This window comes from Balaenoptera acutorostrata, chromosome 11, assembly GCF_949987535.1.
Source record: "Balaenoptera acutorostrata chromosome 11, mBalAcu1.1, whole genome shotgun sequence".
NCBI lineage: Eukaryota > Metazoa > Chordata > Mammalia > Artiodactyla > Balaenopteridae > Balaenoptera > Balaenoptera acutorostrata.
Window position 1 is genome coordinate 26,881,920 of NC_080074.1, and position 511,717 is coordinate 27,393,636.

General features: G+C 41.5%; 3 protein-coding genes and 2 long non-coding RNA genes across 9 annotated transcripts; 3 read left to right on the top strand and 2 right to left on the bottom strand.

Moving 5' to 3' along the window:
• Positions 1-17,632: 17,632 nt before the first annotated feature.
• CEP83 (centrosomal protein 83) lies at positions 17,633-139,606 on the top strand. 3 transcript variants are annotated; one of them, XR_009009674.1, is made up of 17 exons: positions 17,633-18,363; positions 64,522-64,847; positions 65,001-65,273; positions 65,707-65,857; positions 81,280-81,372; positions 83,243-83,374; positions 93,304-93,555; positions 96,149-96,280; positions 102,877-102,991; positions 104,256-104,400; positions 104,514-104,663; positions 116,244-116,319; positions 119,058-119,215; positions 120,889-121,018; positions 123,478-123,535; positions 134,925-135,028; positions 137,186-137,280. XR_009009674.1 is itself a non-coding variant. In XM_057556154.1 (17 exons), exons 3-17 carry the CDS (start codon positions 65,101-65,103, stop codon positions 138,475-138,477), a joined length of 2,106 nt encoding a protein of 701 aa, XP_057412137.1. In that variant the 5' UTR covers positions 17,636-18,363; positions 64,522-64,847; positions 65,001-65,100; the 3' UTR covers positions 138,478-139,606. The 3 variants fall into 3 exon arrangements, 2 of the variants coding, with proteins under 2 accessions (XP_057412137.1, XP_057412138.1); XM_057556154.1 differs by lacking the exon at positions 123,478-123,535 and adding an exon at positions 138,373-139,606 and having other exon boundaries at positions 17,636-18,363; positions 137,186-137,375; XM_057556155.1 differs by lacking the exons at positions 64,522-64,847; positions 123,478-123,535 and adding an exon at positions 138,373-139,606 and having other exon boundaries at positions 17,636-18,363; positions 137,186-137,375.
• Positions 139,607-139,986: 380 nt separating this feature from the next.
• On the bottom strand, positions 139,987-445,762 carry PLXNC1 (plexin C1). Of its 2 annotated transcripts, XM_057556153.1 has the most exons (32): positions 445,673-445,762; positions 382,396-382,484; positions 265,617-265,757; positions 254,469-254,603; positions 250,970-251,070; positions 230,069-230,183; positions 222,322-222,469; positions 218,869-218,956; positions 216,742-216,844; positions 216,500-216,601; positions 204,869-205,008; positions 201,559-201,738; positions 198,747-198,834; positions 195,513-195,716; positions 195,211-195,396; positions 192,430-192,532; positions 189,158-189,259; positions 188,766-188,869; positions 185,072-185,110; positions 184,732-184,856; positions 183,530-183,728; positions 178,782-178,928; positions 165,876-166,053; positions 163,514-163,617; positions 153,687-153,741; positions 151,218-151,249; positions 151,011-151,118; positions 149,703-149,866; positions 147,758-147,905; positions 143,841-143,981; positions 143,671-143,745; positions 139,987-142,497 (listed from the first exon to the last, which is right to left on the bottom strand). In XM_057556153.1, the coding sequence occupies exons 2-32, from the start codon at positions 382,411-382,413 to the stop codon at positions 142,393-142,395; spliced, it is 3,678 nt and encodes a 1,225-aa protein (XP_057412136.1). In that variant the 5' UTR covers positions 382,414-382,484; positions 445,673-445,762; the 3' UTR covers positions 139,987-142,392. The 2 variants fall into 2 exon arrangements, with proteins under 2 accessions (XP_057412136.1, XP_057412135.1); XM_057556152.1 differs by lacking the exons at positions 382,396-382,484; positions 445,673-445,762 and adding an exon at positions 283,652-285,084.
• On the top strand, positions 434,510-435,259 carry LOC103017380 (40S ribosomal protein S6-like). The gene has a single exon (XM_057556160.1). The coding sequence runs from the start codon at positions 434,516-434,518 to the stop codon at positions 435,257-435,259; it is 744 nt and encodes a 247-aa protein (XP_057412143.1). The 5' UTR covers positions 434,510-434,515.
• A 1,584-nt stretch (positions 445,763-447,346) lies between the features above and the next one.
• On the top strand, positions 447,347-470,157 carry LOC130709187 (uncharacterized). Of its 2 annotated transcripts, XR_009009675.1 has the most exons (6): positions 447,347-447,475; positions 447,715-447,794; positions 454,813-454,885; positions 461,455-461,592; positions 464,493-464,741; positions 469,539-470,157. It is a non-coding gene; the product is annotated as an uncharacterized LOC130709187 (long non-coding RNA). The 2 variants fall into 2 exon arrangements; XR_009009676.1 differs by lacking the exon at positions 447,715-447,794 and having other exon boundaries at positions 447,373-447,475.
• LOC130709188 (uncharacterized) lies at positions 466,101-477,472 on the bottom strand. Its single transcript, XR_009009677.1, has 3 exons — positions 473,391-477,472; positions 472,243-472,354; positions 466,101-466,663 (listed from the first exon to the last, which is right to left on the bottom strand). It is a non-coding gene; the product is annotated as an uncharacterized LOC130709188 (long non-coding RNA).
• Between the last annotated feature and the right edge of the window lie 34,245 nt (positions 477,473-511,717).

Consider the following 511,717-nt stretch of genomic DNA (forward strand, 5'->3'; position numbering starts at 1 on the left):
ATGGCCTCTGTTCATTATTTCACTAAGAGATGCAAAATGGTAATATTCTAATTTTTATAATTTTTTTTGCATTTATTACTTGAAATTAAAACTTTCTCATCAAATATTTGTATAGGAAATACAATTTGGACAGGAAGGGGAATATAGGTGCTCAATTTAACTCCTTTACTTTATAAACTAGTCTTCAAATGAATTTATACTCAATTTTTACTTTTGAATATCATTATGTACTTATGGATTTTAATATATTTGATATTTTTAATTCACTTCAGTCATAATTCATTATGATGCTTAAATTGTCCTCTTTGGCCAGAAGAAAGCAAGAATGGAGGTGCAGGAGGGACTTCCCTGGTGGTCCAGTGGTTGAGAATCCACCTTCCAACGCAGGGGATGTGGGTTTGATCCCTGGTCAGAGAACTAATATGCCACATGCTGGGGGGCAACTAGAGAGCCTGCACCACAACTAGAGAGCCCACATGCCACAACTAGAGAGCCCGTGCACCTCAACTACTGAGCCCGCCTGCTCTAGAGCAGCAGTGCCCAACCTTTTTGGCACCAGGGACCAGTTTCGTGGAAGACAATTTTTCCACGGACCAGGGGTCGGGGGGGATGGTTTGGGGATGATTCAAGCACATTACATTTATTGTGTACTTTATTTCTATTATTATTACATTGTAATATATAATGAAATAATTATACAACTCACCATAATGCAGAATCAGTGGGAGCCCTGAGCTTGTTTTCACTTGCCACTCACTGATAGGGTTTTGATATGAGTCTGCAAGCAGTTGATTTATTATGGTCTCTGTGCAGTCAAACCTCGCTGCTAATGATAATCTGTATTTGCAGCCACTCCCCAGCGCTAGCCTCACCGCCTCAGCTCCACCTCAGATCATCAAGCATTAGATTCTCATAAGGAGCACCCAACCTAGATCCCTCACATGTGCAGTTCACAGTAGGGTTCATGCTCCTATGAGAATATAATGCTGCCGCTGATCTGACAGGAGGCGCAGCTCAGGCAGTAATGTGAGCAATGGGGAGCGGCTGTAAATACAGGTGAAGCTTCGCTCGCTTGCCCACCACTCACCTCCTGCTGTGCAGCCTGGTTCCTAACAGGCCATGGACTGGTACCAGTCCGTGGTCCAGGGTTGGGGACCCCTGCTCTAGAGCCTGCGTGCCACAACTAGAGAGCCCACACACCACAACTACTGAGCCTGTGTGCTCTGGAGCCTGCATGCCGCAACTAGAGAGAGCCTGCGCGCCTCAACTACTGAGCCTGAGCACTCTGCGGCCTACATGCCAGAACTAGAGAAGCCCACGCACTGCAACTAGAGAGAAGCCCACAATGAAGAGTGTGTGAGCCACAACGGAAACCCAGCGCAGCCAAAAAAACAAAGAATGGAGGTGCAGGAGGCTAAGGGCTGTCACCTCAATAAAAAGGCACAATATGTTTGTTGCTCAGTGTCTGAATTTGAGCCAATTTTCAGATCTGGAATCCACTAACTAAAGAAGTGGCTGTGTTCCTCGGAGAAGGACTCTGCAGCATTGTGTAAAGTATACTATATTGTAATGATTCCTTCAGTCATTCCCCAAAGGGACCCAGGGTATTTACTTAAGGCATTTATGATGGGGAAAGGGCAATGCCCAGTCATTTCAAGGAGCTTTGGAGCTAGGTTCTGAGTAGACTTTGGTAACTGGTGACCCAAAATGTCATCATGGCCCCCTGTTAGAGCCGGGGCTTACAGAAGCAGCTAATAGAGTCTTAGCTAAAGTCTGGTCTACAGAGAATTCACTGGGTCTGCAGACTCACCTGCCAGTCATTTCCCTGGTCCCTGAGTATATAATTGCAATAGACATACTTAGCAGTTGAAGTATTGGGTCATTAGGCTGTTAGATAAGAGCTACCATAGTAAGGAGGACCAACTGGAAGCCTTTAAAATTGTTCCTCAGCCCAGCTAAGATAATGAAAACTTATATTGTGTCCCAGAGGAGATGGTGGTGTTTAGTGCCGCTCTGGATCCCAGTGAATGTAGACTACCACAGCAAGCTTAGCCAAGTAGTAGTCCCAATTCAAGCTGTGTTGGACATGTTATCATTGCTAGAGCAGATTAATAAGGCCTCAGGTACATGGAATGTGGCCATTGATTTGGTGAATGCATTCTTTTATATTCCAATCAGAAATAAGGATTAGAAGTAGTTTACATTGATGTGGAAGAGATATTTATTTCCAGTTTTGTCCAAGGACTATGTTAACTCTTCTATCCTCTATTTTAATATAGTATGAAGGGATCTGGACTGTCTGGACATCCTGCAGAATGTCACATTGACATGTTATACCAATAATACACTGATGGGTAGGACGAGCAAGAGGTGGCTTGTATACTAGAGGCCTTGGTAAGATACATGCATCCAGAGGGTAAGAGATAAACTTTAAGAAGATTCAGTGATCTGCCACTTCTGTAATGTTTTTAGAGGTCCAGTAGTCAGTGGCATGTGGAGACATCCCCTCCAGAGTAAAAGACAAATTTTTATATCTTGCGTCACCTACTATAATGAAGCACGATATCTGATGGGCCTCTTTGGGTTCTGGAAGCACGAATTCCACACCTAGGAATATTGCTCTGGCTCATATCCTGGGTGACAGTTCTGTGCAGCCTGGAACAGCAATGGGGTCTGCAGCGGTCAGTGTGGAACTTATAGCAAGTCCCAGTGGGAGATCACAATATAGGCCCCTGGGATTTTAGAGCAAGGTGATGCCATCTGCAGCAGAGGACTTTACTCCTTTCAAGAAACAGCCCCTGGCATGGTACTGGGCCCTAGTAGAGCCAGAAAGCTTGACTATGGGGCACCAAGTTATCATGTGTCTGGAAGTCCCCATCATGAGCTGAGTTCTGTCAGATATGCCCAGTCATAAAGTTGATGGGCCCAGCAGCAGTTCATCATAATATGGAAATGATGCATTCAAAATCAAACTCCAATAGGACCAGAAGGCATGAGTAAACAACATGAGCTAGTAGTACAGACCCCCATATCACACACTATGCTTGTACCAGTACCCCATGCTCAGGCTATATGGCTACATAGGGGGTCATATTTGACCAGCTGAGGGAGGAGAAAAAAGCTCAAGCTTGATTATGAATGGGTTGGCTTGGTATATGGGTGGGAGCTGAAAAATGGATGGCAGCACATTACACCACATTCAGTGGTGTCCCTAAAAGACAGTGGAGAGAGAAAAGCTTCCTAAAGGGCAGAGCTTCAAGCAGTGTAGCTGGTCATCTGCTTTGTGTGGAAGAGGAAGTGACTGGTGGTGAGACTTTATACAGATGCCTAGATTGGAGACAGGGAGGTCTGGAGTAGAGGCATGTGGTCAAACAGGGTGGGCCTAAGAGTGAAGATTTTTGTATTTTATATTCATTCTGACCAGAAAGCATTAACCTTGGAAAAGGAATGAAACAACCAAGTAGACGAAAAGATTCTACCAGTTGATGTCAGCCACGTGTTGTCATGGCCTACCCCAGAACTGGCACAGTGGGCACACGAATGGAATGGCCATGTTTGCAGATATAGAAGCTACACATGAGCCCAACAACATGAATTCCCACTTACCAAGGCCGAGTTGAGCTACTTCTGCCTTTGAAGGTCTAGCTTGCCAGCAACAGAGACCAACACGGAGTCCCTGATGTGGCACTATTATTTGAGGAGATAAAGCAGCCATTTGGTGGCAAGTCAACAATACTGAGCCCTTTCCATTCTGGAGTGACCACTGGTTCACCCTCATAGGGATAAATGCCTCTGCTGGTTATGGGTTTGCCTTTTTTGCCTGCACAGCCTCAGCTGTACCACTATCTAGGAGCTTACAGAAGGCCAGATCCACTGGCATGAGATCCAGCTCAACATAGCATCTGAATAGGGGAACCACTTCACAGTAAAGGTGATTTGAGTTTGAGCTCATGACCAAGGCGTCTACTGGTTGTATCACCTATTACACTATCCAGAAGCTGCCAGCCTGATAAGAGCACTGGACAACCTACTGAAGGTGCAGGTAAGCTGCCAGTTTAGAGGCAGTATTCTACAAGGATGGAGTGCCATCCTTCAGGATGCAGTATATACATTAAATCAGAGACCTCTGAATGACACTGCCCCTAATAGGAAGAATATATGAGTCCAGGGGAGGGAGCAGAAGTGGCCCCACTTAACACCTCATTGAGTCATTGGGAGACTTTGCGCTTCCTGTTCCCAAAACTCTGGGCTTTGCAGGTTTAGAAGTCTTGGTCCCCAAAGGGAGTGCATTTTTGTCAGGGAACACAAGGGTTCCATTGAACTAATAGCTATGGCTACTGTTTGGGCACTTTGAACGCTTTGTGTCCAGGTACCAGCGGGCAAGAAGAGGAGTCCCCATCTTGGCAAGAGTAACTGACCTGGATCAACAGGAAGAGGAGGGGCTGCTTTCATATAATGGGAAGGAAAAATATATGTGGACTCCATGTGATCCATTTGGAAGTTTATTGATACTTAATTGGAACTGTGGAAGGACATGTGCAGCAATCCCAGCCTGAGAAGTGTCTAATTACCAGTAAATATATGTTCTCATTAAGAGAGCATTTGGGTCATACCCAGGTAAGCTACTAAGTAAGACCTGTGGAGGTGACAGGTAAAGAATAGTAGATTTTGAACTGGATAATGGAGGAGGAAGAAGATGCGTAGCAGTGACGTCCCTGAGACCAACTGAGTAATGGGGATGTAGTTTGTCCCACTAACCTCCTTCTTCTAAGCTTTCGCTCCAACAAAGAGAAGCCACCACAATGAGAAGCCTGAGCACCGCAATGAAGAGTAGCCCCCGCTTGTTGCAACTAGAGAAAGCCCGTGTGCGGCAACGAAGACCCAACACAGCCAAAAATAAAATAAATAAATTAAAAAAAAAAAAAAAGACTGAGCACAGCAGGTGTATTAGAGCCAGGCCATGCCTGCCCAAATTGGGACCCTTCAAATGGTCAGTCTTTGTTCTGAGACTCCTCCCTGGTCTGGCCAAGACTTCTCAGAGCCGAATGGCAGTCTGAGGCTCTTCCTACCTGTCCTTGCTTCCTTCTCTCTCTCGTTTCATGGGTAGCAGAACTGCATCAGCCTGAAGGCACTCCTGGCCTACTGCTACCTCTTTCCTTTTTTCTTAACAGTTATTTTCCCCCAATAAATCTCTTGCACACCTAATTTGTCTTGGCATCTAGTTTTCCAAGGACCTGATCTGACCAAAGTCCCAGGTATTGCAGGATGTTTAGCATCCCTGGCCTTACCCACAAATGCTGGTAGCACTGTCCCCCCAATCTTGAGGTAACTAATGACACCTTCACAGGTTGCCAAAATGCTTCTATTGAGAACCACTTAGAGTATAATCATCAAGATCAAAATTTTAGAGCTAGAAGAGCTCTTACATGTAAAACAATTAAGAAACAGAAAAGTTTAATGACTTCTCTATTTCTTTTCTCCCTCTCCTACGGTGTCTTCCCCTTCTTTTCATTCTCTAATCTAATTCTTGGACCTCAACAGAAACTGATAAACCTGAATAGTGGGTTTTAAGTACCAAAGAGGCTGTATAGCCTCAGAATTTGGAGAAAAATTTAGGAAATGATCACCTTCTGAAACTGAAGCTAGGGAGAAAAATCATTTATGATAAATGAAATTAGCTCCTGTATAAGTAACCCGCTCTTGGAATTGGCTACAAAAGTACTGCTTTTGTGATTAGAGTGCTTTCCATGCTTTCCAAGTTTCTATCAAGTCACAAGCATATAGTCTCAGGAAGACATTCTTGGAATGCGGAGGTATTGTGGAGTAGTCAGTAGTATGTAGCACTGTCTGAAAAAGATCCAAGAATTTTAGTTTAGTTGACCCATAAGTTTGTAGCAGAGATCATTTTCACTTTTAATTCAATAAATATTCATCTAAGATATTTATTTATTGCCTACTGTGTCCCAAGCATTATATGTTAAGCACAGAACATACAGTAGTAAACAGAACATGATCCTTCCCCTCAAAGAGCTTATTATCTGGAGCATGCATTCTCAATGGGCAAAAAACCTTAGATATTACAATGGTTTGTGGCCCTCCAAAGAGCCACAGTACATAAACAGATATACAGGATATCTGTGGTTTAAGATCTCATAGTGGGTAGGGGGGAAATTAGGATAAAAATGCCTAAAATGACTCCTTAGGAGGTCAATCATGAAACTAGAGTTAAAAAACCTGATCTAAAGGAAGAAAAAATGAATAGGATGAAAGAGAACAAGAAGGAAAAGTAGAATGATGAAAGAGAAATAGGAAAGGAGAGATGAGAAAATGAGAAGGTATGTGAAATTTTAAGAAGACAAAAATAGTTCTGTCTACCACTGAGCCATACGACATATAACTTTTTTTCCTTGACATTCTGAAATACAAGCTTATTCTTCTTACATTATTTCTGGCTTTGGCAACAAAGTATTAAATGTGAAAAGCAATACTGGAATGCCTGCTTTTTATCAAAAGAATTCCCATATCCTAGATCACTCTTTCTTAATCAAATACTCCACATGTCCTCACTTTCTCTCATTTAAAATTTAAACTTATAAAACAATTTCCTATTAGGTTCCTAAGGACCCCATTATTCCACTCATGTATGTGTAATGTGAATTTATTAGCTCCATGATATCAAAGCCTTCATTTTTATAGCAATTATTTCTTTCATTTATCTTCCATGGTAAACAAACACATTTGTTGTTGCTTGATAGCTTATCAAGCTTTTCTGCAGTTTGGATTTACCCCTCAGGACCATATACTTTCCTTTGCTCTGAATATGGGTGCACCTAACAACTTTATGATTACGAGTTAGATTTCTCAGATATCTTGATATAAGGAAGAAAGTGACCTTGCTAGCAGACATTGGTATTTCAGTTAACAGAAAGGAATCATCTTTATCAGCACTTTAAAATATATATTTTATTGTGGTATAATTAACATAGAATAAAATGCACACATCTTAGATGTTCATTTTTTAAAAAGACTTTAAAAGAGCAGTTTTAGGTTTACAACAAAATTGAGATGAAGGTACAGAGATTTCCCATATTCCCCCCATTCTACACATGTATATCCTCCCCCATTATCAAAATCATTCACCAGAATGGTGCATTTTTTTTTTACCAAGGCTGAACTGACATTGACACATCTAATCACCCAAAATCCATAATTAACCTGAGGATTCAGTCTTGGTGTTGTACATTCTCTGGGTTTGGCCAAATGTATAATAACATAATCCATCATTATAATCTCATACAGAATATTTTCACTGCCCTAAAAATTCTCTGTGCTCTGCCTGTTTATCTCTCCCACCCCCACCATCAACCTGGCAACCACTGATCTTTGTCTCCATAGTTTTGCCTTTTCCTACAGTAAGTAGCCTTTTCAGATTGGCTTCTTTCACTTAGTAAATATGCATTTAAGGTTCCTCCATGTCTTTTCATGGCTTGATTGCTCATTTCTTTTTAGTGCTGAATAATATTCCATTGTCTGGATGTACCATAGTCTATTTATCAATTCACCTGCTGAAGGATATCTTGGTTGCTTCCCAATGTTGGCAATTATGAATAAAGCTGCTAAAACATCTGTGTGCAGGTTTTAATGTGAATGTAAGTTTCCCACTCCTTTGGGTAAATACCAAGGAGTGCAATTGCTGGATCATATGGTAAGAGTTTGTTTAGTTTTCTAAGAAATTGCCAAACTGTCTTCCAAAGAGGTTCTACCATTTTGCATTCCCACCAGCAATGCATGAGAGTTCCTGTTGCTCCACATCCTTGCCAACATTTGGTGTTATCAGTGTTCTGAATTTTGGCCATTCTAATAGGTGTGTTGTGGTATCTCACCTTTGTTCTAGTTTGCATTTCACTGATGATTTATGATGTGGAACATCTTTTCATATGCTTATTTGCCATCTGTTTATCTTCTTTGTTGAAGTGTCTGTTAAGGTTTTTGGCCCATTTTAAAATCAGATTGTTTATTTTCTTATTGAGTTTTAAGGGTTCCTTGTATATTTTGGATAACAGTCCTTTATCAGGTGCATCTTTTGCAAATATCTTCTCCAGTTTGTGGCTTGTTTTCTAATTCTCTTGACATTGTCTCTTGCATTGTCTTTTGTTTTTAATTTTAATGAAGTCCAACTTATCAATTATCTCTTTCACAGATGATGTCTGGTGTTATATCTAAATCACAAGTTACAAAATAAATGAATCATGGGAATGAAATGTATAGCATGGGGAATGTACTCAAGAATATTGTATTAACTTTATATGGTGACAGAAGATAACTAGACTTATCATGGTGATCATTTTGTAATGTATAGAAATATTGAATTACTATGTTGTGCACCTAGAACTAACATAGTGTTGTAGGTCAATTATACTTCAGTTAAAAATAAGTATGTAAATAAAATTTTTAAAAGACATCACTATACCCAAAGTCATCTAGGTTTTCTCCTATGTTATCTTTTAGGAGTTTTATAGTTTTGTGTTTTACACTTAGGTCTGTGAACCATTTTGAGTTAATTTTTGTGAAGGGTGTAAGGTTTGTGCCCAGAATCATATTTTTGCATGTGGATGTCCAGTTGTTCTAGCAGCATTTGTTGAAGTGACTATCTTTGCTCCATTGTATTGCCTTTGCTCCTTTGTCAAAGACTGATTAAATTTATGGGGGTCTGTTTCTGGGCTCTCTATTCTGTTGCACTGATCTTTTTGTCTATTATTTTGCTAATCCTACACTGTCCTGATTACTGTAGCTTTATAGTAACTCTTTAAGTTGGGTAGCATCAGTCCTTCAACTTTGTCTTTTTCAGACGTTCATTTTGGTGAGTTTGAGAGCTGTATGTATACCTGTGTAACCACCACTCAAAGCAAAATATAGATCCATTACTCCAGAAAGTTCTCTTGTATCCCTCTTGGCATTGTCCTCAGCAGCCAATTTTAGATTTCTAATATCAAATTAGTATTGTCTTTCTTTGATTTCACACAAATAGAACCATACAGCATGCACTCTGCTGTGCCTGGCTTCTTTTACTAAAATATTTGTGAGATTTATCCATGTTGTTAGGCATATTGGCGATTCCTTTTTATTGCTGTGATGTATTCTATTGTATAAATATATAATTTGCTTGTCTGTGCTCCCGTTGATGTACATTTGGGTTGTTTCTAGGTTTTATTTATTATGAATTAGGTTGTTTTAAACTTTCTTTGTATGAGTCTTTTTGTGAACTTGTATTTTCATTTCTCTTTCATAGTTATCTAACACTGAAACTGCTGGGTCATGAATAGGTTAGATGAATATTTAACTATAAACAAATTGCCAAGCAGTTTTCCAAAGTGATTGTACTATTTTACACTCACACTAGCAATGTAAATATCACAATTTGAAGCAGTTGGAGTTCATATTTGTGTTATTATTAGACTTTGATTTTAGCCACTTCAGTGCATGTGAAATGGAATCTCATTGTGCTTTTAATTTGCATTTCCTTGATGACTAAAGATACTGAGCACCTTTTCTTGTGTTATCAGCCATTTGTATATCTCATGAAAGGTCTGTTCAAGTCTTTGCTACTATCTTTTTTGTTTTTCAACATTTTTTATTGAGATATAATTGACGTATAACATTAGTTTCAGGTGTACAACATAATGATTTGATATTTATATAATTATGAAATGATGACTACAATAAGTCAATATCCATCACCATACAAAGTTACAAAAAGTTTTTTTTTCCTTGTATGAGAATTTTTAAGATTTATTCTCTTAGCAACTTTCAAATATGCAATACAGTATTATTAACTACAATCACCATGCATGTCTGTCCACTTTTTTTTTTTTTTTTTTTTTTTTTTATTTTTGGCTGTGTTGGGTCTTCGTTTCTGTGCGAGGGCTTTCTCTAGTTGCAGCGAGCGGGGGCCACTCTTCATCGCGGTGCGCGGGCCTCTCCCGTTGCGGAGCACAGGCTCCAGACGCGCAGGCTCAGTAGTTGTGGCTCACGGGCCCAGTTGCTCCACGGCATGTGGGATCTTCCCAGACCAGGGCTCGAACCCATGTCCCCTGCATTGGCAGGCAGATTCTCAACCACTGCGCCACCAGGGAAGCCCCTGTCCCCTTTTAATTGGATTGTTTTTCTGCTATTAAGTTGTGTGAGTTCTTTATATATTTTGGATATTAACCCCTTATTGGATATATGATTTGCAAATATTTTCTCCCATTTGGCAGGTTGCCTTTTCATTTTGTTGATGGCTTCCTTTGGTGTGCAAAAGCATTTTAGTTTGATTTAGTCTCACTCATTTATTTTTCCTTTTGTTGCCTTTTCTATTGATGTCAAATCCAAAAAAATCATTGCCAAGACTCATGTCAAGGAACTTACTGCCTATATTTTCTTCTAGGAGTTTTATGGTTCCAGATCTTACATTTAAGTCTTTAATCCATTTTTTTTTTTGATCCATTTTGAAGTAGTTTTTGTGTATGGTGTAAGACAGTGGTCCAGTTTAATTCTTTTTCATGTGGCTATCCAGTTTTCCCAACAGCATTTATTGAAGAGACCGTCCTTTTTCCATTGTATATTCTTGGCCCCTTTGTTGTAATTGACCATATATGTGTGGGTTTATTTCTGGGGCGCTATTCTATTTCACCGATCTATATGTCTGTTTTATTTATTTATTTATTTATTTATTTATTTATTTATTTATGGCTGTGTTGGGTCTTTGTTTCTGTGCGAGGACTTTCTCTAGTTGTGGCAAGCAGGGGCCACTCTTCATCGCAGTGCGCGGGCCTCTCACTATCGCGGCCTCTTGTTGCGGAGCACAGGCTCCAGACGTGCAGGCTCAGTAGTTGTGGCTCACGGGCCTAGTTGCATGTGGCATGTGGGATCTTCCCAGACCAGGGCTCGAACCCGTGTCCCCTGAATTAGCAGGCAGATTCTCAACCACTGCGCCACCAGGGAAGCCCTATATGTCTGTTTTTAATGTCAATACCATAGTGGTTTTTGTTTGTTTGTTTGTTTGTTTTTTAAAATTATTTATTTATTTATTTATTTATTTATGGCTGTGTTGGGTCTTAGTTTCTGTGCAAGGGCTTTCTCTAGTTGTAGCAAGCGGGGGCCACTCTTCATCGCGGTGCGCGGGCCTCTCACTATCGCGGCCTCTCTTGTTGCGGAGCACAGGCTCCAGACGCGCAGGCTCAGTAACTGTGGCACACGGGCCTAGTCGCTCCGCGGCATGTGGGATCTTCCCAGACCAGGGCTCGAACCCGTGTCCCCTGCATTGGCAGGCAGATTCTCAACCACTGTGCCACCAGGGAAGCCCCTACCATAGTGTTTTGATGACTATAGTTTTGTAATATAGTTTAAATCAGAAAGAATGATGCCTCCAGATTTGTTTTTCTTTCTTAAGAGAGCTTTGGGTATTTGGGGTCATTTGTGCTTCTATACAATTTTTAGGATTGTTTGTTTTAGTTCTGTGAAAAACACCATTGGAATTTTGATAGGGCTTGTATTGAATCTGTAGATTGCTTTGGGTAGTATGGGCATTTTAACGACATTAATTCTTCCAACCCATGAGCATAGACTATCTTTCCATTTTTTTGTATCTTCTCCAGTTTCTTTCATAAATGTCTTATAGTTTTCAGTGTACAGGTCTTTCACCTCCTGGCTTGAATTTACTCCTTGAATTTACTCCTTTTTGATGCAATTGTAAATGGGATTGTTTTCTTAGTTTCTCTTTCTGATAGTTCACTATTAGTGTACAGAAATGCAACCAATTTCTGCATATTGATTTTGTATCCTACTACTTTACTAAATTCATTTATTAGTTCGAACGGTTTTTTGATGGAGTCTTTAGCATTTTCCATATATATTATCAATAATTAATTAATATAATTACTCTAATTATTATATATTATTATAATATTTTCTATATATAATGTTCTTTCCTTTGCCTAACTGCTCTGGCTAGGACTTCCAAAACTATGTTGAATAAAACTAGCAAGAGGGGGTATCCTTGTCTTACAGGATCTTACAGGAAAAGCTTTCAACTGTTCACTGTTGATGTTAGCTGATGGGCTTGTATGATGTTAGCTATGGCCTTGTCATATATGCTCTCTGTTGAGGTACGTTCCTTCTATACCCACTTTGATGAGATGCTATTATCTTAAATGAGTTATTGTTCAAACTTAATTTTTATTTTTAAATTGTCGGAGTTCTTTTTATATTCCTGTTACAAGTCAATTGCTAGATATGTGTGGTGAATATTTTCCAGTCTGTTGTATAATGCTGTCTTTGAAGAACAGAAGTTTTTTTTTTTTTTTTTCTATGCTGCACGGCTTGCGAGATCTTAGCTCCCCGACCAGGGACTGAACTCAGCCCCTCGACAGTGAAAGCGGGGAGTCCCAACTACTGGACCGCCAGGGAACTCCCCAGAAGTTTAAATTTTGATAAACCCTAATTTGTCAAATTTTTCTTTTATGATTAGTGCATTTTGTTTCCCATGCAAGAACTATTTGCCTACTCCAACATTATAAAGGTGCTCTTCTATGTTTTCTTCTAGAAGTTTTTTGGATCTGGGTTTTATGTTAGGCCTATGAGTCATTTTAATTAACTTTTGTGTACAGAGTGAAATAGGGCTGAAGTTCGTTTTTTATAAAAAAAATAGATATCCAGTTGTTTTAGCAATATTTGTTGGAAAAAACCTTTTTTTCATTATTTAATTGCTTTGGTGCCTTAGTAACAGATGAAATGATTGTATATGTGTGGGTCTATGTCTAGGCTCAAATCTGTTTATTTACTAGCCTATCCTTATGCAAATAACACACTGTCTTGCTTACTGTAACTTTATAGAAGGATTGAAATCAGGTAGTGTAAGTCTTCCAACTTTGTTGTTTTTAATGATTGTTTTGGCTATTTTAGATCTTTCATCTTTTTAGATAAATTTTAGAATTATTTGTCTATGTCCTAAAGAAAAGCCTTCTGGAATTTTGATAGGGATTGGGGTGAATTTACAAATCAATTTAGGAAGATTGGACAGCTTAGTGATGGAGTTTTCCCATTCAAGAATATTATGGGTTTTTTCCTCCATTTATTTGTCTTTTAAAATTTCCTTCAGCTATGTTTTGTGGTTTTTCAATACAGAGGTCTTGTACATATTTTAAGTTTATTCCTAGGTTTCTGATGTATTAGATACATTATAAATGGTGGTGTCTTCAATTTCATTTCCCAATTTTTGTTGCTGGTAGGTAGAAGTAGAATTGATTTTTGTATATTGATCCTGTATCCTATGACTTGCTAAATTAATTTATTAGTTCCAGTAGCTCTTTTGTATAGTCCATAGGCTTTTCTTGTGTATATAATTATGTTGTCTGTGAATAGTTTTACTTCTTTTCAATGTTGTCTGTGAATACAATTTTACTTCCCATTTTTTAGTGATATAATCCATATACCATAAAATCAACCCTTTTCAAGTGTATATTTCAGTGGGTTTTAATATGTTCACAAAGCTATGCAACCACCGCCACTATCTAATTTCAGATTATTTTCATCACCCCATATATAAACCTCATACTCATTAGCAGTCAGTCTGCATTGTCCCCATCCCCTTCCCTAGACAACTACTATTTTCTTTCCCTATGGATTTGCCTATTCTGGGCATTTCATATAAATGAAATCATGCAATACATGTCTTTCACTTAGCATATAATGTGTTCAAGGTTCATCCAGGTGGCAGCAGGAATCAGTACTTTTTATGGCTGAATAATATTCCATTGTGTAGATTATAGCACATTTTGTTTATTCATTCATTAGTTGATGGGCATTTGGATTGTTTCTACTTTTGGGTTTTTATGAATAATGTTGCTATGAATATTTGTATACAAAATTTTGTGTGAACATAAGTTTCCAATTCACAAGGAACTGCTGGGTCATATGGTAACTCTATGTTTAACCTCTTGAGGGATTGCCAAACTATTCCCAAGTCACCATTTTACATTCTCACCACAGGGGTATGAGGGTTCCAATTTCTCCACATCCTCACTAACACTTGTTATTGTCCATCTTTTGAGTATAGTCATTCTGGTGGGTATAAAGTGGTATTTCATTGTGGTTTTAATTTGCATTTCCCTAATGACGAATGATGCTGGTCATCTTCTCATGTGCATATTGGCCATTTGTATATCTTCTTTGGAGAAATCTCTATTCAAATCCTTTGTTCATTTTTAAATTGGGTTGTCTTTTTATTGTTTAATTTTAAGAGTTCTTTATATATCTTGAATACAAATCCCTTATCAGATACATGGTTTTCAAATATTATCTCCCATTCTGTAGGTTGTCTTTTCACTTTCTTGATGGTGTTCTTTGAAGCACAGTTTTTTAATTCTGATAAAGTACAATTAATCTGTTTTTTCTTTGTGCTTTCAGTGTCACATCTAAGAAACCATTGCCTAATCCATTGTTGCGAAGACTAATGGCTTTTTTTTCTGACACATTTTATAGTTTTAGCTCTTACATTTGGATCTTTGATTCATTTCAACATTTGTACATAGTGTGAGGTCCAAGTTCATTCTTTTCCATGTGGATATCCAGTTTTACCAGTACCATTTATTGAAAAGACTATACTTTACCCCACTGAATTATCTTGGCACATTTGTCAAAAGACAACTGATCATAAGTATAAGAGTTTACTTCTGGCCTTTGAATTCTAGTCCACTGATCTATATTTATGTATGTTTTTGGCAATACGGCACTGTCTTGATTATGTATGTAGTTTTGTTGTAAGTTTTGCAATCAGGAAGCCCAAGTCTTTCCAATCTTTATGTTTTTTCTTATTGTTTTATTGCATTGAGATCTTCAATATCATTCTGAATAGAAGTGGTGAAAGCAGACATTCTTGTGTTGTTCGTGATCTTAGGGGAAAAAGTTTTAGTATTTCACCATTACATTTTTCAAAGATGTTATCATATTGAGGAAGTTCCCTTCTATTCCCAGGTTGCTGAGAGTTTTTTAACATGAATGAGTTTTGAATTTTGTCAAATGCTTTTTTGGCATCTATTGAGACTATCATTTTGTTTTTCTCTTTCATCCTGTTAATGTGGTGAATTACACTGACTTTTCAATGTTAACCTAATTTTCCCTGGTCATGGTATCTTTTTTTTTTTTAATTAATTTATTTATTTATGGCTGTGTTGGGTCTTCGTTTCTGTGCGAGGGCTTTCTCTAGTTGCGGCAAGCGGGGGCCACTCTTCATCGCGGTGCGCGGGCCTCTCTCGCGGTCTCTCTTGTTGCAGAGCACAGGCTCCAAACGTGCAGGCTCAGTAGTTGTGGCTCACGGGCCCAGTTGCTCTGCGGCATGTGGGATCTTCCCAGACCAGGGCTCGAACCCGTGTCCCCTGCATTGGCAGGCAGATTCTCAACCACTGCGCCACCAGGGAATCCCAGGTCATGGTATCTTATCCTCTATATTGCAAGTTTCAATTTGCCAATATTTCATTCAAACTTAAAAAGTCTATATTCATGAGACATATTGGTTTGTAATTTTCTTGTAAACTGTCCTTGTTAAGTTTTGGTATCAGGATTATGTTGGCCTTATAAAATGAATTTGGAAGTGTTCCTTCTTGCTCTATTTTGTGAAATAGTGTAGGACTGGTATTTTAACTTCTTTAAAATTTACTGGTGAAGCCATCTGGGCCTGGAGTTATATTTGTGGAAGGTTTTTCATTACAAATTTGATTTCTTTCATAGGTGTTTGGACAATTAGATTTTCTTTTCCTTCTTGTGTCAATTTTTTTGTAATTTTTTCAGGAATTTGTCCATTTCACTTGTTAAATTTTTTGGCATAAAAATTGTTGAAATTATCACTTTAATACCTGTGTAATTACATTAAAATGAAAACTTATGCACAGAAAAATAGATGATAGAAAAGGAATCAGGGGAAAATAAGCACATAACATGGCAGAAAAAGGACATGTGTGGTAAGAGTAAACAGTCTAGTAACAGAAAGAGGGAATTATAGTTCAGTGTGGCAAATGCCATGAGAGGCACACAGAGAGCACACAGGAAGGATACCCAGTCCAATCTGGGAGTCAGATCATGATGTCCAAATGATAAAAGTTTGTCCAACTCTAGGTAACTTAATGTAACCAAATCTATGGACACTTAAAAAGCTGAGACTTAGATCCCAAATATAATTACTTCACATTGGTTATCCACCTGTGAGGGTCTGTAGTAAACTGGCCCTTTTTCACTGGCATCTTTAATTAAAACACAATTTTGTTTTTGTAAAAATGATATATTCATTATACAAAATTCAAACAAGATAGAAAAGGTCAAAAGATTAAAAATCAGTTGCATTTTGCTGACATTCTTCCTGATCTTTTTGTATTTACATTCACATATATACACATGCATACTCATGTTTGGATGAAGCACTGTTCATGCTAAACTGTACTCTGCTTTTTAGGGGGAAAAAGAAACCTATATGCTGTGGACATATTTTTGTGTAAATAAAGTGATTTACATCATTGTTTTTAATGGCTCAAGGGTATTTCATTGTATGTAGGTACCATAACATATTTAACTAGTGTCCTAGTGATGGTACTTACATTGTTTCCATAAGCACCTATTATAAAAAGGGGGTAAGGAACATCCTCGTAAATCTGTTTTCTTTTTATTTTCTTTAGAGCGCATGACTAGAAAATGAGTTTGCTGGGGCAAAGCCTAATTATTTTGTTAAATTTTGGTAATTAATAGTGTACCATTTCAAGTTTACACCAGTAAGGCATGAGAGTAATTGTATCCCCACCTCACTATCTACACTGATAGACAAAAAGGATGTTTGCAAGTTGAACATCTTTTCATTTGTTAATTAGATGTTTGTTTTTCTTGGTTTAAGAATGTCCTATTGATATCCTTTGCCAATTTTATTTATTGTGTTAAGTTTTAAAATTGATATTCTATGAGCTTTTTGTGTATTAGGAATACTTTTCCTTCTTTTTCCACATGATACAAATTTATATTCCATTAGTTATTACTTGTGTGTAGATAACAATCTTTATGTGGTTAATTTTTATTGATTTTTTTTATGGTTTCTGGTTATTGCTTCATACTTAGAAAAGGCCTTTCTCAGCTCAAGATTATAGTCACCTCGATTTTCTTGTAATATTTTTATGGTTTCATTCTTTACATTGAAATTCTTGTCATCTGGTATTAAACAAATGAAACAGATGTAAAGCCGGTCCCCAGTGTTTAGTAATTCCTCAGATAATCTTTTTCCCACTGACCAATGATTTGTAACGTATAGTTCATTGATACCACTGAGACCAGTGGGCCCTGGACTCGAGCTAACACCTTTTGAGATTTGGAGCGGGCGGTGCGGGGAGGGACTCGCGCCTGGGCCTCTTTCCTGACCTGGCCGTTTCCGCCTGGCAAGCTGCGCCGGCTCCCCACTCGTGGGCCGAGGCCCCACGGCCGACACGGTAGTCAGGAGACTTCGAGACTCATTCCGTCTGCACAGTCGGGCACGAAGGCAGGCGGGGGTGGCGGCAGGACCACTATCAGAGCCCTCAGGGAAGAAAAAGTGTCGGAAGAGCCAGCAGAGCGCAGGAGAAGCGCGAAACTGGGGGAAACCGCCGAGACGTTGCGTGGGGAGGAGGCGAGGGAGAGCGGCTTCCCGCTCAACTGCGCGCGTCACTCTGGCTCCCTGAGGCAAGTGTCTGGCCCCGGACTGTGCGTTCCCTTCGGCTCTAGAGATCTCCGCGGCCCCCAGAGGCCTCTCGGAGCGCCGCCCTGGCCCCGCCGTTCCCGCCGTCGTTGGCCGCTACCCCAGGCTCGGCTCGCTCGCCGCCTTCCTCTAACTGCCTCTGGCCGCGGCCAGCGTCCGCGGCGTCAGTGACGTTGGCGTGGGGGCGGGACTTCCTGCTTCGCGCGCCCTGAGGTCTCGGGACTCATCCCGCTTTGCGGGGTTTGAAGGGTGGCGGGCGGCGGACTGGCGGTGGCTTCCCAGTCGGACTTCGGCTCCGGCCCCGGCCCCGGCCCCGGCCCCGACCCCAAACCCCAGAGAAGGCCAGTCCACCGAGGAGGAGCGGGGTTTTTCTCCATTGCTGCCGCCGCCCTTTCCGCCTTCGGAGCTCTCTCGGGATACCCCACATTTCCAGGGGTCGGGAGCCCGAGGGGCGCGCTCGGCCCTCCGGCTCCTGCTCTTCAGCCTTTGCCGCGAGCGGCTGCGGAGACCTCGCCAGGCGTGACGGGCTGGGCCTGCACCCCGCGTGCGGGACCGTCTCCCGTGGGCCCAGTGCCCCGGCGGGAAGAGTGCCGTAGGCGTCCGTGGCTGGAGCAGTGGAGGTAGGTGTCCACCTGGCGAGTGCGGCCGGAACACCGGTCACTGATGAGTTTTCTGTGCGCACGTTGCAAGGTCCGAGTGTGAGTCTGGTACGTAACGCTGTCTTGTTCGTGGTTTGGAATGCTCATGGCTTTTTTCTTCACAACTTGCCCTTGAATTCTTCTTTTGTTATTTTTCCCGTAAAGCAAGTGGAGCGGGTGTTAGAAAAGTAGGCTGGGAGAATGTTCTGTAGCCGATTAAATGCACGTGAAACTCTTTATGGGGCTTTTTGATGAACTCCAGAGTGGTGCTTGGGTAGCCTCAGTTTAAAAGCTGGCTAAACGTGTGGTACCTCCAGTTTCATTTGTGAAAAAAAATAAGCTGCCATTTTCGTTGACCCTGAAGACAATTCTAACAGTGATGTTGGCTGTCATTACAAAGATAACGTTAGAATATGTGAGTGCATGCTGGGCTCTAATGGACATTTTGATGTATCCTTAGTGTCCAACTTTGGTCAAAAAAATGGATACTTAGCTCTTAAAAATGCCCATTGTCAAGTATTTTAAAAGCCTTTGGTCACATTAGTTGTAACGATGAAACTATTTAAGTAAAATCTCGAAGATGTCTAGGATAACAAGAAACTTGTCCTTAGTTTCTGATATCAGTAGTATATAGTTCATAATGTGTTCAGACTATGAGCGTAAAATACTTGAGTAGATCTAAAACTGAGTGGGTTGTTAAAGCACTGCTTTTGTTACCAAGCAACATCTCTGTAAACAAGTCTAATATTCAACTAGAATATAATTAAATGTATCTATCCTACAATTATCCGGATTCAGAGTTCTCTAAATTCATAGTTTAGCCTGTAGGTGGTTACAGTTCATACTCACCTTTTGTACTGAGCTGTGATTTCAAACACATTTTGTTTAGAATTATTGGAATGCTTTACATTTCAGAGTCATATAGGACTCTACAGAGAATTAAAAATGGATTTGAGTTACCCTTTGGTTTTTGGGGACATAGTATGTCAGGTGTTCCCCTTCCTTTGAGTATGTTCTAACCAGGTGAAGTGTGGTTATATTTAGGAATTTTATCGACTAGTAGGGTAATACCAATTAATGGTAACATAGAGCATTGAGAGAACACTTATTGCTCACAGGTGGTTTTTAAACCTTGGTTTAGCCAGTAATCTCACTCTTGCTCCACTCATTGAACCCTTAATGATATAATTTGTATGGCAAGTAAAGGCATACCTTGGAGATATTGTGGGTTTGGTTCCAGACCACTACAGTAAAGCGAGTCACATGAATTTTTTGTTTTTGCTTTCCAGTGCATATAAAAGTTATGTTTATACTATACTGTAGTCTATTAAGTGTGCAGTGTGCATTGTGTCTAAAAAATGTACATACCTTAATTAAAAAAATACTGTATTGCTAAAAAGTGCTAACCATCATTTGACAATGCAGGGTTGCAACAAACCTACAGTATGTAAAAAATGCAGTGTCTGAAGTGCAGTAAAGTGAAGCGCAATAAAATGAGTTATGCTGGTAGTTTTTTTTTTTTTTTTGGTAGTTAGTTTTTAGACCACTTTTTTGTGATATTTTGAATACAGTAACCTTTCAAGTATGTAAGAAAGTAGGTGAGAACATTTGAGACACCGTGAGACTGAATGACTTCTTTGAAATCAAACTATTAGTAATGGGAATCGGAACTTGAAGTTTTATATTCTTTACATCATGCCCTGACTGTATTTCAAAAATCCGTAGATTTCGTTTTAGTCCTTTCCCTCTTTTTCCTGCATGCTGATGTTGAAGTAATGAAATATTCAAGAATGGGAAAGACAAGCGAAGAAGAAAAATCAAGAATGATTCATGCACGTTGTGTGATAAAATCCTTAGTAATCAGAAGTCAGCATTTTGTCATGGGAAGTTCTAATTCAAGAAGCTTAGAAGAATGAAATCTTAACAGATTAGTGAATGGTCAGAATTTTTTTTGTGTATGTGTGTTTTCTAGGTACTCTCTCTGCCTAAAGAAAATGAGTTTTATTTTAACTTTGTCATACATAATGTATTAGGTTCAGCAAGTAATTTTCTCAAGTTGTCTAATCTGTGTGTACTTTTAGGGAATGTTTATATGTATCTGTGTAAAAATTTTCCAGAAGTACTCTTTCCTGCTGACTGAAGTTCACATTTCTTAATCTGAACTCTTCAAAATCTCATCACACACTGCCTTTTCAAGTTTATGTTCTTTATAGAAAAGCTATACTCTGACCAGACTGGTTTCTTCACCATCCTCTAAACCTACTATGTGCTTTCTGCTTTCCTTACCAGTCTTCACGTCACTGCCTGATTTCTTTCCTTCTTTCCTAAAATCTGAATTGTACCCTTTCTATAAAGTTCAACTCTGAGACCCTGTTAGGGTCTGTGGCTGGGCCTAAGAATTAAATTGATAGAGATTAACAGGAGAAAAGCATACAAGTTTAAAAATTTTTTTACATGTACATGGAGAATGAAGACCAGAGCAGAAAGCTTTTTACAGGTCTTCCTCGACTTACAGTGGGGTTACCTCCCCTATCATAAGTTGATGGGTTTAATATACCTAACCTACCCAACCTACTCACCATAACTTAGTCTAGCCTACCTTAAACATGCTCAGAGCACCTATATCAGCCTACAGTTGGGCAAAATCATCTAACATACAGCCTATTTTATAATAAAGTGTTGATTATCTCATGTAACTTATTGAATACTGTACTGAAAGTGAAAAACAGAATGATTGTATGGGTCCAGAATAGTTGTAAGTGTATCGGTTGTTTACCCTCTTGATTGCTGGGAGCTGCAGCTCGCTGCTCTTGCTGCCACCCAGAATCATGAGAGAGTATTGTACTGCATATTGCTAGGCTGGGAAAAGATCAAAATTAAAAATTTGAAGTATGGTTTCTACTGAATGTGAATTGCTTTCGCACTATTTTGAAGTCGAAAAAGTCCTAAGTTGGAGACAGTGTATCTTTCAGACAAAGAACAAGTTTGTGAAACATTGACAAGACAGAGTTTTGGGCTAGGAGGAGTAAATTGTGGAGAAATGACTAGGAAGATAAGGGTTAGTTTAACAAGTTTGTACACGTTTCTCGGCTTTGATTCCCTGTCTCTGGCGATAAGAATGTCTTTCGTCCTCCTGGTACAGGGATGGCACGTTTCACATGGGAGTTTTATCTCCTGCTTTCTGGAAGAAAAAGGAGGGTCAGAGTGCTCCTCTTGTATCTACTGTTTCTCAAGTGCCTTTAACTCCATCAGTATACCAAAGCGGCAGATTTGGGGGTAACATGTCCTGAACTCCACCTCTGAAATCCTGTAGCGTGTATTTGTCAGTCCTACCATTTGATACTTTATATTGTATTGTTTTATCATTTCTACGTATGTCTTATCTTCCTAACTAGATTGTAAGCTCTTCAGGCACAGGACATCAGATCTCAGTGAGCTGTATCTTTAATCTCTTCCACATAGAAGTTGCTGAATGAATGTTTATTAGAGATAAGGAATGTATATTTCTACTTTTTTCGTTCTTCCCATAGTGTAGTGCAACTAAAAGAAAATCTTTTGAGAGTAACTGAGGGAGGAAGGGCAACTGTCAACCATAAGAAAGGGGATTAAAGAGATGGGATTCACTGGAATTAGAGGTAAAGTTTCTGTTCCTAGAAAGTGTGAATAGTTGAGAATTTCCCATGACCACATCAGCAATAAGGACTCCCTCAGGAATGCTAGCACTGTTCCCTAGTGGGCTTGGGAGTTTGGTCAGTTTCCTGGTTCTTCCTTAGTAGAATCTGGGTTTAAAAAAAATACTTCCCCCACTCTTTCCTTTCTTTCCTCCTCCCTGTCTCCTTCCATTCCTCTCTTCCTATTTCCCCATTTTGCCCTTTTCCATTTTACTTTTTACCTAGTAAAGACTGAATTTATGAAATTATATCAGTACTTTTATTTGGCCCTCATAAATTAGCAGTTCTCTTAAGTTTTATATTTTTCTGTCAGGAGTGCCTCTCTGGGTCATGGAAGGATCACAGACTCTGTAGTCTAGCACTATTTTTTTTTTTTTTTAAGTTTGAGATATAATCCAGGAAGAAAGAAATTAAAGTCATGAAGTGTCCAGTTATTTGTTTTCTGTATATTGTAACTTCAAATCACTTTTGGATTACAATTCATGGAGTTAGAAGGAACCTAAACCAAACCATTCTCTTCTGGAAAGTGCTTATCACTCTCAAAATATGTCCTTAAATAAATTCTAGGTAATTTTTATAGTCTTGTTGTAAATACTGTATCTGATGCTTATGACAAACAGTTAGTTACTTCAGTTAAAGGTATAAAAAAGTTGAGTCTCAGAGTACATTTATAAATCTTGGTTCGATTCAGTAGTTTCTTAGTGAGCTGGCAGTCTCAGCTTCTGAGTTGTTGTGCAGTATAGCATAGCAACCATTGGCAACAGTAACATTGGACTCCAGGGATTTTCCCAATGAAGTTGCAGCGTGTATCTCTAGTGTTCACATTAAGTCTGTCTTTCTCAACTGAATCACATTAAGGCAGACATTTGAGGTATTGTTAAACTGAAATTGCGTATGATATAATTAAGTATATATTTTTTGAGTACTGACAAATATAACTTTCATGTTTTCCTCCTAGAGATGCATGATAAATATATATTGGATTATGGTGTGTGAAGGACATGTGAAAAGACTGGTTCAATTAAAGATTAGTCTATTCTGGACAGAAAAACTGTTAAGTAATAATTAACATCAGAGTTCTCCACAACTGATACAGCCAGCCAGAGCTGGAGTGGATAAAGTTGAAATGGTTCTTCTCTAGATAACATTTTTATATTACTTCCGGAGGTTCATAGAGAGCGTAGATTAGTAAGCATGAATTAATAGGCACCATGATTTTGTGGGAAGAGAATTATGACTCAGGTGACCATGGCTTGACTAAGTTAGTCACTTAACCTTTCTTGGCCTATTTTCCCATTTCAAAAAATAAATTCCTGAAGATTTCTTTGAGAAACTGTATCCTTCCAATTTAAAGCAAATTTTATTTCTTCTGTTCATTGGTTTAGTCAATGTTTGGGTGCCCTTTATGTGTCTTGCACTGTGCTAGGTACTAGATTGTGAATAAGACGTAGTGCCAAGTCTCAAGCAACGTGTTTGGTAGGAGAAATGGATTAAGTCATTATTTGTAATATAACCTGGGAAGTGCTATAAAAATAAATACGGGTGTGTTCTGGGGGCATGTAGGGAGGACATCTGACTTAGAACTGCAGACATGATACATTATGACTGAGGAATGCCTCATTAGAATTATGTAAGGGTGATTTGAGAGTGTACAGAGAAGTATTCAACCTGGCCTGGAGGGAGTTAATACGTCAAGGAAAACTGGGGAGTTTCTCTGAATTGGAGAGACAGAGTCAGAAGTCGTCAGCCGTAGTGGTAGTTAAGATCCTGGGTGTAGACAAGAGCTGGTGAACATCAGCATGTAATAAGGAGGGGGAGAAATAGAATAGGGAGGAAAACCAGAGAAGGGTAGAGTTTTGGAAGCCAAGGGAGGAATGAATATCACATTTAGTATACTGATTAAATGAAAGTTGCTAGTCAAGAAACATTGTGTAGCACTATAAATGTAAACCCATCTTTGCAAAGATGCTTTCTACAAAGATCTGAACTTGCGAATGGGGATGGCTTAAGTCTTTGGTTAGCATCATAACATAGAGGAAAAAGTATATATTTTGGAGCCTGAATCCTGAGATTGAATCAGATTAAAATCTTGGCTCCACCACTTTACTAGCTGCTTGGCTTTTTGGAAAAATTACTTAATTTTAGGGTCCTCAATGTCTTCATATGTAAAATGATACTTTTTTTTTTTTCCACGAGTCATATGGATTAAAAGATACATGTTGTAATGCCTGACTCAATTATAGTGGGCACTTGTTAAATGTTAATTTTTATCCATTCCACTGTTACAGACTCTTCTAAACACCTTTCTTTTTTGCCTCTTCTCCCCACCCCTGTACCCCCATCATAATCTTTTATCCTTCAAGATCCACCAGAATTCCTGCCTTTTCCTTGATGCCTTTCTATACAGATGATAATTCCAAATTTTCTATAATGAAACGAACATATTCTTGTATCCCTCAGAACTTATCCTTTTATTTTTAACCTTAAGGAAATTTTATTGACTCATGTATAAGAAGTCTGCAGATAGGTGGTTCTAGGATTATCAATCAGTGGCTCAGTGACATCATTAAGAACCTGGATTCTTTCTGTTTGCTTGGCTATTTGAGTTTAGGCTTGATTACAGCAGTCCAATCATCACATTTTCTAAAGTTCAGAAGAGATAACTTCTCTACCCAATTGTGAGCATACAATTCAGTGATCTTTAGTACATTTATAGAGTTATACAGTCATCATCACAAGACAGTTTCAGAACATTTTCATTAAACCTCCCCAGTTTCTCCCAAGCATGTTTGCAGTCAATCCACCTCCCAACCTAGTCCCAGCAAGCCATTTAGCTGCTTTCTGTCTCTATACATTTGTCTTTTCTGGACATTTCATATAAATGGAATAAAAAATATGTATACTAGTCTTTTGCATCTGGCTTCTTTCAGTTAATATTTTTGAGGTTCATCTGTGTAGCATGTATCAGTATTTTGTTCTTTTTTATTGCTGAATAGTATTCTCTTGTATAGATACGTCGCATTTTATTTATCCATTTATCAGTTGATGGACATTTTGGATTGTTTCCACTTTTCGGCTATTATGAATAATGCTGCCATGAAGATTTGCATAAGTGTTTGTGTGAACATATAGTTTCATTTCTCTTGGGTAGATTCCTTGGAGTGGAATTGCTGAGTCATATGGTAAGTTGTAGGGTATATTTGGTCTTTGTCCCTGATTGCTGACACAGAGCTTCTAAAACCCTTGGAATTTCCTGAGTGATAAGGAATATCTTTTGTTATTCATAATGAGCTCCTTTTGATCACACCTAAGTTTATGCTAATGTGATTTAGAAGGGATCCCTAGATCACCTCAGAAGGGACAGGTCGCCAGAAAGACCAAGTAATGAGATGGTTGGAATTTTCAACCTTACCCACTAACCTCTGGGAAGAGGGAATGGAGACTACTATAAAAACTCTTGAACAGTGCAATTCCAAGAGCTTCTGAATTGATGAATACCGGTGTTGAAAGAGTGGCATTCCCAGAGGGCAGAAGCTCTGTGTCTCTTTCCCCATACCTTGCACCATGCAACCCTTACATTAGGCTGCTCCTGAATTGTATCCTTTATAACAAAGCAGTAATAGTAAGTAAAGTGTTTTGAGTTCTGTGAGCCGTTTTAGCAAATTATAAAACCTGAGGAGAGGGTCGTGGAACCCCTGACTTACAGCTGGTTGGTCAGAAGTGTAGGTGGCAACCTGGGACTTGTGACTGGTGTCTGAAATGGGAGCAGTCTTGTGAAACTGAGCCCTTAAACTGTGGGGTCTGCAATATTTCTGGGTAGTGTCAGAACTGAATTAAATTGAATGACTACTGGGGACTTCCCTGGTGGTCCAGTGGGTAAGACTCCGTGCTCCCAGTGCAGGGGGCCTGGGTTCGATCCCTGGTCGGGGAACTAGATCCCACATGCATGCGCAACCAAGAAGTCCGCATGCCGCAACTGAAACATGCCGCAACGAAGATCCCGCGTGCCGCAACTAAGACCCAGTGCAGCCAAACTAAATAAATATTAAAAAAAAAAAAAATTTAGGACACTCAAGTTGGTGTATGGAGGAGAGTTGGAGAATTAGTTGATGTGAGGAAAACTCTACAGAAGTGTTCTAACAACAGTTCAGAATTAGTTTTTATAAATTTATTTATTTACTTATTTTTGGCTGTGTTGGGTCCTCGTTTCTGTGCTAGAGCTTTCTCCAGTTGCGGCGAACGGGGGCCACTCTTCATCGCGGTGCGCGGACCTCTCACTGTCCCAGCCTCTCCCGTTGCGGAGCACAGGCTCCAGACGCACAGGCTCAGTACAGAATTAGTTTTTAATCTTTTAAGAAACTGCCAAATTGTTTTCAAAAGTGACCAATTACATTCCAGTCAAAAATGTACAAGGGTTCTAGTTTCTCCACAGTCTCATCAGCACTTGGTACCATCTGCCTTTTTGATTATAGCCCTTCCACTGGGTGAGTAGTAGAGTCTTGTGATTTTAATTTACATTTCCCTAAATACAAATGATGTTGAGTTTTTCATGTGCTTATTAGCCATTTATTAAGCCTTCTTTGGTGGAACATCTATTCAAGTCGTTTGCCCATTTTTTTAGCTGTTTTTTTTTTTTTTTTCTTATTGGGTTGTAAAAGTTTTTTATATATTCCTGATAAAGGTCTTTTATCAAAGATTTACAAAGATTTTCTGCCAGTTTGTGGCTTGTTTTTTTTTTATTCTTAATGGTGTCCTTGAAGTGCAAAGTTTTCAATGAAGTTTAATTTATCACTTTTTAGTTTTATGGCTTATACTTTTGATTTTGTGTTTCAGAACTTTTTGCCTAATTCAAGGTCACAAAGATTTCTCCTTTTTTTTTTTTTTTTTAGCTCCTTCATTTAGATTTAGGATCCATATTGAAATAAATTTTGTGTATGGTATAAGATAAGGTCTAAATTCTTTTTTATTTTCATGCCACGTGGATGCCAACTTGTCCTAACACTTTGTTAAAACAGCTATTCTTTTCCACCTTGGATTGTATTGGTACCTTGGTAAAAAATCAGTTGCTTATAACTTGAGTTTATTTCTAGTCTTAATTATGTTCTATGTATACTCCTGTACTTAACTCCAGTACCATACTGTCTAGATTCCTGTAGTGTTATATACTAAGTTTCAAAATGGGTAGCGTAAATCCCCTGACTCTTTCAAAAGTGATTCTAGATCCTTTCTATTTACATATGAAATTTGGGATCAGCTTGTCAATTTCTACAAAAAAAATTAGCTGGGATTTGATAGAATTTGCATTGAATCTATACATCAATGTGGGAAGAATTGGTAACTTAAAATTGGGTCTTCCAATTCATGAACATGTAATGTCTCCCAATTATTTAGATCTTAATTTCTCTCAACGCTGTTTTAAAATTTTCTATATATGTCTTGTACTTATATTAAATTTATTCCTAAGAATTTGATAGTTTTTGATTCTAATGAGAATGGAGTTTTCGTAGTTTGATTTTTAGATTGTTCATTTTTAGTACATAAAAATACAATCAACTTTTTTTTTTTTTTTTTTTTTTTTTTTTTTTTTTAAATTTATTTATTTATGGCTGTGTTAGGTCTTCATTTCTGTGCGAGAGCTTTCTCTAGTTGTGGCAAGCGGGGGCCATTCTTCATCGCGATGCGCGGGCCTCTCACTATCGCGGCCTCTCTTGTTGCGGAGCACAGGCTCCAGACGCGCAGGCTCAGTAATTGCGGCTCACGGGCCCAGTTGCTCCGCGGCATGTGGGATCCTCCCAGACCAGGGCTCGAACCCGTGTCCCCTGCATTGGCAGGCAGACTCTCAACCACTGCGCCACCAGGGAAGCCCTCAACTTTTATATATTGTTTCTACATAGGTGATCATGTCTGTGAATAAAACATTTCTACTTTTTTTCCAATCTGAATGTTACTACATTTTGTCATTTGTTTTTGCCTTATTGTATGGGCTAGACTCTCCAGTGAGAGGATAAATAGAAGTGTTGAGAGTGTTCCTGGTATTGGGGGAAAGGTACGCAGATTTTCACTATTAAGTGTGATGTTACCTGTACATTTTCTGTAGATTTCTCTTTATTAGGTTGAGGAAGTTTCCTTCTGTTCGTAATTTGTTGCGAGTTTTTAGGCATGAATGGGTGTTGGATTTTGTCAGATTTTCCTCTGCACCCAGTGAGATGATCATGTGGTTTTTATCCTTTATTCTGTTAATATGGTATATTACATTAATTGACTTTCAGAGCTTAAGCCCATATTCCCAGGATCAATTTCATTTACTCATGCTATATAATCTTTTATATATTGCTGAGTTTAGTTTTCCTAAATTTTGTTAAGAAGTTCTGTGTCTATGTTCATGAGGGATTTTAGTCTGTTGGTTTCATTTCTCATGATGCCTTTGTCTAGCTTTGGTATCAGGGCAACATTGGCCTCATAGAAGGAGTTGCATGGCGTTTCCCCTTTTATTTTTTTTGAAGTAGTTTCCAAAGGATTGCTATTACTTCTCTAATTATTTGATGACATTTATCAGTGAAACTGTGGGAAACCTGGGCTTTTCTTTGTAGCAAGATTTTAAATCAGGAATTTGGTTTCCTCACTTGTTATATTTCTATTCAGATTTTCTTTATTTTATTTTACTTTTGATACTTTTGTTTCCAGGAATTAGTCCAGTTCATATAAATTGTCTAAGTTGTTGTTGATATAAAGTTCATATTTTTTAAAAGTCCTTTAAATTACTGTAAGGTTGGTAATGATGTTCCCTCTTTCATTCTTTATTTTGGCAGTTTATATCTTTTCTGTAATTTTCTTGGTGAATCTAGCTGTTTGTCAACTTTGCTTATCTTTTCAAAGAATCAACCTTTCATTGATTTTTTTTTTTTTCCTGTTTCATTGATTTCCACGCTGATATTTTTTTTTCTTTCTTCTCCTTGCTTTGGGCTTAGTGTGCTCTTTTTTCCCTCCTAGTTTTCTAAGGTGGAAACCTAGACTATTGAAACCTTTCTTCTTTCCTGATATGTGTTTAAAGCTGTAAATTTCCCTCTAGGCACTGTTTTAACTGCATTTTGTACATTTTGATATGCTGTTTTTTGTTTTACTTCAATTCAAAATATATTTTGAAAATTTTTCTTGTAATTTCTTTGATCCATGGGTATTTAGAAGTGTGTTGTTGAATTTACCAATATTTGTGAGTGTTCCCAGATATCTTTCTATTGTGGATCTCTAAATCCATCATGATCAGATAACTTACTTTAATGATTTCATTTTTGAAAATTTGTTGAGACTTATGGCCCAACATATAGTATATGATGGAGTATGTTCCATGTGTGTTTGAAAAGAATGTGAATTCTGCAGTCTTTGGGTAGAGTGTTCTATCATTTATCTTAATTGTGCCATTCTAATTCCTCTGTTGATTTCTTTTACTATATTATGTTATTTTCATTGTGGTTGCTTTAGGGATTATAATATGTGTTTTAACCTATTACAGTCTTCTTCAGAATAGTACTAAATTAATTCTGGTAAATTATAGAAACTTTGCTCCAGTATAGGTCTTTTTATCTCTTCCTTTTTTTTTTTTTTGGCCCGCACCATGGCATGTGGAACTTCCCCAACCAGGGGCCGAACCCACACCCCCTGCAGTGGAAGCACAGAATGTTAACCACTGGACCACCAGGGAAGTCCTTCCTCTTCCTTTTTTATGCGTGCATATTAAAACCCCAACAACACAGTATTTTAATTAATGCTTTATATAATCTTATTTGTTTAAAAGAAATGAAATGAGAGCGATTATATTTTTAGAGGTTTTTTATTTTTTATTTTTTTTGCATTTACCTATATAATTACAATTTCCAGCATGTTTTATTTCTTTTAAAATAAAAGTGGATTTGTTACTTTCTGGTGATTTTTTTTCAGCCAGAAAATCTTCCTTAAGTATTTCACATCAGACATTTCTGACAGCAACAAGTTTTCTCAGTCTTTACCTGGAAATATCTTTAATTCACCGTCATTTTTTTTTTTTTAATTAATTAATTTATTTATGGCTGTGTTGGGTCTTCGTTTCTGTGCTAGGGCTTTCTCTAGTTGCGGCAAGTGGGGGCCACTCTTCATCGCGGTGCGCGGGCCTCTCACTATCGCGGCCTCTCTTGTTGTGGAGCACAGGCTCCAGACGCACAGGCTCAGTAATTGTGGCTCACAGGCCTAGTTGCTCCGCGGCATGTGGGATCCTCCCAGACCAGGGCTCGAACCCGTGTCCCCTGCATTGGCAGGCAGATTCTCAACCACTGCACCACCAGGGAAGCCCTCGCTGTCATTTTTGAAGAACCATTTTGTTGAATATAGAATTTTTTATTTGAGAGTTTTTTTGTTTGTTTGTTTTAAATTCCATTTTTCCCTCCCTGGACTCATTGTTTCTGATGGGATGCCACCTGTTAATCATATTATTGTTCTCCTATATCTGATGAGTCATTTTTCTCTTGCTCCTTTTAAGATTTTTTTCTGTATCTTTGTCTATTAGCCTTTTGACTGTGGTGTGTCTTAGTGTTGATCTCTGTCTTGAATTTTCTGGGCTTCTTGGATAGATAATATTTTAAATTTGGGATGTTTTCAGCCATTAATTTTTCAAGGTCTTTTATGCGTTTGTCTCTCTTTTTTCTTCTTCTGGAACTCTCATTACATGTATGTTGATACACTTTGTATTGTGTTTCAGATCTCTGAAGTTCAATTCATTTCTCTTCAATCTTTTTTTTTTTTCTCTGTTCTTCAGAGTGGATACTTTCTCCTAATCTATCTTCAGGTTCATTGCTTCTGCCTTCTGTCATCTCCGGTCTACTGTTGAACCCCGCTTAAGTTTTTATTTCAATAATTATACTTTTCAACTTCCAGAATCTCCATTTAAAAAAACTGTTTCTATCTCCTCTTTGAGATTTTCAGTCCTGAGTCATTGTCATTATACTTTCATTGAATTCTTTAAATATGGTTTCCTTTAGTTCTTTGAACATACTTATTATAGTTTCTTTGAACTTTTTGTGTGCCAAATCTAATATTTGGGAATACCCAGGGACAGCTTCTATTTGCTGTTTCCTTCCTGGGAATGGGTCATACTGTTTTTTTGTTTTTGCTTATAATTTTTTTTGAATATTGGACTTTTTTTTCTTTTGGCCACACTGCATGGCTTGTGGGATCTTAGTTCCCTGACCAGGGATTGAACCCAGGCCCTTGGCAGTAAGAGTGTGGGGTCCTAACCACTGGACCGCCAGGGAATTCCCTTCTGGACATTTTAGATAATATTTTGAAGCAACTCTGTGTTTTGACCTTTCTCTCAAAGGTTGATGTTTTTTTCTGTTCGTTTGTTTAGTAACTTGTCTAAATTTGTGAAGTCTTTTTCCCCTACATTGTGTGGTTCCTGATGTCTCTGCTGTTTTATTTCTTTATTTTTAAACCTGGCTTACTATTTCTGCATAACTTAGTGTTCAACCAAGGATTGGGCAGAGGTTGTATTCAAACAGCTTGGACTAATATGGCCAATGCTAGTACTAATATGGCTAATATTGCTGATGGATCTGTGTGGGCTGGGCAGTGTATTCAAACACAGGTCATGTTCATGTCTGCCCTGGATTTTACTTTCCACCAACCTCTCTTGCATCTCTTCTGTGCATGTGCTCTGTTGGCTAAGGATGTGTGAGTGGCCTGGGCTTGCTCCAGTTTCTGGTGCACAAGAGACTGTCTTTGTTTTTGTCTTGACTGTCTTTGTTTTTGTCTTTACAGTCTTTGTTTAATTTGGGCTAGTAAATAGTTTATTAAACCCCTTAGGCTTTCTCACCTCCCAAAACTCCTGTAAAATTCCCAACTAGTCTTCCAGTTTGTTGCTACATGGAGTCCTGCAACCTCAAGCTAAAGGTGCCACTGGCCCTCACTGTTAGCTGCCACAGAGATCTCTGCTTTAATTGACAATGCACCGGATCAACAGATTACCTTCAAGTAGTGGTGTTGAAGCTGCTGTTTTACAGTCTGCCCTACCCTTATTAAACTCCTAAGCACCCAAAAGGTAAGAATGCTGTAGACTCATGTTCTTACCCAGAGTTCAGTTGTTTTTGTGAATAAACACTTCTCAGTTTGTTGAATGCCTTTGATTGAATTCCAGAGCACTGACGTGGTTGATTTTTGGCTGTTTTGTGGAGAGAATTTGTTGACCTGCTCCTTCTCTCATGCTGGAAATAAGAGGCCTGTTTTTTGGTTTATGTGTGCAATTCTTCTCTCAGGAGGATAAAGCTTGTCCCATCCTTCTTTTATATTACTCATAATCCTTTGCACAGCATTAGACTTTTATTGATCACTCCAAATGTACTTGAGTTAAATTTCCTGATTTTCTTCAAGCATCAAATTATATGGCATTTGGGATTGGGGAATTCCAAGCTCTAAGTAGTTTCTTGCTTTCCTTATCCTTTTGATCAGTGGAAGAAACTGCTTACTGTTCATTCAACAAGTGTTTATTGACTACCTGTCATGTTCCAGCTATTGTGTAGAGTTTTGGGGTATAAAGATGACTAAGACATAATCTCTGATCCCAAGGAGGTCTTTGCCTAGTGAAGGAGATTGGTATTCAAATAGCTGATTATAATGTGGTGAAGTAAATACATTGATAGGGATAAATGTGTGGCATTATGGAAGAGCTCTCAAGGATACTTAACTCTGAATGGATTGGGGGGAAGAAAAAGGGAAGCATCCAGAAAAGACTTTCAGAAGGAAGTAATGACTGAATTGAATATGAAGGTGAGTGAAGGGTGAGATTAGGAGATTGTGTTCTAGGAAGAGAGATCAGCATGGGGTGAGAAAAAGTGTGGTGTGTTCAATGAACTATAAGCAGTTTAATGTTGGGGCATAAGTACATATCAGGGAGTTGTAAGAGATAAGGATGGAAGGGTAGAGAGGGCCCAGATTTTGAAGGGTTTTGTATACTATATTAAAAAGCTTGGATTAACCTTTATTGACCAATTCTGCAAAACTGTGAGTGGGAAGTACTTTAGGATTCTGTCAAAGTTACATTTGAATTTTGTTTAATTACATTTTCAACTACTTCCAAAGCCACAATAAAAGACTCTGGGTGTTGTGTGTATTTCAGATGTGCTATGAGCTGGATTTTAAAACACTAGAGACCAACAGCATATTAACTGATAGAGAATAAAAGATCTGATATGTCTTTAGAATAACATTTTATGACCTTAAATTTTTATTATTAATATACATGAATAAAATGATATAGTGTTTCTAAATATTGGATTCTATAAGATTTAATTTGAAAAAGAAGCTTAATTGCTAAAATTGTTTGAAAACTACTGTTGTATTTAGATAACAGGCAGTTATATTGATAAGGGAATTGTAAGCTGAGCCATAGATTTGGTTAATTTTGTAGAGTATGGATTTGAGGCTGACAACAACCACTTTTTTTTTTTTTTTTTAGTGTATTTTTGAGTATTTATGGCATAAACTTGCATAGAAGGGAATGGAATTTGAGGACTTCTGGGTTATTTCCTGAAGTGGGGGCTGGAACTTCATCTTACTCTTATATTTGGTCACTGTTTTCTGGTCTGAAAAGGGGATACTTTTTTCCTCCTCCTTTGGTCTTCAAGTAGACTTTGAGGTTCCTCTTCTTTTTCCTCAGTGACATTTTCCCTCTGATTATAAACATAACCTATGTTTGTTGTAAAATAAAAGTGCAGGAAATGCACAATTAATAAAATCAAACATATCATCCAGAGATAATCATAATATTTTAGTGCCTATCCTATCTTTTCCTATGCATATATAGTCATTTAATATACTTTTTACAAAATAAGGATTATACAACGTTTTTTTTTTTTAATTTTAATTTTATTTATTTATTTATTTATTTATTTATGGCTGTGTTGGGTCTTCGTTTCTGTGCTAGGGCTTTCTCTAGTTGCGGCAAGTGGGGGCCGCTCTTCATCGCGGTGCGCGGGCCTCTCACTATCGCGGCCTCTCTTGTTGCGGAGCACAGGCTCCAGATGCGCAGGCTCAGCAATTGTGGCTCACGGGCCTAGTTGCTCCGTGGCATGTGGGATCTACCCAGACCAGGGCTCGAACCCGTGTCCTCTGCATTGGCAGGCAGATTCTCAACCACTGCGCCACCAGGGAAGCCCCTATACAACATTTTATAATTTGCTTTTTCTACTTCTATAACAAACATTTACCAATGTTATTAAATATTCTTTCATAACTTTTTTTTTTAAAGAAAAATTTAACTGTGACATCATCTGGGCCTAGAGTTTTCTTTTAGGAAAATCTTTTTTCTAAAGTTCATACTGTTTGTTTTTAAAAATAGCTTTATCGAATATAATTGATAAATAAATTGTACATTTTAAAAGTAAACAACTTGTTTTGTTATACATATACACCTGTGAAACTATTACCACAACCAAGGTATTAAATATATTCGTCACGACCTAAAGTTTCCTCATGCTCTTTAGTGATCTTTCCCTCCTTCCCCCACCTCCACCAGCCACTCACTCCTATTCCCAAACAACCACCTATCTGCTTTCTGTCACTATGATTAGTTTGCGTATCCTGGAATTTTATATAAATGGAATCATGTAACATATACTCTTTTTTGTCTAGATTTTTTTCACTTAGCATAATTATTTTTGAGATTCACCCACATTAATGCATCCCTTTTATTACTGAATCGTTCCATTGTATGGATATATCACAATTTGTTTATCCATTTACCTCTGTTGGACCCACGTTTGAGTCTCACAAATAAAGCTGCTATGAACATTTGTGTAAAAGTCTCTGTTTTCATTTCTTTTCGTTAAATACCTATAAATGAAATGCCTGGATTATATGGTAAGTGTATGATTAATTTTTAAGTAACTGACAAAGTGTTTTCCCAAACGATTTTCCTATTTTACATTTCCATCAGTAGTTTATGACAGTTCAGTTCCTCTGCTTTCTAGTTAATAACTTGCTGTGATCAGCCTTTTAAATTTTAACCATTCTAATAGGTGTATAGTAAGTAGTATGGCATTGTGTTTTTAATTTGCACTTCACTAAAGACTAATGATATTTAACATTTTTTCACGTGTTTAATTAACCATCCATGTATCTTCCTTGGTGAAGTGTCTATTCAAATCTTTTGCCCATTTTTTTGTTTGTTTTGTTAAATTGAGGTGTTTTCTTGTTATTTAGTTTTATTTATTTATTTTTGGCTGTGTTGGGTCTTCGTTGCCGTGCGCCAGCTTTCTCTAGCTGTGGCAAGCGGGGGCTACTCTTTGTTGCAGTGCGCAGGCTTCTCATTGTGGTGGCTTCTCTTGTTGCGGAGCATGGGCTCTAGGTGCGTGGGCTTCAGTAGCTGTGGCACGCGGGCTGTAGAGTGCAGACTCAGTAGTTGTGGCACACGGGCTTAGTTGCTCCGTGGCATGTGGGATCTTCCCAGACCAGTGCTTGAACCCGTGTCCCCTGCATTGGCAGACGGATTCTTAACCACCACGCCACCAGGGAAGTCCCCTTGCTATTTAGTTTTGATAATTTTTTATGTATTCTGGTTGCAAGTCCTTTATCGATATATGATTTGTAAATTATTCTTTCAGCCCTGCTTATCTGTTCATCTGCATTACAGTGTCTTTCAAAGAAGTTAATTTTAAAGTCCAGTTTTTCAGTGTTTTCTCTTATGGATTATGCTTTTGGTGTTGTATCTAAGAAATATTTAACTCAAGATCAAAATAATTTTCTGTGTTTGCTTCTAAGAGTTTTATTGTATTATGTTTGTGTTTACATACACATTTTGATTCAATTTTGTGTATGGTGTTAGGTACGACTTGAAGTTCTTGTTTTTGCACGTGGATGGGCAGTTGTCCCAGGACCATTTGTTGAAAAGACTATCCTTTCTCCATAAAATTGACTGTGCTATTTGTCAAAAATTAATTGACCATGTATATTTGTGTCTATTTCTGAACTCTCCTCTCTTTTTAATGGGTTTATGTGTCTGTCATGATATGAATGCCACACTGTTTTGATTTCTGTAGCATTTTAATAAGTCATGAAGTCAGATAGTGCAAGTTCTCTACATTGTTCTTTATCAAAGTTTTGGCAATTCCAGGTCCTTTGTGTTTTTCTATAAATTTTATAACCGGCTTGTTAATTTCTATTTTTAAGAAGTCAGCTGGAATTTTGAATGGCATTGCATTGAATTTGGGAGAAATTAACATCTTAATATTGAGTAATTTGATCCATGAATATGGTATATTTTGCTATTAAACATGCTTTTTTATAGCCTCTTTTTCCATTATGAATAGCACTGTGATGTAAGCATCATGGTGGCAGGGACCTAATTCTGTCTTCCACTCCTTCCTGGCTCTTTGCATGCACTCAATGAACATTTATTAAACAATAAATGAAGAAGGTTCCTGAACATAAATATTTGTGCATATCTCTGATTAGTTTCTTAAGAGTACTTCCTACGTGTGGAATTGCTAGGTCAAAGGATATGTTCATTTTTAAAGCTTTTGATTACTAGACACTTCCCTAGAATTTTTGTTTTTTGAGGCAGAAATATCTTGATTGATAACTATCATAAAGCATGCATAATTGATTAGCAAATGGTGTTCTTGATGACATTCTTCCCCAGGCTTTCTCTTAAATTACACTGTAAGCCTATGGGAAAGTAGGATTCATATCACAGAAATTTTGTGGATCACTTTTCTGTCATTAACTAGATTTATTGGAATTGGGAGCTATGGAGATAACCAAAAATGAAGGCGATTGTAGTTTTCCTTTGAGGAACTCACAGTCTCTTTGGAAAGATAGTTTACATAGTTATAAATCACTAGAAGGGAAAAATACCCATGTGATAGAATTTAGAATAAATATCCTGAGGCAAGCCCAAGGAAGGCAGAAATTCATGGAGCAGAAAGAAGGGCAGAAGCTATTGTTTACATTCACTTTTAGAGTTAACTATCAACTCTGAAAATAGTTTCATGATTGTTCAGATTGTAGGGTTTTAGGTTTGACTCTGACCTTGATTTGTGGATTAGTTGAAAAGTTGAGGTATTTTAATTTGGCATAAGTACATGAACAATATTGTGAAGGTAAGAATAAGCAACATGTGTATGAGAGAGAAGCAACTTAATTTGCTCTAGCAAAGGGGTCCTGTGGGGCAGCAAAATGAAATTGTTTGCATTTGTATAGGGAGTTGGCTAATGCAGGGCTTTGAGTTTGGCTGAGAAGTGTAGGTTTGATTCAGTAAACAATAGGAAGGATTATAATAGGAGTTATAATAATGGAAACAGTTCATGAGAAAGATTGTCCTGGTGGATAATTTGTAGTCTATGTAAGGATGAGGAAAGACCAAAATCCAGGACACTGTTTAGGAGGCATCTGTTAAAATAAACCAAATGTAAAATATTTGAGATTTTTGCACTAGAGGGTGGTGGAAAAGAATGGTTAAAATCAACAGACAGATGAAGAATCAGCAGGATTAAAAATGTATTACTGATAGGAGAGGGGGAATAAATTGTGTGCTAAGAAATAAGGGGACGGTAGTAGTGATTTTTTTTTTTTTTAAGGAGGCAGGTAGAAAATTTGAAGTTAAAGAGTTTCATTCTTGTTATGCCAAGCTTCCGTTATAGATGGGACATGTAGTAGAGTAAGAGTTTTGAGCTGAGAGAGAGGTTAGGAACGTGGTTATAAATTTGAGTGTCGTTCAATTAGATGTAATAAATCAAGCTGTGAGAGAGGCAACTTGACTTCTTTTTTATTTACATTTTTTTGGCTGCGTTGGGTCTTTGTCGCTGCGTGCAGGCTTTCTGTAGCTGTGGCAAGCAGAGGCTACTCTTTGTTGCAGTGCGCAGGCTTCTCATTGTGGTGGCTTCTCTTGTTGCGCAGCATGGGCTCTGGGCACGCGGACTTCAGTAGTTGCAGTGCATGGGCTCAGTAGTTGTGGCTCGCGGGCTCTAGAGCGCAGGCTCAGCAGTTGTGGCGCATGGGTTTAGTTGCTTCGCGGCATGTGGGATCTTCCCGGACCAGGGCTCGAACCTGTGTCCCCTGCATTGGCAGGCAGATTCTTAACCACTGCGCCACCAGGGAAGTCCGTTGACTTTTCTTGTAGAGATGGAACAACAGACTAGAGATTCTCATGGTGAGTGGGAGAAAGAACATACAAGGGTGAACAAGAAGGGTCAGAGAGATAGGAGGTGATCATGGTTTGTAGATGCTAAGAGAAGAATATTTCAGAGAGGTTCTTAAAGGTGCTTATGTGCAAACTGCCTTGATAAGGTTTCTTTATGTTTACTAGTGTTTAGCATAGCTTAGTAAACATAGTAAACTCTTGATGAAAGATAGTGTAAATTATTCTCTTAATTATTGGATTAAGATTGAAATTTTTCATGTTATCTGTTATGTTCAGTTGGCAAGAAAGGAATAATGACACAGTTATTTTCATAGTTTATAAGCCATGTGTCTATACTCTCATGTAAAGGTATTGCCAACATTATCACTTTTGTCCCAGATTACAAAAGTAGTTTATTTTTGCATCATTAAAAAACAAAACAAAACAAAACTTATACTAATAATTTTATTAGTTCAAGTGAAGGGAATAGTATATGACTTTATAATTATAGTTTTATAAGATGCTTTTGCCTACCTAATATTGTGGCATTTTTTTTTAAGTTTTATTTTTTTGCCCTTAATTTTTTCTTTTAACTTAAACTAAAAAAAAACCCAGCCAGTTTACCCATGACTCCCCTCACCGCCACACCCAAATTCAACCACCAATCTGTTCTCTGTATCTATGAGCTTGTTCTTCTGTGTGTGTGTGTGTTTGTGTATAGATTTCACATATAAGAGAGATCATATGTTATTTTTCTCTCTGTCTGACTTATTTCACTTAGCATAGTGCCATCAGGGTCCATCCATGTTGTTGAAAATGTCAAGATTTCCTTCTTTTTTATGGCTGAGTCATACTCCACTGTACATACATACACCACATTTTCTTTATTCATTCATCCATGAATGGCCACTTAGGTTGTTTCCATGTCTTGAGTCTTGTAAATAATGCTGCAGTAAACATAGGGTTACATAAGTCTTTTCGAGTTAGTGTTTTTGTTTTCCTCAGATAAATACCCAGAAGTGGAATTGCTGGATCATATGGTAGCTCTGTTTTTAATTTTTTGAGGAACCTCTGTGTCCTTAATTTTCCAGATGGATTATTGTACACGTTCATACTGCCTCAAGACTGTGGTCTTGGTCTTTCCTATTTTCTAAACCAGTTTTATTATCTCTGTTATAAAATATTTTCCAAGATAACTTATATAATTTAAAAAGTCTTACCACAAGGTGTCATTGTAACCTCTAAAAAGAAATTCCATGTAAATATGTGCAACACCGATTTTTACATTACCTTGTGTTTTTTTTTTTTTTTTTAAATTTATTTATTTATTTATTTATTTATTTATTTTTGGCTGTGTTGGGTCTTTGTTTCTGTGCAAGGGCTTTCTCTAGTTGTGGCAAGTGGGGGCCACTCTTCATCACAGTGCGCGGGCCTCTCACTATCGCGGCCTCTCTTGTTGCGGAGCACAGGCTCCAGACGCGCAGGCTCAGTAGTTGTGGCTCACGGGCCTAGTTGCTCCGCGGCATGTGGGATCTTCCCAGACCAGGGCTCGAGCCCGTGTCCCCTTCATTGGCAGGCAGATTCTCAACCACTGCGCCACCAGGGAAGCCCCTACCTTGTGTTTTTAAGTCTCTTTTTTTTTTCTGTTTCATGTTTTGCAGTTGTCTTTTAAGATATATTGTATATCTCTTGTATTAAAGGAAAAAATTAAGTAGCTCCTGTTCTTGAGTTCTCATGTTTTGCAAAAACATATGCTTTCCACCCACAAATTTCTTAAGAGTGTGTTGCTATAGAGATGATGGTTTGAAGGAAAGAATGAGGAGGAGTAACAGCAGGTGGACATTCAAGGAACAAAATACTTATTTTATGTCTTTGTTCCTGACAGAGCCAGGTTTAGCGTTTACCCCTCTGCTGGTGAAATCCCTATAGAAGAAAAGTAGATATTTAGAGATACTGTGATGATACTTGCATTTACTCGGATGCTTTTGCAAAGGTCCCTGTGCTTGATTCTTTGTTCATATGAAAGATTAATGCTTGAAGTAATTATAATCTTTGAAACAGTCTTTCTTCTGCTTTAACTGGATTGTATTTTATTTAAAACAAAACAAAAAACTGTCCTGATTTCCTTTTTAATTAGTGTCTTTGAAAGAGGTGGTTTTTTGTTTGTTTTTCTTTTTTTGAGAGGTGTGTCAATATCTAACTACAAACTCCTGTTACTTCTGCCTCCAAATTCATTTTCAGGACTATTGCCTGTTGACTACCTGCTGCCACTATTTTTGTTCAGGCGTTCATCATTGCTTTCCTGGACTTTTGATCTCCTTTTCTTTTTCTTACTCCCCACCCCACCTCAAATCTGTTCTGCCCCTTGGATAAGGTAGTTATTTTTCTGAAGTACAAATCTGAAACCACCCTGTACTGTCCCTCATCTACCACAAGCTTAAAACCTTTCCTTGGCTCTCCTAGACCCCAGGATGAACTCCGGTCTTCTGCACATTGCCTTCAAGGCTCTGCCCCACTTCTTCAGGCTGATAATGCTTCCCCACATCTCTCCCCCGCACCTCCAGTGATCTTCTCTCCATCTCCATGCCTTTGTACTTGGTGTTTCTTCCCTGCATCCCTTTCTTTGTCTTAGCTCAGGATTTCCTTCTTTGTGAAGTCGTCCCTGACAGCTTCTCCAGCAGAATTTTGCCTCTCTTTCAAGTGCACCCATACTACCTATAAATATATTACAGTGCTTTATAGTTTTGAAACTTTCTGAATTCACTTATTTTAAATAGGTAATATCCCCACATGGCAAAAAAAAATTTTTTTAAGTACAGTAAGGGTTTAATAAATTGTAAATTTTCTCTTATTTTTGTTTAGTTAGCGGTTGTTGGTCAACATGTATGTTTCTTTGACCACTATGAACTCTTTGAGGGCACAAATTTTCTTTCATTTATTTCTGTATCTCTGTACCAACAAAGTGTCTGGCATAAAATAGGCACTTAGAAAATGTCCATAGTACTCTGAATATGGGCAGGTTCTTCCTTGCTGAGAAGTCAGCTGGACTTGATGGTCTGCATATTTACGTATCTCCCTCAGAACCCTGTTAGGAAGTGGACCACTCAGTAAATATGATATAGTAGCCACTCAGTAGGTACTGATTGTTTAATTGCTTTTTTGTTTTCTTTTAAATAAATGGTTTTAAAGTTAACCTGTTTGTGTGACTTTTATTTATCTCCCTTTTCTGGCTCTGAAAAACTTTATACTTTCTTTCTGGTAGATTCTCAAATATGAAAAAGGGAATGTTTACATTAACTCCAGTAAAAATATCAGTTGAACTCATCAATTTTAAAAATTTGTTTAACTTTTCAGACTAAGGCATAAATCTCATGGAAATAAAATAAGATCAGAATTTATTTAAAAAACAAATAATTTCCAGGACATGTTGTTGGATCAGTAGACAACCTTCATTTTGTGTTAGGAGCCATATGGTAGCCTTTTCTATTTCAGGAGAAATATGGGACTGTGAGCAAAGAAGACTCTGTAGCTCGCACAAAGGTATTAAGTACTCATAAATCTTTTGCAGAGTCCCCTCTATTATATGTAATAGCACCTACACTAAGAAACATGGAAATGAATTTGAAGTATGATTTGTGCAAGAGTCATCCTTGTTTTTCAGGTCCCAACTTTTCAGACTTTTATAATTTATTTCTAAGCATTTGAGGTTGACTGGTTACTATATCATACTTTCCAGAATTCTTTTGTGCGAATTAAGCTATGTGGAGGCAGACAGTGCAATTATAAGAATAGAATAACATTTTAATTCAGAGTGCTTTGGTGGTTGATTGCTCACCACTCTAATACATACCTTCTTCCCTTTCTCTTTCCTTACCCTCCCGTTTCTAAATCACAATTACAGGGCCTGGCACCTTTCCAGGACTTTGAAGGGTCGACTCCCAGCTGCACTTCAGGTTTTGGCAGGGTGTCAAGTTGTGACATTTTTTGTATACAAGACATCCTAGGATGGCCATCCAAAGGCTGTTTGGGTGACTAGTATAGGATTCTCTCTGGATATTAAAGAAACTCATTTCTAATGTTTTGTTTATAAGTGAAATAATGCCGGATGTAGGTTCTCTCTAGACTTTTAATGTTGTTTTTAAAAAACAGCATTCACTTTGGGGGCATGTAGTATTTAGAGCATTGTTTTGAAATGTTCAAAGGCATAGCATGTGCTTTTTAATGGAATGTGTTTTGGAAGCTTTCCATGAGCATCAGCAGCTGTGCTTTTAGAATATTTTGAATTACCATCCTTTTGGGCAGACATTGTACCACTGCTTAAGAAATACAGCTCCTGTGGGAAAGAAAATGTCATGTGTGGGTCTGTGGAGCTGGGACTGGTCTAAAGACATGGGAGGAAGGACATGTGGGTGTGGTTATGTGATAGTAATAGTTGCAAAGATAGGAAGATGTATTTGGAGAAGGGTTATGCTGAGTCTTAAAAATTGCCTTTCACAGAGACTAGTCCATAAGTGCTTACTGATTAACAGGCTGATCAAAAGAATCTGCTTTACCTTTCATTATTGTTTGAATTGTGTACTTTAAAACATTTGCATTATGAATTTCTTTATTTGGTAAACTCCACACAATAGGAATTGTTTCTTTTATTGTATAGTTCAAATGCCTAATACATATTTTTTTTTTTTTTTTTAAACTTTTTTTTTTTTTTTTATAGCTACTTTATTTATTTATTTATTTATTTTTATTTTTGGCTGTGTTGGGTCTTCGGTTCGTGCGAGGGCTTTCTCTGGTTACGGCAAGTGGGGGCCACTCTTCATCGCGGTGCGGGGACCGCTCTTCATCGCGGTGCGCGGGCCTTTCACTATCGCGGCCCCTCCCGTTGCGGGGCACAGGCTCCAGACGCGCAGGCTCAGTAGTTGTGGCTCACGGGCCCAGCTGCTCCGTGGCATGTGGGATCTTCCCAGACCAGGGCTCGAACCCGTGTCCCCTGCATTAGCAGGCAGATTCTCAACCACTGCGCCACCAGGGAAGCCCGCCTAATACATATTTAGATGTTCTGTGAGTAATTGATACCTGTCTATTGACTGTCTAAAATCAGAAAAGTCTGACTGTGGTAAGAATTTAAAACTGATGGAAGTTTTCAGACTGGCTAAAATTCATTATGAAAAAATAGACTGGGGGCTTCCCTGGTGGCGCAGTGGTTGAGAATCTGCCTGCCAATGCAGGGGACACGGGTTCGAGCCCTGGTCTGGGAAGATCCCACATGCCGCGGAGCAACTAGGCCCGTGAGCCACGGCTACTGAGCCTGCGCGTCTGGAGCCTGTGCTCCGCAACAAGAGAGGCCGCGACAGTGAGGGGCCCGCGCACCGCGATGAAGAATGGCCCCCGCTTGCCACAACTAGAGAAAGCCCTCGCACAGAAACGAAGACCCAACACAGCCAAAATAAATAAATAAATAAACTCCAATCTCTTAAAAAAAAAAAAATAGACTGAAGAGAGAGCCGGTGTATTAGTTAGTTGTGGCTACTGTAACAGATTACCACATACTAGGTGGTTTAAAACAGCAACAATTTATTCTCTTACAGTTTGGAGACCAGAAATCTGAAATCAAGGGCCACACTCCCTCTAAAGGCTCTAGGGGAGAATTCTTTCCTTGCTTCTTCCAGCTTGTGGTTTAAGGCATTCCTTGGTTTGTGGCTGCATTTCTCTGATCTCTGCCTTCTTGGTCATACTGCCTCCTCCTTTTTAATTTTAGTCTTTCTCTTATAAGGATACCTGTCATTGTATTTAGGGCCCACCCATATAATCAAGGATAAGCTCCTCCTTTTAAGTTCCTTAATTTAATCACATCTTTTGCCATATAATGTCATTATCATAAATTACAGAGATTAGGAAGTGACATACCTTTTTGGGCTAGCATTCAGCCCAATACAGAAGCCTCAGTTACTGAATATGGATGAGAAAAGTGAATTGAGGGTAAAGTAGCATAGAATGGTGGGCATATTCATTTAATATTTTTGAGCCAATATGTACCTGTGTTTGTTTTAGGTTTGGGAGTTATAAATATGAGTAAGGCAGGTTTTCTTCCCTTGGGCGAAGTTACATTGCCTGTGTTACATATATTAAAAAATTACAAGATAGAAGATAGAATAATTACATAATATGTTTGGGAGAGTCAGGGAATACTTCATGGAAGAAGTAATGCATTCCTGAGCAAGGTTTTGAAGGCTGACTGGGAATTCACTAGATCAGAGTGCAGAGGGGATAGAAAAGACCTTCAGGGCAAGGAAATTAGTATTTGCTAAGACATGGAGGTAGAAAACAGCAGTGTGTGCTCACGAAGCCACCAGTAAGTCAGAGCACTGAGATGAATTTAAAATTTGTTTTGTTTCTAGTAAGTTGCAAGGTAGACAGTCTTTGTTGTGATCCTTCTTAAAGCAAAGATCTTTTCATAGATTGAGAAGATCTGTGAATAGCCATTAAATACCTGAAAAAGTTGCCTCAGGGAAGTGCAAATTAAAACCACAATGAGATACATCCCCTAGAATAACTAAAATTAAAAAGACCATGTTAAAGTAATTAAAGAGGCCATTAGACTGTGGTGGCTGTAATACCTTGGTAGCCTATGGAAGCAAACCAAAACCTAAACCAGAATCAATGCACTTGAATCCCAGAAAGTGAAATTTAAGAACAACCAATTACAGCCAACTAGGGTTTTCCAAATAAAAAAACTGCTCAACCTGTAGCCAACCAAATGCTTTCCTTGCTTTGGTTCCACATCTGTATAAAACCCTCTCCACTACCTCCTGTTGGTGGTGTGCTCCTACTGCTTTCGGTTAGGTGCTGCCCAATTGGAATGGATGTATGCTCAAATAAACTCTTGAAAATTTTAATGTGCCTCAGTTTGTGTTTTAACAACTGACAGCACCAAATGTTGGCAAAAATGTGGAGGAAACAACTCTCATGTTGATTGAAATGGAAGATGGTACAACTACTTGGAAAAAGATTTGTCAGTTTGTTATAAACATATACTCACTCCATGATCTAGCAGTTCCGCTCATATATTTACACTTGTCCCCAACTGAAAACGTTTCCACAAAAAGTCTTGTACAAGCAGCTTTATTCATAATAACCAGAAACAATCCAAATGCCCATCAGTAAGAGAACAAAATGTGTTATATTTAAACAATGGAATAGTCTTGGGTTCTTCCTTTGTGAGCTCATGGAATTGTATACTTAAAATTTATGCATTTCATTATATGTAAATTTTACCTTAGAAACAAAAAGACTAAATAAACAAGAGAATTGGTGGAAGAAATGGTCCTTTTACACGTTATTGTGTATCCATGTGATATCTGAAACTGTGGTACCCTCACAACTGAGAGGAGAATTAAGACAGCAGGATGTTGGCAGAAGAATGGGAAAGACCAGGGTCCTTGATAATACTGAGACTAATTTTTGAATGAAAATTTAGAATTTTGAATCTTAAAATTGAAAATTTTGACCTCTTTAAAAAGTTGATTATAATATACATGTAAAAAAAAATGCAGAAAAATGTCCATCTGAGTGATTTACAAAGCAAACCACAATGTAACCTCAACAAAGATCAAGAAGTAGAACACTACCAGCCTTCCTCAGGTGACATTATCCTGACTTTCTGTGTTAATCACAACCTAAACATACCCAAGCATGTATTCTCCAAATACTGTTGTTTTATCTGTTTTTTATTTTTTCTGAACTTTATATGTTTGGAATAATTGAGTATTTTTTTGTGTGTGCCTTCTTTCTTTTGCATAGTGTATTTGTGATATTCACCTATATAGAGTCTATCTGTAGCTTTTCATTGCCATATAGTACTAGTTCCTTTATACCATAGTTTGGTTCTTCAGTTGTTTATGGAAATTTGTTTTGTTTCTAGGTTTCAGTTAGGAATAATACTGCTGTGAACAGTATTATTCCAACAGAAATCTCTTGGTGTACTTGTACTCACATATCAGTTAGTTATATATCAAGTAGAGGAATTGCTGAGTCATAATATATATGCATTTCTTTAACTTTAGATAATGCTTGCTTTTTTCCCCGAAGTGGATATGCTATCACTTGTTGCTTCCCATTCTCTTTGACCTTGTTACCATCAGTCTTTTTGGTTTTCTCATTGTGGTTTTAATTTTATAAAGAATTCCTACACATTAGTACATAAAAAGATAATAGAAAAAATTGGGCAAAAGATTCAAACATTTCACAAAAGAGAATACCCAGAGGACCCGTAAACAAAGAATGTCTTTAAAATATTTTGTTGGTGGTATGTAGAATGCAATTAATTTTTTTTAAATTTATTTATTTATTTTTGGCTGTGTTGGGTCTTCGTTTTTGTGCGAGGGCTTTCTCTAGTTGCGGCGAGCGGGGGCCACTCTTCATCGCGGTGCATGGGCCTCTCACTATCACGGCCTCTCTTGTTGCAGAGCACAGGCTCCAGACGCACAGGCTCAGTAGTTGTGGCTCACGGGCCCAGTTGCTCCGTGGCATGTGGGATCTTCCCAGACCAGGGCTCGAACCTGTGTCCCCTGCATTGGCAGGCAGACTCTCAACCACTGCGCCACCAGGGAAGCCCCTGCAATTAATTTTTGTATGTTAATCTACTTAGCAATCTTACTAACTTGCTTTTTCTAATGATTTCTCTATAAATTCTTTTGGATTTTCTGTATACACCATCAGAACATCTGTAAATAAAGTTTTATTTTTCCTTTTCCAATTTTCTTTTAACCTTTTTTACCTTTGTCTTTTTCCAGATCTTCAGTACTAAGTTGAATAAAATTGGTGATATTGGACATCCTTGTCTTGATTACATTCTCAAAGGCAGGCATTGAAGATTTTGAAATTAGTCATGGTGTTTGCTGTATTCTTTTTGAACACACCTTTTATCCAATTGATGTGCCTTTTAGTTCCTAGTTTGCTAAGGTTTTTTTTAATTGAGGTGAAATTCATATAACAAAATTAACCGTTATACAGTGTGCAATTCAGTGGCGTTTAGTGCATTCACGACGTTGTACAACTACCGCCTCTATCTAGTTCCAAAACATTTTATCACCTCAAAGAAAACTCTGTACCCATTACCCTATTCCCTCCCCCCAGCCCCTGGCAGCCACCAATCTGCTTTGTCTCTATGGATTTACCTATTTTGGATATTCCATATAAATGGAATCAGACTTCGATGACACGAATGGTAGACGTTTTATTTTAGTCCTACAGGTCCCTGAGCATCTGTTATTTTTGTCTATTTTCTGTCTGTTGTTTAAGCTGAGTAATTTCTATTCTATTTCTATTCTACTAGTTCATTCTTTCCTCTTCGTCTATCTTCTTTATTTCTACTGTTGAGCTCATACTTAGATTTTTATTTTGGTCATTGTATTTTTGATTTCTAAGATTTCCATTGGTTCTTCTTTATATCTTCAATTCTTTGCTGAGACTTGTATTTGTTTGCTGTGACTTTTTCTTTTTTCATGTATTTCAAGCTTGTTTGTAATTGCTCACTGAAACATTTTAATCATGACTTCTTTAAAATCTTTGTCAGATAACTTTAACATCTCTGTCATCTCAGTGTTGGCATCTAGCAGTTGTCTTTTACATCTAATTTGAGATCTTCCTCATTCTTGGTATGACCAGTGATTTTCTATTGAAACCTGGACCTTTAGGGTTTTATGTTATGAGACTTTGGATCCTATTTAAACCTGTTTTAGCTGGCTTTTCGTGACACCTCTCTGGTGGGGGGAAAAGGGGGGAAATGCTACCTCATTATTGATGAGGGTAAAAGTCTAATTTTCCCATTTGGCCTCTGTTGACACCTGAGTTATGGAAGATCATCATTTTGTTGTTGGGTGGCGAGGACTTCTTGCTTCCCATGTGGTCTCTACTGACACCGTAGAAAGGGAAGCCTTGTTATTACTGAGTGGTAGTGCCAGCCCTTACTCTCCACTAGACCTTCTCTGACAGCAGTTCAGCAGATTGAGGAATGTGCTAATCCTTATTACTGTTGGTGGGGTGAAAGTTCAGGTGACCCATGTGGTCTCCACTAACATTTCAGGAGCATGGGGCTTTATTACTTCTCAGCAGAGATGAAAGTCCCAACTTCCTACTGCTTGTATATTATCCAGGTAGGGTATTGAGGTAATTCGTTACAACCTGGCTTCTCCACTTGGCCTTTGTTTGCGTGGATGGGGGTGGAACCACAATTTTTTCTGTTGTATTTGCCTGTAGTAAGTTGTTACTGTCTAAAAATTTTTTGTCTTGCTGGGCTTCCCCTTTCTTGTTACTTTGGCTAGAGAAACAGGGTTAAGACTTTTTTTGGGGGGGGGGGGTTGTATGTGAACCCACTGCCAGCTTCTTCAGTTCCAAGTTGGGCATAAATGAGGGAAAAAGAAAACCCAGGGAGCACAACATTGTGTTGGTTCTTATGTCCTGGGGTCCTTGGCTGGTCTGCCTTCTAGTCTCCGTTTTTCAGAGTCATGTTATGTATGTCATATATACTATTTGGGACTTTTAGTTGTATTAGTGGGATTAGAGAAATGTACACCTGCTCCATCTTCCTGGAAGCAGATGTCTTTATCCCTCAAGTTTTAATCTGTTTTCTTTAGTTCTAGATATTTTCTAATTTTTATTGTGACCTTTTCTTTGGTTTATAAGTTATTTAGAAATGTATTTTTTCTGAGCATATATAACTTTTCCAGTTATCTTTTTGTATTGAGTTCTAGTTTAATTGCACTGTAGTCAGAAAACATATTCTGTATAAGTTTGCTTTTTTTAAAAATGTGAGATATTTTTAAGACCCAGCATGTGGTCATTTCTGAATGTTACATGTATGCTTACAGGGAATGTGTATTCTATAGTTATGGGATACAGTTTTCTATATATGTCAGTTAAGTCAGGTTGATTAATTGTGTTGTTTAAATTGTCTGTATTCTTACGGATTATTTTTTTCTGCTTGTTCTATTGGTTACCAAGGATAGTGGTTAAATTCTCCCCCTAAGAGTGTGAATTTGTCTCTTTTTCCTTGTAGTTCTGACCTCTTCATTTACTGTATATAAATTAAAATTGTCACATCTTTTTGGTGTACTTAACCTTTTGTCATTATTAATGTCTCTCTTCATCTTTAGTAGTATATTTTGCCTTAAAATCAACTTTATTTGACATTAATATAGTTCCACCATCTCTTTTGATTGATGTTTGTATTCTCTTCTCTTCTTTTTATCTCAACCTTTCTGTGCCCTTATGTTTTACAACTGTCTTATAAAAAAGTCATATAGTTATGTTTTTCCTTCCAAACTTCTCTTCTATGTTGAGAAACCCTTTTTTAGAGTATTTGAATAATTTTAATTTTTCCACCCTTATAGCATTCTTTAATGGTTATCCTAGAGAAAGGTTCGCAAACTTTCATTATGAAGAGTCAGATAGCAAATATTTTAGGCTCTTCAGGCTATGCATGGTTTCTGTTATGTATTCTTTCCTCCCTCCCTCCCTTCCTTCATTCCTTTTATAGAGCTGTTTTAGATTTATATCAGAATCAAGCAGAAAGTACAGAGGGTTCCTATGTACCCACTACTTGCCCCTGCATGCACAGCCTCCTGCACTATTAACATCCCACAGCTGAGTGGTACATTGACATGTCATTATTACCCATAGTCCACAGTTTACATTACGGTTCACTCTTGGTGTTGTACATTCTGTGGGTTTTGACAAATGTATATTGGCATGTATTCTATAATTATAGTATCATACAGAATAGTTTCACTGCTTTAAAAATCCTTTCTGCTCTGCCTATTCATCCCTTTTTTTCCCCTAACCCTTGACAACCAGTGATCTTTTTTTTTTTTTTAAAAACGTGATAATCCATTTATTTATTTATTTATTTATTTATGGCTGTGTTGGGTCTTCGTTTCTGTGCGAGGGCTTTCTCTAGTTATGGCAAGTGGGGACCACTCTTCATCGCAGTGCGCCAGCCTCTCACTATCACGGCCTCTCTTGTTGTGGAGCACAAGCTCCAGATGCGCAGGCTCAGTAATTGTGGCTCACGGGCTTAGTTGCTCCGTGGCATGTGGGATCTTCCCAGACCAGGGCTTGAACCCGTGTCCCCTGCATTGGCAGGCAGACTCTCAACCACTGCGCCACCAGGGAAGCCCAACCAGTGATCTTTTTAATGTCTCCATAGTTTGGTCATTTCCAGAATATATGGGACTCCTACAATATGTACACTTTTTTAGATGGGCTTCTTTCACTTAGTAACGTGCATTTAAGATTCCTCCATATCTTTTCATGGCTTGATAGCTCATTTCTTTTTAAGGCTGGATAATATTCCATGGTCTGGATATACCACAGTTTATCCATTCACTTACTGAAGGACACCTTGTTTGCTTTCAAGGTTTGGTAATTATGAATAAAGCTGCTATAAACATCTGTGTGCCGGTTTTTGTTGGATGTAAGTTTTCAACTCATTTGGGTAAATACCAAGGAGTGCAGTTGCTGGATTGTATGGTAAGAATAATGAATTAGAGTTTCTGTTGCTCCACATCCTCACTAGCCTTTGGTGTTGTCAGTGTTTGGGTTTAGTTCATTCTAATAGGTGTGTGGTGGTATCTCATTGTTGCTTTAATTTGCAATTCACTAATGACATGTGATGACCAGTATCTTTTCATGTGCTTATTTGCCTTTGTGTATCTTCTTTGGTGAGATGTTTGGCCCATTTTTTTTTTTTTTTTTTAAAGAAATTCACGTTATTTATTTATTTATTTATTTATGACTGTGTTGAGTCTTCGTTTCTGGGCGAGGGCTTTCTCTAGTTGCGGCAAGTGGGGACCACTCTTCATTGCGGTGCGCGGGCCTCTCACCATCGCGGCCTCTCTTGTTGCGGAGCACGGGCTCCAGACGCGCAGGCTCAGTAATTGTGGCTCACGGGCCCAGTTGCTCCGTGGCATGTGGGATCTTCCCAGACCAGGGCTCGAACCCGTGTCCCCTGCATTAGCAGGCAGACTCTCAACCACTGCGCCACCAGGGAAGCCCTGGCCCATTTTTTAATCCAGTTGTTTTCTTATTGTTGAGTTTGAGTTCTTTGTATATTTTGGATAACAGTCTTTTATCAGATATATCTTTTGCAAATATTTTCTCCCAGTCTGTGGCTTCTCTTCTTATTCTCTTGACAGTGTCTTTTGTAGAGTAGAAGTTTCTAATGTTAATGAAGTCTAACTTGTCAATTTTTTTTCATGAATCTTGCCTATGGTGTTGTATCTAAAAAGTCATTGCCATACTTAAGGTCATGTAGATTTTCTCCTATGTTCTCAGAATTTGATAGTTTTGCATTTTACATTGAGGTGTATAGTCCATTTGAGCTAATTATGTGACAGGTGTAAGGTCTGTGCCTAGATCCACGTTTTTTTTATGTGTGTTATTTTTGCATGTGCTCTTTTGTCAAAGATCAGTTGACTATAATTTAGTCTGTTTCTGGACTCTCTGTTCTTTTCCACTGATCCATTTGCCTATTCTTTGGCCGATATCATATTGTCTTGATTATTGTTACTTATATAGTAAGTCTTGAAGTTGGGTAGTGTCAGTTCTCTAACTTTGTTCTTCTTCAATATTATGTTGGCTATTCTGGATCTTTTGCCTTTCCATATAAATTTTAGAATCAGTTTGTTGATATCCACATGATAACTTGTTGGGATGGTATAGAATCCATCTATCAAGTTGGGAAGAACTGACATCTTGGCCATATTTAGTCTCCCTATCCATGAATATAAACATTTTATTGTTGCCAGCCCTTTGCCCCGAGGTGGGAGGGAGGAGGCTCCTCAGAGCCTAGCACGGGAACTGTAAAGGAAATTGGTAACCACTGGCAAAGAGCACGTGCCGTGAGGGATACCCGGAGCAAAAAAAGACAAATAGTTAAGGTGTGAAAAGTCTCTTTTAGGGTAAGGCCAAAGAGAGAAAGGAACACAGAGAACAAAGGTTTCTTCTGTGAGTCCGGGGAGAGGAACACGCTGGCCAAGTGGACTGTTGAGCAGACTCCTGAGGAAGGCAATTCTGACATATGCTACAACATGGATGAACCTTGAGGACATTGTGCTAAATGGAATAAGCCAGTAACAAAAAGACAAATACTGTATGATTCCACTTACAGGAGCCGTGCGGCTGACCATGTCTTGGTGCTGCGGCTGGGTGTCAGGCCTGAGCCTCAGAGGTGGGAGAGCCGAGTTCAGGACATTGGACCACCAGAGACCTCCCGGCCCCACGTAATATCAGTTGGCGAGAGCTCTTCCAGACATCCCTGTCTCAATGCTAAGACCCAGCTCCACTCAACGACCAGCAATTTCCAGTGCTGGACACCCCATGCCAAACAACTAGCAAGACAGGAACACAACCCCACCCATTAGCAGAGAGCCTGCTTAAAATCGTACTAAGTTCACAGACACCCCAAAACATACCACCGGACTTGGTCCTGCCCACCAGAAAGACAAGATCCAGCCTCATCCACCAGAACACAGGCACCAGTCCTCTCCACCAGGAAGCCTACACAGCCCACTGAACCAACCTTACCCACTGGGGGCAGACACCAAAAGCAATGGGAACTACGAACCTGCAGCCTGCACAAAGGAGACCCAAACACAGTAAGTTAAGCAAAATGAGAAGACAGAGAAATACCCAGCAGATGAAGGAGCAAGGTAAAAACCCACCAGACCAAACAAATGAAATAGGCAGTCTAACTGAAAAAGAATTCAGAGTAATGATAGTAAAGATGATCCAAAATCTTGGAAACAGAATGGAGAAAATACAAGAAACGTTTAACAAGGACCTAGAAGAATTATTGAGCAAGCAAACAATGATGAACAACACAATAAATGAAATTAAAAATTCTCTAAGAGGAATCAATAGCAGAATAACTGAGGCAGAAGAACAGATAAGTGATCTGGAAGATAAAATAGTGGAAATGATTACTGCAGAGCAGAATAAAGAAAAAAGAATGAAAAGACTTGAGGACAGTCTCAGAGACCTCTGGGACATTAAATGCACCAACATTCGAATTATAGGGGTCCCAGAAGAAGAGAAAAAGAAAGGGACTGAGAAAATATTTGAAGAGATTATACTTGAAAACTTCCCTAATATGGGAAAGGAAATAGTCAATCAAGTCGAGGAAGCCCAGAGAGTCCCATACAGGATAAATCCAAGGAGAAACACGTCAAGACACATATTAATCAAACTATCAAAAATTAAATACAAAGAAAAATATTAAAAGCAGCAAGGGAAAAGCAACAAATAACATGCAAGGGAATCCCCATAAGGTTAACAGCTGATCTTTCAGCAGAAACTCTGCAAGCCAGAAGGGACTGGCAGGACATATTTAAAGTGATGAAAGGGAAAAACCTACAACCAAGATTACTCTACCCAGCAAGGATCTCATTCAGATTCGATGGAGAAATTAAAACCTTTACAGACAAGCAAAAGCTAAGAGAATTCAGCAGCACCAAACCAGCTTTATAACAAATGCTAAAGGAACTTCTCTAGGCAGGAAACACAAGAGAAGGAAAAGACCTACAATGACAAACCCAAAACAATTAAGAAAATGGTAATAGGAACATACTTATCGATAAGTATGTTTACCTTAAATGTAAACGGATTAAGTGCTCCCACCAAAAGACATAGACTGGCTGAATGGATACAAAAACTAGGCCTGTATATATGCTGTCTACAAGAGACCCACTTCAGACCCAGGGACACATATAGACTGAAAGTGAGGGGATGGAAAAAGATATTCCATGCAAATGGAAATCAGAAGAAAGCTGGAGTAGCAATTCTCATATCAGACAAAAATGGACTTTATTTTTTTTTTTTTTAATATATTTTATTTTTTTTTTTATTTACTCTCTCAATCTCTGACTTTTTTTTTTTTTTTTTTTTTTTAGAAGGGAGAATTTTTTTTTTTTTTTTTATAGCTACTTTATTTATTTATTTCTTTATTTTTGGCTGTGTTGGGTCTTCGGTTCGTACGAGGGCTTTCTCTAGTTACGGCAAGTGGGGGCCACTCTTCATCGCGGTGCAGGGACCGCTCTTCATCGCGGTGCACGGGCCTTTCACTATCGCGGCCCCTCCCGTTGCGGGGCACAGGCTCCAGACGCGCAGGCTCAGTAGTTGTGGCTCACGGGCCCAGCTGCTCCGTGGCATGTGGGATCTTCCCAGACCAGGGCTCGAACCCGTGTCCCCTGCATTAGCAGGCAGATTCTCAACCACTGCGCCACCAGGGAAGCCCCAAAAATGGACTTTAAAATTAAGACTATTACAAGAGACAAAGAAGGACATTACATAATGATCAAGGGATCAATCAAAGAAGAAGATATAACAATTGTAAATATGTATGCACCCAACGTAGGAGCACCTCAATACATAAGGCAACTGCTAACAGCCATAAAAGGGGAAATTGACAGTAATACAATCATAGTATGGGACTTGAACACTCCACTTTCACCAATGGACAGATCAGCCAAAATGAAAATAAATAAGGAAACACAAGCTTTAAATGAGACATTGAACAAGATGAACTTAACTGATATTTATAGGACATTCCGTGTAAAAACAACAGAATACACTTTCTTCTCAAGTGCTCATGGAACATCCTCCAGGATAGATCATATCTTGGGTCACAAATCAAGCCTTGGTAAATTTAAGAAAATTGAAATCGTATCAAGTATCTTTTCCGACCACAATGCTATGGGACAAGATGTCAATTACAGGGGAAAAAAACTGTAAAAAATACAAACACACAGAAGCTAAACAATACGCTACTAAATAACAGAGATCACTGAAGAAATCAAAGAGGAAATCAAAAAATACCTGGAAAGAAATGACAATGAAAACACGATGGCCCAAAACCTATGGGAAGCAGCAAAAGCAGTTCTAAGAGGGAAGTTCATAGCAATACAATCCTACCTCAAGAAACAAGAAAAATCTCAAATAAACAACCTAACCTTATACCTAAAGCAATTAGAGAAAGAAGAACAAAAAAACCCCCAAAGTTAGCAGAAGGAAAGAAATCATCTTAAAGATCAGATCAGAAATAAATGAAAAAGAAATGAAGGAAACGATAGCAAAGATCAATAAAACTAAAAGCTGGTTCTTTGAGAAGATAAACAAAATTGATAAACCATTAGCCAGATTTATCAAGAAAAAAAGGGAGAAGACTCAGATCAACAGAATTAGAAATGAAGAGCGAGAAGTAACAACTGACACTGCAGAAATATAAAGGATCATGAGAGACTACTACAGGCAACTGTATGCCAGTAAAATGGACAACCTGGAAGAAATGGACAAATTCTTAGAAAAACACAGCCTTCCGAGACTGAACCAGGAAGAAATAGGAAATATAAACAGACCAGTCACAAGCACTGAAATTGAAACTCTGATGAAAAGTCTTCCAACAAACAGAAGCCCAGGACCAGATGGCTTCACAGGCGAATTCTATCAAACATTTAGAGAAGAGCTAACACCTATCCTTCTCAAACTCTTCCAAAATATAATAGAGGGAGAAACACTCCCAAACTCATTCTATGAGGCTACCATCACCCTGATACCAAAACCAGGCAAAGATGTCACAAAAAAAGAAGACTACCGGCCAATATCACTGATGAACGTAGATTCAAAGCTCCTCAACAAAATACTAGCAAACAGAATCCAGCAGCACATTAAAAGGATCATACACCACGATCAAGTTGGGTTTATCCCAGGAATGCAGGGATTCTTCAGTATATGCAAATCAATCAATGTGATACACCATATTAACAAATTGAAGGATAAAAACCATATGATCATCTCAATAGATGCAGAAAAAGCTTTTGACAAAATTCATCACTGATTTATGATAAAAACCCTTCAGAAAGTAGGCATGAGGGAACTTACCTCAACATAATAAAGGCCATATATGACAAACCCACAGCCAACATCATTCTCAGTGGTGAAAAACTGAAACGATTTCCGCTAAGATCAGGAACAAGACAAGGTTGTCCACTCTCACCACCATTATTCAACATAGTTTTGGAAGTTTTAGCCACAGCAATCAAAGACAGAAAACAAATAAATGGAATCCAAATCAGAAAAGAAGAAGTAAAATTGTCATTGTTTGCAGATGACATGATATTATACATAGAGAATCCTAAAGATGCTACCAGAGAACTACTAGAGCTAATCAATGAATTTGGTAAAGTTGCAGGATACAAAATTAATGGACAGAAATCATTTGCATTCCTATACACTAATGATGAAAAATCTGAAAGAGAAATTAAGGAAACACTCCCATTTACCATTGTAACAAAAAGAATAAAATACCTAGGAATAAACCTACCTAAGGAGACAAAAGACTTATATGCAGAAAACTATATGACACTGATGAAAGAAATTAAAGATGATACCAACAGATGGAGAGATATACCATGTTCTTGGATTGGAAGAATCAATATTGTGAAAATGACTGTATTACCCAAAGCAATCTACAGATTCAATGCAATCCCTATCAAACTACCAATGGCATTTTTCAGAGAAGGAGAACCAAAAGTTTCACAATTTGTATGGAAACACAAAAGACCCCGAATAGCCAAAGCAATCTTGAGAAAGAAAAACAGAGCTGGAGGAATCAGGCTCCCTGACTTCAGACTATACTAGAAAGCTACAGTAATCAAGACAGTATGGTACTGGCACAAAAACAGAAATATAGATCAATGGAACAGAATAGAAAGCCCAGAGATAAACCCACACACCTATGGTCAACTAATCTATGACAAAAGAGGCAAGAATATACAATGGAGAAAAGACAGCGTCTTCAATAAGTGGTGCTGGGAAAACTGGACAACTACATGTAAAAGAATGAAATTAGAACACTCCCTAACACCATACACAAAAATAAACTCAAAATGATTTAGAGACCTAAATATAAGGCCAGACAGTATAAAACTCTTAGAGGAAAACATAGGCAGAGCATTCTATGACATAAATGACAGCAAGATTTTTTTGACCCACCTCCTAGAGAAATGGAAATAAAAAGAAAAATAAACAAATGGGACCTAATGAAACTTAAACGCTTTTGCACCGCAAAGGAAACCATAAACAAGACAAAAAGACAACCCTCAGAATGGGAGAAAACATTTGCAAACGAATCAACGGACAAAGGATTAATCTCCAAAATATACAAGCAGCTCATGCAGCTCAATATCAATAAAACAAACAACCCAATCCAAAAACGGGCAGAACACCTAAATAGACATTTCTCTAAAGAAGATATACAGATTGCCAACAAACACGTGAAAGGTTGCTCAACATCACTAATCATTAGCAAAATGCAAATCAAAACTACAATGAGGTATCACCACACACAGGTCAGAATGGCCATCGTCAAAAAAATCTACAAACAATAAATGCTGGAGAGGGTGTGGAGAAAAGGGAACCCTCTTGCACTCTTGGTGGGAATATAAATTGATGCAGCCACTATCGAGAACAGTATGGAGGTTCCTCAAAAAATTAAAAATAAAACTACCGTATGAGCCAGCAATCCCACTACTGTGCATATACCCTTTGAAAACCATAATTCAAAATGAGTCATGTACCACAGTGTTCATTGCAGCTGTATTTACAATAGCCAGGACATGGAAGCAATCTAAGTGTCCATCGACAGATGAATGGATAAAGGAGATGTGGCACATGTATACAATAGAATATTACTCAGCCATAAAAAGAAACAAAATTGAGTTATTTGTAGTGAGGTGGATGGACCTACGGTCTGTCATACAGAGAGTGAAGTAAGTCAGAAGGAGAAAAACAAATACAGTATGCTAACACATATATATGGAATCTAAAAAAAAAAAATGGTTCTGAAGAACCTAGGGGCAGGAAAGGAGTGAAGATGCAGACATAGAGAATGAACTTTAGGACACGGGGAGGGGGAAGGGTAAACTGGGACGAAGTGAGAGAGTGGCATGGACATATATACACTACCAAATGTAAAATAGATAGCTAGTGGGAAGCAGCCGCACAAAACAGGGAGATCAGCTCAGTGCTTTGTGACCACCTAGAGGAGTGGGATAGGGAGGGTGGGAGGGAGACGCAAGAGGGAGGGGATATGGGGATATATGTACACATATAGCTGATTCACTTGTTACACAGCAGATACTAACACAACAGTGTAAAGCAGTTATATTCCAATAAAGATGTTTAAAATAATTTATTGTTTATTTAATTCTTTGACTTCTTTCATCAAAGTTTTATCATTTTCCTCAGGTAAATCTTAAACGTATTTTGTTAGATTTATACCTGTTTCGTTTTTGGGGGGTTTTAATGTAAATGGTATTGTTTTAAGTTTCAAATTCCATTTGTTGGGGCTTCCCTGGTGGCGCAGTGGTGAGAATCTGCCTGCCAATGCAGGGGACATGGGTTCGAGCCCTGGTCTGGGAAGATCCCACATGCCACGGAGCAACTAGGCCTGTGAGCCACAATTATTGAGCCTGCGCGTCTGGAGCCTGTGCTCTGCAACAAGAGAGGCTGCGATAACGAGAGGCCCGCGCACTGCGATGAAGAGTGGCCCCCACTTGCCGCAACTAGAGAAAGCCCTCGCACAGAAACGAAGACCCAACACAGCCATAAATAAATAAATAAAAATTAAAAAAAAAATAAAGAACACGGGTGTGTGTGCGTGCACGTGTGTGGGTGTGTGTGAGCACACGTGTGTGTGTGTGTGTGTACAAAAAAAAATTCCATTTGTTTAATGCTGTTGGAAGAAAGTGACTTTTGTATATTAATCTTCTATCCTGCAATTGTGCTGTAATTGCTTATTAGTTTGGGGAATTGCCTTTTTAAAAAAAATAAATTTATTTGGTTTATTTATTTATTTTTGGCTGCTTTGGGTCTTCGTTGCTGCGCGTGGGCTTTCTCTAGTTGCAGTGAGTGGGGGCTACTCTTTGCTGTGGTGTGCGGGCTTCTCATTGCGGTGGCTTCTCTTGTTGCAGAGCACAGCCTCTAGGCGTGTGGGCTTCAGTAGTTCTGGCATGCGGGCTCTAGAGCGCAGGCTCAGTAGTTGTGGCGCATGGGCTTAGTTGCTCCGCGGCATGTGGGATCTTCCTGGACCAGGGCTCGAACCCATGTCCCCTGCATTGGCAGGTGGATTCTTAACCACTGTGCCACCACAGATGCCCCTAGGGGGATTGTTTTTTTAATTGATTCTTTTGGCTCTCCTTCGTGGACGATCATGTCGTCTGCAAACAAAGATAGTTTTATTTCTTCCTTTTCTTTCTGTATGCCTTTTACTTTTCTTACTGTGTTAGCTGAGTGCCATCCAGTACAGTTTTGAAAAGGAGTGGTGAGAAGGGACAGCCTTGCTTGTTCTTGTTCTTACTGGGAAAGCTATTTTTCTTACCACTAAGTATGCCTTTCTTTCTGCATTGTCACGTTCACATCTAAGAATTTTCGTTGTGTATGAAAAGTCCTTGACTGTTTATTTAGTGTACATCTTTAGAGATGAATTTATTTTGTTTCTCTGAAAATGTCTTTGTTTTACCATCATTCTTCAAAGTTGTAGTATTGCTGTATTTATCAAATGTTAGTTTGGCAGTTGTTTTCTTTCAGCACTGTACATTGTGTTCTGGCCTTCACTATTGAAGTCACTTCTGTCTTTTTGTTGCTCTTATTTGCATGCACTTTGTCTCTTTCTGCCTGATTTTAAGATCTTCCCTTTATTTTTGGTTTTTAGCTGTCATAATGTGATGTGTGTAGGTGTGGATTTCTTTTTATTTACGTGCTTTGGGATTGTAAGACTTTCTTTTTTGGTATTTATTTATTCATTTGGCAGTGTCGGGTCTTAGTTGAGGCACGTGGGATCTTTAGTTGCAACATACAGGATCTTTTTTTTTTTAGTTGCGGCATGCGGGATCTTTAGTTGTGGCATGTGAACTCTTAGTTGTGGCATGTAGGATCTAGTTCCCTGACTAGGGATTGAAACTGGGCCCCCTGCATTGGGAGCATGGAGTCTTAGCCACTGGACCACCAGGGAAGTCCCTGTAGGGCTTTTTATATCTGAGAATTGATACCTTTCCTCAGTTTGGTGATGATGTCAAACTGGTTTGTTTCTTTTTTTTTTTAAGATATTGCTTCTGCCCTATTCTCTCCTTTCTTTCTGGGACTCCAATTTCATGTCTGTTAAAGTGACATTTTAACTTTATTCTCTGTATTTCTTTCCTTCTTTTCTATATTTTCCATCCTTGTTTCTCTTTCTACTTTATCTTGAACATATTCTTTTAAGCTATCTTCCAATTCCTTCCTAAACTATGTCTAATCTGGGCTGTTTTACCCACTCAGTTGAGCTCTTAATTTTGGTTATCATATTTTTCAAGTTTAGAGTTTCCATTGGTTTCTTTTAATGGTTTCTAATCCTTTCCCAAATTTCTCAACCTTCTTTTCTATTGCTTTGTACACAATTAGAATTTAAAAAATTCTTTTATAGTCATTGTCTGCTATCTCTTTAATAGTGAGACCCTGTGTGTCTGCCTATCGTCTGTTGTTTCTGTGGCTTTAATTCATGTTACCTTATCTTCCCATGGATTTTTACATGTGTGTATGTGTCACATATTTATTTTTTAGAGCAATTTGAGGTCTAGTCTAATATCTTTCTTCTGAATTATCCTTATTCCTAAGAGGCAGCCTTTGAAGTCTCTATCCAAAATGAAGGGTGTTCACCAGGGCTTCTCCACTCCTTGCTGATCTAATATATCTTTCTTTGAATTTAAAGACTGTCCCAGGGCATTCAATCTCCCAGCTACCTCTCTGGAATTGACAAATGCCTCTAGGGGAAGGGTGGTTCCAAGTGCCAGTCTCATCTTTCTGCATCCATATCTTCCCCCGTTCCCATCTCAGTGAATATTTATTCTTTTGTTTTCCAGTGTCTTCAAGCTGATTTTAAAAAAGTATGTATCCAGCTTTTCTTGCTGTCCTTAGCGGGAGGCTTGATCCAAATTACTTAGTCCTCTATTACTGGTAATAGAAGACTGTCTTCAGATTTCTTGGTATAAGAGATAGATTATATGGTAACTGAGTTGGGGTTTTCCATTTTTAGCTAAAAATGTCCTTATATAATTAGTATAAAAAAATAGAAGTTCTTTCTTTGTAACCTTGAATATAGAATGATGGACCACTTTTGAAGGTCAGAGAAAGAATTGTTTTATGAGGCCTTTCTATCTATGACACTAGATATCTATTTGGAGGACTACCATACTATATTTTTCAAGATTATTATTGATAAGTTGATTACTACTGAATTAGAGAACTGGATATGTTATATGTGCAGAGTACTTGAAAACAGATAAACAATTCATTCTGACCTTGGTTAGATTCACACAAATTGGCAGGTAGTTTTCTGTGATTCTTAACTATCCGTAGAGGAGAAAATTCTGGAAAAGGCTATTGGCAAATGCAACCCAGGGGCTCATAACTTTGAGTCAAGGATTTCTTTCCAGTATCTAACTACTGTGTTTAAGCCTATTTATATTCAATCATCACAGACATAGGGAAAAGTTAGTGATTATCGTGCATACTAGAGTCCATTTTCATTAGTATAGGGTTCACAAACTAGGAGAAAATCTGCGTGAACAAAGGTGTGATGTGCATATTTATTCAGGGGCTAGCTGGAGTAGAATATTCTTGGCAGATGGTAGGAAATGAGATTACACAAGGTAGATTGGGGCTGATTGTGTAGTGCTTTGAAAGACTGGGATGTTTTTTTTTTTTTTTTTTTAAATATTTATTTGGCTGCATCAGGTCTTAGTTGCCGCACGTGGGATCTTCCCGGCATGTGGGATCTTTCGTTGTGGCCAGCAGGCTCTAGTTGTGGCGCATGAGCTGCAGGGTGCGCAGGCTCAGTAGTTGCGGCACGCGGGCTTAGCTGCCCCACGGCATGTGGGATCTTAGTTCCCCGACCAGGGATCGAACCCGCCTCTCCTGCATTGGAAGGCTGATTCTTAACCACTGGACCACCAGGGAAGTCCCTGGGATGTTTTGATTTTGTCTCATATGGGAGCTTTTAAGTGAGTATGAGAAATCAAATAACAGTTTCTGACTATTAATCTGGCAGTGTTTGGAGGGTAGACTAGAGAGAAAATATTGGAAGCAGGGCTAATAAAAAGCTCTAATAGTCTAGTTACGAGATGATACAAGCTTGACTTTTTGTGGTTAAGTAGGAATGGAGAGAATGGAATGCATTTTAAAGAAAGAGTATTTGTTGTTCATACATGGGAAGTTGAGAGAGAAAGCAGAGAAGACTTTGAGGTTGTAAGTGTGGATGAATGGTAGCCTAATACTGGTATCAATATCAGAAGCTGGAAAGTAAGGATGTTGAAGGTAGATTGAAAGCAAGGGTAATGAATTTGGTTTCAGATAATTTGAATACAGGGTGATAGAATTGTTCATTATCTGAAAAACAGTTTGTAGTTGTTAAAAAGAAAATTTAACAGTAAAATGTTGAAAGTGCAAGGTGCAAGTTTTCCTGTCAGTGAGTCCCCCCATTATTATTTCCCCAGAAGTTACCACTATTCGCTGCTTGGTGTACCACTATTTGACTCTTTTTATGTGTATGTAAACATATGTGTGTGTGTATCTGTCATTTATACTCTTCACCATGCTGTGGGGATAGATCTAACTTGTCCTTTTTAATGCATAGTATAGATAAACCTTTATTTGTAGAAGTTTAGCTTATTTCTGATTTTTTCATTTTTTTAATTAAAAAAAAGTCACAAAGAATATTCTTATATAGTAATTACATTTGGGTACTCATCCAGCTATTGTCATAGAATAAATTCCTAGGATTGGGCCAGGGGATAAGCAGATTTATCATTCTGATACAGGTAACTTTGCAGAAAGCTTACTATAGATGTGTGTGTGTGTGTGTGTGTGTGTGTGTGTGTGTGTGTGTGTGTGTTTGTGTACGCATGCAAATTAACATGGTATTTTTTGTGGTATGAGGGGAAAGTATATCATGCGTTTGGGTGTGGTACCTACTGGTGATGTGTGTTGGTATATTCTAGCTTTATTATTCAAAAAATTAACATATTAAAAAGTAATGAAATTGTAAACATCATCTTGGAACAGGAGAAATCCTCCTGGTTTGGGAAAATACAAGAGGGCAGTACACATATGTTTGCATAGAAACTAGAATTGGAGATGAGGTAATGGTGGTGGTGATTGAGAAAGGGATATTCTGAAATTAGTGAAGTCCTGGAAAGTACGTCTAGTGAATATTTCAGTGCCAAGGGGGAAGGAGATAAATCATTTTAATTTTATTTTCCAGAAACTTTCAGGTCTTTGTAAATTTTATTTCTGTGAGGACTTAACTCTCATTTTAGGGTAGGGGTCAGTGAGAATGTTTACTTTACTGTCAAGTTAACTGGAATACAAAGGAAAAAAATATTTTATCTTGGAAATCTTTCTTTCACTAGTAGTAGGACTAAAGGGTAGCTTTTGATTTTTCTAATGTAGTGTAAGCTTTTAGCTAATTAAAACTAAAACCTCATAATGCCTTTTGGTGATATTATTAGAAAGCATTAGATATGTTTATGTTTCTGTCTCTTAAAAATTAATTTGGATCAAAGAGCAGAATCCAAATTACATGCCAGTTTTATGATCCAGTTTATTAATTCCATGGCAAATGTATATTCTTGACAGGATTATATGTTGTGGCAGCTGCTACAAACAGTGCACTCTGCATTTGCAAAGGTTGAATCCTTGTCACATTTAACCGAAGAATAAGGAGTAAGGTGTCCTGGAAGGACTTTTACCCCTCTGTTAAAATAGATAAAGCAGGAAACCAAAGCAACCTCAATTTTAGTTTAAAAGTCTTCTTATGTAACATGTAGACATCACATTAATTTATCAGAAATGATGTAGTTCAAGCAAGACTCAGTAATTCAATGGTTGGTTTGTGTAGGCTAAAGATGGTCTCTTGTAGTAAGAAAAGGTAATTCATAATCACCCATGACTAAGGGAGGTACTGTTAGGAAAAAAAATATATAATAGTTTTGAGAAAGATGAATGAAGTTAAAAGGGACAGAATTGTTTTGATTAAAATTTTTGTTTTTAATTATTTACAGTAAGAACACTGTGTCATCATTTTTTACTTCTAGATACAGCAAACATTTGGTTACTTTCATAATCCTGGATTGGTGCTTTTGGGGATAGCTGAGGTGATTGACTTTGCTGTTCTTAGCACAGTGCATAATATATAGATGATCAATATTTATATGTTGACTGATTTCTTCTCTGAATCTGCAGCCTGAGTGCAGTCACCTTGTGTCAAATAAAAGATCCTTTGTAGCATTAATCACAGACATAATTACATGCTGAAGGTCATCTTTGTGAAGACTGTGATTCTCCCCAGCCACTTATCAAGTTCCAAATAGCTTTTCCCCTGGTTTCGGAGTATGGATTTCGTACCAGAATCCACTCTTGAAGTTTACCTCAGTAACTTCAGGAAACATTGGTGATTTGTGAATCTGGGACTACCTATACTGGAAGAGTCGTTACATCTAGTTAGGCTAATATTTGAAGATAAGACCTTGATGGGCACAGAAACTGCATGGAAGTAAAGAAAATTTAAGGTATGATTCAACTTTATTCTTGAATTTTATTTTATGAACTACTGAAAATTGGGTTTGTTATAGAAATGATAAGGAGAATAATAAGAAGTGATAAAAAATATATAATACTGAAAGAGTTCACTGATCACTAATTAAGTGTATTTCTCTCTTCAGGTATAATTTGGCCTCCCGAGATTCTGTCTTAGCACGAAGAAAGTGAAAAATACTCTTGAAAAGAAAACTAAGACAATAAGAAAGCAAGACTTGCTTTTACATGGTTGTCAGCTCACTAACCAATATGGACACTTTTCCCACCATTTTTCCTCCTGGTGGAGACAGTGGGCTGACCAGTTCTCAATCTGAGTTCCAAAAAATGTTAATTGATGAACGGTTACGATGTGAACATCATAAAACTAATTATCAGACTCTGAAAGCTGAACATACAAGGTAAATAAATTACTTAAATTTGGAAGTGAGAGGCTTGATTAAAAATTTTTATTTTGTCTGAATGTTTGCTCTGGAACATACAGTATAATTTTGTTATTTTGCAGTATACAGTATACATTTAAAACTTTTTAAATACAAGTAAATTTTCTTTAAATGAAGTGGGTTATAAATTTATAAAAGTCTTGTTTTGAAAGTAGCAAGACATGTAAAATTAAATGTATCTAGGTGGCTAAATATGTTTTTTTCCCCTTCAAAGTAAAATTGCATTCAGAAATTACAGTGTTAATAATAAATGAAACTATAAAGCAATTATATTTGTAAGTTTAATGAATATATGATATTGATCTTGCTCTGTAGTGTTGGTTGACTTCACATAAAGTAATGCGATTAGAAAGCAAAGGATACACTTAAATTCTTCTTTTTAAAAAATCAGGTTGCAGGATGAGTACATGAAGTCACAAAATGAGCTCAAGCGCCTATTAAATGAAAAGCAGACTCACCAGGAAAAATTTCAGCTGCTGCTTGAAGAGCTACGAGGGGAATTAGTAGAGAAAACTAAAGACTTAGAAGAAATGAAGCTGCAGGTAAGAAAATATATTCAAGTTAGTATAAAAGTAGTCAGATATTTAGTGGAAATAAATAATTTTGGTAAATTTGGTAAATTCTCTCTATATTCTTAATGAATATTTTGTTGTATCTCTGGGTGGTATAACTTAATCTTCTTTCATATACTCTAGAATGTTAGCTACCCTGTAGGGTTTAGCCACAAAACTGTTATTTTAGGTAAATTTGTATTATATTTCCCGTTCTGATTTAAATAATATCTCACTCTTCAGAATAATTGGAGGAAAGGCCAGTTTGTATTGATAAAAAATCACAATTTAAAAATATTTTTAAAAATAAAGGTTTATTGGATTTTTTTAAGTACTGTAACTGATGCTGAGCTAAAAATGCCTGATGAGCTTCTTAAAAGACACTGTAAAACCAATATGTGTACGTAATTTATGTGCACAATGTAAGGTAAATGGAGTTTCTAAAGTAACAGATAGTTGGTACTAAAGTACTGACTAGTTTCTTTTGATATTTTTCACACTATTCATTTTCCATTTGCCTAAAAAGCAGAGCAAAGCTAAACCTCAGCACCAAACTTACTGTAAATTCAAATTAGTAGGTATTACTAGTGATATTTTCCTGTAATCTCTGAGTAGCTCCAGCTGTGGATTTCTACTTATCTAGTACTTGTTACAATAAGGCATTATTAATATTGGAGTCATGGGTTGATAGAGTGAAAAGCCATCTTTCAAGTCATCCAGTGTGGCATATCATCCAATTCATGTATTCTTTTGACAGCAGTGTTAAAGGAGTTTGTCGTTCAGTATCATCTCGAAATCTTCCATTGTTGGAAACACCACGACTTAAGCTTGGGTTAGAGCCTCCACCATGTTTACTGTTTCATTCCTAGGTATACATATTTAGGACATTTAAACAAATAAAAACCTCAGAAATGTCAGTTGAAGAGGGAAATATAATTTAAACCTTTAGAATTGGTGGATTAATTTGTTTTGCAAAAATTGAGGCCTATATGAATGCAGTCTGTGAGCACTAAACCCAAGGTATTCAAAGTATTCTTTTCAGGCATTGAAGATGTAATCACTGTTTCTTGAGAGTAACATGTAGACATGCTTATTTGTAACAAGCACATGCAAAATGGCCTAAGAAGACTGGAGTGGCTATATTAATATCAGATAAAATAGACTTCAAGACAAAGAGTATCATTAAAGATAAAAAGAATGTTTTTATAACCAAAAAAAGGGTCATTTCGCCAGGAAGGTGATGACCTTCAACAAATAGTTATGTTTCTATTCCTTAGTTTTCTCATGTGAAAAAGGGCATAAAGGTTTTTATCTAACAGGGGTTGCTGTAAGGACTAATGAGATAATAACCTGTATGTTTTCAGTACGGTGTCTGGCACATAGTAGCTACTCATAAATGATGGCAATTTTTATTCTATTGGAATACAGCCTCCATGAGGGCAGGAACTTTTTTTTAGTGTGTCTCCAGTGCTCAGGATGGTGCCTAGCAAGTATTTGTTAAATGAATGACATGAATAAGTAGAATAAATGAGCGAGTCGGAATTGTTCTTTTCATACATAGTATAATGTTGCACTTGTTGTCTCACAGGTATCTAGAGCCTTAGCATCTTAGAGTTGATAATCATCTAGTTCTCTTTCATATCTGTCATGAGTTGAATTGTGTCCCCCAAAAGATAAGTTGAAGTTCTAACTCCCAGTACCTCAGAATGTGACCTTATTTGGAAATAGGGTTTTGCAGATGAAATTACTTAGGTTAAGATAAGGTCATACTGAAGTATGACAGGCCCTTAATCTAATATGACTGATGTCCTTAATAATAAGAAGAGAAAAGACATAGAGACAGAAACACATGGGTGGTGGTGGAGCAGAGAGAACGTCCTATGATGACAAAAGCAGAGATTGAAGTGTTGCAGCTGCCAGGGAATGCCAAGGATTGCCAGCACATCAAGACAAGCTAGGACAGGGCAAGGAAGGGTTCTTCCTACAGTTTTCAGAGGGAACACTTAGCCGACACCTTGATTTTGGACTTCTGGCCTCCAGAAGTGTGAGGCAATAAATTTCAAAGCAGAATTCCTGTTTGGAGCTCTTATGACACAGAGCTCTTCATTCTGTGCTTCAGTGCTTTCAGTGCTAGAGAACCTAGTGAACTTGTAAAGTGATACACTTCCATTTATGGATTGGAGTATGTTAAGCATTTTCTCTATCATATTGAAAGGAAATCATCCTCCCTGTAGCCTCCCTGTTGGTTATTGCAGTGTTCCTTGGACCTACACAAAATAACTCTGGATATTTCTTCATGTGATAACTTCCCAAATGTTTGCTGATAAATAAAATTTATCTGGTAAAGTTTCTGTTTTTCAAGATAAACATATCTGATTTCTATGTGATATTTACCTGGCAGAAATAACTGAAAGAAGCATTTATACATAAATACACATATTGAAGCAATTTAGCTATTTGCTTCAGTGGGTGTTTGCAATTTGTACAAATTGTGAGTTAAGTAAATCCAGCAAAGTAAAATCAGCAAGAAATACTTCAATGAAGGTTTTATGAAAGATGATTATTTAAAAAATACACGTGTATTGTCTACCTGCAAAATGCCTTTTCTGATTTAGAATTTAATATCTCTTTGGCTTCATAGAAGAACAATATAAAAGACATTCATTTAAAGAATATTTCTGCATCACTTGTGTAGTTGTAGTGAATGGGGATAATAATAGTGCCTAGCTCATAGGATGATTGTAAAGTTGCAATGAATCAATGATAAGAAATTATTAGTACGGTGCTTTGATGTCGTAAGTGGTTAGAACAAGTTAGCTATTACATTGTTGTTATGTAACATGTTAGCAAAACCTTTTTTAAAAATATGGGAGTCATTTTATATGTTTCTGATAAAAATTTAAAAAAATTAATTTACCAAACATTTGTATGCTTTCTTTGTGCCAGGTAATGAAAACTGTGTAAACCAGTATGTTTACCATTTTATTTGGCTGCTAGGAAGCTCAGAGCAAAATTTATTACTCAGTTTGTCATTAATCTTTTAAGAATCTCTGGCACAGCAATATTTGCCCCCTTAAATCAAAATATTCTTGGTCTGTTTTATATTATTATTTTTTATTGGAGTATAATTGCTTTACAATGTTGTGTTAGTTTCTGTTGTACAATGTACTGAATCAACTCTTATGTATACATATATCCCCTCCCTCTTGTACCTCCCTCCTCACCCCATCCCACCCACCTAGGTCATCACAGAGCACCAGGCCGAGCTCCCTGTGCTATACAGCAGGTTCCCACTAGCTATCTATTTTACACATGGTAGTGTATTTATGTCAAACCTTATCTCCCAATTCATCCCACCCGCCCCTTCCCCCGCTGTGTCCACACGTCTGTTCTCTACATCTGTGTTTCTTTTCCTGCCCTGCAAATAGGTTCATCTATACCATTTTTCTAGATTCCACATGTATACGTTAATATTGTTTTGTATTATTAATATGACAAATGTTGGAGTATTGAAGATTTTTTATAGATTTAATATAGGTAATGACACATAGACGGTTGTATGACAAAGCATTCTTTTAAGTTTCTTTTCAGACAAGTAGTGGCAGTATTCCATTAGAAATCTAAGACACAGCATAATTTCCTCCTAATATGACATTGAGTTAACCCTCTAATTCTATGTCTTTGGTGTATGTCAACTTTGAGAGAGAGGGAGAGGGGAGGAAGATAGATTTTTCTATGTGTGTGCTTGTTGTTAATAAGTTTCTTATGAGATAAGCATCTCTAACCATAGATTTTTTTCTTTATCAGAGACCTCATTGATCACAAGACTCCTGTGTAGTTACCAATTGCAGTGTTGTTTTTTCCTTTGTGTAGATACATTTTTCCATCAGTATCATTTTCCTTCCATCTTATGGACTTTAACATTTCTTATAGTGCAGAAATACTGGTGAGAATTTTTTCAGCTTTTATATGTATATATAAGAAATGGTGTTTAAAGGTATTTCTGCTGAGTATTGAGTTCTAGATTGACAGTTTTTTCCCCTAATACTTTAAAGATGTTGCTCTTCTGTCTTCTCACTTATGTGTCACATAAGAAATTTGTTGTCATCTTTATCTTTGTTCTGTTTATCTAGTGTGTCTTTTTTTCTTGTCAGCTCTTAAGATTTTTTTCTTTATTGCTTCTTTTCAGTAATTTGATTGACCTGCCTTTGCACATTTCTTCATGTTTCTGGTGCTTGAGGTTTAATGAGCTTCTTGGGTCTGTGGGTTTATAGTTTTCATCAAATTTAGAAAAATTTTAGATATTTTATCTCAAAATATTTTTTTCTGCCTCCTATTTGGTTTCCTTTGGGGACTCTGCTATTAGGCCACTGAAAGTTCTCCCATAACTCACTGATGTTCTGTTTGTTTGTTTGTTTATTTTTAAAGATTTATTTTTAAATTTATTTATTTTTGGCTGTGTTGGGTCTTAGTTGCGGCACGTGGGATCTTCGTTGAGGCACACGGGATCTTTCGTTGTGGTGCATGAGCTCTTGGTTGCAGCATGCAGGCTTCTCTCTAGTTGTGGCGTGCGGCTTTTTCTCTTCTTTAGTTGTGGCGTGCAGCCTCCAGGGCATGTGGGCTCTGTAGTTTGTGGCATGCAGGCTCTCTAGTTGAGGCGCATGAGCTCAGTAGTTGTGGCGTGTGGGCTTAGTTGCCCCTCGGCATGTGGGATCTTAGTTCCCTGACCAGGGATCAAACCCGCATCGCCTGCATTTTAAGGCAGATGCTTTACCACTGGACCACCAGGGAAATCCCTGTTTATTTATTTTTAATATTTTTGTCTCTTTGTTTCATTTTGGATAGTTTTTGTTGTCATGTCTTTAAGTTCTCTGATCTTTTTTCCTGCAATGTCTAATCTGCCAGTAATTTCATAGTGCATTTTTCATCTCAGAAATTGTAGTTTTTATCCTGAAGTCCTATTTTGATTTTTTTCATATTTTCCTTGACATGTTCAATCTTTACTGTAGCTTTATGTGGAATTCAGTTATAGTAACTATATTAATGTCTTTGCTAATTTTAGAATCTCTGTCACTTCTGGGTTGGTGTTGGTTGGTTGGTTTTCTTTTCCTATTTATTGTGGGTAGTATTTTCAGGCTTCTTTACATGTCTGCTAAATTAAAAAAAAATTTTTTTTTTAATTTTATTTATTTATTTATTTATTTATTTATGGCTGTGTTGGGTCTTTGTTTCTGTGCGAGGGCTTTCTCTAGTTGCAGCAAGCGGGGGCCACTCTTCATCGCGGAGCGTGGGCCTCTCACTATCGCGGCCTCTCTTGTTGCGGAGCACAGGCTCCAGACGCGCAGGCTCGGTAATTGTGGCTCACGGGCCTAGTTGCTCCGCGGCATGTGGGATCTTCCCAGACCAGGGCTCGAACCTGTGTCCCCTGCATTGGCAGGCGGATTCTCAATCACTGCGCCACCAGGGAAGCCCCTAAAAAAAAAATTTTGGTATTTAAGTTTCAAGTGTAGAGCACTATGGTTCAACATCTGTATACACTACAGAGTTATCACCACCACAAGTCTAGTTATCATCCATCACCATACAGTTGACCCCCTTCATCCATTTTGCTCACCTCCCAACCCCCTTCTTCTCTGGTAACCACTAATCTGTTCTCTGTATCTCTGAGTTTGTTTTTGTTTTATTTTGTTTGTTTGTTCATTGGTGTGTGTGTGTTTTGATTCCACGTATGAATGAAATCATATGGTATTTGTCTTTCTTTGTCTGACTTATTTCACTTAGCATCATACCCTCAAGGTCCAACCATGTTATGAATGGCAGGATTTCATTTTTTTATGGCTGAGTAGTATTCTGTTGTGTGTGTGTGTGTGTGTGTGCGCGTATGTATAATGTTCTCTTTATCCATTCATCCGTCAGTGGGCACTTAGGTTGTTTGCATATCTTGGCTATTGTAAATAATGCTGCAGTGGACATAGGGGTTCATATATCTTTTTGAATTAGTGTTTTCACGTTCTTTAGATAAATACCCAGAAGTGGAATTGCTGGATCATATAGTAGTTCTATTTTTAATTTTTTTTAAGAAACCTCTATACTGTTTTCCATAGTTGCTGCACCATTTACATTCTCACCAACAGTGTAACAGGGTTCTCTTTGCTCCATATACTCACCAACCCTCGTTATTCATTGTTCTTTGAAAATCGCCATTTCTGACAGGTATGAGATGATATCTCATGGTTTTGATATGCATCTTCCTGATGATTAGTGATATTGACGATCTTTTCATGTGCCTGTTGGCCAGCCTTATGTCTTCTTTGGAAAAATGTCTATTCAGATTCTCTGCCCATTTTTAAGTTGGGTTGCTTGGTTTTTTCTTGTTGTTGAGTTGTAGATAGGTGATTTGCAAATAACTTCTCCCATTTAGTAAGCTGCCTTTTGTTTTGATTATGATTTCCTTTGCTGTACAGAAGCTTTTCAGTTTGATGTTTGTTTTTTGCTTTTGTTTCTCTTTCCTTTGGAGTCTGATCCACTAAAACATTGGTAAGACTAGTATCAGTAAGGTTACCACTTATGTTTTCTTCTAGGAATTTTATGGTTTCAGGTCTTGAATTCAAGTCTTTACTCCATTTTGAGTTACTTTTGTGTATGGTGTAAGATGGTGGTCTAGTTTTTTATTCATATTTTGCATGTGGCTGTCCAGTTTTCCCAGTATCATTGACTGAAGAGACTGACTTTTTTCCCAGTATCATTTTTTTTGAATTTTATTTATTTTTTTATACAGCAGGCTCTAATTAGTTATCCATTTTGTACATATTAGTGTATATATGTCAATCCCAATCTCCCAATTCATTACACCATCACCCCCTCTCCCCGCCACCACTTTCCCCCCTTGGTGTCCATACGTTTGTTCTCTACATCTGTGTCTCAATTTCTGCCTTGCAAACCAGTTCATCTGTACCATTTTTCTAGGTTTTACATATATGCGTTAATATATGATATTTGTTTTTCTCTTTCTGACTTACTTCACTCTGTATGACAGTCTGTAGATCCATCCACGTCTGTACAAATGACCCAATTTCGTTCCTTTTTATGGCTGAGTAATATTCCATTGTACATATGTGCCACATCTACTTTATCCATTCATCTGTCGATGGGCATTTAGGTTGCTTCCATGACCTGGCTATTGTAAATAGTGCTGCAATGAACATTGGGGTGCATGTGTCTTATTGAATTATAGTTTTCTCTGGGTATATGCCCAGGAGTGGGATTGCTGGATCATATGGTAAATCTATTTTTAGTTTTTTAAGGAACCTCCATACTGTTCTCCATAGTGGCTGTATCAATTTACATTCCCACCAACAGTGCAAGAGGGTTCCCTTTTCTCCACACCCTCTCCAGCATTTGTTGTTTGTAGATTTTCTGATGATGCCCATTCTAACTGGTGTGAAGTGATACCTCATTGTAGTTTTGATTTGCATTTCTCTAGTAAGTAGTGATGTTGAGCAGCTTTTCATGTGCTTCTTGGCCATCTGTATGTCTTCTTTGTAGAAATGTCTATTTAGGTCTTCTGCCCATTTTTGGATTGGGTTGTTTGTTTTTTTAATATTGAGCTGCATGAGCTGTTTATATATTTTGGAGATTAATTCTTTGTCCGTTGATTCGTTTGCAAATATTTTCTCCCATTCTGAGGGTTGTCTTTCCATCTTGTTTGTAGTTTCCTTTGCTGTGTAAAAACTTTTAAGCTTCATTAGGTCCCATTTGTTTATTTTTGGTTTTATTTCCATTACTCTAGGAGGTGGATCAAAAAAGATCTTGCTGTGATTTATGTCAAAGAGTGTTCTTTCTATGTTTTCATCTAAGAGTTTTATAGTGTCCGGGCTTACATTTAGGTCTCTAAACCATTTTGAGTTTATTTTTGTGTATGGTGTTAGGGACTGTTCTACTTTCATTCTTTTACATGTAGCTGTCCAGTTTTCCCAGCACCACTTATTGAAGAGGCTGTCTTCTCTCCATTGTATATCCTTGCCTCCTTTGTCATAGATTAGTTGACCATAGGTGCGTGGGTTTATCTCTGGGCTTTCTATCCTGTTCCGTTCATCTATATTTCTGTTTTTGTGCCAGTACCATATTGTCTTGATTACTGTAGCTTTGTAGTATAGTCTGAAGTCAGGGAGTCTGATTCCTCCAGCTCCGTTTTTTCCCCTCAAGACCGCTTTGGCTATTCGGGGTCCTTTGTGTCTCCATACAAATTTTAAGATTTTTTGTTCTAGTTTTGTAAAAAATGCCATTGGTAATTTCATAGGGATTGCACTGAATCTGTAGATTGTATTGGGTAGTATAGTCATTTTCACAATATTGATTCTTCCAATCCAAGAACATGGTATATCTCTCCATCTGTTGGTATCATCTTTAATTTCTTTCATCAGTGTCTTATAGTTTTCTGCATACAGGTCTTTTGTCTCCCTAGGTAGGTTTATTCCTAGGTATTTTATTCTTTTTGTTGCAGTGGTAAATGGGAGTGTTTCCTTAATTTCTCTTTCAGATTTTTCATCATTCGTGTATAGGAATGCAGGAGATTGCTGTGCATTAATTTTGTATCCTGCAACTTTACCAAATTCATTGATTAGCTCTGGTAGTTTTCTGGTGGCATCTTTAGGATTCTCTACGTATAGTATCATGTCATCTGCAAACAGTGACAGTTTTACTTCTTCTTTTCCAATTTGTATTCCTTTTATTTCTTTTCCTTCACTGATTGCCATGGCTAGGACTTCCAAAACTATGTTGAATAATAGTGGTGAGAGTGGACATCCTTGTCTTGTTCCTGATCTCAGAGGAAATGCTTTCAGTTTTTCACCATTGAGAATGATGTTTGCTGTGGGTTTGTCGTATATGGCCTTTATTATGTTGAGGTAGGTTCCCTCTATGCCCACTTTCTGGAGAGTTTTTATCATAAATGGGTGTTGAATTTTGTTGAAAGCTTTTTCTGCATCTATTGAGATGATCATATGGTTTCTGTTCTTCAGTGTGTTAATATGGTGTATCACATTGATTGATTTGCATATATTGAAGAATCCTTGCATCCCTGGGATAAATTCCACTTGATCGTGGTGTATGATCCTTTTAATGTGTTGTTGGATTCTGTTTGCTAGTATTTTGTTGAGGATTTTTGTATCTATATTCATGAGTGATATTGGTCTGTAATTTTCTTTTTTTATAGTATCTTTGTCTGGTTTTGGTATGAGGGTGATGGTGGCCTCATAGAATGAGTTTGGGAGTGTTCCTTCCTCTGCAACTTTTTGGAAGAGTTTGAGAAGGATGGGTGTTAGCTCTTCTCTAAATGTTTGATAGAATTCACCTGTGAAGCCATCTGGTCCTGGACTTTTGTTTGTTGGAAGATTTTTTTTTTTTTTTTTTTTTTTTTATAGCTACTTTATTTATTTATTTCTTTATTTTTGGCTGTGTTGGGTCTTCGGTTCGTGCGAGGGCTTTCTCTAGTTACGGCAAGTGGGGGCCACTCTTCATCGCGGTGCAGGGACCGCTCTTCATCGCGGTGCGCGGGCCTCTCACTATCGCGGCCCCTCCCGTTGCGGGGCACAGGCTCCAGACGCGCAGGCTCAGTAGTTGTGGCTCACGGGCCCAGCTGCTCCGTGGCATGTGGGATCTTCCCAGACCAGGGCTCGAACCCGTGTCCCCTGCATTAGCAGGCAGATTCTCAACCACTGCGCCACCAGGGAAGCCCTGTTGGAAGATTTTTAATCACAGTTTCAATTTCATTAATTTGATTGGTCTGTTCATATTTTCTATTTCTTCCTTGTTCAGTCTTGGAAGGTTATACCTTTCTAAGAATTTGTCTATTTCTTCCAGGTTGTCCATTTTATTGGCACAGAGTTACTTGTAGTAGTCTCTTAGGATGCTTTGTATTTCTGTAGTGTCTGTTGTAACTTTTCCTTTTTCATTTATAATTTTATTGATTTGAGTCCTCTCCCTCTTTTTCTTGATGAGTCTGGCTAATGGTTTATCAATTTTGTTTATCTTCTCAAAGAAGCAGCTTTTAGTTTTATTGATCTTTGCTATTGTTTTCTTTGTTTCTATTTCTGCTCCAATATTTATGATTTCTTTCCTTCTGCTAACTTTGGGTTTTGTTTGTTCTTCTTTCTCTACTTCCTTTAGGTGTAATGTTAGATTGTTTATTTGAGATGTTTGTTGTTTCTTGAGGTAGGATTGTATTGCTATAAAGTTCACTCTTAGAACTGCTTTTGCTGAATCCCATAGGTTTTGGATTGTCGTGTTTTCATTGTCTTTGTCTCTAAGTAATTTTCGATTTCCTCTTTGATTCCTTCAGTGATCTCTTGGTTATTTCATAACGTATTGTTTAGCCTCCATGTGTTTGTGTTTTTTTATGTTTTTTTCCCTGTAATTGATTTCTCATCTCATAGCATTGTGGTTAGAAAAGATGCTTGGTATGATTTCAGTTTTCTTAAATTTACTCAAGCTTGATTTGTGGCCCAAGATGTGATCTATCCTAGAGAATGTTCTGTGCACACTTGAGAAGAAAGTGTAATCTGCTGTTTTTGGATGGAATGTCCTGTAAATATCAGTTAAATCTACCTGGTCTGTTGTGTCATTTAAAGCTTGTGTTTCCTTATTAATTTTCTATTTGGATGATCTGTCCATTGGTGTAAGTGAGGTGTTGAAGTCCCCCACTACTACTGTGTTACTGTCGATTTCCTCTTTTATAGCTGTTAGCAGTTGCCTTATGTATTGAGGTGCTCCTGTGTTGGGTGCATATATATTTATAGTTGTTATATCTTCTTCTTGGATTGATCCCTTGATCTTTATGTAGTGTCCTTCCTTGTCTCTTGTAACGTTCTTTGTTTTAAAGTCTATTTTATCTGATACGAGTATTGCTACTCCAGCTCTCTCTTTTTTTTTTTTTTTTTAGCTACTTTATTTATTTATTTATTTATTTATTTATTTATTTGGCTGTGTTGGGTCTTTGGTTCGTGCGAGGGCTTTCTCTGGTTACGGCAAGTGGGGGCCACTCTTCATCGCGGTGCGGGGACCGCTCTTCATCGCGGTGCGCGGGCCTTTCACTATCGCGGCCCCTCCCGTTGCGGGGCACAGGCTCCAGACGCACAGGCTCAGTAGTTGTGGCTCACGGGCCCAGCTGCTCCGTGGCATGTGGGATCTTCCCAGACCAGGGCTCGAACCCGTGTCCCCTGCATTAGCAGGCAGATTCTCAACCACTGCGCCACCAGGGAAGCCCTCCAGCTCTCTTTTGATTTCCATTTGCATGGAATATCTTTTTCCATCTCCTCACTTTCAGTCTGTATGTGTCCCTAGGTCTGAAGTGGGTCTCTTGTAGACAGCATATATATGGGTTTTGTTTTTGTATCCATTCAGAGAGCCTGTGTGTTTTGGTTGGAGCATTTAATCCATTCACTTTTAAGGTAATTATCAATATGTATATTCCTATGATCATTTTCTTAATTGTTTTGGGTTTGTTTTCGTAGGTCCTTTTCTTCTCTTGTGTTTCCCACTTAGAGAAGTTCCTTTAGCATTTGTTGTAGAGCTGGTTTGGTGGTGCTGAATTCTCTTAGCTTTTGCTTGTGTGTAAAGCTTTTGATTTCTCCATCAAATCTGAATGAGATCCTTGCCGGGTAGAGTAATCTTGGTTGTAGGTTCTTCCCTTTCATCACTTTAAGTATATCATGCCACTCCCTTCTGGCCTGTAGAGTTTCTGCTGAGAAATCAGCTGTTAAGCTTATGGGAGTTCCCTTGTATATTATTTGTCATTTTTCCCTTGCTGCTTTCAGTAATTTTTCTTTGTCTTTAATTTTTGCCAGTTTGATTACTATGTGTCTCAGTGTGTTTCTCCTTGGGTTTATCCTGCCTGGGACCCTCTGTGCTTCCTGGACTTGCGTGGCTATTTCCTTTCCCATGTTAGGGAAGTTTTCGACTATAATCTCTTCAAATATTTTTTTGGGTCGTTTCTCTCTCTCTCCGCCTTCTGGGACCCCTACAATGTGAATGTTGTTGTGTTTAATATTGTCCCAGAGGTAGGCTTTTTATTCTTTTGCATGTGGTGGTCCAGTTTTCCCAGTATCATTTGTTGAAGAGCCTGTCCTTTCTGCAGTGTATTTTTTTCTTCTTTTGTCATAGATTAAATGTCCATATATGCATGGGTTTACTTCTGGGCTCTCTATATTCTGTCCCATTGATCTGTGTGTCTGTTTTTGTGCCAGTATCATACTGTTTTGATTACTATAGTTGTGTAGTACAGTTTGAAATCAGGGAGTGTGATACCACCAGCTTTGTTCTTATTTCTCAAGATTGTTTTGGCTATTCAGAGTCTTTTGTGGTTCCATACAAACTTTAGAATTATTTCTTCTGGTTCTGTGAAATCTGCCACTGGCATTTTGTAGGGATTGCACTGAATCTGTAGATTGCTTTGGGTAGTATGCACATTTTAACAATATTCTTCCAATCCATGAGCATGGAATATTTTTCCATTTTTTAGTATCTTCAGTTTTTTTCATCTGTGTTTTATAGTTTTCAGTGTACAGGTTTTCCCGTTTTTGGTCAAATTTATTCTTAGGTCTTTTATGCCTGGTAAATATTTATTGGATGCTAGACATTGTGAATTTTACTTTGATGAGTGCTAGATATTTTTGTATTCTGGTAAATATTCTTAAGCTTTGTTCTGGGACACAGTTCCTTGGAAACATTTTATCATTCTGGGTCTTGCTTTTAAGATTTGTTAAGTGAGAACAGATTCGTGTTTAGTGCTAATTATTTCCCACTGCTGAGACCCTTCTGAGTACTCTACTCCTATCTCTCTGAAATGAAGTTTTAAGTCTGGCTTTTGGGAAAAGGAACTCTGTGTGAGCTCTACATACTCATCCCTCTAATCCTTTCAGGTGGTCCTTTGCCATGGCCAGGAAGCTTTTGCAGAGCTCACCTTTTGTGTTTTCTGTCTCTTAGGGATCTTTCTTGCTTCATTATGTCCAGTGTCTTGAAAACCATTGTTTGTTTTTTGTTCAGTCTTTTATTTGTTTCAGGCAGGAGGGTAAACCTGGTCTCTATGCCATCTGCTGGCAGTGGAAGCACTTTTATTTTTAATTAAAATATTTTAATTAATTATGGAAATCTCAAACAAGTACAGAAGTATAGTGAGTGGTATGATGCATCCCCACATACCCATCACCCAGCATCAGTAATTACCATCTCTGAGCCAGTCTTGTTTTATCTTCTAACACTTCTGCCTCTGTCTCTCAACCCCTCTGGATTATTTTGAAGCAAATCATATCATCTCAACCCTAAATATTTTAGTATACATCTCTATTATATACCAAAGCAGTTCCTCAAAAGTGTTTCCACAATACCATTTACATACCTAAAGTACTTATTTCTTTGAACCTCTTAGTGTTGTGTCTTTGTTCATGTATTCCTAATTTTCTCACAGTTTTGCTTGTTTGTTGTTATTTTTAAAGTTGGTTTGTTTGAAAAAGCATCCAAATAAAATTTACTTATTCTTTTTTAATTACCATTCCTTCTCACTTTGGACTTGAAATTATTACAGACTCTTGACATCATAAACCATATTATAACAGGATCTTTCCATCTGGTTTCTTTAGCCCCATTCACTGCCTCTCCTTCCCATAGCCACCAGTTCTCTCCCACTAAAACTTTTGATCCATCTTGCTTCTTCCTAAAATATACATATGGTAATGCTCTTAAGCTTAAAAACCTTCAATGAGTAAGCAAGGTACAGAAAAATGTGTATGGTATGCCTTTCTTTATAGAAAAGTTAAAAGTAGTATATATGCTTATTTATCTGTATACTGGTTCAAGAAGGATACATAAATTATTGACAGTGGTTGCTTCCTAAGAGGGAAACTAGATGACTGAAGTGAGAAGAAGATTTAGTTTTTTAATATTATATTTTATTTTGTTTGAATTATTTTATTTATGTAATTATATTCATTTTAAGTAAAAGGAAAAAAAATTTAAATACTGAGTAAATTATAAGAGTATGAACTTGGTGTTCAGGAAGCTTCCACTATGTGGCTCCCACCTCTTTCCCTTTTGTTTCCAGCCAGGATGCAGCTCTCCAAGGTGGCGTTTAATGGAAATGTGTCAGCATGGCCTTGGTGTCACAGAGTCTAGAGATTACTACCAACACTAACACAGGGGCCCAGGATTCTAAATTTTCTGTAATGCTTAGGGTGGTTCTACCTAAAATGCCTTTAGGTCACCTTTGAGGATCATTTTTCTCCCCAGGGAATTTGATATTTTATCCATTCTTTGGTTTTGGGTTCTACCTGAGCTTTAGTTTTCCCATTCCTTTGATGTGCCATTCTTTCTATCCTAAATATCTTTTTTGTTCATCTTTACCTTTCTGGTGAGCCTGTGTTGCCTATTTTTATAGGTATTCGTATGTATAAATTATTTTTCACTTGAAAGTTTGAACTTTTTATAGGGAGAGATATACTTCCTTTGAGGTTTTGTAACCTTTAGCAAGTTTGACTCTGTGTGAGTTTCAGTTTCGATAAAAAGGGGTACGATAATGTAGCTATATTCTGGATTGTTGTGGGGATTAAATAAATTAATGCATGTAAGGAATTGAGAACAGTATGTCATGTAGATTATAGTATGTTGCACAATGCTTTACCTATAGTAGGCATTCGTTCAGTAAAGTTTTTGGAATATTTGGAGTATTGATGAATAAATAAATGAATATTATTCTTAGTTTTCAGAGATTAATGTAAATATAAACTAGGTCTTTTTTTTTTTTTTTTTACAACCAGTATTCATTAATTAATTGATTCAAGAAATAATCGAGTGTCTCCTTTGTGCTAGGCAGTAGTGCGAGGTTTCGGGAACACATGGTGACTAAAGACTAACCGTGTGTTCTTTTAAGGAGCTTACGTGAATACTTATTGAAATATGAGTTCTATAAGAGTGTAACATGGAGGAGCCTAAATTAATTTTGCTGGTAAATATCAGCTTTCTCTGATTGAAAATAAGTCTGAAGAATTTCCTATGGTATACCAAATTGTTATACCTTTATTTTGCTTGCTTTAGAAAATAGAATCAGCCACTGTATCCAACATGATAATCTTAGCTGCCAACATAGTTTTTCCTATTAATAACAATAATAATAATCAGTGATTGTCTTTACCTCATGTTAATGGAATTTTGGACATCTCTGAGAGCTTGAAATTGAGTTTCTTTGTTTCAAATGATGGTTCTATTTATATAATGGTTATTGTAAAATTAGGTATATCATGAAATTTCTATTAGTTTAATTTCATTGTCATAATTAGGAGAGAAGCTTTGAAATTTGTCTGATTCTTCAATTTAATATTTGTGATTTCATATTTAGAATTGTTTTATATTTCTCTACATATTAGGTATTAAGTCCACAAAAGCTGGAATTGTTACGTGCTGAAATCCAACAAGAGCTAGAAACTCCAATGAGAGAATGTTTTAGGCATCTGGATGAAGTAAGTAATTTGTGTAGAAGGACTGTGCATTTATTTTCATGTGACTGTGAAAGGCTTGAGGAAAAGCATCATTCTCCTACTCAAAAGCCCTGCAATAGCTTCCGTTCTTACTCAGAGTCCTTATAGCAGCCTTTAAGACTGCACACGATCAGATCCCATTCTTCCGTCCACATTGGCCTTCTTGGTGTTTGGCACTTCAGAAATGGTGCAGTTCAAGTCTTTGCCCTAGCTGTTATTCCTGCCACGTATCTCTTGGCTGATTTTCTCATCTTTTTCAATTCTGCTGAAATTTCACCTTTCCAGTAGGGCCTACTTTGACCAACCCCTGCCTCCTTTTAATATTGCAACTTGCCTTTCCTGTCACTCTTTAGACTTTTGGATACCCATTTACCCTGCTCCACTTTTTATTTTTCTCTAGTATTTATAGTCTTCTGATATGCTATATAATATTTATTGTGCTTATTTTTTAAATTTTCCCTTTTACAACTGCTAGAATGTAAGTTGTATGAGAGGAGGAACCTTTATCTGGTTTTGTTCACTGTTATAGTCCAAGTTCCTAAAACACTTCCTAGCATACAACAGATGCTCAATTAATGTTTGCTGAATGAAAGAATGAATTTCATGCAGCCTCAGAAAAGTAAAAATGTGTTAGTTTTTCTTCAGATTGAGATCAGTCTCCTCATATGAAATGTTGGTATAATGTGACTAAATGTTTAATAAAGGGAACAGGAAGAGATGACAGATATTGACTATATTAGGTACTATCCTAGACATTTTATATGTTACCTTATTTAATAAGCATACTGGGCCTTATACATACAAATGAATATTGTCCCCCTCAAAATGGTCCCCTTTGGAAAGTTGTAGACTAGTGATGCTGTCATTGCACAAAACAGTTGTGGGAATCCTCTTTTATAAATGATTTTCTGGCTTGATAAAGTCATCTTTTGAATATCATCCTGGTGGGTAACCAAAGCATTATGGTTTAGGAGTAGATTTAATTTTGGATTATAAAAAATCACTTAAATCTGAGGTAGGTGATCAAGTTAAGTAAAAGCATGTTTTTTTTTTAAAAAAAAGTATGTTTCTAATAAAATCACAAAACCCACTTTCTTGGTTTGTAAACAGGCTTAGAAATCTTTCAACTAAAGATTTATAGTGAGCTGATTATTTTAGGAGGCATGCTTTCCTTGTTAATTCCCTGAGGTATGTTGGAATAGTGTCTCCACCTTCCTGCTCTGTTGCCTGAGTTTTTATTGAGATTCAGAATGCCAGCAGATTTTGAAGTGTTAGGAAGCAGAATTTTGGAGCATAGGCATTGCATGTGTTCTTGGTTAGTCAGGAGAGTTGGTACTACATATATACTTCAGACTGGTGTGTTGAATTGGACTATCATTGTAATATTTGACTGAACCTTGAGTTACTGTACTAAACATTCAAATAATCATTTACCTACTTAGAATTCATCCTTTTTGACTTTTAAGGGGGTATTTTATATTTTATTATAGAATTAATTTTAAAAATCTATTTTGAAAGGTGTGCTACATTTTAAAATATTATTTTATTAAGCCCAGAGCTCAAAAGTTTTGATATGCTAATCCATTTTTATTATTAGAATCAGTGAGGAAATAAGATTAATTGAATGGTAATTTGTTTTACTGATACCTTTTCAGGAGTGTGCTAATTCTGTTTGTAGCATTCTTGTCATGATAACTTTTCCAAGGTTTGTTTATACTTCTTTTAAGCTTAATTTTTACTTTTAGAATGGCTTAGTATAAAACAATTTAAAATTTTTGAAAAGGTGATTTTTGAAGTGAGTACAAGTTTCATTTATAAATTTGTGATAAATTACAATCTTCTTTTAATTTAGGAAGTAGAAAAGTATAGAGCTGAATATAATAAACTTCGCTATGAACATACATTTCTCAAATCAGAATTTGAACACCAGAAAGAAGAATTTGCACGTATCTTAGAAGAAGAAAAAATAAAATATGAATCAGAGGTGAGTGACTGATTATACTAGTTTAGTCATTATCCTGCTAGTCAATAAAATTTTATGATTTTATATTTTTTGTGAATCTCAAAGTTGATTGCATAATTGTTTTATTAATTAATGGTTAAGTATTTGTCATGATTTTCATCTGCTCTATAGCAACATTTTTCTGGTGAATGTTCTTTTTGGACTGTTAAAAGAGGAAAAGATGAAGAAAATTTATTTTGCACCAGTCAATGGAGATAGATAGCAGAGACAGACTTCTCTTTGCAAATACAGTTTGTCTGTGTGATTGCTTATTTAGCACTGTCCCTCTCTACTTATTGGAATCAAACCATGTTCAGGAGAGCTCTGGCTGTCAGCCCATGCTCCTTGTTTCCACTGATACAAACAAGGGGTTTATACATTAGGGTGTGCCCATCACCATCACTTTGTTCTTTCTGGCATCTACAACTGCAACATTCTGTCTCTGATGCCTATAGCCTATACCCCTATTCTCTATCTATTAAGTTTGGCAGCCTCTCTTCTCATTTTGTTGTTTGTCTCCTAATTTTGCCAAAAATGAGGTTTGTGTCTCTTATTCTTCATGTTGCTTTTAGGTGATTTTTCAGGATGGAAAGAGAGAAATATCAGTTTTATGTTGCTATATTCAAATAAGAAATCTAATGCTAGTTGAATTTATTTAAAAATAGCTTGTTGTCCGTATTTACATGAAGCATTCTATGTACAAACACATCTTCATAATACATTTATTGCATTGACTTTATTTGGAATTAATACATTTATTGCATTGACTTTATTTGGAATTAAGAGCTAAAATATACTCTCCTTCCTTTACCAATTACTAATTGGATCAGACTGATTTCTTCTTATCAGTGAGCAAATTGCTCCATGATTGTTTCAAATGTAAGAAGTTGAATGAACTTTGGATCTTTTGAGTCCATTAAGAATTTGGTACCAAAAAACTATAAATAATTATAGTCTTTTTCATTAAAAAAATTATTTATGGCTTTTTTTTACATATGATCTCATGTCTGTTACGGTCAGTGATATGGAGCAGGACCGTCTTATTTTCTCCATTTTAAATGGCGACACTGAAGCACAAGATAAGTGACTTGCCCAAAGTTTCACAGAAAGTCAGCAGCCAAGTTAACAGTAGAACTCAGGTACCCCAACTCCCAGCCCAGAGTTTTAAGTTTCAAATTATTAATGATTTGAGGTTGCCATGCTAATTAGGGGCCATCTAACCACTGTAATATTGTAGAGAGATCAATTGATTTATATTATGTAAGATTTTGAAAGATTTTGAGTCTGTAATTATGATAGACTTAAAGGAGCTACATATAAAAATTTTCCTGTGGAAAAAAAAGAATGATAAAAAGATTTCCAACCTAAAATGTAGATTTAGTATATTGAAGAGTAACTACTGAGGTTGAAGATAGTGATGCTTTATTTTATACTTTGCTTTTAAAATCTAATGTTGATGTTTATCTGGTAATGATTATTTGTATTCTGTAGTTTCTAGTTTTATTGTTTTTTTTAAAGAATGAAACCTGCATCTGAAACCTGATGGCTATTCTGTTTTTCACCCATGAAAGACCAAATGATATTCATTAAAAATTTTAAGGTGCCAGTGGCATCTTAAATAATTTTCTAATTGGAATGTCTTATGACATTCTTAGAAATCTGGAGATAAACGGCTAGCTAAGAAGCTATGATTAGTAAAGGCTAGAAAAGTAAAACTTTCTAATAAGACTGAAGTTCTCGTATGAGTGTGTTTCATGTTTGGTAATTGCAATCATTGTTGCTTTTGTTTTGGCCATCCATTTACAGTGCTTGGTGTCAGTTTTTCTCTTGTAAAAATAAAATACAGTGTGTGTGTGTGAGTTGTGGGAAAAAAAAAAGACTGAAGTTCTCTCCTTTCTACTTCCTAGTTGATTATGCAGGGGTAATATTAATTAGTGGATAATTGGGTATCTGCTTTCATTCCGTCACTTATCTTTACACTCCAGTTTCTCTGTACAATTAAAGTAAAAACTAGTGAGATGATGTGGACACAAAACAGCAGTAAAACTTCAAAGTAAAGCCTACTCTTGCCATCTATCAATTTTACAATTTTAACTGGTATAAAGTATATTAGCTTGGTATACTAAAAATAATTGGATTTTCTTACATTAATTAAGGACTCACACAATACTGTACATTTTCACTTCTACAGATAAAAATACTTGAGGAAGATTTTGTTAGTGTTTTCCTGAGGAGCACTCTAGGAATTCACATGTCCCTCATGATATTTTGAAGTTTAAAAAGTACATGAAAGAAAAAAAAAAAAAAGATATGAAAGAAGATATCTTTATGAAAAAGATAATAGCATGATTTCTCAGTGCATTTGGCTGTATACAGATGAAATTCTGAAGTTACATATATAGTTGTTATTTGGAAGTGGTACTACTGTGTTTATATTTTATTAGGACTCTGATTTTATATTATTCTGCAAATAGTAATGAAGAGCAGTACAAAGAGTTTTAGGTACAGGTGATTGTAATGTAGCCTGAATGAGTGAAAGAGTAATCCAGTGGCGATATTAAGATCTTGAGAGAGGGCACTGAGCACTGCATCATATGAAAAACTGTCAGTGACACAATACATAGTGACAGGTCTCTGAGATTATTCCATCATGCTCTCCAAACTGGCTGAGCTCTACCTTGGCTTGTATGGGGCTGGTGAGAAGCCAGATTTCCTATGGCAAAAAAGGAGAACTTCTTTGGGTCCCTGTTACCACATGCTGTTTTTTCATTATAGCACTGGTAGCACAGAACTGATAATGCGCTCCTTCTTTGGGTCCTTATCCTGACATGTATGTCGGTAGACATCATGAAATCTCTCAAAACACTTCTTTTTTGTTCTGATAGGTTTTGAAGTTCTACCTGGAGTGCTGCTTTAGGTCCAGGTTGGTTCCATTATCTGAAATATTCCAAGTTCTCTCACTTACACCCTTCTCAGATTACTCTGAACTGTGGATACATTACAATAGATAAAAGTCTCCCAAATTAAAATTAAATTACTTCACAGTTGGAATTCTCTGGAATTGATTTTAGCAAACTTTTAAGAAGGACTTTGTGAAATTTTACTCATTAAACTTTTCTGTGAATGCAGTTTTGAATATCTCAAAAACTTAACTTTTTGCATGTAAAATTTTAAACATTTTAGGTGTTCATTTAGCATGACATGGGGAACTGACTTCACTTCTCTGTGCATCAGTGTCCTCATCTATAAAATGGTGTTATCAGTAGTATCTATCTCATGGAGTTGTGTTGAGGATTTAATAAATTAATGTGTGTAAAGTGCTTAGACAGCACATAGTAAGCCTTCAATAAATGGTATCATTATTTAAAGTTCCACATGCTCAGATTTCTTGAGTATATGATCGTGTCCTTTACTTGAGCATGTTAGAGTTTTCAGTGTCAGGACTGCACTTAGATCCTCTAAGTATTTTGAGGGCATATCTCATTACAGTGCCTGCATCCCCCATCTTCATCTCACCATCATTCTGACTGCTCTGCTTTCAGGTGCTCTCTGCCCTAGCTTTTCCTATCAGTCACAGTTAGTTATCTTTCTTTTACTACACTCATGACCTCTCGGGGCCTGAAAAAGGCATATGTTTATTATCCCTATTCTCTTGTTCAGTTTGGGTAGAATTCTTCTAAAGACACTGAACATCACCTCATTTCCCAACAGTTCTTGCATCCCATCGTCTGATCTTTCCATATTTATGTCTGGAGGCAAATACATAGTCATGGGGAGAAAGTTCTTAGTACTATCTTTCTCTTACTAGGAGAAAGTAAGGAGTTTAAGGAAAGGAGATGTTATCTTCCAAAATTAGATTAAAATATGAACTTTAAATCTGTATATAATTTAAGTGCTACCTTCTTCTTAGTGTAAATGAATGAGAAAATGTTTTTGTTTTCCATCATTGATATAGGAAAAATCAATTCTAATACATATAGGGGAAAAGGGGAAACTTGGAATAATAGGAATATAAAAAGGTAAGCTAACTTGATTTTAAAAACAAAGATCAGGGAACTTGAAATTTCATGTGCAAAATGTTTACCATAATGCCTGACAAATAGTAAATATTCAAATTAATGGTATTATCACTATTAGTACCTGATAGCATTAATCATAGTACTAATTTTCATAATAAATATAGTAGATATTTTTAAATAGATTTCATATTTGTAAATGAGAAGCTACAGAAGTTGAAGAAGTGAAAGAAAACAAATTTGTATTTAATTTACTGGGAGAAGCACTTTATAATTCTTTGAATTTTGTCAACAACCCTAGAGATTAGATAATCATTATTCCCATTTTATAAATGAGAAAACGCTCATGAAGCACTGAGAGACTGGTTCAAGGTTGGATAGCTAGTAGGTGGTAGAGCCAGGAATCAAATCTAGGTAGTCTGGGGGTTTCTCCTTCTGGCCATGGTAGAGTTTTAGGGACTGAATTTAACTTAAGGTGCTGACTAAAAACTGGGACAAAATATAGGAAACTGTGGTTTTCAGACATTAGAAAACAGGCAGTACAAGGCAGTGATCCCTAAAAGAAGGAAACAAATAAAATGAGCTCTGAGATGGCCTCATCTTATGTTCACCAGAGTGGAAATGCCACCTAATGCATGGTGCATTGCATAGAAGATTCAGAAGGATTTTATCTCAGTAGTAGGGCCAAATTAGCCCCACAATAGTGGCTACTCTGGTTCTGCCTAACAAGTGTAAAAGAAAGATTTGAAAGGATCAAACTATTCCTAAGTAACTTAACTGAATAATAGAACAAAGATTTAAAAGTACGTAAAGGAATACAAAAGAACCTAGCATTAAAATAAAATAAAATAAAATAAAATAAAAATAAAATTCACAATGTCTGACATCCAGGATAAAAGGACTGGGTTCATAGTTGTATTCTACCAAACATTTAAGGAAGAAATTATACCCCGTCTTTACAATTTCTTTCAAAAGATAGAATCAGAAGGAATCTTCTTAATTCATTCCATGAAGCCAGCATTACCCTAATACCTAATCCAAACAAAGACGTTACAAGAAGACTATAGACCAAACTCTCTCATGAACAAAGATGCAAGAATCCTCAACAAAGGGCTTCTCTCCTGGCACAGTGGTTAAGAATCGGCCTGCCAATGCAGGGGGACACGGGTTCGAACCCTGGTCTGGGAAGATCCCACATGCCGTGGAGCAACTAAGCCCATGCGCCACAACTCCTGAGGCTGTGCTCTAGAGCCCGCGAGGCACAACTACTGGAGCCACCAAAATGAGAAGCCTGTGCACCACAGCGAAGAGTAGCCCCCACTCACCGCAGCTAGAGCAAGCCCGTGCGCAGCAACCAAGGCCCAATGCAACCAAAAAATAAATAAGTAAAATAAAATAAACTAAAAAAATAATAAAGAATCCTCAACAAAATATTAGCAAATTGAAATCAACAATGTATAAAAAGAATAATGCACATGAACAAGTAGGATTTATTTCAGGCGTTCAAAGCTGGTTCAACATTAGAAAATGAACTAATGCAATTCATCACATCAATAGGCCAAAGAAGAAAAATCACATCATCATATCAATAGATACAGAAAAAGTTGTTGATAAAAGCCAACACCCATTCATGATAAAGCTCTCAGCAAACTAGGACTAGAGGGGAACTACCTCAACTTGATAAAGAACATCTATAAAAAAAGTACAGCTAACGTCATACTTAGTGGTGTGAAACCAGAAGCTGTCCCACTAAAATCAGGGAACAAGGCAAGGATGTCCCCTCTTACCACTCCTTTTCAGTATTGTACTGGAGTCTTAGCTAATACAATAAGACAAGAAAAGGAAATAAAAGACATACAAATTTGGAAGGAAGAAATAGAGCTGTCTTTCCTTACATGATTGTGCAGAAAATCTGAAACAATCAATAAAAAAACTCCTGGAACTAATCCAGCTTTTACAGTGGAGTTGCAGGATACAAGGTTAATATACAAATGGCAGTCACTTTCCTATATGACAGTAATCAACAAGTGGAATCTGAAATTAAAAACATAATATCATTTACATGAGCATTCCCCCAAATGAAATACTTTAAAAAAATATGTACAAGATCTAAATGAAGATCTGATGAACATAATCAAAGGATGAATGGAGTGATATTTCACCTTCATGGAGAGGAAGACTTAATGTTGCCAAGATGTCTGTGCTTCCCAACTTGATCTGTAGATTCAGTACAATCCCAATCAAAACCCCAGCAAGTTTTGTGGATATTGACAAACTGATTCTAAAGTTTATAGAGAGTGGCAAAAGACCCAGAATAGCCAACACAATATTGAAGAAGAACAAAGTTGAAGGACTGACTATAAAGCTATGATAATCAAGACAGTGTGCTGTTGGCAAAAGAACAGACAAACGGATTAATAGAACAGACCAGAGAGTTGAGAAATAGACCCATAGAAATATCATCATCTGTTCTTTGACAGAGGAGAAAAGGCAGAGTAGAGAAAAATGGTTTTTTCAACAAATGATGCTAAAACAACTAGACATGCAAATGCAAAAAAAAAAGCGGATCTAGACACAGACCATACAACTTCACAAAAATTAACACAAAATAGATTATAGACCTAAATGTAAAACTTAAAATTATCAGACTCCTAGAAGGTAATGTAGGGAAAAACCTAGATGACCTTGGGTTTGGTGATGACTTAGATACACCACCAAGATATGGTACTTGATACATGAAAGAAATAATAAGTTAGACTTCATTGAAGTAAAAAATTTCCACTCTGAAAGACACTCTAGAGAATGAGAAGAGAAGCCATAGGCTGGGAGAAAATATTTGAAAAAGATATATCTGATAAAGGACCATTATCCAAAATATACAAAGAACTCAAACTCAACAATAAGAAAACAAACAACTGGATTAAAATATGGGCCAAAGACCTTAACAAACATCTCACCAAAGATATACAAATGGCAAATTAGCACCTGAAAAGATGTTGAACATCATATGTCATGAGGGAATTAAGGACTTAAAGGGAGATGACATGTGAATCTGAGATTGGAGGAAAAGGGGAGAGCTGAGGCTGTGTCCAAGATCTTTACCCAGAGGATGGATAGCAGTGATTGAATATGAGCTCCTCCAGAACAGAGGTTTTATGATTGTAGTTGACCCTTGAACAACACGGGGTTTGAACGGTGCGGGTCCACTTATACCTGGATTTTTAAAAATAAATACACATACAGTACTGCATATAAGTGAACCTGCACAGTTCAAACCCATGTTGTTCAAGGGTCAGCTGTACACAGTCCACGGTTGGTCGAATCGTCAGATGTAGAACCCGCCCATACAGAGGACTGATTTGAGCCCTTGGATTTTGGTATCTGTAGCAGGTCCTGGAACCAATCCTGTTAGATACTGAGAGCCGGCTGGCTGTCTCTGCTTATCTGCTAGGTTCTCTAATGTATCCTTAATACTTAGAACAGTGCCGCCTACACAGTAAGTACTCAATAAATATTTGTTGCATGAACGAATGAACAGAGAAGTTAGAAGGCAGTGAGAAGTTAGAAGGCAGTGATTACCAGTTTTGGGAGGAGTGACTTGGTAGAGAACTCTTGTTAAGGAGTTACAAATGTGAGATCTAATCCTGAATTTGCTATTAGCTAGCTCAGTCCACAGCTTCAGCTCTCACTTCAACTATCACATAGATGCCTTTTAAAGCTACTGGAGGAAGCAATAACATAGGAAACATGCTGGTCATGAACATTAGCTGTCTGATCCCGTATGTAAAATGAAGACTACAAGATAAGTTATTGTTACTAAATGCAATTTTATATGTAACACTTAGCTCAGCACTTGATCCATATTCAGTATTCAGTAAAGGGCACCATTGTTTGAACCCGAGTTTCGTATCGATGAGCTGCCACACCTCTGATACAGCACAGTAGAACAATATTTGGGTTTCCTCGTGCAAAAGCTAAGTGGTTTCTTAAAGATCTTCCAGCCCAGCCCTTCATTTTAACTGATGCCAAAGTGAAAAAGTGACTTCCACAAAGTCACACACCTGGCTGAAGGAAAGAGAATATGGAGGGAAAAAGGTAGTTGGGGACCAAACCTTGGGGGTAATGTTTATGTAAAGAATGGGAGGAAAAATAGGAGACACTAATTAGTTGAGTTTTTGAGGGCTTGACCCTGAATTTTATAGCTGCCTTCTATAATAAATTTTATTTTCTGGGAAGAAATGGCATTTCCCTGCTGTGGATAGCTCTACCTATATTTCCCATTGACATCTTTAATTCAGCTTCAATTTAATGTCCAAAACCAAACTGGAATCACTACATGTTAGCACTGAAAAGGATCTTAGAGGGCCTGATTCTAACCTCTCATTTTACAGATGAGGAAAACATTCTGCCCTGGGGTGGAGGTCTCGCACTCCTTAGATTCACTTATAGCAATGTGAGCAATCAGTTGTCTCTTGGGCCATTTTTGCCCAGGCTGCAGAGCATTACTTTAAGTCCTTTTGGCTTAGAGTGAGCCTTCTAAGCTCATCCTGGCTACAACAACCCCTGGTGCTGTTTATAGCCGTCGCTTCTAACTTTCTTTTTCATTTTTCTTTTTTTTAAACAACTGAATCTTTCTTTAAGTTAAATCACCTGAAGAAACACCATATCTAAAAAGAGACTAAAGAGGAGCTGCTGTGGTTAACAACAAGGGTTTGTTGGTGGTGATAGTAGGGGATAGGGAACTGGCAAGACCAGCAGGGGGAAAGCATGAGCTTTACTGTGATTACTTGGACCCTCATTCCTGGAGGTGAGGGGCCTCTGAAGTGCCTCAGAGGTTAGGAAGCAGTTTGAAATCCCCTGATTTGGAGGCACATGAGATCTGGCAGCGATGGTTGGCATGAATGAGAAGACCACCGGTATTTTTGTTCAACAAGTTCCTCGGTGATTTGTCTACATGCCCTGGAGTAATGATTTTCAGCTCTTTCTTGGATCTGAGAATTAAGAACTAGGCCATCACTACAACTAGGGCTTTAATAAACTCTCAGCTATTATTTAAAAGCTCTCATCAGTCACATTTGTTGTTACTTATATGGACAAGCATCTTTTTTTTTTAATTATTTATTTATTTATTTATTTATTTATGGCTGTGTTGGGTCTTCGTTTCTGTGCGAGGGCTTTCTCTAGTTGCGGCAAGCGGGGGCCACTCTTCATCACGGTGCGCGGGCCTCTCACTATCGCGGCCTCTCTTGCTGTGGAGCACAGGCTTCAGACGCGCAGGCTCAGTAATTGTGGCTCACGGGCCTAGTTGCTCCGTGGCATGTGGGATCTTCCCAGACCAGGGCTCGAACCCGTGTCCCCTGCATTGGCAGGCAGATTCTCAACCACTGCGCCACCAGGGAAGCCCAAGCATCTTTTTTTATAAATTAAGTTGCCTTGGAATAGATGATTTTATCAATATAGATATAGCCCAAGAATTACTGTCACATGAGGAAAAGTTTAGGAGTAATCAGTTTATGCCAGATCAGTATGATCTGGCATAAACGCCTATAATGTTCTGATGAATTTTAAAATACTTGACATATTTTAAATTATTATTTTATAGTATTATTTATAATTTTGAATTTTAGTCAGCAACTGTTCAAGCCCTGTGCTAGGCACCACGGGGAGATGGAGGGAAATAGGACAAGGTCCTTGCCCTCACATTTGAGTCATGCCAAGTACAGAATGAAGAACTTGACATTTTAGGATTTTTTTCCTTTGTACTTCATTTTACCACCTGAGCTTTTTTTTTCATATTGTACAATTTTTAATTTTAATTTACTGACTTGTAAAGCATGTTCATGGCTGAAAATTCGATAATTTAAGGTTGTATGCTTTCTTTCAAATTGTCATCAGATTGCAAGACTGGAGAAAGATAAAGAAGAACTACATAACCAGCTGCTTAGTGTTGATCCCACAAGAGACAGCAAACGAGTGGAGCAACTTGTTCGAGAAAAAGTCCATTTGTGTCAGAAGTTAAAAGGTTTAGAGGTTGAAGTAGCAGAATTGAGAGCTGAAAAAGAAAATTCTGGTGCTCAGGTAGAAAATGTCCAAAGAATTCAGGTGCGGCAGTTGGCTGAGATGCAGGCTACGGTCAGATCCCTGGAGGTAAGGTTTTAATTGCTTCCCGGTAGACCATCGCGTACTTTTTTTTAAAGTGCAGTTGACAAGCCTTTGATTTATTAGGGCATAAATGTGTGCTCACCAATCTAATGCTGACGCATTTGTGGAATCCCAAGAGTATATATACTTTCTGTAAAGAAGAAAGCTCTTGATTCATAAGCAATAGCTATGCTACCACATTTACAAAGGGATTATTTATTCTTTGGGAGTCACGTCGCCTATCTGAAATGATTTAACTTTTACAATGCCACAGAGTAGAATATGCAAAATTCAAAAAATACTGAGTTTCTGAAGACTAAAGTCATCTCAAAGCAGAAAGAGCAATTTCTTTCTAGTTATTTCCTTACACTGGGATTCAAGATCTTAAAATCGTAAATCCTGTTTCAACAGAAATACCATACTTATATATCTTATGACAGCTTCTTGCCAGGGTTACAAAATTCAACTTGGCTACTAATGCATATAAGCCTTTACTGAATTATTTCCCTGAGTTCATTAGAGAAAGAAAAGAGCTGGCAGAGCTAAGCTGGTAGTCCTAGAGGTATTGTCCTATGAAAGCTCTTGTTTCCATTGTTGGAGAGGAAAAACTTTTCTTTCATCCTCTTAGGTTCAGAGTTTAAGGGTTGTGAATTAAACTGACAACAGACAGATTAGCAAGAGAAAAGACAGATTTTTATTCATGTATGTAAACAGGAGTTCACAGAAAAATGTGACTCAAAGAGGCAGTAGTAATTTGGGGCGTATATACCATTCTAATAAGGAAAAGAGAGGGGGAGAAAGGACACTTACAGGAAAACAAATGACTTTTAGGAAAGATAAACGGGCCCTTAGGAAAACAAATGGCAGATATGATGATTTTGTGATGATGTTTGTGTAGGTGCTTTCTTATCCTGGTGTTGACTTCTTGTCTATTGTGATAGAAGTTGGCCTTCCCTAGCTATGAAACCCCTGGGGAGGGGACTTCTAACACTTAAATTCTTTTTAGAGGCTCTACTTTTAGACAGATAAGAGGAGTTCAGGAAAAAACTTTGTCCTGTGTCTGTTGATTCTCAAAAGCCTTCAGCTCCAAATAATTCTTATTCCACAGTGGCATATTCTGGACCCCTTTACAGTTTTATTGAGATAATGCTTATTCCTCCTAGTCCTTAGTGTCTTACGTGTAGCAAATATACTAGTTTGATAGTTTTAAAAAATTTATTTTGAGTAGTCCAAAATGTTTTGTTTTGTTTTCTTCAGAATAGTTGTGAAGTGATTTGAACTGGAGGGAAATTAGTGTGCACCTAGTTTGTAATTAAAATCCAATATCCAAATCCAAAGTAGTGATTTTTTTCCAGACAGCAAACTGGTACAAGAAGTACATTAATATGTTTTGAAGAGTAGAAGTCACCTTTTTATTTTTTGGATGAAGCTTCTGACAGTATTTAGTGGTTTCCTGAATTAAAATTGTCAGTATCATTGGACCTTAGACATGAGGCAGTTCAGAATGAAGTGTTTATGTTGCCATCCTTCCATCCTTAACGTATTTACACAGTGACAGTGGGATGACTGCGACTGAGTATGGTATGTGATCTCAATGTGAAACTTTGCATTGAGGTCATTTAGAGTGATTATTTTCAGGACCAGTTGAATGATGACAAAAGATGGGAGGTTCTTTCACAAGAGCCTGTATTTCATTTTATCATTTGTCAGATGAAATGAAAATACACACATGACAGGTAGCCTGCCTTTCTTTGATTTTTTTGTCTATCACTGTGCCTGAAGAGTATCATTTTTTATGTGAGGAAAATAGTTTTTTCTTTCTGAATTATTTGTTGAATACACTTCTTATCATATTTCAGATATATAGGAAATGAGCTGTTGCAGAACTGAAGCTTATCCTTTAAATGAAAAATGTTTTCATTTTAACTATTTTGAATAGAAGTATTTTAAAAAAGCATTTAGTTTTCCCTTTCTAATTAAAGAGTACTATGAGTATTACCAACTGGAAATTTTCTTGACAACTTACTTCATTAAGAATCTTTATTATGTGATGAGTTCAGGAGCTATTGAGTTCTTTGCCCATACTTCCAGAAGCTCCAGATTAGTTGAGGATTTTGAATTTTTAATCTCTTGGGGATTGTTTTCTAATCTCCATTGATTTTCAGTTCTCACTTCTTACTACTACACATAAGCCCTCTCCTCTACCTTGTAATATGCTTTTTCCTATCTGATGGGTACTTGATATCCCCCAGAATGTTTGTTTGAATTATGTCCACAATAATAGTAAATAGGTATCAAGTGAGTGTGTTAGGTACGCTCTCTCATGAGAGAAGTGTATGGGTTTTATCTTGGTGGTGGCTGTTGATAAGTTGTTTGTCCAGATAACTTTGTTGCATATTTCCTGGAGCAAATATCTTGCGTTTGAATTCTACCAATTGCTTTGTGAAAACTCTTGTTACTTTGGTATATGTTAATATTGTTGAGGTTTTGAATAATTTTGGGTAGTATGATTATTACATTTATTTAAGTAGTGCTTATTTTGTTTTTATATAATTGAAAAATTGTCAACAAATTTTAAAATACTTTATTTTAATAAAAGGCTGAAAAACAGTCAGCTAAACTACAGGCTGAACGCTTGGAAAAAGAGCTACAATCAAGCAATGAACAAAACACTACTTTAATTAGTAAATTGCATAAAGCTGAACGGGAAATAAATACATTGACCAGTAAAGTAAGTTGTCTTAAGTATCTACTTTATTCTTTAGAATGCTTGAGACTGTATAATGACAAAGGAATTTTGTGTTTCAGTAGCTTAGTTCCCTACATTGAAGTCTCTTTTTTGATCTTATTCTACCTTCCAAATACATGTAGAATCTGTAGAATCTGACCAATTCTTAACCGCTTTCATTGTGACCACTCTAGTCCAGTTTTTACAATAGCCTCCTAATTGGTCTCTTTACTCTCTACCCTGCCAGAGCTCTGTGTGATCTGGCCCCTGCAATCTCTCCCCAGCCGTCATAGTCCATTTTCCCTCCCGTTCACTTTGCTCTAGCCTCACGGGCCTTCTCACTCTTCTTTGAGCAAGCTTACTTCTACCTCAGGGCCTTTGCACTTGACTGCCTTGCATGGTCTTCCCTCACATATATATATAGCTTTCTTCCTCACCCATTTCTTTTTTTAAAAAAAATTAATTTATTTATTTTTGCTCGCGTTGGGTCTTCGTTGCTGCATGCGGGCTTTTCTCTAGTTGCGGCAAGTGGGGGCTGCTCTTCGTTGTGGTGCGCAGGCTTCTCACTGAGGTGGCTTCTCTTGTTGCGGAGCATGGGCTCTAGGCGTGTGGGCTTCAGTAGTTGTGGCACACAGGCTCAGCAGTTGTGGCTCGCGGGCTCTAGAGCGCAGGCTCAGTAGTTGTGGTGCACGGGCTTAGTTGCTTCACAGCATGTGGGATCTTCCCGGACCAGGGATCAAACCCATGACCCCTGCATTGGCAGGTGGATTCTGTGTTTTGTTTTTGTTTTTTTTGTTTTTTGATACAGAAATATGTTTATTAATGCATTAAAACCAAATCTCCTGATGAGTTTAAAAATTACTATAATTTTGAAGCAGTGATAAGTATTAATGATATTTTGAAATATCTACAAAAAATGTAATGTGATATGAAAATATCTGTCACAGGTACTGTTAATACTACGATGGTTTGTAGTCAACATTCATAGTTGAAGCGGCAGGTGGATTCTTAACCATTGCGCCACCAGGGAAGCCCCTCCTCACCCATTTCTGATGTTGCCTTATCAGAGAGGACTTTTTTTTTTAAAAATTAATTAATTAATTAATTTTTTTATTTTATTTACGGCTGCGTTGGGTCTTCGTTTCTGTGCGAGGGCTTTCTCTAGTTGTGGCAAGCGAGGGACACTCTTCATCGCGGTGCGCAGGCCTCTCACTGTCGGGGAGCACAGGCTCCAGACGCGCAGGCTCAGTAATTGTGGCTCACGGGCCCAGCTGCTCTGTGGCATGTGGGATCTTCCCAGACCAGGGCTCGAACCCGTGTCCCCTGCATTAGCAGGCAGATTCTCAACCACTGTGCCACCAGGGAAACCCCAGAGAGGACTTTTTTTTCTTCACTTTGTAAAATACCATCTTCCCTCTTGCTCTGCCTTATTCGCTATTGTTTTTACCTGCTTTATATTTCTTCATAGCTCTTTTAACACCATCTGATATATTTGTTTATTTTTGTCTTTTCTACTCCCTTTGCCTCAAATATAAGCTCCAAGAGAGCAGGGACATTGCTTTTATTACTGTTGTATCTCTGGCTCCTGGAACAGTGCTGGCACACAGTAGACAATAAATATTTGTTAAATGAGTAAATTAATAGCAGCAGCATGATCTGCATTTGTTATTTTTAAAAGAATATAATGGTTTGAACACCTTTTATATACAGTTTTCTCAGGAACTTAGAGGTTTTTTTCCCCCTCAAATGCAATGTATATAAGGAATCCAGTAACCAGAAGTAGGATAGCAATGATGCAAGTATTTTATAGAATACCGTAGTGAATATCAGCTCTGGAGTCACACATACTCAAATTCCATTTCTTCCCCTTGCTAGCTGTGTGACCTTGGGCAATTTACTTTCTCTCTGAAGACTTTAGCATTTTTCCTTTGTAAAACAGGACTAATACCTACCTTATAGAGTGTGGCAGAGATTAAATGAGATATTATGCATAAAGCACTTAGCATAAGGTCTAATATATAATCACCTGAATATTAGCTATTATTAGTAGTACTTGGGGCAGCTCTAAGAACTTGAAAATAAGACTGATGTCTGAATCAGTGAGATCATGTATTATATTTCTATCAGAGTTATGTAAAATCACCTTAAAAAACAAAATGGTTTCTAGACCAGAGGGAATTTACTGTAGCCTGGTAGAAATATATGAACTTATCTAGAGGAGTAATGTATTCATCGTAAATTCCTTGTCCACAGTCAAACAGTGTTTATGACAGAGGCAAGAGAGAGTTTTAGTTGGCAGAGTGTGAGTATTCTGGTCCCATTGAAGAGATCATTCTTACTGTGGAAAGTAATACCTCAATCTATTTTAGTTTGTGGCCATGAAATAATCGATTCATCCCATTCCTTTTGTTCTGACTGCATGAGCCCTAAGCAACTTTCTGACTGTTATGTGATTTCCTCTGTAATTTTGTCTACAGGGAGAGAACGCACTGGTCCTTCAGAGTTAGAGTATTCTAGTTTCCATTATAGTTTTTTCTCATAATTAATTAACTGACATTCGGGTTTTATAGATCACTCTTCATAAACTTTAGTAATGTGAGTCTAACCTTGAGAGTGGTCTTTAAGTGTGGTGACAAAATTTGATTTCTGTGCCTGAAAAGCCAAAGCCATAATATTAGATGTATTAGATGCCACCCTTGGGAGATTGTCTACCCAGTTTTTTCCATGGCAAATATATACTCTTTTACACTTCCAGATTGTATGTTTATTAACACACATTGCTGAGAGTTGCCTGTCTTTTTAAAGGCACACTTGCATTATTATGCATATAAATGGTTTATTAAAACCACCCACCAACTTTAGACAAAGCAAGTTTTCATTTGGGATCTTGCATATAAAAAGATTTCATTGGAAGGTTAAATTTTAAAATAATGTTTCAAATATTGTCACAGTTTTCTTTGCAACTTGAAATTTTCATCAACATTTTGCAGTTCTCACAAATGGTTGTTTGCAATGCAAAGGAACACCTGGGTTGTATTTGTCTAAGTTATTCAAATTTGTAAATGTTTGTTAGGTTTTTGAACAGTTATGTCATTGTGACTATCGGTGTCTTGGATTAAAAAGTATTACCAAAGATGGCCTAAAAATGATGACCTTAAAGATATCTAATATTCAATGAGATAAATTCTTCCTGTTATGAGGTGTTTGAGCTTTAGAACTCCAATAAAATACAGTTTTAAGGAAGTCATCCCACAGAATTACCTTATTAGCTAAGTTTATAAGGTCATACCATCTCAGACCTTTGAAAAAGATCAGAGTTTAAGTACTGTCTCTTTGGAGTTTACATCAAGAGCTTCTTGAGTAATACATTTTTTCAACTTTATTTGAATTTCTTGCTTACGTATATTGTTTTCTTGTGTGTGTGTGTGTGTAATTTAACAGATTCTGAACCCTTATAAAATGCTTACTGTTGCTACTTTGTTACATTTCTTAAAGTTTCATTAGTACTAGCTAATATTCTGAGTACTTCTGTTGTATCAAAAGCATAAAGCAAATTCACAATGTAAAGACCAAAGTCTACGTGGAAAACATATTGTGGGAAAAAAAAAGGCAAAACAGGGTAGCTTGACCCACGGAAGCTTAAGAAGATTGTAAATCTCTTCAAATTATGTGCAACATTTTAACATTGTGCATTTTATTTAAGAAAAGATCCCTAATTTTCCTAGGATTTTTGATGCTTGATTACAAAAGTTAAGAACTAGGAATCTAGAGGCAGAAAGAAACTTTATTATAACTATTCGGGCTTTGGTTCATATTACTCATAGAAAGTGTTTTTATTCATCATACCTAAGTAATAAATATTCATATATGTTTTTCCATTTTTAATAAATAAAATAATTTTAATATTTTGGAAGTTAATTGCTATTAGTTTGAGTGCATTCATTATTTCAGTATTTTAGAAATGTGGCACTAAAGAAAAACAAACTCATCAGGGTCCATAGATAAGTTAATTTGAATGCATGTTGCTTGAACATATACCACTACTTTAATAATAGAAGTAGTTCTGAAGATAGACTTGTCGTTTGACTTCCGGTCCAGTGTTCTTTCAGTTTCACTGATTATAGTTTAATTGAAAAATGTTTTCTCATTTTAGTAAATCTCAGAGTGAATGAATTAAGAAATATGTTTTTTATATGTTTTGTAGTTCTTCTCGTTGAAAGATTCTACAAAATAAGATGGCTCTGATTTTCCACCTCATATATAAAGCAGCTACAATGTGGTTTGCTAATGAACTGCTGTGTCATTCAGATCTTCTACAGTTAGTGTATAATAGCAGGTTATGATTACATTTGTCATAGAAATTGGATTTTCATTGTAGTTGTATTTCTTCCAAATTTTAAAGCATTTATAAATTCTCTGTTCATGAAATTATAAAAACCCAATCTATAGAAAGTTTAAATTTTAAAATAAATACAATTTTTTAGCTGCTCTGAAAGTATTTCAAAGCTGCTTTGTAAACATTGTTCTATGAGACTTGCTTTCATAGAAAAGAACTTAAGAAAGATTTCAAAATGCAAATCTGATGTCAGCACAAGGTATTCATTTTGTGTTGTGTCATTTGAAAATCTACAGGTTAATTTGTGTCTTAGTGTGGTTATTAGCAGTACAAAGGTAGCACAGTACTTGACTTTCTTGTTTCCTTTAAGTGAGGAATTTGCAGGAAACCTTGTTATATTTCCAAGACCTTTCATAGATGGAGTCTCCTCCAGTAAGACACTTCTGTTTCTCATCTTCGCCCTCTTTGGCTCTAGGACCTCTTCCTGATTTATTTCTAACTCCCATCTCTAGTTTTTATAGCTTTTTATTGCACTCAAGTAAATTATCCTTTACCCTCCTGTTACCACCATCTTATATTTTACATATTTGGCTTGTATATATTTGTGATTTTCTCCTCTGATTTCATAGTTTTATACATTAGTATAATATGTCAGAATGCAGGTTTATCTAACCTTTATATCCGTACTGATTAAATCCTCATTATAGTACTGTACCTAATTTTAGAAGCACCTCACCAAAGGGCAGGGATACGGAAACTGTTAGAGAGTAGTACAGATGATTAGAGAGACAAAGCTTTCTTGTTTGCTGCTGTATCCCCAGCTCCTAAGACAGTGCTAGGGCACATAATAGGTGCTCAATAAATATTTATTGAATGAACAAAGGAATACTACTTTAAAAAAAATTTTGTTTGTTTATTTTTGGCTGCATTGGGTCTTCGTTGCTGCGTGCGGGCTTTCTCTAGTTGCGGTGAGCAGGGGCTACTCTACGTTGCGGTGTGCGGGCTTCTCATTGCAGTGGCTTCTCTTGTTGTGGAGCATGGGCTGTAGGTCACGCAGCCTTCAGTAGTTGTGGCACGTGGGCTCAGTAGTTGTGGCTTGCGGGCTCTGGAGTGCAGGCTCAGTAGTTGTGGCGCATGGGCTCAGTAGTTGTGGCTTGTGGGCCCTGGAGTGCAGGCTCAGTAGTTGTGGCATGCGGGCTCAGTAGTTGTGGCTTGCGGGCTCTGGAGTGCAGGCCCAGTAGTTGTGGCGCACAGGCTCAGTTGCTCCGCGGCATCTTAGTTGCATGCGGCTCGAACCCGTGTCCCCTGCATTGGCAGGCAGATTCTTTACCACTGCACCACCAGGGAAGCCCAAGGAATACCACTTACGAACTATAATTATTCAACTTTCAAAAGGAATGTCTCAGGGAAAAGCTGAGATTGGTATGTGGTTAATTATATGGAAAGTGTTGACAATTAGTTACATTCACCTTGGGGCTTTAAAAGGATCAGGTTTTGGCAATAAAGGTTTAAATTAGATGCATACATTTTGTACTTGTTTATCCCCCTACCAGCGTACACACACACACACACACACACACACACTATTTAGTCACCAAATTCAATAGATTATTCTTTCTTGTCCCCTTTGTTAGTCCTTTGCCTCTTAATTGGTTTCTTTACCTTCAGTTTCTTAATCCAGCACACTTGCAATGAGTTAACTTTCTGAAACAAAGTTGATTGTGCCACCTTCAGCAGCTAAGAGGATATACAACCCTTTTGTATGGCATATAAAGTTTATTCCCTGCCACTCCACAGTTTTCACATCTTCCTCTGCTCTATCTATAACACATTGTTCGTTGTTTTCCAAGCAGACCAGGTGACGTTCTACCTTTATAACATTTTACATGCTGTTCCTTATACCTAAAATGCCTTTTTGTCACCAGCAGGTTTTTTTAGAGGAAGGTTTCAATTTTTTTTTCCCTGAGGATGTTTCAGTCATTGACTATTGGACTTTAGGTACTTGCAGTTAAGCCTTTAAAGGCAAGATTAAGCCCGATGACCCCACCCTGCTATTGAAAGAAATGACTCAGTTCTATTAGGGACAGACTGTTTTCTTGGTGCTGAGTACTGTTCCAGGCACTGAAGCATCTTCCCTGCTGGAAGGTGCTTATACTCTATACTCTGCTACCAAAGTGTTTTCTCATTTCTACTGATGTTTTTGGGTTAGCATTTAGTGGCAAGAAAATGACCAATAGTAATTTCAATTTCTAATTATCAACAGGTAAAAGAACTTAAACATTCAAACAAACTAGAAATAACAGACATCAAACTGGAGGCAGCAAGAGCTAAGAGTGAGCTAGAAAGAGAAAGGAATAAAATTCAAAGTGAACTGGATGGTAATACATGATTTCCCATGCTTTTTACTGTTACTTTCACATATAAACTCAAATTACTAAAATAGATCAAACTCAATTTTTATTTCTAATTTTAAGCTTAATTGAATTTCAATTTTAGAGCACATATGTATTGTTTTTATTTGTATGTTAAATGTTCATTCTGTGGTGTAACTTTAAAAAAAATTTTATGGTTATATCATAGTTATTTAATACATAAATTAAGTGAAACTTTACCGATAGGATTCCATAATTCCTGGGTATATAACTTAAAATCTGTTTAGATCATGTGATTATTAATATCAGACCATTTAAAATCTAAAGAATGTATAGGTGGGTTCCAGGCCCAATTTTTAAGTTTAAAAATTTTTTTATGTAGACCCTAGGCCAGTTATTGGGCCTAGTTCAGCCTAAGCTTATTTTTAAACTCCAATTTAGTCTTAGAATGTCCTTCTCATCAAGATTTCTCAGAAATTATATTATTTCTGACTTTTCTTAAGTACTTAAATAAGCTGCCTGGACCTGCAGCTGTCATCAAGTTGGTCTTTAGTTGAACTGGCCTCTAGTTTCAGTTTCAGACAGAGCTTATGATGAATGACTATTTTCATTATAAATTTCTACTTGATGTTGACTCATGGATTTTCATAGAGTTAGGGAGCAAATTTTCTTTGGAACTTAAAGAGTTTGAGATCCAGTTTTGCATTCTTTTTAAACTTTGAGTTAGATATGAATTTGTTTTAGTTATTCCATATGCAAAATACTTGTCATTTCATTAGGAGGAAAATTTGTGAATTCATTGGACAAACTTGAAAGTGTCCAATTTGTATTAGATATCTAACAGTTCTGATAGGTTTCAAAAGCTTCTGTGATTTTATTCACTCTGTTTTCCAGCTAGCTTTATGATGATGCTGTCTGTGGGATTTAGGTTACAGAACCCTTTTAGAAGTTAAGTATTTAAACCTCTTTCGATATTACCCAGGTTGATGTCCCCAGCTCTCAAGATCCAAATGAATAAATGTATATAACCTTTTATTGAAGCTTTTTTGTGTGAGTGCTTAATAAAATGACAAATTAAGTCTGAGTAGTAGTCTTTTTCGTTAAGAAAAGTTTATCAACAAAGTAAAGATCTTTGAGATGTGTATCTGGAGAGATTTACTTTCTATATTCTTTCGTCTTATCAGCTTATGAATATTTGCTGTTAATTGCAATTTTTCTTCTTAATAACATTGAATACAGTACAGTTTTCTCCTTTAAAAAAAAATACTAGGATTACAGTCAGACAATGAAATTCTCACATCAGCTGTTGAACACCACAAAGTGCTTTTAGTAGAAAAGGACCGTGAATTAATACGTAAAGTACAAGCTGCCAAAGAAGAAGGTTACCAAAAACTTGTGGTATTACAAGATGAAAAGTAAGTACCTAATTACCTTATTTTGTGTTAAATCTCCTTGCAAATGAAAACATTTTGCTGTCATATCATCCTTATTGTAGTTCTTGTAATATAATTATCATCTGTTGTTTTAGGCTAGAACTTGAGAGCAGATTAGCGGATTTAGAGAAAATGAAAGTGGAACATGATGTCAGGAGGCAATCTGAAAAGGAACAGTGTGAAGAGAGATTGCGAACTTCACAGATGGCAGAAGAGTCGGCCAGGAGGGAACTTCAGAGTATTAGGTTATATATGCATATATATTTTTTAAACTTCATTTTGAAATAATCTCATAGCCAACAAAAGATTGCAAAACTAGTACAGAGTATTCCCATATAATTTTCACCCAGATCTCCATGTCTGAATTATTTTGATACCTTTGTTGGTTTCAGTTGGCCATATGTGAGTGTGTCTGTTTCTGGACTCTGTTCTATTCCATTTATCTGTATGTCTGTCTTGACACCAGTATCACACTCTCTTGACTACTGTAGCTTCATAGTAAGTTTGATTCAGGTAGTGCAAGTCTTCTACCTTGTTCTTTTCTGGCAAGATTGTTTTGGCTCTTCTAGGTCCTTTGCCTTTCCTTGTAAATTTTAAAATCAGCTTATCACCGTTTTCAAAAAGGCTTAAGATTTTGATTGGGATTGCACTGAATCTGTAGCTCAGTTTGAGAAGAGTTGTCATCTCAACGGTATTGAGTCTATCCAATCCATGAATATGGCCTATCTCTCCATGTATTCGGGACATCTTTAATTTCTGTCATCAGAGTTTTGTAGTGTTCATTGTATATATCATGCTCATATTGTGTTACATTATAATTCTAAGCATTTTTATGTGATTATAAGTGGAGTTATGTTTTAAAATTTTACTTTCTAATTGTTTATTGCTGACATATAGAAATATAGTTGAGGGGCTTCCCTGGTGGCACAGTGGTTAAGAATCCACCTGCCAACACAGGGGACATGGGTTCGAGCCCTGGTCCAGGAAGATCCCACATGCCGCAGAGCAACTAAGCCTGTGTGCCACAACTACTGAGCCTGTGCTCTAGAGCCCGTGAGCCACAACTATTGAGCCTGTGTGCCACAACTACTGAAGCCTGCACTCCTAGAGCCTGTGCTCTGCAACGGGAGAGGCCACTGCAATGAGAAGCCCGTACACTGCAACGAGGAGTGGCCCCCGCTTGCTGCAACTAGAGAAAGCCCGTGCACAGTAACAAAGACCCAATGCAGCCAAAAATAAAATAAATAAAATAGATACAACATTAAAGAAATAAAAAATATTTAAGAAATACAGTTGATTTTTATGTATTGACCTTGAATCCTATGACCTTATGGAAGTCACGTATTTTCTACTAGCTGCTTTGTGGGTTCTTAGTTTTCTAACATCATGTTGTATATGTTGTACTTTCTTTTAGTTTACTTGTTCATTTTTTGGTTTTGGTAGGTTTTTTTTTGAGGATTTAAGTAGGTTTTATTTTATTTTTTTGATAGTATTTTTTTCAATAGATCTTTATTGGAGTATAATTTTTTGAGTTGGGAATTTAATTCAACTAATGTTCATTCTTTCATTTTTATTGGTAAAAGTGTCATGCTGAGAATTTTCTTATCACTGCTTTTTAAATGTATCATATAGATTATGATATGCAGTGTTTTAATTATCATTATTTTTTAGAAATTCCCTAATTTCAATTTGCATCTTCCTTTTCACCCAAGAAGCAATAGAAGGGATAGTTGTTTAATAGAAGGTGAAACTAATAGTTTTTTAGGGCTGCCACAACAAAATACCATAGACAGGGTAGTTTAAACAACAGAAATTAAGTTTCTTACAGTTCTGGAGGCTAAAAGCCTTGGAGCTCAATGTGTTAGCAGATTTGGTTTCTCCTGAGGCCTGTCTCCTTGGCTTGCTGATTGGTTGCCTTCTTACTGTGTCCTCACAGGGGCTTTCCTCTGTGCACATGTATCCCTGGTACCTCTCCCTCTTATAAGGACACCAGTCATAGGATTAGGACCCACCCATATAACCTCATTTAACCTTGTTACCTCTTTAAAGACCTTGTCTCCAAATACAATCACATGTAAGTGATTGAAGGTTTTTGAATTTCCAGGTGATAGGGCTTTCTTGTTTATTTTGTTGTTGAATTTTAGTTTTATTGCATTGTGATCAGAGTATTGATTCTGTTATTTCTGCTTTATGGAACACTCTAATGTTTTCCTTGTGACCTAATATATAAAGGCCAGGACTATGGTAAAGCCAGTGAGGCACCCAGGGTGCAAAATTTAAGGAGGTACTCACTCTTATGTGTTGACATTGGACTTGCAGGAAACCTAGGTTGAGTGTCCTTAAATTTTTCACTCTGGGCACCTCACTTGCCTTATCTTAGTCTCAGACCTGTAATACATGATCGATTTTTATGAGTGTTACATAAGGACTAGTAAAGAAAGTGCTCAATTATGAGTGTAAAGTTTGAAATATACATCCATAAGATCTGCCTTATTAACTATGATGTTCAGGTCTTCTGTATACTTTTATTTTTTTGTCCACTTCATTTGTCTTGTACAAAGAGTGATATATTAAAGTCTCCTATTATTACGTTAGTGTGTTTCTATCTATGACTCCTTAAATTTCTTGTAATATTTTTGCTTCATAGGTGATTGCTATATTATTTGGTATATAGATAATCATAACAGTTATACTTTAATTATGAATTGTGGCTTTTAGCATTTAAAAGCACTTTTCTTTTTGTCTTTTTTTTTTTTTTGCTTGAATTCCACCTTGTTTGATATTATTATTACTCCTGTTTTATTTTACAATTGTTGATTTATTTTTTTCATAGATTTCTGACAGCTGTTGCTATGGATTTTTTTTAGGTGCATATATATTCATGGTTACTTGTTATTTTTCCTTTAACATTTTATCTTGAATTTTATATGGGCTAATATTAACATTGCTACTGTTTCTTTCCTTTTGCTCATATTTGTGGTACATCTTTTCACTTTATTTTCAGCTTTATCTATTGTTTTATTTTAACTGTGTCTGTTAGAGACAAAATATTACAATACCTTTTAAAAATACAATTTGAATGATAGTTTCTTGAGCAGTATGTTAACTCATTTACATTCTTGTAATTACTTTACCATTAGGATTTAATTATCTTTTTTCACTTTTTTTTTTAAACTACTACTTATTTATTTATTTTATTTATTTATTTTTTTGGCTGTGTCAGGTCTTGGTCATGGCATGCGGGATCTTTTTGGTTGTGATGTGTGGGCTCTTCGTTGTGGCATGCGGGCTTCTCTCTAGTTGTGGCATGCAGGCTCCAGGGCAAGTGGGCTCTGTAATTTGCATCACGTAGGCTCTCTAGTTGAGGCGCACGAGCTCAGTAGTTGTGGCACAGGGGCTTAGTTGCCCCAAAGCATGTGGGATCTTAGTTCCTCAACCAGGGATCAAACCTGCATCCCCTACATTGGAAGGCAGATTCTTTACCACTGGACCACCGGAGAAGTCCCTTCACATTTCTTAATGACTACGCTTTCTGTTTCCTTATTTGCCATCTTTTTTCTGTCCTCCATTGGATAGGTTAAGTTTCTCTCTCTCTTTTTTTGGTTACTCCTAACTTAAGACACATAGTTATATTTTTTCTTTATGTATATCATTGTTTAGCAATATCTGTGTCATAACCTTAAGTAAAAATTTACCTGAGTACCTGAGTATGGTCTTATCTCCTTGTTCTCACCTATCTTTCTGAGTTGATATTTTTAGAATGAATATATATATATATATATATAGGCACACGCATTCTTCTTATTTAGAACACAAACATTTTACCGTTACTGCCTCATTCTTGTATTTTTGTATTGATTTCATAGTTTTATTTATTATCTGACTAGTGTACTTCTTGAAAGAGTGTTTTCCAAAAGTCTTTTTGCTCTAAAACTTCTGAGTTTTTATGTCTAAGAAAAATTTTATTTTACACACATACTTAAATGATATTTTATTGGTTATAATTGTCTAGGTTCAAAATTCTTAACCTTTAACACTTCAAGTGTCTTCTTGCACCCAGCATTGTTGAAAAGCTTGATCTTGGTCTTTTGTAGACCTCTACTTTTTTTTTTTTTTTTTTTAATTTACTCCTGTTTTCTTGCTTCTGTTTGCCTGGTGTACTTTTGTTTATCCCCTTATTGTTAGTCTTTCTTTTTAAGTGTGCCTTTCATGTGTAGCATATAGTTGGGTCTTGCTTTGGATCTAAATTAGATATCTTTTTGTTTTAATGGATGAGTTAAGTCTCTTCACATTCAGTGTGAGCTCATGCTCACTGCAAAGACTTCTAGGCAGGAGCATAAGAGGTCCCTTGCTGGGATTTAGAATTATTTTCCTCTTTTTACTTAGAGCTATTTTGAAGTTTGGGCATTTTCTGTCTTCCATTTATGTGAAAGATGTGGTTTCTGTATGGCTTTATTTGATCTTGCTTTCCTGTATTGTTTTGTAGGACATATATATACAACATAGAACTAGGAATTTGCTGTTATCTTTAGCTATCTGGAAGTCCCCTGTATCTGCTTTTTTAAATTCTAAAATCTTAGTGACTTTCTAATTATATAGATTGCAGTTTATTTTTAAAAATCATGTTCATTAAGCTGTAGGTTACGTTTTGGGACAAGGTTTTTGATTTTCATTACTCAGGAAAGAATCACCTCAGGCAGAGAGATATATATTGTTTATAAATGTCCAGTTTTATGAGCTATTAATTTAAATGTTAACTACTACAGTTCTAGAATCTTAAATCTTTTATGGATTTTGAGAGCCAATTTTGTCCTGCTCTTTGCTTTTAGGTGGGTACATTTTTTTTAGTGGTTCAGGACAGGTTAGGTGTTTTTTTGTTTTTGGTTTTTTTTTTAATCTCTCCTTCACAATCTCCAGCAAGGGGAGAGAGAGACCCACCCCCCAAGAACCGCACTATAATGTTTTATCCTATTATGGTCCCACAGTTTGGCCAATTAGAATCTTTTCTCTTAGAATTTAAGCCCGTTTCTCCTGGTTTGGGCTTCTGTTGCCATAGTGATAAAATGTTCAGCAATCATTACTTGAAGACAATAATGAACTTGACCCTTACATTTTTTGTGTTTTGTTGCTATATAAAACAGCTTTCATTCCTTCATCTTTTTTTTTTAATAAATTTATTTATTTTATTTTTGGCTGCTTTGGGTCTTCATAGCTGCACGAGGGCTTTCTCTAGTTGTGGTAAGCGGGAGCTACTCCGTTGCGGTATGCGGGCCTCTCACTGCGGTGGCCTCTCCCGTTGCGGAGCACGGGCTCTAGGCATGCAGGCTCAGTAGTTGTGGCTCGCGGGCTCCAGAGTGCAGGCTCAGTAGCTGTGGTGCACAGGCCTAGTTGCTCCGCAGCATGTGGGATCCTCCCGGGCCAGGGATTGAACTCGTGTCCCCTGCATTGGCAGGCGGATCCTTAACCACTGCACCATCAGGGAAGCCCCTATATATATATTTTTTAATATAAATCATTTTCTGTTCCTTTAGCCACTTTGATAATTTTTATTTGATTCCTCTTCAGGAATCAAATTTATAATGTGTAATGTATAATTGACCCCAACTTAAAATAAGGACATTTATAATGTCCATTTATAATGTGTAATTGACCCCAACTTAAAATAAGGACATAGTAACCCAAATAAAAATAGCAGGAGTAATTTGCAAAATTTGCATGATTTTTTTTAATGGTCTACAGTTGTGGTGTTTTTCCATGGCAGTTCTGGTTTATAAGTCTAGCTACATCAGCCAGGTCTATTTTGATCAGTTATTAAAATAATCATAATCGCAGCTTGTCTTATTTAGAATTTGTGATAGGTCAGAAAGAGACTACCTGTGGGAAAAAAAGGTTTGCTAAGGATATGGAAGGTCTAAACCATATAAAGCAGAAATATCCATTTATTTATAAACAACAGATTAATAAGTAGGATTAATCACTGATTTGGCAGATGCTTTAAACTGTTAATTACATACCAGTCCCTTGTCTTCATTCAAGTGGTTTCTTCACCACTAGCCTAAATAATAAAATGATTATTCTAAACGCATTATTCTAAAATGCGTTTGTAAAATTTGTAAAGTTACCTGTAAATTAAAAACATGTTAAAATTACAAGATTTTAAGTAAGATAAAGTATCTAATCAGCTTTTGGTTATGACAGTAACCCTGCTCCAACTAAGGCAAAAAAAAAAAGGACTTGATTGGCTGATGGAAATGGTGGAAAGGGCAGGGATTGGGCTGATCTCATGGACGCGTGGATCTAGGAACTCAAATGTGCCACATGAGAGTAGCTTCTTCCCTCCTGCTTTCATCTCCCTCCTCTCTTGTTTTCTAACTCCTGTAACTGCTTCTCTCCTACTGCTTTCTCTGTGAGGACAAGACTATATTTTGAGATCAAAGACAGAGTTCTTACTTGATGATTCAACTTAGAAAAATCTAGAAAGGCTTTGTGTCCGGTTCACACACCCATCCCTGGGCCCATCCTATGGCCGGGTGATAGGGCACTCTGACTCGGCCCAGGTTTTAACCAGGTTTTAACCAGGTTTTAAGCGTATTTCTGAGTGGGTAGGGGGCGGGGTGGGGAAGGGGAGTTGGGGAGGGAGAGGCGGTAATGTGCAGTTTGTTATCAGAAGTGGGAAGAGGTGTATTGGAGAAGTAGCAGCAGTAACTAACTGAAGGAAAGGGAACTTGATCATTTAAGATTTTGCATTGTTTAAAGCCAGAGTTCTATTTTCCATTTGTGGCTTTCTAATTTTTTCTTAAGGTTTTTAGAAACATTTTTAAAAACTATCTGTCACTTAGTATATCTTTCTCTCTACTTATTATACTCCATCTTGAGATGAGTTATCTATTGTATATCATCTTAGTAGGGAGAAGGAGACTTCTACTTGGCCAGTTGAACAAGTTCTTTTACAGAATTTGAACAGCAAAGTAAGTGATGGAAAAATACATGGCAACATTTGAAAAGCCAGACAGTTCGTATACGTGTCCTTGCTTGTGATTCTGGCCAATTATTCTAGCCTGGTTCTGGCTCTCTGGTTCCCCATTGATGCATTGATTCTCTTATATCTTCCCAGGAAGGTCCCTTTTTGCAAATAATGACCAGAGTGGATTTCCAGCACTCACGGCAAGAACCTTGGCTTTCAATGGGTTGATATAAAAGCTGCCTTTCTCAATAAACTTGTTCTAAGGATTTTTGACAATAGAGAAATCACAAATACAACTTCTCTTGCTTGCCTTATCTATTACTTTCTTTTGATAATTGAGACTGACATCAAATGAAGCCAAGAGATTACACTAGAACTTTGGTGCCTAATATAACATTACTAGCCACATAGAGCTATTTAAATCTAATTTTAAATTAATTAAAATAAAAAAAAATTAAAAGTTCAGTTCCTCAGTCACACTAACCACATTTTAAATGTACAATAGCCACATGTAGCTAGGAGCTATCATATTGGGTGGTGCAAATTATAGAACATTTCCATCATTAAAGAAAGCTCAGTCAGACAGTGCTGTTGCACACTAAGTTCCTTAAAGATAAGGATTCTGTCCGTTATTCTCTGGCGTATCTGCAACACTTAGGACCGGGCTCAGCATTTCTAGGTACTCAGTAAGTATTTGTTGAATGTTGAAGTGACACACATCAGCTGCCTGCCATAGAAAACCTAGTCAATAATCAGCATAATTAGCTACCCTGTACTTTGAAGAGAACTTGAAACAGCTCCATCTCACTGTCATTTCAAATGTTTCCCATTGAACTTTTCCCCAGCTGCATACTCTTGTACCTTGGCCCTCCAGTTTGCCTACCAAATATACTTCCATTGTTTCCATAATTACTTTTAAAATATAAAGTACTTGATCTCATAGTTTTTCATTCCCCAACTTACCCTTCACCTTTTGATTTCTCCCCATCAGCAACCCATTAAAGCTGTCCTTTTAACAATTTTTGCTGTAGCCTCTGAAATCTGTTCCATTACCTATAAATTTTGTACATCTCCACAGTTTTTAAATCACCCCCCTCACTGATACTTTGTCTTGATGGTATATTGCCTGGCAACCTTTTTAAGTGGAAATTATTCCTCCTTCCCCTCTCCTGCAACCTAGGGACCAAGAAGAAAAATCAGTGTTTGTGAACCACACTCTTGCTTCCAGACCATTGTTTGACTAACTTTGGTTAAAATGACTTTTCCTTTGGTATTCCTTGCATTCATCTTACCCCTGTCTTTTTCTCTACCAATTACTAACCTACAGGATATTCCGCAACAGTCACTGAGGACCTTGACTTCCGTTTCAACTTTTTTCTATTTTCTATCCTTTGCCATCATTCTAATTGACTATAATATTGATATTGTTGACTCATCCAACACCTTAGCCTTTTGTTCATTTTATCTTCATTCTGACATTCTTCATCTTTATTCTAAGCCCCTTCGCTTAGCCATATTTTGGACCTTGTCATCTCTTAGAGCCAATCATTTCAAAGACGTACACTTTTTTCTCTTTTCCACTCCATTCTCACTGAAGATAATGAAACTGGTAGTTCTCGTACTTTTAAAAAAAATTCTTCCAGTCTCTTAGCCTGCTTCCCTTGCCACCGTTCAGCTTGGAAACTATGTCCACTGTTCTGTGCTCTCACTTGTACCTGAGCAAAGGCTCCTGGATATGAATTCTTTCAACTTCCCACTATTTGAGAATTTCTACATCTTCATCCATCCTCTCCTCCCTTTCTGTTTTAATTAAGATTCTTTTCTCCCTTCACTTCCAAAGTAAAAGTGCTTTTAATCCCACCCCCTTTAGTTCCTCCAGTCTTGCTTCAGCAGTTATCCTCTTCTTTACCTCTACCTTTAATTTCTCTGCCTCAGACTCTTATTTTGCCTTTAAGGTCCAGTTCAAATTGTATTTCTCTTATGTAGCCTTTACTGATCCTCTAATGAAAATTAATTGCACCTTCTTCTGTAATTTGTACTTTTAAGACTTATTTTCGTTTGACTTGTGACACCCGTTGACTATTCAAAATCTTCTAATCAAAAGAGATACTATATTCCTAAATCTTCAGCACTGTCTTGTGAAGTAATATCTACATGTTTTGAACACTTTCGTTATTGAAATTTAAGACCACTGAATTTATTCCTAAACCCTGATCATCCCTTTTAAGGTTACTTTTTATTTGTAAAATGTAATTATCCCTTAGAATCCTAAATGTAATGATCTTAAATCATGGACTAATTTTCTTCTTTAAAAAAATCAAAAATCTCCTATCAATTATGAGTTCTAACCCAGCACTGCTTCAGCAAAGTGAACTGAAGAAAATTTTGTAGATTATCTCTTATAGTCTACCAAAATGGTGTACTTACTCCTTTCATGTTTAATGATAGTCAGATACTCTTTACCATTGGTTTCTTTGGCTTCAGTTTTTATAGGTAGGGCATTTTTGTTTCTCTTCATATTTACATAATTATTTAGAAAGTATTCAGGCCACTAATGCTTTCATAACTCGGTCTTGTTTCTTGTTGATTTATCATGTGTATCCAAAATCTTGACCGGAGCTAAGATATACTTGGGGCCTAACTTTTCTAACTCTGGACCGGAGCTAGGACCCATGGTGTTTTCTCCCCTATTTTCATCTCCATGGTTTTGTAGAAAGAAACCTTTATTAACTCGGTAACCTAAAAGCTCCAAGTTAATAACAACCTTAAACATTTAAGAGAGAAATGCACAGAAAGTTTGAGGGAGTAATAGTATAGCTAGAATTACGGAATAAGAGTATGACTGGTACTGTCAGAGGAGCACAGGAAGAGCAAGACTGGCCCTCTTCCTTTAGGTCCATTGTTTCTGGCGTTTGTATGTAAATATCTCAGGAGCAGTGTATTTTATGGTTTCTTCCATATCATATTGTCCGACCACCTTGTGCATTTAAATGTCTAATCCAGGATTTGGGTTGGTTCATTCAGTCCATCAACAGATACTTACTGAATTTTTTTTTAATCTTTATTGGAGTATAATTGCTTCACAATACCATGTTAGTTTCTGTTGCACAGCAAAGCAAATCAGCCATATGCATACACATGTCCCCATATCCCCTCCCTCTTGAGCCTCCCTCCCGTCCTCCCTATCTCACCCCTCTAGGTCATCGCAAAGCACCGAACCGATCTCCCTGTGCTATGCTGCTGTTTCCCACCAGCCAACTATTTTGCATTCGATACTGTATATATGTCGACGTTACTCTCACTTCGCCCCAGCTTTGCCCTCCCACCCCATGTCATCAAGTCTGTTCTCTATGTCTACCTCTTTATTCCTGCCCCACAACTAGGTTCATCAGTACCTTTTTTCTTTTTTTTTTTAAGATTCCATATATATGCATTAGCATACCGTATTTGTTTTTCTCTTTCTGACTTCACTCTGTGTGACAGACTCTAGGTCCATCCCTCACTACAAATAACTCAATTTCGTTTCTTTTTATGGCTGAGTAATATTCCATTGTGTATATGTGCCACGTCTTCTTTATCCGTTCATCTGTCAGTGGTCATTTAGGTTGGTTCCATATCCTGGCTATTATAAATAGAGCTGCAATGAACATTGCGGTGCATGTCTCTTTTTGAATTATGGTTTTCTCAGGGTATTAGTGTTTAAAGCACAGCCCTAGGCCTTTGAAAATATTGTCTTCCCAAGAAGCATTTCTAATTGGGTTGAAAAGGCATGCTAATAACGCTAAACTATAACTAGTACGTGCCAAACAAATTATATTTGAGGTAAATGAAGGATTTTTAAAAGGGGAGGTTGAGGGCTTATTATCCTGTCAAAGCTAGTTAGTGTATAGTCTTTCTCATGAGGTTAGTTAGTCCCTTGGTCACCAGGGATATGCTGTGTTTTAAGGTTTTGGCTGAGAATGTATCATTCCTTTTGAAAAGGACACAAATTGTGTAAGTGTGCATTCATCTCAGGGATGAAAACTCATAATCTATTTTATAGAATACAGTATGGTGTCTGTACTAGATAGTTTTCTTTTAAATTCTGAATTTAAAATCAGTATAATTACGGCATAATGAAGTGGGAGACAGAGATACTTACTTGGGTGTGAGAAAACCTGGGTCTCATCTTGATTTGGCTACTTGGTAGCTGTGTGATTTGGGCCTAACTTTGCTAAGCCTCAACCTCTTTTTCTGTATTATCTGGAATTATAAAGATGACTCTGCTTACATCCATACAACTATTATGAGAAATTACTACAATTGGCCAACCTTAATTAAATGCCTGTTATACTATAGACTTCATGGTAGGCCTTTAGGATACATTTAGGAGCTCTATAACCCAGTAGAGTGAAGGTGAGGTAGCAGTATATCTGAAAGCATTTTGTAAATTGTGAAATACTGTATGGCTATAAGATGGCTTCTCCTAAACTGGACTCCTTTCTCCTGCCTTACCCACTAGGCACTCCTCCACCGAAGCCGTTTGTTCAGGCTGTTCCCTGTGTTTGTCAAGATCCTACCCACCACAGTTTTATCTCCATGTAGTAATCTCTCATCCTTCTAGATAGACTTGATTTCTCATCTTCTCTATGCCCATAGTTTGTAGATTTTTCCATAGCAGAAGCAGAAATTTGTTACATTTTAATTATATGTGGACACAGCTTTAGTTGCCTGAAGTCAAAATCTTTGCCTTTGAATCTACCGCTTTAATAGCACAGTGCCTTGTGTCAATATGGGCACTCAATAATGTGATTGTCTAATTCAGTGAAATATATGAACTGTGGATTTTTAATAATGTCTTTTGTTGGGTTGTGATTTTTAGGTTAAAACTTCAACAACAAATTGTGAATATTGAAAATGCAGAGAAAGAAAAAAATGAAAATTCTGACCTGAAACAGGTATTATTTTAGCAAACATTTTGCTTTTATTTTTTTAAGTGCTTCTTTAAATCTGTGTTTTTGAATCTTTATTGGAATTTTGTATATAAATATTCTGAAAATATCACTCCAATTGATAATGAATTGATGAGGTTGATATGTAAAGATAAAGTGTTTAGACCTCTTTAAGCTCTTGTTTAGTAAGCTTCTTTTGTTTTTCTTTTGTTTTTCTTAAGATATTTATATGCTGTGGCTCATGATGATTTTTTTTTAAATTATAGTTTAAAGGGCAGTATTTTGAATTACTTGTGTGATTGACTTGTAACTTTGCATTTCTTATTCCATGAGCTATTTTTTATTATATCCCTATGAAATCTAAGAGTTGTATTTATGGAAGGAAATTCATATTTTAATTAAAGTTGTTTGAGTTCAGGAAAGATTTATATGGGCAAAACAAATTATGAGTGAAAATTCCATTTTTAGGATTTATGCTTGCGTGCTAGCTGGCATTGCTTTGCGTGTATAGTTATGGTTTCTAAGTCTGAAGTAGGAGGGCATCATGTGTGATACTCTGAGAGAAGTTATCTAGTCTCATTGGCATTGGGCTTTCTGTCATCCTGTAGATATGGAGAAGTATTAAGCTCTTTGAAAGTTGCTTGTTCAGCCAGCTGTAATACAGGTTTTATATTTACAGCTCCAGTTAAAAATACTGAATAGTTCTTCATGGAGAAATTCATTCTAAAATAGAAATGAGACATACCTTTTTACTTTATTCTTCTGACAGTTAGTTGCTCTTTGGACCTATACAGTTCTGTATGTGGCTTTGCTACCATCAGGAAGTAATGGAATTATTTCCCATTTATTGCATAAAGAATCTGGTTTCTTTTGACTCTTGAGTGTTGTAATGGATTCTTTTGATCTGAAGTCACTTGACTCTCTGCCTCCAAACTTCTCTCAAGAGAATGGCTTAGAGAGGTAGAAGAAAGTGAAAGAAAAATGAATACTTGTTTATTAATTGGTAAAATGGCTTTTGCAAGAATTAGGTGTAAATATGTCCCAAATGAATTATTTGGATAAGACTTAAGAGCTATGTGAATCTCCTAGCCTGTTAATCTGTAACTAGATAATTAGCTACTTTTCATGAGAAAAAATACTCCCAGATAAAGGTAAACTGGGATGGAGAAGAAGCCTGAGTGACATTTCACAGTTTGATAAATGGTTCTAGAGGCCAAGAAATCCCTACCATTCACTAGGTTTCTCAGAGCATCTTTCTTCTGCCCAACACTGTATAAAATGCTTAAAAACTATTCAAAAACAATGTGAGAATGATCCTTCCTGCATTTATGATTCCTGACTATTCAGAGAGCAGAACCCTTGGAAGGGTTGCTAATCACAAGGTTGTGGGAGTGGGAGAATGGATTTTTTCAGCAGCTTTCCCAGCTTACCTTTTAAAATCTGTTCTTTCCTCGGAGGCTAGGAGACTCTAATATTTGGATTCTCTTTGCTCACCTCCCTGCTCTCCTTCTAATGACACTTCTCCCCATTTCTGGTACCTCTTCTGGCCTGCTTATTTGGGGAAGAAGAGAGAGGACTCAGTGGCAGATTGAGGAATAGGGCTCCTGATGGTCTGTTGTTATATTAAGATATGATCCTAATGCTGCTGCCTTTTTTTTTTTTTTAACGTTTTTATTGGAGTATAATTGCTTTACAATGGTGTGTTAGTTTCTGCTTTATAACAAAATGAATCAGTTATAAATATACATATGTCCCCATATCTCCTCCCTGTTTCATCTCCCTCCCACCCTCCCTATCCCACCCCTCTAGCATCTCCCTCCCACCTCCCTATCCCACCTCTCTAGCTGGTCACAGAGCACCTAGCTGATCTCCCTGTGCTATGCGACTGCTTCCCACTAGCTATCTATTTCTCATTTGGTAGTGTATATATGTCCATGCCACTCTCTCACTTCGTCCCAGCTTACCCTTCCCCCTCCCCGTGTCCTCAAGTCCATTCTCTAGTAGGTATGCGGCTTTATTCCTGTCTTGCGCCTAGGTTCTTCATGACCATTTTTTTTTTTTTTTAAGATTCCATATATATGTGTTAGCGTACGGTATTTGTTTTTCTCTTTCTGACTTAACTTCACTCTGTATGACAGACTCTAGGTCCATCCGCCTCACTACAAATAACTCAATTTTGTTTCTTTTTATGGCTGAGGAATATTCCATTGTATATATGTGCCACATCTTCTTTATCCATTCATCTGTTGATGGACACTTAGGGTGCTTCCATGTCCTGGCTAATTGTAAATAGAGCTGCAATGAACATTTTGGTACATGACTCTTTTTGAATTATGGTTTTCTCAGGGTATATGCCCAGTAGTGGGATTGCTGGGTCGTATGGTAGTTCTATTTTTAGTTTTTTAAGGAAGCTCCATACTGTTCTCGGTAGTGGCTGTATCAAGTTACATTCCCACCAACTGTGCAGGAGGGTTCCCTTTTCTCCACACCCTCTCCAGCATGTGTGGTTTGTAGATTTTCTGATGATGGCCGTTCTGACCGGTGTGGGGTGATACCGCATTGTAGATTTGACTTGCATGTCTCTAATGCTGGTGCTTTTTATAATTTCATTTCAGGGTGTCCTGAAGGGCACATCAGTTGGGTGTGGCCTTTGTGAGGGAAGATGCTCAGTGTCCTCTGTGTCTCTCATATTCTATTGCATTTGTTTAGTGGCCTTACGTTTCTCTTCTTTCTTCTCTTTTAAGCAAATCAGTAGTTTGCAGATCCAAGTGACCTCACTTGCACAGTCAGAGAATGAGTTGCTGAATTCAAACCGAACACTGAAGGAAATGGTGGAGAGGTTAAAACAGGAATGCCGAAATTTAAGAAGCCAAGCTGAAAAAGCACAACTAGAAGTTGAAAAGTAGAGTTTGCTCTTTTTTTTTTTTTTTATGTACAAACTGTTTCTTCTTTCTGCTATATTATATATAGTTCTTTTAATGATGATTCCAATGTTGAAAGTATTTTGGGAACTAGTTACAAATACCCCATTGACAGTGTACAGTGTGGTCTTAGGTAACGTATTTTCTGTTTCTAGAGATGAGCTTTATGGACTCTTGGATTGCTTTAAAAAAAAAAAGAAAAGAAAATAGACATCTAGGGAAGAAGACCTTTTAAAATTCTGCCTGACCACAGTATTATGAAAACCTTCAAAGAAACACTTCTGTATTCATTGAGTAAATCAATACATTTCTTACTTCAAATATCTAAATTCTTCTGAATGCCAGAGAACAGAAACAAAATTTTTGATGTGTACAGCTTACTTCTTAGAATTACAGTTATAATCTTTTGGATTTTCCCTTTGAAAAGCTCTTTTATTTGTTTATATTTTTTGATTTTGAAATCTCTTAGTAGTAGACAGTCTAGTAAACTGGTAGGGAGATGATTTTGGTGACCAAGATCTTATATTCCCTGGAAAATGTTGTTTATATATGGTAGAAAACTACTGTTTTGTATTTGCTTTGTTATTATAACATGTCATTATTATAAGTTTTTGAATCTATGAATTATTCTTTTCACAGTTTTTCTTCTGAAGGCTACCTTGCCACATAAAATTTTTCCCTTATTTTTCTATTATTTAATATTTTAAGGCTTGTCCATGGACTCATATATGTGGTTGAATTTCAAGAAAAGGAAGTAAGCAAGATAACTGTCCATAATGTGTTGTGACATTCCACAGGGTCCAAATTATTTTGCTTATATTTTGCAAAATAATAGGAATTTGTATCTTGGGATCCTCAAGTGATTTGAAATGTGCTTAAGAATTCCAATCATAGTATAGCTAGCAAATGTAACTAACTTATCATTGGTTTCTGAATGTTATTCATAGGATTATATAGCAGAAAATAGCTGGACTTGGGGTCAATAGAATGTGACTTTGATCCCAGCTAAGATACTTAAAATCTGTTTGACCTTAGTCATGCAGTCTGACTCCTCAGGGTTTGTATATCTCATTTGTACTGCCTATAGTGATGATACTAAAGATCATAAAGTATACAGAAGAGCTTTAAAGATGTAAGTTATTATGATGTTACTATAAAATACCATTTATATGAATTTTACTCTAGCCAGGAAACATACCACATTAAGACTTGATACCAAGGTTGATTTCTAACCGTCTTTATTAGGCCCAGTTTTTAATAGCTTGGTGGTATCGTGGTTTAAAGCTGATTATCAGTTGTTTGTCCTGCCACCCCCCCACCCCCACCCCCGTTAACTAGGTATAAGTCTTTAAGCAAGTTAGTTAACAGCTCTAAGCCTCAGTTTCCTCAGCTATAAAATGGAAATGGTAGACATACCTAACTCAGGGGTTACTGTGAAGAATAAATGATGTAGTACACGTACTGTTCTAAACCCAGTGGCTGGCTTATAGGAAATACTCAGTAATGGTGGTGATAGCAGATACGTGGCCATGCAAGAATGCCTGTGTTGGATTATGAAGGCTGTGGGTGAAGTAGGTAGTGAGTTTGATTATACTTGCTGTAATATCTCTTCTAAGAGTTAACATCTCATGTTTTGCATATGTTCTTCTGACAGGGCATTGGAAGAGAAGCAAATACAGTGGTTGGAAGAAAAGCATAGGCTTCATGAACGTATCACTGACAGAGAAGAAAAGTATAATCAAGCTAAGGAGAAATTGCAGCGAGCTGCAATTGCCCAAAAAAAGGCAAGTGGTTCTCATTAAAGTGATTTCTATAGAGTAAAAGAATAACTATTTTAGGAGAATAAAATGTATTATTAAAACTGAGACTTCACTGGTATGTTCAGTTTGATATTTAAACATGACATTTTGCTGTCACCTTGTAAAGATAAATTGGGAAAATGCAAACTGCTCAATAGGTTTATTTCTAAATGTTGTGTACAAGTCAGTTTTTCAGAGTATGCATTTTTCCACAGAGACAGTGGTTTTCATTGATAAAGTTTCTAGACCAGCCCATACAAGTCTCATTTAACTCATTCTGCACTTAAATTACAGGGTGATTAGGCCTGTTTCAACTGTGCTTAACTAATACTTGTAACATTGTTTTTGTGGTTACAATACTTTTTTGTTTCCAACTCAGGAATATAGAAGCAAGTATCTCATTGCCCCAGCAGAAGGAACTAGGACTCCCCTGGCTTCTGAAACAGCCATGATAGTTCCCACAGCCATGATCTTTTTAAAGTTTCATCTTTGCAGGCATATTTTCTCCAGAACCTAAAAACTTTGTTTTCTTGGAACTAATCCAGGGCATCATGGAACTAATGTAACCAGATGATTCATCTGAGTCAGTGGTTTACAACTTTTTTTCTACTCAACAAACCCGAGGAATGTAGCATAGCCCCATCAGTAACCATGGCTCTCCATAGCAGCGATTCAGCAGTTATTTTTAGCAAGATTGGCGCATGTGTGTTGGGGGAAGGGGAAGGAAGTATTTTAAAAAAAATCCTACAAGTGATTTGGATATGTCTCCATTTGACAAGTTCCTTTAGTAGTGGCATTGGTTGTGGGGAAGTGAGAAGGTCTGAAATGAGAAGAATTCATACCTCTAGACATAGGCACACCAGTGTCTTAATATCTGTATGTTTACTGGTAAGGTTAGCTGTTCATATTTGCATAAGAGAAGAGAACTGTATATCATTTACATGTTCTGAATTTGGAAATCAAGGACACAGTTTTTAGTTACCTGTTTACATTATTAGATATAACTGCCAAATTCATCCTGATAGTTGTAGTGACAACATGAGAAGCCTAAAAGTCATTACTTCCCCACTTTCTTGGTTTATGAATGTGGCTTTTCTCTTTCCATTATGCTAAAAGTAGTATAACAGAGATTAGAAAACAGCACTTAACTATATAGGATCCCAGTGTTTTATACTCAAATATAAATACTTATGTTGTTGTTTCATTGTTTTTTTTCCCCCTGTGTGTATCACTTCTCTTTCTTTCTGTCCATGTAAGTACTGAGCAGTGTATGGGTATTGATGGGATTTTAGTGAAGTTATTTCATGGCTTGGGATGATCTCCGAAATCCTACTTATGCTTCCTTGTACTGTTTGAAGCCTAAAAGCATCTGATGCCAGATTAGCTAGAAATCATAAGAAATTATAAGAGCTGATTTTATCTTTTACAGAAAAACTTTTATGTTGAGGTTTTAGAGATAAGTGTCTTAGAGATCAGATTCTAATTATTGAGGCTAGGTTGGGTTGACTTCTTTTGGAGCAAAAGTGACATCCAGTGGTGAGAGAGATTATTAACTAATCATAGATATACCAGAAAGAGGGGAGGAGGTGATATTTTAAGAAACATGCGAAGTAACCTTTCATCAGTATTGACCTAGGATGAATGTTTTTCCTACTGAAATAACTGTCAAATGATGGGGGTGAATATAGTAAACACCTATTTTACTTTTAAAAATGTGATCTGTGGATAATGATTTTAAGTTGCAGGAAATTGTTAAACTCAATTCAGTAAAAATTATGACCCAGAGCTGTCCCATCATGTGGAACACTGCCTTATAGGCTTACAGCTTTACCTCAATTGAAGTGGAAAAGCAGGTAGTACATGTGACATAGAAATACTGTAAAAAGTATATAAGTATATATAATTTTAGGGCTGGGGGATCTTAGCATTCAGATAGTTTTTACAGATTTGGAAACTGAAGTGGTAGGGAACCAAGATCATTGACTAGTTAGGAATGCTGTGACTAAAATCTACATTTTTCTATTCTTAATCCTGTGCTTTTTCTGCACTGTTACTCTTTTAATTTCCCCCTTTCTTTGATTCGAGATACTTTACTGCTTTTCTCTTCATTATAACCATAATCCACATGAGTCTTATTTCCTGTGGCAGAATGATCACTATAAAATTAATTTTTTAAACTCAAATCCTTTTCCCATTCAAGTTAAATATAATGCTTCTGTATGAAAATGTTGGCTATAAGATTACATAAATATGATTCGTAAAATTGCAACAGACTTCTAAGTTTCTTAGATGACAAAGATCATAACTTTCTTGTGTAGTAAGACTTAAATTAAGTCACAAAATATTAACTATAGGGCAGAAATCATAGTCCTTTAGAGTTACTTTCCTGTGAGAGGTTCTTACAACTGGAGAGTAGCAGCTTTATTTTTTTTTCCCCAAGCTAGGTAAGATGGCTTCATTTACAGCTCCAACCTCCTAAGCACAGAGATTATGTCATTTCTGGTAAGTGTTTTTAGGTAGAGTCTTTGTGTAATGATATTTTGCTGTGTTGATTTGTTTGGAAAAGTTGGACCGGGTATCTTGAGTTGGAATGCCCTTCTGTAATTGATGACTTCTCTGTATGTTTTTCCCCACACACTATTGAAATGTGAGTATGAAGAGCGATCTCTTGGTATGAGGACAATGAGATGTGCTTTTCCTTTTGAGGCACTTGAAATGATAACTTGTTATTTTTATTCTAAGGTATATCTCTGAAATAATTCTTGGTTAGATGTTTTGAACGGTTTTGAGAAAGAAATGAACCATAGTCTTGAAGTTATAAAGTATCTATTGAATATGTTGTGTGGCCTGGCATTATGTTATACACCGAGGGGAAAATAGAAGCCATGATTAATTCCTGCCCTTGATGACCATATAATCTAATTGGAGAAATAAAATAACATGCGGTACCTAAAGAATCTATTAGTCACTTCCATGTGATCTGTGTGGACACTAAAGTTTGAGAACTACTGTGCTAGGGAGAAGAAAGCCTTAAGACAGGGAGACTAGTCAGGAAGCTATTTATAATCATCTTAAAATAAGGTAAGAAGTCTGGAATTCGGGCTTGCAATATAGAATGAAGGTGAAGGATGACTCCCAGAAGTATTCCAAAGGAAAAAATTAACAGAATATAGTGCTAAATAAGAAGAAAGAGAAAAATATGAAGTATTTTAGCTCTGAGAGGATATAGAGGAGTTGTCATGATGGAATAAAGACCATGTGTCAGTTGAGTAGAAAGAGAAGATACATTTGACTAAACACACGTCAGGTATGAACTGATGGCAGTGCATCCGTGTAGACATGTCCTAGACTCTTTTTTTTTTTTTTTTTTTGGCTGCACTGTGCAGCATGTGGAACTTCCCTGACCAGGGATCGAACCCATGCCCCCTGCAGTGGAAGCACGGAGTCCTAACCACTGGACCACTAGGGAAGTCCTGTCCTAGACTGCTAAGTGAAGATATCATGTAGATAACCAGAAATAATGGAATGTAAAGCATGGAGATCAGTAATTCAGCTTAGGGATTATAATTAGACACTTGAGATTTTGAGAACTGCTGAAGAATAAAAGGGCTAAGAACTAAGCTGACTTGGAAAGAGGAGCTGGATTTAGTAGAGGAATGGTCATAGAGGTAGAAGCTATAGTATGGTGTTATAGAAGCCACAGGAAAAGAAAGGAATCAAAGGTAAATGGTCGTGATTATTGAAGAGAGTTCATTGAATTTGGCTAAAAGGTGATAAAAGGAAAATTTCAGCTTTGATTCTTGCATCAGTATTCTTTTGATTTTTCTTTAACTCTTTTGTGTTGTAATGTGTGTAACACTAAGGCATCCATTTGATAAACCTATGATTGTATTGGACTGATAAAATCAAAATTACAATCATTTCCTACAGCCACTTTCTCCTCTGGACTTTCATTTCTTTCAGTAGAATATCATTCTTCCAATTACTTAGTCTTCAAACCTTTGATTCATCCTAAGGGCTTCCTTTCCCCAAATATAGTCAGTCACTGTATTTGTTTCCTAGGGCTGCTATAACAAATTACTACAAACTGTGTGGCTTAAAACAACAGAAATTTATAATCTCACAGTTCTGGAAGTTAGAAGTCCAAAATCAAGGTGCTGATAGGGCCATGCTCCCTCCAAAGGCTCTGGGGAAGGATCTGTTCCATGCCTCTCTCCCAGCTTGTGGTGGTTGCTAGCAATCCTTGGTGTTCCTTGGCTTGCAGACACATCACTTCAATCTGTGCCTCTCTCTTCACATGGTGTGTGTGTCTGTCTTTATATCCAGATTTCTCCCTTTTTATAAGGGCACAAGTCAATATTGGATTTAGGGCCCACCCTAATCCAGTATAACCTCATCTTAACTTTACCCTTTTTTCAGATAAGGTCACTCTGGAGTGTTTTCCAACACCAAGAACCAATTATCTAATTCTCTGGACACCAGCTGGGTGCCAGTAATTCAATTAAATTCTGACACTGCATCAGATTCCACAAATTAAAGGGTTCAGCCTCAAGACTAACCCCATGTAAGGTGTCAGGTCCTTAGCCATCTGCACTGCTGACCAATGACTATAAATTGGGGTTCCCATAACACCCCCCACCTAGGTTCATAGAACTCAGGAAAACATTTTACTTGTATTTACTGGTTTATTAGAAAGGATACAACTCAGGAACAGCCAAATAGAAGAGGTGTATAGGGCAAGGTGTGGAGGGGGAGGGGTGCCCTCTCTGGGAGTGCCACCCTTCTAGCAAATCAACGTATTCACTATCCTGGAAGCCTTCCAGGTATCCTTGTTCAAGAGTTTTTAATAGACATCAATCTCCAGTACCGCCACTCCCAGAAGTGGAGGGTGGAGAGTGGGAGGTGGGAGGTGGGAATAGTGCTGCAAGTTCCTACCTTCTTACCACTTGGTCTTTCCAGTGACTAGCTCTATTTTGAGATTACCTAGGGGTCCCGCCCTAAGTTAACTCATTAGTATTAACTCAGGTATGATTGAAAAGGGCTGGTTATGAATAGCAAAAGATGCTCCTGTGACTCAGGAAATTCCATGGGTTTTAGGAGCTCTGTGCCAGGAGCCCAGGGCAAAGACCAGATATATTTCTTCTTATATCATAGTCACATTCTGAGATTCTGAGTAAACATAAATATTTGGGAGACACTGCTCTACCCAATATAGTCACTAGAGCCTGTGAATTCTTCCTTTATAATGTATCTCACATTTTCCCCACCTCATTTCTTTTTATTCTTATTGCAACATCCTAGCTCAGATTCTCTTCACTATGAGGTTTCTCTATATTCGTCTAGTCAGTTTACTCAACAGATTTATTGAGAACCTACTCTGTATTATACCAGGTACTGTTTTATTCACAGGGATACGGAAATAAAGACTCTGCACTGAGGAGCTTATGTTGTAGTGGATGGGAGAAACAAATGTCAGGTGGAGATGTGTGCTAAGAGGAAAACTAAGGGGGATAGAGGGCATTGTTTTATATAGGTGATCAGAGAAGCCTCTGATAAAGTAACGTTTGAGCAGAGACCTCGAGGAAAGAAGGGGGAGGCCATATTTTGTATGTAGGGGAAGAATGTTCCAGAGGGAATAGAAAGTAAGAGAGAGGCAGGAGTCTGCTTGGTATGTTGAAGGAATACAAGGAGGGAGACCTGGGTAGCTGGAATGGAGAGAAGTAGTAGGAGGCTAGGTGATGTAGGGGCTTTTTTTGGTTTTTATTCTGAATGAGATAGGAACACACTGGAGAGTTTTGAATTGAGAAATGCTATAATCTGAATTATACTTTCAGGAGAATCTCTGGCTGTTGTGTAGAGGGGCAAACAGGACTCAGGAAGACCACTTTTCGGTAGTTCAAATGAGAGATGTAGAGAACTAGTAGTAGACTGGTGGTCGGATTCTGTATATATTTTTAAAGGTAGAACTTACAATGGTTATAGGGTATTAAAGAGATAAATCAAAGATGACTAAGATGTTGGGCTTGAGCACGTGGTTAAAATAGAATTGCTGTTTACTGACATGGGAAAGACCTTGGAAGGAACAGGTTTAGGGATAAAATAAAGATGCCTCTTTTGGACACATTAACTCTTTGAGATGCCCATTAGACTTCCAAGTGGAGATACTAAGCATTCTGGTGAATACATGAATCAGGGCTTCAGGGAAGAGGACTAGGCTAGAGATAAAGATTTGGGACTTATCAGCATGTAAATGGTATTGAAAGCAATGGGATTAAATGAGGTCACCTAGAAAGTGAAGGAAGACAGAAAAGAACAGGTTTGAAGATTGAGTTTTGAGGAATTCCAAACTTTAGAAGTTGGGAAGTTAAGGAGACTGAGAAGGAGTGGCCAATATGATAGGAAAAGAACCAAGAAAGTACTAGATGCCAAATGAAGAAAAATGCTTCAAGAAGGATTAGCTGTGTCAAATGACATTATAGTGTCGACGAGACGAAAAATTAATCAGGCGACCTAAGAAAGAATTGGAAAATTTTATTCAAGACAAATTTGAGGGTTAAAACCCAAGAAGAGCATCTCAGAAAGCTCTGAGAACTGTTCCGCCCGTTAGAAGTCAAGATACAGTTTATATAAGTTTTTTGAGACAGAGGGCTGTACATTAAATGACCTATTATTGACAGTTTACAAAACCCAGATTTTAGTGCCATTGTGGTGGGTCATGTGACCCTTTATAATCAAGAAGGAATGTTCTCTTTTAACGCATTGTCTTGTTGATGCTCGGAGAATGTTGCTGTTTATGGTTGAGCAGGTATTCCTGCTGATGGGGGAGGTTTGGTCAATGCATAATGCACATACACAAGGCACAGTGAGGGGAGAGGGGAGGCCAAAGCGCAGAGAAGAACTTTTAGGTTTAAATTTTTCTTGTCTTGCCATAAATATGAATTTTATTTCACAGTGGTAAGATGATAAAATAGTAAGATGAAGACTAAGAATCCATTTGACTATGTGGTAATTGTTGGTGGCTTTGTCAAGAGTTGTTTCTGTGGAGTAGTAGGTATGCACGTCTGATTGAAATGGAATATAGTTTGTCGAAGGAATTTTGTTGTGAAGAACAAAGAACTGGGGTAATAGCTAGCATTGTGAGAGCAAAAGCTTCTTTTAAGAAGGGAGAAATTATAGGATGATTCAGTAGCAAGGGGAAAATTGATGATGCAGGAGAAGGAGGGGGCAAATGAAGGGATGATACCTTTTAGTAGGCAGAAGGGCATTAGATTCAATTCAGAGAGGGAAGGGATAGAAACACAATGTATCTATTGTACCTGGAAAGAAGACAAAATATATGACTGTAAGTTCCTGATAAATTCATGGATGTAGTGGAAGTTGTCTACTGGTTGCTGCTATTTTCTCAATGCAAAAAAGAATCTGGGTCACCAGCTCAGACTGTGAAGAGTGGAGGTCTAACAGATTTGAGAAGAGACAAGGAGTTGTGAAAGAATGTAAGAGTTTGGGAGAGTGATTGGATTAGGGAAATTAGTAGGATTTCCATGTACCAATAGGGGGCCCATTTGAAGTTAGTGCTGGTTAATTTAAGGTTAGACCGGTTAGCATGGGGGGGGGGGGAAGGGTGTGTGTGTGTGTGTGTGTGTGTGTGTGTGTGTGTGTGTGTGTGTGTGTGTGTGTGTGTGTGTGTGTGTGTGTTAGAAGAAGAAGGAGGCTTGGGTCAAGATAATGAGGGTGCTGCAAAGAAATGATTATGTTAGGGTCTAAGGCATTCATTGGGTCTACTAGTCAACCAGCTATCCACTTCTTTTGCTGCATTCTAACTCAGTTCCTGGCAAAGAGTAGTGCTCAGTAAATGGTTGGTTGTTTTTACAGTGATGAGGATGAGGACAACATTGTCCTGAACCCTGTCTTCAGGAAGCTTATCTCCAGATTTGCCTCTTAAGAGGCAAACTTCAGAGTCCATCCTATACACTGATACCATATTAATCTTTTCAAAACAGTGCTTTCACCCATCAGTTCCCCTGCTGGAGAAACATCAGGGGAATCCACATTCCTATAGAATTACAGATTCTTCTTAATTCATTTCTTATCCTTTCTAAAAAAAAGCCTTTTCTCAAGATTTTGTATTTTATGACTGGAATTCCCTTCAGAAATCCCTGTATTTTGTATTAACTATGGTTAATATAGGGCCCAATTAAGTGTGCACTCTGTGTGTGTGTGTGTGACATGCTTAAGATTTGAAGATGAGAGTGAAAAAATTCGTATTTTACTACAATTTAAATGAGCAGTACCAATGGAGAAATAGAACTAGATTTTAAGATTGCAGGTTTATATAATCATATAATAATGAAGTGTTAAGCATTTCCATCTTTAAAATGTCTGCTGTTAGTTGAACTAAAATACCTAAAAGGAGCATATGCTTTTGATAATGACAGACTAGGAAATATGTGGATCAGCTCTCCACATGAGAACTAGAAGAATCAGACAAAATATTTTTAAAAATATCTCCATGAAGGGCAGTGAAGAATTAAGAGGCCAAGATCCTGGAGAGATGGGAAACCTGGAGAGGTGAGCTCAGCATTTGGGGCTGCTTTTCCCTTAGAGGAAGCTGCCAGTTCTAGAAGAGACAGCTGAGAGGCTGAGAAGTGAAGCAAAGCTTTTGACAACCTCGTAGGGCTTGGGGACCAAAAATTGGAGTTCAGAATCTGCCAGAGAGAGGGTCTCAGGTCTGAGTCTACTAGTGCTGTGGGTTGAGACCATGAAGGGGTATGCCCTTGGACTAAGAGTGAACTAACTGCAAATAGCCTGGCCCTTGTAAGTATTGAAGCACAGCTTCAGATAATCTGTCCTTATAATTAGATTAAATTAACCCCTGTTGTTAGTTTTCCTAGCTGCCTGCAAGAAACAAATGTAAATCTGCTTTAAGGGAAACTAGCATTGTAGGCTTCAGTTATTTCCTCAGTTTTTAAAATGTAATGTCTAGCTCTAAATAAAAAATAAACAGAGATACTACTGCACATCCATTAGAATGGCTAAAATCCAGAACACTGACAGGATATGGAACACTGGTAAGGATATGGAACAATAGAAACTTTCATTTATTGCTGGTGGGATTGTAAAATGGTACAGCCATTTTGGAAGACACTACGGCAGTTTCTTACAAAGTTAAAACATAGTCTGGCCATACAGTTCAGCAGTCATGCTCCTAGGTATTTATTCAGATGAGTTGAAAATGTATGTTCACACACACAAAAAAACTGCACACAAACGTTTGTAGCAGCTTTATTCATTATTGCCAAAACTTGGAAGCAAGCAATATGTCCTTCAGTAGGTGAAGGTTAAAAAACGTTGCTATATCCATACAAGAGAATATTATCCAGTGACAAAAAGAAATGAGCTATTAAGCCATGCAAAGACATGGAAGAACCTTAAATGCATATTGCTAAATGAAAAAAGCCAGTCCGAAAAGACTATATACTGTAAGATTTCAAATATATGACATTCTGGAAAAGGCAAAACTATGGAGACAGAAAAAAAATCAGTGATTGCCAGTTTGTGGGGTAGGAAGTAGGGATGAATAGGTAGAGCACAGGGAATTTTTAGGGCAGTGAAACTATTCTGTATGATAACTGCAGTAGTGCATACAGGACAGTATGCATTTGACAAAACCATGGAAGTGAACAACACAAAGAGTGACAATGTAAACTGTGGACTTTAGTTGATAATAATGTATCATTATTGGTTCATCAATTTTAACAAATTTCTGTTAATAATAATAATTTTAAAAATAGCTGCATGAGGAAATAACATTGAAAATCAAGAGAAGTAACAATCAATATAAAGAACCCCCCCATAGGGGATCCAGGTAATGGAGTTATCAGATACAGAATTTAAAATTACCATGTTGTAGATGCTCAGAAATAAAAGAAATGCTTGAGAATTGACCAGAAAACTAGAAAACATTTTTTAAAATGGCAGGTTTAGAACTAAAAAACACAATAACTGGATTATGAACTCTGTGTATAGATTTAACAGCATCCTCATCTGCCTCCTCAAGGCATGAGCAGAAATCAGTGAAGCAGAGATTATACAATAGAGAAAATTTAACTTGCCAAGAGCTGATCAATCTGAAAAGATTGATAAAATGGCTTCTCCCCAAACTCCTCATAAAGTAGGTAGGGTAGGTAGATGAATAAACACAAATGGACAATATAATGAATGAAAAAGGGGTATCACTATATATCTTATAGATATTAAAACAAAAAGACTATTATAAGAACAGCTGTGTTAATTATGCAATTTTGATGAAATGAACAAATCCCTTGAACATCTCAACAAAACTAATACAAGAAGAATTAGGAAATCTAAATAGTCCTGTATCCATTAGGGAAATGGACTCCTTAATTTAAAACCTTCCATAGAGAAAATGTGGTATTTATATATATATTGCAAAATGATTACCACAATAAGTCTAGTTAACATCCATCACCATACATAGCTACAGAATTTTTTTTCTTGTAATGAGAACTTTTAAGATATCTCTCAGTAACTTTCAAATATGCAATGCAGTATCATTAACTATAGTCACCATGCTGTACTTTACATCCACAGGACTTATTTATTTTATAACTGGAAGTTTGTACCTTTTGACCTCCTTCACCCATTTCACCCATCCCCCAGCCCCTGCCTCTGGCAACTGCCAGTCTGTTCTCTGTATCTTTGAGCTTATTTTATTTTATTTTTAAAAGATTCCACACGTAAGTGAGATTATGTGGTATTTTTTTTCTCAGTCTGGTTTATTTCACTTAGCCAAATGCCCTTAAGGTCCATCCATGTTGTCACAAATGGCAAGATTTTCTTCTCTTTTATGGCTGAATAATATTCCAGTGTGTGTATCACATCTTCTTTATCAATTTATCCATTGATGGACACTTAGGTTGCTTCCATGTCTTGGCTGTTGTAAGTACTGCTGCAATGAACATGGGGGTGCATGTGCCTTTTCAAGTTAGTGGTTTTGGTTTTTTTCACTAAATACCCAGAAATGGAATTGCTGGTAGTTCTATTTTTAATTTTTTGAGGAACCTTTGTGTTATTTTCCATAGTGGCTGCATAAATGTACATTCCCACTGACAGTGCATGAGGGTTCCCTTTTCTCCACATTCTCACCAACACTTTGTTTCTTGTCTTTTTGAGAATAGCCATTCTGACAGTTGTAAGGTGATATCTCATTGTGGTTTTGACTTGCATTTCTGTGATGATCAGTTCTTTCTTTACATACACAACAATTAGAAAATAAAATATATACCATTTACATTAGCATAAAAAATATAAAATATTTAGGAACTAATCTAATAAAAGATAGGTAAATATTGCTAAGAAAAACTAAAGAAGACCTAGATAAAGGGAAACTATACCACGCTTGATTTGAAAGACTCAATATTATTAAGATGTCAGTTATTCCCAAACTGATCTGTAGATTGAGTGCAATCCTAATCAAAATTTCATTAGTTTTCCTCGTGGAAATTGCAAAGTAGATTCTAAAATTCATATGAAAGTACAAAGGACTAGAACAACCAAGGCAATCTTGAAGAAAAACAACAAAGCTGCAGGACTTACACTACTAGATATCAAGATTTACTTTAAGCTACAGTCACTAAAACAGTGTGGTATTGGCATAAGGATAGACAGACAAATGGAACAGAATACAGTCCAGAAATAGTATATGAACACCTGACTTACCACAAAGTACCACTGCCTTTCAATAGGGAAAGGATGGTCCTTTAAGGATGTGGAGTCAATTGGTTATCATTAACCCAACCTAATTAGATAAAAACTGCAGACCCAAATGTGACAAGTAAAAAAATAAAGCTGCTAGAAAAAAACTTGGGGAGAAAATCTTAAGATCTTGGGATAAGATTTTTTAAACAGGACATAAAAAGCACTAACTGTAAAAGATATGGTTGATAATTTGGATTTTATTATAATTAAGGACTTCTTTTTATAAAATGACACTTATGGGAAAAAATGTTACCACACACTGAGAGAAGGTCAATCTGCAACACAAATATCTGACAAAGGATTCATATTCTGAATATATAAAGAACTCCTACAAATAAGAAACAGATTACTCAAAAAAAAAATTTATTTTAAACAGGCAAAAGACTAAGACAAGCACTTCACAAAAAAAGGATATCCAGATGGTCAGTATGCATAAGAAAAGGTAATCACCCTCATTAGATAACAGGAAAATGCAAATTAAAGCTACAAGTGACATATTATTCTATTCCACCAGAGTAGCTAAAATTTATAAAGACCGACCACACCAAGTGTTGGTAAGGATGTAGAGCAGTTAGAACTCTTGTATATTGCTGGTGGGCATGTAATTAGTAATTAGTTAGAACCACTTTAGAAAACTGACAGTTTTTACTAAAGATAAAACATATGTATACTGTATGACTCATTCCTGGGTATATACTCAAAGAGAAATGAGGACACATATCTACCAAAAACGTATTCAGGAATGTTCATAAAACTTTATTCATAGTAGCTTCAAAGTAGAAAACAATTCAAATTCGTATCAGTAGGAGAAGGGATAAAATATAGTGTGTTTGTAAAATGGATAACAACATAACAGTAGAGAGGAACTGTGACATGCAATAACATGGCTTAGCCATAGGGATAAAATGTTGAACAACAACCAAAAAATCCAGAAACAGAAGTGTATATAGTGTATGATTTCTTTGATGTGGGTAGGTGAATGAATAGACAGAGTCCTGAGTCACCTGTAAATACATACATACTTGTGCTAATAAAGGACAGAAGGGTGGTTCCTGGGCCAGGGTAGGCGATGAATGAGCTACACCTGTAAGCAGTAACGAATAAATCTCTGCAGTATTGAGTGAAAGAAAAAAAGCCATCTGTAAAAGAATGTGCACTGTGACTCCATTTGTATGAAGTTCAAAAATACACAAAACTAAACTACAGCTTTGGAAGTAAATTAGTTGGTTACCTTTTCAGAGGACAGAGGGGGTAGAGATTGAAAGGAGGGAAGGGTAGGGGCCCTTTTGGTACAGCAGTGCTCTTGACCTGTGAGGTAACAACACCAGCATTTGCTTCGTGGTTTTACATTTTGCTTTACGTTTACATTATGTGCATTTTTCTGTAAGCCTGTTATACTTAGGTAAAGAGTTAGAAACCAAAAATCTAAAAGGTCTGTAGCTACTAAGTGATTGTCAACATTTATAGGTGTTTTTCTGTAAAAACTAAAAACAACCTGTTTATAAAACTGAAAAAGTATTACCTTTTTTCATTTACTACTTTTGCATTATACATAGATTTTTCCAATTTTCCCTTTGTGAAGTTTAAATTTTTTTCTTTTTAATATTTAGAAAGGCATGCTTTCAAACTGAGATGCATCCATAATCAATCTTATCTGTCTGATCCTTTAATTTACTTCTTTGGTAGCAATTTATCAGTTGCAAACATGCTTTTAAATTTTAAATTTATAGTTGTTTTAAACCCATGATAATCTTCTGGGAAAATGAAGAGTCATGATTATGAGGTGACAGGTGAACTCATTAGTAAAATTTGACTCCTTCCCTTCCTAGATTTTTTATTTGCACAATTTCCTTATTGATATCAATTTTCTGGTTTGACATTTATAATAGTTCTGTTTGTCACGTTGAGGATATGAGGTAGATCTGTGTTTTATTATCTTTAAAATTTTTAGTACGCATCATATCTACTAATCTTTGCTCCTAGTATTCCCTGAAAATACTCATCTCTAAGTAAAATTTTTTTGGTGAGTAAAATATTCACTATATAGCTTTGTTCAAATAGGAGAGTATGTATTACCATACTTGCTCATTATTAATTGTTTCTCTTTTTCTAGAGAAAATCTCTTCATGAAAACAAGTTGAAGAGAATGCAGGAAAAGGTAGAAGTCTTGGAGGCAAAGAGAGAAGAATTAGAAACAGAAAATCAGGTGTTAAATAGGTAATGTGTTTGTATGTATACATACCCCATGTGGCTATTTTGATATTATACAACTTTGTTTCTGAGTATAATGCACTTGGGTTTCTTTTAAAATATACATTTAAAAGAACTCTAAAACCATTCATTAGACTCCTAATTCATTATCTTTGCTATTTTTTTTTCTGATTGAATGTTTCTTCAAACCAAAAGGTCTTTAACACATGCGTTTGTATTACAGTTGGGACTGACAGGAGAGGTCAGTCACTGGCTTTGGTAGCCAGGAGTGGTGTGAATCCTTGCTGCTGAGACAAGACAGTTTAGTGATTACAAGTTCTAAAATTGTGGCCACAACTTGGAATCAAAGTTCAGTTTTTAAATTTTTTGGTATGGAAAATATTATTGGGCAGTAGCTTCTGGTTTTTCATTTACATCCAAGCACAGCTAATAATCTGCATCATTAGCATTTTTGATCAGAGAAGATTTACCATATTAAGTTAGTGGTAGTGGCATTGTGTGATCCATGTGATTCAAGTTAATAAAATCTTTTCAAATTCAGGTAATTAGTAGTAGTCTTCAGCATTTAGACAGTATCAGACTTTTCTGTAATGGGAATTGCCTGTATAGCAAGCAGTGATGTTTTATAATGTGCACTGGTCTTCTGGGTATAATTATTACCAAAATGTGAACAGTTGTGTTTTTTTTAGAACATCCAAGAGGTTTCTAGACTGTGGAATAAATGCCAACTGTATAATACTCTGTGTTCCAAAGTAAGAAGCCACCAGATTCATTCTAAAACAAAATTCAACTTAATATTTCAAAATTAATGGTTATGGAGGAGGTGTTACCAATTCAAGATTGGGCAGCTATGGCACAGATCGCCTAGAACTTCAAATGGTTTTGAAACTATATTTGATTACTGGTGTGATTGATCGTCAGGAAATTTATGTCCAAAATCTGTGAAGGCCTGAAAAGTGGTTTTTTTATCCATGTCATTTCCCCCTAAAGTTGGGTAGCTTTACCTTTGTCATTAGGTACATTTAAAAAAATTAAATTGGACAATATAAAATTTGCTATATTTGACCATATTTCACGTACAAAAATGGCATTCATAAGATTCAACCTAGGGCTTCCCTGGTGGCGCAGTGTTTAAGAATCTGCCTGCCAATGCAGGGGACACGGGTTCAAGCCCTGGTCCAGGAAGATGCCACATGCTGTGGAGCAACTAAGCCCGTGTGGCACAACTACTGAGGCTGAGTTCTAGAGCCCACGAGCCACAACTACTGAAGCCCGCGACCCTAGAGTCCATGCTCTGCAACAAGAGAATGCACTGCAGTGAGAAGCCCACGTACTGCAATGAAGAGTAGCCCCCACTCGCCGCAACTAGAGAAAGCCCACGTGCAGCAACGAAGACCCAACACAGCCATAAATAAATAGATAGATAGATAGATAAATAAGTTTCCCTTAAAAAAAAAGATTCAACCTAGTATTTTATTTCTATTTGATTCCTGCAGTAAAATAAGGCACCCTTTTGGTTTAAGGAGTCTCCTTTTAGTTTCAGGATTCATGGGTTGGCGGAGTAAAGTGGAAATGAAAGTAAAAGTATCAAAAGATTTTTATTTTTTTTATTTTATTTATTTATTTATTTATGGCTGTGTTGGGTCTTCGTTTCTGTGTGAGAGCTTTCTCTAGTTGCGGCAAGTGGGGACCACTCTTCATCGCGGTGCGCGGGCCTCTCACTATCGTGGCCTCTCCCGTTGCGGAGCACAGGCTCCAGACGCGCAGGCTCAGCAATTGTGGCTCACAGGCTTAGTCGCTCCGCGGCATGTGGGATCTTCCCAGACCAGGGCTCGAACCCGTGTCCCCTGCATTGGCAGGCAGACTCTCAACCACTGCGCCACCAGGGAAGCCCCAAAAGATTTTTAATCTTTGATTAATTGGCAAATAAAACTTTAAAATCAGTTGATAGCCTGCAGGGCCAACAGTAACGCATATAATTAAGATGTCATATCATGTTCCTGTTTATCTTTCTAGATAAACCAAATTTTATGTGTATATCATATATAGATAAATCTTATAATTTAGAAATCCTTCTCTTCCAATTAAAATTACGTTCTGTGACTCATACTGTTCTTCAATAGAATGTAACTGTATTAAACAGAAACACTTTTTCTTTTTAAGACAAAATGTTCCATTTGAAGAATATACAAGGCTTCAAAAAAGACTAAAGGATATACAGAGAAGACATAATGAATTTCGAAGTTTAATTTTGGGTCCTAACATACCTTCAACAGCATCCATCAATCCTGTTAGCTTTCAGTCACCAACTGTGGTTCCAGGCATGGAACTATCCTTTCCTCCTCATATGCAGGTATGAGCATTTATTTTAGGGAAAAAAGTTCGATAAATATTTCCATAAGTTTTCCCCTGTTTAAATAGTTAAAAACCTGAATCTTTACCAAAAAAATCTGCTGAGAGGCATAGTGGATTTGAGTCTATCCTATCCTTTAGTGATGGTGCTAGGAGTAAAGTCTCCTATTGGGCAATTGAAAGGAAGAAGCTTAACTGATAAGTCTTTGAATAACTGTTGAGTTTGTAGTCACTCATACAATACTAATTACTATCAACATTTACGCAAATGTACTGCACCATGTATTTTCCATACAATATTTAATCCTAATGAAAAATGCTTTGAGGGAAGGTATTAGTATTCCCAATTTGCAGATGAGGAAGCTGAGTCAGAGAGGTGAAGTGACTTGACTAAGGTCATAGCTAAGTGAGAGTTGAGTTTCATACCTAAATCTGTATAATTCCAAAACCTGAGTTGGTTCTACTTTATCAGATCCCTGAGATGTTGATGGAATCAAATTGATTGGATGATTTTCAGAAGATGAACTGTTAATAAGCAATGACATTTTGTAATGTTGTAAGCACTGAAGATTTTTAATGTTGTAAGTCACTGAATTGAATCTCAGACGAAGTGCTTTGTTTATATGATAAACTGCTATTAAACTCTCATCACATTAGAAAGTTGCCATATAAGTACACCTGGGCCCTACATTACTATTATCTAATTCACTCCCTGGTGAATTTTACACCTAGAGAGGAACAGACTTTGGGTTTTTGCTGAAGGCTATAGCCAGAGGCAGGAGAGAAGCGAGGACTAGTTGGTAATCTAGACCATGCTGGTGTTCTTAGACTGCTAAAATGGTCATCCTTTTCTTGCCAGATGTTGCAGGCCTGAATAATAGAGGCACTGAGGCCACTGCCTAACAGTTATTTTTCCACCAGTTTTTCTAACAGTCTTTTTTGATGTGCTTTTTCTGTTGTTGTTGTTTTTTTTTTTTTTCTCTTTCTGTGCTTTTAAGGAGGAGCAGCATCAAAGGGAACTCTCTCTACTTCGCAAAAGACTAGAAGAACTAGAAACAACACAAAGAAAACAACTAGAGGAACTTGGATTTCCTGGGGAATGATTTTCTTGGAGAAAAGGCAAATCAAAAGGGATGAAATCAGTGACTCAATAAGGCTTGAAGTTTTAACGTATGTGGTATTTAGATACTTTATTACTGTTTGCCAAAACACTTGAATGTGCCTCAAGAGAAGGTACCAGTACATGATGTATTGAATGAATGTCAGGATTTTAGGGTTATACTAATGATAAGTGAAGCACTAAAGCAGCTTCAGAGATATTTAGGATATTATTGACAACCCTTTGAGAATGTGAAATAAATGAACAAATAAAAGGAACTCATTAGGGAATCAAGTTTTTAAATTATTTTATTAATCTTACTTTGTTGAGTTTTTTGGCATCTTGCCTAAAACATGCCCATCTTGAATTCCCTCTTCCTCTTCTTTGAGATGCTTGGCAATAACAGGGTCAGTGAACATTTTCTGGTTTACTATATATGAGTTATAAACCTCTAGTTCTTGAAAAATGACAATTTTAAAGTTAGTATAAAAAAATAAAGATCTCTAGATATATATTATAAAACACTACCTTTTCTAAAAGCTGTGTGCACATAATTTATTAAAGAGCTTAATAAATATTTTTCTAACTATTGTTTTGTGTTTAATTTTGCTTTAACCATACAGTGTAGAAGATCTCACCAATTTTGGCTTAGTTGGGTTAGGATTGATAGAAAATAACAGAGTACAAATAATTAAATACTGTGGCTGTATAAAACAAGGGCCATTCATTGTAAAACTTGAACCCAGTGGGGTCCCTTTAGAAATATTGCTGGTTTTTAACTTTGCCTCCTACTGTTTTGGATCTATTGGATCTAACCAAACTGTTACAAATGTTTTATTTCTGTGTGTCCCTAAGTATGCCATCATTTGCTTTTTTTTTTTTTTTTATATATTTATTCATTTTTGGCTGCGTTGGCTCTTTGTTGCTGCACGCGGGCTTTCTCTAGTTGCAGGAGCAGGGACTACTGTTCATTGCAGTGCGTGGGCTTCTCATTGCAGTGGCTTCTCTTGTTGTGGAGCACGGACTCTAGGGGTGCAGGCTTCAGTAGTTGTGGTGCATGGGCTTAGTTGCTCCGCAGCATGTGGGATCTTCCCGGACTGGGGCTCGAACCCGTGTCCCCTGCATTGGCAGGTGGATTCTTAACCACTGTGCCACCAGGTAAGTCCCCATTTGCTTTTTCATGTAACATTTTTAAGGCATTCTGCTGGAATAACTTCACGTCAACAAGGCAAAGCTCAAGTCTGCCGGACTCAGTGGAATGTTCATTATCCAGAAGTCTTCACATTCAAAGGTCCAAGTTAATTGATAGTGGAGGCCAGGAGTGAAATTGTGCAGCCTTAACATCATTTAGAAGAAACTAGATTTACTCACTATATATATAGCTGCTAATTTCCAGAGTGTATACAGTGACACTTTGTTTTTGAAAAATAATTAATTTCCATGGAGCCACTCAGAATTTAAAAATCTATTAATTATAACTAGAAAACTTGAAGGAGGAAAAAGACAAAAACAGTCCACAGTTACATCAAAATGTTTATTTTTGGATATAGACATTTAAAACATTCATCTCCAAGAACGGCTTCAATCAGGTATACAATAAGAAATAGACTTTAAATCCCTAATACAGAAAAAGGTAACAGAATTAATTTTTAAATGCTGCTGTAGACACTAGTGTTAGAAAAAGAAAGTTGTTTATAAATGGTTTTGCACCAAAAAAATAGGCAAAGAAACTTGAAAATAGACAATGTTTGCCATTTGTTTCTCTGGTTGCTGTTTAATGTAGACCCAGTGACTGATTGTCTTCAGCACACATCTAATTTGGCCGTTTACTGCTTTTGGCTAATGTGATCCAGATAGTGCTTTTCACTGGAGGATTGACAAACACGCTACATACATTAGTGAGTCTTCACACCACCTCAGTGAGGTAGGTTAGAAATATTATACAGAAATTGAGGCACAAAGAGGTAAGTGACTTGCCCAAAGTTCCCAGCAGCACAGTCCCTGGAAAAGAAGGTAAGTCTCCACACAGGACTCATGTGCCAGAGAGCTGGACAGGGACACCCTCATGTAGCATTTACTGAATACTTAGACAAAGCTGTAACTGATCCTTTGAGATTTCTTAGCATTTCTGTACCCTAAAGAAGGGAAGTCTTCTGGGCAACTCTCCTACCCTTGGCTCTCAGCTCTCCTACTGTTCTCTTGTGAACCCCTTCACATCAAGACTGTAGCAGCCTTAGATGGGGACCAGACCTCTCACCTTTATAAGTAACCTATTTGGTAGTATTTTTGAGGTGTGTCCATTGGACAGATAATGGTCAAAAGCGACAGGATTGGGAAGGTGCCTGTCAGGGCAATAAATGCTTATTTTCTCTGATCAGTTTGTGAGGTGTCACCTCTCACTCTTTACCAGATAGTGAGGAGCAAAAAGAACAGCATTCATTTAAGACAAATTCACATTTAAATCCTGATATCCCATACAGTGTCGGTAAATGATTTTAAGGAATGTGTGATCAATGTTTTATTTGCTACTTGAAAAAATTTCTTTCCTCAATCTGGGATTTGGAGCACCAAGGGTAAAGGTGCCACAAGGAAAGTTTGAGAGTTGCCAATTACACTTTTTACTTCTGGTTTAATAGAAGGAAAACACAGTGGTATTAAAGTTGGTCATGAGCAGCAAAAATTCAGGAATAAAAAATCAGCAATAAAAAGACTACAGTATAACTAGATAGGGAATTCTTTTTAAAAAAGGCATGAATAAAACAGGTTTTTTTTAACTCTTTCTCTTGTGAGGAATACTCTCAAAAAGTACATCATAAGACTAAGATACCAAGTTGTATACTAATATTTTTCAGGCCATGGGCCTCAAATATATATATTCATATATAATACTCCAGTGTGAACAGCAATTTCATGAAATGTAAAATGTATTTTTTTTTTAATCACACACAAGTATTAATAACCACAGGGTTCACCAGAAATCTAAAGCAAGGAGATAGTAATATAGAGATGTAGGATTAGGGGAGTGCGTTACTCTTCCACAGACAATTCTGATCGAAGTGTTGTTTGTTTAGACAGAAATAAGCTACTGATTTCTTTTTTTTTTTTTTTTTTACAATAGCCAACATGTCCACTATCATCAAATACATTTAATGTGAAAAAAATAAAATGAAGAAAACGTACATACTTTAAAGTGTCTGGGTAAAATGATGTTGCATTTAAAGAAGCCTACTCCCTCTCCCTGCTTTAGAGTTCCTTAGTGAAATGGAGGTGAGTTTGATGGAGTACAGTCGGTGACCACTGAAAAACACGAGCCCTTTCAACAATGTTGCAACACTGTTAGTTTTTGGTTTAAAAACACACACACACACACTCACAAATGCTAAGTGTACACACTACCAAATTCTGCGGTCAGCTTTTCCAAGAACTACCGGGGAAAGTTTCAATGCTGCAAGTCCGCAAGGTTGCCCTAACATCCCTACCTTGTTTCCAGATGACTCATTTCACATTTTGTTTTGATCACTGGCAGTGTCCCTTGTCTGCAGAGGTGCAGTGTAGTCACAAGTGCTACACAGCTGTAGTTTTCAAACAAAACCACGTATATATCATTGTGCTTAAGTGGAGACTGTAGTTACAATACTGACCCTTGCTTAGTGGCCCTGTATTCTCTGAACAAGGAGGCTGTTTGTGACAACCACTCCAACTCTATGTACAGAAGCGCTCCCACAGTACACACACAGGCACAGTGCTTGGTATGCTTTCTAAAAGCTGTGCGTGTGCCTTGCTCTCTTAAAAAAGACAGTGCTCAAAGTGGAACCTATGTGCAAACTTAAATAATTAACGACACAGAGTAGCTTAAGCAGCCATTTTGCTCCCAAGTCGTCTGAAGAACTTTACCAGATTAAGCCAGGCCCCAGAGTGCTTACATCCACTTGCATTTCTTCTTTTCATCAAATAAGACTTTTACATGCAAGAGTTGTTTCTGAGCTTCTTCCAGCCCTCGTTCTCTTTCTAGTTTATTTAGAATCTGTTGACAATTAGAACAGTTATATTTTAGATATTGTGGTTTTAGCATTACAATTCTGTTTTTTTTGCATTCCTGATGCTGTGAGTGGTAAAATCTGTATGAAACAGATGCCAACATTTTCTTCAATCATTTACATACTCACTTTGCAAGTTGTTTTGCTAAGTCATTATCACAGGATCAACAACGCTTAGGTTTAAAACAGAAGCTCACAAGAAATACCAAACTATTTGCTTACAAATATGGGGCCAGAATTTCAAGGCCCTGTTTTATGCATTATGTTACAGCCATTCCAAGCACAGCAAGCATTCCTGGGCAGCCAACATGCAGGCAAGTATTTCTTCTTAAATGCAGCAGGCAGGGGCCTCCTGGTCAGAGACGTCTACTTCCCTTCCCTCCCCTCCCCTCCCCTCCCCTCCCCTTCCCTCTTGGGCAGTGTAGTCCCTCCTCTCCCTCCCTTCCCCAGTGCTTCCCTTCTAACCCCTGACCCCTGGAAAGAGGGATGCTTATCATGTTTAAGGAACTCATTGCCTCTACCCTACCTTAGTGCTTCACTTGATCTTCAAGTAGCAAATGGAATTGGTGAGCTATTCTCACCATTGACATGGATAGCCTGTCCCAGCATGACTGAGTGGGGGGAATCAGGGAAGGGGGAATTAACATATTTGGAAACAGCGCATCTGATGACTGTGTCTGTGTGAATTCCCAAAGAAAAAAATCCAGATTAAGGAGGATTAATCATAAAGGAGAATGGTTTATTGAAATAGTTGCTTAAGTTAGAAATATGTCATACTTTAACTACTGAATACAGAATCTAGGCGATTTAACAAGCTTAGCTTTCATTTTAGCAGATTATAACCAAGCATAAGCAGGCCCCTTTTATTAGGACCACTACTTACTCATCAAAGTTAACTGTGCCAGTATGGCTATAGGCCCCATTAACTCAAATGTAAATGGTTGGTCCAAAGGCGAGCAGCATAGTAAAACTATGAGGGGCAGCAGCCGCGTGCAGGGTCTGGCTTGGTGCCAGGATCCCCCATCTCAGCCAGGCTTCCTGGCCTCCCTTTCTGGCCATTTGGGATGCCAGAGCTGTCCTGAGACCTACAGAATGCTTTATAACCAAATTCTGGTGACTGATTCATATCTTATTTTTTTAAATGTTATTCAAAATCTTACCTCATCAAAATATTTTACGATGTATTTGTAGATTTCTGTCAAGGCCACTTCTTCATTAAATTCATTTTCATGTTTCTTAAAGAAATAAAGCCTTGTTGAGAGATTCTGAAATGGCTTTTTTTTTTTTTAAAGAAATATCCAAATCCAGTCTTTTTACTTTGCAACAATACCTTAGATTCCTGAGTTAAGAATTCTTCCATCTCTGAAGATGACAATGGAGGCAAATCCCTGATTGCTTTGTAATAAGACTTGACTTCCTCTTTGTAGGTTGGGATATCCTTGGCATAGAGAAGTTTATTAGTTGGTGCTTCCTGAAAAACAACCACCACCAAAAGAGTTTTTAAAAAACCATGGGGAATTTATAAGAGTACCAGTGTAAGCTGAACCTCCACCACTATTATCTCCTGGTAACAAGGACTCTTCATACAGTAGGCCTTCATAAACGTTGTTGACTGCACGACTGACTGCTATCCAGATAGTTCTGGTGAGTCACTGTTATCTTCAGGCAGATTAAATGCTAATATATTCTGCCTTCCTCTCATAAAAGAACTGAAATTATTATTTTTGCATGATTTTGAGTTACTGTAACAATGGAACTTATTTCAATCATAGTTCATTACTAATAGTTGTAAAAAGCCTGAATTAAAACATTTGCTCTCATCCTCACCCACCAGTGAATTCTGGCATTTATAAAAGGTTTGAGTGTAGGTCTGATTGAGCCCTTTATATAACCATGAACGTGGTAAGTAATTGGCAGTGGCAGATTTTTCTGCTTGTCCCTTCTATTTTCTTAGATCATAAAGATCTTCCAGTGTCCTCAGGAAAGAGCATGGTCATTAGTATTGGTGGCTCTGATGTCTCATTTTGCAAAAATTCCCTGGCAGTTTGAATGTTTTTAAGTAATTTTAACAGTGATATTAAAATTTAAATGAAGATTTGTTTTTAAAAGTTATAATTTTGACAAAATTAATGTAACATCTACTGTCAAAGAAAAATTAATAGTCAATCTAAGAAAGAAATGGAAAAATGTATTCGAGCCAACCTGAGGATTATGACCCAGGAGATAGCCTCTCAGAAAGCTGTGAGCACTGTTTGGAAGAGGTAAGTGGGGGAGGCCTGTATATGTGATTTGAGGGAAGGGGGATGTGCAATCAAATGTACATCTTGGTTGAAGTTTACTGCTATTTGTGAGGAGCAGATATCTTAGAAATGCACTAAAACCATTAACTAAGTATGGGAAGATTCAAGAAACTGAGTTCATAAAATTTTCTCTTGAAAATATCTAACTGAGGGCTAGTTCTGCCAGTTTTCCCAGAGCACAGAATGCCTCATCCTGATCTTTGCCTTGAATTCCTTTCAGGGTGTATTATAGGTCAGTGACTGCAGCGGCTAATGACTTGATTCTTACAGAACTGGATGATGGGCATCATTTTTTATTTTGACCAATGTTGGGGAGGCATTTCATGACCAGGAATGCTCATTCCCAGGTCAGATGAGGATTTCATTGATAGGCCACTCACTGTGCTATTACTGAACGAGGTAGGCCCCATTAACAGGAGCCAAAAGCCTCTGGACCCACCTGTCTTACTAGTCTATTATGGTCCAGGAATGGTCCAGGTTCCCTCCTGTTGCTTCTTCCCACATCTAGAATTACACTATTACAATCAATCATTGATATTTGGCCAATCATTTCAAGTCACCTAGTCATCATGATTCTTATTGGAGGCTCAGTCACACGTTTGGTAATGCAAGAAACAGTAATCTTGTAAAATAGGCAGAACGTAAGTAATACAGGTAGTAGCATTAATCAGGTCATAAGTAAGTATTATTTAACCTAAGAGCTTCCATTAGGTGCAGCCCAGTATCTCCCCAGGTCATCTGACCAGTCTGTTCTGCACATATAAGGAGGGTGGTGGGTCATCGTGACACCTTACAGGATTGAGAAAGGAATGTTATCTTCTAAGGAGTTACACAGCTAGTGACAAGAAGAAAAATTGATCTTTATGGTTCAGTAGGTGTTTCTGCCATTGGGGAGGTCTGGTTAATTCATAAAGCAGGTGCACAATGCACACTAGAAGAGAGGGAGGAGGCCCAAACAAAAATTTGCTTAAATTTTTCTTGTCTTGGAATATGTATTTTTATTGCATCACTCCTCAGGGAAGATAGGTGAGTTAATGATAGGGCCAGTGTCACAGTACATTTTTAAATGTATTGATGGCTTGAATGGCCTATCAATGGCTTGATGAATCATTCTAAAGGATGCCTAGACTGAGATAATTACTGAGATTTTTTTTCACCTGTCAAGTTTAAGTAGAACCCACAACTCATGCAATCACATTCATTCAATAAAGATTTATTTAGCCAGGGACTGTGGGTAGGCATTGAATGAAAAACCAACCAGTACCTGCCCTTAAGAAGCTTACAGTCTATCAGGGAAGACAAACTTACACAGTGCTTACTAAGATACGAGTAACTAGTAGCAGTGTATAGAGCAAAGAAAAGGACCATAGAGTTAGTTAGACATATGCTCTTAAACAAGACTTGTAACCTCTCAGAACATCAATTCCTCATCTATAAAATGAGGGTAATAGTAAGTACTTTATGGGGTTCTTGTGAGGATTAATTGAAATATGCCAGGAACATAGTAAGTAAACAATAACAGCCATTTTTACTATGGATAAGTAACCAGTTACGTGTCTTTCCGTGTATTGCATGCTAGGAAGAACTTTATTGGTCAAAAGAAGAAAGCGCATGGGAAATCCATCAGGGGAACAGTCACAGAGTAGGTATGTTTTAGACTAATCTGATTCTGCAGTTTCTGGTACACATTAGGGAATCATGTTTCTTGAATGAATGAATAAGTAGGGTTTTACTAGACAGAGGGGTTATGAGACAGGAAAGGGATGAGCAAAGGGATGTGAAAACAAGCTCATGGTTAAGTTTGGGAAAACTAAAAGCCATAGCATAGAAGGCAGAAGGATTGGGCAAGAAAACGAGGAGGCCAGAAAAGAGACTTGAAGCCCAGTCAGGAAGGGCCATGTGGCACTGTGAAGATTGTATCTGGTGGGTAATGGTAAGTATTTACAATGTTTAACTAAGCAGGAGCCTGACAAGATCAGAGTTATGTTTTAGAAAGATAACCTGAGACACAGTGAAAGGGGGATGAGGCAGACAGCAGGGGCCAGGACACCAGTTAAGCAGGCAGTTATCCCAGTGGAGAAGGGATGAAGGGATAGGTCAGAGGAGTGAGAAGAAAGGGACAGAAGTGAGTAGTAACCAATGGGAGATAGAGGTGGGAGGAAGAAGGAGTTGAAGGTAATGCCAAGGATTCTACCTTGAGAGACTACGCAATGCTAGGAAAATAAAAGTCAAAAACGGGTTTGGTTTGCGGTGAGTTTGGATTTAGACTAGGAGTCTGAGGCACCTATGACATGTCCTTCACACTTCATTCCAGACACTCTGAACATCCTTCCACCAAAGAGCCAATGCTCAGCATGAAAAAGATTTTCTAAACCCATTAGATACGTAAACTGCTCAGTTTAATATATTTCTGAGTACCTGAATAAGACCAAAACATCTCTTTCAAAGTTTCCTCTGTATTTTTATCTTTTTTTTTTTGCCTTTTAGAGCTTTTGCTCAGCAAAGAAAACCATAGAAAAACAATATTGATTTGATTGTAAACTGACAAACTAGAGGTATTAGAAATCTCAGGCAAGATTTCCTTCCCCATCAGAAATGTGTTGTATTCAAATAGACACTTTTAGGTATATTCAGATGGAATTAATTTAGGCAAATTTCAGTAGTTTCATACTTTGGGTTCATAGTTTATTAGCGCCTGTAGACGATTTTTCTAGGAAACAAAGAAAAACAAAAGGTTTTCACAGGCAGAGTCTGCAGTAGGGTGGAAATAATCTATTTTGGTTTTCACTTAAACTAGATAAAAATAGAAATAAATGAGAGATTTTTTGAAGAAAAGCAAATTTTCAGTGACTATCACTGACTTTCTTTTTAGCTGGTATGGTTTATTATTTGAATATTTACGAGGAAGACAGAAATACGTACAGGAAATCCTAAAGCTGGGCCTTACCTTCCCAAGTTGCTGCTCTGTGAGGGAAAACGCGTCCATGAATGCCTGGGCGATCACTGACAAACAGCCATCTATGTGTGGTGTCTTCTTAATGTCAAAGACAAACTGAGGGTTCTTCAGGATATTTACCCAGAAGCGAAGAGGGAGGCTGTTCCAAGAGAGAGAAAACTCTCTTCAAATACAGCCATTCATATGAGGCAGATGCTCTGTTTATCACAGTTTGTAAACGGGTGTTTTTGTCCTTGTCATTGAAGTATGCAAGTCTGCTTTGCCAAATATACCAAGCAACAGATGGCAGCATCACTCAGAACAAGAAAGGGTTAAACTGTCAGAGCTACTGAAAGGGAGGACTGGAGAAGTCTGAAAGTGGCCCTTGACAAGACAAGAATGTTCTCCACAAAAAGTTCCAGATTATATTAAATAATGGTTACCAATGAGAGCATCTCATCAGATCTCTAGAACCTGACCTCTTCTCACCCCCTCTAAGTGCTACACCCTGGCCTAAGCCACTGTCATCTCTCACCTAGATTATTACCCCCCAGTTCCCAACAGTTAATTCTCCCACAGGTACTAGCAATTCTCTTAACTCAGAATCAGGTCCTGTGTCTCCTCTGTTCAAAACCCTCTGTGGCTCTCCATCCCTCTCTGGAGAAAACCCCTGCATGATCTAGGCCTGGGCCCTCATCTACTACTATTCACCTTACTCGCCCCAACTCCACTGGCCTCGTCGCTCCTCTTCATGCATACCAGGCAGGCTTGTGCCTCAGGACTTTTTGCTTTTGTCCGTCTTTCTGAAACGGTCTTGCCCCAGACGGTCTCATGGTTTGTGCCCTCTTTGAAGACCTGATCCAAATGTCATCTCCTGAGGCCTCTGACCACCCTATCCTGTCTCTATCCTTTTTTCCCCACTCTGTGCACTGCACTAATCGACTTCTAATATACCACAATTTACCTGTTAAAATGCAAGCGCTGTAAGAACACGGATTTCTGTCTGTTTGTTACTGTCTCTCCAACACCTAACAGTACTTGGTATACAGTCGGTACTCAGATATTTGCATATGAACTTGGAAGTCATTCAGAGTCCTGTGGCCTAGCTAATTCCCTCCATCATAGGGGCTGCTGGGCCTCTCAGTAGCTCTCCTGTCCTGACTAGTGCCCCTGCTCGTGTGCTACTGTCTTCACAGTGAAATTGTCGCGTGCAGCACCGGAGCTTGGTGTGGGAGAAGCAGGGCCTGGGAAGGAGAGGCTAGAACAAAGGGAGGGAGGGAGCCAGAGTAGAGAGCTAGGATAGACCTGGAGCTTTTAACACTTATTTAAAATGGTCTGGCTAACCCCAGTGCTTAGAAGGGCTTGAGGTTGCACTGAGAAGTTCTATTACATCATAACTAACTCTCATTCACCTCATGCACAGAGTATTTCAATTGGAGGTAATGAGCTATGTTTCTTTACTGAGAAGAAATTTTAATTTGGATGCCTTGCCTCAGCTTAAGGTAAAGTATTAAAAAACAAAACAAAATACAACCCTTTGACTAATTCTCATGGCATTTGATCAAATAAAAGGAGAAATTTCTACACAAAATGGACAGCTTGGAAACCGCAAAGAGTAATTCTCTGAGGGACAAATTTAAGAGTCTTCTCTAATTGAAAATTGTAGGATAAAACCACAAAATATTAATTTCTCATCTTTTACTGGTCAAGCTAAACTTGTTTAAAGATAATAGAGTTTATTTTCTTTGTCCTAAAGACTAGGAGTCTCAGCACAGGAATGGTTTTGTTTATTGTTTAAAAATAGTAACAGCAAGAAACTGCTTTGACATGATAGCTTACCAAGCCAAAAAACTCTAAGATAGGGATAAATGAATCCTTCTGTAACCATCCATGCCTTTCTTTTAAAGATTCTGACCCAGGTTTTTGAAAACAGTAATCACCTACTGTTCGTTCCCACCTGTTTGTTTTCCAAATATGTACAACATCAGGATCTGTGATTTTTTTGCTTTCAGCCTGGGCATCCAAAAAGTCAAAAAAGTATTTTATAGCAAACGGGGCTCTGCTGTTGGGTAAACTCCAAATGCTTCTAAAAAGTTTTTCGAGCACAGAGTGAATTGCCACCTGAAAGACAGAGCACATCAGACCTGGAAGATTAAAAAAATAGGGTGGTGGTTTTGAAAACACGATGAAAAATGAAATCTGAGTTACAAAACAGAGAAAAACAAGCTGAAGAGAAAGTATGTAAAATCGTCAAATGAGGCCAACACTCACAGTATTAGACAAAGGTCCTGAAAATCCATGCCCAGGTTTAGATCTGCTTCATAAGCTTCTTGCTGATAACGCTGTTTAGTCAACAGGGAGGCTATCTTAGACATCTCTAGCAGTTGAAATGTAAGTTGGAGGTCTGTATACATAAACCAAGAAGCCCCAGACCTTTGGCTTTTATTATGTTCAGCCTAGAAAAACTCAAGTGATGTTGCTCGGTTCCCAGAACTTTTCCTGTTGCATATATTTCCATCATAGGGTTTTATCGTGTACTTTCCAAAGCATTTGAGTGTTTTACTAAAACCAAATAGGCAGAGCTCTGTCGGACAGATGAGAAAATCAAGAGGCTCTGGCTGTCCTCTACCCACTAAACAAATCTAAGCTCCAAGCAGATGCTCTGCTATAATCTGAAGAAGCATGCCCATCAGAAGACTAGGGCCAGGTGTAGATAATAGCATTTACATTGCTAGTCATTTCAGAAAAAAAAAAAAAAAAGGATCACCACAGACTTCCGTTAATCCCACTAAAAGCCAGATAAAGTAAAATTTGCTCCCAATTTGGTATTCCATGGGCTTTCATATCTGACACTTTTATATGTGAACAGAATTCTTAATTTTAAAATGACCTCCCCCCTCTTCATTTTATTTGCAATTCAAAGAGGGAGTTTTATTGCTCACCTATAATAACAAGTAAACAAAAAGGAATAATTATGCCGTCCACTTAAAAATATAACAATAGTGCAATGGTGGGTAAAGGGACTGGGAACAATATTAAATCCCTGACTGAAGATGTTATGGTGGAAATTTGTAAAGTGCTTTATCTTTGCAGTTTGTAAAAACAGAAGAAGGGGGTAGGAAGTGTTTACAATTTAAACTTTCATTTTGCTTTGCTAGAAGGCACAAGGGATTTGTAGCATTTTCACACTTCGGTGGAAATTAAGTCAAACACATCATACACCCCCAAGGTAGCCGTAAAAGCGCTCCCAGAACAGTAAGTTTACCTTGGTCGACAGCAGCTTTGTCAGATACATTTCTTTTACTTTGAACTTGTGCTTCCCTCGATGTCTCTTTCCCTGCACATCTTGGAATGCTTCCGAATCTGGTAAAATCTAAAGGGAAGACAGAGTAGAAGAAGCGTTACCCAAGGAGACCGTTCGTGCTGCAGAAGGCGTCCGATTCAGCAGGAGCACAAGAAAGCCTGAACTCACCAAATGGCAGTGGTCTTCTGAGTATTCCACATCTGAACGCCCCAGAAAGAGGGAGAGAAACAGTCCATTAAAACAACAGCCACGGTAACTGGCCTTCTCATAAGATGCCCCATTTGTGCTATAAACAGAAGAGGTTACTTGAGCCCTCCTACTTGAGCTCTTCATAGCTACACTTCCCCCCCTGCTGTGTCTTAAGACCTTAAGAACAGTATGAAGACAGGATGGGCCAGGGGCTGGGGTGGGAAGCAGGTTCCCTGTCCCTGGAACAGAGGCTGACCGATCACCTGAGGGTGGGGTAGGAGAGGTTCAGGTCAGCTAGAGCTGGGGCACCTGTGTGCCAGGGGCTACTAGGCAAACAGCGATGAATAAGACAGACCTAGCTCTCAGCTAATGGAGCTCACATCCTAGCCAATGAGAGAGACTTACTGATTACACAATTAATTATTTAATTAATACCCTTGTGATAAGGACCATGGAGAAGAAGAATATGCTAGGAAAGTATCTAACAAGAGACGAACCTAGCCTGGGAGGTTCTCTGAGGAAGGGATGTCGGGACTGAACCTAAATGAATGGATAATGAGCCAGGCCAATGGGGGAGGGGAATGGGTACAAAGGCCCTGCGGTGGGAGGGAAGGCGACCCCTTCTAGGATCTGAGAGAAGGGCAGCAAGGCAGAGGTCATAGAGCAGGTGGGAGAGCAGCACAGAGTGAGGACAGTCTGGGAAGAAACGAGGTTGTGAAGGGAGTGGCAAATGCAGGGAAGGGAAGGATTAAAGCACTTGGTTTTTCGTTTTGAAGATGAGAGACTAGAATACCTCGACATGCTTGTGGAAAAATACAGTAGCGGGGGAGGGAAAGCAAGTGCAGGTGAGAGGAGAGATCACCGGTGGCAGTGTCGTAGGAATGCTCAGAAGGTTGGAAAGGATGGTGGGATCCAAAGCCCAGGTGAGAGACAGGTCTTGCTGGGAGGAAGGGCAGCCCTGGAACGTCAGGGGAGCGAGGAGGAGGGAATGGCAGACGCAGGGAGGGAGGGTTAGTGCACGTTGTTGAGGGAATTCTGATTTCTGTTTTCTCTGTGAAGCACTGGGTGAAGTCATGTGCTGATAGGGGAGCAGTGGGGGTCAGAGCTTCAAGGAGAGAAGGTGGGATTATGGAGAACACAGTCGGTTGCCTCGAGAAGCAGAAGCACGGGGGGAACAGGCTACGTGGAGCGTCCTGGTCAAGACAGCAATTTACTGTGACTCCAACTGTGCTGGCGTGGGCCTTTCCCCTGTGACTGCCCAGCTGTAGGGTCAGGAAAGGTGAGAAGTTCGGTTCATCCAGGGCTGGGCTGGGACTTTCACAGAGTGGGTGATGAAAGGACAGAGGGGCAGGGGTTTGGAGGGTTAGGAGAGTGATCCAGTGTCCACCGGATTGGACAGGGAGGAAGCAGAGGTGTTGTTGACTGCCTCGAAGTCCCATGAAGTGATCCAAATGCAAGATCTCCAAATAACAAGCTCTCAAAAGACCAGTCATTAAAGCCTACAGTACACAGCTCTTGCACTTATTACAGCACAAGGACACCAATCCCCCTAGACCAGAAGGATAGCCGCCCTCTGCAAGGTGGTTTCTCACTATAGCCTGACGTAATGATGGATGGGGGAATGTGTGTGGGGGGGCGGGGCGGGGTTCCCCAAGGGGTGTCCTACAACCTACCAAGTTATCCTATTTAATTGGGAGCCCCGCATTCTTCGTTTGCACTCACCAGGTGTTGGGACCTACCAGGCTGCTCCTAGCACTGAATCCAGGAATCAGAAAGCCCCACCTCCAGCTGTGTGTGTGAACAGGTCCTGTTGGTGAGGCCCAGAACCTTTCTGGGGGCTGAGGACTGACTGTCTTGGCGTGGATATAATTTCTCTGGAGACAACCCTGGACCCTGGACCTAGGGATTTTCTCAAGGCACTGTCACAGTGTTTTCCTGCCCCGAGGCTGGCGGGGAGGTAGAAGAGAGTTTAGAGACTGGCCTAGTAACTTCTCCACAAAGCTCCCTCTGTAGTTGGTCTGTCACTAGGAGATTTCGGCTAAGTGAATTATCTTGTTTGTTCAGAGCTTCCAGGGCTGTGTGATAATCTGCAGGCTTCCCTCAGCTTGCCAGGGGGATCCCCTCGGTTAGCCCCCATCCTACTGAGGAGTTGGAAAAGAGTTATACAATGGCTAAGATTCTGCCCTGAGCTTAGGGTGCTTAATGACAGCAACTTCCTCAGTGTCGGGCAGCTGGGGCAACCACTGTTCACAGTTTCCTGTCCCCCTCTTTGCAGGGTTCACATTCTTGGGACCAGAAACAGATCGAAACGGCTTTCCTCCACTCTCTCAGAGAAGTACCTGGCAACAACTCAATCTCATCTTTGTGACAGTACATCCAAGAGAGGCAAAACGTGATACTTTATAAAGTGGGGTGAGAACAAAAGGTTAACAGCATTATGTCTGTTACCTGAAGTAAAATTTGCTATCTTCTTAAAGACTTTTATAGTGGATCCATTTGATATCTGAAAGCAAAGATAAAAAATAGATGAGTTTTCAAAATTTAATGTATTTCTCACCTTTACCAAGGAATTAGATATCTGGGTGGATCTTATATTCTCTCACTTATTCAATCAAATATTTATTAAGAATTCCTATGTTTTGGGCACTGGAGGCTGGGGCTATAATGATGAGCAAGACACTCCCTCTGCCCTCAAAGAGTCTGCGGTCCTGTGAAGGTGGCAGACAAGGCCATGAGATGCGGGGAGGCAAGTGCTCAAAGGATGCTGTGGGGCCAACAGGAGGCGGGCCAGCCCTGGACCAGGGGAGGACCCAGCTGTGCTGGGAGGCACCTCAGCCTCTAGGGGGCAGGAGATGTTTGGGCCGTTTTCATTTTGGGGGTTCCTACTATATTAAGAAATGCTGAAACAAGTTTTCAAAAACTAACCTATAAACTCGTGACAGAGCAGTTTCACATCCAGGTATACACCTGTACATATCCTGAGATAAACTTTGTAAACGCCCCGTACTGGAAATAACCATCAACAGTAGAATGAATAAATAATTTGGGGTATATTCATAAAACAGGCAATGATAAAACAATGAAAGTGAGCAAATTACTGCTACATGCCATATGCATGAACCTCACAGTGATAATGGTGAGCCCAAGAAGCCTGACAAAATGGAATGCATACCGTGTGATTCCATTCACATTTAGCTAAAACAGTCGCAACTATGATTTCACTGTTTGGAGAAGAGAAGGGGGGTGGTGATTAGGAACGTCCAGGAGGGAGCTTCTGTGGTGCCCACAGTGCTCTATTTCTTGATCTGAGTGGAAGTTATAAGATAGGCTGACTTTATGATAATTCATCCAGTAGTACACTTACTTACAATTTGTTTTCTTTTCTGCAGGTATTTCTTATTTTTTAAAAGAAGCTTGTAAAAATCATAAAATTGCATATACTTTTAAATAAAAACTTTAAAATTGAAACATGACTTACAGGAAAGTGCTAATATTAAGTGTACAGCTCAAGAATGTTCACTTAAGCACATACGGTGTAACCACCACCCACATCAAGATATAAAATTATATTTCAGGGTCCCAAGAAGTACCCCTATTAGGCTTCTCAACCAATAACCACCCCATCTTCATCCAGGGGTAATCACTTTTCTGACTTCCATTGCCATTGATTAGTTTTATCTGTTCTTGAACTTTATGTAAATGGAATCATTCAGCATAGGGTCCATATAAGGCCTACAATGTTTATCTGTGTTGTTGCAGCTACCAGTAGTTCATCCTTTTAAAATTACTATTATTCTATTGAATGAATACACTACAAAAAATTGCCATACACTACAAAAAGGAAAGAAGTATTGACACATGCTACAACATGAATGGACCTCAAAAGCATTGCTAAGTGAAAGAAACCAGTCACAAAAGATCCAATATTGTACAATCCCATTTATATAATTTGTCCAGAATAGGCAAATTTATACAAACAGAAGATAGATTACTAGTTGCCTAAAACAGGAGTTGGAAGAATGAGGAATGACTCTTAATGAGTTCAAGGTTTCTATCTGAGGTGATGAAAATGTTCTAAAATTAGACTGTGGTGATGATCGCACAACTCTGCAAATGTTCCAAGAACCATTGAATTGTACACTTTGAAAAGGTGACCTTTATGGTATATAAATTATATCTCAACACAGCTGTTAAAAAACTGCCACAGATTTTAAATGTACACATTTGACAAATAAATGCTTTTACCACACTGACACACAATTTCAACACCAATGTATAGCCTCTTTTGGAGATAAGGTCAAGAGTTCTCATCTGAGGCTTTTTGGGACCGTGGAAGCCAGGGCCCAATGGCCTTTGTGCACCCCTTCCCCACACCCAACCAGGGGAAGAAGGCCTCTTCAGGCCAAGGGGGACTAGATGCTGAGAGACAAGAGAGCAGGCCTTGCTTCCTGGGAGGAGGAAATTGTTTTGAGGGGCTGGCCCACAAAAATGTAAGACAAAGGGGCCATAAGAAGAGGCAGGTCAGGGCTACACAAATCTTCACCTTCACTCTGGGATGTGGCTGAAAGATTAACCCTGTCATTTCTGAACATTCATCAGCTAAGTGATTTTTCCCTGCACTTCAAAGCGTGAAGGCTGTTCTGAATTCTAATATTAATTTGGACCTGGCCTCCCTCCATTTGGAAAAAAGTAGAAACTTAGAATTTCTCTTCTGGCCTGCAGCACATTGGTTATCAGAATGTACAAACCTGCTCAGCAAACACCAAAGGATTCAAGCCTAATCTCTTGCAGGTTGTCCCCACAGAGGAAGGAACACGCGCAACAGCCAGCCCTAGAGGGCGCCCCTGAGCACAGGGTCCAGCCAGCCACTAAGTGCGGGCCAGAGGCCTCCAACTCCTGGTGTTCAGGACATTTTGTAGGGAGGGGGCTCTGGGCAGGGGCTGGCAGGGGCCCTCTGGCCTCTGCAAAGTGTCTCGAGCACGGATTCTAAACTCTTATTGAGCTCCTGGTCTCTGCCATTATTACCAAACATCCTCTCCTCTCCCCTTGAGCCATTCACTGAGCGACCGTGTTGGCTGATTTTCCAATTCTCCTCCATATTTGATGCAATTAAAGTAAACGCTCTGTGCAGGCACCCCCTTAGCAATACTCAGACGCCGAGTTTATGAGAATGTTTGAACATAGTTTCAGAATTCCTCCCCATGAAGAGCTGGATATGCTCTGTTTCTAAGCCAATAAATACCTTTTTAAAAAATGAAGCTGGTGATTCATTCTGGGTAATTGTCAAAGAATGAATCCCAAATGGATCCTGATGAGTGTTGAGCCAATACTCTGCTACTGTCAGATGCTTTGTTTCGCCAAAAGCGAGCACCCTTGCTCTACGGTCACAAACACCAAGGATGGGCCTTCCGATGAGAAGCACAGCCAAAAGTTCAAACGTCTTTTCAAGAGCTGGCAATGACTCGCTGCTGGCACAGTGCTCAGGCATTAAGACAGCGCAGACGCAGCTTGTACCGGGGAAATTTTACTCTGAAATTATCTCCTGAGAGCAAGTGTAAAAGCATTTTATCAGTGGATGAGTTGTGTGTGTGTGTTTGAGCATGTATGTGTGCAAGTGTATTTCTAACCTTCACAGCTGCTCTAGGGCTGGAACATTTTTCCCCCACGTGACACTTTAACATTGTTGTAAAGACAGAAAACTAGTTTATTTACAGATGTTTGTGGGGGGAAAGGTTTCCATTTTCTGTTTCGCACAAAAGTCAGCTGCTGCTCAGTTAAGGACAGAAATGCCTTTTTGAAAAGTGCCACAGAATCCAAAGTGTTAAAACTATGATGCTGTTTGTTCCATTTGAGGAGCTCCAAATGCTTTCCTAAGAGTGGATCATTAATCCTCCCGTACTCCTGTGAGGCAGGGAGCGTCCTCTTGGCCCCTACTTTAAGAATGAAAACCAAATTAAATCAACGAAAGATTAATGTCACTAGATGGATCTGTGGCAGGAATGTTTCTCCAGCCCAGAGCAGAACTGGTACACAAGGCAATTTCAAATTAAATTCCTTCCAGTCTCATGGTGCTCCAAGATTCAAAACGACAACGAGGCCATACCCCTCCAATGATGGCTGGCCCGTGTTGGAAAGAGGTGGAGAGGACTGCAGACTTTTCCACCATCAGAATTAGGAGTTGTGACCACAAAGGGAGAAATGGACCCATGTCATCAATTTAAAGTTGCTCCTGAAATAAACAGAAGCTACGGACTTCCCTGGGGGCACACTGGTTAAGAATCAGCCTGCCAATGCAGGGGACACGGGTTCAATCCCTGGTCCGGGAAGATCCCACATGCTGCGGAGCAACTAAGCCCGTGCGCCACAACTACTGAGCCTGCGCTCTAGAGCCCGCGAGCCACAACAACTGAGCCTGCGTGCCACAACTACTGAAGCCCGTGCACCTAGAGCCCGTGCTCCACAACAAGAGAAGCCACCGCAGCGAGAAGCCTGCGCACCACAACGAAGAGTAGCCCCTGCTCACCGCAACTAGAGGAAGCCTGTGCGCAGCAACAAAGTCCCAGTGCAGCCAAAAATAAAAATTAATTAATTAATTAATTAAAAACAAACAAGCAGAAGCTACATATCCTCCAAACTATTTGCAAGTAAAGGCGGGATTTCTCTGTGGTAAAATACTATCTTTATGCCACAAGTTGAAGATTATGCCATAAAAACAGATCTTCTAAAAATATAAGGTTGAACTTAAACTTAACCTGATGAAACTGCCATTTTTGTAAGTAAAAAATGGTCAAATATTGGCAATTTCAAATGATTGAGCCCAAGAGGAAAGCTGGAACTTCAGCCTAAGAAATTCATGGAAAATTATGAATAGGGTCTGAAATACCATGATACTTTTTCCTTAAGTCTAAAAACACAATAGTCAATACAAAGCACCATGTAGAAACCCTTACTGGTATCTCTCATTCCTAAAATGGTATTTTGTGAAAACAGAATCCTATTCAACTAGCGTTGTCCCAGCAACCACTCATCAACACTGCTCTCCCCGCCTTCCCCTTAGCTCTTCTCACTGACACCCCAAGGCTGGAGGCAGATGAAAAAGGAATCTATTTTCTTCCTTAGGGCCAGAGGGATAACCTTGCTCAGGGATAACCCTCCTTCAGGAAAGGAGGCTCGGTGCTCATCGGACTGTCTGGAAGGGGCCCATCAGAACATTCTCAACAGACACACCAAATCACCCAAGATGTTCCTGACACCCAGGACAGAGCTCTGAAGGATCCCTGAAACTAGTGAAAATGACAGTACAGCTCCTGCTTCTCTCTTGTGTGCCTGGAATTAGCCTTGGGCCAGAAGCAAACCCCCTTTGAGGACTGTTGGAACCCTGAGCTAGTCGCAGGGAGGGAGCTTGGCCTCCACCAGCGTGCGGGCGATTGGGAACCTAAGCTCCCCAGGCTTTTTTTGGGCTGGAGATGTCAGCTCTTGGATGCCTGAAAGAGGCCTCCCTTCTGAAAGAAGGTAACTACTGTCGCCTTCAAGGAATATTGGCCTTAAAAGGATGTCAAAGTAGGATTAGAAGGAAGCATTTTGATAAACTCACAGACGTGAGATTCATCATAAGATCTGAAGAGAGGTTGCCCTTTTAATTTTGACATCAGAGAAGGTAACTACCAGAATTTCTCATAAGCTCTCCAGCCAGGCTGCTTCAGAGGCTAGGAGCACGAGCTGCAAGCCTGGCTCTGAGCAAGGTTATCCCCCTCTGGCCCTGAGCAGGGCCACGGTCTCTGTGCAATTCCTTTTTCATCTGCCTCCAGCCTTGGGCCGTCACTGAGGAGAGCATGGGAGCATGGCCAAGTTTCTTAGCCTCCCTGGGCCTCAGAATGGGAATAATGACAGTGTCTACCTCACTGGGCTGTAAAGAGGACTAAAGGACTTACTCTTTGTAAAAGCTCCTAGAACAGTGCCCAGTATACAGGAAGCACTCCATGTGTCTAGTAAATAAGAATCTGAAGTCATTCATGCTGTAAGAGACCTTTAGAGACAGTTCAAGCCCCTTAGAGTCACAGATGAGACACCTGACCTGAAGGACCACTGACTTTACCCAAGCAGACCCTTTGGAACATTCCTATGAGCTTTAAATGTCATGTGAATGACAACTTTGGCGTTAGCAGTGACCACTTGGGTACCGGCGCGCTCCCGTTAGGAGGAACATTCTTTAATGACACGGTGGTTAAACGTATTTTCTACCCTCAAAACCTCACAGCTCAGAACAAGAGGCGTGATCTGTAGAGAGCATTTCCTGCCGGACACAACACCTGTCCTGCACACTTGATGCCACCCCACTGCTGCGTGTGGGTGCAATAACATGGTCCAGCAAGAGGGCACATGGCGGGGCAGGTGCAGAAAGCCTGGACTGGGAGAAACCACCCTGCTACAGTCACATCAGGCAAGCATCCCCACACCCTCTAGACACTCACACAGACACACACAACTGATCTCAGCTCCAGAGCACAGCACAGTCCCCTTCACAGGGAACACAGAGGTGGCCAGTTACGGAAGCACTAGGGCGGAGTTCTTTATAGTGGAGAAAACGCCTCTGGCTTCACGTGTTTGTAAAGGCATCGGCTTTACCCTTTGTCTGCACAGGACAGAACGAGACTGGAGCAGAAACTTGTCCTCTTCCAGGCTCATCTGATGGAGAATGAGGGTAATAAAAGCACCTTCATCACAGGTTGTGTCAACATGAATCACGCTTATGCACACGACAAGTGCTGGGTACCAGCTGCCACTGTCATCACTGTGGAGAGCAATTGTGCCGACGCCCAGGGTTGGCAAGGATGCCATCCTGCTGGTGACAGGGCATTGCTGGCAATTTGGGACTCTGAAGGCAATCTGGTCCATGAGATGCTATATTTTTGCTGTGCCTTCAGATCCCCTCTAGAAACCTGTTCTTCAAATATACAGACAGTAAATCATTCAGAGGAGACCAGCTACACTCTATTTGCCCTAAGGACAGAACAAGGCAAGAAGAGAGAGGCTCACACTCCAGCAGAGGGGACTTTGTTTAGATAGTAGGAGGAACTGGCCGTCACTAGAGATTAACTTTAAAACCTAACTAATTTGGGCTAATTGGAGGGAGGTGAGTCTTAATCACTTCAAAACTCTGAGTTAGACCCTATTTTTAACTGAAATATAGTTTTTCACTTTCAAGCACCTACAGTGACTCAAACTAGAGCACTTTAGTAAATGAATAAGAGTGATAATTAGCATCCTGTCTCTTTGGAGGGAAATGTGTTTGAGGAGAAAATTTTTCTTTAATGAAAAAAGGGCAAAAGCGAGCTTCAGCTCAGCCCTGTCAAATTACTCCAAATTTTGATTGTGCAGGGGTGCTGCTAAATGGAGAACAGATTTAGGCGGCTGAGGGTGGTGCTGGATGCTTTTGTTCAAGCAGTCTTTGAAAACCAGGGCATTTGAGATGGTCCAGGCACAGAGAGCACGGGGCCGATGACCTCCCCAGTTTCCTTCAAGCTCTCTGCGCTTATTTGCCTTATGGCTTAGCTTTTTAAACATAAGGAGAATCCTTTAAGCCCTTGTGTCCTAGTCTTGTCATTTATTACCACCATGTGGCAATGCTAGGGTATGAGGCCAATAAATCATTTGGACGGGAAGTGACTACAGGCCGGATTAATTTCATTATCATCCCTAAGCAGATAGGTGTCTAGTGCAGCCGATGTCTCCAGTGAAGACTGATGTCCTATCTCTCCTGACAGTCTTCCCCTTGCCTTGCAGACGGCGGTGATGGTTCTTCGTTTTCCCTGCTGGAGTGCCTTGGCCTGCCTTTTCCTATTAATGCCAGTGAGTGGCCACACCCCCTTCCTTTGGGGCCCACCCCATGCCACACAGTTGCCAGGGGATGCTGAGAAGCCTGACCAGGGTGGTCCAGCCCTCCCTGCACAGCTGAGCAAGGCCAGCACATTAGTCAAGATACGAAAGGAGGGCATTTGTGGCTGTGTTTCTGCCAGGCTTGCCAAGACAAGCTCGCTACCCAGATACAGGAAGAGGAGGAGACTGCAGCCGGGCTGCAACTCTGAACTTCAGACTGATGCCACAATAAGGCCCCCTCTCCTAGGCACTTCCACCTCTGACTCCTTCCATCCGTTATATTTCCTCTGGGGCACTGCTTCTCCAAATGTGGCCCGCTGATAGGAATACATACTTTCAGAAAGTTCCCTGGGGATTTTTATAAACTCCAAAGGCTAAGCTCGACAGCTCTTGGCAAGATGATCCCAAGGTTGGAAAGTCTAAGCTGCAGAAGGGTGAGTACAGGAGCAAGTTGTTCATCTGCCACGTTCCCTGCTGGGTGCCCTCCAGCAAAGGCTGCAGGGCCAGCACCCACCCACGGGTCACCCAAAGCAACTATTTCCAAACCGGCTCTGAGACCCATTCAGCCAAAGAGCCCAAGGCTGTGGTGCCCTCTGTTCCCGGCTGCTGTCCAGGAAGCTCTGCTCAAGGAAACGTCTCAGCTTCTTTCTGGGTGAGGGGAAAGCCTGGCAGGCCCCAAACACCTTCTTGGTGCAGACACATCTCCCTGGGACTCACAGCCATGAAAGGCGGGGCGCCTACTCTCCAAGGGGCCTGGGAAGCCGCTCCCCTGTCTTCTCCGTCTCCGCAAGAACATCTGTGCATCCGCCCAGCCAGCCCCGTGCCTCCTTGACCCCTCCCCTGCCCGCAGTCTCCCTCCCAGCCACACAGCTCGTGGTGTCCACCTTCTGCCCATCTGCTTGGCTCTATCTCCAGGGCCACTGAGTCATTCCTGGTCAGCGTCGTTTCTCACCCGAAATTCTTCTAACGAGTCTCCCTAGTTCCAGCTTTGCACCTCTTATATCCATGTTCCATGCACAGCCACAGTCATTTTCTGAGACACAAATCTCCCCTGTTTAAGATCTTCCAATGGCTTTCCACTGTGCTGGGGATAAAATCCAGACTCCTGAAGAAGCTTCTGGGCCTGCACGGTCCCCTTCTCCCCTCCCTCCCCACTTCTCTGGCCTTCTTCCGTGAGAAACCACGGCATGTACTGGTTAAGCCATGGACCCTAGAGCCCAACAATCTGGGTCCCAATCTTGCCTCTGCCACGGACTAGCTATTAGTAAACCTCCCCGAGCCTCAGTGTACCCATCTATAAAGTGGGTTAGTAATAGTCCCTGTCTCGTAGGACCGCTATGGATAGAATGAGCTGAAATAAAGGGAAAGGCAGAGGCCAGCACCTGGCACAGCGTAGGGGCTCCGTAAACATTGGCTGTTATTGGCTCTCACTGCCACCCCTGTCCCTCTCAAGTTCTAGCCAGTCTAAAAGTCTTTCTGCAGAAGAAGAAGCATGTGCTCCCTTCCCTGCTGGGTATGCTGGCCTGGTTAAGTTCTCCTCACTCTTCAGGTCTCAGATGAGTCACTGCTTCCTGCAGGAAGCCTTCTCGGATGCTCCGAGTCACAGCACTATCACACCGTGTTGTAGTAACAGTGCTAGTATTAGTAAGGTGTTGCCTTACTCCTTGTCTCCTCTTCCCTTTCCACCCCTTCTCTCCAGGGCCATAGGCTCCGTGAGGTCAGAGACTTGGTCTTTGTTCCTCTCGCGTGCAGCCCCAACTCTTAGTGCAGAGTAGATATTCAACAAAGATTTGATAATGTTGCTGAATGACTCCCAGTCTGCCGGAGTGTTCCGAAACCTCCCCTGTGAACCCTCTCTCATTCTGGGCAGGCTTCTCTGGCACTCAGCTCTCTGACAGATCACGTACTCCCCTCACCCACCTCAACACTCACCCAGCATGTGGGTCAGAGGCCAAGGAGGCATCGCTGAATATTTCAAACAAACAGGAAATGTAGATCTTCTTCAGAAACAAAGAACCCTACACAAAGGTCACCAGGTCAATTATGAACAGCAGTGCAACTTAGAACCTTTAGAGGCTCTGTTCAGTGTCAAGCTGAACAGTACCTCTTCCACTGAACAGGCCAGGGAATCTGGTAAGGGTGAAGTTTCCGACCTAAACCGCAGGATGGAGAGTGCCTGGGTTACGTGAAAATCGCAGCTCTGGGAGAGGGGGTACCGGGAGATGAGCAGACCACGAGCAACTAAGGAAAACTTCTGACCCAGAAATAAGCAACCTGCGAATGATTCCAGAAAATGGGTGAGAGTCTTGTAATAACAATTTATGTGGTCCTGGAGATGATCTAATCCAGTTAGGGTTGGGGATGAGGAAGGAGCCAGTGGGTGCTAGATCTTTTCCTACCTCGTAGTGGCCAATGGTATTCAGCTTGGTTATTCCATCTTCAAGAATCACAGAGGAGCTGTCAATATCCAGAAGTTCTTTGTGTCGTGTGCCCACCTGAAGCTCTGGGGGAGAAAAAAAAAGAAAGAGCATGTTGTTCTCTTTTAAAATGACAATGAGGAATGTAAAATGCTACCCTGTCACTTTTGCAATTATTATTTATATTGCTAACTAGCTAAAACAAATAAAGTGGTTTTGAAGATATATCAGCCAGACTGGTAGCCTGACTTCTGTTTTGTTTTGTGTTTAGGGCTCTGACGTGTAAGACCACTTCTCCCCAAAGCTTTTACTCTGAGGCTAAGCCTGGAAATAAAGCCACAGGAAGACAAAAAAAATAAGGCATCCTCAGAGAGACTAAGCTCTTCAGAAAATTCCAAAAGCAAACCTGTACGCCCACACCTGTGTGTTCACAAGCAGGTGCTCTGGGAACTATCTTCTGTCGGTCCCCGTGTGCGGTGCGCTGGTGGGCTCGTATGCCAACGCCATGGGCTTCAACTCCTTTACAGAGGTTGCCAACTTGTGCCCTAGGGTCAGAATGTGGCCCATGGATGTGGGTTTTTTTCTTTTTGTGAACCTGCACAATGTTTTATTTATTATTATTCTAATGTCAATTCAGCACCAACATTTAAAGATTGGAAGACTGCATATAAAAATTAGGACCTGTGATTTCTCTTTTGAAAAACTGGATCATCTGGTAACACTGACCACACCGGCCTCCATGGCGATCATGGGCTGAAGCTAAGTAGCACTGCCCCCTTACATGGCGGGTGTCTTTCCCCAATTAAGTTGGGTCCCACCATTTCCCATTATCCCAGGTGGGCTGACACCCCTTATTTATAATACTTCCTGCCCCTCTGGGCATTGGAGTTTGTGAGCCTCTGCTATAAGAGGTCTCAGCACAGCTGCTTCTCGTATTGGGTTTTAACACTATTTATGGCTGGTTTCTAAGGCTTTGCCTTAGTTTTCTGGGGCTAGCCGCGGAGGTAGTTTGGAAGATCAGCAGACATGCAGAAGCCATTTGCCATCAGACTATAACGGGAAGCTTCTAGTGGGCTTGTCCTGCTCCCTGCCTCCGCTACATCGGAGGCCAGGAACACCTGATGGGCACAAACCCTGGATGGTGTGAGGATGATACTACGGACCAGGCAGCAGCAGGACTGAGGCCACCGGGCCGTTTCCCCATAATCCTCAGCTCCAAGTGGCCACCTCCTTTGTAGTCAGAGCCATACTTCGAGACGTAGGAAGGAAGTTGATGGCCCTGGGTCACGTCATGGTTTCCTGGCCGGGGCTGCCCTTTGACCCTGCGTCGACCCAAATGAGCTCACATGGTCTTGAAGTGCCCAATAATCCAGCCAACAGAAGGAAGCAGAAGAGAGGTGGATGAGAGGTGCTTTAGTGGCTTTGCTTTCCTTGAAGCCTGGTCTTGGGGTTGCTACACATTTGCATGGTTTCACTCAAATGTGCCAGACCCCACCCCCAGGCTTCTCCCAATGGCCTTTCAGCAGAGAGTCTGACTTAGAGGCCCCGATGGGATGATTTTAATTGCCTGCTTAGTTGAGGCTACAACTGCACATGGAGGAGAGATGAACCTTGTTACGCTGTCTGTCACTGTTGCGATTTTACTCTTTTTTCCTGTCCCATTATCTGCTATAAAATCCCACAATAGTCTCCTGGGAGGGCTGCGTGGAGCTCAACTTTAAAATGTTGATGAACATTTGAGTGAAGTGGAGCCCTGTTAGCTCGCTCACGCATATGCTCGCCTTTGCAGTATACCAATAGAGCCCGAAAATGAATTCCGAGCAGATGCCGTTTCATGTTGGGGGAGGATGGAGACTATACTTAATGCAGGATGTGATTAGCAGAGAGGAAGATGACCTTTCTAGCCTGCTGGAGTTCACACCCAGAGTCTGAGCCACCCGCTAATGACACACTCAGTATCACAACACACAAATCAAATGCCAATGTGAAATACAACACACACAGAGGGCCTGAGGTTGACACCTTTTTGTACTTCTTGATGCAAGGTGAATTCATTTGGTCTCAGGGTTAGCAATCTCATGAATCTGATTTACAAACATAATATTGAAGAAAAAACAAAAAACAAAAAACAGCATCTTTGAAGGATCCTGCTTCCTAGGAAAAAGAGTCATGATACCTGTGGGAGAACAATGCAGTCTCCTGGCCTCTAGACATGCCCTCTGGGAACAACCCGGGCTAGTAAGCTTCACCAAACAGAGCTTACATGCTGGGGGCCAGGAGGGAGGGAAGGTGGAAGGGATGCTCGTCAGGGGACTGGGACAAAATAGCTCCCATATCGCCTTACCAAGACCAATTTCATTCAGCTGAAGTCCGTAAGGAGAGCCATTTTTGCTTAGGAATGCTTGGAAAATCTTTTCTTTGGCTTGACCTATGGTATCACAATCAAGAACATTGACTGAAATATTCCGACAGACATCTGCACTCTCATTTTCTGGGATTTTTTCAAAGGTGACGGTTAATGCCTGCAAGAATACAAACAGGTTTCCAAATCTATTAGATAATTGCAATCTGAAAGGCATTCATAAAAGACACAAACCTTGGCGAGTCCTACTAATACCTCTGACAGCACATTAGCAAACACCATATCGCATTATACCACTTTAATCTTTTTTCCATAATCCATTCTTTTCAGGGATAATGGAAAGGAAAACAGAAAGTTAAAACTCTCATTACAGAGCAAGCACTGAATAAATATATCTGAGAGTAATATATATATATATATATATATATATATATATATATATATGTATATATATACACATATAAATATTCTAAAGACAGTGATTTCTAATTTCATCCTCAAAAAAGAAAATTGGAAAGCTCCCACAGTAGATGAGGGCAGACTGGTGACTATCTTTTTTTATTATCAGGACCACAGAGTCCTAGTAGCGAACTTCCAGGTGACAGGAAAGGTTATGAGGTCTCCGTATTGATCATGCCAAAGAGGTCACTTTATAATATTCAGCATTAACTATGGTAACATGCCTCTCCCCCTCCACTTTCAGCTGCTTCAGCCAGGCAGTTTCTTGAGCTCTCATTAAAACACTGAGATCCCCACCCTGTACTATTATTCTTGCATTAATTACATTTCAGTGCCATTACTTATGGTTTTGTCAGTTAACATTCTCCCAGTGCAGCAAAACCTCAGAATCAGTCTAACGGGAGAAGTAAGGCCTTGGTGAATGTGTGAAAACACAGAACTAGGGAATATTTCAAAAGCAATTTAAGAGCAATTTCAGGTTTACTTTGCCTAAGAATAAACAGATCTAAAACAACAAAGTTACATACCCGGGATCCTTGGGGGAACTGATTCAGGGAAGTGCTGAGAGTATTTTGTAATTAGCACAACAGACAGTTTAGATTCTAAGCCGCCCTAGTAATCATGGAACCAGAGGGACCAGGGTGTGGTGTGAAATGCACGATTATTTCGTGTTTTTGAGCCTGGCTGCAGTGAGGGAATGTAAAATGATTCACTAATGGAAATGTTTAAAAAATGAAAACACAAATAATGTGGAAAATGGGGACCCTTAGGGTTAACTCAACTTTAAAATGGGTATAAGAATAGTACCTGGCCTCTAGCGTTTCTATCGAGGTTAAATAAGATCATGCACGCCAAAGGCCTGGCACGGGGCAGGCTGCTGGGAAAGGCTCGACGATGCTGATAATGATAACAGTAATAATAACAGGGATGTTATTATTTCACATAACTTATCACTATGATTACTGTTAGTATTAGTATGCCTTCATGTGGAAGCAGACTCAGCCGGCCTTGAGCGGCTGGGACCCTGACTCCATGGTCAGTATCTCTATCAGAGTAAAGAGCAAGCTGCCCGGAAGGAGATCGGGGCAGAGCACCTGCTTCAGGGTCAGACTCCTGGGTTCAATCCCAGCCCACCGCTAACCAGCTGGGTAATCTCTCTGTATCTCAGATTTCTCACCTGCAAAGTCAGAACGTTGTTGTTAACTGCCTCCCGGGGTTCCTGTGATGATGAACTGAATTAATCACGTCGCACCCAGAACAGTGTCTGACTCAGGAGATAGGACTTAAGGACCCCAGACACGGAGAAGAGGCTTCTGAAGCTCTGGGGAGGTGCTCAGAGGCACGACTTCTTTTTACTGCCTTTACATCTTGCCCCTCCAAACCTGTTTATAATTATGCAAGCGTAAACCTTGGTGCAGTCCTCACCGAGTTTCAGATGAAACTCCGAATCAGTGGAGGCTGGAGTCTGAGGGTAAGTGGTGGTCTCGGTCTGGCCTGTGAGAGTTTCTTTTTTTCTGGGACAGAGAGTGGTTCCCTTGCCTGTTCTCAGAGCACACTGGTGCTCTGGGCCAGTGGCTCACTGGGCAGGGATGCAGGACTCCTGACTGCTAGCAAACACTGACATACTGGGTGGGCGCGAAGCAGGGTGGGAGGTTGAGAACCACGGCAGAGAAGCCTCAGGCCAGAGCCCTCTCCTCACCTCCTTTTTTAGTCACATTTATTGGCACCCTGCCAAACACATTTCAAGACACGATTCTTTTAATCTTCCCAATATCCTGGGGAAGGAGGGTGTATTATTATTATACCCATTTTCTGAGTGAGGAAACAGAGGCCTGTGCCTCTAGGGACACGGCTTGTAAATGGAGAGCCAGGGGTGGCACCCTGAACCACTCAGCTTCAGGCCCTCCCACCCCCTGGGCCCTCCCTCCTCCCCTCTGTCCCACCTACAGCCCAGGAACCCTCTGGACCGCCAGGAACCTGTCTTAGATCAGACTATAACCAAAGTCCTAAGCTGCATTCCCAGCACAAACGGGGTTCCTGGAGGGGCAAATGTCAGTCCTGCCCTGTACGGTCTGAGCAGACTTGCCCGTGTCTCCCTGTATTTCTCTACGAGTTGGTCTCGCCAGTAGCACTAGCGGTGGTTAAGCTATTTCACAGGGCTTCCAAAGATAAAGACGAATGAAAAGGCCCTTTTAATCAGGGCTACAGCGATCCCAGCCTGTTTAATAGTTTTATAGGTATTTGCGAAATAACATTCTGTGACTACCTAAAGGGCACTATTGTCTTCAACAAAAACACCTGTTTATAGGCAATAAATGTTCTCCTTTAAAACATAACCAAAAGGGAAAAAAACCCTTAACTGGACATAAAATAATGTAAATCTGCCACTGCCTTCACAGCTAGATGGGTGGAAAAAAGGTAAAATGGCATTTTATAGAGTCCACAGGGAATTCTGAGAGTAAATTCAGACACAAATTGATTTGTGTTCATTTTTTATGCCGCTAACACTTAGCGCTCCAACAGCAGTTTCCGAATGTGTAAGAGTAGCGGGGGGATCTCAGAGCAGGCCCTGCCTCTTAACCTGAACCCCAGGCTTGAAAAGCTCACGCTGGGCCTCTGTTCCCCATCAAGGAAGATCCCCACAGAAGTGCCACCTCCCTTCAAAACCCACTTAACCAGAGTCCTTCCTGTGTGCTACTCAGTGTTAGGGGCCGGGGTTAGGAGAGGCCGTAAGACACGGTCCTCGTTCTCAGATGATCCACAATATACTTGGGAACCGAAGCACCACCTCTGAAACAATATTCAGCCACCAGACGCAACTCTTTCACTCTCAGTAAGTGTTCAGAGAATTTGAGCAGAGAGGACAGGAGCGTTGAGGGTCCTCAGCACGGGCACCAGGCCACCTGGATCATCCCCTTCTCCTGCTAGCTAGCTGTGGGAGCGTGGGCAAGTCCTCTAACTCTTCTGAGCCTCAAAATTCTCATTGTTCTTATCTCGAAGGAGTGACAGGATCACTAAATCATGACATGTAATAATAGAAAATTAAGGAGTGCTTCCTGTGTGCCAAGCACCAGGACAAATGATGTGTATTAATATAATAAATTCATCTCAGAAACAACCCTATGACATATAATAGAGTCTATTATTATTCCCATTTTACAGATGAGAAACTGAGGTACAGAGAGGTTAAGTACATTGTACAAAATCACCCAGCAAGAAGAAGGTAGAAGCAGGCACTCAAGCTCCATGTTTTTAAATATTTGCTGAGTCTCCCTTTCAAAACCTGAAAATGTTTTATAAACTAAGCACAGTTCAAATCTATGGAATGGTGATTAATTTTCAAGACCCACAAAAGGCTAAAGTGTTCTAAAATGCACCCTGGTCTCTTCCCCCCAAATCTGCCCCTCTGTTAAGAGGAACTGCTCTGGCTACGAAAGTGTCAGCAAAGCTGGGGTGACAGATATGGTTGATTGTACAATCAGCAGCCATCTCTCTTCCTTCTTTGCTAACAGAAGCTAGGTTTCAACAGCAGTGGGCCCAGCCTAGCCTAGGAAACATGATTGGTGGCAGCTCTCTTCTCCTCATTCACCAGGGACTGGTCATGTAACCCAGTCCTGGCCAATGAAACATAAAGGGAAAGCATTTCTACAAAAGGGGAGAGCAGTGCTTAGAGCTGTGGCAGCTATTTTGTGACTAAGAGGAAGGGCCAAGAGGAGCAAGGAGATGGTGACCCAGAGCCCTGACAATGCTGAGTACATGGACCTACCTTAGGGCTGCTTACCTCCAGACTTCCCGCTCTAAGTGCAATTCCATGATCTTAGGATTTCACACACCAATAGTCATATTTTCTCGTACTTACATCTGCCTGCACCCAATCTGACAGAGCTCATTTTGTTGATGCTGAGGTAGATAAAGTCATTCACTGATACCCACCTACTTGGCATGTACTGTGTGCAGAGCACGGCAGGTGATATACAATAGAAGCTGGCACTGATCCTGCCTGGGAAGTATTTGAAGACTGATACAACAACTGTGGGATATACACAACAAATTCTAATACCAGGAAGAAAACAGTAGCTATAGATGGAGTGCTTTAGAGGTTCAGAGAGCTATTACCTCTAACTTTCAAAGGGAGAGAAATCAAGGAAGGCTGCATGGAGGAAGGGCTATTTGAACTGGGTCTGGAAAGGAGCTACATGTACAACAGTATAGGAGGAGGCCTCTGGACCATGGAGATACTTGGCTTCAACTCTTATTAGACTGATGTGCAGCAAGCTTCAATCTCTTACTCAGGCTATGAGGTTAGGAAGTCTAGATAAAGAATCCCATTTCCTTTGGGGAGAATAGAGGGTAGAGGACTTGAAGAACCATGCTTGCCTTTCCAAAACCACCACCTTCCATGTCAGGGAGAAGCCCTGTACTATTTACAGAAACAAAAGCTGAAGAAGATAATACAGTTTGAGGTTTCTAATAATAATAGCCAACACTTCCTGAACGCTCACCATGTGCTGGGTGTGCTTTGCTAATTCATTTAATCCTCACAACTGCTCTCTGAAGTGGGCACTATTATTAGTGTCATTTAACAGATGAAGAAACTGAGACACAGAGGTTCAGAAATGTGTCCGAGATCGCAGAGCTGCTGAGGGTCATAACTAGGATACGTCCATACCCTTAACTGCAGAGCCAAAGGCCAGTCGAGGTGATAAACTTCCGAAGGGCAGTCCCAATCTGCCTGAGGTCCTCAATAAACGCTATCCAAGCAGACAGGTTGGACACAGCAGAGGAGGCTCCACCTCCTTACCTTGGCTGGCATGGGACCCCATTGAACCCACTCAATCTGGAGCACCCTGTGGCTTGGGCCCCACTGACAGGCATTTTTACGGAGCTCACGTTCACCCAGAATAAAGACGACCTTTCCCAGCCTCTGCTGCAGCTCGGTATGGCCATGTGATTAAGTTTAGGTCAATGAAATTAAGCAGATGTGTTATGTGGCAGCCCCTGGGAAACTTCCTTAAAAGACAACTGGTGACCATCTGTCAACTTTTCTATAGCTCAGCATATGTCCTGCTGGCTGGAATGTGGAAGGAGGCAGGCAGGGAGCAAACACCTTAGATCGTGAGGTGACCTCCGGACAGCAAGAGAGGAGCTGGGGTCTGTGAGGACATCCCAGCAGAGGCGCCCACCAGTGCTGGGCTGCCCACCTCAGAACTTCATGTGGGAGAGAGAGAAACTCCTCTGTTGCTTAAGCCACAGGTATCTTGGGTCTCAAGGAACAAGGGATTCAGGAACAATGCCTTCTCTATTATCAAGAAGGGTTCTTAGAAGGGCAAGGCTATCTTGAAGGCACAGGGACCAAACCCAGAGAAAGGACCAGACTGGAAGGACCTGGTCCTTTGCAGCAGGTCACAATCCAGCCCTTTTAGGTGTGCAGGATTGCAGTCCAAGTTAGCTGGGCAGGTGTGTCATTGTGGTCTCCTGTTCACATCTGTCCAGTGGGATATTGTCTGATATAGGTTGTAAAAGCCCACATATAGGGGTTATGGGTAACATTTTCAATAGTAACATAAGCTTTTAATGACAATGGATGCAGCTAATCAACTGCCCTGCATCACCCATCATCAAAAAATAACCAACCAAATAACCAACCAATGGTGAGGGGACAGTTTCTGCTTCAACCATACTGTTGATAAGAAAAACAGCTCAGACGAGAAAAGCTATTATAAATAAATAATGAGTACCTACTCTGTGGCATGATGGCTAGACATCTTACAGATAGTATTTCCTGACCTCATAAAAAATGTACAAGGTTAGGGTTTATTTAAAATAATCCACCTGTTTAAAGATGAGGAAACAGGTTTAGAGAGGTTGAGTGACTTGCCCAAGGTCACACAGCCAGTTTGTAACGCGGCTGAGCCTGGATTCACACCCAAGACGGTCAGACTCCAAACCCCACCTCTTTTGAGCTGAACAACACAGCACCCCGACATACAACCACATTCCTGATTCACTAGCAGCTTTACCCATCGGCCCTTCACACAACTTGGCAGTTTCAGGTATTGGGTGGTAGAAAAAACAAGCTGCAGAGGGCTAAGAGGACACATCAAAAGCAGGGAAAGAGGCATTGCCCCACATTTTCCCCCCAGTTTGGTGGGGAAAGGATGATGCAGCTATCTCATTAACTCACCAGCCACATTCTTGGCTAATAAGGGCAGGGATGTTGCTGCATCCTTTCTGTAATACCTTCTAACACCTACAAATCAATTTTAAAAGAATTTATTACAAGCTAGCGACTTTATCATAGAAGGTCTTAGGCCAATAATTGCTTTCGTTAAATAAAACCTATAAAATACATTTCTAATTTCACTGCAGAGCCAAATGAAGGTCAAGAGAAAAGTCTGGTTCTTATACTAAACTGAATTAGAGAGAAGAAAACCACTTCCAGAAGTTCAGTAGAAGCAGCAAGAGCCCAGAGTTAGAAGTCCAAGTCTCAGAAAAGCTTCTGATCTGAGGTTTTTCTCAAGCTGAGTCAGCCCTGGGACATGCTACCAGCCGCCCCGCTAATGCTGCTCTTGCCTGCCCGACCTCCGCCCGCCCCCCCCACCCGCCTTTTCCTTTCCCCACCAAAGACTGAGAGCCCCACGCTTCCTGGGTCAGGGTATTTAACCCCCTGACAGAATACTGAGGGAGAAAGGCCTTTTCCATTTTGAAGAAAAATGTTAAGTTAATGGAGAGAATTTCCTCAAATTTAAGTTTCTCTCACAAGTCTTATACACTTGCTAGCATTTACTAACACTTGTTCATGCAAAAATCAAGCGAGAATCTGTCCAATTTAGCCCAAAATGATTGATTCCAGTATTTTAGGTTTAATGTATTTCACAGTTTTCTGGGTTTTTTTGGCAAAGTGCCCATAAGTTTCAGCTTTGTGGATAGTGGTGAGGCATTTCCACTGCTGTGTCCCTAGAAGGAGAGGAAACAGGCCAAGATTTTTGGGGGTGAGCAGGAGGGTGGATTCTAGGTTTTTTTTTCTCTATTATGTCAAGCTCTAGATTAAGGGATGGCAAAATTTCTGTAAAAGGCCAGATAGTAAACATTTAAGACTTTGAGGTCTGTATCATCTCTATTGCAACTACTCAACTCTGCCACTGCAGCAGGAAAACAGCCATAGACAATAGTCAATGAATGGGTATGGCTGTGTGCCAATAAAACTTTATTTATAACAATAGGCAGCAGGGCCCCATTTGACCCACAGGTTGTTGTTTGCTGATTCCTGCTCTAGATAACAGTAACTTCAAATGGAATGCTGACTTTGACAATGCCATAAAAGACAAATCTAAAAAAAATGCCTTGGGCTTCCCTGGTGGTGCAGTGGTTAAGAATCTGCCTGCCAATGCAGGGAACATGGGTTCGAGCCCTGGTCTGGGAAGATACCACATGCCACGGAGCAACTAAGCCCATGTGCCACAACTACTGAGCCTGTGCTCTAGAGCCCGTGAGCCACAACTACTGAGCCTGCACTCTAAAGCCTGCAAGCCACAACTACTGAGCCCGCGTGCCTAGAGACCTAGAGACCGTGCTCTGCAACAAGAGAAGCCACCGCAATGAGAAGCCTGTGCACCGCAACAAAGAGCAGCCCCTGCTCGCTGCAACTAGAAAAAAGCCCATGCGCAGCAACGAAGACCCAATGCAGCCAAAAATAAATATGTAAAACAAATTTTATAATAAATAAATAAATTAAAAATGCCTTTATCTCCACCATGGTTTGCTATAAAAGTTACCATTCTCTGAGGGGAACAAGTATAAATAAGAATCCTTAACGATGAAGTAACAGAGTCATATTTGAGCCATAAAGAGGAAAATTAAGTACGTGTGTATTTAGGTAACTAAATTATTTTCTAATCCCAAGACTATGGGTGTGAGAAGAAAGAATATGAAGAGGAGAATCATTTAAAGCACTCATTTAAGGTTAATTTTTCATTTTCCACTGCCTGTCATCAACTAGGATGACTTACCTCAAATGATTATAAAAAATGGTTTCGCTTCTTTGATCAGAAGCTCAGAACAGTAACTATGGAGTTAGTAATGGTTTCAGTATTATTGCAAGTCATAATGGAAATGATTTGCACTATGGTAGAGAGAAAAAGAAAACAAAGCTCAAGAATTGTTAATTAACTTTACTGTTTCTCCACAAATGCTAGGAGTATTAAAAACAAGATTGCTGAAGTGCAAACATCAGGGTTTAATGAACAATGGGATGTAATTGAAGTAACAGAGAATGACTTAATCGGGACAGTGGTTTGTTTAATTATGGGGATAATGGATCTTCTGAAAGGACAAACTAAATGGAACAGAAGGAGCTAGGGAGTGGAGGGCAGAGCGGCCGCGTTGAAGGAAGCTTGTAGATGAGGAACTCTTGCTAGGGATAGCTAGGGCTGTGTCAGAGATGAAATATTTTACAAAACAGGATTGTCTCCAACGTGGTAACTATTGGGGGAAAAAGGCTAGTGTGGGCTGGCAGAAACGTTCAATAAATCATAGCAGAGGCATTAAGATTTCTGTAGGCGAGTATCTGTGCTTTTTCAAGATTTTCTAATAATCTTAAAGACTTTCTCATAGATATGAGAATGAGGGCAATATTATGTTTGTCAGAACACTGTTTCCCAGGGCGCCAAGATGCTATCTCTGATACAGCCGACTGGCAGGCTCATTTCCTGGGTTTAAGAGTTCAAAAAACCATTTCTCGCTTAACTTTGATTATAAGTCAACCTTCTCTTGCTAATTCAGCACACTTGCCATGAGTTATTGGGTTTTCTCATCGCCTCCTGAAAGTGAAGCAAATGTCCTTTCTCCCATGTGGTACCCTTTCCCGGAACCGAAATCCTCAACCTTCACCCGCTCCTCCGAAGTTTCAGGCAATCCGCTCCAGAACGACTCTCTAGACACAGCCCACCCTAAGGGAGAGCCCGAGATTCTTCAGCCACAAAATTGAACGTGCCTACAATTTTGCAAAGGAGGAAAAACCTTAGAGCAATAGGGCTTATCCCTCTTCTAGATGTCAACTCGGAATCCCTGGATGTTAGAGGAGGGAGGGAGGGAGGGAGGGAGGGAGGGAGGGAGGGAGGGAGGGTGTGTGTGTGTGTGTGTGTGTGTGTGTGTGTGTGTGTACACACACAAACCCTCCCCTGACTGACGCTCCCAGCCAGGAGCAGGAGAATGTTATGGCAGTTTGCCTCACTGAACACCAGCCTGCAGTGCCTTGCTGGAGGAGGATGGTTTCTTCTGCTCCTAGAGGAAGTGACTTTATGGGGCTTTGCTTACATTTAAGAAATGGCAGAGGAATTTTCCTCCCAGGGTACAGCAAACAAAGAATTACTTCTTGGAGCCCATGTGTTAGTATAATGATTTCATGTATAAGCAACTGGCATGTTGCCTTTATGTTCTAGAAAACACCCTACACCTCAAGGAGAACACATCCTAATCTTAGAGGCGTGAAACCTGACTTTTAGGCTGTTAGATGAGGCGTTGTGTTTTTCAGCATTTAGCCAAACAGGAGTTTGGGGGCCTCTTTTTAAATGTGTCCCAGCCATGGTACCAGGCTCTGTCATTTCAAGTTGTTTAGGTGGCTGCTCTTGATTTTTTTCCCCTGGCTTTTTTTCCTTGAAAATATTTACACACACACACACACACACACAATCGAGTTTGTTCACCACACCTTGGTTTTCAAATACATAAACCACCTCAGCAAATTTAGAAAATCAAGACTTCAAACCACTGGGTGTACATGACTGGGGAAGGGGGGTAAAGTGAGAAAGGGCGGGGGGAGGTGGGAAAGAGAGGAAGGAAGAAAATTTAAAAGATGATGGTTAAGGCTGAGGGGACTTGCCTGAAAGGAAATGAAAAACCTTAAATTTTTTATATCGACCTTCTGCTAACATTTTGTCACACAAGCACAGACCGGCAAGCTTCTCTGGAGCTTCCAGTATAACCATCCACCATGAAAGAGGTTTGGGGCGGGTCCCATGAAAGGCATTAAAAACCAATTTCAAAGTCAAGGGCCCTAGAAACAAGTGGCCCAGCCCTTTCCCGGTCTCAACGCTATCTACGGGCAAATCCGTATTTGGAAAGGAAGATTTATGTGGATTTCTAAAAACATAATTTTCCGTCAACCTTTTCCCCAGGGGCTACAAAGGATCCAAGAGTCGACACAAATGTCTTCAGCATCAAGAAACATTTTGATGATGAGTTGAGTGTTAACAAATCAGAAACACATGGTCTTAATTGACTGTGAAATAAATAACATTTCAAAATGAAAGGGGGAAAAGTGTTCGGATGTAAAGCATTAGAAAGGACTCAAACCTCAAAAGTTGCTCCAGGCATTTGAGTCCTCCCCACTCCCAGTTCCATCTTCTGCTCTCCTCTCCTTCCCGTCCAGGTTCGTGTTTTCATGAAAGTGAAACACTGCTGGATTCCCTTGACCTATATTCACTTGGAAATATTTCTCTTTGGGAACCTGTGGGGCTCCTAAAATGTCTCAAAGTAAAAGCATGAACACCTTCTGCATTAGGACCAAGGCCCTGGGTTTGAAGACAGGACCCTGAACCAGTAAAAGGAGAGTCAATAGGCCCTGATGCAAGTTCATCTTTTGTTCTCCAGGGTACCAGTGGGGTTCTTCCTGCAGGATGCACATTAGAATTACCTGGAGCATTTAAAACATCTATCCATGCCTGGGCTCCATCCCCAGAGATTCTGATGTAGTCAGTCCGGAGGGAAGGCCCAGGCATGGGTCTATCTGGATCTGCATTTCTAACACGCACCCCGAGGAGATTTGAATTAAATTTAATAGCTCTTGACAGGGCACTCATGTGCCCGGCAATGGTCTAAGTACTTTACAGAATATCAACTCTTAATCCTCACAACATCCATGAGATAGGCAGGTACCATGATCATCATCCCCATTTCACAAGTGAAGAGATGGAAGCACAGAGAGGTTTCCAAACTTGCCCAAAGTCACACAGCTAGCCAGTGACAGAGGCAGGATTCAAACCTGCCTGGCTTCAGAGTCTACACTCAGTAACAACGACATCAAGAGTTCTCCCTGTGTGGCCCTGGACCAGCAGCAGCTGCAGAAAGCTCTTCAGAAATGCAAATTCTTGGGCCACACCCCAGACCTACGGAATTAGAAACCCTGGGGTGCTGCCTCACAACTGGTGTTTAATGAGCTCTCTCGGGGACTCTGATGCATGCTAGCATTGGAGAACCACTGCACTCCACTCCCCCCTCAGATACAGACGGGAGCACAGACAGAAGTCAGACCTGCTGACGTTCTGCTCAGCCTCCCACCTTGTGGATGGCGGCTAAGCACGTGCCATCTTCAGTGGAGGGTCAGCTCCATCCAGCGGTGACCGAGCACTCGAAAGAGCTGATCTAGGGACCCTTCTCCCACCAGAGGACACAACCATAACATAGCCTGCAGCACCATGGTGCCTTCTCCAATCAGGGGATGAACTCTTCCAGGATGACTCCGCAGCGCCTGCCATCCAGAGCGAAGTCTCAGGAGCCTCAGCCCCCTTACTGAGCAACACCAAAACCCCACTGTAATTTCTTCCTCCTTCCCCGCTAATGAGATTGTGAAGCAGCCCGGAATCTCTGTAAAGCTAAAGATCAAACCAAAATACAGCAATCTCTTTTCCAAGTCTCTGTTAACAGAAAAGCACACAAAAAAATCCTAAGTAATTTTGGAGATACTTGCCATGCTTGGCTCTCTCTCTCTAAAATTCCTGAATGTGCAAAAAATTGGTCTCTTTTCCTTTAGGAAAGGAAGAGAGTGGGCGGGTGGAGTGGGGACGGGTGAAAAGGAAGATCTTAAATGGGTGAAACCCTCCAGCAGCCAGGCAATCATCTTCCTGTCGTGATTTACAGCATTCCTCTAAAAATATCTATGAGATCACAGAACGATAAGTGCATGACACCAAACATTTGTAACTAATCCATGAAAATAAAGTAAGGGCGTCATGTGGCAGGGGGAACACAGCGGAATTTGTCTTGTGTTATCGTTCTAAAATAAGACGGCCTCAATTTGGTTGAAATATATCTTCACACATTGACTTCCAGAGCAGAGCCGTTTGAGAAATTCTGATTGCAATTATAAGTGCTGAGTAGGGAGTGCTTTGCAGTTCCTCTGCCGATGCTGAAAGCTATAAGCAATCCTGATATTAAAATCTTTGGAAATTGAGGAGTACCCCAGGCATCATTACAGTACTTTCTCCCCCAATCCGAGTAATTAAAATCTATTATGTGAACACGTGTTAATATTTTATCAACTACTGTTTTTAATAAGCTGAACGTATGAGGCCTCCTGTGGTAGGAATGATATCATTTCAAGCGACGCTTCCCAACCCACCCTCTACCCCGCCAGCTTCGTCGCAAACTCACCACAGTGCTGAATTCCGGAACCTGCCACAGCAGCCAGTCCTCATTAAGCGTGTACAGGGCTTTGCAAGTGATTACATCGACGGGGCCCTTGTTTATCTTCTGGTTCAGAGTCGTCACCAGCAAATAGAACGGTTCTCCAACAGTCTCCTTGGAAAAGACGCAAAAGTGACAGTTAGCTTTCGGCAGAATCCACTGTACTTTCCAGAGAATGAAAGTTTCAGTTTATGGCCCTATGACAGGAGACAGGAGGCAGTGTTTTCTAACAATCAACATGCACCTCCCAAGAAAACACACTTTGCTCCACTTAGGACTAGGAGCAAAACTCAGGAAACTGCCTCTTCTCCCCAACACACACGTGTGTTCACACACGCACACGCACACTCTCACGGCATTTACAGAGTAGCTGATCATTCTTTTATGCTTAAGCTTCTCTATGGTAGCCTAATGCTCATCAGTTGGCCTAAGAACCATGAGTAGAGATTCAACCTTTCTTTACGTTCTTATTTAACTGCCCTTTTTTTTTCAGCGCGCTGAAAATAAATGGCATGTAAAAAATGCAGAACGATTAGCCTTGGTAACCAGGTTAAACATAAAAACATTTTATACATTTACCTAGGAGGAAGCTTTTTGGTGTTAACAGGTTCTCACGAAGGAAGTGGCCTTGAGTTGCACAATCTGCAGCCTCCTTTCCCGACTGTGAGGCGGCCAGCCCCGGGTCCTACCCAGCCTGCACAGTCCCACCCGGGCGCCTTTGCTGGTACAGGCCCCAATGTACCCCACCTCCTTCCCCTGGGCCAGAGCCGATTCCAGATCCTTACTCTAAGGATCTTCCCAAGCATTTGGCCCATCCTGATAACTTCCTTCTGCACCTTTTTCTCGACCAGGGGTGGACACGCCTGCTGTTATTGAAACGCCTGAAATCTGTAGCCACTTTCCACTTGAATGGACCCTGAGCAGCCCAAGTGGGAGGCTTGTGTGTCCCTGCTTTCATGCAGCCTCCCAAAGCACGTCGCCCTGGCTTGACGATCCTGTAGTATTTGCTAAGTAAATAAACCCTCAGTGATCAAAAGGACATTAAACTGAATTTAAGGGGCAAGAAGAGCCAGCGCCAGAACCAGGAAGTCAAACTGCCTCAGTAATGACGAGAAGCCAGTCACGTGACTAGGGCTTGAAGCACCAGTTTACAAAGTCAAGCTTCACAGCCAATGCATCTGGCTTGGAAAGGAGGGCTCCACTAGATCTCTCACCTGCTTTCCCTTGAAGAGGTAAGCTAAGACGTCTTCGAGGTCTCTTGGATCCCACCCCTACCCGCCCCGTACCATCCTCTATACTGACTGCAAAAGCACAGCCTTCCCTGGTCCCAGGCTTCCTGTCACTCCTCTGCTGCCCTCCCTGCCACTGGGGCCCTGTATCACTTTCCTCTCCCCACCCTGACATACCCTAGAGTCACCTCCTTACTGTAGGACAGGGTTGGAACGTTCAAAAATTTCCCAGGTGGGGAAAGTGCTGGGACTAGAACATGACATTTTAATTCTTATGAGAAACTTCCTTTATTTAGAGGTTCACAACCACACTGCTCTCTTCTCTCTCCCTCCACCCCCTTAGGTGATGTCCTGACCACAAACCTAGAACCTCACTTCTCTCTTTGCTTCCAGCCCACATCAGAGATGGGGGTGAGCGCCCTTGGGAGGGGGCTGGAGGCACCCGCAGAGGTCGGCGTTAGGGGGCCGGTGGGCTCTTCTGGGCTGTGTGGAGCGACAGCTCCAGACTCGATGACTCTGTAGTAAGAATTCTCCACAAGAGTGCAGCTAGACTCAGATAAGTAACATCTCACCTGGCACCGTTACCCACACCCGTGGTTCTAAGCCTGGATAATCATCACCAGAATCCCTTGGGACTCTTATAAAGAATTCAGATGTCTGGGCCGTACTCTAGACACGGAATCTCTGGAGATGAGGCCTGGGCATCTGTAGTTTTAACACCTGCCAGGGGATTCTGATGCGTGGCCAGCTTAGGAAACTACGGAGCCGTGATGTTTCTTTGTCACCACTGAACACAAGTTCTAAGTTAGTCATACCTGCTGGTGGCTTAGGCATCTCATCAGACCAGGGTGCACACAGCTTCCCAGGGAGCCGGCCTGGGGCAGAGCCCGTTTATGGAACCGACCCTGCCCTTCCCCTCCTGTGATGGGAATTAAGCTTGGCCCCTTCACTATCCTTTCCTTCGTGAGACCAGACTCTCTGACCATGGCTGAGCTTTAGGCTTCCGCACCTGTGATCTCATTCTAGCCCCCAATCCCTCCCTAAGCCTGGAAGAAGGTAGCTGCCTTCCTGGGGAAGCATTAAGCCGGGTGGCTAAGAGCTCCCTGGTGCTGTCACACGAGCTATGGGATCTTCCTCTACGGGAGGAAGTCTTGTCTATCCTGTGCACCCCAATTCCCCAGTATGCAAAATGGTCATAAAGGTTCTCACCTCATGGGATTCAGTGAGAAAAAGGAAGCAAAGCTCTTAGCATGGTGGCTGGCACATTCAATAAACGGTGGGTATTATTATTACTTGACCCACAGGGCCTTGGAGGCACAGAGGAGGAAGTTACCTGGAGGTCACAGAGCTTGTGGCACCCAGGCCGATGTTTGGGGGGATGGGTACACCAGAAGGACTAGGCCATCAGAGTCCCACACCCCTTGGGCACCTGGCTGGGGAAGTCCGGCCCTCCGCGCCAGAGGGAATTATTCCACTGAAAACGAAAGTATCGCCGACGGGCCGAATGCCACTTCCTCCCAGGGAGCACGCTGGCCCCTCACCACCCCAAGTGCTCAAGACACTCCTGAGTCAGCACTGCAAAACCTTGACGAGGAATCCTCTGCTCAAGGGGGCCATTTGGACTCAGAACGCAGATTTTGGGGACGCCTCGCCTTTTTAACGCCCAAGAGCAGCAAGGGCAAGGCTCTGACTAGCCTTCGAGGGCTCAGAAAAAGAATCACAAGGTCCCAGAGGAAAGAACTGGAAAGGAATTTAAAACCGATGGCCACGCGCCTCATTTGGTGGGTAGAAAACGGATGCCCAGATGGAAAGGGCCGTACCTGGAGCCGCGCAGCAAGCTGGGGCGGAGATGAACTCACAGCCCGAACCTGCCGCTTCTAACCAAGACTCCTAGGCCAGCGCTCCTCCTACTCCCCCCCGGGTTCTCAAAGGCAGGGCGGTGGAATCACCTGCAGGAACTTGGAAACGTCGACTACCGCGCCCCACCCCGAGCTTCTGATTCAGTGGCACGGTAGGTGGTAGGGCAGGAGCTGCCTTTTGAGACTAAGACCCAGGAACTGGGTGAGGGTCCTGCTGCCTCTGTTTCGAAGCAGCTGCGGCTGAAGCTAGGATGGGGGAAGCCAAATATATTCACCCCAGAGATAAGCTCTCCACATCTCCCCAAAGTGTATGATGATTTATACCAAGTAAACAGCAAAGAAGGCAGATTTCATTAATCTTAATAAATGGGCATTGCCTTGGGAGAGAAAAGGGTTGGTTAAAAAAAAAAAAAAAAAGTTGTGCATCTACTTGTAAGATTACATTAAACATTAAACTAAGCACAGTCTATTTAAGGCGCTGCTTTTTGGATCTAAACTTAAGTAGCGCTGTTAAAACCTGTGGCATAGCAGTGAATCTTATTCAAACTTTAATTAGAGTTCAGAACTAGCTACAAACACACAGTTATGCAGCCTTGCTGGAATCTGGACGGCTGGTGAAATTAAAGAAGGATAAGGACGTCCTGCACCGGGGGCCTCGGAGGGCTGAATGAAGCCTGGGTTCAACAGAACACACTTCTTTTCCTACTAATATTTTACAATAATAATGGGCACCATTTATGGAGTGCTTACCCAGTGCCAAGCAATTGCATACATTTTCTCATCAGTGTTTCAGAACAGCCCTAAAATATTCTCCTTCCAATTCTACAGGGTATAAACCCAAGGCTCAGGCAGGTCAAGAAACCTGCTTGGGGCCTCTGGTAAGCGGTGGAGTCTAGATTCAAACCGGGCAGCGGGCTCCAGGGCCCATCCTCTTAACCAAAGGAATCTGTGCAAAATCCACATTTGAAAAGATTTTAAGATTCAATTAGATTATAACCATGTTCACTTAACTGTAACAAAGTGAACTCAAGGGGCGGGCGGCTTTTTGGAGACTTGCTTTCATCTGGGATAACTGGTTGGAATTGAATGTAATTAGCTTACAGAGAGCGTAGTGGTAGGTAAATGGCTATTTCCAAGATGCTTCAGAGGCCCTGAAAACAGTGTGTTTCCATCAGTATTTGAAATATGCCCTCCACTCAGCACACGTTAATTAATCATGTGAAGGTGGATGCAAAAGTCAAGGGGTATAAAGTTTCAGTTATGTAGGGTAAGTTCTAGAAATCTATTGTACAACATTGTGCCAATAGACGACACTGTTTTGTACACTTAAAAATCTGTTAAGAGGGCAGGTCTCACGTTAATTTTTCTCACTACAATACAATTTTTAAAAAGGGAAAAGTCTTACTTGAGGAAATTCTAAATGAATTATACTTGCATAGGCCAGTTACAGCAAAAACAAATTTTATTTTCCCCTCCGTGTGCTCCTAGTAAGGACCAAGACTAAAAGTGGTTAAATGCCGACACCACGGAGTGCTCAGGATTTATCCTGGCAAAGACATCAGCACCTGCTAAAAACAACTGCCTATATAGTCTTAGCTCTGACACCACCAAGGGATGCGACACTTACCCGCAGAAAACCAGAAAGGCAGACGGACATCCAGTTTGTGAGGAGTTTTTCCACCACGGACTCTGTGCGTCTCAGCATGAGTTTAGGCTGCATGTTACTGCACTGCTCCATCAAGTCCCTGGTCAGCACCTCGAGGATGCTGGTTAGGTAGACCAGCTTAGTTTGCAGTGCAATGGTTAAGAAGGAAGCAAACAGACACCTATTTAAAAATAGAGCCTTGGTTACAACAGCCAAGACATGGAAGCAACCTAAGCGTCCATCAACAGACGAATGGATCAGAAGATGTGGTACATATATACAATGGAATACTATTCAGCCCTAAAAAGAAGGAAATCCTGCTGTTTGCAGCAACACGGATGGACCTTGAGGGCATCACGTGAAATGAAATAGAGAAAGACAAATACTGTATGATCTCACTTATATGTGGAATATGAAAAAAACAAAACAAACCTCAAACTCAGAAAAAGAGATCATATTTGTGGTTATCATGTTGTACACCTTAAACCTATACAGTGCTGTATGTCAATTATATCTCAATAAAACTGAAAGAGAAACAAAAGAAGATATACAGATGATGGAAAAGAAAGCATATTTTAAAAAAAACCAGAGCCTTGGTTAAGCACGTTAATCATCAACTGTGGCTTGCTTGGTGCTGATAGCAGTTTCCAAGGAAACTTGAGGGGTCAGGCAATGGGGCGCTAACGGGGTGCTGCCGTGTGGGTGCTTTTTTTAACATCTAAGTTTCAACTACCTTTGTCCTCGATCCATAAAAACCACACATCGATGTTAACTTCAGGTCATTTTATATGGTTTTCAGCACTTAAACTTTAAACTAGAGCGGTAACAAGAAGTGAATGTCTTCCCTGTATTTTCAGGGTGTTTTCAAAAATAGAAAACAGCACACTTCTGCTTTTTGACTCAGGACTCATGTGTTTTCTTGGTATTGGGTTTTTTTAGGGTGCTTTTTGAGGGGGGGGGTGTCACATGTGTGTGCGTCTTCAAAATAGAATTTGTGTTAGAGCGTTGTGATCTGAAATGGAAAGAAACATCAGGACTTCATGGTGGCCCAAATCAACCAGCCTCTGGAGAGATGCATGTTCTCAGATGCCAAGCTCAGGTTGTAGTTCCGAAGCAAAATAAGAGGCTCAGGTTTTATTCCTTCTACTTAATGGCTTTCAAAATATAAACAAATTGGCTGATACCTGTCCTTCACTGAAAAGTTCTTCTGCTTTTCGAGAGTGTGGATGACAGTAACAAGGAAACTTTTATTACAAATTAGGGCGTCCAAAGCTGAGAGACTTTCATTCTTATTGTTGGCATCTCTGTTCTGAAAAAAATATAACATAATATAGATAATATATAAACTTAAAGTTAGAAAGTAGATCCACAATGGGTTTTCCAAGACAATGAATTATTTAATATCAAATTTGTGATCCCAAAATACCCACAATAACAATTCAAAGTAATAATGGAGATGAAGATGATGATAACACTATGAAAGTCAGGCAGTCATGAGCGAAAAATGAAAACTTATAGACTTACATGCATATCTTCAGTGAAGATGTGTGTGAAGCCACCTGACTGAGAGGAAGGAGACACTTTTATTATTCATAACATCCAAAGGAAATGAAGAGTGTATTTTTGTTATAATACCTGAGTCCATTTTAATAAAGTAGAGACACTATTTGCTAATCTGACGAGCCCCTGGGCTTATGTTCACTGCATATCTTCTACATAATAAATAATTGTTCAGCTCTCAAGAAACACCAGTGACTTCTGAAAGCCTCTAAGAATATTTATCATTGCATCAGTTCGTTTTTGGTAGGTGAAGGCATCTCACACTTTAAAAGAACTGACTCAAAAGTTAAAGAAGTGGTGGTGAAAGATTATGCAAATGTACAGACCACTCCTCAAGCAATTTACCTTCTAAGGATAAATACTGAGTTGTGTTGGTAAGTTTATACAAGTCTTAGCTTAGAAGCATTTACTGTCTCGATACACATTGCTATTCAAGAAGGGGTGGAGAGGGGTGGGTAAAAGCTAGAACCTGGAGTCAAACAACTTGGGTTCCAATCCTGGTTTTATCACCTACTGGTCACATGACTTTGGACAAGTCATTTAACCTCTCTGTGCCTGACTTTCCTCATTTGAAAAATGGGAACAATATGAATCTCACCTCACGGGTTAGGTGTGAAAATAAAATGAATGAGTGCACAGTAAGTTCTTCATGTCAGCTATCATTATCATTTTTTTTTTTTAATCACTAATTTACAGCAAACTAGACCACAATGCTGTTGCCCTGCTGGTTTCTAAAAATATTTTAAAGTGTTATGCTCTGTAGCTCTTGAATATAAACTTTCAAATTTGAGTTTCCTTTAATGTACAATGTCATAAATCATAATGGAATTAAATGACTAAATTTTAAAAAGCATGCTAACACTTTAAATGAGTCAACAGGATGAAAATATAAATTCAAACATTCAGTTATTTAAAAATTTTTTGGTAATACTTGAAACTTTGGGCTATTTTTATATCTTATTTAAGTAAATTTCTTCTGCAGAGAATTTCTGCCTTATAGTTTCAAATTTGTTAGCCCAAGTAGAAGACCTCAAACTATTACCTCATACTCTCTCCTGGTAATAAGCAGAAAAATCAGACCCTGGGTTTGCATTTTCTAGTTCCTCATATTTTTCTGCTGAACCAACCTTATGTCAATAGGCAATTTAAACAGATTGAGGACTCCCCTGGTGGCGCAGTGGTTAAGAATCTGCCTGCCAATACAGGGGACACGGGTTCGAGCCCTGGTCTGGGAAGATCCCACATGCTGCAGAGCAACTAAGCCCGTGCACCACGACTACTGAGCCTGCGCTCTAGAGCCCATGAGCCACAACTACTGAAGCCCATGCACCTAGAGCCCGTGCTCTGCAACAAGAGAAGCCACCACAATGAGAAGCCCGTGCACTGCAACAAAGACGCAACGCAGCCAAAAATTAATTGATTTAAAAACAAACTTAAAAAAAATAAACAGATTGATTCTTGACCTTAAATAGGGAAATACGGCTCTGGCTCCCTGGGTTCCAATGTTCCTTCCTCCTTTCATTCAAATTCCTCTCCTCTAGGTGGTTAGGTGCTCTGCTTACCCTTATTTCTTCTATTTTCAGCACAACAAAGTTGCCAATATAATGACAAGCAAGGCTTTAAAAGCCAAAAACCAACTAGCAGGGCAAAGAACTACTGGTAATGCCTCGGTCTCTGAGAAGCTACCATTTCCTCTGGGCTTTGCCTATTGTTACCGAGTAGGTGTTGATCACCCAAGTTCTCCCTCCGCCACCCAACCTCCAGGCCTAGAGGATGTGGCTCTTGACCTATCAGTAAAGGGCCTCCAACAGCAGGACTTACCTTCAGCCTAGAATGCATTTCAACTGGTGGTGTTCTAATGGAGTACCTTCCCTTGTTCTCTAGCTCTTTTCTTAATTGTGACAAATTCAGTTTTAACTTAGGTCTTCTCAATAGGGTTCTGATAAATGTATGCTTGTTTTTCCTGTGTCTTCTTCTGACATCAGTTTCTATAGCTTTCCCAGTTGTCTTTCAAGATTCTACGTAACCCTGAGTTAAATCAGTTTGCCTTCTTGCAACTCTCTCTTCTGAGATAACACAGCATTGTTCCTAGGAATTTTTTTTTTTTTTTAAACACTCGAAACAGCATTCCTTTGCATTCATCACTCTATCTTGCTCTTGATTACCGAATTTAGAAGATAGGAAAACTTTTTCTTTCAGGCCACAGATTACTCTCTTCAGCACTCAAGGGCAATCATTAACTATAAAAGCCCACAGAGTACTCCTGTAGATGGTAGAAATCTCTTCTTTTATTGCTATTAAATTCTTAATGGGGATCTCAGATAGCTGGGAAATAGGACTCTCGGTGCAACCTTTGCTGAGGCCCTGCACAGTCATCCTGATTCAGGGTATTAAACTCCCCTCTCTAGGCAGTATCCTGCCATAGAAATGAAGGAGGTGGCAAATGGCAAGTCCTGGTGCCTGCTATTCCTGGAGGATAACTTAAAAAAAAATACAAGTACAAAAAGCTAAAGTCTTATTTCTAGCCTTCTTGATTTACAACACTAAGGCTTGGACAAAAAAAAGAAAATATGGTGGGTGTTTTATGGAGGTATCCCACCCTCCAGACACAGCATCACATATCATGGTGTCTGCTTCTAGAATTATAGAGAAACTGGAAATTGCTTACTGCATGTGTCTGGGTTTCTGAACTCTAGGCTTCTGGCCAAATGTAGCTGAGAAGCTAATGGTAAGGTGATACAAGCTCTCTTTTGGCCTGGAGAGATTTCTGGCTTTGCTTAGAAGTCTAGATTTAAATGTAATATGTAATTGGTGTTGATGTGTTCCAGAGGTTGGGCCTTGCTGTGGTCACCAGTTCTGGACAAAAAAAGGGCAATATGGAGGAACTGGGGTATCGGGACTTGGAGGTGATGGTAGGAGGATGAGTGTACCTCGCCAAAGACTTGGGAGGGTAAATGAGGAAGGCTATGTGAGTGGGTGAGAAAATGGAGGTGTCAGAACGTGAGACCGAAAACCCAAAGGGTTAAGTAGACTACTCCTCGGAGTCCTAGAACAAATTAATTCATCATTTCATGCAGCTATTTCTACTAAATGAGGATGACACAAACTGATCAGCTGAAGAATAACTGCTGGAGAGAACCATACAAACTCTACATTGCTAAAAATGGCTGTTATTAACTCAGAGTCTACACATGTCTACTTTTCTCCCTCCTGGCCAATAGTACTTTTCATTTCCAATTGAGAAGTAACAGTGAATAATCTAGTAGCTGCAATGTAAGTCATGCAGATAAACACAACAAACTGGCCAGCCCACAATTTATTGATTTTTAAATAAACTAGCTCACTTCCCAGCTACAAATTCAGTTCTAAACTGGTAGTAAAATAAAAGCAAAAATTATCACTTTGAACTTGTGTCCCTCCTAGGTTTTTGTTACTGGACAAAGAGTAATTGCCAGTGACCCGCCACTGCTTTATACCCTAATCAATCCAATTAACAGCAATCCTCCTCCCTGCTCTGCTGAGATTTAAGCCATTATTCTGTACCAAGCACATTATCTACAGCTGCCTTGGAAGGAAACACCGGTTTTTGACAGTAGCAACAAGCACCTTCATTATTATTCAAGACTCAACCTTAGGAATATGATCAATGCTCTTTTACCTCAGGGAAGAAAGTTCTCAGAGCAAAATGTTTGTAGTCAAGGAAGGGAACAGTTCCAAAACTATCAACCACATCCAATTTATCCATCTGCAGCTCAGCAAAGCCTGCAAAACAGAATCCCAAGAGCAATATTTTAACTCAGAAAACAATGGATAAGATCTTCTGCTGTTTTGTCTAACATGGAGTATGACCTTGGTTTTCATTAAAGAAGAAACAGTAGATAATTACTTGGTTGGCTGCAAAGAAGAGCTGAAATAAAACACAAAGCCAGGCCTAGGCCCTGCTGTTCAGTTGTCTTCTATTATACAAACAGCTCTCATTACTGTGGCTGGTTCCGTTTAAGGGTTAAAAAAAGGGGCTTGTTTTTCTACAAATAAAATTTTGGAACCTACCATCACGTATCTCTTTCCGGAGCTCACTCTCCAGGAGCTCCAGCTGTTGGCTCTGTTTGCGACTCAGTTCCTTCGATTTGTGCCTGGTCACTCCCACAGCCGCTGTGGAGACAGAGATCCAGCATGAGACTGACAAAAAGGAAAACAGAACCAACCTTTACAGTCCTTTACAGAGGAGGCGGTGGAGGGAGAGCGAGAAAGACTAGCCTGGAAGAGGTGGAATTTCTAAGAAGAAAGATTCCCAGTGAGGGGTCACTCTACAGACGAAGATGCTCAAATGCAACAGAAAACCCCCCCAAAAAACCCTACTCATCTTCAAAGTAAAAAACTAAATCAAATGACCTTCACTTGTAACCAAAGATCCCAGCTGGCTGAAAAGGAATGAAACAAGCCAAGTTTCCCTACAGCCACAGGCCACTTATATTGTTCTGTTCTTTTTTAATGTTTCTAAACATCCCTAGAGAAATAAAGTTGAGCCTTAAATGCAGAAAAAACCCACAGATCCACAGTGAGTTACATGAGCCAAACTTGCATAGATCAAATGGGGTGACAGGATGAGTGGTCCCCAGTGAACCCTTGTATCTGGATATTGCTTCTTTCTCCACTTCATTTTGCTTCTAACTGTGCTGTAGACGCAGTAAACCGAACAAGTTCGGCACTCGGGTTCATGTCCCCGCTCTGCCATTAACTAGCTGTGCGACCTCAGGTAAGTTCCTTAGCATCTCTGTGCCTGGCTGCCTTATCTATTAAAGTGCCTACCTCCTTGTGACATTGACAGGATTCTAGGAAGTAACTCACAGAAAACATTTAGATCTTATTTTTAAAAAAGAATATGTAGCAATTGTCAACTCTCATTATTATTCTCGAAACTTTTTCCTATTTTTGTAGAAATTTCATGGTAAAAGGATCCTGCTAGATGTGAATGATGCTGGAGGAAACAAAATTCAATACAGCTGTGTGCTGGACCACTTCATAAAGTCAACAGTCTTAATCGTAACGTGCATCACGCATCTTCGAGAGAGGGTGGAGAAGGCGGTGATTCTCAAATTTGCTTGACTCTGGAGCCCTCTTTCCAGGAGCGTCACTTGGGACCGCTGGCCCTCAGACCACCCTTTAGGCAGCACCAGCTCACTGCCTGAAAATGGAGCTGGCAGGCCACGCCCACAAAGCAGTGAGTTTTTCGTGGCTGAAATCTCCAGGGGAAGCTACAGGGGGTGTTTGGTAGGTGGCAGCCCTAGGCCAGGTGTGTATAGTGTTTTCACTAATGATGTGATCGATGGTCTGCAGAGTACACTTACTCAAGCTGCTAAGGACACATGCCTCCATGGAATCATGGTAAGAAGGGGAGGAGAATGTTAAACGGCTTTGCAGATACCAATGAAACCAAAAGTGATGCGTCAGATGGAGCCCACTTCACCTGAAAGAGCATAAACAATCGCTACCAACAAAGTGAAAGGAGAGGAATGAAGAGTCGCAGAGAGCCCAGGAAGAGATCAGAGGTTTCTAGGAAGTCACAAAGTAGGTGTGACTCCGTGATGAGACTATTCTACCTAGAGCTGCCTGACAGCAGCGGATTCTCAAAATCGAGCTCAGCGTTTAGAATTTACAAGTAATCTTCTTATTTGAAGCCAGCACCGGCCAGGACTTTATTAAAATATCAGGCCCAATTCTGGATTCTAGATGCATTAGTAGTGGTGGATAACTTGGAGAGAGCTTAAAAAATACCTGAAATGATCATCAACGGTACAAAACAGGGTCTCTGCAAAATGAATTCATTCCATTAGGCTAGTTAACAATACACATAAATCCTTCCTTCACTGGACTGGGAACTAGCCAAGAGAAAGGACCAGGACTGAACTCATCTTCCCTAAGTCCAAAGCCTTGCAGTTATCAGCAACATAACAGGTGCTCAATAAACATCAGGTAAATGCATGCAGGGATGGATGAATGAGTGAGTGAGAGAGTGAGTATATGGAAGGAGACGTTAGCAACTATTAACCGAAAACCATTAGAGAGGCGATGCCTGCATTAAGTCAAGGAATATGATGGGCTCCGCAGCTGTGGAGAAGAGTTCTCTTTTTTAAGGAGGACAAGAGGAAACAGACTTAAAATGAAAAGCAGCTCAGAAACAGAGGTCAAAAACTGAATGGCTGGGGCTTCCCTGGTGGCACAGTGGTTGAGAATCTGCCTGCCAATGCAGGGGACACAGGTTCGAGCCCTGGTCTGGGAAGATTCCACATGCCGCGGAGCAACGAGGCCCGTGAGCCATAACTACTGAGCCTGCGCGTCTGGAGCCTGTGCTCCGTAACAAGAGAGGCCGCGATAGTGAGAGGCCCGCGCATCGCGATGAAGGGTGGCCCCCGCTTGCCGCAACTAGAGAAAGCCCTCGCACAGAAACGAAGACCCAACACAGCCAAAAATAAATTAATTAAATAATTTAAAATAAAAGTTTAAAAAAACAAAAACAAAAACTGAATGGCTACAGGGACCAGGTCCTCAGATGAGGTAAGTGGTCTGGGTGGAGACAGTAGGGAGTGGTGGAGACTATGGCAAAAGCTCAGTGAACACCTGCCCTCTCTCTAGGGGTAGTTGCTTCTCAGCTCCAGCAAACTGATGTTATGGAAAACATTAGGATCCAATGATCCAGATCTTTCAAATTTTCAAGAGATTTTAAAGAATCACCTAATTTTAAAATGTTGTCAATTACTTCATATTTTTAAAAATGCTATGTGGGCCAAACAAAACACATCGGTTGGCCAGATTTCATCCAGTGAGCAACCACCATGGGATCACTGTGTTTGGATGAGCCTCGGAACATTTTAATAGATGGTACAGATCACACTTCCAAAACACAGTTCTGCCAGGAAAGACAGGGCTGGGGTAGGGGTGAGGCGCAGGGTTTGCTGGGATGAGAAGGCAGGATGAGATGACCAAGTCCTTGGAGCCCAAAATCCCAAAGGAATTCTGAGGAAGTAATGTAAATGGTACATTTGTCATCACAATTCACAGGTTCAGGGAAGCAAAGTGGATCATATTTCTCAAACACCAAGATACCAACCATCTTTGTAATCCAGCCTTTTATTAATGAAGCATCCTAAAAAATGTTTAGGAAGCCCTCAATGTGTACCTATTAGTCCTTTCCCAAAGTTTTGATCTGGGTTTTCATCCACTGATACTTAACTGAAGCAAACAGCCCCTGAAAGCTGAAAGCCTTCCTGCCTGCCAAAGCCCCAGGGAATAATTTCTCTGACAAAATTAAACAGGGCACTTACCAAAAATGACAATCACTAGCAAGACGGGAAGCCCAATCAGAAAATACCAAGTGGAAATAACCGATTCCCGCTCGACGTAGAGTTCCAGGTTTCCCAGTTTGACCTAAGGGGACAAAGAGTGTCATTAGACCTGGTCGAGGTGGGGACCACATCTAGGTACACAATTCTTCCCCCCAAATGGTTTTGTCCAAGATACAAAAAGAGGTGGCAAGCTAGGCAGGATATCCGAGTTCAAGTCCCATCTCTGGGCAGATTAGCTATGTGAATTTGAGCCAATCAAGAACATTCCCTGTGCCTTGGTTCCCGGATTCAGCTCCAGTCAGTTGCAGGGCTAGACCTACAGATTTTACACTTTGGTCCTCTTTGCCCTGGGGGTTTTAAACTGCAGGAATGGGGGCGATAAAGAGGTAGTAACCTGTGGGTAAGAAACCCTCTTACCCCTGGACTAAGGAAGTAATCCAACTTTTTAATCTCTTCTACATCTTGTGTTTCCTTGATGGGCCTATTTTGAAGGAAGCATTCTGTGGCAAAAACCAGTTTGGCAATGCTGCCAGGATGATCCCTGAGGGCCTTTTCCAATTTTAGGTTTTGATTATAAAAGTTTGTAAAACTTGTAAAGGGGGGCTTCCCTGGTGGCGCAGTGGTTGAGAATCTGCCTGCCAATGCAGGGGACACGGGTTCGAGCCCTGGTCTGGGAAGATCCCACATGCCGCGGAGCAACTGGGCCCGTGAGCCACAACTACTGAGCCTGCGCGTCTGGAGCCTGTGCTCCGCAACAAGAGAGGCTGCGATAGTGAGAGGCCCGCGCACCGCGATGAAGAGTGGTCCCCACTTGCCGCAACTAGAGAAAGCCCTCGCACAGAAACGAAGACCCAACACAGCCAAAAATAAACATAATAAATAAATAATAAATAAAAATTAAAAAAAAAAAACTTGTAAAGGGAAAAACTCTATATCAAGCCTTATTTTTGCACTGACATACGTATAAGTATTGAGGAACATTACCATCCTGGGAGCCACGGCTGCCCCTGTGGAAGTATCTGTGCAAAGTGGCTAGAGTGCAGACTCCAGGCCCAGACAGCCCAGGTTCTAAGTCCCAGTCCAGAGAACGAACCTGGGCCCTCGGCAGCGAGAGCATGAGTCCTAACCACTGGACCGCCAGGGAGCTCCCCCTGCTGTCCTTCCCAGCTGTAGGAGCTTGCATTAGTCACCTATCCGTGCAGTCCTCACTTTCCCCATCTCTAAAATGGGATGCTGTTAGCGCCTCTTCGGAGGGTTGTCGTGAAGAGGAAACGTGCCGGCATTTGTTTGTAAGCGAGCTTCTGGCACTCCTGCCCAGAGCTCTCCAGCGGACTCCTGGAGCTCAGCGCCAAGTCCTCACAATGACCCCCAACTGGCTCTCCATGCTCCCCGTTAATGCTCTCACCTCCTTGCAATACTCCCCCCCTTGCTCCTTCCACTCCAGCCACACTGGTCTCCTTGTTGCCCTTTAACAGCACCAGGGAGGCTCCTGACTCAGGAACTTTGCAACCTGTGGTTCCCTTTGCCTAGAACACTCTACCCCAGATGGCCCACGGCTCCTGCTCTCGTCTCCCTGAGGTCCTGATTCAAATGTCGTCTTCACAGGGAGCCCTCTTCTGGCCGCCATCGTAAACCTTGCAGCACTGCCCCTCACCTCCTGCTTCATTTTCCTTCATAACAGTTACCACCATCTAACACATCTTCAATTTATTTTCTATACTACCTGCCTTTTTAGGTAAGATCCATAAAGGCAGATATTTGCGGGGGGGGGGGGGTAGGCGGGTCTGTTTTCTTCTCTGCCATGTCCCTATGTCCCAGTGCAGGCACTCAGGAACTAGTCCTGGATAATGAAGAATGCTACCACTTGCTCTTCTCAACTAACCAGACACGTGGGATCCCTTGTGAGTTTAGTTGCTGTTATTCATTTTATAATTATTATGACCCTCTTTACCGTACAACAGACGGCCCGAGGGAGGTTCAGCTAAAGCCAACTTATCTAAGGCCACACAGCTATTAACTGGTGCAGCTGAGACACAAACACATTTTTTGTTTTGCCTTCCAGTTGATGTTCTTTTTTCTTATCCTTTACCCAATTACTTATGACTCTAGATCATAAAGCGTTTTGGGGGGGATATAGACTGTGCAGAGTCTCATGAACCCTATAAACGGAGGTTTCTAATATGTTTCCCTTCACCACGGTCTCATGTCTTTATTGTGGGACATAAACATACCAGTGATGGGATGGACCCTCAAACGTGTCTGGAAAAAGATTAAATGCAGTTAGTCTGACTTCACGGTGGAGGAAGCAGCCCATGACCCATAGATTATCTGGTCCCCATTAGACTCCACTGCCACTTTCAGTGTGCCAAGGAAGCCCCCATTCTGGGTTTCTGCCAAGACATGCCACCTCTGCATTTGGGCAAAGAATGACAGCTCACTCATCAATGGGTCTAGAGATTCTGCTGCAGATGCTGCAGTCTAAATGTATGGCTAGAACAAAAGTTATCAAGACTCATTAGTATCATAAACAATGGTGTGCTCAGTGCTTTGACATTCCAATGGCACAGGGATGGGTTCTGCAAGCTGGAGGAATAACATTTGGGTCTACAATACCAGCTTTGTTTATCTTCACTGAAAGTGAAGATCTAAAGATCCATAAAAGATTCTATTCTGGCTTCTCGTTTAGCCAAGGAATCCCCCCTCCCCCCGCCCCACACCAAATAAGGTAAAACTAACGGGTAGGACTGTCAGGCAACCTACGCGAACTTTCTTGGAAGAGGTGGCGATGCTGTTTGCAGCAGTGATGCCTTTAATTTTGCAAAAGATGGTGGTGAGATCTTGATTTCTAGTAATATTTTCAAAACTGCAATTTAATTGCTCATTTTCTCCATGGAAGAGAGTAATTTCAATGTCTTTCTTGGAAATATTGAAGTTATCATTTTCTTTCTGTGAAAAACAAGGCGAAGATGAAGAAGTCAAGGCGTGTGTGGAAACTCACAAACATAATACACCTTTCCTGTCGAGGGGAGCACATCCTCCCACCCGAAATGAGAGAGACATACTTGAATTTTGACTTCCAATTCTGTGTCCACCTCAGGCTCAGCCCGATACCCTGTAAATCTGGGGTCGTCAAGGTACTGCAAGCTTCCACAATCCAAGTAGGTCTCCTGGACCCTGAGCTTCACAGTGACATTCGTACGCCCTTTTGAACTCTTTAAACTGGGGGCTAAAAATCTGCAGTAAGTCGCCATACAATATTCAGAGACCTGAGGGAGAAGGAAAGAGCATTTTGACAGCTTCATTAATGAATTTCAGCTCTGGGATTGAAGAGCTAAGTGACCTGGGCAACTGAACCTCTCTGTGCCTCTGTTTTCTCCTCTGTAAAATGGGGATAACAGTGTACCCACCTCATGGGGTTGAATTAACTCTAAATTAAATGAGATGAGGTCTCACTAAATTAAATGAGAATATCCATGCAAAAATGCTTACAAATCCATGCAAAAAAGCACTCAACAAATGCTAATATGACTATTAATATTATTAGTAATAATGAAAGAAGGTGGTAATACAATAGGAAAAAAGGGTACTCGGAAAAGAAGTCAGCTAGAGAAAGGGGAAGACTGCACCAATGGGCCTGTGTGTCCTTCAAGACATCAAGGCTGAGTCCTGGGAAACTACAGGAAGGGAGGAGCCGCTTCTTAGGCAAGGCTGGCTGCTGGCTGCAGGCTTGCGTCTGCTGGCTCAATCACTCTGTGTTGGCGAACCTCTGTGCTTTAGCAGAAATCACTAACCGCAAGAGGAAAAGGCTTTGCAGGCCTAACAAAAAGTAGAGGAAAACAAAAGTAAAAGGGACAATACAGCTCCTATGAAAGAAAGAGCAGGAAGATGGGAAACCACGCAGAAAGGGTGGCCCACTTTACAGGCTTATTTAAAACAAACAAGCGAGCATAAATACTGTCATTTTCAGGTGTGCAGGGAGTTGGGCAGAGAAAGCTGCTGGGAGAGGGGAGGTTGATGAACGTTCTAAAGAAGAGCAGCTAAGACTCCTAAAAGGATATTTGCCAGGTGGGGATTTTTCCTCTTTGTTATTTGCTGTCTAACTAATGTTGGAATTTTAAAAAGAGGGTAGGAAGAAGCAACAGGTGGGAAAATCTGATGCAAAGCACTGAGATGTGGACAAGCAAAACCTCCCTTCGCCTTTAACGCCTTTCCTTCCAAACGACTGCCCTGAATCTCTCATTCACATCTCTGGCGACATGAAGAAAACCACAAAACCCACTGCCTCAGCCTTCTCAACAGCCGTAACCCCAGCAGGCTGGCTTTTTGCTGAAGACGCCTTCTAGAAAGATTCCTGGTGATAGGGTCACCCTAACCTCATTATTCTCAACTCTCTAAATTTCCATACCAGTGTCGTCTGAAATGCTCTTTTTCTCTAGTTTCTGAGCAACTTCCTGGCCACCTTCACTGGCCATCTTGTTTTCTTTCACTCCTTAAAATTAAGCTGTCCTGCAAGATTCCATCTCAGGCGCTCTTTTCCTCTTCCTTTGTGCCCTCACTCCCAGGATGTCGTTCACATTCTCCTTCTAATGACAATGCTACAAAGATGATCCGTCATCTCCAGCTCCACCATCTCCCCACCATCCCTAGATACCTGCAAGAGCATCCTTATGGATCTCCCAGGCTTTTTTTCAGTTACTGCCTCTCCATATGATTCTATGCACCATCGCCAAAATCATCATCATAAAGGGTACCTATCCTCACGTCACTCCCTGCTCAAAGATCTTCAATCCCTCCCATTGCCTACAGAGTTAAGGGCAAACTTTTCAGTCTGATACTCTCTTATGGCCCAGCGTGGCTTTGCAGCCATCCCTCTGGCTCATTCCCGACCAATCGTCTCGGCTCCAGCGGAGCAGGACTCACCGATATTCCCATCAGGGGCCTGTGAGTAACCTGTCTCCTCTGCCCCACTGCTTCTACCTGCTCAAGTCCTACCCATCCCGCTCCACTCCACAGACATGCTGAAATCTGCTCTAGTTTAATTTCTCTTTCATGTGGAAACACACAGTGGGGTATCTGAGCTGGAAGGAAATCAGAGGACCTAGAACTTCAACACGGCCTGTGCGCTCAGCTTTCCATCCCAGTGTAGATTACCCGTCTCCCTCGGTGAAGGCAGTGTGACTCTTATTTACCTTTTGTCCCTGCAGCCAGGAAAACGTTTGGCCCACAGTAGGTGCTCAGTGAATTCTACTTGATATAGGGACAGCACTGGGGAGGGAGGGCAAGTTCACTCACAAGTGCAGGCAATGCCTCCTGGAAGAGGGTCAATCTATATGAACCACTCAACAGGATGTGTTGACATCATGGAGACGGGGCCTGGAATCAGGTAAAACATGAGGCTTGGAACTGGCTCTGAAGGGTGTCAGGACTCGGACGTGTGTATGACAAGGCTCTAGGAGGATTTAGGAAGGCCTCCTGGCTCTAGACCTGAAGCCACACTGGTTCCAAGCGGAGGCCGGGTCTGTGGCCACTAACACGCCTACCAGTTTTGGCAGGCAGTGGTCTGGCTGGGCCTCAGAGAGGCTGTTGTCTTCACCTCTCTCATGAAGGAGGGACAGAAAGGGGAAGAGAGAATGGGGAGAGCCTTCGAGAAGAGCCTAGAAGTGCACTCAGAGGTCCCGACTTGTCTCTGAAGTTCATCATTTCCCATGACGAGGCCCGTGTGTGACTCGTGTTGGGCCAAGAACTGAGTGGGGCTGAGGGCCAGACCCCTGTGCGGGGACAGGAAAGGCAAGAGGAGGTGAGGTCAGAAGGAAGGCACCAAACCAGGTTAAAGAGACAAGGGCAAGAGAAGGAGAAGCACATGATAGGATCTCTGGGACGTTCACAGGTCACTTTACCTCTGAACCACAGCATGCTCTGTGTGTTGGGACCACTACCACCTACCCTTCACAGGAATGCTCTTCCTTACATCACACCTCAGCCACTCACAAGGCATTCTCACAAGTATTCACAAACACTGTCTCACCAAGGTGACTTATTACAGGGGGGAGATGGCAGGTCTTGTCGTATCACCTCTCTTCCCTCTGTGCCACACCTCGAAACCCTCAACTCCAAGTCTGAGGTCTTATTATTTCCATTACAGTACAGATGGTATTTATTATAGATCATGCAACAGGTAAAAGCTTATGATAGCACAAAGGCACAGAAACAAAAAATATCCCCCAACACATTTGAGTGTGATGAAAACAAAATCATCCTTGAAAATAACTATTATTACAAAGCAGCTGAAGACTTACATTTATGTTTCCTTTTAGCTCGTGTGAAATGATTAAGTTGTCAATTACATCAAAATTTCGACCCATGATGGTTATATTTTGACCACCACTGCAAGGAAAAAAGCAATGAGAGGAGTTTCATAGATAAACACACAGGCATTTTGCATTTATGAATAAAACCATCAATTTATTCATACTCAATATTAAACTCAGTTATGTTTGAGAGCAAATTAATAAATTTTAATTTCAAATGCACGACAGCTTAACAAGTCTTTTCATGATACTGATAGTTTTTAAGATACATAAATATAAAAATTCAGGTTGGATCCTGTTTTAATTCTAAGAAAATGCCCAAATTCTTGTAAAGAATTTTGAGTTTTGCTGTGTCATGTTTCCACATATAATTAGATCATCAGCTGTACCTTGAAAAGATTTCACTAAATAGAATTTTGTTTGATTACTGTTTAATCTATATGAAGACTCTTCAATCTAACAGTTTTCAAAATCAAACTCCCAACCTACCAATTATATTTTATGTAGGGAGACAGGGAATACTTTGGACAAGGTAAAATTATAAATGACATTACAAGTCTGAATTCCTATTTGGTAAACCACATAAATAACAGCTATGTCCTATCTCTCTGAAACTAAGCCAAATAATTTCACATATTCTTAGCACATAATTGCATTTAAGCAAAGTGGTCATTAGATGTGAAATAAACAGCTGTCCACAGCTCTGGCCACCCTTTCCCGTTCACATAGGTCACTAGACACTCATTCCAGGGGACAGGGGCCTGGATAGGTCAGCTCCATCGGCCAGCCGAGCCCACGATGACAAGACCAGGAGGTGGGCACGAGCAGGCCAATTTGTGTAGGGCAGAGGGAAGACATTAAGCCCTGAACCTTCCAGCCACAAGGGGGAAGAGCTGAGCTGGCCTCACGCCAGCCTGTCACCATTACTAGAAAACCAGGCCAAGTGTGCTCCACCAACGGTCAGACTGCAGAGCCATGTTTTGCCCAGGAGTAACCAAGAGACACGGGCTCAGAATGTCACAGGTGACTGGACATTAAGAAGCCTCTTATTTTACAACAAAGGAGAACACTGGTGGCTCAGAGCACAGCACCCTGGGCCAGACTGCCCGGAGCCTGCAAGTTGTCTGAATGCTCCCCACCTCAGTGTCCTCATTGGCAAAAAGGGCTACTCATAGCAGACCCCTTAGGCTTGTGAGGATTTCTGAGTCAATAGATCCAACACACCAGGCATGTGGGGAGTGCCGCATCAATGTTTGCTTTTATTTATAGGAAGGATTGAGACCCACGGCAGAGAGTGCCATGCTAGAGCCTTGGTTTGGACATTTCAGCTTTCCTCGTGCCACTATTACAGGCAGAATTGAAGTCCCAACCCCCAGTACCTCAGCATGTGACTGCATTTGGAGATAGGACCCTGAAAGAGGTAATTAAGGTTAAATGAGGTCATTAGGGTGTGCCCTAATCCAATATGACAGGTGTCCTTATAAAAAAAGATTAGGACACAGGCAAGCACCGAGGGAAGACCATTGTGAAGGCACAGACAGAGGATGGCTCTCTACAAGCCTAGGAGAGAGGCATCAGAATAAATCAACCCTGAAAGCGCCTTGATCTTGGACTTCTAGCTTCCAGAAATTTGATGAAATACATTTCTGTTATTTAGCCATCCAGTCTGTGGCTCTTTGTTATGGCAGCCCTAGCAGCCTAATACATCCACCTCTCACTTCATCTTAAATAAGAATATTAGAGGTGATTTTCTTCTTTTTCTTTTTTTTTTTAAACAAAGCTGCATCTGTAGTTTCACCTACAGTACTTTGAAAGTTAGCTTCATGCTGTGTTAGGTGGAGAAACTATCTTTAGGGTTATATTCTAAAATCTGAATGTGAATTTAAATTCAACTAGGGGGGAGGTTTTTTTTTTTTTCTTAATGTAAGAGTCATCTGAAAAGAGTTTCTTTGGAATTTCCATCTCTCACTTAGGGAATATCTTTGAAATGTAGATACTGCTTTTCATTTAGATAGCTCCCAATATTTCCTCAAATTATTCAAAACAGCTTACTCTACAGGTTATAAATTGAAAGATGTAAGAAAGAAGAAGCTTTGTGTCATGGGCAGGAGTGAAATGTAATGAAGAGGGTTATGTATTTGTAACAGAAACCTAGGTTTAGTTACTACAACTGAACAAAAATTTTTAAATGCATAAGGTTTAATACGATCTGAACAGGGGCTTCCCTGGTGGCGCAGTGGTTGAGAATCTGCCTGCTAATGCAGGGGACACGGGTTCGAGCCCTGGTCTGGGAAGATCCCACATGCCGCGGAGCAACTAGGCCCGTGAGCCACAATTACTGAGCCTGCACGTCTGGAGCCTGTGCTCCGCAACAAGAGAGGCCGCGATAGTGAGAGGCCCGCGCAGCGCGATGAAGAGTGGCCCCCACTTGCCACAACTAGAGAAAAGCCCTCGCACAGAAACGAAGACCCAAAACAGCCATAAATAAATAAATAAATAAATAAAAATTAATACGATCTGAACAGAAACCAGAGTCTGAGCAAACATTTTAGCTGTGAGTTTCCTGGCAGCCACAGCTAAGAGTAAAACAAGATGTACTCATAGTGTCTACTGTGACAACGGAAAGCAAGCTGCTTATCAGGTAAACCTTTGTTTTCTATGAATAAATCCTACAGAGGAAATTCTGTGAGGAGAATTTAGATATGACAATTATTTCTATATTTATTTGCGTGAAATCCATGATCTTTATGCATATGACCTTGTTAACCACAGCAAGAGAAAAATATGCTCTAGAAAGTACCTGATCCAGGTGGTAGCAGGATATATGAGGGAACAGAGGGGCAGAGCGATATAAGACAAGTGTCCCACCGAAGAACAGTTCCCGCCGTCGAACTGGATACACACATCCTTCATTTCTTTTCGGCTTGATGGAAGAGAGAATTTCATATGGGTGTCATTTAGCACATGGCTAACCTGTATCCTAGAAAGGGGTAGAAAAGAACTCTTCAGTGACACAGACCTTAGCACAATTGATTACCCAAGGGGACAGGATATGAATTTCACTTGAACTACAACAGCTCCCAAACTATCGGAACAGCCGCAGGCAACTGCCGATTAATCAGGGTCCACTTACTCAGTATGGGTATTATCTGGGGGCTGGGTTCCTCTTTCTTTTGTGCATTTTTATGTTTTTATTTGCATTTCCCTTAGAAGTGGGGAAAGAAGGAAATGTAACCATTGCCTTTAAGAAGCCCTAATAGGAAGTGGAACGTGGACTAGGTATTAAAGTATACTAAGGAATTGTCATTAATTTTGTTGAGTATGCTAAGGCTATGGCTATACGTTAGACATATATACTGAAGTATTGTACTTAGGAGTAAAAAGACATGGTGAGATATCCTGCGATATGCTTTTACTTTATTTTTTTTTATTTTTTAAATTTTTAAAAATTTATTTATTTTTGGCTGTGTTGGGTCTTCATCGCTGCACATGGGCTTTCTCTAGCTGCGGCGAGCAGGGGCTACTCTTCATTGTGGTGTGCAGGCTTCTCATTGAGGTGGCTTCTCTTGTTGTAGAGCATGGGCTCTAGGCGCGCAGGCTTTAATAGTTGTGGCACGCGGGCTCAGTAGTTGTGGTTCATGGGCTGTAGAGTGCAGGCTTAGTAGTTGTGGCGCATGGGCTTAGTTGCTCCGCGGCATGTGGGATCTTCCCGGACCAGGGCTCGAACCCGTGTCCCCTGCACTGGCAAGTGGATTCTTAACCACTGTGCCACCAGGGAAGTCCTGGGACATGCTTTTAAAAACTCCAGCCACCATCCTTCCTTCACTTCCAAAAATGTGGAGGAGATAGATGAAACAAAATTGGCAAAACGTTAAGTTTTGAAGCTGGAGGAGGGGTACAGAGAGGTTCGTTACACTCTTTTCTCTTGTGTATGATTGGAAATTTCCATGATGAAAATCTTGAAAAAAGAGAAGTCCCAGTCAAGCACTGGGGCAGGGGTGTGGTAGAACCCAACCCCAGGCAGAGATGGGGATTCTGCTGTTCAAAGAGCAGAGAGCGCAAAACTAAAGTCCTAAAGTCCATGCCAAGAGCCCAGGGGTCTCAGAATCAATCAGCATCAGAACCAAGCTGCCTCCCGAGGAGCTCCAGACTGGAATTTAGCTGGGACTGTCCTAGGTGCTCCTGAAATCTGCAGAGCGTGCCCTCAACACCTTTCAGGAGTCAAAACAAAGCCTTCTACAACATTCCCTCTGTAACCTGCAGCTTCCTCTGTACATCTCGTCTACAATGAGCCTCTAAAGTGCAAGTCATGAAGATGGGGTTCTGTCTGAATAATGCTCAGTATAATTATTCCACATGAGAATCTATTATTATTACTTAAAGGTTATGTGCATGATTATTTACTTTAATGCACACAGCCTTTAAATAGTAATAATAGATTCTAACAATAAAGCAAATTCAAAAAAATTTGAGTCGGTTTGTACTTATACCACCTCAAATTTACATTCTAAGATTTTATATTCAGAGCAAAGCTCTAGGAAATTCATAGTAAAATGGCTGATCATTAAAATTCAAACTTATTTATCAATTTTGGAAGGAGGCAGAAATACGGGTCATTCCACTACTATCCTTATATTTTTCTCTTCAGAATAATTACGCATTTAAAAAATACCATATTAAAAGAGTTTAGGATTATGGCATGAACTTAGATATAGGATTAACTGGGTATTATGTTTACTGCTCGTGAACTTGGGTTCACCACACAGATGTGGTTACTGAAATGCTACATGCAGAAAGGTCTCTCTTAGTCATTTAATTTAATAACCGCAGTATCTCAAGACACATTCGGAATTGGAATGAGAGCATAGAGTCAGAAACAGGGTAATGCTAGGAAAAACGACTTATTTTCCAGTGAATTTGATTGCCTTTCAGTGAACACACAGGTGTCTAACTTCACAGATTTTGCTACACAAAATGAAAGATTTTTGCAGTGGGGTATTTAGCCAGGATAAATGGTACAAAAATACCTATGTTGCATAGATACAGCCACTAATGTGTGCTTGATAATTCCGGTAAATAGCAGAACAGAGCAGAGCCCCCAGTGAGCAGCTTTTTCCATCAAAATGACAGACATCCCAAATTTACTGTTAGGAGGGGAAGGGGATGGCAGTTAAATGCAGCAAATGAATTAAAACAGAAAACTCAGTAAATAAGTGTGGCAGATTCAAACACTGTACACATCTGTTTCAGTAGTTAAGAACCAAAACACCACGCTTCAGTGGATTGTCTTCAACGCGTTCCCACGATGAGAACAAAGTCAGTATTATACTTCACGTAGATTGCAACATCTTTTCCTTCAAATTAGCCCACACTTATAAAGACTAACAAGCAGAAAACTCAAAGTATCTATTATGTTATTATTATTTTCTCTCTTTTTGTGGGGTAGCATTTGCACAAGAGTGTTCGTGAAATACTGAGATTTTCTTCTCTCAAAGTTTCATTGAAAGGATGTGTTAGGGGAAAGAGATCATAGAAATAATGATGTTCAAATGGTACATTGACCAGATATTTGTGTTGGGGTGTTTTGTTGCCCTTCTTCTTTTTTAAATTAATGTATGTTCCACTGAGTTATTATTCGAGCCTGAAACCAATCCAATAAAGAGAAGGCTAAAAAGAATACAAAGGATCAGAAAATTTCTTTTTTCAACTGTAATACATCGAAAGTGTGGTCCTGTTTTCCCATAAAATTCCAAAGTGCTCAACTATTTTTCTAAGTGGATCATCTTCAAAATGATGTTTGCTACTCAAATCACTTGATTTTGTTCATGAAAACAAAATAAGACCCCAAGAGGCAACATCTTGGAATTATTGTATACTGAGATTTTTGGGGTAACGTGGGACAGATTCTCCCACAATTAACTTTAAATGTGGTGCTTAAATTATTTCACTTATTGAAATTATGTTATATCAAATATGCAGACTAATTGGCTCAAACTGGCACATGGAAATAAATTAACTATATAAAGATTATAATCATAGTGCTATTCCTTTGATGTAAGTTTTAGCTTTCACTACTTTACGAAGAATAAATTACTCATATTTCAACTCACACATCCTTATCACAAGTACTCGTTCCTTTCAGGATCATTGTGATATTCGATGCCTGGGTAAAGTTTGCTCCCGTGACGATCACATTACTTTTCCCTAAGGTTGATATTTTCTGTGGCTCAATGGACTTAATGTAGAAGACCTATTGGAAGGAAAAGATTCAAACACAAGATCAAAGCTAAGAAATGGCACTGTTCGAAAAAATCTGTTTATGTGCTGCAGTTCGAAGAAATCACTGGGAAATTACAATATTTTGCAAACACAAGCAGACAGTGTTTAATGAAATCAATGAATTCAAGGGAGAGGGCTGAAGACTCATGTCTCTCAACATGCGACAGCATGAGGTCAAACCAATTAGTCTTTGTCTCACAAGACAGTTGAAAATACAGTTGAAGAGTCTGACATTCTGTCTGAAGAGTGAGCTATCACTAGAGTCTCAAAAATGCTCGCTGCCTTCCAGCCTCTGCAGGCTCACAACATAGCAAAATGAAGGAAAAGACGAGGAGTCCACTGACTGTAAGTCAGCACCAGACTCATCATTAAGTTGGAATAAATGTCATTCCGGATAAATTTAATTCCCAAGAAAGCAGTTCCTAGTTTTTGTTTGTTTCAGTAGGCTATTTGAATCAAGGAGTATACTGCAGCGAAAAAAAAATCTCAAGAAATCAACCTAAGTCACCTAATATCAAGTAGTTGCATAGCTAAACTACTGGGGCCAACCATTTCCATTCTATGGTTTGCAGATACCATCTTCTCCTTGGTATCCATTACAAGCTTTATCAGGCCTTTCTTTATCAAGAAAGTCTCCCTTGGAATCCCTCATAACTGGGGCCCCATCTCATGTAGATTTATGCACCTTACTTCTCTATTTGCAACGTTTAATCAAATTCCCCTTTTTAAAAAAGCCCTCTAATTGATGGCAAGAATCATTTTCCCTTTCAAAGACAAAACAATCCTGATTTCTTTCACTTTTCTCTACAGATGCCACTGTCTATCTTTCTGATCATTTAGTAGTTGTTTTGTAGACCATTTCCAGCAAGTCTATGTTCTTCTGCAATATGGACCAAACAGGACAAGATCCTAAGATTCTAGCCAATATAAAGCTCAGCAGATCTTTAGCATGAGTGAATTTTCATACTCACACTCTTGATATTTGAAAACGACCCCCAGGTCCAGAGATGCTTAATCATGTGAAATTTGGCTTAAGTCATAAACACAGAGTGTATCCACTTAGGAGGATAAAGTCTAGGAGGAAGCCACTTAAGGCACTGGGGGAGCTTTAGTCACATCCAGCACCTGCCTACCACCTGCTTCTTCAAGCAGCCCAGGGTCCTTTGCTCCTTTGTATGTATAATGCTCATCACGACGGACTTGCTGCACTGCTGGGGCCGCCCATCCTGCTGAAAGGATGCTTTATCATTCTCTTCCTTGACAAACCCAGGTGCTATATGGTAAAGCAGCCACCATCACGCATTATCACTATGGATTGGTTTTGCAGACTGAGGTAAATTCATCGTTTATGTCATCACAGTAATGATGTAATACGACAGAGAATTGATTTCGGTGGCAGAATTTATTTTAATCACTTTAGTAAAGGACTTGAGCCCCGTATTTATAGAATCACGAAGGGCCCGAACGGGTCACTTTAATTATACTGTTAGAGTTGACTGCATTTTATGGGGGAAATTATCTGCAAGAGTGGTACTTGGAATGGGGGGGATTAGCCAAGACTTCAAGATAAATGCCTTGCAAATGCCAAGTGTGTGTTGGATAGCAAAAGGCTTACTCTTTGCTCTGACATGATGACAGCTAAGTGAACAGGTATTTGTTAAACACCTACAGGATCCCTAGGACAGTGCTAGGTGTTGTGGAGGACACATAACCTCTGTGTGCACTAGATCAGGGGTGGGCAAACTCCTGGATTTGCCTGGAGCAAATCAAATTCAGTCCATTGCTCGTTCTTGTACAGCCTACGAAAAAAATGTCAAAAGAAGAATAATATTCCATGACATGTGTAAACACATGAAATTCAAATTTCAGTGTCCATAAATAAAGTTTTTTTGGAACAGAGCCACGCCCATCATTTATGCACTGTCTGTCACTGCTTTTGCACTACAACGGCAGAGCTGAGTCTCTGAGACAGAGATCATGTGGTTTGCAAAGCCTAAAATATTAACTGTCTGGCTCTTTGAAGAAAAAAATCTTGTCAACCCCTGCACTAGAGGATCCACTGTCTTCTTAGGGAGGCAAGAGGTTTTATGTTAAACCTCAATGCAGACTCACATTTATATCCAAGTCAGCTATGATTCTCAGGTTTCTTTGAAGATAGCCCTTCTCACTTCTTAGACTGTTGATGTCTGCTCAAGCAAAATCTCAAACATGCCCAGTAAATGTTATTTCTTTGCTCTCATGAGAGGCTAAAGAGAGCCTTATAACTAACCTAAAACAGATTTTCTAAAGGGGATTATATTTTGCTCCTTAAACAGCTCTACAAATACCATCAGAGGACCCGCCAGGTCATCTCATTAACTGTTTTAAAATAAATTTATTTATTTAATTTATTTATTTTTGGCTGTGTTGGGTCTTTGTTGCTGCACGTGGGCTTTCTCTAGTTGCTGCAAGCGGGGGCTACTCTTTGTTGAGGTGTGCAGGCTTCTCATTGCGGTGGCTTCTCTTGTTGCGGAGCACGGGCTCTAGGCATGTGGGCTCAGTAGTTGTAGCTCGCGGGCTCTAGAGCCCAGGCTCAGTAGTTGTGGCACACGGGCTTAGTTGCTCTGCGGCATGTGGGATCTTCCCGGACCAGGGCTCGAACCTGTGTCCCCTGCATTGGCAGGCGGATTCCTACCCACTGCACCACCAGGGAAGCCCCACGCCTCATTAACTTTTTATTTCCCCTTGGGTAGAGACAGCTACTTCAAAAGGATTTGGTTTTAAAACCTTATTGTTTCGAGAAGTCTCCATTGGCTGTCTAGGATGGAATCCAGCCCTGGCCTATCTCATGAAAGCAGATGCTTCTTGTCTGCTTGCAAAGAGGGTCAGATTAGTTATCCTTTGCTTGCTTGGAGAACCTCTTTTAATCTTAAATAGTGCGTTAAAGAGCTACCAAGGGGATCTCATTAAATAAACAGCACAGGTATACAAGGAAAAAAAAAAGACAGGGTTCCTATATGGCTGTACTACATGGCTACAACAAGTCTTAGAAATAAAACATTTTCTATTTTTACTGATAAATATCCTTTAAAAATCTATTACAGACAAAAGGCCAAGAATGATCTCTCCACACACTCAACATTTTAGATCTATTTCTGTATTTTAATCAAGAATTAATTCACGGGCTTCCCTGGTGGCGCCGTGGTTGAGAATCTGCCTGCCAATGCAGGGGACGCAGGTTCGAGCCCTGGTCTGGGAAAATCCCACATGCCACGGAGCAACTGGGCCCGTGAGCCACAATTACTGAGCCTGCGCGTCTGGAGCCTGTGCTCCGCAACAAGAGAGGCCGCGATGGTGAGAGGCCCGCGCACCGCGATGAAGAGTGGTCCCCACTTGCCGCAACTAGAGAAAGCCCTCGCACAGAAACGAAGACTCAACACAGTCATAAATAAATAAATAAAAGAACGTGAATTTCTTTAAAAAAAAAAAAAAAAAAAAAAAGCAAACTGGGCTATTCATTAAAAAAAAAAAAAAAAAAAAAAAGAATTAATTCACAACCCGAAATGAAGTAGCAGGTCCCATAAGCTGACACATACAAGGGGTTAATTTAAAAACATAATCTAGCTTGATGCAAAGAGATAATTCCTTACAGCCCTACAGTGAAAATCCTCCCTCATCCTATGTCCAAGGATTTCCATTTATCAAATCAAAATACCATTGGCTGTAACCCTTATCGCCCTGGGTTGCCCAGCAATTAACCTCAGAATAGTCCACTTCCTGTCAGTTACATTTTAAAGGCTTAAGAGTTATTTTTAAACGGCTGCACAATTTAAAATTATTTCATAAAATACTATGAGCTCTGGTTGCTCACAAGTTTAAATCACTCCCTATTTGGTATAAAAAAGCACATTAGAAACTGGCTAACTAGGTAATTCCAGAATAGCCAGTTATTTTTATTTATCTATTTATTTATTTTTTAAAAACAAAGTCATTATAAGACACTGGAAATAGCACAACCACTAAGAACTAGTTATCTTTGGAAAGGTCTAAGAGGATTACTCCTGACAGTAAGAGCACTTTTTGTGAAGTCTGAGGTCAACACAATTCAAATTACCATGACATTAATGGAGAAACTACCACGATGATTGAAAAGAATATTGGAAAGAGGTACATTAGGAAGGCTTAGTTTATTAAGACCAAATTGTACTCTCTTAATCTGTTTTTTAAAAAATCTGAATATAGCAAAGCTCTCTATAGCCCTGGACCTGAATCAACACTCAGTAAAACATCTCTCAGATTTTCACTTGTGAAATTAGCTCAAACGGGACCAGATAAAAAGTCACATGAATTCAAAACCAGCTGGAAATCTGAAACCAAAGGACATTAGAGAGATGAAAGGTAGCACAACTAATTAAAGGAAAGTGTCCTGTAGGGCCCTACAGGGGTATTTGGTTCAGAATTATTTAACATCTTTATTAATGACCGAAAAGGATGGAAGTAATATATTAATGAAATGTATAAATTGAGAAGAGTGGTAACCAGCAGTGGAGATGGTAAAGTGTAAAAGGAAGTGAGACGTGGAAAGAAAACAGCAAAATATAATACCGCCAAAGAAAAATGAAAGCGTTAAATAGAACGAAAAGGTTGTGTCCATCCGCTGTTCAGCCCCCAGGTGAATGCACCTTCATGGGGGCCCCTGGGACAGGTCCTTGGGAGACACTGGAATGTAACTTGGTCCCAGGAATTGTCAACAGTTAGAATGCCAACTGAGATGGACCTGGAGACTTCTAAGAAGGTGACAGACCAAGGCCCTGTGCAGAGAGATTAAGGCTTGCTTCTGTGACCTGGGGGACTTGAAGGCGAGGCTGCCGAGGCCAGTTTATAAAGTAGTTACTCTTGGTCACTGACCTTCCCGAATGGGGCTCCTCAGACCCGGACGGGGTGCCCGGGACTCTGTGACCAGGGAGGGCAGCGTCTCCCCTCTAGCAGAGACCCCACCACTCAAACCCCACCCCCTTGCTGAGTTTCAACTTCACCGTGAGACACTTGCCGCTCCCCTCTCCTGAAGGCCTCAGTTTCCCATCTGAAGCCTCTTCTGCTCTCCCTGTCTTGGAAAAGATGCCAGCCTTGCCTGGGTCCAACTCCTTCACTCTGACTGTGCCCCAGCCTACCCGCCTCGTCCCAAGGCTTCGATGCTAATGCACTCCCCTGACAGCCTGCCCAGGCCACAGATGGGGCAGGCCGTGCCAGCCTAATGCCAAGAGAAGAAGTCCCTTCCAGACTGACTTCTATCATCAATACCACATTGAGGTCACACAATGTAGAGCAGTGGTTAAAGCTGTGGGCCCTGGAGTCAGATTGCTTGGGTTCAAATCTCATGTCTATCATTTACTACCTACTGACCCTGTGCAAGCCAACATTTGTCTATCAAATGGGGAAAATAGGTCCATTGTGAGGCTCAAATAAAAAGGCTCTTTGAGCTCAGGATATAGCATAGGCTGCACAAATATGGGTCACCACTACTCAATTTAGCACATTCTGGCATTCCTGTGCATAACTTTTTCTGTTGTGCACACTCAGATGCTTCATGAAATGAATCTTACTTCCTTTAAAATATTATAAGTTCTACAACGTAAACTCCACAAGGGCACACACTTTGCCTACCTGCCCAGCACATAGTAGGTATTTAATAAACACTTTTTGAATGAATGAATGAATGAACGAATGAGTGAATAAAGGAGCAATTGGCAGTGAACCCCACGGCACCCAGCACAGTGCTAGGCCCACAGAAGCTACTCAACAAGGTACATAATAAAGTTGATTTCATTTTCAAGGCAAGGACCCTGAAAGAGGTGATTTGGATGGCCTGTGAGAAGTTAAAATGCACATCAAAAGTGATGGAGGAAGAGAAGAGAAGTCACAAGGAAGAGAAAGAATATGAATTCTCCGAGAGCAGGAGGACATGGTTTTGTGTGGTGTATTTCTACCCGGCGGCGATAAGCATAACAGATATTAGAACAACATCATATCACAGATCTCCACAACCTTTCCTTGACAACAGGAAAGGAGAGCAGCCCCCTCTTGTCTCAGCAGGTGGAGGCACCAGATATAAGATTGTTAAGAAAAGGAAGGAAAAGAGGTTAGGGGAGGGCGACAGGGCCAACCGTCTCTGACAGAGACTGGCCCTTACAGCTGAAAATACTTCCCATCCAAAGGGCAAACGTAGATTTTTGAGTTATTTTCCCTGTTCTGGTGATGCTTTTCCTAACGCAGCCCCCTGGTACATGACAATACGTGCTTTTAGGTCACGGTCAAGCGATGGGTCATAGGGTCATGAAACAGTGTGAGGGCAACAGGGCATAACAGGGATTGAGCCAGGAACCCTCTCTCATAAATACCACATCCATGGATGAGCAAATTCATGCATTAAAAAAAATGTCTTGAAGAGCACTGTACTGCTGCTGAAGAACAAAATGTAAGGCTCTAGAGATGCAGGCTCCAGGGTCATTTCAATCTTGTTTTGTCCCATAATTTCCTGCATTCTTCTGCTCCAGCCAATTCGAATCACTTAGGGTCTCCCGTAATGGGTACCCTGGAATTTTCTGGTGACCCACTATGCTTTTGCAGTGCTAGCCCCTCTGCTTAGAAGACCCACTCTTCTGTCTCCACGTGTCTCTTCCCTCAACTACTGGCTGAAATGCCATCTTGTGTCAATCAATCCATCCATCAATCAAAGACTTATCCAACCACACTGATGAAGTGCTTTTACCTGCCAGGCACTGGGCTTAAATAATCAGGAATGACTAAGACAAGGCCCCAGGCACAGAGAGGTTCTCTAGTTTGTATACTGCCTGGTACCTTCCCTAGGTTAATATTATTTTATCTTGTATTCTTATCTATGTGCTCATGTACATATAAGATTCTTGAGACTGAGGACAAGATATGTGCCCCCCCTCATGGTATCCATGGAGCTCGGTGTAATGGTATCTACTAGGTGCTTGATAAACACCTGCAAAGAGAATCAACCCTAGCTCAGCATCAGGAAGCCTAAGACTGTGTCTGTACCATTCACATTTCATGTCCCCATGCCTGGCACATAGGAAGCACTCAGTATGTATGTGACGTGGAAGATGCACTGAATGAAAGCCCTCGATGCTTCTCTGCTAGGAATAGAGTGCTCAGTGCTTCATTCAAGGCCAGCATGAGAACCAAACTGGAAACTTGGATTTACACATTCCGCATGATAATGAAAAAACAGCAGTGTCTCACAAAGCATGAGAAATCCCTCCCGCAACAAATACTACTCCACTCCCTATTAACCAAAATTGAGTTTCTCAACTGAGTCATGTATTTAAAGAAAACATTTCAGTATCAACACGATGTCTTTCTCCAATATGATATTGCTTATATGTGGAATCTTTAAAAATGGTACAAATGAACCTATTTCCAAAACAGAAATAGAGTCACAGATGTAGAAAACAAACCTATGGTTACCAATGGGGAAAGCGGGGGAGGGGGGGTGAATTGGGAGATTGGGATTGACATGTACACACGACTATATACTGGGTTGGCCAAAAAGTTCGTTCAGGTTTTGTTTTCTGTAAGATGTTACAGAAAAACCCGAACAAACTTTTTGGCCAACCCAATATAAAATAAGGACCTTCTGTATAGCACAGGGAACTCTACGCAATACTCTGTAATGACCTATATGGGAAAAGAATTTTAAAAAGAGTGGATATAAGTATATGTATAACTGATTCACTTTGCTGTACAGCAGAAACTAACACAACATTGTAAATCAACTATACTCCAATAAAAATTAATTAAAAATAAAAGATGTCTTTCTACAAAGGTCATTCACAGAGAAGCGCTGAAGACAGGTCTGGGCTTTATTACCAGCCTCCTCCTGCTCCCTTTGTGACCCTAGTTCTTTTAACCACATAGTGTCAAAAGTCAAAAGGTTCAGTAAGACACAATACAGGAAACCAGGATACTGTGACCTTATTTTTTCCTTTAAAATAAAAATGTAAAAAGTCATTGTCTGAACCACGACTTAGTGATAGAAAGGAAGACACTACTGACGCATAAAAGAACTGGATGGGGCTTCCCTGACGGTGCAGTGGTTAAGAATCCGCCTGCCAGTGCAGAGGACACGGGTTCGAGCCCTGGTCCGGGAAGATCCCACATGCCGCGGAGCAACTAAGCCCGTGCGCCACAACTACTGAGCATGCGCTGTAGAGCCCGTGAGCCACAACTACTGAGCCCGTGAGCCACAACTACCGAAGCCCGCGTGCCTAGAGCCCGTGCTCCGCAACAAGAGAAGCCACCGCAATGAGAAGCCCGCGCACCGCAACAAAGAGTAGCACCTGCTCGCCACAACCAGAAAAAGTCCACGCACAGCAACGAAGACCCAACACAGCCAAAAATAAAATAAATAAATTAAAAAAAAAAAAAAAAAAGAACTGGATGAATTTCCAGAGAATTATGTTGAGTTAAAAAGGCCAATCCCCAAAGGGTGCCTCTGGATGATACCATTTGTATAAAGTCCTTGACATGATAAAATTATAGAAATGGAGAATAGATTAGTGGTAGCCAGGGATCAGAAATAGAGAGTGGGAGGGAGGAAGTGGGTGTGACTATAGACAGGCAACGTGGGGGAGACTTGAGGTGACAAGGGCTGTTCTGTATCTTGACTGTTGTCACTGTCAATATCCTGGTTGTGATATTGTGCTATTGTTTTGCAAGATGTTACTATTGGGGGAAACTGGGTAAAAGATATATGAGATCCCTCTGTATTATTTTCTCACAACTACATGTGAATCTACAATTACCTCAAAATAAATTATTTTTCTTCCAAAACAATCATGAAAAAGAAGAACAAAGTTGAAGGACTCACACTTTCTGATTTCAAAACTTATTACAAAACAGTGCCTTATTACAAAATAGAACAGACATATAGACCAATGGAATAGGATATATAGCATAGAAATAAACTGTTGCATATATAGTCAAATGATTTTTGATAAGGGTGCCAAGAATATTTAATGGGGGAAAGGACAGTTTTTTTCAACAAACGGTCTTGGGAAAACTGGATATCCACCCAGAAATGAAGTTGGATCTTTACCTTACACCATATACGAAAATTAACTCAGAATGGATCAAAGACCTAAATATAAGGATTAATACTATAGAACTCTTAGAATAAGAGCTTTATGACATTGGATTTGGCAATGATTTCTTGGATATGACACCCAAAGCACAGGCAAGAAAATAAAAAAATAGATAAACTGCACTTCAACAAAATTGAAAACCTCTCTGCATCAAAGGATACAATCAACAGAGTGAAAAGGCAGCTTACAGAATAGGAGAAAATATTTGCAAATCATATATCTGATATGAGGTTGATATCTAAAATATATAAAGACCTCCTACAATTCAACAACAAAAAAAACTGATTATAAAATGGACAAAACGCTTGAATAGACATTTCTCCATAGAAGGCACACAAATGGCCAATAAGCACACGAAAAGAGTCTCAATATCACTAATCAGTAGGGAAATGCAAATCAAAACCACAACAGAATACCACCTTATACCCATTTAAGGCAGATACTATAAAAAAACGAAAACAGCAAAGTGCTGGCAAGAACGTGGAACGCTCATACGCTGTTGGTGGGAATGTAAAATGGCAGAGCGATAAGGAAAACAGAATGGTGTTCCTCAAAAAATTAAAAATAGTATTACCATATGATCCAGCAACTCCACTTCTGGGTACCTACCCAAAAGAACTGAAACAGGGTCTTGAAGAGGTGTTTGTACACACCTGTTTATAGCAGTATGAGTTACAATAGCCAAAAGCTGGATGAGACTCAAGTGTCCATCAATGGATGACTGGATAAACAAATGTAATATATACAAACAATGGAACATTATTCAGCCTTAAAGGACATTCTGACCCATGCTACAATATGGATGAACCTTGAAGACATTATGTTAAGTGAAATAAGCCAGTCACAAAAAAGACAAATCCTGTTTGATTCCACTTATCTGAAGTACCTAGAGTAGTCAAATTCATAGAGACAGAAAGTAGAATGGTAGCTGCCAGGGGCTGGGAGAAGAGAAAGTGAGGAGTTATTGTTTAATGGGTACAAGGTTTCAGTTTTGCAAGATGGAACATGTTCTGAAGATGGATGGTGGTGATGGTTGCTCAACAATGTGAATACTTAACTCTACTGAACTGTACACTTAAATGTGGTAAATTTTATGTTATGTGTATTTTACCAAAATTTTTAAAAAACAACTGAAACAACAACAAAAGAGAAGTTTAATTTTTTTTTTTTAAAAAGCCACTGCCTTTTTGATTCAAATACTTGTCACTATGCCTTAGTTTCATAAACCAATGGGAAGAGAAATGTGGCTCATCACTTAATAAAACCTCAAAGACTTTAAAAGTCTGAAGATATTGGCACACCAAGCTTTTCTAATGCCTTTAATTAACTTCATAATCCATTTTGATTCACATTCCCTTTGCTTGTTACTAAATTCACCTAAAGTTACTCTCAACTTTTTGGTAGTGATTAAAAATGTGCTACTTATTTATATTGGCAGTTGACCTTAAAGTAGCAGCAAATGGATATGTCAAAGCCACAGATTAGCCAAGAAATAGAAAACTGAGCCCTTAAGAACAAAACATGTTACTGTTTTTAATTTGTCTGCTCCCACTAGACCCAAGGTTAATGAGAACAAGAACTTGTCCTTTTTTGTTTTTTACCACATAGTAGATGCTCAATTAACTTCCATCAAATGAATGAAGTCAGCATTTGTGTACTAAATGCATCGACCCGGAAATGTTTACATGGTCATGTTCTCTCTTTTCAAACATGTCTGTCAGTTGAGCTTGGTGATTTACTGTGAAGAAAATAAGAGGAATTTCCAAAGAAATTTCATGGTAAGTATTTTTCCATGAAAAACAGTTTTGAGAAGTGAAGAGAAATGTATATTTGTTACATAGACACAACTCTTTGTTTTGACACTATTGACTACTGGTCAGATCATCTCTGCAAAGAAAAATAATCCAAAGAGATTCATTTATATATTTTGCATAGACACGCCTAGCCCTCACATACCCCGCCCCCCCCAAAATGCAATCATAACATGTGGTTAAACATCGAAATCCCCTCAGTGCTGTGTGCTCTATACTTCCTTCTAACTCTCTCTGAGAGCCACGAAGTCAGATTTAAAATTTTACTTTTACCGGGCTTTCATTTTTCATAATTACAGATTTTTAATTTCTTTTATGCGAGTGTGCAGCTTCTGATGTATTGAGCCAATTAAATGCAACTTGATTAAAAACCAAAGGTAAAAAAGGGAATTTGGGTAGAAAGTAAAATAGGGAATTTTTAAAAGGAACCCAAAGTAGCAGGAGATGTTATTGCCATTCAAAGGGGGATTTTCCCATTATCGATATGAAAACAGGGTCTGACCTGCAAGCCCTGGGTGGTTCTGTTACTTGTCTTCTCCTTGAATCTTCCTCCTCCTGCTGTCTTGGGTGGGGCCCATTTCTCAAAAGCCACTGGACAGAGGTCCTGAAATGAAGAATATCCCTTCAACATCCGAACAGGTGGAAATTCGAAGTTTGAAATAAAGGCAAAAGACAGGCTGGGGCTAGGTGGTCACAAACATTTATTTTTGGTTAAACCCTGTAATACTGAAAATGTCACCTTACCTGGTTCCTCTTGTAATCAGAAGGGTCACAAGCTGTGAAGGGATGGATACATTTTCTCTCACTGTTACACCACGCACAGCCAGTTCCAATACATACTGGGCATCTGGCAACACAGAAAACCAACTTAATTCCCGCATTTTTAGGAAAACGTTCATATCCTAGAATTTCCCTCTGTGATGCTGCATGCGAGCATTTATAAAAGAAGAAAAAAAACCCCCTGGATAGACTGTGATGCACCCAGGGGAGAGAGGACAGTCCTTTGGGGCTGGGGATATAGTACTCACTTTATGCCCTGCTCTGGGCAGCCCTCGGGGCTGATGGACCATCATTACACTTGCTGGGGGGTTGCCATGGAAACCTGAAGCTGGGGTCACCTGGTATGTCAGTAGATAACAGGAACCCACTGAATCTGTCTCTGAATCCAGTTCTGCTATTTGTCTACCTTCAGGTAAGTTTCCCTCTGGAGACTGATCTCCCCCAGCCCCCCATAAACCCACCCTTACTCACTGGAGCAGAAACACTGCCAAATGCCTGGAAGACGGGAAACTAAAAGTGCTACCTGGCGAGCAGAGAAAACAGGGTGCCAGTGTTTGCTTTTTAATCAAATTAAGGAAGAACTGTGTCTACTAATCAAATAACCATGCATGGATAACAGCGGAAGACTTGAAAAGGACTTAATAGGATAATCAGTGTTAAAGCAAGAACAATAAAAATGGAAATCGAGGTGGGTTTGGAAACGTAGCCAAAGGAGGCAAAAGGAAGCCTCAGCCCAGGGACAGTGAGAGGACTAGATCAGGAAGAGGGGACACATGTGCATTTCATGTATTCTTCCAGAAATGCCAAAGGCATCCTGAGACTCTGACCTACAGAAATTGCAGTTTCGGTGGGAGAAGAAAGCACAGACTCACCTAAGGGTTCACCCGCCACCGAAGTGCGCTAGAAGCAGGTTTGTGACTTGCGCTCCTATTGCTACCCCTCAAGTGCGATGACTTTACTAAGTGCTTTTCGAAGGGGAAGTAGGTACCCAAGGAAAGGGTACTCCCCCTCTGGGGAGCTGTGGGTCTGAGGTCTGGTTCTTAATTACCTAGCTGTGGACCTGGGCATGGCACTTCCTCTCACCAGGCCTTACAAGTGTGGGTGCAGGAGCTGTGTTCTGTTTAAACTCTCCTTGAGCTACACAGGTCTATTTAACTCTCCCCCTTTTTCTTTTTTCCCCCATTTTCACGGACTTCTGAGGCTCTCTGTATCAAGTTTGGTGTTTTTCCTCCCTGAATTCATTCTGTTTGTTAGAAATCACTGAATTCAATCCCTCTTTCAAAGTGCCGCGGTGGTAAAGGTGAAGTCCAGCGGCTCCTGTTCATATAGCTGTAGGGTAGCCTCCCAACTCAGCTTCGAGTTCGAATGCCTTTACCCTGAAGAAACTATGGTTCCCAGACCAGACCCAAAGAAATCCACGTTTGGTACTCACACAGTTGGTGAAGCAAACCACTGAAAGAGCTATAGAATCACTAATAATACAGCTTCCCATTGTTTCCATGGGAACATCCATCCCATCTTGCAGCTGGAAAACCAGGAATCTGGGAGACATATTTCCTCTGTCTTCTGTCTGTTTTAGAAGCAAGGAGTGAGGTGTGGTCCTAACTCAGGGGGGTACGTAGCTCAACAGGGCCAAACGCGGTACAAAAACGTGGGTCACAATTAACATGTTCTTTTGATGACAGAGACTTCCTCTTGTGCTTCTCCTTGACTGTGACTTCCCCTTATCTCATGCTCAGACTCTCTTCCTTGACTCAAATTCCCAAAGCCATTCTGAAGAGGGGAGAACCTAGCAGCACCCCTTCGCCTAATACTTCAAGGCCACCTCTTGGTTGGAGGAATGTATTTCCCTGTGGGTAAAATACACCCAAGCACAGCTGTTTGCCTCTTCACTGCTCCTCCTCACTTGGCAGGGCTTGAACACGTCAGCTTATTAGCTCAGGGGCTCTCCTGGCTCCCGTTAGGCCATGCTCCAAAAGGCACCTTGGAAAGTTCTCCTCCACAAAAGAGGTCTTTAGGAAATCGAAGAGTAAAGCAAATAAATACATTAAAACCAATGAGAGAATATTCACATTTTAAATAAAATCTTACTCTCTTAATGATGAGCAGTTGGTCAAGTTGAATCTTCTTGACACACTCCAGGAACTGAAGGAGAACGTCACGTTGACAACTAAAACATCTGGAGCAAAGGGGGAAAAGAAGTCATTGACGGTGGAGCCCTGCTATCATCAAGCAAAGCTGTAAATGCAAAAAATAATTTTTTTTTTAAAACATTTATTTATTTCTTTGGCTGCGCCAGGTCTCAGTTGCCAGCACTCAGGATCTTTGTCGAGGCATGCAGGATCTTTTTATAGTTGCGGCATGTGGGATCTAGTTCCCCGACCAGGGATCAAACCCGGCCCCCCCCCCCCCCCGCATTGGGAGCGCAGAGTCCCAGCCACTGGACCACCAGGGAAGTCCCCAAAAAATAAATATTTTTTGCCTCCTCCACAAAGAGGGTGGGGTGTGCCAGTTGTTCGCTAACATTTCAATCAGTACATGGCTCCTTCCCGGGGGGCCATTCACGTCAGGCAGCCGAAGCGCACAGCACAAGCCTCCAAACACACCCGGGCCCACCTCGCATTCCAGGCCTCCCATGGATGATCACTAAGAAAAAGCCATTTCACAGCCCATTTACAGCTCATACTCTCCCTGGGATCACTATCTCAGCTTGTAATTGGCCACAGCATAAGAATAAAACAAGTCACCGAGCAAGAACTGCCTAGAACGTGATAACCAGAATGTTAGAGAAGAAATCCTGCACCTTCAGAAAAATCCACACAACGGATATTTACCTAACAAACTCCAAAGTGTGGTTCCCATGGGCTGGGACCCATGATCTTCTTGGAGTCAACTGTTGCCAAATCTATGATGAAGGTTTTCTTATTTGCTTTTGAAAACCTACCCATGGGTTAGAAAACCCCCAAAGAATAAAGTAATAAGATAAAAAACTCTGCTAAATCAGCATGAGAGAAATGGCATATTTCCTGTACCTATTTAACTTACATACTCTACCCTAGGTGATCCCTAAATCTGGTTGTGTATCAGAATCACTTGAGAAATTGATGAAAATATAGATTCCAGAGCCACACTCCTAGATATTCTGACTCAGCAGGGCTGGGGGATGTCCAGAATCTGTGTCTGTAATCTCCCCATGTACTGACTGTGTATAGCCAGGTTTGGGTGCGGCAGCCTGGAGCAGTGCCTTTCAAATCCTATTGTGGCCAGGGACCAGTGCTACTCTGTGATATTTTCATTGTCACCCATTTTGGTATTAATATCTTCTTCCTTTTATGAATTAACGGGGAGAGCAGATGATGCTTTTAGAATGAAAAGTCTTTCCTTGACAAATTAAGAAGTTGACCTAACTTTGTTGGCACCCCTAATTTTTCAACTGAAATATTATTAGTATGTGATTCCAAAAGCCTGAGAACCCTTACTTTAAGGGGCTTCTCTTTAGCAGGAACATTCATTCTGAAAGCCAGGATGTCACATAAAATTCTGCTCACATAAAGTGGGTATATGTGAAATGATAATCCTCTGTTCCAAAGACAAGAAGGTTTGGAGGGCTGGCGTGACCTCTCAGCAAGAGCATTTGAACAGACACTTGATAATTGTTAGTAGCACGAACATATGGGCAGTAAGCACTGAGGGACTCCCAGTGAAAATACATATCAATGGAATCAACAAGTGTCCAGTGACGGAGACTAGCAAGAGCCGTACTTTCCTGAGTATCAACTGTGCACAAAATACTACTGGGAAATATCACAAGGAAACGAATATATATATCTCTGCTCTGGAAGCATTCGCAGTTATTCTAGAAGAGATAAAATAACTTAGGTGAAAAAGCACAGTGACAGTATAGTCAAGGAAACACCCTCTGAGTGGTTCAAGTTCCATGCAGCACCTGGGTGCCAAGATTGGGGTGCAGGTGGGGAACCCAGAGGGTACTGGAACAATCGGGATGATTAGAGCAGAATCTGTCAAGGCTATACGGAAGAGGTGACTTTTCAAAGCAGAAGGGAGACAGGATTTGGTGAAAGAGGCAAAGCCACTACAGGCCACAGACAAAGGTTTGGCAATGGCCACTGGCTGGCTGAATGCAAGAGGCGGGAAGTGGGTTTGTTTGCCTGCTCAGAATATGGAAGGCATCCAGAGAAAAGCGCAGACAAAGGGTTGGGTTCAGTTGACGGAGGCTTTAAAAACAATCAACTACACTGTAAATCAACTATATTTCAATTTTTAAAAAAAAGATTTAAAAAAATTTAAAAAAGCAATCAACTAGCTTTCCAAGGTGATCTCAAATACTTCCGAAGCTTATGTTACAGGTGAGCAAGACCTGCATTTTTTTTTTTTTTTTTAAGACCTGCATTTTAATAACCCACGAACTTGACTCTACTTCTTCCTGACCCAGAGGGACTCATGAATCCTCAGTCTGTCCATTGTATTAACTCCTAACCATCCTTTGAATCCACCCACTTCGCTCCACCCTTACCTGTCTTCAACAGTTTCAGCTCTCAGTCCCCTCACCCGGTCACTGCCACAGCTTCCCTTCTCTCTGACCTTTCAGAACTCAGCCCTCCCCTCCTCCTGCCCCATTCTCCACCTGCGGCCATTCATTCAACAGAAATTTATTGATCGTCAATGGTCACTTTGTGCCAGGCACTTTGTACCTTCTTTGGTATCCATTTTCTATCATTCCGCTTCTACCTTATTTGCCTTGGCCATATAGAACCTCTTCTGGCTCCTCAGACAAAGCTTTTTCTCTCCTTTCGGCCATCACACTAGTTGGTCTCTGACTGCATTACTCTTCCCAGCTTTGTCCAGCTCAACCCTATTCATCCTCCAGGAAGCTTTCCTTGCTCCCTCACCTGCCCCCCCAAGTCCAGTTAGGTGCCCTTTTCATGTGCTTCCCGTGGTGTGCTATGTTCCCTGCATGCTACTCACTGAACTGTAAGGTGCTGTTTACTCATCTCTACCCCAAGAGGCTCTAAATACTGTGAACAAGGACCAGGTGAGTGTTTTCGGTCACTGACTCCCTACCATTTAGCACAGTGTCTGGCACGTAGATGCTCAATAAATACTTCCTGTATGAATGAACGAATGCACTGAACTTAAGATGATAAAATATTGGCCATTCTGTTTTCTCATCTCATCAAGGGCATTCCCAGCTTTTCAGATCTCTGAATTATCTGACCCATCCACGTAAGGTCAGCCCAAAGGTCTCTGGCTTGACTCCACTCACCTAACCAACTTACCATCCTCTGTCATTCTCCAGCCACATGTGACTGTGGGGTCCTGCACTCACATGATGAGTGGAGCAGAGGTGAGTGGGACTGAGGGGAAAAGTGGGAAGCAAGGGGTAGGGGGAGAGAGAGTCTACAGCGTGGGACTATTCAGATTCTGTCATTGAACTTGTTTCCTGGGCAATCTGGACTCAGAAGTTTCTCTTGCCTGCTTCATTTTCTAACAACAACAACAACAAAAATAGCAGAGTCCACTTGCCTTTGTAGGTTGCTCTGGTCGGGATGCTGCAGGTGCAGTTCTCATTGGATACACTTTTACCCTTGCAGAGCATCCTGCCGGTGTCCACGTTCCTCACCATGCACTCCGAGTGTCTTGGAGAGAGGCTTCCCACCACAGTCACTGTCATCTGTGTGGGGAAGAAGATTCAGGAACCAAATTATTGTTTATTTCCATCATTTCCATCCATCCTAGAGCCTTAAATGAACTCACCTCTGACTTGCCATAGAAGGAGAATTTCTTAGATTGCCAATGTAAAGAAAGAGATGTTTTATTGGCTATTTAATTTGCTCTTTTGTGAATCACATATTCATATCCTTGGACCATTTTTTCTGCTTTGTGTGTATTTTTCTTATCAATTTTAAGAGCTCTCTGTATAGTATAGATATTCATCCTTATCTGTCATATTTCTGACATATTTTCTCCTGATCTGTTTGTCTTGCAATTTGTATGTGTGGTATCTTTTACCCTACACAATGTGTTTTTATGTAATCAGATGCAGGGTTTCTTGTCTTGGTTATAAAGTTCTTCCCAAAGTCTTGCTTGTGGACAAATATAATATTGTTCCACCATCTTTGTTGCTTTATTTTTTGAACTATGTCTTTAATCCATCTGGAATTTATTTTTATGTATAGTGTAAGATAAGGGCCGAACTTTATTTTTATCCAGATGGTTAATCAGCTATGTCACAACCATTTACTAAAAAAAAAATTCCTTTTCCCACTGAACTGAAATACCACTTTTGTCATATATTAAATCACCATATACCTGCAAGCTATTTCTGAATTTTGCACTGTTCCAATTATCTATTGATCTAATTCTATTCCAATGTCATCAAATTTTTATTACTGTGGATTTAAATATATTTATGGCAAATCTCTCTATTTTTATTTTCATAATTTTCTTAGCACTTCCTAGACATTATTCTTCCATATGAACTTTAAGATCATTTTACCCAAATGGGGTGTGGGAACTATGAGTTTAACTGGAATTGTACTAATATATGCATTAATTTTAGGAGATTTTATATCTTTATGATATTAAGTATTCTCATCTAAATACATAATTTTTTTCATTTGTTTAGGAGGGAGGATGAGGGAGGAGGAGGAGAAGAAAGAAAGAAAGAGAGAGGAAGGAAGGAAGGAAGGAGGGAGGAAGGAAGAAAGGAAGGAAGGAAGGAAGGAAGAAAAAAGAAAAAGGAAAAGGAAAAAAAGAGGAAAGTTAAAATAATATGCCAATGGGAGACCGCTTTTGCATCATGTGCACGCAGGGGATCTGGTGAGGAGGTGGGCTAAGTTTTAGGAAGCTGGGAGCATAGGAAGTGGTAACCTTATCACCCACAATGAAGAGCGATGGTCGCACACAACCGGGGAGGTGTCCATCTTCTGTTATACTTCAGACCTCTGCCCAGACTCTGCACAGCCAGCTAAGACCACTGTCTCTCATCTTCTGATAAGCTTGCTAAATCTATTCTAGCCCTGGGATCTCACCCCCATCTTTCCATTTTCAAAAAATCCTGTTTCTGAGCCATAGGATCACGCTGGAACGCAAGTTCTTATAGTCCAACTTCCACTGGACTGAAGTCCAACCCTCTCCAGGGGACCTGAACATAGTACTGAACCCCAGACCATCCCCAGCAGCTCATCTTCAACACCTGGCTGAACTCTCATGCATGCTTCACCCCTGCATTTCTCCCTGTACCGCACATCTCAGCGCGTGACCGTTATCACCTGTTCTCCTGTACACATGTATGTCTTAAATTGAATTCATTGCTCAAACATCATAACAAAAGCACCAGACAGCTTGTTAAAGTCCTGTTTTCACTAGCTGTTTTACATTTTCCACACTGCCTTCCAGTTCTCATATACATAGCATTTACATAACTGTAATCATTGCATTAATTTATTCCATAAACATTTGTCAAGCTTTTAGGAGGCGCCATGGGCTACACAAGGCATTGATTACTTCAGTGAAGCAAGCAGCTACCGTCCTTGCCCTCAAAGAGCTTATAGTCTAGCAGAAGTGTGGAAAAGTCTGCTAGATGAAAACTGGAGGGCCACACAGGATTGAGATCATTAAGAGATGACAGAAGCCTGGGCTACGATGGTACAGTAGAAATGGAAAGAATTGACAGCTTCAATATACCCATTAGAGGTAGCACGGGGCAGGACTGGAAGTGGGGCATGTGGTTGTGGTGAGCAAACGGGTGGACGCAGAGGTGCTGCATACCGCAACGGGGCACACTGAGCAGGAGGCAGACCTTGGGTGGAAAAATCAAGACTTCAATTTTTGGATGTGTGTAGTTCAAGATGCTTGCGTGATAATTAAGAAGATTTAATAAGCCTGGAGCCCAGAAGCAATCTGGGTGGGAGATAAAGGAGACATCGACATATAGATGGTATATCAAGCCATGGGAGTGGATAAGATTGTCTGTGGACAAAGTATAGAGTCAGAAGAGAGGAAGAGCCAAAACTGGGGCTGAAATAACGTCAACATTTAGAGTCAGGGAGAGAAGAAGCCAGCAAAGGAGGTCGAGGCACAGTCAAGAAGGAAGGAAGAGAGCATGGAGAAGGTGCGCCATGGAAGGTGACGGAAGACAGAGTTTCAAGAATGCAGCCAAGAGGCCAAGTAAGGTGAGGACTTATAGTGTCTGCTGGAACAGCTCCATGGAGTTCAGTTTCAGGGGAACAATGGGGCAGAAGAAGTTGGAGTTGATCTGAAAATAGGAGACAGTAAGCTTTTTCAAGCGGTGGAAGAAGAGGATAGCCAGGGAGTTGAAGGTATTTTTGTGTGACTTTGGGTTCCAGGCAAGAAGGGTTAAAAAGCTGATGCCTTGGCTTAATGAACCCAACGTGGGAATCCTTGCCAAATTAATAACTCTTTCTTGAGTTAAGCTGGATAAAGAGGGAATGAAGACCCAAAGAATCAGATGAGATATGAAGTTTGAGAGTCAATTAGCTAGTAATGTTCATGGGGCCAAAGAACTTCTTGCCGCATAACATTCTATCATTCTATCAACAGACCTTACTTTACTTAACCTTTCCTCTTATTGCCAGTTTGGTTATTTCCAAGTTTCTAAGTCTATATATGCCGCTGCAGTAACATCTGTAAGCTTATGGGTTTTCTTTCAAATTACTTCTTCAGAAGCCTAAGCCTGGAATTAGTGCTTCAAACAGAATGAATATATTTATGACTTCTGAAACATATCGCCAAAATGCTCTTTCCAAAAAGGTTGTGTTAATTGGCTTCGCCATCACTAGGTGTCAGCAAACCTTATTTTCACTTTAATTTGTACTTATTTGATAACCGGTGAAGCTGAACATACTTCTATATCTATATCTAACTCTTTCAACCTCCTCTTGTGAGAATATACACTTCTGCCCACTTACTTTTTGGTGTCTCTAGATTATTCTTTTTACTTTCTCCTAGCTTTCATATCTTGCAATTAATATTTTGCCTGTCATAAATGTTCTTCCTGAAGCATGTGCTTTAGTCATCTCTTATTTTTCCTTGTATAGATTTTTTTTAAAAGTCAAGTGTATGAATATTTTTCTCTTGCTATTACAGAATATATTCCTTCAGAGCCAGAAAATTATACTTCCAAATTATCTGATGCTCAGTTACTTTCTGTTAGGTTTTTAGATGAATTTCTTAATTAGCCTAAAATTTATTTTATATTTAATGTAAAAAAAGGTGAATTAAACTATGTTTCCACGTTGTAAGCCAGTTATTTCAGCAACTTTTATGAAATAGTTCTTTTGTTTCCTCTTATGATAATGCTCTTTAAAATTTTTACATCTATTTCTGAGCTTTCTACTCTATTCCATGGATCTATATTCCTATTTTTAAACCAGAGTCATGGGCCAAATTATGGCCACTATATATGTGTCTACAATCATATGGAAATGGTCTTGCTTAAATAATTTTCTTTTTTCAATATATATCTTAGATATTCTTGACCAGTTCATATTATTATTCCAGATGAATTTTATATTAATTTTAAGACAAAGTCTATTCAAATTTTCACTGGGATGGCATGAAATCTAGAAAATAGATTGAGGAAGTAGTGACATTTTTATGATCTCTTCCCGCCAAGAAACATAGTATATGTCTGGATATATTTAAGATGTTTTTCATATCTTCCAAGAAAATACCTTATGTGTCTTTGTTTTTATTTTTATATTTGCTTATGCTTTTAATTGATAAGGTTTTCCTATTATGAATTATAAATAGCATCAATAGACCACTGCCTCACTATCTAATTACTATTACTATTGCTTAAGACAAGCTGTTGCATAGCCAAAATCACTATTTTGGTAGCTGGCTTCAACATGTATCTCCTAGTAAAAATGATTTTAACATATAGGGTATATACCTCACTCTTCAAGTTTGTGCCTGAGTACTTCTGTTGTTTTTAATGAATGGGATCTTCTATGAATGGATGTTAACAGTTTGTCTTACATGTACTAAGGTTATTGATACTTGAATGTTTACTGAACAATTAAAGTTTTAAAAGCTAACATATTTAGATTTTACAGATATACAACCACTTAAGATTAGCAAATAATGATATTTTTGTCTATTCCATTCTAATAATTATTTCTATTACTTGTTTCTTGTGTTACTACACGGGACACAACTTTAAAAACAATGTTGATTGTATCAGTGATGGAACTGATGTTTCTGTTCTGATTTGTAAAAGAACACTTCTAGTCTCTCCTTTAGGAACCATGCTGTTTGTGGGAAATACTTTTATTCCTACATTTTTTCTGTTTTTATCAGTATAAGCCATTTTTACTGACTGTTAAAAATCTCTTTTATAGGTATACAAACATATAATTTTACATAATGCAAAAATGAGATGTCACGCATCTCTTTTTGTGTTTGTCTGTGTATATGAGGATTTCAGTTGTTTGTGTTTTTGTTTGTTTGTTTGTTTTTACTTGTCTCTGACCTTCCCTCCACCACATGAGTCATTCCATCAGGGGAGCCTATGTTTACAACCTAGCATGAATTCTTCCATGTTTTTCTCCATGCTCAAATAACCATATAGAGACATACATATATAAACATATACAGGGACATTTTTTGGATCAATACAAGATCATGCTATACATACTTTTCTGCATCTTGATGTTTTTACTCAACAAAATCTCATGAAATCCCTCCAAGACAATTGGAATTGCTCTAATTCTTTCTTTTTAATGCCAATTTCATAACGAGGATGAGGATACATTATCTTCTAATTGTCTTGTGTAAAGAGACAAAGCTTCTTGGAAACAGAGTCTCTGTATTATATGGGTTTTTTTTCCCCATACCAAGAAAGTTACTAGAATGTTATTAGGTATATGATGGGCAGTGAGCAAACACTCTTTGAATCAAGCTAATAGAATTGGAGAAAACCATAGACTTCCATCTCTATGGGTCTGGGATAAGGAATTATTTAAATAACCAAAGATCTAAGACTTTCAGGCAAGTCACTGCTAACAACCAAGGTAGGAAATATTTTGAAATAATATGACCAAGAGATGGAGACTGACATCTTATCGAAATTACTAAAATAATCAGCCCAAAGGTGGGTTCAAAGAATAGCTTTACTCAAATTACTAAACTCGTATCTCCTTTACCTTGAGGGTGGTGGTTAGCTGGAGAGAGTGACATAATGGTTTTGTGGGAAGACTCTAGAGGGATTAGGGTAAACCACAGTGGGACTCAGGGTGGGGAAGAAAGCACCCATAGTTCTCTGGGTGGTAAACATTTTTTGTAATGTTCCAGACTAGATGTGAATGGTGATTAACTTATACTAGTGAACCCAAAGATAGGTCAGCAAATTGTGTAAGCAGCACTTCTCAGTCAATGAACAAGTGACTTTCCCTCACCGCACTTAGCTGAAGTACTACCCTTAACATTTTCAAAATGATAAAAGAAAAAAAAGCTTTGTGTAATCTTAACTTATCGGAGTCCTGGGTGTATTCAATGATCACGGTATTTTCTACCAGTCTCTATCAGCACTAAAGTCGGCTATTTTGCAGACTGATAAGAGAAATAAAAATTTGACCATACCTATACTTAGATGCCTAAGCATCCTTTTCACAGAATCTATTCATTCTGGTGCAGGGCTGATGGAGGCTTGGATGAAGGCTTCGAGAGGTTTTTTTTGGCCCCTCCTACCCATCCTCCACACTGCCACCCACACGAGGACAACAGAAAGTGACAACAGCCAGATAACTTGAAATCCGTGAGTTCTGATCAGTTATGACTTGAAAGCCTGATTCTTTTTATTATTTATCCCTCATTAAATGCTCTGGCTCTCCTTTATTAAATGTTAAATCATCTTAAGTGGTAGGGTTCTTGCTATTTGAAATGGCAAAGTGTAAGGGGAAAGAGAAAGTGACCCATCTCCTTGTTAATGTGGCATTCAAATAAAACAGAGTGAGCTCAACAGACAGGTCAGGCTGCTGATGGTGATTCTGTACAGTTATCCATAATACAAGAGCTGTAATTAGGGAGAAAATGTCTCCTTCCAGTCACTGAGATTGCAAGGCAGGAATTCCATTCTCCCATGGGGCGCAGTTGGTATGTGAATCAGAAAATGCCTGAATATGCTCACGTTGCTACCTTTCTCTCATCCAATGACAGGGCTGACGTGCTGCCCATGGCAGTACTGCCATAGCAAGAGCCCACGGACTTTCCAAGGAACACCCCCCTTGCGATAGTCACTGCCCACATTGCTTTCTCTCCCTCTCTATCAACATTGCCTGAAGCCATGCACATAAGACAGTTGTCAAGAGAAGTCTGACTACATCAGGAAAAGAAACCATAAAACAACAAAATTCGACACTTAAGACACATTTAAGGAATCTTGACCATGAATCTGAACTTATTTTTTTCTCTTTTTTTTTAATCAATGTGATTTGTTTTCTTTAAGATTTTTTTTTTTTTGATGTGGACCATTTTTAAAGTCTTTATTGAATTTGTTACAATACTGCTTCTGTTTTACGTTTTGGTTTTTTGGCCACGAGGCATGTGGGATCTCAGCTCCCCGACCAGGGATTGAACCCGCACCTCCTGCATTGGAAGGCAAAGTCTTAACCACTGGACCACCAGGGAAGTGCCTATCAATGTGTTTTTCTGTGACATTAGTAGTCCATCTTTTCCTTAATTTCAACAAATAAAGGTCATCTTTAGCTGCATAAGATGACAAACTCCATGAGGGCAGACCCATGATGTGTCTTATTCTCTGCTACCTCCCCATCACCTTGCAGAGTGTATGGCAGCTGGTGGGCACTAAGTATCAGTTAACTAAATGAGTGGACTCTCATAACTAAGCTTATTTGATCATTAATGGATATTTTACACACAGAAGGAAGCTGGCGTCAGTTGTGTAAAATGAGACAGCAGAGACCAATTAAAAATCTTTCCTCGGGGCTTTCCTGGTGGCGCAGTGGTTGAGAATCTGCCTGCCAGTGCAGGGGACACGGGTTCGAGCCCTGGTCTGGGAAGATCCCACATGCCGCGGAGCAACTGGGCCCGTGAGCCACAACTACTGAGCCTGCGCGTCTGGAGCCTGTGCTCCGCAACAAGAGAGGCCGCGATAGTGAGAGGCCCGCGCACCGCGATGAAGAGTGGCCCCCGCTTGCCACAACTAGAGAAAGCCCTCGCACAGAAACGAAGACCCAACACAGCCATAAATAAATAAATAAATTAAAAAAAAAATCTTTCTTCTTACCTTATCTTTACTGCTTCGAAATAGGTAAATTTGAGGGCACTTTTTAGCTCCAGATGAAATATCCAGCCAGTTTTCTGAGTTCTTTAAATGCACACAATCTTCTTTAAAAGTACACCTATCAAAAAAGAAAAAAAGGGGGGTAGCGGCAAAGCAGCACACATGCCTCAGTTAAAACTTTCTCATACTTGGCTTTGGTTCAAAAATGCCAGGCTTTGTATAGTGGATTACTGATTTCAAGAAAGAATAAGAACATGATGCTAAAACCATGAAAAGCAACAGGAAACCAGCAGAGCATTTTTTCCATCATGTCTCAGAGCAGAGAACAAATGTGGACATGTTGAACTTAGACTCCTGAGCTATCTCTCAAGATAACATTGCCAAATACATCCAAAACACAGCTTCTCCTGCATTCTACAATTAAAGAGCCCCCTTCTAGAAAAACCTAGTGCAGAACAGCTCAAGAAAGGGTTTACACATTGTATACATTTTAGGTTTGCGATTCATTTCTAGAATATCAACCCATTGTGTAACTTTTGTTGTTGTTGTTAAAAAAAAAATTAAAGCGACCATTTTGTGCTTTGCAGTATGATAATCAAATAAACATATTGCAAGGGCAGAGTCTTCCCAAGAATTTGATAAGACATTCCAGAACCATCTGCTACATAACACTTATTTCGACAGATACCAAATTATATCAAAAGATACTGGGTAAAACATTTGCCAGGGCCACTTTGCCAAGTCGGCCAGCTCAGAGGATGCCCCCAAATAAACCTTAAGCTGCGGTCAGGGCCAACTACTTTGATAAACACCATCATAAGCTGAAAGGTGAGATCACTGCTTTGCTTGATGCCTGTCTCGGTCACTCTAGGTCATGCGAACCTGGGGACTCTTGCCTCACCAGTAGGGCCGCCAACTTAACAAGAAGAACGAACACCAAGGGCCGTGTGATTTCCGAATGGTGTTGGGCCCCACAGACATCCCCTGAATGGTATCAAGGAAAGAACAAAACATCTGTTACCTCTGCCTCAAGGCCCAAGGTTAAAACGAAGGGGTGGAGGAGAACTAGTGACAGTAAGTTTTAAAAAAAAACTGAAAATTCATGAATCATGTGAGATTGAAAAGCAACTAAATAATAACCACATTCAGCTCTGGGGAGTCCCTGAAAGGATGTAAGTGGAGTGAGGTGTGGTCCCAAACAGTGTACTTGACTTCACAAGCATTTTATTTCTTCTTCTTCCTCTTCTCTCTCTTTTTTTAATTCTTAAGAATTTAGGCCCCATGGCTTCATCTTTGAGCGCTGAGCTAATTTGAATTTGACAAAAATAGAACAGGAAGCCAGCGAGTTTCATTAACCACCACCCCCAAGTGCAATACTTTCAGCATGTCATCATATTCTAACATCTTGGGGAACCCTGCTTACAGGGAGCACATCTGCGTCCAAACTCTCCTCCACCTGTGTCAGCTCCTTCTCCTTCTCGTGACCATGGGGATTTTCATCAGCAATTCTCCAAAGCCATAAATTTACCTGACCCTTGATGGCTAGCTCATCCATCACGGACATTAAGTTCAAATTAAACCTCCTTTCAACATCAGGGAGAGTCTGTGATGGAGGCACAGGTACGGCTGGATTGAAACACAGGGAATGATGAGGTTGGTTTCCTATTTTGTATTTGAAAGTGATGATGACTGTCAAAAACTACCTGCCTCTCAGAGGCATTCTGGTTTGTATAAGGCACTTCCTCTGCCTAAAAAAAGGCAAAAAACAAAGGCAAAAAACAAAAGAAAAAAGTCAGTTCTAGAGAGACTGGAGTACAAATATTTTTGTAGGCTCTTAATACTGCCTGGGAGTCAAGGCCTAAGGCTGCCAAAAAAACAAGTGTAAAATATTTCATACAAATAGTGCTACAATTTGCCAATTTGTAGGCAGAAAACGGTAGTGCCACTGAATTATCACTCCCTTTTCTGAACTCCTGTGGCATCTCTTGTCAGCACCACACATTTGGGTATTTAATCATATGCTGCCTTGAATTACAACTTAACTGTTTCATATGTCTATGTCATTTCCCCCCAAGTAAGCTGTAAGATCCTCAGAGGAAGGGAGAATGTCTTTAATATTTCTTCCATAAATCCTTCAGTGTCTGGCAGCATGGTATGCAAATACTAGGGTTTCAATAAATATTTTTGAATGAATGGATGAAACATGAAATCTCTATAGGTCCTTTCTGTAGGTGATTTTTCTTTCTAGAGTTTCCTTATGATTTATGTCTGACTTGTACTTGCAGTCAAGAGACTATCTTTAATGTAAGCGAAAAGTTTGAATCTGGGGCCAGAGAGGCAACAAATTAGAAGTTGAGGTTTTCAGTTTGTCTTTTGGGGGGGGGGAAATATATATATATATAATGGACCTTTCAATTTCTATTTTGTATAAGGTGAAAACAAAATTTAACCATGTTAAGCAACTAAACATAAATTCCTGGTTTATAAAACACCTCTGAGATTTCTAAACTCTCATTCCTTGCTTCTCACCAGCTGAAAAATAAAAATAAAAAAATAAAAAAGCAAACCGTGACACCAAGAATGTATAACCAGATGGTCAACCAACAACAATATCTTATTACTTCTCCAGTACTGCAGATTATAAAATCTTCACGACAGCATGTTACCCACACAAATTTCTTCAGGAGGGGGAACAGATCTTACAGCTCCCACGTTTTAGTAAACAAAACCAGTTACTTTGAAATGGTCCCTTTTGAAAGCCATCACTCTTATTCCTATACATCCACGAAAGCAACGGTCAAGTGCACAGACAGTTAAGCCTTTGCCCAAATAAAATTAAAATCTCATTGTCAGACTCGACTCTCGGTGAGGCTGATCCTCAATGAAGCATTCTCAAATAGGCTGATTTCTTAACTGGCTTCGTTACAATTTCTTCAGGCCACAGATAGGAGGAAAATGGGATTCAAATTAGAATGAGCGCATTCTGGAAAAAAATGGCAGAGATATGTTTGCTTTTCTTATCTTATGCTATTGCCCCACTCTCTACGGAGGATCTCTCTAAAAGTCCTAAGCCTCCCAACCAGTATTTTATTTTTCTAGTCCTTATTTCCAGCTAGCTCTCTTGCCTACAAAATAAGGCCAATGTGCAGACACTAGCCTACTTGCAAATTAGGAAACAGAGCCAGCTCAAATGCAAAGAAAAAAACTGCCTGAAGAAAAAAAAAACCCAAAGACCAAAAGTTAATTTAAAAAAACCTTTGCTAGGTGAAAGAACCGTGGATGCAATTTAGTGAATGAAACGACTTAACAGGCTTGTTCATAAAATCTGCTGTAGAGCTTCATCTATTCAAAATAGTAAGAGTTTGAGATTGTCACTCAAACTATTCAAGTATGTGGACCAACCCTCCCAGACCCCTAACTCATAACGTTCATTCAAAACCTACCCCGGCCCCGACTCATGAACAGGGAGATTCCAGACACTTGTTTCTAAGTTTGCTCTTTGGAATTCAGAAAGTATTTGCATACAGTGGGTTTGCTTCCTGAGTCTGTGGAAATCTGTCTAAACCCTGATGTCCCTGAGTAACTACCCCGTCATGTACCTGCCTGGAAGGAACACTGCCCCGTGCCTGGCACTGTTCTGTTTACAGTTAGTCTTCCCCTATTAGTCCTCACAACCACCTCATTCTACAGGGGTGAAACGGAGGCTCAGAGAGGTGCAATAACGTGCCAAGGGTGCACAGCTCCAAGTGGCTTAAGTCTGGTTTCAGAGCCACATGCTTGGCCCCTTGGCTGCAGGGCCTCCTGTGAGCCCTAACTGCCATTTAATAAGGTGCACAAACACAATGACACTAAGAGTTCCTCCTGGCTTCCTGGGGCCCCAACAGTGGTTGGAGAGTGGGGCTGTGCCAGGATGAGGCGACAGAGACGAGGACCCCAGGAACAGATGAATAGAGAAGGTAAGACAGAGCATCCAGGATGAAGAGGGGAGCAAGGATTTGGGAGGAAAACAGGGGTGGGGTGGGGGGAATCTGAGAGGCCTCGAATGTTCACACATCACTAGCCCTGAATACAAAACATCCAACTAGAGGTTAAAATTCCAGGAGGCCCCCAACTCACAAACGTATTGTGTTCCAAAAATTTGCTTGCAAACCATCTGTTTGTAATATGGAATACACTTTTCTCCCCACAGAAATAATGTTATAAACAGTGATTAGGTCTCCAGGTTAGCCCACAAAACCTGTTTATCTGTAATGTAACTTCAGTTCTATCTATTTGCAATATAAGAGTAGCAGAAAACAATGAGATTGAAGCCATTTGCATCATATAGCAGTTTTTCTTCTTTACTTATTTGTGTTTCTGCTCAGTTGGTAGTCTGGGAACAGTGCCCAGCTGGATTGACTTTTAAATTTATTATTACAGTATTATATTTATACAGTATTTCTATTTTTTTTAATGGGGATGGCTTAAATTATTGTTTTCATGCCAACATAAAGAACAGGGAGACCCACCTCTGGAAATGAGCTAAAGTTTCCAGGCAGGTGAAATGCCCATGGGATGGGCTGGGGGACCTTGAGAATCTGACTCTATTAGGCTAGAATCTCTCTGTAAGAATTTAGCACTTACTCAACCTTGAAATAGAAACTCTGAACTCAGAAATGTAACTTCTACTTCCTGCCACTCGAATTTCATCAGCATCTTCTAATCTAATTGTTCACCAAGAGCAGTCAGTCCCTGAAGTAAACTGATAAGTAAATATCAGGTAATTGGCTTGAATGGGAGGCGTGGTGTGACCTGTTCCAAAGATTCTCTACTGATATAATATCAGAAAACTTTTAACAAGGAAACAATCCAGCCTCTCTCTCAGGAAACAGGAGACTGTGTCCATCCTGTGGGTAGATTTTTGCCACAAGAGCAAAGGTCTTCTGCTAAGTGATTTGAAACTGCTGTCTGCATTTTTCGGAAAGGCACGGAGTGCAGAGGAAGGGCCAGGTGGTCCCCAGAATCAGGGGGCTTTCATTAACACTGTCAGTCCACAAGGTGGAGAAACCAATCTCAACTGAAAAGAATTGGAAGTCACTGTGAAAAACTAAACTCTGAATTGCAGGCCTCCAGAGTCAGCCAAGGGGGATGCCAAAATACGAGACCAAAATAACTTGCCGGGAAAGCTGAAAAATTGAATTTCAGCTCCAGTGATGAAGATCCAATCTACATAAGAAAATGATGCTAATAACAGAGGCAATTTAGAAGATTTTTTTTTTTTTTTTAAGTGAAAACACCTCACCTGCCAGGAGACGTTCTTTCACATGATTTGATTCACTTATTCTTCACAAAGCTATGAAGTAGGTACAACAAATTTCCCTGCTTTACAGCTGGGGAAAACTGAGGCACGGAAGCCTCCATATTGTTTTCTCAAGGTCACAGAGTTAGGAAGCAGAGCGGCTGAGATACCAAACTAGGCAGTGCAGCCTCAGAGTCCGTGGTCTCATCTCCTACCCTGTAATGCCCCTCATAAGGGCTCTCACTCACTGAGCCCTCCCCAGGGGCCAGGCACTGTTTCTAGACTTTCCGGGACTTAACTCGTTGATCCTACAACCACGTCAGGAAGTAGGTATTATTGTTATCGGCTCCATTTCAAAGATGAGGAAACTGAGGCACAGAGACGTTAGCATGCTATGAATCTCAGCAGTCTGGCGCTGGTATCCATACTCTTACTACTGTGCCAATGCCTCAAAATTTTCAAAGGTTTCCGGGATGGCAATGTCATAAATGCCAAGATAAAAGTAAATATGTCCTCCCAGAGCTTGGGCCCTATGGGAAAATATAGGTTTTATTCCACTTCTCAGCATTTCTCAAAGTGTGTTCTTCGGGTTGTTTTAGGTGTTAGTGTTAAAGGAGGGTCAAGAAATTTGGGAAACACTAGTTAAATAAAATTAATGGTCTTCTCTATTGCAGGACTTCTCAGAGCCTTGAATATGCCTGTGTGCTTTAGTAACTTTCCAAGACAGAAACGGATGATGCACCATCTTCCAACTTTTGTGTTGAGGGATTAGAAGTTCTAGCCATGCACATTGGGAAACACTGCCTGATCTCAGGTAATGAGTAATAATCCAAACGGAAGATCCAATTAGAAAACTTTGGGCCTTTTTGACTCTCTTTTTTTCTCATCTCTCATACTAGTTGATTGTGACCTATTAATTCCCGAGCATTTCTCTATACTATCTCCTGCAGTCCGCCCTCACCCATCACTTCTCACCTAGGCTCCTGCAGCAGGTTTCACTGCATGTGTTTATTAAGTAACTGATGGGCCTCCCTCCTCCCTGCCTTCAGTCAGCCTCCACAGCAACATCTAGGTATTTTCAAGGACAGAACTGATCATATCACCTCCTACTTAGGGACCCTCAGTGGCACCCTTTCACTTACATCAAACGCCTCTACCTACCTCATTTTCATGACCGGGGGCCTAGAACACACATTTCCACACTCACCTCAGTACCCAATACCATGATCGAGCTCCTGCTTTCCTCTCCAAACTCATCCCCAGGCAATCATGGGTTGATAAGTCTGTCTCTCTATTTAGCCTACAAGCTCCTAAAAACATCGGTCGCTAATATCTAGAACGTGGTGCCTCACAGGGAGCAGTCACTTAATAAACACATGCAGTGAAACCTGCCCAGCTCTTCCTGGCATGTGCAGAATGCCCCAGGGCCTGCAATACTGGTGAAATGGTGTTCCTAGTTCAATGTCACCTCTTCCATGTCTGCCCAGCCTCCAGGCAAAGCAGTCGTGCCCTCCTCTGTGTCCCCATGGGCACCTTACAAATGTTCCTGGTATATACAGCACAATGCACTGGTTGCTGATTGCCTGTCTCTCTGACCAGACTATAAGATCCCCAAGGAAAAGGCCAACCTTATTCACCTTGGCACCCCCAGGGCCTAGTGCCATATATAGTATTCCTTCTACAAATATTGTCTGAGTGCCCACCAGACATCAAACACTGGGCACTGAGGACACATGAATGCCTAAGCCAGTTAAAGCTCCCCTCTTAATAAGCTTATATTCTGGTGAGGCACACGGACAAAAACCAAATAAGCAGACAATTATTTCAAACTGAGGTAAGTCTTCTGCAGAAATCAAAAATATAGCAGGAAGGAACTACTTTAGATAGGCTGGTCAAGAAAGATGGCGTTTCAGCTCAGATTTCAAGGATGAAAACAATCTAGCCACATCAAGAGTAGTGGGAACAGCATTCCAGGCAGAAGGAACAGCATGTGCCAAGACCGTGAGTTCACTGAAAGCTTGGTCTCTGCAAGGAACTGATTAAAGACCAGACTGGCTAGACTTCAGTGAAGGAAGGGGAGAGTAGAGTGGGTCTGCCAGTTATAAGCCGGTGACCTTGGGCAAATCACATGCCCTCACACTTGTGTCTCCAGCTTTTCAACTGCAGAAACGCAGATAATAATGGTTTCTATCTCATGGAGTTGTTTCAAAAACGTACATCTATTTAACTGAGGCTTCCAATAGTGCCTCAGTAAATATTAGTATAATAGTTGTTATTATATTTATTACACAGGCAAGTGAAACATAATTTAGGTAACATAAGCCAAACACACACACAAAATCATAGAGATGCAGGAGGGATCTGGGCAATAGGGGTAACCAGACTGCCTTCTGCATTGCTTACATACACGAGGTCAACAATCAGCCTGCCTTTTCCAGGTAAGGAGGCAGACACAGCTTACGGCTTCTTGGAAGTTTCTTTTCTTTTTTTTTATAAATTTATTTATTTATTTTTATTTATTTTTGGCTGCATTGGGTCTTTGTTGCTGCACACGGGCTTTCTCTAGTTGCAGTGAGCGGGGGCTACTCTTCGTTGCAGTGTGCAGTCTTCTCATTGCGGTGGCTTCTCTTGTCGCAGAGCATGGGCTCTACGTATGCAGGCTTCAGTAGTTGTGGCTCACGGGCTCAGCAGTTGTGGCTCGCGGGCTCTAGAGCGCAGGCTCAGTAGTTGTGGCGCACGGGCTTAGTTGCTCTGTGGCATGTGGGATCTTCCCGGACCAGGGCTCAAACCCACGTACTCTGCATTGGCAGGCAGATTCTTAACCACTGCGCCACCAGGGAAGCCCCTTGGAAGTTCCTTAATCACAACCCTCCTCCTCCCATGGGTTTTTGGAGTCTCCCTATGCCTTGAGCACCAGCTATGAGAGCACTTTCCACAGCGTACTGAAATTATTTGGTCAGTGCCTGCTTCCCACACTAACCTGTGAGCTTCTCCAAGGCAGATCCTCATTCATTTTTGTTTCCCCAGGGTCTAGCATCTGGCCTGGTATTCAACAAGCGTTAGCTAAATTGGATTAAGAATTAAATTTTCAAGTGACTAAATTCTTGTCTATGTCTCCATGATACCAGCATAAGTTGTTTCATTGATTTTTGTTCACTGGGCTGGCCAGTTAACTGGTGTGGTGGAAAACCAACCTTTGTCTTGAAACTTGGAGCTATTTAGCACACGTAAAACACATCTGCAGACTGAGACACTCACACAAAAGGGATTTGTGGCCTTCACCCCATGTGGTTCTTTGGTGGGTGATGAGTGCACTAAAAGTTGGTGATTTAATTTCCAAATGCAAACCCTGAACTGAAGAATTTAAGGGAGGCATTCGTAAAAAATAGGAAGCAAGGAAATAAAGATGGGAAAATGATGCCTCTTGAGTCAGGAAGATGTGGGTTCCAAACTGCTCTCCCACACATTTGTTCTGTAACGGGGAGCACATTCCTTAGCCTCTTAGGACCTCAGTTTCCCCACCAGTAAACAGCTGGCAGTGGTAACAACCCCCATCTTCCGTAGAGCAATATGGAATCCCACATGGGGCATTTCAGAAATGGTCCACTCTCCATAGAGAGGGATACAAGTGCCCAAATGTTACAAAACATCACAAGAGCAAAAACACAAAAGACTGGCAGGAAGGCTTCCAATGAAGACAGGAACATCTGTTTGAATGTGGAGGAGTTGCTGGGAACAGGACAAGTACTAGGTCACCAAGACAAGTGAAAACATTTGAGGAATTTTTAAGAGCCAATCGATACATACTTACAAAAGTGCTTGCTGCCTGAGATAAGGTCATTTCAAAAAAACAAATCTATTCCATTAAAACATATATTTACTAAAAGGGGTGTTCCTAATGGTACCTGCTTGAGTCAGGCTACATCAGTTAAAGAGATGCGAGGATAAGTAGTCTGGAGGCTGAGGCTGGACCAAACAAAACTGGCTTCTGAGTACGGCAAGCATTCTCCCTGTGCCAGCCACTGTCAGCTGTCTAGGCGCAAAGCGCTGGGCGCCTTCATAGTTTCAACCCCTCTTCACCTTCTGCTTTGAAACATTCCCAGCTCTTCTAACAGCTGACAGTGATGATGAAGAACCCAGGGGATTCATGTCCACCAAAGACCCGCCCCTCCCAGCACGAGAAGGCCCCCAAATCCCTTTCAGCATCTTCAGTAACCCAGATGCACGGGTTTGGCCTCTGCCAGGGTAATTCAGTGATGCCCCCAGGCCCGGATAACATATCCCCTCTGCTCCCCACTGCTTCCACCCCACAGACAGCCGTCCTACTTGCTTCTACACAATTAGTTGGCACAATGGGGTCCTCACACAAGGAGGAGGGGCCACCCCCAAACCCCATTATTATGATGATCGCTGCCTTTAGAGCTGCACTGGACCATAAAGGAGTGTCACTGCACAGACTTCAGGCACGAGGACACATCCCGGATTGGAAGGAAAGGAGGGACAGATGCAGAATGAGAACCACCTTTCACCTCAAACGGTCTTCCCGGCCACTCGGCTAGATGAGGCCACAGCCTACGAAGGGGGACACCCCCAAAGTGCAGGGTGCTCCTTTGGGTCTTGGCTCAGCTGTCCCCTTCTCCGTGAGGCTTTCCAGGATCCTCTGGTTGAAACTAACCTCCCCTGCCTCCAGTCAGCATGCCCTACCCGCTCCTGGCTTTATTTTTCTTCCTAATAGTGATTGCATCTGACATGCTATTTCCTTCTTTATTTTCACACTGTCCATCTTCCCTCATGTAGTGGGTCGAATAATGTGGTTCCCACAATTCACATCCACCCGGAATCTCAGAATGTGACCTTATTTGGAAATAGGGCCTTTGCAGATGTAATTAGTTAAGGATCTCAAGATGAAATCGTCCCGGATTTAAGGTGTTCAATGACTAGTGTTTTGCCAAGAGAGAGGAGAAGGACATTTAAGGCCACATAAAGATGGAGGCAGAGGTTGGAGATATGCTGCCAGAGCCAAGAAACACCAGGAGCCACCAGAAGCTGGAAGAGGAGAGGAAGGTTTCACCCCTCCAGCCTTCAGAGGTAATGTGGCCCTGCTAACAACTTGATTTTGGATTTCCAGCCTCCAGAACTGTGAGAGAATAAATCTGCATTGTTGGAAACCACTGAGTTGGTGACCACTTGCTACGGCAGCTCTAGGAAACTAACACAGCTCACTGGAAGGACCTCCATGAGGGCAAAGATTTGGGACTGAGCTGTTCACTGCTAGAGAATCCTGGTGCTTAGAACAGTGTCTGACACACACTAGGTGCTCAATAAAGATCTGTTAAGTGAATGCATGGATGCTTAAACTTTCAAGGTGGAAGGGTTTCTATCTATAACTCAGGTTGACCCGGAGTTCCATATTTAACCAGTCATCCATGGTGGGTCCATTTGGACCGGGATCCGCCCTCTCCTCCCACCACCATGAGGGATAATGTCTCCTTTGTTTCTCTTCCCTTTCTCTATAGTGGTAGGTAAAGGTACTGGCTTGGGAGTTAGAGCTGAGCCTACATTTGAATCCTGGTTCTACTACTTACACAACCTGTAGTAAGCAGATTAATGGCTCCCAAAGATATCTACGTCCTAACCTCTGGAACTTGTGAATATGTTACCTTACATGGCAAGAAGGACTTCAAAGATGTGGTTAAGGATCTCAAAATGGGGAGATTATCTTGGATTATCCGAGTGGGCTCAAAGTAATCACAAGAGGCTGTATAAGAGGAGGCAGGATGGTCAGAGTCAGCAAAAGAGACGTGATGATGGAAACAGAATTCAGAGCCAGAAAGATCTGAAGAGGCTAGACCGCTGGCTTTGAAGATGCAAGAAGAGGCCGCAAGCCAAGGAACGTAGGCTGCCTCCCGATACTAGAAAAGACAAGGAAACGGATTCTCCCTACAGCCTCCAGAAGGAATGAAGACCTTTCTACACCTTGGTTTTAGCCCAGTGAAACCCACTGCAGACTTCTGACCTCCAGAACTGCAAGATAATAAATGTATGTTGTTTTAGGCCAGCAAGGTTGTGGTGATTTGCTACCGCAGCAGTAGGAAATGAATATAGAAACCTAAGGCTGTTTTCTCGTCTCAAAAGTGGGAATTGTAATAGTACTTTCTTCACAAGGTACCAGGAGGACTAAATGGAACATGCATGGAACGTTCAGGGCACAGCATGTGGTGTGTGATAAGCATATTCTCCTCCATGCATGGTGACCCTGTCTCCTGGCTGCGCCTGGACTCAAGGCAGGCTTCCTGGAGAAGGGGCACTGTAATAGCTTTCTGAAGGATAAGTGGGCACATTCTGATGGATTCCTCTACTGAAAAGCCCTCAGGGGCCTTCTCGGCTACACAGTGCCCAGCTCTCATGATGGCAGACCGAACCAGAGTAACTCAGGTTTCAGAAGAATGTGGCTATGGGTTACCATGCACCAGGGGTTGTCTTGGTCAAGTTTTCAGGCAATAGCAGCTCATAGGCCTTAGGGTTGTTGATTGGCCCTGGGGAGGCTTGAGGAAGGCATGTCTCTTGGGAGACAGAGGGAAGACAGACCTCAAGACAGGAGAGCAATGCAAGGAACTGGGTTTGTCCATAAGCAAATCACTGAATTCTTTTTGCTTATTACTCTAGGGTATTGAGGATGAATATTTTTAGCAGGCGGATTTTAGTTTTTCTCTCCAGTGTTCAAATCCCCTTCTGTTACCCCAACCCTTTCAGAAAGTCTGTTGTCAGACCGGGTTGAGAAATGACCTCGTTCACAGTGTCATGTGTTGAACAGCCAGCCAGCAGATGAAAACCTAAAAACTGCTACCAGGGGCTGCCTGGAAGTCTTCTAACTGTAAACGTGGAAGAAACATGCAGAAGGATATGAGTAAACGTTAAATTTATACAAATAAGTGAGGGGAGCCCACAGATACCTTATCATTAGCACGCCTGGGGGCTTTGTCCCCACCCTGAACACATCCTGTGGGGGGTGGGGCATTCTGGGATGGGACAATCAAGGTGAGTGTGGCCTCTCCCATGTGGCCCATTTTCTGAAGAGGACCCAGCCCTGGTTCCATTACGTGATTGGGACCGCAAGTGGAGCCCGTGGTGGTGTTGGGAGAAGTGGAGAGGTACGTGAAATTTGGAGAAACAGCCGCTAAGTAGATGACTCAGGAAGAGACGTGAGATAAACTCACTCTTTGTAAAATATACTAGAAGACAGTGACCCTAGAGGGGGCAGGAGTGGCAAGTGTGGTACAATTAATGCTTGGGTTAACACACTTCGTCTTCTATACACAATGCCATCAGGGTCATCTTTTAAAAACACAAATATGATCGTGCCAGTCCTCTGTTGAAAACCCTTTAATAAGTTCCCAGCATCAACTAATAAAGTCCAGACTCAGAGCCCTTCCCATCGTGGTCCCTCCCATTTACTTCCTTGCTTCCAGAGCCAGTGCTGGGGTAACATGATTCAATTTGCCATCCCCTCAAAAGATCTCTTATTGTAGTGACTTCCCTGGTGGTCCAGTGGTTAAGACTCTGTGTTTCCACTACAGGGGCTGCGGGTTCGATCCCTGGTCGGGGAGCTAAGATCCCACAGGTCGCATGGCCGAAACAATAAAATAAAATGATCTCTTTACTGTGCTGGTTCTGCTCCCCGAATTACCTCTCACCCGCTCCTTCCCTCAGTGAACGTCTACTCAGGCCTCAAGACCCATTTTTTTTCCTCTTCCCCAAGACCCAATTTTAATGCCACCTCCTCTCTGAAGCCTTTCCCAACCTTGGTTACAGCCAAGGGCTCCTTCCTCTGGGCTTCCTCCACAGTAGTAGTTAACATCACTTGAGTGCTTGCTCTGAACAGGCAATTGTGCCTAGGACTTCATGCACATCATCCGGTTTAATTCTCTCAGCAACCCTGCAAGGGAGGCACCGTTACTAGCCTGCTTTACAGAAGAGGAGATCTAGCACAGGGAAGACAAGAAACTCGCAGGTCACACAGAAGCCTGGATTCAACCCCATACACTGGCTCCAGGTCTGCCTTCTTCCTGCTTCCAGTGTGGAAGTCATCCCCCTGCATCACTGGGCACCCCAAACCGGCTAGTTCTCCAACATTCCTGCTCGGTCAATGACACCTCTGTCCCTCTGGTACACAAGGCAGATACCCATGCTCTTTGCCCTATCATCTCAACAGCAAAGCCCCTGCACCTATGAGACTCAGCTCCACATCTCTTGGAAGTCCTTCTCCTTCTGACTTGGGTACCCGTTCTTTGGGCTCCAACCTAGTGCCTCGTACAAGGCCTGGAACACGGTAGGAATCCAGTGTATGTTTGGTATCATTTCTTTACTTTCTTTGTGAGGACTTAGATCAAGGGAGAAAGAATACATCTTCCAGAAAAACAGTGGCCACCTTGATATTTTATTTTTCATTTTATGGCCCCATTTTTAGTGTGTCAGACTCAAGGGGGGATCCAATTAATCCCTAAGTCCTGTCAATTCTACCTTCCAAATAGCTCTTAAATCCACCTACTTCTTTCCATCCCCACTACCATCTCTCTTATTCAGTCCCCAATCTCTTGCTGGTTTACAACCACCTTCTAAGGGACCTGCTGGCTTCCAGCGGTGTCGTCTCTAGTCTACCTTGCACCAGAATGCTTGTTCTGAAACACACAAATGATCTAGTCTGTCTTCTGATTGAAGCCCTGGGATGGCTTCCCAAAGTCTTTCCAAGGAAATTCAAATGCTTTAACATGGGTTTTAAGACCCCTCCTCCCCTGCCCCTGCCTACCATGCCACCCTCATTAACAACGCTCCTCAGACAGCACGCTTCCCCTACTGTGCATTAGGCCAGGCGCCCCTCCAGCTTCCAGCCTTGGCACCGCCTGTTCCCTCAGCTTCCCCCGCTTCCTCTCTACCTGGATGACATCTGCTCACACTTCAGGCTCAGCTTAGACATCCCTTCCTCCAGGAAGCCTTCTCTGACCTTAAGTTTAGGTTAGTTTCCTTTGATGGATTCATTTTCACTGTACCTGTTGTTGTCTTTGTAACTGAAGTATAACTGACCTATATAACACTATGTTAGCTCCACGTGCATAATACAGTGATTTGATATTTCTATACATTACAAAATAATCACCACGACAAGTCTAGTTACCATCCATTGCCACACAAAGTTATTACCATATTATTGACTATATTCTCCATGCTGTACATTTCACTCCCATGACTAATTTTTTTGTACTGGAAGTTTGTACCTCTTAATCTCCCTCACCAATTTCACTCATCCCCCCACCCCCTCCTCTTGGGCAACCACCTGTTTGTTTCTGTACCCACGACTCTGTTTCTGCTTTGTTATTTTTGTTCATCTGTTTTGTTCCTTAGATTCCACATATAAATGAAATCATACAATATTTGCCTTTCTCTGACTTATTTCCCTTAGCATAATGCCCTCTAGGTCCATGCATGTTGCTGCAAATGGCAAGATTTCATTTTTATAATGGCTGAGTAGTATTCCACTGTGTATATATACACCACATCTTGTTTATCCATTTGTCTATCGATGGACACTTAGGCTGCTTCCATATCTTGTCTATTGTGAATACTGCTACAATGAACATAGGGATGAATGTATCTTTTCGAATTAGTGTTCCATTTTCTTCAGAAAAATACCTAGAAGTGGAATTGCTGGATCAGCTGGTGGTTCTATTTTTAATTTTTTGAGGAACCTCCAAAATGTCCTCCATAGTGGCCGCACCAATTTACATTCCCACCAACAGTGCACGAGGGTTCCCTTTTCTCCACACCCTCGCCAACACTTGCTATTTGCTGGTTAGATGTTTGTTTGGTTTTTTTTATGTGTCCCCATGGAATCCTCCACGTCCTCTGTGCTAACCCTATTATTCTCTATTTACTTACTAGTAGATTGGTAGCTCCTTAACTTATTAGGGTAGACCGGATTATTGTTCCCAGTTCCGCAATCTCTCCTGTACTGGAATAACACACCCATACCCTTTGCCACTAGAGTAGGCAGTGTATGTTTCACTACCCCACTGATGCTGGGCTTGGCTATGTGGCTTGCTTGCCAGTGGAATATCAGCAAACACGACATGAGCGGAGGCTCTGAATGTGCTGCAGAGTTTAGCTTGGGTTCTTGTGCTTCTGCTACCTGCCTTGAGGAGAGTACGTGCAGGATGAGAGACATATGAAGCAGACCTGAATCAAACTCTCCACCTGCAGCCACTGCTGAAGCTGACCCATGATCAAGAAAAACAAATTTTTGTTCTTGTAAGTCACTAAAAATCTGTTTGTTAACACAGTATTACTGGAGCAGAAACCTGACTACTAACACTGTCTCTATCCCTCACTAGACTGCAAGCTCCATGCGGGCAAGAAAGAACAGTATCCCAAGCACATAGTAGGCGCTCAGTAAATATCTGTTGATGGGATGTATGACTGAATGAATGAACGTTGGCCACTGACATGTCTGTCTGCCTAGCTGGCACGTGAATTCCTTAAGGCCAAGAACGGCATCTGATTTCTCTCAGTATCACCTAGTTATCTCACTTCCCACATTGGGTTCTTGGTAGAGATTCAATAAATATTTGTTGAAATTAGATAAATTGAATTTTGTGGGCTGACTTGGGAATCAGTCCTTAATTTATGACATTGTTTCTATGGGAAAATGCATTCCGAGTGCCAAACAAACTTGCAAATGAACTTCTGGAACCTCACCCGCTCATTGGTTCCGGATTGCCAGTTCTGTGGAAATCCATAACTAAACACATGTGCTGTGCTTTGCAGTATGGGAGAAACTGAGAAGCTGCTTCCAAACCCAAGATATTCAGCCTGCAAAAATTCATTTTCCACCCACACAGACAAATTCAACATAGGTTGGATTTGAGGTTCCAACAATAAAATACTAGACTTTTTAGAGCTCACTGTTTATCTAATTGCTTTTTGTCTGCTTATACTGGATGCCTATTCTTAACGTCCGATCAAAAGGAAGTTAAGATCATTTCCTTGCACCACCCCACCTCAACAAATCCACTTTCTAGACGTGTATGAAATAAAGCCCAACCTTCTCAATAGAGAAAATAAATTATGTTTCTAAATAAATCTGTGACATTTACAATAAACACAGTGGGATGCTCTACAGTTATAAGAAAACAACCCCCTTTAGAATTCCTAATTTTGAATGGTACTGACAGCTTAACACGAGTCACAGATCTGAGGCTTAGTTTCATTTCATCTCAGGTCAGAACCAAGCCAGTTTGAAACCAAGTGATCTGACGTGGCTGGGAAGGGCCATCAGTCCACAAATCCGGAATGTTTTATCATACTTAACGCACACGTCTCAGCCTGCCATTGGTAGTTTCCCAATCACTCAGTGTACTCCATTCATTTAACGTCTATTTTTTAAGCACCTACTATGCACCAGGCACCATTCTAGATTCTGGGGATACAGTCATGAACAAGACGAGGTTCCCATGCAACTTACATTTTAATAAAGGAAGAGGCAGAGAAAGAAGATCATTTCAAATAGTGATGGGGCCAGGAAGAATATAAAACAGTGATGTCACAGGTGAGGCTACTTCAGACTGGGTCATTGCAGGGAGACATGTATGCTGGGACCTGATGAGCAAGAAAGAGCCAGCCGTGGAAGGATTTGGGGAAGAATTTTCTAGACTGAGGAAAACAGCAGGTGAAAAGTCCCTGAGGCAGGAACAAGCCTGGCATATTCTTAAGTCAGAAAGAAAGCTCGTGTGGCTGGGGTCGAATGAACCAAGGAGAGAGTGGCATGAGATGTCTGAGAATAACCAAGGACCCGATTCTGGGAAGCCCTGTATTCAGGCCCTGGGAGCAGGGGAGTCAGACTGAATTCTGTGACGGAGGCCAGTGGAGGTTTTTAAGCTGGGGAATAAAATGATCTGGTTTAGATTTTTACAAGACCACTCCTCCTGGGGCAGGGGTGAGGGGACAAGAGCAGAAGCAGGGGAAGCCGTGAGCAGGCTTTTCCAGAAGGCTGGATTCCTTTATCATCAATAAAAGTCCTGATGTCTTCAACTTCCTCAATTGTTCCCTTCACCCTCTTGCTGGTCTTGATCACCAGGCTCTCCCCGAGGACACTGCCTCCCTGCAGCCCACCAAGGGCTGGCTGGTTCCTCTCCCTCATCACAGTGGTCCTATTTGTGTCTTCCTGCCTCTTCGGGATGAATCTTCTTCCTTTCTTTCCAAGCCTGGCCCCATCCCCTGCGCTCCCCAGCTCGGAAGCTCACGCCATAGGGCCATCTGCCAGACCCCCGCCCCCGACCCCTCCTCATCAAGACCATCCACAGACCACCCCGCCCATGGGCAATTCCTTTCTTTTCTTGACTATTTGGCTCCTCGGTCTCTCCAACATTGCTCCCATAGCCCTTCTTGGTGACTGGTCCACCGAACACTCTGACCCCTCCTCAGTTCCCTGACCCTCTCTGCCAATGATCTTGCCCTCCATCCTATTTCAGCTACACAATCACACCCCAGACCTTGTCAGTACCAATAACTCTGCCCCCTCCATGACCTTAATTTCAAGTTCCCCATAGGCCGACCACTACCTCTTCTCCAGTTCCCCAGGTCCAACAAGATTTAAACCCCAAAACAACCTCCCTTGCACAGAGCTGGCTACCTTTTCACAACCCTCACTCCCCTCGTGTCCTCACGTCCCTCCCTAGAGCTCACTTCTGGCTTGGAGACCAGGGTCCACTATTGTAAGTACCCACATGCATATCACTGCCCATCCCTTGCAGGCACCCTCAGCTCCTGGGCCCCGCTTTCCCCTCTTGAATGTATTTCCTGGCTAAGCCCCATCTCTGGCTAAATCTAACTCTCCACTACCTTACCACTATGCCCATGGAGCCAAACATGGCTTGTGAAAGCAAACCCATGCTTACTGCTCTCACTTCAAAAGCAAGACCACTGACTTCAAGGGAGCCCTGATGTTGTCTGGCAACTGTTCTCCCTCTCCCGGCTCTGTTCTCTCTTCCACTCTGTCCCATACCTTCTCTCTCTTCTCCCTTCCAACTCCAGGGCTTCCTCCCTCACCTCACCCACCTTACATTACTGAGAATGATGTAAAGCCACATGCAAAGACACTGTGCATGCTTCCATCACCGACCTGCTCCTGAGCCCATATTCTTCACCTTCCCTCCCATGACCAAGGATGAAGGGTCCCATGCTCCTGGCTGAGGCTGGGCCCCCCGCTGGCACACAAGATCATATTTTCTTTCATCTGCTGAAAGACAACACCCCACAGTTCTCCCTTCTCTCTCCTGTATCGTCAGTTTCTCTCTCTCTACTGGAACTTTCCCGACAGCACAAAAACACACTATTTCATGTATCTTAAAAAAAACCCAGGGGCTTCCCTGGTGGCGCAGTGATTGAGAATCTGCCTGCCAATGCAGGGGACATGGGTTCGAGCCCCGGTCTGGGAAGATCCCACATGCCGTGGAGCAACTGGGCCCGTGAGCCACAACTACTGAGCCTGCGCGTCTGGAGCCTGTGCTCCGCAACAAGAGAGGCCGCGACAGTGAGAGGCCCGCGCACTGTGATGAAGAGTGGCCCCTGCTCGCCACAACTAGAGAAAGCCCTCGCACAGAAACGAAGACCCGACGCAGCCAAAAATAAATAAATAAATAAATAAAAATTAAAAAAAAAACAAACAAAAAAAACCCCAAAGCTCTCTGGACTCCACTTTTTCCTCCAACGTCTGCTCCATTTTTCTGCTGTCTTTCTCAGCAAAGCTCCTCTAAAGAGTTGTCTCCACCCTGCCCTCTTCTAATTTTCTCTTACAGCTTTAGCACCACTTCCTGCCCTTGTCACCGTAACCAGTCATCGCCTGCTAAGTCCAGTGGCTCAATTCTCTTCCTCTCTTGCCTGACCTCTCTGCACAATCTGGCACAATGGACCACTCCCCTCCTCCTTTTTTCCCTGGGCTTCTAGCCGGCAACCTTCTTTAGTCTTTCCGCTTCCCCTTCTGCTTGTTGTCTCCGCGTCTGTTACTTCTTCATCTTCTTGACCCCTAAACACTGCACGGCCTCAATGCTCAGTCCTCCAACTAATCCTCCTCTCAATCTACACTCCCTCCCTCATCTGGTCTGAAGACTTCACAACGTACCATCAGAACACTGCTAACCCCCAAAGTCATATCACCAGCTCGGACATCTCCTATGAACGCCAGACCTGTGTTTGCCAATAGAGTAGCCACTAGCTGCTACGCATGGCTATTTAATCACCATCACCACTGTGACCATCACCGCCATCTCCACTGCTGTCACTGAATTAACTCCTGCACAGAGCTCTACAAATATAGACAGAGAAGCTACATAAATGGAACAGATCAGAAAGATTATGGCAAACTGCTTAGTGGGTGTGTGGCGATGCAGTGCTGTTCATGATCAGTTAATTTCTTAAACTCTAGTCTTAGGCAAGCGACAAGAAGAAAACGTTCCTACCCAATTACAATTATTCATGAGAATCTTCCTGGCCTTGCCTCTTTTGTCTGCCGATGATTCTGAAGGAAACAGCCCGGTAAGGAAGCTCAGCAAAAGCAAGGGCAATTATGCGTCTTGTTGCATCTCAGCTTCAGACTTCCTCCATGAACTCTTAATTAATTCCATCCCCATATTTTTAGTTTGTTTCCTGAACCTCTTGCTTATATTGTATTTTTCCCCTCTCCCTTCATTGCTCTTGCCTTCCTCCCCCAAAGGCTCCCAAATTCTACTCCCAGTCTTCTTTTCTTTCCCTAAATTGCCCCTTGTTTAGCCTTCAGCTTCTCTGCACCTGTTCTACTCTTTCTTATCCTTTTTCACCTTTAAAAACTGAAAGCACCAAACTGACAGACACTGTTATGTTTTTTTTTTCCCCCTGCCTGAGCTGCAGCTCAGGCTCTCTCTTCCTTGCTTCTATAGCAAAAGCCCGAGTACTGGGTTGCCATGGCAACAGCGAATCCAACCAGGCCGGTCCCAGCGACGCTGGGAGCTGCCATGGCGAGGAAGCTGCTACAAGTCGCCCTGGGCCTAGATGGGTCGTGAACATCGTAATTCAAGACCAGGCTGGGCAGATTCTGCCCGGAGACTGCGTCTGCACATCAGGCCTGTGCACAGCTGTACAGCGCATCCAGAGACAACATCATCAATAATCAGGCTTCCACGGAGCCAACCAAACACGTGACATCATGAGGATTCATCTGAAAATTTTCAAACACGCCTATTCTTTTATCTCCTCTGACAGAGAACATTTTGCATCTCTCTCCAGTCTTGGAGAACTCTGTAGAAAGTAAAAGCTAAAGTGACAGCTCCAACTTACGCCGGTATCCTTCCCCCCAACCCCTCTCAACCCCTGCCCTCCACGTTGGGGACCCTCTCAGTGGTTCAGGTCAAATGATTCAGCAGCACCGACGCAACTGGGAACATCCCTGAGAATTAATTCAGATTACACGATGGTATTTTAGTTGGCGCAGAGATGAGTTCCCCCAGGTCATTGGAACGGATCCTTAAAGTAGGGCAACAAGTGTGCAGCCGCATGACACTGTTTCGAAATTGTGAGTTGGTGAGAAAGAACTCAGGAAATACCTCTGTAGCGAACGGCACCAACCGCAGTGAGGGTCTGTCGCTGCTAAACACTCCGAACAGGATTCATGTTGACTGCAGTTCGCAACACGAATTCTCCTCACCTAAAAATAAAGATGACGGCAGTTCAGAGGGAATTACGAGCAACACCAGAAAAGCTACAACACCTTATCTGATGAAGGGCCACAAAGAGACATTTATCCACTCAGACGCCGAACGTCTGTGTAATGACATCGGGCAGCGGTTCTCAAGTTCTAGGGTATGAAGCAGTTTATCCGCATCTCCTGGGGAGCTTTTGAAAGGGCAGATTCCCAGACCCCCTGCTGCTGAGACTCTAGTTGAGTAGGTCTGGGGTGGGGCCTAGGAATCTGCCTTTTTAAGAGTTCTCACAGGTGAGCCTGATCCACAGTCAGGTTTCTGACCTACCAATAGTGATTTTCAAGGATAGTGGAATCAGGTCACCTGGTATTCAGTGACAGTCAACGGCACCTTGGAGATGAGCGTCTGGGGAAAGCAACAGGCTCTGACCTGGAGTGTCAGCACGAGGTTGGCACTTGACACGGAAATGAGGACCACCCTCCCGCACCCCTCTTAGGGGTAACCCGTCGCCTCCTCTCCTGGCTCACTGTTCACACTCCCTCCACTGGAGGTGAAAATAAAAGAAACAGGGGGAGTTTTCCAATCATTCCTGGCCCCTAGAGCTGCCTCTTCCGGTTGTCAGAAAACAGCAGTCCCTGAGGTGGGCGCTGGTGCTGGGCACACCCATGCCCTGGAGGCCGGCAGAGCCTCCAAGCGGGGTTGGGGGGCGGAGGCAGGGAGGACCTGAGCCTCACACGGTGCATTTTCTGCAGGCAAAATCCCACAGCGTAGTCAGGAAACCTGTAGAATTCACTAAGCCAGGAAGTTGTACCTGCTGGAAAGTATAAGTAACTTCTTAACACATATAGAGAGATAGAGAGTTCTAGAAGGGGTTTGTGAGAAAAGCAGGGGCTATCCCGAGGAATACCCTTCCATTCCAAGCTGACTTCGTGAAGGATAACCACGCCCATCATCTCACAGTCCCCAGTGCTGCTGACAGACGTGGCGGGCAGACCACCAGCCTGAGCCAGAATTAACCAGAATGTGGACATTTCCTTGTAGCTCACAGCACACCTTTGTAATTCTGGGGGATTTTCACAAATGTCACGGAATCTCTCCAACCTTGTTTCCTCACCTGTGAAACGGTGATAGTGCTGCTGACTTCACGGGGTTATTACCAACATTGCCCGGCACATAATAAACGCTCAATAAATGTTGGCTATTGCTACTACATGAGAAAAAGTTTCCACGGTCCAACAAACATGTGAAACCTCACAGGGAAAAAGCAAACGTTTCCTTAGCACAAGGCTTCTGAGAGCCTTTGAATGCTCTATTATGATACTCTAGGAGCGGTACAATAAGTAACATCTGCTCCTGGGACCACTTTTGCTCAGAACATTTAGTGGAAAATGAGTCTCTAGAACATTCTTTGAGAATGACTCTACATGTACTTAAACACACAAACATATAACTATGTGAAAGAAAGGCCACCATAAATACTACATTGGACCTGCTTCTCTTAACTTAACACATTTATAGGGACTATTCCACAGCAATGCATCTATTTCCATATGGTTGTTTTAATGACCAGGTATTCTATGGATGTAGCAGGGCATTTTAGTTTGGCTGTTACTATCTCCCCAAGAGTCTAGGAAAGGACCTTCCTTAGGTTTTGTCTCTCTAGGGCTTATACTGGCTCAACCAGAGAACCAAAGTCTTACCAATAGGATCTCTAGCAGTGAATCTAAGTGAAGAAGGTAAGAATAACCAGCTTTGATGCCCAGCGGAAAACTCTTCCCAGGACTTCAGGCTTTGAATGGCCAGACTAGAACTCTTCACCTTCAGAAAGTGAGGACCTATCAACTACTGGTAGTTCTCACTGTGGTTCTCAGCCTACAGTCTTGGGGTCTGGGAAAGGATTTATGAGCTATTTGCAATGTTTCAAAAAGCTGATTGGAAAAACATGCACAGACTAAGCAAGGCTGCAAGTGTCTTTGCTTTGAGCTGGAATTTTATCAGCTCCGTGTGGTAGCAGAGTCAGCGCTCTGAGTGGCCGTTTTGAGATGCCCTTGATAAATAACGCCTGAGAATGGGAATTGTTACTTAATAAGTGCAGTTTGTTGAGTAGACAAAAATCTTTCAAATACTAGAACCCTGGGGAAGAAATATAATAGACAGTGTTTAAATGTTGAAGCAAGCTGGTCAAAAAGGTTCTATATGGTGAAGAACAAAGGTATATGAGATCCACTGGCCATCTCAATGCGGTCATTTTGAACAACTGGCATTTCAACATGCAAAAGGCAATATAGCCTTTTTAGGAATGTCAGAAGCGAAAAAGTGCTGCACATCTTCTCTGCGACCTGGCCAGCACGTGGAGATTGATGTCATTGCTCTTCTCCATAGAATGACTGAGAGGAAAAGAATGGAAAATGAGGGTGGGCCGAGGGCATCTGTTATATCCATTATGTAATTATGTAAGTCTCACTTATCTTCTTTGCACTTTGTATGTTCAAATGGTCATGGGTCAAAACAACCATGCCAGAATGGCCTGTTTGGTTTTCACAAATTTGGGGTTTGATACCATTTATCATGGGCTTTAACATCAGGGTAGAATTTAAGTCCTAGCCCTGACAAAGCTCTATATATATCCTTGAGAAGATATTTAACCTCTCTTAGTCCTAGTTCTTCATATATAAAACAAGGGTAATTTTTATCTCACTAGATTATTGACAGATTTCATTAACATTGTTTATTATACTTTGTGGTCTGTGTGTGTGTGTGTGTGTACAACTCTATGCATCTAGAGAGACCCTCTTTGGAATAGTAACTAGCACAGTGTCAGTAGGGACTCAGGAACAATTAGTTCCCCTCCTCCTTCCCTTGGTGAAAGCACTTTGTAAAAATGAAGAAAATGTACAAAGGTATCCTTTTTATTTCAGTAAGCTGAAGCAAGAAGAAAAACTAAAACAGCCAGATAAATTAAGAGAGGGAGGGTGAGTGCCATATATTTCCTGGTTCATGAATGTGTATGAGACTATGGCCTGATATTAACCCCAAATTCCAAAGCCAGTCCCATCGGGTATATTCATAAATGCATCTAACCATTCAATGCCCACACGATCAATGTGTAAATTCAGTTACCTCGCTGATTACGCTCCCATTTGCAAGCATACCTTTCTCTGAAAAACTTGGCACTGGAAATATAGCCAATAATAAAATTGTCTAAAGAGGTAATATTTCTTGCTTACTTACTGACAGTAAGGTTTTTAATTCCATGCCTGTGAACCACTGCGTGTCTTCTTGAAGCCTGCAGCAGTGTTTAAACTCAGTAGTTCAAAGTAAAAGCTTCACCACTCGATAATGACATCAATTAAACAATTTGTATTCATAAGACAGAAACAGTAACTAGTATTTTTCTGCCTACCTCTTTTCCAGCTGTTAGATAGATGTAGATATTCTTCTTAGGATGAGGAACGAGTTTGTAGAAAACAGGTGTTTCTTCTTTAATTTCATAGATAACCTCCGGACAATTAGAAGTCAAATTCTCACCAAGAATAACCTATTTTTTAAAAAAGAGAAATATGACTTCTATTAAATAATTTGAATTTCAGGGTGGCAAAACTTATGGCTTAGTCCTAAGATTACATCCTTTCTTCCTCACTACCTACCACTGGCTAAGGTACCACGTTCCTTAATCATCGGTTCATATCTCAGCCTTCAACAAGGCTGGTGATAACAAGCTTGGTATTTCTGCTTTCGTAGGGGACAAAGTCGTGGTGCACGCACACACACACAAAGCCACTCCTCGGTGCTGGGGCAGTATCCTCATATGTGGAAGCTCATTATCCACAACTGGCCTTATGAGAAGCCGCAAGTGACAGCTTCATTAGTGCTATGCCAAGTGATCTTAAAACTAAAGGCAGGCAGCCTGACAGGTACCTGCATGGGTTACTCTGATTCTCCTCTATGGGTCTACACAGTTCTGCGTTTTAAAGTAACCAGGACAACTTAACAGGCCTAAACGAGTAGGTACATGTTTATATATAAAACATAAGTAAGTGTGGCTTTGAAGTTGGACATACCTGAGTTTCACTCATCTTTAGTCAATAAACATCTACTGAACATCCACTGTATCTATCTGCCACATTCTAGGTGTTTGCAAAAATGCAGTGAACAAATGGTGGGAAAATCCTGCCCTTACAGAACTTACATTCACGTGCATGCTGGGGTGGGGGGAGCATAATGATAGACAATTAACAATAAATAAGTAAATTATAAAATATGTCAGCAGGCACCGCAATGCAATGAGAAGCCTGCGCACCACAACGAAGAGTAGCCCCCGCTCGCCACAACTACAGAAAGCCTGCGCGCAGCAACAAAGACCCAACGCAGCCAAAAAAAAAAAAAAAAAAAAAGTTAGCAGGAACGACAGTATAGCACAGGGAACTATATTCAATATCCTGTAATAACCTATAATGGAAAAGAATCTGAAAAAGAATAGATTACATACATGTACAACTGAATCACTTTGCTGTATACCAGAAACTAACACAACACTGTAAATCAACTATACTCCAATATAAAAAGAAAATACGTTAGCAGGTGATATAGGTCAAAATTAAGTGGGGTAAAAAGATGGAGAATGTGTGTTCAGCATTAGGTTTCATTAGAAGGTGACGTTTATTTAAAGACTAGCAGGAGATACTGCAGCGAGTCATTTAGATACGTGGATGAAGCGTGCTCTTAGAAGAGTGACCCACTGGTGCAAAAGCCCTAAAATGAGAGCAGACCAGTATGGCCTGAGCAGAACAAGTGAGGTAGAGAGGAGTGGACAGCGAGGTAACAGGGTGGATCATATAGGTTCTTGTTGGCCTGTGTAAAGACTTTGCCTCTTACTCTAGGTGAGAGAATCGGAGCCACTGCAGGGCTTTGAGTAGAGGAAACACATGGTGAGAAGGTGCGGCCCGAAGCATGGATATGAAGACTCCTCGGAAGACGATTACCCTAATCCTGGAGAAATATAATGGTAGCTTGGTCTCAGATTTGCATCCTGGCTCTACCCTTCAAGTAGATGTGCTACTCTGAGCTAGTAACTTACTTAACCTCCCTGGGCCTCAATTTCCTCACCTCTAAAATGGAACTAACAATGCCTTCCTTATACACAGTGTTGTAGGATCAAATGAGAATTACGAATAATGCTTAGCACATGAACAATACTCAATGGATAATAACCTATTACTAGATTACAAGCACCTCTTGGGTAGGGACCATGTCTTAATCATCTTGGTACCTACCCCTTTGCCCCAAACAATACAATGCTTTTGAAAGTGAAGATGTTCAACATTTTGTCAGTTTGGAAACATCCAGATATGATATCTATATTCATATCTCTACCACTGTGGACATCAGTAACATTGGGCATATGATTTGAAAAGAAAAAACTGGCACCTGGGATTCTTTTCAAAGTCTACATTCACACATCTACTGAGCAATAACATGCCTGTACCACACATCCTGATGGCAAGCACATTTTTGCTATTTAATCAAAAATTAAGAGTCAAACCCAGGTGGATTTGGTGCAACTAGTAGCTCACTAGGAGCCCATGAACGCTCACTAAGTTCAGTGGCAGCTCTGTAAAATCAATGTAACTAAATAGATTAAATGTGACTTTTTCAAAAGGAAAAGCAGCATTTAGGTCCCAAGGGAGGTGGGAAAGGTCTGTGCCCCAAGTCATTTATAAATGACTCTACCGCTGCACCATCCAATATGGTAGCCGTTAGCCACACATGGCTATTTAAATTTAAATTAAATTAAAAATTCACTTCCTTGGTCACACTAGTCACATTTCAAGTAATCACTAGCCACATATGGCTAGTGGCTATCATATTGTATGTGCGGATGTAGAACATTTCCATCATCATGGAAAGTTCTATTAGAGACCCTGGCCTACAGAAAACTATGAGCCAAGGGAGACATCAGGCAGGCACTGACCAAGTGTGGACTTGCCAGGCTCCTGTCTTCCCATCTCTAATTCACATTCTTTATTAATCAGCTCAGATTCAAACAGCTGATCTGGTTCTTGGAAAGTGCCTGTATAGAGGGGAGAGAGAGGGAGCCAGATTAAAATGAAGACTGATAGAAACATTCTCAAGTGAGGTTCAGGAGAGGGCTGCTGCCCAGATCTCTCTTGATGAATTCATCACGTTAAAACCATCATTTGGCAGAAACACCTATGAAGCGTTCTTGCCAATAAAGCTGAAGCCCAATCTGATCAAGCCTTAGTGCTAACTTCCATTTGGCATCAGGAAACAGAAGGGGTAGAGGAACAAGCTAAATGGCGCAACGAGAAAGTGAACAGCCAAATCCGCGGTGTGAGACATTCCACAGGACAACAGACTTCCTTTCCTCAAAAAGTCAACGGAGGTGAATCATAGGATAGGAGGAGGTCACTCAGATTAAGAGAAACAGAACAACCTCAATGTCATTTGAGGACCTTGTTCAGACACCAATTTGGACAAAACAATTTTAAAAAGACATTCTTGAGTCAATCAGGAAAATTTAGTTATATGGACTTGATATTAGATAATTCTAAAGAATTACTGATGATTTTGTTATTTGCAATCACAGCTTTGTGGTGATTTAAAGAAATGATCATAGTTTTTTAGAGATGCATAATGAAATATGTAGGGGGTGAAATGACATAGTGTCTGGGATTTGCTTTAAAATTTAGAAGTAAATAAAAACAACTTACAAAGCACCACCACTCATCCATTTCAAGTGAGTTAGGAGCTGCACTGCAGTTGTTATTAGAGCTTATTTTATTTTATTTATTTTTGGGGCATGGTGGATACAGATGGGTAAGGAGCTAGAAAGATCTTATTTGGGTCAATACAGATTTATTTACTTGATACCTTAGAGATGAAGCATCAGTATTCTCTCTAGAACTTGGACTTATGGCAGGGAAGCCTTTCTTGCTTGCTTTTTTTTCTCTTTAAATTACCAAAGTGTACATGTGTCAGGATTTGCCAACCAGTTTCCTGAACAAGCTACCTCGAGAGGCCTACAGTGAAGCTTGTCCTGATAACTGCAGGTGCTGGGTTTAAAGGGGTATGCTTCATTGTTGGTGGGAGTGAGACTTCTCTGGAAGGTAATTTGGCGTTATCTCTCAACATTATAAAGCACATACCCTTAGATCCCACACTCCCTCATATATACATATATAATGATATATGTAATGGGTATTTATTGCAGCATCGTGTGTTCTAACAAAAGACTAAAACAAACGAAACGTCCAACAATAGGGACCTGGTTAACTAAACTATGGTGCAAGCAATGGAATACTATTTAGCAATGAAAAGAATCAGAAAGCTCTTTATGTATTATATGTTATGTTTACCATGCTATATTAAATATGTATATATACATGTATATACACATATATAACATATATGTTTAATAAAAGGGAAGAAAGGCTATCTTCCCCCTTTTGCTCGCAGACATATATAAAATATCTCTAAACCGTTATCACTGGTTGCCCCGGAAGTCAAGAATGGGTGGCCTTCTTGGTTCTTTTGAGTTTTGAACACTGTTAACGTATTGTCTTTAAAAATAAATACATGCAATTTAAATTTTAAAAGTGTTTGAGGATGAGTGGGTCCAATGGTTTTCCTTTTTGCTAGATTATGCAGAGAAGAATCTCCGTAGCCCCAAGGAAGTTTCCATTTTCATCACATCTTTAGTTTTACTAAAGCAACGTGCTGCACAGAGGGACTGGGGTCTCTGCTTCAGCATGGTCCTCGTCTCTCTCAGATGTCTACAGGAAGGATCTCCTCCTTCTCTGGATTTCTGTTAATATCACCTCCGACCTCACCCATCCCCACCTCCACTCACAGAGCCCAGCCCAGCACAGGGGCATCGGTGGAACACTTAGATCTTCTAACTGCAAAAGTCACATCAACGTCAACACAGAAAAGAAAGCCAGCAAGACTGGAGCTGGGCCGCCTCGGAAAAGAATACGATCAGTGAAGTGATTCAGGAAGTAACAGTGAGTCACAGAAACCCAAAATGGGTTGAATTTTGCATAAGAGAAAATGCATCCAATGCACACACACGCCTCGGGCATGATGTGGATTTTCATCTATTGCTTCCAGCATACGACCTTAATATAGATCTAACCTGAAGTCAACCTGAGCCTCTGCCATGTATATTCTTACATACCCCTTCATCCTTCTCAAATGTCACCTCCTCTGAGAAGCCTTCCCTGGTCACCTTTCTACCGTACCCCACTGTCCCTCTCTACACATCACTCTGTTTTCTCCATAGCACTTATCACCATGTGAAATGACTTCATTACTGGTTAATCCATTTAGTTGTTTTCTGTCTTTTTCTTCCCACCATGAGAGCAGGGGCACTGTCGGTTTTGTTCACTTTTGTATCCTTGGCACCCAGAACAGTGCCTGGCACATAAAAGGTGCCCAATAAATATTTATTAAATGAAAAAACATACTCTATTAGCGTTCAAGATTTTATAGGGCTCTTCAGATTTTTCCAGCTGCAGCCCATGTGGAAAACAAATTTTCCCTGATGGAGAATTTCAGTGAGTGTCAACATATTGTTTCTGTTGACATCTTCCTGAAGCCTCATGGCAGGCTATTAACTAGCCTTGGGATTTTCACTGCATACAAAAAAACCAACAAACAAACAAAACAAAAAAAAACCAACAACAACCCTCCCAGCTACAGTCCTGAAATGTATGGTGTGTGAGACTTCCACACCATACCGTTAGCTGCATTACAACACCATCCACGGAAAAGACAGCCTGGTGAGGAAAATGAGGGGGAGAAAAATTAAACAAAAGACTATTTTTTTTCTTTACTATTACCATGACATGGGAAAGCCATGGGTGTTCAAAGCACTAAAATATTTTACACCAAGTTTCTTTTCTTATACCTCACTCTGTGAGGCTAACCAGTTAAAGGGTAAACCAATCATTCTTCTCACTTATTTTTTTTTTTTCCATCAACAGTTTCTAAGAAATGCTGCAAAGGAGACTTAAACCACACATACACACACACACACACACACACACACACACACACACACACACACGAGGAAAGCAAGGTAATTATCTGATAGCATTTACTGTGCTTCAGTAAGTAGGAGTAATAATAAAAATGAAATATAAAGATTAAAGCAAATTACTCTATGGTTTCCAATCTACTGATTTTGATGTAAGTAGTAAGAGAAGCGTACAGCCTGAACCATGAGTTCTAGATTTGTGGATTACACGGGCGAATTTGTTCTGAATCGGGGAGTCCCTGCACACTCATACACTGGAAGGAGTGAGATGGGGGTAAACTTGAACATGACTTTCTCAACAGCCAACCACGGAGCCCACTTCCAGGTTTTGACAGATCCCACTGCCTTTACTTTTTGGTCTGTTCCCTCAGCTCAGCGTCCGTGCCCCCGCCCCACTTCCGGCCCCAGGTCCTGTCCTGGGCTCCTCATGGCCTCCTTTTCCTTATTTGAACATTCTGTGGGAGTATAAATAGAGCTCGGCTTTATAAAAGACCTGTTTTTGTTTTCTCTTATTTTTCACTCGAAAACTTAAAAACCAGCGTCAAGGCAGACTCTTCAAAGGTTACACAGTTTGGAGGCAGGAAGAACTTTCTGGAAATGGGTTGAATCTCACTCCATGGTTTGGATAAATGAAATCTACTAGTAGGAGCAGAGTTTGGAGAGCTACATAGGTAGCCAGCCCTGACTCAGCGTGGGCGTGGTGCTTCTCTGCTGGATATGGGGAAAGGGCATGATAGGGCTTCCTGAATCCTGAACCCTGCTTTAGGCCTAAGGATGTTGGAGAAACCCAACCCTAGCCTCCTGTTGCTGGAGCCATTCTAAAAATCAACTTGAACACAGATTTCCTACCTTTGCTCTAAAGGAGTTCACTGGGGAAAAGCAGGGGTTCCTAAGGGGGTTCAGAGGCTCCCAGGAGCTACTTGTAGCCCCAAGAGGAGAGGGCTTTGCCTTCCTCTAACACAGAAGTCTGCACTCAGCTGGGTTGTCAGCAAGCTGTCCCTAAATAGGAATAAACTAAAACCACAGAAGCCATAGAACCTTCTCATGAAACCTCAAATACTTGCATCTTGATGTTAACCCAGATATTCCAATATTAGAATATAAAAAATAAAAACCAGTTCCACAAACCCTCCCAAGCTCTACAGAACACATCTGAATTATCAGTGCAGTTTGTTTGGGAGACTGGTTGCTTCCATTCAAATCACCTTGAGCAAGTTACCTAACCTCTCAGAGCCTCAGGTTTTTTCATTTATAAAGTGGGAATGCTAATAGTATTGAACTAGTAAACCCATGCAGACACTGGTTCTAATGCCCGGCACATAGTAAGAGCTCAGAAGTGTTAGCTGTTATTATTCCTCGCCTACTGCCGTCTTTTCTTCTTTGCTTACAAGAAAGGTTAATGGGCATGGGTGAAGTTACAAATTTCAAATTTCATGCATATTTCTTTATTACTTATTTTACCGCCTGGAAAAGTTCAAAATATTCAATTCTGCCCTTGAAATAAGGACAATTTTCTACATGCAACAGAGTCAGCTCAAAGGAATCCAAACTACACCATAGTCTGTACCACAATCTGGAGAAAGAGCACGTGTTTACAAGAATGAGTACACATTGCAGCATCCTGGCCACGCAACACGTGGGATATGAATTCCCAAAAACTGAGTGCAATGTGGCCCTACTTTTTCAGCTGATCTCAGTGAAGATGCTGACAACTGAAAAATTACAGCATGCAATCACGCTCAGAAAGGAAGTAAAATGAGGAAATATCCAGAGGAAAAAGTGACTGGACATAATCTGTCTCACACAACCACTAGGATGGCAAGTCGATAATAAGGGGGCAGATTAGATATTCGCAAAAGACACTTTCAGTTCCAAATTCCTTCAGTTTTTCTAAAACCTTACAAAGGGATTTAGAAATAAAGGTAGGAGAAAGAGGGCAGTAAAGGTATTAGCATATTATGAAATCTTTAATTTTTCCGCTTACCATCAATAAAATCTTACCTTCAGAGGTAGTGCCAGATGACTCGGAAGAGTGAATGTCTTTAAAGACACTTCAAAAGTGATTCAATATCTCGGCTTAAGCTCAAAATGATGTTTCCATATAATAGAATATGATACAGCTATTTAAAAAGACTGCTTACAGTTTGCCATAACATTGTAATATAAGCATTTTCCCTCATTAACTGAAGAAAAAAGGATGCAAAACTGAATAGAGTCTGACCTCAACTATGTAAAAAAAAGAATCTAAAATGCTGACATCAGCCGCCTCTACATAAGAAAACGAGAGGTATTTTTTCTTTGCTTTCCCCTCATACCCCGCGCTACTTTGCAACTTTTTCCAAGAGCATGTATTACTTTTACAGTAAGAAAAAAATCACTTCAGTAATATGATATTTAAAATTGCACCAAACTCTACGAAAACTCTGTGAGGTTTTCAGAGATTTAGGAAGTCAGAGGGTCTGTGTGTGTGTTGGTCAAAAAGAGCAAATGGCCCCCAAATGCTATTTCCTGCCTCTCCTCCAAGCAGGCATATAGCACAGTGCCTGGCGTCTGTCAAAAAGCAGTCAACTCTTGATCGCCAGGGAAATTGAAGAGTCAGGCTGTGAGTGATCCAAGCCCCTTCTTCTCCTCCTCCTGCAGGCTGCCTTGGGTTGGGTTTTGTTTTTTCTCTGCTCATTAGTACCTCCACTCTGTGGCTGAAGAAGCCAAGCTTGTGTCTATCAATGTTCGTCTTTTCTAACAGTTCTGGTGACAAGTCTGGCAAGGGACAAGCTTGAAGTTTTTGAATAAAGGGATCTGGAGATTCTCTGTGCCTTCCAAATCATCTACACAATCCCGGGGCTTCAGGACTCTGGGTGATTTCAGGGGCTGCATCCCAGCATCTGTACGCAGGATACATAGGGGAGTCTTGGGAATGAGTGGGCTGTCCTAGGGAGCCTGGCGGGGCCCCGACAGCTCACGCTCTCCCCTCCCAACCTCCTCCTGAGGGGGGGAACCTTCTTGAGGGAAGCTGGGGGTGGGGGGGTTTGACTCCCAAGAAGTGATCCTGCCAGTGAGGTATTCCCTCAGCCAGACGGTCTGCCTTCTCAAGCTGAGATTCTTCCCTGAGCTTCTAAGAACCCTGAACCCGCTCCACTCCCACTGTCACGTGACTCCCTAGCAACATGCTTCCCACTCCCCCCCAGAGAACCCTCACAGAGTGGTTGCCCGTGCCTGGGGCACAAGTTACCAAGTCAGTGTAGCCTGAGACATAACAGTGTGGTCTCTGAAGTGGTTCCCGGTTCACATCCCTGCTCTGCCATGTGTGACCTTGGACAAATCGTGCAGCTTCTCTGGGCCCCGGTTCCCTTATCTGTAAAATGAGAGAACTGTGTCTACCTCGCTGAGTGGTGGAGGCGACTGAATTAGGACAGGGAAGTGAGGAGCACTGTATAAATGTTAGCAGTCACAGAACAAACAAACAGAAAGCCAACCTGCCCTTGTTATTGGAACCCTAAAAACATAGCCACAGATGTGGCTTTTGAAGGTGCAGCCCGTACAGGTGCCGCGGAAAGTGAGACTTGGGCCAGCCGTCTCTTCCTCCGCAGCCTGAAGCTGCAGCTCAGTTCCACCCCTTGGTACCACAGCATCACTAAACACCGGCCAGCTGCACACGAACCACTGGGGTGAACAAACAGGACAGGCGAAACCAGGCCGTCCCATGGGAAACGATTCATAGCCAGTGTTCCTTCACCTCCAATTTACTATCTAACAGTTTGGGTTGGCTCAGCTTTGGGGAAACAGTGTTCTTGTCAAAACACTCGTCAAAAATATCCCAAATCTGAAGAGATAATTGGCAAGGAGACCCAGTAAGGATTGATGGAAACTTCTTCCGCCAGGCGAATGGGTCCAATTAGTCTGGCCAGCTTGGTGTAGCTCCAGACATTGCCTCACGGCACTGAGCAACTCGTATACAAGGACTGGCGGGTTATTTACCTTTCCCCAGGAAATAAAGCTGACACAAAAGGAAAGATGATCAATGTATATTTTAAAAGCATGTGTATACAAACAAACCCCCTCCCATATGTTACTGGGTTTCCTCCAAAGAAAACAGATTAAATCAAGTTATCTACCAGGCACTCAGCACTGTATCCGGCTGTGGGAATTCCCGGCCCCCTTCTCAAGAAGCTTAAAATCAAGCTGGGAAGGCAAGACAAACACAAGTGCAAAGGTTAGGCATCAAAGCAAGACATTTGTAATGAGCCAAAAGAATGATACAGACAATGAGTATTTCAGGAGATGAGGGAGAAAGTGATCACTCCAGGCTTCGGAGTCCTCAGAGAGGAGGTGGAGTTTGAGTTGAGCCAAAGCATAGATACGCAGGATTCAGTAAAGCAGAGAAAAAAAGAGAGCAATCCAGGAAAGGGGTACAGTGTGAGCAAAGGTGTGGGAGCAGTACACAAGGCACATTTGGAGAAAGCAAGCAGGTTTGGCTAATTAGAGACCACCAGAAGAGAAAGGGGTTTCTTAGGTCATCTAGTACAATCTCATTTTACAGATGAGGAAATGGAGGCTCAGAGAGGTTAAGCGATTCACCTTAAGTCACACAGCTGGTTATCAGTGGGAGATCAGTTGAGAGAACAAATCTGTTAATATTCAGTTTAGAATCCGAGCTGACAGTAAATTGACTGGCTATAGAGAGGCAAAGGAGAATCCGCCCAGGGTGAAAGAAACAGTGCAATTCTCAACCACGAATGCTGGCGGAGGTCACAGAAGGTGCTCATTAAACGCTTGCTGAAAAAATTGATAACTGCTATATAATTTCAGACAAGTCATGTGGTATCTCTGAGTTTATTTTCTTCTCCTTCCCCCTGCACCTCCCCCCAGTGAATAAAAATCTCAACTCGACCAGTGGTGTATCCACACAGTGGAAATAAACAGTTCTCAGAGATAAAAGGCGAGGGGAGCCTCAAAGGGTTTCAGATTTCTAACCTCTCTGTGGTGGTTGTGGGTACGAAGGTTAGAAAATGAACCACCCCCTCTGCGGGCGGCAGGTGGGCTGGGGAGAAGGAACATCTGTTTTTTTCCTTCTTTTTAGCCCTATAATCTTTTACCTCTTTGAAGTTGTGAGAAATCAGGTGCTTTGTACATTTCCATTATAAAGGAGATAGAACTAAAAAGTTAAAAGTCTTAGGAGGGTGAGCCGGGATGCGGTAGGGGCCAGGTCTCCAGGTGCCTCACCTAGGCGGCTTGTGAGTAAGGAAGGGAACCGTCTTGGCAAGTTCCCAGGAAGCAAGGGGTCTGTCACATCCATACATGGGTAGGAGGTTATTACAAACAGATTTCCAGAAATTTCTTTCAGGCCATTTCGGTGAGGGGAGGTGTCTCTGAGCAGTTCACAAAGCAGTTGGTATGGTCTTATGTATAACCCAGAAGCAATACAAAATACAAAATACAAAAGCACAAAATGGATCAATACTAAAATCGACATGGAAGAAGGCACAGAAAACTAACCTTAAGTAACTGGCCATTTCCAGTCCCCAAGAATAAAACAGTCCTGTTCATTACCACGGTACCATACACGGATGTCAGGTCGGAATGGATCAAGGTAGATGATGCGATTGGTTGGACTCTTTCAGGTTGATCCTTGTCATTCTGAACATGCACACAAACGCACAAATAAAAAAAAAAGATAATTTTTAACAGTGATAATTCTCATGATGACAAAATGTCACTCATGCCCACCTGGGAAGGATCCTACTGGAGCCCCAAATACATTTTCTTAGACAAGATCCCCAGGAACAACCTTTTATCCCCTTTATCGGCAGAATCACCACGCTTGCCCAACCCATTTGTTTACTGTGTATTAACATGTATTGATTGCCAGCAGTGAGCTAGCCATCCATTTAACGCTCCCCCAGCTGATATATGAAACTGAGTTCCACTTTATTGCCAAAAAAGAGCCCACCGCTGAATTGGGAGGGAGACAGTCTTATACATGGCTGTTTGCAGGATCATGCTGAAATTTATTTTAACAAGGGTTTGGCTTCTGTGAGGTTAAACAAGCCACTTTCAGACATGTGAGACGGACCATCCTATTGGGTGTGATGGCAGAGAGGAGGGACTCTGGATTTACAAGAAGAGTGCAGTGTGTTAGCCCAAAGACAGGGTAAATCATTCAGAGGGTAAAGAGGGAAAGACAGAGTCATGGATGGTGGGTAAGACAGAGCCACAGGGCTAAAGAGGAACCAAGCACAAGGGCTGGACCCGGTGCTGATGTTCTTGAAGAAGAAATGGAAAGCCTAACTCTCAACCTGAAGGCATGTAAATGGTCTGAGGTTCTGAGCACACAGAATCACATGCTCACTCCTGATCATTAAATAAAGCCCCTCTTTAAACCCAGAGCAGACAGTGTGTCGACTAAAATGTCTTTTTCTTCCTTGTTTAAAGGCATGAAGTGCTTCATGCTGCTTCCTGCTTTCAACGACAGGAAACCGAGTTTCTTACACAAATCTCTGGAAGATACAGAGCTAGAAAGAGTCGTTGCCTTCTACAGCTACTGAACACGGTGCGATAGCATACTTTATCTGCCAGAGTTTGGTTCCCAACTGTACTAAGGTTTGCAAAGGCACATCTACGCTTCAACCAATAGGAGAGCCGGCAAACTTCTGTAAGCATCACCGCAACTCCTAAAATCGCCCCGTTTGGAGAGGGGGGAGGTAGGCAAGGGGAGGCTAAGACTTATTAACTTCATTATATTACTGCCGACAGTGTTTATGTCTTTCAATTTATGTCTTATTAAATATTCATTATTTTTAAACCCACCAAGTTTCATTAACATCTACACTAAATGGATTCATGGACTAAATTGATTTCTGAAGCCTTTAAAGTGCCGTCTATATTTCTTTGTTGAAGTTACACTGGGAGGAAAAGACATGCTGGCAAGGATTTCGCCAATATCGTGATCTCTGCTCAAGGAAAAGATGTCATAACCTAAGAGAACGTGGCGTATTTGCATACAATATTCCATAGTGAACTCAGTTTAAAAAGATTTTTAGAAAGCCCATTGGAGATTTTTTTTTTTTCCTGTTAAAAATATACTTTTCATACAGTCGGGGAAGATGAGGAACTGTCCTGTTAAAATGAAGCTGAGAAAAAAAATCTCTGTGGGTCTGAGAATCAGAACAATAGATCACTGTTTAGATAAGGATGCCTCGTGACTATGAGTAGAAAAAAGTCGGTGACCTTTAGATGTAAAAAAAAAATAAACCCACACCACACATCTTGCTTTAAAATAAAACCAGAATTGTTCAAACTTAAAATCGGCCGACCACGCCTCTTCTTTTTATTAAATAATTGAGCATCTCAGAAGTGCTTAACTCAGAGAATTGGACGTCATCTCTGCCTGGGCATCTGGAATGTTCTAACACCACTATCTTTGGCTGGAGGACTCCGTTTTCCCTCATCCCACGACACAGACAGAGTAATGACTGTGGACTGTTGATTATCCATCCACAAGGACCAAATGGGATAGTGTCCTCCCACGTCTGGTATAGTAGGTGCTTAATAACTGTAGCTATTTAGATTAGCCAAGAACCGTGACATCACAGTTAGCCTTGGCTGAGGTGGGATGAGATATTCTGTTTGTGAAAGACTGACTCCAAAAAAACCCAGAAGTGGCTCAAAAGCCGAAAACGAACAAGGAGAAAATTGCTTCTAAATTACTGTCCCATCCTCTTCTAGCATCCTTCCCTGGCTTCTGACTGTTTCTCAATAATTGCAGTTTTCCAAATTAAGTCCTGGATCAATAACAGGGGTAAGTAGTAGGGCCATTAAATCAATGTTCCTGAATTTGAGAGCTGGTGGCATAGAACAAACCACCTGGGACTAGGGGTCAGAGAAGTTAGGTTTGCATTCAAGCTTGGTTCTCGTCCCCTGGGTGATGTGGGCAATTTATCGAACCCTGTTGGGATTGGCTTTCTCAGCTGTGAATAAGGCCAATGGTGTCTGATCGGTAGGGTAATTATGAGGGAGAGATAATAATGATGGTAGTAATAATAACATGTTGATACATGCTAGCTGCTATTATTAGTAGTAACTTGCACTTACTGTGTGCTGCTTGGAATATTTTATAATACTCCGACTAAATAAGGATAGTATAGGGTAGTGAGCCGGACCTCCAGGCTTTCGATCCTGGCTCTGTCACTTTCTAACTAAGTAATTTTGTGCACATTACTTAGCTTCTCTGTGACTCAGTTTCCTCCTCTATACAATGGAAGTGACGATAGCAGCATTTAGGTCATAGACGCATCACGAGGACTGAATGAGTTAGGACACAAGCCTAGGTAAAGCTTAGAACAGCGTCTGGCACATAGTAACACACAATCCACGCCTGCTATCATTACCTTATTTAAAAACACAAACGGTTGCTGCCACACCTGGGGCAGTTATGCCCACCTCCTCCTTTGCCACAAAACCCTAATTTTGTTCAGGTAGCAATAAACCCAAGCCTGGGAAACCATGATTAGCCTAAGCCACCCAGTAATCCCATTCCCGGTTGCCTGGTACTTGCCTTCCTACCCCTTAAGAGCTAGGGGTGGCCATGTGGTCCAGTTTGGGTCTGTGAGATGCAAGAAATCCACTGGAGGAGCTTCTAGGAATAAGCTTCCTCCTTGATAAGAGGCGGCTCTTGAGGAGAACTCATTTGCCCCTCTTCCCTCACTTCCTCCCTTTGGAATCTGTGACGTGAGGTTATCCGTGCAGAGTGGTGACAGCCATTTTGCTTCCATGACGTTCAAGATGGAGGGTGAAAACCAACAGATTGGTGCAAGGGAAGGACAAAAGACCCTCGGTTCTTGAGGACACCGCTGAGCTCAGACTTCCAAGCTTTAAACTTTTTACTAACAATGATGTTATGATTTAAGCCGCTGCTTATGGCTTGCAACGCAAAGCAAGTCCCTGTGTAAGAAATGAGAGTCATGGCTGGGGACACGGCACTAGACTCTAGCTTTTCCTCAGCTACAAAGGACCAGGAACTGGCCAAGCGCTTGTTCCTCTCACCCTGGAAGATCCCGGCCACAGTCAGGATTGTGTAGCCAATTACCACAGCGGGCCTGGAAGAAAATAGGAAAGAGCGGGCTTGGACCTCAAGTAAACTCGAAGGGCTGCTCTGGCTGAATGGAAATGGATTCTTTTGTGCTGGAAACACACAGAAATGGACAGGTCCCTGTGAATGGAAAAAGGAACCCTCTGAATGGCTTCCTTTTGCTCACTTCAGCAAATGCAAACAAAAGAAAGACAGGCTCCAGAGAAACCTGCTCACAAAAGTGAAATTAATACCTGGGGAGCCAAGTAGAAAAAGGGAGAAAATAGTGCAGGCGGCCCCCTGTGTCCAGAGATTATTTTCACTCTTTTTTTGGGGGGGACCTATTTTCTATCTTGCCCTTCTCTCCCTTTAGGGCATAATCACTAATGTTGCTCTCAGCCTATTCTGTCTAGTTTATTACGTGTAATTTATTTCTGAATTCCGGCCTCTGCTTGTTCTTCTGTGTGTAACAAGGTTAATGCCTTGTAATGATGCTTTTGCCAGTTCTGCCTCCCGCGACAAAATCCAATCTTGATTTAGCTCTAAACCTTGTCTCCCCTTTGGGCTTTCTTGGCTCCCTCAGAGTTGTCACTCTGTGTCTCCTGCCTGCCATGTCTAACCACACGTCCCGCCTACACTAGAGCCGGCTCTCACAGGGAAACTTTTTCCAGTTTGAGGAAAAAGCTACCTTGTCTCAAATGATGTTTGGGCTAAAAAAGAGAGAGCCTTGGGCTTGACACACCAAAGCGGAACCAAGGCTACTGGGAAGGGGTGAGTGCTGGTGTGTGTGTGTGCGTGCGTGCATGCGTGCGTGTGTGTGTGTGTGTGTGAGAGAGAGAGAGAGAGTATTCAGGGAATACTGGGCACATGACGAGGGAAACAGCTTGACCTCCTCGTAGCTCCTTCATACGATCTTTCATTGACCATAAACACCCCCCGATTCCAGGGCGCACCAGCCATGTATCCTAGGGTGTGAATGGCACTCTCGGGACTTGAGTACCACGTGGCCCTGCCCCTACCACGTGGAAGGGGGCCTGACTCAGCGAGGATCACCTGGAACGCTCACAGCCAAGCTGCAGCTATCATGGGAACAGCTGGAGGAAATGTGCACAAAAGTGGCCCCTCAAGCGTTGGGGAGACGGCAAAAGCCAAGTCTTTGATCCCCCAAGGTGATGAAAGGACTCCCTTATTTTGGTTTTTCCTTATGGGGCCAGGGCAAATACCAACTGGAACTTCTTACACATTGATAGAAAGCCTCTCAGGCAGGTAATTTTGTAGTCTGCTCCTCTTTGGCATACACTTATGGGGAGCAGTTTCTTCATCATTACTTACCCAGGGGCCTACTGGCAGTTAGGAAACCTCAGCAGGAGTCCTATGCCCAAGATCTGGCCCTGCTCCGTCCCTGACAGGCTGCTTGATTTGGGCAAGTCCCTGAACATCAATAACCAAATCTGTAAAATGGACCCAATAATACACACGCCCTGTCTATTAGCATTGTTGTGAGGCCCAAATGAAAGCATGTGTCTGGAAATAATTGGAAAACTATCTTTATCAAGCTAGAGAATAGAAAGAACAACTATTCACCCAAGTTAGATAGTGATTGTATTGGCCGTTAAGGCGCCTGTCGCTTTTCTTTATTCTTCTAGAGTATACCGCATTGATCGGGTTCTAACTTTACGGCACCTCTCTGATCATCTGAAGGAAGAATTAACCTTGGGGACTCAAATGATCCAAAGGAAAAGTTCAAAGTGTGCAGGAGCAATAAAGAAGGGAAGTTTAGGGACATACCTGGGCAGCCGCTATACCAGGCAAGCATGGGGGGCGTGCAACCCAGCCACGGGAAACATGCAAAGTGGTGAGGTTTGTATTTCACATCCTCCCACGGGCTCTTCCACCTGCTTCCCTCCCTCCAAGGCCCCAGTGTCCTCCAGCCTCCCAGGCCTTCCTACTGCCAAAGTCCCACTCTCCAAGATTTATCCTGCCTTTTTCCTGCTTCACACTCCATCCCCCATCTAAATCTCCATCCCTTCCATGTGGCTACTTTCAGTCAATTACCTACAAAAAGACAACCTGGGGCTTCCCTGGTGGCGCAGTGGTTGAGAATCTGCCTGCCAATGCAGGGGACATGGGTTCCAGCCCCGGTGTGGGAGGATCCCACATGCCGCGGAGCAGCTGGGCCCATGAGCCACAATTACTGAGCCTGCGCATCTGGAGCCTGTGCTCCGCCAACAAGAGAGGCCGTGATAGTGAGAGGCCCGCGCACCGTGATGAAGAGTGGCCCCCGCTTGCCACAACTAGAGAAAGCCCTCGCACAGAAACGAAGACCCAACACAGCCATAAATAAATAAATAAATAAAAATTAAAAAAAAAAAAAAGACAACCTGACTCGAACAATTCACAAAAATATATGAATGGCTGATAGTGTAAAAAAATGCATTTTCCTAGATTCTTAGAGTTGGAAGAGACACAGTTCAACCATGTTTTTCCATGAGGAAGCTACTGGCATTCTAGATGGGATATTTCTTCACTATGCGGGCTGTCCTCCATGATGCAGGACTTTTAGCATCCCTGACACCTGCCCAAAAATACCAGTAGTGCCCCCCCCACCATCATTTTGACTTCTGCAAAAGCTCCCTCTCTCCCACTGCTAAATACCCTTTAAATAAATGGCATCATCTTCTTTGAGAACCTGTGGAATCGCTCCCAAGATTTCAGAGTTGCTGGAAAATGATTATTTAGATATTTCTTCCCTCCAACTCTCTCCCTCCCTATTTTCCCCATCATGGTGAATGGTACCAACATCCACCCTCAGCTCCTCTCTTTCCATCACTCCCCACACCCAATACCTGAAAAATCTCAGCTGAATTTCCCAGCAATCTTACATCTATCTTCTCCATCTCCATGGTTTCCACCCAGTCCAAGCCCCCATCATCTCACTCCTGATCTACAGCAAGAGCCTCCTGGTTTCTCTCTTTCAACCTACAATCTATTCTCCATCCAGTAGCCAGAGTGATTCTTTAACATATAAAGTAGGTCACGTTACTTCTTTGACTAAAATTCTTCAACAGCTTTCTATCACACTTAGAATTAAACCCAAATGCTTCCCCAGGTCCTAGCTGATCTGGTCCCTGCCTACTCCTTCAAACTTATCCCTTGTCACTCTTCTCCTTCACTCTGCTTCAGTTCCCACAGTGTCTTTCTTTCAGACTCTTTAGCATGTTCCCATTTTTCTGCCTCAGGGCCTTTGCATATGCTATTTCTGCTACCTCCCCTCTCTTCACACCTTGTAGGCTGGTTTTTTTTTTAAATCTTTCAGGTTTCAAGTTCAATGTCACCTCCTCATGGACACATGACTATAGATCATCCTATCCCTATGCCAGTAGTTATTCTGAATCATAACATTCCATTTGTTTCCTTGAAAATAATTATAATTACATTGCTTTCAATTTTTTTATTTAATGTCTGTCTCCCAGTAGACTCTAAGCTCTACAATAGTTTATCTTACTCTACACTCTGAATGCAGCATATACCTCAGCATCTGGCATGTTGTTAGTTGTCAATAAACATTTATTGAATGAATGAATGAATACATGGATCAATATTTGAATGCTTTCAGTCAATATCTCACCAGGCAACCCTGGTACATTGCTAAGTAGGTCTAATCATTACAAAGTTCTACTGAGGCAAAATTTGTCCCTTGCAAGCACTGGGCCTTGGTTCTGCCTTTGGGAACAATACTAAACTATCCCACATCTGCTGCCATGTAGCTTGGCCTTCTCTAAATTTCACATCCATAGTTCACTGACAGCTTGCAAAAGACAGTTCCTAGGTCTTTTGCCATCTCCATCTATAGACAGTCTACAGACTCAGTGTACTTAAAATGAGGCTCTAAGTAAACAAAATACTTTAGGTATTTCCGTATCCTCTAACCAAAGTGAAGAATAATAGCACTGTTCTTCTCCCATGATTAGAACAGCATAACTTACGAACTGTTGCATTTGGCTAACTCTTTAAAATAGAAATATTGAATAACATAGTGGTAGCATGGAAGAGTAGAAAGAACAAGAGATTTAGGGTAAAAAAAAAAATGTGGGTTCAAGTTCAAGCTCTATTACTTATGAGCTGTCTCTAAGCAGTCACTTAACCTTTCGGAGGCTTCTCCACCCACCCACCTGCTCTATCCAGTCCATTTATGAAGCACTTGGCCAACTGTAAAAATCCAGGTGGGACTGAACCCCCTATTGTCAAACTAAGCCAATCAAATGAGTTTTGAAACAAAATGCAGCATCTTGTCATTGGTTTTCTGACACACACAGTAATGGAATGAGTGCTTGGAGTGGGGACTGCACTGACATCCACAGTTCCTGCAAAGAATTCCGGGAATCCATGAAACTGGATGAGAAAAAAAATCCTATTTTAGCGAACTCTGACTGAAATTCAGCATTTCATTTAATTATGAATGCAGACCACAGTCATATTAACTGAACCTGTGACTTTGTCATCAAAAGAAATCAGATATCTTCATATCATTTTATAGTTGTTGTAGGTATCTCAAAATATCATTTGTGCTTATCGCTACTTTGAAATGATGGTAGTTACCGCTGCTAGGTCTTGCTATTTAATGTGCTAAGATATATTACTCTATTTCAAATTGGAAAAAACATTTTGATATATCTGTAGATCAATATAATTGGTTCATTTTGCAACTCTTTTTATTTTATGTATTTAAAACCACTGCTCTGAGGAGGGATCTACAGGCTTCCCCAGAGGTCCACAGCACAAGGGCTCCACGGGAGGGAGGGGCACAGAGATGTTGCTAATAAGCCCAGGAGACTGAGACTGGGTGACACCTAAGACTACCAGCTGCTCTGGGCCACCCAGCCCTCCTGATGCCTCAGAGAAGCAAGGACCAGCACGTGGAATCCAATTTCTAAGATTGCTCGCTGATGGCAAAGGAACCTCAGAAGAACGTCAGTGCAGAATAATTAGGAACAGTTGATGTGTTCGAGAATATGCTTCTCAGGTGGACTCTTCCAAGACCAGGCTGGAGGGGCAGGAGGGAAAGACCAGGAATCTGGCCTCATTGGTGAGGGAGTCACAGGGAAACTCCCTTCTCTCTAGGCTACCGGGCTTTTATTCCTCCTATAAACACAGCTCCAGGGGCTTGGGCTCCTCTTGGAAGCTCTTCTCTCGCCGAGCTGTAACCACATCTTCTCCACTAGATGGAGAGCACCTTCCTTCCAGTTCAACAAATACTTACTGAGGGCCCACCGTGCAGCAGACGGCATTCTGGATGCCTGGGAAACACACTGATGAGACCCCCCTGGCCGCTCCCCTCGAGGCACTTACAGCCCCAATGGCACCGTGTTGAGCCCAACACAGAGCCTGGCACACAGCTGGCACTCCACAGAGGCTGGCAGAGTGGATCCCCAATCCCTCACTTCCTGGCCAACCGCTGGCTTAATGGCCCTTTCTGGGGGGTCCCAAAGATATCTAAAACTCGATGAAAATTAAACTAATTGGTCACCAACACCTCTCAATTCTACATCTTAAAAAGCTATTTCATTTAATCCCTCCTCTCCACCTGCACTGCCACCACCTCAGTTCACGTCTCCAACACGCTCACTTGGATTACCGCAGCCCACGCAGTCCATCTTTTTTCTCTCCACATTCGTTGCGGCCACCGCTCTAGACCAAGGCAACATTATTTCTCACCTGGACTACTTCGAGAGCCTCCTGCCTCTGCTGGGGGCCAATCTCTCATTCATGCCCCAAAGGGCAGCCATTTATTTAGGAATTCAAATCCAGTGGTGTCCCTTCCCTTCAAAGGCTCTTCTAAGCTTTCAGAAAAAAATATAAGCTCCTTCCCACTGCCCACCAGGACTACAGGATCCGCTGCCGCTTCCTTCCCCAACCTCTTCCCCCGACACTCTCCCCGCTCCACCTCCCTAACTCAACCACGCTAGCCTTTGGTTCTTCAGAATGACCAAGTCATTTCCCCTTTCGAGGCCTTGCACTGCTCCCCAGTTCCCCTTGGGGACGTGTACAACTATCCTTCCTCATCTTCCTGGTGGCAACTCAACCTCCTTAAAGAGAACTTTCCCCAACACCTCAACTAACACGGCTCTCTTACGTCCTGTTATTTCTCTCAGGGCCCCCATCTCAGCCTGGGCCTTAATTTTCTCATCTGTAAAATGGAAGTAACGACATTACCCATCTCATAAAGTTGTGGTGAGGATTAAACGAGTAAATATTGGTAAAGTGCTGACTTAGGACAATACTTGGTGCAAAGTGAGTGCTCTAGGAGTGCTAGCTATCATTTTAATATAAAAATAACCTCTTTATTTGCTGCATATTTATAGTCTACTCTGTTGACCATGGTAGAAATATTTCCTCACAGTGCTTGGTACATAGTAGGAACTCAATAAGTATTTGTTGGTCCTTCTAATCAGCTGTTTTGCCTCTCATCTTGCCTCATCCATTCTTCTGAGTGATCTCTCTAGAACACAATCAGATCATGTCTGCCTAGAGCCCTGCTGTTGCCCTCATCAGCCATGGGCCATGGCTTTCACACCCTGCTCAGCAGAGTCCCAGAAGTTCCTTTGAGATGCCACAGGGACAGGCAGGGGGTGGGGGGAGGGCGAGTTGCAGGATTCTGGGAACCTCCCCACCCCTGCTTCACCCTGAGCCCCGGCACTTGGCAATGGCCTCACCCAGAACAGCAGGTCAATGATGATTTATTAGCCTTTTTCTCATACTGAGCCTCTGGTTTAAGATTTAAAGCCCAGGTTTAGAAAGTCTGAAAACAACTGACCATCAGGATAAAATCCAGCCATCTTGGCCAGTCTTATTAAGCCCTTTGCCATCTGGCCCTGCATGCTCATTTCTGGACACTCCCCAGCCAGGGTGAGCTACCTGCGGTTCACAAGCTTATTCAACTTCCCGCTTGGGCACAAGCTGTGCCCTGTCTCTGGAACTCCCTTTCTTGCCTCTTCTACTTGGCTTCAAGACATAGCTCCAGCATCACCTCTCTGAAGCTTCCCAGGTCCTCCAACGCTGAGTGTGACACTCCTTCTTGGGGCTTCCGCACCACCGTTTTGCTAAATCTCTCACGATGTCTTAGGGCAATGTGAAGGTTTGTTTTACTCTCACCCCTTCTGTTACAGCAGGCGTCGGTAAACTACCAGCTGTGGACCCAATCTAGCCTGCTGCCTGTTTTTCTGAATGACCCCCTGCCAAGCTAATAGTTTTTACATTTTTAGATGGTTGAAAAAAATCAAAAGAATAATATTTTATGACAAGTAAAAATTATACATGAAATTCAGATTTCTGTGTCCACAAAGTTTTACTGGAACATCCCCGTGCTTGTTCATTTATATGTTGTCTATGGTTGCTTTCACACTTCAATGGCAGAGTTGAGCAATTGCAACAGAGACTGTATGTGGCCTGCAAAGCCTACGAGATTGACGATCTGACCTTTACAGAAAAAGTTTGCCGACTTCTGCAATAAGAACATTGGCCAGAGAGGTGGGGTGGGGATTGCTGGGGTCAAATCCCCCTCATAAATCCTCTGAGGAGATACTACGTGTAACTATTGATTAGACAGACAGTCAAACCCATGAACTACAGAAACAGTAAAACTTAAGTCACAGTTCTATTTGGTTTTGTGATAGTATATAAATTAGTATTAATTTTCTATCTTGATGAAAATGCTAAGAAAAACTATGAGCACAATTGATATAAAAAAAATCTTACCACTACCATACCCCTGCTTCCACAAACAAGTTAGACCCAGGATGCCTACAAATTGCCCCCCAGCAGACTTGGGTGTTTCTCTGAGCAGGCCTCAGTGATCATCAGCTCTGTGCCACCACATATTCAAGGAAGGCAGAGGTAGGTCATGGAGAAGCCTGAAGGGAGGTAGAGATGATTCCATGCTGCTGTAGTCAACATGGCAATCACGGTGTGGCTCTTCCACCTTTCCATTCCAAGGCAACCCGCCCACACACCTACCGGGGACCACTGCATGATGGTCTTCCTTCTTCTGACTGGACCTGGGGTCGGTACCTGCCCCAAGGGCAATGAATCCCTACCCTGAACGAGGGCTCATAATCTGGAGTGAAAGGATGGGTTGGACCCCATTCTCTCTCTTTCCTGGTAATTTGAACTAAATAATACAGAAAGCTGTTGCCAGTTGGTAGCCGATGCAGAAGGTGAAATGCTATTGAAAGGCAGAGTGGGGATCAGGTCAGGCTGAGGCACGTTCAGGTGGAGGGGGTGAGGGGCAGATGTTTGAGGAAGCTGAGGGGGTCATTTCGTAGCAGGACTGAGGGAAGCAGCCACGCTAAGTCATGTTGACAACGAAACCTTAGAATGAGCATCTGTCATACTTCCTGCTGTTACGCCCCTTTCCACTGCCATGAGTCCGGAACCCCCTTCCCACTCTGTATCAGACAGCCCCATCCTAGTACTCCTAAATAATCACGATAGTAATGACAGTAAATACATACATAGCATTTACTATAGGTCAGGTAGTGTTCATACATATTAACTCATTAATCCAGACAAAAATCCTATGAAACAAAGAGGATCCCTACTTCTAGATAAAGAAACAAGCACAGAAAGGTTAAATCATTTGCCCAAGGTCACACAACTGGGAAGTGGCAGCTGTGGTCCCAGGCAACCTGGCTCCAGAGTCCGTGCAGACAACCACTGCACGGGACTGCTCCTCCCCCTAGATTTCCATGTAATCCCACGTGTCTCTAGCCACTAAATCCCCCACCCCCTTGCTTGAGCTTGCTTATGTGGATCTTTGCTTCACGCAACCAACCGTGCCTAATTAGGATAGAAACTGGTATCAGGATTGATGTTGTAAAGACCAGACCCTTGAAGAGAATTCTGGTGTGGTGTACAGCAGAGTAGAAGGCTCTAGACATCTTCCCCCGCACCCCACATCCTGGAATGAAATGCAAATAGACTGCTGTCCGAAAGGGTGAAGGAGCTAATTTAACTCTGACCTATAGATTCTTGAGACTCGGACTCTAAACTCAAAAACAATAAGACTTCAGAAGTTTTTCTAGGTATTTCCTTTGGGCAATTAGAAGAGGATAAGGAACATAAGGGTAGTGGAATGAGCTGGTTACTTTAGATGACCCTAAGTAAAACTGCAATGAAAACAGTGGAACAAATTCTTATCCCAGGTGCCTCAGCTGGACTACAAGGGAAACTGCGATACCTTACAGCTGTGGTTCTAAAAGCTGAATGTATATTAGAATCACCTGGAGAGCTTGTTAAACCACAGATTGCCAGTCCCACACCCTACTCTGAGTTTCTGATTGGGGCCCAAGAGTTTGCATTTCTAGTAAGTTCCCAGGTGATGCTGAATGCTGCTGGTCCAGAGACTACACTTGAGAACCCTACAAGTTCTTGAGGGGCTTTGTGCCCTACAGCACAGAGCCCTCTCCTCTTGCCCACTGAAAGGCACGATCATGCACGTTATTAAATTATACCAAAGTAGTGTCAACCATGCTGGGTTTCTATGGTCAAAGTTAACTCCCAGATTGGCAAGACCAGAAGCCTGGTGAGTCCAGTGAATGGGTATTTCAGAGGAGTGGAGGACGCCAGTTAGGCTCGGACTAGGGAAGAAAGAGGCCCCAACACATCAGACATCCAGAAAAAGACAATGGTTAAGGGAGTCTGAGGTGGCCAGGTTCAGGAAAGTATGGCTGCCAACAACAGAAAGCATCCCCAACATGATCCCCCATTTATTAATTCAACATATATTTCTTAAGGTGCTATGCTAGGCACTCTGGGTTCAACAAAGAACAAAATGTTACAAGGTTCCTGACCTTCTGGGGCTTGTATTTTAATTGTGGCTGCTAATAAAGACAAGAGCGCCTGTAACCCAGACTTAACAGGTTGAGATTTCTGGATTTAGTTTATGAGCTAGTTCTTCTGTCTGAGAACAAAAACTGGGAGCTGTCCTTTAAGGTCCTGTAAGTCTCTCTGAGGTCGTTTATAAGCCTGAATACAAAACGTGCTGGCACTATCTAGAAATTGACAACTGAGGAACTACAACCCTCCCAAAGTCTGAATTTCAAGTGCTCAAATATGCAGACCCAGAAACCCCGTTCGCACTCAAGGATTCTCTGTTCTATCGTCTTATGCCCAGCAAACAGCTGATCCCAGAGTAGTTGCAGGGGCCTAGCCTGCTCCGTGTAGGACAGGATTGACACCAGAACCCAATGTCTGCGATGCTGGACTGTCCACGGCTGTGTGTTACAGGTCCAGGTCCTCAATCCTCTACCATTTACCAGTTGTGGAAACCAACCAAAGCTCTCCGGGCCTCAATTCCTCATCATAAAATCATAATGATAACTACAATCCTTGCCCCATAGGGTGATTATGAGAATCAACCAAAAATAAGGCATGTGAAGTGCTTAGCTCAAAGCCTGGCCATAACAGTCATCCAGCAGTAGTAGCTGTGATTGCTTTTCCCTCTTTCTAAGTGGTTGTTGGGCTTTTTAAATCTCCCTTGCATATCAGATGTGTGTATGGGGGTAAAATTCACCATCTAGTCCATAGACTGCAAAGTGGCTAGACAGGATCATAACAGAAACTGAAGAAGAAATAAACATTGCAGGAAGACTGTGGATTTTGAGGTCAAAAAGGTTCACTGCCGAGTGGCCCTGGGACATCACTTCTGTATGCAGTAGCTAGAAGTGTCTTGGGTTACTGTCTGTTGGAGAGCATGCGAGTGTTTTGTGGTTGTCTGCATGACAGTTAAATTATGTCAGGCTTTGGAATTATGTGAGTGTGGAGGAAGCGGGTGTGTCTCTCCACAAGTGGTAGAATGAACTAGAAGAGTCAGTCCTGTTGGCCAACACAGTAGGAAACATGCCACCCTCAGCATCTATAGAGGGGGTGGCCACCATGTTTAAACCACAAGCAACCCCAGGACCCAACTATGGCAGCCAAACAATCTGGAACAATCAGACTTCAAAACTCAGGCACACACAATTTTCTACCATATGCCAAGGATAACAGGAGTTCAGAAACAAGAGGAAGTTAAATTAACTTGTACACAATTTGAAACATTCACTTTTTATGTTAACCCAAGCACACAGATATGTTATGGAATAGAATGAAAAAAAAATCACCTTAAGTTTTAGAACACACTTCAAGGGGCACCCTCCAGCCTCAACCCCGTATCCTAGGGGAGGTTGGTTACTGCCTCTAATTAGGGGACTTTGAAGGGAAAGTCTGAAGCACCAAAGTGGTGGAAAGAATACAGAAGTAGATATTGCGAGACCTGGGTTTAAGCTGGAGGCTCTGATGCTTACTTTGCTATCCTGAGCAAGTTGCTTAAGTGACCTTGAGCTTCCTCATCAGGTAAATGAGAATGCTCCTCAGAGAATCAACCTTAGACTTGACGAGGGCCTCAAAAGAAGTAATATAGGAGGAAGTGCCGTACAAATATTTATTAGGATTATTAGAGAGTGTCTACAGAATTCGGCTGCTTGGGCACGTCCACAGGCTGAAGCTCTCCTGCGATAGTTGTGAAAAGGGATTCAAAGTTGGAGGCAAGACAGAAAAAGTCACGGCCCAATGTGTGAATGGCTGAGGACACACTCATTGCACAAGCAACCTGTAAATTAATCTTTAGCGGGAGAAGCTGAAGGCCAGCAAATCAGCCAACAAGAGATAAGGAGAGAACCAAGAAATAAGAAAACAACCCAGTCACTCCTGTCACTTTTCTACCCATGGTTGACTGAAGATGGAAAATAAGAGCGCGTCATCCAGGGGAAGCAGGAGAAGGCAAGCAAATCTAGCCCCTTGTGCCTTGCTGCCTGTGGATTACTGTTAAAATGACTGTGTCTGCTCTGGAGGAATCACTGTTAGAATCTCCTGAGGCTCCCTCTAGAGTGTTGCCAGTTTCATCTATCTTAGGCACCTGTAATTCAGCATGCCTTCTCCAAAACACATTGAAAACCTGAAAATAAAACGCAGAACAAATGCAACCCAATGACATCATTGTTCTGAGTGACAACCAGGGGCACACTGATCCCATAACCCCATTATATGGGGCTGCCACCTGCTATTGTCCTTTCAATGGCAGAATCAGTGGCACCCAGCACAGAGCACAAATATTTGTGGAAGAATCTTATCTGCCTATTTAATAGATTAGAAAATTGTCAGCGTTTTCATCAAAACGACAGCTTTTTTTTTTTCATTCAAAACCTCTCTTGAAATTCAATTCCACTAAGGCTTTTTAATTCATAAGAGCAACAAGGAATTTACTTAAAGAAAAAATGCAAAACTCCAAGCTCCTACCTGTGCAACCGTGACAAGCTATTGTTTGAACCGGAGTATATTATTTAACTTGGATGACAAGCTCAGGGGGTAGAGACCCCGTCTTTCAGAATCCGCAGCTCTGAGCACACTGGGACCTCTCAATAAAACAGCAGCAAGACATGCTGTGGAGGAACCTATCTTAATTATTTATTTTTCCAATTCCAGATTTTTGGCAGCAAGTGTTTATCCCTTGCTTGATTTCCAAGGGGCAGCTACCTCCCAGAAGCTCCCCATGAAGATGGATCAACAGCTCTCTGACTTTCCCTTCCCCTCATCCCAGCGCAAGTAGGAACACCTGATCAAGCCAAAATGTGGATTCTGAGTGCATTCAGGGTGCCTGCTGGGTTTGGAAGGGAACTAAGTCCTCCAGGCCCCAGTGGGTAGAGAAAGGCAGTCAAGAGAAATGTTTTGGCTCCACACATCTACACAGCTGTCAGATGGCAAAGCTTGGACTTCCACTGTTATCACCTGCTGAGGGCCCCCGAGAGGTCTTGTCATTAACCCCGGAGACCAAGTATGCCTAAAGCTCGACACCAAGTAATATGTAGGGGTACTTTCAAGTCTTTCAACGGAGAAGTCGAAGGTGATGATTTTTGCCAAACTTGAACTGTTACATAATAAGGCTCTCACAAAGACAGATATTAAATGTTAAATTATACTTGTATAGCAAGACGAAGTCATTTAGGGAGCATTATGCGTTATTTATGCTTTAAAATAATTATAGCAGTAACTAAATGAAGGCATTATGTGTGTGCCCCAGTACACAAGTAGTGGGCAAGGAAGAAGAAGCAAATGACCATTCTAAGGGGCCTTGCGAGAGACCTGTTTTTTCTTTCTGGATAATAGGGCTAATATTTGGTTAAGATGTGCTCTGCGTGGGTGGGGATGGGAGCGTTTTTCCATACACTTACTAATATACCTTAGAGCCAACGTGCCCTCTATGCTTACACCACAAACGTACCAAACACAACACGTTTTTCCAAGTAGAGACTTCTCGCCTTCCTCTCTGACACATTTTATATCAAAACAATGGCAACACCTGTAGCCGTTCATTTCTGCTCTCTGATTTCCGTCCAGTTATAAAGGAGGCGCTCAGCAGGCTCCCCTCTCAGGAGCCATATGTGGACTTGACATGCCAGCAGCCTTGGAAGGAAGACGGCCTCGGAGAAGTGCACAATGGCTCCATAATCCCCATCAACTGAATCCTCTTGAACCGCCGCTTTATTTTCCAGTCAAAGAAATGCCAATCTCAAGAGTCAAGCTGTGGCTGCCCTGGGAACCCAGGGGAAACCTCTGCCGTTTGCCTGGGTGGGTGGTGCCTCTGAGCCGCGCGATCTAGTCAGGCAATCTGGAGCCCAGAAACTGCCTGAAGTACCCTAACACTTTCTCTTGCTGTCCCCTCTAGGGCGAGGCTTTTTACCCACAAAGCCACCTCCGCCTGCTCAGCCTCTCCCCCCAGCTGGAGACCACAGCTCACGCTCAACAGAGCCACAGCCCCGCCCCCTTGCACGGGGTCACGCGGAGGGTTCTGTTCCCGCAAGCCTGAGCCTCTGTTCCAGGCTAGCGCTGACCCATGTCGAGCAGGCTACCAACTCCTCAGACCACATCACACGTGTTACGGGGTTGGTGGGGGGAAGATGGGGGGCACAAAGACTGGGGTGTGGCAAGTCCTTTAGGTGCTGGGGCTTCTCTGCCTAGGGCACTGTGTTTGGTAACGCCGTTGAGGACAAGGGTCAAAGCCACACGCCCGCTAAGACCACACACCTGGGGAAGAGATTAGGGAAGGGCGGGGGAGCGGCACGGCGAGGCTCAGACCCAAACAAGCGCCCATGTTTGGATAGAGAAGGATGGCAATGGGATGCAGCCACCAGAGTTTTGAGCCTAACTCCTACCCCCGCCACCTCCCTTCTTACACTCCCTCGGGGACCTCTGGCCGTGCTTTAGAGTAGCCCGAGGTCTCGGAGACCGTAAGAGAACGGCCGTCGGGCGGCCGCCGCCGGGCTGTGTAAATCCGGGACCTGGTAAAGGTCAACCCTCTCCCTCCGGCTCTGCCTCGCCGGCGGCTCCGCAGCAGGAGCGCTCCCCGCAGCGTCACGGGGTTAGGACTTACGCAGTGGTTCTCAGCCTCGAAGTCCCAGCTGCAGGTCTTGGTGCGCGCCTGTATCTCCCTCATCCTGAAGAGGCAGAGTGCCGTGGTGGCGGGGGAGCGCCTCTCCTGGTCCCCTCCGGTGGCCGCGCTGAACACGCCCGCCCAAACGTCCAGGGCCTCCACCAGGCTGGAGGAGAGCAGCAGGCGGCGGCCGTCGGGGTGGCCGTGGCCGCAGTCGAGGGCTGCCTGGCCCTGGAACAGGACCTCGGAGCTCTTCGCGATGCGCGCCATGCTGGGCCAGCCGGTGGCGGCGCCGCTCGTGTAGTTGTAGGGGTAGTAGGGGAAGTAGACGCTGCCGTTCCAGAGAAAGGCGTCCACGAAGTGCAGGCTACCCCCGCCCTCGCGCAGCTTGAGGCGTCCCGTCTCCTTCGTGGCCAGGCTGCGCCCCTCCGTGTCCTTGAGCGCGATGGCCGTTTCGCGGTCGGACGCCGCGGGGTTGCAGCGGCTTGCCGTCTCGGGCTCGGGCAGCACGTAGGTGGCGGCCACCGCCAGGTACCAGCTGTTCGTGTCGCCCGCGAGGTACACCACGCCGGCCGTCGAGCCCTGCGGGTGACACGACACCACCTCGGTGCCGTTGCGCAGGGAGCTGCGGCTCAGATTGCCCAGGGGTCGCACCTCGCAGGCGCCCCGGTCGAAGGTCCAGCCGGTGAGCAGCAGCCCCCCGAGGCCGGCTGCCCCCTCGCGGTAGGGCAGCAGCAGCTTGCTGAAGCTGCTCCCCGGCCGGGGCCGCACGGGGGGCGTCAGCGAGACGGGCTCCGTGCAGTTGCCCGCTTGGTCCCGGTATAGGCGCGAGAGCCTGTGCTCCAGGCTGTAGTCCAGCTGGTCTAGGCAGCTGCCGCTCGCCACGAACACGCCGTCCTCCCGGCTCACCGCGATGGCTCCGATGGCTTGCTCCGACCGCCACACGGGCTCGTCCGCGCCCCGGCCGGGCGCCGCGAGCGCCAGCAGATAGGCAAGCAGGGGCAGAGGCGCGGCGGGGCGCTGGGGGCGCGGCGGTGCCTTCCTCCGGGAGACCTCCATGGGGTTGGGGGGGCCGCCCCCGGGCAGGGCGCGCGGCGGCGACGGCGGCTCAGGCGCGCGGCGACTGAGACGCGGGCGGCGGCGGCTCCTGCGCGCGCTCGGGCTCCTGCGGCCGCCCCATCCCAGCGGCTCGCCCGGGAAGGAGAACGGGGAGGGCGGCGCGCGGCGGGCTCGTTCCGGCAGCCTGTGCAGCGGCGGTGGCAAGCCCTGCGCGCTCCGGTGCCGCTTCCTCCTCGCCCTCCTTCTCCGGAGAGTTCCTCTCTGTGCAGCGCCGGCGCTCGAGGGGAGGCGCGGAGGGGAAGGGAGGGGACGGGCGGAGGGGAGCGAGGAAAGCGGGGAGGGCTGGAGAGGTTCGGTGCGCTTGTGCGTTTCACTTTCCCATTGTGAAAGTGGGATGCAACTAGCCCCCTTCCTCATCCTCTTCCTCCTCCGCCCTCCGCCCTCCGCCCTCCGCCTCCTGGCCGCCCGCCCTCCCTCCCTCCCTCCACGCCCATCTCCCCTCCCCTCTTGATTCGGTGAGATAGGGAGGAGGGAGGTCTCGTAATTTGGGTTACTGTGTAGGTGGCCTCTTTCATCTATTCATAACAAAGCTGAGCCGCCTGCCGCTGCCGCCGCGGCCGCCACCATCGCCCCTTGGCTCGCCTGGGGCTCCCGGGGCGCGCTAACAGTGCACCGAGCTGGCTCCTGCGCCTGTCCTGCCGCGGGGCTGTTCCAACGTTCGGGTTTTGTTTACGAGAGCAGCTGGGGGGATACGCAAGGCTCAGAGAACTGAGACCCAGGGCGCCGAAGGGTTGCAGCTGAGGCCCGGAGCTCGGGCCACTGGGAGGCTGCGAGGGCGGCTGCAGGTGTGGAGCGGCGGGAGGGAGGCCCTGGGGAGGAGCGCGGGAGACGGTGGCGAGCCGGAGGCTCAAGGGACCCAGGCGCCCCTGTGACAGGGGGTGGGTTTCCCCGGGTCAGAGGAGTGGGGTGGAGGAAAGGCAGGCGCCAAGATTCTGGTCTGGACAATCCCTGGGGCCAGAGCTCCCATATTTGAAAAGGTTCTCCAGTCTCCCTTGGCAACGGAGTCCCAGGGTTTCAAGCCTAGCACTTAGAAAGTTCTACTCATCGTCTAACCTGAATGATCATGGCTAATATTTATTGAGCACTTACTGCTTGCCGGGTCCTGCTCTAAATTCACTACGTGGATTAAGACTCGTTTAATACCCGTAACAGCCCTATTAATTAGTGACTGTTATTATCACCTCCATTTAGTAGAGAGGAGAATGATCACGGAAAGGTTACAGAACTTACCGGGGTCCTACTGATGGCAAACAACGGAACTGAGATTCGAATTCCCATCTAGCTCCAGGGGGGCTTACACCACCCCCTCTAGCCACAGTTCCACCTGTGGTCTTTACAGTACTACCTGGAGATCATTCTCAGCAGGTGAGACAGAAAAATTCCCCAAGTTAAATGTTCCAACCTACCTCCCCAGCCCAGCCTTCTAATCTCAGAGCCAAGTACCCTTATTTCCCTAGAGGCTCTCCCTCTGTCTCCTCCTTTCCCACCTCTTTCCTTTGGACACTCTGAGGTCTCACCAACTCATCCAGGGGGCAAATGCCAGCTGGGTTGCCCCCCAAACCACCAAGAATTTCTGCAGCACAGTGAATATCTGAATCATTGCACACCTGGGTGTAGGTTCATGATTTCTCAGAAAGGGGCCCCAGAGGATGCACAATACCTCCCAGCGTCCTGAGGCAGCTGATAGCACCACCAGCACCCTTACCGTCTGGCAAGTGATCCAGGGGGTGCAGCAGGGGGACCCCGAGAACCCTATGCACCCCTGGGAAAGGATCTCCGTCCCGTCTCAGGCTATTTCCAGGCCAGAGGCCCCAGGGAGGTTAATTGGTCGCAACCCCTTTCTTCCTTCCCCTCCCAGTTTCCCAGCTCTAGATAGAATCTGTTTGGGGGTGGGGCAGGGTGCATGGGCTTCCTCCAGATGCTCCTGAAGGAGCAGCTGTTGCAGGTTTGAAACTTCTACAACAGGGCTCCAAGTTCTCCCTAGTGCTGAGGGATAGGGCAGGAGAAGGAGGTCTGGAAGGCTTGAGGAAAGGAGGGTGAAGTGAAGCAAGCAGCAGAAGAGGAACTGGAGTTTCGGCCCTAGACGTGCAGTTGAAGACTCGCATCATTCCAGCAGTAGCTCTCATATTCTGAATTCAGAGTGGTCATCTTTCTATTCATCATTTCCTTGTTTGAAGTTGGATAACATTATCTTTGCCTGCAGGGAGGCAACAAATGCTTTCCCACAAGCTGTCAGGTGGCTCCTTCTGCTGCAGTGACGGCGGGTGGGGTACCAGTGAGGAGAGAGGAAGAGGAAGAGGAAGGCCTAGAGCTACCAGGTCGATGTGAATCAGGAGATCTTAGGCAAGGCTAATCAGACGCTCTCTGCTCCAGAATAATCAGGCCTTACTCCCCCCCATTCCCTACCCACCTGAAATGTTTTAAGAATTTTGGCACAGCTGGAAATCTCAGAAGCATCTGCAGAAGCTCATAGAACCCTTCACAGCATAGTAGAGGATGTACGTGCCAGTATTTTGACAATGTTCCCTGTGAATGATGAAGAAACACAATGATCTTCACTGCTGTCATGAGCCGGCTGTGGCAGTGTTGTTATGTGCTGAGAAGCAACAGTTCAATTCCATTCTGGAGATAGTTTTACTTCACTGGTAACCAAGTAATTTCTCTAACTCCCGTAGAGTTGGTACAATCAGGAGCCGACCATCTCGGGAGCTATTTGGATTAAACATACTCTGTGGTGTGGCATTTTGATCACTACTCAATTCATTGCTGCCTCGTTTTGAAAAAGAAACAACATCTCAAAAAATACTACCAGCGAGAAGCATAAATGGCTTTGATGGCTACAGCTTCTTGCCATTCTACTGGGCATAAGCCCCGCTCTTGAGAGCAGGCTTCTTTTCTCTCCCATTTAATTGTATGCAGGCTCCTATGGTGAAAGAAATCAGAATCTGTGCCTATTTTTTGGCATGAAAAATGTAGAAGACTAGGAAGCATATTATTGTGTTCTTTGCTGAGTCTACCCTGTTTTGTACAAACATGTTTGCCCCATTCCAATTTTCCTGTGTACTAAAGCTCCACCTTCAGGACACAAGTTCACATTTGAAAACGGTGGGAAACATGAACAACCAAAATAAATATTTAGGCATGTGGATTCCGCATGTTTTTGATCGCTTTCTCTTGGACACCGCTGTCTGGCCAAGGGTGCAAATCCCATCGGTGACAACACTCCCCTCTCCAACTGATGGAGCCCATCCTGTTGGGTGTCGCGTATCGTACATTCGGAACTCCTTGTAACACAACTGGCTGAAACCCAAAAAAAGGAAGATGGTGCAGATTTATCCTCCAGACAGAGGCCTGCTACCACGGAAACAGGCAGTTCAGACTGATTCCGAGCAGCTTTTATTTGTAGCGTTCACTAGATGGGAAAGTCTTCATAATGAAAAAATATCAACTCCCTTAGGCACCAAAGGCAATCTGGGTTAACCAAACCATCCACATTCAGACTCATTTCTGCTGGACAGGACTTTATAGATGCCGTGGTTTCCTGCTGAGGCTCAGGACATTAAGAACTGGTCGGCAGGCAGTTGGTCAGTCATCAGATGGCTATCGTTGGTGCTTCAGTTTACTTTCTGACGTAAAAAATTGTGACAGTGGTCTGTAGGGATGACCGGGTCGGCAGAAATGAAAAGCAACCAAGAATATTAGTTCTGGCGGCCAATGAATTCTCTTTATACCTTATTTATGTAGCTACAACCCCCTGGGAGGCATCTGGGAAACACCACCCAGTGGGTTGAATAGTTCCAGTGTTGTCCTTCTAGGACTTAAGACAGGCCACTCCCTTCTCCACAGCTTTGCTCAAGTCTATGTGGTCTTCCACATCGAGGACCTTATCAGAGCCTCTAGCCCCCTTTGTGACTGACGGGAAAGAGAAATGAGCCAGGCTCCTTTCTAGTCTGCTGATGAGTAGACGGTTGAAAGCAGATAAGATGAAGAGCCATTTAATAAGTTTGAATTGATGCTGAGAGACGAGTTGAATACACTTCAATCAACATGGAAAGTCAGTCAAAGGCACAGTTAAGATGTGGCTGAAGGAACATGGTGCCTCGTCTTCCCTGCCCACCCAACATGGCCCCAGACAATTGCTGAGCACCCTTAACCTTGGTGATGGTGCCCGTGTCTTTGGTTAAAGTGATGAAGGCTCAGTGGTGTTCCTTCAGTAGGTGGAATTTGGGTTCACTCCCAACATTACAGTTGTCCTTTGGGACATCATGTTGTCCTCATGGTCATTCACCAGCAGACATACGATTGATTGTAGATGGGAGAATGTGCAAAGTAACAATTCTTTACTCAAGATCCAATGACTTCCTTTAAGCTAAAAAAGGGCCTTCACTCAGCTTTAGGGATAGATGAACTATTGCCTATGGAAAGGATGTAAAATGTCCGATGTTTTTAAGAGACAGTGGTGTCCAGGACATCACCCTGCCCCCCTAGTACCCCCCTTCTCATGTAATATACTCAGTGTCATGAAGTTTCTCTTGATCCCTTTCTCCAAAACATTCACCAGAACCATCAGTGGTTAAGAGTCTGAGACCATTAACAGCTGAAAGCAAAATATGGTAAATCGTCAGCCATCACCATGTTTTTTCCAGACCAACTGGAGTTCACCCTGCATGAAGCACACAAAGTCATCTGTAAATTATTACTCCGGATTTGGGGGACCTCTGTAACTTGCTGAGCAGTCTCTTGGTCACCAGCTTTTCTCTCTGATTTTCACAAGATTCGGGTCTATCCCTGCTCATATTTTTCTTGCTGCTCTTCTGAAATATGGAGCCAAAAGGGCATCACGGACTAGACCCAAAATGCCGATCCCTCTTTAATACAATGTCTTTTCCCATGTCCCTGTTCTGCCATCACAGCTCTGAGGCTCCCTGTCAGCGTAATTCTAGGCCCTGAATCCTTTGATAACTGGCAGCTTGGCATAAACCCATTCAAAGAGAAGAGCTGCCAGAAACCGGGCTCTCATATTAATAAGAACTTGAATTCTTGAAACGAATAGCAGGAGATAAGAGAAACACGCAGATAACATCACAGTCACTCATATTTCTGTTTCCTTGAGATTCTGACAGGGAGATGCTTGAGCTGACAATAAAGTTGCTGGACTTGGCTGTGAGTGGTCTGCCGCTGGCCTCCAAGCTGGTACCCTCCCTCCAAGCATGGATGGAGAAGTGACCTAGAAGGCTATTTAAATGTGTGCTTTCTGTTTGTCCACTGATAGAATGCATGAAACACTGCTAGGCACAACAGAACTCCTAGTCTTTCTCTCCAAATGTTTGGCTCCCCCAAATCTGGATTTGGAAAAACTCCATTTTTCTTCCTTTTGCACAGGCTGTCCTATGCTAGTTCAACCTGGTAATACAGACAAATGGCAACCTGACTGAGTGGGATTATGTATTTTTTCCAGCTAAATCATAAAACTAAAAGCTTTACCTTAAAAGTAAACTGAGAACTACTGGGGGCTAAGGGTTCAAGAGGTGGTGGGGGTCAGCGATGGTTCTGATCTCTAAAACACTGCTGAACATTTGAAGTCTATTTTCAAATAAGACACGAAACTGAACATACTGCTTTTTCCTTTTTAGACATTTCTCCTTAAGTCTGAACTTCAGCAGTCCCTTCCATACAGTCTAGAAATTCCATTTTTATTCATGATTCCCAAAACAGGATTATTAAGAGACTGCCATCCTTCCTCATCTCCAGACCTCACCCCACCCCACCCCCACTAATATTTAAAGATAAATCAGATATTCTTGGTTCCTTCATGGCTCAAGGACAGGTGACACACACAGTGTTCTATGGAGTAGAAATAGAAACCATCTTGAGTTCTAAGGCCGGTACTTTTTTAGAGGGTACTTTGTTTTTACCCTGCTATGACTTCTGTGCTTTAATCATCTGAACCAGCCAATCTGAAACCAGACTCCCCTCCTTTATTGGACATTCTTAATGGTGATTAAATATTTACACTGTCAGAAGCCTTTTCTTTCCCTACCACAAAAGCTGCAATTTGGAACATTCAGCTTTAATTGTGAGGAGAGGCACACTTACATTCATCGTCAAAAGAGTCAAAGATGCTTTTCTCAGTCTCTTTGATTGGGGGGGGTGGCTGTTGGCGATAGGATAGGTGTGTGATCCCAGCAAATTGGATTTCTTGCTTACTGAGGACTGGAGACGGAGCTGTTCTGAGGCCGCTTAGCAGAACTGGGCTGAATCAAGGCCCCCTTGTGGATGTAGGACCACTGGAAGCCCACCCACTGGAACCCAGAACTCATGGACCTGAGTTCTCGCATGCCCGACTGTGGAGTAGGTGAGGTTTGCAATCCCAGCTCTCAGAATCCCTTTATGTGCCCACCTCTTCCTTCTTTGGTGGTATTACCTCTAGCCACTCCAGCCCCTTGGGAAGCCCAGTATAATGACTCAGTGCTTGGGCTGCAGAGTGGGCCACCACGAAGGGTGAGACCTGTACAAGGGCTTCCGGCCCAGGGGGCAAGAGGAACTGAAATCTGGCCCGCCTCGTGCTCATCAAGCCCTGGACCCTGGCGTGGGGTTGGGTGTGCCCCAAGGAAGAGATGCTTTTTCTCTGTACAAAGACTTTATAAGGCTAGTGGTAGCCTTAGTCAGGCCTAGGTTCCAGACCCAGTGACCCTACCACCCCATAACCATGTAGCCTTGGGCTCTGTGAGCCTCAGCATTCTCACTGTAGCCTGGAAATAGTAGCATCTAACCTCATGGGGTTTTCAAGCATATTAAATGACAACATCATCATCATTATTATTACCATTACTAGATACCAGGGCTCTAATGCTATGTTAACCCATTATTAGTCTGCTAGGGCTGCCATAACAAAGTACCACTGACTGGGTGGCTTAAACAACGGAAATCTATCTATTTCCTCACAGTTCCAGAGCCTACAAGTCTGAGATCAAGGTGTGGCAGAGTTGGTTTCTTCTGAGGCCTCTCTCCTTGGCTTGTAGATGGCCATCTCCTCCCTGTGTCTTCACGTAGTCTTCTCTCTGTACCTAACTATGTCCAGATTTCCTTGTCTTATAAGGATGCCAGTCATACTGGATTAGGGTCCACCCTGATGCCTTCATTTTACTTCTTTAAAGACCCCATATCCAAATACAGTCACATTTTGAGATACTGGGGGTTAGGACTTCAACAGATGAATTTGGGGGTGGTTTGGGTGTGGGGAACACAACTCAGCCCATAACACTCATTTCAAATCTCATCCTTAGGAAAGAATTTTAACAGCATTTCTTGGGCATATACCCAGTACTGAGCACATTTACTTGGGTTTGACAAGTACTTAAGACTTATGCTCATCCCCTGGCTCTTACCATCATTATTGTCAAAAACAACTAGTATTTACTAAGGAACTTCCCTATATAGGGCTTTTTTGCTAAGAGCTAGGGATATATTTGGTACTGTCTTCCATTTTTAGCAATGAGATATTCTTTAAACAAGCCAGGCTCTTACATGCCTCCATGCCCTTTCATATGCTGTACTTTTCATCTAAAACATCCTTTCCCTCTTCTCCACCTTGCAAACTCCTATTCATCCTTCAAGACCCAGTTTAAAAGCCACTTTCTCCTGGAAGTCTTTCTTGAAAGTGTACTAGAAGCTCTGTACTAGACTATGAGCTTTTTTTTTGTTTTTGTTTTTTAAATCAAATTAAAATAGAAATCAAATTCTAATTCATCTTTGTGCCCCCAGGAACTAGCACAGGGCCTGGTGTATAGTAAATGTTCGTTCATTTATTCCAAAATGGTAACAAGTATCTCTTCCTTGCCAGGCTCCCTTCTACCAGTGTACTTAAATCTGCCTGTTGCATTTGTTTAACTGAACTGATTTCTCCACTTGGTTGTGAATTCCCTCCCCCAAACTTGAATAGCATTTTGCCAGTCTATGAAAGTATTTAAATCTTGCAGTTTACATTCTACACTATACATAGTTGTGTATATAGTTCTTCTATTCGATTGTAGATTTCTTGAGGTCAGGGATGGTGTCTTATTCAGTTTATTGCCATAATTCCCTTTATGCCTCAAACTTTTCCTTCATTTACTTGCTCATTCCTTTAACAAATACTTTCTGAGAACCTACCATGTGCTAAGCATGTGTTTATGGCTGGGGCTGTGGCAGTGAGCCAGACCGATGGTTCTCTCCCTGTGGAGCTTCCTAGGCCTTGCACAGTGGTCAAAAAATATCGGTTGAATTGCGTTCTAAAGACTGTAAACTCTAGGGTCAGGGAGTCATTCTTTGGGGTCCTCACAGCCCCAGATACAATGACTTAATCTAGCTTATGCACAATACATATTTACCAGTTTGTGAATTTATTCTCTCTGTAGAGGCAGAGAACAGAAAAGGAAAAAAGCAATATCCAGCCACACACACAAAAAATATTATTGACAATATGGAGAAGCAACCACTGAATTCAAGTCCAAGCATTGTATTTGGATTATTGTTAATTTACAGCATCTTTCAAACTTTGTTTGAAAATGGCTTTGTGTTGAAAAGGGAAGAGTCTTATACTGTACTTATGTTAGACACGCTTATAATAAGTATAATAATTATCAACGGAGTGCCAATAATACTTTAAGAACTCCACTGAGCCTTAAGGTCACACTAGTGCCTAACAGGTATTTTAAATTAAGCTCTTTAAAATTGAAAGGGCACAGATTCAGCATTCTCTATTTTTTAATAAGCAAAGATTCTAACAAATAAAGACCCTCCTTTTCAGGGTAGAAACTTCTGTTTATAATACAAATTTTCATCTAAATTTGTTAATGGATGCCTTCTAAATCCAGTGAGAATTTAAATAATTGCCACTCTTTAATACACCTTGAATGATATTCTATAATTTATTTGAAAAATATGACAATATGCCAGATCTCTGAACCCTTACAGAGTGGAGGTCACACCCACCAACAGACAAGTAAGTTTTCAAGGGTATATCATTCCATTATGCTTAGAAAAAGCCAAGTTTTGATACACCCTAGGATTCCCCCTAGTGGATATAAAAGGTACTTGATAATAAAAAAATAGATACATATTCACTACCTGAGGGAAGGTGGTGGGTGCTATGGTTTACAAGCTTTCTTTCATCCCTTCCTAGCATCTGTTCCCCAAAGTTGGAAGTATGTCGCCAATTAATCAAGATTTGACTAGCACTCCTCTTTCTGTCTAGTGTCCATAGTAATTAAGGTGTCTGCCTGCAGGCTTGCAAATGCAGCATGAAATTACAGTCAGCCTTAGAACAGAGCAATAAACTGAACATTCTTTAAGATACCACCACCTGATTTCCATTAGACAATCAAATTCTCAACTGTAACTATTTTGGTCCAAATTGATATGGTGCCTTCATCCGAATCATGAAAAAGATTGGCTCTTTTCAGAGAATCTATTAATAACTATGTCAGTGATGGTCAGCTACTTAAAAAAAAAAAAGTGCTTCTGTATATTGTCCAAATCAGATTTGCTGGCTGTCAGTCTTCGTTATGTCTTTTGAAAAATACCCACTACTTGCCATGTAGAATGTTTATGAATTCATTCCATACACACTTGTTGATTATAGGCATAACACTAGATATCAGAGGGGGGAAGGAGGAAACAGATATGAATAAGACACATTTCTCAGCCTCTGAAAAGCCGATCGTCTACTCTGACATGTCAATTTTCTGTCTCCTTCACTGGTCCCCTTCTTCTACCTACCTCTTTAAGTGTTGATGTGTGGGCAACCATGGTAACTATATTTATCTGCCATGAAAGCTTTACTATCACTGTTCTTCTGGTAATAGAACCCATCCCTGTACCCCCAACCAGATGTGGGCACATGACCTAGGTCTGGCTAATGCTAGTGCCCCACAGCTGGCAACTGTGTTTGGGCTAAGGATAGGTCATGTGACCCAAGCAAAGCCAATCAGAGTTCTTTCCAGGGATTGTTATATGAACAGTGGGAGAGAAAAAGGTCTTTTACTGGGATAGCTTAATCTGGGGCTACCAGTGACTTTGTTCTCCACCTAGTAGAAAAGTCCAATCTGAAATAGGAGGCAATGAAGCAAACATTCAAAGAGAAGCAGAGATGAGACAGATAGACACAGACACACACACATACACAGGTTGATTGAGGCCCACCAGGCTGAGTCCTCAGTCTTGGTCCTTTGACTTCCTTTGACTTCAGCTGGTTTGGGTTGAGCTTCTCTCCCTTGCTCTGTCTCTGGTCCTCTCTTATCCCGGCTCTGTTCTCCCTCTCCATATCACCAATTGCAATGGGCTTCCACCATCACTTACCTGCTGAAGACTGTAAATCTCTACACCAGAGTGATCTCTCGAGCATTAGATCTGTATGTCTAAATGCCTAGTGGTCATCTTCCTTGGACGTTCCACACGCATCTCAAACCAGCTTTCTTCTACTTTCCCCACAAATTCCTAGTTTTAATGGATGACACCACTGTCCAGTCAGGTTCTCAATCCAAAAGCTGGAAGTCATCCTGGATACGTCCCTCAATGTATCTAATCAGCTAGCAAGTCCAAGTCCGTTGATTTTTATCTCCTTACAATTTCTCATTTCCAAGATCCCTTCTGCTCTCTCATTCCTACTCCTTAGTGCAGCCCCTCATCGCTTCACATCTGGGCCTTTGTAGGTGAGACTGGTATTCCTGGTCTCAGGCTCATTGTCTACTCCCTCACGTCCAGCTTTTGCATTGCTTTCTCATTTTCTTCCAAGATGGAGAGTTGATTAGGTTTCTTACTGTTAAAAAATCCTTCAATGCCTCTGCATTGTTTTCCAATCTTTTTATGTCATGGCCCCATCAGGCTCCACTCTGCTTGGATCCACCATCCTAGATCCACACGAGGCTACTTGCCGCTAGAAGTGATCAGCCTAAGGGCGCTGGCTTCCAGACTCTGCCCAGCAGTCCCAGGGGCTGAGAGGGCAGGGTAGTATCTCAGCATACCATATGCCATATTTTTGGGGAAGCTCTGGCTTAGAAATTACTGCTTACACTTCTTAGCTTGACATATAATGTCCCCTACTGCCTGTCTTTGCAACGCTCTGTTCCCATGCCTTCATGCGCACGTGTAACTGCTCTGGGCTGAGCTAATTGGCGAGTAACTGTGCAGGGCCAGTAAACCTGAACTCTGAGGCATCTGTTGGCACTGGTTGATATCCTGGGGGCTTTTGTTTTGTTCTGTTCTGCCTAAAGGAAGAGGCTGATGCTAGGCTTTTGTGGAAAGACACAAAGAAAAGTAGATGAAAACAGTATGCCTCCTGTTCCTCAGACAATCCCCTATAGAGCGCAGGGGTAGGCAGGAGCTAGAAGGTATACTTTGACCGAAGTCCTATGACATTCAAGGCATCCCCACCATCTTGGGGTCTAGTGATAGAATGAAACACAGAGTCAGAGAGAAGGGCTTTCTTGCTAGCTTTGCAGAGAATACTGTTTCAGTGTCAGGGGAGATACAGAGTAGCAGGGAGGAAGCCACATTCAAAGAAATTCCCCTGGGGTCTTCCTAAAGTGATTGGAGAGATTGAAGAAGAAAGGAGTTGAATCTAGAATTATGCAGGTCGAGGATAATCAGACAATAAAACTCAGGGGTATTAGTCATGTGACCTCATTGGCATCCACTGGGGAGACCTGTGAAAAATAGTTTACAAAAGCTATGTATATGTTATGATGTGTTTAGTTATAAGGGGGAAAAAAATCTAAATACTTGTAGCACAGACAAGTAGGTGTTAATTTTTTTTCCCCACACAAGGAGTCCAGTTGCCAGGATTGGTTGCTATTCAGTGTTACTATCAAAGAGCCCCCCGGGCTCTTATTATCTTTCTGCTGTCACAAGATAGCTGCCACAGCTGCAAATATCATAACAGTTTTCTAGACAAGGAGAAAGCTAGTTTTCTCCTAGCCAGACTCTGTCTTTCTATGTCCAAATGCAAGGCCCTGAGCCGCCTTCCCCTTATAACTCATTGACTAGAATGTGGTTATGTGCCCACTTTGGACCAATCACTGGCAAAGAGAAAAGGGATGACCATGTTTGGTGCCTGGTTGGCTCATAAGCCTTGGTCTGGGGGAGGAGCTTACCTTCCTTGAGATCATCCCAGATTGGAAACTAAGGTTCTATTAGCAGGGAAGTAGGAGGGAAGGGGAGGAAATGGGTGTTGGGTAGGTAAAGAATGCTGCTCCAATACTGATGGATTTATGGTTCCTCATTCCCTATTCCCATTGGCTAAATTCCTACTCATCCTTTGGGTTCTCACTCTAGCATCTTCTCTTTTTTTTTTTTTCCAGAATTGACCATCCTCTCCTTGGTTTCACCAACACACCTGGTTCATAACCCTATCTTTTCTCTCATTACCTTCCATTGCAATATGTATTGGCCTGGTGTCCCTATGGCCCTAGACTCCTTGGGGGAATTAGTTATATTCATCTTTGTCTCTAACGTCTAGCATGATGCCTGGCACATAGTAAGTGTTCAGTATTTGTGGAATAAATGTTGCATAAACAAATCCGAGATAGAAAATAATCATGTTAGCACTGGCATCTTCAAGCATGAAGGTCCAATAATATGCACAGTCGACAGCTATTCAATTCAGCCACACATATTTATGGCAGGTCTATTGTCTGCCAAGCACCAGAGGCAACCCAAGAGAAGGATAACACAGGATCCGTGAACTCAAAGAGCGTATGCACTGCAAAGATAACAAAGATGCAAAATAGCATCTGATAAGTGTCTCATTAGAGCTACAGGAGGGCAGTGGTGGGGGAGACAGAGCACACTGGGACAGGGAAGGCATGGTAATTAAAATCCACAGGTAATCCAAAAATCTTAATTTAATCAATGCTTTCAACCTCTGCCCATTCACAACTTCTTACTGATGTAGGAAAACTGTCAGATTTGAATGTCATTTCCCCTCGGGTGCCCTGCCTATCTGTCAGTGCACCTGTGACCTATAGTAAAAGAACCACATGGTAAACAGCCAAAGAGGAAACCAGGGAGAAAAGGGGACCTTGGTAATTCACAGCTCAGATAGTCAGCTCTTAAATAGCTGAAAGCTGATGCAGTTTTAACCAGCGATTTGAAGATCAAATGATTCCGTATTTCACAATTGTACTGCATTTGTAGTTTTTTTTAAGGTGTGTTATTGGGAAAGAGGTAACTAAACCAAGTGAAAGGCACAATGAAATACACTAAATGATTAATTTTATAGGCCCCTCTATGCATGGAAGCTGTGCTTTTGCAACAGGGCAATACTGAAATCACCTAAAGCGAGGGGAACAAGGCAGAGAGTCTCCTAAGGTGCTCTTAACATTTTTTGTGTGTTTGGGAGGGGGAAGGGCATGGACTTCTTTGACAGTCTAGTGAAGTCTATTGACTCTTCTCACAATATTTTTAAATTTTAAAACTTTTTTTTCCAAAAATTAAAAAAAAAATACATAGGATTACAAAGGAAGCCAACTATGTTGAAATACAGTTACAAAATAATAAAATCATGGCATGGTAACAGATGTGCTTTTTTAGTAACATTATAAATAACAAGATCTAGCAGCACCTCTAATATTTAATCATGATGTAAAGTAGAGATAAGTATGAATCAAGGTATTGGCAACAATTGTCATGTGATTTGAAAAGATCTGTGATGTCTCTTGTTGACAAAGTCACAGGTGCTACTATTGCTATTCCAATTTGTTGCCTACAATTGTAATGGAAGGAAATGCTAAATTTCAGTTTGAGAAAATAAAGATGTAATTTTGTCTTACCATCCAAGTTCACAGACCCCAGTTAAAAACTGCTGTTCTGAGGTCCCTTGAACACCTGGTGATGGAGTTAAGAGCCAGCGTCAGTGTGTGTTTTCCTGCTGTCGATGAACACAGGTCTAGGATGGCATTTCCCTCATCAAGTAATTATATTACAATTTATATTCTGCTCCTTAAAAAAATTAGGTTCTTAGGGAGATAGATTCAATAACAGGAATAGAAGAAGGGCCCTTCGAGGATGCTAGTTGGAAAAGACCTTTATTAAATTCATTCCCATTAACTCTTCTTGGAATGTGTTTCTCTTTCACTGGTGTTCTTGTGTTTTCTGCTGATTTAGTAGTTGCTGGATCCTTGACAGTCTCCTGTGGTATTCTTGCCTCATCAGATGTGGACATCTCCGACATAGGCAATGATTCAGGAAGCAGAAATTCATGCTCTTAGCCTAGAGAAGCAGTTGGACTGCTCACTGCATGAAGTCACTCTTTGAAAATGGATGAGCGGCAAGGCCAGGTCCCTCTGGAAGGGGAATTTTGTGTGCATTAAAATACAAATGAGGAACTCCTATAATTTTTAATCTTTTTTTTTTTTTTCCAAATACAAAGCTGTAATCATAGTTGACCAGGCTGGTTGCCATGGGGCTGGTGCACAGTTCCCCTTTCCTGTTTATTTTAAGTCCTTACCTAAATGAGAAGAGGAGAAGAGAGTGCAAAGGGAAGTGTCCTAACACAGTTGGGAAGGGTGGATCGCTATTTCATGGATTTGCAAAAATGAAGTTCCTTCTCCACTTAGAAATAAGCACAACAGGCACCAATTCTCCTTCAACAATTACTGTTTCGTTTAGAAGGTATGTCTTCAAAGATTAGCTTCCACACCTGTAAATTTTGTTTAAAAAGGTAAAAATCTATTCGATGGTAAATCTATATCTAAACTGTAGGTAATTAAGAAAAACTAGGTGATTGGGGGGGCAATCCTCAGACAAATCAGATTTATGAGGGCAACACATTCCAAAATATGGTGTTGTTACAGCTTCACGTTGGAAAGGCTTTTGACCAGTGACACACTTATTATTTTTTTAAAAAGTAGCCTAGGGCTTCCGTAGTGGCACAGTGGTTGAGAGTCTGCCTGCCAATGCAGGGGACATGGGTTCGAGCCCTGGTCTGGGAGGATCCCACATGCCGCGGAGCAACTAGGCCCGTGAGCCACAACTACTGAGCCTGCGCGTCTGGAGCCTGTGCTCCGCAACGGGAGAGGCCGCGATGGTGAGAGGCCCTCGCACCGCGATGAAGAGTGGCCCCCGCTTGCCGCAACTAGAGAAAGCCCTCGCGTAGAAACGAAGACCCAACACAGCCAAAAATAAATAAATTAAAAAAAAAAAAAAGTAGCCTAAAGTAAAGAACACATCTGGTGGGTGGTCATCTACTTGAATGTAGGTCATTTTTTTACCAGTCAGCAGCCACAGAACAAATCACTTCTTCATTTGTATTGGTATTTAAATTATAAGACAAGCAGAGCATAAATCCTATCCTATTACAGCTGTTTGTGTGTGTTTCTTTCGTTTTGATTTTGAATTTCTGGATCCGGTCTTGGCAATCTCTAGGGTCTTCCTGGACAATTATTAGGTTCTCAAGTAAACATTTACTGAACTGAATGTAATTAAAGAAGGTGTTGCTGGCTAGACAAATCAGCAAATGGTTTGTCTGTAAAACCTGATCAGCAGTGTTAAAAGATTTTCCACCACCAGTAACTTGAAGAATGGATTTTCAAAAGGGTCTAAATGGGCGGTGAACAGATTCGAAATGAACAAAATGCAGTCCGCCAGGAACCTGGCAATGCTTGATATGCCACTGTTGAATAAATTACTAGTTTTAATATTAATAGTGACCATGATTGCATACTGCCTCGTGCAGTTTCCTCCTCTGTGAAATGGAGACGTGAACAGAATGTCCATCATGGGGTTGTTATGAGGATTAAATGAGTGAATGCACGTAACACACTTAGACTAACACCTGCATATAGTGTTAGTTATTGTACGTGCCAGGAATGGTGCTCAGTGCTTCTCGTACTTTACTAGTAGAAATAACGAAGAGCCAGGATGAAGAGACACCTGAGGAGCTGGGGAGAAAGAAGGGTAGAAACTTATATCCTAGAGGTTTTCAGTTCAGTCCTTGTATTACTGTCCTTTTTGCTTAGAACAAGCGTCACCAACTCTTCATGTGGCAGCCTCCGGGTCTCAGCATCTGCTCAGACATGCCTCCTCTCACTCACAGTCTAAAGTAGGTTCCCTCATATTATTCCCTCTTTCCCTTTAGAGCATTTAATATGGTGTGTAATTGCATGTATCATTCTTTGTTTACCCAGCTCTGGGCGTCTCTACCACCAGACTGTTCACTCCCTAAGGAATTGGTTGTGTTACCCATTATCCTCAACTCCTAGCAAAATGCTCGGCACATACTAGATGCTCGGTGAATGAATGAATGTATCAGTGTACCTGTAGTGCACAAATGGAATAGATGAATGTATCATTTATTCACACATGAATAAATGAATGGAATGAATGAATGAATGAATGGAATAAATGACTGAATAAATAAATGAATGCTGTAGGAGGTTACCACCAGCCAGCATGGCATCCACTTGGTCTACAAGAAACTTGTCTCTCAAAAGCACACCAGCACTTAGAAGAGTGACCCACACACACACACAAAATTACAAAACTGACACTGTATTCTCTTATAGCTTCTTCCAGGATCCTAGGATTTGTGTCTTCCACCTCCAGAGAATTTTAAACCAGCCCTACCTCACCATATACTTCCTTATTTTGATCAGGTTTACAAAGAGAAGGGGTGGAGATGGAAGGGGAGGTTACCCTGACAGCAGCTGGGGTGTAAAAGTGGAGGGAAAGATAGAATTTGAGGGTCTATCACCCTTTTACTAAGAAACAATTCCTTTTTGAAACTTCCTGAGGAGGCAGGAAGTACATGCCGAAACCTCAAAGTTTTGGGTAATCAACAGCACCCTAAAATCCCCAGACAGGTTCAGACACCCAGGGTGAGACATAGGAATGGACTGCATGTCTTGAAGTTAAAGGCCAGATGCGGAGGAAAGGAAAAATGAAAAAGGGAATCCTAGAGCGAATCTCCTTGGATTACTGGGAAACACAAACAGAACTTAGGGAAGGACGGCAAAGAGAAAGAGGAGGTGAAGTTTTCTGATCTTGCAGGGTAAAGCAGAATAAAACGGTCCCACCTGGAAACTGACAAACAGGAAGCCAGATTGCCTGGTCCACTTTTATGTTATAGCCCAGAGTGCACACGGAGCCTGCCCTGGAGGGGATGGAGGGGCTCCTGTATCTTTATCTTTTGCAAAATTATGATCCTTAATTCATTTCTTTTTCCTGCTATGCCCAATTTGTGATGCACTGAATGCACAAGATGTAATTAACAGAAATGAAACAGATCTGTTTGTCAGTGAGGTAAAATTATGAAGTTTCAAAAGAAAAGAAAGTATTGTGAACATCTTTGAGTATTTGTGTAAGTCTATAATATGTATATAGCTAGGGTTCAATAGCAGCCTAATTCTGGGTAGTGTGTGTGAGAGTGAGAGAGAGAGAGAGAGAGAGAGAGAGAGAGAGTGTGTGTGTGTGTGTGTGTGTGTGTGTGTGTGATGCTTGAAATGAAAAGTAAGGGGGTAGTATCTTTCCTGCATTTGATTTCTCCAATTAAAACATTCCCACATCAAATGGCTGTGGGTTTACCCTGAGTATTACCTCTGAGGTTGGCAATAAACAACTTGTGTACTTCTCTCTCCTGATTCATGCCTGGAGCTTTCTAATCCCCGTGGCCTAAAGGTCTCAAAACAGATAAAACTGAAATGAATGTCTAAAATTCCTAGGGGCTCTCACCAGCTATTTTGGAAATAAATATAGCTGCTTGCAGGCTAGCTTCTATTTGTCCAGAATTACCTAGCCAAAGTGGAAGCTGCCCACACAATTACACTCTAGTTAAAGTATTTTGAGCTCCACCCACTCTCTGCCCATTTTTAGCATGGTGTGATGGAGCAAGCTGGCAGTGGGAAGCCATGTGAAAATGTCTCCAAGTGACTGAACCCCAGGCCTGTTTGCAGGTGGGGCCTGACCACTAGTTGCTGACTCCCTCCTGCCATAAATACACAGATTACTTTTGAAAGTTCTTTCACACAAGCTCTCATGCTTAAAACTAATAAAAGAAGGGCAGACCTCATATCTCTCCATTTTACAGAATAGGAAACAGGCTCAGGGAGGCGGTCGTGCGGGAAAATCAGAACGTGAGTGTCCTGATTCCTGGTCCATTGTTCTGTGAGTCTCAGCTCTCGGCATTGGAATCATCTAGGGAACTTAGAGAAAACCCAGATGGTTTTCAGGCTCAAGACCAGCTTCTCAAGGGATGGAACATGGAATGTGTATTTTGTAAACAGCACTATAATTTCAGATAAATAGCCAAGGTTGCAAACCCTTAGTTTAACACGTGCTTAATCAGAGCACCCAAGATAATATGAAAATGAATTTAACTGAAGCATAAGGAAAGAAACCTGGTTTGTTCAATTTAGGAATAAATTCTATTAGAGCGATACTACTGCGTTGCTTATTGTATTGTGTATAAAGGCGCCCTCTGGAGTTGTGCAAAGGACAGGATATCCTGTTGGAAGGATATTTGTTAATAAGATGCCAAAGAATACAGTAAGAATCCAAGAGGGATCAAGGTGAACCATTAGAGGCTCTGAAAGGCTGATACCCACCTAAATTCCCCTAACTCTCCTGGGTTTCTACAATGCCAGAGAATGAAATAATATGCAGTATATCCAAACTGGCTCCCTGCAGGTCCCAAAGCAGAGCCTCGTTAAAGACACTGTCAATGTGTTGGGCTGATATGGTCTTCTCTCTTCTTCCATGCATGTTTCCTCTCTAATCACAGCTGATTCAACTATTCCAATGGTGAGGAGTTAGGAGCCCGAACACCCAGTTCTGGTCCCATCCCTGTCATTACTTGCTATGTGATCCTGGCAGCTGAACTGACTTTTAGTTTTCTTATCCTTGACATGAGGAGTCTAATTCTTTCTCTGCTTGCCTTATATGCAGGATGCATTGTGATGGTATATTTATACAAATATACCAGTATTAGGCATCATTACTATTACTATGAATAACACCTTTGGATTCCTTAGTGCCAAGTGGGACGTGTTCATTCTATGAGTCCCATATGTCATTAATATCCCATTTGTTAGAGGCCTAACCTCTTGCCTGTCTCTGTTGTGAGAATGTTTATGAAGCACTGGGTCTCTTTCCTTTAACCACCCAAGCCAGAACACTCCAGAGAGTTGAAGAAAGAAGAGAGAGCTAGGTGACTCAGGTCACAACAAGAGATTGGGAGACAGAGTCTGGTGGTAGATCAAACTGATTCAGGATTGAGAGAAGGTCCTGAGCGATGGGGACAGTGGCCAGGCTCTAGGCTTGGCTCCCCAGTACAGTAGCCATTAGCTACATGTGGCTATTTGATTTAAATTAATTACAATGAAATAAAACTTAAAGTGCAGTTCCTCAGTCACACTAGTCACATTTCTAATGCTCGATCGCCGCGTGTGAGAGTGACTACCATATGGGACAGTGCTGATGGAGAACTTGTTCATCATTTTGGAAATTTCTGTTAGACAGTGATGGTAGACCTTCTGAGGGGTGGACTGAGGTTAATCTTTCCCATAGTGTGGCCAGATTTCAGTTAGAGAACAGCATGCTAACGTTGGTGCACTGGGAGGCCTGGGCGAGCTGGGATAAGTCACTGTTATTTCTGGCCTGAGAAGCATTGATGTGGGCCCCTCACTGGGTCAAGCTGGAGCAGGGAAGCCCTGGATGGGACTTTCTGGTCTCAACAAGGACAGCATGGACTTTCCTTGGACCCTTGGGAACAGCCAGGGGCAAATGGAAAACCTTTGAAGACCAAATTATGATCACAGAAAAGCTTTCCTTCACATACCAGCACTCGAAAGACACCAGCCAACCTCTGCCAGCTGCTGTCACATCTCTGAGCCTTTCAGGACCCACACAGTAGGGCTGGGTGGAAAGAGAAGCCTGAGAAAAATCAAAGAAGGTCATCTGGGCAGGGCCCTGGAGCCTGCATAGTCCCACCCCTTCTTGGGAACCGACATTAGATCTTCTTTAGAGGGTAACAGCGGCCACTGAAGAAGCCGAGATGGTGAGAATTCTCTCTTACCCCCAGACCTCATGCCCTGGCTGAACCGAAGGCAAAGTTCAAGCCAAGTTCTGCCACACTTCTACTTTCAGACCAAAATTCGTTAGCCACACAGGCCTAAAACCTTGATGAAGTAATTGTGAAGTTCCAGCTCTCTGTCCCTTTTGGTTACTGAGGCCGGATGCTGTGCCCCCAGCAGGCATCATGCCATCTGAAATCCCCTACGCCAATGGTCAGAAGCTGATCAGGGATCAAGCCTCAGGTGCTGTCCCAGTGGTGAGGGCTTTAGGGCTTGGCTGGATTCTTATTCCTTATTCATTCCAGGTGTGTGTGGGTGGGGAGTGGAGAGGTGGAGGGGGGCTGTCTTTGAACCATTTAAACCTAATCAGATGTCTTTGATGAGAATTATTTCTAACATGAATCATGCAAATTAACAAGTCACTAGTTTCAGCAGTAGAAAACAAATGCTGATATTCAACATGCAAACAATGAACAAATCATTGATTGTTGATTGAGATACCGATCGCAGAAAGACTTCTAGCTGCCTCTGAAGTTGGCTGTCTCTGATGCAACACTAGCTGACCTCCCTCAGACTGTGCATTCCTGGTAGTGTGACCACCTGACAGATACATCATATCACCCTGATTATTCTAAAGTACTTAAAAATAAACAAGAAACGGTGTAACATGCTTCCATTGCTATTGGAAAACTTAGGTAGAGGAAATACAATTGACTTCAAGTCACACAAAGAAATAGAACTGAACAGATCCCAGCTGTTCTGAACCTTGGATCCATTCCCCCCAATCCCTAACCCAGCCTGTGTTCCCTCAAACATGGTGTGTGTGTGTGTTGTGTGTGTGTGTGTGTGTGTGTGTGTGTGTGTGTGTCTCACATACCCTTGCTCATCCTCTCATGATAGCCCCCACCAGCTTCCTCTGGCTCCCATTCTTCTGGTAATAAGTTCAAAATGCTAATTTGCCTCTAACTCTTTGGGATACTGATTCTTGGAGACTGAATCTAGAATAAGTCAATTCTTTGTTCTCTAGAAGACTCCTACTTATTTAAACAATTGTCATATGACGTTTGCTTAATTTAACCTTATATTTATTTAAACACATCATATGATGTTTGTTTAATTTAACCTTAAATTCCAAATCCACCAGGGATAGGAAGCTCCTTGAAGGGCAAGGACACTATCTTAATTTTTGGTATTTTCAATGTTCAAGGTAATGCCTGACACTTACATGACAGCAATAAAGCACTGCTGGATAAAAGAAATATGACTAATATTACTGTATCTAGGGCACAGAGTTAAAGCTTATCCTGGTGGTAGTTCATAGCATGGAAGATTATTACTCATATAATAGGTAACATTTTTATAACCTTTACTGTGAGCCAGACTTTTTTCTAAGTACTTTATATATATTCACTCATTAATCTTTATAAAAATCCTAAGCAATAGATACTATTATCCCCTTTTGCAGATGAGGAAACTGAGGTGCTGGAGTGTTAAATAATTTGCCCAAGATCACATAGCCAGGAAATGAGAGAATCAGGATTTGAACTCAGACCCTCTGGCTCTAAATCATGTGTCCTTTCTCTTATGATGTAACAAGTAGGAGGAAAATTATATTTTTACTTCTGCCCCACATCCTATACCAAAATAACATATAAAGTGGTTTCAAATGATCTTCTGCCAGTCAAATGGCTAAGAGATAATAAATAATCAGCCTAGAAACTGTCAGGGAATTTGGGCCACCACTCAGGCAAGTATAGCCACTGGAATCAGTGGAAGAAGACGGAAGTTTGACCCTCATATCCATTTTCTGGAGATGCATTTATGAGTGCGTGTGTATGGGTGGGACGGACTGCTAGGGAAGAAAGAAAGAGAAGGCTGAGAAGCAGGGGAAGAGGAAACTTACAGAAGAGGAACACTCTTTCTACCCTTGTTCTTCGAGCAGCCCCGGTCACACAAGTGAACCTATAGTGCCTTGCATCAGAGAGTAGCGACACCCAGGGCCTGTGGTCACCTGATTATTGCCGTGCAGGGATGGAGACCCAGCATGCTGGAACTTCCAGTTTTTGAAGAGAACAGGAAACCTGAATTTTATGTTAGATGCCCTGATTTTTAAAACAATACACTCCTCCCTGCTTGAGACACACTCTACCAGCTTGAGAACTCAGATCTTAGACTTCAGGATGTCCCGGGATTCATAATCGTAAAGACTTACTGAGGATCCAAAAGGAAATGCAAGTGTCTGCATCTAAGTTACTGCAACGAACCATAGGCTCTTCTGGCCGTTCCCCAGGAACCGCCTTGGATGTGCAGAAGAATTCCCACTCATATTTTCCAACCGTCATACATGTATGCACCACTTTACAGTTTTTACCACGTTTGTATACCACTTGTATCATGATTTATTTAATACTTTTCTCTTTATTGGCTCTATATTAACTCACTTTTTAAAACTGAGGCCGCCATAGCCTATAATAAAATCATGGATTTGATGTGCTAGACGCAGTATTTCCTAAGTACGTTAAAAATAAACAACTAGTAGAATTAATATTGCTCATTCTGCCTACCACTTAAAATCATTCTCTGGTGATACACTTTTCATTATTAGAAAGCACTAACATTCTGAAACAGACTGTTTCAGACAAGGCTAAGACGGACTGTCGGGGTAGCAGAAAGAGACACGATCCTGCTGGGCCGGAAGGGGAGGAAGAGGAGCCAGAGTAGAGAGGAGAAATTCGCTTCCACTTGATAAGAAACGTGGGAGCTGGATGTTTCACTGTTAAACGATGTGCTGTGGTTTTATTAAAGAACTCCCCGCCCCTTCCATTGGTTTAGAAAAAAAATCTCTGCCTATCTCCCATATTTCATTTGCCTGTTATCTCCCTCCAACTAAAAACAATTTGCATGAAAACAATCAGACTCTTTGTTCACAGGAATCCTTGGGCTCCTGCTGTTTTCTTGCTCACTCTGGCTGGCGCTTTTTCTGTGGTTTAATCACAAGCCCCTGCTTTGGGTACGAAGCAGCAGGTAGTGGAGCCAGGCTTCAGACCCGGGGTGCTGGAGGAGGTGGTATTTTCGTTTAGAATGCTTGAGGGCTGAGTCCAGGGGAAGAAACTCCTTGGAAGTGGACCCACAGGAGGGCTGGGATGAAGTGGCTGTGAGCATCGGGGTTGGGGTGGGGGGACGACTAGATTTTATAAAGTGAATGGTACAAAGAGTGTTCCACTCCAGAGTATTAGATGCTGACAAGAAAGAGCCCTTGTTCCCAGCACCTTGCCTCGGGTGCAAATGACAAACAGACTTTCCTCAAGGTTCAGTCCTTGGCACCCTTAGCAGGTAACGTCAGGAAGCTGCTGGATGCAGCTCCCCTCCTGACACCGGCAGAGAAAGCGTTGTTGTTTTCCTGGAGTGATGATGGCTGCTTCATTCTTCCATCTTGTTTTAGAAAACTTTAAAAAAAATTTATAAAAGCAGTTCTTCAGGATGGAGACCATGCTTGTGTTCTGCCCATCACTGCGTTGCTAGGGACGTCCAGCAGGTAACGAGTGCTTAATAATAGTTCAATTAACAAATTTAAATGATTTATTAATTAGTTAACACATCTGGGGGGAAGACGAAGTAGTGCAAAAACGGAAATAAAAATTACTAATAATTCCGCCCACAGAGATAGCCTGTTAACATTTTGATAAATTTGCTTCTAGTCTTTTGGCGTACACCATTTTTTTCCACATAAAATTGAGATCATGCTTTAGGATGAATTTTATATTCTGCTTTTAAATTCCTGTTATATCATGAGAAATTTCCAGTCTTCAAAAACATCACTTGTAACGACTGCATGACCGTCTAACACGTGGGTGTAACGGTTTATTGAACACCTCCCATGTTGCGCGTTCAGGATGCTTTCAAGTTCTCCCTTGGGACTCGGAACAATCAATAGTCGTTGAATTCACTGTGCTACTTCTAAATGGCTGGCACTGTACCTTCAGAGGCGCAGAGAAGGAGGAAAGCTCCAAGTTCACACTCACAGGTAAGGGGCATTAGTGGAGGAACCTGGAAGGGTAGGAATAGTCAGGAAGGGGAGGAGAGTCAGAACTCAGCAGTTCTCAGACTCCAAGGGTGGGGAGAGTGTCGGGAAGGTGAAAGTAGACGAGGGTCAAAGGGGCAGAGAAGCCCCAGCACCCGTTTGCAAACTGTGCTCTCGGACCGCATCTTCTTCTGGTTCCTGTAACGAGGCCCTGCCCCTCCCACGGCAGGCCCTTTGCACACGCTACCGCCCCGCCACCCCTAACCCGCATCCACTGCCTTATGGGCACTTGTCTCACATCCTGTACTGCCTTCCCTGACTTGGCTACTTCCCTCTGTTATACACTCTCACAATCGATGCTCTTCTTTGTACATTTTCTAGTCATTTCTGTAATCTTCGGTCACTGCAAGCCTCGCAGGTAATAAAAATATGTTGAATGAACGAGTGGGTGAAGGGATGGGGCTGAAAGATGGTTCTCTTCTTTGTGAAGATATGACAGATGCGAGCACATAGAGACATGGATGAAAACACACAAGTAGAGGTTCTCCTGCAGCCACCCCTGTGCCCAAGGAGAAGCATTTTCTTGGCAGGCTTCTGAGTACAGAGCAAGGCTGGCTTGGCCCACACAGGGCAGGGCCAAGAATGAAACCGCATGAACTTGGCATCAGTAGCTCCGGCACTACTCCTCTGACACAGAGCAACAATGAAAAGGAAGGAAGGTGGTGGGCACCGCTTCCTGTGCCCCCCAGTTTTCTTACTATCGAGGGAGAAGCAGGGATAGGGTGTCTTTGGAAGGGTCTCCGTGCATAGCAAGCAGCCAGAGGTAGCTAGGAGGAGAGGAAGGAGGTCTGCTGGCGCTGCAGATGAAATGACTGAGAATTCAGGGACCTGTCTGGTGGCAAGACCGTCAGCCGTGGAAGAATCCATTTCTGATAGCTCCTTGTTATACATTATTCATGAAAACAGGAAGACAGAGCCGATAATATCAGAATGATGCCGCTGTCCAGCAGATCTAATGACTGTAGCTTGAGGGCATTTTAACTAGCATGGAAAAAAATGATTTTTGCCAATTTGAGGTCTGGGAAGCTTAGAAAGCTCACGCAAAGTTGAAGAACTGGTGTGAGTTTTGTAATATTTGGAAAAAGGCGTGGCCTTCTACCAGCGTCATCCGTTTCTTTGCGGTGACTGCCCCCACCCCCCGGCAATTTCTTTGTTTCTAACAGAGAAATTAATGCTGCTGTAGTTAAATAGCCCTAGGTTTTCAAATCAGTTTCTATTTTCATATCTGTCAGTCAAAAGGCAGGGACAAGCACTAGGAATTTGTGGAGGGCTTCGCCAGATTTCAACATAAATTATTAGTTTCTAATCTTTTCCAGCCTCAGGGGCGAGGGCTTTTTAAACAGTGAGAGTATTCTGCTATTGCTGAAATCTGATTTCTCCTCCCATTTTTGATTCATTACAACTGCAAGATTCATTCCATCCTAAACCCCCCTCCAACTTGCTGTCAAATAAGCCAGGAGGTTAGTTTGTTGTAAGAGGAGAGAGAAAATGGGAGGGCAGGTCATTTCAGTCTTCCCGGGGGTGGTGGTGCGGCGAGGGAGAAGGCGGCTCACTGCGCTTCTTGATTTGCCTGTTAATTTCTGTCCTTTGTGTAGAATGTTCTGGCTTCTTGAACATCGGTTGATGCGTTTAATTACATTCATTCATTTATCCCGCAAACAGTTATTGAGGGTGGACGAACTGTCACGTGTACTTGCAAACTATTTGCAAACTAAAAAATGAACCAAGCTTTGGTGCCGGTCCCCACGCAGCTTATCATCTCTGCAGGCAGATGGACGTGTGATCAAACTGCTGCATAGAACAGTGTGTCTCCAGGTGTGCTGGGAGAGGAAATGATTGTGAAAGGTCTTCAGATGATCAGGTTTTATTTCAATAATTATGTATTTTATTTTCTTGTGTATTATATAACATAACTAGCCTTTCCAACCTGCAATTTCATAGACACTTGCTCAGGAGGCTGGTGAATTTTTTTTTTTCACTTTTATTTATTTTTTTAAACATCTTTATTGGAGTATAATTGCTTTACAATGGTGTGTTAGTTTCTGCTGTATAACAAAGTGAGTCAGCGATATGTATGCATATATCCCCATATCCCCTCCCTCTTGTGTCTCCCTCCCACTCTCCCTATCCCACCCCTCTAGGTGGTCACAAAGCACCGAGCTGATCTCCCTGTGCTATGCAGCTGCTTCCCACTAGCTATCTATTTTACATTTGGTAGTGTATATAAGTCCATGCCACTCTCTCACTTCGTCCCAGCTTACCCTTCCCCATCCCCGTGTCCTCAAGTCCATTCTCTACGTCTGCGTCTTTATTCCTGTCCTGTCCCTAGGTTCTTCAGAACCACTTTTTTTTTTTAGACTCCATATATATGTGTTGAGGCTGGTGAGTTTGATTTAAAGAAAATATTAATGATAGACCAAGTGGTATGAGGAGATGGCAAAATCACAAAGTTGGATGATGATGATGATGATGATGATGATGATGATAATAACAATAATACCCAATACTTAAAAGTGCTTAGTATGGGCCAGGTACTTTTGGTGTTTCACAGTTTTTTTTTTTTTTTGGTATAATCTCCTCTACTGATTCTTGGAGAAACACTGCAGTAGTTTGAATGAATGAATGAAATTGAATGCACCAATGGATATTCAAGAAGACAGAACATTCTACAGGAAGGACAGAAAAATAACAGGCTCCCCCTCTCACTGGCTGCTCTCTTTCCTGCTCCCCACAAGGGGTGAGACAGCCTAGCACTCTCCCTGCGGCCGTCTGGATGTCACGCTGCAGACCCACTCTCCCCACAGCCAGGTCCCAGGACTGGATGGGTGGGTGCGCAGCTGGGGTGGGATGGGGAGGGTGGATGCCGGAAGTCCAGTTTCAGCCTGGGTACTATCTTATTCAGCAATCAAGCTGTATTGATAACAAGCCAGTTGCTACATTTCAATCTCCACCTGGTTCCTGGTCTGGTTTGGTTAAGAATCTGGAAGGGAGGAGGCATGTGATTAATTCACAATAACAATCATTCACCTTCATCAGAACCTCATGCATCTCTATCATCCTCATCTGAATAGGGAAACAGGCTCAAAGAGCTCAGAGAATTGGCTGGAGGTCACAGCTAGTGAATGGCGAAAGCCAGGATTCAAACTGATGTCTTCTCTCACCTCTTTAAAAAAGTTCCTGTTTCAGGTAGCTACGCTGGTCTTCTTCAGAAATCTCTAACATGCTAGTATAACTGTTAGAAATCACAAAGTTTAAAGAAATATTCTCTCTGCATAATTTTAAAAAAATTTTTGGCTGCGTTGGGTCTTCGTTGCTGTCTGCGGGCTTTCTCTAGTTGCAGCGAGCAGGGGCTACTCTTTGTTGTGGTGCGCAGGCTTCTCACTGCGGTGGCTTCTCTTGTTGCGGAGCATGGGCTCTAGGCGCACGGGCTTCAGTAGTTGCAGCACACGGGCTTCAGTAGTTGTGGCTTGCGGGCTCTAGAGCACAGGCTCAGTAGTTGTGGCACACGGGCTTAGTTGCTCCGTGGCGTGTGGGATCTTCCCGGACCAGGGCACGAATCCGTGTCCCCTGCATTGGCAGGCGGATTCTTAACCACTGTGCCACCAGGGAAGTCCCTCTCTGCGTAATTTTTGATATACAAAATGAAATAATCATATGAATGATTAAATTATGACAGATGAGTAGCTGCCTATTTGGATAGACTTAAACATTTCATTGAACTCAGTATTAACACTGGCCAATTTTTCCCCTTCATTCTTCTCTGAATTCCAATGAATTTTTCATCAGCTTATTAATTATCACAAATCTTGAATTGTGCTTTGTAATTAAGGTCTATGTGTTCCTCCAGATCTTATATTTGAGTTAAATGTTCATTTTTCAAAGAGAAAAATTAGGAATTTGATGACTGCCTTCCTTCCTGGCAATAGAACATACATGCTGCCTGTCAAAAAAAGATTGAGTGCCTGAGTTTTTAAGATAGGGAGTGATAGATTATTCAGCATGAAATTGCAGACTCGTTTGCCCAATATCATAATCAACTGCTGACAGCAGTGTTTTCCCCCCCCGGAAACCCATTTGTGAAATGCATGTGGTAGTCTAGCCACTGAACCTTAACTCGAATGCCATGGCTTGTCATTAGTCTTTGTAACTTTTCTTTAGTCCATGTCTTGGTTTGCTTTGTAATAATTTCAGAGTCACCAAAAGAAGTGAAGTTATGTAGTATGGGTACATTTCCCCATAGTATTATTACTATTGATAATAATAATAGTTCTCACCGCATGCTCTTGGGAAACAATTCTCCATGGATCTCTTGTATTTCTGCATATCTCCTAAGCAGGGGCACTGACTCCCTTTGTTCTGACCTATCTTTTCAAAGATATTTGTTAGTGAACAGCCTTGGGAGATAGAGATCGTGTCTCCTTCTGGAGCAAAGGGCAGGCATGGTTCCTGCCTGTTATAAAATATCTGGGTTCCCTAAGCCCAGGGCTCCACTCCTGTAATGCATCTCACTGTATGTGCAGTTACCGTCTTTGCATTCCTCTGTGGGAATCAAAGTCAGGGAACTGGCACAAGGGCTGATGCTCTGTCTATTGCTATTGTTGTTAAGTAATAAAGTCCTTCATTCTTCGCCTCTGACCAGGAGTCTTGTGTCATCAGTCAGCATTTACGAAAGCGTAGCAGGCTAATTTGTTAGCTTACGAGTAGGGTAAATCCTCACAGCTTTCATAGTTCTTGGCATATACCAGGAACTGTTTTAAAAAAATCAGTATACAAATATTTATATATAACATATATTTGTTAACATCCTTATGAGGTAGGTATTACTAGTATCCTCATTTTACAGATGAGGAAGCTGAGACCCAGAGACATTATCCAGGTAGGCAGTGGATCTAGTGTTTGAACAAGGCAGGGGTTCTCGTATCTGTTCTCTGCTTCCTTGCTCTCCTCTCTTGAGTGGGGCACCCCAGGGCTTGCCTTAGCTACTGAATCTCACTCTGAAAATGAAGTGCTGCTTGGTACCTGTCCAAGTCTGGATGTTGGTGTTCATGCTACTCCTTCTAAAAAATTCCAGGGAGTTTCTGTGTATTCAATGCACGAACATCTATAGAGCACCAGCGTGTGCCGTTCCAGGATTCCCAGGAGAAGAGAAAAGAAACCCCTCTGGCTGCTGCCTGTGGTGTCGTCCATGCCTTTTGTACCCAGGGTGCTGGGTGTGGGGATTCAGCCAGGCTGGGGATGGGGGTGAGGACCCTCGTTCCCTCTCGTAGTTTCCACCAGACAATGCACTTAGGATGTCCTGCCCGAAGGCCATTTCCCTCCCTCTGCCCTGGTCCACTCTTCACAGGGCAGCTGCTCCTTACCTTCTGCTTTCCAACAATACAGTAAATTATTATTACTAATAATAGTAAAACTATTATTATTATTAATAGTAAAAAAAAAACAATGATAACACTGTCATTCAACAAATACATGTCATGTGCTTACTTTGTGGCTGGTACCATGATGGGCACTTGGGAAATACAGTGAACTAAACGAAATCCTGGCCCTCTGGGAGCTGACTCAGCTGAGGGGACAGTAAGCAAATAGACAAATATAAAATAATATCAGGTGTGGATAAGTTTGAGGAAGAAAAGCAAAGTAAAGTGAGGGCACAGAGAGTGATAGCAGGGGGGGCTATTTAAATAGCAGTGGAGGGGCCCTCTGAAGAGGTGACATTCGAGCCAAGACCTTAGAGAAGGGATCACTCCTTCCTGCCCGACAGATATTTGCTGAGTGCCAACTAGATGCTGGGCACTGCTGTAGGCTCTGGGGATACTGCAGTGAACAGAAGATGTGCGTCCTGTTGAGGAGAGACGGATGAAAAAAACCTGGAGCATGGTGACGGTGGAAAGCGCTCTGGTGCAAAATATAGCAGGGAAGGGGGAGGAGGGGCATGGACAAGGGTGTTTCGAGCCGAAACTGGGGAGATCAAGGAAGGTCTCGCTGAGAAGGTGACCTCTGAGCGAAGTCCTGAAGCAGGGGAGGGAGTGAACCAGGGGGACGACTGGGACAAGAGTGTTGTAGGGAGAAGGGACGGTGAGGGCAAAGGCTCTGACGTGCTTGGTGAACGGTACCCAGACCCACGTGGCTGGAGCAGAGAGAACTGACCAGAGACAGTAGGATCCGGTCAGAGTTAAGGACACTGGCTTTCACTCTGTGTGGGATGGGAAGCGATCAGAGGGTCCTGAACAGACGGCCATTCTCTGACTTATGAAATGACAACAGTTAGAATCCTCAGGACAGCTGCCGTTTATTAGCACTGCTATGCCAGTCACCACGGGTGCCAGCAGGGAACCCTTGCAGCAACGCTCCAAGGTAAGTGGTACCCTTGTTCCCACAGTACAGTTGAGCTACTCGAGGCAAAGCATAATCGAGGCACTTTCCCCCAAATCGCACAATTACTCCCCACAGGATCCTTTTTCTCTTAGCCCAGCTGGGCCCTCGACACAGCCCAGCGATCCTTGGGCCTGAGGATCATCTTTTCCACGTCTCGTGGAAAAGGCCCTCATCTTTTCCACGTCTCATTCTCCAAAGAGTCAAGGATGTCTCCACCTCACTCCTCTTTCTGCCTCGTGAGCCCCACTCTTATAAATGTATCTGCATCCTCGACCTTGGCATCTAGGCACCCCTTCTTTCTTCGAGAACCTCCCCTGCCCTCTTCCCTGCACAGTCCGCATCTGGCAGGCACAGGCCCAGTTGCAGCCACGTATGTGGGTTCTGTCTCGGGTTCACAGCATGGAATGTGAGGGGAAGGGCTGCGAGCCCTCTAGGTCCTATCCTCTCCTTTTCTTCACAGCCACGTTTCTGCAGCACAGTACCCACTGCCTTGCTTCCCATGGGTCTGGCCTCCTCCCTCCTCACCCCACTGAGGTGGGCCTCACTGATCCTGCCCTTGAGCTGCTAGTAGCTGGGGCTCAGGGACGCATTCACACGTTCTCCATCTGGACTGCTCCAAGGTGGGGACACTGGGGACAGCCACCTTCTCGGACCCCTCCCCACGTAGCACCCAGTCAGCCTTTCTGATGGCCCTCTCTAGGGATCCTAGACCCCTGCCCCCAACACTGGTACATTGTAAGGTCTATTCTTGACCATCTTCTCATTCTGTGGGCATCAGCCCATGGTTCTTGTACTCATGGACATTCCAAATTGTATTTCCAGTGCCATCTTATCGCCTCCATTTTAGACTCTCCAACTGTCTACTTGACTTTCCACCTGCATGTCCCACGGATGCCTGGACTCTTGTGACACCATGTGAGTCAACATAACTGCCTCCACATACCTTCTCATAATGTTTGCAGCCCATCCTCTTCCCTCCCTCTTTCTCGCCATCCCTTCCGATCCGTTTCCCAGTCCCGTAGATTCTACCCACCTCAAAGTCTGCCGCCCCCCCTTCCCATTCTCACCGCCAATGCCCTGGCTGCTTCCTTCTGTCACTCACTCTCCCCTAGATTATTACAATGGCCTAGTTACAAGTCTTCTTATCTCTTGCTCAGTGATTCTCAGAAAGATCACCTGGGATGCTTCTTGAAAGTGCAGATTCTCAGTCCCCAGCCCCAGAGAGTCTAGTTCAGCCTGGACTCATGGTAGGATTCAGGCGTCTGCATTTTTAATAAGCCCCCCCAGGTGATCGCAATAAGGGTGTCCCCAACGACTCTGTAAGAAACGGCATCACTTAGCCTCTTCTTGTTCTCATCCGTTCTCCACATGATTAATTACTGCCTATTACTACCCAACATTTCTTAAACACTCACCATTTCTGAAGACTGTGTTGAATCCTCCATGTGCATTTGTCCCACTAAACAACTCTTTATTTTAACTACTGTCATTAGCCCCATTTTACCTTTAAGAAGACTGAGGCACGGAGAGCTAAGTTAACTAGCCCGAGGGCACAGTCTCTCTGTCACAAAGCCAGGTTCTTGATATTACATTTTACCATCTCCTTTGCTCCCCACGGTCCGGCTGTACCGAATGACTTCAGTTCTCCAAATGCACCTTGCTGCTCTATGCCTCCGAGCCTTTGTCCAGGCAATCTCTCTCTTTTAAATGACCATCTGTATTCATTTTCTATGGCTGTGTAACAAATTACCACAAAGTCAGCAGCTGGGCACAGCGTGGCTGGTTCTCTGTTCAGGTTCCCACAAAGCTACAGTCAAGGTGTTGGACGGGGCTGTGTTCTCACATGGAGCTCAGGGTTCTTTTCCAAGCTCACTGGTTGTTGGCAGAATTTAATTTCTCCTCTTTCCTTGCTGGCTGTCAGCCAGGGGTTGCTCTCAGCTCCTAAAGGCTGCCCAGTTTCCTTGCCACTGGCCCCCTTCATCTCTAGAGCTAGCAAAGCAGAATCTTGTCCATGATAAATCCTTTCCGTGCTTCAAATCTCTTTTGCCAGGAAAAGCCTAATTGCTTTTCAAGGCTCACCTGATTAGGTCAGGTCCACCAAGGATAATTTCCAGATTTTAAGATCAGCTGATTTGGGACCTTAATTGCATCTGCAAAAATCTCTTACCACTGCACCTAAATTAGTATTTGATTGAATAACTGGGGGAATGTGGGGGGGGGCAGGAGGAGCTGAGAACTTTGGGGGCCATCTTAGAATTCTGCCTACCATACCATCTAATCTTCAAAATTTAGCTCAAGGATTTCTGCCTTCCTCAATGCCTCTAGGCAGTTAGGTCCACCTCTGATTCCCCCACAACATCCAACACACTTAAAATGTGTCCACTGTTTTAACCTCTCCATTTCCCCCCAGCTGGGCTTTGAGTTTCTTGAGGGCAGGAACTAAGCCCTGGCCATCTTTGTATCCCCAGCATCTACAACAGCATCGAGCTCAATACATGTTGTGTTTGCTGCCTGACAGTGAGCCAGGTGCCCAAGCCAGGTCTCCAGGTAAAAAGAGCATTTTAATTAGAGTTGCCTAAGTTGCACGAAAAGCGCTGTTGATGGGGGCCAGAAAACAGGAAACATCAATGGTACCCGGTGCTCCCAAGGCTTTTAGCGATGTGTGGGCAAGTGCCGCCTCGGAAACCCCGTGGAGAACCAGCCCCGCTGGGTTGGTGAGGCGGATGTGCCACTAGGTGTCGCTCCCGATTCAGTAAAGAGAGCCCCGGATCTTGGAAAGCAGTTTAGGCTTTTCTAGTGAAGGGAGCTGGTTAGATGACCCCCCCACCCATTGTTTTCTTCTGGCTCACACTCCAAAGCATCCCCTGTTCCTCACCTCCCTCCACGGACACAGTCTGGGTCTAAAAAAGGACAACAGAATCAAGAACTTCTAGGGTTAGGGCCGCCTGACCATCTAATTCAAACTCCAGATTTTGCAACCAGAGTGGAGGGCGGGGAACGGAGCCGGCTTCGGCGCCCACGTGGGTGCGAGCGCCCCTCCAGGCTTTGGGCTGCTGCCAGGAGGCACAGGTGGGCCCCGACTCCCGGCCTAGAGGGTGTCCCGGCTGGTCCCGGGGCCTGCACCGCGGTGTGCCCCCAGGACCAGTTCCAGGGGCTTGGGGCGCTCTTAGCCTCTTTTCCGGCGCGGAAAAGGCACCTGCTCCTGTGCTCCAGAACCCAGAAAGGGGAAGATGACGTGGTCACAAGAGGGTCCTTAGGGCCCGATAAGACCTGCCATTTCTGATCGTCTCAAGCAGTCTCTTTTTTCTTTGGACTTTAAAGATGAGAAGCGGGGGGGAGCACTCCGGCTTCCCGGGACCTGGGCCGTCAGTACCTGCAATTAACCGCAGGCAGTCCCCCTTGAGCCTGGAAAAGTTCGGGGCTGTAAGGGCAGGGGGTCGGAAAAAACTTGTGAAGAACACTTCCTGGGCGAGAGTTTGGGTCGTTTTTACTTCCCCTCTACTTTTCCCCCTGGAAGAAGTTAATATTTACTCTCGAGGTTCGGGACGGATTGAGGACCGACACAACGCCTGTGCGGACGCATTTTCCTTCACCCCCGGCAGAGGGCGCACCCCCTCCGCGCCCTCTCACCGCTGGGCAAACCCACTCCCCGCCCACCCGTCCCAGGCCCTGCCTGGTCCAGGCTGGACCTCCAACCCCAGGTGCCTGCAGCCCTAACCTGGGGATAATTTCAAAGTCACTTCCGTCAGACCTTGCGCATAGCCTTTGAATATCTTGTTTCCTTTGCTCCCAGCAGATTTACTGTTCATCTTGTGAACATTAAGTGAATATTAAAATTCCTTTGCACTTCCTAAAGCGCTGGGTAATTGAGAGCTTACCTGACTGGATGGAAATGGAGCTAAGGAAGCTGGCTCAGGATCCAGACTCCTGCTAGGGCTCATCCACAAAGTGAAAAATCTTTTCTATCAATACAATACTTTCCTTTAAAATTTGCAAAGGAGTTTTCCCATGTAAACCTTGATGGATCCTGTTTGTTAAGCTCTTTCCTCTTTGCGTGAAAAGGTGGACTGATTCATTTATTTTTCAACAAGTATTTTATTGAGTGCCTTCTGTGCTCCAGATACCAGGGTGAAGAAGGCAGGCTTGGTTCCTGATTTTGGTGGAGCTAATGCTCTAGTAGGGGAGATATACTGAACAAATAATTGCAGGAAACATTAATTTGTTATGAGAGATATGCTACAAAGGAGAAGCAGAGGCTGCTGGGAGAGGGCGCCAGCAGGGAACCAGCTGAAGTCCTCACCTGAATCTTAGACACAACTTTCCTCCTTATTCACCCTGATGCTGTCTTCCCTGCCAACTGATACAAATCATGTCTCCCGCCCCTGCCCCAGAAAAGATGAGTCAGTGCCTTCAAGGCTGCACATCCCCAGGTGAGGTAATAGAGTCAGACTCTTGCTGGACTCTCCTCTTTACTCCTTCACACTCCTGGGCTGAGTGCCACTAGGCAAGGCATTAACTATTTTGCATGATGAAATTTACATTACAAATTTCTCCTGAGGCCTGATGACTAACAAGGTCTGAAAACAACAGTTCTGGGTACTGCCTCCTCCTTCTCCTCCTCAGTATTTATTAAGCATCTACTAGGAATAGCGCTGGGTGTTCAGCCAAGGATGCAAAAAAGCACTGGAGACAAAAGGAATATGCTAAAGGCTGAGCAGTGGTACAGACTAATAGCTCCCAGGGTTTGAGACTCTATGAACAGCTAAAAATGAGAGCTTTATTAGTTAGGATCAGGTACAGTAAATTAGGTAAAAGGTTAAAAGAAGTTCGACATAACAGTGGCTTAAACAAGATAGAAAAAAGTTGATCTCTACTGTGAAAGTCTGGAGCTAGGTACTCTTGGATTGATAGGGCAGCTCGGCTCCAAGAAGCCCTCAGGGACCCGGGGACTCCTTCTGTCTAATTTCCCTGCTATGCTTAACCTCCATTCCTAAGGTCATGGTCATCTCAAGGTCCCAGATGGTTGCTCCAGTTCCAGCCATCACATCCATCAGGAGGGGGAAAAGGATAAAGAAGAGGGGCAAAGGGTGGATGGTAGATAACTTATAAAGAAGGTTCGCAGAATAAGACTCATCCACTTACAAGTTATTGGACAGAACTTAGATACATGGCCCTTCTAATTGCAAGGAAGATGGGATATACAGGTTTTATCTGGGGGAGCCAAAACTACAGATTCTGTTACTAGCAGTTTTTGCCATTGAGCCTGACTTAAGGTGTCAAATTTTAATTTTTGCCACTACGTATAAAATACCCTGCCAATTCTTCTTCCTTAATATATCACAAATCCGTCCTCAATGCCACAGCCCTTCGTAATTTCTCACCTTGCATTAACTCAACGGCCTCTCTCTGTTGCCAGGGTGATCAGTCCAAGATGCAAATGTGCTCATATTAGCCCTCTGCATAAAATGCCTTGGGGGATCCCTGCTGCCTTGAAAGAAAATGCAAACTCCTTAGTAAGACTAAAAGCCCTGTTGTCATCTCACCCCAGTATCTTCCCTAGCCTCATCTCTCATGACTTTTCCACATGCACCCAACAATCCAGGCGCATTAGATTACTGGCAGTTCCCAGGATGTTTCCTTACCACCCTCTCAGTCTGGAATATTTTCTCCTCCATTCTTGGCAGCTGGCCAATTCCTACAGTCCTTTACAAACTTTGCTGAGGTTAACCTTCATCAGAATCTTCACCAATTTTATGTCCTACACCTCTGGTATCTTCCTGTTCTCCCTGCTACCTCAGTACACAAAGCCAGACCTATTCAAAGAACAGGATGCCGTTTCCTGGGCAACAGTGAGTACCAGCCAATGGTTGGATCACCAGCTGGATTCGCAGTGCAGCTTCTGGCAGTGGACTTCCAGTTGGCACTGTTGGCCATGCCCTTTTTCTTGATAGACTCTCCCCCTCCTTGGTTATGCCTCTCCCCTGGCCCTCTCTACCCTGTCCGCTGTTTCTTCTTATCCCGCTCACCCTGAAATGTTGATGTTTCCTAGAGATCAGTTTTTGCTTTTCTCTTGTCATTTCACATACATTCCCCAAGACTTTTGATTCCATTTCAAGACTTCAGGTGCCACCTACACCTATGCTTCTAAATCTGTATTTCCAGATAAATTTTCTCTTCTGAGCTTTGGATGTGACCGTCCAACTATACACTGAACACATGGAATAGGGAGGAGCAATTCCCCATAAAGGAGGTGATGCAGCTTCACCCGCCCACCCCTACCCCTACCCCACCCCAGAGTATTGCCCATGCAGGGCAGGAATCTGCAAAATGACCCTCTGCTGTGCTTGCTTCTTGGTGCCGAGTGTACATCCCACCTAGACAGAGCCACCAGCCAAGTTTGGATGCCGGGAAGGATGCCCGACACATGTACAGCAGGTGCTTACAGATACGTGATGAATGGGACTGAGTGGAGGAGAAGGAGAACTATCACCAAACCCCGTCAAAGACACTATTCAATGTTCGGGTGGGTGGTTGGCCTGTTGAGGCCTCTCCCTGACTTGGGTGTGGTCACAGCTGGCAGATTCCAGGACAGAGACGCCACTGACACGGGTATTTACTTCAACTATTGCCACCCACTCCCATCTCACATGCACCCCAAGCTCCAGGTATGAAGAACTACTCTCCTGGCTGAGAGAGGGTCTCCATATCCCACTTGCCCGAGTCAGCTTCATGGCAAACCTGATGCCATGATTTGGGGTCCATTTGGGTTGTGTGGAAATGATCTCTAGGGGGTGTAAGGCCATTGATGAAAGCATCTGGGTCTATTTCATAAGGCTCGTGTTCCTGCTGGGTAGGGGCTCAGTGGATATTTCTTTTTTTTAAATTGAAGTATAGTGGATTTACAATGTTGTGTTAGTTTTTGGTGTACAGCAAAATGATTCACACACACATATATATACACACACATATATATACATATATATGTATATATATATACTTTCTCATATTCTTTTTCATTATAGATTATTACAAGATATTGAATATAGTTCCCTGTAAATGGACATTTCTGAGACACCACTAATAAGCTCAGGTTTGACCAAAGATCTCCCTCTGGAGAGATGTTCTTTTCTCCTTTCTTCCAGGCAGCATTCTCTTCATTATCACAGAAGACCTCTGAGGCTGTGAGGGGGAAAGAAGGGCTGGCTGGCTCACTGGTGCTGAGAGAAATGGGACACATCATCAGAAAGTTTTGCATATTGTAAAATTTAAAGGCTCTAAGGGAATACTGTGGCATGCATATATATATATATGAAACAACCTAAATTTCCATTGACAGATGAATGGATAAACAAAATGTGGTATGTACCTATAGTAAAATATTATTCAGCCTTAAAAAGGAATGAAATTCTGATACATACTCCAACATGGGTAAACTTTGAAGACATCACGCTAAGTAAAACAAGACAGACCCCAAAGCACAAGTATTGTACAATTCCACTTATGTGAGATATGCAGAATAGTCAAATTCATAGAGACAGAAAGTAGAATAGTGGTCACCGGGGGCTGGAGGGAGAGAGGAATGGGGGACTATTGTACAAGGTTTCAGCTGGGGATGATGGAAAAGTTCTGGAGATGGATGGCAGTGCTGATAGCATAATGATGTGAATGTACTTAATGCTACTGAGTTGTATGCTTTTAAATGGTTAAAATGGTAAAATTTTATGTTATGTGTATTTTACCACAAATGTATATATCCACAAATGTAAAAGATGTATATCTGAATCACTTTTCAGATGTATCTTTTACTTGTCTAGCAGATGTCAGAAATTGTAGTTGAATTGCTTTTAAAATGTCTGCTATAAATTTGTCTACATCAGAGTGCCAGTTGGTCCTAAAACAATTTCAAGGAAAGGAGAGTGTGTGTGTGAATGTGTGTATGTGTTGGAGTGTGAGAGAACCTAGGTTACAATCCAGTGAATAAAAAGAACAGGTAATGATCCTTTACGTTGGAATTAACTACCACTTACATGTTCCTATAAATTTTGTTTACACACTTTTCTAAAGGCAGGAGAAAGCTGAATCACTTTGTATGAAAAATAGTCCATGAAATTCAACTTTTCTTTCCAAATAAACTTTAGAAAGACTGTATATGAGGAAATAAGGAGACACCAGTCCAGCCAGCCAGGTCAATGGAATCAGTTCAGTGGATTCATATGGTAACCAGTGTTGCAGTCAGATTCACATCCTCTCAGGGATGTGAAACATCATTTACGTTAGTATCTTCCCAGTGCCTTATCCATCTAGCAAGCAATAAGCACTTGCTGAATTGAAAGTTTAGTGGGCTAACTTTCCCTAGAGTCAAAGCTTTAAATTAAAAAAAAAAAAGCATCTAGAATTTCAGACATGTGCCATGACAGGAAACTACTCATCTAGTCCAAAAATGTGTCTTAAAAAAAAAAATAGTAAAAGAAAAATCAAGTTGGAAGTCTTACAAAAAAAAAAACAAAAAACAAAAAAACAGGTAAAACTGAGATGTTTAAAACAGGTAGAGAAGTCCCCCACATTCTAGCTGCTCTCTTTCTTCTCTATGGAGATTTTGCAGAAAATTGCAAATGTCCTATTTCACCAAATTCAAAGTCTGAGGCACAAACATACCTAACTTTGTCAGTTTTAAATGTAGAACTTTAGGTAAAAGCAGGTGTGTGAGCAGTTGTCACCCAGATGACTGTGGAAGTGAAATTCATTCATTCCAGTAAATATTTATGAGCATATGATGTGTCAGGCAGTAGGGGCAGAAAATGAATTAAGCATAACCCCTCAAATTCCTGTAAGCAGGACTGGCTACAGAATTTGGGGCCTGGTGCAAAATGCAAATGCAGAGCCTGTTAGAAAAGTAGGGAGAATTTCAAGTTGATGACAGCAGAGCATTAAGCCAAGCCCGGGGTCCTTCTAAGTGCGGGAGTGGAGGGCGGCCAGGCTGGGTCAACTGCAGGGGCTTGGCCTGTGAAGCCAGGTGCCTCCAGAGTCAGATGCTGACATAAGGCTCCAGTCAGTCTGTGGACAAGCCCGGGAGAGCAGGGTCCCAGCAACAGGGTGTCTCATTGCCACGATTATACTGCATCTCACTTTGACTTCAGCAAGTCTCTTTTACCTTTTAAGGCACGTTTGAACACCCGTCTATGGCACAGTTCAATGAGTGTTCTTGCGCTAATATCCTCCATTCAATCAGGTTATAATCTTGTCATATTCCGTTTTTGCATCTCCATCTCTACCCTGACTCCCCTACAACAGTCAGCAGCAGGCCAGGTAAATGGTAGGTACACAGTATACTCATTAAAAGGCTCAACATTTGATTCTGGAGTAAAATATGGGTAGGATAGGATGATTATGAAAACTAATTTACACCTAGGATTAGGATGATGATGGGAACTATGATTTACACTTACTATATACTAGGCACTGGGTTAGAGCTTAACGGAAACTTTCGAATTTAATTCTCGTAAATAAACTTATAAAATAGGTACTTTTGTCTCCATTTCAGAGGAGAGAAACTGAGGTTCAGAGAGATTAAGGAACTTGCTCAAGGTCACACAGGTGGTCAGGGATGGAGCAGGGATTCAAACCTAACTTCAAAGCTCTTGAAATTCCCACGAAGTTGCTAGCCCCCTACCCCACCCCCTGCCTCTCCGCTTCCTAAAATCTGATGAAAAGAACAGAAGTTACTCTCAAAACTAAAGAGTACAAGTTTTCTATCTTGATGCCATTTGGAAATGGGTCTTATAACTTCTGAACCCAGGATAGAAAATACTCAGGAAGATAGTACTTCAGTGCACATGATAAGAAAAGTATCGACGCCAAGTCCAAATCAATTCAATTACTACTTATTGAGCGACTATTAAGTGTAAGAAGCTGTGCTGGATGCTGCAGAGGACACAAGATGAACAGATGGAGAAAATGCCCTCAGAGAGAAGGTTAAGACACGCACACAGATGGACAGAGAATGGAACAGAATATGGTGTGTCCACATGGACACCCAAAGAAATTGTCTGCCTAGAAGAACAGGCTAGGCTTTAGGAAGAGGGTGGTGCTTTTGGCCTAGAACAATGGGCAGGACTCTGGGAGGAGGAGGGACCGGGGGCTGTCCAGGCAGGACGGGGGGTGCACGGTGCGTGTCTGGAGTCTTACCTCTGAGCAGGGCTGAGTGCTGGTGGGGCGGGCACAGTGGAGGAAGCTGTCAGGGCGACTTCATGGCAGGCCTTGGACCAACACTGGGGCACCTGTACTCCCTTTAGTAAGGTGAGCCTCCGACAAGTGTTAACCAGGAGACAGATATGATTAACACTGGGCACTAGGAGATTGAAGCTGGCAGCCGTGAGACGGAGGGAGGGCGGGGGAGCAAGAGCTGAGGGGGGGACCTGAGGCTAATCCAGGTGAGAAACAGCCAAGGCCTGAACTTGGGTGGGCTGAGGGGATGTTTTAAAGACTCTTTAGAAGATACTTTCTCTTTAAAAATTAAAGAAAAAATCTGTGAAGGGGAGATCACATGTAGGTAAAACACCCCTTTGTTCTATGAAGTTTCTGGAAGCGAGACAAATTCAAGATACTATCGCTATTATTCAGCCTAAGGATATTTGTCTACAATTCTTGTTGGCTCCTGTGGGATCTGGCTCCCCTGGACTCCCCAGCAGCAGCCTGGCCTCTCAGGAAAATAGCCATCGCACAAGGAGAAACCCATTGCGTTAAACCTCTGCACGTATGTGGCGTCTTCTGTAACATTCCACCCTGCTTGGGCAACCGGACAGTTTAAAATGCACAGTATTTTAAGGAAGAGATCATTTATGGTAGGTAGAAGATCAGATCAACCAAACCTGCAAGTCAAGCCTGCTTTAGAAATCTTTCATTCTTTGGGCGTCAAAACAAGCTCAACAGGGCAACACTTGGACCAGTTGAGCCAGGACCAGTTTCTTAAGATCCCAAGGTCCCGGGAGAAGGCATAGGAAGGGGCCTTTCCTTGGCCTCCCATGGCATGCCTTATAACTGGAGGTCTGTCATTACGGGAGACAGCACAGGGATGCCACACGGGGCAGAAAGGAAAAAAAGCAGAGAAAAATCTGACCCATCGGTATAGCTCAAAGTAATTAAAATAATGTTTTGTTTGCGAAATGCTAGCAGATTGGAAAATATCACGCCAATCAGGGAAGCATGTGGAGCACAGGATGCTGTAATTCTCACCCTGCCTAATCTGCTAACACATTCTGGAGCTGTGGCGACCACAGAGCAGTGTCTGCATCGAAGGAAAGCCAAGCAGCCCATCTATTACCTCCAAGAAGGGAAAATGCAGTAAATTCAGGAAAAACACTACTTCAAAATGTCAGTGCTGTGCAATGCTTTCAGGAGAGGGGACATGGAAAAACAGCCATCAGGCGCTGGCTGGAGGAGACTGACAGAGGTGACTTGGATCAATCGATGCTGATGTGTCCCAGCTAGTCAGCCAAGAGTTGCAAAGCTGGTCAGCTTCTTGGTGCAGAAAAGGAGACCTGGGGCGGCTGACAGATGGAGATGGTGTGGCTAATTCCGAGGTCCAGATGGGCTTTCTTGCTCTGGGCGTCCAGCAGGGCTTCTAAACCGCCTCCGGAATTAAAGGATCCTTTCTCCTTGTCTTCAGCAGTCTGTTGGAAGGAAAGCTTATTTGCCCCACTCCTCGTGATCCCTACAAAACAGCAGACTCTTCCTCTACTCCTCCCTGGCGAATATAACTGGAGGAACAGTTCCAGCCCTTCTTTCTAGTCTTCCTGGGGAAGATGGGGAGAGGGCATGGTGCCTACCCACCTTGCTCAGCACTTCTGCCTGCCCACAGGTCCCCAGTTCTCCTCCACTCTGCCACGGGTCCTGTATGCGATGCCCCATGGCAGTTTATCCTGTGACCAGTGCGTGATTTCATCTTAGTGGGAGGAGAAGATGCTTCTTTGGGCCTTGGATCCCAGCCAGGTCTTCAAACCAGCCTTCTCGGCAAGAAGGTCATCCATGTGATCTTTGATTCTTGTGTATTACTTCCCCATTGGTTCAGAATCCAGAGGGGAGGAGAAATAGGATTCATTTACACCCTCAAATCCCCAATGCTGTGGAGAAACTCAGGAAGTGAAATGCCAAGTATAAGTGTCAGTAACACTTTCCTTGTTTCCCTTGCCTTGAGTTGCTATTAAAGAACAAGATCAGAATTTAGCACTGAGAGCACACCTACTCTCTACAAAAACAATGTTGTGAAGGTTTAAAGGTACAAACGATTGGAACAGGAAAGCTCGGTGGACTAAAGGCAGGTTCTCTGGAGAGAACACTGCCCCCTGTGTTCTTTAGGAGGAGACAGTGCTTTGGCCCCCTGCCCACTCCACCCATCTTCTCTTGTCTGTCACACTGGGCCACCCGTGATAGACACACTCATGGTCTGAGAAGGGCTTTACCTTTCCCAGCGTGACACAGAGCATCTGGGCCTTCTGTTTTCCTCTGATTTACTGAGCTGGCCCAAGGGCCTGTCTAGGTCATCCTCCCGTGCAGAGACGTCTGGCAGAGTCCAAACCTTTTCAGCTCTCAGCAGTGATGCGGAAAATCACAGAAGCCAAGAGCTCACTTGGGAAGCCAGAGGGGACTTCTGAGGACAGTGTCTTTAATGTGGGGGTCAGAAATCACTAACCTCTCCAAGCTTTCCCCTTGTAAGTTTTCTCGTGGCGGGGAGGGTGATTAAAATTAAGAGAAGATTGAAAATGTTGCCGTGAGGTGACCTATATAAATCATGACTTTAAAAAAACTTTCTGGGACTGGCGGTTGACTTTAAGGGGATTAAAAAAAAATCTATCATGGGACAGGGATCTGGCTATGGTTTTGTGGTGATTAAATTACCCTCAGGGACTGGAGTCCTTACACTCTGAGGGGCAGCCCTGGAACCAGGTACATCATAGTAGAGAGGAAAGGACACAGCTTTGGGAATGAACAGACCTGGATTCAAAGCCAGTTCTGCTACTTACTAACTCAGCAAGTTACTTAACTTTTTTGAATCTCAGTTTTCTTATCTGTAAAATGGGGATAAAGTATCTCTCCCTCAATCACTTTATGGCTAGAATTAAATAAATAACATACCCAACTTCTTAGTATGGTATCTAATATACAGTAAGCATTCAGTAGCTATTGATTTTTATTATTGTTTGCATAAAAATTCTATCCCTTCTCTGTTAATACTCATAACTAACAATTATAAGCGCTGATTATCTGCCAGGTTGCTAAGCAACAGTGCTCCAGAATTTCTATATATCAGATTTTAAGAGGGGCTAGGGAATTTGTCTTGTGGCCGCATTTGCATATTCTTCAACAAAATATTGAGAAACACCCACCTATCACCCTTCAATAGACTCTGTTCCTTTTGGGGTACTTTGTAAGGGAAGATGATAGACATTATTAAGGGGCCTAAAATTCTTTACAGATGTCATCTCAATCCATGACAACCTTAAAGTAGGAATTTACAATTGTATTAGTTTGGGTTAACACTAGTTTTAACAAATCCCCAAATCTCTGAGCTCTAACATGATTAAAAGCTGATTTCTCACTCACTTCAGTCTATTCTGAGTAATCCTGGGTACGCAGCCTTCTGTGTGATGTAGGAATCTAGGCTCCTTCCATCTGTGCCTCTGCCCTCCTCTAAGTCTTCAGAATTCTCTCCTTTCAGTAGTTGGTTGGGGAAAGAATTGGTAGGGGAATCACTCACTTCTTACCCACTCTGGTCAGGGACAGTCACTTCTGCTCACACCCCATTGGTGACAGTCAGTCACGTGTGGCCACAAGGGGGACTTGGAAATGTAGGTGCTGACTGGGCAGCCATACACCTGCACTGTGGATGGGTGGCCAGCCGGCCGCCTCTGCCACAAGAACTGTCCTTATTACAGCTGGAGAGAGCAAGGCTTAGGGGGCTGAGCTAACTAGTCTAAGGGCAGAACCAACAGGGGGTTGACTCTAGACTTTGCCTTTTTAATGATTACTCCAAACTGCCACTGACAGTGGCCACTGACCATCGGGGAAAGAAGAATAAGGCATAAGGAGAAAAGGCTTCCCTGATTCATCTCTCTTCTCTATTTGGGGGCACTCTCAGGATGGAGCTCTGGAGTCCCACACGTTCTCATTTCTGCCAGGTTTGCAGTTGAATTCCCAGGATGCCGGAAAACAGAACTGCAGAGCCCCACGGTCTATTGTGAAAGTGTCTCATCCACCCAGCTCTTCATGGCAAGCCCATTTATTTTGACTCTGTCACACAGGTGAGTTGGTTCTACTTTTAAGGGTCTCTAGAGAAGTAGGCAGATGCTTCCTCTGTAACCCACTCCAGTGTTTCAGTGTTCTGTTCCTATAGTAGACGCTGGGGTACACAACCCAGCTCCCCCGTTATGGGCCAGTGCATGCATCCCACAGCTGCTATAAGTGTTGGCTGCTATAGGATCTCAGCTGCACCCTCCTCAAGAATTGTCCTCAGCCAGCGGGGACCTCCTCATTCAGAGACACTTGGGAGATTATTGTCCCCTCACCCTCTCAGGGGTGGTCTGCCCCAATGCCTGATTGATACTGAGGTATAAAATTCTGGTCCTCTTGCCTTGAGGTGACACAATTCCTTGATGTTATATAAGCTCCAGAGTTCCCTCTGGGATCAGGCTGGGGCTAGACTTGAGGGGAACCCACATCTTTATCTTCTTCTCCTGCTCTAACCCACTTCCCTAAGTCCCTTACATTCTCTTCCCGAAATCTCTCCCAGAAGACCACCAATCTCTGCTTTCAGGGAACCAGCTCGAAGACAGTGCCCAAGCAGGAAACACTTATTCTTCTAACCAGAAGCCTCCATCCTTGGAGGTCATAGCAAACAGCTGATCACTCTTTGCAACTACCTCATAATTTGAAGACTTTTAAAATGCCCGCTTCTCTCCCACCTTCTTTTCTTTTGAAAGAATTCTAGCTTTGTTAACCACTGTTCAGTTCTTTTTTTAAAATATCTGTGCCTCCAGGGATCACCATCTTCCCATTGGCCTTGAGGGTCTTCACTCCTCCAGGGATAATCAGATTGTCTCCAATTTGCTTTATTAAGCCATCTTCCATGTAAATATCAGCATAAAAGGACTGATCATCGTTGATGATTCTGCCTCCCTTGATGAGAAGACAGTCACTCCCCAGTGAAGAGAAAGGCATTTGCAAAACTGTCTGTGCTCTATCAAAATGACTTGTGATTTTGTAAGCTCTATGGTTTCAGTTTTAATGTCAACATCACTGCCCAGAACATGGGAGTCTAGAATTGACCCATTTTGCAGGAAATGGGCTAATGGAAGGATTATTCTGTAGAGCATCATTACTACAACCAACTGTAACAATGGTGAATGGTTTTACCATCTCAAAAGACTTTCTCGGGACTTCCCTGGTGGCGCAGTGGTTAAGAACCCGCCTGCCGATGTAGGGGACATGGGTTCGAGCCCTGGTCCGGGAAGATCCCACTTGCTGCGGAGCGACTAAGCCCACGCGCCACAGCTACTGAGCCTGCGCTCTAGAGCCTGTGAGCCACAACTACAGAGCCTGTGTACCACAACTACTGAGCCTGAGCTCTAGAGCCCACGAGCCACAACTACTGAAGCCTGTGCGCCTAGAGCCCGTGCTCCACAACAAAAGAAGCCACCACGATGAGAAGCCCGTGCACCACAACGAAGAGTAGCTCCCGCTCGCTGCAACTAGAGAAAGCCCGCGCACAGCGATGAAGACCCAACATGGCCAAAAATAAATAAATAAACTTATTAAAAAACCCCCCCAACTTTCCCGTCTTTATGTCATTTAGCCATCATAACTCTGTGGGAGGAAGTTTTATTTATTTATTTTTAAAGAGAAGATTTGAGTAAATAGAGGTGAAATGTGTTGCTTAAGTTCATGGAGCTAAAGGCATAATTAGCATAGCAAAGACCGGAAAGAGGGGTTCTAACCTCCAGGCCTGGGCTCGTTTTATGACTTTCATCCCTTCCCTGATCTATGACCTTCCTGTATGGATAATTTTATGATGCTGTATCAGTGAGGAACTGTGTTTGGCTGACTGTAAGAGAGCCCTAAGAATAAAGACCCCCAGGCTTTCTTTTCTCACACAAAAGGAAGTCTGGGAGGGAAGCAGCCTGGGGCTGTAGGCAGCTTCACAAAGTCATCAGAGACTTGAAATCCTTCGACTTTCTGTCCTACCATTTGGGGTCTTGATGGTCCTTTGACCCATCTTTTCTTGGCCCAAGATGGTTGCTGGAGCCCCAGCCATCATAGGTGAGTTCCAGGCAGTGAGGTGGAGGAAGGAAAGAAGAAAGGCATGCTCCTTCCCTTTAAGGAGATTTCTGGGAAGTCTCACACGGCACTTCTGTTCACTTCTCATTGGCCAGACAATACACTTACACCTAGAGGGTAATGAAGCTGAAACCCCAGAGTTGTTCATTGCCAGGGTCCCTTCCAGATGTTTATGCCTAATTTTGTATTATTCTCAATCATGTCCAGGAACAATTTATTGAGGCTTACTGTGTGCAAGTTGCTCTCCTGGGCATAGAAAGGAGACCAAAGCAGGACTGGATGTAGGTCAGAATCACTAGCGGCTCTTGGCACAGCCCTGAGGATTCTGATGTGCTCCTGTAGGCAGACTGTCACGTGTCATCTTCTCTCCACCCTCACCTTGATTAATGGGGTGGTGATGGGGTGGTACTGTCAGGAGGGTGCTGTGCGTGTTTAGAGGAAAGATCAAGGATCACGGATCTAGGAGGGTGTCTCATCCGTAGTTGGCGTATTTTAGGAAACATGCATAGTCTATTTGTTTAGTTGTGCCCCACTTACTTCTGAAAAGGAAAAAAACACCTTCTTCACCATGATTAAAATGAAGGTAAAGATGGTAAATGGAAGATCAGAGGCAGAAGCTAGGTTGGACCTTTTTAGCTGTCTTGGTTAAAATGGAGAGTTGCAAGAATCCATTATTATGACTATCCAGCAAGAGGGGCAGGCCGGTCAGTGGGAGACAGAGTGCTTTCCTTAGCATTGAACTCTAGGAGATTTATTGTGACAGATTTGTTTTCGAGGCATTAAACATACATTGTATGATGTGTAATAATAACTTTGCAGAAAGCGGGGAGATAGTCTTCAAGGAGTTATTTCTTATATCAAGCCTGGAAAAGTCTGGAGTTAAATTTTTAAATACCATGTTTTGTTGGATCTAAGACACCACTGATAACAGATACACTACTATTTTGTGTGTCACTAAGAAAGGGAACACACTGCCAAATAAATTATGACTTCCCATAGCCGGTGATGCATTCTAATTTAAAAGATGTTAAAATGTGAAAAAGCTCACCTTAATATCAGTAGTATGTGGTACTCATTTAATGAATACATGTCTGCAGAGAGATACAGTAGCATAATATAGAATGTAAGCTTTCTCATGGCATGAGTTAACACAGAGGTAGAATTTAAAGAACGTTCATCTGGGATGTTCTGCTAACTGGGAAGAGATGTTTACAACCATGGAAGAAAAAACCCTAAGAATCCCATACCTAGTTCTGTGACCAAACTGTCTGAAGTAGCCTTCTGGAGGTCTGAGTTGACATGGGCACCTATTAGACACAGGTTGGCCACAGAACCAGGTTTGGGGCTCTAAAGCTTTGTCCTGGGGGATGTTGACATTCGCCCTTAATTTGTATGGGACCTTGGGTTACTTAACCTACTTCTCTGAAACAATGCCTACTGTATCTCACAGGGTATCGAGAAGATCAAATAAATTAGTCACTTTAAAAAGAACTTGCCAGAGGAGGGAGTGGAAAGGAAAATCTAACTGCTTACATATAAAATAATAATTCTTATCATAACAATATCCAACATCAATGAGTGCTTCCTCTGTGCCATGCCTGCCTTAGAGGGGACGGCAGGTACCGTTGGTGGCCAACAAACAGCTATTCTTTGCCTTCTTCTTCCTGGTCAGCCAAGCCCGCTTCCTGGAGAAAGCGGCTGAACTTCTCAGATATTTATTTTCCTTGCTTTCCTTTCTGCCAGGGTCGGGGTTCTCCAAGTGTGAGAATACTTGGGGGTCCCTGAGACCCTTTCAGGAATCTGTAAGGTCAAAACTATTTTCAAAATTATATATGCCATTATATCTATCTGTCTGTCTATCATCGTCATCATCATCTATCTCCAACGATAGATGTGTGTGTATACAAGTCCAACAAAATATTATTATATAATTATTTCAAAATGTTACTTGCCCTTCTCCCCACGTTGTCTTTTTTTTTTTTTTAAAGGGATAATGAGGCCTTGAGCCTTGTAATTTTTATTTATTTATTTATTTATTTATTTATTTATTTATTTATTTATTTATTTATTTTTGGCTGTGTTGGGTCTTCGTTTCTGTGCGAGGGCTTTCTCTAGTTGTGGCATGCGGGGGCCACTCTTCATCGCGGTGCGCGGGCCTCTCACCACTGCGGCCTCTCTTGTTGCGGAGCACAGGCTCCAGACGCGCACGCTCAGTAGTTGTGGCTCACGGGCCTAGTTGCTCCGCGGCATGTGGGATCTTCCCAGGCCAGGGCTCGAACCCGTGTCCCCTGCATTGGCAGGCAGATTCTCAACCACTGCGCCACCAGGGAAGCCCCCCCCCCCACATTGTCTTTTGCACTCATGTTACAATAGCAACGGGAGGTAAAACTTGCTGGTGGCTTAGCATGAATCATGGCACCAAACTGTACTCATTGTACTCTTCCCCACCACACAGAGTAACAAAAACAAAAAAACCAAAAAACAAAAAACATTTTACTTAAGAATGTCCTTGAAGCAGTAAAACTTATTAATTTTATTACATCTTCACCTTTGACTTGAGAAGTACACATGAAGCATTTCTACTGCAGAGCAAATGATGGTTGTCCCGAGAAACTTGTGCAGTTGTTTGAGCTGCAAACTGAAGTAGCTGTTTGTTTGTTTCTCACGGAACACCACTTTTACTTGAAATAACAACTGACGGACAAACTATGATCATTCAGGCTTGGGTGTTTGCTAGAAATGTTTTCAAAAAATGTAGTGAGTTAGGCATATCAAGGAAAAGAACGAATAATATGTGCTGCCCATGATAAAATTCAAGCTTTCAAAAGAAATGAGAGTGAGATTGGTGGTGATATTAATGAATGTCATATTTTTATTTTTATATTGTACAACGAAATGTGTCAACATTTGGAAGATTTGTGTAATTCAGTGACTAATATTTTCCAAATGACCAATCCACATATTACAAAATTCAAAGTACTGGGTTTTAACGTAATCAAGAATGGAAAATTCCTTGGTATGTTTTCAGATTTCATACTGCAACTAACCATTAAGAAACTACTACTTGTCAAGTTTTGGTGCAATATCAGAGAATATTTACAACTACCTGAAAAAGCTGTTACCATACTTCTTCTTTTCCAATTACATATTTATATGAGCTGGATTTCTACATATACCTCAACTAAAAGAACATATCACAATAGTCTGAGTGCAGAAGCAGATACTGGAATATAGCTGTCTTCTATTATTTCTCTCAAGCTAGACACTGAAGAAATTTGCAAAAATGTAAAATGATGCCACTCTTTTTGCTAAATTTTTCTTTGGAAATGATAGTTGTTTTTCATAAAAATATTTGTAACTGGTTTATTATTGTCATTTAAATGAATGAATAACTATTTTAGAAATGTCTTAGTTTTAATTTCTAATATGATAAATATTGAAAGATATACAACAAAAGCTCTCTAGGGTCTTTAATATTTTTTAATAGTGTAAAGGGGTCCTGAGGGCAATAAAGTTTGAGGACCCTGAGCTAGGACATTGTCATATGATCGAGTCTTGACCAATGAGTCCTGAGAAACGTCTGGATGGGGGTGGGGTGGGCAATGGTCTTCTAAGAAAGGTTTTTCTCCTTCAGAAAAAAGTTCCTGTGCGTGGAAGTGACTGTGTGAAGATACGATTCTCATAGCTGAGGCAGCTTGCAACCTTACGGAGAGAAGCTGGAGCATTAAAGCCAAATAGCTGGCAACTCAGGTCCCACCCAACACAAAAGCCCAGGCACTGACCATTACACCCTACTGCTGCTGGCAGTAAGCTGACTCACTTTGTTGTACAGCAAAAACTAACACAACATTGTAAAGCAATTATACTCCAATAAAGATGTAAAAAAAGGGGCTTCCCTGGTGGCACAGTGGTTGAGAATCTGCCTGCCAGTGCAGGGGACACGGGTTCGAGCCCTGGTCTGGGAAGATCCCACATGCCACGGAGCAACTAGGCCCGTGAGCCACAACTACTGAGCCTGCGCGTCTGGAGCCTCTGCTCCACAACAAGAGAGGCCGCGATAGTGAGAGGCCCGCGCAACGCGATGAAGAGTGGCCCCCGCTTGCCGCAACTGGAGAAAGCCCTCGCACAGAAACGAAGACCCAACATAGCAATCAATCAATCAATCAATCAATCAATAAACTAAAAAACTTAAAAAAAAAAAAAAAGAATGGCAGGGAAAGACCTAAACCTGAAAGTAACAAGGGTTTGCGTATACAGTTCCACCCCCATCTGCAAGCAGAGCGCTTCTAGGTAATCTTTTCTAAGGAAAGACGGCATCAAGTGAACAGTATCCCCCGCTTTCCCAAAGTTAGCATTACCCGACTTTGCTTTTATGGAAGACCTACATTAGTACCTGTTTTTTTGCTAACAGAAAGAAATCTGAAGAGGATTTCTGCTTTTACAAAAAACGTTGTTACCTGTACTAATGTAGGTAAAAAGTGGGGGATACATGTATTGTCTCTTAAAAGCCAGCAGGGTGATGGCTTATAGAAATGGCCTATAGAGCAGGGGTCCCCAACCCCTGGGCCACGGACCAGTATGGGTCTGAGTCCTGTTAGGACCTGGGCCTCACAGTGGGAGGTGAGTGGCGGGCGAGCAAGCGAAGCTTCACGTGCCGCTCCCCATTGCTCCCCATCACCCACATTACCTCCTGAACCACCACCCCCCCACCCCGTCCATGGAAAAACTGTCTTCCACAACACCTGTCCCTGGTGCCAAAAAGGTTGGGGACCGCTGCCCTAGAGCACATAGGAGCCATGAGATAATCAGCCCCCGTGGATTGGGCTACAATTTTAGGAAAATTTGGAGAGGTTTTATAGCAGCTTGAAGAGTGTTGAATAGTGTGGCACTGTTCCCCCAAACAATTCATGTCCATCTGGAACCTCTGCATGTGACCTTATTTGAAAATAAGGTCTTTGCAGATGTGATTAATTAACTTAAAATTGAGGTCATACTGAGTTGGGGTGAGCCCTAAATCCAATGACTGATGTCTTTACGAGAGAGAGGAGACAGAGACAGACACAAGGAAGAAGGCCATGTGATGACAGAGGCAGAGGTTGGAGGGATGTAGCTACAAGCCCAGAAAGGCAAGGAAGCCACCAGAAGCTAGGAAGAGGCAAGGAAGGAGTCACGCTGAGAGACTTCAAAGGGGGCATGGCCCTGCTGACATCTTCATTTCATAATTCTAGCCCCTAGAGGAACTGTGGGAGAACAGGTTTCTGCTGTTTTGAGCTGCCTGGTTTGTGGCATTTGGCTATGGTAGCCCTAGGAAATGAATACAGGGTTCAAAGGAGCATCTTCATGGTATTTAAGGTTAGGAAAATCAGCTGTCTGAGAATCTAAAGCCTAGAACAAGAGAAAAAACACTTATTTTTCTTGAGTCCAAGCTTAATGTGTTTTTCATAAAGGAAAGTAAGCAGCTGTTTTCTATGCCTACCCTGGAAAGAACGAGAAATGGCCACCTGGAAAGCTTTCCACTGGGAGTCTAGTTGTGGCTTTAGTTCTGCATCCTGCTTCTAGTTCTGTTGGGCTACTGGGCTTTAAGCAAGCATCTTCACCATCTAGTACTTCAGTCTTCTCAACTGTTATATAAAGGGATTGGACCAGATGAGCTAGAAGATGTCATCTAGCTCTAAACTTGTATTATTCTTGTTGGTTTATTTATGGTGATGAAAAATTTCTGGATAGAAGGGAGATGTTCCAATGTCCCAATGGATTACCAAATAATATTATGGATTTTCTTCTTTGGAACTATTTGTGAATAGGATCAATCTGATAGCTTCAACTTGGGCAGTCAACTATGTGCTGTGTAATATCCCCTTAAAACAGGAAATTTCCAAGTTCAAATGCCTTCAGGAACCAGACAGCAAAAGAAGTGAGTCAAGCCAACTGGATGCAATAAAACAGGGAGGGGCTTCCCTGGTGGCGCAGTGGTTGAGAGTCTGCCTGCCGATGCAGGGGACACGGGTTCGAGCCCTGGTCTGGGAGGATCCCACATGCCGCGGAGCAACTGGGCCCGCGAGCCACAATAACTGATCCTGCGCGTCTGGAGCCTGTGCTCCGCAACAAGAGAGGCCACGACAGTGAGAGGCCCGCGCACCGCGATGAAGAGTGGCCCCCGCTTGCCACAACTAGAGAAAGCCCTCGCACAGAAACGAAGACCCAACACAGCCATAAATAAATAAATTAAAAAAAATAAAACAGGGAGTGGTGGGGGCTGTGGCCAAGACTAGGTGTTGTAGACTAGGGAGTGGTGGGGGCTGCGGCCAAGACTAGGTGTTGTAGACTAGGGAGTGGTGGGGGCTGTGGCCAAGACTAGGTGTTGTAGACTAGGGAGTGGTGGGGACTGCAGCCAAGACTAGGTGTTGTAGACTAGGGAGTGGTGGGGGCTGTGGCAAAGTACAGGGCTCCTATGCCTTTACAAGGAAGCAATCATTGCTTAGCTCCAGCAAGTTGTTGCCAAGCAGCAATGCGGACTGAGGGTGCCAAATCTTCAGATTTTTCAAAGGAAGCCAGAATATAAATGTGAAGTCTCTCAAATCTTAAACCTTTTAGTAAGTGACTTAAATTTAAAAATTAGCACTACTGGACCAACAGAACACTTCTGTTGACTCAATGTGGTCCCTCAAGTTACCAGTTTGTAACCTTTGCTTTCGCCTTGGAGTCAGTGTTTACTAAAACTAATAAACAGCTTAATGAAATACCCAAGCATTTTAACATCCCTTGTTTGAACATTTATATGGGAAAAATAGTTTTAGGGGGTATCCTAAGAATACATGATATTATCTTTATTTTGTGGTTAAGGAAACCAAAGGGAAACAAGTTTCCATTACTTAAGAGAGCTGTAAGTGCAACTTAGATTTAGAACATAGATTTGCTGACTCTATACGGGGTACTTCTTCCATCAGCTCCTTCTGTCATTCATAGTAATGAGAGGGCACGAGGCAAAAGTTATTTGCATTGACATGCCCACATGCACATGGATTTTGGTACTGGAAGCAGCTCAAAGGTATAAATATTATCTTAAGAGAAATGGTAGCTTGTGTCTGAACCTTGTTATATAGCAAGAAAAGAAAATGACTGGGAAATTTGGTGTTGGTTCAAGTTATCTTGCAATTATAGGATGTGGTTGAAATTGTAAGGACCAAAATATCATAAGAAGTAGAAAAGGTCATATGAAATAGTAATTGGAAAACAATCAGAAAAGCAAAAGGGAGAATATCAGAAAGGGATTCCAGAGGCAATTACATATGGCTGTTATTACTTACAGATGACAGTATTCATCTGTGATGGTTAATCTTATGTGTCAGTTTGACTGGGCTAAGGGATGCCCAGAGAGCTGGTAAAACATTATTTCTGGGTGTGTCTGTGAGGCTGTTTCTGGAAGAGATTAGCATTTGAATTAGGAGACTGAGTAAAGAAGATGGCCCTCACCGATCCAGGTGGGCATTTTTCAATACATTGAGAGTCCGAATAGAACAAAAAGGCCGAGGAAGGGTGAATTTGCTCTCTGCCTGAGCTGAGACATCCACCTTCTCCTGCCCTCACACATTGGTGCTTCTGGTTCCTGGGCCCTGGGACTCAGACCGGGACTGACACCATTGGTTGCCCTGGTTCTCTGACCTTCAGCTTTGAGCGGGAGCTACAGCATCAGCTTTCCTGGGCCTCTAGCTTGCAGATGGCAGATCACGGGATTTCTCAGCCTCTATAATCAGGTGAGCCAATCCTTCATAATAAATCAACCTCTCTCTCTCTCTTTCTCTCTGTATACATACACACACACACACACACACACACACACACACACATCCCACACACTATTGGTTCCACTTCTCTGGAAAACCCTGATTAATATACATGTTTCATTCATCCTTCCATTCATTTGCTTAATAACTGCTGTTTGCGTACTATTACATTCCAAGTAATATGCAAGCAACAAGGAGACAACAGTAAACAAGATAGACGTGGTTCCTTTTCTCCTAAAGTGTCCTCTATAGAGGAGGAAACAGAGAAATAAATTGGCAGCAAGTATGGACCCTAAATACTCAAGCCCAAAAGATGGATTAACACTTGTGTCCCCTCACCTGCCAAGCCTTTGACCAAGTGTCATCTTGTTCACCTTGTCACAGTTGTTTCTCAGTGGAAACACTGGCAGTGCATCTTAATCCTCTGCTTGGAAATGTAAACCTGAATTTAAGGAAGACATGGGGTTAAGACTGGTATCTTAAATATTCGCACCAGCATAACTGGAGACGAAGTAAGAAGACCTGGGTTCTTATCTTGTCTCTCCTACTAAACAGCTGTGTGCAGGTCACTGGCTTCTCTGGACCTCAGCTCCCTTTTTTTAAGTGACAGTGCATTGCGACCTAGAGATGCCTCTGTAAATGTGTAGCTTTATTATTCTGGCTTCTGTGCTTCTAAAACACATTAAAAATATATTTTGTGCACAAAGAATGAATCCTAATGTAAACTATGGACCCTCGTTATTAATAATAATAATGCATGAATATCAGTTTGTCAATTGTAACAAATGTACCACATTTGGACATAATAGGGGAAATTGTCTCTGAGGGCAGGGAGAAGGGGAATATGGGAACTCTCTGTACTTTCTGTTCAATTTTTCTATAAACCTAAAACTGCTCTAAAAAATAAAGTCTGTTAATTAAAAAAGATCAAAAAGGCTCCTCAGTATTACCAATCTATTAAATTTATGATCTGCCCCCAAAAGGTATATTTTGTTAAATAAATTGAACTTGTTTACACTGTTAATCTGCTAAGAAAAGATTTTATACAGTAGAACAAAAGTGAGCTTTGGCGCATCCTCTCTGAATCATCATAAATCACAATTCATGATTGATTGTGTGGATTAAGTGTGGTTTCCTATACTTGTCAACAGATGGAACCCGCCTTTTGTGACCTGACATGGAAATACATCAGGTGTCAGTTTCCCCCAATGTTAAAACTTCACTGGGGCTTCCCTGGTGGCGCAGTGGTTGAGAATCTGCCTGCTAATGCAGGAGACACGGGTTCGAGCCCTGGTCTGGGAAGATCCCACATGCCGCAGAGCAACTGGGCCCGTGAGCCACAACTACTGAGCCTGCGCGTCTGGAGCCTGTGCTCCGCAACAAGAGAGGCCGCGAAAGTGAGAGGCACGTGCACCGCGATGAAGAGTGGCCCCCACTCGCCGCAACTGGAGAAAGCCCTCGCACAGAAACGAAAACCCAACACAGCCATAAATAAATAAATAAATTAATTAATTAAAAAAAAAGAAGACTACTATCTTAAAAACAAACAAACAAACATGCTTTGTTTAAAAAAAAAACCAAAACAAAACTTCACTGTAACTTCACCTAGCCTAGCAAGGATGATCAATATTTGAGAACTTGTTTTCTTCCTGTCTGACGTCCTGTTCCTATCTTCAAAATGTGCACGACACCGTTTAACACAAAGCAGTTTTTTCCCTTTATTTTGACCTCACTTTGGGAATAGTGAGAGAAGCCTTGCTCTTGTAATATAGGATAAGGGTGGCGGGAAGGGAAAGGCTCTTAGCATTTCCCACAGGATATATGCTTGGTTGTGAAGTTTTTTGTTTTTGTTTTGTTTTTTGGTTCCAATGTTTTAATAGTATTTTTCCAATGCTTTCAACTGCTGGGATGAGTTAATAAAAAACAGATTACTGTGTAACACCAAGTCTCAACGTCTGCAGTTAACTTCCTCCTTAATCCAGGTATGGGCAAAGACAAGACTGAACAACCCTGTTTTAGAGGAGGGGGTCAAAACAAAGTATGGTGTCAACAGAAGGGCAGGAAGGTGAAACCTGAGACTCCCTGGGAAATCCTCAGAAAAGGATTTTTAACTTGATAAACTTTAGCTTGATAAACTGTACAATGTAGAGAGAGAACAACTAAAGGAGACCTTCCCTCTCTCCCCACATCTTAGTTTCAATGTCCTTTTATTGATATCACTTCCCTCCTGCCCCCATCCTCCTGCTCTTCATATACCAGGACTGCATGTTCAGAGTAAGCCCAGTTGACAACTATCTCTCTGTATTTTTTTTCGTTTGTGTTTTTTAATTTTTATTGAAGTATGGTTGCTTTACAATGTTGTGTTAGCCTCCACTGCACAACAAAATGAATCAGCCATACACATACAGATATCCCCTCCCTTTTGGACTTCCCTCCCATTTAGGTTACCACAGTGTATTAGGTAGGGTTCTCTGTGCTATACAGTATGTTCCCATCAGTTGTCTATTTTATACCTAGTATCAATAATGTATATGTGTCAATCCCAGTCTCCCAATTCCTCTCTCCCCACCCCTTTCCCCCTTGGTATCCGTACATTTGTTCTACATCTATGCCTCTATTCCTGCTTTGCAAACAGGGTCATCTGTACCATTTTTCTAGATTCCACATACATGCGTTATTATACGATATTTGCTTTTCTCTTTCTGACTTACTTTACTCTGTATGACAGTCTCTAGGTCCATCCATGTCTCTACAAATGACCTAATTCCGTTCCTCTTTATGGCTGAGGAATATTCCATTGTATATATGTGCCACATCTTCTTTATCCATGTGTTTTTATTGCCTGTGTTTTTATTGGAAAGGAATGTTTTGGTCTAGTAGACTTATTGGATGACAAGATCGGGGACTCCAGATGACCATTCCATTACCCAAAAGCATGCCCACCCCAAGTCCACTTCTGAGACCTCTTCCTGACTCTCCTTTTCTCTTACAGAGTCAACTTTCATTATTCACAATATTTATGTTCTATAAGGTCACCGTGAACACTGAATTCGTGAATCCTGCACCACTGCTCCTAGAGGGAATACAGGGTTAGGTTTCTGTGAGCCTCTGGTCACAACATTTTTATCAACCATTCAACATATAACCTAGTTCTATGTGTGTTTCTGTTCAGAGACACCTTACTTAATATATACTGTTGAATCATTAACATTGAACTCATAACCAAAAGCTCTATAACTCAAGCCTGAAAGAAGCTTATCTCACACATGTATTTTTTCCATAAGGCACGTCATGCCCTTCCCGCACGAAGGAACACTCAATAATACTTTAGCACCACACTTAACGCAACTTTAAAAAGTGACATCACCAACAAAAAGCACCAAAATGTGAAAAACACAGCACTATATATACTGTGAAAAGGATGCTCGTTTACAGCATGAGAGCTGAAGCAAGAAGGCAGAACATCAGTTGTTCAACCTCAGCTGGAAAGAAGCATATTGGGAGACTCATTTTTTTTTTTTTTTTGATAGAGACCAGAGCAATTTTATAGGGTGATTTTGGGAAGAAAAAAACTCTACAACTTTAACCCTTAAATCTTGATTAGGAAAAAAGAAAGTATTGGAATAGCAATCACGGCAATCACAAACAAGAGTCAACAAAACTCCAGACAGAACTTGACCAGACACCCAGGAGTATTTCAATCACCAGCTTCATCAGCTGATAGGGAGACTCATATTTTTTGCTGTTCTGAGCATGTACATGTCCAGGAATGACCATGAGGGTGCTGCAAGTATTGCTTTTGGGGTTACAAGTGAATTTTAGCAAGTAGGAGAATTTGCAAATACAGAATCTGATAATAATGAAGATCTATGGTACTATCAACCCTTCCTTTCTTCCCTTCTTCCTCATCAGCAGCCTTTCAATATTCTCAAGTTTTTCATATGTTAAAAAAAACCCCTCTACCTCCTGCTTCCCTCCAATTACTACCTTATCTCTTTGCTCTCCTTCTCAGACAAAGCTCTTGCAAGAGAATGTCATGTCTTCGTCTTGAGAGGTCCCCATTTGCCCTCTCCACTTGCTTGTCTTCTACTTCTTGCCCACATCCATCAGGCTTTTTCACCCCAATCCCTCTACTGGAACCACTCTTGCCAAAGTTGGTAATGGCCTTGAATTAGTCAAGTCCATATCCTTGTTTCCTTTGGCCTCAGTGAAGCACTCAGCACTGTGAACCACTCCCTCCTTTAAAGCACTCACTTCCTGGACTTCCTGGCTGCCCCGACCTCTTGGGGTGTTTAGGCTTACTCTCCCTTTTCTCACTGTCCTTTCTTCCTTTGCCCGACCTTAGATCATTGACCATCTTCTCTACCTGCTCTTCACTCTCCCTGGGTCGTCTCATTACTTCTGTAGTTTCAAGTAGATCACCTATGGACTGATGATTCTCAGACCCAGGTCTTCTTCCTAGATCTCTCTCTTGAACTCCAGACTCATGTCTTACTGCCAACTACATAAAACCACTTGAAGGTCCTACAGGCCTTCATTGTGTTCAGATCAACATGTCTAAATTGGAGCTGATCACTTGACACTCAAACTGCTGGTTCCTGCATTTCCTGACTTAGTGGATATCAGGGTTTTTTTCCCTCCCTTTCTCTTCTCTCACCACACACTCTGCAGCACTATTGCCCTAATATGTCTAAATCTATCCACCTCTGATCACCCCCACTGCCAGTACTTCGGCTCCATTGTCCATTCTCTTCCACCAGGATTATTGCAGTCACCCCCCATTATCTTTTGACTTTCATCTTGTCCCTCTTCAACCATTCCTCTGAGAGTGATCTTTCTAAAGTTCGAGTCTCATTACAGAATCACCCAGCTTAAAGTCTCTCAGCAGCTCCTCAATGTCCTCAAGCTAAAATCCAAACTTATCGTGGTTCTTAAGTCACTCTGTGCTCTGAATGGCACTTAGATTTCCAGCCAAATCTCTCAATACCCCACCTTCACCCCAACTTTTCTGGCCGTGGGCCCATGCATCATGCTCATATTGACTCTTTGCTGTTTCCTGAAAACACTGCTTGTTCTTGACCTCAAGTTTTCAGAAGAGCTGGTTCCTTCTAAAACTCTTCACATAGTATCTCACTCCACCAGCTTAGATGTCCTTTCTCCAGGAAGCTCCCCCTGATGCCCCCTCTTCCACATCAAGGTTTAGGTCTCTCCTAAGCACATCTTCATCACACCCTACCTACCCCAATTCTAGCATGTATCTTGCTGTCTTGTGATGGAAATTCACTGTGCCTCTTTCCACCATTAGACTGGACATTCCTTGAGAACAGGAAATGGATCTTGTTTATCTTTAGGTTTCCAGGTCCTAGAAGAATTCCTGTTACATAATAGGCACTCAATAAGTGACTGTATATGGCTCTGATTTTGGACTACTTTCTCTTGTAGCTCCTTAAAAGAAACTGAGTAAAACAATCAAAGGGTGTTGAAAATCACTGTTTTTCATGTCAGGTCTTCTAAGTGGGTAGTTCCCTTCACCTGTCCTCACTTCTTTGCCCCAAATAAAAATAACCCTGATAGGAATGTTAATAGCTAACTTGCTGAGCACTTGAAAGTGTGCCAGGCACTTCACAATGCCCTCTGCATGGAGAAAGCATTTAATGCTTATAAAAACGCTACAGGTGGGTGTTATCCTTGGCCCCATTTTACAGATGATGAAGCTGAGGAACAGAGTCATTTGTCCAAGATCACGAGCCTAGTGAGTGGTACAGTACACATTACTAGTCATAATTCCACCAAAACTAAATAGGTAGAAAACATATTTTATTCTTGAGAGGGTTTAAGAACCCCAAATTGTCTATAAGCTCAGAAATTGACCTGCTGGCTGGATATGGGCTGTGAATGAAATACTGGGGAACCTGTATCTCAGAGTCTTTTTGGTGTTTTGATGATTCCTCTCCCTTTTCTCTCTTGCTGTGTGTATTTTACAGTGAAGGAGATGAGTTCCGGGGGGTAGACCCAATAGCTCTGGGAATATGGTCAGATGTTCAGAACAGGCAGGTGCAAACATCTCCCAAAGGCCAACGGGCTGAGAAATCCTGCTGCCGCTGCTCTTTTGCACCAGTCTTTGCTAACTTTGTTCCATTTGCCTCAACCCCTTGTCCTGTAGAAATGTACTTGGGCGCAGCTGGAAGTCTCTCTCTTCTCACATCACTTTCTGCCTCATGAGACCTCTATCCATGATCATCATAGTAAGCCCTGTTTATAAGCCATCGTACCAAGCATTTTGTTTCTAATCAATGTATTTAACCCTCAAAACTACGCTACTGAAGTAAGATGATCCCATTTTAGAGATGGGGAAACAGAACCTCTAAGAAGTGAGGTAAGTTACACAGGATCTGCATTTTTTCCTATAGACCAATGGTCAACAAATGACCATAAACCTAGTGGCTTAAAACAATACAGATTTATTTATTCTTACAGATCTGGAGGTCACAAGTCCAAAAGCAGTCTTACTGGGCTAAAGTCAAGGTGTTGGCAAGGCTATTCCTTCTGGAGCCTCTCCAGCTTCTAGAGGCTGCCACATCCTTGGATCCCTTCCTCACACCTTCCAACCTCTGCTTCTGTCATCACATCTCCTTCTCTAACTCTGATTCCCCTGCCTCCCTATTAGGACCCTGTGATTACATCAGGGTCGCCCAGATAATTCAGGATAATCTCCCCCTCTCAGAATCTTTTAAGTTAATCACATTGGTAAAGTCCTTTTTTCCATGAAAGGTAACATATTTATAGGTTCCAGGGATTAGGACGTGGAGCTCTTTGGGGATCTATTTTTCACCTACCACAACATCACAAAGCATAACTGTAACATTCCACTATTGAGCTCACATCCTTCAAAAGTGATTTTTCTTTAAGGAAGCCCTCCAAACCTGCTCTCTATTAACTACTATGTCCTAGGTTTGAGGGGACCATCTATTTCTGTCTCCATCCCTTCTGCAGCTAGAGCAGACACTCTTAGTACTGGCTACATATTAGAATCACCTGGAGAACACTTAAAACTCACTTAAGCCAGGATCCACCCCAGATCAATTAAAGTCAGACTTTCCGGCTGTGGGGCTTGAGTACTCGGCAGGTTAGTGCTGCATCTCCAGGTGATTCTAATACGCAGCTACCTTTGAGAACCACCATGCCAGAGAGAACCGCTGGCAGACTCTCAGAGCATGAGCTATCTGAGTCCAAGATGGAAAGATTATCTATAAAGATAAATGGCAAGAAAATGAAACTTGAAGTCCTTTATCCCTGGTTTAGCAGCCTTGCTTGTGCTGCATCTTAGTTACATGACCTTGGGCAAGTTGCTTGATGTCTATGGTCTCAGTTGTTTTTTTGTTTTTGTTTGCTTGTCTGTTTCAGATAATAATTGTTCCCAAGGGTTGTGCAATGGCTAATCAATCAGTCGAGACCATGAATGAAAAGCCCTTAGCTGCGTGCCTATAGGCCCCCAATAGAGGGCAGTGTAGTCTTCTTTGCAACCTTCCCCCACCCAGACTTGAGAACAGAGGTCACTGAGCTTCCCCTAATAATAGAATTCCCTTGGCTCTAATTTTCCAGCTCAGAGAAGATTGAATTTGCCTACTTCCAGGTTATATCTGACTTTCATTTCCTCCTTGGTGTTTTCATCCAACTTCAGTTCTGGGGCCTCTGTGTGCCTTTTGATGGTGCTGAGTCCTGGGGGCAGCAAGGAAAGCCTTCTCTGATCTTCCACTCTGCTTTCAGAAGGTCAGGATGTTACTGGGTTTCTTGGTTGATGTCAAGTCATCCAGCTGTACACTGAAAAGAGTGATTTTACGCCCTTAGAAGGAAAATCGCTCACAGTATGTGGTCGGGGGTGGAGAGAATTTTCCTTTGGGCTGAGGATACAATGGTAAGTCTAAAACACGGCTGTGGTAGAGAAATGTTTTTAATGGAAAGAGTTCCCAGGGATGGAAGGAACCGGCCAAACTGCTTCCAATTAAGGATTTGCTACAGTTGATAGGCCTCCGTGCTTCTCTCCCCCTCCTTTGCTTCTTCTAATTCTTGAAGGTATTAGGAAGGGCAAACGAGATGGAGATGATTCAGCAACTGGAACCGAGCACATTTGGCCTGGCCGGCTCTGCCCCTGACCGCTGTGCGGGGTTAACAGCGTTAATGGAAAGCATTCCCAGATTGAATGAGGGAGCAGGGCCCTGGCAGGGTCACTTTCCATTAGGGACTGCCAAGGCTGATGTCACTGGGACTTGCATTTTGCTCTCTGCCTCTCATTCTTTTAGGTGCAGAATGATGGAATAATCCTCCTGGGTTGGTTTTGCCAAGGTTTGTTTCTCATCTTTCATTCAGGTAGTATCTTATGTTCACAAAGCCTATTGCCTTACCCAGTTGGGTTGTTAAAGATTGTTTCCATGTCCCAGCTCGTGCTCATGAGTCAGCAGGCATTGAGCAAGCAGCCGCTGGGGCTGAATGTCGTGCTGGGGGCGGGAGGGAACAAAGGACACCAGGCGTGGTACCTGCCACAGAACCTAGCTGGGAATCGAAGGGTCGCATGCACAGGATAATAGGAGGAAGATGGCCGGTAGGAGCTCTTGGAGCTGTGGGAGATCAGTGGGGCCTCCGGTGGCCTGGGAAGAGAGCATGGAGGAGGTGAGCCCTGAGGAGGATGCACAGGGTTCAGATAGGGAGAAGGAGGGCATTCCAGACGGGAGCAATGTGCGTGGGGGGCGGGGGCCCACAGTGGATCCACGGGAACTGTGCAAATAATAATAACAAAAACAATAATGTAAAGCAGCTGTCTGCTGGGGGATCCTGGCCCCCAGATATCTAGATAACCTCAACACAAGCATACGTTCACACCTTTTCTAAGGTTTCTGTGTGTCCTGAGTGAAGGGGTGTTATCTTCCTCAGGTCACCGCAGGCTCTGGGCTCTGTTTCAGCAGGCAGCGTGTCTGTTTCTCCTCATTTCTAGGGACCAATGAGATGCCCCATGATCAGGCAGCCAAGGGCTTCCTCTTTGTGTCTATAGCGCTCAGCAGTGTGTGTGTGTGCATGCGTGTGTGTGCGTGTGGTATGTGTGGAGAGAAGTCCCTGGGCATTTCACACGGGCTCACAGGATCAGAGAAGCAAAGGACCTGCGCCGACCATACAAGGAACGAAGCTCTAAGCGCCGCTAGTCATTCTTACAACGCCCCCTGCCCTCTTCCTCTGCCACATGCTCAGTGTATTCCAAGTGGATTCTGGAGCATCTGTGTGTCCACAAAGCTTCTTGTCTCCTGAGTAGATGGAGAAATGCCCAGCTGAAAACTTTGGGATTGGCCACTGAGCTGATAGGCCTGTTGTCTGGTTAAAAGATTGCAGGCGGAGGGTCTAGAAACGCCCAGGGCCCATCTGGCTTTTGGAGGCATCTGGGTCCTGCCCAGTCAGAGTGCAGCAAAAACTTCAGGGCCTGCTTTCAACCAGGACAGGCTGTCCTCTGGGCACCTGCCCAGATCAACATGCAGGTGTGATTGCTAATTTGGCCACAGCGACGGAATGGCTGTGGGAGAAGAGCCCAGTTCTGAAACACTGGCATAAAAGGAGCAAGTCCTTGATTTTGTGGCACTTGGCAAAGTACCAAGAAAAGCCAAGGCTGAGTGTTCTGGGGGCATAAGAAGGAACACATGGAAAGAACATTGGAAATTCATCTTTAGAAAAAAGGCTCTACATTCCCTTTTGTCCCTTCAGAAGGGAAACGTGTAACAATTCACATTGCCTCTTTAAAATTCTGACAAGTGGCCTTACCCAGCTATTTTAAATGGAACTCTATGTACCACCCACTGGGAAGATTCAAACGTGATGAATAAAATCCATCATTTATATTATCGGTATGTGAACGCCAAGAATCTCCGGGCACTTAATTATACCTTATCCCTTTTTCTATTCCATCAAAGTTAGCTCCTGGGCCAGTAGATCTAAGCTTTAATGTGTTTAAGAATTGCTTGGTGCCGGGTGGCGGTGGGGAATCGGGTGGGGGGAGAGGAGAGGAGACTTGGGCCGGACTGGGCCCCAGAATTCAGCACTTTATTAAGCAACCCCAGGTAACCCTAATGAAGGAGATTTGGGATACAGCAGAAGATGCTTGGGATTATGGCTTATGCATTTGAATTTAATCAATATTATTATTCAGGACCTATGACAGCTTTCATTCACCTACTTTCTCTAATTTGATCCTCCGTGAGGTTCAGGGGCAGATACTGTAATTCTCATTTTATGGTCAAAGACTCGAAAACTCAGAAAGGCTGCACTTTGTGACTGACAGCTAACACGCACCCAGGGGCCAAGACTCCCAGTGCAGGGCTTGTTCTGCTCACCCACCTCGCCCCTCCTTCAAACCCCACGTGGCCCACTGTGTGATGGCGTCAACATTTCTTCCCATCTCCTTGTCAGTGCGCTAAATTATGGGAGGAGGGAGAGGCAAGTGTTCTCTGTTCTCTTATTCTGGAACTAAGTGTTTGGTCAGAGTGAGGCAGTGCTTGATAAATGCTAAAATGTCTGGTCAATTCAGCCCAACGCCCTAAGCCAGGGGAGAAGAAGCTGGAGCATGTTGTTTCTGCTTGAAAGGGGGTGAAACCAAGCAAAAATCATTCAAAGAGCTGTCCCCTCACCCCCAAGCACACACATAACCATGCCCCAAATCCAGGACTGTCCCGGACTCCTAGAAAAGAGTCTATTGGTTAAGAAAACATTTCTTCAATGAGATCGAGTAGAATTAAAATGTTGAAAATGGAATGTTATTCCCAAGAACGATCAATTGACCAGAAGCTGTCCAGAAATGGAGAAAAGAGAACTCGGGGAAAGAACCCAGGACTGGGGGCAAAGGGCCATGTTCTAATTCCAGTTGTGTTGAAACAATAATAACAGCTACCACAAGTGACCAATTCCTGGGTCCCAGGGGCTGCAGTCCTCACAATAACAAATCTGTTAAATGTCAGCATCTCCATTTTACAGGTGGGGAAACTGAGCCTCAAAGATGTTAAGGGTCTTGGCCAAGGCCACCCTGCTAATGAGTACCAGAAACAGGGTTCTAACCCAGGCCTGGCAGCTCCCAAGCCTGAGCCCTGGAATTGTAACCTCTATGAGTATGAGGCCTTGACTGTGAGATGCAAATGAGATAATTAATATGAATGTGTCATGTAAACCATGGAAATTTTGGCTCAGGTCCCAAACTTGGGAGAAATCCTTGACTCCTCTCTTTCTCTCACCCATCACATCCAATCCTTCAGCACATCCTGTTGACTCTGTCTCAAAATATACCCCTAATCCCACCAAGTCTCTCCTTCACCCTCACCCTGTTCACTCCTCCATCATCCCTGGCTTCGACAGTTGCTATAACCTCCTGACTGGTCTCCCAGCCTCACCTTTGGTCCCTGGGTCTTCTCTCAACATAGTGGCCAGAGAGATTCTGTTAAAACATAGGTCAGCACCCACTTAGAAATGCATACAGATACTGAAGCACTATGATGTACACCCGAAACTAATGTGATATTGTACATCAGTTATGCCTCAATAAAAAAAATTATAGGTCGGCTCTCGTTACTCCTCTGCTCAAAACCTGCAATACCTGACCACTTCACTAACAGGAAGAGTCAGGTGCCTCTAGTGGCCCAAATCCTGTGCAACTGTCCCCTCAGTCTCCCACCTTGATACTCCTCTTCCTTCTTGGATCTCGTCTTCCTTTCACTTGCTCTGCTCCAGCCCACCAATCCCCCAGGCACACTCCTACCTCAGGGCCTTTGCACTTACTATACCCACTACCTAGAACACCATTCTGCTCACCAAACCCATATGGTTTCTCCCCTCCGTCCTTCAGGTCTTTGCTCAAATATCTCCTCCTCAGGGAAGCCTCCCTCAATCACCCTATTTAAAACTTCACACCCCTTACAACACTCCCTACTCCTTTATTTTATTTTTCAATATATGAGATATATATCTCCTATGTGTTTTTCAAATTGTGATAAAATAAATATACCATCTTAACCATTTTTAAGTGTACAGCTAAGTGGCATTAAGTACATTCACACTGTTGTGCAACCATCACCTCCATCCATCTCCAGAACTCTTTTCATCTTGCAAAACTGAAACTCTGTTGCCATTAAACAACAACTCCCCATTCCCCCTCCCCTCCAGCCTCTGGCAACCACCATTCTATTTTCTGTCTCTATGAACTTGACTACTCTAGGTACCTCCTATAAGTGGAATCATACTAGATTTGCCTTTTTGTGACTAGCTTATTTCATTTAGCATAATGTCCTCAAAGTTCATCCATGTTGTAGCATGGGTCAGAATTTCCTTCCTTTTTAAGGCTGTATAATATTCCATTGTATGGATTTACCACATTAAAATGAGACTCTATGGCAAATCAGGAAATAGCAACGCCAGTCACTATTCATGGACTGAATGCCACTAGGTGCTGGGCACTGTGACAGAGCACCCCAGTCAAAAGCCTGTGGTACTCTCATTTTACAGGTGATGACACTGAGTCTTAGAAAGCTTACATACATACAGCCAGTGGTGGCAAGTCCAGGACTCACATCTCAGTGCTCCAACATGAGTCAGCAAACTACAGCCTGTGGGCAGAATCTGGCCTGTTTTGGTACATCCCATGAGCTAATCATTTTTACAGTTTAAAGCATTGTTTAAAAAAAACAACAAAACACCAAAAAAAAGAGGAATAAGAGTAAGAAGAATATGCAACCAAGACTGTATATAGAATGCAATGCCTAAAATATATTTACTATCTGGCTGTTTAGTAAACACAATTTCTCCATCACTACCCACCCTTTCTCAGGGAGAGAGGACCACCCTGTAAACATTTACTATTTCACCTCCTTTGACTCATTCTAACCTTCAGATCTCTATTTCTAAATATCCCCCAAGAGATCTGATGTTCATTTTGACCTTGTTGACAGCACGCGAGTGTGGGCTTTCTCCAGAGAGCCCTGAGGGGAGGACCTCCAAGCCCTACTGAGGATGAAGAGTATATATTAAATCTTCAGCAGGCATCTGTCTGTCTCTCTTCTAATTGGCTGTCCGGGTTCATGGAAAACTTTCAGGGGCCAAAGATTTCTGGAAGCCTAATCGCTTAAGAAGAGAGTGGTTTGTAAACTTAGTCTTATGACTTGCATGTCGTATTTTTGCTAAATAGGTAAACAGGCAGGCATTTCAATAATGTCCTGCTTCTCTGGGATCATATTTCTAGGAATGCCTGGCCACCAAGCACCTAGAACTTAACTTTGAAGTCAATGGAAAGGGTCTCTGGGGGCACAGTTGTACTTTACTCGAAGGGAGGGCAGACAAGGACACATTCTTGGACCTTGATCTAAGCAACTGAGCATTCGTTAGGGAGGAGATTAGCAGCAGCGAGAAGCAACAGCAGGCCGGCCGAGGGAATGGGTAACGCTGCTAGAGACACAAACCCGACTCCAGAGCACAGCGATCTGAGACCACGTGGAGCGGGGGTCAACATCGCCTGCATCCCAGGGGCACCGGAGCGAGTGAGCCACACAGAAGGACTGATGCCCTCCATGCGCTGGGGACACAAAGAAAACCCAACAATTCACGCAGGTTTTGCCTATGCTACAATAAGAAGGCAACGTTAAAATAAAAATACATTTGTAGTTCTCAGCTGAGCTCCACCTTAGAAATGGAGTCATGATGAATGAAAGATGCATTAGTATCAGGTGGACATTGGAAAGGACACAGAATAAAAAAGGCTGATGAGGGTACTGAAACAAATAAGAAAACTGGTATCAGCAGATCTCAGTGGATCTCAGATATCAAGTAATTTGTTCAAGGCCACTAATTTAGTCACCGACAAAGCCCCAGTTCTCTTGTGGCCACCAGGACTCACTCGTTTTCAAATTCTGTCTCTCTCTCTCTTTCTCTCTCTCTTCCTCTGAATCTCTCCCTCTGTCTCTGTCTCTCTTCCTCTCTGCCTGTTTTCATTTTGCAGACACCTTGACTTCATCGCAGAGAACATGGCTACAAAAGTCCAAATTCAGATCTCCTCTGCCCACCCCACCCCCAAAGGTTCTCTTTTTCTCCTAGCTTTCCAATATCAATCCCACAGGCGTCCTCTGATTGGTTGCTTGGGTCATGTCATGGGTCTACCCTTTAACCGATTTCTGATGGCTAACAGTCCACCAAAATTTATGCCCACTTTCCCAAATTATAGAACTCTGTCTGGGAAGAGCAGCCCAGATAAGAACTACATTTCCCAGCCCCACCTGCATCCAGATGAGGCCACACAGCTAGTTCTTATCAGAGGACTGTGAACGAAATTGATTATGTGTAATCCCAGGCCATGGAGGTTATGAAACAGACACACCTTTCCCACTGATAGAAGGGGCTCAGAGCCCCAACCTTCTAATCACATGGTTGATCTTTCTGATCTTTCAGCTCCCAGCCTCAATCATTTCAGCATTTAGTTTAACCTTAGTTGTGATCCAAAATGCTCATGAATAACAAAGACAAGCCTATTACATGGGGAATTGCCCATCAGAGTCTCCCTCCCAGGAACCAGGGACAAAGGCAAGTCAAACTCTTCGTTGTACAACAGATGGGTTATCTATACAAAAGTGTGTATGTGTGTGTGTGTGTGTGTTTAGTTAGACTTGGGTAAATTAGAGTCTCTTTGCTTTCTATTTAATCAAGTAAATTAATGCCAAGAAATGAAACTAGGGGTTATAATGAGGGCATTACTGTTGGAAAATTGTCAATGGAGTGAACACCTGTTTTCTATCAGAGAATGAGGTGTTCTAGTGAAAGGAGAACAGATTCTGCAGTATCCTTCCTTTACAGGACCATGAAGACTTCTGTCCAAGCAGGAATCCCACTGGAGCACTTTGATTTTCATAAGGGAATGTGAACTCTACCACTCACCCATGTGGTTTCCAAAGTATATTTATGTACCTGTGATCCAAGAATAGACTGCTATTAATAACCACTAACATTATTGAGTGTTCACCATGTGCCAGGTATTGTATTAAGAGCTTCATGTACGTTATCTAATTTAATCCTCACCAGAAACCTATAAAATAAGCATTATAATCATCCTCATTTTATACATAAGTAACTTACCTAAAGTCACTCAGCTCAGATGGGGTGGAGCCTGGATTCAAATCCAAATGTCTGATTCCCTTAAGCACTGCACTTGAGCCCATTCCTGCAAAGAGCCCGGTTGAATGGAAATGAGATTTAGGAGAGAGAATTTAAGGGATGTGGTAGGTAGCTACTCTTCTGTGTATTCTAAGTGCTACTCTTGGGTGGAAGGCCTCATACTTGCACTATGCACCTTCACTAAATTATGTTTTAATGTAGTTGCTTGACTTTTATGACGTTGGGTACAAGAAACAGCTTAAATTCCTCTTCTGAATTCTGCATGAAACCGGTGTAGAAGATACCGAATGATGCAGGGGACAGCTATGCCCTCTAGTTTGGCCCCTGTGGAAATTTCTCTGAGTTCTCTACAAGGTAAAAATCTTCTGTCTCCTGAAGTACTGCTATAAATCTTCCTCTCAGGTATTGTTTGTATCTGCTGCTGTGTTGCCCAAATTTTGAATATAATTTTATGCTCTAGTAGAGCAATTTTTATTTATTTATTGAAGTATAGCTGATTTACAATGTTGTGTTAATTTCTGCTATACAGCAAAGTGATTCAGTTATACGTATATATACATTCCTTTTTAAAAATATTCTTTTCCATTATGGTTTATCATAGGATATTGAATATAGTTCTCTGTGCTATACAGTAGGACCTTGTTGTTTATTCATTCTGTATATAAAAGCTCACATCTGCTAACCCCAACTTCCACTCCGCCCTCCCCCAACCCCCTCCCCCTTGGCAACCACCAGTCTGTTCTCTATGTCCATGATTCTGTTGCTGTTTCATAGATAGGTTCATTTGTGTCATATTTTAGATTCCACATATTAGTAGAGCAATTATAATGACTCTGATGGTCAGAACATTTGCTCTTTTTTTTTTTCCTTTTTGCTTAATCCAACTTTATCTGTTTTTATTCTCATTTTATTGAAATCCTGTTTTTGGTATGTTACTTAAACCCTCAAGTTCTTTTAGACTAGAGTAAAAACAAACATTCTTGATATTTGGTGGTTATTATAAAACCATCCACGAATGATCAAATTTTATATTAATAAAATACAATCAACATTAAAATTATACTGAGCTTAGTGTAATCTCTGTCCAATTATTCAAATTGCATTTTGGGATCTTTCCATAATTCCAGGATATTATTATTCATGTTAATTATTATGTGTCAAGTAAATATCAATTAATATCAACTATAGAAGTATAGAAATGCCAGTTAAAGACTTCTAATTGAAAATGATCATGATGTTGATATAATAAAAATGATGAATATTTATATATTGATTCATTCAGTAAAGATTAACGACTACCTTCTCTGTACCAGTGAATGAAGTTCATGTTCTAAAGGAAGGGTTGTTATGGTCTGAGTTGTATCTCCCCCCCCAATTCATATGTTAAAGTCCTAACCCCCAGTACCTCAGAATGTGACCTTATTTGGAGAGAGAGTCTTTACAGAGGTAATTAAGTACAAATAAGGTCAGTAGGGTGGGCCCTAACCCAATACGACTGGTGTCCTTATAAATGGGGGAAATGTGAACACAGGCAGACATAGAGAGAAGACAATATGAAGAGACACAGGGAGAAGATGGCATCTACAAGCCAAGGAGAGAGCTCTGGAGCAGACCCTTCCCTCACAGACCTCAGAAGGAACCCACCTTGCTGACACCTTGATTTTGGACTTGCAGCCTGCAGAACTGTGAGACAACAGATTTCTGTTATTTAAGCCACCCGGTCTGTGGTACTTTGTTACTGCAGCCCTAGCAAACTAATACAGAGGGCAAGGGCTCTGAGATGGCAAAGAAATGAATGAGTTCAAGGAACAGAAAAGCAGGCAGTTCAGGGGAGCCTGGTGGGTGAGGGCGAGAGAGGAGAGCAGGATAAAGGTGATGTGTGTAAACTATTAACCCCCTACGCATGTAAGGCTTGGCTCTCTTCCTTGAGTTCAGAGCCTGGGAATGTGGTGTGAGATAAGCTCTTATAAGAAAGAGACCTCAAAATACAGTGGCTTAAGTAGGGCAGAAGTTTGTTTTTCTTCCATCTGATGGAACAGAGGAGGGTGAGAGGTTGAGAGCTGGGAGGATAGGAGGCTGATAGGACAGAGCTGCCATCTTTGACTGGGGGTTCCTTCTCTGGGTCTGAGGCAGTAGCTCCAGGTGGAGCCATTCCCCAGCAGGTGACAGCTTCTGTTCTCAACCCATTGGCCGGAGGTCAGCGTCTAGGACAGGTGGTCTCTAGCTATCACTTGAGGAGTCCAATTTCCAAGAGTTCTCTGCTAACTCAGAGAGTTGTGTTTCTAAAAGTTAGAAAGAGTCTAGCCTCTGGGGAACAGTTAGCAGTCTCTGTCCCAGCCTAACCTCAGTTAGCTAGAGGGCTGGACTCGTCTTTAGTTCTTCCCTCAAGGCTCCAAGGTGGTAGAGGTGACATTCAAAGTGACTGTCACTTGTCTGCTATCATCTCTCCAATGGTTTCCCAAGAAGAGCTCCTCTAGTGAGATGGCCAGCCAGAGAGCCAGTGCTAAAGCCTCTCTCGCTCCCCGCACAGCCCTGAAAATATCTCCCTGCTTCACCCGCAAGAACCCCTCCCTGGTCATTGTGTTTTCTGACATCTGGGCCTTGTCTTGTATCCTTCATGATTGTGAGCCGCCTGGGGCAGGCAGTTTATGTGTCTGGCACACTCTGCGACTCTCCAGCACTCTGAACCTTTCCTGCCTGTCAGAAGCATTTATTAATATTGCTGCTAATAATAGTACCTAGCAGGGGTGGACGGGCTCAAACATGTCACAAGGCAGTGTTTCCCATTACTGTGCTTTCATTGTTCACTGGAACATAACAGGCGGGATAGTTTCAGGCTTGCCTTTTCAGTTCTCTTACTCAGGTTACTGATCCCATTACTAGAAATCCTGCTTTACTGGCATCCGCAGAAACATGCAGCAAATACAGGCTGTAGGGTGTTCTCATGTTCCGTTTATGCAGGCTGAGATGGAAAATTTGGTGTCGGTGAAAGATAAAAGCTCTGTAGCCCGAGGTTGTCTTGAAGTGGGGTGAGCACAAAGGCTGAGTGTAGGCTGAATCTCGCCTGCCTTCTTGGTTGCAAAATGGAGAAGGACAGGCAGAGAAAGCAAAATTACCTGTCTTTAGATCTATACTCCTATCTCTCATTCTTTAAAAAATTTCTCTGTCCAGGACTGTATAAATTGATATAAATTGCCAACCTTATTGAATCAACGTTTATGTCAAAAAATATGCAGGGAGCTTTCTATGAATTATCCCCTTTGAACCTCCCAGCGACACACTGCTGTAGACACTGTCAGTTGCTCAAACTTTCTTCAAGTCAGCAGAATCCATTGCCTATCACAGAGGCAGAAAATGTAGGTTCTTACTTTTACAGCTGCCCTTGCAGCTCTGGCAATAGTCATGTGACCCAATATCGGCCAATTAAACTGATAACAGAAGGGAACTCTGCTGGGGGAATTCTGGGCAAGATAAAATCTGTGTGATAAAAGAGATACGAGGAAAAGCCGCATCTCCTTCTTCTTACCTTTGAATATGCTTTTGTTAAGACATGATGTATGGAGCCTTGGCAGCCATTTTGCAATAATGAGGGAGAGTGGCAAGAGATCCTCAGAGAAGCCCTGACAAGGTTGAGACACTGATCTTGCTTGGAATCATCTCCCTCTAGATCACCTGTTATGTGAAAAAATTAAATCCTTTTAATTTAAGCCCACAATAGCTGAATGCTCTGTTATGTGCAATTGGGAGCATCCTAATACATCTCTGCTCCCTTCCACTTCCTTTCATTACCCTCTCCTTGGGAAAGAATCAAAGACCTCTTTCCACATGCTCAGTGATGCCCACAATTCCTTAAACAGGAGACAAGGCCTTGCATTTCTAGGATGACCTTAGGTTTGGTTTGCCCAGGACCCTTCTGGGACAGTTCTGGTTTATACCTATTGTTCTGGTGTAATTTTAAAGGATGCTAAAAATACCCCTGGATGGATGATAAATTCTATTGCCGCTTGAATGCTTTTTCAGAGAGAAAAACCTGAAGGGTGAGTACCACCGCAAGAGGAGAACACACAGCTTTCAATTCACAGTGAAGGGGCAAATGGCTAGGGTTTTGGGACAGGGCATAGGAGGGAGCACACAGGGTGCAAGGGGTTCCCTAGTGTAGGGAAAGGCCCAGAATGAGAAACTGGGTGCTCTAATGGCAAACCTCGCCCACTCCCTAGATTTCGAGTTATCTACTCTGCTCCTAAGAAATACAGGCCTTTGTTCCTGTGTTTTTGTTCTTTCTCTGCTTTCTCTCCTTTCACATGGTCCCAATCTACCTTCTGCCAGTGCCCATGGGCTTATTGGAACCTACCCCTTGACAAAAAGTCTCAAACTCTTGCCCAGATAACTCCCTGCTTTCCTGACATCTTTCCAAGTTCTCCACAAGATTGACAAAGGTGTTATGTAAAGTGATAGTCACCCGCACTTATGCTGTTTCGAGTCTGTCTTTTTCCAGACCGACCCCTCAAAACTTAAAGTTATTTGGGGCGTACCCCACCCCTACTCCCTCCTTTTTCTGGACACTCCCTGACCCTGAATAACTGAAAATCAGGCCTGCCTCCGCCCCTCCTCCCATCAGTTGATGATGTTTTACCTGCCTCCTGTGCTAATAAAAACAAGTCACAAATAAGGCGGTTTATCTATCCTGGCAACAAGTATTTGAAATGCATAAATTGGTCTTGATTTAAATTGTACAGGCTCATTATCTGTGAGAAAACCGGGCTGCCCCACACGCCTATTAGAATGATGAGTAGTGTGCCTGCAGCCCCAATAGCTGTCCCTGGAGAGGTGAATCCAGGGATAGCGTGTGCTGCTCCCAGCAGCAGCACAAAGATGTGAGGCAGCCAGCTTGGGAGGGCGGAGGTTTCTAGCCTTCCTGCTGGGACTGTGGATGGGCAGCGGGCTTGACAGGGAAGGACCCCATTTTTCCTGATTCTTAAATGGAGACACGGTACAGGAGATGAGCTTCTTTTATTTCGCTTTCCACGTCTGACCATCAGGGCAACAATTTGGGCTTGTGCAGCTGTGGGAAGCTGGAGAAATGCTTAAGGGGCTTCGGGCCACACTCAGCTGGGTTTGGAGAGGTACGGGGGCTGCGATCACTGCACAGATTTCTATCGCTCGCGGCCTGATCTGTGGGAAACTCCTAAGAGGGGGTTACTTTAATCCTCCAAGAAGAAATCTTTTAATTCATCCAACAATAATCTGAGTGCCTACTACAGACTAAGCTAAGATCAGAGGCTACAAGAGTGACCCAAAACACGACCTTGTCCCTAAGAAGCTTTTCAGTTTGCTGGGAATTTCAGACAAGATAACAGGTCATTATAATACAGAGTCTGAACGTTAATGGTAATAAAAAGAAATTTTCCAGAAAGATGACAGTGTATCCTTTCAATGTCATACTAAAGTATTGTCTTATAGGCCAGCCCATAGGTCTTCTGACAGCCTTGATTTGGCTAACTATTACTACATAAGTTAGGATCTAGTCCTTGAAAAGTTAGATCTTAATTGGTAGGAAATTGATACATTGCAAATCATTTTTGTCTGGTAAAGATGTAGATGATTTCTGTCCATTGGAAAAGACAGCTCCTAAGGGTTATGATTTTATTGCCTATGGGACATTATATTACATCCAATTTTGGATCTAAGATAGCACTCTTACATCAGCATTCTTTCTTTCACTGACCCCATATAAATCAGTTTCTCTTATGTTCCTTTGATCCAGCTTTATTACCCTGCTGGCACCCTCATTAATGAATTAAATGAATCTTTGACATAGGCTCATGATGTATTTGTGTGAGCGTTGTGTCTTTAGCCTTCTGGAAATTATAATGTGAAACTACCTTAAAGGTAAGGTGCTAAGGGGTCACAGATGAGGGATACCAAACCCAGTCTTAGGGGTTTAGGGAAGATTTCTCAGACAGATCATCTAAAGCTAGACATAAAGGATGAAGGAGTTAGTTTGGCAAAGATGGAAGGGGGCTGGTGTGCTAGGGAGAAGGAAAAAGCTTATGCAAAGGCTGGAGATGAGACACCTGCATTAACAGGTCATGAAACCCAAGAACGTGAGTAGTGAGAGCCAAGGCTGGAGAGGAAAGCAACAGCCAGATCATGGAGGACCTCAATGCTATGACAAGGAACTTGGTCTTTATACAGAGGGCATAGGGATGTCACTAAGGAGTTTTTAAACAGGGACAAGACATGATTGGATTTGGCTCCTGGGTTCACTGTTTCATAACCCAGGTGGAAATCTCATTCATCTGTAGGATAATTGCAGCTTGCTGAGGCTGCTTATAAAATTCCTATATAATTGTACTTCACTTCAGTTTTCTCTACAACTACAATTAAAAGATATATTGGTGAATAAATTCATGGATGTGTGTGTATATATATATATATATATATGTATGTATGTATGTATATATATATATATATACATATATATATATATATATGATGAATGCCCAAGAATGGATATTTACCATTTATAATGCTTTCTTTCTCTATTCTGGTCAAAAGTAAAAATAGAAAAAGCAGATGTGCAAACAAGCAAGGCTGACATATTTCAAAATACAACTCAAAGTAATGGGCAAATCAGAGCTTAAAGAGGAGACTCCAGGGACCAGCTATTATATGCAATTGCTTTGGTCAGAAAGGTTTCTGCTTCTTTCAAGTTTCCTTGGCCAGATGTTTCCATTTCAGCAATAAATTATAAAGCAATTTTGCATTTTTAGCACAAGGAAACATTTATCTTGTTATGATACAGCTTGCTGAGGACTTTTCAGCAATCATAGCACTTTTGTTTCTTGTCTCATTTCATCTTCACAAGAGCCTATGAGGCAGAGAGGATGACTGCTACCATGCCCATTTCACAGATGGAGAAACCAAGGTCCAGAACGGTGATTTGCCAGTAATCACTGCAAGTTAGAGTCAGAGACTGGAAAAGGATGATCTTGTTACCAATGCCCTGAAATTTTTACTTATTAGGTGTTTAATAAATGCAATGAAGGAACAATTCCATTCTGTTCTTCCCCCCTTACTATGTATTAAATGTATAAGTATACATCTATGTGTTTTTTTACTTGTTAAGTTTACTAAATTATAAGTTCCATTAGGGCAGCTTTCTATTGCTCTATGACAAACAGCCCTAAAACTCAATGGCTTGAAACCAGTAATTTACTGTTTCTCATGATTCTGTGAGTCAGGGATTTGGGCAGGGCTCAGCTGGTTGGGTCTTTTGTTCCACATGGTGTCAGGCAGGGCTCACTCAACTGCATTATGCTGGTGGTTGGGTTGGACTATGTAGTGATTAATTTTGTGTGTCAACTTGGCTGGACTGTGGTGCCCAGATATTTGGTCAAACATTATTCTGATGTTTCTACAAAGGTTTTTTGGATGAGATTAACATTTAAATCAGTGGATTTTGAGTAAAGCAGACTGCCCTCTATAATGTGGGTGGGCCTCATCCAATCAGTTGACAGTCTGAATAGAACAAAACAATGACCTCCCCTAAGCAAGAAGGAATTCTCTACTAGATGACATTTGAACTTGAACTGAAACATATGTAGTATCCCGGTCTCCAGCCTGATGGTCTTCAGACTTGAACCACAACACTGGCTCTTCCCTGGGTCTCCCCTGCTGGCTTACCTTGCAGATTTTGGACTTGCCAGCCTCCATAATCATGTGAACCCATTCCTTAGATTAGTCTGTCTGCCTATCTATCTATCTATCTACCTATCTAGCTATCTACCTACCTACCTACCTACCTACCTACCTACCTACCTTCTGTTGGTTCTGTTTCTCTGGAGAACTCTGACTATAGATTGAAAGGTCCATGAAGTCCACCCAGATATCTGGTGCCTTGGTTCTCCTCCATGTGGCCACCCTCTCTTCACATGGCTAGCTTGGACTTCCTCACAGCATGGCAGTCTCAGGGTAGTCAGATTACATGGCAGCTGAGATGTAAGAAAAGTGAAAGCTGCCAGTGCTCTTAAACTTTGTACTTGAGTGTCTCAGAATCTCTCTTCTACTGTATTCTGTTGAGCAAAGCAAGTCACACCACCAAGCCAGATTCAAGGTGAGGGTAAATAGACTCCACCTACTGATGAGAGGATTGACGGAGTCCCATTGCAAAAGACATGAGTGATGAAAGACACTATTGCAGCCATTTCTAGAAACAATTTGTCATAGGCAGGGACCATGCTTTCCTCCTAACAACCTAGAGTTGTTGGCAATATTAAACACATCAAAGGGCAGAGCACAATCAATATTTCCTGAAAAGATACATGTGTTTATGTGTGTTTGTATGTGTGTACAACATGCACAGTGTGTATGATAGTGGCTTCAAAGACCCATTTTGGCTTCATATACCCATAGGTGAGACCTCATATATACCAATAGACAGTCCTTTGAAAAGCAAAATAAGGACGCAGTTAAGAGCTTGGGTTTTAGAGTGAGACTGCAGGGCTTCATATCCAGGCTCTACTACTTATAAGCTGTACGATCTTGGTTAAGTTTCTACCCTCTCTGTGCTCCAGTGTCCTCACTTATAAGAAGCTTACAAATAATACTCACTTCTTAGGACTGTTATGTGCCTTACAATACAGGTGAGATAATATGAATAAAGGGCATAGCACAGGTGTAGCAAATTATCAGTAATTTTATTATTTATTATAAATATTCTTGTTATTAGATTTGTGTCTCTGTTTGTGTACTGCCCACTACAATATACAGCTCTTCCTCTCTGTCCATGTGGAACTTGCCCGTCTTTCTCTTTCTCCCTCTGAACGCTGCTATCCCATCTGTGACCACGGTCCCTCGGCAAGCCACAACTACGCCACGTCATTTGGAGCTGTGTGTCAGCGGACTTGGGCATTTGGAGAGACACAAATAACAGTGGATGTTGCTCTATGTCATCACTTCCTCTGACAGATGCTTGAGTACCTTGTACAGCCTCTCACCCACTCCCATTCCCCATGGCCTGCTTCCTGGAGTCGCTTCCAGGCAGGCATACATGGTGTTGTGGCTGGTTACTGGCTAGAATCTCGGTGCGGCCACCTCACAAAGCCTGTGTCATAGATGGCTCTGTCAATTGCCTAAGAAGCAAGATGTGTTCTGGAAGTTGGTCTGGCTCCATGGCAAACAGGTTGCCTGCGGTCCTGAGCTCCAAATCTTCAGTTCTTTGTTGATGTTGTATTCTATCTTTCAGGGCTCCAAGAGCACCCTGGCTTTCTGGATTAGGTACTGAAGTCAAGATGAATGAGTTGGCTTTGAGTTATGGCTTTGGCTTGGATTCTGTCTGCATGGGTTTAGTTGGCTTCCATACCCCATTGTGTCAAAGGCTCTATCAATCATTTGTTGCTGGCTCCTATAGTTGTTTCTTCCACCTGGATTATAAAGAGCTATGAGGTTTTGATCAATCCATTATTTGATTTATGGTTAGTGACTCCCTAATTGCCAAGATTCCCGCATTCACCAGGGCTAGACTCTTTACTATACAGAGAGTTACAGACCACTTATGGTTGATCAGGTTGGGCACTGAACAAAGGTGCCCAGCCAAGTGGGCTGGTGTGGGCTGAAATCCCACAGTTTACCAACCCATGCACCTTGGCTTGGACTGAAGGAGCACCTTTTTCTAATTTGCCCTTGGTAGGATGTGTTGAAAGATTTATCCTGTACAGGCTGCGGAAAATCATGTTGGTTATTCGGAGCTGATCTTTAGCATGCCTACTCTCAAAAGGAGACATTTGATATGAAATAGCTCAATTCAAAGCTATAAAGACATCTTCCTACCTTTCAACCTCACTGCCAACGCATCCCTAGAATCCAAGTCTGCACCATCTGTTTCCATTCTCCACCATGGATACTTCCTGATGGGCTGGGGACTCAGGATTAGCATATATCTGGCTTAAAAATATCCAAGCCTGTGCCACTTTATATGTCCTTCATTAGGAATTGAGGTTTTGCGAAGTGTTATGATGTCACTTAGAGGAAAAGGCACCTCAAATTCCTAGTGCTGTTCTTCCTGAAAGAAGGCTGTTCAGGTGAATGGATAGTGGAGTGAGCCCTGCCTCTCAGTCTGCTGTCTCCTCCTTCTTTCAGAGTTTGGAATTCATTCTTTTATTCAAGAGATATTTACTGCAGGAGGCAATTCAGTCTGGCATCATGCAACCAGAATTCAAATACAGGCAAGTTATTTAACTTTTCTGTGCCTCCTTTTTTTCATCTGTAAAATGGCGGTAATGCTAGATCCTACCGCAAAGGGTTGTTGTTGTGATTAAATGAATTAATTTGTGTAACCTACGCCTGACACAGTGCAGGCCCTCAACAGAAGTTAGCTCTTATTTATGGAGCATCTATAATGGGCCAGGCACTGGGTAAACACTGAAGGGGATCTTAGGTAGCCATGTAATGCACTCCAGGCCTTCTGCAAGTTTACTGTCTAGTAAGGACCATAAGGCAGATAACTCCATCACATACTATGGGGCAGTATATCAAAGGTTCTCAAACTTTAGTGAGTATAAGAAGCACCTGCGTTAGCCATTAGGGAAATGTAAATCAGAACAAAAATGAGATACCATTTCGCGCCCGCTAGGATGATTAGAATTTAGAAAGGCAGGTAAGGATGTGGTAAGGATGTGGTGAGGATGTGGAGAAATCTGAACCCTCATTCTCTGCTAGTGAGAATGAAAAATGGTGTGGCTACTGTGGAAAACAATCTGATGGTTCCTCAGAAAGTCAGACATAGAATTACCCCATGACCTAGCAATTATATCCCTAGACAAATAACCAGGAGAAATGAAGACATATGTCCACACAAAAACTTGTACCCAAGTCTTCATAGTAGTATTATTTATAATAGGCAATATTATATGTGGTAGAACAACGCAAATATCCATTAACTGATGAATGGGAAAATAAAATATGGTATATCCACACCATGGAATATTGTTCAGGCATGAAAAGAAATGAAGTACTGATGTATGCTTCAACGTGGAAGAACATTGAAAACATTATGTTAAGTGAAAGAAGCCAGTCACAAAGGACCACATATTGCAGGATTTCATTTATATGAAATGTCCAGCATGGGTAAATCTATAGAAAGAGAAATAGATCAGTGACAGCCTACAGCTGAGACAGAGGAGTGGGAATTGAGGAGTGATAACTAAAGGATCTGGAGTTTTTTGGGGGGATAATAAAAGTTTTTAAAATTGATTGTGGTAATGGTTGCATATACTAAAAACCATTGAATTGTACACTTTGAATGGGTGAATTGGATGGCACGTGACTTATATACCAGTAAATTTTTTTTTTTAAAGAAGTATCTGGAGTGTTTGTTAAAAATGCATATTTTCTGCACCTTACAGGTTAAAGTTAATGGAGGGAGAGAGACTTTCCAGGAACAGAGAACAGCACAAGTCATATTCAGGGGTCAGAGTGTCTGATAGAACTTAAGCTGGTGTCTCCTCAGGTCTGAATCTTGCTGAGGGAAGGAATTGGGTGAAAGAAGAACATTCATGGTCTTACTGAGTGACTCCTTTGTTTCCTTCTTCAACCCTCTGAGCGTCTGCTATCAAGGTATTTTTAGACAGTGCACACAAAGTAATAAGCCAGGGCAGGAAAATGTCAGTGAGAGGATGAAGAGGGACAAGGCAGTCAGCAGGCGAGTGACAGCAGCTCACGGCAGTCTCTTCTCTTAGACCTGAGCTCTGTAAGAGCTTCTGTGTTTGAAACTGTCACTATGTGAGTTAGAAATGGGCCAAAAGGTAGCTATTAACAATCCACTGAAGGTCTTACTTTAATGCCCAAAGGGGTTCTTTGGAGCTGGCTCTTTCTGTCTGCCCTATAGAAGTCTTTTATGTGTCTCACTCTTCCTATGACCTCAGGATCAATAGTTTTCCAGAAAGGGGAAAATATCAGATACTCAAACAGTTACCCTACGGAGGTGGGCAAGGGGAAAGGTGATCTGAAGATGTACATCTAATAAATACCAGGTGGAACCAATGAAATCCGTGCAAGTGACAGGGCTAGGGAGGGAGAGAGGCAGGAAAGCTTCTAGAAAGAGAAGAAGAAATATAATATCCAAATCTAACGTTGAAGGGTAAAGTGAAATCCTCATCAGATTAATATTAGCTACAGAGTTGAAGTAAATGTGAGTTATAAAGACTGGTATTTTTTTCCGCATTCCTTGGTAACTTGTGGTTCTTTGTAACCGAGGTGACCAACTTGTCCTGGATCGTCTGGGACTTCCCCGGTTTTCAAACCAAAAGTCTCATGTCCCAGGAATCCTCTCAGTCTCGGCAAACTGGACCAGTTGCTCACTCTGTTGGTAATATAGGCATCCCATCCTCTGTGCCTCAGGGAAGAGATGACGCAGTAGAACACAGAGAACAAAAGAGTCAGTTCTTGGCTTCTGAGTTTCAAAGCCTAGACCTAGATATGAAACAGGATGGTGTGAGATTGTACGATCATGTAAGAGCAAGGCTTCCACCCCAGGCCAGAGACAGATTCTGAGATGGTGGGGGATAGCGGTAGGACCAGACAAGGAAGAGATCCTAGAGCAGTGTTGTCAACAGAACTTTCCGGGACGATGGAAGTGTTCTATAACAAACATTGTGGTAGCCACCAGCCACATACGGCTACGGAGCACTTGAGATGTGGTTAGTATTGCTAATTTAGCATATTTTACCCAATTTAAATTTGAATGATCACTGCACTGGGCAGCTCAGTCTTAGATTCTGCTAGGACATTTCTCCAGGAAGTTGGTTGATGCTGAATGATGGACTTTGTGGATAAGATTGGGGAACCAAGAGCAGAATGGATCTGAGCCTCATTGCTGGGGGATGGGAAGACTCCAGAAGTCCCTAAGCCAATAAGCCATGAAAGCAGAAGGTATATTTGTTCAGTGAGTCAAGACATGTCCAAGGCAAACTTACAGAGGTTTCTGGGGTCCCAGGATGTCGTTGGCAATACTGTGTATCCTGTGCACCGTGGAGTAACCCAGACATGACACAGGGAGTTGGCAGATCTGCAGATGCTTGGTGGCTAGGAAGAAGGGAGGGCCCAGCTCTGACTCACACAAAGACTAAATGACATGCAAAGTCATTTCAGTGGATTCCACCACAGACAAGCAACAACATAGAAGGACAGATGGCTACCCTCTCACCCTGCCATTCTGAATCCACATTAGCTCCCTGCAACTTACATAGAACCCAGGGAGAAGCTGTGAATCGACTGAGATGAAGTTTCCATCATCAGAAGGAAAGGGGGATTTAACATAGACATTAGGTTCAGACATAGGAAAATAAAGTTATATTTCTTACAAAACTGAATATATAGACTGAGGCTTGTACCCTCTACTCTCTCATATACTGATGTTTCCTCTTGCATCGTGTTGTGCCAAGTACATGACAAACATTATCTAAGTTTACAACAGTCTATGAAGGAAGTACTGTTATTACCCCCATTCTACAGATGAGGCAACTGAGGCCCAGAAAGTTCTTGTAACTCTCTTATAGACCTCCAAGGCTCATAAATGTTGAAGTCAAGATTCCATGGTAGGTCTTTCTGCCCTTCAAAATATTTAAGCTCTATCCGGGTTGGAATCTGTTTATCTACTTCGAATCCTATTTTCTTCTAGAAACAATACCCCTCTTCTCTCAGAGAAGGCTTATCTCACTCCAAATATGTGCTTTGAGTAGGGGCTACCAATCAGGATAACTTACCTCCCAGGCCAGATGAGAAAGAAGTAATGATATGGATTCAAACCCCATTTTTGTTTCCTTTTGGACTCATAGTGACACCCTATTTTCCCGGCTCTATTGCAATTAAATGGAACATGTGAATTCTGGCCAATGGAATGTGGGAATGTGGGAAGATGTGATGTGTGCCTTTTACTAAAAGAGAGGGAGAGACAGACAGACAGACAGACTGGGAGGTATAAGGAAGCAAAGACATAAATCAGGTTAGAGAAGAACGTCTAGGAAGGACGTGGATGTGGTCCCTGACATATAACGCTGACTAAACACAAATAGAATAGAAGAGCTACTACATTTGTCGGAGAAACCACAAGCCTGAATTTAAAAGAAAAGAAAAACTCTTTGATTGTCGAGGTTGCAAAACAATCTCAGGCCTCTAAACTCACTCCAGGAAGAATCAGGGTCCCAAAGCTGTGGATCCTCCAAGGAGACCGTGCTTGTCAGCATCTAGTTCAGACATGCCAGGGAGGATGACAGACAAGGCAGTGTTTCCCAGAGACCAGAATTAGATCAAGTCAAGAAACTTCAGAATTGCTGTGGTCAAGGACTGCTTCTTCCATCCTTCCCTTTACTGAATGAGAGTTTTAATTTCCTGTCCCTACTCCTCCAACGTGTGGGGAGTGGTTCAGGCAGATGACGTGGCTTCTAGTTCCCTGGTCACCAGATTGCAGGAGCCACATGTGGTGAAGAGGACTGTACAACATCACCAAGATTGGCCCACGGAGCTGGTTGCATCACCGGATGGCCTTTGGGGTGCTTTACTCAGGATGAGGTCTGTACTTTCCGTGTGAGGGTCATAATGGAAATGGATGAACAGATAGTGAAAAGATGGGTGGACGGTGGCAGAGACAATGCTCTGTGGCCAAGAAACCCAGTTTCCATGTCCTCCTGGCCACCCAGCAAGACTACAATTCCCAGCTTCCTCTGTAACTCGGTGGAGCCACCTGACCGAGTCCTGGCCAATGGGCTGTGTGTGGGCAGAGAAGAGAGGGGCGATAGAGGGGCCCCAAAGGTGGGGTTGAGCCGCCACTGGGTAACCTGAAGGGACAAGTTGGGAGGTAGAATGGGGAAGGGTCTTCTGTTCCTATAAACTCAGGCCAGCTCTTGGTGGGAGTCGCTCCGTCAGAGTTTTCTAGACAGCGCTGCCGCTGTGGTTGTGCGGATTATGTGCTGTCCAAAGGAGCCTGGCTGGCGGGGTGAGCAAAGCCTGAACTCTAGCCCGCTCTCTGCTCACCTAGCCGTGTGTCCGGGCACTACTACGCTTCACCCACCTGGGGCAAGGTCACTTATGTCTCTCCATAAAGCGTCGTCTCCTCGCTAAGCCATGCACCTGGAGGGCTTTGCCTGCTAGAGGGAGGCATGGGTTTCCCAGGGGTTTTCCGCCTCTCCTTTCTAATTCGCACAGAGAAGCCGCCTGAGTTAGTGTGGCGGCTCCGCCTCTCTGCAGTTTTTGCATCCGCTGGGGACCGCCACGCCCCGCTTCTCACCATGTCCCCGCAGCGACATTGCTTTTACAGGTGGTGAAAACATGAGACTCTGCCTCCTCGAATAGCTTTTATTTAGGAAAAAAGAAGTAGAGTCTTATTTTCAAAGAAGTGTTTGAGTGACGTTATCTACTTCTTTCCCAGGTTCTTCCTCCCATTTAAGGTGGGCAGACGGGAAATGTGAGGTGCTGAGTGTCCTGACCTACCAGGAACCGCTGAAACTTGTGCTCCTCTTTGTTACCATCATCTTTCTTCTTGCCTCCTTGATCTGGTATTTCTAGTAAACCTCCTCATTAAAGCAATATTAAGCCAACTCATAAATATGTATATAGCCCCTTAATTATCTGTTGATGGATATGGACTCTGAGACATTTACATAATGAGCTTTTAAAACATGCAGATGAGTTTTACAATTAGACCCAGGTTGGGGCTGGGTGAGGCAGAACTTGGAAGGAAAAACAAGCTTACTCTGGACAATACCAAAGGCGCCTGCTAGAGAACGCCTGAAGTTTGCAGACGCAAATTTGTACTGTTGAGGAGCTTAGTCCCCACAGATTTCAGGTAATATCAGGGATGTTGTCAAGTTAGAAGCAAGGCCAAGTGAAATGAAATTACATCCTATGCCAAATGCTGAGAGTGAAGCAAATAAATCAGGACAAGAGCAGTAAAGCAGTCAAGGCTTAGGAGCCATAACTGGTGTGGTAAACATTACCATGTCCATCAAAATCTAATATCCTGTTCCCCTCCATTCTGAGCACATGGGAGAGGCACACTGCCCCATACTTGAAATTAGGCATGGCCGTGAAAGGTGAGCAGAGGTGATATTGGTCACTTCTTCTGGACAAAAATATTTAAGAGCCATTTTGCGATTTTCCAAGTTCTCTTCGTTGTGCTGTGAGTCTGGAGAATCCCAAATGGTAGCACTTCTGTCAGCCTGGGTCCTGGATTGGGGGGATACCATAGAGCAAGACCACTATCAGTACATGCTGGACACATAGCATCAACTAGAAATAAACCTTTGTTGTTCAAGGCACTGAGATTGGGGGTTTTTTTGTTACAGTAACAAAGCCAAGCCCATCCTGACTGATAAAACTGGGACCAGAGACTTGGAATACTATTCCAGGAACAACCTTTGCTGGAGACTTGAATCTAAGAGCTCAATTCTGAAGAAGGAGTTCCGTAGCTCAGAAACAGATTAAGGAAGCTAAAACAAACTCCTTTTCCTTGTTCCCCCAAAAGGACAATTCAGGTGGGTTCCCTAATCTTACACCTAAAAGACAGCAGGGTCTTTCCAGTTTTACTAGGGTGACTTATGTTTCTGGCCAGCTTGAGTGCAGGCTCCTGGCAGCTGCTACAATGGGATGTTCAGAATAAGTCAAGGTAGTAAAGGCATCTGAGCCATCTGAAGGGCTATTATAAGGGTGAGTAGTGATTTGATAAATTCATTCTGTTAAAAAAAGAGATTGAGTTCCCTCAGATAAAAACTGTGATATAAATCCTTACTTGATATTAATACCCTGACAGAGGAGAAAATTAGAAAGTAGTGATACCAAAAGGGTCCTAAATTAGAAATTGGTCTTCATTCACAGAAAAAACAGAGGAGCTGGCTATGGTTTTAGGACCCATAAGCAGCAGCAGGTCCAGAGTGAGAGACAAATTCTCTTTCCCCTTGCAGCCTGAAGGTGAAAAAAGTAACAGACTTTTTTTTCTATGTTCCACACACCTTTTCTAAATACTTTATTTATGTAACTCATTTATTCATCACAAAACCTTGTGAGGAAACTGAGGCACAGAGAGGTCAAGTAACTTGACTAAGGTTCTGGATTTTGAGCTCAGGCAGCCCAGTTCCAGAGTCCATGCTGATAATATTAGGGAACCATTGACTGAAACCACCTGCCCTGGCCAAGCAGTATAATAACTGCTTGCATTAGTTATCTCACAACAGGAGGTGCCGATAAGGAACAAAGAACTGACAAGCTAGGGCCAGCTGGAAGAATTCGGGAGGGGCCAAAAGGAGGGAGGGGATGCCAGCCCATAATATGTCCTGCCAACCTCCCAGAAACCCTCGCACTGGAGACCATCTTGACTGAGAGATGTGCACGCCTCCAGGAATTGGACCAAACGTGCGCACAAGCAAGATGATTGGCCAGAGACAACCCAGAAAGCTAACCCCATTACCATAAAACCTGAGGCTGCGAGCCACGTGACACAGCAGTGCTCCTGGGTTCCCTTATTCTGCTGTTCTCTGCCCAGGCGCCCCTTCCCAATAAAGTCTTTTGCTTTGTCAGTACATGTGTCTCCTCAGATAACTGATTTCCGAGTTTTAGACAACAGCCCACTCTTGGGCCCTGGAAGTGGTCCCCTTTCAATAACAATAATAGTATTGGAATTTTAGGTACTTCTATATCTACAAAATGTGAGCAATTAAAAAAGCCAAAAGATGGATGGAGAGATGAGTGATTATAAGGAAAACTATTGCTAAAGGATAATTTTCAAAATAAGGTACAATTGTGACTTTCATCCAAATAAAAAACAAGTGTCTAAGATTTTATTTAACTCCTTAATCAATGAAGGAACCAGGAAGGTATTATAACCTCTTTTTCAAATATACCACATATATATGGACTGCTAAGGAATTTGGGAAACGAATTTATAATGTAAAGAGCAGAATGGGGCAATATCCAGAGAGAGTAACATCCGTTGCATTCCAGTGGACAAAACTAGCATTTCTATGACAAGAATTATTTACATTACTGTCTATTCTCTACAAGTTAACTTCTGTCTCTGCAGGGTTGTAAACAGCCTAGTCAAAGACAAACAAAGGCATGCACATTTAAGGAACCTGATGGTCATTGACGCTCCACATAAAAGACAGCCAGTAATGCCTTCTTCCCATTTCAAAATCTCCCACATTTTTCTCTCCAATATTTCTCATCTTTGTAGGTATGTAGCTGAGTAAGTCTTAGGGTTTTTTTGCCTCTGTGAGCAGGGATCTGGGAAAAAAGAGTTGGGATCCTTATCCCTTCTGTTATCTAACTAAAAAGGTCATTTCTAACATATGGTCCTTTTTGATAAACATTTAAAAAATACCTCGGGACTTCCCTGGTGGCACAGTGGTTAAGAATCTGCCTGCCAATGCAGGGGACTTGGGTTCGATCCCTGGTCCAGGAAGATCCCACATGCTGCGGAGCAACTAAGCCCGTCCACCACAACTACTGAGCCTGTGCTCTAGAGCCCACGAGCCACAAATACTGAGCCTGCACACCACAACTACTCAAGCCCGTGCACCCTACAGCCCGCATGCTGCAACGACTGAGCCCACATGCTGCAACTACTGAAGCCCGCGCGCCTACAGTCCATGCTCCACAACAAGAGAAGCCACCGCAATGAGAAGGCCGCACACCACAATGAAGAGTAGCCCCCGCTCGCCACAACTAGAGAAAGCCTGCCGCAGCAGTGAAGACCCAATGCAGCTCAAAATAAATAAATAGCTCATATTCTGCGTTAATATCATTTAAGGTTTCAAATCAAATGTCTTCACCAAAAACAAACTCAACAATGCTCTGCACTCAATCCTGATATACCCCGTACGTCATACCTTCCTCCTCTACATTAAAAAACATGGGTGTAGAAAGGTGGACTTTGGAGGAAAAAATTGAGGACATGACAGCTATTTTTGAATACCTTCAATCTGTTCTTTTTGGAAAAGAGAACGGATTTCTTTTGGAGTTCCAGAGAATAACATTAACCAAGAGGTGGAAATTACAAGGATGCAGATTTTTGCTCAACACAAGAAATGCAATTTTGCCTCTAGAGATGTTTTCACCAAAGCACTGGGCTGCCTTTTAACATAATGACATCCCCATCACTTGAGTGGCCAGCAGAGGATGTGCATCTTCTGTTAGAGATGCCCATAGACCCTTAGAGGGACAAGATGGACTCTGTCTTGGGAACCAAGCTTCCAAGCAGCAGCTCTCAAGCTTTAGCATGCGTAAGAATCGTAGGAGAGCTTGGGGAACACCCAGATACTTGCTACCTACCCCACCCTTCACTTCCAAAGATTCAGATTTAATTGGTTTGGGGTGGGACCTGGGATTCTGCATTTCTAAGGAGCTCCCAGGTGGTGCTGATGCAGCCCTCCTAGGACTGTACCTTGGGTGGGCATTCTTTAGAGGGCCCTGTGCAGACCCTCTCCCTTTCGCACTCATCCTTACAGGGTACAGCGTCTATGGGTTGAGAGGCTGTGCCCATCAAGAGCCTAGAGTCCTTCTTTTCTAGACCACTCTTAGGGCACTTCCTAGAATTCCCTGACCAAAGACTTCCAGCTTCCTGCCTGGACCTGCATAGGCTTCTGCTCTTGAATCAGCAGCCTGATGAGTCTCTGTTAGTTTGTTTTTAATTTAACTCAGAGATGGATATGGGGTGTGTGAGGGTTGAATTGTTGAAGTTCTAAACCCTGGTATCTGTGAATCTGACCTTATTTGGAAATAGGGTCTTTGCAGATATAATCTTGTTAAGATGTAGAGTTAAGATGAGGTCATTAGGGTCAGCCCTAATCCATTATGACTGGTGCCCTTATAAGAAGAGGGACATTTAGACACAGACACATACAGAGAGGAGGATGCTGCAGGAAGACACAGAGACGCAGGGAGAACAGCAGGTGATGACAGAGGCAGAGTTTGGAGGGATGCAGCTGGAATGCAGAGGACCGATGGCGTGGCCAAGGAATGCAGAGGACTGATGGCCATCACCAGAAGCTGGAAGAGGCAAGGGAGGAGTCTCCCCTAGAGCCTTCGGAGGGTGCTAAGTGCATGGCTCTGCTGACACTTTGATTTTGGAATTCCAGCCTCCAGAACTGTGAGACAATAAGTTTCTGCTGTTTTTAAGCCACCTGGTTGGGTACTTAGGTACAGCAGACACCGGAAACGAATACAGGGATTCTGGCTCCACAGGGCAGTTTCTCTGAAAAGCAGAGCTGGTTGGCTACAGAGCAGAAGCCCTTTAGGAGAGGACAAGGGAGGGAGTGAGGAAGGGTTGTTTCACTCTCAAAAATGTGATGAATGAGAAGACAGAGACTAGAAGAAGTGAGTGAGAACTGTGGTTGAGAGGAGTTTGGATTTGTCTTGAGGTGGAGGAGAAATGCAGGTTAAAAGTGGATGAGAAGGTCAGGGAAAAAAGGGAAATCAGGTCCATGACAGGAGGAAACAGAAACAGCAGCTAGTTATCCTGTACTGAGGCTGACATTGCCATTAGGTTTCCTTAGTTAATGGGGATGACACATACATGCACACACATGCACATGTGCGTGCACACACGCACACAGCAACGACAACACACCTTCTCCACTGTTTCCTTTATGGTCCCAGGTTTATAATCACACAAGCATCTAAATACTTCTTAGGACCAGACCAAAAGACCAAGCATCAGATGTCTCACTGAAACTGTGCTTGTTGATTGTGTTGTACAGGATCCGTCATTCTCTCCCATGGAAAGGTCGTTGGGTGGAGTGGTTAGGCGCATCAGGAATTAACTTCTAAGTGAATAGTTATCTGGCTTGTGTTTTTCCCATTTTCTAATAGCCCATAAACCCTTCTGTCCCTGTGCTCTGGACATGTCATCACAGAAACAGTGATAGACACAACTCCCCAGGGGCTGCAATTCCAACTTCCTTTCAAATCCAGAAAATTCCACTCTGGGCTCCTTAGGCCCCTAGATTCTTACAAAAGTCCAGTGGGAGCCAAGGAGTTGGGGTTGCTTACAAGGAAATGTCTGGCTTGCTAGTCATAGTTTGGGCAATAGTTTTGTGGTAAAGGGTAAAAAAAAGAAATAGAAGGAGCCTGAGTGTCCTCTTCTCTCCCTGTTTCTTGCACCAAATAGAAGAGACAAGTGGAGTGTGACCTTAAGTGGTTTTCATGGATGTGATTCTTTCCAGGACTCTATAGATGGAATGGAGTAGAATTCATGGGGAAAGCCCCCGGGGCCAAATGAGGAGCAGGCAGGGAAGGGATGTGGTAGAGACAATTCTTTGGGAAGGGCTGGAGAAGGCAAGATGTCTGGGGCTGAGTCTTGGGGTGATTCTTTTTCTTGAGTCTACTCATATCAACCTACAAGTCTCAAGAATAAAATTCCTACCCAAAGCACCAACCTTTTAGGATGACACTTGGCTTCTCAAATGCTTTCTCTCCAAGTAGGGGGAGAAATAGAGTTTTAGAAGAATCTTGGTGAGAGGGTGAAACCTATATTTCAAATCTCTCTCTTGCCCTGGAGTGGATACTAAATCTCCATTAATTGGGGACCCTTCCCCATTGCCTAGGTTGTGTCTAAGTTTGGAGGGTGGAGAGAGTGGGAGTGGCCTTTATATGTGCAAAGGGAGGCTGTCCTTCCTCTCCATCTGTCTATACTGGCATCCACTAATATTCCCTCCTTTCCATGTGGCCTCCTATCAAGAGTCTACTTAGATGGCCACCTGTCTGTCTTTCTAGGCACCATACTCAGCTGTGTCTTTGGTGCTCATAGGCAAGGCTTGGTGCCAGGGAACTCTGCCAGGCTTGCCCTCTGTTTGCCCCCTCCTCCCAGCCCTGGAAGCCAGGTGCAGGTCTCTCCGTTCTCTGATCCCCCAAACCCACCTGTGGTTTCTATTATTCTTCTCCCCAGGACTGGGATGGGGACAGTGAGTGAGGAAGCGGAGCCCCTTCTCAGCAACACAGATATCTTAGGTCTCACACTTTCCCTGCATCCTTCCTGTGCCTCAGTCTGCAGAACCTTTATCTAGTCTAGGGTGGGGAAAACGGATTGGGACCTAGCATATGTCCTTTAAAAACTACATGGTATTAAATATATGCTCTGAGTCCTTCAAGATTTTGGTCCAAATTCTTAAAGCCAGGATTTTGATGACTTTGTTTTCCTGTTTCAGTCTCACAATCCTTCCCTGAAGCAGTATATAGAACATTTTTTTCTGGAGGCTGGATGAGAGGAAGGTTCTGGAGGTAACAGGAAGTCTGTAGCACAATACATCATCGAATTACAATGTCATACTAGGATGCCATAAAGTGTAGACTTCTCCTAGAAGCAGTGTGGGAGGCAGTGATACGTCTGAGGATGGATTCGAGGGGAGCAAGTCTGGATGCAGGTGTCTCCATTCAGGACCATGGAAGAAGTCTAGGCAAGAGATGATTATGCCCTGACTTAAACTGTGGGACTGAAGAGGAAACAGGTTTTTAGATGTACAGGACCTAGTGTCTACAAGATTTGGTGACTCTTTATATGTGGAAAGGAAGGCAGTGGGTGGAATCTAGGGTGACTCTCAAGTTTATGACTTAGAAGACCAGCTATAAAGAAGATCACCAACCAAAACAAGGAATGTAAGAAGGAGAACAGGCTTGGGTGGGACGCTCTGCCAAAAAGAGGCTAATTCATGCAGTGGAAACAGCATGGTCTCTCTATTGCTGCGTGACACGTCACCACAGATTTAGTGGCTTAAAACAACACACACTTATTATTTCAAAGTTTTTGTAGGTCAGGAATCTGCATATGGCTTAGCTGGATTCTCTAATTTAGGGTCTCTCACAAGGCTGCAATGAAGGTATTGAACAGGACTGAGGTCTCATTTGAAGGCTCAACTGGGGAAGGATCACCTTCCAATCCCACTTACATAGCTGTTGGCAGTATTCAGCTCCTTTAGGGCTCTTGGACAGAGGTTTCCCTTAGTTTTTGCCAAGTAGGTTTACCCAATCTGGCCACTTGCTTCGTCAAAGCTAGCAAGGGAAAGCCAAGAGAGTCTGCTAGTAGGGTGAAAGTGACCATCTCTCATAAACTAAACTGGCAGCAACATTCTATCACAACAGCAACATTGCCATATGCTATTCATTGCAAGCAAGGGACTAGGTCCAGTCCATGTTCAAGGGGAGGGAATTACACAAGGATGTGAATCCCAGGGTGTGGGGATTATTGAGGGCCATCCTAGAGCCTGCCTGCCACATTCAGACAGACCTAGAATTGAATTTTCCCTTTGCCACTCATTAGGTGGTAACTTTGAATAAGTTATTTGATTGCTCTAAACTTATTTCCTCATCTACAAAATAGGGATATTACTACCTATCTCACTGGATGGCTGGTAGGTTAAACAAGACAATGTATATAAAAAACCTAGGACACTCCCTTTCTCTCTGCCATGCTGCTTAACAACTTTCCAGATAATTCCTTCTTTGTCAGCCTGGGGCTCAGAGTAATGACTTGGCAGTGAGTTAGACTTGCCCCTACGCTGATGGAAAGCATGAATGAGAAGTAAACCCTAGTAATCATGTCACTGGGATTTGGGGATGGGTGTTACTACAGCAAAATCTAGCCTATCTTGCCAATACATCCTCCCAAATGGGTCTACATATTATTGATGTATTGTCAATTCCTTTACCTTGAATGGTGTACTGCATTTCCAGCTGGTTTTCACATTGTTTTTCACATTGGCTTCATTTCTTAATACTGTCATTTGGTGCCACAGAAACAAAACAGATCTCTTTCTGTGTTATTGTTTGCCTAAAGGCCCAATTTTAGTTGTGGCAAGAGAGGATGTCTCAGACAAGGGCTGTCATTTCCCAGCCTTTGAGGGATCCTGCTCCAGCAGGCTGAGTAATTTGTTAGAGCCTAAAGGGATGGGGAGGAGATGAGGTGTCACCAGCAACAGGAAAACACGCTCACATGCTTTCTTCCTGTGTGTCTGGCAAGATTTTTAATTGTTTCTAAAGAAATCAGCCGACTGATATTAACCATATGGAACTGTTAAAACACGGGGTAACAGAATAATAGAGTGGGATCGTGTTTCTTTAGTTGTCTGTAAAAGGGCATGTAATTTGTAAACCAAAAATGGTGCCTAAGGCAACAATCACAGCAAGGTTCTTCATCTGAAATTCCTCTCAAATTTTTCCCAGAACGATTCCAAATGGATGGCACTCTTTAAAATACTTCATTTTAATGGCACTCCTTAAAGGACCATTGCACTTGCAAGTTTTTTTTTTTTATAAACCTAATCATCTGCTTAATCCTATTGATTATGGGTCCCTCCTCTCCTCCCACACTTCATATAATATGCAGCATTTTCTTTCGTACTAGTGCCCCAGGGGTCCCTATTTGGTCACCATTTCAGGAGCTGTGTCATGTACCTGCTCTGGGCAGCATTACAGGAATTCTGGGTGTTGCTTTATAAATTTTCCAGAAGGTATGCTTTTAGCTTAGGTTTTATAAACACCTAATTTAGGGGTAAGGATTAAAATCACATAATGGCAGGAAATACATGTTGTTAAGTAATGGTTAAACAAAATATGCTGTATGAAACAGACAGTAAATGACAGATGGCTTTAGAGGCAGTATGATTTTGGCACTAATGACCAATCCCTTTCTGAATTACAGTGCGGACAGATTCTCTCCAGGAGGGTCTGGAGTGAGGTTTCAGTCTTGTTCTTACTCCAGAAGCTCTTCTTTTATGGTCCTGCGGTATATTTCTCTGACCCTTGTTATGCATTTTTCATCCTCCAGTGGTCCAAGTCTGACGTCCTGAGAAGCCAGATGGGCACGTGTTTGGATCAAGGCTGCTGAACTTACTACAGTGGGCTTTCTGTCTGTCCGTCTGTCTCTGTTTCTCTCTGTAATGGCTCAGAGTTTAGGTTTTAATACAGCAGAGACTTAGAGACTTTAAATCTCAAGGACTAACCCAGATCTTCTACTGTTTGGCTCTTTCTATTCCTACTGCATGAATCAGCGGGGATCCTGAAATTATGGCAACATACTCTTTCAAATGCAAACATACTCTGCACTAGGGCTTGTCCCACTTCACTGTACTTAATAGTCACCAGAGGGAGGTGCTTGTTAAAAAACACAGATTTCCAGATTCCACTTCTGACTACTGAATCAGAATATGGGAGAGTGGGGTTCAGAACTCTACTTTTTAAAGCAAACTTCTGAGATGATTCTGACATCTATAGGTCAGACAATTCCCTCCATGAAAAACACTACTTATAAGATGCCCTCCCCTGCGATGTGAAGATTCTAGAGGATTTCTCAACTTTGATTGGGGAATGAATATATCCTAGTCTGAGTGACATCTGAACATCTCTCCTTCATTACTCAAAAGGCTTTTTTTCTTAGACGATTTTCTTGCTCTAACTTTCAAACGTATTTCACTAAGTTCTTGCTGCTTAATTGGGTGATGTGTCCACTTAACCCAAGCAACAGTGACAACACTAACGCTTGCAAGGCTGGGATATGGAAGAGCAATGAACCCATCATGTTTGTCATAACTGACAAGTGTCTGGGAGAGTCTACTTTTTAAAGATATTTCTTTATTTGTTTCTAAAGATATTTCCAAATAAATGCCCAACAAGATCATAACCTCATTAAAGGCAGTAAAAAAAAACCAAAAAAACTCCTGTACCTCCATTATAGAATTATTAACCTCCATTATCTGTAATATGGTGGTAATTTGAAACTCCTTCCACTACAACACACTTGGAAAAGTTGAATAAAATATAATCAATGTATTCTCAAATGCAAAGGTGAGAATGAAAAGAAGTAAGAGAAATCCTTGGGGGCCTGAAACAAAGAAGTTGAAAACCCAAGCTCAGAAAGTATTTGCCAATTTCAGAACCAAGAAACATGGTTTCAGTGGCTCTGTGGGGACAAAAACAAGATCCTAGCCTTGCAAAAGTCAGGGGTGGTTCTGAGAATGCTGTATAAATCTGGGACCCTTACAGGTACACATTTCATGAAAGAGTGGGCTAGAAAACATTTGCTCCACAAGCGAGATGAGAAATAAAAGTGTCTGTCTTGGCCAAGGTTCTGAGTGAGTAAAAACATCCCCTCAGAAGTAGTGACCATATATACCTGTTAGCACATGGGTTTGGATTCACATGTATACCACATTGTCCTGGAAATTCCAAAGCAGGAAATTAATATAAAGTGACACACAGCTTTATCATATTCCCAGACTTTTAGCAGAGGAGAAAAAAATTTTTCCTGGAGGGATAAACTTTCAGTCCAAGATTCAGAGGATTCCTATAGATAAAACTCAGTTAACTTGTGCTCACAATCCAAAGTTGCAAACATGTATATAAGTAAGCTACTATTGGCAGAAACAACAATAGAAGGAGGACCACACACCTTCTCCAAGAACTTCAGGAAATGAAATTATCCAACGCAGGATATAAAAATTAGTTATATTTAAAATATTTCAAGCAAAATAAAAAGGAATTGAAAGCACAAGAAAGCAACTAACACTATAAAAAAAGACTAGGAAAAAAACAAATAGAATTTCTAGAAGAGAAAAACAAAATGGCTAAAATTAAACTCTCAATGGATGAGTTAATAGATTAAATACAGCTGGAATGAGAATTAGTAATATAGAATATAGGTCCTTTTAAAGATATATAAAAGCACCAAGTAAGGAATATGAATGGAGTAATATTTTTTTATTGTTGTTCTCTGCTGAATCCCAGTACCTAAAACAATGGCTGGCAAATAATATTTGCTCAAATCATGTGGAATGAATAGCAGTTAGGCCAAGGATCTAGGAGTGCTTGTCCTACTAACTCTACTTCCACCCACAAATTCTTGATGAAACTATATCAAGAAGGAGAAATGTGCTAATTAGGCAAATGATAATTAAAGTACTACTTCACTTTTGGCAGGAACAGTTGCTGATACTCCAGCTACAGAGCCCTGATCAAAGCTGGGCTGAGCAACCTTTTTTAGTATGAAAGCTAATATTTCTTTTCTATTTCCTTAAACCCGAACCCTAATTTTGGGTTATGATGTAGGAAACGGAGTACATACACAATGAAATAGAAAGAATAAAAGACAGTGATCAAGATCAGTCTGCTTATGACATGGGATAATAACAACAGCAACTAGCATTTATAAGACACATACTATGTGCCAGGTGCTAGAATAAGCACCGTCCATGAATAATGTCTTAGCATATTAACAACACCAGTTAACATTTATTGAGCACTTACTATGTACCCGGCGCTATGTGTTAGATGATGCATATATATCATCATGCTTAACCTTCCCCACAATCCTATGAGGTAGATAGGGAGAACTGTTAACTCTCCAGATGAATTAACTAAGTTTAGAGAGTTAACTTTAAGTAACTTCTCTAAAACCCCAGCAACTGAGTAATTAAACCTAGATTTATCACTGGTCTGTATGATACCAAAGCCCATGCAGTTAATCATTAGATCATCAGTGATTTATTTTGGATTCTTACATATGAGCCTTTGTAACTTTGATATTCTGGAGTCCATGGTGATGGGTATTATTGTGACCTGTAACACATTGTTTTCCCTTTAGATTTCTGTGTAGCCACTTGTTTTAGCTTCATGAGCTCTGGGCTTTGAGTTAGAAGATGCTATGTCTAGATTTGTATTGGACCTTAGGATTTTTTAGCCAGCTACCTTTTCCTAGAATATGTCAAAAACATCTGATTTTATTTCATGCAAAAAATAGGTATTTTCTAGGATATTTCTTAGGCCAAGTTTAACTGTTAACTGCACTTTCTCCCCTACCTTCCAACTGTTCTCCATTCCACAGCTAGAGCTTCTGTTTATTTCCTTAGCTTCTTTGTGATCTTCTATACACCCTTCCTGTTTGGGTTCTGTGTAAATAAAGTAAATTTACATCATACCAGGACACAAGGTATTTGTGATAGTATTAGAGCTTTTAAATAATTAAGTATTTCAGAAATACAAGAAAACAGAAAGTCATATAATAAACACATGTATAATCCATAAATGGCTTAATAATTTATATTGTGTTAGATCTGATGAGATATGGTAGCAAGAGTGCAATAAATATTTGTTGAATATTTACCAGCTGGTGGCATCTTTAGGATGATGCCTATCTACTTTTGTCTTTTGCAGCTCCATGACAGCCTTTAACCAATCATTTGTTTGGCCCTGTAAGACAATTTTCCAATCTATCCTTATAAAAGTTCCTTGCATGTTTAGGTCATCTAACAGTGGGCAAATGTGTCTCCAGGGACGACTGCCCCTTTCTCATTCTTGGCTGTTTTGTTTCATCCAAGCTGGGTGGCATCTACACACACACACACACACACACACACACACACACACACACACGGTCCTTGTCTCCCACAGCTCCTGACTAATGTGATAAATAAATAAATAAATAAATAAATAAATGTGTGTGTATATATTTTTTTTAATTGTGGTAAAATATACATTTTAACCACTTTAAGTGTATAGTTCAGTGGTATCAAGTACATTCACATTATTGTACAACCATTACTGTCTCCAGAGCTTGGTCTGATCCATATTTTACAATTAGTTAGTGAGCAGCAGGGGCCTTTACCACACAGAAGACAACATTTTATCAACCGCTTTAGCTGAGGCTTAGAAGTGAGTGTACATTTGGATTTCTTGGAGGCTGCTACAAATTTGTGACCCTGGGAGAAGAGGCTTTTGCACCAAATCTTAAAATTCTTGAGAGAAAGCAAATTATAGGAATTAACAGCTGGTACATAGCTTAAAAGATTTTGTAAGTGAAACCCCATAATGTTCAGCAGTTTTGTTAATCTCGCAAATGATAGAGATGGACAGGGCAAAATGACCTAGATAGGAATGTAAAGAACTAGAGAAGAGCTCTATGGTGATAGGTGACAGGACAGCACTCTCAGATTTTGTACACTCAGTGTAAGACCAGGTATATGAGCCCAGAAAAGAAATTTAGGATATATGTCAAATATGAGAACTGCCAACACTTTTAAATGAGAAGACAATTCGGGTTGTACTAAAGTGTTTCCTTGCTTTTGGCCCTGTTCCAAGAGGCTAGCTGTTAATGCCCTGGTGCTCGGTGTGGCATCACACGTGACCATGCTTACCATCCTCAAAGAGGACGATGTCATCTGTCACTTCTCAAGGGCAGCCATCTAGGTTTTGGAGCTCAGGTGATGGTCACAAAGTATATTTCTTTTTTTAATAAATATGCTTTTTGCAATGGTTACACTCTTTGGTTGCAAAAGAAATATAGTTGAAATTGAAGGAAGTTGCAAAACCATTAACTCATGTGGAATGAATGAATAATCACACCCTTGAAAATCCTGATTTGTTTTTCAAAATCACTTTGTTTCGGATGAACTCACTCTACCGAAGCTCTAGGAGCAAGAGGCCCAGCTGTCACCGATATATTGCAACAGCAGTTGGCATGGTCTCTAGAGTTTTTAGCTTGGGAGTGGCAGATTATCTCTGTGTTACGGATATGGTGGTTCTGTAAGTTATCATTCAAACTTGGACACTTTTGAAAGCTAAAGAGGGCACTGTTAATAATTATGTGGGGATAGCAGTCATAAGATGGATTGTCCTGGGGAAAGCACGATGCCCAAGTATACAGGAAAAGTATTTGGTCGCGTGTTCAATTACAGCTCATATCTATTTAATGACATGTGCAGTGAATGCTGTGAGAACCGTCAGTTAGGCATCAAGGTAAGACATCCATGTACACATTTGTCATTAGTGTCACTCCTAAGCCCTTGCACTGAAGAATAACCTTCCATCAGTATGCTGAGCTGCTGAATGCTGTAGCCAAGGAGGTCGGATCTGAGGATCCAGGTCTGCAGGGGTTAGATCTGAGAACACCCAAAATAAGTGACTGCTATTAAACAGAACCTCACCATCCAGCCTCACAGCAGGGCAATTCTGGTCAATGTCTCAGTGATATCATAAATTGCTATATGTCACGGACTTTTAGTGACCCGTCTCCATAGCCAAACCCCAGGACTATAAATCTTCTGTTGCTGAGGATCAACTGGGTCTGCCAAAGATAGTCTGGGAATTTTAGTGCTCAAAACCAGTGATTCATACGGGAAATGTAACATGTGACAACAGAAAATCATTTCATACTGCCAGCAATTACTGAGAGTCTGCTGCTGGTGGTACACAGTATGGTACTCTCAAGTCAAACTGCCTGAGTTCAAATCCTGGCTCTGCCATTTACCAGCTCTGTTTCCTTGGGTAAGCTACTTAACTTCTCTATACCACGGTTTCCCTCACACGTACACTAAGGTTAATACCTGTATGAGACGAGGTACCTAAAGCACTTAGTGCAGTGTCAGGTCCATGGTGGATACCTGATGAACGCCAGTGCTCATGTTGATGGTTTTGTGCTGGACTGGAGGCACAGAGATGGAGAACACTTGGTTCTCATTCTTACCTGCATCTAGTCTACCTCAGCCAGACCAGGTCCCCAGGGGGGCTTGGCACCTCACATCCTCCCAGAGACCCACTTTGGTCCCAAATTCAATGACAGCAAACACTGAGCTTTGTATACCTTGTTAGCTACCCATACTCCCCAGCCTTTCCCATCTCTCCCTTATTTTTATTAATAGAATGTATTTATAGAACAGTTTTAGATTGACAGAAAATTGAGCAGAGAGTACAGAGAGTTGCCAGCAGGCACACAGTTTCCCTATTATTAACATCTTACATTAGTGTGGTACATTTGTTACAATGGATGAATGAATATCAATAAATTATTATTGACTAAAGTCTATAGTTCCCTCAGATTTCCTTAATTGTTACCTAACATACTTTTTCTGTCCCAGAACGCCGCATTACATTCAGTCATTATGTCCTCTTAGGCTCCTCATGGCTGTGACAATTTTTCAGACTTTCCCTGTTTTTGATGACCTTGATGGTTTTGAGGAGTACTGGTTAGTCATATTATGGGATACCCCACTACTGGGGTTTTTTCTGATGTTTTCCTCATGATTAGCCTAGCGTTATAAGTTTTGGGGGAATAAGATCACAGAGGTTAGAGCCATTTTCATCATATCATATCAATGGTACATACTGTTAATGTGATTTATGACTGTTGATGCTGACCTTGATTACCGGCCTTGAAGTAGAGTTTATCCGGTTTCTCCACTATAAGATCACTCTTTTGCCCCCCCTTCCTTTCCATACTGCACTTTTTGGAAGGAAGTCACTATATACAACCCACACTTCAGGAATGGGGCTCCCCCCCTTTTTCAAGGGCACAAGACACAATACCTTCTACTGTATGTATATATGTTTATTAAAATTTGGATATTCTGTGATTGTGAGCAAGAGGTGGCAAGGAAAGAAGTTATTATCTCAGTGGAAGGCTGAGCTCCCAGCCTGAGGACAAATGCTCAGATGGAGATGGGCTGGTTTTCTCCAGTAGTGGTCAAAGCAGTCAAATGAGGTAAAACAATAGGATGAGAGGAAGTTAGAGAAGTGAACGGTGTCTGTGGTGGGAAATATCTGACAGAGGGACTTTAAATAAATAGAGTATTCCTCTTCTATATGATTTTAAATCCCTTCTTAAACTAAGGCCAGTGGTAATTCTTTGAGTTCCAATCTAATTGTTATGCAGTCACTATTTAAGGGGATATTTTAAAAGCTGTCAGTTTGATTGAAGAGGATTAGAAAAGAAGAAGCAGGAACACATTTTAAAAGAACTCATTTAGCTGCTTCCTAATTAATCAGTCTGTTTTCTGAGATCAAACTGCTGTATAATTACTAGAGGAAAATTACTCTTAAAGAAAGGCCCTGAACTATAGGAAAACTTGATTTTCTCACTGGTACTCAGAAGACTTAACCTGCTTAACAGGGATGAACAATTGCATTAACAGAGTGATTTCCCATCACCCAGTTATTAAGGGTTAATCCTATATTAGAACTACTTCTTTATAGGGAGTGTTGATGAGGGAAGAGGAAAAACCATCAGGCTGACAGTCACTGAATCCAAAATCCTGAGACATCTACCAGACTAGACATTCTCATTACATTAATATTTTTCTCCCCATTGTGAGCACTGCACTCAAGGTCCCAGGTAGTTTTCATAGTATGTTTCAAGATAAAATCTCCCATATGATAAATGTCAAATTTTATTTAACAAGCAAGGAAGACAGCATCTGGAAGCAAGTCTGCAGGCAGATCTTTAACTTCCAGGAATACTGTTGAAGATTTAATGTTTCTATAGCAACATTTTGTTGTGGCATAAACTAAGTTTGAAGAATGCTACAGGGTTTGCTTCTGTAATGTGTTTCTTTTATCTCTGTACCATCTATTACAAAGAGTCTCAAGATTTTATATATTATATATATGCCTGTTTTAATTGTATTTTCTAACATTATTCTCATGTGAAAACTCACATAACAATAGAAACTCAATTCTTTCAAATGATTTTGTGAAAAAGAACTGCGTAAAGAAAGAACTATTCCCCATTCAAAGCTGTAAATTTCTATGTGAGGCATTTTATTTCTCCAATAGTAATATGCTTCCATCATAGGAAAATTGACTGTCTAAGTTTGAAAGAAAAATGAGGACATCATTAAAACTATTAGTAAGGCTGGAAACAACGCACTAATTTTTAACCTAATGGTGCTCAGAGAGTGGCATGAAGGTTCTTGATTATCCAGTCTTTGATGATGAATTCAGGTCTCTTTAGTCCATTTTAATGGCTGAGATTGGTTTGCTTCAGAAGAAAAAAGATTTGAGATATGAAAAAATTTCCCATCTACAAGTTCCTGAGACCTTTTTTGTTTTGTAACCCTGACTGTTAAGTTGCCTGCAGTTTCATTTTTATTTAAAATTAGTTTTCGGCAGGTGGAACTGAAAATTACTGTCAGGAAAGAATGGTTTCCAGGGGAGTTAGAATTAGCACACATTTTATGTTTTTACTGTACACATACACTTCTTCCACTTCTTATGAGCTGAAGTCATAATCTTTCCATTGTGATGTCACAATCATTGCACGATAACTAACAAAAGGTTTAAATCCTAGTGATTCAGAAGCCAAAAATTGGACTATTGCCCTGTGGATTCTCATTTTATGAAAGCAAGAATGAAAGAAACATAAGATATAAAATTTCATATGCAGATTTTCCCTCCTTAGAAATTATATGTTGAAATGAACCTGCCCCTAAGGTGAGTATTTAAAATTTTTTCTTTGATATAGTAGAGGAGGTTTAACTATCATTACTAAATAAGTTACAGGCTATTCATTAGGCTAAGTGAATTGTCCAAAGGTCAGGACGACTATGTCCCAAACCTTACTCACAACTAAATGATGAATTTTGGCAAGGATTCTCAGTTGGGGATCAGGAAGGTTAGAGAATGCATGTTGTATGGGTTTAAATACTTTGAATGTGATTTTCTTTTTAAGTATTATAATTCAATGCCAATCTAATACAGGTTTAATGTAGTCCCTAATGTTTCCATTTACAAAAGGAACACAGTTTACATGTGGCTTCATCAAAGAGGCAGGAGGGTGCTTCATCTTTGGAACATTCCAGGTGATTCCATCCAATGCCTGAGAACATGTTGTGGTGTGATTTTGGGGAAATAGCAGGTGCCAAGAAATGTCACTTAATCATGTGTAAATATCTGAAATTCTACTCTTAGAGTATATGGAGAGACTGCAGTAGTATAGAGAAGACAGTACAAACTTTGGAAACAAAACTCAATTCATAATCCAGAACCCATCACTGACCAGCAGTAGAACTTTGGGCAACCTTGACCTCATCTATAAACTGGAGATAATGATACCTGTGGAATCACTATCCTGGGTCTACTTTCTGGTCACTCCCACTCCCCCTGTCCCTTGTTGCAATTCACTATAGAGGCTGGAAGACCTGAAGTTCTTGCTCTCTCATCTCCTTTGCAGACAGGGGTAGCCGTTGACCCAGTTCTGGCCAATTAGAGGTAAATGGAAACCTGTTGGGGGCTTCTGAGAGAACTCTTGCTTCCTTGTAAAGGGGCCAGGCCTGAAAAGAGAGCTCACTGGTATTACCTCTTTTCTTTCTTCTCTCTGAAACCTGGGGCTTCATTAGCCATCTTGCATTATGAAGAAACATGAATAAGGATGAAAAGCCAATTTGCTAGGTATAGCAGAATGGAAAAGTAGAAAGACTCTGGGAGTCTTTGATGGCATCATAGAACTGATGAAATGCCAACTTCTACATTTATTGTAATGTGAGAGAATTAACTGTCTTTGAGGTTTAAACTACCATCAGTGAGATACTCTGATTCTTGTAGCTGAAAGTATTCCTAACTGCCCATCTCACAAACATGTTATAATGATTAAATGAAATGATAAAACCTTAGCACAGGACCTGGTTCACAGTAGGCAGAGAATGCATGTTAGCCCCTTTCTCTACCCAATGCTTTCCATGTGTCTTCAAGTACAAAGACACATTAACAGAATAACTCATTAAATTGTTCACACTAATTTATTAATGTTGTTAGCTGCTTTCTTCTTCAGGAGGGGATATAAAAGGCCTTATAGGCTACATCGAGGTTGTGTAGAAAATAGGGAGCACTGAGGGATTTTTAAGTGAGGTTACCATATGGTGAGATGCGCTTTTTAGATAAATCAACCCAGAGGTTTTGTGGGATATATTTGGGGTGGGATGGGGCTGGCAGCAGGGAGAAGGAAGGAAAGTCTTGCACATTTATAATGATCTGCTATAGACATGAAGGTAAAATGGGGACAGCAACAGCAGAGATGGAGAAGATGGAAGGTAAATTTTATTTAGAAGGTATAATCAGGATTTGGTGTTTAATTGGATATGGATGAGAGGAGCAGGTAGGGGTTAAGGATTAATCCTATGTGTCTAGCTTTAGCATCTACATGCAGTAGGGTAGTGGTACAAATAATTGAGAAAAATATAGTCATTATTGATTTAGAGAAATGTTAACAAGTTCAAGCATATTGAGCTAGTTGTATCCATAAGGCATGTTGAATATCTGAGCCCGAAGCTTCAGGAAAATGTGGAAGCCTTCAGTTTAAAAGTAGTCGTAGCTTAAATCATGAGAGTATATGAGATTAGCCATAAAGAAAATATGTAAGTTTAATTTTAGTGTGTCTGAAGATAAAAAGTGAGACTAATAAAACGGATGTTAATAAACTACCAAGAATTTAATGCAAATGGAAGTGTGGCCAAGATAATGGAGTGGGAAGATCCTGAGCTCACCTCCTCCCACGAGCACACCAAAATTACAACTATTTACAGAGCAACTACCTATGAGAATGACCTGAAGACTAGCAGAAAAGATTTTCCACAACTAAAGGTATAAAGAAGGAACCACAATAAGCTGGGTAGAAGGGGTGGAGACACGGTATAGTCAAGACCCATATCCTGGGTAGGCAACCCACAAATGGAAGGATAATCACAACTGCACAAGTTTCCCCGAGGAGCAAGGGGTCTGAGCCCCACATCAGGCTCCCCAGATTGGGGGTCCTGCACCGATAAGCCCCCAAAACATCTGGCTTTGAAGGCCAGCAGGGCTTGTATATGGGAGAGCCAGAGGGCTGTAGGAAACAAAGACTCTGCTCTTCAAGGGTGTGCACAAAATCTCACATGCTCTGAGTACCAGAGTAGAGGCAGTAATTTGAAAGAAGTCTGGGTCAGAATCACTTGCTTAACTTGGATAACCTCCCGGAGAGGCAGGAGGCAACTGGGATTCTCCCTGGGGATATAGACACTGGTGGCAGCTATTTGGGGGAGCTCAATCTACTATGAGGACAATGGTGCTGGCAAGTGCTTTTTGTAGTCCTACCTCTAGCCTATCAGCATTGAGGGCTTATGTGCCCACCAGCAGGCTGGCGCTAGCTCTGTCCCCCTTGGGCCAGGCAGCCAGCAGCCCCAGGACCTGACCCAGCCTACCAGCAGGCCAGCGGCCACCACGTGAGACTGGGCCTGGTAGCCAACCAGGCTGGGGTAGCCCCATTTACCAGTGTGTCCACAGTAGTCAGCGCCACCAAAACAGAAGGGCCCACAAAGCCAACGTAGGGAGCACGCCTGGAGCATACAACTCTGGTGACCAGAGGGGAATGTGCTGTGGGGCCCCATAAGTGTCTCCTACATAAGACCACTTCTCCAAGACTGGGAAATGTAACTGACCTACCTAATACATAGAAATAAACACAGAGAATTAGATAAAATGAGGAGACAGGGACTATGCTCTGAAAAAAGGAATAAGACAAAACCCCAGAAGAACTAAGCAAAGTGGAGATAAGCAATCTACATGATAAAGAGTTCAAGGTAATGATCATAAAGATGCTTAATGAATTTGGGAGAAGAAAGATGATTAACAGAGATAGAAAATATAAAAAAGGACTAAACAGAGCCAAAGAATACAATAACTGATATAAAAAATACACTAGAAGGAATCAATAATAGATTAGATGATACACAGGAAAGAATCAGCAAACTGGAAGAAAGAGTAGTGAAAAGCACCCTAGCTGAACAGAAAAAAGAATTTTTAAAAATGAGTATAGTTTAAGAGACCTCTGGGACAACTTCATGCATACTAACATTTTCATTATAGGGGTCCCAGAAGGAGAAGAGAGAGAGAAAGGAGGAGAGAACTTATTAAAAGACATAATAGCTGAAAACTTCCCTAATCTGGGAAAGGAAACACACATCCAGGTCCAGAAAGCACAGAGAGTATCAAACAAGATGAACTCAAAGAGGGTCCATACCAAGACACATTATAATTAAAATGGCAAAAGTTAAAGAGAGAGTCTTAAAAGCAGCAAGAGAAAAACAACTAGCAATGTACAAGGAAACTCCCATAAGACTATTAGCTGATATTTCAGCAGAAGAATTGCAGACCAGAAAATAGTGGCACAATACATTCAAAGTGATGAAAGAAAAAAACCCTCAACCATGAATACTCTACCCAGAAGGGCTATCATTCAGATTTGAGGGCAAAACCGAGTTTTACAGACAAGTAAAAATTAAGAGTTCAGCACCCCTAAACTGGCTTTACAATAAATGTTAAAGGGACTTCCTTAAGGAGAAAAAAAAAGGACTACAACTAGAAATAGAAAAATTATGAAAGGAAAATTCTCATCGGTAAAGGCAAAAATACAGTAAAGGTAGTAGATCAACCACTTATAAAGCTAGTAGGAAGGTTAAAAGACAAAAGGAGTAAAATCATCTATATTTACAATAAGTAGTTAAGGGATACACAAAATAAAAAGATGTAAAATATAATGTCAAAAACATTAAAACTGGAGTGGGAGAGTAAAAATGCAAGGTTCTTAGAATGTGTTTGAACTTAAGAGAGCATCAACTTAAAATAATCATATATATATGTATATATGTGTTGTTATACATGAACCTCATAGTAACCATAAAGCAAAAATCTATAATAGATATACACACCCAAAAAAAAATCTATAATAGATATACACACCAAACATAACGTGAAAGATAGTCATCAAATCACAAGGGAAGGGAGCAAAAGAAGAAGAAAGGAAGAAAGAAGAACTACAAGACTACCCAGAAAATAATGAACAAAATGTCAATAAGTACACACCTATCAATAATTACTTGGACTGGAAAGCTACTTATGGGGAGCAGAGATGAGGTCTCATCAAGAACTTCCCCTTTAGGGTATTATGGGATTATACGAAATCATGTGTGTGAAACTTTTGAAAATTGTAAAGCACTGTAGAATTTAAAGAATCTTTCATTCAATAAAAAAAATTTTAAAAAAAGAACTCCTTTACCCAGGATTTGAGGTCCTTGCAGCATTTCCTGGGTGGGATTTCGGAATTGCTATGGATCAGTGACCAATGTATCTTCCCACCTTTCAATGGGAGTGTGAATAGAGGTTGTCCCATGTCTGTTTTCTACCACTGTATGTTGGGAGTATTGAGGGTGTATACGCATATATACGGAGAGAGAGAGGATAGATTTTTTTGGTAGTTTTTAGGCTTCAAGATCAAGAGGAGCCCCATCCAAATATGATGTAGGAACTACTACAAAATCTTGAATAGACTTGACACTCATAATTAGATGGGACTTTTGGGGGAAGAATGGGTATGTTTATTTTGTGAATGAAAGGGAGGAAAGAAAATATTTTTGACCTGGGGGTAGACATGGTAGATTGTATTATTATTTCCAGTTATTTGCTGCTCTCCCTGTTTGGGGTATTCTTTTCTATGACATTGACATTAAGCCTCGTCTTGTGATTTGCTGTGGCCCATGAATGTGAGTAGAAATGATGTATGTCACTTCTGAGCAGAAGCATTAAGAACCATTTCATGGAATGGCCATTGATGTTTTCTTTTTATTACAGAATGACACATCCCACATAGATATTCTCTCTTTAGTTTAGATCCCCCTGCAAAAAAAAAAAAAAAAAAAAAAAAAAAGACTCATGGAACAGAACCACAACCTATTAGCAGCCAATGTGTTATGTGAGCTAAAAATAAACTTGTGTTGCTATGAAGCCCTGATATTTTAGAGTTGTTCTGTTATTGCAGAATAATTAATTAATAATATGGGGCTAATACGTTTGTATTTATATGGTTAAAGCTGTTTCCATTAAAATCAAAAACAAGACAGGTATGCCTACTATCATCATTATTATTTAATACTGTCTGGAGAGTTTAGTAAATGCAATAAACACAAAATTCACTATATAAATATGGAAAAAGAGGTGAAATTTTTTGCTGATAATATCATTTCATACCTGCTATCACTAAGAAACTCTAATGAAAAAACAAGTAGAGGTAATAAAATAATTCGATAAACTGGGTGGATACAAAATAAAGATATAAAATTATTAGCATTTTCTGTATGAGCAACACCCATATAAAAATGGAAATGAGGAAAATATTCCTCTCATAATAGTGACAAAAATCATAAAATAGATAGGTATAAATTATACAAGAAACAGGATTTATATAAAAATAAATAAAATCCTACTGGAGGGCAAAAATCTGATCTGAATGAATAGAAATCTATACTATCCTCTTGGAAAGGAATACCTATTATTATAAAAAAATCTGTTCTCCTGAACAGATATAAATTTGGTGCAACTCCAATAGAATCCCAACGTTATTTTTAATTGGATAAAATGCTCTTAAATTGATGAATAAAGAATGGTGGTATTAAAACACTAAATTAAAACTACTTAAAAGCCATTATAATAAAAAAAATACAGTAGTAGCATAGGACTGTACCAAAAAATCAGTAAAACATAATAGAGAACTCAGAATTAGATATGTGTGTGTGTATTTCATGGTGGAGAAATTTAATTAATAGTCTCATCACAATTGGTTATACTCCTACAAGAAAATTAATTTGAGGCCCCTGGTTTACATTAATTCCAAAAATAAATTCCTGATGTATTAAAGAGTAGAAAGTAAAAATAAATGATAACAATTTTAGGAAAAAAATGAGTACCTTCAGTACTCCTAGGCACTGGAGAAATCTTTCTAAGGCAAGAATATGTGAAGTACATATACACACATAAATATTGCTGACACACACACACACATCAAATTTGGGGTATTTGTAGTGCAAGAGATATAAAATCAAAGTCACTAGGCAAACAATCTAGGGGAAATAGTTTAAATTCAAATGCTAGATAAAAAATTACTACCTATGCTATACAGAAAGCTCACAATTTAATAAGATAAAGACAATCAACCAGTAGCAAAACTGGGGTTGGGGATATGAAGAGGCAATTGACAGAAAAGCAAGAATGTTAACATGTTCAACCTTCCCGCAATAGAGAGAGAAATGAAAATTTAAATTACCATGAGGCTACCCATCAGAGTGGCAAACAAAAGTGTAATAGCACCTATTATTAGCAGAGATGGGAGGCAAGGCAGGGCACTCTCACACATCACTGGTGGAAATGAGAAAAGGCAATTCATGATCTCTGTTAAAAATTTAAATGCATATACAATTCAATCCAGCAATCCCACTCCTGGGATTCTATAGAATAGAAATAAATGCTCTAGTATTTAAGTACACATATTCGAGGATGATTATTGCAGAATTATTTTTAATAATAAAAAGCTGATAGAAAATCAAAAGTCCATTAATAAAAAAATTGCTGAATGAATTGTAATAATCCTTACAGTAGAATATTATGCAAGAATTAAAAATTAATGATCTATATACTACTTGACCTGGGGAAATTTCCATTATATGCTGTTAAGATACAGAGAATTATATACCACCAACCCCTTTCAAAATGCCCTCTTAAACCTTACGTGAATATTATATGCATGTGTGCATTTGTAAAAATATAACTATGTGTACATAATACATAAAGAATTATGGGAAAGGATGGTAACTGAGATGTTAATAGTTTTTCTCTCAGAAAGGTAGATTTCAGGTGACTTTTAGTTTTTTCCTCAAGGTACTGTTTGATTTTTTTTATTGTTGTTTTTGGCAATGAATATGTTCAATTTATATGAGAAGGAAAACACAATAGACTTTTCTTCATTGTGGGGAGGAAGAAATTGGACAAATGCTTAAAGTTCTATGCCCAAATAGGGAAACCTCATTTATTATTTATAAACAGTAAAAACCTGTAAAAAATATGTCTTAAATTAGGATTGGGTTAAATAAATTATGATCCATCAATGAATATACTGCAACGTAGCCATCTAAAATTATAATGACATGTAAAATATTCACATTTTATTGTTAATGGAAAAGCAAAACTATTAAAAAGCACCTATAGTGTACCATGTGGGAGGAAAATACATTTTATGTGTATATGTCTACTTATATGTACATCTATAAATATATATTTACACTTAAAAATTATATATAAACATTTTGAAGGAGGTATACCAAAACATATTAACAAGGTTTATCCTTTGGTGCCAGGCTTTTATTTTCTTATCTCTATTTTCCAGTTTTCCCTATTATATCATGTGTGCTTATGTCAACCAAGAAAGTGCTGAACTTTGCTTTTCTCTTCCCATTGTCCTTCCCTAATTTGAGTTGGTCATTCCTCAGTCCTGAAGAGGAAGAGGAGTTACCCACAGAATGGAACATTGCTGGAGAGCTTTCTGACTCTCAGTTCTAGAATTTTTGGTTGTCCTGGAACTCAGATCTCATTAGAGAGATAGAATGTATTCCTTATTTTCATTTCCCCCCTTGTTGTTAAACTTTCAAGGCACACAGGAAAATGTGATGTCAATTTTATTTGCTTTCATCATGGCTGCATGCCACTGAGATTAATATTTTCCTTGGTTATTCCCTCCTCCTACCCTCAGGCCATTTTCCATGCACCTTAATGAACTGGTGTATTCCTTCCTACAGGGTCTGTTTATGAACTAGATGAGGACAGTCTTTGCCACTTCGAAGTTGTAGCTTGTTTTAACCCACCTGACCAGGTTTCACCTGATCTGACTCTAACTTAACTTCTGGCCATTTCAAAAAATGAAACCCATTCTCAAAGGATGAAGTTTGGTCACCTCCAAAGAAATCCCCCAAAATGTGCTGTAGGCTCTAAAGGAGCTTACAAATGAGGAGTTCCAGAAATGCTTTTGAGGAATGTCCATGAAGGAACATAGGTCTCCTCCGAGCTCAGCTCCTCAGGTTGGAACAGCTTGCCCTTTATCCCTTAAGAACCCAGAGATTTAGCCAAAGTTTTCTCCTGCCTGCTGCCAACTTCTACCTGGATTTCTCACAAGACTTAAGTAATACAGTCATTTCTCAATTTACTCAATAATTAGGTTCCTATATGTGCAAACTTTTAAATGCTTATCTAAGAAACAACTTTCTCTTAAATAAAAAGGGATATGTTCTAGAAGTTAATTATTTTCTTGTTTCATATTAATAGGAAAAATAAATAGTTAATGGAAAAAGGTTAATTGTGTAATAGTAACCAAAAAGAAGTCACCTGACAATAATGTCTAATTGAATTACAGACAACATGCTTACATTGGCTGTGTTTTAAATGCCTCCATTACGGAATTCTTGCATGTGAAGTCTTTGTTATACTCAGTGATGTACAGGTTTTGCATTTTCTTTAATCTTGGGGGGATTTTAATGAACTAATCTGCATCTGCCAATGTCTGTGTTTCATTCACCTTTTGCAAGATAGCCTGACAACCTCCAATTTTACATATTGACAAGTTTTCACTGCTTTTTCTTATGGGACCTCCCTATGAGGTTGACTGATAATTTCCAGTAATTGTTTTACCTGGAAGATAAAAATAATTTAGAAAACACGCAAGTTCTTGTAGCTTGAACAGTGCAGCATCACATGGTCTTAGGAGCGAAGGAGGGAATGGCTGATTCCATGCCCTGCATCTTGCTGCGAGTAGCTTCATACCATTTGCACTCAGCCTTGTGCTATGTTCCAGTAAAAGAGCCTCCCAAAATTTTAACAGGCATTTTCACCCCATGTTATTCTGAAATTTGCTTGTGCACATTTAAAACAATGTTAATTTAATTTCAGTGGCAGATGAAGACTTAATACTTGTCATTAGTCACTGTTTAGTATACGTAAGGTTAGACCTATGCTTCCATAGCTGCTTTACCTGTTTCTACTCTGAGAGATGGTTCTTGGTTTAGGATCCACTCCCATCTACCCCTTGATCTGAGTGCTAAATCAAGCCGTTCAGACTCGGGCCCCCCGAGTTGATATCACTCCTGGGGAGTGTGACTTCTCCATCTCTTTGTCATTTATACTTCAATGACATTGACAAAATCTTAAAAGAGGACAAACAGCTCAGCCTCCCAAGGTAACCAAGGCATCCTGTGTGGAGGTTCCAGGCTCTGTGGATCAACAAGAGCTGGCCTTGTCCTAGGGCGGGTTAGGCTTGGAGTATGACATCGGAAAGGATGTGGGAAGCATGGGCAGGAACTGGGTCTAAAGCAAAAAGGCTGAGCCGAGGAGAGGCAAAGTCAGCCGCAGGATGGGGGAGGGGTGGTGAGTTTCCTCAAGGCAGAGATGCAAAACCGGGACTCTTTTATAGGGGCCTTAAGGTGTGTCGGAGTCCCTGATTGCTTTCAGAAGGCTACACTCTTGCAGAAGCAGGGGTTCTTGGTTGTTAATAGAAAACACACTAAACATACACCGTGTATTTATTTTTCAGCCAACACCTACTCTTGTATATTTATATCCACTAGCTTTCAAACTTCTGAACTGAGACCCACAAAGAGAAATACATTTTACATCAGAACCCATCACACACACCTATTCATTCTTAACTGAAATCCAAGTTCCCAAAACCAATGTTTACTGTGATTATACGTGATACCCTCTGATACCTGCCTTCCCTTGTGTTCACTTCCCTTCCTGTTTCTTGTATTTCTAAACCTGCTGGTCATGATCCACCACATGGATCCCTTGACTTACTAATGAATATGAATCTGCAGATTGAAAACACTTTTTCGTTCTGGTCAGGGGTTCAGCCACCGTTTTTTGCGGCACTTCTCCTTCCAAACAGCTGTGCCCACGTCCACCATGAGCACCGATGCTATTCCCACCCCTCAGGCAAATCCTGTGTCTCACCTCCCCCTTCTCCCTCACCTCTAAGGACAATCCCCTTCAGCCCATTCTCCCATTTCACTGTTACCTGCTCTCTCAGTTTTAGACAGACAGAACAAAAGAGCATTTCTCGAATTATGGTAAACACCTCTATCCAAGAGGATTTTAGGGACACACCGATAAACATATTCTTCTTTCACTAGTTACACCCTTTTTTTCCGATTGCCTTCTATTCACAAGTGATGCTGGTTTTCACTTTAAACTAATTAAAGCTAATAATAGCTAAATTTTATTGAACACTTACCACATCAGGCACTATTTTGAGCTTTATGTGTATGGACTTGCTTAATCTCCATAACAATCCTAGGCAGCATTACTATTATTATCATCACCATTTTACAGATGAAAAAATTGAGGCGCAGAGAAGTTAAGAACTTGCCCAAGATCACACAGCTAGTAAGTGGAGGAACCAGGAGCTTTAGCACCTTACAAGAAAGTCAACTCTAGAACAGCCTGGATTCAAGTCCTAACTCTACACTTTCTAGCTTGGGATCTTAGGTGAGTTATTTAACTTATCTGGGCCTCAGTTTCCTCATAGAATCCAACATACCACCAATGTACATGCAACTAAGAAAAAATTAAAAACATAAATTAAGCCATGAAATATATGTTTTCTTACCAATTATGTGATGCATCCTGATAACAGGCAATGTTAAAATATGAAAGAATAAAATGAACATCTTAGAATCGGTAAAATATACTAATATTTCCTACCTCACAGGGTTGCCAAGAAGAGTAAATGGATCAAGGGTTTATTCTGGTGCCTGGCACGTAGGCTGTTCTTAAAAAATGTTAGCTATTCCAGCTGTTAAAATGATTGTGCCTGCTTACGAGATGAAGGAACTGAGGCACAGAGAGACTAAACTACTGTTCCCACGTTGCCCAGGTAGGAAGTTGGTGGTACCCAGATCTAGCTGAAGTCTTGAACCCTCATGCTGCCTCTCCCCCAGTCGGGTGAGGCCCGGCCCCTGTGGGAACCAGATGCCAGATCACTGCACCTTCACTTTGCTTTAGGCGCCTTAATCAAGATCTACTGGGCCTATTCACTTCAGGGGTCTTCCAGATGGTCTTTGCCCTTCCTGTTTCAAAAGTGTCCTGAAGGTCATAGTAATGAACCACATTTTTGACATTTCCAGGGGGAAGGGGGTATCTAGACTTTCTGACTCAAGGCAAATTACCAAATGCGTAAATGCCCAGTCCGCTTAAGGACTTCGCTCCCACTTATCACAGATGCTCGGATGTGGCCAGAAATAGTTCAAGCCCTATAATCTTTCATAGAGCTGAGATCAGTTAAGTGGGTAGCATTTCTCCATGATTCCACTTCTGAGCACTTAACACTGATGTATGTCCCTCCCCTTTTTGCTTGCAGAATAGATGTTTGAAAAAATGCCATTTGTCTGTGAAGAAGGAAAAGAAAATCACTAAAATGTGGATTTCCACTTCCACTCCCATATATAAGCTCTTGGAGCTACTGTTAATGCTCTCTTGGATGGATATTTCTCTATTAAATACACACACACACACACACACACACATGCATACGTACTCTCCACCTTTGCCGTTCACATGACATTTTACTCACACAAATTCTCCAACTTGTATTTTGATTATTTTTGCTTCATAGCCATGGCTTTGAGGTAATTATTTCACATTTTTAATGTACACCAGAAGTGGCAATTGCATGAGTTTGGCAGTAGGTTTTTTGAGAGCAATACAGAAAGGGCTAATTTGCTAACAGTTAGGAGACAGAGCCTCAAGACCCCTGCTTAATTTTGGGGTCCTTGGCAGGCTGCTTTAGAAAGAACACCGTCCTCTGAGAAGACAGGGTAAGCACTGACTTCCGCCTCTAAGTTCAAAAGCTTTCCTATAGAGACAGCACTAGGTCTTGGGTGATGTCTTAGTGCAGACATTTCATATTGGAACAAAGGTTACATCTGACACTATTAACTGCAGCCTTCCCAGATAATTATTTTCTCTTTTACCTTGTTGGGACTGCTTATGTTCTCAGAGAAGAGCATCCTGTGGTGAGCTTTTCTTACTTGTCATCCTCTTTTGTCTCCAGGGAGAGCACAAAAGTGAGACAGGGTGCACCCCGGTCATACACCTGCTTTCTCCTGCCTTGTCATTGTGACAACATGTCTCAGGGCACTTTGAGAGCTGAGAATTGTCCCCTAGAGAAAGGGATGAGTGCGCACCCACTGGACGTTGAGTATTGCCTGGATCTCCCTGGGACTTCTGAATTTTAATACTTCGAACGTGACCCTTGCTGAGGGTCCTGCATTCTTTTTCTCTCAGGCTGAACCCTCCCCTGCTGCAGTCAGATATCCTTTGTGGTTGACTGATTTTACATGTCCACGGGGAGCCTAAGGAAGGGAAACACGCATTCCTTGGCTACTTCCTTCAAACTGCAAGACAGGCCCTCCAATTCCTAGGTCAGCTGGCTCTTGTTAGAGTCTCAGCTTGAGGTCTGGGTTCAGAGTCCATGGCCAGGATGGTTCCAGCCTGGCCACCAACTGACTCCTCTGTGGCCAGGGTGGGCTCACTCCCCGACACCAGGAATCACCAGCTTCACCACCCCTTGGAGGAGAGGTCCAGTGCCCTCTCCTGATCCCAGAAAGAGAACATGATTTTTTTTCCAAGGAAAAAGAATATATAGTTGCCTTTCAGATCCAAATCTAAAAGTGTCCCCAAAGAGGCAGTTAAACCCAAAGGTCAACCTTTAGTCTTCACCACAGAGGCACCATTTTAATGGAATATTTTCCAACTTTAAAATTCTGAAGATCCCATCTACCCCAGAAACCCCTATTTCATGTATATTTTGCAATGACTGAATAAAAGTTTGTTAAAATTAATATTTCTACTTAATATAGTACTGTACATTTTCTCATTATCTAATATTTTCCTACTCTGTGATTTTCATGGACTGTTCAGTGTTCCATTGCACGGTATATCAGCCAGAACAGGCTGGGTTAAGCTGCAGTAACAAACACCCCCCCAAATCTCAGTGACTTAAAACAACTTAATTTCTTGCTCACTCTATTTGTCTATTGTGGGTCAGCTAGGGGCTCTATTACATATTGTTCTCACTCTAGGACCAGGCTGAAGGAAAAGTGACCATGGAAAATTACACAATGGTCTTTAAAATTTCTGCCTGGAAGCATCATGTTATTTGTTTTTCTGTTGTTTACATTTCTTTGGCTAAAGCTAGTTTTGCGGCCTCACTTAACATAAAGTGGGCAAAGAAATGTAATCCTGCCATGTGTACTGAAGAAAAACCAGAAACGTTTTGTGGATAGCACTATGATTACCATATATGGATATAACATAGTAAACAAATAACATAGTAAACCCTATTTTTGGATTTTTCCAAATTTTGCGTAAGTTGACTAACTTTTTGGTTGTGTATTTCTTTAAGATATCCAATAACTTCCAAAGAATTTCAGATGAAAATGTTAGTGAATATAGTCATTTTTACTGACTTGGCGCAAATCTTAAATTACGAGCTCAAGCAGTGATATGGGAATGGGTCTTGGCCTCCAGCGTTGCTCCAAATAACAATAGTTCAAAGTCAAGTAGGCAATAAAAGAGTCTTATTATTCAAATCTGCTTTTTAGATTGTCTAAAAATTGTTTATCTATTGTCTTTTTTTTTTTTTTTTTAAACTTAACAATGAATTGGCTACACCTTGGTACAGGAAGATTTCCAGTGTGATTAGATCCAGCAAAAACTTCACCAGTTTGAAAATTATCCATCAGCGGTTGCCCCTCCTTCTGAATCTATGCAATTCTTTGGATGCCTAAGTGAGCACATGTGGCTTCAGGTGCTATTTCCCAATCTATTCCAGATGATCCCACACGGGAACCTGCTAAGACACCCAGGTACCTATTACCTCTAGCTATGGACAAGCCCATCTACAGTCTAATCATACCCTCCACACCCAAGGACATTATATTTATTTAACAGCTAATGAGCTAATGGGCTAATATCCAACATTAGCTCTTGGGTCTGGCTAGTGTCCAAGGTAAATCAAGATACCCAGGAAGGTAATAACACAAAACATCTTGGCAAAATCAAATTCAAGGACAACTGCTCTCCAGAACCAGTTGGGATCTGTGTAAATATTGGCCAGACAAACTCAGTCAGTGGTTATTCTAGCAAAGTTATCTTGTCACAACTGCAAGATGAGAGGCAATGTGGCACTGCTTTTCATGTTGTGTGAAAAGGGCAGGTCACATTCAAACTATGGCTATCCTCGTTGAAACATCCATCCTACCATTCTATGTGTATGTTCCAAGTGTGCCTTCAATTACTTCTGTTATATCTTTTGTAATTTAAGGCCACTTTATCCAAATGGCATTCCATGGGTACTTACGTGTGTATGTGGGAGGGGGTGGGGTCAATCTTAAAAAAGATTCATTTTTAAATACATTTGAGAAATACTGGATAAAACAAAGATAAATAGAACTCTTTATTGCAAGACTTCTCAGTGCTTTTAATATGCTAATGTATTGTAATCTTGAAGAGGTACCTAGTGTTTATCAATATAAGCGACGATACATTTTTTTAAGGAAGAAACAAAATATCATTAATGTAGAAGGAAATGTCCTGCCTCTTTCCTGACCTGTACCCTCTTTGAAAACTTCTCACTAAGTTTATTCAGCATCTCTCCCTTAATTTGATATTCACCTCATGGTTCTTCCTACACAAACCAAACTACCCATAAGGGTGGAAGACTCAGTAACTGGAATAGGTAATTGCCATCAGGCAGGGCTGAAGCTTTCTTGAAAGAAATTTAAAATAATGGAAAGGAAGGAGGAGAGGAAGAAAAGTGAAGATCCTATAAGGGTAGGGGTATCCAGGATAGTTTGGGAGGAGCTGAATATAAAGAATGGGAGAGGTCTTGGGGAAGCTTTGAGATGTGAGACAATTTTAGAAGGAGAAGAATGAGGAAAAGAAAAATTTAAGAAATGATGTTGTGAACTATGAATTAGATCTCTCAATGTCTTTTGAGAAATGCAAGAAAGGGAAAGATAGCAATCACACCTCATTAATGGACTGTGTTTCTTTGAATGTTCACTGTGTTGAGACTGGCCACTGGAGCCCTGGGATTTATTCAGGTTACAGCAGAACCCCTTCACACCAGTAGTATCTTTAGAGAACGGCTGAGTAACACTGCTTTTCAATGCACACAACCAGGAATGGAGGTAGGGAATTAAAATATTTATTGCTTTTGGCGCAAGGGCTTTTAAGGTTTATAGAACAGAGATTAGAAACAATGGCATATTTTTTTTAAATGGTAAGGACTGAAACAAAACTAAGAATGAACTTTTGATCATGAAATAAGGTTACATTTTAGAAATTGATCTCCTGAAAGAAAACGTCGGAGCAATACTTACTCACACAATTTTAATTGTTGCTTTGATTAAAACATAAAATTGTCAGTTCAGATAAAATCTTTAATTTGAATTTTCATTAAGCCTAAGCTGTCTGTTTGGCTACCTATGGATGTTAGTGGTGTTAACACATCATAATACCTCATCAGATTGTTAGGATTAAATGAATTTATACATGTGAAACATTTAGAACAGGATATATTATATAGTTAGGGCTCCATACATTTAGTTATCATTTTTATTACCAAACTTCACCCCTTTAAAACATACTTTTTTTGCATTTGTTGCAACATCTCTGAAGTTGGGATAGTGTCCCTTAAACTGATTGGTAACACTTTTTTTTCTTTCTTAGTAGTACATAGAGTTTCTGACAACTGATGGTGCCTTTAATTCAATAAAATATGTTATTATTATTTCTTGTTTCCTTTTCTTCATTCTTTTTAGATGTTTTGCTGTATTTTTCTATTCCACAAGTGATTACCTTTCATTTTACATACTGAAAGTCAAATACGTACCTCATATATTATAAGAAACAAAATACCCCCCCCACCCCTACCCCTACAAGACCCGTCAGGGTGAAAGATAATTGTGGATAAGCAAGGTTTCAGACGACATACTGCCCATTTATTATAGCTTGGGTAATATTTGATAAAAGATTTGAAATAAACAACAAAGTAATCAGAAGAGAAACTTCAAGGCAGGAATGGTAAGGAAGAGAAGACTTGGTGTAATGAGCCTTGTAGAACACATAGATGTAATCAACTTGCTGGGTTTACTAATAATCTCCCTTCCGGTGAGCATCTTTGTTGTAGTGGAAACTTTGGGTGCATGAATCTATATCAATTAGGAGTCTCCAGTTACAAGCAGCAGAAACCAACTCTTGGCAGCTTAAGCAAAAAGGGAGATTTTTGGAAGGATATGAAACAGCAAAAAAGAATAGACTCTTAGAACCAAATTCAGAAATGGCTGGAGAACCAATCTTGCCACCAGAGAAACCTTATAGATCTTTACGGTGTCAAGAACACCTGGCTTTCTTTCCTGGGAGCCACTGCTGTACGGAATGAGTGGCATGGGTCATGTGCCTGCTCTACAGCTGAGGCAGAGCAGGGCACCTTGATTACAGTCTTATCAAGCTGTACCCACGGCGGAGAAATAAATCTTCAAAAGGAACCAGGTGTTACTGTTAAGGGAATATGGAATAGACGTTAGCCTGCCAAAAGCCAACAAACGTCCACTACCAGTTTGACCAGTAACAACCAGCAGCAGGTCATCCTAGCGCATGACATTCCACAATCAGTATGAAAGTCCATGGCAAAGCGGAAAGAACCATAAGCACCCCTTACAGTCCTTGTAGCCAGAAGGCATCGTCCCGGTCACAGCACTGTAAATAAAGGAGGACTTGAGGGCAGCGTAGGGTGGGGCAAACACCATCCCGCCCAACCTACTGCCAATGTTCTCACCCCACATGGAGCACCACGTGGCTGAAACTGCAGGCCATGAAGAAAGGCACTTCCTGAGGACATCCCCAGATTCCTCCTTTAACCTTGCCATGCTTACCCAGCTCTGAGCGCTACATGACCATACAGGTGAATCTCATTAGCTCATGTTCAAAAGACTCAAATTTGCTTTAATGCACAAGATTACTTATAGCTGGTGGCTTGACTTACATGTTAGATGATTCATTGCGTGCACGCAAACACTCTTAGCTGCTCCCAGGGTTGCATGAGTCAACTTGCTTCCATTCCCTTGGGGGAAGGCTGGCTGGCTCTGTTTCCATCACCTGGCTGTTTGGTGTTTTATTCGGCTCCCTGGTGCTACTCTCTCCTTCCTGACTCACCTCCGTCTCCTTACCTTTGCTTTTGCAGTCCTACTGATTATACAAACAAATGCCTACTCAGCGGGGCACATGTTCCTGCCGTGGAAAAAAGCAAACCCAAGGAGAGCTGCTGAGCGTGTCACCTGCTTTCTTGGCAGGAGCAAGATGTTAATTTTTGCAAAGGCGGCTGCAGCAAGAAGCCTGTCCCTCAGGCTTGGCAGGAGCAGAGGGGCAACAAAGGCTTCGTGGGGGTCTAATCCGCAAAAGTCCCTGGGTAGAGCCAGTCTTGTTTCCATCTGCCACTTGTCTTAGGGTCTGCTTTATTATTAGCGTGCATGTTGAGAGCTACCTTTTCCACTCTGGCTCTAAATACAGTCTTAAAGACATCGAGAGATACGAAAATTTAAAGGAAAGTTGCCCAGTCAATATTTTTGTGTAAAACTGGATATAAGAGACTGAAACTACAGAAATTTATTGTTCAACATGGTGTTTCAACATAGGATTGGAAGGGATTACGTTATGATTATCTTTATTTATCTCTGCATTAATGCATGTTACATGCATGATTCTGTGTTATCAGCTGATCCTGCACAGAGGCAGTTCTGACAGTTCCAAGAAGTATTCCCACAAGCTTAGTTCTGAATCATTTGTCTTGTCCCAACTTGAACTCTGCAATCCGACTCGCTTCCCTTCTGGCCCCTGGGCTCTGCCTTCTCCATGTGTGACCTTGCCTCGATCCTTGGACTTCACACCTGGCACCAGTTTTCTAATTACAACCTTGCACTGCCTTTCTTGATGAGAATTTAGATTTTTCCTTATGGTCTTGTTTCCTTCATCCATCAGCTCAGATTTCAGCACCTTCAACATCTCCTCTTTGACCTGAGGATGCCTGCAAACGGCACCTGCCTCAACTCTGTGAGCAGGACCCAGACATGTAATAAAAAAAACAAAAACAGAATGAGGAACTTATAGTCTATTGGAGGAAACAGGATCCGCATATGTTGAACAGCAAGATTTTGTTGAGCAGCATATAATTCATGTTCAGAGATGGAGGACTGTTAAAACCCAACTTTTGGAAATAATTTTGTAGGCTAGAGGTGATAAATCAGATTTATCTCCCACGCCAATTCCAATTAGTTGGTAGTACCATCTGTGGAAAAAGTATTCTAAAGCTTCATCTAGGTCAAGCAGGAAAGAGTATCTTGATTAGTGAGGTTGGCCTTGAACAAGGCAACATGCATTTGCCATGCGTGCTGTGATAAATGACCCACCATTTAGAAATGTTTAAGTGGAAGAGTTTTAAAAAATGTAATCAGTATTTTAAGGCGATTAATTTGGCTCAGAACAGAGTGGATTAGAGGAGGACAGTATGTTTTCAGAGACATGAGTTAATAGGCTCTTGTAGTCTGGACAAGAAATGACAAAATGGGAAAACACAATTTCCCACAGGGGGCAAAAAAAATGACAAACTGGTGGAGCACCGTTCTCTGGGAGGAACTCGGGGCGGAGCCAGGGTCATTGGGAATTAGCTGAATGTGGGCAGAAGGTCATAGTGGTAGAAGCAGTGATTCCTTACCCCTCCTGAGGAGGGACCAAGTCAGAACATCCACTGCCCCCACTTCCAAACTCAAAGAGGCATCCACATTAAAGGCGGCAGAAAACTATGCCCAATACCATTTGCCAACGGAGAGAATTTGCCTGTATCCCTTCCTACCAAGCAGTCAGCAGATGGAAGGTGATCAATTTGGACCTCTGGATGGGGCTGACAAACCCAAAGAAGGATGAGAATCTGTATTCAGATGACGATTAAGTGTGAAATAGAAAAAAGACGTGGCTAAAAAATATTTTAAGAATTGATTAAAATATAATAAAATGAACAGGATTTTGTGAGTGACCAGAAAAGACATAGAAAAAGTAGAATTAACGCTTTAGTTTCAGATCTGAGAGAATGGAGGAATCTTTAAGAGATACAGAAAGGAAGCAGGATTGGAGTATGGCAGTTTTGGCTAAATTTTCCTCAATATCCCTCTTCTCCTATAAAACTAGAGCCGCACATTTTTAGATGGGTGTATTACAGCTAATGTAAAAACAATGTTTTCAAGTTTCCTTTGCAGCTGGATGCCCAGGTCTGTAAATTCTTGCCAATGGGCTGTTAAGTGGAAACGACATGTGCAAGTTCAGGTTTGTACTCAGAGAGAAGGTATGTACCTTCCTTCTCCCTTTTTTCTCCTTCTGCTACATAGATGGCATCTGAGGTGATGTATGAGCCATTTTGAACCATGAGGGCAAGGGCCACTCTATAGAGATGCAACTCGATAGCAAGATTGAAGGATTCTGACCCTTGGCACTGTCATAAGGATAGGATTGCTTACACCTGGGCCATTACTGGGGGTGGAGGAGAGTGTCTATCTTTTCTAATTCACTGTTATTTGGGGTCTTTGTTACAACACCTGCCCCTATTATATACTAACTTCTACAAGGAATGTATTAAAAATTGCATGTCACATAATCAGGCATTTTGCAGTGAGATGATTGAACTGCTTTGGGTAATCCTCTCGATGATCAGAAAAATAGAGGTGATGTCAGAAAACTAGAGACAACCAAAGGGAGGAAACAATTTTTTAAAAGAGGAGAAGCAGGTGGGTCTTGACAATGAGAGCCTGGTGAGCCTGGAGGTGATCCAGCACCTTCCTGTTTTATACAGGAAGATCCTTGAGTATTAGAACAGGGGAAGAAGACCAGCGGGAGCCAAGGTAAGCTCACAAAGAACAAACAGCAATTCCTGGGCTTCCCTGGTGGCTCAGTGGTTAAGAATCCACCTGCCAACGCAGGGGACACGGGTTCGAGCCCTAGTCCGGGAAGATCCCACATGCCGCGGAGCAACTAAGTCCGTGTGACACAGCTACTGAGCCTGTGCTCTAGAGCCTGTGAGCCACAAGTATGAAGCCCGCTGGCCTAGAGCCCATGGGCCGCAACAAGAGAAGCAATGAGAAGCCCGCTCGTCGCAACTAGAGAAAGTCCGCTCGCAGCAACGAAGACCCAACACAGCCTAAATAAATAAATAAATAGCAATAAATAAATAGATAGATAGATAGCAATTCCTATTTTGATTGTGACTGTAGACAGGTAAACCGAGGTACTTTTGTTCACATAACAGATCTGAACGTCTGCAAGGCATTTAACAAAGTTTTTCTGAATTTGTTTTTGGAGAGATTGGAGGGATCTGTAGTCCATGACAGCCCAGCTGGAAGGATACATATGTAGCCAAGTGGATCAGCACATGGCAAGAAAATACTGATAAGACAAAATTGTCCAACAGGCCCAGTACTTACCCACCATTAATGGAAGTACAGAGTGCATGACAAAGAGAGGACCGTACTCATCTTTTGCACACCTGCAATTTTTATGTTCCATTCATGGTGCCTTGAACAGAGACCCTGACAGATTGCAACCCAACCAGAGGCTAGACTGGAAACTAAAGAACCATAAAGAATGGGAGGCATTCAACTGGAAGAACTGAAGGCTTGGGGGCGGGGAAGGGGTTGTAACAGAGCAACTGTCCCCAAATATCTTAAGAATTATCCCTGTAAAATGTTTTATGTGGTTCCAGTGGCTAAGTGTTTTTTCCGAGGTTATAACATGATCCACCGACAAACTGACTAGAACTCAAGATTTCCTCAGTGCTGGTCCCTGCAACATAGATTCCTCCTGACGACAGACCACTGGAGCACGGTGCCGTTGATTTGGGCTTTTGGGTCATTTACACCTCAGTGGGAGTACACTGATTAGACTCTGTTCAGAAAGACAAGAGTATTAGAAAAAGAGGCTTAATGTTAGAGACTCATGTTCCCTACCTCTCCACTTCCTCGAAGATCCCGCTTTTCTCCCCACCCACAATGATACTCCAATTTCTCTCACTCCATTATCTCAGCTGCTTATTAAAAAGAAATGAAACTAAGCTAATTAAGAGCTGGTTTGGTAACGGATCTGGATTTATAGTCTTTCTCTGTTGCCAGTTGGTGATTTGAGTCAAGATATTTAATGTCTCTGAGATCCAGTTTCTTCAAATAAGGGGATTAAAATTTTCCTTTCGGGATCTAAAATTCTGTGATATCAACTTTAAGTGAATTCATGTTTCTCAAGGGGGGTACTTTTGTGTCCAAGTATTTCCCTATGGGACCCTCCAGTCACCCAGAGGTCACATGCTACCCATGAACTCTCCTGCCCTTGCTTTTCTCCTCATTATCTGGGTCATTGTCTCCTGCCCTCTCCACCTGTCTAAATACCACCTGTCCTCCAAGTTCAATGTAGAGTTCTTCCCCTTTGAAGTCCAATAGCACTTGGTGCCTATACCTTGACCAACTGGACAAGGCTGTGTCTTTTGGAGCGGGGAGTGAGCTAGTATGGATTGATCGCTAATTTGAAAGAGTCTATCTGTAATGGCAGAATTTGAGCAACCTGACAGGCTAGTAAGAGTTATTTGAGAGGCCAACATACTCCTGTATTCTCCTCAATCACATACTTAAGATTGGCCATGGAAGTCTCCTGTCTGGACAAGAATATCAGAGTACCCCGTAGCACTCCCAGAACAGTGGGAAAGGCCCAGCTCCATTTACCATATTGCCATTCATTACACAAATAGTTACGGAGCACGGACTTGGTACCAGCCAGTGTGCTGAATGCTTTACACGAATCATCTCATTTGATCCTCACCATAATCCTATGAAGTAGTTACTATTTTTGTTCCTTCTTTACAGATGAGGAAATAGAAGCCCAGAGAGTTTAAACAACTTGCCCAAGGTCACTAGCTATGAGTAGTGAAGCCAAGAGCCGAATCTAGGCTGTCTGATGCTAGAACCTGAGTTCTTAGCCTGGATATCATCAGCTCCTCACAGTAGGTACAAACTTCTCCCTCTTGGAGCATAGATCCCGGAAGGAGAGATTCCTGCTCATCTGAATACAGACAGATACCATAAAGGAAAGCACAATGTGCCATGAGCACACAGCAGGGCCGGGGAAGTCTCCCGAGAATAAGTGATAGCTATGGGGCGTTTCCCAAGATAAGCTGAGAAAAGCAGAAGCAGCAGTGTGTTCACCAGACAGAAGACACAGCGGAAGCCCAGAAGCAAGTGACAGAGGGGCGAGCATAGCTTATTTGTGTAAGCAAGTGGTTTAATATGACTGCAGGATGGAGCACAGGCCAAGGAGGCTGAGGAGGTAGACTAGGGCCATAGGATGCAGGGCCTCGTATGCTCATATAAAAATTTGGGGTTTTTGCAGGAGAGTAGTGGGAGCCAGTGAAGGATTTTAAGCAGGAAGTGATCTGATCACATTTGTGCATTTGAATGAGCACTGTTTGCTATGTAGAAAATGGAGGGAGCAGCCCCCTTCCTCCTTCCTAACAGAACCCCAAGCTTGTTCAAAAATCTCCCTCCTCTGGGTGGTCATGTGCCTAGGGGACTCCCTTAGGGGTCTTCTAGAAAGCTTTTCTCATGCCTAAGTGAATCACAAGAGATGGTCTTTTCTATCTCTGGACATCGTAGGGACTGGATATGACACCAGAAATGGCTATGGTTACCAACCCACTAGCCTGAGGATAAAGCTACCACATGGGGGAGTTTGAGGCTAAGAGATGCGGTGGGAAGAGGTGCCAGAGCACTTTAATTTGCCAGGCTGGGGCTCTCTTTTGCCGCTGCTGCTGCAGGGACGCCTAGAGGGAAGGTTTGCTATCACCACACAAAAGTTTGCTATTGTCTGTTAGCTGGAGATGTTGCTCTAGCTTTTCCGGATCCACTCTCCATCTTTCTCCTCCCTGTTGCAGGATGCATACAGCTGACCTCTAAGAACTGCATCAACAGTCCTACCTTCCCTGCAGTTTCCGGTTGGGTTGGGCCAATGGGAGCACCAGCAAGAGATGGGAGGGAGAAAGACAGTGAAGCGAGAGTACTGATTCCTTTAGCTCCTCCAGTTGGGGGTCTTGCGGAGGGCTGCCTCCTTTTGCAGTTTCCAGCTCCCATAAGGCAAGCCTCTCTCCACGGGCCTCTCAGTCTCTGGATTCCAGTAACTGCCCCCTCTTCTTGCTCCTTCAGGCCTAAGATGGGCAAGAGTGCCTTACAAAGCCCTGAGCAACTACACTCTCCCTTGTGGTTTCTCTATACCCTGCCCATACCTTTGAAAATAGCTTCTTTATCAAACTCTACTCAAAGGATCCCAATATGAGTGCTTCTTCTCTTTCCTGCTGGAATCCTGACTGTGTACATTCCTCATTGTTAATCTGGGGGCATTTGAGAAGCAGATACCGAGATAAGACTGTATGTGTAAGAAATATGATGAAAATCTGACTCTGAGTGAAGGGGAGTGAGAAGGAAGGTTGGATGGAAGCATTCTCAACTGCCATGCAGTCTAAAGAAGGTTTGCCTAGGCAGCTATGGAGTTCTCAAGCCAAAACGGGCCATCAGAGCATCAGAGGAGTCCCGTGTCTCCCAGGAACGGGCCTGCCTCAGGCATTGGTGGGTAGCAGTCCACGGTAAGTGTGGCTTCTGTCAACTAAGGCAATGAATTTGAGCACAACGACAGCTACCTCCCTGTGGCTGTAGGTTTGTGAGGCACATTCTCACTACCAACACACTCGTTCCATCAACATTTTAAGCACCACCTTAAGGCTTGAGTGTTCCCCCCACCCCTGCACCACTAAGACTCTGTTTTTACGTTGCTGTATTTTCCCCTCAACGAGGATGGTGTTAAAGTTCCAAATGTGCTTTCTCAGGCAAATGGCACTGGAAAGATTGGCTGGCTATCTCCCAAATGGCCTTAGAGGGTGTCCCTGATTACCTCACCAACTGATGACCGTCAGCAGTCAGATAATTAGCCTGGTAAGGTCAAAACTTGATTCTGTCAGCACCCCCCATGCAGTTCATCGCCTAGGGCAAGCTCATGCTAATCACATTCAAGAGACTAGTGTAAAAAATCAGAATGCCAAGTTATTCACTCTTCATGAGCAACCACCATTAGAAAGACCAAGACCATCTGAAGTCTCTGGAATCTGTTGATGGCATTACTTCCCTGGAAAAGCTAGATAATAATCAGGAGATTCTTCTTGAGTGTGACATCAGGTCAAGGGGAACTGGGTAAGCCAAAGGTTTACAGTAGCAGGGCAAAGCTACCCTAGTGCATCATTCATCTCACACAGGGATGGTCGTACAGACAGGATGTGCATACTCGAAACACAATGGTATATCTACCCATTAGGAATGGCATTGGATGCTCAAAGTCCGTTGGCTGTCTCCTTCTCCAGGAGACAGGGTTTGAACAAGCACTACTAACATCTGTCTCTTTTCTGTTTCCATGTTTGACCATCACAACCACCACTTCCCTTTGCACCACTCAACATTCTACTCCCAGCCAGCTCAAGAGCCTTGGAAGCCATCCTGTCTTTTTTCATTGACCTTTCCCATCTAATCTAACATATATTGTTATTAAGTTTAGCACTCAAAAAGTCAGTCCCATTGCTCTCATTTCCGAATTTCGGGGGCCCTTAAATACCAACAAGTCAAATACTATCAATAAAGCTTCTTTCTCTTTTCAGGGCCCTGAGCTAGAAAGAGGAGCCTCACAGTATATTCCTAGGTCCACCTGGTTTTCATCACTGGCAGAAGACACTCTCCAACTGTTTCTTTTCCCCACTATTGGAGTCTCAGTCGCTCCTTTTCCCAGGGGTGTGGCTGGGAAGAACTGTCTGTAAACCCTAGCCCTCTCTGATTCCTTACCTTTTTGAAAGGGAAATGTAGTTGACCACATCTAACAATACAGCCAAGTAATTCTTCAGGCAAATGTCTGCCTCCAAGGAGCCTGCCGAGCCCTCCTGGCAGGGAGAAATCCCTTCTCCTGATTTGGAAAATGGCCCCAGCCATGATGGCAACCTCTCCTGAGGCATATATGGATGGTAGAAACATACATTCTTTGCTTTTTCCCCTCAGGTCAGATTATCCTCCTCAGCCTTAGCCCACATGGCTCTTGTCATATTCTTGACCTCCTTCACCAGACTATGTTAGTATTGAGCATCTAATTCTCTCATTCCACTTGGTGAGAAGGCAGAAGGAAGGGCCTTGCCCCTATGTCCCATCATGATCTTTGTATGGCTGTTACAAGTCCACATATGCCAGCTAGAGGGGCATTTCCCAGGTCCATTTCTCTGTTTCCTCAGACTAAGAGCCACAAGAGAAAGCCACAAGACACATTTGTTTTCAGTCAAATGTGAGTAGAGCAAAGATAAACTTCTGAGAGTCAGGAAACCCAATTTTTAGGCTGGTTTTGTCCCGGACTAACTCAGCAGCCTTGAACAAAACACTTAATCCTTCTGGAATGCAGTTGCCTCCTCCTTTTAAAATGGCAATGGTGACACTTGGCCTTACTCACCTCCAAGAGCTCTTCAGGGGTAAAATATGATAATGGCTGTTAAAGTGCTGTAGGAGATATGAAAAATATAAAGAGCTCTGCTTTCAGTCACAACCAAAAAAGATGAAGAGAAGTGTTAAAACTCTCATGATTTCCAGGGATAGAATCCCATCTCTAAATAACCTGGTCAAGTAACAGGACTTTATTGCAGGTACAGTGTCATAACTGAGGCAAGGTTAGAAGTGCAGCTGGACCTTGGGGACAACTGGATTGGGGACTTAGAATCTGCCGGTAGAGTTTTGTCTCCAACTCTCATCTGCCACTCTACACTTCATTCTCTTATAAGGATTCCTTTGAAAAGGCGTTCAACATGGCCACTTTCAGGTGCCAGGACTCACATCTCACATCTTTACTTCCAAATTAGAGCCAATGGTCTTCTCTTAATTCCAGCTTGAAAAGTTCTGGGGAACAATTTTGGCTGGTCTTGTTTGGCTTAGATAGCCACTCCCAGACCAACTCACCATGATCAGAAAGACAAATTACCACGACTGGCCCACTTGAATTTGGGCCCATGTTCAGGGTGCCAGCCCTGTACCAGTGGTACCTAATGATAAAAGTCAAGGCCAATAATCCAGACACGGCCACAGAGGACAACTCTGTGATTTAGGGTCATTTCTAGAAAAAGGGGTATCATTGGAAGTCGGGCAATCAATCTAATTGCAGGGAGTTGCTACAAATGTCTCTATGTTTGGTCTTTTACTGGAGTTGCACTTGTCTAAAAAACACACAGACTAAATGCTGTCTCCGCTCAATACCACACTTGGCCGTGCCATGCTCAGAGGGCTTAAGAACTCTGGGGACCTTGTCTGGTTCTGTTAGATCAACGAAGGCTCAACAGCTGAATATTCACATGAGGGGGACAGAGAGAGAGGGGACAAAAGCCTGCCAGTATTTCTCTAAGGATTTTGGCTACATGATGATATAGATGTTGTCATCCTTTCTCCTCCCCCTCCTAAGCATCTCGAGTCATAGTTCAAACCACCAGCTTTGTACTAACTCATTTCCATGACAACAAATTACTAAGTCTTCCTTTTTCCCTTCTTGCATCACTTACACATGATATAGAAGGGGCAGCAAATGTCAGTATATTTTCACACCAAGAAGAGGGACTTGTGTGAACAAGAAAAATGTGCCTCAGTAATGATTACCAAACACTAGAAAAAGACAAATATATACATGAAGAAGTTGATCTTTTTACCCCAGAGATACAAATTACATTTAATTCTTCCATAAAACAGTAAAGCAAATGCAATTCACTTAAAAATACAACAAATTATAGGCCAAGTCCTTTGGAATTATGATGATTTTTCTTTAATCACAGAGTTTCTTTTATAAAGACTTTGTGTTTCAGGTAAAGAGACTGCACAGGAGAATTTCCCAGAAGACCTCAGTCAACCCAATGTTAGGTGGAGAATTTCCATTTTAAATGAAGTAGAAAGTCTGACTTCTTTTTTAATAAGGAGAACTCCTAGAAACACCAACATAGTCTGAATGAGCAACCTTAGCAAAAGGAGTTATACTTGACGAGCCACAAATCCTACGGGGAAAAAGAGTAAAAAAGAGGAGAGGGTTTTCTTGGTTTTTTTGTTTGTTTGTTTGTTTGTTTGTAATATAATTACTCTTTTTGCTTTCCTGATATGATAGTGTGGATCTACATTTGGCCACTTGCTTAAGTCACAAAGTGCTACAGTGGAAGTGAAATCTCTTCACTGAGTTCTGGGTTTATATAAAACACTTGATCACTAAAAGAAAAAGGTTATACGTAAAATCAAGTTCATCCTAAAATGATAAAAATCAACTGAGCTGTGAACTTTGTAATGCTCAAGACTACTCACCATTCTAGTGGGCTGAATACTGGCCCCCTCCAAAAAAAAAAAAAAAGGTATGTCCATGTCCTAATTCCCCAAACCTATGATGTGACCTTATTTGGAAAAAGGATTTTGAAGATATGATTAATTTAAGGATATTGGATGAGGAGATTGTCCTGGATTATCCTGTGGGCCCTATGACCTATCCAATGACATGTGTCTTTTTAAGAGACACAGAAGAAAGAAGAGGAGGAGGCAATATGACCATGGAGGCAGAGGCTGAGTGGTGTGGCCACACATCAAGGAACGCTTACCTTCTTTGATGAAAGAAAAAGAAAAATTCCTGTTATCAGTTAACTGGAAACAAGGGAGCAATTTACTTAGCCAAGTAATGAGTTCTCCCTGCTTGAAAGGATTCAAGCAGAAGAGGGGATTAGGCTGCCGCAGAATAAATTCTTACCTTTGGGAGGCAAGTTGAACTAACCAAACTTTAGATACCCTCCTAACTTTAAGATTCGATCATTCTATAATTCAACATGGCCAAGGGATGCTTGCTTAGTGTCATCATATCCAACTTCTCCCCTTTCTTGGGGCAACCAGCCCAAATATGACATCAGCTGAGAAGGTCACTGAGGGAAGGGGAAATACAACAGGAGAGTTTATGAGAAATATACCAGAGCACCAAGCCAAAATTTGATTACTACATCAATGTGACAGTCCTGAGATAGCAACTGTCCAACAAGTAGGAAGTTAAAATAATCTTCAGATAAAGATAAGCAATGAAACTGACCAAAGAACAAGTTAACATGAAACTTACAGAGAAACTGAAAAAAAAAAAAATTCTTGAAATAGGCCATAGCGTTTTGGCAAATGAACGGGAAGGGCAGCCAGGAGTCTCAGAATGGTACAGTCAAGGAATGACTAAAGCATGAGCCAGAACCTTGGCGGCTGCTATGGTCAAATATCTCTGAATACTGCAAAGGTTACAGAAATGATCATGGCAAGATTTCATGAATGCAACAATTAAAGCTGAGAATAGATCAACCCAAATCTGGGGAAGGAGAGTGAGCAAACTCAACTCCCTCCAGAAAATAGGAAGATGCTGACTGCCAGGATATCTCTAGCAAAACCCAAACGACTAAACCATAGAAACTGAGCCAATAGCCTAGCAATCATCAGCAGAGGCCATTGACTAGAACGGGGGTGGGGGTGGGGGAATCATAACCCAATTCCACTGTTCAAATTCCTGGGAGAGGGAACGTCTACTATGTCATCCACAAAAAAGACCAAAAGAAAGTAACTATTGTGGATACTTTACAAGTGGAAGTCCTCAAATGGAAATAGAACGAGCTTAAAGAGCTGAGGTATGTAAAAAATGCAACTTGGCGTGGGTATGCCTTCCCTTAGCTCCCCTGGAGGGTGCTTTCACCACAGTTTAGAACCCAAATTCCCTTTCAGATAAGATGTTGTAGAGTCAGTCTCCGATTGTGATCATAGTATGATTACACAGAAAGAGCTAGAATGTTTAAGGTTTATGAAAACTTTGGAGTTGGCTTAATATTGAAGAAGACTCAGGAGGTTCTAAATAATGTCCTTGCAGCTGAGACATCTGGAGCCTCAGGATCCATTTGGGGTTTTTCCAATGCTACGCACTGATGTTGTATGTACCAAGAGGCTGAGAAACCTTAAGACAATATGATCACCAGGTGAGACCTGCCCAACATTAACAGACATCTCCAAATTGGGGCAGAGGTCACGTTTTCATCTGTGCTGAGACCATCACCACTCACAATAGCCTCACCGCTTACTTTGGCCTGTAAGCGATTAAGATGACGATAAGAGGGCCAAGTTGAGGAGACAAGTATGAGAAGACATCTAAGTGTGGCAAAGAGGCTTAACCTGTAAAAACTGTTTTGAAAGTTTATACCTTTAACTTGAGTTTGTGATGTCACATGGTCTACTGTGACATAGCCTCCATGGCCTAAGTCATAAATCACGTGTACTTGCAAGTCACATGGAACAATGCCACCATTATGGAGTCAATGAAGTCCTCTAAGATTCTCTAGCCAGGCTGTATCCATCTTATCTCTCTTATGTCAGGAAGGCCGTGAATCCTAAGGGGAGGGTCCCTGGTAATATTAATGAAGACCCCAGAGGGGGACCTTCAACATGGCGGAGGAGTAAGGCGTGAAGATCACCTTCCTCCCCACAAATACATCAAAAATACATCTACATGTGGAACAACTCCTACAGAACACCTACTGAACACTGGCAGAAGATCTCAGACTTCCCAAAAGGCAAGAAAATACCCATGTACTTGCGTAGGGCAAAAGAAAAAAGAATAAACAGAGACAAAAGAATAGGGATGGGACCTGCACCTCTAGGAGGGAGCTGTGAAGGAGGAAAAGTTTGCACACACTAGGAAGCTCCTTCACTGACAGAGACCAGGGGTGGGCAAGGGGGAAGCTTCAGAGCCACAGAGGAGAGTGCAGCAATAGGGCAAGGCGGAGAGATACCCACACAGAAGATCAGTGCGACCAGCACTCACCAGCCAGAGAGGCTTATCTGCTAACCCATCAGGGCGGGTGTGGGCTGGGAGCTGAGGCTTGGGTTTCAGAGGTCAGATCCCAGGGAGAGGACTGGGGTTGGCTGCATGAAAAGAGCCTGAAGGTGGCTAGTGTGGCACAGATAGCCAGGAGGGAGTCTGGGAAAAGGTCTGGACCTGCCTAAGAGGCAAGAGACCATTGTTTTGGGGTGCGTGAGGAGAGGGGATTCAGAGCACCACCTAAATGAACTTCAGGGACGGGTGCGAGCCGTGGCTATCAGCTCGGACCTCACAATCCACAGCCCATCCCTCCCACCCCAGGAGCCTGTGCAGCCCGCCACTGCCAGGGTCCCGTGATCCAGAGACAACTTCCTTGGAGAACACACGGTGTGCCCCAGGCTCCTGCAATGTTGTGCAGGCCTCTGCCGCCGCGGGCTCGCCCTGCATTCCAATTATAACCACAGTACCCCTCCCTCCCTCTGGCCTCAATGAGCAAGAGCACCCTAATAAGCTGCTGCTTTAACCCCCTCCTGTCTGGGCGGGGAACAGATGCCTGAGGGCAACCTAAACGCAGAAGTGGGGCTAAAACCAAAGCCGAATCCCAGGAGCTGTGTGAACACAGAAGAGAAAGGGAAATTTCTCTGTGCAGCCTCAGAAGCACAGGCTTAAATCCTCACAACCAACTTGATGTACCCAGCATCTGTGGAATACCCGAATAGACAGCAAATCAACCCAAAATTGAGGCAGTGGACTTTGGGAGCAACTGTAGACTTGGGGTTTGCAGTTTGCGACTGATTTTTTTCTGGTTTTTATATTTATCTTAGTTTAGTGTTTAGTGCTTGTTATCACTGGTGGATTTGTTTATTGGTTTGGCTGCTCTCTTCTTTTTTTAATTAGTATTTATTTTTTATTTTAATAATTAAAAAAATTTTTTGTATTTATTATTTTTAAATTTTTATTTATTTTTCCTTTCTTTTTTTCTCCCTTTTCTTCTGAGCCATGTGGCTGACAGGATCTTGGTGCTCTGGCCTGGTGTCAGGTCTGAGCCTCTGAGGTGGGAGAGCCGAGTTCAGGACACTGGACCACCAGAGACCTCCTGGCCCCACGTAATATCAATTGGCAAGAGCTCTCCCAGAGATCTCCGTCTCAACTCTAAGACCCAACTCCACCCAATGGCCAGCAAACTCCAGTGCTGGATGTCCTGTGCCAAACAACTAGCAAGACAGAAACACAACCCCACCCAAGAGCAGACAGGCTGTCTAAAATCATACTAAGTTCACAGACACCCCAAAATACACCACCAGACGTGGCCCTGCCCACCAGAAAGACAAGATCCAGCCCCACTCACCAGAACACAGGCACCAGACCCCTCCACAAGGAAGCCTACACAAGCCACTGAACCAACCTCACTCACTGGGGGCAGACACCAAAAACAACGGAACTACTAACCTAGAGCCTGCAAAAGGAGACATCAAACACATAAGTGAAACAAAATGAGAAGACAGAGAAATATGCAGCAGATGAAGGAGCAAGGTAAAAACGCACCAGACCAAACGAATGAAGAGGAAATAGGCAGTCTACCCGAAATAGAATTCAGAGTGATAATAGTAAAGATGATCCAAAATCTTGGAAAGAGAATGGAGAAAATACAAAAAAACATTTAATGAGGACTTAGAACAACTAAAGAGCAAATAAACAGTGATGAACAACACAATAAATGAAATTAAAAATTCTCTAGAAGGAATCAATAGCAGAATAACTGAGGCAGAAGAACGGATAAGTGACCTGGAAGGTAAAATAGTGGAAATAACTACCGCAGAGCAGAATAAAGGAAAAATGAAAAGAATTAAGGACAGTCTCAAGAGACATCTGGGACAACATTAAATCCACCAACATTCGAATTACAGGGATCCCAGAAGAAGAACAGAAAAAGAAAGGGTCTGAGAAAATATGTGAAGAGATTATAGTTGAAAACTTCCCTAACACGGGAAAGGTAATAGTCAATCAAGTCCAGGAAGCACAGAGAGTCCCATACAGGATAAATCCAAGGAGAAACACACCAAGACACATACGAATCAAACTATGAAAAATTAAATACAAAGAAAAAATATTAAAAGCAGCAGGAAAAAGCAACAAATAACATACAAGGGAATCCACATAAGGTTAACAGCTGATCGTTCAGAAGAAACTGTGCAAGCCAGAAGGGAGTGGCAGGACATATTTAAAGTGATGAAAGGGAAAAACCTACAACCAAGATTACTCTACTCAGCAAGGATCTCATTCAGACCTGATGGAGAAATTAAAACCTTTACAGACAAGCAAAAGTTAAGAGAATTCAGCACCACAAAATCAGCTTTATGACAAATGCTAAAGGAACTTCTCTAGGCAGGAAACACAAGAGAAGGAAAAGACCTACAAAAACAAACCCAAGAGAGGAACCAAGATGGTGGAGTAGAAGGACGTGCTCTCACTCCCTCTTGTGAGAACACCAGAATCACAAATAGCTGCTGGACAATCGTCGACAGGAAGACACTGGAACTCACCAAAATAGATACCCCACATCCAAAGACAAAGGAGAAGCCACAATGAGACGGTAGGAGGGGCGCAATCACAGCAAAATCAAATTCCATAACTGGTGGGTGGCTGACTCACAGACTGGCAAACACTTATATGACAGAAGTCCACCCACTGGAGTGAAGGTTGTGAGCCCCACATCAGGCTTCCCAACCTAGGGGTCCAGCAACGGGAGGAGGAATTCCTAGAGAATCAGACTTTGAAGCCTAGTGGGAATTGATTGCAGGACTTCGACAGGACTGGGGGAAACAGAGACTCCATTCTTGGAGGGCACACACAAAGTAGTGTGCACATCGGGACCCAGGGGAAGGAGCAGTGACCCTAGGGGAGACTGAACCAGACCTACCTGCTGGTGTTGGAGGGTCTCCTGCAGAGGCGGGGGGTGGCTGTGTCTCACCATGAGGATAAGGACACTGGCAGCAGAAGTTCTGGGAAGTACTCCTTGGTGTGAGACTTCCCAGAGTCTGCCATTAGCCCCACCAGAGAGCCCAGGTAGGCTCCAGTGTTGGGTTGCCTCAGGCCAAACAACCAACAGGGAAGGAATCCAGCCCCACACATCAACAGTCAACTGGATTAAAGTTTTACTGAGCTCTGCCCACCAGAGCAACAGTCAGCTCTACCCACTACCAGTCCCTCCCATCAAGCCTCTTAGATAGCCTCATCCACCAGAGGGCAGACAGCAGAAGCAAGAAGAACTACAATCCTGCAGCCTGTGGAACAAAAACCACATTCACAGAAAGACAGACAAGATGAAAAGGCAGAGGGCTATGTACCAGATGAAGGAACAAGATAAAACCCCAGAAAAACAACTAAATGAAGTGGAGATAGGCAACTTCCAGAAAAAGAATTCAGAATAATGATAGTGAAGAGGATCCAGGACCTCTGAAAAAGAATGGAGGCAAAGATCGAGAAGATGCAAGAAATGTTTAACAAAGACCTAGAAGAATTAAAGAACAAACAAACAAATGAACAATACAATAACTGAAATGAAAACTACACTAGAAGGAATCAATAGCAGAATAACTGAGGCAGAAGAACGGATAAGTGACCTGGAAGACAGAATGGTGGAATTCACTGTTGCGGAACAGACTAAAGAAAAAAGAATGAAAAGAAATGAAGACAGCCTAAGAGACCTCTGGGACAACATTAAACGCAACAACATTCGCATTATAGGGGTCCCAGAAGGAGAAGAGCGAGAGAAAGGACCAGAAGAAATGTCTGAAGAGATTATAGTCGATGACTTCCCTAACATGGGAAAGGAAATAGCCACCCAAGTCCAGGAAGCGCAGCAAGTCCCATACAGCATAAACCCAAGGAGAAACACGCCAAGACACATAGTAATCAAATTGGCAAAAATTAAAGACAAAGAAAAATTATTGAAAGCAGCAAGGGAAAAACAACGAATAACATACAAGGGAACTCCCATAAGATTAACAGCTGATTTCTCAGCAGAAACTCTAAAAGCCAGAAGGGAGTGGCATGATATACTTAAAGTGATGAAAGGGAAGAACCTACAACAAAGATTACTCTACCCAGCAAGGATCTCATTCAGATTCAATGGAGAAATAAAAACTTTACAGACAAGCAAAAGCTAAGAGAATTCAGCACCACGAAACCAGCTGTACAACAAATGCTAAAGGAACTTCTCTAAGTGGCAAACACAAAAGCAGACAAGGACCTACAAAAACAAACCCAAAACAATTAAGAAAATGGTCATAGGAACATACATATCAATAATTACCTTAAAAGTGAATGGATTAAATGCTCCAACCAAAAGACACAGGCTTGCTGAATGGATACAAAAACAAGACCCATATGTATGCTGTCTACAAGAGACCCACTTCAGACCTAGGGACCCATACAGACTGAAAGTGAGGGGATGGAAAAAGATATTCCATGCAAATGGAAATCAAAAGAAAGCTGGAGCAGCTATACTCATGTCAAATAAAATAGACTTTAAAATAAAGAATGTAACAAGAGACAAGGAAGGACACTACATAATGATCAAGGGATCAATCCAAGAAGAAGATATAACAATTATAAATATATATGCACCCAACATAGGAGCACCTCAATACATAAGGCAACTGCTAACAGCTCTAAAAGAGGAAATCAACAGTAACACAATAATAGTGGCGGATTTTAACACCTCACTTACACCAATGGACAGATCATCCAAAATGAAAATAAACAAGGAAACAGAAGCTTTAAATGACACAATAGACCAGATAGATTTAATTGATATTTATAGGACATTCCATCCCAAAACAGCAGATTACATTTTCTTCTCAAGTGTGCATGGAACATTCTCCAGGATAGATCACATCCTGGGTCACAAATCAAGCCTCAGTAAATTTAAGAAAATTGAAATCATATCAAGCATCTTTTCCAACCACAATGCTATGAGATTAGAAATGAATTACAGGGAAAAAAAAAACATAAAAAACACAAACACATGGAGGCTAAACAATATGGTACTAAATAACCAAGAGATCACTGAAGAAATCAAAGAGGAAATCAAAAAATACCTAGAGACAAATGACAATGAAAACACGACGATCCAAAACCTATGGGATGCAGCAAAAGCAGTTCTAAGAGGGAAGTTTATAGCTATACAAGCCTACCTCAAGAAACAAGAAAAATCTCAAGTAAACAATCTAACCTTACACCTAAAGGAACTAGAGAAAGAAGAACAAACAAAACCCAAAGTTAGCAGAAAGAAAGAAATAATAAAGATCAGAGCAGAAATAAATGAAAGAGAAACAAAGAAAACAGTGGCAAAGATCAATAAACCTAAAAGTTGGTTCTTTGAGAAGATAAACAAAATTGATAAACCATTAGCCAAACTCATCAAGAAAAAGAGGGAGAGGACTCAAATCAATAAAATTAGAAATGAAAAAGGAGAAGTTACAACAGACACTGCAGAAATACAAAGCATCCTAAGAGACTAGTACAAGCAACTCTATGCCAATAAAATGGACAGCCTGGAAGAAATGGAGAAACGCTTAGAAAGGTATAACTTTCCAAGACTGAACCAGGAAGAAACAAAATATGAACAGACCAATAACAAGTAATGAAATTGAAACTGTGATTAAAAATCTTCCAACAAACAAAAGTCCAGAACCAGATGGCTTCACAGGTGAATTCTATCAAACATTTAGAGAAGAGCTAACACCCATCCTTCTCAAACTCTTCCAAAAAATTGCAGAGGAAGGAACACTCCCAAACTCATTCTATGAGGCCACCATCACCCTGATACCAAAACCAGACAAAGATACTACAAAAAAAGAAAATTATAGACCAATATCACTGATGAATATAGATGCAAAAATCCTCAACAAAATACTAGCAAACAGAATCCAACAACACATTAAAAGGATCATACACCATGATCAAGTGGGATTTATCCCAGGGATGCAAGGATTCTTCAATATATGCAAATCAATCAATGTGATACACCATATTAACACACTGAAGAATAAAAACATATGATCATCTCAATAGATGCAGAAAAAGCTTTCAACAAAATTCAACACCCATTTATGATAAAAACTCTCCAGAAACTGGGCATAGAGGGAACCTACCTCAACATAATAAAGCCCATATACGACAAACCCACAGCAAACATCATTCTCAATGGTGAAAAACTGAAAGCATTTCCTCTGAGATCAGGAAGAAGACAAGGATGTCCACTCTCACCAGTATTATTCAACATAGTTTTGGAAGTCCTAGCCACAGCAATCAGAGAAGAAAAAGAAATAAAAGGAATACAAATTGGAAAAGAAGAAGTAAAACTGTCACTGTTTGTAGATGACATGATACTATACATAGAGAATCCTAAAAATGCCACCAGAAAACTACTAGAGCTAATCAATGAATTTGGTAAAGTTGCAGGATACAAACTTAATGCACAGAAATCTCTTGCATTCCTATACACTAATGATGAAAACTCTGAAAGAGAAATTATGGAAACACTCCCATTTACCATTGCAACAAAAAGAATAAAATACCTAGGAATAAACCTACCTAGGGAGACAAAAGACCTGTATGCAGAAAACTATAAGACACTGATGAAAGAAATTAAGGATGATGCCAACAGATGGAGAGATATACCATGTTATTGGATTGGAAGAACCAATATTGTGAAAATGACTATACTACCCAAAGCAATCTACAGATTCAATGCAATCCCTATCAAATTACCAATGGCATTTTTTATGGAACTAGAACAAATCATGTTAAAATCTGTATGGAGACACAAGAGACCCCAAACAGCCAAAGCAGTCTTGAGGGAAAAAAAATGGAGCTGGAGGAATCAGACTCCCTGACTTCAGACTATACTACAAAGCTACAGTAATCAAGACAATATGGTACTGACACAAAAACAGAAACATAGATCAATGGAACAAGATAGAAAGCCCAGAGATAAACCCATGCACCTATGGTCAACTAATCTATGACAAAGGAGGCAAAGACATACAATGGAGAAAAGACAGTCTCTTCAATAAGTGGTGCTGGGAAAACTGGACAGCTACATGTAAAAGAATGAAATTAGAACACTCCCTAACACCATACACAAAAATAAACTCAAAATGGATTCGAGACCTAAATGTAAGACCGGACACTATAAAACTCTTAGAGGAAAACATAGGAAGAACACTCTTTGACATAAATCACAGCAAGATCTTTTTTGATCCACCTCCTAGAGTAATGGAAATAAAAACAAAAATAAACAAATGGGACCTAATGAAACTTAAAAGCTTTTGCACAGCAAAGGAAACCATAAGATGAAAACACAGCCCTCAGAATGGGAGAAAATATTTGCAAATGAATCAATGGACAAAGGATTAATCTCCAAAATATATAAACAGCTCATGCAGCTCAATATAAAAAAAACAAACAACCCAATCCAAAAATGGGCAGAAGACCTAAATAGATATTTCTCCAAAGAAGACATACAGATGGCCAAGAAGCACATGAAAAGCTGGTCAACATCACTAATTATTAGAGAAATGCAAATCAAAACTACAATGAGGTATCACCTCACACCAGTTAGAATGGGCTTCATTAGAAAATCTACAAACAGCAAATGCTGGAGAGGGTGTGGAGAAAAGGGAACCCTCTTGCACTGTTGGTGGGAATGTAAACTGATACAGCCACTATGGAGAACAGTATGGAGGTTCCTTAAAAAACTAAAAATAGAATTACCATATGATCCAGCAATCCCACTACTGGGCATATACCCAGAGAAAACCATAATTCAAAAAGACACATGCACCCCAATGTTCATTGCAGCACTATTTACAATAGCCAGGTCATGGAAGCAACCTAAATGCCCATCGACAGATGAATGGATAAAGAAGATGTGGTACATATATACAATGGAATATTACTCAGCTATAAAAAGGAATGAAATTGAGTCATTTGTTGAGACATGGATGGATCTAGAGACTGTCATACAGGGTGAAGTAAGTCAGAAAGAGAAAAGCAAATATCGTATATTAATGCATGTATGTGGAACCTAGAAAAATGGTACAGATGAACCGGTTTGCAGGGCAGAAGTTGAGACACAGATGTAGAGAACAAACATATGGACACCAAAGGGGGAAAACCGCGGTGGGGTGGGGATGGTGGTGTGCTGAATTGGGCGATTGGGATTGACATGTATACACTAATGTGTATAAAACTAATGACTAATAAGAACCTGCAGTATAAAAAAACAAACAAACAAAAAAAACAACTAATACTAAACTTTCTTTGGGTTATTTGTATGGAAATATGTTAATATAAATGTTTCAGACGTTACATGAAATTTCTAAAAGTCTTATATGTTCTGGTATCATGTTATGTCATAATTCTAGTTATTACTTTAAAATGTATATCTCAGAAATAACTAAATTTCCTTGTCAATTGCATTATTATGAACTTTCACCAAATCTTTAACCAGGGTAATGTTTAAGTCTTTTGTCATTTACAGACAGTTCTGGGTGTACTCTGATGCTTTTGCAAATATGTTCCTATAAAAGGGTTTCATATTCAAGGAATTCATGGAAAAGACTCTGACAAGTACAGGTTTCTGGTAACTGACTATACTGCTGAACTGAATGAATAAGCATTTTCAGAACTCTAATGGAAAATTGATGAATTCATTAAAGTGCTAACAAAAGATCAAGATGAAAAAAAAATTAATTACATGGGACTGAGTGAACCGATGAGGATGATTATAATTTTTGTGACTTTCTGTTTGAATAAAAAAAAAAATCCCACAAGAACTCAGAGGCAAAAAATATACAAATCAATTTTCACTGCAAAGTAAAGGAGCTGTTTCAGTGGAGGATTACTGGATTGAATGTCAATATTATGACATAGTATGAGTGTGTTTCGTGTTTGGTAATTGCAATCATTGCTGCTTTTGTTGTGGTCATCCATTTACAATGCTTGGTGTCAGTTTATTTATCTCTTGTAAAAATAAAATACAGTGTGTGTGTGTGAAAAAAAAGAAAATGTGATTGACATTAAACTTACAGGCTTTAACTTGGGTTTTTCAGGATTATTTATTTGGTGTTAGAATTTTGATTTCAAGTTGAAATCATTGAGGGATGCACATTTTGTACTTGTGATTTTAAATTGATAACTAAGATAAGAGAAGTTGTTTGTATACAAAATTTAGTTAAATATTGGAAACTTTAATACTCTAGAAATTTAGACTTCTTACATTTATAAGCAGTGGTTAAAGAAGTGGTTAAGAAGTTGTTGCTTATTAGATTTGTAAATCTTTCTTGTTAAGTGTTTGAAATGCTTGAGGGATTTGGATGTGTTAAAATTTGTAATTGTAATTTAAAATGTCTAAGGAAACTGAATTAATCAGGTTTATAAATGGTGCCAAATGTTTAGGGGAAATTAATCTGTCAAACTCACAAGTCAATTGAGCATTGATCAAAGAACAAGGAAGAACTGCATGTTTTTTATTTTAACAAAAATACTAGATTTATATGTGCATTTATTAGATAGAATTTCTCTTTGAAGGTTTAAGAGCTAATTTAAATTGTAATTTTAATAATTGAATGCAAATTTTAAAAAACACCCAAAACAATTAAGAAAATGGTAATAGGAAAATACATATTGATAATTACCTTAAATGTAAATGGATTAAATGCTCCAGCCAAAACACATAGACTGGCTGAATGGATACAAAAACATGACCCATATATATGCTGTCTACAAGACACCCACTTTGACCTAGGGACCCATACAGACTGAAAGTGAGGGGATGGAAAAAGGTATTCCATGCAAATGGAAATCAAAAGAAAGCTGGAGTAGCAATTCTCATATCAGACAAAATAGACTATAAAATAAAGACTATTACAAGAGACAAAGAAGGACACTATATAATGATCAAGGGATCAATCCAAGAAGAAGGTATAACAATTGTAAATATATATGCACCCAACATAGGAGCACCTCAATACATAAGGCAAATGCTAACAACCATAAAGGGGGAAATCAACAGTAGCACAACAGAAAAGGACTTTAACACCCCACTTTCACCAATGGACAGATCATCCAGAATGAAAATAAATAAGGAAACACAAGCTTTAAATGACACATTAAACAAGATGGACTTCACTGATATTTATAGGACATTCCATCCAAAAAAACTAGAATACACTTTCTTCTCAAGTGCTCATAGAACATTCTCCAGGAGAGACCATATCTTGGGTCACAAATCAAGCCTTGGTAAATTTAAGAAAATTGAAATTGTATCAAGTATCTTTTCTGACCACAACGCTATGAGACTAGATATCAATTAGAGGGGAAAAAAACGGTAAAAAAACAAACACATGGAGGCTAAACAATATGCTACTAAATAACCAAGAGATCACTGAAGAAATAAAAAAATACCTAGAAACAAGTGACAATGAAAACATGATGACCCAAAACTTATGGGATGCAGCAAAAGCAGTTCTAAGAGGGAAGTTTGTAGCAATACAATCCTACCTCAAGAAACAAGAAAAATCTCAAATAAACAACCTAACCTTACACCTAAAGCAATTAGAGAAAAAGAAGAAAAAAACCCCGAAGTTAGCAGAAGGAAAGAAATCATAAAGATCAGATTAGAAATAAATGAAGGAAACAATAGCCAAGATCAATAAAACTAAAAGCTGGTTCTCTGAGAAGATAAACAAAATTGATAAACCATTAGCCAGACTCATTAAGAAAAAAAGGGAGAAGACTCAAATCTACAGAATTAGAAATGAAAAAGGAGAACTAACAACTGACTGTGCAGAAATACAAAGGATCATGAGAGATTACTACAAGCAACTATATGCAAATAAAATGGACAGCCTGGAAGAAATGGACAAATCCTTAGAAAAGCACAACCTTCTCAGACTGAACCAGGAAGAAATATAAAGTATGAACAGACCAATCACAAGTAATGAAATTGAAACTGTGATTAAAAATCTTCCAACAAACAAAAGCCCAGGACCAGATGGCTTCACAGGCGAATTCTATCAAACATTTAGAGAAGAGCTAACACCTATCCTTCTCAAACTCTTCCAAAATATAGCAGAGGGAGGAACACTCCCAAACTCATTCTACGAGGCCACCATCACCCTGATACCAAAACCAGACAAAGATGTCACAGAAAAAAGAAAACTACAGGCCAATATCACTGATGAACATAGAGGCAAAGCTCCTCAACAAAATACTAGCAAACAGAATCCAACAACACATTAAAAGGATCATACACCATGATCTAGTGGGGTTTATCCCAGGAATGCAAGGATTCGTCAATATATGCAAATCAATGTAATACACCATATTAACAAACTGAAGGATAAAAACCATATGATCATCTCAGTAGATGCAGAAAAAGCTTTCAACAAAATTCAACACCCATTTATGACAAAAACTCTCCAGAAAGTAGGCATAGAGGGAACCTACCTCAACATAATAAAGTCCATATATGACAAACCGACAGCCAACATCGTTCTCAATGGTGAAAAACTGAAACCATTTCCACTAAGATCAAGAACAAAACAAGGCTGCCCCTTTACCACTGTTATTCAACGTAGTTTTGTAAGTCCTAGCCATGGCAATCGCAGAAGAAAAAGAAATAAAAGGAATACAAATTGGAAAATAAATAAAACTGTTTGCAGATGCCATGATACTATGCATAGGAAATCCTAAAGATGCCACCAGAAAACTACTAGAGCTAATCAACGAATTTGGTAAAGTTGCAGGATACAAAATTAATGCACAGAAATCTCTTGCATTCCTATACACGAATGATGAAAACTCTGAAAGAGTAATTAAGGAAACACTGCCATTTACCACTGCAACAAAAAGAATAAAATACCTAGGAATAAACCTACCTATGGAGACAAAGACCTGTATGCAGAAAACTATAAGACATTGATGAAAGAAATTAAAGATGATACAAACAGATGGAGATATATACCATGTTCTTGGATTGAAAGAATCAACATTGTGAAAATGACTATACTACCTAAAGCAATTCACAGATTCAATGCAATCCCTAGCAAACTACCAATGGCATTTTTCAGAGAACCAGAAGACAAAATTTCACAACTTATATGGAAACACAAAAGATCTCGAATAGCCAAAGCAATCTTGAGAAAAAAAAAACGGAGCTGGAGGAATCAGGCTCCCTTACTTCAGACTATACTACAAAGCGGCAGTAATCAAGACAGTATGGTAATGGCACAAAAACAGAAATATAGATTAGTGGAACAGGATAGAAAGCCTAGAGATAAACCCACGCATATATGGTCACCTTATTTTTGATAAAGGAGGCAAGAACATACAATGGAGAAAAGACAGCCTCTTCAATAAGTGCTGCTGTAAAAGAATGAAATTAGAACATTCCCTAACACCATACACAAAAATAAACTCAAAATGGATTAAAGACCTAAATGTAAGGCCAGACACTATAAAACTCTTAGAGGAAAACGTAGGCAGAACACTCTATGACATAAATCACAGCAAGATCCTTTTTGACCCACCTCCTAGAGAAATGGAAATAAAAACAAAACAAAAAAAAACAAATGGGACCCAATGAAACTTACTTTTGCACAGCAAAGGAAACCATAAACAAGACAAAAAGACAACCCTCAGAATGGGAGAAAATAGTTGCAAATGAAACAACTGACAAAGGATTAATCTCCAAAATTTACAAGCAGATCATGCAGCTCAATATCAAAAAAACAACCAACCCAATCCAAAAATGGGCAGAAGATCTAAATAGACATTTCTCCAAAGAAGATATACAGACAGCCAACAAACACATGAAAGAATGCTCAACATCACTAATCATTAGAGAAATGCAAATCAAAACTACAATGAGGTATCACCTCACACCGGTCAGAATGGCCATCATCAAAAAATCTACAAACAATAAATACTGGAGAGGGTGTGGAGAAAAGTGAACCCTCTTGCACTGTTGGTGGGAATGTAAACTGATACAACCACTATGGAGAACAGTATGGAGGTTCCTTAAAAAACAAAAAATAGAACTACCATATGACCCAGCAATCCCACTACTGGGCATATACCCTGAGAAAACCACAATTCGAAAAGAGTCATGTACCACAATGTTCACTGCAGCTCTATTTACAATAGCCAGGACATGGAAGTAACCTAAGTGTCCATTGACAGATGAATGGATAAAGAAGATGTGGCACATATATACAATGGAATATTACTCAGCCATAAAAGGAAACGAATTTGAGTTATTTGTAGTGAGGTGGATGGACCTAGAGTCTGTCATACAGAGTGAAGTAAGTCAGAAAGAGAAAAACAAATACCATATGCTAACACATATATATGGAATCTAAAAAAAAAAATGGTTCTGAAGAACCTAGGGGGAGGACAGGAATAATGATGCAGATGTAGAGAATGGACTTGAGGACACAGGGAGGGGGAAGGGTAAGCTGGGACGAAGTGAGAGAGTGGCATGAACTAATATATATTACCAAATGTAAAATAGATAGCCAGTGGGAAGCAGCTGCATAGCACAGGGAGATCAGCTCCGTACTTTGTGACCACCTAGAGAGGTGGGGTAGGGAGGGTGGGAGGGAGATGCAAAAGGGAGGAGATATGGGGCTATACGTATATGTATAGCTGATTCACTTTGTTGTAAAGCAGAAACTAACACACCATTGTAAAGCAGTTATACTCCAATAAAGATGTTTAAAAAAAATAAATTAAAATAAATAAAAGTTATGTTTACACTATACTGTAGTATTTTAAGTGTGCAGTAGCCTTATGCCTAAAAACACAATGTACATACCTTAATTTAAAAATACAAAACAAAAAAATTGCAAAAGTAACATCAAAGATTACTGATCACAGATAACCATACAAATATAATGGTAATGGTATTTCAAAAAGTTTGAAATAGTGTGAGAATTAGCAAGATGTGACACAGAGACATAAATTGAGAATATGCTTTTGGAAAAATGGAGCCAATAGACTTGCTGGACACAGGGTTGCCACAAACCTTCAATTTGTAAAAAATGCAGTATCTGTGAAGCACAATGAAGCAAAGTGCAATAAAACGAGGTATGCCGGTATGCCATATACTTATGCAATATACTTTCCTTCACTTTCTTCTGTTCCTTCTGCTTTTACTGTCATATATTTTACTTCTGTATATGTTATAAACTCCCTTGATATATTATTATTTCTACCTTAGTCCATTGTCTTTTAAATAAATTAATAAACAATAAAAGTATTTCATATATTTCCCTGTGTATTTATCATTTCTGGTGCTCTTCATTCCTTCATGTAGATTCAACTTTCTGTTATTATTTCATTTCAGCCTGATGGACTTCTGTTTACATTTCCTGTACCACAGTCTATTGTAATGAATTCTTTCAGCATTTGTTTATATGGAAATGCCTTTATTTCTACTTCATTTTTTTAAGGACTTTTTTGCTGTATGTATTGATAGAATTGTAGGTTGCCAGGGTTTCCCCCCTCCTTTTAGCCCTTTAAATGTTATTCCATTTTCCTCTGGTTTGCATTGATTTTGATGAGAAGTTAGTTCTTGTTCTTATCATCAGTCCCCTGTAGGTGATATTTCTCTCCTTTCAGAATTTTGTCATTGCTGTTCTCAGCAATTGGAATATGATATGACTAGATAGAATTAGTTTTCTGTCTATTTATCCTGCTTGGAATTTATTGAGGTTTGAGGCTTTCAGGTTATTTATCATCAAATTTAGAAAAATTTCAGTTACTGTTTCTTCAAACATTTTTTTCTGACCCCTTGTTTCCTTTCTCTTCTTCTGGGACTATAATTACAAGTATGTTCGCTTTCTAGATATGGTCCTAGAATCACTGAGGTTGTGCTTATTTATAAAATTCTTTTAAGAAGTTTAGATTATTTCTTTTGACCTGTCTTCAAGTTTACTGAACTTTTCTTCTACAATGTCAAATCTGTTAGACCCATCCAGTGAATTTTTAACTTCATAGATTGTATTTTTCACTCTGAGGATTCACATTTGTTTCATTTTTAAGGTTTCCACGCTGCTTTGATTCTTCTTCTACCCACACATAATGTCCACATTTTCTCTTAAATCCTTGAATATATTTATAAAAGCTGTTTTGAAGTCCTGGCCCATTAACGCTAATATCTCTGTCAACTCTGGATTTATTACTATTGACTATCTGTTTCTCCAGAATATGTAACACATTGTCCTGCTTCTTTGTATATGTAGTAATTTGTTACTGTGTGCCTGACTTTGGGGATGCTATTTGGTTGAGAGTCTTCCTTTAATAAGTATTGAGTTTTGTTCTGGCTGGCAGTTCATTTATTTGCAGCTTAGCTTGATTTTGTCAAGGTTTGGTTTTAGGCTTTTTTAGGGCAGGTCTAAAGTAGTTCTTACTCTAGGGCTAGAGTAGCCGTACTCCTAATGTGTGGTTATTCTGGAGTCTCCACTAACTGCTGTGGATTTTTAGTGAGGGATTTACTCTCTGGTTTATCAGAACTGAAATATCTCTGGAATCCCCATTCAGCTCACACCTCACAGTAGTTGTTCTCTGTCGCACCTTTTGGAGCCTCACCCTGAACGTGTGCAGCTTAGTACCCAGCCAAGGCTCAAGGAGATCTTTATCCATAATTTTAAGCCTCTCTCCTCTCGGGTGCCCTACCCTAAAAATTCCAGCAGCCTCAGTATCCCTGAATTCTGATCTGTCTTTTCTCAACCCAAAGAAACCACTGCACTCTGTTTGGGTTCCACTTCCCTGTGCCTTGATTTGCAACATGGCAACAGGCAGATTTTTTTTTCACATATTGAACTTTTCATAGGGATGAATGGGAAGTTCACTTCATGTAGTTTCCTTCTCTCAAGGATTATGGTCCTCTGTTGCCTATTGTCTAATGCCCACATACTGCTTCTTCATACATTTTCCCCAGCATTAGAGTTGTTTAAAGTGGGAAAGCAATCTGATACCTATTTTTCTGAAACCAATCTGATACCTATTTTTCTATCATAGCTGGAACTGGAAGCTGTATCCATTAAGTTTTTGCTCTGCTGCAGGACCCTAGGAATCTAAGTCCCTAGGGGAGGAAGGGCTAGGAGGACAAGAGGAGGAAGAAGCCGCTAATGTTTAGGCTCCAAAATTCCCAAACTAGCAGAGCTTAAGAGCAACAATCAGGGGGTCTCCTTTTCGTGGCGCCTCGGTGGCGGTCGGCCACTTCCGAATGAAGCTGAACATCTCTTTCCTGGCCACTGGCTGCCAGAAACTCATTGAAGTGGACGATGAACGAAAACTTCGTACCTTTTATGAGAAGCGTGTGGCCACAGAACTTGCTGCTGATGCTCTGGGTGAAGAATGGAAGGGTTATGTGGTCCGAATCAGTGGTGGGAACGACAAACAGGGTTTCCCCATGAAGCAGGGTGTCTTGACCCATAGCCGAGTCCACCTGCTACTGAGTAAGGGGCATTCCTGTTACAGACCAAGGAGGACTGGAGAAAGAAAGCACAAATCTGTACGGGGTTGCACTGTGGATGCCAATCTGAGGGTTCTCAATTTGGTCATCATAAAAAAAGGGGAGAAGGATATTCCTGGACTCACTGATACTACTGTGCCTCATCGCCTGGGGCCCGAAAAAGCTAGCAGAATCCGCAAACTTTTCAATCTCTCTAAAGAAGATGATGTCCGCCAGTATGTTGTGAGAAAGCCCCTAAACAAAGAGGGTAAGAAACCTAGGACCAAAGCACCCAAGATTCAGCGTCTTGTTACTCCACATGTTCTGCCACACAAACGTCGGCATATTGCTCTGAAGAAACAGCGTACTAAGAAAAATAAGGAAGAGGCTTCAGAATGTGCTAAACTTTTGGCCAAGAGAATGAAGGAGGCCAAAGAAAAAGGCCAGGAACAGACTGCCAAGAGACGGAGGCTGTCCTCTCTGAGAGCTTCTACTTTTGAGTCCAGTCAAAAATGAGATGTTCTAAGAGTAACAAATAAATAAGATCAGACATCACACACACACACAAAAAAAGAGCAACAATCAGGTTCCAGAAAAAGAGTTTCAATTTGCATGTGAATACCACCTTTGCAATAAAAAGTCAAGAAAATATTATCTATTTCAAAGAATGGGAGGATGGTTTGTTGATGGATAATATGAAGGAGGTAGAGAGCACCTTAAGCTTACTTTGACATGTAACTACTAAACACCTGTTTTTCAACAGTATTGTAGGCTGGAGGTTGAAGTAAAATTTCAATTGATTAAAGAAAATGAAGCAATGTGGTCTTTCTTGCCCATAGAGTTTGGAGAGTAAGTTTCAAATTTTCTAAAGAAACTCTCATAATTAGTCAAGTGAGTTTCTTTGCTCTGGCAATCCCCCCTCATGAGATATGTACTTTTAATCATTAGAAAATTAAAGAAAATGGAGGGGGGAGGGGAAGCTGGGATGAAGTGAGAGAGTGGCATGGACATATATACACTACCAAATGTAAAATAGATAGCTAGTGGGAAGCAGCTGCATAGCACAGGGAGATCAGCTTGGTGCTTTGCGAAGATCTAGAGGGGTGGGATAGGGAGGGTGGGAGGGAGACGCAAGAGGGAGGGCATATGGGGATATATGTATGCATATAGCTGATTCACTTTGTTATACAGCAGAGATGAATACAACATCGTAAAGCAATTATACTCCAATAAAGATGTAAAAAAAAAAAAGCAAAGGTTAAAGTAAAAGAAAGAGATCTAACATGTAGTCAGAAAAAAAAAAGAAAGAAAATTAAAGAAAATAATTAAAGTATAGAAACCTAACCAAGCGCTTCTGCAAACTCTGATAATCATACTAACAATAATTAGAAGAGGGGTCCTTTCCACAATTTAAAACTGTGAACCATAAATACTGAAGGAATTTCATTTTCTTTAGTGCACTTAGAGTAATGAAGAAGATAAAAGTGGGAAACATCTCCCCTTAAGATTCATATTTATCCATCTGCAACAATTATCTTACTGATAATTACAACAAAATACATTGTAAAGTATTAGCTAAGCATATTCTTTATAATTCATAAAAGAGAATTAAAATTTTCATCTTTAAAGGAGAAAAAAAGTCTGTTTGAAGGCATTCACTCCTGATCATGAATTGTTGAGCTTTTTGAGAACAAAGAAACGCACTCTGGCTCATTTCAGCAGTAAAAGGATTTTATTTTAAAAAGAATTAAATAGCTAAAGGTCACTAAAGGAGGCCCAGAGATGGATTGCAGCCAGGAACAATGTCTCCACCTGTACTGCAGAGCTGCTCCAATGAAGTCATCAGGGGTCCCCCCAACTGGAGCTCCCTTCACAGCCAGGCACTGGACATTACCTCCAGACACTCTGAGACTGCAGCTTCAACAAACTGATGTCTCTGCCTTCATCCTTGCCAGATGGATTCTGTGCAGAGCTTACCTCTAACCATCACCAGATTCCAAACAAATTCAGAACAGATATGCCTGAATTTGGTGGACCTAGATTCCATGGTTGCATTCTTACTACATAGGATGGTGGGAAAGTAAGTTTCTGGCTTCTACATTAGAGACAACTGCATTCATAAAATGGAATGTCACCCCAAACACAAGGACAAATATCAACCATAGCTGCTGAGCATAAGCCAATGAAAAAAAGAATGGATAAATATCTTCTTCTAGGAGTTTTATGGTTTCAGGTCTTATATTTAAGCCTTTAATCCATTTTTAGTTTATTTTTGTATACGGTGTGAGAAAGTAGTCCAGTTTGATTCTTTCACATGTAGCTGTCAAGTTTTCCCAACACCATTTATTGAAGAGCCCGTCTTTTCCCCCATTGTATATTCTTGCCTCCTTTGTCGTAGATTAATTGACCATATAAGTTTCTGCACAGCGAAGGAAACTATCAACAAAACAAAAAGACAGTCTACTGAATGGAAGAAGATATTTGCAAATGATATCTCTCATAAGGGGATAGCTTCCAAAATGTACAAAGAACTCGTACAACTCAACAACATCAAAAAAAAACAAACAACCCAATTGAAAAATGGGCAGAGGACCTGGATAGAAATGTTCCAAAGAAGACATACAGATGGCCAACAGATGCATGAAAAGATGCTCAACATCACTAATCATGAGGGATTTGCAAATCAAAACCACAATGAGATACCACCTCACACCTGTCAGAATGGCCATCATCAAAAAGGCAACAAATAATCAGTGCTGGCGAGGATGTGGAGAAAAGGGAACCCCCGTGCACTGTTGGGGGGATTGTAAATTGGTGCAGCCACTGTGGAAAACAGTGTGGAGAGTCCTCAAAAAATTAAAGGTAGAACTGCCATATGATCCAGCAATTACACCTCTGGGTATTTACCTGAGGAAAACAAAAACACTTACTCAAAAAGATATATGCACCCCGATGTTCATTACAGCATTATTTACAATAGCCAAGATATGGAAACAACCTAAGTGTCCATCTATAGAAAAATGGATAAAGAAGATATGGTACAATCAATGGAATATTACTCAGCCATAAAAATAATGAAACCTTGCCATTTGCAACAATATGGATGGATATAGAGGGTATTATGCTAAGTCAGGGGTCCCCAACCCCTGGGCCGCGGACCGGTACTGGTCTGTGGCCTGTTAGGAGCCAGGCCACACAGCAGGAGGTGAGAGGCGGGCAAGCGAGTGAAGCTTCATCTGCCGCTCCCCATCACTCCCCATCGCTTGCATTACCACCTGAACCATCGCTTGCATTACTGCCTGAACCATCTCCCCCACCCCACCCTACCTCCATCTGTGGAAAAACTGTCTTCCATGAAACTGGTCTCTGGTGCCAAAAAGGCTGCGACCACTGTGCTAAGTGAAATAAGTCAGACATAGAAAGACAAATACCCCATAACCTCACTTATGTGTGGAATCTAAGAAACAAAACAAACACACAAACAAAAATGAAAACAGACTTATAGATACAAAGAACAAATGGGTTGCCAGAAAGGAGGGGGGTAGCAGATGGATGAAACAGATGGTGAAGGGGATTAAGAGGTACAACTCTCCAGTTACATCATAAATAAGTCATGGGGATGTAATATACAGCATAAGGAATGTGGTCAATAATATTGTAATAACTTTGTATGGTGACAGATGGTTACTAGACTTATTGTGGTGATTTCATAATGCATGCAAATATCAAATCATTATGTAGTACACCTGACACTAACATAATATTGTACATCAGCTATATTTCAGTTAAAAAAGAATGTATAAATGAATAAGGGAAGCAAGGAGGTACATTGTAAGTTATTTAGATCAATTCCCCAATTTTACAAATTTGCAGAAATAAAGGCACATAGACTGGAAGTGACTTACCCCAAAATCCATTCCTTCTCACTCTAGACAATGCCCTTTTCAACTCACAGAGATGACAAATTCCTTGGGCACCCCTTTCTTCCACTTCCACCAAAGACACATTTAATCAACTATAATATTCATTCTTGTTGAACCCAGATTTGGCCTCACAATCTTCCTCAACACAGCCCACTGGGCAGCCACAACCACAATTGGCACAAGAAATGAAACTATTTGCTGTGCCTGTACTGCATCAGGCTGACATTTACTCAACAAAATTCTTAAATGAATTAATGAACAGAACAAGGTCTAGTATAATTAATGCCTTGGAGTCCACAAAAGATCTTTTAGGTTATTTGTTAGATGATCTCTTTGAGAATTAATGTTTATTATGCCCAGTTGTCTCTATTTTGGGTCCTGGCACCAATTCACAATTTGTTTACAACAGCTAATAAACACCAGGCTTCAACTTGTTGTCTTGCCAACAATAGCACCAATCTCCCCATTCATTCAGATGAAGATTTTTCTCTTTTTGCTATTGTCAAGTGTCAAAGTGGGTGGGATTATGGCTTGGGAGGTGTGTCTGTCTGGCATGGGAGGCAATCTCTGCAAAGATGCAGCTGGGCTCCAGTTATTTCTCTTTGGAAGTGGGATGATGGCAAACCATCTCCCTAGCTGCTGTCACTACTGAAATCCAGTATGTTTCACTACACCGTGTTAATGTGTATCTAATCCAAAGATGAAATAAGGCTGGTTTTCTGTGTAGATAATTCAGTGAGTATAATGAAATTTGTGTAAAGTGGTCCCAGGTTTGGTTTTGTTTTTTTAAGTTAAGCTTTAGTATACAAATGGCAGAATCTTCAACCCAAACCAGCTTAAGAAAATATAAGGAACTTGACTGTCTCATTGACAAAAAACACTGAGGAGTGGATTTAGTTCCAGGGCCACACACAAGGTCACCTCTGGACTTTGCCATCTTTGGTGTTGGGCCTTGTCTTCAGGTTTCACTAAATAGCTACTGGAAGCTCCAAATTCATACGCTCCCAGGCTCAAATCCAGTGGAATAGACAGCACTGCTCGGTAGTTTCTACGTAAGTATTGTTTTTCCCTCCAATGGGGACAACTTGGTTTATGAGACCATTTCAGAACCAATTCCTATGGCTTGGGTGATTCAGTGTGCTGATTGGCCTAGATCACGCTTCAACCTGGATTTGAGGTTGGAACCAATACTGTTACACCTGGAAACAGTGAATGTCCACAACAAGGGCATATTCAGACACCGCCCAGTGGGGAAGAGATGGCACACGTGAAGGGAGAATTGAAGAAAGTTTAATGAAGGGACCACACGTGAGGTGTGGGCAATGGTATGGAAACCAACAAGGGATGGAGAAGCTCTCAGGGCTGGGAATAGTGGGAAACCAGTACCACTTTTAGGGCTGAAGGGCAAGGAGAAGAGCCGATACTGCACCTGGGTGAGAGGTGTAGCCATAGGTATGAACTACCAGTCAGAGCTGTGGCCACAGGAAGAGGAACACAGCCATTGCCAAAGCACAGTCCGGAAGACAGGAAGTAGAGGGACTAAATTCCTCCACCCCTCTCCCCTCCCAACTTCTGATCTCCTGCCAGTGCCTCCCATTGGCCAAATCGAATCAGAAGCCAGAGGGCAAGGAGTCTGGGTGACAGGGTCTGCAGAAGTCAGTCTCTTGGGATAGAGAGCAGGGTGGAAAGGGCTATAGATTAGATCTGGAGAGGCATCAGAGAATAACCAGCACACTGTTTCCCTAAACTAGGGGTTAGCAAACTATAACCCATGGGCCAAATCTGGCCCACCACCTGTTTCTATAAATCAAGTTTTACTGGAATACTTTCAACAGGTAAACATTTGTTTACTTATTGTCTATGGCTGCCTTTGTGCCACAGCAGCAGAGTTGACCAGCTGGCCCTTCACAGAATAAATTCACTGACCCCTGGCCTAGGCCAACACATCCACTGTGCCTGACACTTGGAAGATACTCAAACAAGTTTTTTTTAATGAAAAATGAATGAACGACTGAAAGCACTGGTGACAGCCATAATATGAGTGACCCTGAGCTTCAACCCCATGAGACAACTGAGACTACAAGACCCCCAAGCCACTTCCCCTTGTTCCAGAATTGCCTGTGTGGCTTACTGCCTTCCTCTGTGGCTACTGCTATACTCCAACTGCCCCTGCACCTCTTGATCTCTGCTGTTACCTTATCCCCACAGTTCAAATGATCTGGTCATTTTCCTTTGCTGCTGTATCACTGTTACCCTTGCCAAAGCCCTGGAATTTAGAAGAGGGTGTGCTCCTAAGATATCATGCTTTTTAGACTTCCAAATGGGAGCGTACTCTTTCCATTTTTATATCCCTTCTTTAGGGTAACTTGGGACAAGAACCTCAGAGGCTAAGGGCTCATTGCATAGCCCCATCAGTATCATATTCAAAAACTCTCTTCCCTGTGCCATCAACCAGGGTACCAGTGCCAATGAAGGCACTTGGATTCTTTCCTCTCCCAGGAGGAGTTCCTCACTTACCCAGGGCACTCCTCACTCTGTTTTTGTTAATGAGTATTAATCTTAGCATTGCAGCTCCCCATTCCCACTCATTCATTCATTTATCATTCAACAGGATGTCTCCCAGGGGCCCACTAATAGTTGTAACTTTAATATACACCTAACAGTCATGTTTACTACCTCATAGTTTTTGAGATGGGATGCAGCTTAGCTCCTACTCTGTGACCTGACTGTGACCCTTGCCCTACATTTTGTTTAAAGTTGTATGAAAACAGCCAGTCTACATGCGCAATGACAACAAAGACTGAACATCTATGGGCAACATGGCACCGTGACCAATCAACTGAAGCCCAAATTAATCCAACACACTTAATGCTGTTGTGTTAGTCAGGGTTCTCCAGAGAAATGGAACCAATGGGAGATACATGTCCCATCTATCCTACAGTCAACTCCTTGTACTAAATCTCATGATATGTAATGTATACAAATGTAGAGAAATATATGTATATGTATATACATATATAAAATACCATATAGATTAATACATATGTCACAAGTATATATGATATTTTATAAGGAATTGGCTGAGAAGGAGGCCGAGAAGCGCCACCATCTGCCATCTGCAGGCTGGAGACCTGGGGAAGCTGGCGGTGCAGTTGGACTGCTGAGAGCTGATGTAATGGTGTAGATTCCAGTCCTAGTCTGAAGGCCCGAGAACCAGGAGCACTGAGGGCAGAAGATCCATGTCCCGCTCAGAAGTCAGGCAGAGGGAGGCAATCCTCCCTTCCCCCATCTTTTGTTCTATTCGGGCCCTCAGTGGATTGCCTAATGCGCCCACACTGGGGACGGCAATCCACTTTATTCATTCCACTGATTCAAATGCTAATCTCTTCTGGAAACACCCTCACGGTCACACCCTGAAATAACCTTTAACCAGATGTCTGGGCATCCCTTGATTCATCAAATGGACACGTAAAATGCACTATCACAGATGTGCATAATCATCCTTACTGTGCTGTATGGCAACCAGGCATGGACGGTACATAAATGCTGTAATTGCTAGTTTTTACCCAACCCTAACAGGGATTAGCAGGAGAGAGGAAAAGGGAAACTAGAAGCAGCTAAAAAAATGCTCTGAGTTGTCTTCAGGGACTCTTGATACTATTTACAGATGGGAGGCAGGTGAGGGTGCCTGGAGAGACAAGAACAGAATAAGATGGGAAAGCAGACAGGTATAAGAGAGGCAGGGGGAGCTGGGAGCTGGGGGTCCGCATCACCAATGTCGTCCACATTGCCTCTGGCCTAGGGCTGGGGAACGAACTCTCCAGAACTGGAGGGGTAGATGTGGGACAGTGAAAGGAAGGGGCAAGGCTCCTCTGAAGGGATTTCTTAGGAGGCGGGCAGCCGACTGACAGTGTACCGGAGGCAGCTTTGGCAAAACACGTGCCTGAGCACAGTTTGGTAGTAAGTATCCTGCTACTGCCTAACAGTCTCTCAAAATCTTGGGAGTTGGAGCTCAGTCCCTAGTCATCAGCAGAAGCCCCTGCTCGCTGATTTTATCCAAACGAAGAGCCCTATTTCAATTCCCCAACTGAAATCAATCGAGCTTGTGGCTGGATAATGAAAAGAGAAAGCAGCCTGGCCCTTCCACCAGCTGAGGGCAGGAGGAGATGTCTGCGACCCCAAAAAACAGGCTTCACCCAACCACACAGGCACCCCCATCTCAGACTTCCAGCTCCAGAACTTTCTGAGGCTCAGCAAAGAAGGGAAACTCACTGAGACAGTCTGTAAAGCAGCCCCACTAGGATCCAGGCCTTCTCTTCTTTTAACAAGTGAGGAAACGCAAACATAGGAAAATGTGCTTTTGTGTTTTCTGCAAGGTCCTACAGTGCCTTTGGCCAGAACTGTGACCCAGCTGCCTGACTCCTACCACTAATGCTCTAGAAAGACTGATAAATAGGCCAATTTGGACAATGATGCCGGCACAAGCATCCCATTGCAAATCCAACAACAAAATGAGAAATTCTCATGGTACCCGGAGGAAAGATGACAGAACACATGGTAAACTAGTGGCCACACCCAGCTATGCATGTATTTTGTTTGGTCTGCTCAGCATTTTAAAAAACTAATTTAGTTGCCAGCATTTTAAAATTGAGGTGTTTAAAATAAATTTTCAGTTTCTGACATCCCTGGGAAGATATGGCAACATCTGGCCCTCTTCCTTCTAGGGCAGTATTTCCTTGGTGAGGAATAGTTGCTACATCTCCCTGTCTCCCTGCCACAGTGCTCACCACCCCTCATTGTGTCCTTGTCTCCAGGTGGAAGGGTGCACTGCCCGTGTGGTCTTGGAGAGGCCTGCTTTGCTCATTTACATCACCTGCCTGACCTGCCAGCTTTTTGCTTGTTACCTCTGACTAGGTAACAATAGCCTTCCGCAAATGATTTAAAGGCTGGGAGAGGAAGAGGCTGACTCAGCACTGCAGAGAAAGAGCTAGCGCCAATGGGGGAGGGGAGGGGAGGGGAGGGAGGAGGAGGGGAGGGAGGAGGAGGGGAGGGAGGAGGAGGGGAGGGGAGGGAGGAGGAGGGGAGGGGAGGGAGGAGGAGGGGGAAGGGAATATGGATTTCAGCTCAATGTCAGAATGAATTTTAGACATTTGACTTCTCAGCCCTGAAACTGTCAAAGAAAGTGTTTGGACACAGTCAGATGCCTGTCTATCAGGGAAAATGAAGAAAGGATTCCTCCATTGCCTTGGGAACTGGACTTGATCCCCTTTAAGGAATTCTTCAATGCTCAGATTTAAAAACACTTTTTAATTGGATAACAGAGTCACATCGTTTTTAAAGTGTTAAAAGGTATGCAATGGAAAGTCAGTCTCCTTCCACTTCTGTCTCTCAGGCCTCAGCTCCCCTCCAGGAAGCAACCATTGTGCCTTTTATGTGTCCTTCCAGAGATGACCCATGTCTACGCACACTATATATTTTTCCTTACGTAAGTGATAATTCACTATAAAAAAGAGAGAAAGCAACCTTGCACGTAGACTCTCGGATTTACCAATACACACACAATTTTGCCAGTTCTCTCCTGGGAATCCTCAAACACACGAATCCAATCAAGTTAGTCTCCTACCTAACATCCTCCAGTGGTTCCCATGGTTCCTGGAACACAGGACAAACTCTAAGCTGGCTGATGAGTTAGCCTCTGTGATCTGTCTGCTGCTTCCCCCTCACGGTCCCTTCTTGGCAATGCCATCTGACATGCTTTGTTCCACCCAGACCGAACTTCTCTTGCTCACTTCCTGCTGGGAAGCTCATCTCCTTTCCCTGTTACGTGCTGTTCCACTGCCCATCCCTCACTTACTCACGTCTCCTGGCCCCCAGGTGTTTGTTTATGGAGGTCTTCTTGGCTGCCCAGACCAGGTTAAGTGTCTCTCCTCCTGTCCCCCGACTCTGTGTCTGCGTCCCTGGTTGTAACACTCCCGACAGTTTAAGGAAATCATTTACACAATTGCCCGTCTTCCCAGCCAGGCTACATGAGGGCCATTTTCACTTACCAATTTACCCCCAGCACCTGGCACACATCTAGCACAGAGGAGACAGTAAAATATCATCATTGAACCGATGCATGAGGCTCACTAGAGAGGGAAAGAAAGCTCACAGCCTTTGCTACACCCCACACCATTTCTTGGCACAAATATGAGCTGGTGGCTGGGTAACTTGTTTTCCCAGAAGAAAGCATTTTTATGATAAAAACCTGATTCCAAATGTCCACTTTCTGTTATTTAAAGATAAGTCACACCCTATGAGATGTGAAATAAGGATTTTCTTTGATCTAGCTCCTGCTTAGCTCTGAAAAGCTTTGATCTTCACCATTCTGACAAACGAAACTCAATCTGTATTAAGCAGCCACTGAACTGTTCATAATTTTCCGTGCCCAGAACAATAAACCAACCAACCAATGTCTGGAAAGGGCGTTTGAAGAAATGAAAAATAATTTATAGGAATACAATGGAACCCACGACTTAGTACCCCCCAAACAATCATATTTAAGAACTTAAAAACAAGACAACAGACTCCAAATGGAATCGCTTATGCTAAGTCCCCCGTCACCAAACTGAGACTTAACCACAGTTTCGATTCTCCCAGAAATGGAAACTTAAACCACAGTCAGGGACCCCCTGATCAGCACTAGTGGGGCCGTCTGCCTGACAGGCCCCTGCCTCCCCCGAAGGAAAGTAACTGCATTAACCCACCGCTTCTTGGCCTAGTTTACTTTCCTCGTTCCTGCTCCCTTCTGCCTGTAAGTCTTTCATTTTCAACAGCTCCCTGGAGCTCCTTTCTATCTTCTAGATTAGATGCTGCCCGATTCAAATTGACTTTTGCTCAAATAAACTCTTAAAATGTTTTCTATGCCTCAGTTTATCTTTTAACAGTTCTGTTAGTAACAGTAAGAAGCAGGGACCGAAGGAGACCCCCAACGGCCCCAGGAGCAACAAGCAACCAGACATGGTACCTGCTGAGCCCTGAGCTCGCTGCCTCTCCCGCCTCAGGAGGTGCTGGGTCCGTCCCTCGCGGAGCCTCCGTGGCTTCTGCCTGAGGAGCTTTCAGGCTTTGAGCATTTCTTTTCCAGACTCCGTTAGGAAACGGCCAGAGCTGGGGCGGGTCCGACTGAAAAACCGGATTGGGTTCAGAGTGGGTCCGGTTCTGACTTAGCTGGATTGGCCCCACGTGAGGCGTCAGGTGAATACAATTTTGTTTTAAGGCTGAACGAGCAGGTTAACCTTACCCAGGAAAATCTTTAATTGCAGTGGCCACAGCTGAGAACTTTTAACCTGGATAAGCCTATCCATTTACGAGGCACCTTAGAGAAAAGGTCTCAGCCAGGCATTCACCATAAAGGGTAGAGGGAAAATTATTTTTCCTTCGCTACAGTTTCTAGTGACCAGGACGAGACCCTCTGGGACACCCCACACACCTGTGTTCCCAGGATCCCATCTGCTGGATTGGATGCTGCCTGATGTTTGCTCAAATAAACTCTTAAAATTTCTAATATGCCTCAGTTTATCTTTTAACAGAACCTAAAAATAATTGCCTCCTATTACCAAAAACTTTAAATGCCACCTTCTAAAAAAAATATATAACTGTTAGAAACAGAGGGAAACAGAGATTCTATGTCTGGCTACTCACATTCCGTGTGATTCATTCCACTCATCTTTCTGCTAATGCCCCTCAAACTCTGCAAGCTCCTTGGGCCACTCTGGGCCCTCTGAGCTCACTTTCTCACCCACAAGGATTTCTTTCTTCATCTGGTCTGGACTCAGTGCCTTAATTAAGCACTCCACCTCAACTAGTTCTTTTCTCAAAATGTTACTTTTTTTGTTTTAATTCATGGAAATATAGGACTTCATAGCTCTCATGGCCCTCAGAACAGTCATTCTCCATATTTAGCCTAAGTCTGATCAATGTGGAAAACCAGTTTGGGTTGTATCTGAGTCCTTAAGTCACTTTAGTTCTTGTGTCAGATGGAACGTTGAGATACGTGGATCACGTGACTTGGAACAAACAGGCTTTGAGGGGCCCGGGTGCGATGTCAAGCCCGGGCTAATGAAAAGTCACGGAGCTTCCAGAACATGTGAGAGCTCTGACTCTGTGTCCATAAGAGAAGCAGGTCAGGGCAGTAAACAGTTCAAAGACCCAAAGAACCATAAAGTGGCGAAGTACAACCGAAGATTGAACCATAACTGTGGGTGATTTTATAGTCACTGGGAGACACTGTTGTACTGGAGTCTGAAGTGTATTTAGTGATTGCCAACGTTTTTAGTGCTGTTTTGAGTCTTTTAAAGTTTTTAATATTGCTACTCCATAGTCTGCTATTTGAAAGTAGGCTACAAACACAAAAAGAATGAGAATCACCAACTTAGAAAGAGTATCAAACCCCCAGTCCCTTATTTAAGGCTAAGGAACGAAAGTCTTAAGAGGAGAAGGGATTTGAGGTGGGGCAACACAGCTGGATTAGGGTGCACATAGCCAGGACGAAAATTCAGGCCTCAGGACACCCAGTCAAGTGATTTTTCCTACTACATCTTATTTCCTCTCTGAGTCTATAAACCTAGGTCATCAGCGTTAAAAATGAGTAGCAGAGAACAACTGGCAAAAGCCAGGGACTTAATCACATCCTTCCCTGCACTGAAGACATGTCTCTACTTGCCTCTTAAACTGTCTGGGGCACTGTGGACCTTCTCCTTCAAGAGCACTCAAATTCACAAAGATGGAACCCATCTAAATATTTGCACTGAGAGTTGGACATTTTGTTCAGGTAAGCGTGATTCCATTCAGCTTGTCCTCGTTTTGTAACTTCATGAAACCCTTACACAATGCATGGTGTGTCTTCGTTAACAAGAGGGGAGAAGAGTAGGACACGTGGGATATTTGGAGTTGATGGGACAGGGGTGGAGGACTGAAGAAATGTGCCTGGCTGCAGCCTGGCCCCTGAGAGGAATGGCAGGAAGCACATTTTACAGTTACCCATCTTGACCTCTGGTGTGCTTTCTGCAGGAGTTGGTGTATAAGGGGATCCAATTCATCAGATGGAATGAGGCAGTGGGAATCCAGGCGATGGGAGGTATTGAAAGCAGGTAGGAATTCATGGTGTGATAACTTTATTCACAGCAAATCCACAGCCCATGGTTGAGGAAGGAGAGCAGCCCCCAGCCCCTGGGGAGGGGCCTGGGACTATGTGGGCAGGAGTCAGGTGCTCACCTAAGCAGTCTGGGGTTTTAAAGGGGATCCAGTTCCAGCAAGATTGTTGGGTGGTGAGATGAAGAAGTAGGATAAGGCCAATGAGGAGTGGCCAGCGGGCCACTCGGTGGGCACACAAGTCACCAAAGATGCAGTGGAGATCGTGATGGGATGAAGATGTCTCTTTTACAGAATACTCGGTTAAAAACTTTTTTTGTGTGAAAGTTTAATAATTTGTGCTTAGAGATAAGAAACAACCCACAAATGTCTACAAGTGTCCAAAGCATAAAAATGTTTTACCAAAATTCCCCAGTCAAGACGTCACGTGCCAAGTCTCTGTGCGCCCCTCCAGTCTCAGGTCTTGTAAATGTTCTCCCTGGCGCCCCACTCAGGACCCCACCCCCTCAGTTGGCCACAGCAAACAGTTGGCAGACCCTGTTGCTTGTGGCCCTCCAGCCTCCCTGAAATGCCCTTCCCTTCCCCTCCTTCCGATGGTTTAATGGACCATCTTGTGATGGTCTCCCACCCAGAGAGCTGATTCCTCCCACTTTTATCCCACTACTCGTTATTCCAATTCATGTGTTTGTGACTAGGGTTCATATTTGCCATTACACACCAGGTTGGCTGTACCAGTGGTAAAATTATTCAGTTACTTCTGAACAACTTGATAAAAAAGCTTCTATCCCAAGACCCCCAATGCCCCCTCCCCCCTGCTCCCACTCAGCCCGGCCCCTCCTCTTACACTTTCCAGACCACCCCAGGACGTGGGGAGATTGGTGCCAGGAGCAGCAGGGCCCTCCCCAGCTCCCTGGCCAAGATCTTCTCCTGCTCTCACCTAGTCCTGAGAATTCCCAAGCGGGAGTCAGCACCCAGGTTCAAGTCTCATCTCTGGCTTGTGAATCCCTTAGCTCCTCTGAGACTTCTCTCGTCTGTAAGATGGAGATGGAAGCCCACCCTGCAGGGCTCCCAGTAACACTGCCGGGTCTACGGGCATATACGTTCAGATTTCAATAGCCAGGTTGTGGTAGCTTTGAATCGGACACAAAGTTGAGCAAGGACCCTGAGAAAATTCCGGATAAAGAAAGCCAGGCCCGGCCGGCACCGACCCCAGCCACTTGGGCTGACAGACACTGCTGCTGTCTGCCACTGCCAGCGCTGTCCTACCCAGCGGCCAAGCGCGGGACTGGCAAGGCGGGGCCTCGCCTCCCAAAGCCAGTGCGGTGGCCTAATTGGCGCCAGGCTTCTTATCTGACTTTAGTTGTGTAAACTCTCAGGGCATATGAGAAAGCACGGCTTTCACTGCCTTTGTTTTTGTCCAGAAAGCTCTTGAATGGGCGGGTGAGTTCGAAGGCTGCAGTCTTCTGAGAATCGGAGTTTCTTGGAAGTTTTTAAGAGCCCAGGCACTATTCCCTGGAAAATGTGAGGTTCCTGGGGTTTATTAGAAGCTTAAACTTTTGGTCAAAGTTAAACATCTAGAAAAATGTTCCTGGGAAGTGTCGTCAACACCTTCTAAATTGGCTGCCTTGGCACTGTCTCAAGGCTGTGGTTTCTACTTCAGATACTGGAACAGGACCAAGCCCGCTCGGGGTCCCCTTCTGGGATGGAAGATAAGTAAGAACCTCCTGCCTGCGTTTCCGAGTCAGGGAAATAAAAGGAGCCTGGCTGCGGGAATTGCATGAATCATATTTACATTAGTGTTAGAAAGTGCATTTCTCTCCAGGAGATTATATCCCTTCAAGGGCTTGCCTCCCCCCCTCGCCTCCCCTCCTACCTCCATCCCCACAGTGAGGGTGAGAGGCGAGATAAGAAAACTTGGGACATCTCTGGTGGTGCAGTGGTTAAGAGTCCACCTGCCAATGCAGGGGACACGGGTTCGATCCCTGGTCCGGGAAGATCCCACATGCCGTGGAGCAACTAAGCCCATGCACCGCAACTACTGAGCCTGCGCTCTAGAGCCTGCGAGCCACAACTACTGAAGCCTGCGTGCCACGACTACTGAAGCCCACACACCTAGAGCCCGTGCTCCGCAACGAGAAGCCCCCGCAGTGAGAAGCCTGCGCACCGCAACAAAGAGTGGCCCCTGCTCGCCGCAACTAGAGAAAGCCCGTGAAGACCCAATGCAGCCAAAAAAAAAAAGAAAACTTGATTCTTCTTGGATGGATACCTTTGTTCTGGGTTCCAAGGGGCAAGGACTAGGACCCAGGAAGCCCCCTGTGTGTTTGCATCCAGATGGGCAAGAGCATGGACCACAGGACCTGGGTAGAAAGAACAGCCAAGGGGACGGCCCCCCATGCCTCCTCTTAGAAAGCTGTCCTCCAGGTTGCTACCTCCCAGCCTGCTAGGAGGAACTGGGACCTAGGGTCCTATAAGCACAGTGGTGTGACCCCGCTGTAAAACTGTATCTGGCATTCCTTCCACCTTCCTAATAGTTCATCTCATGGCCCTTCTACCCTTCAAATGAGGCTGTTTGGAGTTTTTGCCTGAGTGATGGGAATTGAACAGCAGAAGAGAGAAAATGGGACCCTCTCCTGACTTTTTCTTTTGAAAGCTGTGCCCTTAAGAGGAACAACAATGACAACAAAAATTCAGAGGATGAATAATAGATTTGGAAGGTCCCTTGAGGAAGAGGAAAGCTTCTTCTGAATTCTCTTCAGATGCTGGGTGGAGGGGGTCAACTAAACAGGAAAATCATGACTCCACAGGCACTTGTAGACCCTGGGAAAGGGGAGCCTGCATTTTCTTCCCAGGCACAGCCTGGGCAAGTGGTAAAGAGCAAGAAGAAATGGCCCAGAGATGTGTGTGTGCAGGAAGGGCTTTAGGTAACCAGGGAGCATGTCCTGGGCCCTGGTGAATTGACCTCTGTGTCTGAGAGTGATATGCAATCAATAGGGCCCCTCAGACAAGCTCACTGAGTTTCTTGCAGCTGGGCATGACCCAAGAGGGGCACAAACATAGCTAAACGGATGGGGGTCTGGAAGATTAGCAATTAGAACAAGAAAGGGCTCGGCAGCACACTGTGTGGACTGGTGACTGAGCACTGAAGCAGGTGAGGAGACTTTGACCCGAGATTACATTTCCATCCCTGCTCCCCCAAGAAAATGCAAGCTTATGATAGAAATTAAGTTACCTGAGTGAGTTGACTGATATTCTTATAACCTATTAAGAGTAGAATTCCACTCTTGGAAAAAAGTTAATAATACTTGGGTCCACTGAAAAAACACTGAAAAGATATACTTCCAACGTTCACTGTGGTTGCCTCTGGGCAGTGGAATTACTAGAGCTCTCCTCTCTCTAATCTCTCTATTCTTTCTTCCTTCCTTCCTTCCTTCCTCCGTTGCTCCCTCTCTCCCTTTCTTTCTTCTCTCTTTTTCTTTCTCTCTATGTATCTTCTTTCATAATCTTTCGCAATGAACTATTTTCTAATTTTCTCCAATAAACTTGTTTTGTTAAGAAAAAGCAACACAATAGAATAAGAAAAATGAAAAATAATCAGCATTCAGGGTTTATTCCGTTTCACTCCGAGGATGAAGGAGTTTCTGTTGACATGTGTTTGATTTTCCTGTTAGACCCGGGACAAGCCAAGGATCTCCTGTGTGCTCTGGACTATCCTTCACCCTTCCTCCTCTTCCATACATATCTGGGATCTGGGCTTTCTAGAAAACCTCCAAGAATATTCTTTGCATAGGACCTGCTGTTTGTATCTGCTAAACTGGCTTTTGTCCTTCACAGTTTGGGAGTTTGCAGCTCAAAGTACATTTAAGGCACTTCCCTCCTTCATCCAAGCAGGATGCTGGCCCTCTTACTTGCCTATACTTGGGAGGCTAAAACAACTTATACATTTGTATCTGAGGGCAAAATCTAAATAATAGATTTTGGGCATTTATCAAGAGGAGGGGATTGTGCTAAATTCCCATCTCCCTGTAATGTAGAGAAATGGCTAAATTAGTCATGTTCAGTTTCAGTTGGAAACTCAGTTTGATATGAACATCTGATAAGGAATTTGATTAACCATCATGTGAACTATCTACCTTGTATGTTTCTAATCATGGTCTGGAATCCCCATGGTACCCAGCAGGCCTCTGGGGATAGCCTGGCCCCTGTATCACTTTGTGAGAACCCAGAAAATGAAAATTCACTTAAATCTTGACCTATAGCTCAGCAAGTAAATTTATTGTCAAAAAAAAAATCACATTCGTTCTGGTTTCAAAGTTCTAGGCTGAAAGGATTTTGCACATTTCACGCCATTAGTTACTACCTACCTCAGCCCCTACATATGGAATAATGAGGAAAAGGCTCAGGGCGAGTCTTGATGGCTTTCAACATCTAGAGGTTGCTAGACGGAGATTTTTAATAACTTCCTGATAATGTGATAAGTCAAAGACTTGACTCCTTTCCCCTACCTTCCCCCAGACATCCATGTCCTATCACTTCTACCTCCTACATGTTTCTTGAATGAAAATAACTCTCCTCCATCTTCATAGTCACTTCCCCAGGTCAGACAGAGACACTGCCATCTTAGCTTCCTACCTGATCTTCAATAGGTGCCCACCTACTAAAATACAGGTGTGATTCTGAAGTTCTGCAGTAGATCCCCATTGCTCCTAAATCTCCCGTTGCTCTTAGGGTAAACTTGCAACTCTTTCTCATGGCTTTCAAGACTTTTCCTTAGAGATTACAAACCAGAAGCCTGTGGAATGATAGGTTTTGCTTGGCTCACACAGTGCTTTTATAAATTTCAAGTAGAGCCAATGTTTATAATTTTGAAAACTTTGTGTACAAATCCAAACGTATGGCTTCTCTTGAAAAATCAGGGTATCTGGTAACTCTGGGCACAGGTTCCCACATGGAAAGGGCCTCCCACATGGATGAGGGCTTTGTTCTCCAGTTCTCCCAGTCTGCGCCATGCCTGCTATATACCCTTCCTCTGGTTCACGGAGGCTACCTGTCTGATGATGCAGAGAGGTGGGCTCTACATTACTGGGCCCTGATGGCGCTCCTGTTCCCTCTCTCACTGCTCTCCCCCCACACATGCCTGGGGGCAGAATCTGGGGAGCTAACTTCTCTCAGTCTCCCTCTCCCCATCCCACCCCCTCATATGCACAGTCTGGGCTCTCTCTCACCTTGCTGCTCTGTAGAGGGAACCCACATTTGGGAATGTCTGATTCCAACTCATTCTTTGGGTCTCAGTTTAAATGTTCTCTTTCTTCGGATTGTCTGCCCTGACCTCCCCTACCCAGGCCCCATCCCCAAGTCATGTTTTAATTGTCCCTCCTTAGAATCCCCTATGGTGTAAGAACTAAATTTGACACTCAATATTACATGCTGCCTTGACATCTGGTGAAATCAGGGGGGCCTCAAACGGCATAACGGCAAGTTCCCCTCCCCACTCTACTCCCATGGATAACTCCCCTAGTCAAACAGCCCTCCTTATCAAACCCCCCAGATGCAGTTCCCATTAATCCCTGAGCAGTGGGTTTCAGTTTCCTGCCAGGTCACAGAACTAGTCAAACAAGCCAATCACATCCTCTTGCAGGAACCAGGGGCCTCCTCACCCTCCTGATACTACAAGCCTACCTCTCACAGCCCCTGATGGTTCACTCGGTTCCTGAGTGCCATCCTTGTGTGACCTTGTATGGCGTGTGGTGTCCCCTGCCCCCCACCAGGCTGTGAGGATATGTGATTGATAAACTGCTATCAGTCTCAGCTGTCCAGTGCTGAGCGTTGCATATTCAGCCATCCCCATAACCTTAGGTTGGGAATCCCTCTTTCAACAATAGGGTGAATAGGAGGTGACTAAAACAGCCCACACGTACCATAACTGCTTGCTTACTCGCCTCCTCCCCCACTAGATCACTGATTCCATGAGGGCAGGGGCTAGGAGAACAGGGATGGGTATACTGTTTGCCTCCAAACACTCAGTACCTAGCACAGAGCCTGTCACATCACAGGTGTTCAATAAACTCTTGTTGGCCATCTCAGCAGGGTGGTAAGTATCTTATCAGTGGAAGTATTCAGCCAGAGCAGAAGAAATAAGCATCTTTCAGACATTGTAGAGGTTTCTCCTGGGTGATGCTTACTGCACATTTCAACTCTTAAGATTCTGTGATTCCAATAGTTTGTTACTTTGTTTCTTCATAGAGTTATGGCAGTCCCTATCTTGCTGAATAGGACAAGGTAGAAAACCAGTCATCTTTTACCATGAAGCAAGCTCTCAATTTTCAAGATGCCATCACTAATGTTAAATAGCCTTTGTTTTCAAGAACTAGGGACCAGTTCAATGAGCAGGACATTGCTATGCAACATACGAAGAGGCTGCAGAATTGAGCCCATTTGTTCTAAAGAGCACTATCACAGCCCCTGGTGTTTACTGGGAAAAACCCCTACCATCTGCAGATGGTTTAGCAACAAATTTATACCATTTCCATGTGTCAGTAATGCTGTTCTAGAAATGAATCTAATCAGAGTGCTGTTTTAGCAGGGAGGATGTTCTCACTTAAATCCAAAAAACCATTTCCATCATTTCCAGATTTTTAAGAATCAAAATCCAGCTGACTTTCTGCAGTATGCCATTTAAACATCTTGGAAATAAATCTACATGTTAAAATAGTAGCAACACTAATGGGTTATCACCGAACATTGTAAACTATCACCCTGTAACATGATGGTACCTTAGAGAGGATATACTTACAATTTAAATTTAAAGAATGTGTCACTGCCTTTTCTTTGATTTATTGAGTTAAAATCCAAACTATTTTAGAACCATAAATTTTGCAATTTATGCCCATCAGAGAAAGACCTTCCAGTGCTTCATTTTAAGCTATGCCTATACATGAAACTAATCTGACTAAGGTCAATTCTTATGTGATCAAACCTCTGGCTTAAGTAAATCTTAATTTTGTTCAAACTCTATTTCAGGGGTGAGGAAGGATGTCCAATAGAGATAAATTATCAGAATAAAAACACCAGCTCTCCACAGGAGACAACAGAGGTGAGTGGATCAGAGCTCAGGCCTTAGATTTCACTGCCCTGGGTCCTAATCTTGGCTCTGCACTTATTAACTGACTCAGTTTAAACTTAACCACCCCCAACCTTATCATCTTAAAATGGCAACAATGAGAATACTTCTGCCATGGTGATGTTGTGAGGATTAAAGGTGAAAATGAATACAAATGCTTATCACAGCTATTGGCACTCAAAAAGCATTCTATAAATGTTAACTATTATTGTTTGGTAAACTGGCTTCACAAAATGTCCTAGCAATGAAATCTTTAAAAATTTGATTCTGCAACTGAATACTGGAAACTGGAATTTGCCTCTTGGATTGCCAATGCCATTGGATCCCCACCAGTTCTCATGATTTAATTAATGAACATATAACTGCCAATTTCCAGAAGGGAGAAAGCCAAAGAAAAGTAGGGATGGTATTATAGACAATAACTCATTGTGAATCAGGAAGGGACATTATCTTTCTAGTCATTAATGAATTAAAAACCCAGCCAAGGGACTTCCCTGGTGGCGCAGTGGTTAAGAATCTGCCTGCCAATGCAGGTGATACAGGTTTGATCCCTGGTCTGGGAAGATCCCACATGCCGCAAAGCAACTAAGCCCATGCGCCACAACTACTGAGCCTGCGCTCTAGAGCCCCACGAGCCACAACTACTGAGCCTGCATGCTGCAACTACTGAAGCCCGCATGCCTAGAGCCCATGCTCCACAACAAGAGAAGCCACCACAATGAGAAGCCCGCGCACCACAACAAAGAGTAAACCCCGCTCGCTGCAACTAGAGAAAGCCCGGGCGCAGCAACGAAGACCCAACGCAGCCAGAAATAATAATAAAAAAAACAAAACCCAGCCAAGGCATGAAGCCAAGGCAACAGCACACAGAGGTGTCTGACTGCAAATTTCCTTGGATCTAGGAGCATTAGCCCCAGTCATCACGTGTTGTCCCTTGGGGCTTGTCATGCCATGACTGGTCTTGGCCATTTGGAGTCCAAGAAACAAAGCCAAGAGACTGAAATGAGAGTGGGCATCTAGAGTGGCTCTGCGGCTCTGCAACTGGATAGTTTTCACTATGAAACCTGACATAGAAAAGTGGGTCTTGGCACTGGCATGTTTTTATCCCTCTCTTCAATGCCTATCTTCCTCTAGCCCTGATTTTCTGCAGCACCAACACACATCACTTAAGACATTGATTAAGGAAGATAGACAAGACGATCCTTCTTCAGAAAAGGACAATCACCCAGATAAAACCAAATATGCCCAGTATTCTGACAACTATCTCACCACTACTTATGGGAATGCAGGTAAGAAAGTATATTCTTCTTTACCTCCCAAGAGGCAAGTACTTAATGGGAACAGGGACACACAATTCTTTTATTGTGACCTCCATATCTAAATTTTTTCAAGGTAACATAATCTACATGCACAATTTGGAAATATGTAAACATCCTGTGGGCAGTAATCATGGTTATCTTACTCGCTGTTGTATGCAAAGAAACTAGCACAGTACCTAGAACATAGTATGTATTCATGAATATTAAATAAAGAATGAATGAATGTATATGAACTCACTCACTTTTGCGCTTCTATCTGAAATCTCTTTCTACCATTGCCCATTCAGCAAACGTCTACTCACCCTAATAGTCTCTGCTCAGTTGCCATTCATTCTGTGAAATCATTTCTTTCATTTCAGGAAGGAGAAGACCTCTTTGCCTCTGTTACCATACAATCTAGAGCATGTCTCCATGTAAAGTTTTCTATATGCAAACAACAAAACCCATTCTGGCGAGTTCAAGCAGAAAGTGACTTGTTAAAGGATATTGGGTGGCTCCCAGAATTTTGGGGAGGGATGGAGAACCAGGTCTGAATGTTACCTACTTAGATGTAACAGCCAGGAAAGAGCCCGACCACACCAGCTGCTTGAGAGAGACATGGCAACAGCTGCTGCTGCTCCTTAAAACCGATCAGCCAGTGTAGACCTGAGGATGTAAGCATGGCTACTACCACCTCAGAATAACTAGACACCTCTACCACTTTCCTCATCAGAAGATCCCATCACCCGTGCACTGCTGCAATCTCACGTTGATCACTTCCACCTCCGCTTGTACTAGCACATCCAATTAGAAGAATGTAGACCACGTACCTGACATCTAGCCACAAGGGGTTCTGGGAAAGGTACATTTTAGTTGTCCAGTCTCTGTAGGAGAGGAAGGTGAACTAGAAGGTATGTTGAGTGAGTCATCCAACTCTATATGTGCTACGCTCCATGACACCACTGTCTCTTTCGCTTGGTATGAATTCCCTAAAATCTGAGAGAAAAAAATCAGCACCATGGAGGTTCAATGCAGAAAATCCAACATGTGACCAATAGGAGTTCCAGAGAGAGAGAACAGAGAAATAGGAGAGAAAGAAATAATATAAATTAATTTCCCAAGATGAAGGGCAAGAGTTTCCATACTGAAAGGTGAGAATTTAAAAAGACCCCTCCTAGACACATCTCTGTGAAATTTCAGAACACCAAAAATAAAGACCCTAAAAGCTTCAGAGAGAGAAAAGGGTCATCTACAAAGGAAAAAGAAAGAAACCGACAGGCATAGCAGCACTGGGTGCTGAAAGAAAATGGAACAATATCTTTAAAACTGAAGAAAAATGGTCTTTGACTTAAGTTCTATCCCAGATAAAATGTCGTTAAATAATGACAGCAGGATATCTTTATATATGCAGGGCTCAGAAAGTTTACCTCCTATCCATTCTTCAGTTGGGAGTTACTTGAGAAGATGTGCTCCAGTCAAACGAGGAAGTAAATCAAGAAAGAGGAAGTCATAAGATCCAGGGAATGGTGCGCCCGATTTAAAGGAGAACTGAAGGGAAGGAAAACAACAGCTAATTATCAGTCCCAGAAGACCATCAGTCTACATTAGAGGAGGGAGGTAAATGGAGAGTTCCAGGAGGAAGGCTCCGGGGAGAAAAGAACCTCCATAAACTACACAGTATGCTGGAGACATTCTAGGAGCATAAGCAGATGATAAAGGCAGAGAATACAAAAATTAAGGCAAGGGGCTTCCCTGGTGGCGCAGTGGTTGAGAGTCTGCCTGCCAATGCAGGGGACACGGGTTAGAGCCCTGGTCTGGGAAGATCCCACATGCCGCGGAGCGACTGGGCCCGTGAGCCACAACTACTGAACCTGCGTGTCTGGAGCCTGTGCTCCGCAACAAGAGAGGCCGCGATGGTGAGAGGCCCGTGCACCGCGATTAAGAGTGGCCCCCACTTGCCACAATTAGAGAAAGCCCTCGCACAGAAATGAAGACCCAACACAGCCATAAATAAATAAATAAATAAAATTAAAAAAAAATTAAGGCAATTAGAAATTCCAGGAATAATTAAAAACTGTAAGAAGATGAATGTAATCATAGCACACTACTCTGCTCTCCAGAAAGATAATGCTGTAAAGACTCTTTAATGATTTTCAATTTTTAAAATCAGCAAGACAAAGCACACACAGAAAAGACTAGGAGTATTATGAATCTTGTTAGTGTAAAACTACAAATTCAAACGAGAGATGTAAGAAGGAAAGAGAGGTGAAAGGAAGGAAGGGGTGACTATGTAACATATGATGCCTTACAAATCGCGGAGTATAGTACCCAGCATCCTTAACCCCCTCTGCTAGCACTAGCACCTCAATTTCCCTTTGGGTCATTTCCCCTCCACAACATGCAGGCTTTATGAGACTGTTCATCCACATGACCTACACTCTCTAGCCAGTGGGTGAGCGTGTGGCCCAATGTAAGCCAATCAGACTTTCTCTTCCTGATAAATTAAGAATCTCCACTAATCCACATCAGGGAGTGCCCTAAAGACACAGTGCATTAATTCCTGCTCCTTTTGGATTCCCAGAACAATTCTTATTCCTTGCTTTTCTAAAGCCTGACTCTTCAGCAAGAGCTGGTTTCAACTGATAAGATGTAATAAGATAAATAAAAATTCAATTACAGTGTTTTAAATTTCAAAATCTGGGAACTGAAAATAGTGATGTAAGTATGTGAAGGGTGAGGGATTAGAGGAGGGATTAAGTAAGCAAAACTCTCATATCTTAACAGGAAGTCAGTGTAAAAAGTGTAAAGCTGGTACATCATGAAAGGGCAGTACTATAGCAAATTATTTATCAATGTGGAGGCAACCATCAGAAAATTTAAAACTTTGAAATTTAAGATGAGAAATGGTTTCTGGGGAAAAAAAGGGACCAGGCTAGGGAGAAGTAGAAAAGGAGACTATTTCTTTTTGTCATAAACTCATCTTAACTTCTTAGTTTTTTCCCTGTGTGTATTTATTAATTGATAAAATTTTTAATGTTAAAGAGGTGGAAAAATAAAGATTGTTGGCCTGTCTATAATGGAGATGGTTCAGAATTTCAAATCCATCTTAAATAGACAGAAATAAGCTCTGGAAGCTGTTCTGGAAACTGGCACATTACCTAACATCCCTGTCTCAGACTCCAAGGGAGGAAGCAAGACTCCCTCCATTGGTGGATCGCCCCTGGACTCCTGGACTAGGCAGAGGCCACTGCCTTCTCTGAATGCCCTCACAGGGACCCCACCTGTGGATCACCTCAAGAATGCCTTTGCACTTTCTTACCATGCCCTTGCCAAGCTCAGAGTAGTTGGCATAGGATTCAGATGCTTTGGCTTGTTCTCTGCCCATCTCTTTACCCAACCTTCACCCTGCTTTCCTAGAAAATCAGAATCAGTCTTATCTTTACTCTCAAGGGATAAAGACAACAACATCTCCATATCTTTAAGACCATGAGATTTGTTTTGAATGTGAGTCAATTTTTACTGTTCTGATAAGACAAGGATAGACCTTGATACTGAAGGTATGGAGACAGCACTTTTCCTGGGCTGAATTAGAGGAAATCAGAAGCTTCAGGGTATGTTTGTCTTTCTCTACCAAGTAAAGCTCTGAAGGTGACTGAAGCCTCAACAATGACCCAAGTCATAATAGGAGGCAAAAGGTGGCTACACGTGTCTTTTCCCCACCTTCACATTCCTGTACTCTTGGGTGAGAGTAACCAGCTCCTTTTTCCACATTCCTCTGCCGTGCTCAGTCCTAGTTCTGAAAGATGGTGGGTGTTCAGAGGAGAGGAATGAAGGAGTCTGAGGCTGGAAGACATGAGGGAAGAAATGAGATCAGTTAGAACTTTTCAGGTTGCAGGCATACTGGAGTCAGGTAAAGAATTACTGACATTTTAAAGGCAAGCTGCCCAGCACCTTCAACCTGTCACTGAGTCAAATCTGGGAATTCCCAGAGGTGTCTCATATGTGCTCATGACCGTCCCCTCATCCTCTATTCTGGTTCTCCTGTTAAGATGTTTACGTCTTGGCTCAATTAGCAATTATAAAATGGAAGTGATAATTCTGGCCCATAAGAAAAATGCATGCAATCACTGAGCAAGTCGGAGGGAATATGCTCTGTAAAACCAAGGTATGGTCCTTTTCACAGTGTAGTACCTTGGACAGTAGTAGGAAGTACTGATATCAACAAATGGACTTATAAAATTTATCCAGCATATCATTTGGGCATATCATGGTGAGATTCTAATCCCAACCTTGTGGATCAATATTGGTCCACTGGCACAACCATATGTGCCAATGGCACTATTTTAATAAATTACAAAGAACTATTACAGCAAATTTAAACTCAATTGAAATCCCAAATGATTACTGCTCAAATTCTAGCTCCATTTTTTAGCATCTGTGTGACCCTACAGGGAAGAATCTAGATTTTGTAGGGCCTGAAGTGTATACAAGTTGGGGAGCCTTTTAAGAAAAAGAATATGAAATGCATAGATTCAAAATCAGTACAGAGGGACTTCACTGGTGGCACAGTGGTTAAGAATCCACCTGCCAATGCAGGGGACATGGGTTTGAGCCCTGGTCCAGGAAGATCCCACATGCCGCAGAGCAACTAAGCTCGTGTGCCACAAGTACTGAGCCTGCGTGCCACAAGTACTGAAGCCTGCGTGCCTAGAGCCCGAGCTCCGCAACGAGAAGCAACCGCAATAAGAAGCCCGCGCACCGCAATTAAGAGTAGCCCTTGCTCTCCGCAACTAGAGAAAGCCAGTGCACAGCAACAAAGACCCCATGCAGCCAAAAATAAAATAAATAAATAAATAAATAAAAATCAATACAGAGACTTGGAAGAGGCTTGTATAAGTGAAAGGACTGAGCTTAAACTTTATTAGCTTCATTAGAGACCTGCCTCTAGGTACCTGGGAAAGTTACATGACTGTTCTGAATGATAGTATACTTACCTATAAAATTAGGATAATAATCATTACTCTGTGGAATTAAGGAATATATATATATATATATAATATATATATGATCTATCTATATATATAATTTTTGAGTTCCAGATGCTCTCAACACAAGATTTTATATATATATATATGTAACTTGTTATGAATATTCAAATGTAGAGTCCATATAATCTAATGATTAGGTTAAAATTTTTTTCTTTTCATGATTTCTATCTGATTAATTGTGTTTTTATATGGATAGATCCCAATGGACACAGAGACTAGATGCTCAACAGCCAGTAACATAAACTCTCAGAATTGACAATAAAACATCGAAATGGAGCAGCGGTTGTCAGACGGGATCTTGGCAAAGACAAGGAAAGCAATTTGAGGGACCGAGGTAAGTAGGGTGGAATGTTGCAGATTTGAACGTTAAGACCACTCCACTACCACATCACCCTCTCAAACAGTGTTTTAACCAACACAGCCTCGCTTGAGCCTCATAGGCCCCTATGAGGTAAAGGTGATGCTCATCCTTCAGGGCCTTCTTAGCCAGCTCATTCCACAGCCCACCTTACATGCAGCAGAGAATCAAGCCTAACACCTTCATCATCATTTATCGAGTATCTCTCAAATGTCAGATTATAGTGCTAAGTGCTTCACATGTGTTTTCTCATTTAATCTTCCAAATGCCATTATTTCTATTTGACACCGAACCATTGGAGCTGAAGTTCAATATCTTTCCAAAGATTTGCAACTAGTTAAGTGTCTAGGCACCAACGATTTTTCTAACTATGTTAACAGACTTGGAGTCCATTTGGGACCCACAAAAGTTTTGGAATCAGCAGAGAAATTACTTGAGCCCTGGCCTGTGTCTAAAACTGAATCCTTATCCTCTATAAGGGAGTATATTCTCCTCAAGAATTGACATGGATAACATCACCAAGACCACAGGTAGATTAGATCATTTCTGGGGCTGTGTCTTATTTGTCTCTGTATTGCTAATGTCTAGGACTGTTGCTTGCAAAGTAAATGTTGTGAGATGAGGGAGCAAAACGAATACTTTGGTCATGCGACACATGAGGGGCAGGGCCAGGAAACCCAGATCTTCTGACTCTTGGCTATCAACGCTACTACTGTTGACACTACTGCTCCTTCTCTATGTCACTTTGGCTGCTGTAACAAAAAGACCCCAAATACAATGGTTTAAACACACAGAGGATTGTATTCTTCTTATGTAAAAGTCCGTGTAGTCAATTCAAGAGAAGAAGATGCAAAGGAAAGCAAATCCCTTTCCTGTCAACACCTAACCAGGAAGCTTCAGATATCACTTCCAGGCACATTCTACTAGCCAAACAGTCATATGGCCACATCCAGCCACAAGGAGTGCTGGGAAATGTAGTCTTTACACCCATCTAAAATTTCTATTAGCAGTAAGACAGGACAATGGTAGTCCTGGCCACGGAGAGGCAAGCCACTGTGTACAGTGGGAAAAGGACTAAACTCAGAGATGTGTATAGAGGGGTTTTCTCACTTGCAAAATATAATAATAATCATAACTACCTTGACTCAGTTTTTTCAACTCTAAACAATAACGACAATGGAAATTAGCATTTACTGAGCATGCCCCATGCTCTAGGGGCTATACCATATACTTTACACATACGATTTAATTCTATTTTCCCAACAACCCTCTAAGGCTGGCATTATTATTGTCCCTTTCATTTTAGAGATTAGGAAACCAAGCCTCAGAGGAGTTAAGTAGCCTGCCCCGCGTTCACAGTGAATGTGTGAGTCACAAAACCAGACCTGGGCTCGCTGACTCCAAAGCCCAAGCACGGGCCCCTTGGCTACACCTTAAGTGGAGATCATCGCAGTATCAGCATTGCAGGGTTGTTGGGAGCATGAAAGGGGATGTGACGGATGGAGCACACAGTAGGCCCTCTCTACCTTCCTCAAGGAAGGCAGTGTGTCTTGCTGGGGCTTTAGGCTTCCTTGTCTGAGTTGAGTAAAGAACCTGGCTCCAGAATGGGGACTGTCCAGAAACAGTTCACAGTCGCTGGAGACAGGCTGGAGCCGAGAGGAGGAGGAATCAGGTTTGAGAGAAGAGGAAAAAGCAATAAACTGAAAAATCACAGCTCTGCAGGCAATGGAATCTATTACTCAGAGATTAAAATGTCACAAGGAGTACACGTCAGCTCCAGACTTTGGAAAATGTTTTTTTCCATCATAATTACTGCTCGCCACTAACACAGAAGACTATTTCCCTTCCTAGGGAGGAGCTTGTCCCCACTTGGTGTCTTTCTAGCCTTCTGCAGACCTCAAAAGTTGCTTCTTACATTTGTTCAGAGTATTAACAATGGCCAACACCAGTAAGCACTTACCACGTACTAGCTACTTAGAGCTTATTAATCCTCCAATAACCCTGTGAGATGGACACTATTCATTGCATCCTGTCTTACAGATGAAGAAACTGAGGCACAAAGGTATTAGGTAACATGCTCAACCTCACACAGCTGGTGATGAGAGAATCAGGATTTGAACCCAGCTCACCTGTTCAGGAGTGTGATCTCAATCACTCCTCGAAATTTCCCTCTCACAGTCCAATTCTGTTCATGGGAAAGTGGGAAGCAATACAAGTCCTCCCAGAAAGAACCTGGCAAGTCTTCCCTTTTTTTCTTCCACATTGAAGCACAATGTGAGCCAAAAATCTGAGGCATGGAGGGAGTCCACGTCTAATGTCAAATCCAACCTCAGCTGGGGTTAGTAAACTAAATTAAGAGTCATACCCAGTGGGATCTTACTAGCTAACCTTTAAAAATGATTTTGTAGAAGAATATTATTAAGTAGGTGAGATCATAAACAGCATGTATAGTGTAATTTCTATTAAAAAATAAGTTTCTAAACACACACACACATAACTGGAAACTCACACATCAAATCATCATGAGTCCTTCTACCTGAATAGCAAGATTATGGACAGATTCGTTCACCTGATAGCTCTCCTTCCCCCCGTTTCCATCCAGATCCCTATATTTTAAAATATTTTTAAAATTCAAGTTTAATAGCCTTTATGTGACTGATTTATTTATTTTTTACTGGAAGAAATACCTTAGCTGATTTTAGCCTACCTGTGTCAGTGAATCTTTTTAAAAATATTTCCTTTTCAGATTGGGAAAAAAGGTAAAATTTAAAATAAAAATTCAGTATCAGAGCATTCATTTCTCAGATTTCTAAATAACAAATTAACACCTTATCTTTTATTCTGTGAAGTCATATCCTTTTCATATTCATTTAAAGGAAGAAAAAAGTTGAAGAGGACAAGGAAGTATAACAAGAAAACAATGAGAAAGGAAAGGATGACCAAGAGACATCAAATATGGAAGGCATGCTGTCACCGGCCAGCATTCAAGAGCCTCCCAAATCTCACCGGCATCTCCACTCACCAGGAAAACTCACAAAGGCGACTCAAGTTCAGGAACGATCACAGGCTGGTACCTGAAATCACCTGAAAAAAAGCTGAGCATGGCTACCTCCTAAACAAACAAGGTACTGCTTCTTTCTCTTCTATTTTTTTGAACCAAAATTACACTAATAGAAAACTTGGAGGACAGCACAAAGAATTATTTTTTTTCTAAACCATTTGGTAGTTAAGTTGCCTAACTGATGGCCCATCACTCCTGAATACTTTCATGTGCAATCCCAACAATCAAGGACATCATCCTGTGTAACCACAGTTCAAGCATCAAAATCAGGAAATGCACACTGATACACCACCATGGTCTAGTCCTCAGACCCCATCTGAGTTATGCCAATTGCCCCGATCACGTCCTCTACAGAAAAACGACTCAGTCCAGAACCGGGCGACAGTTATTGTCTGCCTCTTTTCAGACTATTCCTTTAGTCTGGAATAGTTTTTAAGTCTTGTCTTTTGCAACCCGACACTTTTGAAGATTTCAAGGCCAGTTATGTTGTAGAATGTCCTTCAGTTTGGGTTTGTCTCTGTGCTGTGACTTTGTTAAATTAACATTTGTTAGGCTGGAGCACAGGGTGCTGGATGGTGAGACGCGGTTCAACAACAGATCATAGGAGAAATTGACACAGAGAGACTTACGACTCGCAGGTCCCGGAGGAAGGACATGGCCCCCCTTCAGGGGCCACCCGGGGAGGTGGAGGCAGAGTGCAGACAGAGACAGCACCTGGGCAAGTGCCTTTCTTAGGGTCCAAGCGTGGAGTGCCTGGGGGTTCCCTGGGCAGGGCCACATTGGTCAGTTCAAACTAGAAGAGCAGGCAGACACTGAGGGCCTAACCCCTCAGGTTGTAGGTCTGGCAGGGAACCCAGAGAAAGGGTCAGCGAATCTGAGGTGGCCGTGAGGAGAGGCTGCTCGGATTTTTGCTGCTGTGGAAGAATTAGCAAAGCGCTTCGACCACCACTGAGGACGTTTGCTTTCTGTGTGTGATAAACAGCAGGGCCAGGAGATGTGGGGAAACAGGAGGAGGTAAAAGGCATTAAAAGAAAAAAAAAATCGCAGGGAATTTAGCCTCACATTTGGAAATCATGTTCTCGTCCATCGTCGTAATTGAAAAGGCAGGGATCACATGCACACGTTACGGTTCCAGTGCTCAGAAGCAGGTGAGGCCAGGATAGTTTTCATCTGGATCTGCAGGCAAGTGTTCCAACAGAGCAGCAAAAGCCAACAGGCCTTCCTCATCCCATCCCCAGTGCCGCCTCTCCTTTCCCCACTCCCTCCTCCTCCTAAACCTTCCTTTTTTCATCCTCCCAAAAGCAATTAGCCAAGATTTCAGTGAGATCGAACTTCATGAAGAATGGGAACCCCCCCACCCAAGTTTTTGTTTTTAATTAAATTTTTATTGTGTAAAAGATACATGTCATAAAATGGACCATTTTAATCATTTTTAAGTGTACAGTTTAGTGGCATTAAGTACATTGACATTGTTGTGGAACAATCACCACGGTCCATCTACAGAACGTTTTTCATCTTGCAAAACTGAAACTCTGCCCCCATTAAACAATAACTCCCCATTCTTCTCTCCCCCAGACCGTGGCAGCCACCATTTTATTTTCTGTCTCTGTGAGTTTGGTTACTCTAGGTACCTCATCTGAGTGGAATCATACAGTATTTGTCCTTTTGTCACTGGTTTATTCCAGTTAGCATAATGTCTTCAAGGTTCATCTGTGCTGCAGCCTATGTCAGAATATCCTTTTTAAAGGATGAATATTCTATAAGATTTTAAAAATTATGTAAATACAATAGTCTGCTAGGGCTGCAAAATATAGCAGGCTGGGTGGCTTAAACAATGGATATTAATTTTCTCACAGTTCTGGAGGCTGGAAGTCCAGCACTGAGGTGTCGGCAGGTTTGGTTTCCTCTGAGGCCTCTCTCCTTGCTGGCAGATGGCTGTCTTGTTGCTGTGTCTTCACATGGCCTTTCCTCTGTGTGCTTGCATCCCTGGTATGCAAATTTCCCCTTCTTATAAGGACACCAGTCAGACTGGATTAGGGCCCATCCCAATAGCCTCATTTTAACTTAATCACCTCTCTAAAGGCCCTATCTCCAAATACAGTCACATTCTGAGGAACTGGGGGTTAGGGCTTCAACATATGAATTTGAGGGGGAAACACTTCAGCCCATAACAGTAACCTTCCTGAGAAACAAATTCCTCAAGTGTATGAAAATCAATGTGGCCACCCCACAGGGCGCTGGTTCAGAAGATGCCCATGAAGAGCTTGGCAGGGCACCGGAGCATGGCCACCTCTCTACGAGATCAGCTAGCATCACTGTTTCGTTTTCCCAAATCCTAGTATGTGTCTTTCCAGCACATGTTGAGTGCACAGTTAACAACGCGTGTTACTTCTTTCATCTTGGATTGGGCGGGGGCTGGGACAGCGAGAGGAAGGAGACCCAAGAACGCATCATTGCAGGACAGGGAAAAGATGGGGAGGCTAACACAGACTTCAATGGCTAAGTTCTCCTGTCCCAGCCAACCTGAGATTTCACAGCTGCCCTATTTTAATGATGGGTGAGCATAACGGTTATAATTGACCGTGTGCCAGGCACTGAACTAGGCACTCTATAGAAGCTGTCTCATTTAATCCTCAAGTTGGTACTACTACTATCCCAGTGCTCAGATGAGAAAGCCGAGGCCCAGAGAGTTTAAGTAACTTGCCATGTCATAGAGAGGCCAACTGCTGGAGTCAGCATTCAGACCCAGAAGTTCTGCATGGTGACCCCAAGGGGGTCCAATGACCATTACATAAAAATTAAATATGAATATGAATAAAATGATAAAAGTACTTATATAATAAGGGGGTATGGTTAGAGGATAGGATATGGCTATTTTCCTTCATTTAAAAATTTCCGCTTCTTCAATAGTGTCTGTGGAATTCATTATTTTTAATTTAAATTATTCTAACACAAGACTTTGCATGCTGGGGCACTTCCCTCTGAAGGATTAAAAAAAAAAAAGTGCATATACCATCTATCAGGTATTGCTGCCTAAATAATTGGCCTGTTTGTCCTCACCTGGGATTTTAAGAGCACGCATCCACCTGCTCCCTTACAGCCCCATCTGTCTCCATCAATAATAGATTTTCAAAACACTGTTTCTTAAATTTTTTTCTTCTCTTTCTTTTTTTCCTTCCCCTCTTTGTTTTTAAAGAAATACATATGTGTGAGCTCATATCAACTTATCCTTGGAATATGTGTGTTGCAAGCTCTGGGCCCCTCAAGTTTCAATGTGATGGATGTCTTGGATTTGAAGAGTTCTGGGAAGAATCACAGAGGGTTGGGTTGTTTTGTTTGTTTTCCTAAACTGTAGACTATTTTATTCTCAAAGCAGTAAGAAAACCCTAACCTCACCACACCCACCCTTCCAAGCCAATTTCTAGGTTGTTCCTCTAAGAAATGCATGAAGTCCCACGTAATTCCCTGGCGATACAGTGGTTAAGACTCCACGCTTTCACTGCCGAGGGTGCGGGTTCGATTCCTGGTCAGGGAACTAAGGTCCCGCATGCCATGAGGCATGGCCAAAAAAAAAAAAACAGAAAAAAAATTGGTGAAGTCCCTATGAAGGACAGTAAGAAAATCCCTTCCTCTGCAAATTGTCTAACTTTCTGGATTCCATTGGAAGAAACATCTTTTTAATTTCTGACTTCTTTGCCCTGAACCTTGGACAGATTTTGATCTTGTATGATTGAATTTGCATGAGATATATAACATTAGAAGTAATTAAGTCTCCTCAATGCTCTCTCAACATGACCCAATCTTACTTTTTCAGCTCCATGGAGATCTCAATGACATCTCCAGCTCACTCAACATGTCTACACCATAAAACCTACTGGTTTCACAGCTAGTTACACAGCTCCTGAGAGGGTGGACCTTGACACACCTTGTCAGGTGACTGCTATGCTGGCCACAGCTGCCACTCCAAGCCAAAGACGTCCAATATGGGCCAGACCTAAGGAAACTGTGAGGTGGCCTGAGCTGAGAATGCATCTTAGTTGGGAAGCCCCACACTAAATGGTAAATATCCAGTCTGATCATCTTGAATGCTGGACGCAAAGAATATAACCACAGCACAGAGGCAGGAAGAGGAAAACTAGAGACAGAACCAGAAACAGAGAGAGTCCTGAGCAGGGAAGACTCACTAAGCAAAGAACAATGGTTTCTCCTCATAAGAGAAGACTAGACTATAGTAACTGGAATTGCTGTGGTCTCCCGCATAGTTTTCCAGGTGCCCATTAGGTGTGAGTGTGTAGCTGCTGAGATGGTTTTCTTTGCTAACTCACTGCACACGTGTATTTCTATCAAAATCTCCCATCTCTTGCAATGTTCTTAAGTGTACCATTTTTTTGTTTTTTTGTTTTGGGGTTTTTGTTTTTTGGTAATTGGAAAAAGCCCAACACCTTATCTAAAAATGAATTCATAATCCTCTCTCCCAAATCTACTCTTTCTCATTCATTGCCTATGTCTACTTTTGGTATCACCATCCCAGTTTTTCGATTTCTCCCAATACCTTACCAGTCTGTCAATCCATTTGCCAGGTCCTCTCAATTCTATCTCCACAATACAGCTCCAAGATATCAGGGTTGGGTAAATATTCCTCTCACATAGCACTACCCTCCAACCCTTCACTCTTGGCAGACATCACTTATTGATCACTGCATTCTTTCCCACTTACCTAAGCAAGGCTAAAAGCCATAATAGATCTACTCCTTGAATGTTTATTTTATATATAAGGTATCGTGCTAAGCACTTTGCATGCCTTACCTGATTTCTCATAGAAACCCTGTGAAGATAGTCTATTGGTTTTTTCATTGTATAGGTGAGAAAACTGAGGCTCAGAGAGTGAGGAGAAATACCCTGGTTCCTCCCTTCCTCCAGTCATCTGGTCTTTCTCTGTGGCCACCCATCGATGGAACTCAGCTGGAATTGGTTGGCAGGGGACCCAGGGAAATAAAGTTTGCAGGAGTTAGCTCCTTGTGGTGCAGAGCAAAGCAGAAGAAGAACAGGGATTGGATCTGAGACCAAACAGAATGCCTGGTGAGAAGCTTCTTCTGATTTCACAGCCAAAAGGAATGTGTCCTGACTCTGAAAGATGATAGCACTTGATCCAGAAATTTCCTTCTGCACTGAACACTATTTATCATATTTGCTTGTGTATATAATATGTTATTCACAAGTCTTTTCTCCTTTGGTCGATAGCCTGTAAAATTCTCTTGGGTAAGATACAAGTGCAAATTATTATCACTCCTGTCATAACGGTTAGCCCCACGCCTTGCTCAATAAATATTATTTAATGAGGAATGATGCATTTTCAATGCCTGTGCTTCTTTAGACTAAGGAGTATAGCAACATGTCAGGAGGGTATGCCAACTACAAGATAAACACCATACATTTCCCTGGAGAGTCAATTTCACAGTGTGGTAACTTTAAACACAATTTTTGTATGAAAACAAAAAATGAAATCAAACAAAATGTACATGGTTTTCTTTAAGATAAATTACTTCAAAAAATACTAGGCTCTCTATGTATTCATTTTTTAATTCTTTTGTTTTTCAACAAGTATTGACTGAGCATTTTCTATATGCCTGGCACTGTTCTAGACAGATCTGACTCCTGCCTTCAGGGATCTTACAGTCTAGTGCAGAATTCTATAAAGAACCGACAGCAAATGTTTTAAGCTTCCTGGGCCAAACATTCCTTGTTGCATTACTCAACTCTTCCTTGTAATATGAAAGCAGCCACAGACAACACTGAAATAAATGAGTTTCTATGTTCCAATAAAACTTCATTACAAAAAACAAGCAGCAGGCAGGATTCAGCCAATGGGTCATAGTTTGCTGATCCTGTCTAGCAGGGAAAACAGACATTAAATAATTTAGGACGACACACTGTTAGAGAATAATATAAGATGCTCTATGGGCAAAACCAGGGTAAGACACTTAGCCCAGGAGCAGGACCAGCTTTGTGGGTGTGCAAGCAGGGCCACTCAGAAGGGACAGTGTGTTTGGTTTAATGCTCTGTTGTCAGCGTCCTGAAATTCTTAATGATGTTATATTTGAACTTGTGAAGTCAGAAAGGACAATGGAGCATGCGTGTGAGCAGAGCTGCTGTGCCAGGCGTTAGTGCACACACGTGGGGGCTGGAGCACACAGGCATGGCAGTGGGCAGCACCAAGCACCCGGCCTGGCCTTCTGGTGAGCACGTGCACACCTGGGGCTGTCCAGAGCCCCTCGGAGCAACGAGGGCAGCCCTGCCTGGGACCTGGACCCAGATTGGTTGATGGCGGCCGCAGCAATAGCAGATGCAGTGGTGGTGGCAGCAGTGGCAGCAGTGGCAGCCGTGGGAGAGTGGAGCGGTTCCAGGGGCAGTGCTGGGACGCATGGTGGGAGATTGGCTAACCCATTTCTCCCCAGAGCCCGTCCCTGTGGCATCTGCACAAATATTAACTCTCTAATCTGAGCACCAGGACACTCAGGCACTCAGGTGGTAAAGCTTGTCAGTAAATTATTACAAATTAAGGGTGTACACATTGACACTACAATAAAGCATATCAGGGACTTATTAAAATTCTTCAAAGAATTTAGAATTTCTGGTTTTGAAAACTGTTACAGCATTGCAAACCAAACATACATGGGCTTAGAAATAGAAATTAAATGTAAAGATTGTTCCATTCAATAGAATAGAACACTGTCTTCACACAAAGTTTCAGATAAACAAACAATTAACAAGGAAGACAATATGTAAATGAATTTTCTTATATTTGAAGATACAGTGATAGAATGCATATCAGGCATTTTGAATTATATAAAAATCATGAAGCCACTTTTGGTTTCTTGTAGATTTTCACAAGTTGCAGGAACTGTCAGAAAACACTAATTAACATTAAATTTGTGTATAAAAATCATATAATTAACTGATTAGGTAATATAAATGCTATATGTAAATAGCACTTATTTAATTATTTATAAATAATATAAATTTGCATATTAAATTCAGAATTACATGAAACTGATTTGTATGAAGAGTTAACTCTTTGTAGAAAATAGTTCCACAGGAATCATCACTTCTAGATGTACTGAAATTTATATTTCAAAATAATTTACCAGATGTGTATCCCAATGTTGTCATAGCCTATAAAACTCTCTTATCTGCTCTGGTAACAATTGCATTAGTAGATTTTAATTGTCAAAATTAAATTTATCAAAAAATATTTGTAATTTTACATTTGCCAACAGCAACTGACATTGCTTTCAATTATATATATTGAAAAATAAGTTATTAAAAGTACACATTTTTATGACCTAATGAATGAATATGTAGGAAAGCAAACCAGAAGAACCTCGGTATCATATTAATCAGTATTATTCATTGTATTCTATAAAATTATGACATCAAAAATATGTTTTACCATTAAAAAACCATTTGTATTGTTACTCATGTATCACTACACTCATCACATTTTATAAATAATAAAATTATTATAAATAATACAATATTTTAAAAGGAAAAGCTTTATATTTTACCTTTAACTGCCCTTTTTTCCCTGCTTTTCGAACAAGGGGTCTGTATTTTCATTTTGCCTTGGACCTCACAAATTATGCAGTTGGTGCTGTCCAGGAATCCAGGCAAGCTTTCCTGAGGAAATAAGTAGAAAAGCCCAAAAGCAAGAGAGAGCTTGTCACACTAGGGCTGTGCTTCTCAAAGGGTGGTCCCGGTACCAGCAGCATGGCATCACCTGGGATCCTGTGAGAATGGCAGATTCTCAGGCCCCACCATGGAAAATAGGGGGTGGGGGGTGGACCCCAGCAGTCTGATTTTACACTCCCCCCAGGTGGTCCTGATGCCCCTCAAGTCTGAGAGGCACTGCTACAGGGGGACTGAGAGAAGAACGGTGGGTGTGTTGGGAGGTGGGGGAGGAGCCAGGACCGGGTTCTTAGGACAAGGAGGAGAAAATGGAGGTTTTGAAGCAGGAGTAAAAGCACAAGGTCCTCAAGGGTCAGTACATCCCACCCCCCATCCCCCTCCCGATCTCGTCTTCTACTGCTCTCCATCCGTCTCAGCCACGGGCCGTCCTCTGACACGTCAGGCAGTCCCCTGCCTCAGGGCCTTTGCGCCAGTGACCTCCTCTTCTTAGAATGCTTTCACCCCAGGGCCCTCTTGCATTCTTTGGATGTCTGCTCCAATGTTACCTTCTCAGGAAGGCCTTCCCTAGCCACCCTATTTAAAATCATCCCCTCAATGCACACATACACACACTCACACCTTGATCCCCTCTTCCCCGTTTTATCTTTCTCCGTTGCACATACCAACACCTAATATATTATACCACTTTCTTATTTTTCGGGTTAAGTGTCTATCCTCCCCCATTCCCCACTGGAATGCTAGCTCTACAAAAGTAGTGGTTTTATTCTGTTTCATTTACCGATATATTCCCGGGGGCCTAAAAATACTGGTAGAGAGGGAACACTCAATAAATATTTATTGAATGAACAAATGAAGAGGTTTCAATTCAAGTAAATACATGACTATGATTAATAAGAAAGGGGTTCTCATAACCTGGTTAATAAAGTTGCTAGCAGTTGTTGTTAACTTGAGGCTGTGAGCTGGGTTTATGCATGGAGGTAGAGACCACCACAGCTCTGGGAAGGGAAAATTCATGTGCTCCCCTCACCTCCTCGCTTGCAGGGGTTGAGGCCACGTTACTATCCTGTCCAAAGGACTGTGAGTAGAAGAGGCATGACCAGACCGTGGATGTTAATGGGAGTATCTCCTCCACTTCTTCCGTCTCATTTGGCTGTGACCACGCATGTTTGTGCGGAGCTACAAGGTCAATGCAGAGAGGAAAGTTCCTTAGGCTTTCTGTGAGGGAGAAATAAACCTTTGTTGTGATAACAGCATTGAAATTTCAGGGCTTATTTGTTACTGCACTGTAGCCTAGCCTAGCCTGACGGCTAGAGTCATTATCAACAAGCAGAGATAGAGAGCAAATTCAGAAAAGTTGAATCTTCAGAGCAATTCTACTATGAAGGATATGTATTTGGTAGCTTTAAGGAAGATCCTGGACCTTGTCCACAGGTGTAAGTATACGAAAATGCCACCTGACAATGTCCCAGTTCTAAAAGGCAGAAACTATGAAATGAACACGTAAAAGTATACAGAGGCAGAATCTATAAGTATGGACTATGGATCAGTCTGTCTAGGTTTGATTCTCAGCTGTCCCACTTACTGACCTTGACCAAGCTAATTAGCCCTCTGGGCCTCAGTTTCCTCACATGTAAATAAGGATAAGAATATTAACTACTTCGAGAATTGTTAGAGGATTGGATGAAGTAAGGGAAGTAAAGTACTGGGTTCTCAGTGCTTGACACAAACTCATTACATTTTCACAGCAACTCCATGGGCTAGATACTATTTTTACCCCCGTTTTATAGATGATGAAGCAGTTGCATAGAGAGATTAAATAACTTACCCAAGGTCATGCAGCTAGTAAGTAATGGAGCTGGGATCTGACCTCTGCAGTCTGACGGGAGGGACGGGGTTGAATCCTGAGCTGGGAGTTAGGCGGACTGCAGGCAAATCTCAGCCCCAACACTCACTAATCAGTTGACTTTGAAACAGCAACTTAGCTTTTTGCGGTTGTGATTTCTCTATCTCTTAAATTAGGGAAATTGTAATATGAAAAATAATAGTAATCCCTACAACATCAGGCAGTTGTTGAAGGCCAGCTGGGATAGTGTTATAAAGCACCTCCCACATGCCTGGCCCAGAGGAGATGCTTGCTGAGTGTTAGCTACTGTTGTAATGACAACATCCCGCGTGGCCACAGTCTGAGCAGCTGTCTGGAATACAGTCACAATATAGTGGGCCACTGGTCAGTCTCTTCTGCTCCTCACTGGAGTTTATGGGGAGACCTATTCCCTTGCCCTGGTATCACACATCTAATGTAATAGTGCAGCCCAGGTAACCGAGGGCAGCCCCATTTCCATTCCCCAGGATACATGTGGGATGGGGGGCTCCAAAGCAGGGTCCCCTCCATCCCACCACCACCACCATGACAGCTTTTCCCTACGAGGCCTGCCTCTCTCATCCCCCTAGAAGCCTATTAAGGCTTCTCTCTTTGGGTTAGGCCAACCTGGCCTCCTATCTGCAGGTCAGAGAACAAGGGGATTAACAACTCAGGAAATCTCTGCTGCCTGCATGTATGCCCCGCTCCTTACCACTTTCATCCCGAGGCAAAAGAAGCTACTGATTTTCCGAATCATCATCAACAACAAGAAAGTTCCATAGAATCATGACAACCAGCTCCGCTGTATTGTTCAGATGCCAATTCTTTGAAAATCCACAGTCCTCTGATGACAGCAATGTGGGTACCGGTGAGTAGGGTGAGTGGATGGGGGACAGGTCTTAGGGTTGGATATAGTCTTAGGTTTGGTTTCAACCTGCCTCCAGGGCAATATTGGCCTAGATGCTGCCATCATAGCTTGAGGACTCATTACTCCCTAGTGGCCACTGTGGGTTTTACCAGATAGAACAAAGAGCAGCAAAAGATGCAGGAACAGTGGTTAGCTAAGGAAACGGCATTTCCCAGGGAAACAGCGTCCTGTGAACTGTCACAGCATTTTAGGTCTTTCAGAGATGTTCCTGTTTTCATCTTTCCTCAGTACTTCCTGTTTCTCTTTCACTTAGTTTCTTTCTCCTTCACTATGCCTATCTCCCTTTCTTCTTGATCTTCCTCTCCCCTTCCTTGCTACCCTCCTCCTTCCCTGCCTTCCTCCTCTAACAGCTATGATCTTTCATATGTGTTGAATCTGTATTGCTGTTCCCCGTTATTAACAACTAGGACAATTTATCCCCCCAAATAGAAGTGACCAGATTTAACAAAAAAAAAACACACAGCACCCAGGTAAACTGGACTTGTAGATAAACTTATACCAAAAAGATTATTTGTTGTTTTTCTGAACTTTAAATTTACTTGGGCATCTGACAGTGTATTTGGCAGCCCTACCACCAACTAACTGTAGGTCAGTGTGGGTCTCGAATAATGTTTGTCCTGTGAATCAGTGGCTTTTAGAAATGAAAGACATGTCCCATACTTGCTCTGTGGTAAACTTCATAACGCTATTATTATTTTTAAAAGGTGAGGAACCAATATTCCCTGAACCCTCCACATAGCAGTTTTTGATTTCTTGCTTTTTTATAATGCCTACATCTTCAAGGAGCTTTTCTTTGAAGGCAGCTGGCCTTCTTAGGGCATCCCCAAGCCTAGCAACCCCTGGGCAACCCCCCAGAGGCTGGAGAAGGCCGTAGCTCAGAGAGCAAAGAGTTCCAAGTGGTCAAATTTCAACAGGAATGTCAGGCCTCTGTGAGGGGGAAGGTTACTTCTGCAGGGGGTGAGGGGAAGGGTGGATTATAATATTTTTCTTTCGTTATCACCTCTTTGCCTCTTATTTGCTGTATCTCCACAGTCACAGTGTGTGTGGGGTTGGTGGGGTGGAGTGGGGAATACTCCCCCTTTCTTATGTTCCTTTGGCGCTATTTGCGAGAGAAGCTTACAAGAGAAGGAGTGATGGCCAAGTCTCCCCAGATGACACTGAGCTCAATCACTGCTGACAGTTAATACCTAGTTAATACCTGGCCTCCAAGCCGGATAGCCTTCCTGTCTGCTGGTGTCTGAACAAACACAGCAGGCATTTAAAGGTCACGGGGTTGCATGAGGTCAGCAGGGCCCGACCTTCCGAAAGCTGTGGTCATCTCCCCTCCACACTGAGAACATTTTTAAACGACTCCAGAAGCTACAGCTCCTCTTCCCCAAGGCACTGCCAGGGCCTGCAGCCAGGCCCTGCCGTTTCTGAGTGGCGTGGTCCAGGCCGGGCTTTCTGCTCTCCCTGCTGGAGGCCCGCCATCCTTATTGAGTGTATTTCCAAGAAAGCAGTTGACAGGCTTGGCAGTGCTATTCCTGGAAATGTTCAATAGGCCATCTTCTGGCAGGGGCCGCTGCTGACGGATGGGTCGGAAGGGGAGACCACGTGCTCAGCGCCATCTCCACCCCGGCCTATTCCCAGGTGCCTCCGAGCAACAGCCGTCCCCAAATACCACGGGCTGTCAGCTGGGGGGGCTGCGGGCCTCTGCGGGCCTCACTTCCTCCCTGGCAGGGCAGCTGCCAGCGAGCTTGCTGCTAAATGAAGACAGGCGTCCTGTGACTATAAATTATAACACACAGCAGCTCCAGCTGATGCACTGCCTGTCCCGCAGGAAACTCCACAGGGGACACTTGCCTGCTGCCAAAGGGCATTCTAGACAGTGGCTTCAGCTCTTGTGGCAGCCTCGGGAGAGAGGCCAAGCCTGTCGCTGGGCAGAGGAGCCCTGGCAACTCCCAGAGGCTGGAACTTCCGTCTGATGTGGGGCGCAGTCCCGACCTTGGCTTTTCTGCCTCTGCACTATTAACCTTCAGGGCCAGAGACTTCTTTGTGGGAGTAGTCTGTGCACCGTCGGATGTCTAGCAGCATCCTTGGCCCCCGCCCACTGGATGCCAGTAGCACCTGTACCTGCGCCCTCCTCCGCCAGTTGTGTCAACCAAAAATACCTCCAGACATTTCCAAATGTCCCCTGAAAGGCAAAGTTGCCGTTGGTTGAGATCCACCGGTATACAGGAAAGGAGAAGGGGGCCTTTTGAGGGTGATGCCAGAGAGGGAAAGACAGAATTGCAGAATTTGGTCTCCATTTGAGCTGTGTGATGCCAGGCAAGTCAGAGAAACCTTGGGCCTCAGTTTTCTTATCTCTAAAATGGAAAGAAACAGAAGGGCAAACCAAGGGAGTGGGGAGATCAGTTGAGATAATGCATGGTAGGCACTTTGAGAGGTATTAAAGCACCACAGAGAACATCATAGCAGTAGATTACCTGATGCTTGAATCCTTCCCTACCTCAAAGGGTCTGGCTCCCTTTGAAAGGAAAAAATAGCTGAACATTTATAAAATTCCCAAGATTCTTAAAAAAGAAACAAATACTTTAGAAAGCTTTTCTCTTTATTCTTATTTTTTCTTCTGAATTCAAACAAGATTAAGTATGCTATGACTGCCTGAGGTTAATGAACATGATTTTTTCTTATCTTCCTTGAAAGAGGTTTTGTATCTTTTCTTTTTTTTACCAACACCCTAGAAATTGCACCCCTCCAGTGAAAGAACAGAAAGTAAGAATGGGAGGGTCCTTCTATTTTCTTCATAAAATTAGTACCTTTTTCTTTATAATTTATAACAAAACCAATAAATGAAACCCCACAGCCCTATAGAAAGACACTGTTGCTTTAAATGAGCTTTGCTGTTATATAATTCTCTGGCTGACTTCACCCAGCCAGCTTTCAAGGAACTGTAAAGAAATCTTTAAACGCTAATATTTCTCTTATTCACACTGGCAGAAAAACACAAAGGAAATGGGCAACCTGAACTACCTCAATGGTGAAAAGTGAAGAGCCAAGTCCTTGATGACAGGTCTACACATGCCACCCCTGCACCCCTGCACCAGCCCTGGTCTTGGGGTCCTTGTCAAGCTCCAGGCAGCCATGGCCCTTCCTTTGTGGCTGTTGTCCATTGGAAGAGCCAAGGCCACATTTGCTTTGGGAAACAAGACACTGTAATTAATCAAAGAAAACAAAAACAGCTTCTTTTCCATAATGGGCCCATCGAAGGGCTTTTCTAGGAAAACCCCCGATCAAGCTGTTCCTTCTATTTACCTAAAGGCTAACAGCCAAGGGAGGGGGTTGGAGGGGTGTGTGAGGAGGTATCCATGGAAGTTTATTCCCAAATAGTCCCTTCCCAGAAAAAGACTTCATTGTGCTAATTCAAAGCGCTGAGCATCAGCTAACAGCAGGGGCCCCGTGGAAGAAATCAAGTCTCCTCTTTCTGAGGCATCACTGATCCTGTACCGACCCAAGAACTCATCCTCTTCTACATAACTATTCTGATCAGACAGGATTCCCAGAGGGGACCTGGGAAGTGAGACTCTGAACCAAACTAATGAAGAAGTGTCAGAAAAGGCAGCCAAGCAGCACTGTTGTAAAACCAACTCTTACCACATGCTTACCTCGTTAGAGAAGTAAACACAGTGTAATTCTGGCACAGTGGTTCCCCCTTACCCGGGAGGGATACATTTCAAGACCCCCCAGGGGATGCCTGAAACCTCGGATAATACTATATATATATACTATAGATAATATGTTTTCTCCTACACGTAAATACCTGTGAGAAAGTTTTGTTTATAAATTAGGCACAGGAAGAGAATATCCCAATTGCCAGCATCACTACCCTTGTGCTTTGGGGCCATTATTAAGTAAAAGAAAAGTTACTTGAACACAAGCACTGTGATACTATGACAATTGATCTGATAACCAAGACACTTACTGACTAACTAATAGGTGGGATGCGCTGGACAAAGGGATGATTCTCGTCCCGGGCAGGATGGAGCTGGAAGATGCAAGATTTCACCACGTGACTCAAAATGGCATGCAATTTAAAGCTTATGAGTTGTTTATTTCTGGGATTTTGCATTTAACATATTCAGACTGAGGTTGTCTGTGGGTAAGTGAAACCATGAAAAGCAAAAGCATGGATAAGGGAGGGGTTACTGTGCTAGGTAAAGACAGGTAGGGTTGGGACTAGGGTGAGGAGGGTGAGGCATCACCTCTGGTGTAAAATTTAAAGATACCAAATAAACCCAGCCATCAAATAAATAATATAAATAACATTCTAATGCAATATGTTAAAAAATCAAAATTAATGTCAAAAATTCATGATGAACAAAATATCAGAATTTAAAGACAGGATCTGGTTTCCCAAGTACTGTTATGTTCCCAGTGACCAGCACTTGACTTCGAATGGACTCATAGGTCTCGGTGAAGCAGGGTAACCAAAGGAGCCAGGATTCAGAGTCAGAGACAGAAGAGCAGCCTATGGCTATGTGGCTTTCAGCATATTCCCAGCCTCTCTGAGTTCTGGTTCTCATTTGTAGAGTGGGCTTAATATTGGCCTCACCTGCCTCACAGGGGTTGTTAGGACCAAATAAGGTCTTGTTCACGAGAGCATTTGATAAACTGTTTATCTTTGAAAAGATAAACAAAGTAACCTAAGGCATCCTTGAAATGGATAACAGAAAGTATAATAATAATACTGGAAATTGTAGTAGAAGGTGATATGGGACATACTTGGGGAGGGAAGGAGAGAAAAGGCAGGAGAGAAGAAAAGGGTGGAGGGGTAGGGCAGGCTGTGTGCTGGGAAGTGGGAGGAGCCCAGATTCCAGATTCTGACCTGAATTCAAGTCTCTGCTCAGCTATTTACAACTTGCAGAGCTTCGGCCCATTTTCCAGCCTCTCTGAGCCTCAGTTTTCTCATTCTTAAAATGGGGACAATAATGCATTGACCATGTGAAATAATGTGTGCACAGCACCCAGTATGGTCTGGTACAAACTAGGTGTTAACCCCTTTCACCACACACACACACACACACACACACACACACACACACCTCCCTGCGTGCTTACACCCATACCCCAGACTTCTCCCGTGAAGAGTAAAGAAAGGGTAAGAAGGAGAGAAACAGGAGAGGAAGGAAGAATATAAGCCAAGATTGGAGGAGGTAAGAGAATAGAATAGAGAGGGGGAAAAGAGAGAGGAAAGGAAGGAGGAAGGAAAGGAAGAGAAGAAAGTGGGGACACTCAGTCCTGTCCTAAGCTGAGAGCTCTCATAGGCAAGTCAGTTCAAGTTTCCTAGGAAACACCCATGGAAAGAATCAAGCTCAACAACATATTTAAGATTTATCTGTGATGACACACATACCTCTGATTCTTTTGTTTTACCTGATGTAGAATATTTTAGAACATGCCTCCATTTACATATCCATTCTCTCAAGGGTGGACATTTAAGTTGTTTAAGGGTGCTTCGATTATAACAGTAATACTTCATTTCTTAAGTTGGGTGGAAGGTATGGAGAAGTTCAATATACTAGTTTCTTGTTTTCTATGTCTGAAACAGTTGAGCTCATCTAGAACTCCTATTGATTTGGTCAAACTTCCAGGCTTTGCTCTCCAGTTCAGAGACAGGTGGGATTTCCAGGGGTGGATGAAGCACATCCACATGAAGGGTCTGAGTAGAGTGGGCACATTGTTGGGGTCTGCCCAGCAGCCACACTGCCACACAGCGGGACCATGCACCTAGTGGCTCTGCCTGTCCCGGGGAGTGAAGGTCAAGCCACACTGACTGAGGTGCAGCTAGCAGGCCTGCAGCTTCCCAGACAGACACCGCTACCTGAGATCTTGCCCTGCCTGGAAGCCCAAGGCCAGGCCCCACAGGCAGTTCCAGAGCCAGTGCTGGGATTCTGTGGAAGCCTTGGATGAGAGATGCTGAAGGCAAAACAGTTTTCTCCACTAACATCTGAGCTCCTCTGAATCAAATCTCTGTACCTTTCATAATGGAACAAAGGGGGAAAATGTTTGTAAGCTTGGGGGGCTGACAGTCACAGTTGATTCCCTACAAGTCAGTCTGTGCATTTCCTTCCTAAGGAACTGGAGAAATAAGAAGTGCCAGGAATCCAAAAGAATAAGTCTTCTGGAAACTGTTCCTGTTTGCCTTTGGAATGTCTTGATCCTCCAGTAGATTTGTTACTTAGAGACTGTTTGCTTTGGCTACAATCAAAATTGGTCTGCATTCCCCAGCAACCACCTGCTCTGTGGGGTGATTGTCTTCCCTCAAGCAGCTATGAGGGCTGAGTACCTGCCTCCAACAGACAGCCTGTTACATGGACAATCCACTAAATCATGACTTGGGGCTGGGATTTAGGGCAGGCACTAGGGTGAGGCAAGTGAGGTGCTCACCTTGGACACAAAGGTTAAGGGGACATCCAAAAACTCAGAAATTGAGGTAAGTAATATTTTAATGAAACATTTTTAAAAATCAAAATTAATGCAAAAAAATCCATGATGAACAAAATATCAATATTTCAAATAAAGACGGGGTCTATGCAGAACTAAAGGAGCAATAAAGAGTTTTACAGACAAGCAAAAGCTAAAAGAGTTCACCACCATTAAACCAGCCTTATAAGAAATGTTAAAGGGAGTTCACTAAGTAGAAAAGAAAAGGCCACAGTCGTCTTAGAAATAAGACAATTATGAAAGGAAATATCTCACTGGTAAAAGCAAACAATAGAAAAGGTAGTAGATCAATCACTCAGAAAGCTAGTAGGAAGGTTAAAGGAAAAAAAGTAGTAAAATCATCTATATCTACAATAGGTGAAGAAAGACACAAAATTAAAACAGGTAAAATATTATGTCAAAAACATAAAATGTGGTGGGGGGTTTAAACTTAAAATTATATGGCTGTTATAACATGTTCAAGCTTAAGAGATTGTCAACTTAAAAAATATATATATATATAGACACATACATACACACACACACACACACACACACACACACCCCTACCTCTTAGTAACCACAAACCAAAAACCTATAATAGATACACAAAAAGTAAAGAGAAAGGAGTCAAAACATAACACTAAAGACAGTCATCAAACCACAAAGGAAGAGAGCAAGAGAAGAAACAAAGAAGAACTAAAAAATCAGAAAACAAAATGGCAATAAGTACATACCTATCAATAATTACTTTAAATGTAAATGGACTAAATGCTCCAATTAAAAGACACAGAGTAGCTGAATGGTTTTAAAAAAAAACCCAAGATCCATATATATGCTGCTTACAAGAGACTCACTTCAGATCTAAAGACATACACAGGGTGAGGGAATAGAAAAATACATTCCACGAAAATGGAAATGAAAAGAAAGCCGGGGTAACAATACTTACACCAGATAAAACAGATTTTTAAACAAAGACTCTAAAAAGAGACAAAGAAGGGCACTACATAATGATAAAGGGATCAATCCAACAAGAAGACATAACACTTATAAATATATATGCACCCAACATAAGAACACCTAAATACATAAAGCAAATATTAAAAAGGGAGAAATTAATAGTAACACAATTATAGTAGGGGACTTTAACACTCCACTTACATCAATGGACAGGTCATCCAGACAAGGAAACAATGGCCTTAAATGACACGTTAGATCAGATGGACTTAATATATATATGGAACATTCCATCCAAAAGCAGCAGAATACACATTCTTATCAAGTGCACATGGAACACTCTCAAGGATAGGTCACATGCTAGGCCACAAAACAAGGCTCCATAAATTTAAGAAGGCTGAAATCATATCATCTTTTCTGACCACAATGGTATGAGACTAGAAATTAACTACCAGATAAAAACTGGAAAAAACATAAACACATGGAGTCTAAACTATACTAAAAAACCAATGGCTCACTGAAGACCTCAGAGGAAATCAAAAAATACCTTGAGACAATGAAAATGGAAACTCACTGTAAAATCTATGGGACGCAGCAAAAACAGTTATAAGAGAGAAGTTAATAGTGATATAGGCCTACCTCAGGAAACAAACAAATAAAAAATCTCAAATAAACAACCTAACCTTACATCTAAAGGAACTAGAAAAAGAAAAAAAAACTAAATTAGTTGAAGGAAAGAAATAATAAAGATGAGAGCAGAAAAAAATGAAATAGAGACTAAAAAAAAATTTAAAAATTATCACTGAAACTAACAGGTGGTTATTTGAAAAGATAAACAAAATTGATAAACCTCAGCCAGACTTATCAAAAAGAGAGAGAGAGAGAGAGAGGGCCCAATCAATAAAATCAGAACTGAGAAAGAAGAAGTTACAACAGATATCACAGAAATACAGAGGATCATAAGAAATTACTATGAACAATTATATGCCAACAAATTGGACAATCAAGAAGAAATGCATAAATTCCTAGAAGCATACAATCCTCCAAGACTGAATCAGAAAGAAATAAAACAGCTGACCAGATGAATTACCAGTAATGAAATCTAACTAGTAATAAAGAAAAACACCCAACAAAAGTCCAGCATGAGATGGCTTCACAAGCAAATTCTACCAAATATTTAAAGATTAGTTAACACCTATCCTTCTCAAACTATTCCAAAAAACTGAAGAGGAAGGAATGCTTCCAAACTTATTCTGCAAGGCCAGCATCACCCTGAATCCAAAACCAGACTAAGACACCACAAAAAAGGAGAAAATTACAGGCCAATATCACTGATGAATATGAAAGCAAAAATTCTCAACAAAATATTAGCAAACAGAATTCCTTTAAAAGGATCATACCACATGATCAAGTGGGATTTATCCCAGGGACGCAAGGATGGCTCAATGTCTGCAAATCAATTAATATGATATACCACATTAACAAAATGAAAGATAAAAGTCATATGATCACCTCAATAGATGCAGGAAAAGCTTTTTGACAGACACTCTTAACAAAGTGTATATAGAGGGAACATACCTTAACATAATAAAGACCATATATGACAAATCCATGGTCAACATCATACTCAATGGTGAAAAACTGAAAGCATTTCCTCTAAGGTCAGGAACAAGATAAAGATGTCAACTCTCACCACTTTTATTCAAACTAGTATCAGAAGTTCTAGCCACCAAAATCAGAGAAAAAAAGAAATAAAAGGCATCTAAGTTAAGTAAAACTGTCACTGTTTGCAGATGACATGATACTTTATTTAGAAAACCATAAAGACTCCACCAAAAAACTATTAGAACTAATAAGTGAATTCAGTAAAGTTGCAGGATACAAAATTAATATACAGAAATCTGTTGCACTTCTATACATTAATAATGAACTATCAGAAAGAGAAATTAAGAAAACAATCCGATTTACAGTGTGTCAAAAAGAATAAGACACATAGGAGTAAGTCTAACTAAGGAGGTGAAAGCCTGTACTCTGAAAAGTATAAGACATTGATGAAAGAAATTGAAGATGACACAGACAAATGGAAAGATACCTTGCTCACAGATTGGAAGAATTAATATTGCATACCACCCAAGGCAATCTACAGATCTAATGCAATCCCTATCAAACTACAAATGGCATTTTCCACAGAACTAAAACTAATAATCCTAAAATTTGTATGGAACCACTAAAGACCGTGAATAGCCAAAGCAATCTTGAGAAAGAAGAACAAAGCTGAAGGTTATATGCTCATGATTTCAAACTATACTTCAAGGCTACAGTAATCAAAACAGTACGGTACTGGCACCAAAAGGACACATACATCAGTGAAACAGAATTGACATCCCAGAGATAAACCAATGCTAATATGGTCAATTAATATATGACAAAGGAGGCAAGAAAAATGTTGAAGACAGCCTCTTCAATACGTGATGCCGGGAAAACTGGACAGCTACATGCAAAGGAATCAAACTGGACCACTTTCTCACACTATGTAAGAAAATAAACTCAAAATGGATTAAAGACTTGAATTTAAGATCTGAAACCATAAAAATTCTAGAAGAAAACATAAGCAGCACACTCTTTGACATCAGTCTTAGCAATATTTTTTGGATCTGTCTCCTCAGGCAAGGGAAACAAAAGCAAAAGTAAACAAATGGGACTGCATCAAACTAAAAAGCTTTTACACAGCAAAGGAAACCATCAGCAAACAAAAGGCAGCCTACTGAATGGGAGAAGATATTTGCAAATGACATATCCAATAAGGGGTTAATATCCAAAATACATAAAGAACTCACACAACTCAATATCAAAAAAACCAAACAATCTGATTTAAAAATGGGCAGAGGACCTGAATAGACATTTTTCCAAAGAAGACATACAAATGGTCAACAGGCACATGAAAAGATGTTCGATGTCACTAATCATCAGGGAAACACACATCAAAACCACAATGAGATATCACCTTAGAACTATCAGAATGGCTATCATCAAAAAGACAACAAACAACAAGTGTTGACGGTGATGTGGAGAAAAGAGAACTCTCACGCACTGTTGGTGGGATTGTCAACTGATGCAGCCACTGTGGAAAGCAGCATGGAGTTTCCTCAAAAAATTAAAAAGAGAACTATGATAGGATGCAGCAATTTCACTTCTGGGTGTTTTTTCTGAAGAAAACAAAAACACTAATTTGAAAAGATATATGCACCCCTACGTTCACTGCAGCATTATTTATAAGAGCAAAGATATGAAAACAACCCAAGTGCCCATCAACAGATGAATGGGTAAAGAAGGTGTGGTATATATATACAATGGAATGTTATTCAGCCATAAAAAAGAACGAAATCTTGCCATTTGTAACAACATGGTTGGATCTAGAGGGTATTACACTAAGTGAAATAAATCAGACAGAGAAAAGCAATTACCATATGATATCAATTATATGTGGAATGTAAAAAACAAAACAAATGAAAAAACAAAATGAAAACAGACTCATAAATACAAAGAAGAAATAAATGGGTGTTTGCCAGAGGGGTGGAGGATAGAGGGTAGGCAAAAGAGATGAGGGAATTAAGACGTACAAACTTCCAGTTATAAAATAAATAAGTCAATAACTTTATATGGGGACAGACGGTTGGTAGATTTATGTTGGTGATCATTTTGTAATGTATTTAAATGTCAAATTACTTTGTTGCACACCTGAAACTAACATAATATTGTGTATCAACTATATTTCAATTAAATAAATAAATAAATAAAATTTAAAAAAAAAATAAAATGCAGGTAGTCTAACTATAGAACCTACCTCCTTAGCAACTATCCTCTAAAGATATTATGTCCTTGTGCACACTGCTGTATTTAAAATAGATAACCAACAAGGACCTACTGTATAGCACAGGGAAAAAAAAAAAAGAGTATAGCTCTATGCTAAGTAGTATGGATGTATAAAAAAGAAGAATAAAATACTATCCCTGGTCTCAAAAAATAAAAAATAAAATAAAGATATTATATCTTCCTATAATAGAAGTTTCCGTTAAAAATAAAATTTTAAATGCAATATTTTTAAAAAATCAAAATTGATGCAAAAAAATCCATGATAAACAAAATATCAATATTTCAAATAAAGAGGGGTCCATGCAAAAGCTCCTGAGTTGAATGCAACTGGGAAGTGTGAGGATCAGCCTTTCCTTTGTGAATCCTGGTATCACCATGGCAGGTCAGGGAAGAAAATGTTCCCTCACCCCAGAAACATGAATCTCTCCCACAGCAGGATGGCAGGGTCCAACCTGTACCAACTAAAGCAACCCACAACCCCACCCCATGGACCCAGGCACAGCTTCAGGCCTCTTCCTCCTTCCAAGCCTCTCAGCCTCCCGCCCCTCCCCCTCTAGGACAATTCAGCCTCTGCCATACATGGATCTGTATACATGTTTAATCATATATGGTACATACCATGTATAATCATGCATTAACTATTTACTCCAGAGGTCTCCAGTGGACTGCTGGAGGTCATCTTATTTAGCTCAGTTTTGTTGTTGTTGGTTTATTTTTTCAATTAATTACTTAAAAATTGGGAGATCCTCACCAAAGAGTCCAAATTTCTAGCCTATCTTTAAAAAGCCAAAATTTCGGGCTTCCCTCGTGGAGCAGTGGTTAAGAATCCTCCTGCCAACGCAGGGGACACGGGTTCAAGCCCTGGTCCGGGAAGATCCCACAGGCCGCAGAGCAACTAAGCCTGTGCACCACAACTACTGAAGCCCAAGCACCTAGAGCCTGTGCTCCGCCACAAGAGAAGTCACCACAATGAGAAGCCTGCACACTGCAACGAAGAGTAGCCCCCCTTGCCGCAACTAGAGAAAGCCCGCGCACAGCAGCGAAGACCCAACACAGCCAAAAATAAATAAAAATAAAAAATAAATGAATTAAAAAAAAAAAAGCTAAATTTCCAGCTTGAAAAATCTGTAAAAATCCAAATGTTTGGCAACTGATAACAACAACAACAATAATAATTTCCATTATTGAGAATATACCAAATGCTGAGCACAGTGCTCAGTACTTTAGATATTTTTTCTCTTTTAACTGTCACAGCAATTCTGTACTTACCACCCGCATTTTACAGATAATGAACCTGAGGCTCATAACTCTTAAATAACTTGTCCCAAATCACACAGCTAATAAGCTGCCCGACCAGATTCAAACCAGGGGAGTTTGACTCTAGAGCTCCATCTCTCATTCTTCTGTATCTTCCACCATCCTGGGGGCATGGACTAAACTACCGTTTTTCAAAAGTGTTCCAAGAAGCCTAAAAGGCCCTGGGTGAGTATTAAGGGGGTGGGATGCCCCCATCCCCGCCAGGAGGCTGGCTCAGGTCCCAGGGCTCCTGCTTCTATTGGAGCAGTTCCTTTTTTTTTTTTTTTTAAACCATTTGATATATTGGAGTCCGGTTCAAGAATTCTTTGAGGAAAGAGAATTCCACTGCTCAGAAACAAAACCAAAACAAAGCCCCAAACCCACATGATCTTTTAATCTCTTCTCCACATACTATGATTTCCTGGATCATCAGGAAAACTTCCTCCTTCTCCCATTACCAACCTACCAGACCTCTCTCCGTGTTATCGTATCACTCTGGCTCTGCCTTTGAGCATTTGGGTGCTCGTTGGGCCACCTCTTACAAATGGTGAATGGCCAAATGTCCAGGGACTTAGGAGCCATGGAGCTGTGGACCTTCCTCACAGACCTGCTGTGGGCAGACAGGGGCAGTCTGAAACTGTGCTGAGGTCAACACAGGGTGGACAAGGGTGATGGGGTGAGGGCAGCAGATGCTAAAATCCACTGAGCCTGGTAGAGAGGCTGTCCCCTTGCTTCTCTTATGTGTTTTATGGGTCATCATGAATTTCAGTCCTGTCATGGCTGTCTGTGAATTGAGGGTATTCTTTATGCAGTGTCAGGACAGGTGGCCTCAACGACTATACAGGGTAGTGAAAAGAGCCCTGAGCTCTCTCAGTGCGTGGCACTTTATGACCTCGGACATATATAAAATGTGCATTGTTTCTCTCTGTGTACCTCACCCAACAGTCCTAGGGACACACGGAGACTACTTTCAAAAGCATAAAGTGACATAAGAATGGATATTGTGTTTTAATTATATGTACATGGTCTGATCAAGAAAATCAAGAAAAAATGGGAGCTTCCAGATCCTCTTTGAAGACAGGATGCTGGAGCTAGCCTTGCCAATGTGATTTCAGCCTTGCATTCAAGGGCCATCCACTTACCAATGACTCCCAAATCCAAAACTCATTCAGATTTCTCTCCTGAGATTCCAACACATGGTTCCTACTCTGTATTGAATAGCTCCACTTGGATGTCCTGCACACTCCCCCAGCAATTCCCAAAATGGAACTCACCCACACCTCTCTGAAACCTGCTCCTTCAACAGTGTTCTAGTTCAGGAGCTGGCAATCCCATCCATACCTCCCGGAAACCCGGGAGCCATCCTTGACTGCTTCCCTGTTTCATTTCTCATGTTTAATCAGTGTCAAGGTTCTGTGGATTCAGTTCACTCCTGAAGAAGCTCTTGGATCTCTCCAGTCTCTCCACCTCTAACGGTGTGATGTGGACTAGACCGTGCCCATCTCCAGCCTGGATGACGACAATTATCACCTATTGGTTATCCTGCTTCTGGTCTTGTCCCCCATCCTGAGTCTCACGCTCCAAATCACCATTTAGGTCTTTCTGAAACACATACATACAGAATAATGATCTTTCTAGAACACAAGCATGATCATTTTAGCCTCACGCTTAAATCCCTTTGATGGTTTCCAGTTTTTCCTAGGAAAATCCTAACTCTTTAACCTGCATGGCAAGCTTAGCCCCCTGCCCATCTCTCCAGCCATCTCTACTCTCAATACTCCAGCCAAACTGCATCTCTTTCAGTTCCCCAAACACATTCTATTTTCTCACTTCTACCCCTTTGCACATGTTCCTCCACCTGCTTTGAATATATACCCCCTGTGATGGTTAATTTTATGTGTCAGCTTAACTGGGCTAAGGAGTAAATGGTAAAACATTATTTCTGGGTGTGTCTGTGAGAGTGTTTCTGGAAGAGATTATCATTTGACTCAGTAGACTGAGTAAAGATCTCCCTCACCAATGCAGGTGGGTACCTTCCAATCGGCTGAAGGTCTGAATAGGATAAAAAGATAGAGGAAGGGTGAATTTGCTGTCTGCTTGAGCCGGGACATCTAGCTTCAGACTGGGACTTCCACCACTGGCTCCCCTGGGTCTCAGGCTTTTGGACTCAGACTGAAGTACACCACTGGCTTTCCTGGTTCTCCACCTTGCAGACCATAGATTGTGGGACTTTTAGGCCTCCATAACTGTGTTAGCCAATTCCTATAATAACTCCCCTCTTATATACATCTCTGTATACCTCCTGTGGGTTCTCCTTCTCAGGAGAACCCTGACTTATCCACTCCCATCAACTCCTACTCATCCTTGGGGTCTCAGCTTAGATGGCACTTTTTCTAGGAAGCTTTCAATGACCTTCTAAGACTGAGGTAGCTCCCCTTCTATTGCATTTCCACAAGCACCCTGTCCTACCTTCACCGAGCTCTTATCATAATGCACATGTTATAATTCCTTGTTGACTTAACTGCTTTCCCCATCAGGCTAAAAACTCCATGAAAGCATATATTCTGTTTTCATTTGTATCCTCTGTACCTAGGTCATAGCCAGGCACCTAGTATGTGCTCAATAAGTTTTATTTTTCTGACCAGAGTGATCAGACTACCAAAAGTATGAGTTGCCTTGTAGTAGAAATATTAAGAATCACTAGCGAGAAGGCGTATGCTTGTTAAGGAAAACATTTCAGTCAGGTGTGCAAGTCAGACTGTGCTCTAACAATACCAAGAACTGACCATTAACACCTTGGCAATTTGATAACTTCTCTGCTTCCTAGAAGTCCACGTATTTTGGGGTTTGTTTATAGAAGTTGTGAAACAAAATCTCTTTCTATGTATTTGAGAACTTTCTGAGTTTCACTTAATTTCTTCTTGCCAGACTGACACACCTTTAAATCCTTGTTTTAGGCCCTCTGTATTTTGTTGTGACCTTCTGTACCCTCCACTCATCAGTGGCCCTGGTGTTGAAATCTCCTCCTGATGGCAGTGTCTGAAAAAGAGCTGTTATTAAAAGTGTATCCATGTCTGGTGTCCAGAGGTAGGAGAAGCGTGGGGTTTTTATTTTCCATGTTTAATCTACATTTTAACCTCTCTTTCTCCAAAGTTTCCAAACTATGGGCAACTGGTTAAACTATTTTAATTATTGTATCTCCCCACACAGTCTCTCATTTTCAAACACAGGTAAATGATTCAAAATGCGTCAGACTCTCCCTGGTGTCTGCACTACAGAAAGTGCAAAGACCTGGATTCAAGTCTTGACTCTACCATTTACAAGTTTGGGACCTTGGACCAACTACCTGACCTCTCTGAACTTCAGCTTTCTCCTCTGCAAAGCAAGAACGACACCAACCTCACACACCTCACTCTCTGCCTTGGGTGTGGGAGGCACTGCATAAATGTTGATGCCCTTCCCAAACAGTTCTGCTATTATTTATACCCATGATCATACAATGGTCTCTGTGGAATCGCCACAGACTGAAATGGTTTTCTGGGATAATAAATCTCCACCGTTAGTAGGAGCAGTTGTCATCCAGTCTCAATGTCCATACTCGCTAAAGCAGCTAAAACTTTTAAGACTCCTATTAAATGATAGGACTGTTTGCTTTCTTCCCTGCAAAGCAGTACTCACACACTCTGCTCATTCTCGTGGCCTTGGGGAGGGGAAAACCATCCCACATGAGGGATGACCTCATCTGGACGCTGGGTCCAGAATTGAGTCACTGACCTCTCTGGACGCTGGGTCCAGAATTCAGCTGGACCACCATCAGTGGAAATAAAATCACACAAAGAGGAAGGGGTGCAACATGCAAAAGTTGAGAGTCAAAAAATTCTAGAGGAAGCAAAATAAAAGAAGCTGGGGGCATGGTCATCTTAGCTTGGCAGTTGGAAACTGCATAGATTTAGATTTCCCAAAACTGATTCTTTACCTTTGCCCAGTACCTGGAGCCTACAGAGATTTTTCACAGCTAGTATCTCCTTTCATCCTTACAACTATCCTGAGAGGTTGGCAAATATTTTTATACCAATTTTTTAGAAGAAGAAACTGAGGAGAGTGTGCCCAGATCACACAAGCTTACACAAGATGGAGCTGGGACTTAACCTGGGGCTTCTAAGACCAGTGCTCTTTCTACCACATTCTCCTGCCTCTCATACAGCTGGGGAAGAGGAAGATTCCAACGAATGTCAGGAGAAGCATATATTCAGGAACCCCATCACAGTGCCACAGAGGGAAAGCACGAGACTGGGGTATAAAAGACCTGGCCTCCATTCCCAACCATTAACTCTTGAGATGTCAGTCTCCTTACCTCTGCAAAGAATAGGCAGCAATAAATGATTCAAAGTTCCCTCTTGTGTTTCTATTTCTTGAATGTGTGTCTTTAGTTATTTTAATGTATAACCTAGAAGAAATGCCAAAAAAAATTTTTGGAGTACATCACAAGTTCAACAGCAATTATGGTACCTTTGACCTGATGTGACCACTATGGCTGAATTTAAAAGTTGAGATTTTCATTCATGGTTTCTTAGAATTAGGCCTCACTAAACTTCAATTAACCTTTCCACATCTCAGTTTTCTCATAGGAAAAACAGGGATGACAATACCTTCAGTACAGGCAAAAGGAATTTTCTACTCCTTCCTCCCTGCCATCTTGCTTTTTCCTAGCCTCCCTGCCACCAACCCAAGGGAAAACGAGTTGCTAATCTGACTGGTCAGTGTCTGGGACCAGAAACAGAACCTTGTACAGTCAGCTCTCTGTATCCATGGGTTCCATGTCTGCAGATTCAACCAACCGTGGACCAAAAATATTTGGAGATAAATTTCATAAAGTTGCAAAAAGCAAAACTTGACCTTGCCACTCGCCAGCAATTATTTACACAGCATTTACATTGTATTTGGTATTATAAGCAATGCAGAGATGATTTAAAGTATATAGGAGGTTATATGCAAACACACACCATTTTACATAAGGGACCCGAGCATCCACGCATTTTGGTATCTGCAGAGTCCTGGAACCAATCCCTTGTGGATACAAAGGGACAACTGTAATTGGGGGCAGGGTTGCCATCCCTAGGAGTGGTTCTCTTTCTTTTCTATTATATACAGTTGGGTGGGCAAGTGGACTCAGCCCTCTCTCTGACTCTCCACCTCCTCTATGTAAGTGCCTAAGAAGGTAAGTTATTAGTCACCTTATTTTCTCTGTCATTTTGTCATCTTTCCTCCATGCATCCTTCTAGAGGGTACTAAGATCCCAAGATTTAGATTCAGGAAGAAGTAAGAGGTTTTCTTTAGACCTCAAGGCCTAAGGCATGTGCTTTTATTCACTTTTAATCAAAACCTTAATGGGGATTACTGGATGGTGGCTGAGTTAATAAAAAGCAGTACTGTCTTCTTTGACTCCTTCTAGGAACTGAGGTAGCTAGTCTCCCAGACAGTCCCCCGTGAGCCCCCAAATTCCTGGTGTTCATACCCTTTTGGAGTCCCCTCCCACACTGTATAGGGTTGATGGGTGTGACCAAGAGAATAAGGCATGAGTGATGGTACGTAACTTCTGAACTAGTTGTAAGAGACTCTGTGGCTTCTGTCTTGGTCTCTCTCTCTCTTGGATCCTTTGCTCCGGGGAAAGCCAGCTGCCATGTTTTGAGAAGCCCTGTGGAGAGGCCTCTGTGATTCCTTCTAGAGCAAACCCATACTCTTCTCTTTCTGCCCCCTGCCCCGCCCCGGCACTGCCCTGGTGCCCAGCAGCACTCATTATACTTCCTCATCCTGATATGAGGCCTTGTCTGACTTCCCCTTGCTCCGTGAGGCCAGGAACGGACTATTTCTTACTAGTCTTTGAATCCTCAGTGCCTAGTGCAGTGCCTGGCACAGAGCAGTCTCTCAATAAATGCTTGGTGAATAAACAAATGGAAGGAAATCTAGTTTTATATTGATAATTATACCTCATATGTAACTAATTTTTTTCCTTTTGTTCAAGTATCAATTTTTAACAGCTTTATTAGAGACAGAATTGATACACAAAGAACTGCATATATTTAATGTGTACATTTTGATAAGTTTGGACATATGCACACACCTGTGACACCGTCATGACAATCAAGGTAACAGACACTTCCAGCACAACACCTCCCAAGGTTTCCCTGTGTCCCTTTGGGGTTTTTTGTTGTTGTTTTTGCTTGTTTGTTTTTTCTAGGTAAGAACACTTAACACAAGATCTACCCATCTAAGTGTGCACTTAACAAATTTTGTAGTGCACGATACAGTCTTGCTAACTATGTGCACTAAGTTGTGTAACAGATCTCTAGAATGCATTCATCTAGCATAACTGAAACTTTATACCCAGTGAACAACATCTTCCCATATTCCCCTCCTCCCAGCCCCTGACACCACTATTGTATTCTCTGTTTCTGTAAGTTTGACTACTTTAGATACCTTATGTAAGTGGAATAATTCAGCATTTGTCCTTCTGTGACTGGCTTATCTCACTTAGTGTAATGTCTTCAAGGTACATCCATATTGTTGCAAATGGCAGAATTTCCCTCTTTATTAGGGCTAAATAATGTTCACATTTTAAATGTCAAAAGTTTAAGGTTTGAAATTTTTCTTTCAGTAGAAGCCAAATATAGAAATCTATACTAGATTTCATAGACATTTAAGATCACTGAATAAGTGTGTAGAAATAAGAGACAAGTCTGAAGAAATCTCTGGAACTTAAGTAGGGGTTTCTATTTTGTCTCCAAATTTGCCCTCATAATTTTAGTTCTAGTGTGTACCATAGGGTGAATCCCTTCTTCATAATTGGAGAACTTTATTTTTTCCCTTCTGTGTCCATATGCCTACTTAAATTATACCCAGGGTTTATCAAATTATACTCAATTAAGCTGAATATTATGGCCCCAAAGATGTATTAATTCTAAGTCTCTTACTGTTGCCACTTTGGGTGTAACTGTTTTTACTCAATTATACAGTCCCCTGAGATTGGTGGATATTAATTCCAAAGACTGAGAGGACCTCTATGAAGCAAAAGAATGGAGGGCAAACCATGAAGGCCAGTCTGACATTTTCTTTGTCCCCTAAATTTGGATTCTCAGAACTGAGCCAAAGGCCCCATGAAATTTGTTCCCATCTTTCTGTACCTGCCTTCTCCTTCCCTCAAAAGCAGTCTTCAGAAGTTGATCAGTTGATTTATATGTAGGTACTAAAAGGTTCAAAAACTCAGAAAGAGGCCAAATTTATTTTAAAGATGATTAAGAAGAAAAAAGAAGAGTTACCAGAAGGAAGAGGTATAAACAGACATTATACTCATGCTGTATCTAAGAAAGTTCTGAAAACAGTTATACCTCTCTACACAAATTTAGGTATGGGGGGGTGTGTGTGTGTGTGTGTACAAAAACAAAGCAGTCAAACTTCTGTACACAAACTTAGGTGACTGTGTGTACATACATACATATATGTGTATATATACACATAGGTATATACATATATACAAATACTATATACGCATATATTTTTAAATCACCCACTTCTTTGGTATAGGGTACAGAGTTCTCATATCACTCTGGGATAATCTCCCAAGGAGCCATTTTATCTGAACACACAGTTCTATTTATCCAGTTTCTGATGATTAGTCTCAGGGGCAACTTTATGCAATACATACTGGCTATGACACAAGGCTTCTCTACTTAAATCAAATGTCCAAACTGAGATCCAGTAAGACAAACAGTACCTTCTCTTCTGCACGTGCCAGTGTCTGGGTATGTGGGATGGAATATGACGTTGGTAGTGAGGAAGCCAAATCTTCATCTCCTCCCTTTTCCTAGATGATTCTGGGATTTAGATGTGCAACAAACAAAAAGAAGAGGGACGTGTTCTTGGAAGCTACAAAAGGCCCATTTACTTTTTTTTTTTTTTTGAGTGCTGCAAAACACACATAAAATAGGACACGTCTCTAAGAAGCTCTGACATATCTATCAGCCATGATCTCTTTTGTGTTAAAAGAAACCAGCCACAGAAATATTGTTGCTGCCAAAAAAGCGTTGTCTGCATCCCTTTTCACTTCCTCCCTGCAAGGATGCTTCATCAAATCATCACCAGAAGACAAAATCTGTTGCTTTGTGGCAGACAGTCAACGGAGGTTTGGTTGACTCTGTCACCTTGATGTGGTCACAGAGGTATTAGAGGTTGACCATGCAGCTGTTGGTTAAAAATGATAATCATCTAAAGAAAAGTACACATATACTGTCTCTACTTTCTTGGAACTGGGAGTTGGCTTCCTTGGACCATCTCCCCCTCCTTCCAGCTTCAAAAAAAAAGGAATTGCTAAATATTCAGTTTGGTGTTTGCCTAAGGGTAGCTAAACAAGTCTCCTAGTGAGGTGTTTGTCTTTATTTCTGAGAAGGCAGCCTATCACTCAGTTTGATTCTAACAAAAATAAATCTCCCAAAACCAGTAGGGGAAAGGGGACTTATCAACAAAGGTCAACTAAAATAAATAACAATTCTAGTTGAAAATAAGGTTTTCTGTCAAAGCTACAGGAGCAATTGAAAGGCATAAAGAGATTTTTGGGTTCCAAAGAAGACCCGAAGACTCCACCTGTCTGGCTGGTCTCCAAACATCAGGAAGTAAAGCAATACTTGAATAGTGTCAGCAAAAGTTTCTTCTTCAGAAGCGTTCCTTGGGTGGTGATGGGGTGTGTGTGTCAGGACTATACGGTGGATCATGAGGGGGTCAAATATTCTGTTCTTATGCTCCCAAATTGGCACTCTTTCAGTCATATTCTTAAACTCACAGTTGTTAAGATGATCATGAAGAATGTTAGAAGAAGCAGAATCGGAAAGCAAAACAGGGAGCTGCATAGTCTCATCCTAGGCTTGTTCCCTAACATTAGAATTGGTCTAGAATTCTGTAATTTTTTCCCCCTGATCTCCAAAGAGACACCAGTTCCACAGCCAGAGCCAGTGTAAGAAAAAGTGTATTCAAAGCCTTTCTTCGGGGTGTGGCAGCTACCTATTTTGCTCCTGGGTCATAGAGTACATCTGAACTCCAACTGCCATCCCTCTTCTACTTGGAGAAAAAAAAAAAAGCTGGTTAGTTCAAGATCATGGACTGAGCCAAGACGGCTACTTCTCCTTCCTCCCAAACCCTAGGGAAATGAGATGCATAACATAAGACTAAGTCTTAGTCCTAGATTAGACTAAGTCCTAGAAAATGCCAGTTGAATAGAAACTAAAGAAGTTCTGAGTAGTAGCAGACTGGCAGAAATACCAGAGAGATGAGAAACACAGCTGAAGGAAGGGGCTGCTGGATGAATAATTCTCTAGCCTGTAAACTTCATCAGAACAAGTCATCATCTGTCTTATTCATTATTGTATCCTCTCTTCCTTGTATAGCTCCTGGCACAAAGTGGATGTTCAATAGTGACTATTAAATATGAATACGCTGGTTTTCCTAAGAGGAAAACAAACTCAAGGTCAGCAGGAGAGAAGTGTATTATGGGATATCGACCGAGGAGTTGAAGCACTGCCAGGCCAGTGTCCCCCAAGTTGCACACTGAGGAGCTAGTTATGGTGTTTGCCCTCAGGCTCTTAGTAAAGAACCAGCCATGGGGGCCTCCTAGAATATGGATGGGGCCAGACAGAACAGTAGGGCATGGCCCAGATATTGCTGAATTGTTAAGTAAGGAAAGGCAACTTGAACAGGTGTGAAATCCTCTGAGGTGCTCCAACGGGTAACTTTCCCTACTTGCTCATTTGAGGAATGCCTCCACCCTGCTGGCCCATCCCCCTGCCCATAAACCTTGGGGACAACACATCTGTCAGTCAGTCATCACATTCCAGGGACATGCCTGGTAAGGGCTGTTGGAAGAGAACTGTAACAATTGCTCAGGAAATGATATAGCTACAAATACTGATAAATGTACATATGGAAATGAACAACCCACAGGGGGAGACAAGATGGCAGAGTAGAAGGACGTGACCTCACCTCTTCTTACTGAAACACCCAAATCACAACTAACTGCTGAACAACCATCAACAAAAAGATGCTGGAATCTACCAAAAGGATACCCTATATCCAAAGACAAGAAGCTACAGCAAGACAACAGGTGGGGCACAATAGTGATAAAATCAAATACCATGCACGAAGGGTGGGTGACCCACAAACTGGAAAATAATTATACCACAGAAGTTCTCCCACAGAAGTGAAAGTCTGAGCCTCACATCAGGCTCTCCAGCCTGGGGGGTCTGGCAAAGGGAGGAGGAGCCCCCAGAGAATCTGAAAATGAGCAATCCAGAACCATCAGACCTTTGAACCAAACTCATAGACTAAAAGCTGAACCAGTAAAGAATTTGTTGCAACAAAAATAGAAATGAGGTTTTTTTCCTCTCCTGATAACAGGGAAAATAAAGGGAATAGTGAACAGGCTAGAGAAGAAACATAAACTGGCCTGAAAGAGTTAATCAATCTTAGTTTTATTTTAACTGTTACTATTACTAATCTGTAGTGTCTGTAACTAGATTTGTCCTTCACAAAGTTAACCTGTCACCCCCCCCCCAACTTGATGTAAATTACATTCTGCACCTATTACCCCCTAATTCTGTGTAATTTACATCCTGCACCTGGTATTTACTCTCCCTACACTTTCTTGTAGCAAATCACCCCTTGTAGCTGTTTGCATTTCAGAAAGAAGGTCATAGGCCGATAACCCACAGACAAAAGGACTCAATTACCGGGCTGCCAGACCCAATTACTGGGCTGCCTGACGCCAGCAGTGACTTTTAAAATACTGCAAGAAGAAGAAGAACGCAAGACCTTCACCACTTTGATCCTTATCACCTACCCTGGACTGCGAGTTCCACCTATAAGACCCCTGTAATTCCTCAGGAGACAGGGGCACAGTTCTTGAGGCGCTAGCCTGCTGTGTCTTCCCTTTGCCTGGCAGAGAAATAAAAAAGCCTCTCTATTTCTTTTCCTCCAGATCTCTGTCTCCATATTTCTATTCAGCATTGGTGAACAGGGAGCCAAGGTTTTTGGCAACAAACTGACATCTAAGGAATGAGCAAATGTAAGAAGCCTTGAAAATATTTTATTTAGTACCTGAGATACAAGGGCTATCACATCCATTAAACAAGAGTCAGCTGCCATAGAAAAAGCAGCAATCAGAGAAAAAGAAAGACATCTTAAAAATTAAAAATAATGATGAACAAATTCTAAAACTCAGTGTTGGAGATGAATTACAGAATAGATACAACTGAAAAGAGAAGTAGTGATTTGCAAGACCAAAGTATTTTTCCCTAAACATAGAGCAAAAAAATCAAAGAAAAAAATTTTGAGAGACAAGAAATATAGAAGATTCAGATGAAAAAAAACCCTGTTGAGTAGGAATTCTAGGACATAATGGGGGAACCGAGACCTGGCCCTCCCCACCATGCCTCCCTGGAATAGAGGACTTACTGTGACTTAATGTTTCGCTGAGAAGAGGGTCTGGGGAGTCCTGCCTCAACAACTCCCTATTTGTTATTTCTGATGAACAATCTTCAGTCATTCTATCTTTATATTTATGTATATGTTGTGTCTTTTATTTGGCTGTTTTTGAGATATTTTTCTTAATCCTTACTTTTCAGCCATTTAACACAATGATGTGCCTTGATATGAATTTCTTTTATGTTTTTTCCTCTGGGGTTTACTGGGTTTCTTAGACTTATGGACTGATATTATTAAGCAAATTTGGAAAACTTCAGCCAAAAGTTCCTTAAATATTTTTTGCCCCATTAGTTCTCTCCTCTCCTTCTGAATAACACATATGTTAGATTGCTTATTTTCCTATAGGTAACTGAGGCTCTGTTCATTTTTTTTCAAGTTTTTTTTTTTTTTCTCTTTTCAGTTTGGTGATTTTTGTTGACTTTTCTTCGGGTTCCCTGATCTTTCCTTCTGCCATCTCCAAACTGATGTTAATCACACCCAATGTTTTTTCAGGTATTCTATTCTTTATTTGAGATATTGTATTTTTCAGTTCTGCAATTTCTGTATCTTTCTTTTTTTTTTCATCATTTTCATATCTTTCCCCAAATCTCCATGCCTTCACATATTATATCCACTTCTGTGTAAATTATTTAACATATTTATAATAGTAATTTTAAAGTCTTTATATGCTAATTTCAACATCTGCTTTGTCCATGGGTCTCCTTTTATTTTGTTTTTGTTTTTTGGTGTCTTCATTTGTATTTATTTATTTAAACTTTGGGTTTATTTATTTATTTATTTATTTATGGCTGTGTTGGGTCTTCGTTTCCGTGTGAGGGCTTTCTCTAGCTGCGGCAAGTGGGGGCCACTCTTCATCGTGGTGCGCAGGCCTCTCACTATCGCGGCCTCTCTTGTTGCGGAGCACAGGCTCCAGACACGCAGGCTCAGTAATTGTGGCTCACAGGCCTAGTTGCTCCGCGGTATGTGGGATCTTCCAGACCAGGGCTCGAACCCGTGTCCCCTGCATTGGCAGGCAGATTCTCAACCACTGTGCCACCAAGGAAGCCCTGGTGTCTTTATTATGGGTCACATTTTTCTGCTTCTTTGTGTGTCTGGTAATTGTTACTGTACACTGGACACTGTAAATGACATACTGCGGACGATCTAAATTCTGTTATCTTCCTCTGATGAGTATTGGGGTTTTGCTCCAGAAGGCAGCTAAATTTCTTGTGGATAACATTACTCTTCTACAGGCTTGTTTCTCCATTTTGTTAGGCTAGTTATATTTTAATTTTATTCTTAGTCTTAGGCTCATAGTCCTTAGCTCACAGTCCTGAGATATGGTCCTTATATCTAAGGCATGATGCTTCTGGCATATCATAGAAATACAAGACATATTTGCCAAGCCCCTCTAATTTGGTAGATTTTAACTTCAAACTCTGTCTCCCCAGTACCAGGCAACTGCTGAAGTCTCTGCTCACTTCTTTCAGCCATCCAGCTGTTGTTTTCTGCTCTGCTCCTTGGAGACTTGCCCTGTGCCTCTGCAGTTGAAGAGTCAGCCAAGCATTTGAGAAGATTTTGTACATAGATCTGGGGGCTCCTCCCAACCATCACTCCTAACCTTCTGGGATTTCCCTGCTCCCTTCAATTTCCAGTTGCTCTGGCAGCCTTGTAGTCTGGCCTCTAATTATTTAGTCCAATAAGTCTGTGTTCTGCAGACTAGTGAATGTCTGCAGGGGAAAAGCCAGTTAAATGTGAGTTATCTCTCCTCCTGTTTGTGCCTGATTTTGGTCCTTCTCTAGTGCCCTGAAGTAGATACATAAGCAGAGTTTATAATTATTATCAGTAGGATGTTTTGTCTGATACAAACCACTTGCCATTACTTGAAGCTGGAAGCTTTTATATATTTTTAAACATAAATAAGGTCATGTTACATATTTTATTTTATAACATTTAAAAAATTGAACAGCATATTTTAGATATTGTTCTGTGTCAGTATATATTAATTGACCTGATTTCCTTTGTCTGACTTATGGGTGCTACAAGTATTCGATGATAAGGCTGTATAACAGAGATAAACTGTTAAATGGAGTTGTGGGTTACAAATTAGACCTCTTTCAATGTTCTTTGAAAGATACTAAATTACTTTCTTTTGAATGCAGCACCTTATGAAGACTAGTTATATTTGGGTACGCAGCATTATGAATTTAAACAATCTTCTATTAATGTTTTTTTGGTTGTTTCAATTTTTCTTATTACAGGCAATGATATAATGAACATCCATCTTTGTATGTTAATTTTTTGGTCTTTCCTATAGAATCATTATCCTAGGGATGGAATCACTGAGTAACAGTAAATCCACATTTTAAATTTTAATATATTCAATATAATTACCAATTACTCTCCATAAAGGCTATACAAATTTATACACTCCAAGAGTATATGAGAATGCCTACTTCTTCATAACTTTAACAACACTGGATATTATTCTTTTAAATCTTTCCCATACACACAAACCACCCTAATGGCATTTCATAAGAGCGGGATTGTCCAGGCCTCTTTTGCTGTCCTCAGCCTTGATTCTGAGCTATTGTCCCTTTCAACTTTCCAACACTGTGTCTCTGCCTTGCCCTTTGAACTAGACCATTGATGTTTGTCTCTGGGCTCCCCATCAAAAACCATTTGGATTCTACTTCCAGGCATGCTTCCTGACTTTACTGGTAAAACATCATCTCCAGCTCAACCTGGCCCAGGGCTTTATTCTTTAGTGTTGCTCCACCATGAGTATTCACAGTTTACTTCATTCCCTTCACATCCCCTCACTTATCTTCACAATTTACCTCATTCCCCCAATCTAAAATAGACATTTTTGTCTTTGTGAATTAAGGTCAGTGCAATCTGAACAACATATCTGCAACAATTGGTTCAAAAGTACTGTCTCAGTAAGAAATGCTCTAAAATGTCTCTAAAATTATTGCTGTAGCGTCCTTACCTTCCTTACTTTTAAAAAGTAACCACTAAGAGAGCAAATAACATCCTGGAACATTTTCTCAGTAAAATATATGTGAAGGAAGAGTATAAATCACTTTAAATATAAGAAACCAAACATACATATTTTCCTGTACTTTTCTCTGGATTCCCACTAATTGACATGAAGGGATTTTTTTTTTTGTAAAGACATAAACCTAAGAGGGAAAAGAGAACTGGAGACAAAATGATAGCCACAAAATGTTGCAAATTAGAAAACAGAAGAAGGAAAGACAATTGACCTAGCAGACCCAGGGAAGCTATGTCCTAAGTGAGCAAGCTAAGTCATAGCCCATTTTCCAATACATATAGAACCCCAAAGACTCAAGAATGAGAAGCATCAGGGGTTTATGATTCAGGGAAAAAGGAAAGGACAGAAGTCTAAGGGGCAGCTAGACCTCCCTCCCAAATCCTCTTTCTTACTTTGTGCAACCAGGTGACAAATTCTTCTACCTCAGCAGAAAATGGGGGTTCTGGAGAAAGTAAAAACAGAAGGTCTCTGAGATGAGGATACATGGTATAGCTGAGGGCAGTAACCATTTTGAAAGCAGAAGGATTAAATACTAAATATTGAAACCCTCCCCCTAAAGCTCCTGGCCCTCTTCCATCACATGGTTTTCAGAATACAATGCAGGATTATTAGAAGATTCTTCTCAAGAGGGCAGACAGTAGAAGCAAGAAGAGCTACAATCCTGCAGCCTGTGGAATGAAAATCACATGCACAGAAAGACAGACAAAATGAAAAGACAGAGGACTATGTACCAGATGAAGGAACAAGATAAAATCCCAGAAAAACAACTAAATGAAGTGGAGATAGGCAACCTCCCAGAAAAAGAATTCAGAGTAATGATAGTGAAGATGATCCAGGACCTCGGAAAAAGAATGGAGGCAAAGACCAAGAAGATGCAAGAAATGTTTAACAAAGACCTAGAAGAATTAAAGAACAAACAAACAGAGATGAACAATACAATAACTGAAATGAAAAATACACTAGAAGGAATCAATAGCAGAATAACTGAGGCAGAAGAACGGATAAGTGACCTGGAAGACATAATGGTGGAATTCACTGCCAGGGAACAGAATAAAGAAAAAAAATGAAAAGAAATGAAGATAGCCTAAGAGACCTCTGGGACAACATTAAACACACCAACATTCGCATGATAGGGGTCCCAGAAGGCGAAGAGAGAGAGAAAGGATCCGAGAAAATACTGAAAGAGATTATAGTCGAAAACTTCCCTAACATGGGAAAGGAAACAGCCACCCAAGTCAAGGAAGCTCAGAGAGTCCCAGGCAGGATAAACCCAAGAAGAAACATGCCGAGACACACAGTAATCAAACTGATAAAAACTAAAGACAAAGAAAAATTATTAAAACCAACAAGGTAAAAATGACAAAGAACATACAAGGGAACTCCCATAAGGTTAACAGCTGATTTCTCAGCAGAAACTCTACAAGCCAGAAGGGAGTGGCACGATATATTTAAAGTGATGAAAGGGAAGCACCTACAACCGAGATTACTCTATCGGCAAGGATCTCATTCAGATTCAACAGAGAAATCAAAAGCTTTATAGACAAGCAAAGGCTAAGAGAATTCAGCACCACCAAACCAGCTCTACAACAAATGCTAAAGGAACTCTAAGTGGGAAAAACAAGAGAAGAAAAGGACCTACAAAAACAAACCCAAAACAATTAACAAAATGGTAATAGGAACATACATATCGATAATTACCTTAAATGTGAATGGATTAAATGCTCCAACCAAAAGACACAGGCTTGCTGAATGGATACAAAAACAAGACCTGTATATATGCTGTGTACAAAAGACCCACTTCGGACCTAGGGACACATACAAACTGAAAGTGAGGGGATGGAAGAAGATATTCCATGCAAATGGAAATCAAAAGAAAGCTGGAGTGGCAATACTCATATCAGATAAAATACACTTTAAAATAAAGAACGTTACAAGAGACAAGGAAGGACACTACATAATGATCAAGGGATCAATCCAAGAAGAAGATATAACAATTGTAAATATATATGCACCCAACATAGAAGGACCTCAATACATAAGGCAACTGCTAACAGCTATAAAAGAGGAAACTGACAGTAACACAGTAATAGTGAGGGACTTTAACACCTCACTTACACCAATGGACAGATCATCCAGACAGAAAATTAATAAGGAAACACAAGCTTTAAATGACACAATAGACCAGATAGATTTAATTGATATTTACAGGACATTCCAGACCCTTTCTTCTCAAGTGCACACAGAACATTCTCCAGGATACATCACATCTTGGGTCACAAATCAAGCCTCGGTGAATTTAAGAAAGTTGAAATCATATCAAGCATCTTTTCCAACCACAACGCTATGAGATTAGAAATCAATTACAGGGAAAAAAACGTAAAAAACACGAACACATGGAGGATAAACAATACGTTACTAAATAACCAAGAGATCACTGAAGAAACCAAAGAGGAAATCAAACAATACCTAGAGACAAATGACAATGAAAACAAGATGATCCAAAACCAATGGGATGCAGTAAAAGCAGTTCTAAGAGGGAAGAATATACCAATACAATCCTACCTCAAGAAACAAGAAAAATCTCAAATAAACAATCTAACTTTACACCTAAAGGAACTAGAGGAAGAAGAACAAACAAAACCCAAAGTTAGTAGAAGGAAAGAAATCATAAAGATCAGAGCAGAAATAAATGAAACAGAAACAAAGAACACAGTAGCAAAGATCAATAAAACTAAAAGTTGGTTCTTTGAGAAGATAAACAAAATTGATAAACCTTTAGCCAGACTCATCAAGAAAAAGAGGGTGGGCTTTCCTGGTGGCACAGTGGTTGAGAATCTGCCTGTTAATGCAGCGGACATGGGTTCGCGCCCTGGTCTGGGAAGGTCCCACATGCTGCGGAGCAACTAGGCCCGTGAGCCACAACTACTGAGCCTGTGCATCTGGAGCCTGTGCTCCGCAACAAAAGAGGCCACGATAGTGAGAGGCCCACACACCGCGATGAAGAGTGGCCCCCGCTTGCCGCAACTAGAGAAAGCCCTAGCACAGAAACGAAGACCCAACATAGCAATCAATCAATCAATCAATCTTAGAAAAAGAAAAAGAAAAAGAGGGCGAGGACTCAAATCAATAAAATTAGAAATGAAAAAGGAGAAGTTACAATGGGCACCACAGAAATACATCATAAGAGACTACTACAGGCAAATCTATGCCAATAAAATGGACAACCTGGAAGAAATGGACAAATTCTTAGAAAGGTATAACCTTCCAAGACTGAACCAGGAAGAAATAGAAAATAAGAACAGACCAATCACAAGTAATGAAATTGAAACTGTGATTAAAAATCTTGCAACAAACAAAAGTCCAGGACCAGATGGCTTCACAGGTGAATTCTACCAAACATTTAAAGAAGAGCTAACACCCATCCTTCTCAAACTCCTCCAAAAAATTGCAGAGGAAGGAATACTCCCAAACTCATTCTACGAGGCCACCATCACCCTGATACAAGAAACAGACAAAGATACTACAAAAAAAGAAAACTATAGACCAATATCACTGATGAATATAGATGCAAAAATCCTCAACAAAATACTAGCAAACAGAATCCAACAGCACATTAAAAGGGTCATACATCACGATCAAGTGGGATTTAACCCAGGGATGCAAGGATTCTTCAATATATGCAAATCAATCAATGTGATATACCATGTTAACAAACTGAAGAATAAAAACCATATGATCATCTCAATAGATGCAGAAAAAGCTTTCAACAAAATTCAACACCCATTTATGACAAAAACTCTCTAGAAAGTGGGTATAGAGAGAACCTACCTCAACATAATAAAGGCCATATACGACAAACCCTCAACAAACATCATTCTCAATGGTGAAAAATGGAAAGCATTTGCTCTAAGATCAGGAACAAGACAAGGATGTCCACTGTCGGCACCATTATTCAACATAGTTTTGGAAGTCCTAGCCATGGCAATCAGAGAAGAAAAAGAAATAAAAGGAATACAAATTGTAAAAAGAAAGTAAAACTGTCACTGTTTGCAGATGACACGATACTATACATAGGAAATCCTAAAGATGCCAAAAGAAAACTACTAGAGCTAATCAATGAATTTGGTAAAGTTGCAGGATACAAAATTAATGCACAGAAATCTCTTACATTCCTATACACTAACAATGAAAGATCAGAAAGAGGAATTAAGGAAACAATCCCATTCACCACTGCAACAAAAAGAATAAAATACCTAGGAATAAACCTACCTAAGGAGGTAAAAGACCTGTACTCAGAAAACTATAAGACATTGATGAAAGAACTCAAAGATGACACAAACAGATGGAAAGATATACCATGTTCTTGAATTGGAAGAATCAATATTGTGAAAATGACTATACTACACAAAGCAATCTACAGATTCAATACAATCCCTAACAAATTACCAATGGCATTTTTTACAGAACTAGAACAAAAAAATCTTAAAATTTGTATGGAGACACAAAAGACCCTGAATAGCCAAAGCAATCTTGAGGGAAAAAAAGAGCTGGAGAAATCAGGCTCCCTGAATTCGGACTATACTACAAAGCTACAGTAATCAAGACAATATGGTACTGGCACAAAAACAGAAATACAGATCAATGGAACAGGATAGAAAGCCCAAAGATAAACCCACACACCTATGGTTAACTAATCTATGAAAAAGGGGGCAAGGATATACAATGGAGAAAAGACAGTCTCTACAATAAGTGGTGCTGGGAAAACTAGACAGCTACATGTAAAAGAATGAAATTAGAACACTCCCTAACACCATACACAAAAATAAACTCAAATGGATTAAAGACCTAAATGTAAGACCAGACACTATAAAACTCTTAGAGGAAAACATAGGAAGAACACTCTTTGACATAAATCACAGCAAGATCTTTTTTGACCCACCTCCTAGAGTAATGGAAATAAAAACAAAAATAAACAAATGGGACCTAATGACACTTAAAAGCTTTTGCACAGCAAAGGAAACTATAAACAAGACAAAAAGACAACCCTCAGAATGGGAGAAACTATTTGCAAATGAAGCAACGGACAAAGGATTAATCTCCAAAATATATAAACAGCTCATGCAGCTCAATATTAAAAAAACAAACAATCCCAAAAAACTGGGTAGAAGACCTAAATAGACATTTCTCCAAAGACATACAGATGGCCAAGAGGCACATGAAAAGCTGCTCAACATCACTAATTATTAGAGAAATGCAAATCAAAACTACAATGAGGTATCATCTCACACCGGTTAGAATGGGCATCATCAGAAAATCTACAAACAACAAATGCCGGAGAGGGTGTGGAGAAAAGGGAGACCTCTTGCACTGTTGGTGGGAATGTAAATTGATACAGCCACTATGGAGAACAGTATGGAGGTTCCTTAAAAAACTAAAAATAGAATTACCATATGACCCAGCTATCCCACTACTGGGCCTATACCCAGAGAAAACCGTAATTCAAAAAGACACATGCACCCCAATGTTCACTGCAGCACTATTTACAATAGCCAGGTCATGGAAGTAACCTAAATGCCTATCAACAGATGAATGGATAAAGAAGATGTGGTATGTATATACAACGGAATATTACTCAGCCATAAAAAGGAACGAAATTGGGTCATTTGTAGAGACGTGGATGGACCTAGAGACTGTTATACAGAGTGAAGTAAGTCAGAAAGAGAAAAACAAATATAGTATATTAACACATATATGTGGAATATAGTACAGAACCGGTTTGCAAGGCAGAAATAGAGACACAGATGTAGAGAACAAACGTATGGACACCAAGGGGGGAAAGCAGGGGGTGGTGGTGGGATGAATTGGGAGATTGGGATTGACATATGTACACTAATATGTATAAAATTGTTAAGTAAGAAGAACCTGCTGTATAAAATAAATAAATAAAGTAAAATTCAAATTGAAAAAATAAAACAAAGAAGATTCTTCACTGAAAAGCATCTTACAAGCTGAAAGAAAAGACCTAAAGATACTGACATCTGGGTTATCAAATTAAACAGTCCAGCCTCATCACCCTGCATGTGACCTGGTGGTCGTCAAGCCCCACCCACAATACAGAGCTAGCATTAAGCTTTTTAGTGCCCTAACTTAAAATATAAATGACAGCCAAGGATCACCAGACATTAAGAAAGCCTCAAACATAACAGAGATTACAAGCGTAGAGATTAAAGTAATTTGAAGGTAAAAGAAGGTGAAAACTATCAGACGGCTATGAGAATATTTGCAAACATGAAGCAATAGGATGCTATTTTAAAAGGAGTATCCATAAAACAAAAACATCTTAGAAATGAAAAAATACGGCATAAATGAAAAAATCCAATAAAAAGGTTGGATGAAAAATTTGATAAAATTTCCAGAAAACAACATAATGACAGAAAATAGGAGAGAAAAGAGAACATTTAAGGAGGAAGCCAGGAAGTCTGATATCTAAACCCAATATGAGTCATAGAAAGAGGGAAAAAAAGAAAATGGAAGAAATGAAATCACGAAAGGAAGATGAGATGACTTCATAGCGACTCTACAGTGAGAAGGCGGTAGATAATGCCTAAGCCTGGAAAAAAATCATTGGCTCAAATGTTTTCTGAATTAGTTAATAAATGGAACAACATTCTTAAACTAAGTCCTGTAGGCAAATGAAGTCATATTATATGACACCTCCTCTGAAATATTGGGGTCCTGGGATGCAGGACTCAGGACAGTATATGCTGCCCAGCTAGGGTGAAGGGCCAGGGCACAAGAAATGCCACCTCAATGCCAGTGCTACAGAATTGGGACATTGGACTTATGGTAATGTTTCCAGGTTACAAGCCATTGTGCATCATGCCGACCTTCTTCTCCCCATTTCCACAGCCATTGACTAGCATTCGTAAAAGAGATCATTATTGATAGCCTTCACCCTGTCATCTTTGGCTGTAGTTCACAGAACCAAGGGGCTTTATGAGAGGTGACATCTTGGAGAGAAGGACCCAAAAGCCAAATAAATAGTGCAACTGAGTCACCCTAATGGAAGGTTAACAAAATGAAGGAAACCCAGGACCAGGCCTGAAGCACTGAGGGAGAGAGTGGGGAACCAGAGTGTCCTCACAGGAACATTTGAGGCTTCCCTTCAGTATGACCCCATAGCTCGCTGATCTTTTTCTTCTTATCACTTGTCACAGCTTGTAACTTTTCAAGCTGATTGTGAGGTCCATGAGGATAGTATCTATGCTTGTCTTGTTTTGATGTCCCTCATCTGCACTCAGCACTAGGAGGTGCTACAAAAAAATTGTTAAATGAGTGAACAAAAGATCCAGGTAAGAGCAGAAAAGTTTGAGCTGGCAAGTGAGATACAGAGCCCAGAGAAATTTCCTGAACTAAAAAGAAGAGGAAACCGTGGTGACTTGATATGGGACGCCAACAGCCTGGACAGGAGAGGAAAGAGGTTCTCACAGGTGCCAACTGTGTCTGGAGATTCCAGCAGTTAGACACATACGCATGGGTTTGTGCCTGAAGCATTCACTGTGAATCCTAAATACTGGCACCATTCCTGCCAAGGCAAGCCCTGCCCTACAAGGGCGGCCACCGTGGTTGGAGATCTGTTTAGTTCATAGACATGGGGCTGGAGAGGGAACGCCTCAGGGTTTTACTTGGAAGCCCAAACTTCAGGTTGACCAAAACCACCTCACATCATCTTTGCTGGAATTAATAAACTCAGAGGATAGGTCATTTCCCAATCCTGTGGATGATTTAACAAGACGAACAGTTTGGTAGGCAGGATACAGTCACAGTCATCTGTAAAAGGCAGGAGGATTACCCCTCAGAGGGTAGAGTAGCCTAATGACGTTTCACTTTGAAAACAGTCTTGGAGTCTGCTCTGTGGGGACAGAAGGAAGGCTTTGGGGTAGAGATAGAGAGCAACGAGGATTTTTAGTGACGTCAAGAAGAAGCTCAGATTTCATTTGGCTAAAAAAAGCCAGAATACTCCCCAGAACACTCAGATACTAAGACAACTTCTTAGTACTGCCCCATAATTGTGGGAGAAAAAAATTTCAACTGTTCATCTAAAATCGTTTTGCTAGGGATGGGATGTGGGATCTCCCTGCTCAGAGAAAGGGGACAGGCCTCTTCTCTCTGAGAATCTGGCTTTTCCTACACTTTCTCATGCAAAAGACGATCAGGAGAAGGTCATGAATAGAGCACTTTTCCTTCAGCCAATGAGACAAATACCCTATTCAAAAGCTCTTGCCGTGCCCTGCCCACAGACTGTCTCAGCCAGGATTATTTTGGCTTTTGACGAAATCCCACGGGGTAATAAGAGCAACCTCAGCTCTGCTGTGCTATTTCACATGACTCCATGGCTGGCAGCAGGCGGGAGCTATTAAAGATCATCTATTTTATGAAGATCACCCACTTGCTCTCCGTAATAATGAGGGGAGAGAGCTACCAACACCAAAAACCCAGCAGGTGGGCTGGAAACATTTCAGTATGAAGCTGACACAGCCATGCTGGGGTCCTTGGCAGTACCTGGACTACATACTGGGGTTATAAAACCACTCGCATGGGCCTGAGTTCAAATTTTGACACTGCTATGTATGACCTTGGCTGGGTTAGTTAACTTCCTTGAGCATCAGTTTTCTGACTTGTAAAATAAGAGAAATAAGGCTAAAATCCTGACTCCTAAGGTTGTCAGAGGATGGAATGACACAATGCACTTGAAATCACCTTCCCTGAGCCTGGCTCCTAATAGATGCTCCACCAGCGCTGCCTTCCCTCCTTTGTCCTCCCTCCCCCACCTCTATGCTCACTGTCTGTGAATGCACTGTTCCTGCAGAATGAGTCAGCTGAGGCGACCAGGAATTGAGTTAATTGGACATGTTCTAGCATTGCCTTAAACAAACACCAGGATGCATCTCTGTGCGGCCTGTGACTGAAGAGGGGGTGGGGCTTATCGCCCTAGGTTACCTGTTCTGGAAGAGCTCTTCCCGTGCTGAGAACTGTAGCGGGACCCCCTGGCTAGGGCTAGGGAAGTTCTGTTTCAGCATCTGCTGCTGCCCCTGGGAACAGCTGAGGATCTGGACCTGGAGTGTAGGAACATTGTGGCCCAGCATCTGTTGATTCACTCTTTCAACAAATACTGAAAACCTGAATATAAGACAGACACCATCCATTCGTCATCAAATATCTCTATAACATTTATTCTATGCCTGACACTGATTGAAGCACTTTGCAAACATTATCTCATTGATTCCTCATAACAGTGCTGTAAGGTTGGTATTCTTACAACCTGATTTCAGAGGTAATGAAACTGAAGCACAGAGAATTTACAGAACTTGCCCAAGAAACTCATACGCAAGACTTTTTGGACTCAGTGACAGT

Coding starts and splice junctions, on each gene's coding strand:
- CEP83 (XM_057556154.1), top strand. CDS start 65,101: ATGGTTGTCAGCTCACTAACCAATATGGACACTTTTCCCACCATTTTT. Junction 96,281..102,876: donor TAAATACATTGACCAGTAAA/GTAAGTTGTCTT, acceptor AATTATCAACAG/GTAAAAGAACTTAAACATTC. Junction 104,664..116,243: donor AGGGAACTTCAGAGTATTAG/GTTATATATGCA, acceptor TGTGATTTTTAG/GTTAAAACTTCAACAACAAA.
- PLXNC1 (XM_057556152.1), bottom strand. CDS start 284,710: ATGGAGGTCTCCCGGAGGAAGGCACCGCCGCGCCCCCAGCGCCCCGCC. Junction 216,602..216,741: donor CTGATTACAAGAGGAACCAG/GTAAGGTGACAT, acceptor TCTTCATTTCAG/GACCTCTGTCCAGTGGCTTT. Junction 151,250..153,686: donor GATAGCAAATTTTACTTCAG/GTAACAGACATA, acceptor TGGGGCGTTCAG/ATGTGGAATACTCAGAAGAC.
- LOC103017380 (XM_057556160.1), top strand. CDS start 434,516: ATGAAGCTGAACATCTCTTTCCTGGCCACTGGCTGCCAGAAACTCATT.